This window comes from Canis lupus, chromosome 34 (genome assembly GCF_011100685.1).
Source record: "Canis lupus familiaris isolate Mischka breed German Shepherd chromosome 34, alternate assembly UU_Cfam_GSD_1.0, whole genome shotgun sequence".
NCBI lineage: Eukaryota > Metazoa > Chordata > Mammalia > Carnivora > Canidae > Canis > Canis lupus.
Window position 1 is genome coordinate 6,198,991 of NC_049255.1, and position 576,716 is coordinate 6,775,706.

Sequence of the window (576,716 nt, forward strand, 5' to 3'; positions counted from 1 at the left end):
ACACTCCTGGTCCAATTGCCCCTTGGGAAAAGAAGGACCAAAACGTGCCGCTTCACTCCAGAAATGTGAAGCTTCGCCTTCTATTGTGCAAAGAGCCTTCACTGCACTTGAAAGATTTGAGTGTAGACGTGCAAATAATGCAAACGTTGTCTCAGGGCGCCATCTGGGGGCGCTCCCCGAAGTGACACCCTGTTCCTGATCCAGCCTCCAGCGGCGCAGGCTCTGCGGGCAGCAGAGCACATCTCCCACCTTCCCACGCAGAATTGTCCCAGTTTGAGGTTGAGACGCATCCGGGCGCTGGGCAACTGTCCCAAACTGGGCAGGTCTTCGTTTCTTGCGTTTCCCTTGTTCTTTTAAAACCTATATAAGTAAGGTGATGTGCCATTTCATGGGCAAAGCAAAACTGAGAAGGCAGCTGGGGGGGAGGGCTTTCTCTTCCCCCCACCCTGTCACCTGTGCCACTGGCCTCTGCCAATAGCCCTAGGGTCCACCTGCCTTCCTTGCATGCCTGGCTACAGGGGTTGCTGCCCTGACCCTGGTGGCCTCCCCTGAGTCACACTTGTCTGGCGCTGATGTGACTCATCATTATGTTGGTGAGGGGTTGAGGGGTGGGGGCGGGAGCTAGGCTTGCAGCTGGTCCGCAGGCAGTGTGTGCCGCTGTCACCGAGGATGGAGATGCTCAACCTGCAGCAGTCACGTGGACGACAGCATCAAAACTAAGTTAGTTCTTCTTCCTTTTCTGCTTCCTCTTCCTGTCTTGTTCCTTTTCCCCCTTATGTCTGCCCTTCCCTCCCTGAACGATTCCATCAGCAGGTGCAGAAAACAGCAGGTGCTGTGCAGGTGCCGGAGACACAGGCTCCAGGTCTTTGCTGGGTCCCTCCTGAGCCTGGGGGGTGAGAGGCCCGTGGGGAGCGCCACGGCCTCACCTGGATCCGCAGCAGAGGTGGGGTACCCTCACTGTCCCCACACCCTGACGTCTCCCTCTAGGCCATGAACCTTTGCTGCTCACAGATGCTGCACTCCCGGGACCCCTGAGAGCTCGAACTGCCTCCCCAGGGGAGCGAAGCATGCAGAGGCTGGGTTCTCTGTAAGCTGCAACCCACTCACTCCCACCCCATTCCTAACACAGGAGTTCAATGTCTGCAGCACTAGGCCCTGGATAATCCAGGTGGATGTTACTAGAATATTCCACAAGTATCACCTGCTCCCCCACATCCACCTGGTTTTCACTTCTTGGTTCTTTGGTCAAGCAGTTCATGAATCTCCAGCCTGTTCCGATTTTGTCTGAAGCTCTAAGAGCTGGACGGCCCCCCACCTGGGCTGGTTGGACAAAGCATCCGGGTGGCATCCCACCAGCAGCCACCGGAAGTGTCTACTGTAACACTGAAGCTGTGCTCCAGGTAAGCAAGAGCAGATTTCACACGTGTTGTCATTGTTTTATACTTTAGCCACTTTGAGTCCCAGGGTCAATACCATCTACCGATAAAAGGACTTCCTGCTGCACTGATAACATTTGATTATAATGTATGAAAGATATATGATGCTCTCCATGTGCAGATACTTTGTCATTAGTCCAATGAATCACGCCTGCAGGTGCCCGGGGAAGGCCGGGGCCAGCTGACATCTTTATGAGGATTATATAGTCTAGCAACTAAAATAGCTAAGTTGAACATTTTCAGGACGGCCTACACCTTTCTGCATAAGGAGAAAATAGTGCCTATTAAATCTCTTTTGGATTTGCTTAGTGTGGCTCTTCCCTTGAAGTATGTTTTTTTGCTATTACTGGTCAGTAAGCTGACCTGGAAACCTCCCCATCCCCATAGGTTTAGGGAACTGATTTTCTGTGAAAGTCTGATTTATTTCTCAATGAAAAGAGAAAGCAGTCTGTATTGTCTTCCTACGACAATTCTAAACAATTGCTGTTGAATAATTGCTTAGTTTTACCTACCTGTCCTAAGATGAGATCCATCTGACCTCTCACCCGCCTCTGTTAATGTGCTAACATCAGCAGCCTGAAGAGTTCTCATATCATTTTTGAGGATTGTACAGTTCCTGTGACTTCAGTGAACATCGCCACAAGGCATACTTCTGGGCTGTGCAGTTTGTGACACACAGAAGAGGCATTTTAGGACAGGTGTGGGCTCTGCACCGTGTTGTCCTGGTGCTCGGGGCTTTGGGGGAGACCCGTATCCTAATGCAGCGAGAGCCAGCAGGGGGATATCTGCTGCCCAAGTAAGCCCCTTCCGCACAGCAGGTGTGGGACACAGACAAGCACTTTACTGGCCTACAGATGGCCCAGTCTGAAAAGTCCAAAGTTACAGTGGGTTTGAACCTGAGAATGTTTTTGTCATCCAGGGCAATGGAAAGTTGACAGGCTCCCCTCAGATAATAGGCAAACTTCATGCCCTGTTATAATTTTCACATCCAAGGGCTAGAGACTTTTGTGATTGTCATGAAGCTACAGTGCAGGTGTCCTTAAATGCTTCAATCCCATCTCACCCCTGGGCACCATCTAGATGCCAAGTACTTAAACTGGCATATGTATAATTAACATATCAGGGTATTTGGGGTCCATTGGAGTGTCTTCATTCTGTCAATCATGGCCACCAAAAGAAGATATAAAAGGTTGGCGGGGAGAATGGTCAGAAAATATTGGAAGGTAAGTTCACAGTGGAGAGAAAAACTTACCTCTAAGCCTCTTTTCTACTTATGGACCTTGTCAACGACCCTTCTGGAAGAACAATATCATGGAAGGCTGATGACATTAATGCTTCCTTTAATGCTTCTCTTTGAGAATACCTGTATTGAGGGATGATTAAGTGGCTCAGTCGGTAAAGTGTCTGACTCTTGATTTTGGCTCAGGTCATAATCTCAGGTCATGAGATCGATCAAGCCCCGTGTCGGGCTCCATGCTGGTGTGTAGACTGCTTAAAATTCTCTCTCTCCCTCACCTTCTACCCCTCCCACTCACTCTCCCTCTCTCTTAAAAAAAATAGATAGATGTTAGGTATATAAATAGATAAAAGAATACTTATTTTTTTTTACAGGACTTGAAGTTCTGGAAGCTTGTTTTATAGTAAAAACTACAATTTGTAGATGACAATTCTTTTCTTGTGTTTTATGTTTGTTTATATGGCTAATCTTGGTCAGGATGCTTGAGGAAAGGAGGGGAGGATACAGTCCTTTGCTGCCTTTGGGCTGAAACCATGGCATCAGACCCAGCCGGATCCCCATTCTGGATTTATGGTAGAGCGCTCACTGCCCGCTGTGAATCCTGGGCAGTGCTCTCTGCCCCTGCTCTTTTGTTGCATCAAAGCCCATGTTGCCCCATTGCCTACAGAGGGTAACCAACCAGATCTCAGGATGTCCCTGAAAGATCAGCAGGGGCACCACTATTCACTAGACAAATGCAAATTACAAGCACAATGAGAAAATGAAACTAGACACAGACCTCAAACCCTTCGCAAAATCAGCTCAGAATGGAACAGACCTAAATGGAAAATGAAAGACTGAAACGCCCAGAAGATCACATAGGAGAAAACCTAGATGACCTGGAGCAAGCAGTGGCTTTTTAGATACAACACCAGAGACGCAATCCATGAAAGAAGTCAGTGATAAGCTGGACTGTATGAAAATTAAATGCTTCTGCTCCACAGAAGACTGTATCAGGAGAATTAAAAGACAAAACACAGGCTAGAAAAAAATATTTGCAAAAGGAACGTCTGATAAAGGACCATTAACCCAAATATACAAAGAACTCCTAACACTCGACAGTAAGAGAATGAACAACCTGATTAAAATATGGGCCAAAGACTTTAATAGACACCTCACCAAAGATATACAGACAGCAAATTGGCACAGGAAAAGATGTTCCACGTGGCATCATCAAAGAAATACAAATTAAAACAACAAGGCCAGACCACTACAGACTTTTTCAAATCCCCCAAATCCAGAACACTGACAACACCAAACACTGGCAGGGATGTGGAGCATGGGAACTCTCACTCATCACTGGGAAACGCAAAATGGTACAGTTACTTTGGAAGACTGTCTTATGGTTTCTTGCAAAACGAAACAGACTCTTAGCATGCAGTCTGGCAATCACACTCCTTAGTATTGACCCAAAGAAGTTGAAAACATATCCACACAAGAACCTGCACATGCATGTCTTATAGCAGCTTTATTCATAATCACCCAAGCTTGGAAGAGGCAAAAATGTCTTTTAGTAGGTGAATGATAAGTAAACTATGGTCCATCCAGACAATAGAATATTATTCAGCACTAAAAAAAAAAAATGAGCTATCAAGCTATGAAAAGACATGGAGGAAACTCAAGCGCCTATTCCTAAGTGAAGGAAGCCAATCCAAAAAGGGTACATACTGTATGATACCAAATAATGGCATTCTGGAAAAGGCAAAACTATGGAGACAGCACAAATACCAGTGTTTGTGGGGGAAGGGCAGGAGCAGGGAGAAAAATAGGAGAGACAGGATTTTTAGGGCAGTGAAAATATTCTGTATCCTATTATAATAATGGACGTATGCCATTATTCATTTTTCCAAACCCAAGAGTGAATCTTAATGTGAACCATGGACTTGAGTGATAACAGTGTGCCAGTGAAGGTTGACCCCAGGCTGAGGCAAAGGAACTGTTCTGGTGCAGGAAGTTGATAACGAGGGATGCTCTGTGGGTGGGGTGTGGGGGTGATGGGAAATCTCTGCACCTCCCTTTCAGTTCTGTTGTAAACCTTAGAACTGCTATAAAAACAAAGTCTTTAAAGAAAACTGGGAATGGTGGGGGAAGCGCAATGAGATATCACAACCCAAACACAGGCATAGCTAAAAATTAAAAAGATTGACTATACCAACTGCCAAAGGAGGTATCTCATGCTGCCCAAAGAATGTGAAATAGTACAACTTCCTCAGAAAGCAGTTTGGCAGATTCTGGTTAAATGCACAGCCCCATATGCCTCAGGTGTTTCATACCTAAGCATTTGCTGAAGAGTAGAAAAACGTACATCTGTACAACTCTTGTACGCCAACGTCATAGCAGCTGTATTCCAAATAGCCAAAACCTAGAAAGACGCCAATGGTTACCAATAGGTGAACACTGTGGTCTACCCATACGGGGAATAATACTCAGCAAGAAAAAGGAATAGACTATTGATTGCATACAACACTGTGAATAAATTTCAAAATGATTAGGATCAGCAAAAGAAGCTAGAGAAAAAGAGAGTAGATAACATATGATGGCATTTATAGAAAGCTCTAGAAAATGCATTTATAGAAAGCTCTAGAAAATGCAAAGTAATGTATCATGACATCAAGCAGCTCAGTGGTTGAGATAGGGCTGTTGGTGTAAAGAGAGGCTTGTATTTCAAAGGGATACAAGAAAATTTTTGGAATTTGTTATCTTGATTTTTTTTGATAGTTTCACAAGCACACACTTATGGCAATGGTCATCAAATTGTGCACATGGCAAACATGCATTTTATTTGATGTCTGTCATCCTTCAATAAAACTGTAAAAAAAAAGGGGGGGGAGCACCTGGCTGGGTGGCTCAGTTGATTAAGTATCCAACTCTTAATTTGGGCTCAGAACATGGTCGTGAGATTGAGCGCCACATCGGGCTCCGTGCTGGGGTTCTCTCTCCCTCCCTCTATGCCCTCCCCCATTCACGCTCTAAAAACAAAAACAAACAAAACAAAACAAAAACCTGTAAAAAAGAAAAAAAAAACTAGTGTTTTTTTTTTCCCGAAGTAAAAGGTCTATGATTCGATAACCATCATGGGCTAGGTTATGTCTCCCCGAAATTTCTGTGTTGAAGCTCTAATCCCCAGGACCCCGGAATGTGACCATTTGAAGTCCCTGCTCTGTGGTGCTGTGTTACAGCAGGCCTAGGAGACTAACGTCATAATTTGCATGCATAAAAATGCAGAATTCGACATCTTCTCTTTCTAATCCCTACTAGGCTTTTGATTGTCTTATAATATATGTAAGAAAATAAGGAGGAATCAAATATTTGACAAGAGTTACATCAGTAGGAAGAATACGAGGTTTGCTAGAATTTTCTAATTTTCAAAAGCAATCCCACAGATCTCTTCTATCTCAATAGAAGATTTACTGGTAGCTTTTTCCCCTCTCCATCTATAAGGTTAGTTCAAGCTTGACTAACCCACATGCTAAGGAGCAGGAAAACCATAGCATTTATTACAGGAGAGAAATCTCAGGTGTCCCAGAGCTTGGCTGCCTGAATGAACAGAGAGGGCCCAGGGTCTCAGAGGGATTTCGTGACTTATCGAGAGGGTGGAGAGTCCACCCTGGACCAGCCCTGTAGTTTGGGGTTCCTTGGCATCTATATCACATGATGCCCCTAGAGATAAAAGCCCAAGTGTTTGCATTCACAGTCTTCCTACAATCAAGCAACACCGAACGATCTTACACCAGGCAGCTAATGCGTACGATCGCCCTTGTGGTGTTTCAAACAGTATTTATCCCAATCCGTTTCTCAACCAAGTACCAAAACCAATCAGTTAGTGATCTAACCTACTAGATCCCCTCCCCGGTCTCGAGGCCTCATAATCCATTCCCCATGCAAAGCAGCTTCCCAGGGCCATGCGGAGCACACAGCTGTTTGAAATGTGAGCCCAGTGAGGGAGCCCTAGACATTATGTGACATTTGTAACATAATCCGGTTCCTAAATCATTCCCACATGTGAGGTTCAAAGTAAACACGACACTACCCTGCTTTCATTTTCAATTGCATTGCCCTTGGGGTTAAATCCAAAAAGCTAAGGAAGTCGCTGTTTCCAGTATTCGGATAAATTGGAGAGCTTCGAATGCCTCATCAGTGTTATGCTCATTCCCCTTGCAAAGCAGCTCGGCTTTGCGCTCCTTCACACTTGTTTCTCTGTCCATCTCTTAGCAATTATTGCCAATTGTCCGGACGCTGGCCTTGCAGCCCATGGAGTTTCCACCATCAGTGGGAAGAGCCTCCATCTTCCTGGACGGGACGTTGTGTGCAGACACAGTCCCGAGGGCTGCCTGCTGTAGTGCAGTGCTCTAGCCATCTCTGTGCTCCTCCCGTCACAGCTCTGGGCACAGCCCTGGCACCTGATTTGATTCCACCTGTTGTTCCCATAACAGAGGCTCTTTCATGGATGCCCCGTGGCCACCAAGTGCTGTCGGTGGCTGGGCATGTTGCCTTGGACTCCACCTGGTGAGGGTTCCAGACACTTCTGTGACTGTCCCGCTCACTGCAGTGCCCCCAGGTCCCAGCATGGGCCTGGTGCGCACAAAACAGCGATCAGTGACCGTTTGCTGAATGATGAGAAAACAAGCACTTGGTTACTTGATCTTCCTTCCTTCCTTCCACTTTGTCAGCAAACATTCTTGGGTAGCTCACCATACGCGGGCACAGTGATGTGGTCCAGGTCAGAGAGGAACCCAGAGTCCATGAGGAGGCATCCTGTGAAGAGTGTCCACCCAGTATGGTCACTGGCTATTGGGTTGGTGACAAGATGTAGTGACTGCATCAGCCAAGGACCCATGGAGCTGGAGTCCTGGCAGCTACCCTCATCAGGTGGCCACTGAGCTGGGTGGTGAAGGACAGATAGGAGTTGGCCCACTAGAGGAACAGGGATGAGGAATGGGGGAGGGGTCATTCCCAACACCAGGTCCAGTGTTTTTAAAGGTACAGAAGCCTGGGGGCATAGCACTTTTTAAAGTTGGTACAAGCAATTTTACAATGCTGGAGAACAAAATGAGATCTGAGTAGTGATTGTGAAAGTGAGAGGATAGGCAGGGGCATATACTTTCTTTTTCTTTTTCTTTTTCTTTTTAGTGGCATATATTTTCAATACTTCCAGTACCTAGTAGTATACTGAATATATGTAGCATTTACCAATTTATTATTACATTACTTGTCAATTCACATAATTGTTTCCCACTCAAGATTGTGCGTTCCTTGAGGATCACCTTGCAAGGAGCAGGTTTGTAGCAGTTGCTCAATGAGCATTGTTGGATGGATGGGTGGATGAGAGGACGGATGGATGGATGGATGAATAGGTGGATGGATAATAGCTGAGTGGATGAATGGACAGATGAGTGGGTGGATTTGTGGATGATAGGTGAATGACGAAGCATAGATGTTGGATGGACGGGGATGTGTGGATAGACAGGCAAACGGATGGATGAATAAATATCTACATTAAACTGAAAATACATAGTTCCCAACTTTGTATCTGAGGAGCCCAATAATTTCCCTGCTTCTATGGCTGCTCTGTTCCTCCTGGGCTTTCTCTGCCAGATTTCTCCAGCTTCAGGAGATTTTTCCCACCAACCACCCTGCTTTCTTGGCCAAGTGATGCCAAAGGGCAGGGAAAGGTCACAGAGCCAGTTTTTTCCCACATCCCCAGCACAAAGAGTGGAAGGATTCTTCCCCCAAGGCTGGGAAGGAACCCTTCGTGGGACATCATGAGAGTAGGGTCCATGCTACAAACTGGAGCAGGGAGGGCAACAGGGAATGTCAGGACCCCTCAATCCAACCTCGCTGCCACAGGCTCCAGACATGTGTCTTCATTGCTGTCAGCAGAGCATGCAGACTCCGCCAAACGCTTGGATGCTGCTCTGGTCCTTGAGTGCAAAGGTCAGTGCTCATCTCTGAGACACCCAGTAATACGATCCTCTGGCTGTTTTTATATTCATAAGCCTTAATATCTCAACCCCACAACTGTTGCATCCCACCACCTTCTTGCTGGACACAAATTGCCCAAAGGCTGATCGGTTCAGAAAAATTTCCTCCTTCTTTTGAGAACATCTTTGACCACCTATTCCAGAAACTACCTAACCTTAGCCTGACCTACTTGTTAGGGCTCTGGACAAACTCAACTCTTCTTCCCTAAGGCAGAACATCCCTGAGAGTGGTGTCAAGCTCTGGAATTCCAATGAAAGTTTTATACTTACCCATTCTCTGTGCTCTGGTTCACCTTCCCCTGAAGGATACGTCTCCCAGATGATGCCAGTTATTTGTCAGGAAGGAAAACTGAGAGACAGGGAGTTCTAATATGGGCTGAGCAGACCTGGGGCTTCAGCTCAGGTCACCTTTGGCACATCAGAAGGAGGAATCGAGCCCCACTCAGGCACTCTTTGAGTTTCCTCCAGGAAGGCAGCACATTTACTACTAGGAGGAGGACTATTTTGAGTTTTGGCTACTAAGATTTTGTTTGGCCAGCAAGCAGACCTGCAGATATTTTGATATTCTAGAAAGAAAGTAGGCCAGAAGTATCTCCCTTCGTTTTCCCCTTGATCTTTCAGTTAATGATCAATGACTTTGTACATACAATTGTACATACAACCGTAACAAGTGCTGGACACTGGGTCCGAAATTATCCAAGCACATGCATCACTAAGAGGCCCAGATGGCTGCTTGCACAGCATTGTGTCCCCAGATTATTGGATATGGGGGATTATCGGATTATATTACCATAGGTTACATCATGTTCCTCCTCTGGATTCTTTCAGTCCAGCTTCAAGCTGACCCTCACCAGCCCATCCCTTTTGACCATCATTCAGGCAAAAAATGCAGGTGAGCAATAACCTGCCACAACTCTAGCTTATTTATCTGTAGTTGTTATTATACAAGGGAGCACTTGAGAAAGAGCTCTGTCCATGTGGCAAAGTCCTGTAGCTGTTGTAGGTCTTGTGATAGAGAGTTCACATACTTTACTTCGCAACTTCTTACAAAGAAGATACAACTTTCTCACTTCCCCTTGAAAATATGGAAGAAAAAAAATCGTAACAACCTACAGATTTGTACTGAAATAAAAGCAAAATTTAACTGCTCTTATACACAACGGAGTCACGCTCTTTTGTTAAAGTCATCCATTCGGAAAAATAGAAACATGATTTAGACCTTTTCTGAACCTGTTCCTTTACCTGTTAACCTTTGGAAAGTGAATTAAAGCTGCTGGAAGGTGCTGAGTTAACTGCTATTGAATCAAGGACCATGGAGACGGATGTCTGCTCTGGAGCCGTGTGGTGGGCTGGGCACTTGCCAGGGGAACTAAAAACACATCAGAATGACCTTGCCATACATCAAAGGCTCCTCTGAAATTCAGAGAACACCCATCCACAGAATGTTTCTCCAGGAGCAACTGTAGCAGTGACAGTAATCATAGTAAGAGTAGCAACAGTGGCAGTAACACATCCTAACCCTATTTTATTTTAATGTTTTAAAGATGGATTTATTTTTGAGAGAGAGATTGTGGGTGTGAATAGGGGGGAGGGGTGGAGGGAGAGAAGAGCCCAGCTCAGGGCCTAATCTCAGGACCCTGAGATCACGACCTGAGCCAAAACCAGGAGCCAGATGCGCAACTGGCTGAGCCCCCAGGCACCCCCATACTAACACCATTTGAAATGCATACTTTACTCTGACATTTCACATGTGCTAACTCAGGTGATAGGGCCACCATCAAAACTCCTAATTCACTGAGGTTAAAACTTCTCCCCAGTGGCCAATATTAGTACGGATGTTTAAATGTTCTCAAAGCTAGACAACGTGACAGAGTTTCGTCCCCAGGCTGCCAGTCAGAGTTCCTGGTCATGAGAATGGAGACCAAGAGAGGTGGGTGTACCATTCGGCTTCCACTGCCTGTTTCCCTAGAGCCTCCAGCTCAAAATGCTGTCAAGATCCTGTTCAGAGAAAAAGAACTAGAAGTGTCACTCTATCTCCACCATTCACTTTATACACATCAGTAACCACTAAAGAGATTCTGGGCAGTTGGGTCTTGTCTTGCACGGTCAGAGGGAAGGAGTGCCCTGGGGTTCTTTTGGTGTGTAGTTGGTTGGTTGGTTGTTTGTTTCAGAAAACCCATACCAAAGGCGTGGATGGTGTGGTGAGTTGAACTCGAAGACATAAAGACACCCAAAGTAGCCGGACCTTTTAAAGCCATGTTTGTCATCCGCTGTTGGAAAAGGAGGATTGCGTTTGTGGCTTGGCTTCTAGTCTAATATCTACGACAAAGATCAGCTTTGGTTACATGTTTCTGAAAATTGAAGAAGGGTTCAGACATCAGAGTGTAATTTAATATACACAGAAGTAACATTGTGCATTTTCTCTACAATTTGATGTGACTTAAAAACAAAAAGATTCTGGGCTAACTGCTTTGCTCTAATTGGATAGAGGTCGGGAGTAGTGATCACCCTTGTCACCACGGACCTTCGTATGTTGAGTCCCCCAAGCAGGCGCCAGCTCTCCCTGGCCACGCGTGGCAGGGGCTCAGGAAAAGGCAGATGTGACCGTGACCGTGAGCAGTCCTATCTTCCCCCTCGGTTTTCGTGGCTGGCAGATGGCTCCATCAGAGCTGGGGCGACCCACGTGGCCACGCAGCAAGTCAAAGGGAATGAAGCCATCCTGACCAAATTCCCCTTCATTTTCTCACCCACATACAACAACAGACTTAAAATGCCACCTCAGCAACCTCACACCCAGGCATGTGTCAGATGCTAAACAATGAAAAAAGTGCACTTTTTGTCAATGACAGAAACGAAAGAAAGAACAGTCATGTGTTAGATGCTCTTTCTGTATGTTCCAAGGTCTGTATTTTAACACAGTAATGAAAACAAAGCATGTGCAGAAAATGGTAACATTTTTACGTTTTATTTTTCTTTCATTTTTTTTAAAGAAATTCTCCCTCCCACATGATAGAAAGCTCTTTCCTCAGGAAGCTGTGTTATATATTATTATGACCCACACCGCTTGCTCTTCCTGAAGCCATAGTTGGGACCAGCAGTGACCTACTGAGTACATTTCACACCCCAAGTAGATCACCGTTTAGCATCACCTCCTGTATCATTTCCAGCAGTAATTCTGTTAATGAAATACATAATGATAATAATGGCAGGAAAGAAACACAGTGAAAATTCCCTTTTATTGAACTTGATCTATGTGTATATAATTGTGCCAGTTAAGCCACTAATACATTTTCTTGAAAAACAAGGGGAACTTATAGCTACATATTGGTCTAATACCTGAATGAATTACATTGCAGTGTCTAATGTTGACTCTTAATTTTGGCATATTTGTCAAAATTTACGTCTTAGCACATTCATGTTCAATGTGACATAGAACAAGATTTGCCCGATTTCTTCACCCATAGCTAATCAAAAAATACTTCCTAATTTTAATTACGAATTTTTTTTTCACACGAGCGAACAGATTTAAGAATTGTTAGGAAAAGTCTTACATACAAGCATGAACTTGTCAGAGATTTCTGAAAATCACATTTCACAATAAATTCCAGAAGTTGAAATAGAGTTGGTATCTTTGTTTTTCAGGATTGAGTCTAAAGGCTTCAAATGTCTCTGCAGTTGAAGTATTTTCCTGAAGATATCTGCCCCAGAAACTTCACGATCAACTTCTGTGAAGGGAAAGATATCCAAAGGAATCTGAGAACATGACTGAATGTTAACAAACATTGAGAATATTTAAGCCATGGCTTTTGGAGAAGTGTCCAGTTCTTGGTGAAATTAATAAAAACCATTCAAACAAGCCCTGCTGTTCCTTCTGGCAACACGAAGACAGTATCTTTTGTCCTTTCCCCTGACATTCTGCCTTGAAATTTGATTCTTTTTTTTTTTCTGTGTAAATTTCCATTTGCTTGTATTTTATGGTTACAGAGTTAATGGCTTTCTCCATTGCGTCTGTGCACTGATCTTCAAGAAGTGATTTTAAAGCTTGAGTTTACTATATGATTTTTAGTGTTGGTTCAGGATGTTTGTAAATATTTTTTACTGATTTACTTGATTTAAAATTTCACATCAGAAAAAAAAGATGGCTCAGAGAAAACATTGCGTACAGCAGAGAACAAAAATCTAAGAAGCACCTCTGGTGGCCGCGCTGATGTTCAGATTGCAATGCACTTCAAAGGTTTAGGTAGACTTTTCAACATTTGCCTTTGCTCCATGCAGAGCTTCATAATGAGCATATCATTTCAGCAGGGAGAGCCTTTTCATGGTTAGACTTCTATTTTAGAGCATTTTTCACCTATAAAAAGAGATGGAAAGGAATAAATTATTGTTTTCCAAATGTTAAAAAAGCCACCAGGAAAGAAAACTTCAAGGGGTCACACAATAACAGAACTTAAGGAACTCAAGTTCTGTTTCTTTGTGTTCATAGTATCTATTGCTACCACGTTAAGTTTTGTATTTCCTGCTTAAATGCAGCAATATATAATTCTGAGGCTGGAGGCATGGAGTGAACCCAAAGCAAGCTCTAACAATGCTGAACTACAAATTTGCTCTCAAAATAAATGCAGGAACTTTCACTCATCACTGGTGGGAATGCAAAATGAGACAGCCACTTGGGAAGACAGTTTGGCAGTTTCCTAGAAGTTACTTTTTTTGAAAAAGAAAAAAGGAAAATAAATACTTAGTATTTGACCCTGAAATCCCACTCCTACGTGTTTATTCAAGTGAATTGAAATCTTATGTCTACACAGAAGACTCCCTTCGATAGGTGAATGAGTAAGCAGCCATATATTCATACAACAGAATACTGCTTGGTGATAAAAGGAAACCTGATACCAATTCATACAACCACATGGAGGAATCTTAAAGACATTTTGATAAATCAAAGTAGACTTACCCAAAAAGCCACCTGTTGTATCGTTCTAATCATATCTCAGTCTGGAAAAGACAAACTTACAGGTATTGAAAAGATCAGTGGTTTGTCAGGGGTTTTCTAAGAAAAGGAATCAAGGCTGAAGTCTTTAGGAGAATTGCCATAGTGCATCAGGGTTAAGAAATGAAAATCTAAATTTAAAAAAAAAAAATGAAGAAAAAACGAAAATCTAAGGGCAACCAATCACAATCACAAATAGTCAACTAGGCTATCCCAAATAATTCCACCACTTACACCATAGCCAACCAAAGAATTTCCTCACTTTGCTTCCCTCTCTTTTCTAGAAAAGTCCTTCTCCTAGTTCCTGCCAGGGGAGTGGTCCTAACAGCTTCTGTTTTGATGCTGTTCCATTTGAATTGATTTTTGTTCAAATAAAATCTTAAAATTTTTCACTATGCCTCAGTTTATCTTTACCAATGTATACAATGGAATACTATTCAGCCATGAGAAAGAAGGAAATTCTGCCATTTGCAATGACATGAATGAACATAGAGGACCTTTTGCTAAGTAAAATAAGCCAGAGAGAGAAAGACAAATAATGTATGATCTCTCTTATACAAGGAGCCTTAAAAAAAAAAAAACAAACTCAAAGGGTCAGAGCCATAGAAATAGAGAGTAGAATGGTGGTTGCCAGGGAGGGGCTGGAGGGTGATGAAATGGGAGACACTGGTCAAAGGTTAAAAGTCTCCAGTTACCGGGTACCTGGGTGTCTCAGTCCGTGAAGCATTTGCTTTTGGCTCAGGTCACGATCCCAGGGTCCGTGACCGAGCCCCACAATGGGCTCTGTGCTCAATAGGGAGCCGGTTTCTCCCTCACCCTGCCTCTCCACCTGCTTGTGTTCTCTCTCTCTCTCACTCTGTCAAAGCAATCAATCAATCAATCAATCAATCAACCAACCAATCTCTAAAAAATAAAGTCTCCAGTTACAAGATGAATAAGGTCTGGAGAATCTCACGTGCTGTATAGCGACGACAGATGATAACATTGGTAGTATGTATCTGAAAGTTGCTAAGAGGAAATCAAGTATTCTCATTGCCACACACAAATGGTAACCATGTGAGGTGATAAATGTGTTAACCTGATTGTGATAATCACTTCACAGAATATATGTATATCAAATCATCACACTGTACATTTTAAATACATACAATTTTATTTGTTAATTATACCTCAGTAAAGCTGGGAACATTTTGAACAATTCCTGTGGCTTTCTGATTTCTTCCACTGCACATTTTAAAAAGAATTATTCCATTCTTCTCTCACCTTCAATATATCCTTCCATACTCTTGGTGTTTCATTGACTGGCTATATTCTAACTTCCCAACATATGAGCTTAAATCATTGACTTTTAAGCTTTTTTAAAAAAGAATTTAGATCCATGCATGGAGACCCAGAGAGCAGTGACGAAGCCGCATACATCAAATTTTGGTATGTCCCTTTTTTTCTTCTTCAAAATATTTTCTAATTTCCTTTGTGATTTTTCTATGATTCATGGGCTATTTTGTGTGTTGCTTATTTTTTAAATATTGGGGGGGGGAGCTTCTAGTTTCATTTAGGTACTGACTTTGGATTCTTAGAAAACCTGTCACATGGTCTCCACCTTTTTGAAAGTTGATCTACTCTGGCAGACACTTAGTGTAAACTAGAACTGTTTACAGAACCCTGTACTGAAGGGGCTGGTGTCAGGATGCTCTGTATGTCTATCAATCCCATTGGTTTTGTTGCTAAAAATCTTCTAAATGTTTACTGTTTTGTCTGCTTGTTCCTTCTGCTAAGAATGTTGTATTACATTTTCCAATCGGAATTTTAGATTTGGCTTTTCCTTTTAGCTTTTCTGACAAATGTATGTATTTTGGAGCTATGTTAGTGCATACATAGGATTTTCAGGTCTTCCTTATTAGCTCTAGTCACCATGAAAATATTTCTACTAGTATTTCTTTAAGTTTCCTGTTTATGTTAAGTGCATCTGCTTTCTTGTGTGCATGGCATGTCCTTTCTCAAACTTTCGAACTTAAAGTATGTCTTGGATCTTCTCAACAGCATATGGATGGGTTTGCTTAACATTCTTTCTTTGACTTGGGATTGTTTCATACCCTTAATACAACTACTGAATACTTTGGACAGGGGGTACTTGGTTTGTTCAGCACACGCTCTGTAAATAAACCCAGGATAGGAAGATTTATGAAATTCAGCTTTCCAGGAAATGTTCCAGTAATTATGATTTTTGTCATGTAAAATGAAGCCATTCCCTGATCTAACTAGCTCCTCTTGTATAAGTGATGCCCCCCTATGTAACATAGGCATATGTTAAATCTCAGCCAGGGCTTAAGTACTGGGGGAAGAATGAGGAGTGGTGGAGGCAGTCCTGGGTTTCTCCAGGCATTATCTGTGTCTTAAATTACCTGCACACATGACTTAAGTAAACGTAGATACTGGTTAAGATTTCTGACTCTTGTGAGACTGATCTGATGATCTGACCCTTTGTACATTGTCAGCTCTCTAAGAGGTTTTGTGGCTCTGATTTCTGGCTCACCCACAACAGAGTAAGCCCTCAGGAGTGTAAAGCTAGATCTTGCGGGTCCTCCAAAAAAATGGCTCTCCAGGCACTTGGTAAACGCTATAAGCTATGACGGTCTCCATATGTGCACCATCAGACCTCCTTCCACCGTTCCCCCCTCCGCCCCCCATTGACCAAACACTGTTCTACCCTCAGAGCCTTTGTCCTGTTCCCCTGAACCTGACGAAATCCAAGGTGGCTGGCTCTGATGTAGGAAAGACATTAGGGTTCAAAGTCTATGGCCAAGAAAGAATTCTTGAGATGTCTTTGGTGCAAAAAGGTTTTATTAAAGCACCGGGACAGGACCTGTGGGCAGAAAGAGCTGCACTGGGGTCATGAGGAGTGGCCCATTATAGACTTGGGAGGCAGTAAGGGATAGAGTAGATTTCTACAGGATTTTAGAAGCAAGGTTTCCCCTTGAGGGGGCTAGCTGCTGTTAGGAAGAAGTCATGTATTACCATCTAATAAAACCTGAGTCACGAGACCCTTCAGATGTGTGTCAGTGGGTCATATGCTTGGATGATTGCCAACATATACCTTGGAGGGTAGAGAGAGAAGTTTCCAAAGGAATGTTTATATGTTAAAGTGGACTCACAGGATCCTGAGGGTTGGGCTAAGATTGCCTTTGCCCTCAGCAAAGTATTAACATCAAGGCAGCTGAGTCCCTAGGGAAGGAAGGTCGCTCTGCCTGTTTTCAAGGACACATCATCAATGGGCTGTAGGTGGTAAGGAAATTTTCCTTTTGCCTTTCCCACATCAGCTCCCTTGTCCCTTTCAGGTTTTCCCTTTCCCAGTGAAACTGTCCCTGACCACCCCAAGACTGCCTCAGCCCTGGAATACTGTAGAGCAGACCTCCTTCAGACCACAGCCTATTCCCCTTTCTCACACATACACACTGGTACATCAATTTATTCACTGATACATCTCTCAACATACAGACGCATAAGCTCCTGAGAACAGAGGGGCTTCATGGTTTGTCCACTGCCATCCCCACCGTACTGAGCAGTACCTGACAAAGCAGGCTCTTCAGCACCTGTGAAATGGTTTGGGCTCTACCCCACATCTACATTTAGCCTAAAAGAAATCAGCCCCAAATATTCTGTAATCCACTTTTATTTCCTTCTATGCCATGGATCATTTGCATGTTTTTTTTATTACGGGCTTTGTGAATTGCTCTGTATAGTTCATTTTTAACTCCGTTAGGGTCAGAGAACAATGCCTTATTTTATGCAACTGTTTTCTGTATGGCCTAGTTCATAATCAACTGCAATCAAGTACACTGGAAAGCAAGGAGGGTGGCCAGTTTGTTGGATGTGGCATATACATCTAGTTTTCTAATTGCCAAGTTCAAATTCTCATATTTTATCTGATTCAGTGTAGAATACTTCGGCACAGATAGTTGTGTTATGCCAAGTAAAGAACCCTCTGGGTGCAGTTAACATTCTAGTGAAAGGCCCCATTGCAGACAGCGAGCTCTTCGTTACCCTTAAGGCTGATGAACATTGTTCCTGAAAACAACGGGTCCAACAGTGGCTTAAGAGTGACTGAGGTTAGAAAGGTCTCTCATTCATAAAACTAGTGTTGTTCAAGGTATGATGGAGTTCAGATAGAGTATTCAGGGGTGCTCCCACCCCCATGTACAGGTCAGGTTACCTGGTGACGCCCCTGGGGTGTGCCTGAGGCTCATCCCTACAGCAGCACTGTGTCTGGCCCCTGACAAGAGGGACACAATACTGTCCCTGGAACTCTCCCTTCAGAGGTCCCGGAACGTACAGAGACCTAGAAGTCCACCACGCTTCCCTAACAGGCTGCAGGAGCTGTCTCTCGCTGTTTTCACTGCCATCCACTGTGAGGCTGACAGGGTTGACAGTTGGCGCTAACTCCGCCTGAGAGAAAAAACCTGCATGCTGTAGAGACGAGACGGCTCAGGGCAGGTGCCAGCGCCCACTGTATGGCGCGTCCGTTTCTCTTCACAGGTCAGCTTGGGGTCACATTAATAGACGTTTTTCGTAGGTGAACACCAATTCTTGTTCCATCCTGTTAGTTACCAGTAAAGCACATTGTTTTTTAACGTTCTCATCTTGTCTGTTTCTGCTGATACAGCACATGCATATATAATTAAGTCTATAACTAGATGTGCTTGGTATGTTCTGCTTTTTAGATTTGTTTCCATTACAAAGTACATGAAATAAGACTAGAGATTAAACAGCCATAAAGCTTTATCAAGTCTTAACATGGTTTATTTTTCAAGATGACCAGAAACCTTGGACAGGAAGATGTTTTTCAAATGCCAATCTCTTGAATAAAAAACCAATATACACCAGAGCCTAGAAAAATTAATCATTGTTCTGTTCTGACAAATTTTCAGAGGATTTGTCACCGGGAATTGTCGTCATCCATTTGGGCGGCTCATGAACAAGGATTTATCTGTCTCAGTTCAGGATGCTGGAAGTCCAAGCACAGGGTTCAGAGGTGGTCAGGTTCTGGCGAGAGCCCTCTTGTGGCTGCAGCCTGCAAATGCTGTGTCTTCACCAGGCAGAAGGAGCCAGGGAGCTCCGGTGGGGCCTCTCTTCAGGGCACTGACCCCATTCCCAAGGGCTCCACCCTCCTGACCTAAGCACCTCCCGAGGCCCCCCCTCTTACTGTTATCATAACGGAGGTCAGCATTGGAACACATAAGTTTGGAGAGACATAAATATTCAGAATGCAGTAGGAATTTTAAAAATACAAGAATGTTAATTTAAGCAGGCATTTTAAGCCTAGGATACGATTTGAATGATATCATGGGGTTAAGACAATGTAGAAAAACTAAAAATATGCTAAAAGGAGCACAAGGAAGAGGAGGGGTGTTTTACTAAACTATGTACTTGCTCGCACCTATAAACTGAATGCAGATTTCCCTAAATTCTAGAACTGTTATATTAAGAAGTAATCGTGATAAAAGTCCTATATAATAGAATTTTAAAATATAATACACATCTCTAAAATCATTTTAAAAATATCTAAGTATTACTTTGATTTTTTTTATCAGAAATATAGTTTCGGTAATAAATAAACATTTGATGAAGTTATACAGATCTTCCTGAACTTATAGTGAAATAATGGATAAATCCATTGTAAGTTGAAAACAGGTCAAAAAGCATTTAATACCCCGGACTTCACAGCTTGGCCTCAAACGTGCTCAGAGCAGTTATATGAGTGGACAGTCACATAATAGTATCTCATGTAATTTACTCAATACCACACCGAAAGTGACAAGACGGTTGTGTGGGTACAGAAGGTTGTTGACACTGGGACCCTGCCCTTGCCCAGCACCAGGACAGAGTATGTTATCATCTGCCACAAGCCTGGGAAAACACTCAAAATCTGAACTACAGTTCTTACTGAATGTGTTTGGCTTTCATACACATTCAGCGTAAATCCTAAGTCAGGGACTGCCTGTATAAACAAGGTATCAGATACACTTTGCATAGTTAATTTTAATACAATAGGAATAATCTTTACAGTAGAGTTCATGTCAGAATAAATTATTTTTACCTTATTTTTAAAAACTGGCAACAGTAAGTTCAGAAGCTTTAACCATCTGCGTGGTTGGCTAATGTCCATGTCTGTGCTGGGAAGCCTCATCACAGACATGCAGACGTACTTCCTGTGATTCTCCAGGATGCAGTGGCCATGGTGGGTGGGGATGGGGGTGCTGGTGCAGAAGGGCTGCCCCTCAGTGTGGAGAGCACAGAGGCACTGATGGAAAACCCATGGGAAGTCTGCTATAATGGTAAGTGGTCCACTCCCACTGTACTTCTTCCAAAGTTAAATTGTTTTTAATTTTAAAAATTAAAAGTCTCCATTTCAGTAAAACTGTCTTTTAGTACTTTAAGCCAAAAAAGCATCATTCTCTTCCTTCATTTTCTGATTTTATGACCAAATATCCTGAAGGTATCGTTTTTCCTCTTTTAAAGTAGCCAATCTTTTCATTGCTTCTAGTTTTTCAACTCCAGCCTGTTTGCTTATTATTTCCACAAGGGTATCATTGACATCTTTGGCCATATTCTTAGCATCTCTAGAAAAAATAATAGCACTGATGTTTAGGAAACAAGAATTTTTATCAAAGCCTTCATAATTCACAAATCTAATTCCCACTGACTCCACCACCCCCACACCCTGGCACTCTACTTCTCTGGGAAGCGTCCCAACAGGTGTCCCAGCCCGCCACCCATCAGGCCTCCACCCAGTGACGTATCCAATTTGCAAAGCTGACCACATCATTCATAGCTGAAAACCCCTCAGAGGCATCCATGCTTCAGGAACAGCCGAGTCTCCAGTAAGCATCTAAGGACCTTATAAACCTGGCTCCTCCTCATCTCTCTCATCCCCTCCCTTCAGTCTACTGGCACACAGCGAAACTTGCATTCCCAAGGGCAACAATGTTTTACACGTATAAGCCTTCAAATACACACACAAACACACACGCACACACACGTGTGTGTACACGTGCACACAAGACACAATTACTGAAAACTCAACTATGGGCCTGACTAGTTTGAAGTGCTTTGACATGCTTTAGCTTATTCATTTACAAGACAGGGTTAGGAGCCCTCTGGTGTGCCCCTGCAGGCCGCGATGTGCACCTGCTATAAGTGACCACCCGCTATATGTGAGCACCTGCTAATGTGGCTTCCCCACCAGGGAGAGTAAGCTGTCTACGGGCAGCGAATGTGTCTCACTTCACCTCACATCTCTCAACATCTGAACTGTGCCAAAGCACTCAGGAAGCACCAAATGCTGTTGAATGAGTGAAAGCGTAGGACAGGACACTAATGTCAACAGAACTTGTTCTACCCCTATAGTAATATTTCTTGAAAAAGGTATCTCTGGTGGCCACCCTGACTTCCACGTCATGCTCTCCCCTCAGCCACTGCAACAGAGCTTCCATCCCCACAGCCCTTTCCCCACAGCACAGTGCTGCTAACTGCCAAACCTACTGGTCTCCTCTGGACAGCAGAAGGCTCCCCAGCTTGGGACAGTGTCCCCTGGGCTTAGAGACAAGTTCACTCCTGCTGAGGGACTGGTCCTGGTGAGGGCACCATGAGGTCTTTCTTGTTCTGAGCCCCCATCACTGACCATTGTCATGAACACTACCAACTCCACTGTGCAGACAGACGGAAGAAGTGAAGCATCAGTGATTGAAAAGAGAAATTTCTGGGTTAACATGTTAAGAATTTGGACACTTAAGATATCCTCCAAGTTCTCATTTACCAGGTATTCACATATTTGTACAAGTGATTTTGCCTCTATTAGTTGGAGGTGCATTTTCAACGTTGAGAGCTCTACCCTCTACAAAGTGAAGGTCAAATACTTCTTTAAAAGGTAAATGAAAACATAAACCAGCACAATGTCCAGAATCTATGCCCTTTATCAACATAAAGCAGGGTTTCTCAAGTAAGAGTAAAAAAATCCATTAATAGGTCGTAAAATCAACTTAGGAGGCAAAATCAGCTTTTTAAAACAAACAAAAAACAGTAAGAAGTTATCACAAAATGTCATGAGAAATAAATAGAAAAAGTTCTGTTTTGGGGCATCTGGGTGGCTCAGTGGTTGAGTGTCTGCCTTTGGCTCAGGTCCTGATCCTGGGGTCCTGGGATCGGGCTCTCTGCAGGGAACCTGCCTCTCTCTGTGTGTCTCTCATGAATAAATAAAATCTTAAAAAAAAAAAAAAAAAGTTCTGTTTTATAAAACTTATTTCTATTATACCTATTCTATGTCACTGTAACAGTATTCCCTCTTTGGTATCACAGTTAAAAACAAAAAACAAGAAAAAGCCATCTGATTTGGTGATGTACAAAGTATTTTAAATGCCTGAGATGCATCAGAATTAAAAAGAGCTATTTCTTACTCGAAAGTCCTTTTTAGTTAGCATAATTTTTTTGAATTCCATTAAAACAAGTTGGTAAGTTTCTATAATTTTTCTTTTTATGGCAATTTTGGCTTTCTATAACAAATTTTGCCTCAGAAAGTATATAAAAGAACATAAAAATGATTCCTGGTTTATGACAACTTTGACATTACAAATTATGTCTTAAAAAAAAAAAAAAAGGATCTTTAGATCCACATTCTCAGAGTAAAAATAATGGTTTTCCTGAGCCAGGTTAACTGCACAAATCATGTATATTTGGATACAAGAAAATCAATCCTGAGAGTTCAAGTTAAATGATTAGCATCCTAACACCAAATATAAAACAAATAAAACTTTCAGAGGCTCTTCGATATGGCACAATGCATTCTGAAATGCAAAGAACTGATTTCATTTGTATTTCCCTGATAATGACAACTAAATGTATGTTAGAAGCATTTTAGAACTTGTATTTCTATTCCTGTACTTAACCTGCTTAACAGATTATTAACAGTCCCTAGTTCATTTAACAAATATTATCAACAGCCTTCTCCTACCTGGCATTTGAGTGATGGTCACTTACCCACACACGTAAATATAGCCGCTTTCATTAAGAAGGACCCTTGCCACCTGTTCACTGTGAAGCTGGATGTTATCTTGCACATACTTCACTGGGGCTGCTTCTTCCCCAACAGGAGCATCTCTTGAGAAGGAAACCTTCAAGTGAGTTAGGATTCCACGCTTGTGGAAATGTCTGAGTTCTTCTCTGAAATTTAATGTATAATGGGTTAGTGTACTGAAAGGTTTATCATTTAAAGTTAAAAGCTCTGAAATTAGACTGTATACCCACTGTAGAGTCTCACAATACTAGAAGTGTACACTACCTGAATAAATAATCCCTATCTTTATGTCGACAGCCAAAAAACAACCACGTTGCTCCAAAGTGTCCCTCTGGATGCTGTTCTTGGAGTTTCTCTCTATGTGGAAAAGAAAGTTGAGATGTTTGATACAAAGAATACATAAAACCAATCTATTTGATCAGAAATACCACCAACAAACTCGCCATCACTGCAAGTCCTGCCCACAGGGCTCCTCAGTCCCTCCAGCAGACACTCTGACAACCACCCACATCTGTGAGCTACAGACACCTGCAAGCTCTGCATAGCATCTATGAGGGTAATTCAAATATCAAATATCACAGTGTGAAAACTACTCTAATTTCTACATTAAATATTAATTTTATTCACAAAGTTGCTATTAACTCTCAATTAATGTTATAGAAACGTGGCCCAGGGCTTCAAATGGTAGAATGATCTGCTGTGAAGTGTTTCAGAAACAACACGCCAAGGAGACATGCCAAGTATGTCTGCCATTACTCTATGCTTCTTTAAAGAAAAAAAACTAAAAACAAAATAAAAACAACAAAAAGATTCTGTCCAAAGGATATTACACCACTATCTGGGGACCAGCACACAAAGAATTGTTCATTATTTCACAAGCAGGGAGAGAAGTACAATTTATATCAAATAGTTCTATAGGATATGAAGATGCATCTGGTAATACCAATCTACTGAAAATTACTGATGTTTGGGTTTAACTCTGGAACTTTTGCTATAATTGGATGTTAGTAGCAATGTTATCTCGTTAAGGGAGAGATGGAACAGTATGTACATCATCACAGCATAAAGGTATGCCTGAAATTTGTCCCCAACTACGTATGTTATAAACTATACTGCAGCTGGGGGAAAAAAAGAAAAATAAAGTGCTACAGTAAAAAGGGAAATTCTGACACAAAACAAAACCTCTGGAAGATATCACATTTACTTTTCCCATGGTGACAAATTATGCTATGCTATCACACATTTGATAATAATTTTTTAAAATAAAAATTTTACAACCAAAGTCCAATATCCAAAAAAATCACTGAAGAAACAAAAAAAGCTATTATATTTCCACCCAGGATCATAAGGGATACATTTTCTCACTAGTCAAAGGAAGCACACACCTGTGTTGCAGAAAACCAATGAAGGGCGCTATGCCAGTTCCCGGACCCACCATTATGATGGGGGCTGAGGGGTCACTTGGTAAATGGAAGAAATTGGTTGTTCGAGGACAGATGGATATCTGGAATGTTAAACCAATATTCATAAGTCTGAAAGAAAACCTAGACAAAGGCATACAACCAAGATGATTTTTGCTGAAGAAATTAAATAGCATTAAATCTTACTGAAACCATGAATGCACCTGTCACTACTGAGAAAAAAAAACAAGTTTGTCTTGCAAATTTTTCTTTCCCAACGAAATCAAAGGTCGTTAAAAAATGACAGGCATATTTCTAAGGTAGAACACTGAATAGATACAATCAAATTCTTTCCCTAGGCCTATGAATAAGGTCTGCTTTCTAGTAGGCAACCCATTATCTGTATTATGGAGAAATGCAAGAAAACTAAAGCTAAGATTCTCTGTTGGAAAAAAAAAAAAAAAGATTCTCTGTTTGCATGTAAGGGGCAATGAAGATCAGCATCAAGATGGAGTGAGAGTTTCAGGGGCAAATTGACACCTGAAGGAAAAATGAGGGGAGTCACTCCCAGGATGCTGAGGAGCTGTGCTGTGTTTGCTAATCTGGGTTCAATGTTATGTGTTTGTGCAAAACTAGAAGAATAAATAGTATACACAGATAAGCACAATCTTTTTGCTAAAATTTCAAAAGATTTCCCTTCTAAATCATGTGCCAGGGATACGTACATACAAGGAATCCATTTCTAAATGTATTTCAGTTCCAGTGTCACTTCACCAAGTGCATGAGTTCTACTGAGTGGCAGGAATCTATTCTCTGTGTAACTGTATACATTTTAATCTTCAATGTAAGGAAAACCTGTTCATTAACAGGATGAACACCAGACCTTGTAAAGGAAGAATTGGCAGAGTGGTATCAGATGAGGGTTTGCATTCTGGAACAAGACTGTAATTCATCTCACACTCGTCTCATTTGACCCACTCACTCACCAGTCTTATTGACGGTACTCAACACAACCACTACAGATAGAGAAATGAACAAAATCGCTGTCCTCATGGACTTATGCTCTAGTGGAGGAAGAGACAATAATCAAACATTTATCTGTAAAATGACTGGTAATGATAAGACTCGTGAAGTAAAGTCAGATAGTTTACACTGGGTGTGACAGGGGTGTGCTAGTGAGAACACATGGCCTGTGTACTAGGGACTGCAAGGAGAGCAGGATTAGTCCACTCTTGCTGCAGTAAATCTCAGACGGTTTATATTACCAAACACTTCTCCCTGGTTCTCCTTAAATGCTACAGGTGGGCTACAGTTCTGCACCAAAGACCTCCTCTGCTTGCATCCACGCCCAAGGAGCATCCCTGACCTGCAACATCCCATCCTTAGTCAAAGAGGAGAAAGAGGCAAGCCACATCAGTGAGTTCAATGCTCCTGCCTAGATGGAGCATATATCCTGTCTGCTCACATCTCTCCAGCAGAATACGGTCACACAGTCAGACTACACATTGATGGGCAGGGCGTCTATGCCTCCCAAGGACAGGGCATATCTGTCAGCAGTTGTCCCATCTGCCAGTTGGGGTTGGATTTGGGTGGGTTGTGTGAATATTAACATTCCCTACACGTCCTAATAAAATGCATATGGCACTAAACACCATTCAATTTAAATTGTATCCTTATTCCTATATTTCTAATCTTTGAATACTAGAAAGTCTATAATAAAGATCTGGTAAAATGGAGAAAGGAGAAAGAAAAAGGTAGAAGGGAGGAAATGTGTGAGTGGCATCCATGATGGGTGTTTGTGATGTTATATATATTTAACTTTCTGGAGATCATCCATTTTTATAGGATCATAAAATGACATAATACTCTTATGTCAGTACTGTAATATTCTTTCCTTTTCAGAAAAGGAACAGCGTCTCAGGTTCTTAATATTTTGTTGATGCATCGTGACCTAGGAATATGGTGGAGGGAGTGGTGGGGGTCTCTCTCTCTCTCTCTCTCAGGCACCTGTGTGAGGCTGCTGCCTGGGAAAATACCACGGTAAAGGGCAATTTCAAGCAGCAGCTTCCCATGAGCCCTCTCAAGTATATACTGAAGTCTTACCTTCCCCTTAGGGCATGAACTTTTCAACTCCAATAACTTACAGCAACCAAACTAGTCCTAAGATAATGCTATAAATGACATGTTCATTTTTTCAATACCACAGAGGACTTCATGATAAAGCCTGAATTTTTTTTTTTTAATTTCAACCATCTTTATTATGGGCAAGGAAGGACTTGAAATTGTTCCTTATGCTGTGGCCTTGAGTAAGATTTGCCAAGTGCAGTATCAAAACATGAAGGATGGCACTAAGTCCAGATACAAATTTGTCCATAGTCTGCTCACAGAATCAAGTCACATTTCATCCTCCCTGTTTTAAAAGTGCTTTCCCTCTCATCAGGCCTTCATACTATAGTACTAACTTGGATTTTATACTACGTCTAAGACAAAAGGGAAGAAATGGGGCAAAACCCTAATACCCAAACTAAAGGATATAAAATTAATCTTTGGTTGTCAACTGATCGCCAAGCAAGGACTCTAAGGAGGCAAACCGCATAATTTTAATAATGCCCAACTGCACACTCCCAGTACCTCAGGAGCCGGGGCTTTCCCGTCTTCTGCAGGGGACACTCGTGTGTTTGGATGAAGAATTGGCGCAACCACCATGGCCAGCCAGCCTGTGCACACGCCCTTCCGCAGAACCTCCACGGTGGTGTTAGACAGAAACTCCACAATGTTAAAAATGAAATGAAGCTTCCCTGGGTGAGACAGGTTTGAGCTGAAGAGACACAGGTCAGGTTTAAACTCTGTATCAGGACTAACGCATTCAAGCCAGACACAGTCTTTCTTCCTGAATTGATGGATATTTCCCATGGGCTCTAATCTACCTTCTAAATCTTCAGGGAAAAGAGCTCTGCTGCTACTGAAAAGCTCCTCCTCTCTTGCCCCCTGTTTTGTGATATTCAAAAAAAATTTCCAATCACATGTTGTAGTTTAGGACTCTTAAGATTTATACAACCTTCCATCTCTGCACTGCCCACCTCTGCTGTCCAGTGGAGATGGTCTGGCACAATAGTCAAGGCAGCAGGTAGAGGACCAGGGCACTCAGCAGCCCTATGTGGGGAAACGTGGTTGTGGACTAGGGCTGCCGCTGGAGATTCCACGCTCTCTGAACTTCTGCAGAACAGGAGTCCCAGGACCGGTCCCCTTCATTCCTTACCACACCTGCTACTGTCTTCCACTAATTAGGTACGTTTTTACCAGGTGAATTCAGAACTAATAAGGATTTGGAAGCCAAAGATTCACAACATTTTGGGAGAAAGATTCTATGTGCTAAAAAATATCAGTACCTTGCGCATGAATATGGTCTGGGCTGAAGCTTAGGAAGATGTTCTAGAAAAAAAAATAAAGATAAGCAATTAATTCACCACTACTGAAAATAAATTAGATGTAAGGTTTTGTAAAAATTCAAGTCTGAGTTGCATTTCGTTTTCTTGTTTAGAACACCCAAAATAACATTTTAATTTAAATGTTTTAGAGCAAGCTGTAAATTCACTGTAACTAAGTAAGTCATTACTATTTTTTTTCCCCAATTCCTCACATTAAAAACCAGACATACTGCATTTCTTTACCTGAAATCAGCGTCCTTCTCAAGGCTGGTCTTAAACAGAAGGATAATAAAAGCATCCATGAGTGGGCTTCAGAATCAAGAAACCCACTAAATTTTCTGTGTGTACACAGTTTTCTGAAGTGTCTGGAGTTTTCATGTTTGAAATAAGATCATGACCTCCAAAAGATCACTATTTTACGGATTATGGGAAATACCTAGGCTTGAAATCTTTTTCCTCCTTAATAAAAGAAAGGAAATATTTTTCCTTCTTATATTTCTATAACAACAGAAAATGGGAGGGTAGAGGTAAAGCCTTTAAGTTATCCAGAACCCAGTGGTTTCTAGATACACTGGAGCTCTTGTAAAAGGTCAAAGAATCAATCTGACAAAAATTTGGAAAGACCGGGATCCCTGGGTGGCGCAGCGGTTTGGCGCCTGCCTTTGGCCCAGGGCGCGATCCTGGAGACCCGGGATGGAGTCCCACATCGGACTCCCGGTGCATGGAGCCTGTTTCTCCCTCTGCCTGTGTCTCTGCCTCTCTCTCTCTCTGTGTGTGTGACTATCATAAATAAAAATTTAAAAAAATTTGGAAAGACCTTTCTAACAGAGGGCTCAACATAATACTAAGTGTTAGATACATTAAGTTTTCTTAAAAAAGTACACAATAAATTTTAAGTTTGAATGCCTTCATTAGTTTTTTATAGACTACACAATAAATGCTGTATAAAAGCTAAGAAAACAGCAAATCCATGAAAGGAACTAAAACATATTCTCACATGTTGGATAGCTATACAAGAGTTCTTACAACTTCCCTACAGATGTTCTGATTATTCTCCCAACCCTGTATTCACTCTAAAGACTCAACTGAGACAGAGAGGAGTATGTGTGTTTGAAGAGCCACCTTACTTAGTAACTTCACCTTTTTGAGAAGGAATTGTAAAAGTGAGAGAAAGCAGAATCTGTCTTAATAAAGGAGAGCACCCCTAACTGTACTGGACATTGGGAGACCCTGTGGCCTAAAAATAAAAAACATGATACACGTTTTCCTATCACCAAAGATAAATGCAAATCTTTTTTTTTTTCTTAAAATTTTATTTATTCATGAGAGACACACATACAGAGAGAGAGAGAGAGAGGAACAGACACAGGCAGAGGGAGAAGCAGGCTCCATGTAGGGAGCCCGATGTGGGACTCGAGCCCGGGTCTTCAGGATCAGACTGTGGGTTGAAGGCAGCACTAAACCACTAAGCCACCTGGGCTGCCCGATAAATGCAAATCTTAAAGATTTTATTACTTATCACTACAGGAAAAGAGAGAGGAAAGGAGAAAAGTACCAGCACAGGAAAGTTCTCAAGGTTTAATAATCCTGTCGAATTCTCAGTCATTGCCCTCTGTCAGTGTCTCCAATTCCTACAGAGGCTGCCATTGAAAGCCCTCCCCTGGCCAGCACTGCAGAGAGGATCTTCTCTCTTCTGTTGGAATGAAGACCCCACGAGACAATGAGGACAAAAACTAGAATCATCTTATATTGGACTATTTGATGACAAGTCTCCCGCAAGCTTCAAGCCTGGAGCCATCCTGAAAAGGCCACCTGCACTGGTACAACATGAAGGGTCCCCGTCGCCCTTGGAGAACACGGAGCTAGACTTGCCCAGAGGGCGACATTTTTGTATTCTGCATAGACAATATACTTCATTATCCTTTGTCAGTTACATTTAGGGTTCATCAGCTTTGAAAAAAAACAAAAACTTTTTTTTCCTTGGGACACTCACTTTTAGGTAATATTTGACTAAAAAAAATTCTTTCTGAAAATATCTAAGTTAATAGAAAAGATGCTAAATGCTGATCCAAAGAAAGATAATTAAGACTGGCTGTAGTAAGAGAGCAAATGCTAGTGACAATGGGAGAGGGAAGACATAAAGAGATAATGCTGGCAGAAGGATTCTTTCCAACTTCTTGGAGGCCCTGAGGACAAACCAATGTTTCCTCCCAGAGACACATTCTCACAAGCCAGACAGACTCCAGAGTGCTCTGTACAAAAAGGCTCCTTGGGTGCAGGGGCCGGGAGCATGGCCACTCACCAAGCAGGAGACTGAGCGGCGGCTGGCAGGACGGGAAAGCGAGGAGGAGGTCTAACACACTGGCATGGGCATCTCGCACAAAACGGCTATAATCGGCTGCACCCTGCCGACTGCACAGCTCCTGCAGCCTTCGCTTCTCTATCCCGTCGCTGGTGTAGTCCACGAGGGCTCTCAACAATGCCTGTGGCCATGGCAAAGCAAGCAGACAAAGTACCATGTGTGGTTAGGCTGCTACAATCTCTGGTTAGTGTTGACCTGGGGACATGCCAAATTATCCAAGAAAAAGTGACACCACTCTTCTGAGTGGATCAGGAAAAGAGAATTTAACTTACTATTTGCTTTAATGTCAATCTGTTAAGGAAAACCACCCTCCATGTTCTTCTACGTTAGGTTACCTTTCCTATTTCCTAAACCAATCTAATCAGTCCCAAACATGATCTCAAATTACATGTCTACTCTGAGTAGCAAGAATCAGAAATCTCAAACTCGTTTTAACTCAAGACAAATATTTGCTCGTCTTAGCTGATGATTACAAGCTAGACTTCTATATTCATTTGACAGCTGTTAAGTCCTCTTTATACAACAGGCAGTGGGCACAACACTTCTTTTGCTGGTTAGTGACAGTGTGCAATAGGCTAACGACCCAAACAGGAACACACGCAGAATGCCAGGGACTTCTGCACCCCAGATGCAAGCCTGAGATGAAGGCTGGCCACAGGAGAGGAACAAAAGTGAAGAGGAACTAAGCAGATGGCCCAGTTCCATGAAAGCATGGGCTCCTGGGGCTACGTGCAGTTCAATATGGGTACAGGGCAATGCGGACATGGAACAAAGGCTGAAAAGACAGGCAGGGCCAGAACATCAAGAAGCCTCCTGCACGTGGACTCTCTCTGTCACCTAAGACACACTGTAGAAAGAGAAGAATATAAACAAAGAAAGCAAAGCAATAATATCCTGAATCCCAAGCTCCAAAGACAGAGGCAAGTCCAAACTCCTGGACAAAAGACCAAATTTGTTAATAACGACTTTTGGTTTCAACATATTCCAAATAGGACATATAGAGCTCTTACCCCTCCAGGCTTCTTAAAGAACAAAGCAACGAAGTTATGTACACCAAATGCTAAGTGAAATGCTAACAGGTACTTTTTATTCCAAGGCTTAAGCATCTTCGTGTACTGGACTCCCTTCACAGGGTGGACGAGATCACTCCTCCTGTGAGGGTCACAGGTTTCCAGTGGCTCAGCTTGGAAGCCCTGTCTAAACTATCCTGAGACCAACAAATTGCACGCCTTCTTCAAAATGCTGGGCCTGGAACCAAACACGAGACAAGACTGGGAAACCATGTGAGATGAGCAAGCACTCCATGTCTTTGCGCAGACCCCTGGTAAGGTACAGTTTCCACGCGGGGGCATACAAACTCTCAACTTCTATTTAGGTAAAGATGGCATGTCACAGAACAGCACATATGCTAGAGGACCTCATTTTTTGTTTAGCAAAACACAATTCAAGTGTTAACCCTAAGGATTTGATTATAAAAGACTGTGGCTTCCCATGTTACTTATTTTGTGTCCACCAGAATTTTTATGATGATATAGAAAAACACGTTTACATATACATGCTTCATTAAATAGTAGAGCTGAACTAAAATTGTGAAACTTGCTGTATTTAATCAAGAAGTTCTCATGACAGTGAAGTCTAAATTTATTCAAATTATATCTAGGACTGAGTTTCTCTCCAAAGGAGTTTGCTTCCCAATGACTGCATGGAACAAACACATTAGTAAGACAGACCATAAAAAAGGCCTTGAGGAGGGCAGCTATTCAGCTATTCAGCTATTTATTCAGCACTATTTATGAGCTTCGGCAAAGCACAGTTGGGAAGTCACCCCCATTCATGCCCATTCGAGGGACCGGGTTAGAAGGAATCATTTACAACCATCTTTTAAAATACAGTTCCCAGCATCCTACTGACATCTAGTGGATCATTCTCCCTCCACATTCATCTAAACATCAATATAATCCATGAGAACTTTTCATTTTTCCTGAAGAGTCTGATTTAACATACTTTCATATGGAAGAGATCTCAATATTAAATGGGTGGCAAGTAGGGGAAAGCCTGCCCTCTCAAAAGCTTTCTGTCATCAATTAGAAAAAGGGTCAAGTGCAGCTGGATAACATAACATCATCTGAGGTCACTTTAATCACTAATTAATGCAGCACATCTAGTTAATATCTAGTAAAAATAGGATGAGCACTGGGTGTTATTCTGTATGTTGGCAAATTGAACACCAATAAAAAATAAATTTATTATAAAAAATATCTAGTAAAACTTTAAAAAAAATCTCATTTCAACAAAAAACAAAATTTCAATATAAACACAACATAAAAATATCTGTCTATGACAGCTGCAAAGATATCATATACCTTGGGGAACTACTTTGAAAACATGCTATAAAAGCCATACTTGGAAGCCTTCAAAGGGCAAACACCAGATTTAATAAATCCTACACAGAGCTAAGTATACTTTTAGTTACCCAAAGGAAAGTACCTTTTTAGGAACTGCTCGTATTTCAAGGCACCAGGTCAGAATGAACTGGAGAGAACGTCCCTCAGGTATGTGCTGGGGTAAGGCCGCTCCTTTTCAGGTAGACAGGAGAGAGTCCGTTACAAAGAAAGTAAAGGATTAAGATGTTTTTGCATTCTTAAAAACACAACTGTATACTTTACATTACTGTGCTACCAAGGTACACAATATGATTTGTGGCAATGTTTATGCAGTCAAAAAAATTTCCAAAATGAACATAAGGGGAAAAAAACCTTACAAAAAAAAATAGAAGAATTATAAATTCAATAGTATTATTAGCCACACCTTAATTTACCAAAGATAGATCTTTAGTATCTTTGGTAAGGATACCAAATCTAGGTATACCAAATTAAGAGGGAAATTATCCGAAGCCAAGGAACAAAAAGCCAAGAGATGCCACCTGTCCATTAACACTGTGTATTATTCTCAAAAAGAATTTTAGAACTGATGGAACTCCAATTCAAGGTTGTATGCAAATATATACATATATATATATATAAACTTATATATATATAAACTATATATATATAAAACTTCCTTTAATCACGAAAATAAAATTTTAAGTAAGCAATAAATATGCTATGAGAAATACACATGATAAGAAAACTTAAAATTCACATAATAAGTTTACTGTAGGACTACTCTTATGTAACTCAAAAACAAAATAAAGCTAACTGCAAAAAGTTAACAAACCAGCCCAACAACTTACCAGCTTCTTCGAGACTACAGCTACATGCATTTTTACTGTCTAACACTGTCCAAATAAGCATAAAATCTATTATCATCCTACTCACCATACCTCATGTGAAAGTTAAAAAACCCACAAGCCAGCGAGTGCCTGTGTTCTGCCCACTGACCCATGGCAAGTGCTCGGACCACCTGTGTAGCTGTCACCTAGGGTGCAGGGAGGGGGTCCCCTGCACTTGTGACCTCCAACCTGTAGCCCAATGACATCCTAAGAAGAGATCAGGGCTGTACCTTTCTTTTTTGTGTCTGCCTTAATTTTCAAGAGGACACAGTACTCTCTTCTGTCTGTGAGCTGCAGTCTTTCCAGTAGGTTTTGTACCTCAGAATCACTGTTGGGACAGATCACGTTGAAGGCATCTCCAGGTTGATAGGAAAAATCTGTTTTCTAAAGAAGAAACATGAAAAAAAAAAAAAAAAAGCCCATATTAAACAGTTTTCGTTGTGGGGAAACAAAAGAATGTTTTTTATTATATGATCCTTTTATGAATTAGAAACAAATGATTCTAACTGCAAAAAAACAAGCTCAACTGAACAAATTTACTTTCATTACGAGTTACTTTTTTCTCTTTTTAAGTAATCTGTATGCCCAACGTGGGACTCAAATTTACAACCCCAAGATCAAGAGTCACATGCCCATCTGATGCCCCAGGAGTTACTTTATTTTTTTATTTTTTTAAAGATTTTATTTATTTATATATTCATGAGAGACACAGAGAGAAAGAGAGGCAGAGACACAGGCAGAGGAGCAGGAGAAGCAGGCTCCATGCTGGGAGCACGACAAGCCTGACGTGGGACTCAATCCCAGGTCTCCAGGATCACGCCCTGGGCTAAAGGTGGCACTAAACCACTGAGCCACCGGAGCTGCCCCAGGAGTTACTTTAAAAAAAAAAAAAAAAATCAAAGTCATCCAATGTTTTGCTTTATATCACTTCAGTATTTTTTACATTAGTTAAAATCTTTCTCATTTAAGATGCCTAGGTGGGATCCCTGGGTGGCGCAGCAGTTTGGCGCCTGCCTTTGGCCCAGGGTGCGATCCTGGAGACCCGGGATCGAATCCCACGTCGGGCTCCCGGTGCATGGAGCCTGCTTCTCTCTCTGCCTGTGTCTCTGCCTCTCTCTCTCTCTGGGTGTGACTATCATAAATAAATAAAGAAAAAAATATTAAAAAAAAAAAAGATGCCTAGGTAATATTTTAACAATCAATGTAAAAATCCCTCTTATGAAAACATACGTTATGAAGGAGAGAAACTATTGAAGGCAGTCTGCATTTGTTCTGTTTCCTTTCTTTAGGGGAAGAGGAGGGGTGAGAGATGACACGTTATTTTTCCTTACGAAACATAAAAGTTACAGCACCTGGTTGGTACTGTGATGAAGATGGGCTGGAGGAGCCACCTTCCACCTCATGGCTATTTATAACATGATGCAGAACAAGGGCAGGATCCGGAGAGACCTCTGACCCCACATGCTCACAGCCCTGGCCTGTGAGGGGCAAAGACTAAACCACCTACTGGCCAACCTTCACCGTTTTATGACAAAAGTATAGAACAGAATAAAAAGCAAAATGCTTTGGTGTACAACGAATATTTAACAATATGGATTATTAAAATGTTCCAAAGGAATGCAAAACTACTCAATGATACACAAGCAAAACTACTCAATGATACACAAGCAAACCATGTAGTTTTGATGCCTGTCATTTTTTTCCCCTATTAGAAGTTCAATGACATCTACATGGACAGCCCTGACACAACCTTTTCTGAAAGCACAACCCACTTCTCAGGCCTTCCATTGAAATACAGCTGAGTAACTTTGAAGATGTACTTAAGCACTGAGGTTACAGGATTAGCAATTAGCTTCTTAACTGAGGCTAGTGGTTTGGGGCAGGGGTTGGGCTCATGGATGGAGTTGAGAGAGTCAGCATGTAAGGCCCTGTATATACAAAATGTTTATGCATAAGGCATGGGTGTGGGGAGCAGGGGTGGACCATGACTCTTTCCAGATTCTCAAAGCAATGAGGACCACCACTATGAGAAATGAAGCGTTCTAGGCCTGTCTGGTCTGAGCTCTATTTCTAACTGCTGGCTGACTTCAGGCGAGCAGGTGCCTTTCTCAGGCCTCTTCTCCCGTGGAAAATCCTGCTCTGATTCCAGAACTCTTTCGTGGCTTCCTGAGTAAGGGAGCAACACCATTTTTTCAAGCTGAGTCACCTCCAGGGTCACTCCTCATGTTAGCCCCTTCCTGAAGTGAAAAGAGAACAGGTGGGAGGTGGGGAGGACAGACAGATCAGATATCCTACCAGAGGCTCTCCTCCCTGAGTGTGCAGACTACAACAACACACAAGGCTCCACACTTCTTGACAACGTAACGGTACTGAGACATAAATTCTCTAACTTACTGAAATGTCCAATTCCACCAGAAGAGTGGTTTTTATGGCATCATTTGTAGTCAGTTGAACTGCTTTTGAAATTGGAACTTGAAAAATTGGATCCACTGAAGTCACAGATGCTTGGCTTTCCTCCTTGAGAAACAAATGTGATAAAGTATTACTAAATGCAGTTTCAATTTTACTTACCATTGCTTCACTTAGTGTCTAGGTAAGATCTACATGATCTTATAAAATATCCTAGATATTTAAGTATTCTTTTCTAAGGCAAATGACTGCAAACAATGGTCTTTCAATCTTTCAGAAAAGACACCTCATCCATACCTTAAACTCCTTGGCTATTAGACAAATTTCTGGGATATTTACTGGAAATATCAGATATTAGCATTTTCACATAAAGGTCTAATAATCTTCCAAATAAACCATGCAAAAGGAGACTATATGCATGTATGATTTTAGGAAGGAGATTCTAAAGGAAAGGACATGTTTGAAGTTGGGAGACCCCTGCACAGGTGTTCATAAGAACCCAGAGTGGCGGCCACTGCACTGATCAATACATTGCACTGATCAACACAGAGGCCACTAGCCACATGTGCCTGAGGAACTAAACTCTTTTATTTTTATTTATTTGGATTTAAATGATCATGTATGGCTAGTGGCTCCTGTATTAGATAGCACAGGCCTTGGGAAACTGCAAAGAAGCCAAATTCATTGTACTATTTCTGCTCCTTTTCTAACTTGATGTTCCTAAGTTCTGTTGCAGATAGAAACTTACAAAATGCTAATCAGTCAATATTGGATAAATGGCTATGTGGAAAAAATGGGAAAAGGGTTAGAGCCTGACAATCATCACATATGGGGCACTAGCAATGCCCCCCACCTAAGACAGCCTTCAGCAAGGCTGCTGGGAATGCTGTCAACAGAGGGCCCTCGGCCAGCTCATGGTCACCTCTGAGAGGGACTTCAGCATTTCCAGGTCACACCTCCTTTCAAAGGTAGCCCATATCCAATGATTAATCCATGACTATAAAGGCCCAGCCCCTTTGCCCCAAATCAAGACAATGTTGAAGGGCCATCCCAGCTCCAGAGAACCCCGTGAGGGTGGCTGGGGCCTTTGCTGGGACGTATCACAGCCCACTTCTCACTGTGTCCTCTCCGGTTTCTGTCCCCTCCATTCCCCAAGGTGAGGATCCCAAGGGGATAACCTAAAAAATAATCATAAAGTTTGATTCAAAGGAACCCAGTCTGTAACAGCCGGTGCTAGAGTGGTTTCAAGAAAAAAGGCTAAAATGGGAGTTTGGAGCTGGATTACCCACCTGGCTGACAGTGAGCACGCAACACCGGTGAGATCACAAGGTGACAGTGCAAGAGCAAAGCGGGATGGTGCACTGTAAAGGGAATGAATTAGCCAGTACACTACAGCTAGTGCGTGAGATCTATGGGGAAATGGCACTGATAAGACCAGCAGAACTGTGGGTTTTGCCAAACCTCATTGACACTTCTGGAAATTATGCAAAAAACTGAGAAAAATTAATCAACAATTAAACACTAAGTGTGAAGCCAGAGAACATCCTCTGTAGCACACAAAGAAGCTGCTCATCTCTTGTAGCCTGACAGAATGCTAAAGGCCTAACGGGCAAAGAATGGCTTCCTGGCAGCGGAGGGAGGACACGTGGGTTGATAATCTTGAATCCTTAGATTCCCTTGAACCTGCTCAGCCTGCAGAAATGACTTCCTCCTATGAAGAGCAAGACTTCCTTCTTGCATTAAGACCTCTACCTACAGGATGCGCCCATGCCCCACTCTTGCATCCCATCTCTTCCGACTGCCAGGCCAATGAGGGTTGAGTCACGACACAGCAGGCCACAGATGTGCTGGGCCAGCTAACACAGGCGAGGGGCTACGCTCTGAAGAAAGTGTTGGGCGCAGCCACACACACAGCAGCAGAAGCCAGCAAAGTATGCATGGGACAGAATGTTAAGGTCCTGGACCAAGGAGAGTAGAACATCAACTTGGACAGAAGGGATGTGCTAACTGGGAACACTATCCTAGGACACTGGCTTTAACACCCTGGCCGCAGCCTTCAGAGATGGCTACGAGGACAAGGAGAAAGCAAAAGTCCACACTAAATGAGGCAGAACTGCTGGGACTTCCATGGCCAACATTAGAAGACAGGATTAAAAGGCTCAGAAGTAGACACAGTAGAGTGGATGAAACTACGAAGAGCCAAAATCTATCAGATGATGATGTTCCCAGGTGCACCCAGAGCATATACCACTGCCAAGGCCAACAGGACAATGCTGGTGAGGGGCACCACAAAGCTGCTCAGGGCTGGCCACTCTGCTGGCCAGAGCTAACAGGCTGGGCCAACACTGGGAAAGCCCAAACCACCAAAGAAGAGAGGGAGGTAGGAGCATTTAGCCAGCAAGGCCCTGCGGGAGTTGGAGGGAGGCATAATTATCAGTGAGCAGGAAAGGTGGGAGACTTGGCAACACCCCAAAAATTGTACTCAATAAGGCTTCCCAGTCCTTCTCTCAGAGGGTAAAAGTACACTAGGCCAAGGGGAACACCAAGTAACCCAGGAAGCTCTAGAAGAGGGTCCAAGTTATGTGTTACTCAGGAACTCCCAGTGTCATCATGGGTCATGCACCGGAGTGGGGCCTACAGGGCCAGGCAGTAAACAGGAGCCCTGGACCAGGTCCGGTGCCCTGGGTCCACTCAGTTCTTGGCCTATGGTTAAGGGCTATATAGTGGGGAGGCCAAAAGGAAGTCTCTGAATATGACACTTCCTCTCCCCTCACCAAGGCAGAAAGTAAAAAATACAGCATCCTGAGGAATGGCAGGTATCAATAGCATCCCTAAAAATGTATAGAACAAGGTATGGTCTCCATCTAATTGACCAACCTGGTCCCTGCAACACCCAAGCGGATCCTGGGGGAGGACAATGAACCACAAGGAACACAAGCCAGCAGTAGCCCCAACTGCAGCCTCCGTGCAGGATGGTTTCCTGGGCTGGAGCAGATTAATATAGCCTCAGGCACATGGCAGCTGGAAAGACTGAGCCATTGTGCTCTTTCCCATCTCTATCCCTAAAAAGGACCACACACTTTCACTTGGAACAATTTCCACTTACAATTTTGCTACAAGACTGTGTTAATGCTCCTGCCAGCTGTTTTAACAGTCTGAATCAACACAGAACATCTGGACATTCAGCAAAACATCACACCAGCCCACTACATCAGAGACATTTTGCTAATCAGACTAAAGGTGCAAGCAGTGGCTTGTGTATGAGAGTTTCTGGTAAGGCCCATGCCCTGTGCAGACCGAGGGGCCAGTGCTCTAAATACAATGTCCAGGAGTCCAACATCCTGGGGTGTAACAGGACACCCATTCCAGTAACGGACTAGGCATCTTGTACCTCACTTCACCTGGAGAGTTTATCAGCTGGAAGGCCCTGTAGGATCTAGAGCAATGCCTTCCACTAACTGGGACGACTGCTCCGACCCAGACATCAGGTGACACAACAGACAGCCAGCTGTGAGAGGGGTGCAGAGCAGGAAAGGGCTGTGCGGCAAATCCAAGGGATGGTATGGTAAGAGGCCCTGCTGCTTATAACCACATGATCCAGAGACCCCACAGGAGACCCCACAGGCAAAGAGACACCAGGAATGGGGACCAGATGCTGTATGAAGCGGAACTGGCTGAGCCAACACTAAAGCCCAACTGCCCACTCTGTCCAGTGTTGCTCCCCCTTCCCCTTCTTGGTTCCCTAATGTGAGGATCCCAAGAGGATGCTCTCCCCAAAAAAGTATACATATATGTTTTTCCAACCCCTTTTCCAAGTGTATCCCTTGAGCAAACATACCCAAATAGGCCTTAACTAGCTGAGATTTTTAAAATCTTTCAACCACATTACCAGCAACTGAAGCCTGTTTAATGACACCTGCCATAACAGAAAAGTTCTCAGAGCCTCCTCCTGCTGAACTGCCCTGGCAGGTAAATCGCTTTCCACATCCCTCTGCCACACACATCCATACATGCTACATGGGGCTCTCCACCCTGCCTGTGCACTCCATGCCCACCATCGCCCCACACCCACCATCCAACCCTATGTTTACTAGGGCACTCAGGTCTAGTCCCAAACCTGTAATTACCTCACTTAACGTTTAAATTTGCACAACAATGAGGCATAAGTGGGAAACAATACCTGATAATTGTTTCTATAAACACGTTTATCTGAATCCTTTAGAAGACACTATAAAGAAATGTTAAAAAAAAAAAAAAAACACTATCCTAACAAGTGTTGGCAAACAGCTCTAATGTACTAGAAAGTTATATTTAAATTGCCTCTCAGATGTCTAAGCCTTGCTTCATTAAAAGTGAATCAAGAAACAAATAGGGATCCTGCACTGAGGGGGTGCGGTTTATGAGAGAAAGCCCACGTGAAACCCCACAATCAGCCACTCTAAAGAAAGAGGGCGTGGCTCTTCATGGAAAGATTGGCTGCAATGGAAATTTATTCTAGGCACGCTGGAAGGAGTTTCAGGATGCCAGATACTGACACAGTAGCCAGACATCAGCTGTTATTCAACCCGATGCTCAAAATTTGCAGACTACTTTAAAGGCACTTCTTTTTTATTTAAATTAAATTTGCCAACATATAGTACATACTTAGTTTCAGATGTAGTTCTTTATTGGTAGAAGAAATACACTTGACAAAAGAAAACTATTTCATACAGGCAAAAACTAGCCTATAAGGTATTACCAAGATAAAAAATAATCCACAAAGTGAAGCATCCCAGGATATCAAAAGTCCATGCTGGAAAAGAGATCTGACTGTAAATTAGTGCTTCAAGTTTAGCTAAAGTAATCTCCCGAGTGCCCACAGCAACTTGCCACCACCTGACTCACACCTAAAATGAGAAACAATTGTCCAAAATAACAGAGAAACTGAGTTCTTAAGTATCTGCTGCTTCAAAGACAGATGTAATACAAGCACTTCTGCAAGGCACAGGCAAACATTCTGTAAGGGGCCAGACAGCAACCATCTCAGGCTCTGACAGCCTCCTGGTAACCACTGAACTCCACCAGTTTAGTGGAGCAGCAGCCACAGACAACATGTGAATGGGCAGGCAGGCTTGTGTTCCTATAAATCTTTACTTCCAAGACACGGGGTGAACCACATCTGACCAGCAAGCCAGTTTGTTGACCTCTGTTGTAATGTAATAAACAACAACAAAGCAGCACCCTTGATAAGTTAATATTCTATAGCATGCGGCATAAAGTAAAACCACTTACCTGGCCGACAGACTCCTGCAGATGCACCTGCAAATATTCTGGTGGTAAGGCGGGAATACTCAGAGAGGCTTGTGAGAGTGGGGGTATCGAGTGGGTAAGTGAGGACTGAGATTCCGCTGTCGGAGCACTCGACTGATCTCTATTCACTGCATTCTGTTCCTGAACCTCAGAATCCTTTCTCCCCGGATCATCTAATCTCAGAAGTTCAACTTGTGATTCAATATATAATAATTCTGGTTTCACAGGTTCCATCCTTTGGGAGGCATTAGATGCCATCTTGAGAGCTTCATTCCTCTCTTTTTCTCTACTGGACATAAAGTGCTTCGTGAGAGCAGCCCAAAGTCCGTTAATCCATGGCTCAACCACAAGTTCTAAACTGATGGTTATAACAAAAAAGGAAAAAAAAAAACAACAAATGCCTAAGTTCTCCATTTAAATATATAATAGGAAAATGGCAGTCTATTTGGCAGAATGCTATGCAAATGTCAAAAACACCAAAAATAATGACTATCAGAAAACATAATATACTCATAATTAAGTTAAAAACATTATTCTGTGTTCATTAGCATTTTAGCTGTAAATAAAATGAGCATAACGGTCAGAAAAGAAATGAAATCATTTTAGTAATAGTAACAGGAATAGGATTGTTCTTAGCTTCTTAAAATGTAGTTGGTAATCTTTATTTCAAAAGTCGTAATTTTAAGTAAGCATGTAAAATTCTCATGAGGCTAAGACACTTAACCCAAATCCAAGTCTACTCTAATATCACATATTTACATATGTCAAATGTACCATTTATTTTGCTTAGCTCATTTACTAATTTTTTTTCCCCTATTGATTAAAGTATCACCAGGATATCACTCTGGATTAATACTAAGTATTTTGACTAAGTAAACAGTTCAAACCTTCAACTAGTCCTGAACATTTGGTAGTATTTCCAGGGAGTCTAAAGGAAGAAAAAAAAAACCACACTAATTTTCCTTTAGAAAAGCTGAAAGAATCATAGGTATGTTTTATAATATGGTAGCATATTTACTAATAAACAAAGTAGGATAAGCCAGCAACAACATTCCCTATATTCCCTGAACAGTGAAACTTTAAGTACAATCAAAAGAAACCATCCATCAGAATCTTGGAAAGACCAACCTTCTCATTTTTCATCACAATTCAAAGGACATATCAATTAAATTCTAATTCATAAAGTTAAATAACAGGAAAAGGCATATTTTAGACCTCGGTCTTGTTATGATTCTGGCTATAATCTCATTAGTACACATCCCTCCCTCAGAGCCTTTGGAAAAGCAAGTACATAAAATTCTGGGTTCCACAATGACAGCTACGTTTAAAATGCCATTCTTGCAGCTCAGACATATTAAGACGGTAACCCTCCCAGCAAGAGAGCTAACATCCACAAAATACTTAGTAGAGGGTAGACATTATTCTAAGAGGACAACGTGTATCAATTCATCTGTTCCTCCCCAAAACTTTCCAGAACACACACTATTTCCCCCTATTTCACAGAGTTGTAAAGGTGAAGCACACAAAAGGTAAGTAATATGACCAAGATTTCACAGTCAGTGAAGGGGAGGTGGGGGGTAATCAAGGATCTGCAAGCAGGTAACTAGACTCCACTCTGTGTTCTTAACCCCATCAATGTGCTGGCTGGTACAATAAGCCAGGATATCTCCTTAAAAATAATTTTAGAAGAGGGAAAATTCAAGTGAGGTGGTTAGGTTGAGGAAAACACAGTCCAGAATCTTAAAACTGGATCCAGTGAATAAACAGGAAAACTGAAAGCCTCTGTAGGAAGAAAAATATGGACTCAGTGATAGGCCCAACGGGTTCTGTAAGAAGTTAGCAAGTAAATGGCTCATATGAGACAAAAAACACTTAATGGCAACAGGATTCTGGCAAAAACCAAAAACACAAAAAAACATCAATATAGACAGACAAAACATGCAAGGCAATGTAGTAGAGCTTTGTCACAATTCAGAACACGTGTGCTGGGGATGTGGAAAAAATCCAGCTCATTCCTACCAATGATGGAGAAAGTGGATGTGGACAGTGGGCTGAGTGAAGAGAAGCATCCCCAGCACACCCACGCAAGGTGGTACTGTGCAGAAAAGCAAGCACTTGCTGAATTTGTCATCATTCATAAACAAAGGTCAAGTGAGTGAGAAGTTAATATATGCACCAAGAAGGAAAAAAAAAATCAAGTGGGTGTGCTGTTATTTGCTGAAATAGCAGAAGGCTAAATGATAAACTATGTTGGACAACATCTATTATAAGATCTTTTAATAAACACATAAAGAGGATTTGAAAGATGGCACACAGGGTATAATACTGAACTATAAAAACAAGAGTAAACTAATGGAAACGGGGACTGTATTTCTACCTAGCACCGTGGCAAGTGCTCATTAAGATGTTAAGGGAGAGAGCCAAAGCACGTAGCATCCCTAAAGGCCCCTGGTCTGTGTCCTCTGTCAGTGAAGCACGGCCTGCTGGGCACCTTCCCTGTGAAGACCCACAGTCACTCTGTGCACATGGCAGAGAAACAAACATAAAGGCTATTAACGTTCCTAAAGAAAATGTGGACCCCTACAAATGCCTACACATTTCAAGATAGAGAACTGTCCTGTGGCATCCTTTCAAAATTCTTCCATTAGCAGGTATGGAGATGGGTGAGGCGCTTAAAAAAGTCAACGGAATACAAATGTAAATCAAGCTCAGGTTGATCTGTGGTCCTAGGGCTAAAAAAGCTAACAAAATGAAAATATCACTTTCAAAATAAAATCTTCAGTGCCAAGTCAAAAATCACATTTCATAAACTCACAAACTTTCATCTAGTACAAATAAAGGCTGACTGGAAGTGGCAGAGGAGAAGCACGTTGTTCTTACCCTACACAGTCATCTGCGTGTCCGGTGTCATAGAAATGCTGGGCACCAAGCTCCTGAAGTCGCTTATCAATGATCTTCCCACCGTTACAGAAGTATGTATATTCTGAATCACCCAGCCCTAAAGAGCCCAGATAGACTATTAGTGCACACATAGTAACATATAAATTTAAAGATTACAGAGGAGATAAATACTTGAAACAATATCATCCCATGCTCTGATTAATAATACACACCTTCACTTTTTCTGAAGTAATACTAAGTATGCAAGTAACTGTCTTCTTTTTTTTTTTTTTTTTTTTTTTTAAGTAACTGTCTTCTATTTCACAATGTTGAAGTATCAAATGCATCCAAACAAAAAAAAACACTTTTTGGCCATTGTTAAGAGAAGTATTTTCACATTTTTGTAACCTTGAATCTAAGAATATGGAAACCTTTGGCAGCCCGTGTGGCTCAGCGGTTTAGCACTGTCTTCAACCCAGGGCCTGATCCTGGAGACCAGGGATTGAGTCCCACGTCAGGCTCCCTGCATGGAGCCTACTTCCTCTGCCTGTGTCTCTGCCTCTCTCTTTCTCTGTCTCTCATGAATAAATAAATAAAATCTTTAAAAAAGAATGGAAACCTTAAAACAAGAATTAGGTGAGTTTAAAAAAATGTAACATCTGTATTTGCAGATTTTTCTGATCTGGTGCAAAGGTCTGCAAACTACAGCTAGTGGGTCAAATACCACTATAAATAGTTTCTCTTCTATAAATAAAGTATAGTATCTCTTCTGTAAATAAAGATGTGTTGGAACACAGCCAAGTCCATTTGTTCACATACAGTTTATGGCAGCTGCAACAGCAAAGTGGTTGTTGTAAAGAACACATGGTCTGCAAAACTTAAAATGTTTACCACCTGGCCTCTACTGAATTACTGACCCCTAATCAAGAGCATAGAGAGGTGCATCTGCAACATAATCATTTCCTGTATTTCTGTGTTAGGTGAATGAGGAACTACTTCTGTTTCCTGGTCAGAAAATGGACTAATGCTTTCATGCTTCCTCAAAAATGTTGAAGTGTCAATATCTTCCTTAAAAATTAAAAGTGTCAATATCTCAGTTGTTTAATCATCTCCATGTACTTTCCCAACAAGAACAGAGTGAGCAATGTGAGGCCATAAATGGCATAACAGTGACTAGAATGGTTGGATACTTTTTTTCAAGATTTTTATTTAAGACAGAGAGAGAGAGCATGCATGCACACATGAACAGGGGGTGGGGCAGAAGCTGGCTCCTCACTGAGCAGGGAGCCTGAAATAAGGCTCAATCCCACGACCCGGGGATCATGACCTGAGCTGAACACAGACAGTTAACCAAATGAGCCACTCAGGTACCTCCAGTTGGATTCTTTTTTTGAGGAATTTTTTTAAAGCAATACATACATGTTCATTCTAGAAAATAAAGAAATTTAAAAACTTGAATAAAAAATATACTCTAAAATACTTTTTTAAAAGCTTTTTTATTTATTCGTTTCAGAAAGACAGAAAGAACACAAGCAGGAGGAGCAGCAAAGGGAGAAACAGACTCCCAAATGAGCTGGGAGCCCAACTTGGGACTCGATCCTAGGACCTAGAGATCATGACCTGAGCCAAAAGCTCAACCATGCTTTTGATGGATGATGGCTGATGGATGCTCAACCATCTGAGCCACCCAGATGCCCCTCTAAAATACCCTCTTGAGTAAGTTATACAAAGACAGATCTTAGCCAGGGTCATAACCTCAATTTTCTAATCAGTTACTTATCACAGCATAATTCATCTTTACCAGATACTTTCCCCCCAAATAATTCTCAAAGAAGATTCAAAGAACATAGATCACGAGCTAGTAATATAGGCTCTGAATTCTCTCTCTAGTGTCCTATCTTGCTGAGCTAGTCCTTCTGATCTTTATCATAGTTTTCTAACCTATACTTTACAGAGCTCCAAGCCAGTGTTTCCTAACCTGGGATACACACTAAAATTACTAAAATGACCAGGGAGCTTCTAAAACCACTGATGCCAGGGCCCCACCTCCAAACAATTATGTAAGGATCACTGGAGGTGCCCCCCACCACTGATCTTGACATGTGGCTAGGATTAGAAATCATCCTAGGGCACTGGTTCTTAGGGAGATCAGATCTACATGGGAGTTTTGTTTTGTTTTGTTTTTAAACAAAACAAGAAAACAATAAAACAGCATTCACAGTTGTTCCTTCAGGGCTTTTTTTAGGGTGGAGGGTGGTAGGGAAACAGCAGCTGATATTCTGAAAACTTTCCTGGTTGAATCTGATGGTTAAGAATGCTACTCTAGGGGCTTCACAGAGGTGCTGCTGTGGGATGGAGATAGGGGAGGCATTCACAGAACACAGCACATTATAGAAATGCATACAACGTGTAGGTGTAAATAAAAAACTAAGAACAAAACCTATACAACTATATACATTCAGATACCAGAATTAAAACCAGTAATAGCTGAACATAGGCAGAGGGCAAACACAGTCCATACCCAGTAATCCATACCGCAGGTGAGCAAAGAAATCTATGGGCAGAGCCTTGTCCTGTATTTCTTTCACGAACTTGCGTGCAGTGTCGGGTGGGTCTCCGGTACCCGTGGTGGAAACCACCACTACAAGAGGTGCTGTTTCGGTTTTCAGATCATACTACAAAACAAGGATGGCATGTCAGGGATCTATGGCTGCACATAGTTTTGACTTAACACATCAGCAAGGCAACCAGCTCAGTCTTCTATACCCAGAGCCAGTCATCTGTGCTGCACGTGGCTTCACAGCACAGAGGGCACAGAGCGTTTCCAAGTTGGGAAAGGGCAAATGTTACCCTCATTCCCTCAGGGTCCAGGGAGCTCGGAATACCGAGGGGATAAACAGAGATCAAGCTTCTTTATTCTAATCCTCACTTAAATTTAAATATTCCAAAAAGAGTACTTCACTATCTCTATCTCTAATGATCCCACGAGCTCCACTGCTCATAACTCTGAGGAATTCACTTATCTTTCACGCAGATACAAGGATCTGAGCTACCATATTACCATGTGATTCAATGCTTACAGGCTACAGCACAAGCTGTATACCAAAATGACACAGTTTGTTAAAGTACCTTCATCTGGAAAGGACTACCATGACCTAGGAAGTAGAGAGCCATCTGTTTAGACCTGGGTCAGGAACTGGAGAAATCAATCAGCTGGGGAGAGCAAACATGTACTACTCACTAATTTTCAAATAGCTGCTGGCCTAGGTGGTGATGTGACCCCACAGGGCCAAATCAGGGCTAGTTAAATGATGCTGACAACTTTGTTTGTAGTAACAGATTCAGATTATATTCTAGCATGTGGTACCTGCAATGCCAACACTGAAGTTACTGCAGAATGACAGGACCTGCTGAGGGTGGTGTTGGGTGAGTGGCTACATCTGAGGTCATCTTGACCCTGACACATAAAGGTTTTCCTATGAACTGAGTTTATAATTCACTTGTGCTGCTGACATCTAGTCTTTTGGACTAGAGACCAGAGGAGGTTATGAACTTGAGTGAGTGTACCAGCAGGGTAACTGTTTAAGTACTGAGCTAAATTTGACGTATATGTGGCTGGCACATTACCTGTGCTTATATAGAAGCTCCTGCCGACGGCTATGGACTGAATTGTAGAAAGCAGTAGAATCTAGAGAACTCAATCAGACAACTGAGAGAAGAATACAGATCTGTTATGACCTTATGTAACCTAAGGCAGGAATTTCTGCAGAGACTGAGCATAAAAATAAGCAGTCCCTGACCTAAAGAAGCTGACTCTTCTCTAGATCCTTACGCTTTTACTTTAAGTTCTACTCCACAAAAGCACTGCATGGTCCTTCACTTGGAGGCATTCTGACATGAAGGGCAAGGTTTCTATGTTGGGGAAATACAAACAGGGCACTGGGATTCGTGAGTAGGAAGGCACATACGTGCGCGCGCACACACACACCACCTCATTAGGTCTCACAGCCACCCTGTGAGATAAGGCAAGCACTACTACTTCCCCATGATTGAGGAGTAGTTACTGGTCTGTTTTTGACACCGTTCTAACTCAAACCTACACTTCTATGTGTTAAAAAAAAAAAAAGACAAAAATCTTACAACACAGTTAACAAAATTTCTGTCTTAAAAAAAAGGGGGGGGAGCATGGAGGTTTTCAGTAGCCTACTTTGCTGTTTAACATCGCCTCTCAACCAAAATACTTCGCGTATAAAATACAGTAAAAATGAGTAACCGCTTACCTTATCCGACTCGCTAATACAGTGAAGATCTGCAGAAAATCCATGTGCAAATGCTTTTTCACATATTTCTTCTGCTATGGCCTTTGCCTGTCCTTTCTGTGTAGCATAGAGTAACAAAAACCTCCTCATCACCTCACAGCATAGGCTATAAATTAACAATTACCTGAAAAACAGGAGAGAAAAAGGGATTTTCTTTTTCACTAAGGAGTACACCTCAGGTATTAATCCTGCCTCACAATCTTTTTTAAAAGGTTCCAACAATATCCACATATAATATGAAATAGACTTCTCGGTGTTACAGTAACTGTCAGTGAGTCTAAGAAAGACAGAATTCATCAAACCAGGGAAAATACCGCAGTGAAGCTCTAAGCCCATGGCTCAGAAATCCAACGCTGGGGTCAGACTACCTGCACTTGAATCCAGCATCCGTCACGTGCAACTGCAGAACCTCAGGCAAGCTTTTCAAATAATCTGTGCTGCAGCTCCCCTACCCTTAAAATGGGGAAAGCAGTACCCACCAGACAAGGACGTGCCAGCTGCAAAGACCTGAAGCAGAGCTGAGACACAGTGGCGCTCAATACACCTCAGACATTTTTATTTTAAAAAACATAAGAGGAGTCTGCACAGTTTAGTCAATTAAGCGTCTGCCTGCGGCTCCGGTCATGAGCCAGGAGTCCTGCGATGCGGCGGACTTCGGGCTCCCTGCTCAGCAAGGAGGAAGTCTGCTTCTCCCTCTCCCTCTCCCCACCTTCCCTTGGCTCTTGGGCATGCTCTCTCTCAAATAAATAAAACCTTAACAAAGAAAAAGTAAAAATTCCATTGAAAGTGTAGGATTCTGTTCCTACATGGTCGTAATACCACATAAAGGAATCACAGCGTTGAAGTCAATCAAACTACGTACCCTATTGTTTAATTCCCTATCAAATACACAAGTGAGTGCACGGGTGTATATAAGCACAGTCAAGCTCAGAATATGTTTTTTTCCTGAAGGGAAAAGCAGCCATGGGACACAGACTTGTTTCCACACTCATCCAGTCTCTAAAGCTGGGGGACTGGTGGGTGCCCGACTGGCTCAGTCCCAGAGGGTGAGACTCTTCATCTGGGGTGGGGAGCTCGAGCCCCGACGTTGGTGGAGGGATCACTTAAATAAATAAAATCTTAGAAAGAATAAAATAAAACTTGGAGACTGTCGTCAACTCGCAGGGGCAGATTTCGACAAACCAGGATCAAATCCTAGCTTTTCTGGAACCGGCCCTCAGTAATTTTATGCTCCCCTGACCTGACCACGCGAAGGGACAAACGAAGCCATAAAGAAATTAAACGAATCGTGCCCGATAACATGTTTAAGACCATGGAACGCGCTTAGGGAAGAGAACAGCGCCTGGCACGGAGCACGTGCTCAAGAAATCCGCGGATTGAACCAACGACCCGGTAAACGGAGGCTACGAAGACGGCACACGAGGAGCGCGGAGGCAGCGAGGCAAAGGTCGCCGCCCCGGGTCACTACAGCTACGGACCTCGAGCTCTTCCCGGGCTCCGGGCACGGCCCCCAGTGCCCCCCGCCCCCCGGCCCCCCGCAGCCCACCACCTCCAGGCCCCCCCCCCCCGCAGCCAGCAGGTGTGCGGCCTCCCGGCCCCCGCAGGGCCCGCGCACGGGAGAGGCCGGGAGCAGCTCCCCCTCCCGGCGGCCCGGCGGCCCCTCGCCCCGCCCCCCCCCCCCCAGTCTAGGGAAGTGTCCGGGACGGAGACGCCCACGGGGGCCCACAGCGACTCGCGGGGTCGGCGCCCCGGGGCCCAGGCTCCCGGCACACCCGCGAGCGCCCCGCCAGGCCGCCGGAGGTGGGACGCGGGGGGCACGGAGGCCGGTGCCCTGGTCCGGGCCCCGAGGGCTCGAGGGAGGCGGGCCGCCGCCCCGGGAACGGCAGCCACCGGGTCCCACCTGAGGGGCCACCGCAGGGGACGCTCCCGGAGAGCGCGGGACACAGCCTGCCCGGCTCCGGCGCCTGCGCACTCCGTCGCGGCGCGCGCCCCGCCCTCGCCCGGGACCGCGGAGGCGCCGGGGAAGGACCGGGCCAATCACAGCGCTCCGGGCGTGGGCGTGGGCGTGGCCTCCTCCCTACGCCTGCGCCGGGCTGCGGGGGGCGGGGCTGCGGGGGGCGGGGCTGCGGGGCGCGCGTACGGAGGCCCGCGAGGCCCTGCTCGGCGCGGCGGCCGTCGGCGCGGGAGGCCCCCGGCGCGGTAGGTGTCCCCGCGCGGCGCCCGTGGGTCCTCGGCGTGGCGGCGCCCGTGGTTGAGCGCAGGTCCCGCGTGGGGTCCTTCCAGCGCGGGGAGGACGCGGTTCCCAGGGCGCCCGGTGTCCGCGGGCCGCCCCCTCCCGCTCCGTGCCTCGCGCCGCCTCCCTTCTCTGGGGCCTGCGCCCCTCGGCCGAGCTGGCCCCGTGTCTCGCTCAGCCCCGGCCGGGCCTCGACCCGCTGGCGCGCGTGTCTGCTGACCCTGGTGTGCGGGGACCCGTCGCTGTGCGGCGTCTGTTGCTGGCGGCGGGCCGCGCGCTCCGGCAGCCCCGGAGGGAGCGTGGGTCCCGGCGCCGCCCCTCGGCTGACCCGGGGCGCCCGTGCCCTCGTCCTGCCTCCTGGGTGCCGCGGGGCGGGGGAGCGGGGCCAGCCGCTCTCCCGAGCTGGGCCCTTGCGCTCCGGCGCGAGGCCTTCATGGATCCCGCCCTAGGAGGACGCAGCGTGTGTTGGACACCGTGTTTTCTATTTCCTTTAGTCACAGATCAAGAAAAGCGGGGAGTCCGATGGCATGGCTCTAATCACCTTGCGGAGGAACCTTTGCCATTTATCCGACTTTCGCATACACGGAGCTCTGGCTGCCCTGAGAAACCATCCTGTAAGCCGTGTTCACAAGATCGCCGAGGAGCGCCGGCCTCCGTGGTTCTGTCCGCTACCGTCGGAGCCTGTCAGGGTCAGGTTCCATCACGCCTGCGGCCAGAAGTTCCATTCAGAGAATGGGAACGACCTCCTCCATCCAGCTGGTGAGCTGGTGTTCCCTCCAGCCCACGACTGGGATACGCCCGAACAAAACCCTAGCCGGGTGGATGAGCAGACGTTTTACGAGAGACTAAACCACCTCACCTCATCAGAAGAAGTGTTAAGCTTTGTAAGTACGCTGCAGGCTTTGCCTGATACTCTGGCAGCAGGGGCCTTACAGCGGATTTGTGACATGGAAAGAAAAGATGGTGATCAAAAGCTGCCCAAAGAGATACTGAAGAATAGTGTCTTTCAAGCCTTATGCGTTCAGCTTGAACGGGAATCCTCGAGTCTGCCAGACCCTGTTTTGGTGACGGCTTTGCAAGCTCTGACTCTGTTGCACGCGGATCCCCAGAGTAGCTTGTTACTGAACCTGGTGGCGGAATGCCAGCGTCGTCTCCAAAGGGGTGGCCTGGAAGTTCACAGTCTTTGTATTCTTGGGGAAAGTCTGATTAAACTTCAAGGTCCAGGCTGTGCGACGCTAGAACTGATTATATGTCAACTGCAAGGTGAAAAATTGGAAGAATTTACCCCTGAGGATATTGTGACCCTTTATAGAATACTGCAGGCTTGTACTGTAAAAGTAAACCAACACCAGGCATTTCTAAATAGGATCAACACCTTTTCTCTGTCAGTAGTTTACAGTTTGAGTCCTGCATTGATGAGCCAGATGCTCGGTGCCCTCGTGGTTCTTGATCAAACTCAAGCACTTCCTCTGTTTATAAAATTGGGAAAATCTGTTGTGAAGCATATCCCTCATTTTACTAATGAGGAGCTCAGAAAAGTCTTAGAGGCTTTCATATACTTTGGGCACAACGACAGGTTTTTTACAAAAGCCCTGGAGCAGCACGTAGCTTCTGCGTGTCTCACTTTGGGTCCTGACGTTGTCAGCAAAGTCATGGAGTACTGTAGTAGGAAACGGATCCTTTCAAAACCCATCCTCGATGCAGTGGCGGAAACTTTCATTTGCCAGTCAGAAAAATTTTCACCTCACCAGATTTCTGAGCTAATAGAACCATTTGGAAAACTCAATTACTTGCCCCCAAATGCCTCTACTTTATTTAGAAAGCTGGAAAATATGTTGCTCACCCATTTCCATTATTTCCCACCCAAGACACTATTGAAAATTCTCCATTCGTGTTCGCTAATTGAGTGCCATCCAGTCAATTTCATGGCAAAAATATTCAGCCCTCATTTTCTTCAAAAGCTGCAAGGTGAGTTGGTTATAACTTCTGAGGGTGGGAAAAGTAGCCCTGGAACGTGTGAGGTTTTCAAGTCGTGTATCTACTTGTGTACTGAGCAATACGCTGCCTTTGTTTTCACTTCCGTAATAACCGAAGGAGGAGGTCTGAAGTGTCAGGTGCTAGTGTGAGCACAGAGTTCCAGAATGATGGAACACCACACAGAGAAAACAGTTTCAGGTAAACAGACTGCCAGCCAGGAGTTGTGTAGGGATGTGACCTGGCACTGGGAGAACAACATGTCAGAAGCCACAAGAGCAACTGTAGACTTCTTGGTTTTGGAAAGGATAGTGTTGGTCATCTTCACTGATGGCCACCCAGATGTGTTAGGTGTCCCTATCTCCATAGTTAAAGGAAATTCTCAAAAAAAAAATAAATAAATAAAAAATAAAAAAAAATAAAAAAAATAAATAAATAAAGGAAATTCTCATGGATTTTAACATACCTCTAACTTTTCATTATGTTCTGCAGTTTAGAGCCTGAGTTCTTTGGAAGTTAAAATGAGATCTCACTGATGGCAAGCAAGAAGGCATGATTAATTCTGACAAGTTCTTCATCCAGGGTCCTGTACAAGTACATGGCTGCCGAAGTCATTAGTGTTCATTGTGCATTCCTGGATGTTCCTTTGTTGGGTCACACATACCAAAATCCAAAACTAACTACAACTGGAATGCTTTTTATTTCAGGTGAAGAATTGTATTTGGACCGACTGAGCCTCGCACAGCTGACCCAACTATTCTTAACCTCAGTCCTAGAATGCCCTTTCTATAAGGTAAGAGCGTGAGTGTGTTGCCTTATTTCCCTGTGGGGACAGCTTTCTTTTGTCCTCCACCCCCCAATTTTTTAAGTTTTCTCCTCTTTGGATCTGTCTCAGTAACCTCACCAGAGGGCAGAACTTGCATCCACTTGGAGTTACTTGCCACCAGGTAGCCTTTTCTTAGATTAACTGGCCCCAATCCTGTTGGCTTGTCCTTGAAGGACCCATTTCCTGCTGTCCTGGAATATTTTGTCAAGTGCCGCAGTCAGAGTGCCCTGGATGCATGCTGAGGGCCATGCAGGGCTTTAGCACTTCCATAGCTGTTAGATACAAAAGTATGAATCCCTGGACTGAGCAAATCCTAAATTATTTTGAGAACATTTTTAAGCCAAGCCAGAAGTTTCATTCATCTCTGATAGGGTTTAGGTTAGGTACAATTTGTCTTTCCCCATCTAGTGCTCTACAGATTCGTTCTCCTGCCTTAACTCAGGCACCTTGTATAGGATAACAGACAGCACCTCCAGACTTGCTCACTCCTGCCTGGTCCCTGGGCTAGACTGAATCACCTTTAAGCATAGCTCATTTCAGAGTAGTGTGTAAGAATGGAAAGATACCCCTGTTTGCTATAAAGCCCCTTAAATAGTGCTAAGGTACATAGAAGCCAGTGCTACTTACCCCCAGCCTTCCATCCCTGAAGGAGCAGCGTTGGCAGCAGTTTTTTGTGCACACAGGCACGAACACTATCCTGTTTCTCTCATGCCTAGGCTTGGGGCTATTGCAAGGACAGTGTGCTTTTATACACCTGGCACATCATGTACACTCCCAGGGGCAATACATAAAGTATTCTTCTTAAGAAGGGCATGCTATTTCCAGGTATTTATTCCATTCCATCATTGTTGGACTTCCAGGTTTCTCCCAGCATTTCTCTCTGTCAACGGGCTGTAGTAAACATTGTTACATGTCCTTCCCTACTGGAGCCTTTTTGTTTTTCAATCTAGAGACTAGATTCCTGAAAGTGAGATAACTGCGTTACCTACACACTTTTGCCCCTAATGGTTGTACATGTCCCTTGTCCTGCAGGAAATGAAGATGGCTGTGGCTTTGCCTCTTCTCTTGCTGCGTGTTATCGGTCCTTTAATTGTTGTCATTTGACTCCGTGGAAAAGACAACCATGTCACTTGTTTAATGAAAAATAATGAGTCAAACATACTTTCATCACAGTGCTTATTGGTTCATGCATGTTTGCTACAAATCCTCTTGTGACCTCCTGACTCCGGTTCTATTGGGTAGTTTGTCTTTTTTTTTTTTTTTTTTTTTTTTGAGGGAGAGCACATGTGCACATATATGCAGAGGGAGAGGGGAGCAGAGTGTGAGTGAGAAACTTAAGCAGATCCCATGCTGAACACGGAGCCCAACAAGGGGCGCTTGATCTCAGGACCCCAAGGTCATGACCTGAGCTGAAACCGAGAGTCAAATGTTTAACTGACTGAGCTACCCAGGTGCCCCTGTAGTTCTTATTTTTTCATTTGTTTTAATTTAATACTGTTTATATCTTTTTGCTATACAAAAACCTTTTAGTTTTCTGTAGTGAAATCTTTCTATCTTTTATGACTTCTGGATTTGCTCTCTCCAGAATATCTTACCACTCCTAAAATAATATGAATATTTTACTAAATTTTTAAAAGTATCATTTCCCTTCCTGTATTTAGCTCTTTAACTCACTTGGAATTTGTGGTAATCCATGGTGTATGCTAGAACTTTCACATGGTTCTCCAGTTGGATTACCAGTTGCACCATTTACTACATAGCTATCCTTTTCTCCCTAAGGTGAAACATCACCTGTATCATTTTGTCCTTTACTAAAAACGTGAGTGTCCTCAAGGCCCTTAACACAATTCTAAGAGTTCCAGGGACGTTTCTTGAGCTGTAATAGCATCGTTGTTCCCTTCCTTCGTTTCTTTCTATGACCACTGACTACTTTTAAAACACTTTAAAAGATAACATTGATGTATTGGATTTGAACTACCATAAGAATATTTTTTGTTGTCACTTCAAGGAAGATATTTGTTCCTAACCCTGGAAAAGTATCCTGCCTATAAGTAGTTCTGATCAGACTTATGCTCAGGTGGTAACCTGTTTTATTTTCTGTTTTTTTATCTTATCTTTCTTTCTCATCCAATTTTTAAACATCCAATTTTTAGGGCCAGAAACTTCTTTCTAAATATCAAGTGAGGTCATTTCTTACTCCGTGCTGTTCTCTGGAAACACCTGTGGATTTTCAGCTTTTCAGATCTGTGAAGACTGGACTAATTGACCTTTTGGGAGCAAGAGTGTATTTTGCCTCAAAAGTGTTAACACCCTATTGTTACACAATAGGTAAGTAGGAGGGAGTTTTGTCCTTGCTTACCAGCCTTGGCATGCCGTCCTCTTTGGGAACATGTGGGTTTCTGTGGGTCTCAGTAGCCACTGGACGATCTGGAAATGTGAAGTGGAGGTGGCCCTCTCCTGAAGGCTGTTGGAACAGTGGGTGAACAATAAGGCTGTAGAGTCCAGACTGTTGGGAGTAGTGGGATGTCTTAGGGCAGAGTAACCTTTTCCTGCTTGCTTTTTTTCCTATAAAATTAGAGTAAGAAGTATAGTGACCCAGACTTGTGTCAGGACCAAGTGAGTGTTGCAGAGCGATACCTGGAGTGTAGTAAGCACTGGATCATTGTTAGCTGCTGTGGTACTCTAGCTCCGTGCTGTCCAACACACGGAGCTAGTACCTCAAGCTGCTAAAGTTTACATTAGCTAAAATGTAAAATCCATCTAGAGTTCAGTTCCTGGGTTGCACTAGTCTTGTGTCCAACACTCAGAATCACAGGGGGCTGGTGGCTGTCGCACTGGACAGCAGGGGTGAAAACACGTGCTTCCCAGCAGAAAGTGCTGTTGGACAGGGCTGACTGGAGACTTTGAGGCCCTCTGCCCCTTCACTGGTTTTTAAAATTAACAAGTAAAAGAAAATCAGCTTAAAGGAGACAGCGTCATATAGGCTTCAGGTGGTCCTAGCTCACCTCCTCCTTTAGGAACTCTTTTTACAAAAGGAATGGCAGGAGGACACGGAGGGAAGGGGTGGGGGCCTACTGTGCCCAGAGACTACGTGTTGGGGTCAGGAGGCACTGCCAACGCTGGTGGCTCTGGGAGCCCCAGTGATGAAACTTTTGACTTGTGGAGGTTATACCCTTGTTTCAGTTAAAGGATTTTCTTCACCCTGGGTGAAGAAAATTTTCTTCATCTTTCAGTTTCCCACCACTTACTACAAGGAGAAGGAGAAAGCAGGTGAGGTTCTCATCATGCCCACTACCTTGAGGACCCACTTCTGATTTACATGTGGTTGAGCCTCCTTAATTTAAGGCTGACTTAGTTGATCATAGAGCTGGTTACAGCGAAATCCTCACCATGGTCTGCTGTGGCCATTACTTTGCAGCCTCCAGTGCAGCTGGTACACTGCATTGTGGAAGAATTCAAAACAGAAGGAGGAGGAGGACAGGCGCGTAGTGTTTGTGAGGGTATCACATGTAGAATGTGTCCTTCCTTCTCTCACCAGATGTTGAAATTAAATTAGATGAAGAAGGATTAGTACTACCATCTGCAGTCCATGAAGATGTGCATAAAAGGTAAAGAAAATTTTATAAGACTCAGCGGGCTTGATAATCAATGCTATTTCCTCAAGGGGGGAAAGTGGACATGGTTCTGGAAGTAAAGACACTAGAGTGCAGCACCCCATTTTTGGAAATTCCATGTAACATAAACAATATTTAAAAACTTGAGTGCTCTTTCAGCACAGGAAAAGGTAGCACACCCATGAGTTCCATGAAAATAATGCTGACACACAGGAATAGCCAAATCCCAAGTAAAGCCTTGCCACTAAAAATGTATAAATATTTTGGATTGTCTTAAAAATTAAGTTTCTCCCTCTTACCAGATAAAGGGCTAGTATCCAAAATCTATAAAGAACTTCTCAAACTTAATATCCAAAAAAACAAATAATCCAGTCAAGGAATAAACAGAAGACATGAACAGACGTATCTCCAAAGAAGACATACACATGGCCAACAGGCACATGAAAAACTGCTCCACATCATCGGCCTCGGGGAAATACATGTCAAAACCACGATGAGATACCACTCACCTGTCAGAATGAGTAAAAATAACAAGTCAGGAAACAACAAATGAGGATGTGGAGGATGTGGAGAAAGGCTAACCCTTTTATACTATTGGTGGGAATGTAAGCTGTTGCAGCTACTCTGGAAAACAGTATGGAGGTTCCTCAAAAAGTTGTAAATAGAGCTACCGTACAACCCAACAATTGCACTATTGGGTATTTGTCTGAAGGATACAAACAGTGATTTGAAGGGGCACCTGCACCGCAATGTTTATAGCAGCAATGTCCACAAAAGCCAATATATGGTAAGAGCCCAGAGGTCCATCAGTAGATGAATGGATAAAGACGTGGTGTATACAGTGGAATATTGACTCAGCCATCAAAAAGGATGAAATCTTGCCGTTTGCAATGACATGGATGAAACTAGAGTGTATAATGCTAAGCGAAATAAGTCAGACAAAAACAAATACCATATGATTTCACTTATATGTGGAACTTAAGAAACAAAACAGGATCATAGGGGAAAGGAAGGAAAAAATAAGAAAAACAGAGAGGGAGGCAAACTGTAAGAGACTCTTAACTCTGGGAAACAAACAGGGTTGCTGGAGGGGAGGTTGGGGGAGATGGGGTAACTGCGTGATGGGCATTGAGGAGGCCACGTGGTGATATGAGCACCGGGTGTTGTATGCAACTGATGAACCACTAAATTATCTCTGAAACCAGTAATACACTATATGTTAACTAAATTGAAGTTAAGTAAAGAATTGGAAAAAAAATGAAAAATGAAAATTTTGAGTTTCCCTCTCTGATTTTTCAGGGTAGCACTGTGCATTGATGATCCAAAACGATTTTCTCTGAATAGCAAACACTTATTGGGAAAGGAAGCTATTAAACAGAGACACCTGCGCTTGCTTGGTTATCAGGTTGTTCAGGTACGAGTTCTGTTTCCTTTGCTTCAAAAGCAATTTCTACTTTAGACTTGCTTCTCCTAGGGTACTAGGTAGGATGTCAGCCCAGTGGACCAAGAATCTTACATCAAGTTTAAATCCTAACTTCATTCATTAGGCTTGGTCTCTAAATTCATATACAGAATATTCAAATCTTCCTTTTTCCAAAAGTGAAGCATCTCTGCATTCTCTATAAACTACGTTATTAATCTCTACCTCTAGAATTACTAAATTATTAGAATATCTGTTTTGCTTTTATTTCCTTCAATTTAATGAATAGAAATAGAAAAGATGACCCATTAAAACCAGGATCCTCACCGACACTTTAAATGCTTCAGCCCTGATTTCTGTTTGCATTATCCATCACTTACCAAAGCTCCTGTGGGGAGTCCGCGGTGATGCTACATGGAGCCCCCCGGCTGTCTAGCTGTCTGCCAGTGTGCTCTCTGCTGTCCTGTCTGGTTACTTTTTCCATGGCATATTTTACCTACATCTCCAGACTAATTTTCCTAAAATTAACGCACCAGTGCATGTTCAGAAACCTTTATTTTTCCTTCTCTGCTTACAGGATAAAGCAAAAACCCCTCTACATCTCTGCACACAACACCCTCCCCCAGGTCTGAGCTCAGCTGTCTCTTTCCTGCCCCCCGTCCCTCTCCACACTCTCTTGCCTTTCTCCCTTTGCCCATGCTGCTGCCACCGTCTGACTGGTCTCCACCACTCTGAATCCAAATTCCAGCTCAGCACCTGCTCCTGGCTCAGGCTCCCCTTCCACCCTAATCTGAAATGTGAGCCTCCCTCTGTGCTAGAGCGCCAGTTTGCTCTGCATGTTCTGTGGCTTATTTACTGAGCCCTACTTTGTGCCAAGCACTGTTGGAGGTACTGGGGGCACATGATGACTAGCTGTGAGCTTTGCCCTCCAGGAGCTCCCATTCTGTCAAGGGGGGAGGGTCTGAGAAACAGAACACCAGGTGATTTCAGAACATGGCAGATGATGATGTGTGGTATTTCCCTCCCTTTACAGATCCCCTATTATGAGATCGAGGTGCTAAAATCAAGAGGTGAACTCGTGGAATATTTGCAAAGAAAACTCTTTCCTCAAAGCACGGGCGTTTGTTGGTAACAAGAAGGAATACCACCTTTGGGACGCAAATAGTGAAGAATTTGCGTTTTGTGGGACTCAGGACAAAAAAAAGAATGTACATTTGCTCATGGCCTGGGGTGAGCTGGAAAGGGTCTAGTTTTCCTTATACCATGTATACACTTGCCAGGGGTCAGTTTATTTTTATTTTTTTTTCAGGGGTCAGTTTAAAATAAATTTTTATTTTTATTTAATAAGTGCTATTACAGGGACTTTTATACAGGAAGCAATTGACCAAGGACAATAAAGGAACATAATGAGTGTCGTCATTTTTAAGTGTCTATCACTATCACATTTTTAAGTGATAGTCATTTGCTGCTGAGAATATTTTCTTTCAAGACCTGTGTTTCCTCTTGTAACAAATATAAAAAGAAACCTGTAAAGTGTAAAGACGTGGAGGTTAACTTATTTGGGTGGGGTTTTGGGAGGGGCATTTGATGGAGAGAGAAGCTTCTGAATTTTGAAACCAGAATGAATCAAATTGTCTTCCATTGAGTACAGATGCATCCTCGTCCCATGGGGGTCAGGTCAAAGTTCCGGGGAGAAGAGGACGAGGAGGCTGGCTGGTAGAGGGTCGAGAGTGCTTTGGACTTGGGCACTCGGGCTCTTCCACCAGGGACTTCTGTGACCTGGGACAGGGAGACAGGTTGCTCTTAGCCCTGCCCAGCCCCCACTGAGCTGTGCAGCCTGACACTCCTGCGAGACCGGCCTCATTTGGGTTTTGTTACCACTCTTCAGGGTCATGTGAGCTCGAGTGTCCTACCCATCTCATTCATCACGAAAGATGAATGAGGATTTGAATCTAGTCTTGAGGAGTAGAGCATGGTGGCTAAAACTAGCCTGGGTTTGAGTTCCAGCCATTCCCCTTCTAACTGATGACCTTGGGCCTACATTGCCACAGGGATAATCATAAGTAATAACAGGGCTGCAGATAGTTTTCTGGGACTGCTACCACAGAGTACCACAAACTGGGCGGCCTAAAACAATAGAAATGTATTTTCTCACGGTTCTGGGGGCAGGAAGTCTGAAATCAAAGTGTCAGCAGGGCCATACTCCCTCCACAGGCTCTGGGGGAAGATCTCTTGCTTCTTCCAGCTTCTGGTGGCCCCAGCTCTTCCTTGGTGTGTGGTTGTATCACTCCAGTGCCAGTCTCCCGCTCACACGGCTGTTGTCCCAGGATGGGGGGTATGTCCATTTGGGCAGCATTTCTGTGCCCAAATTCCCATGTTTTTAAACGACTCAAGCCATATTGGATTGGGGCCCACCCCAATGACCTCATCTTAACTTGATTGATCTGCGAAAACCTTACGTCCAAATAAGGTCATAGTCACAGGTATTGGGGATTAGCTTTTTGGTGGGGGGGACACCATTCAACCCATAACAGGTTGAAATGAGAATTAGTTAAAATACATAAAACACTTGGGAAAGCACCCAGAGCAGAGTAAGCTGACAGCCTGTTAGCTAGTGAAGGGCATGGCTCTGATTGCAGAGGATAGATGACAGGCAAACTGGGGTGGGGTAGGGAGAGGTGCCCAGAGGCTGTGGGCCCTGTGCCCCTGTGACCTTGCCGCTCCCTCCCTTGCCTCCAGGGATGTGACTCGCTCATCCCTGGGCAGGTGGGGGAACAGCCTGAGGCGTGAGAAAAGCAAGGAAAGACCTGACAAACAGCCACACACACAGGCGATGACTGCTCCAAATGCTACAAGAAGAAAGTACGGCCCAGAGTGCTCTCCCTCCACCTTTCCTGTTTCTGTGAATTCTCCCCCTGTCGGGACCTTTTCTCCCTCATCCTCTCATGGGAATCAGACCCCCGCCCCCGTATTCAGACCATCATCTGGTGGGCCTCTGTCTCCTTGGCTCTCCCCTACCCGTCGTCGGCTTGGCAGACTTTAAAACACTCTGATGACACCAATGCCTGGGCGGGGGCCTGAATGCTGCAACTGCAGAGGGCAGCAGGAAAGGGCCCAGCCTGGAGGGGCTAGGATCAAATGAGGCAGATCCAGGAGCAGATGATGACAGTGACAACCCAGCCGGCTCCCGGAGGGTGTGCAAGACTCAGAATGCAGGACCCTCCAGGCCTGCCGGAGAGGGAGAGCAGCGTTCCTGGAAAGCCTTGTGAGCCCAAGGTTAGACGAAGGCCGGTGAGTGTGCGGTGAGAGCATTTCAGGCACGGCCTGACCAAAGAGCATGCAGCACAAAACAGGGCAGCCTCACCATAGGATGCCAGTCTGACTGCCACTTCTGTTTTAAGCAAATTTTAATCCTGAAAATGAGCAAGTATGCCATAAGGATCATTTGGCCTAATACATACAAGGTCTCTGGCTTCACCAATTGGAGTGAATTTGATGAACGCTGTAAAATGATAAAGCTCAGTCCTCATCAACTCAGCCCTCGGGCCTCTGACTTGAAATGTTGACCCATACAAGCCAAAGTGATGCTATTCTTGGAAGGACATATCCAGTCTCCTAGCTCTTGTTAACCATACATCGATGATCTCTTTAAATACCTTGCTGTAGCTTTCCAAAAGTAAAAGCAAAGAAAATTTTAAAAGAAAGGAAAAAGGAAAGGAAGGAGACAGAAAGAAAAAATGGGGAAAATGAGTTGGACTTGCAGACAGGACGCCAGCCGCACACGATGACATTCCTCAGGCCGGCCTCCAGGGGGCAGCAGAGCTCCGGACGCGCCCAGGGTTGCCGCCTGCAGAGGGAAGAGTTCCGGAGGCCAGAGGATGGGCCGGGCGCCCGGGGGGGGGGGGGCGGGGGGCAGGAGCTGCGGGAGCACCGCTGACTGTTCTGCCAGAAGCAAACGGGCGCCTTCCCTTCGTCCAAAGAAGGAAGGCATTTTGCCTGAACAAGGCCCGCCCAGGCATGAAGGGTAAACAGGCCGCTGGGGCAGGAGGCGCCTGCCGGGGGGGGTACTTCTGGGAGACCAGGGCCCGACCTGCCCGTGCCGTGCGGCCAGGTGTGTCTGGACAGCTGGTGAACGTCCCGCTGGGTGGAAGCAGCAGAACTCAGCGTGTCTGACAGGATTCTGGGAAGGCAGGGAGCCCCTCCGTTCCTCTCTGGGCGTTGCACCCACCTGAAGACTGTGTCCAAGGGCAGCGAGGGCCTCCGGGCTCCGTGCCGGCGAGCCCGGTGAATTAGCCCCCCAACGCTGAGATGTCCCCAAACTGGGAGCATGCACGCGCCCTTGGGAGTCTAACTGCTTCGCGCAGGATAATGAAATGGGCACCTTGGATACTGTTTGGCCAGGATGCTTGGAAAGTAGTAAATGCTCGGAGAGACCCGTGGGCTCTGGGTGGTGGTGCCCGTGTCACCTGGCGGCAAGGGCGCACTTGGGGAAGCCTCCTGGGCCTTCACCTGGTGAACCTGTGGCAGCTGCTTTTGTTAATTAGCACCAAGGACATGGTGCTGAGAATCCTCCCTGTAAAATCTTTGCTATTTGAAACCGAATCAATAGGAATGGAACATTCCTCTATCGCCTGCAGGATCTGAGCCGCAGAGGTGATTCTGACACAGAAGTCGCCTCCATTTCCACCCCGACGCAGAGCTTCAGCAGGGAGGGGGTTGGACACAACACCCCACATTTACCTTACCTTCGAGGACACCAGGTCCGCTTCTCAGGCCAGGCCTGATGTTTAGCCCTTCTACACGCAACCCAGCTTCATTCAGCTATACCCCAGCCCTCTGATCACCCTGGCCACCCTTCCTGTTTGGTTCTCCTGGGGTGCTGTCTCCCTCACCTCAACTTCGCATCATCCCAGGGTCCCCAGCATCTGGTGCATACTCTGTGATATTTTGGGTTCTGATTGCAAGAAACAGTATCTCTTAATGACTCTACTGTTTTTTGTGGGACCCAGGAAATTTAACAAAAATCCCCTACCCCTGGACAAGCAGAGCAGGACTAACTCCATTTTGTGCTACACCCGCCACCTCCTGTATCACCCCCACGTGACCTGCTTATTGCTTAAGGCGCTGCCGCACCCTAGTCGAGCCGCTGGACACACCCTAATCGGAAATCGGCTCATAACAATGTAACCCCGCCTTGTGCCCGCCACAACTGCGCGCCGATTCTGACCAAAGTAATAGGCCAGCTCAAGGGGATCCTATAGGGTAAGGTGTAATTCAATCGGCCACCTGCCTGTGGACCAACATGACTGTGCAACTCTCTGCGTATCCCATGGGCCACTGGCCCCTATAAAGCTGCTACGCCTCTTAGTCTCGGGGTCCAAGTCCCTGCTCTGCTGTGTCGGGTGCACTTGGACCCAAGCCCGAGCTTGTAAATAAACCCTCGTGTGTTTGCATCGGTGTCGGCTCCTTGGTGGTTTCTTGGATTCGCAATCTTGGGCACAACATTTTTAACTTTTTTTTTATGGAAAACTTTGAACACACACAAAAAACGTCTCGAGACAGAACTGCGTAATGAATCCATGTGAGTCCTTTCATTCAGCATGAAAAATTAGCAGAATTTTCCAATTATGTTTCATCTGTTCATTCCCTTTCTTTTCCTTTTTTTATTGGAAAGTTTGTAGAGAAATCTAAGCTATCATCTACTTTTATCCTAAATACTTCAGTATTTTGTGTTCAGTTTTGCTTTTTAAAGATTTTATTTATTTATTCATGAGAGAGGCAGAGACACAGGCAGAGGGAGAAGCAGGCTCTCTGCGGGGAGCCTGATGCGGGACTTGATCCCATGACCCCAGGATCACGCCCTGAGCCGAAGGCAGACGCTCAGCCACTGAGCCACCCAGGCACCCCAACAAACATTTTTTTTTTTAATCTAACTATTCTACCATTATTACAGCAAAACTAATAATTATTCTCTACAACCACTAAATACCTGGTCTATATTCTAAATTTCCTCTGCGGTCTCAAAGAGCATTTTTAACTGTTGGCTTGTTTGAATCAGGCTCCAAAGGTCACATATTACATTTGGATGTTCTAGCACTAAGCTTTAAGTCTCACATCTATAACTGCCCCCTCGCTCATCTAGTCACATCATTATTTTATTAGAGAAGTTAGAGGACTTGCCCTGTGAAACGTCCCATACTCTCGATTTGGCGTTAGCTACCTTATTCCTCCAATTGCTGTATTTCCTATTAAATTAAAAGTTCGATCCACAGGTTTGGTTAGATTCTGCTTAAGATTTGTCGTCAAGGACGCCTGCTTCAGAAGTGGTGCATTTGCTCTGTGTCATACCATCATGTCCCGCTGTCCCCTTAGCAATAGTTACTAAAACTGATCAGGCGCTTCCTGAATTACCAGCCTGACCGAACACTACTTACATAGTTCACCATCAGCCTTTCACTCCCTGGTTTTACCCCCTCTGGGTGATGGCTGCCTAGATCCATTATCCCAGTAGGTGTTTGGGGGAAAAAAAATGATTTCCTAATTCTGTCATCACTTTTACCTTTATTAGCTTGTATTCATCTGTAAAGAAGAAATTTCTCTCATCAACTATTTACATGCCCTAAACTAAGGTTTATACAGAAAAAAAAAAAATATGAGAAGCAAAATGTTACTTCCTTGTATCAATTTTTTGAATAAAATGTTAGTGGTCTGGACAGGTGTTTTCTGTCTTAGAAAGTTACCCGCTCGTGAAATATATATATATATAGATAGATAGATAGATAGATAGATAGATAGATAAAGTTTCAGTGTATTGCAGTCACCTTTTTGATACTTAAATTGTTTCCTCGTAGACCAATGAGATACCCTTTAGGTTGGCCCCTGTGTCTTTTTGACTTGACATATTAGTTTTTGGAAATTTCTTGGCCCAACACAATGCCCCAGGCTCCTGTTACCATTTCCGGTCTCAGACCTGGGGGCAACCCTCTCTTTAGAACCTGGTTCCTGGAGGGTGGTGCTACTCATTGCTAGAGCTGTATCAGAAAATGTTCATTTTAGGCATCATATAAAATCACATCATTTTTATTTCAAAATCAACAAAGTGAAAATAAACTATTGGGACTTCATCAAGATGAAAAGCTTCTGCATGGGGAAGGAGACAATCAACAAAACAGTACACTAAAACTAAATATCTTCAGAATGGAAGAGGGTATTTTTAAATGACATATCTGATAAAGTATCCAAAATTTATAAAGAACTTATCAAACTCAACAACCCCAAAATAAATCATCTGGTTAAGAAATGGGCATAAGTCATGGACATTTCTCCAAAGAAGACATCCAGATGGCCAACAGATACATGAAAAGATGCTCAACATCATATATCATCAGAGAAAGACAAATCAAAACATGATGACATGGGACCTCACACCAATCAGAATGGTTAAAATTAACAGGACAGGAAACAACAGATGTTGATGAGGATACTGAGAAAAGGGAATTCTCTTGCATTTTTGGTGGAAAGGCAAACTGGTGCAGCCACTCTGGAGAACAATATGGAGGTTCCTCAAAATTAAAAATCAAACTACCCTATAATCCAGCAATTGCATTACTAGGTATTTACCCAAAGGATACAAAAATACTAAATCAAAGGGATACAGGCATCCCGATGTAAATACCAACATTATCTACAAGAGCCAAATTATGGGGGATCCCTGGGTGGCGCAGCGGTTTGGCGCCTGCCTTTGGCCCAGGGCGCGATCCTGGAGACCCGGGATCGAATCCCACGTCGGGCTCCCGGTGCATGGAGCCTGCTTCTCCCTCTGCCTGTGTGCACCTCTGCCTCTCTCTCTCTCTGTGTGACTATCATAAATAAATAAATAAATAAAAAAAAAAAAGAGCCAAATTATGTATGGAAGGAGTCCAAACGTCCATGGATAAAGAAGATGTACACGCATGTACACACACACACAAACACACAATGAGATATTACTTGGCCATAAAAAAGAATGAAATCTTGCTATTTGCAATGATGTCAATGAGTAGAGTGTTTTATGCTAAGCGAAATATGTTAGTCTGAGAAAGACAAATACCATATGATTTCACTTATATGTAGAATTTCAGAAACAAAACAGATGAACCTGGGGGGGAAAAGAGGCAAACCATAAATCAGACTCTTAGCTATAGAGGACAAACTGAGAATTAAGGGATGTAGGTGTGCGGGGGATGGGCTAGATGGGTGATGGGCCTTAAGCAGGGTACTTGAGATGAGCATTGGCTGTTATATGGAAGTGACGAATCACTAAATTCTACTCCTGAAGCCAATATCACACTATATATTAACTAACTGGAATTTAAATAAAAACTTTAAAGAAAAACAAGGTGAACAAACCAAAATGAAATTTACATTTATATGTTGATTCATAAGTTTGATGTTGAAAGTGACCACAGGGACCCCCTTCAATTTAATGAGCCAGCCTACAGGAAAATCTTTATGACAGACATGCTCTCTAAATCCACTGACATTGATCATGTCATTTTACCAGGGAAGAGGTGTCCAGGAAGGTAAAGGCTTGTCCAGTCCCACCATGGCCCACCAGCATGCTCATGATCTGGTTACGATGGTTTGGAAGACAGCAGTGCCCCATTCCACGCCCAGAGCCACACTGCTGCTGTCACCATCAGACAGCACTGGTACGGGTTTTGGAAACCTGTGCAGGCAGCTATCTGGGCTTGTGAGAGCATCCTTTCATAGCCCTGGACGTCAAAATGCCCCCTGAAGTCTGATGCACTCTCCTCCTAGCTGGTGTCGAATGTGGTGTTTTTATGTCCCTTGTACTCTCAGCCTGCCAAATGTGGAGGAGCACTCAATCCAAGTCAGTTTTCTGATGTTTTAAAGCCTGTGAATTAAAGCCCAATTATGTAGAGCCACTTAAGTGAGTTTACATTGACATTTAAAGACAAAATAATTGTAAAAGTTTTCATATTCAAAATGGAGATATTAACCCTGTTTTATTTTATTTATATTTATTATTATTTTTTTTTACCCTTGTTTTGAAACCTCCACATGCAGTATGAGGCTTTGTGCTTAGTAGGGCCCTGGCTGCATCTCTGGATGGTCTCGAAGCCCTACAAAGAAAACCCTCCCATCAGACAGGCCCCGTCTCTCCCAAGAGCTTCCACACCCTCCTGCAGGCGCCCCCACTGGCTGTGTCCCCTGCACTGCACAGAACCCTGCCACATCGCCACTCTCTCATCAGCACAAAGACCTAGAGGCTCCTTTCTGGCCTGAAACCTTGAAGGGTTTGGTTTCTGAGAGGTCCTGATAAACATTACATACCACTGAAGCCACTGCTGCATATTATGTGACATGCTAACTGGGACACGGCGGCTTCTTCTGTGATTTCTCCTTCCCTGCCTGACGTCAATAAAGAGCACTTCCTGCTGGGCCTCCCCATGCTCACGTCTGTCCAGATGTCAGGAGAAATGGCACAGGGTTCCAGCTGCAATGTGAACTCAGGACCTCCCACACTCCCGAGAGCAGCCGTGTTTATGCAGTAGAGGCCGCCCCGCAAGTACTTGGCTCCCGTTCCTGCAGAGGTAGCAGAGGTTCTGCCGGGTGAGCACCGCAGGCTGCGTGGACCGTCACGAGACAGTGGCAGTCAGCCTGGGCCGGAGTGGGGCAACATGATCCCCCCAAAGTCAGCAACAACCCCATGCTGCTGCACTGGCCCCGCGAGACGGACTGAGGCTGAGGTTGTCACTTGCACCCTGGACGGTTAACTCACAGGCGGTGTGTGCGTGCTTGCGCGATCAATTCACTTCCTTTGAGAGTTAACTGTTCATTCTTTTCCCTTTCCTTCCTGCATAGAACTTTCTAAGTACAAGTTACAGACATGAAGGACTACACAAATTAGACTCTGACTTCGGGTTTCACTCATACCTGGAATACATAATAGGATCATACAGGAGGAAAAAAGTTTTTAAAGGAATCTGGTCCTCTAGATAACGGAAACGGGCAAAGCATGTCTTACCTATTATCTTCTCCTCCTTTAGGTCCCTGTCCTTGCAGCCTCGGGGATGGCAGCCTTCCTCGAGGCTACCACTCACCTCCTAAAACAGCAGCACCACTCAGTAGATGCCCTATGCCCTCTGCTGTGAAACCCAGAGTTTCTCTGGTCCTGAGATGTCTGCAGGGGAGCCCGTATAGCCCCGGGCAGGGGTCATACATGGTCAGGAGTAAAAGATCCAAGAGCAGGTGTCAACCCAGGAGGACTGCAGACCAGGGATAAAAAAGGCACCTCCAGGTCTGTCTGGCAGGCAATTCTGAGAGTCCACTTCATGCTGCCCAGAAAGTTCTGGGCATGGCAGCGCTCCAGCTGTCCTCTGCCATGACCTTGATAACTCATCCTTATACCTCCTCTCCTGCTCCTTTCGCTCCTCTGGTCCTTCATTCATGCTCCCTGGGATTATCTCCCAAATAAGACCAGAGCACTCAAGCCCTTGTCCTAGTTGTACCTTTAGAGGGAACCAAGCTGTGGTGACTGCATCCGTTTATTTAGTCACCAAATATTTGCTGAGGACCTACTTGAGCCATCAAAGAAGGAACAGATGTATGCGTGTCGCCTTGCCCTCCAGAGCTCCCAGTGTAGCCCATAATTAAATGTCACCTTAGCCCATAATTAAATGTCACCTACGGAGACAAGTAACAGATTCACATCCCTAGAATGTGGGACAGGATTTCATGATCAAATTATTTCAGTGTCAGTTTTAGCTGCCTTCTCAAGCTAATTGGTGTCAGCTACTTCCACTTTCCACACCGCGATACCGAAGTACCTAAGGAAGATTTTCAAAGCCTGAGGGCCGGGATCCCTGGGTGGCGCAGCGGGTTAGCGCCTGCCATTGGCCCAGGGCGCGATCCTGGAGACCCGGGATCGAATCCCACGTCGGTCTCCCGGTGCATGGAGCCTGCTTCTCCCTCTGCCTGTGTCTCTGCCCCTCTCTCTCTGTGACTATCATAAAAAGATGGAAAAAGAAAAAAAAATCAAAGCCTCAGGGCCAACTCATCACCTGTTACGCCTTTACAGGAGGTTGGAGGTTGGAGAGGCACCTCCGCTCCATGAACTTTCCGGTCAGGGGAGCAGGCCTGCTGAGCCGCTCTCCGACCTAGAGAGGATGACCCGAGGGGCGCCGGGGCCCCAGGTGGAGCCGCGGACACCCTGAGAGTTCCTGGGCGCTTTACACCTCCGCGGCCCGACCTGCCAGCCACATGCCGCCACCTGCCCTTGCACTGTGGCTACTAACATGATAAAATGATAATGTTCCGGACAGACTGAGTAGAATGAATACCATTACCATGGGACTTCACCTGTGTCTTTTTACATTTTCGGTGTGGTTACCGGAAAGTCAAGCTCCGTGTGTGGCTCCGCTGCGTTCCCCCCGCGCGGCTGCTCCGGGCCCGCCAGGCGCCGCTCCCCTTCCCCGCGGACCGCGAGCCCCACGGACGAGCCCGGGCTGCAGGACGCACCTCCGCGCCGCGCAGGTAGGAGCGCGGTCCCGAGCGGCCGCCGCGGGGGGGTCGGCAGGGTGGGAGGTGCTCGTCCCGCCGCATCTCCGCCCGCGGGAACCTTCCGCAGCGGGGGCTCCGGGGGCCGGGAGGGAGGGAGGGAGGGGGGAGGGGGGAGGTGGGGGAGGAGGGGCCGCGGGAGGGGGTCCGCCCCAGCCCCGCCCCCCGGCCCCGCCCCGGCCCCGCCCCCCGCGGCCCAGGCGTCGCGCCCCCAGGTCTCCAGGCGACGCGGAACGCGGGCGGCGGGCGGGTGCACCGGGAGGCATGGAGGACGACGACGAGGAGATCACCGCCGGCACGCTGCGGGGCCGGCCCCGGCCGCTGCCCCTCTCGGCGCTGTCCGCCTTCAGCTACGTGCCGCCGCGGCGCCTGGACCCCACGGAGCACAGCTACTACCACCGCCGGGGCCGGGTGAGCCGTGCTGGGGCGGGGCTGCGCGGGGGGGCGGGGCGCAGGGGCGGGCAGGAGGCGGGGGGCCGGGGCTGCAGGACCGGGAGGGGGTGAGTGGGCGGGGGTGGGGAGGGGGGATGGGAGCGGGGGTGCGGAGCTAAGACGGAGGCTGAGGAGAGGAGGGATAGGGTCGAGGCAGCCCTGCGCGGTTGTGGGTCTGGGTTGGAGTTCTGCTGGGGATCCATTGGAGGCCTCGCTCCCGAGGACCAAGTCTAGGGAGAAGGGCAGGGGAGGTTGGGTGAGGGGAGCTGCAGCCCAGGGCTACACTTTTGGGCATCCCAGGGACTGGTAAGCAACTCTGGGGTCGGACTCTGGAGATGGGGCTTCAAAGGGGTGGGGTGGGGACACCTGGGTGGCTCAGCAGTTAAGCATCTGCCTCCAGCTTGATCCTGGAGTCCCAGAATCGAGTCCCACATCGGGATCCCTGCATGGAGCCTGCTTCTCCTCTGCCTGAGTCTCTGCCTCTCTCTGTCTCTCATGAATGAATAAATAAAATCTTAAAAACAACAACAACAACAACAACAAACCCGAAAGGGTGGGAGTGGAGGGTGGGGACAAAAGCAGGGCTGCACAGCCTGTGAAGGCACTGGAGTAGGACCCCAGGAGACAGACTAAGGGGGCATCAGGGTCACAGGAGGAAGCAAAGTGGGTGAGCAGCCTTTCTCTGGGATGCCTGGACCCCAAAGAGTACAGTTACCAGGACCATAAGAGTAAGGTGGACCTCCCGTCTCGCTAGAGGATGGGCAGGGGCTGAGCCGTGTGTGTGTGTGTGTGTGTGTGTGTGTGTGTGTGTGTGTGTGTTGGGGTGGGGGGTATGCTCACCTGGGATGGGGCCCTGGGGTTAGGGCCTACAAGGTAGGGTGGGGTGAGACAATGCTCACCCCGTGTTGCGAGCTATTTGGGGGGGGGGGGCTAGGGTCATGTGCTCTTAGGGGAAGGTATTGGGAGCCACTGGGCTTCAAGTACCACCACCAGGAGCAGCAAGGTGACCCCTCTGCCCTGGATCTGAAGGAGGGTCTCAGGAGCACCACACTGGCTAGTCCCTCACCGCAGCGACTGTGCCCAGAAAGTCCAGGGTACAGAAACCCTTGGAGAGCCCTCCTGCAAAATGAAGATAACCATGGGAAGATCTGGACAGCCGCCTGCAGGGAGAGCAGGGCAGGGAGCCTGCATTAGACAGTAACTTCTTGCAAGATACATCCACGAAGGCAAAAGAACAAAAGCAAAAATGAACTATTGGGACTTCATCAAGATAAGAAGCTTTTGCACAGCAAAAGATACAGTCAACAAAACTAAAAGACAACCTACAGAATGGGAGAAGATATTTGCAAATGACCTATCAGATAAAGGGCTAGTTTCCAAGATCTATAAAGAACTTATTAAACTCAACACCAAAGAAACAAAAAATCCAATCATGAAATGGGCAAAAGACATGAAGAGAAATCTCACAGAGGAAGACATAGACATGGCCAACACGCACATGAGAAAATGCTCCGCATCACTTGCCATCAGGGAAATACAAATCAAAACCACAATGAGATACCACCTCACACCAGTGAGAATGGGGAAAATTAACAAGGCAGGAAACCACAAATGTTGGAGAGGATGCGGAGAAAAGGGAACCCTCTTACACTGTTGGTGGGAATGTGAACTGGTGCAGCCACTCTGGAAAACTGTGTGGAGGTTCCTCAAAGAGTTAAAAATAGACCTGCCCTATGACCCAGCAATTGCACTGCTGGGGATTTACCCCAAAGATACAGATACAGTGAAACGCCGGGACACCTGCACCCCAATGTTTCTAGCAGCAATGTCCACAATAGCCAAACTGGGAAGGAGCCTCAGTGTCCATCGAAAGATGAATAGATAAAGAAGATGTGGTCTATGTATACAATGGGATATTCCTCAGCCATTAGAAACGACAAATACCCACTATTTGCTTCGACATGGATGGAACTGGAGGGTATTCTGCTGTGTGAAATAAGTCAATCGGAGAAGGACAAACATTATATGGTCTCATTCATTTGGGGAATATAAATAATAGTGAAAGGGAATAGAAGGGAAGGGAGAAGAAATGGGTAGGAAATATCAGAAAGGGAGACAGAACATAAAGACTCCTGACTCTGGGAAACGAACTAGGGGTGGTAGAAGGGGAGGAGGGCAGGGGTGGGGGGAATGGGTGACGGGCACTGAAGGGGTCACTTGACGGGATGAGCACTGGGTGTTATTCTGTATGTTGGCAAATTGAACACCAATAAAAAATAAATTTATTATTAAAAAAAAAAGATTCTGGCCTGGCCCCAGCAGGCACACAGGCCTCCTGGGGACAACCTGCTGGTCTGTGAAGGGCACCGTGCAGTGGAAGCAGGAAGAGAAGCCAAAGGAAAAGAAGCAAATTCAGAACTTGTCAGGAGTCTTCTACTCCTGTGGTCAAGCCATTTCCACTAAATGTCTCCAATGTACCTTGTGCTGTGTCTTGCTGCAGTGTGTCTTGGGGTTCAGGGTGCGGGGCATCATTATTAAAAGGATGCTCAGCCTGCAGTGAGTGGCTCAGCGAGGGTATAGGTGAGCCAAGTGCCTGGGAGGAAGGAGGGCTTTCCCTCATGATGTGTGAGGGACTCCCACAGAATGCATCCTTCTTTTCCTCTTCTCCTCCCAACCCACCACCCCCAGAGCCCAGATGGATCCCATCCAGATCAGGTCAGCACACACGGGAGGACTTGCCCCCCGTGAAATGTAGGAGAACGTCCCGGAGCTTAGCCTTACCAACAAAAGCAGTGGTTTCTAGGTTAAGCAACTGTTACAGGTTGAATTATGTCCCCTTGAAATAATCATGTTCGAATCCTCATCCTCAGCACCTCAGAATGTGAGCATACTCGGAGACAGTCTACAGAGGCAATCAAATCAAAGTTGGGTCATTGGGTGGGGGGCCCTCATCCAGTATGACCAGTGTCCTTATGGACCCAGAGTCAGACATGCGTAGATTGAAGACGGCAGGAACACACAGGGAGAAGATGGCCTTCCCTGAGCCAAGGAGGGAGGCTGGAACGAACCTTGATCTCAGACTTCCGGCCACCAGAACTGCGAGACAGTACATTTCTGTCGTTTAAACCCCCCAGTCTGGGTGCTCTGTTTTGGCAGCCTGAGCAAGCTAACACATGAACCTTGACCAGGAGGACTTCATATCTGTTAGCACCTCTCTGTTTGGCTTTGAGCAATACAGAAGGACAGGTGGACAGAAGGAAGAAAGAACATTCGTAGCTCTCCTGTCTTTGCTGCCTGGGTGCTGTGCTCCTAAGCATGAATATCCACTCAGTATTAATACTGGAGAGATTTAGAGCAGTGGTGCCCAACCTCACTGCCACCACAGACCCCAGAGTGTTTCCTCCCATGAGCAATATGTTTCGGAAGGACTTTTCTGGAAATAATCTCATTTATTAAATGAATTTTTACAATTTAAGTAAGCAAGACCTGTATCGTTGCCAATTTGTGATTCATGCTGAACATTATTGCACAGCATGAGAGAAGCAGCCAAAAGGCCGGGAATCCCGATGTTTTAAGTTGGTCCATGCTGTTTTATTGAGAGAACATAAATTTCGTATGGCTTCCTGACAAAATGAAAAAAGAATTTCACAAATACATCATTTTATGTGTATCTTTGAGGAGTCCTGTTAAGTACACTTTGAAACTATTGTGAAATAAGATAAAAGATTAAAGCAGATGGAGGTCAGGATACATATTTATCAGAGATAAAAGCCAGGTTGCAGGTTACTGCTAAGGACTCTGGGCAAAAATGGGTTGCAGACCTACCTAGCCACTGCACCTGTGGGCCCCAGAAAAAGCAGAGCCGAACCCCTACCCCCTGTGGGCCAGATACTGCCAACAGAGAAAGAACAGTTGAACCTGGCAGGTCCGGTTTATTCTTCCTAAAGTCACCAATCTGATATATGGCTCTACTTATCTGGGACCGTGCAGAGAGACGCCTGAGGTACGAGGTGCCCACGGCTCTGTATTTGGAAGGAAATCAGGAGTGGGCAAGAAGTATGCCCCTCTAATTCAGTGATGCACATGCAAAGGCCCTTGGGCCAAATCTGGCCCATTGCCTGTTTTTATTTTTTTTAAGATTTTATTTATTTATTCATGAGATACAGAGAGACAGAGAGAGAGAGGAGAGAGAGAGAGAGAGGCAGAGACACAGGTGGAGGGAGAAGTTGGCTCCATGCAGGGAGCCCGACGTGGGACTCGACCCCGGTTCTCCAGCATCACACCCTGGGCTAAAGGCTGTGCTAAACCACTGAGCCACCCGGGCTGCCCCCCATCGCCTGTTTTAATAAAGCTTTATTACAACATGGTCCTATACTCATTCATTTAGTATTATCTATGGCTACCACGCAGAGTTATGTAGTTGAGCAGCAAACCGTGAGATGTGAAGGCCTTAAACAGTGACTATCGTTCTCTTTACAGAAAACGTTTGCCACCCCCTGCTGTGATATATTACTGTCCCTGGGAGGTAGGAATGGGCCTTAGAACAAATTAATGCAAAACAGACTTTCTGAAAAAAAAAATACAGTATAGTGTTAATAGTTGGGGTCACAGGCAAATTCAAATCCTGGGGCCTTTAGTGTCACTCAGGAGAAATTGATGTAGCAGAAATAGTAACACCTAAATAAGAAAGCTGTAAAAGCAGCAAGAAAAACAAAAGGCATTTCAAAGTACATTTGCAGCATAGCCACCAATGGTAATAAGGTGCTCCTGGGGATCCTATGAACTACTTTAACCAGCTGGGGGACTGCAGAAGCATTCTCTACCGTGCCATCATTTGGACTGAAGAGGATGAACTTTGTACGGCAAATATGCCGGAGGACTCAGCTGCCCCCGAGTTAACTGTACATCCAGGCCCTACTCAAAACTGAGAAGAAGCATGGCTGGATTAGCTCTCAGGTCACTTACGGCCTGACACATTTAGTGATCGCTTAGTAACACAGGCCAGGGAGGCTTGGGTAAAAATACTGGCTCCCTATTGCTAGCTGTGCAGATTGCCCAAGTCACACACACTCCAGGTCACTTTGCCCAACTTTGGAACAGCACCAGCTTCATGGAGAAATTATGAGAATTAATCTAAGTAATGGATATAAAGCATCACATGCCGCAAGCCCCATGTAAGTAGAGCTGTTATGATCACTATTTGCTTTTGTTAGTGATTATCAGAGTTTTCTCTCACCGAGGGTTAGTTTCCGGCGGGTGACTTATATCCTGCACCCTTGTTGACTGCCCGAGATTTACAGGTGAGGCAGGTAATCTGAGTGTCATTCTGGTGCCTTCTAATCTAAGACGTCTCCTCCACCCCCAGGAGAGCCCAAAGTTAAGGCTCTCAATGCAGCACGCTTATTTAAAGCCCCAGTAATGCCTCGGATCCTGAGACAAATTTGTCATGGAAAGCTGCCAGCTAAAATGTGATCAACTCCAGCACTGCTCCCTAGGGGGCTCTAGCAGCGTGGGCTTTCCCTATAAAATTTTGTTCGAGTGTCAGTAAGGCAGATTGAGTCCAATGATGTTTTTAAATTACTTTTTTCCTTCTTCTGCCTTGTGCAACGTTTCTGCTGCTGAAATGGAAAGGCTACGTCAAAGGACAATGCCCTTTTATGAAGGATTTTATTAACTTTCTCAAAGTCTAAGAGCAATCTTAAAAAAAAATTGCTAGGTGGTTTTAGAATATGCTTCCTCTCACGGGGAGCTGGAGTGTGGGGTAGCTCTGTCTTGAGTGGAGCTCAGCTCCGAACTCCCCACCTCGCTTTAGTGAGATGAACCCGCTTCCCTTCTGGGTGTGTGGTGGAGACACAGCAGCCAGGGGCTGTTTCTTCCCACCCCCCTACCCCCCCAGCTGACCAGTGAATTGCCCTTCACCGCAGGCAGCCAAGCACTTTGGAAATAACAGGTGCATGTTGACTGCCCAGAGGTGCCGAGGGGGATCTCCGAGGGGCCTGCGCCAACTCCCGGTGTACAGGAGGTGTTCGGTAGGAGCACCCCCCCAGCCCCTCCCAGATGGAGCCTCGTAAGCCGTAGGCACTGAGCACGTCTGCCACTCACACCCAGGCCCTGCTCAGGGTGCTGGAAGAGAGGTCGGCTCCGCTTCTGGTGCTCCTTTCACTCTTTTTTTTTTTTTTTTAAGATTTTATTTATTTATTTTATTTATTTATTCATCAGAGACAGAGAGGCAGGCTCCTGGTGGGGATCCTGATGTGGGCCTCGTTCCTGGGACCCCGGGATCATGACCTGAGCCAAAGGCAGATCCTCAACCGCTGGACCACCCAGGTGCCCCTCCTTTCCGTCTTAAAATCGAGGCTGACTCCGGCACCCACATGCCTTCCAAGAGAAATGAGCGCCAGCTGAATGACACTGTGACCACCCCCGCGGACGTTTCCTTCCCTCCCACCCCACCCATTTTTCTGTCCGTGCATGTTTTGGTGTCAACCCGCTTGATGTTTTACTTACGGGTCTTGGTGTTTGTTTCTCCCACTAAAGTATGAGCTCATGAGGACAGGGATTATTGTCATCAACAGTGCCCATCTCATCGTGGGCGCTTCACAAATCCCGGCTGCGGTGGATGACAGAGGAAGGCAGAAATGGGATGCAAAGTTTATTCAAACCAGGATAAGTCACTGACCTGCAGGATTAGCCTCTTGGGCTACACGGAGGTTCCCTTTGGCATTATCTGCTGCCCGGGCTCTCCTTGGCCTTGCTCTGCCCCTCGGGGACTGACAGTGCGAGGGGACGGTGCTGCTCCCGAATCCGGGCTGCTGCATCTTCCCTGTCCGGTGACCTGCCCCTTGGAAAACTGAAGGGCCGTGGGCGTAAGAGATGGGGGCATGCCTTCCTCCAGGGCAAGTAGAGCTCAGCAAGGGGCAGGTCACCCCGAGGGAGGGAGGAAGGGGTGAGGGGAGAGGCCATGCACCCCTCCTTCTGGCAGAAGGCCCCCATGTGGATGGCAGCAGCCGGAGTGAACATGTGGTACGCGTCCGTCCCCTGTGCGCATGTGACTGCAGTGGCATGTGTCTAACTTTGTTTACAAGAACATGTTTGTTTACACGCAGATCACACAACTACACAAATGTGTTTGCAGCTTTTTTTTCATATGACACTGTGTCCTAGACAGTTTTTTCAAAATCATGCCCTTTCCAGGGACACAGTGACACAAAGGAAGAGCGTCATCCCTGGTCTATCTGACCGAGTTTCAGCTCTGTGGCTCCCCCTTTCTCCCATGATGTGAATAACATGGGGTGGCAAGCGGTGTGTGTGGGGCTGGTGTCAGTGGAAGTGGGACTGAGTGGCTCTGAGTCTCCACTTGGTGACACGGGCTCAGAACACCCCTCCAGGATGAAGCACACGTGAGATGAAAGGCAGGTGTGTGTTCACTTCAGCTCAAGGGTAGAGGCGGCAGGTTCCAGGGCTCCGGCTTCGGGCAGCCTCTGCCAACAGCAGATCCCTTAAAAGTAGTGCAAATAATGCCTTAACAAGGCTGCTTGTGATATGATTCTTATTAAACTGATAAAATGTTCTGAGCATTGGAAAAGTTATAACAATTTCCAAAGCTTGCGATCTTAATGCACCAGGAGAAGAAATAGAAGCTTTGCCATGGAAGAACCAAAGAGAAGAGCTGAGTAATGTCCTATTAAAAGAGCTAACGTGGGATCCCTGGTGGCGCAGCGGTTTGGCGCCTGCCTTTGGCCCAGGGTGCGATCCTGGAGACCCGGGATCGAATCCCACATCGGGCTCCTGGTGCATGGAGCCTGCTTCTTGCTCTGCCTGTGTCTCTGCCTCTCTCTCTCTCTCTCTCTCTCTCTCTCTCTCTGTGACTATCATAAATAAATAAAAATTAAAAAAATAAAAGAGGTAACGTTATGTCCTTTTTTTTTTTTTTTTTTTTTTTTTAACGTTATGTCCTTGACAAACTACAGTCCTTCCAAGAATGGAATGATGTTAAAATTAATGAAGATGTCCTCATTAAGCTTCGCATATCGCTGGACCCCCCCGGGGGAGAAAGAAGCACTAGACTTATGGGAAGTAAAACGAAGCCCCTATGAATCAAAGGAAACACTTTTTGGATCACCTTAAGAATTTTCATTTTTAAAAGTAGATCACACACTGGGAAGGCAAACAGTGCCTGGAAGCCTCCAGATGAGAGGTAACAGTACTGTGCCCAGGGAGAGAGGAAGTGAACGCAGCCCATGACGGGGCTTGATTATCGTTTCCGTCAAGGGGCCTGGGATGTGCTCTGGGAACAAACAGACGCTGAGCCCTGAGAGAGTCTTCACTAGTGGTGTGTCAGAGCCTGCTCATACTAACAACAAAGAGCCAAATTACAGCATTTTGTCTGAACTCTGCATTCAGTTGGAAGCCTGAAATCAGCCACGGTGAGAGTATTTCTACTGTGGAAATGAGCAAATGCTACAAATCAGGTCTCGTTTGTCCAGAGGGCAGCTTGTGGCCAGAACCACACCCTGGCCTTATTGACATACTGGAAGTGTGTTTCTCCTGCCTGGCTTTCTTAACACAGTAACTCGGAAAATCAGGCTCCTCCTTTTTAGGGGCCCCACTATTGCCAGGACCTGTGGATCTTTGGGACCTTGCAGTCCTCTACTGGATCCTTTAAACTTGTTGGCCGAAGAGCAAGGGGAGAGAACATGCAGGACATTGAGAGCTTTTATGGACCAGGCCTAGAAGGTGATGCCTGTTGGTTTCACCCACAGTTCTTTGCCAGAGCTAGTCACTGGGCCCCCACCTAATTGTCATGGCACCTGGTGATTGCAGTCTTTTGTTCATTCTGGAAGAGAAGATGTGTTCGGTAATTATATAATATTACTCATGCCCCAGTACCATGAGAAAAACATTATTTTCCTTCTAGTTTGAACTGACAATGGACAGCACATTTATATTTGAATGATCTGAAAGAGAGGAGGAAACAAAGACCTCAGATCCCAGTTTGCTCGAGATCTTACCCCCTTGTGAGAGTGTGTATAACCCCTGGGAGGGGGCTGTGGGCACAGTAGAAGCCCACAACCCGGAGACGCACCCTTGTAGGCTGGAGGCGGTAGGCCAGGGCTTCATCATGTATCTGCTTGAGTTAGGCATGAAAAATGAGGTTACGCTACAGTGACCAGCAACCTCCAAAGTCTCAATGCCCCAAATAAGGCTTATTTCTCATGTTAAATGTCTAACGGGGATCAGAGCGATGGCTCTGGCCATGAGAGTCACTCAGCAACCACCATGGCAGCTGCCAACACCTCATAGGAAGCTTCAGGAGTCCATAGGCTTCTGCCTGGAGTCCCGTGCCACCCCCTCTCATAGTTCATTGCTTAGAAATGGTCACTTGGCTTCACTCGCCCGAAGGGGCAGAGGAGATTAATCCTCCGTGGAGTCAGGAGTAGAGCAGAATTGAATATTGGTGATGTCTACCCCGGTTGTCCAGGTTGAATGGTCTACTGACTCAGTTTACCTGAAGCAGAGTGCTTTAGGTCCATTCTTACTTTCCATTGTTTAAAAGACAGAGATGGCTCCCTACCAAGTGTGTGTGTGTTAGGGCCACCATAACGAGGTACCACAGAGCAGGGGCTAAACACCAAATGTCTGTTGTCCCCTGGTTCTGGAGGCCAGAAGTCAAGGTGTCAGCAGGGTTGGTTCCCTTGGAGGCTATGAGGAGGGGCCTGCTCCAGGCTGCTGTCCTTCGGCTGTGGATGGCCATCTTCTCCCTGTGTCTCTTCACATCTCTCTCTGCATATCTGTGTCTGTTTCTGAACTTTTAAAATAAAGACACCAGTGCTATTGGATTAGGAACCCACGCTACCCTGCTCTAACCTCCTCTGAATTACATCTTCAGCATCCTTATTTCTAAATCACCTCCTGATATCCCAGGGGTTAGGACTTCAACGTATGAATTTTTTGGAGGATGCAATTCAACCTGTAGCACCCAGGGAGGTGACTTCCCTGTGCCCTCTGGCCATACTGGTGCAGTGCAGCCCCTCTTTAGCCACATGGACTTCCTGCTGGAGCCCGGATAGATGCCGATCCTTCTTCTTCCATGCCAGTGTACTTTGTGCGTACCTCTGTTGCTCCATGGGTATTACCTTGAGTGGTTAGTGAGTTTATTTCCACTCTCATGCTGTGATGTCCAAGATGGGGACTCCCTTTTCTGTCCCGGAGCCTAGCTGGGTGCTTGCCTTGTATGATAGTTAGAGCCATATGCTTTGGAGGTTGAAAAAAGTGAAGGTCTCCACTCAACTCATGGGGTCGGCCCAGGCCACCAGATGAGCTATTTTGCAGTGTTAGGAGTAACAGCTCCACCATAGGGGAGCTGAAGGCAAGGGATCCGACACTATGGCCAGAATGACCATAGTACATTTGAACGCTCAAAATGCAAGGGACAAAGGGAGATCACTGGACAGAAAATAAATGGGCTTGTTTTGCTTTGTTTATTATTTTTCATTTATTTTTACTTATTATTTTAGATATATTCATGAGAGACAGAGAGGCAGAGACATAGGCAGAGGGAGAAACAGGCTTCATGCGGGGAGCTCAATGCAGGACTCGATCCCAGGACGCCAGGATCACACCCTGAGCCAGATTTCAACCACCGAGCCACCCAAGTGCCCCTTGCTTTGTTGTTTAAAAAGCAGCATCACGTGTGAGACAGGAGATCTCTTGAGAGATTTCAATAGCAAAATACTAGTAAACCCAGAAGCTCTGTTTTGTGATAGCATCTAAATCCAGATTGGTTTTTATTAATGCAGTTTTGCTTCAAACCATGAAGGAATGAAAGACAAAAAAGAAAGAAGAAAGATTAATAATTAATATTCAGGAAAAGACAGATTTCCAGTCTGATTATGTGTTGGAAATGGATAGTCACATTGCTAAGTGAGGCTGCCAGCCTGGTGAGGGATTTTTTTTTCCCACTTATTTTTCAGTGACAGGAAAATTCGTTTTTACTCTGGGAAGTAGTAAGTATCCACCCCGCCAAGCAGAGAGATAGAGACTGTTCACACCCTGCAGGTGCAGTGAGAGCCCTCCTAAACACTGCTCTGACATACGGCAACATAGGTAACTAACCCTGGGGCAGGGGCACCACTGCTTCTCATAGCACTGCTGCTGCTGCTGCTTCTTTTTTTAAAGATTTTATTTATTTATTTAGAGACAGAGGGAGACAGCATGAGTAGGGGGAGGAGCAGAGGGAGAGAGAATCTCCCCTGAGCTCGGGGCTCAAGCTGGGCTCGATCCCATGGCCCCGAGATCATGACCTGAGCTGAAATCGAGTCAAACGTTTCATCGGTCGAGCCCCCCAGGCGCCCCCTACTGCTGCTTTGAAGGAGTATTTAGGGGACCTGAAGAGAACCAGGCCGGGAGGAGAGGAGAGCAGTAGCCTGTAAAGCTGCGCACCGGGGTGGGCTTCTCCAGCGCAGGGACAAGAGGAGGAACCTTGCCTCCCTCATTGCTTGCTCGTTCTGTTTGGGGGCACATTCTTCCCTCCTCATATCTGTCTCCAGAACAAGCCCAGGACCCCCAGGGGCTGACTCAACTCGGGAAGTTCAGGCCGGAACGGGCACAGAGGGACGGGCACGCAGGGGGACGGCACTGTCCAGCACCCGCCACCACATGGCCTTCCTGCTGGAGCTGCTCTCCCCAAAACACACCCACTTCACCGGGTCAGCCAGGCCAGGAGGGATTCTAGAGGTGCCAACGGGACATCTAGAGGAGGACCCTGTGTATAGGGGGCTGGCGTGGGGGTGACGGGGTAGTTAGTCAGCTGCTGGCCTCAGCTGGGCCTGGCCAGCAGCTCCACTCTGCACCCCAAAAAGAAGGGTCTGCCTGGCGGGCCTCCCCTTGCAGAGGCCAGCATCCCCTCCTTTGGAGAATTTCCGTCCCACCGTCCTGGCAGAGTGGGTGGTGCACTGAGCCTCTCTGTGTCACTGCAGGACCCTCTGGCTTGGTGTCTTCCCACAAAAGGCTTACTGCAAGGTGTGCTTAACATTCCCAGACTAGAAGCACCCAGCCAAGGCCCTCAGCCTCTGCGGACATCCTACACACTGTATGTTAAAGATGCTGCGATATCACAATCCTTCCTACAGGGTTTTTTTTTTTTTTTTTGTAGTCTTAATTTTCTTTGATTATCAAATGTCTGATTTTTTTATATAACCAAAGTGATTGATATTTTCTTTGTGACATTTTCCCTGATGCTTTTATGCGTAGGAGGTCCCTTATGGATTTTCTTTTCACTTGTGTTTCTAATCTACCCAGAATTTACTTTTGACGATAATGCGACGTGAAGGCCCAGGTTTATTGGTTTTCCCAAATAACTGGTTGATTTTTACAGTACCAAAACTGAATAAGGTATTCCCACCCCACTGATTTGGGCCTTTTTGTTTTTTTAACCCTGGGTGTATGAGCTGTATTCCAGGTGGCTTTCAGGACAAGTGGAGGCCAAGGCCAGGCAAAACCATGCACGAGCAGATGCAGAAGCCCAGCAGGTGACAGAGGACAATGCCAACAGGGAACTTCTGCATGGTGACCTCATTAAATGGCCACTGGGGCACAGACCCTAAAGCCATAGTTCCTGCCTCTAAGTCATTTGGACTGACTCTGAATTTAGGAAAAACAGGTGAACAAGTGCTGCAGGTGTGTTGCCATTGGAATTCTCAGGAACCTAAAATAATCCTAAAAGCTCGTCTTGTTTTCCTTACTAGAGGGCTAATTGCACAAGGAGAGTGGCCAGGTGTCTGAGCTATCTTCATGGCTTCCCCAGCAGGAGTGGCGTGTCTTGCATAGGACACACGACCCATGAGGGATTTGTCAGGGTGAAGCCACAGCACCCTCTGGCTTTTCCATTGCTACAAGCCACCCTGAGCCCTGCGGTCGGTGAGAACGGGCAGTCCATGTTTTCCAACAGACTAAGCCCATGCCGTGCATCCTTTTCACTGTTTACCTTCTTCCTCTGGGTCCTGCAGTTGGAGGAAATTGTTCTAGCATTATTACCCTGGAAAACAAGCAAGCAAGCAAGCACAGGCTAGACACCCTGTGCCCCCAAATGCCAGCAAGATGTCGTGTCTGCATTTGCTGCTGGAGGACTCAAGGCAGCTGGCTCTTGGCCAGAGGAACACAGAGGACAGGCCTGACCTACAGATGAAGATTAACGATGAACTAACACATGGATTTCTTTTCCTTTTATTAGGTACCAGATAAGGCAGATAAATTTTGTATCAAGAGAAATTTGGGATGAAAAAATGGAGATATTTCAGATAAAATCTGTTAATGGGATAATTTTCTAATACATCAAAGCTGTGCATGTGCACATATTTTTATGTCTGATAGACATGCATATATTATATATGTATGTATGTTATGGGTCATATATATCCATGCACTTATGAATTACATTCGTTAGGGTTACCACATCCGATTAAAGGAAGTATTTCTGTCTCCCCAGAGAGGGATTTGTACCAGGTGCCCATCTATTGGCTAGCTTCTGTTTGGTTATATTGTTTCAGTGCTCAATTATGGCTAATTTTTTTAAAGCAGTACAAGCTTATTGCAGAAAATCTGAGAACTATGAGAAAGGTGGAAATGCAGGAGGAAAACACATACACTGAGTGGATTACTAATATTGTAAGGTTGTGTGCTAGTGGTGGAGTCAGAGCATAGGAGGAGCCACCTGGGTCAAGGAGGGATCTGTGACAGGTGCAGGAAAGGAGCCATGGAGGTGCCCCCGCCTCGCTGGGCCTCCCGGACACCTGCTCTGGTCGCCGAGGGTCTGCTCAGGGGTGGTCATCCCGAGCACACACTCAGTGTGGACGGATACTCACCTCTCCACTGTCCATTGGGGAGCAGCCTGGCTTCCAAGCTCCGCAAGGGCTTCTGTGGCTCAGCCGTCCAGTGAACCCGCACCTTTTTCTTTTTATTCCCAGACGGGAATCATTTCCCTGTACGACTGCATTTTTAAGAGGAACCCAGGCTACAATCAGAAATTGCACCGAGATGACAGAGAGCATGCAAAAAGCCTGGGACTTCACGTGAACGAGGAGGTAATGTTAAGAGAGGCTGTTGACAAAGCGCTAACAGATTAGAGCTGTGTGTGTGCATCTACCCGACTGCGTGCTCGTGCTCTGTGCTAACTCCGGCGTGTGGCCCTCCTCTCCCTCGCTGCACCCGGGGCTGAGACCGAGAGTGTGCACATGAGCAGGATGAGGGAGAAGCAGGCTCCCCACCCCCACCCCCCGAGCAGGGAGCCCGACGCGGGGCTCCATCCCAGGACCCTGAGACCATGACCTGAGCCAAAGGCAGACGCTTCACTGACTGGGCCACCCAGGCGCCCTTTTGCTTAACTTTGGAGTCCTGGCTCTCTCAGTTCTCCCAGGGTCCCCGGCAGCAGGGATGGAATCGCACTCACAAGTCTAGCCTCCCCGGACCTCCACCTACAGGGCAGCTCCTCCTTTATGTTTGCACGATTTTCTGAAAGGGAGGCCTCTGCCTGAGGTTCGCTGCATGGGTGTGTGAGGAGCCAAACTCCCAGTTCCCAGGGAGAGGAGGGCAGCATGACAGCAGGTGGCAGGTGCGAGGAAGCTGTGCATCTTCTTAGCGCTGAGACCCTCCTTGTGCCTTTGTGCACTCGGGACACTGTCTCCACAGAGTCTGATCCGAGGACAGTATGTTTAAGAGCCAGCTGATGGGTAAATATCATCTTTTCTACAAAGCACAGAAATCGGAACATAGGAGCCTCTGGTGGATTTCTTTCTTGGTCAGTGGACTCCTGCTCCTGGCTGCTACTGTTAAGAATACCACCCTGTCACTTCCAGGGAAACTTTATTTCGATGGGAAATTAGGTGGTGAACTATGAGGTGTTACTATTTAAGTCACAGACACCACGTTTTTTCTATCGTGTTAGTTTATGTGAGTCCATTCCCGGTGGGCAGTGACGCTAGTGCCTCCCTGTCATAAGAACACGCCTGCACCCTTGTATCAGCCACAGAGTTTGAGCGCCTCCTGTGTGCGCTGAGCATAGAGGGGGTGACCACAAAGCCCCTGTCCTCTTGGAGCTGACATTCCTATGAGGAAATAGCCGACTTAATGTCATATACATAGGGAACGGACTCCAGGTGGTGAGGAGTGGAATGCAGAGGAATAAAGCCTCTTAAGGGGACAGGGAAAGTGAAAGGAGATGGGGGGGGGGGCGGTGCTGGGGAGGGAAGGGGGCCGGGGAGATGAGGGGGCTTGGGGGGACGGGGTGGTCAGGGGAGGTGGGGGTGCTAGGGATATGGGGTGCAGGGAGAGGACAAGGTGGGCGGTGGAAAGGTGTGCTTTTGGGAAAAGAGAGAAGGCAGGAGGCGTACAAGGAGAGGGAAGGGAGGGACCGAGAACACAGCCTGAAGTCAGAGGGCACCTGGCACCCAGGGTCTTCGCCTTTCCTTGGAATGACGTGAAGGACCTGGGGACGCTGAGCGGCCCTGAGGACACGGGGCAGGTGTGACACAGGTTACGAGGTCCCCCTGGCGTCAGAAGCCCGAGTGGAGCAGGTTGCAGGTGTGCAGCTGAGCCAGGTCGAGGCAGCTTCCCGGACACCAGGTAGGTGGTGTGACCACGTGGGCGTTAGCTGAGCCGGGGTCCCTGTAACCCCCACACAGGAGCGCCAGCGGCCCGTGGGAGTGCTCATGTCCTCGGTCTACGGGAGGCGCATACACCAGCCCGTGGAGCCCCTGAACCGGGACCACGGCCGTGCCAGCCACGTGAAGGCTGACTTCTACAGGAAGAATGACATCCCCAGCATCAAGGCGCCCAGCTTTGGGCACATTTCTCCAGCCTGACGCCCCCGCGGTGGCCTGGACCGTGGGGGTAGCACAGATGGGCTGCGCCTGGGCCTTCCGTCCCCCCCTCACAGCTCCCAGGGAGCAGCCCTGAAGCTGCTTGCACCTGACAGTGGGTGGGGGGATGGGCCCGGTAGCTCCTTTCCCCTCCTGGGGCTTGTGGGGAAGACCCTGGCCCAAGACCCTGTGATGAACATCTCATGTGATGCTTTCCACGTGTGATCGTGTCAGCTGAAATGATGCTAGAGACTGATCCACTGTGAGCACTTGAATAAAAAGAAAACTGTTCCCACTTGATAGCGGTCTGGTGACTTTGTTCACTGTTTCTTCAGACTCCAGGGGATGCTCCCGGGAGGGGTGTCCTCACCAGCCATTGAAACCACCACTGCCTGCTGGCAAAGCGCTGCCTGAGTCTTCCTTCCTCCAAGAGGAGATATCATGAAATCGCCTTTTAGAATAACTCCATTCTAGATACTACAACATCCCCCTCCCCACCCGAGAATAAAGAATAAAGAATAGGTCCATAGTTGAGGACCCCTAGTAGGGATGGGTGGCCTTCGTGGCCAGCAATGCCACTGTCACTCCTCGCCAGAGGTCATGGGAAGAGGCTGGGCTTTGGTGTTTAACAGACTCGGGTAAAATTCTGGCTCCTGCGTTCCCAGCAGCATGGTACAGAGCCGTTCATGTCGCTGATTTAAGCCCACATTTCTTCAGAGTGGGAATTCCGAACCGTGAGGAGTGTGTGTGGGGGGGATCAGGGATCAGTGGTCCTAAGACAGCCACCATCGGGGCTGGGACTTTAGTCTGGATAGTTTTCATTTTGGAATCACCTGTTTCTAACCCAACGTGGAAATGTTTATTTTGGAGATAATTTGAAACTGACTCAAATATTAAGACATTGGCTATATTTTTACTGAATGGATCGCTTGGAAGAAATCATTCCTCACCTACTGCAATGAAAGTTTCCACAGCTTCGTGGTTAATGAGCAGGTGATCTAATTCATTTTTTTTTCTGCTGATCCCCCCATGGCTGGTTTTGTTTGGATTCTCTAAGGACATATGACATTGACTTGTTGACAACTTCAGGGCTGAGTGACCCCTTAGTATTTCTTTATTCTTTTGAAACTTTTTTTTTTCCACTGTAGGTGCCTTTTATTATTTTTCCTCCCAAACACAGCAGTAGTTTATTTGGAATGCCTTTGAGTGCCTTAAGCTATATTTATAATAATAATAGAAAATAGGGTGGCCCAGGTGGCTCAGCGGTTTAGTGCTGCCTTCAGCCCAGGGCATGATCCTGGAGACCCAGGATCGAGTCCCACGTCAGGCTCCCTGCATGGAGATGGAGCCTGCTTCTCCCTCTGCCTGTGTCTCTGCCTCTCTCTCTCTCTGCCGCTCATGAATAAATAAATAAAGTTTAAAAAAAATAATAGAAAATATGCCAAGTTTGGATTGTGGAAACTTTTACAAATTACTCTTTCTTCAGTTTTGACTACCAAGAAAGACAAGGCGTCTCTAAGAAGTGCCTTCATCTGAAAGTGAAGATAAATCTATGTTAAACTAAGTTATTTTTAGTTACTTTAAGTCAGATCCCACTCCCTTAACCTTCTCCTTTTAAAAGGCAGGGCCTGAATTGGACAAGGTTTCAAAAGACCTCCTGTTTTTTAGGCATCAGGGGAAAATTAAATGTATGTCTGTTGGCATCTGAACTTTTACAGCATAAAGCTCACGAGTGCCCTTATAAAAGAGAACATATTCAAAATCTTTGAATTCAAAGATTTTGAATATGTTCAATTTGTCCAATGTCCATGGTTAGTCAATCTTTCTTGGAAAGTGGAGTGCTTGCAGTCCTTAGGAAAGCACACACTGAGCCCGGGGAAGAGCAACGTGGAGGATTCACGACGATGCAGACATTTCTAAACAGATGTATGAAACGCTGCAGTTTTAAGGGGGACTACACAAGGCATTTTTATGAGAGAGGGGTTTCTGCAAGACTTGAAGGTTAAGGAGAGCTTCAAGGAGAGATGCTTGCTTGCTGCCACCGTCACTGGGCTGCTAGCCCTCCTGTCTGCATGGTTTGCTCACCGGAATGTTTGTAGCTCCGGAACTTATGAAGCCTTGACTGGGAGACACACTTTTAGGAAGGAGGCAGTTTTGCATTCTAGGCTCATCTTGGTCACTGATCACTGGGAACTCTCTGCACCTGTTTTCTCTTTTGCACAGAGGGGGCGCAACTGGGGACTGGAGTCACCTGGACAACTTGTCATCTAAACACAGCACATGCCCTGGTCTCTACAGCCAGGACTTCTGCCCTGGTGGGTCCAGGTTGGGGCCTGAAAATGCGCAAGTCCCCAGGTGGCACTGCTGCCTCTGTTGGGGATCATATTTTGGAAGAACCGTGTGTGCACAGACCTTTGCAAAGTGGAGTCTGATAGCTTTAAAAAAATGTATTGTTGGTAAGCCTGGCAATACAGTTCTGGGAAAAAAAACAAGCCTCCTTTTGAGTTCTTTTCACCAAATCCACCAAATTCTTTTCACCAAATTCACATCCCTGGTTGGGGCAAAGAGCCGTGCTTAAGAGCACTTGGTGAATCCCCCAGCTATGGGTGTCCCCTAAGGGGAGGTGACATAAAGCACCCTGGGATGGGTACTGCAGACTCTAAGGGAGGAAGAACCTGTGGGACATGGCTGCTGACCATGGTTACAAATGATACAGAAGGCCAGTCCAAAGTCACTCAAACCCCAGGGCTTCCCAGGCCAGATTTCATTTAGAGCGAAGACAGATGCCCTGACACTAACTAGTTCTCTTCCTTCGGTCACCTTTATAAGAATTAGGCAATTATTAAGGCCAAGGCTGAGAGGTAATGATAGGATCAAAAAAATTCCCGACTAGGGCAGATAATGCCACAAGTCATGCTGTATTCCCACTTGCGTGACGAAGGCCAGTTACTCGTTTTGACAAGTGCTTTTACCTGAGTCTGAGTCCAAGCCCTGGCAGCGCAGCTCTGGCAAGACAAAGTGCTGAGTACATGCCAGGCTCTCTCATGGTCATTAGCTCTTTCAGTCATAACTGATCCCATAAGCTATCAACGAGGAAACACCCATAAAAGAAATTAAAAGATACATTCAAAGTCACACAGTCAATAAACAATCAGTCGGGAATCAAACGAGGGCTGGTGCTCGGGGCCTGAGTTCCCAGAACAAGCTGTTCCTGGTAGATTGGGGTCCTTGGCCTCTTGCAGATGCCTGCCCTGAGCTGTGAAAACAGCCGGGTGTGCCCAACCAGGCTGGCACCTGCAGCTTTGCTTTTAAACATCAGATTAAACATTCTATTTTTCACCCTTTGGCAAAGTACAATTTTCTTATGTGAAGATAGAGCCCCCAAACTCTAGAGTTGGATGTACGTGAACAAAATTTCCCAAGTTTTCTCTCTTCAAAAATGCGTAACATTGGCTCTGTGCCCTCTTAAGCCTCCTCAGACATAACAGGCATCTTACGGGGCCTGGCAGCTTCTCCCGACGAGTTCAAACTATTGTGGCTGCTGATGTACACAGTCGGTGCCAAATTATTCTCCTGCAGCCCTCGGCTGATGGCAGGCCACAGTACATGGACAGGGAGGGTAGGGTGCTGGGAGAGAATCCTTTTACCATTAAACTATTTCTTCCCGGAGCACCTCATGACACATGGAGCACTTCCAGGGAGGGGCAAAATCAAGTATCTGCACCACGGACTTTGTCCTGATCTCAATTACTCACGGAGATCTCAACCTTTGCTTCTGGGGAGCTCTTTCTGAAACAACCGTCCAAGAGGAGAATGGAAAACAACCCCAATGCTGGCGCAAAAACACAGGAGAAGGAAGAGCGCGGGGCGGGTAAGGATACAGACTCTAATCCAAAGTACGTAAAACTTTTAATGAATCAACCTTACAAAAGACAATGGCATCAAAACATCGGACGTGTTTGGTACAAAACTGGTTCTAGGTTGTGAGAACTAATTCTGGTGACGGATGGCAACGTGCTGCTAGCACGAGACACAAGAGAGCGAAGCAACAGAGCCACGGATCCCGCTGGGGCCCGCGGACAGCCACTGGCGATGACACACGCGGGGAACACAGTCAAATTCCAGGTGGGGTGACAGAGTCAACTTATTCACAAATACTGTGTGTTTTAATATCAGACTAGCGGATGCGGTTGGCGAGCTACCATATTTTCCAGAAAAGAACATGCACCGGAAGATAATATACACCCCCTAGTTTTATTGCCTTAAGAATTTTTGTTTATTTCACATCTGTCATCTTTGTGAGTTCTTCAGATGCATTTCTCCTATAACACACACTCCTTTTCCTTCTGCTCAGGAGTAAGCACAGTGCAAGTGGCAGAGCGATCTTGGCACACGTCAGACACCAAACGGTATGCCACCAGGTCATAGGAACGAGTCTGAAAAGGCTCCATAGGACAGAACAGAGCACGCACATCAAAAACGAGAGACAGAACTTGCAGTCAGAAAGTGCATGGTACCTTCCTGAAAATACAGTCTTCTGGCCTGTACTGAAAACGAAGGCGACTCTTCAGGATGCCAAGTTGCTCTGGGAAAGGGACCTTGACATTTCCGTGTTTACAAAGTACGTCTTCAGCTCCCCCTTGCCTTTCACGTTGATTATCCCTCGACACGTGCATGCGTACCCCAGGGTCTGAAGGATGACACTGGTCTCCTCGGTGACCTAGAAGCGCATGGACAGAGAAGAAGTGGTCAGTGTCTAGGCCACACAGCCTCTGGATGGTCATCTGGCCACAGAGATCAGGAGCCAAAAGACACCTTGTGTCAGGCATGTTCTTTGACCCACTCATTCCACTCCTGAGAAATGAGGAGACAGAATAATGCAGAAGAAGAGCTTTTGAAGGACAGTGTGTAGTTTCGTGCTGCGACAGTGACAAGACTATAAACCACCTAAAAGTCAAGTGATCTCCAGGGTGAAGTAAAACATGAGGCTGTCATGCTCTGTGATGAGACCATGAAATAAAGTGGGATCAGTTCACCCCAAAGGAAGCATGAAGCCTGGACCCACACTGTGATTTTGCCATAGGAAGATCATGTATTCTCATACAAGAGACCTGGAAAACAAAGTAAATCAAGGTATGCTGGAGTGGTGGGATTCGGGATGGTCTTTACAACTGTCATGGGTGTCATTTCATGGAATCATAAATATGAGTAACAGATCTTAATACAGATGGGAGAAGATATCCCAAGAAGACCACTGGCTCCTGCAAATGGCCACACACTCTAGCTTGAATGCTCGAGAATAAAACTCCAAGGACACTAGGGGTCTGCCCTAGCCTTAGCATGACCACAGAGTCAGGTCTTGGAAGTTTCCTCCCCTCACTTAATTGACACGGAGTGCTAACAGGGCTGGGCCCCTCCCTTGTGGCCTGACGATGTGATGGCACTGGTGACTCCTGCCCTTGGACCGTGGGGCAAGGATGCTAAGTGTAGAATCACATTCAGATCCTGCTGAGTCAGGTGGCAGTAGAACTTCCCGGGTAGGATGCACCCCCTGTCTTAGGGGAGATGGATTGTACTGAGCCTGGCACCATCTCAGCCTGAGTGTGTGCTGTGCTCTCCTTGGGAGCCATGTCTGGGGATGGGGGGATGGCAGCCCAGACCTGCCTGGGGCCTATCTGGTTGCATGCTGGTGAAGCCTCCCGCTAAAGAACGCTCAGAGCCTCTGCTTTGAGAACGGGTGAGGTGAGAACAGATGTGACTAAGAATAGGCCTTAGCTTTGGAGGTGAGAGAAGACCCTTATGTCAGGAACATGGCCCCCAGTCAGGCCTCCCAGGAGGTATCTGGGTCTTGAGCAGAGAGGGTGGGAGCTATTTTTCCAGAAAAATAATGGTAATGCTGCTCTGGAAACATGTGAGAAAGCAGAGGAGAAGGAGGAGGAGGAGGAGGAGGGATTTCTTCCCACTTCATCAAAGGGACATGGACATGGGGCCTGTGCGGTCCGGCCACCTCAGGTGTGTGGGTGACACATGCTGGGCAGGCTTGTGGAAAGCACAGCAATGTTATCACATGATTTTGCTTCTGGAGCAGCCACTATCAGGGGACCGTGTGGTGCTGGGTCAGTGGCAGCAGCGGTGAGCCGGCCTTCTTGAGCTTGGTGGCTGAAAGAGGGTCCAGGGGCCCACAAAAATAAGAGTAAAGTATGTTGTAAAAAGCTCTCAAGGGCAGGCTATTGAAAGAAGCTAGAAAAATCACTCTCTTCCTGTAATTTGACCCAGTGGCCAGCCCCCAGCACAGGGGCCAGTGTGTGGGTCCTTGGGACCCTAATTACCAGTGCAAGAGAAGGGGGGCATGGGTGCCAGATGGTCATGTCCTCTCCTCCCCTAGGGTTGGGTCCAAGTCCTGGGGGAGGACAGGTGTAGCTAGGTGATGAAGCCAGCAGCCTGGGAAGGATTTTGGGTCCTGGGTAAGAATGGAAAGAATATGGACAAAGTCAAGAAACTCAGGTATTACAGATATATTCTCACAATCAGAGTTCTCAGCAGTAATCAGAATTAGAGAATCCTATAGGCATTTGACTTCTGACCTTCCACAGAGAACAAGCCTGTCTTTTGGAGCCTTGGGGGTTCATTCTGTGGTTGAGGTATTTAGTGGCATGGAGTATCACCACCGGCATTTGGGAGCTATCTGGTGGAATTTGTAGCGCCAACCTCACAATCACTGTGACGGGAGAAGGAGGGAGCTGTCTCCCAAACGAGCACCAGCCAGTATTCCTGCAAGTCCGGGGGAAACCTGGCTGGGTGACACGTGGGCTTTCTCTGCTGCTCTTTGGGCTTCCAGGCGAGAACACGCAGTGGGAGTGAAATGCTCTTTAATCAAAAGAACCTGTTCCTCAGGCCCAGGAGAAACTTTTAATGATCTCAGCACCACTTACTTTTCCTGGCATCTCACTACTTTTCTTGCACACCAGCAGAAACGCAAAGCTACTGCAGGAGGGTGAGCCACACCCACAGGAGAAGGAATCTGCTGGACACAGACCTCGCAGCTGCTGGGCTGTGTGAGCACGCACGCCTGCAGATGAGCTGTTCTCCTGACAGCCAAAACCCCTTCTCATTTCCTCCAGGCTCTGAGCAGCAGAGACCATCCAGGGGGCTGCCCAGCACTAAATCACCTGGAGTTTTATGACACCCAATATCTTCTTGGAGACACACAAGGGCTCAAGCTTATTTGAAACATTGATCTGTAGGGGATTTACGACCTCCAGGAGGGAGCGCTCTCCCTGACCAGCCTCTCTTAAATTGTTTTTGGTACTTATCCCAAGTACTTGAAAACCCCTTGGAGAGTCGTGAAGCATGCTAAGGTCACTCATCCATCTTCTGAATGTTCCAGGCATGTGGAGGGGGCCTAGCATGGCCTACAGTTGGGACGATGTGTCCTTGATAGAAGCACCCTCTCCCCACACCAAACAGAAGAGCCTGTGTGGTCCAGGATTGCCGGAGCATCCCTGGACACTGGGAGCTGCCAGTGACACACATGCAGGAAGCCTGGAGGCTGTGGTGCCAACAGGGCCTGGTTCAACGAGGCTGCCAAGGTGGGAGGCAAGTGGGACATCTCCACAGACAGTGACCACCACTCCAGCCCCATTTGTATTTCGAGCTTCGTCTGGATGGATCTCCTGGGCACAGCCAACTGGCTCTTTTCTCTGGCAACGGTGGTTTGGGTGGGAAGCCCTGGACGTTCCACTCATCCCCACATCACTTGCCATCTCTCCCTTCTCTTTGGTGCTCGGTTGCTCACTTTCAGCAACTGTTCACTAATCATCAGGCTGCAAGAAGATGAACACTTAGAAGTAATGTGGGTCCCATGCCATATAAAGATTAAGGCTATGCTATGGAAAGTTCACAGAAATGGAATCCTCTTGAATGAATGAGGTGGGGAGTGTGAAAGCCAAGTAAGCAGTTTAATGACATTGGAGCTGAGGTCTCCTACAGAAGTAAGAACTCTAAACCTCTACCATATTGTTAGGGGGCACGGTTACCTGAGGACACTGGCCAAACCAAGGCACACAGAACGGGGACTTATGGAATTCTCCACAAGCAATCAAAAAAAAAAAAAAAAAAAAAAAGAAAAAAGAAAAGAAAAAAGAAAGAAAAAGAAAAAGAAAAAAAGAGCCTATTATTTGTGTCCATGTCCAGTGGTTTTTATACAGATTTGCCACTTGGCAGGAATGTATTTTCCAGAATATAACAAAGCTGGAGGAAAATGCAGAACCACGGCTTTCTGAGGGTGAGGCAGATAGAAGGTTCTGCATAGCCACACACGTGCACACATTCTTCTCATTAGAAGACAGTCTCTCCTTTTAGGTGTCTGGCACCATGCCCAAGCATCCTCCCTTGGGTGGATTCCAACACTTTCCCATCATTCTAGATGTCCAAACCCCACGCTGGTTCGATTTGGCGTTGCCACTACATACACATCACCCAGAATCCTACCCCTTGTCTTTCCCCACTAGGCTTTTTCCTGCCTCTTCCCAATTCAGCCTCCGGGACAGGAAGTGTGGGGGTTATGTCTGGTTTGGGTTATACCATTCCCCTCCTTGGCAAAGCACCTGGGGCCAGGAGATGGAAGAGGAGACAACGGTCCAGCCTTGACTTCACGCCCAAGTGTCGATTGCCGCGTTGGTGATTGCAGTCATTGGCTTTCACAAATGCAATAATCTTTATAGTATTACATTTCTAAACTATTGTTAACAGCAAGTGCAAAAATGAGTGAACGTTGCGCCGCAATAGAAAAAGGCTTTATGTCAATTTCAAGGTGTTTCAAGGTTTTCTCATGATTTAACTAACTTTCAAGGTTCTTTGTTTTAAATGTATTAATGTCATCATTATTATACTTATTCATAGTTCCCAAGAGGAGAGAACTGGCCGATGCTGACAGAGCAGACTGCATTACCTGTATTTTGTCCAGCACGCCGGTGCTGTCCATCCTGCTGGCCACGTTCACCGTGTTACCCCAGATATCATACTGTGGCTTCTGGGCTCCAATCACACCAGCTATTACAGGCCCATGGTTAATACCTGCAACACATAAGAACTGGGTGAACAAGATTCAAGTTACAGCAAAAGTTTTACAAGGCTGTTTTTGAATCACGGTTACTAAACAAACATTAGCCCAACTCATGGAATTCTAGAGCAAAGAAAAATAATTGTTTTCCCTTGTTAATCTTGATTTGTGCTCATGTGCCCATCTACCATGATTATTCCATAATAGCATATCATTGGCTATGCTTTTAAAAAAACTTAAACGGGACAGTCTTCTATGCTGCTACGTAATCTTAGACAAGGGACGATTATTGTGTTTTCCAATAGTTTGGTAGTCAATGTTAATTTTGCAAATATACATCTTTCTATTTTATTTTTTTAAATTTTTAAAAAAGATTTTATTTATTTTTTCATGAGCGAGGCAAGGACATAGGCAGAGGGAGAAGCAGGCTCCCCACAGGGAGCCCGATGTGGGACTTGATCCCCAGACCTGAGATCATGCCCTGAGCTGAACGCAGATGCTCAACCACTGAGCCACCCAGGTGCCCCATCTTTCTGTTTTAAATAGCTGAGTGGATGGACTGCCCTAGCAGCAGCTGTGCCATGCTGGACTTTTGGGTTCATGCCAACATCTTGCTGAATGCACCACTGCCACCATACCACTGTTGTGTTTCCTACTTGCTGTGCACTGTTCCACATGCTTCACATGTATAAACTCCTGTGGTTCTCAGAAGAGCCCGATGGGGTGGGTACTGTCACCAACACTTCCAGTTTCAGGCATGGAAGCAGGGGATGGTGCCATCAGACAGGTGGTAGGTGGCAGTTCGCTCCAAGGCCCCTGCTTGTAAGGATGCTGCCCTCCTCTTTCTTCCACAAGTGTCCCCTGCATAAGGTTTCTTCCCACCTTTAGGGTCATTGCCTTGGTAATATCTCAATGGCAAGTTTACTGAATTCCAGAGGAACATGTTTGTGCTTCATTTCCATTGCTAAACCACCTTCCAAAGGACTCCCTTAACATGCACTGTACTAGTGAGGAAGTCTACCCATGTTGGCATTAAAACAACAGTAAATCTTCTTATGGGCCACACAGATTCAGATTTCAGGAAATTCTACGACACAAGAAGGCACAACTGATAGGACTGTGGCAGATCCTGGGGTAGACAGGCTGGCCCCAGTAGGTGGGTGTGACCCACAGAGGGTCTCCAGGCAAGCGGTGGGAGGTCTCTCAGGCTTTGTCGCTTGGGTTCTTGGCCCACTTGAAGCTACCCTCTTTACAGCTCTGCATCCATATCAGACTGACAACAACCCCACCTCTGGTGTAAGCCCCCTCACCAACTGTGATTCCCCAGGGAGAGCCATCAAAAGGGTGCTGGAGAAACTCAGGAGTCGCCTCTCTTCAGCCCAGCTGGCCTTGACCTCGCTGGCCGGACGGATTTCTTGCTCTCCGGCCTGCCATGTGACTTCCCAGCTAATCAGGCACCCCAGCTCACTAACGGCAATTATAAACTCATGGTTATTACATGTGGACACCTGGGCTCTGGGTGTGCTTTCGCGCTGCCTGAGACCTGGGCATGCCATCTGCCTCCTGGAGCTGAAGCCTGAGAAGTCTGATCAACTTCTCTAAGCAGAGAGGCCTGGGCTCTTCCTCCACCTACCGTGCACCAGGTAGGAGGAGTCCCCTAGTCCCAGCATCTCACTTCAAACAGGCAGACCCTGTTATTCTGGGAGTAGTGCGGAGGAAGGCCACAGAAACAGAAATAGAAATATTGACATTGGCTAATGACGCCCTTTACGTTTCCTGGTGGATCTAGGACCCTGCCTTACTACAGGAGTCAGCTTGTATAGACTGATAAGGGTGATGTTTCTGAGTGATCCCATTTCCCAGTCCCGAACTGCTTAGTGTGCTACGGTTTGTTACAGACTTAAGGCACAGCTTCCTCTCTGCAATGGAAGGGTAGGCAGGAAACACAATACGAACACGATTTTACAAAATCTTTGAAGGTGTGCAAGAGGTGGGAAAGAAATTCTGCTTTGCTTTTGCCGAGTAGTCAAAAGCTCACACTCTGCTGCAGACACCCCAAATAATCGATTCCAGATGCTGGCTGCTGGCTGGTGCTCTCAAGCCCCTGTGGCATCAACTTTTCTGCTGGCTGCTGAGTCCTGCTTGGTCAGCGCCTGGGGACGGCGGGTGGGGGGGCTACAGGGAGAGCCTGGGCTGATGATTCCTGGCACAGGTCAATCTCTACTTAGTGCAGGAATGTGCTTGAATTTTGACCTCTGTTAACTGACTGATTCTGCAGCTTGACACGCAGAAAAGGACATTAGGGGCGAATTCAGCTCTTATATTTATCTTTTTTTTTTTTTAAACTATTACTCTTCCACGTTCCTACCATGAACTGCCACTGGATGGCACCGTGCACTCAGGTGCAGCAGGGAAGCCGCCCAAAGCGAGGCCCATGAGTGGGGAAAGGAAGGCAGCCCCAGAGGCTGGTGAAACATTGAGCTTAGGCTTCTTTAGAAATCTGGAAGAACTGGCGTGTGGGGTGAGTGTATAGATAGATACTATTAGTCATTCAATAATCAGTGTAAAGTAAGCACACAATAAATTCCTTTTGAAGAGGATCTATTCAATTACTCACATTAATTTGGAAAACACAGTAATGGTCTAGACCAATATGGTCCAGCCTTTTTTGGATGTAACACAGGTGACCAGCAAATGACTATCCTCATCTTACAATGAACGACAGTGTTGTTCTGGTTTGTTTGTATATGCTTGACAATGGAGCAGGTCATGCTGCTGGGTAATAGATTTTTTTTTTTTTTTTTTTAGATGAGAGTAGTTTGATAGTTTGAGGTGCTCATTTTCTAAGCTGTCAAAACAATAAAGAGGCCCTAGGGCCAAGGGGACACCTCTGCACTTGATGTGGTCAGCAGGCTGTGGGAAGCCCCCAGCCTGCCTGGCTCTTTTCATCTCTGTAGTAGAAGGTAGTGCCGTGAAGGAGGCCCACGGAGGTGAGGACAAAGAAAAATGTGTCCAGATGCTAACAATTAACAGCAAATGGAAGCAGCAAAGAGGTCACCTTTTGCTTAAGAGATGTAAAAAATTTCTGGGTTTTATTTTTGTAAAGATTTTATTTATTCATGAGAGGCATAGAGAGAGAGAGAGGCAGAGACAGAGGCTGAGGGAGAAGCAGGCCCCATGCAGGGAGCCTGAGGTGGGACTCATTCCTGGGTCTCCAGGATCACGCCCTGGGCTGAAGGTGGCACTAAACCTCTGAGCCACCCGGGCTGCCCTATTTCTGGGTTTTAAAATTCAGAAGAGAAAAGGAAGAAAATCACTCTAAATATTGTTTTTTTTTTTTAAGTTGAAATCTGTATGCAATAGAGGTGAAAAGCCTTTCCGATGGAATTTGTTAAAAGAACTACTCTTGTGTGGACTTGTTTTCAGAAGAAGCAAAATGTGTTGCCAAGAGGGACATAATATGGTCAAAGCAGCTCTTACCAGTTGTGAACGGCCATAAGTGCAAACATAGCAAGGCAGCTGTGTGCTAAGCTGAGAGCTGAAAGCACACTTTGTATTTTTATAGACATTTGTAAAAGGCCAACTAAGCATGAAGCACGCTCATGAGTCAACTTGAAGAGAAGAACTTAGTAGAAAATTTTAAATTTTAAAGAAAGTTGGCCTTTTCTCTTGGATTTGAACTTTCAATCAGAAAAGCTATGGCTATCTCAGAACCTGGGACATAGGTTTGGGGTTCTTGGAGGTTGTGACCTCAGGGGTGTGTGATGATTTCAACAAAGATGCCTTTAAGATTTTGTTTGTTTGTTTACATCTTTGGATCTCCAAAGTCTGTATGCATCTCACGACCGCTGGCAGGTGCTCATTTCACCAGCAGGAGTCCCTAAAATAATGGAGTGGTTTACAGTTGGTGGCGTAAGTGAGCTCCTCAGGATGGCTTAAGGCCATGCACATGACTGGCAGAGGGACCCCGGCTGGGTGGATGAGGCAGCGGAGCTGAAATCCAGCTCACGGTCCACTTGCTAAACACAGTGCTCTTAGCCAGGGTCCAACCAAAGGGTATTTTGTTTTCTAATTTGTGCAAAAGTGCCTCAGAGGCTCCTAACTTCCCTGAGCCTGCCCCCTCCCAGCAAATTCAGTCTTTTTGCCCTCAGGACACAAGCTGGTCCCTCACGCCACACCTTCCCCGCACCTACAGGCCACATCTCTCTACACAACATACCCACTCGCAACTTGAAGTCATTGAAGGAGTGCTTGTTGATAGCATCCAGTTTCGCCACCAGGGCAAAGGCAAACTCCACCATGGTGCCAATGTGCATGTACTGCCTCTCGGGCTCCTGGACAGAGAGAGACACACAAGCAAGGTTAGAGCTCCATGAGCAGGGAAACGGTCCCTTGAGTCACAGAACTGGGCTCCAGGCAGAAAGGATGCTCGCGGCTACTGCACTTTAGCCCTACAGCCCTGGCAGACGTTTTGTGAGGAGCCCCCCTCATCACAAGGAGGCCTGGTGCCCCAATTCATTTCTGTGGCCGTGGGGTAATCTGAGACACCAGAAGACATGGGATACCCAGGCAGAAACTGCCAAGAGAAGACCCCACGAGGAGGGCCTGGCTCCTGGTTCTCGGCTTGCCCCTCATCCCCGACTCCCCACTTTGCTGCTGACCTCTGGCTTTCTGTTGGGTTGACCGATGGTAGGGGCCAGGGAAGGTCAGGGGGCGCAGGGGAGAAGGCTGGGGTCCATTCCTCCTCTTCCCCACTCCACACCTGCCACAGCTCACCTCGGTTCTGGAAACACCACATCTTCCATTTGCCCCAATGGGGGGTGTTCTGCATCCCCCTTCCCCCGAATTCATCACCTCCAATACCTCAGAATTTGTATTTGGAGATTCTTCTCTCCATCATTAAAGACGGGATCAAGATTAAATTGGGTGATTAGTATGACTTATCCAGTATGACTAGTGTCCTTATACAAAGAGGAGAGTAAGACACAGACCCATGAAGATGACCACACGAAGACACGAGGAAGACGATGTCTACACAGCAAGGACAGAGGCCTCAGAAGAAACGAACCCCGTCAGCACCTCGACCTCTGACTTGGTCTCCAGACCTGGGAGTCAACAGATTTCTGTTGTTTAAGGCCCCAGTCTGTGGCGCTCTGTTACGGCAGCCCTAGCCAGCTGATACAGGAGACCACGAGTCCTGGCTCTCCTGTCCCTGGGCATCCACATCATCCCTCCAGGAACAGTCACCACACATACAGAGCAGAAGGAAGGACAAGTTCAAGGTTTCCAATGAAGGTAAGTGGGGATTTCTATTCCTATTTACTATTAATTTATACTTATATTTCTGTTACTAATTTTTATTTACTATGAATTTATAACACCTACTACATTTGTAATTCCTTCTGAAGATCATCTTTCTAGAATTTCTTTTTTTGGTTATATTTTAAACACAGATTCTTTATTAGTATATGCAGATAATCCATCAGATGTATTTACATGTCCTGTAGGTTCCCTCTGCCCTGTTCATCAATGACTCGGTGCACGCGGATGTGGGGTGACATGCCCATGAGTCTGGGGCTTTGGCTCCCGGTGTCCATCTCAGCCCGAGAATCAGTGCCGTCTTTTATGTCCCTCACTGGTCTGTGAGCTCCCCAAGGGCAGAGAATGTCTTCCATTAATCTGTGTCTCCACAAGATCAAAGTGGCCGGGGAGAAGCGCCTGATACATGGTTGTTGAGAGGCTGCTCCTAGACTGCCTGTCGGGTAGCCAAGAGGAAATGTCTAGGAGGAGCAGAGAGCATCGCCAAGCTTGGCGGAGGGGTCAAAGCCAACCGATGGCTCATTTGGGGGTACATCCGCCTGGAGAGGTGGGCATTCAAGCACCTGCTAAAGTGGGACAGGGCTCCAAGGGAAGATGGTTCCTTGTCCTGGGGGTTGTCCTGGGCCCTGCAGGATGCTGAGAAGTGACCTCGGCCTCTGCCCACACAGGCCAGTGGCAGCTGCCTTCCACGAGTGACAACCCAAAACGTCCCTAGACATTGCCCAATATCCCCGAGACCACCGCACTCAGTAATATAATCATGAGCAGAGAAGAAACAGTAAATTTCCTGTTCAGAAAGTTCTTCCTCTGCTCAGATAAATTCTATCATTCTAGAGAAAGACTAATGAAATGTTACCATTGCCATAAATCCTCAACTTAAAATTGTGCGAGAAAAATCCAAACCATTTAAACAAGTGGAACTATGACAACCATCGGCTAATGTCAGTGCAAATGAAGTCATTTCTTAACAACAGTGCTGTTCTTCCAGCAGAGCTCCCTGGGGTCTCTTGTCTCATGCCCCCGGGAAGGCGTGATTTGGAGGTTCATGCAGTCCTCTGGAAACAGGAGGCGCGAACTGTTGGATCGACAGGCAGGATCCTGTGTCGCTCACATCACAACCGTCCCAGCAAGAACAGATTTGCCACGGGGGCTTTCTACTGAACCTCAGAAGAGCAAACGAGCTTCTCTCCCTGATGAATTATCCCCTGATCTGGTTTCATGCAAGTGGAAAACTCCACTTGCACTCACTGCAAGTGGGGTTTAACTCCAACATCGATAACTCACTTGGGCTTAGTAAATCCTGGAAAAAATTATGTTCAGTCTTTAGAAGAGCTCAGTTCATTGCAAAATGTCCTTCTAACTGAGCTTTTAATAAATATTTGATGACAATATAAAGCAGCTCTTTCTCCCACGATCCAAATGATTTCTGTTAGGTGTCCTCCAAATATTTAACGGACTTCCAGTGACACGGTGAGCAGACACATTTGGTGTCCCTGAACACATTCTGGAAGCTGTTTGCTTTGGAAACTCCACCAGCAAGGAACGCCACTTAAAGCAAAAGTATCTTTATCAAGGTCATTTTATAACCCAAGGGACTGGTAAAAACCGAGCTAAATTTTTAGGCTGAAACATATGCTTCTTCTCTTGACCTCTCCTCTTTCCTCCTTGCCCTTCTTCCACCCATCAAATATCCACGGAGCACCTGCTGTGCTGGCAGCTGTCTGGTGTTGAAGGTTTAGGACTACTGCCTAGGCACTGTTCTCCCCCCGGACACCCCTGGGAGATCTGAAGCCCCCCCTCCCCCGCAGTGCTTCCCAAAGGGATGGTCTGCTCTGTCCCAAGTGAGCTGATCATCACAGGCCAAAGATCACGTGGTGGCTCCCAACACCTGAGTGTCAGGCACCTGTTGGAGGGCACGAATGCGACTCACAACTTCCCAGTGTTAACACAACTCCAACGCACGAAAAAATACTTATGGGAAACAGTCTGACCGCTAGGCCATCCATCGACCCATCTAGATTCACTGAACCTGGATTTAGGTGGTTCTCACGGTCTTCAGCCCATCTCATTTTATAGAGAACGCATCTTATTAAAATGCACATTAGGGATCCCTGGGTGGCGCAGCGGTTTGGCGCCTGCCTTTGGCCCAGGGCGTGATCCTGGAGACCCAGGATCTAATCCCACATCAGGCTCCCGGTGCATGGAGCCTGCTTCTCCCTCTGCCTATGTCTCTGCCTCTCTCTCTCTCTCTGTGACTATCATAAATAAATAAAAATTAAAAAAAAAAATAAAATGCACATTAAAGGATGTTCCAGCAAGCATCCCCTCAACCCCTGCCCTCGTATTTTAAACCAATTTCCAGAAGGAAGTTAGCCACCAAGCACATGGCTCATTGCAGACCCACTGTCGTGGATATGAGGGCCTGTACCCTATGTGGCCTGGTTTTCCCATATATTAATGAATGAGTGATAGGGTCGTCCCCATGAACACGGGGGCACTGTAGTTGCTGGCTGCTGGAAATCTCCAATGAACAGCAATAGCACGCGCATGTATGTATTTAATGCTCACGGCGAGTCCCATGAAGGACTTCCTGTCTTCGTGCCCATCATGCTGATGGGGAAAGGGACACCTCGGAGGGCTAATAACTTGTGTAAGTGGCACAGCCAGGCTTTGCAGCCAGGAGTCTGACCCTGGGTCCCGTCTTAGCAGCACTGCCATCTTCCCCCCAAATGTGCATCTAGAACATGGTTGGAACTTGGCGGTGTGCATTTTATGTATCATCTTCATCTTTGCATCGCATCTTTGACTTTCCTTCCACTTTATTAGTTTTAAAACATTTGCATCGTATTCATTTTTGTGAGCTTCCTCAGCGACAGATTTACGTAAGATATGCACAGACATGTAGACAGGTAAGCAGCTTTCCTTGATCGTCTTGCTGGTAAATGGTGGCAGGTGGGTTCGACGACGATGAGTCTAAGAGATACTCAGTTGATGGGGAGCTATCACCAGGAGTCGTTCATTAATGACTCTGGAACTAGCCGCCACCTGTGTGGAAGGCTGAAATGATACTTGGATATCTTAGAGCACAAACTGTGTATCTAAAACTAATATTGTTTCACCTCCCAAAAGACAGCTCTTATTCTTGACTCTTCTGCTTTGCTAATGGCGCCATTAATTACAAATCCGTGAATCAGAAGCCTGAGGTGCTGGCAGCCTGGCCTTCTGTGCCTCGTCTCCTCTCCCGACCCCTCAGCTCCTAAGTCTGCCTCCCATGAGCACACTTCCTTCACTCACCTCTTCATTTTCCTAGGCCCATGCTTTAGACTCCGACCACTACTTGTCTGAAGGTACGAAGTTCCCCAAATAACTGCTGGTACCTTTGAGTTGGGCAGCATTGGGTTCAGCCCCAGGTCCTATAACCATCAGCTGTGTGGCCTTGGCTGAGTCACATAACTTCTCTAGGCATCAGTATCCTCATCCAAGATGGGACAGTAACCACCTACCTCACAGGGGTGTGGGCAAGGTGAAATGAAGTGGTTACATGAATTCAGCCTGTATCCCTAGGGCTCAGGATTTATTTAGGATTTTATGATGGTTTAGAGAAGCATGTTACTCTGCTTGACACGGAAAGCATCTAGGAGGAAATGCCAGTCAGAAGCTGTCTTAGGACCCAGTTTAGAACATTCTCCCTTTGCACACACTGAGCAACCTACAGGGATGTACAGCTCTGACAATGACCAAAGTGTCTGACGCTCCCTGTGTCTTTGAGATTCTCTGTATATTTAGTGCAGAGCCATAGCTTCATTTCTCTCAGTTTTCAGGTTCCTGTCAGTAGCATGAAAGCAGGAGGAGATTTCTCTCTGCTTACAACACATCATGGGAGCGCTGGAGTTTGTACAAAAGTACAATGCACCAGGGCACTGCTTTTTCATTTCAGCAGAGACCCAAACTATTTTCTCCTTTTCCAGGAAAGGAAACTATGGTTATTAGTTTCAAAATGTGCTTTAGCTACCATGAAACGGCGGCAGGTCTCAGCGTGACTCCTCACTTCCTCCCTAGTCAGTCTGGCAGGGTCCCTCCACCTTGGGCTGAATGTGCCCCTTCAAAATTCATATGGTGAAGCCTGATCCCCACTGTGTTGGATGGATTAGGAGGTGGGGGCTTTAGGGAGTGGTTAGGTCATGTGAGGGGAGCCCTCCTGAATGGTGCCTTACAAGAAGGGGCCGGGGAGAGCTTGCTTCCACCCATGACCCACGGCAAGAACACTATCGACAAACGGACAAGAGGGTGCTCGTCAGACACCTGATCTGAGGGTGCCCTGGTCTTGGACACACCAGCCTCCAGAGCTGTGGGAAATAAAGGGTTGTTGTTGTCTGTCACCCAGTCTCTGGCAGTTTGTTAGGGCAGCCTGTGCTAAGATGTCTCCAATATTCTCAGATACTCTCCACATCACCTGAAATGTGTGCACTTTCAATGCACCTGTGTGCATTGAAAGTGTCTGCACACATGATTTTCCTGGACTGCAAACTCGGGGCTGTGTGTGTGTGGGGGGTGCTGCTACCGAGGGCCAGTCACTGGCAAGTACCTGGCACTTACCACAGTGGGGAGAGGACACCTCTGCTGGATGTCCTACTAGCTAAGTAAAATCTAGAACAGCCAAGCCAGACACAGAACCATTAACCTGAGTCAGTGAATGCAGATGGGAAATGTTTACTGTCCACTGCTTGGTTGGCAGCTCCATTTTGCTAATACACTGGGTGAGCGAGTATAGGAATCCATCTCATGGGTGGATCACATGGGGCCTGGGATTTGATTTGGGGGAGGGAGGGAGCTGAATAAAGGAGAAACATTTATGCTAGCAGCAGCGGTGTCTCTCCAGGTCAAACTCAGCAAGAACCAGATGGGACAAAAAGTTTAGTAACTACTCTCAACCTACAGCCCTGGGTCTGCTGTTGGATTTGTTTTTTAGTAAAATTTAAAAAATAATTATTATTTTATAATGAGTAAAATAAAATACTAAACTTATTTTTAAATGTTTTTAAAATCAGGTAATTTTTACATAAAACAAATCAATAATTACATTGAGTAATTCAAAAGAGTAAGAAGACACCCGCTTTATAAAAATTTTGAAAAGCACTAGTCCTCATACCATGGTGATGAGTAAAATATTCCTGCCACCACCTGCCTCTGTCCCCCGCCCCCCTGTTTTTTTTTTTTTTTTTTTTTCTGGTACAACAAATTATTTCTTCTCAAAGTGTTTCTGGCCATGGATATCAATGTACTTGAGTCTGTGAATAAGAGCCAGAGGAAGGGCTCATTACACCAATAATATAATCAAGGCATGAATCTGAATGAACGTTTTCCTTCTTGTGTTCTGGGTTCAACTTACTAAAGTTCTTAATAATATTTGTTTGAAAAAGATCAGAACCCTGTACACAACTGCCAAGACCAGAGAAACCGTGATCCTTGACTAGGGCACGAAGGATGGACTTCCTCTATGATAGGGCCCCTAGAGCCTCTCAGGGCTTGAGTGCTGAGCTTCCAGTGTGCGGTGAGGCTAGCGAGGCCAGACGGAGTGGTGAGGAGGTGCACTGCGGACAAGCCAGGTCTAAAAAAGAACCAGCTGCTTCTGTGTTCCAGCTGATGATGATTATCATCAGGGATGAAGTTCAGGTAGATAATCTACCAATTTTCAGGAGAAGCTTCTCCCTCTGCCTGTGTCTCTGCCTCTCTCTCTGGGTCTCTCATGAATAAATGAATAAAATATTAAAAAAAAAAAACTATCATTTCCAGCTTCTCTTGAAAATTGGTAGATTATCTACCTGAACTTCATCCCTGATGATAATCATGCAGGGAGCCTGACGTGGGACTCGATCCCAGGACCCCAGGATCATGACCTGAGCTGATGGCAGATGCTCAACCACTAAGCCACCCAGGTGCCCTGGAAATGATAGTTTTTTTGGTGAAATGTCCTTTGTCTAAAACTAATACTCTGTAAGTCAAGAAAAAATACTTTTAACCACAATTTGCTCTCACGGCTTCAAGTGTGAAGGCCAAGGCAAGGAACAAGCAGGAGTTGCAGCTCCGGCCTGGAAGCAGGTGGGGTCCTGGCAGTGGAGGGGAGGGCTGCTGACCAGCGGCTTCCAGCACAGCACATCTGCTTATCCTGCACGTTCATGGAAGTGTGAGTGGGGTTAGAACGCCAGCCCTTTCTCAGTCTAACATTTCACTTTTTGACAAGCGCCTGCTTCTTTGAAAAACAACAGTCAGTTGTTATGCATAATGCAACCAACCATTTAGTCATGTTGTCTGCAAGCTTAAAATTAGAACGCACTGTTTCATTTAAGAAATACAAACGAAGCAAAACAAAGGCAGACATAAAAGCCCCGCTCTGGCTAGGTGTTGACAGGCTGCTATGCGTCTGTGTTCCCGTGGGTAAGTATGCTGCTCCCACTGGGAGAAAATGGGGAGGACCTTATGAATAAGAGCTACATTTGCAAAGGCTTTTTATCCAGATACCTTTGCCTCTTCTTGGGTTTAAGAAAAACACATTAATCCTTGATAAACTCAATATATTTTGCAAATATTGAATGTCTTTTGTTGCCAAACTAAATATTTGGCAGAACAATAAACAGAAAGGTTTCTTGGCTTATAACTAGAAAAATAAGTAGGTAGGATACAGCTAGCTAGGTTACAAAAGGCAGAAGAGACACTCATCTCTTATAAAAATAAAATGTCCACATTGATATGCATCAAGGGCGTTACCATCCCCCACCCCAATCAAACATAAGGTATGTTGCTTGCAGAAGACTTGTACTGCACTTCAAAATATTTCTAGGGTGACCTTAGTAAGATCTAATTAAATGCCCTACACCAAAATGGCTCATATTGAGTAAACTCTCCACCTGGACATGACGACGTATCATATTACATTTATATCCCAAACCCTTATAGCTGTTCTACTGGAGGTAGCAATGGTATCAATATGCAAAACAGTGTACAAGTCACAACTGATTATTAGGGCTATTAGCATTTTTATTACCTGCTCAGGCCACGGAGTATTTTGCATATTAATGCAGTCTTCCCAATAGCCTTAGGAAATGGGCAGGCTCACCACTTTATGTAAGGATCTGGGGTGTAGGAAGCTTAGCTGTTACAGTAAATCATGAGTGGTCTCACTCGAAAGTCACTCCAGCATCAGGTAAATAATCACTTATGAACCGTGGTGCCTGGTAAGGAGTCAGGAAGCAGCTCAAGGGTAGCTAAGAAGGCCAGTCTGATGGCTGCAGCTGAGGAGGGCAGGAGGGATGGGGCATGCTGGACAGCAAAGGTGTGCTAAGGTCAGGCAGGAAGCAGCAGTGACTTAATTGTGCAGATCCTAACTGGGTGCAGATGTGAGCACGTGCGGGAGGGGTTGGTGATGAAGGGGCTGATGGAGCAGCACCAGAGCTCCTGGCCTCGGGGCAGCCCTGCCCTGTCGCTGCTTGTCCTCTCTGTGACCTTGGGCAAGTTACTGCACTGCTGTGCCTCAGTTTCTCCTTTTCCAGCTGTGACATGGGAATCTCTTAGGTTTGTTAAAAGCAGGCTAAGGAGGCATTTTGTCAGTGCTCACAATATCAGGGGAAAAAGAAGAGGGTTTATACCCCAAGTAGCAGGTTTGTACAACAGAAGGAAGGAAGTGAAATGCTGTTCTGGGCAGGTAAGGTGGGCATGTGCTCCACTGAACAAACCCAGGTCACTTCAGTGCACACTGCCCCCTGCCGGGGATTTTGGGGAACACATCAGACATGGCACCTCCTATCATCTGGATAGTAGATGAGAAACAAGGCAAGGTTCCTCAGGTCAGGGTGTCTTCCTTGCACATCAGAACCACCCGGGAAAGCTAGTGGCAATGGGGATTTCCAGCCCCATCTTCAGAGACACGGGGATGACTGGGGCCCTGTTTTGGGGAGGAGGGAGGAAAGGAAGAAGATGAGGCTGGCCACGGAGAGCTGGACATGTAGGCTTGGCCCATGGGCAGGATGGCAGACAATGGTACTGGCCGGGGCTGACGATACAGACGGGATGGATCATGGATGGAGTCTTAGGTGAGGCCCCTGACCGAGAGGAAGTGTCAGGGGAAGAACACGAACGTGTTCCGCAGAGAGGCACCGCAGGTAGCAGGCAGCCAAGTGAAGGACCAAAGAAGGAGGAGGGACTTCTGGGTGAAGGTGACCACCAGCTGGACCAGAGGCCGAGGGCAGGACTCCGAGAATGAGCGTTCGGAGCACACAACTGGACCTGGATTCTGGAATCTGGGAGTGCTTCTTGATCTTCAAGAGTGGGGTTTCTGGTGTGGGTGTTGGTGAGGAGGCGGAGGTGCAGAGCGAAGGCGGTGGACGAGGCCTCTCAGGCCACAGGGCGTGCCCGTGGGAAGGGACAGACCCTGAGGAATGGGTCTGGAGGAGACAGAGTCTGACAGGAAGGACACACAGACACACGAGGCCTTCGGGGACAATGGGGGACAGCACAACCCATGCACTGATGCTGAATGGGTCTTCAGGCAGCGGCGCCTCTGAAAATCTCCGCTCTGGGGCTCCACCAAGGAATCTGTAGGTGGCTATGGGTGACCTGAGGTCTGGAGTGGGCGTGATCAGGTCAAGTGCCCTAAATGGCCTAGTAGGGGAGACTGGCTGGAGAGGCCTCAGAAGCAGAGCTGGGATTAGGCAAGGTGAGTAAGGGACTCCCCTTAGGCACAGAATTTCAGGAGGCAGCAAAAAAGCATGACAACCATGATACATGACATGCTAATGCAATATTTTGAAAATATAAATTAAAGCAGAAAAATCCAGAATGAACTAAAATATCAACATTTTAAATATAAGTATGTGGAATCAATCGTTCCTCCACCAAAACTCCTATCTTGAAGCCTTAAAACCCTCCCCCCACCTAGATCTTTTCTCTCTCTCCACCATGCGAGGACACAGTAAGAAGGGGGCCATGGACCAGCGAGAAGAGAGTTCACCAGCACCTGTAGTCTGCAGGAACCCCATCCGGGACTTCCAGCCTCCAGAACCATGAGACAACCAATGAGCCCTCTTTGAGCCCCTCAGCCCACAGTGTTCTGTTGTGGTGGCCCTGGCTGACTGAGACAGCAAGTGCTCAACACCTCACAGCCTGAGGCCAAAGGAGAAATGTCCCTTCCCATATGTAAGATTTTATGTTACTTCTTTAGTGACTAACTTGTCCCATAACTTTAAAGGTGCTCAAAAAGTATAGATGTGCTTTCATTAAAGCCTGGAAAATAAAATTCTCATCATTCTGTTTTTGGTATCATTATGGCACTTAAAAGGGACTTAAAATAATGTTATATACATTTTCCTACTGCTATTTTACAATTTTCCAATAGCTTTTCAAATTCTAGGATGTTCTGTTAATAAAAATCCAATCCAACCATTAAAAATACACAATACCATGTCTACAGGGCTACACGTTCTTCCTTCTACCTCTGGCAACAAGAGGACTCCTCAGGGCACGGCTCACAATCCAAGATAAGGTTCTTCTACGGTTTCTTTTATTTCTCACTTATTTTACTTTTCCTTATTACTAAAGTAATGCCTACCCATTAAAAAGTAATAATTTGGAAGCAAACACCTAAGGAGAAGAGCAAATGGAATACATATTGCCCCATTCACTTGGAAAACTGCTAGCATTAACTTTGAGTCAGATGGTTGACGTTTCAGTCTCTGCCCATGAATATTGAGGAAAAAGAGCAGAGGGAGCTCTGTTTAGCACGCTGTTTCTCTGTCCCTCTCTCACTCCATCCAGTCTGTGGGAGGTGGGTGTGGGAGAGGGAGCAGAGCATATGGGTTCAGCCCTTCTTTTCTTGGGAGGAATCGGCCTGCCTACAGCAAGCTGTGCTCTGGTAAGTTCTGTTCCTCTGAGTTGCACCCACCACCTCTGCCTTGTAGCAAACCTGTACTGGTGCCATCAGGGAGCCCACTGCCCTAAAAGGAAGTGTGTGTGTGTGTGGGGCGGGGGAGCTTTTTCATTGAATCACAAGCTACACAAGCATATCTATACACCCATGCACACACACAAAAGCAAAACACAACAGAAAACCCCTTCAAAACTATAGTTAATTGAATGAAGACATTCAGTTTTGCCCAAACCACTTTTCAATCTAATTTCTAGGTGGTCAGCTTGGTTTTTGACCACACTGTTTTTAATCAAAAGGCCAGGAGCCATCTTTTAATGCGTCATCCTAAAATAAACAGCCCTAATCTTCTACTTTCTTGTATATTTATCTAGTATCAAGCAGCTACCAGATTGGTTGTTTTTTCCTACCCCTGTTGACTCGAGAAAGGAGTTCTGTGGATAGACCCTCAGAAGCCTCTGGAATTCTCCTCTTTTTTTCATAAGGTTGTGATCACTGAGGTTTTAGGTTGTACACATGGTATGAGTATATGAGGCAGTGCGTGGCCGTTTTGACTCCAGGGATGATCTATGGGTGGAGCTGAGGCTCAGAGTGCTATTGTGTGGCCGATACATCTGTACCTGGGCATGCTCCTGGCTCGGCACGGCGCTCAGACCGGTCGCTGCCATGTATGTGCTGCCAATGGTCTTGATCTTTTCAACTCCACTGAATTTTGGCTTGGACAGCAGCTGTAAAGCAATGACAACCATTCTATTACTCAACTGCGTGCACTTTCTAAAGACACTCTCAAATTCTTGTTCACAGTAATGGGAATATGACTTATTTCAACCACTGTTTATTCACATTTTGACCTTGGGCTTTGTTGAGAAAGAACACTTTATACATTCCACAAAGAGTGTGTCCTTGGAAGGCAGTGCAGTATAATGATATATTTCCAATTAACATGAATTACCTTTTAAAATCTGCTAGTGAAGGAACTAGGATAGATTATGATGCAAGTGACAATCGCCTCAAATAAATTTCCCAATTCTGTGTTTGAAAGGCCTAAACAGAAAAGTATGATTCAGTGAGGGAGGTCTTCCTTGCATGGTGAAGGTGATTTATGACCAATTACAGTGCTAAGAACTGGCTTTTGCCTCTGAGCTCTAGATGTAAAAGGAATCATGATCTAGAATGGCTCCCCCCATCAGCTCTGACCTGAATATTTCTTGTCCCAATTACCAGTTACCAGCTTCCTACAGGCCTCTTCCCCATCAAATACATTAGGACTTGAAGTGGGATGAAGAACAGGTAAAAATAAGAGCAGACGCTGTAGGAAAGAGAAGGGGTAGAGAGAGGAGAAGAAAACTCTGGAAGGTCCTATCAGCTCAGGAGGACATTGGTACCAAGTGAAGACTGGGAACATCTTATTCCTGCTTTCTGAGGAGCTTCTTTCAAGATTCCATGCCAGAGTGTCTAAGGTAGATTAGCAAATCCCTGCACCACATATCCATGAGCCAATCCAACCCAAAAGAGCACTGCCACTCACCTGTCAGTACTGGGGAACATTTATTTGAGTGAGGAGCAGCTGTAACACTGCTCCTGTCTGCAGTTCTCACTAGGAATTTGGCAAATGGGTAGGGATCTCTAGTTGCCATTACTTCACCATAAGTTTTGAGTCAACCTCATGATGACAATGGTGGTAACAGAGAAATGCACAAGTCATACAAGACATTTAGAAGGCTGGCCTGTAACCATCATACCACATGAATAATTTCATCTCTGTATTTCAAAGTTCCATGAATCATGATAACCCATGTTCACATATGTCAATTTTGCTATATTTTGCTTCATATTTATAAGAATGATATAGCAGCAACATTCTTAAAACCATAGGTGTGTTTGTTCTCACCAGAAAACAAAACACATTATTCTCTATGTAGGCAGCATTTTGGAAATTGAAAAATGACACCCATTTCAAATTCTGAAACATATACTTTGTCCCTTCTAAAATATATTATTCTTCAGACATACTGCTTTTTAAATAATAAAACATATCATCCCCGCACAGTTCAAGCTGATATCTAACCTTGGAATACGCCAAGGTAGACATGCCAATAATCTACTATGATAAATACATTATCTCTTTTTATATCAAGAGATAAGCACATGTTTTCCTTGGAGATCAAGCTTTTTGAGAAAATTCATGAGCACACTGGAAAGCCATTTTACTGATACTGATTTTGGTACTTGTTTCTAGGGCTCATACTATCTCACAAATAAAATCTATCGTTCCAAAATTAGTCAAGTACTGTAACAGAGCAAAAGGCTTTAATTTTTAGTTGGCCACCACAAATTACACCAAAAGACTAAGACATGCCACCAGATGGGACTCACTTTAAATGCAATGGCCATAAGAACGCTGAAGCGTTGGATGGGGGCTACAAGTACCTACATCATCAAAGTCGGCGATGATCTCATTCAGGAGCCGAAGGCATTCCAAACCCTCCTTGTTCACATCTGATTCTGTGTAGAATTCTTTGAAATCCGGAATGGAGGCAAACATGACGCAGACACAGTCATAGGATTGGTGGTATAAGTCCTGCCCAGGAGGAAAAGAAGAGCTGAGCACCAGGAAACCTTTTCAGTAAATACACACTTAGGGCAAGTGTTTCTTTATGCTAGAGTCAGTGAGGAAATCCCCCAGCACCCCAATCCACCTGCTCCTAGCCAGCCCAAAGCCCATTCTAGACCCTGGCCATTGATGGCGAGTGAAGGCTTCTGAGAAGCAGGATGCAGGCTCTGAGACCTCAGCACAGTGCTTCCATGGCCACTACCAGCTAACAGAAGTGTCCTTCTGGTGAAACATCTCTGTGATCTCTACCTTAGACCATCACAAGGGATCACAGACTTCTGGCTGAGGAAAGAAGCATTCTTTAAGCAATGGAAGGCAAATAAAATGATCTCCCAAACTACTATATTGGCCTAAAATTACTTCTATGGCTACATCCTTTGCATTTATGCCATTTATTCTTTAGTGTCTCCTGAAAGGAGGAGATGAAACCCATCAAGGTACTTCATAATTACACCAGAAAGAACCAGTGCAACTCCCCAGGTAACTTATTCATACAGAATCAAACACCAACACTATCTATTCAAGATAGCCTTTTGTTTTTTAAATAGAAAGACGCTCGCAGTTCTTCATCCACAGACACGAGTAAAATTATGATGTCTTTTAAATGCAACTTTAAGGTGTTTCCATAATGTTTTCAACATACAACCTCCAAGTTTGATGATGGTTTCAGAAAGAAAGGGGCTGGTCATGGGTGTGAGGAGCTGTCCTCCCACTGGTGCTGGCTCGTCAGGGCCTTCAGGTGGCACGACATGGGCAGGATGGCCAGGTGCCATGGTGGGTGCAGTACGGTGTGGGAAACACCCCCCCACCAGGGAATGTGAGGAACATTCTGTTAGACAAGATGGCCGACCTCCAAGTGGAGGAAGAATGCGGGTGCTGGGGCTTCCTGTGTGCCTGGTAGGGTGAGGGAATCCACTCTGCATGGATGTTATAGTGAGCTCCGCTCTCCTGGGCACCCAGATGAATCCCTCGGCAGGGAGAGAGCACTTCAACAGCACTGTAGCTCCAAGGTTTGTGGCCTCTCAGAAGAACCATTCTCCCCCTGAGGTCTCATAACAAACACATCAGGGCAATGGTGACCCAAGGAAGGTCACATCCACTTCCTGGAAAAGCTAGACTCATGTCGGCTTCCTGTTTTCAGGGCCAATCACCCTGTAATGCCTTCTGCTACTGCGTCACAATCTTTACAAAATACATGAACAATGGTATCAAGGTTCTTCTTTTCTACTTGGCTCTCAATACAGTTGAGCTGGCTCATTGCACAGACCTGTACTTTGTCTCTCTGAGAAGTTGTTTTTGTGAAGAACTGGGAAGACAACGTGTGGCACATGTGACCACCAAGCATATGTTCTAGTAATGCTGACTAAGCTGGAGTGTCCAGGGGAGAGAACCCCCTAGAAGCCTGTTCTAGTTAAAAATGCCAGTTTTAAAAAAGAAATATAAATTTCCCTGACTTCCCCACTCCTCAGGAAAAGAAGCACATCTGACAAGAGAAGGAAAGGTTTTCTGTACCTACGTCTCCCCACTGTCTGCTGACAGTGGCCAGGGTGACTGTCTGGGGACCAATGATGATGACAAGAGTAAGGCTGGTAATGGTCAGCACTGACTCGGCGCCTGCTGCCTGGCAGGAGGGCACCTCTGAACACTCCACAGGCATTAACTTGACCCTGACTACCAGCCTCTGACTGGTGCTATTACTCTCAATGTACAGAAGAGGAGACTAAGGCAGAGGGCAGTTACCAAGTCTGATGCAGAGTTCACTCTTATGAACACTGCACTTGACACTTCAACTTGCATCTCCAGATGACCGCAGGCCATGCCACCTGGATTCAGGGTTGGTATGGGCTTCCAATCAGGTCATGTCACATTACGTTTCTCTCCCCCCACCCCTGAGGTCTTTAAGGGTGTGAGGGAATGGGAGACAATGAAACGCAAGACTGAACCAACTGATAGTTTAGATGAGGGTCCTTTTTAACTACACTGGTTTGGAATCTAATAGAACAAAGTCTATTTATTGAAAGGAGTCTGACACATTATCTCATTCTGCTGTCCTCAAATAGGAATGCATGGGACTCTCCCCAGTGGGTCTCCTCCTGACCAAATGTCATCTGGGGTTGGCTCCAAGCATGTGCATCTTTTGGAAAAGGTCCACAGGTTATTCTGCTGTGCAGCCTTGGTTAAGAACCATAGGCTAAATGAGGAAATGGAAAGTCAGAGGATCTGGGTGACACACCAAGGTTCCCGGCTGGCCTAGGGGCCATAGGACTGTCATAGGACTGAAATCTGGAGCCCTGGTCAGGCACTCTGTAGGTGGTGAGTGCTGCTGGGGGCTGGGCTGCAAACTGCTCACTCACCCACTCGCTAGAGATCAGCCAACTGGAACCTTTGGAGAAAAAACAAGGATAAGCATGGATCTCTGGTCCCCTAGTCCCTGATTCAGGGCTCAAGGACTATTCTTGAGGAACAGGGAAACTTCACCAATGGCAAGCTTCGTAAATTCTCTGGAGCCAGTGAAAAGTGCAGGGCTTAGAGTCATACCCTAAACTCATGAAAGGTTCCCTCAGGTCTTTGGGTTGGGCTTGGGGTCAGAGAGGACCACAAGCTGATTGATTGGCTGATGACCTGAGCTTGTCTCATATTTCCACAGGATCTGGCAATGGGGGTAGGGCAAGTGGGCAGCCTTTGAGGAGATTCTGGAATTCAAAGTCTAGAATGGGTGACTCTTGTTGGGCACACTGCTGCCAGAAGGGATCATCAAGCTTTGCAGTTAGAAATGAGCTTAGAAATGAACTTTCAACACCCACTCACATGTAACCACTCTGCCAAACAAGCTCAAGTAATTAAAAAATAATCACAACACAACAGGATCTCTGTGCTCACTGTCCCTTTTAGTTTGCTGAGACCAGTGCTTCTCCTCCCCAACCCAACCTTGAACAAAGACTTGGGGCAACTCCATGACTTCCTGTCACTCTTGGATGACTTCACTGTCACTTCAAGTCCTCTTGTCAATAAAGTGTCCAGCCCAACAAGTTGTTGAAACTCGGAACCTGGCTGAATGTGTGGCTCTTCTCCCTCCACAGCACAGGCCTGCTGCAGTGGGGGAGGTCTGCAGGGTGAGGGAGGGGGCATGACTGGCTTCTATACTTGCTCTACTCATACTTCTACTTTGACCCTCCCCAACTTGCTCAGTCAGGCTTTCCAAACACCCAGGGGTGCAGGACAGGGAGAGAAAGGAGTGTCTGATAAAGCAGGAAAGTGCTCCGCTGACTGCATCATGCTCTCCTGGCACTCACACCTGGTGGATGTTGCCATAGGTTATTTGAAGACTCCCTGCTGCTGCCACCATCCGTGAACATCCCACCTGAGGTTCCCCTGCTGTGGACAGTACACTCTGCCCTGCTCATGACCACTCTCTGCCCCAGGCTCTCTGGCTATTCTCTGCTGGGGCCTGTTCACCCCGCCAGGTGGTTCTGTAAAGCAGAATCTCAGAGAACCCTATGCCAACTGTCTTTCTCTTGCTCTGTCCCTGAGCAATGTTTAGCATCCTTTGCCCTCACATGGCCCAACAGTCCCATTACATCCCCACCTGCAGCCCTAACTCTCTCAGCCCAGACATTTCATTTTTTTAAACTTTCATTTTATTTTATTTTTTTTAAGATTTTATTTATTTATTCATAGAATCAGAGAGAGAGGCAGAGACACAGGCAGAGGGAGAAGCAGGCATCATACAGAGAGCCCGATGTGGGACTCGATCCAGGGTCTCCAGGATCACGCCCTGGGCTGTAGGCGGCGCTAAACCGCTGCGCTACCGGGGCTGCCCTAAACTTTTTTGTTTTTAATTTATTTATTTACTCATGAGAAACAGAGAGACAGAGGCAGAGACACAGGCAGAGGGAGAAGCAGGCTCCATGCAGGGAGCCTGATGTGGGACTCAATCCCAGGTCTCCAGGATCATGCCCTGGGCTGAAGGCGGTGCTAAACCCCTGAGTCCCCCGGGCTGCCCCAGCCCAGACATTTCAATCCGCCCCTACCCTCTGCAGTTTCCACTGGTCAGGGACCTGCCTATCACCTGTGTGTCCCCCAGAGGTAGGGGTTTTCCCAGGACACCACTCAGTGCCCCAAGCGTAGACATGCTAGGTTCTGGCCCGTGGAGAAGGCCAGAGGTGAAGGGAAGATCCCCAGGGGGCTGACTTCTCACTATGCTCTGTCCAGCACCCCTCTTCTGGCCTCCAGTCTCCTCCCATTCCTATGCTTCCTAGAAGGGGAGTGCCTAGGATCATGCAACCAGTTTTCAAGCAGGACATTTGTAAATGAGCAAACGGTTTTGCATCCCTTCTGGACCATGGGAGCTCCTGTGTGTGTGTCACAGGCTGAAATTCACTTTAGCATCTGGTGTGCATACACGCAGGCACACACACACACACCCCTCCCTCCTGGGGGACTGCTAGGCTTCAGGACACATGTTAAGGACCCTCAGATGACCAACACAAGCGTGCTCTAAGGAGCTCAGAGTCTAGTTGGAGAGACAGCAAGTAAACAGAACGTGAGAACAGAGTGTGATTGGTGCTGCTCAGGCCCAGGTGTGGACATGTCTGCCTGGTATCCTAGAAAAAGTTTGGAACTGCCACGAGCACTTAGTTTCCAAACTCCCACATCAGTGCTCTCTCCTACTGATTCATTCTATAGCAGGAGGGCCTCCCATCCCCACAGCGCCCCCCCAGTTGACCTATGTGCTAACCATTTAGCACCTGTGTCCCCAACTGTCATCTAATGCCTAATTTATTCAGGGGAGTATTAGAAAGCAGCTCTGGAAAGCCGGGTGGTATTCTAGCCTGAGTCTACAAGGAACCTGGCTCAGGGGTCTGTCTGGAGGCGGCGGGGGCGGGGGCTCGCACCTGGTGAGTCCCTGCATACCCACAGTGACATCTGTGTCCTGTTTTGATCAAGTCTCAGCTCTCCCGCACCAAGGCTACCTGGCTCAGAATCACACGCCATCCTGACCACCTGGCGACTCGGCAAAGGGTCAAAACGTCGGCTTTTCAAGTGATGAAAGCTAGCTGTGATGTGTGCTCAAGAGGCCTCTTGAAACGCTCCTGCTACCACACGGCAGTTTCCAGGGCTCCGGTCCAGGCACACAGGGCCCGCTCCCTAAGCCTGAATGGCCGGATGCCCAGATCTGGTCAACACCCTAGGCAGCTGGCGATGGAGAAGCTTGCAGAAGTGCGCAGCGACACTCAGGCCCCGAGGGAAGGAAGAGGTGCCTGCAGACCCAAGCAGGGGCTCTGCCCACATGCCGGGAACACAGGCAGAGCAAACAGGTTTTCATCAAAACCAAAGCTTTCAGGGACTGTTACTGTGATTAAATCATTTTCGACTTCTGAAGGGAAGTTCAATTCCTCCAAACATCCTCCTGGTGGGCTGGAAGGCTCTTTGTTAACGTGAGTCCTGGTCATGTTTCCAAGGACTGTTCCAGAAAATCATGCCTCGGTAATGCTTGTGGTGGATCTGAAAGGCATGCTCCTGTCCCCGCCAAATTCCAAACGTAACCCTGGGTCTCTGCATTCCGAAGGCATGGGTGCTCGGCCCACCCCCCAGAAATGAGCTGGGAAGGAGGTGCTGCTGGATAGGAGGGCAAAGTGATTACATTGGGTTTGTTCTCCATCCCATTGGGGCCATGCAAAGGTGGGGGGGGCGGGAAAAAGGCTTCCTTGAAGCTATTAATAAATTCCAGTGGGCAGTGATTCTTCAGTTTTGCATAAATCTGAGATATTTGCTTAAACGATAACTAAAATTGAGTATTGTCTGCATGCCAGGCACTGCTCCCAGAGCTTTGCAGGAATCACTGCTTTTAAAATCAGTTGTAGCCTCTGAGAGGATGGAGGCCTGGGCCCACAGCTCAGAAGTGCCAAGGCTGGGACCGGACCTGTGCTCTGAGCCACCAAGCAGGGCCCAGCAGGTATGGGAGGCTGGCCTGGGGCCCAGAAAAGCCATGCGTGGCAGGTGGGGCAAGCATCTCTCCCCTCCTAGCAGCCTTGCTCTTGGGTGCAGGGCTCTCTTGTCCCCAGTGCCGGCCACACTCTGTCATGCCTGGTCGGGGATCCAGCAGGAAAGATCCCTCTCCAGGGACCGCACGTCTCACAAGAGCTGGAACTGCTCCTCAGGAGGCCTTAGGGAGAGAGCGAGCTCACGCAGGGGGCATCCACTTGGCTCTGACACTCGAGATCCCGGACAGTATCTGTGCTGTCACACAGCACACGTGCCCTCACTGCTGAGCTGCAGAAGCCACACGGCAGTGGCCCAGCTGGCCTGGGATGCTGAGGCCGGGATCATCCCTCGCCCAGCTGGGGAAGGGCTGCTTCTGTCTGGGGACGGTCAGGCAAGGACAGGTCTGACTGGGACAGGAAAGGTGGGCAGCCAAGGTCAGGATGTCAGAAGGACCAGGCAGGGCTTTGCTATGGCTTGTGTACTCAAACAGGTCTCCTTCTAGTAACCTTGGTAGGAGTTTTGGGGAGGGAAACCCCCCCCAAAACATAATAGTTCCTTTACTGAGACTCACGATGGGGGTGCTCAGAACTGTTAGACGGTGGGTTAGGGATTCTCTTTCTTGTTCAGCCCTGCGCGCGAGCTCTGTTTGGCATGCAGGATTGTCCCCAGGAGGATCATAACCAGCAGACTCTCCTACACCCACCGTTTGATCTTCGGAAACTGCAGAGCAAAACCTGCCCTGCTCAGCATGCTGCCTTTGAGCAGACAGGGCCGGCTGCTCTGATGGCATGGTGTCCTATGTGGGGAAGGGGGGGGGGTTCCCTGAAAGTTTTTAATCCTCAAGACTTACAGTGGCTGCTTGTGTAGTTCCCCCATATTTAACCTAACTGACAAACCTTGGCAGTAAAGCACGGAAAGTTACAGCCAAGGGCAGATGTGCGTTGGCTGCCTAAATGAGAGCACCTTGCAGCCCACAGCTGTGCAGAATGAAGCGACGGTGTCATGGGCTGTCTCACTGGTCCCATGCCCCCAGTTTAAGATTCAGTGTGCATCGCTCCACCCTCCTGAGCAAAATCAGCAGCTAGAGAAAAATCAGCTAATGATGTGTGGGGATCACGGGACCCTGAGTGAAAACCAAAGACTCCCCAACGTGGGTCTGTGGCTCTTGAGCCTGGAGAGGTCTGTGGCAGGGAGTTTGAAAGGCTCCGAAATGGAGCACATGCTAATTTTCCTACAGGGCTGCCGGAGGCCTGGGTCCGGGCTCTGTCTCCTGCAGGAAGAAACGAGCTGTCCTTTAGAGCTGGGGATTACTCCAAGGGCACACAGGGATGAAGCCGCCTTGGATGAGGCCCCCCAAGGAATTCACTTTCTTTGTCTGACAAAGGAGGAAATAAAGCACAGAGCACACTTATCGAAATGATTCCTACTTTGTTCCTAAAGAGTTCTCCAAATGCCCACGCAGAGAGGGAGCACCAGAGTCAGGACCTAAGCCCACTGGGCCACCCTGCCCCCACTACAGTCCTTTCCCAGGGACCCACCTGGGTGGTGAAGCCTACAGGAGACCCTGCATGTGTTCAATTCTTAAAATGGCAGCACCAATGAGACTTGAAGAGAAAGGCCCCCCTCTCTCGGGAGCACATGGGAGTTGTAATGACCTGGCATGCAGTAGGGCCACTCAGGAAATAGATGAGTGGACGTCAGCTGCCAGCACTGCCGCTTTAGCGCTGCCTTCCCTGCCAGCTACGTCCCACCCGAGTGCACATGGGACTCTGTGTCTTGCCCTGACAAATGCCCTCCTCATCTGGAGGGACGCTCAGGGTGATGCGATGTGCCGTGTCCCACATCCCACCCAATGCAACTGCAAAGTCAGGCACAATTCTCCTTTTATGAGTGGGGGGTGTGGGCTCAGCCTGCAGATGCAGCGGGTCAAGCTCATGTGACAGAGTCCAGGTGTGGTCTAGGTTCAAGTCCACGCTACCTACCTCCGGGTATCTTCCCAGGCCCACCCTGCCGTTTCTCATACTCTCCAAAGAGGCAACTATGTTCAGACATTTGCTTAGAATAAATCCGCCCGAGAAGGAGAAACAGAGAATCCACTGATTTCCCAGGTCCGGCCCAGGGGGATGTCAGGAGACATGAGGAGGGGTCTCCGAGGTGTAGGGCTGATCCCTGGGGGCCCTTTGCAGGGCTTGAACCAGGCATGCTTCTGGCCAGAAGCAGCCTCTTGCAGCCAGAATATTCTCACTCTTTTCCTCCCCGGCCTCCGTCCCCCAGCCAGTTTCTAGTACTTTCTTTTCAGTTTCAGAAGCCACTTCCCCACAGTGGTGGCCCTCTGGGCTTCCACATTTATGCTGCTAGAGTGCCTGGAGACAGGAGGATGCCACCCCCTCCAGGCAGCAAGGCCACCTCGGTCTCTTTCACCTCTCTTCCAGGCCCAGCACCAGCCTGGCCAGAGGCCAGGGGGAACCTTAGGTACATGCTGACCTTATGAGCTGAACTGATAGCTGGGCATACCGACATAAAGATGCTTTATGTTGCTACTGCAAGCAGATGGCTCCTTCTTAATAGATGCAGTGATTTCATTATCTGTGACCAGCAGGTAGATAGGCTGCCAAATACCCTACCTCCTGCAGAGAGCAGCAGGAGAAGATACAGAGGAGCGAGCGGTCCACAGTCAGTCAGACCTGCTCTGAGACCCTGACCGGCTCACCACGTGCAGCATGCTTCCAGAAGGAAGCCAGCGATAAAGTCCAGCTTCTCACTCACTGCCTGGCGCTTTCTACCTAATGTCAAATTGAAATATGCTACAGGAAGATACTGCTCCAAGCCTCCTCACTTGAGATGGCTTCGTACTCTAGCCTCAGGGGGGTTGGGCTTATCAAGTAGCAAGTTCATGCATCTGTAAGTTCCCAGGATCCCAGCTGAAGACCTCCCCCAAACGGGGAATGCAGCTCATCTCTGAAAACCCACGGTGCCAACCACAGGCCTGTGCACACAGTGGGTGCTCAGACATGAGTTTCCCACTGTAAATCCATCTGCCAACTCTTGTAAGTCAGGAACGTGAAAGAAACGTCATGACATCTGATTTCATAAGCCATTTCGACTTTAAAACGACACCCTCATCCTTCTAGTTCTAGTTAAGTATCTGTTCCCTCAGAGACTCCAAGAAATCCCCATTTCTATCCATTCAAGCGAGCAGACCCAAGTCTTTGACCCGTTCTTGTGTGGATAACTTCTAAATTCTGTCTATGCCCTTTCTTTGAAATTCTAAGGCCTTTAAAGGCTCTCAGGGAAGCTGGGAGCAATGATGCTCACTGCTGTGATTATGCCTCTTGATTTGGCCTCTATTGCATGCTGGTCAGGGACATGGCCCTCACACCAGGGAGAGGCCCCTTTTGTGACTTATTGGGAACCCCAGGGCCACACGTTGCACATTGAAAACTTCATGGGATGGGTGGAAGAAAAGCCAGGAACTGTGAACAAACGCCATGCTAACAGGTGCAGGGTTGATGCTAACCCACTGTCCTCAGCTGATGCCTCTGTGATCAATCAGTATCTTCTCAAAAATGGACCAACACAGGCTGATAGTGGACATGTGGAGCACTCCGTGTTTGCAGGGCCACAGGCCTCCAGGTCATGGCCAGACCTCCCGGCCCTCCCCAGCCCACCGCCCCGTGGCGCCCCACCTCGTTCTTCAGGCTCCGGGCCAGGAAATGCTCGGCCACATGTGCGGGCAGCACGTTCTCCAGCAGCACACGGTTCAGGTTCTCCATGGTCTCTATCTCCTCCCGTTCTTTTTTGAATTTGTTCTTCCATAAGAAGTCTAACCTACAGTAATATTCATTCTGTTACAAGAGGACACAGAGGTAAAGAAACAATAGGCATCTTGTCCTGCCAGAGAGTGGAGGTTTTAAAGAGAAAACAAAAAGAATGAAACAACACTGAAAAAAAAGAACCCCCATACAGAACGGTCACCCTCCCTACAAAGCCCGCTGCTCCCCCCAAATGTCTCCCATCCAAACCCTCACCTGCATTTGCAAAAAAAGCAAGTTGGGGAAAGAACCAGCCTCAGGAACAGGACAGAGGAGGGGATTGTGATGGAAATGACATGGAAGCTTCTTGCAAAGTAGGTTAATAAAAGATGGCTTTTGAGAAGAGGCATAACAGAATATAAACAATGAATAAATGAAAAATGGGAAATAGATTAGTGGAGAGAGTGCCCTGTTGGATAATTTGCATTTAAAAATAATGGTGCTCCTTTGTGACAGTTTGCCTTACGACTGGAAAATCAGTTTTCCCCTGCCACCAAATTCTGTGATTCAGCATTCACTGAAAATTGTGTGTGTGTGTGTGTGTGTGTGTGTGTGTTTCATTTGGGATTGCACTGTACTGAGAGTATGATATTGTATTTACACTAAAGTTCATTCTGGTATCATTTAATTAAGATGGTGCCTGCTAGTAAAAACATACGTGTTCATGCTTTATAATGTAAACTTAATGTTTTTAAAAACTGTTATTAATGTTGTAGAGATAGGGGGGCCTATTTCCTGGCAGAGGGTCTCTTTGATTATGGCATCATGCTCGATCTGCTACGATATAAATAATTAAATATGGTGAAACAGCCCTCAAAGAATCTTCCTGTAACACAAGGCCTAATGGAGAGCATTTCAGCACAGATAGTGACTTCCTGAGGCAGAGGGCGGGAGGGGGGTGGAGGGTGGGGGGGACAGCAAAGAAGAAATAAATTCTGAAGGTTTGTTTTATTGGTTTGATTAATCATATCAATGCACCTACAAACACACACACACACACTTTGCCTCTCATGCACAGATGGCAATTAAAAAAATTTCACATTTTGAAACCCGAAAGAACAATGATCATTCATCATTTAGGTTTGATTCAAACCAATGCACGATATGCTAAAAAATTATTCCTCCTCCTCTGGTGTGGAATGTATTTTTACTTCATATTGAGACTTAAAAAAAAAAGATTGCAAAAGAGGTGTCTTTAATGTTTGTTTATATTAAATTTTTACATTAATGCCAAATCTTCCACATTCTGCACTTACAGAAATCAGGCTCTGCACTGACTGGGGAAAGCCTCTCTTGGAGAATAAATTATTTGTTTGGGTTTTGGGGGGATAAACCAGTGGTGAGGCTGGTTCTAAACCAGGACAGCTTGGCAGTCTGTGATGGTGGCTTCGAGAAGACACAGATGCACACTCGAGATTAGACAAAGGAAATTGGAGAAACCCAGCAGAGGGCAGGGCAGCAGAGGGCCACGTGGGGTTTCCAAGAGCCATACTAAGGGGTGACTGCTACTGCATCACCCTAAATCCAGCACGATCTCATCCTGAGATTCTTACTTTTTTTTTTTTTTTTGATTCTTATGTTTAATGACACCTACAGAGTCCATTTCCAGAGAAGGTCACAGTCATGGACACTGAAGATGAGGACTTAGAACTGTTTTCTGGGGGATACTGTTGAATCCATTCAACTGGTTTGGGGGAGAAACCTGTCTTCCTTTGGGGGCTTTTCCATGAGTTTCTAATGAGTTTGTCCTTCAAGGAGAGGATCCTACAGTGTCAACCTTCAGCCCAGGTCATGATCCTGCGGTCCTGGGATCGAGCCCCAAATCCGGCTCCCTGCTCCTCAGGGAGTCTGGTTCTCCCCCTCCCTCTGCCTGCCTTGCCCCCTGCTGGTGCTCTCTCTCTTTCAAGTAAATACATAAAATCTTTAAAAAATTAAAATAAAAAAATAGAACAGCAGTCCTGCCTTGTGAACCTTAATTCCCACATCTCCCTCCAACTCTCAGAGTCTATCTGGGGGCTACTTGACAGTTCTCAGGGCCCAGATTCCACTCAGAGATGTGGAATTTTCTCTTCCTTTGCTCTGGCAATGACAAGAGAGAACAGAAAGAGCCTGGAGGAGGCACCAGGCCCTCTCTGGGAGCATCACTGCTGTCTTCACACCGGACACAGCCTCGAGGGCAGTTCTTGCCTTGTCTAGTTCTGAAAACAAGCTGAGGGACTGGGGGGATTTACATCTCTCCTTTGTGGACAGAAGAGGCGGTCCTGGGCAGGGGTGCAGGCAGTGTGTGACTGCATGCATTCTTGGGTTCTGCAGCCTTGCACACAGTGACCTCGGCCTAACCGAGGCCACCAGACAGCCACCTGCCCGGATCCCTATCTTGAAGGAGCTCACCTAGAATGCAGACCCTCAATGACAGCATGTGGCCATTTAAACTCAGGAGAAACACAGAGAATCTTTCTTTTTCAAAAAAGGCCCTTGAATTCAGGCTGGCATTTCTATCACAGACATCTTGTCCGGGAGATGTGTTATAATTTCATTAAGGGGTCTCAGATACCCAGAGCAATACTTAGCACAGCTAATTTGCTCAGAAAGCAAATACATCACCACCGTTTCAAAAAAGATAGTCATGGGGCAGAGGAGTCATTAGGACAAGTGACAACAAAAGTAAGTTGCAAAATGTCCGTACTGTTGGACGGAAATAAGTGACCCTGAGGCCATGCGTATTTATGAAACTTAAAAGCCTTATTTAAGGGGTGCCTGGGTGGCTCAGTGGTTGATCATCTGCCTTCGGTTCAGGTTGTGATCCCAGGGTCCTGGGATCGAGTCTCACATAGGGCTCCCTGCAGGGAGCCTGCTTCTCCCTCTGCCTGTGTCTCTGCCTCTCTATCTCTCATGAATAAATAAATAACATCTTTAAAAAACCCTTATTTAAAATACTGGACATTTATTTGTGATGTACTTGTGTTTTCAGGAGAGTATGCAAAAGTACTACCTCACACGTTTGGATGTTCTTGTGAGCCCAGAAGACGTGGGGCCTTTGTAAAGCCCGGGCTGAATGATCCTGGCTCACCCCAGCATATCCCGGGTGCCATCTGCTGAAGAATGGTCCTTCACACCATCTCCCCCGCAGAGAGCAGTGACTCTGCAGGTCCCTAGGTGTGTATACTGCCTACTGCTAACATTAGTGACAAAAAAAAGAAAGGGGTCCCTGTAGGACGGGGATCAGAACTACTGTGTTAAATTATGCCCAACCATAATAATGAACACATTTGATTGTTTATCTGATGTCAGTCAGGGAGTCACAGGTCGGGGCAGCCCCTGGATGCAGCAGCATGTACCTAGTGGTCCTTCAGGCTTATCGTTTCAGGGATCAGTAAAAGTTGGGAGACCTTACTTTTTGATTCCAGGTCTTTTAATTTATTATATTATTATTTCTTATTGCTGTGAAGCACTCACAGTGGGAGTGATCACTCCAGTGGGAGAAAGTGCAGGACCTGGTATGAAATGGGGCAGCAGCTGACCCTGCAGAGGGGGCGGCCACATTCCCTTGTTTCTGGAAACAATCATGTAAGTGATATTCTGTGTGGGAGCCCATTTCTTTCCCATCTTTCACCTCTAATAGGGCTTCCTGAGAGTGGACATGACTTTTCTCTGTGAGCTAGAGCAGAAAGCAGGTCAGTAGTGGAGAAAGCCAGGTCTCAGGGGAAACAAATGAAACCAGGAAAAAAAGAACAGGGCATGGTTTAATGGATTAAGACAAATGCATGGAGAATGTAGAGCCAAGCACGTGCCAGGGACGGGGAGGAGACAGGGGTGTTCTAGAACTCTGCAGCAGGACAACAGCTGAGCTCCAGGGAGACTGCTGAGGCTTGCACAGTAGCTCCCCGGGAGGCGGACAGTGTTTCCAGGCTGCTGGACTGGCAGCCACAGATCTGGCCTCTGCTCTCACTGTGCAATTATTAACCACTCCCTGCTGCTTAACCATTCGGGGACATACATATAATCTAATGGGCTTTGTAACTTAGTTGGTTATTTCTATATAAATTGCTTCTTCGTGTCACATCATCCATCATCCAGGAATTCCAAGCAAACTTTGGTGAAGGCAGAGTGTGTGGTGGGGAATAAGTGTTTGTTCTCTGGGTAAATCGTCCTTGTGTGGAGCTAGAGGAAAAATACTGTCCTTGAAAATCCTGCACCCACGGCCTCTCCTTGGAGACAAGAAGTAGGGAGGAGTCCACGGAGGAACACATCCATTCAAATCACAAAAGACAATTTTCTTGCACAGAGGACTGTCTTTCTAGGAATGACTGCACGTGATGGCAAAGGTATTCATACCCTCTTCCAAGAAAAAGAAACGGGCCATGTATTCTGAAATGCATATAAACCCCCAGCGAAGGGGATATTTTTCCAAATGGTGTCAGCTACTGAGAGAACACTTTTGTTGGCTTACAAAACCCATGACATTATTTTGAGTTTTAACAGGAAATGGAATCGCATCTCTACCATCCACAAAGTTTGCCTTTTGTGGAAAAAATGAGACCTTTCCCCTTTTGTCCGTATCTACGCACACGTTTCTCTTATGCGATAAAAGCATTCTGATGTGTTTGCACAAAAGCAGCTACAATGCACATCAGCAAAGTAGTATCGTTATTATCACTGGACTCTTTTTTTTAAAAAATTGAAATAGAGTTGATGTACAAGTATTATTAACATGGCACTTGAGAGGAAGTTATGTGAAAAAGGGGTTGTCTTACCTGTCTACCCAGAACAAGCAGTGTGATGAAGAATATAAAGAGAGACACTGAGCCCATGGTCTTCAGGTCTTTCCAAATGCCTGGTCTATTAGAGAACAGACAGACAGACAGACAAAAACAATACAAAACAACATACATACAGGACTTAGAATTCATATATCAACCAATTTGAGAAACTTCCAGTGCACGTCACTCTGGCCAAACAACCTTTCAAATACATCTTCAAGCCCAGATTGCATCCAAACAAAATAATACCTAGTGGGAGGACTCAGTAATACAAGATTCTTCCAAATTGACATGATTTCTTATTTTATCTCAAGCTCTAACAAACAAAAAAGGAAATAACAGAGGAATGTGAATAGTATTTTCTTTATATTTCTGCGATCCATATGGATAATTTGACATCCCTTCAACTTTTAAAAGGTTCACCCTCAGAAAGGGACAGGAGTCTAGAAATTAACAATCATGTGAGGTATAAAAATGAAGCAGGGAACTTAATTTCTATCAGTTACTTTGACCTACCCATTATATAGTTTCTCATTACTTCCTTGGCAGACAAGTGTTCTTATGCCCTCTTTCATATGATTTTGTAACACAAAGGCAAGACGCAGATGGGAAGTCTTGGTCCACTGCCCCATTCCCCCTCGGGTTCAGCTAGACCTCAGTCACTGATCCCTGCCCGTGTCCTCACCACAACATTCTAGGCAATGGTCACCCCCATACACGGAGTCGGCATGCATGGTCGGCATGGAATGCCCAGCCATTCCTTTAAATGTCACTCTGGGTGTTCCTGTGAGAGTGTTTTCTGGAGGAGATTAACACTAGAATCAGTAAACTGAGTAAAGTAGATTGCCATCCACAATGTGGGTCAGCCTCATCCCATCAGTTGTAGGCTTTGGTAGAAGAAAAGGCCGACTTCCCCCTGAGTCAGAGAGAATTCTCTCCTGCCCAACTGCCTCTAGCTCAAACACTGGCTCTTTCTGGCTCTACAGCAGCTTCTGGCCTTCAGTCTCCAACTGGGACACTCACTGTTCAGATTTTGGGTTTGCCAACCTCCATAATCCTATGAGCCAATTCCTATGAGCCTTATCCTATGATAAACCTCCTTACTGATATATATTTATATAGGACATTTATATCCCTTTGGTTCTATTTCTCTAGAGAATGCTGATTAATACAGCATGGAAAGAGACATCTGCCATCCCTGGGGAGTCCTGTGTAGCTGACAAATGGTGATGCCCCACATATACGTGTAAATAAGACTTGAAAAAGAAAAGTTGATTATGTATGGACACATGTCACATAAGCAGCATAGATCGTATTAAATTAAATTAATACCAGGTAATTACTTTCTGCTTGTGAGATGAAGTTGCTGAGAGCTTTTCCCGTTTCTCTACAGAGGGTTCAAAGGCTGATGACGTGAGAGGAATCCATGTGGTAGTGAAAGAGGTCAGGTGGGCTTTGGTGTAAGAAAATCTGTGGAGGAACTGAGGGTCTGCTGCTCTATGGATCTGTGGGACCTGGGTTAACCCCTCCAAACCTCACTCTTGTGATCAGCCAATGGGGTTCACAGTACCCATTTTTACAGGCTGTTCTGGTCACTATGTCAAGTAGTAATACTGACACGTGGGAGACACATGGCCCTCATGAGTTTCTAGAGACTGAGGGCACCTGGGTGGCTCAGTCAGTGAAGCGTCTGCCTTCGGCTCAGGTCACGATTCCAGAGTCCTGGGATCAAGCCCCACGTTGGGCTCCCTGCTCAGCGGGAAGTCTGCTTCTCCCTCTCCCTCTGCCCCACCACCCACTTGTGCATTCTGTGTATCAAATAAATAAATAAAAACAAAACCTACAGAGTGAGAAGGGAGGGATGGAGCCAGAGAGGTAGAGAAAAAAGTATGAAAATATAGGATGGTGAATGATCGTTAACAGAGTGGAAGACCCAAGTATATAGGGAACAGAGGCAGAATGGCCAGTCTCGGTGGTTGAAGGGCTGAGGACCTCAGAGAACTCTCCTAGAAAGGCTAAGTTTGCATCAGGGGCTCTTTCCTCCCTAGTAAACCAGCTGGGCTGCAAGCATTTGAGCTCCCCAGCCACAAGGAGGTCACTGGTTCCTGAGATCGAAGTAGGCTGAGAGGTGCCACTGTCCTGTTTACTCAGAATTGATTTTAAGAAATGAAGTAGTTGGGCAGCCCCAGTGGCTCAGTGGTTTAGTGCTGCCTTCAGCCTAGGACATGATCCTGGGGTCCCGGGATCGAGTCCCATGTCCAGCTCCCTGCACGGAGCCTGCTTCTCCCCCTGCCTGTGTCTCTGCCTCCCTCCCTCTTTCTCTCTCTCTCTCCGCCCCCTCTGTCTCCCATGAATAAATAAATAAAATCTTTTTTAAAAAAAAAGAAATGAAGTTGTTCCTTTTTGAGCTATGTCTAATAGCACAGCTGAAGGGATAGGGGGAAGCTGATGTTTATAAACCACCATGGCTCCAGTGAATTCTAAACTCATCGTCATCTATATTGACTATACTGATGCCAGCATTGCCCAGTCAGTGAAAGTGGTACAACACAGCCAACGTTCTCAGATGTGCAGGTGGAGTGTGACATTTCCATGTTACTTCATGCACCTTCTATTCCTTTGTGATTCCAGGGATCTGAGAAAGCAGGTATGACATCCCTCTTCTACTCCGACCTATGTCACCCCCAAACTAATAGTAAAATGTTAACTCCCAGGTCAGGATCTTGTAGCAGCTTCATCAGTATAACCGATCAGAACTCAGGTCCTCCTTGCATTCCCAGGTAAGGGACTAGATGTCCCAAACAGGCAGAGCCAGCTCAGGCCCCCATCACTGATGGAGAGGGGGATGGAGGATCCCTCTTTATGCGACTCAGGGCCTGGCCTGAGTTTTCAGTTAATCACACAGAAAATACAGGCAAGCAATCCTTTTCCAGGACTCCTCAACTAATGCGTCTGAACATTGGTTTAGGGGGCAGAAAGCTATGCTCCACCTGTCTCCCAGATCTGGAGCCTTAGTGAGGAAGAGTAGTGGGAGGATGTGGGGACCTGGAGGCAGAAGGACAAGCAGTTCCTGGACTGGACCTAAATGGCTCTCAGGAATAATGAGAGACATCCAACCTGTAGAACAGACTTGTGGGCAGACACATGAACGCTTTTTTCCCTCCTGACCTGCTCTGTCAACTAAGAAGGACTGCACTATGCTTTCATGGATTTCATTTAGGTTTCTCAAAAACTTCTTTTATGCATATAGCCAAAAGGAATCGCTGATTCCCGCTGGAGCCCACCTCTCCTGTGTAGGCCATGCATGGGCAAGTGCCATCTGGCTCCTGCAGTCTGAACGAGAACTGTCCATCCACAGATGCATTCCTGGGTGACCTTGCTCTTTGTGTGCCTGTGGGAGAGGCTGGGAGGAAGAGGAGGGGGGAGTGCAGAGGAAGCATCCAGAACAGCTAGAATAAAATCCCAAGATCTAGTCTAGTCAATCGTGTTGATCATCACATTGGGTTTCTAGACCTTCTAAGACAAAGTACTACAACCTGGGTGGCTCAAAACAATCGAGATTTATCATCTCAAGGTTCTGGAAGCCAGATGTCTGACATCGAGGTGTTCCCTCTGAAACCTGTAGAGACATGCTTCCTTGCCTCGTTATGGCTCCTGGCGGTTGGCCACCAATCCTTGGTGCTCCTTGGCTTGCCATGCCAGCATTTCAATCTCTGCCTCCGTTATCAAATGTCTCTGTCTTCACATGGCCGTCTTCTAAGGGTACTAGCCACGCTGGGTTAGGGCTTATCCTTCACCATGTCTTCTTTTGGGAGGGACAGTCCAACCTTTAACAATCCTGTTGGTCATTTATATAAAAATGGCAGCTACTTGGGCATGAGGCCTCCTTCTCTCTCCCCTTTAGTTTTAAGGTTGAAATCCACTCTGGACTTTGCCTTGTCTGGTGGTGCCATCCCCGAGTGATGAAGGGATGAACACAGCACTAATATAACTGAGAAAGTTTCTAACTCACTGACAGTAGTGAGTGTCACTACTCACATTTTGGCTAGGCAAAATGTGACCGAATTTGCTTTCTTTCGTACCTGAAATTGGGCTCTGGAGACTCAGATGCCCAAACGAGCCTGTAGCCACACACTAATTTACAGTTGGCCCTCACCCTGAGGCTGTTAATGGAGCAAGCATTCTGGCCCTCAGGTTTGGAGAGTACAAAAGATCAAAGAAACCTAAAAAATTAGATGAGCAATATGGAGAAATTGCCTGGTGGACCAGGTCTCTAACCTAAAGGCAAATGATTCAGTTGAGGTAAAAAGTGACATTTTTAATTCTCAGGAGAGAAAGCAGTCCAGGCATGGAGACAAGAACATGATTTTACATTTAAGATCTTTATGTTTTCCTAGGTGAAATAGGCCTCTGTTATTTTGAGGAGAAAAGTATCTAAATAAACTCAGGGTTATACAGTAATTTCTATTATTTTTGTTTCAAGTTTTTATTTAAATCCCAGTTAACATATAGTGCAATATTGGTTTCAGGAGTAGAATTTAGTGATTCATCACCTACATACAACACCCAGTGCTCAACACAACAGGTGCTCTCGTTAATCCCCATCACCCATCTAGCCCATCCCCACCCACTCCCATCATTAGTTTGTTCTCTGTAGTTAAGAGTCTCTTATGGTTTGCCTCCCTCTCTTTTCCCCCCTATGTTCATCTGTTTTTTTTTTCTTAAGTTCCACATATGAGTGAAATCATATGGTATTTGTCTTTCTATGACTTATGTCACTTAGCATAATATTCTCTATTTTCATCCACATCCTTACAAATGGCAAGATTTCATTCTTTTTTGATGGCTGAGTAATATTTCATTGTATGCATATATATGTACACACACACCACTGCTTCTTTATCTATTCATCAGTTGATAGATGTTTGGGTTCCATCCATTATTAATTTCGTTATTGTTGACGATGCTGCTATAAATGTTGGATTGCATGTGTCCCTTTGAATCTGTATTTTGTATCCTTTGGGTAAACACTCAGTAGTGCAATTGCTGGGTCATACGGTAGCTTTATTTTTAACTTTTTGAGGATCCTCCATGCTGTTCTCCAGAGTGGCTGCACCAGCTTGCCCTCCCACCAACAGTGTAAGAGGGTTTCCGTTTCTCCAGATCCTCACCAACACCTGTTGTTTCCTGTGTTGTTAATTTAGCCACACTGACAGGTGTGAGGTGGTATCTCTTTGTGGTTTTGATTTGCATTTCCCTGATGATGAGTCATGTTAAGCATCTTTTCATGGGTCTGTTAGCCATCTGGATGTCTTCTTTGGAAAATGTCTATTCATGTCTTCTGTCCATTTCTCGACTGGATTATTTGTTTTTTGGGTGGTAAGTTCTTTAAAGAGTTTGGATACTACACTTTATCTGAGTCCTCATAAAGGACTTCATTTGCAAATATCTCCTCCCATTCTCTAGGCTGCCATTTGGTTTTATTGGTTGTTTCCTTTGCTGGTGCAGAAGCTTTTTATCTTGATGAAGTCTCCCAATAGTTCATTTTTGCTTTTGCTTCCCTTGCCTCTGGAGACGTGTCTAGCAAGAAGCTGCTGCAGCTGAGGTCAAAGAGATTGCTGTCTATGTTCTCCTCTAGGATACTGATGGTCTCCTGTCCCACGCTTAGGTCTTTCTTCCATTGATAATCCTATCTTTAATTTCTTTGAGACCCCTCCGGACCAGCTAGCATTCCCACCAGCATGTAAGAGGTCCCATTTCTCCACATCCTTGCCAATGTCCAGCCAGTCTTGCCTTTTGGGTGAAAAATTCAGGCCATTGAGAGTACCATGGACTGGCCAGGACTTACTCATGCTCTCTTATTGATGGTTCTCTGGCTGTTCTTTTAGTTCTTCTGTTCCTTTCTTCCTTGGGTTTTTGTGGTCCTTGAAGTGTTTCACTGCTTTCTTCAATGTGAAAGAGCAGTCGCCTCCTCAAGGGTTCACTGACTGTGTCTTGGACTGAAATACCTGGAGGCCCTCCAAGTCGGCTGCAGTCCACCTGCTCTGCGCCCCTTGTACCCTCCTGTGGTGGAGTTCTTTGGGGGCATGTGCGCCTCCTCTCCACGCCGCTGGCCCTGCACCAGGCAGGGTACCCACAGCCTCCTTTTGTTCTCACAAACAAAACTTGCTCAGGTAAGTGCTCTGTCTCTCCCTGGTCCTCAGATTCGAGCTGGTTCTCCGTGTGTGCTCACGAGCCACCTGCCTGAGCCCACTGTCTTGTCCACTACTGGCAGCGGGGGTGGGGGGCCGCCCCAGGGTCAGAGTGCAGGAGGTGCAGGGGGGACCCGGGGCAGGTGAGGTCCCGATGTCTCCTGGGCGGGCTGCTCGATGGAGGCCACCATGTGGCTAGTAGGATCCGTGTCCTTGGGAGGTCCTTCCAGAGTTCCCGTGTCCCTGCAGCGGGACATGCAGCTCTGCCTCTGCAGCCTGGGTGGAGTGGCAGGGGTGGGTGGGGTTGGGGGGAAGGGGGGCTGGGGGGTAGCCCCTGCAGGCTGCAGAAGTGGATGCTCACTGCGTGGGAGAGCTCCCTGGGGCCTCGGCTGTGCCCTCCCGAGGGGAGGCGGTGGGTAGAGTGGAGCCTTTCCTCTTAACCCGCCACAGCGTGCACAGACTTGAATTTCTTCTCCCGAAGTGGGTGGAGCTTCTGCTCTGGAAACCTGGACCTGCACCCACGCTCCAGCTGTCAAGTGTTTCCCAGGGGCTCCTGGACCCTGGCTCAGAGGGGCCACTGCGGGGTGCACGGCCAGGACTGGAGGCCTATCACCTGATCCCCGAGGATGTGAGATGCCTCCCGGACCCTGTGAGTGTGTTGCTGGGTACCTCAGCTCCCGCAAGGGCGCTTCTGTCCCAAGGCAAGTGTCAGATCACTGTGACTGAGGTTGGGGCGGGGGTGGGGAGGGCAAAGGCAAGAGAGGTCTTACTCTACCTTGATGCCAAAGCCACTTGTCCCCTGCACTTTGGAATCGCCACAGTTCTTCAGGGTCTTCCCAGCATCCCTCATCTCTGGAGCCTCCTCACACATGTGGCCCCGCATCCTCATCCTTTCCAAGGGGTTCATGATGAGCTTAACCTCTACAACCCCACAGGTCTCCTGCCCACCTTCTGCTGAAACCTGACTTTCTTATAGAGGCTTCTTGTGATAATCTTTTTTTTTTTTTTTAAAGATTATTTCTTTGAGAGAGAGCAAGAGGGGGCAGAGGGAGAAAGAGAAAGAATCTTAAGCAGACTCCACACCCAGCATAGAGCCCGACATGGGGTTCAATCTCACGACCCTGAGATCATGACCTGAGCTGAATGAAATCAAGGGTCAGACGCTTAACCCACTGAGCCACCCACGAGCCCGTGATCTTCTTGATGGCGCAGACTTTACTTTCTTCATCACTGTGTGCTCAGGCTCCAGCCATCAGGCCTGGCATACAAAGGGGGTTCAATAAAAGTGTTATAAAAACAAATGAGTAAGTGGACAATCCTGTTGGTTTGAAACCTCAGGGGTTTCCTTTCTAGACACTCTTTCCTCTTGTGGCTGGACACAGATTTGCTGGAATCCTATGCAGTCTTCCAGAGAGCATGGCCCGATGTCACCCAAGGACAGATGGCCCAGAGCCTCATGCTTTCGCAGAGTGTCCTTTATAAATGCCAAGCAAGACATTCTGGGGCTGGAGCAGACCACACCGAGGGAGAAGCTCACGCTGAGAACGAGCTCCACGAGCTCCACAGGCAGCCGTGGGTCAGGAGAGATGACAAATGTGGGGCTGGAGACAGGTGCCGGCCTCGGCCGCAGATGTAATAATGCACCCCATGAATGTCGTTATGGTTTTGTTCTGCGAAGCTGATTTTAAGTGGGAAGCAACGAGTGTATGGGTGAGACTGAGGAAGTGCTGAGAACTATGTATCCTGTACGGTCTGTGGGCACAGGCTCTGCGAATTTCCCTTCTCCCCCCATTTTAGGATCCAACAAAACAACCTAAAAATCAAGTGTCCTCCTGCAGATGGATCCACATCACTGCAGATATTTTAGTCTGAATAATAAAGTAGCTCACGAATGGTTGATTTTTATAGAAAAAAAGAAAGCTCAGTAGAATTTGAGGAGCCCTAGGAAGACTTGCTCTTTTGTTGAATGGGCAGCTTGGATGACCCACCTCCTTTTCTGACCTCCCAGTGGGCTGCTAGTGGGTGTCAGTGTGTTCCTTACTTTCTGGAGATGGCACGAGGATGGGAAATCAGGAAAGGCAAGAGAAACTGAGATATTAAGCTTGAAAGTAATTTCAAAATTTTTCAACATTCACCTGGATATATGATGGGTGAGAAAGCCAATTTGGAATACGTTTTCAATCTAAAAGAGGAGGCTTCAGAGGAACTTTGGAGGCTTTGGAACACCCCCCGCTCCCAGACCCTCCACCCCAGGGTGGATGGGTGATGCTCTCCTGCTTCTCTGCTGATTGTGATTAATGCTGCAGTCCTTCCTCAAGACTCTCAGTGAACTCATCATCGGCTTATCCCAAGTTGGGACACTGTCAAAATGTGGTGCAAAATCTTGAATTCTGTGTCTTGAACAAGAAACAGAGAAAGCAGGACAATTCCACATCGAATGTGTGTAACTCAGAACTCTCACTGATCTATGTTCAAGTGTCTCCATCACTATCCTTGATACGGAGCTTTAGGATGTTAGAATTATGCAGTCGTTTCCACCAGCAACGATCCAGAGCTCCTGGATGAGGCTGGGCCCCAGGTATCACTGCTTACTCACCAGCCTCCGTTGTATGCTGTCCCCAGAGGACTTGTCTTACTCGGCTAAGTGCCCAAACAGAGCTGGTAGCCCGCGGGGCTCTTGGTTCAAGTTCTCCCACCCCTACACCTCTGTAGAATGAAAGACACATTTCCCACAATCAGGTGAATTAGCATAATTCTGGGTCTATATGAAATGGTAACACTCATCCCTTGAGACTTTTCAGTTTTGTAAGGCAAAAACTCACAGGAAAAATCTGATGGTGCCTTACAGACTCCGTGGCAAGCCTTTGGCAAGGGAAGGGAAAGTGTCTTTGAAACGAAAACATCTTCCAGCAATATCAACGCTCATCTCCATCACTGTGAGAAGCATCTGGCGTCCCCGACCGCGCTGGCTGAGGGCTTTGGGAGACAGTGTCACAGGTAGGAACTAGAATTGCTATTGATTGGTTCAGTAAAACATCCTGTACTCACGGAAAGATGGAGGGTGTTATAAATGCCAAAGAAGTAGGAGTTGTCTCACACTGGACCTTCTAAATGCCAGAAATGTCTCAGCTTCTTGCACCATAAGGACTTCCCAGGATTACATAAACGCAGGTAATGATAGGTACTGGGGCATCCCTGGCCTCCATTTCATGAATTGTTCAAAGTAGTTTTCTTATCTCCTTTAGGCTTTCCACATTCATGCATCTGTAAGAGTTTCTTTGATGTCATTTTCTGAATTATTCATTGATCTAGAGCTTTTCTAGTGCATTCTTCTCCTGTTTTCTTTGCTAACCCTGTTGACAAAAACTGCCCTGTTGGCTTGTACCACCTGTTGGCTGCTCCGTGTTCAATATCATGTGTGGTTCTGAAAAGGCCCCTGAAACATGGGTCACAGCGAACTCACAGATAGGACAACAGTACCTTCCAACTGTGTATTCAGAAGATGGCCTGGCACTGCCTTATGAACAGAGATGCCCTCTCCAAACTCCCCCTTGAAGTGTAAGAGTCCAAATAAAACTGAGGCTGTCCCTGGGAAGACACATCTTCAGTGAGCCTCTTCTTCAGGGAAGCAGGTGAGGAGAGACTTTTCGTTCCAGCCAGTATTGGGGCCCCTCCGATTATCCGGGAGTGCACCTGCTGGTATTCATTTTATCCAACAGATGTTTATTGAGAACCTACTTACAGGATGGCAGGCACGGTTATAGGCACTGTGGATATCAGAGTGGCACTTGGTTCAGACCTGCCCTTTTCTCAATTCAAGGGTATCTCTTATCTGCATCACAGAAAAGGAGAGAACAGACAACAGAGCCCCAGCCGATTCATTCAGGGAGATCCATTCCACGTGTGCAGGGGGAGAGGGCTGCTCGGTCTTCAGCAGGAGCTTGGGGTAGGTCTGCCAGCAGTGCAGGCTGCCGACACGGGGGCCAGTCCAGAGGCCAAGGTGGGCACTGAGGATACTCACTGCCAGAGCCAAGCGCACATTCCAGAAAGAAGACCAGGACAAGAGCCAGGAAACTGGGAGTGAAAGGGGAGGGCAAGGATGCAAAGACCAGAAATAAATCAGTAAACGAAGGGACAGGACCACACTTGTCTCCAGTGACACGGATGAGCTCAATCAGGAATGGACGTGCTGCTTGGCACTCCCATGAGCCAGCTCCCTCCTTGCAGGGCGCCTCTGGCTTTGGAATTTAGGGATGTTCCCTCTTGAGGCACTGCCCTAAGGATCCTAGCATCCTATCAGAAAGACTTGTGTCAGCATCGACACCAGGCAAGGGAGGAGGAAACCTTCCTCCAGTGCTTCATGGGAAAATCTCTTGAATCTCACAGAATAAAGAACGAACTGGCATTGATGGCTTTGGGCTCTGGCATGAGTTACAGGTTACATCAAACCTACAGAGGCTGGAGAAATCAGGAGGGAAGTGGAAACACCTGCTCTTAACAGTCTCTCATTCGGGGTTAGTTTTTTTTTTTTTTTTTCTTTAGTTTTTTTAATTTTTTTTTATTGGAGTTCAATTAGCCAACATATAGCATAACACCCAGTGCTCATCCCGCCAAATGCCCCTCTCAGTGCCCATCACCCAGTCACCCCAACCCCCCCGCCCACCTCCCCTTCCACTACTCGGGGTTAGTTTTAAACTGACTTTGGGAACGTTTGTTCATATCAAGGTATTTTCAGGGGCACCTGGTGGCTCAGCGGTCGAGCGTCTGCCTTTGGCTCAGGGCGTGATCCCGGGGTCCTGGGATCGAGTCCCCTGTTGGGCTCCCTGCAGGGAGCCTGCTTCTCCCTCCTCCTGCGTCTCTGCCTCTCTCTCTGTGTCTCTCATGAATAAATAAATAAAATCCAAAGAATTTTTTTTTTCAAGGTATTCTGCTGTTCTGCCAGCAATGGTCATCTTTTGGAGGAGGAATGCTTCTGGGGCTACTTTGGCAGCTCTGAGGAAGCGGGTGTGGAAGTGCCAGGACCTCCTGGTGAGGAGGAGGACCGGGAGGCAGGTGCGCCCCTCCCCCTGGCAGGACGCTGCTTCTGTCAGAGGGAAAGCAGGTCCCTGAGGCTTCTAGGTCCAGCCCTAAGCTGTAAGGTTCTTACAAAGACAAAGCTAGGAGAATACCCATAAAGGATCTTGAATGAAATGAAAGGACTCTGAAAGTAAAAACTTCTTTTCTTCAACCAAGTAACTACTCTCCTGTTGCTCAGTTCTAAGCCGAGATCCTGTGTGTCTCAGGTCCCCAGAAGTAATTCTCTCTCCACCAGAAACTCGCTAATCTAATTTCCTCCTTTTCTTTGGATGTTTAGCATATTCAGGAGCTTCAAATTTAATAAAGGGAAATTCAGCAGTATCATCAGCTGTGCATAAAATCAGTAACACCACTTTTATGTGGGGATTTGATACAGGCTCTCTGGATATAGGAGAGAAATATTAAAGCATGTCTACTTGGTGACTCTGAGAGTTTATTGGGAAATTAACTCCTGATTTCATTCTCGTCCTTGCTAAGGAATCATAAACTTTCCTTAATACCATTATGCATTTTTGCAACTCCACTACTCTCAATTTGATTACAGATTATTTGAGCTTCATGGTGTGGAGGCTGATGGAAATTAAATTATGTGAAGAGAATGCACTGCAGTTGTATTTCTGAAAGCGTTCTTATTGGTAAGAAACGTGCACACAGTGAGGTGCCCACCGTTCTTGTCACTGAGCCTCCAATGGAGAAGTAAGTGGCAGTGTGCTAGGAACACAAACCATCTTTCTGGAGCCACACATCTATGAAAATAGTTAAGGCATTTATTTTATGCTAAAAAAATATAGATATTTTATGGAGGATTATGCAACATGCGTATAGAAAAACCTCAAAGTCTGGTGGGTCCAGAAATAAAACTAATGCTTGATATCAAAAGTTTTGCAATTAAGATGTGAGATGGAGAATAGCATAATGATTACATTTTTCTCCAAGCAGAGGATAAATATTCATTATAAGCTTATGGAAGTAATTTGATGGTAAGAAACCTTTCATAAACCTGAGGAGGGGTTTGAGGAGCATTCTTCCGACCTTCCCAAGCTAAGGACTGGATGCTATCACAGTTGTGTCTTTTCTTGGGAGTTAATATCTTCATAGAACACAGAGTTGCCAATTTCCAGTACTCCCTCCACATAAGAGTGTAGTTTAGGAAATCTCCCCTAATAACTTTAACACTATCACTTGTGACTATATCCACTTATTATTCTGGTATTTTCGTGTATGTTGATTCATTTGTTTTGAACTGGGGGAGGGCACTCTGCCCTGTAGGACACATTTGGCAATGTCTGGAGACATTTTTTGTTGTCATGACTTGGGGTGGGTGGTTGTGCCTGGCGTTTAGTGGGTAGGGGCCAGGGAATACAACAGAAACTTATTTAGTCCAAAGTATTAACAATGCTGAGGAAGAGAAACTCTAAGTTATTCTTATCAATACAGTGCAGATGGGAACACAATTCACTGAACCACTTCCTACCTCCTAAGTGTGTATGAGGATACACATTCTACATAATCTCTAATGAAGACACATACCAGCTTTCTGAGCCATCATCTTAAAGAAACCCACACGCGATGTTACCAATGACAAAGGTATTGCTAATCAGTGTTTACTCGACACACACTCACGTGATCAACATCCCATGAAAGAACCAAGGAGAAGGAAGAGGATGCAGGTTACCTCTCAAATAAGACCTGGCTGTAGTCGTCCAGGACGTGGGCATGAGTGTGCAGGAGGATGGTGTTGTAGGCCACCAATGCCACCATCATGATCAACATTTTCAACTCGTAATTCACCCGCAGGAACACCGAGCAGGAAATCAAACCCAGAATGCAGCTGTAGATAAAGTACTGGAAGAGGGAAAAAGATCGGATAAACGCTCAGGATCTCTTCTGGGAAATGCCGGAGTGAGAATTAATGGTGGGGATCACGGCCGAGTTTGCTAGTAGCTTCTAAACTGGCAGTGAAAGCAGAGGCCCTTTTCTGTTTTCTGACCTAGAGTGGTAAATACACAAACACCTTTGCTTTAAAAAAAGAATTATTCATTGCATGGCTGGCTGACCCACTGGGGCAGGTTCATTGAGGATAACTGTGCAGGGTGCCGAACAGAAATAATTTTTTTAAAATATTTTATTTATTCCTGAGAGACACAGAGAGAGGCAGAAACACAGGCGGAGGGAGAAGCAGGCTCCCTGCAAGGAGCCCGAATGGGACTCGATCCTGGATCCCAGGGTCACGCCCTGAGCCGAAGGCAGATGATCAACCCCTGAGCCACCCAGGCATCCCCAGAAATAATTCTTAACAATGTATACAGAAGGCACGTCATTACAAGCAAATGGCATTTGCTTCTTGCAAATGAAAGCAATATGACTTTGTAGACATTTATAGACCTAAAAAGTTATATTTATGACTTTAAAAAGTTATAGTACACAGACTCTTTTTTGGCCTTTCAAGTTTTCATTTATTAAGAGGATATAAATTGGGGCACCTGGGTGGCTCAGTGGTTGAGCATCTGCCTTCTGCTGAGGTTGTGATAGCTGGATCTAGGGATCAAGTCCTACACTGGGCTCCCTGCAGGGAGCCTGCTTCTCCCTCTGCCTGTGTCTCTGCCTCTCCTCTGGGTCTCTCATGATAAATAAATAAAATCTTAAAAAAAAAAAATCTCTTAAAAGAATAGGCAAAGTGGGAGCCCGGAGCCATGCCAGCCCGGAGAGACTTGCTAAATGAAAGGTTGCCAGTCGCACAAAGCCTTTATCTGCTGCACCACCGTGTTTTTATGAACCAGGGCTAGCTGCCATCAGCACTCCTAGAACGGAAGCAGCATTCAATAAAGTTTAATAATTCTAATAAAGCATAGCTCCGACTGACGTTTGATAAACCCTGTCTTTAAAAAATAGCCTAGTTTGTAAGCCACTCAATTTTAGTGTCATTATATGGAATAAGCCATGTAAGGACTACTTATTTTTGTTACTTTAGTTCTTTTATTTCCCTGGCTAAGGCCGTCCACAGTAAGCTATCTGGAAGGCTAGAGATATTAGCTCATCCATCCTGTCCTTGGGGAAGAAAGGAAGGCGAGGAGTGAGCCAGTCATACCAAGCACCTCCTTCTCTGCGGGAGCCAGGCTCGGTGAGCGGAGGCACCCCCGCAGGAGTCAGCATAGACCCCGTACTCGTGAGGACTTGGACCTGGCATTTCAGCTTCATAAGGAAGACCAGTAATTGTCCTTGATCACACAGCAACTGGGTCACTCTTTGGGGCAGGGAAGCTTTCCCCAGCAAGGCAGCATTACAGGTGGCAGCATTTTATGGGACACTGCATGTTCTAAGCATAATTTCTTTTGGTCCAAATTATCAACTCGATGTAGGTCCTCCACTACGTGACACCACCTGTCCTATAGCAGAGGGCAGGAGGAGGAAAAGCGGAGAAGAATGTGTCCAGATGGGGCTGCATGGGCTGGCAGAGTGGAAAGGCACAATTGAGACATCCGTGGAGTGGCCAGGAGCAGTGGCTCTGTCTCTGCCCCCGAGCAGGAGGTAGGGAAGGTGGCGTGTGCTCTGAAGCCAGTTCTTATTCACACGAATCCTGTCACTGTTACCTTCTCGAAGTGACTAATTAGCCACCAGAGAGGGCAGGCATGAGGGCTCACGGACAGGATGGGCACTGGGCCTGGGGACAGCCAGTGGATGTGGCCCAGGCGATGCTGCCGAGTGCCTGGGGAGGGCCGCCCAGGGAATGTGCGCAGCAGTTGGACATGGAGGCTCGTTCCTGCTGAATCCGATGAGATGTAGGCTTCTACTTCTCACATCTTTCTTTAGGTTCATTTTTCTGCTAACTCACTGTTACATTTTTCAAAAGTATCAATCCACGACAGATTGAAAATTAAAAAAAAAAAAAAGAAGCCGAACTAGTCCGTGTGGGTGCCTCAGTGGTTGAGTATCTGCCTTTGGCCCAGGATGTGATCCCGGGGTCCTGGGATCCAGTCCCATATTGGGCTCCCTGCAGGAAGCCTGCTTCTCCCTCTGCCTGTGTCTCTGCCTCTCTCTCTCTCATGAATAGATAAATAAAATCTTAAAAAAAAAAATGAAGCAAAATGAAAATGGGGCCTTCTCCACGAGGAGTCTGAGAGGCCCTGGTTTACGACCTAGCAGTCTCTCTCACTCAGTAATCAAGAGTACTATAGAACTGCTCCTTAAAAGCCATGAAATTGCCTTGGGAGCTGGAAGGAGGGAGGCACTCAGGTCCAGACAGGATGCTGCTGCTAAAATCATGCTGAAAACCACAGAATGAACATGATCAACATGGTCAGCCTAATGGAAGGAGCAGAATTAGGAGCCACGATGTGTATTAATGTGTGCATGTGGGGTGGGAGTGGGGAGATACAATTGTAAAGGTTTTCTTCATACGAAACATGTGCCAATAACTATACAAATATGCCTATGTTTTACTTTTTAAACTTCATTCTTAGGCTTTTAAAAAGTTTTCATATTATAGGAATATTTACTAGAATATATACGTTAATGGGAAGTAGCATTTAGTCCATTCTTTATTAAACAGCCTCTCTAGAACACTTGGAGGCCACACACAAGGTGGTCTTGGAATTGATTAAAGGTAGGCTGGCAGCCTGCTGACAGCGGTAGAGGGATGTATGAACGGGGGGGGGGACAGCCTGAGGAGGCCAGCCCATGGGTTCTGAAAATCAGCTGTTTCCATTAATAAGGCACCTGCCAAGGAGAATGTGGATGGGCAAGAGCTCTGGTGGCAGGATCTTGATCTGACTTCTATTAGGATGTAATGACTAGGGGTCCCTGGGTGGCTCAGTTGGTAAAGTGTCTGCCTTTGGCTCAGGTCATGATCTCAGGGTCCTGGGATCCAGCCCTGTATCAGGTTCCCTGCTCAGTGAGGAGGCTGATCCCTGCTCATGCTCTCTCTCTGTTCTCTCTCAAATAAAATCTTAAAAAAAAATGGATGTAAAGACTCATGACCTATTTCTATATAATTCTGATATAGTTGATATATTAGTTAAGGTTGCATTATTAATTAATATGTAAAATTAATTATTAATATTTTAATTACTAAATATCATTTGTTAATGTTAATCTTAAGTTAACGAAGCTAAAACTAGTTAATATGGTTATTAACAGTATTGATATAGCTAACTGATGAAATCAACTTGCATTTTAACGCCAAAGGAACAACCAACCACTATTATCCACTAACCCCTTAAGTCTCTTCTGGGCTCAGTGCCCTCACCTGGAAAAATGGGAATTCCAGGAACAGTGGACTTATAGGGCAGGTTTTTTGGATGAAATGATATAAATGTCTGACATGGTATAGATTGCCGACGTGGCAAAAATCCTTTGTGGTTGATATTGTTGGGCATTTTATTTATTTATTTATTTATTTATTTATTTATTTATTTATTTATTTATTTATTTTTTGGGCATTTTAAAATGACTTTTTCTTCCTACTACAGGAATTATACATCTGATGTTAAAAATTAGGGAATATATAGGGGCTTTTGGGTGGTTCCATCGGTGAAGCGTCTGCCTTCAGCTTAGGTCACGATCTTGGGGTCCTGGGATCAAGTCCTGCATGGGGCTCCCTGCTCAGGGGGCATCTGCTTCTCCCTCTCCCTCTGCTGCTCCCCACCACTCCTTCACTCTCTCCCTTTCATAAAATCTTTTTTTTTTAAAGATTTTATTTATTTATTCATGAGAGACACACAGAGAAAGAGAGAGAGAGGGGGCAGAGACACAGGCAGAATGAGTAGCAGGCTCCATGCAGGGAGCCCAACGTGGGATTTGATCCCGAGTCTCCAGGATCACGCCCTGGGCTGAAGGCAGCGCTAAACCGCTGAGCCACCCGGGCTGCCCTCTTTCATAAAATCTTTAAAAATCTTAGGGAATATATAAAGGACGCAGGGTTTAGTGGCAGGATATAACAAAATAGCATAATATATTTAAACAATTAGATTTAATCTAACTTTTAAGTTGTTGTTGGCTTTTTTTTTACTTTCTTGTGTGATCTTGAGGTTACATAAACACTTTGATGAATACCTTTGTCTCTAAGTGTTTGCACCTGTAAGATTAATTTCTAGAATTAGTACTGCAGGGTAAAAAATATGCTTATTTTTATGTTTTTTGATGCTACTGCAGATTACCATTAGGAAGACAGAGTCATATCGCTTTATACCACCCGTGGCAGGGAATGTGGACTCTCTTCCCACCACCTCGTCAACCTCAGATACCATGCATGAGGGGGATAGAGAATAATGTATAAGTTATGCACACCCACAAATGGCTTTCTGGATGTTCCCTTCTATCTATTAAGGGAGAAGCCAGGATGTTTCCAGGTTCCTGTGGGACTCTTTGCACAGATATAGCATTATTAGTGTGCTGGTTGACAGTGCTTGAGCACGTGGGGTTCCCTGGCAAAGCTCATCACAATCCTCTTTCTGAGGATTTATCTTTGGAATAAAAGTGGCTTGTGGACGAAGTTGGACCTAGATTTTAAAGAATGTATTGCGGAGTTTTGCAGAATCTTTTAAGACTGAATAAATGCTACTTTTCCCCATCTTGGGTTTCTAATGATTTGCTTCTTTTGAAAATAAGTCCTATGGACTTATCTAAATGAGACTCAGAATGATGAACCCACTCCATTGCTTTTCATGATGCCAAGCATAGTGAGTTGTTGCATTTGAAAACACTGGATGGAGAGATTTAAAAAAAATGCTTAGCCAGCTCTCTGTTCCTTTCTTATGAAAATGCATATTCACTGTAAGCCGTTGAACGTGCACCGTGAGGGCCGCATGGGATGCTCCCTCCGCGGGCTTGTGGACACCCTGCGAGCCAGTGTTGTCCATTCACAGAGGAAGCACCTTTGAATTTTTATTATTATTTTCGATCCTTCTCTACAGAAGGCAGCTCCAAACTGTCCTCGGTGAGATCACAGCCACTAAACCCTTACCGTGCATCCTGTCTCTCACTATTCACTTCACTGAAATAGAAGACATGCTGTCTGATGCTCATGGGGGTTTATGATAATGTCTAAATGAGGGCCCAGACCCCTTGGACGAGGGATGGAGCTTAAGCCAGTCTGTCTTCCCGGGCTTGTGGGGCCATCATTAGGGACCTTGGTTCGGCTTGCCTCAGAAGCCACCTCAAAAGCACATCAGACACCCTACACTGTACACAGACCTAGGAGCTTCCCAGGAAACTGCAGACAGATGGGGGAAAGGATCAAAGCCAAACAGCAAGAGAACAAACCCATGAAAGAAGAATGAGGAAGGGAATCTCCTTTATCACCACAGCTAATGGAGTTTAAAAGATTCGTAAAGAATTTTTATTTTTATTATTTGTTTTTTTAAAGATTTTATTTATTTATTCATGAGAGACAGAGAGAGAGAGGCAGAGACAGAGGGAGAGAGAGAGGGAGAGGGAGAGGGAGAGGGGAGAGGGAGAGGGAGAGGGAGAGGGAGAGGGAGAGGGAGAGGGAGAGGGAGAGGCAGGCTCCCTGCAGGGAGCCCAATGTGGGACTTGATCACAGGATGCCGGGATCATGACCTGAGCTGAAGGCAGATGCTCGACCACTGAGCCACCCATGTGCCCGGTAAAGAATTTTTAAAGTATACATACTAAATTACCAATTTCAATCCCCCAAATGGTTCCCTTAGCACTCTTGAAATGGACTATATGGGCCAGAAACTCAATGGGAATAATCTAAGCTATTTAAATGATTACACAGGAAAGGAGAGAATCAAAGCTTTTTTTGGCACAGTGATTTATGACATGAAGTTACTAACTAGTAAATAATACTAGTAAATGAGTAAAAGGGATTTAACCTTTTTTGTTTAAAAGACTGACATGTTAGCAAGTACTGAAATCTCAATCTTGGCCCTTCTGGATATTGGTTAAAATGAGTCCGTCGGCAAGGATTACTTGAGGCTATCCTCAGTGGGCAGTGTTGGCAGCCAAAGGAGAGGCAGAAATACGAGACGTGGTCCTGTCATCAGTCAGGAAGCCAACACGAATCCACTGGGACAATTAGCAAAAGCCTCTAAGCCACGAATACAGAACTTCAATGACTCCAATAGCAGATGCTGAGTTCCATGGTATAAAATGTAGCGGTAAGAGAATAAAAGCAAGAGACATCTGTGAGAGCACAAAAATGACACCATAGGTTTGCATGTGTCTAGCTGGTGTCCATTAGCCAGGGCTGCTCTGAACCAAGGCTGGCAGTTTTTAGCTTTTCAGGGCCTACTCAGTTATCCACAGCAAAGAGGAAACCTCTTTGAAGGTGAAATCTAGAGCAGATCAGAAAGTGGAGGCCATCACATCGAATGGGTGAATAACTCACGGGAAAACAACAAAAGCAATAATAATGAGTGAAATGTTCTTACCGGGAGGAAAAACAGATTTTGTGCACGCAGAATCGCTGCCTGATTACTTAAGGCAGACAGACTCATGTTTGATGTATTGGCAGTTGGAGGAATTGTTTCCTCTGGATCACTCAGGAAAAACTGCAAAGAAAATGTTTTTTCAATGAATTAGTACACAGGAGCTGAAAGAGTTAGCAGGTTGGTGCTAAATTATTAATGGCTATGTTCCTTCTGCACAGTAAGCAGGATTATGTGGGCAATCTGGTGTCTGTATTTCCATTGCTAATAGCTTTATCTTGTCCTGTTTGAAGCTTTGAGAATTTCTATTAAATAAGCAAATAACTACTTATAGTTGTGCTCCACCATTCTAGTGAATTCCAGAACCACACGATTGATAGTAAAGCAAACAGAAAAACACCTCTGTTAAATATTAAATTATAAATGTATAAAGTACAGGGCAGAGGGCTTGGTTAGAATTACCTAAGGTTGACATCGCCTCGCACCCAGACATTCAACCCTACTAAGAAATCAGAGCCTTCGGATTTAAAAAAAAAATGTTTGCAGTGTCTTCCCATCTCGTTTCAAACATTAAGTGGGCCCAGGGACTTTTTGATTATAAGAAATTAATTGTGTGGCCAAAATGAAGTAACGAGTGTCAGCACTTGTGTGTATTATTTGTGAGTGCTGGGTGGTTCAGGATCCTGAGGGATCAAATGTTGAGAGGATGAATGCTCTGAGTAAGGACTGTAGGATAGGGGTCCTGATTTAAAAAAAAAAAAAAGTAATCCTGATAAAATGAAGTTGGTTAGCTCTCATGTCATGGTCACCTACGTCAGCACCCAGAAGGAAAGTGTCAACCAGTTACCAGGTAGAAGAAATTCAGTCTCTCTCTGTTTCTGTCCCTCTTTCTTGGAGAAGCTGAAGCACAAACTGTTGGGATGACCACAGATCAGCCACTTTTCCATACCAGGGCTGAGGGTCAGGAAAAGGTAAACCAGAGAATTACTCCGGCCAGGTTCCCTTGGCTGAAAGAAATGCATCTTATCCAAAAAGTAGGTTGTGTTTCCCGTGTAGGGCTAACCATAGGTACCCAAGATCTAAAAGCAAAGCTTTCCTGTATAGCTTCTGTAATTGCTTCAGTTTCTATTGACTTATTTCCTTTGATGGCAGATGTCAAATACCTAAACTAACTGACCGTGGTAGATAAGGCATTTATGTAGTTTACTCTTGGGAACATTCCTCTGGGATTCCAAGAATGATACCGGACACACTGTTTCTACTCAGTGTATCATTGGATAACATGCAGCAAAATACTAATTTAAAGTTCAAGGAAATGCAGATTTCTTTATATACTGCTAAAAAAGTTATCAAAGAATGCCATAAGCCCTGGTCAAATTACAAATGTGCTAATACTTTGGGAAAAAAAAATTACATTGGGGGAAACAATGGAGTAATTGCTTGGCAAACACTGGGATCCAAATTTTCACAAACATAGATTTGATAAACCCAAGACATAACTGATTTAAATATTACTGAATCAAGAAGTGACAAAATAAGACTGTTTAACTGGCTAGGCTACTAGTCTTAAGCACCTGGATCTTAGTATTGATAAAAACTTCTGGATTATATCAGCATAGAGAAGAAAATAAATGTCTGCTGTACAAAATAGTAGAATATATCCTGTGAAAACTTCAATCTTGCAAGGGGGCTATTCAATAAATAAGATTTGATTTGAATTTGAAAAACAATAGAGGGCCTCAGTCACCATCCCCAACACTGCTTCCTTAACCCTTTCTGCTCCCTTTTTCTAAGTATTTACTGAAGACTCCCACAGTCAAGAAACTCTCCATTGTCTGTGGCATCACCGTGTGATTTGGCTCAATTTCCCTACTCAGTCTTCTCAAAAGTCACTTAAAAAAAACAAACAGGGATCCCTGGGTGGCGTAGCGGTTTGGCGCCTGCCTTTGGCCCAGGGCACGATCCTGGAGACCCGGGATCGAGTCCCACGTCGGGCTCCCGGTGCATGGAGCCTGCTTCTTCTCCCTCTGCCTGTGTCTCTGCCTCTCTCTCTCTCTCTCTGTATGACTATCATAAATCAATAAAAACAAACAAACAAACAAACAAACAAACGACAACTCAGGTCATCTCCTAATTACAGCCAGTCAAATACCCTGGAGTCACTAGCCTCTTGTCCTTCTGTCTTCCAGGCTAAGCTGCCTCAGCCTCGTCTACAGCACGCATTTCTGGCATCCTAGTTACCTGGGGGAAGTCCTCTCTGGACCCACTTTCTCATTGTACCACATTGGAAGGAACTGGGAAAATGACCTCTAATACAGCGTATTGCGTATTTTTAGCTCTATCTTTGAATTTTACATTTCCAGGGCAGTTCAAAAGATTTCAGAATTGTGTTTTTCAAATGATATTAAATTGTGAACATTATATTTACTGTTCTGCTTAATGCCTGATGACATCATCGTTTGTCATTTGGTTGGAATTAGAAGTCTGGATGACAACGTCCTAGCTCAGCATGCTCACTCCCTGTCCATACGTCTCATAAAAGTCTCACTATTTATAATATTCTCTGGGAAGTATCTCAGAAGACAGTGTAAAATGACAGGGAAGTCACGAGATGACATGGGCAAAATGTCAGAAAAAAAAAATGGCAGCTTCTCATTGGAGCTTTTCATGCATGACTCTGAAGAGTCAGCTGGGATCTAAAGAGAACCAAACACACGGCTCATCTGCACGTTGGTCCCTCAAACCCTATATCTGGAAAAAAACCTGGATACCTGATTGCTTTTCCCCACTTCTTACTGAGTTGTTTGGCGTCCCATGGGGTGAACACCAGGTGTTTAAAAACATTCTGGTAAAATTGCCATGGTTCATTTCAAATAAAACTGACCTGAACATTTTGTCATGTGTTCATGTGCAGGGAGATTTAAAGGAGGCAGTCCTCTGAACATACTGTTCATGGGGACTGCCTCTAGGCTGTGAAATTTCAGGGTTTGAAGCAGTACGAGCAACCAGCAAAGCACTGGAGACCCAGGGTGGAAGGGCCATGTGCCAGCCAGTGGCAGAGGGTGACGCTGGGCAGCCCCAGCCCTCACATCACTGCCCACACATCTCTCCTTTCTGAGGCCAAGACAGGGAGGGCCACTGATACTAGGGAAACATCCAGGAGGGCTGCTTGCCTGAGGCTGGAAACCTTTGGGGAGAACCAAGAGGCTCCCCAGCTGGGGAGGGACTGCGCATCAAGGAAGACAAGAATGTGGAAAACATGCTCCGTGAAATAAGTCAGACCCGAGGACACAAATATTGGGCCATCCCATGTGCACAGAGTCTAGACCAGGCACATTCACAGCAGATAGAGTGGAGGTTATGGGGGCTGGGGAGCAGGTGTGAGCAGTTAGTGTTTCACAGGCACATAGTTTCTGTTCGGGATGATGACAAAGTTCAGAGAAGAGTTGTGGTGGGTGCCCAGCAGTGGGAATGTCCTCAATGCCACTCAGCTGCACCTTGAAAGATGGTTAAAATGGTCAATCTTATGTGATGTGTATTTTACTCCAAGGAAAACTAACACACATTAAAAACCGAAAAAGAAAGGAAAGGAGGAGAAGGAAAGCATTGTTGCTTTATCTCAAAGAGAAGACTTAAAAATCACAAGAGCTTTGCAAGAGGACCTGAGTGAGGGCTACAGCTTTCAAAGGAAACATCTTTAGACAGAAAATTAAATTTTCTTCCCAGGGACTTGAGCAAAGCAGGCAGCTCTCGACCCCCAGCCCACACACAAAAAGAGCTGCTTGTCCTATTAAAGTGTGAGTCAAAGGCCTGGATCAGGCTTGCTGGGCTAATGAGTACTAAGACATAGCAAAACCACAGGTTGGGACCGGGGCTCAGCTAGTCTGGAAGTTGTGTTCCCAAAGGAAGCACTGAACAAATTTTAAAAGCTGGGCTGAATTAAACAGAAACCTCTCCAGGAGGGGGATCTGAAGCAGGGTTAGGAGAAAAGGCACAAGAAATCACGCCGAGAGCACTTAATGGGGTGGTACAGGTAAAGACTGGAGGACACCTGTATCCCAGCGGAAGGGTCCTCTGGCCCGAAGGGGAGTGGGTGACCCTGAAGGCCCACCTCCCCTGCACGGCACCCACAGGTGCTCAGCCTCTGCATGCTGCATCAGCACCACCTGGTGATGTGCATGACCCAGGTGTGGTCACTGCAGCCTGTGGTGATGACTTGGGACACCCTGTGTCTGTCCATGCAATCCCAACATGGGGGGTGGGGATCCGAGTAGCGGAAGGGCATTCCACTGCAAATCTTCGGATGCCGGCAAAAACCGCACCTTGGTAATCAAGTGCTTTCCCTTCTGTGATTAATAAGAAATCATAAGAAACCTTTACAATCAGGGGAAATGATTTCCTTTCTCTACCTAGTGTTGCCTTTCATACTGTTTCATGAGGTTTCTCTGAAATAAATACCAAAGGAGTATCTGCATGGAAAAGACCTGCTAATTTCACGGCGCCAGGTATCAATAAAAATGATGGACAGAAAAAAAAAAGTCACCTGGCTTCCTCCTTGCCCACAGCCTCTGCTGCAGCAGGAGGTGGCTCGGTGCGTGAAGCAAAGCCTTGTTTCATTTCTCTCCCGAGGGCCATCCATCATACTTCTAATGTGTGTCCCCCAGACTTCTCTACCTCGGTTGGCAATAAATTCCTTTCTTTGTGAGAAAGGAACACAACACTGGGAGATGTATTTCTGGTCCTGAGGATATATTTCTTCTCCAATGGAAACAGTTAATATAAAAAAAAGTAAATCTGCACCTAAATACCTAAATGCTCAGCATCTCAAACATTTACAGACAGTGATGGGCTAAGTATTAGTTACACTAAATATTCTCTATGAAATGCCATCAGATCTGTTTCCCACATAGGTTCCATCTTATAGAAAATTAGGTGATGACTCCTGGTTTTACGAGGACAAGGGCACCCTCCTTCCAGGACTCCTCAAGATGGGCTTCTTGGCAGAGTGAAGCAAATGAGGAAGCCATCCAGCTCTGGCTTCCTGTTGGCATCAGTTTCACCTGAATCTCCACATATTTCAGAAGGATCGGCACGCTCTACAGCCTAAGAGCAGGACAGATGCCAAGAAACATGTGAGGTCCGCTTCAGCTAGCCTCTTCACTACTTCTTAAAACAAAAATCTGCCCTCAATTGAGTTCCAGATGTCTCATGTCTCCCCTTCCCCACCTCGCCCCCGACTCTCGCAAACTCTTACCCATCTTCTGGAATTCAGCACAGCCAGCCCTGCCCTCCCGCCTTGCCACCACTCCATACATCTCTGGCACTGGCTCCGAGAACTCACCATGAACTCTCAGAGGCAGGTAACAGGCTTTTGGGTACCGAGCATCTAGCAATGTACCAGGCACACATTTATGCTCAATGGATCTTTTTATGCCAAATGAAAGCTATTTGGCAAAAACTAAGTCTCTATTATTTATTATATATGGTCTACCTCCTTGACTTGATCTTCTGCTTCTGGAAGGCAAGGACTGTACATGATACTCAGTAGTTCCAACAACCAGCAAAACATCCAAAATACGAAGTATCTTCATGGCTTATGGTTGATGGAGATTAATGTTAGAATAATAAGGACGCATCGCAACGTGATATGTGTCTTTAAAATAGACCGGAGCATGGATTAGCTACGTGTCTATTTTAAAGGATATACACGTAATGGTAATTGGATACAGTAAGAGAGGCCCCAGGTTAAATATTTACAGACCGCCTGGTTCTGTACTAATCAGGATAGTGATGGGAGTGAAAGAAACAAAGACCAGACATTGCTGGGGCGCGTAGTCTCCAGGCAGGATTCCTGGGGCACACAGGCTCTAACACTCCTACAGCTTCCTCAAGGCTTCCTTCCATGTCTTTCCACTGTAATTTTGCCCTTAGTGTAACTTCCCTCCATAACTGTAAACACTCCCCCCCCCAGGATCTATGTTAGCAATTACTGTCCAAGCATATGGCCACCGATCTACATCTGAAGAGTCTCAAGACTAAGGTTCTACTGGACAGTAGTAAATAACTTTATCTCAGCAGCAGCTAGCCCTGCAAGGTCGTGGCAGTCTTGCTTCCAAATTCCTGAGAGACTAACGCTCTCCCCCTAAGCCCCAGCAACTAAAAGGTCTAGAACCAGCTATTCCTTATAATCTCAGGGAAGATCTTTCTGCCCATGGCTCCTGTCCCCATCCTATAATAATAAAGAGATCTTTCTGCACAAAAAATGTTTCAAAATGCTTTCTGGACCATTTGCTCCTGGCCCCACATCAGTGTATTCGAATAGCAGCTCATTTTCCAGAAGTGGAAATGGAGCCTGTGGAAATTTAATAAAATCGCACAGCTGGAAAAGTGGGAGCTAAGGGTTGAGATGGGGCCTTTTAAACTCCAGAGCAGGCCACCTCTCCCACTGCCCTCTCTGTATCTAGATGGTTCTGTTATCTTTGGTGAGTGCCCCTGCTGACATTCAGTGTCACCTCTATAAGCCAGCAGGTGGGAGGCTGCTGGAAGCCACTGCCCTCTCTCTTTGCACAAGGCATCCTTTGCCTTCGAGAAGCTGCTGGTGTAGCAGCTGGATGTGGAATTTAATAGGTAGTAACCAGTGTCACCGTGGAGCTATGGCCGAGGTTTGAAAATCCCACTGAGTCAGGCATCGGCAGCTACGAAGGCTGTGCTTGGTGGGAGCCCTGACTCACCATGTTGAACACGGCCATGGTCAGAATGATGGCCGTGGTGAGGACGGTGAGGGAGACCCGCGGCCAGGGCCGGTCGGCGATGATGCCCGACGACTTCAACAGCCACAGGAGAGAGGCGGATGCCTTCTTGCTGCATTGCTGGGAGGAGACAGAAAAGGAAATGCATTGCTGGTTTATGTACTCCCCTGGGTTTCTCTGTGATGTTTAAAACCACCAGAAGCATCAGTATTCTTTGCAGAGCAAATAATAGGCTTTGCTCTCCCGTGGGGGACCCATACCAGGTCACAAACCTTATTAAAATTAGGTTGGCATCACTGTTACAAATAAAGAACAAATTAATTACACTTCTGTGATAAATGTAGAACAGTTTGCATGTCCTTTTAGATAGACCTGAAATTATGTTTTAAGAAAAAATTCTCTGGTAAAGGAAAAATATGTCAGTTAATTAAACCACTCTGGGGGATGTGTTGGGTCTCAGATCCCAGTGATGATAAAGCAAAAATTCAGCTGATCCAGGCAGAAAACACATCAACAGGTAGCTCGTCCTAAGAATACAAATGGACCACAGAGCAGATTGATGCCCCAAAGACAACACTTCATTGTTCTGAGGCGTGTGTCCTGGGGGTGGCTTTACCTCATCTCACCCACGAGGGGCTTCTTGCCACTCGGGGAGGCTCTTTTTTCCAAATTTTTAATTGTGTTTAACATAATTTTTAAAAACACATGACACATTTTCTCTCCTTTCCCCTATAACCCCTTTCACTATAGGGGAAAGGAGAGAAAATGAGTGGGAAATATCAGAGAGGGGGACAGAACATGAGAGACACCTAACTCTGGGAAACAAACAAGGGGTAGTGGAAAGGGAGGTGGGCAGGGGGTCGGGGTGACTGGATAACAGGCACTGAGGGGGGCACTTGACGGATGAGCACTGGGGGTTATATTATACGTGCCAATCGAACTCCAATAAAAAAAATATACAAAAAACCCCCACATCACAGAACATTCTCCCTCTTCATTGTTAAGTACGCGGTTCAGTTGTTACCTTCAGTTGTGTTACCTCTATTCACAGGGTTGTGTAGTGTATCTCTGTGACTTCTGGTCTCGCACCATGGGAAAGTCTATACCCATTGAAGAACTCCCCTCCTCCCTTCCCCTTGCCTCTGACAACCACCAACTCGTTCTCTGTCTCTTACTCTGGGTACCTCGTGAATGTGGAGTCACGCAGTATTTGTCTTATTGTGACCGGCTCATCTCACTCAGCATCATCTCCAGATTCATCCATGTTGTCACATGTGACCAGATTTTCTTTTTATAAGGTTGAATAATACTGCATTATGTATAGACCACATTTGATTTAGCCATTCAACCATGGATGGACACTGTGCTGCTTCTGACTTTGGGCCATGGCGAATAACGTGCCAATGCGCGTGGGTGCTAGAGAAGCTCTTTGGATCCAAGAAGGGACTGAGGCTTTTGCAGAATGGTGGGCAATGTCCCCTCAGCATTTTCAGTGGGCCAGACTCTGCTCTGTGGGATTTCAGTGGATGAGCTCACCTCATCCTGGGGGTCACCTTTCTGGGGAGGAGCCCCTTTGATATGGACTTGTGTCAAGGTGGTGGGGGAACAGAGACGGGGAGAGTTCTAAGGGGTGGATGACAAACTGCCTGTGCCAGGAGTTACTGTACATATTTACAGATGCTCCTAAGAGGACAAGGGTTACATAAAAGTTCTCTAGGGATTTATATTTTAACCTTCATGTCAAAGGGGTGGCCCGATGGCTACATGTTCTGAAAACACCCCCCAAAAGGTTACGATTTCAAAAGTTTTAAAAGAAGGCCAACATACTGTACCTTTCTGACTCATACTACTTAGTTAATAAAATGGTAAATCTGGTGTGACATCCATAAATCTCAAATAGCAAAGCCTCAACAGCATGAATAAACAGTTTTATTTCTGTAACTCTTTCACATTGTCTCTCTGCTTTAATGGAAGCATTGCGGTATGCTAAACACTGATACAGCAATTAAACTAGTTTTTTTTTAAGATTTTATTTATTTACTTAGAGAGAGTGTGAGCGGGGTTGGGGGGTGGTGCACAGAGGCAAAAGGAGAGAGCAAATCCCGAGGAGACCCCATATTGAGCACAAGCCGGATGTGGGGCTTGATCCCAGCACCCTGAGATCATGACCTGAGGTGAAATCAAGAGATCCTACAACACAGAATGAGAGGTGGTCAGAACAGTAAGAACCAGCCTGTGGCCCAAGATCAAACCCCTACAGCTGAGAGGCTTTCTGCAGGTTAGCTATCCTCCCTGACTTCTGCTTCCTCATCTCTAAGATGGGGTAGTTATACCTGGCTCCTTGGTCTTCTAAGAGGTTAAAAGCTACATCAGGCACCAGGGGCAGACCTTACAATCCTTAGCTCTTTCTTGTTACATTTATGAAGAAAACATCATACTTCTCAGAGACATTTTAGGGACCAAAAGTCTCTCTCTCTCTCTTTTTTTACATTTTATTTACTTATTCATGAGGGACACAGAGAGAGAGGCAGAGACACAGGCAGAGGGAGAAGCAGGCTCCCTGTGGGGAGCCTGATATGGGACTTGATCCCAGGACCTCAGGATCATGCCCTGAGCCAAAGGCAGACGCTCAACCACTGAGCCACCCAGCGCCCCTAAGGACCAAAATCTCTTTGCTCCATATCAATATGAACAAAAAACCCCTCATTTCCCCTCCTTTTCACTACAGGCGAGGCCAGGTGAAGAGAACTGTCATGAAACATGAAAATTGGTAAGCACTGCTGGTGACAAGGACAAGGAAACAGTGGGTGACACAGATGAGCCCCCTGAGCCACGATGCAGGGGTCGGGGGAGACATTCACAGGAGCAGCAGATGCCAACGATGGGGAGCAGAGAAGAAAAGGAGGATCTGATTAAGGAAAAGGAGACCCCTGATTCTACTGCGGCTCTGAATAAAAAGTACCGCCTGGATCCTGATGTGATAATTTGGTTCAGTGTATTCTATTTTGGGTGAAGTATTCAAGTAAAGTCTCTGAGGGAAAAATAAGTTTGTCAAAATTCGCACCATCCTCATGAAAGGTTATAAATAATCCCGTCTCATAGAATATTTTGGCATTTATTGAGCCAAAATCAAGAGTTGGATGCTTAAGTGACTGAGCCACCCAGGCGCCCCAGTGTCCTTTTCAAAAATAAAATCTAGAGAAGTAGAGAGAAGTAGGTGTTTCTATTAAGTGAAGTTTAATAACATGAAACACATTTAGAAAAGCTATAAATCTAACGAGAAGTAGCAAATTTTTAGTATTAGAAAAACAAAACTCATCTTAAAATCTTGTCTGAAAAAACATTTAAGTTTATCACATAAACACGCATTTTTGTGTATTTGCCTGAAGGAACATCTAGTTTGGCATTTTAATTCCCCAAGGACTGTCTTTTTGAATGGCAGCAACAAGCTGCAGGAATAATTACTTGTAACATTTAGTGCTACAGAGACTGCCATGTGTACTTTGATTCTTTAATTGTACTTGAATTTCTGGCAGAAAGGCTTCTTTATTTCCATCAATCATATTTTACAAAATCAACATGTTTCTTCCATAAGCCCTGAGTGAACTACATTCCTCAGCCATCCATCCACTGTGTGGCACTCACAGCCTGTCCACATTGTGTTATATCTGGCCACAAGGAGAGTTGGTTGAGGATGGTGACCCTATCATACCCATCTTTGTATTCCCAAAGCAGCACAGTGTTGAACAAAGAGCAGGGACTCAACAAATACTTGCTCAACATGTTCTTTATCTTAACCATGGAATCAAAGGGAAATTTCCAGCAGCCAGAAACACAGGTGCTCACTGCTAAAGGGACTGAAGATGTGAGGTTGGCCTAGGAGTGTTCTGGAACTGGATGCAAGCTATAACACCTGGAGGGTGGGCTTTTGATGCCCATAGGAGGAAAGAAAATGTTGCCTTGGTCTTGCAAAGGATGGGCAGCTGAGACCAAGATCCCTGAATAAAACCAGAAGCCTCAGGGTGCATATCTCTTTTCAAGTAATTATTTTCATTTACTCTGGGTAAAGTTTCAGTATTGGAATGACTGGATCATATGAGCACTGACTAGGGTAGAGAATTGTTGAATCATTATATAGTACACCCAAAATTAATACAACACTGTATGTTAATTATACTTCAACAACAACAACAAAAAAACACAAACAAACAAAACCCCAGAAGCCTCAGGAGACTGTTCCCGCCATGTAGAGTCTAGAAAAACTCCATGCACTAGTTCAGGGAAGTATCAATAAACTTCCAATGATAAATTCTAATTCTAAATACGAGTGATGGGTTTGAAATGTTATATGCTCCATAATGTGAACCTCAAATTGAGGGGTTATTGAGTCAAAGACCAGAGAAAGTCCTTGGAGTTCCTGCTAGCTGATGGAGGACAAATCCCACTGAACATGACCTCAAAATAAAAAAGAAATTATGAACTACATAGGACAACAGGCCATAAGAGGAAGAAACAACAGACACAACAGAAGGTAGAATTAGCACCACAGGATCTTCACATATCATATCAATTTGAAACAGCCTGCAAAATAAGATTAAAATAATCAAAGGTGGATTAGAGTAATAATGAATGAGCATTTAAGAGAAAATAACAGATGTATTTTAAAAACTATCCACAAAGACTCTCAAGGGATGAAAACGAAAATATAGATATTGAAAAACGCAGTAGTTATGCTGAAGAGGGTAGGATGGCTCTGAGGAAATACCTCATAAAACAGCACAGAAAGACAGGGATGAAAAACCACTAAAGGAATCTCGAGTCACAGAAAGGATAATAAAAAGAACCAATACACTTGTAACGAAAGTTTGAGGAAAAAGAAAACAGAAAGACCAGGAAAGAAGCAAAATACATGGAGCCATGGAGAAACAGCTTTGTGGACCTGGAGCAAAAAACGAGCTCTGTGGCTAATGAGACATCCTGACTCTCAAACGGGAAATGAAAGTAAAGCTGTACCTCAACACCAGAAATCACTGGCCCACGACTAACAAAGAGCAAATCTATAAAACAACCAGAGAGAAGATATATTACCTACCAAGAAACAGCAATTAGACTATAGATTTCTCCTTGATATGTTAATATGGAAAATATGGACTAATGTTTTCACAGTATTAGAAAAATTATCACAAACTCTTTCTCAATAAGGAAAGAACAGGCCAGTTTTTAAATACAAACGCTGAGTACATGATGCACAGGCTCTCACTGAAAGGATTAAAAAAGAAGGAAACAGTCAACAAAACTAAAAGGCAACCTATGGAATGAGAGAAGATATTTGAAAATGACATATCAGATACAGGGCTAGTATCCAAGATCTGTAAAGAACTTATCAAAATCAATACCCAAAAAACAATCTAGTCAAGAAGTGGGCAGAAGACATGAACAGACATTTTTCCAAAGAAAACCTATACATGGCCAACAGACACATGAAAAAATGCTCAACATCCCTTGTCATCAGGGAAGTATAAATCAAAACCACAATGAGATACCACTTTACACCAGTCAGAATGGCTAAAATTAATAAGACAGGAAACAACAGATGTTGGAGAGGATGTGGAGAAAGCGGAACCCTCTTGCACTGCTGGTGGGAATGTGAACTGGTGGAGCCACTCTTGCTCCAGAGGTTTGGAGGTTTGGAGGTTCCTCGAAGAGTTAAAAATAGAGCTACCCTACGACCCAGCAACTGCACTGCTGGGGATTTACTCCAAAGATAAGGATGTAGTGAAATGCCAGGACACCTGCACCCCAATGTTCACAGCAGCAATATCCACAATAGCCAAATTGTGGAAGGAGCTATGATGTCCTTTGACAGATCAATGGATAGAGAAGATGTGGTCTAGATATACGATGGAATATTACTCAGCCATCAGAAAGGATGCATACCTACCATTTACATTGACATGGATGGAACTAAAGGGTATTATGCCGAGTGAAATAGTCAATCAGAGAAAGACAATTATCATATGGTTTCACTCATACATGGAATATAGGAAATAGTGCAAGGGACCATAAGGGAAATAGGGAAAACTGAATGGGAAGAAATCAGAGAGGGAGACAAACCATGAGAGACTCTTAACTCTGGGAAACAAACTGAGGGTAACTGGAGGGGAAGTGGGGGCAGGGAATGGGGTAACTGAGTGATGGGCATTAAGGAGGGCACATGATGTGATGAGCACTGGATGTTATATTTTATGTTGGCAAATTGAATTTAAATAAAGAAAAAAATTTATTTTTATTTATTTATTTATTTATTTATTTATTTATTTTTTTTTTTAAGAAAAAAATTTAAAACAAAGGGTTAGAAAAGGAACAATCCTTTGGGAATGTGGAGATGGAATCCTGGAGGAAGGAATGATATATTCAGGAAGAAAAGTGAGAAATTGAAAACAAAAATGATGACAACAATGAAAACAATGAATAACAAGAGCAGTTTAAATTTAGAAAAATTTAACCCAAACTCTTTATCTTTCTGTGCTGTTTTATAGGCTATTTACCCAGCTCTCATCTTACCTTCTTCAGCATAATGACAGATCAAGAATCTGATCATCTTATTTCATCTTTCATACTCAGGAATGGAATGGAAGATGGAACAAGAACATCAGATTTGGAGTACAGTATTCTTCAACAATAAGATGGAGCCATTGATGAGCTCTGTTAGTCTTGTGTACATTACACATTTTAAGTTAATTAGTCAAAAGAAAATACTAGGATGCATAACTTCCAAGTCACTATAGGGAATAAAAGAGAATAAATAAATTCCATGGATCCAAGGGGACACAGAAGAGGAGGAAAAATATATAGAAGCAATGAAGATACATGCTGGAATAAAAAAGCAAAAGCAAAATAAGACTGTCATAGTAATTATAATGCACGTAAGTGTGTTATACTTGACAAGTATACTTGACAGAGACTGTTAGATCAGAGGAAATAACTTGCAACTGGATTTTTTTTTAACCAGAGACACACCTAAAACCCACATACTGACAAGGAAAAGTCAAATACAAAGAAGGAAAAAAAGAAGTCTGGGAAAGTACGAAACACAAAACGCTGCAGAATTATACTGATATTGGAGAAAATAGACTTCAAGGGAAGAAACTCCTGTAGGGTAGAGAGCTTTTCTATCAGCCAGTGTGTGACCTACACACTATGTCCTTCTACAGGACAGACTTCATCCCTGCTGGGAACAGGGTCACTGGGCTGGCATCACATAATCTCTGCTACACACAACAGGGGGCAAACACACTGAGAAGTCTCTTCTGATGCGTGCTAGCATTTTCATTTGCTGTATCTGGCATCCCTGTTCTAAGAGACACTTTTGGGGGTAGTTTTCTTTGTGGTATTTTGGTTAGAGTCACTCTTGTATTTGTTCCAGAGATGTACATCCACTCAGGTAGTCTAGTATTCAATCTGGCCATAATTCTGTACTTATTATTACTCATATTATAATGACAAGCATTATTAATTTATTGCCCCCTGTAATGAAAACGTAAACTTATTCTCCATTTTAGTTTCTACTTGTATGAACTGGAGTGTTTTGGTCATCAAGTAAAATAATATATTTTCTTATTTGAAGGATTCTCATATATGTGAAAACATTTTGCAAAGTATTATTATGAAAGGTGCTTTCTTACTAGAATATTTTAGAGTCTAAATCCACTTGTAAATTAACTTTCCCCTCCCCATCTTACCAAATGTCCTTTGTTTTTTTTAAGATTTTATTTATTTATTCATGAGAGACATACAGAGAGAGGCAGAGACACAGGCAGAGGGAAAAGCAGGCTCCCTGCAGGGAGCCCGATGTGGGACTCGATCCCAGGATCCCGGGATCACACCCTGAGCCAAAGGCAGATGCTCAACTGCTTAGCCACCCAGGCATCCCTTATCAAATTTCCTTTAAAATGGAGCTGTACTTTCCCCAGAATCCAGTTTTAAATAAATTGGGCCAAAAGTTGAATAATGTTTATCAAAACTAGACCAGAGGGAAATACAAATGTGGCTCTCTGTGAGGTGGTCTTGACTTACCTCTGTGATTTTGACCAGTGGATACTTAGCCGTCACTGCAAGGCAACATCCATGCCAGGTATGCCCACGACCATGAACGTGGTCACCTGCTGGTGACTCTCCACACACAGGCTGGCACCTTCCAATTAGTCATAAGGGTCCTAGGGATTGATTCCAACCTCCTTGCTATACTACAGGGCCGGATGTGTACCATCTGTGAGCACCCGTTTCACTAACTGCAGAAAGGGCATTTCCTCCAAGGGATCTCATGAGATGAGCCACAATACATAAAATGCCTAGCAGAGCAAATCATTTTTGATATAATACGGTTATCTGTAAACTGAGATGAGATTAGACGCAGAGCTATTTGTGGGGATCCTGCCTGTCACAGGCCCTTTGCACGGATTCTGAAGGTTCTTACCCAAGAAAGGGAAACCTTTGCTGGTCTTACAGCACTCAAACTGGTGGTCCTGCTCCAAAGTCTTCACTTCCACCATCAAGAAATCAGATTACAAGTCCTTCTTTATCATGGAGGATCTTTATCATGATCATTCTTTATCGTGGAGGAAAACTTTTCCTCTAAGTGACTGGAGTGGAAATTTGCTGAAGCACGTGGTACCTCCAGAGTTTGGCATCTCTCATCCACAAAATGTGGGGCTGGACAAGGTTATCTCTGGGTTCCCTGTCTGCTCTCAAGTTTTACAAATCTGAAATGCTAACCGGCATCTGCTGTAGATGCAAGTGCCTCATGAAGGCAGCTGACACGGCAGTGCCTGTGGAGACCTGACAAGTAGGGACCCAGGAGAGGCCAGGGTGCCAGTGGCCAGGAGCCCAGCAGTGCTGGCAGCAGGGGTTGGTGGCTGGGGCTGAATTCAGAGCCACACATTCAGAAAAAGTCAACCCGGGTGAGAATGAGGGCAAGACATTTTCTGCACAGCAGTGCCAGGAGGCTGCCTTTGGGTGCAACCCAACGTTCCTTCAAGCTTAAGGAGATTAAATATTTATCTTGTATTTCAAGTGCTGGAAGTACTACAATGAACACAACAGGGCTGAAGCGAACTCGCTGGTGATCTTTCCATCTAAAGGATCACAAAAAATAATATAAGATGAGAAGCCCGACCAGCAGGTATGAGGGAAGTTGGTGACAAAGGTGGGCTCTGCCAAATTGGTTTGGGAAGGCCGGGAGGTTATTTCAAACTGAGGAGACAACTCAAAGCACATCAGAATCAAAGAATCGAAGCATGGGTGAGAAGGCATTTCACTGTGGCAAGAAGATGGTCACCCACTCACCAGTGCTTCACACATCTATCTACCTGCAGAACCTGTGCCCACGCCAGGCCACCTGGAGAAGGGAAGATCCCTGTGGCACTCGGGGACGCCTAACTGGCCGGGTGGTGGTGCTGGGGAGGCCGCGGAGGGGCTGCGTGGAGCTGGATGAGTGCACACAGTGGAGGGGAGCCTCACCGAGATGCCTTTAGTCCAGTAGTGCTTCCTTCATGCATGCTTATTTTTTTTTATCTTATTTATTTATTCATTCATGATAGACAGAGAGAGAGAGAGAGAGAGAGAGAGAGAGAGAGAGAGAGGCAGAGACACAGGTAAAGGGAGAAGCAGACTCCATGCCAGGATCCTGATGCGGGACTCGATCCTGGGACTCCAGGACCATGCCCTGGGCCAAAGGCAGGCTCCGAACCGCTGAGCCACCCGGGAATCCCCTGATTTGTTTGTTTGTTTGTTTTTTTAAAGATTTTATTTACTTATTCATGAGAGACACAGAGAGAGGCAGAGACACAGGCAGAGGGAGAAGCAGGCTCCCTGCAGGGAGCCCAATGCAGGACTCAATCCCAGGACCCTGGGATCCTGACCTGAGCTAAAAACAGACGCTCAACCACTGAGCCACCCAGGTGCCCCCACGCATGCTATTACATGCATTCCTGTGGGCAGCATTCTGCTGGATTCACTGGGAGACAAAAGTCAGTGTGGGAAACAATTCTTATCTCAGAAAAAAACTACTCTATGTAGGGGAAACAACAGTCACACTCACCAGAAAAATTAAAAAAAAAAAAGAGGGGGAGTCAACTAAGTTGTTACATAATCAAGTGCTAAATTATATGGCACAGATCCTAAGTCCCACAGCACTCAACAGAAGCGCCCACTGCAGGGGCTGGTGGGCTTCTGAAAAAGGTTCTAGAAGGCAAGCAGTTGCAGGACCCACCCACAGAGTGAAGTAGGCAACAGGCAACAGGCGGCAGAGGTAGTGCTGGGGAGCCACTAGTGCAGTGAGGGCGGGAGCGAGGGGCAGAGAGGGGTGCGCTCTGGGCTTCTCATAATAGGAACAGTGGCAACAAGTAAGTTCCCAGACTTTTTTATCAGACTGAACAAGTATCTGATTTTTCTACCAAAAGGAAAACAGAACAAAACAAAAAAACAACCCTGCATTTCATGATCACTCTTATTTTTTGCCCATCTTAACGTGTCTCTACTTTTTTATCAAATCCCGCTGTACCAAATGACCAGGTAGTAGCAGATCCTTTTTGTGCAACACAATGGGACAAAAGTCAAGCTCTTGGAAAGAAAATGTTAGAGTTATCTTTTCTCTCTCTCTCTCTTTTTAAAGATTTTATTTATTTATTCATGAGAGGTACAGAGAGAGGCAGAGACACAGGCAGAGGGAGAAGCAGGCTCCTTGCGGGGAGCCGGAGAAGTGGTACTCGATCCTGGGACTTCAGGATCATGCCCTGGACAAAGGCAGACGCTCAACCACTGAGCCACCCAGGCATCCCAGGGTTACGTTTTCTCAACCTCTTTTATCAAAGAATGTTACTTGAATTCTTCCTGCAGGGAGTTTAGTACCAGCAATATTACCACAGTGTTGCTTCTGGCATTTACGTTAACATATGGTAATGGAAGGATATGAAGGATATCAATATTTCAGGGATATTAAGTACTCTTTCATAAACTCAGTATTTAATCCAAAGAGAAATGCAAAACATGGTAACACTTCATATAATTGGTAGGGTTTCAAGAGGTCAGGGAATGAGCAGTTAGGATGTCAGGATTCTTCTCCATGACCGCTAGGATTATCTGTGACACATGTTCACTTTTGACTGAATTTGGAGGACAGAATAGAAAGCACATTGAAAGCCTTTTTAGACTGGTTGTGCCTTCATTTGTTGGATATTGATGGTTAGAAAAAAGTCCTTACAGAATTGTTTACACAGTACAAAGAACCTCTTATAGGAATGAGAAGAGTTTCTTTTTGAATTTTACCAGTTACCTCTTGACCAAGGATTACAGCTGGCCACTGGTGGGGATGGAGGGAGCCTCATTCACTGATCCTACCAATTCAAGTTCAGAAAGAAAGCTGTCCTTAAGGACACCTGGGTGGCTCAATGGTTGAGCATCTGCCTGTGGCTCAGGGTGTGATCCCGGGATCCCCGGGATTGAGTCCGGCATGGGGTTCCCCGCAGGGAGCCTGCTTCTCCCTCTGCCTGTGTCTCTGCCTCTCTCTCTGTGTCTCTCATGAATAAATAAATAAAATCTTTAAAAAAAGAAAGAAAGACGTCCTCAAGCCTAGTCTTCCTGACCACTTTGGCAAAATCCAGGCTTCTTTTGAGGGGGAGGCAGGCACCAATTCATTCCCAGAACTGAAATTTGCGCTTTGAGACAACGCAGAGTTACAGACTCCCTTGCATCTGGTGTGTGGGTGTCAGGGTCTTAGGAAGCCCCTGGGAAGGGGAGGAAGCAGGCATCGTGGGTGTGGGATCCTGACGGCCCGGAAGCACCAGAGAATGGGCCTGGGAGAGACGAGGAGTCCTGGCAGGTTGGTGGGATTCTATCCAGGCTGAGAGGAGAGATATTACATAAGACAAAAGCATTCTCTCAAAGGCAGCAAAGTTGCTCTGGAGATTCTCTTTCCAGCTCCCACTTCTCTGTTTCTTTTCGATAGCAACTTAGTGGAAAGAAAAAGTCAGCTTGAAACCTTAAAAATATACTGTTTCCCCCACCCTGAAGACTGGATTCCTTGGAACAGAAAATGAGAAACGGGGCCCGTTAGACACAATGGTAGAAGCTGCCGTCAGCCGAACAGGACTTGGGTTTCCAGTGGGACCCCACAAAGGATAGCTCCTTTTCTGAAAACCTGAGAAGGGGGCTGCAGAAGTTTTCTGAGGGCCAGGAAAACAGAGTGGAGCCCATGTGTTTTTCCACCTAAGGAACATGTGAACATGGAAAACCAGACTTCTTTGTATATTAAGTATTTTAGAAACTTGACACCAATTCCCATGGGGCAATATTTATACCCTATAGTTTTTCAGGGGATTTTTAAGAAACCTGAGATGCCGTGTGTGCATTCCAGGAAATCTGAAACCACAGTGCCAGTTTTGGAAGAGTTTCCAGTCCAATTTGAAACGTCTAAATTATGATATAGCAAACAAACCCCACATTAATTTGCAAAGGTACACAGCAGAGATGGTATAGAGCATCCGTTGTTGAGAGGCAGAGACATACACTGAAATCTTAATGCTTTTTGGCAAAAAGATTTCAACCCATCAGACTAGACTGTACCTGATGCTTGAGAGCTGGCTCAGGGTGACCTCTCTTGTTTCCACACATCTCCAATGAACAAGATAAAGCACTGACTATCTTTTTGGACTTCCATCTCATTGTTGGCTTCCTTATGATGTTCTCATGGAGTTACTTGCTTTGACTCAAGAATACACTTAGATTTGATTCTTACATCCTGAACTAGCACTTGAACCATAACAGCTTGCAGTGATTGGTTTAAATTAAAACACTCACCAAATGTATTTTTACATTTGCTATTTTCATATGTTCCAAAATTTTATGTCTTGAAAGTGGATATAAAAGACATATTGGTTTAAATTTCAATTCCCTTGTATGTGAAAAGCCTCCTATTATACTAGTGCTTACTGCTATAAATACTCTGAAAAGTCAGAGAGGATACAACGTGATGACAGAAATAAATAAACATGAATATAGGTTTATGGTGTGACATACAACACTTGAAATAATCTTCAAACTAGTGTCTTAGCTGTGCACAATCCGCCTCAGTTGATATTCTGGGCTGCTGACATGAAGGGTGCATGTTGCTTTACCGGGACCTGTAGCTCTTAAAAGGGTAAATCAACAAGCTCCCCTGCATCCAGCAAAAAAACAGTTTTCACTCAAAGAGCACAGTTTTCAAGTAAGTTCCGAATTTGAAGTACCTACCAAAAGCTGTCCAGCAAAGCAGATGAAAAGGATAAAGGCGAGCAGGAGAAATGCAGCTCCAAAGGAGATCCCCAGAATCGATGTTCTATCCGGAAACAAAAAGGAACAGGTTAGTGTGGGGGTAGTTTCCATTATCCTGGAAAGCCATCAGTAATACTTTGGGCTTAATTAGGACTTAATTTAATGAGGACTTCTTTCCTCATTCAGTTTTTGAGAAATGAAAATGGAGCTAAAACCAACAATACGTCCATAGAACAATGTGTCCACGACTGTGTCTGGTCAACTTGCTGGTTCCCCAAAATTGCCCTACAAGTACCAGGTCATTGTGAAAGCAAAATAATCTTTTTCTGGCTCTCCTATGCAACTAGCACTTCAATGCCTGCACGTGGCCCCTTCCCTGCCACTGATGTCCTGGCAGCTGCTGCCCTTGAAGACCTCCTGGCCCTTCCTTACATCTGCTCACTTAGGGAGACACTAAGTCCTTACCCTCCCCAGTACAATCCAGCCAGATTCACCTTCTCTCAGCAATCATGCAGCTAAATGTTTACTGAGGTTCCCTAAAGATTTCAGGGACCATTCTTACCCCAAGCTGATGAACATGCAAACTTCTTCCTATGATCATGTGAAAAATTAAGTTACAATTCTGCTACTGACAGGTTGAAGGTAGATAAGAGCATTTATAAGAATTGTATGCCTCTTTGAGACATCCTTTTTTATTTTTATTTTTTAAATATTTATTTATTTATTTGAGAGAGAGAGCGAGAGAGAGCGAGAATATGAATATGAATCCCAAGCAGATTCCCCACTGAGCACAGAGCCCAATGCAGGGCTCGATCTCACGTCCCTGATACCATGACCCGAGCCGAAATCGAGAAGTGGATGCCTAACCAACGGAACCACTCGGGTGTCTAGAGACATCCTTTAAATCATTAAAAAGTTCAAAGCCTCTTTAAAACCTCATTTAATCCAAGAAGAGAAGTGTTCAGGGGTATTAAAAGAGCCGAACCACAATGAATAATCAAAGCTGAAATTCAAATGAGACATCTAAGGAGACATCAGGTGGTATCTCAGACTGCAAGAGACCCTCCAGTCAATGAGTTTGGCCAGAGATACTGAGGAGACAGAAGGACTGGTACAGAGAACAGAGCATCAACACTCTGAATATCAATGCACAGAAGGCTCAGAAGCAACTCAGAAATGCGTGTGCACAGCTGTGAGCCCACAGGGAAGGAAACAAAGCAGATAACCAGTGAACAGAGCAACCCCCCCACCCCCATTGCCATCATGATGGGAAGGCTCCACTCAGCTCACACTATCAAATACCTCCTCTATTAGGAACAGTCAACAAAAGTTTGACTTCAAAACAAAACCTGAGCCTGACTTGATGACGCCCTGGGCACTGAGCTGTCTCCTAAGGTGATGCACAGTGATTTCAAATACCTGGCCAGATAATGACATCTGTTCACATTTTTTTTAGTAACAGTTAAGTCTGTAATAGAAGGATGTATATACACCAAATATATCTAGTCCCATACAAGGCTGTAATGACAGAGATAAGTAAGATGTACTTGTTTTGAGCTGCTTACAGCGCAGGAGGGGTAAGCACCCTATGTCCTTACATGCCCCCCTCCACCCCTCCAAGAATATCTTGCTTTCAGACAGCACTCCAGTCCTCAGCCCATCCTTGGTCAGAAGCCACCAGTCTCGCATCTCCCCAACACATTATCTGGGAGCCTCCTGCTTAGCCAGGCAGTGTGGTGGGAGGGGAGTGTGAAACAGCACCTCAGAAGAATGGAGGCCCCTTGGCACTCCTGTGACTGAAGAGGGACACAGTAACTCATCTGCTGAATTTGGGTTTGCCATCTTTCACATCCATCTTTACAGGAGAGGCTCAAATGGGCTTTCTTTGATTCTGTGCTGACCTGGTTCCTTTCTGATTTCAAGGTAATGTCAGCTTCATAAGGCTGAGTTCAGAAACATTACATCTTTTTCTTTGGTCGGAAACTGTTTAAATAACACATAAACGATCTCTTCTAGAAGGTTTGGTAAACGTCAGCTGTAAAACTGTCTGATGATAGTGATGGTGATAATGTTGATGATGATGGTGGTGGTTGACGATGAAGGTGATGATGGTGACGGGTGATGGTGATGACATTAATGGTGTGACCATGATGGTGATCATGATGATGATCCTGGTGATGGCATGATGATACAAGATGGTGATGATAAGAAGATAGATTACTTTCTGCCAAGTACTGTTCTAAAGGCTTCATATGTATAAACCACTAAATCATCATAAAAGTCATGGATAGTAGTTACTATCATTACCTCGTTTTACCAAGGAGAAACAGTGGCCCAGAGAAGCTGATATAATTGTCTAAGTCATATCTCTATGAGGTGGTGTGGTCAGGACTTACGCCCTTTCAGTTGTATTCCTGATCCAGATTCTGTTTTTCGGAGTAGACAAATCACATTTCTACCTTGTTTACTGTCTCTATTCCTTCAGTCAATCTTGATAATTTTCCTGGAAAACTGTTTCATTTAGATTTTCAGATGTAAAATATTCTACATAATATTCTTTTTTAATTTCAAAAGTCTCCATTTTTGAAGCATAATTTTCTTGATTTTAATGTTCTTTTTCCTTTTCTCTCTACATCAGACTTTTGAAGCTGTTCATGGTTGTTGATCTTCACAGTGAATGAGCTTTTGGTTTATTATTAAGGTCTATGCTTTCTGATAGTTTTCTATATAATTAGTTTCTGATTTAAATTTTAACAATTGCTTCCTCCTTCTTTACACAAACTTATATTACTTTTTCCTTGACAGCTATTTATTGCCAATCTTTTGCATTTTCTAATAAATGCATTTAAGGGCATAAATATTCCTATAACTACTGCTTTAGCCAAATCCTATAGCTTTTGATTTGTAGTTACTTACTGTCATTCTTCTCCAAAAAGCCTCTAATTTCAATTTCCATTTCCTTTTAATTGAAAAGTTATTCAGAAGTCTAATTTATAAATTCCACAAGGAGATTATTTTTGGTCTGTCCCTGCTATTTCTAATTTCATTAGATTTTATCAGAGAGTGCGGTTTCTATTATTTCTACTTTGACAATTTACTTTTCTTCTAGGGTGTGATGAGCACAATCTACTTCTATTATAGCTTATAGATTTCTTAAAATGTTATGTATTTCCTTTCACTGGTAACAAAGCATATTCCCTAAATATGTCTATTGTGAGAGCCGGATGAGTTAGTCAAGTTCCCAGTGGGCTGACTTAATGGTTCAATTTGGTCTGTCAATTTTAGAATGCATTACTATTTCCGGTGAGGCTTGTGGGTTTGCCAATATATCTGAACAATCTAATAGTTTTTCTTTATTTATTTCAAAGAGATGCTGGAGTAACCGAAGATTTATGACTATTAAGTTTTCTTGGTGACTGTACCATTATTACAAGGCTTTCTTTTTCTTGTGCTGAATATCTTCCACTTGATTCCATGTCGTCAGAAAATTTTATTCCCACAGCTTTCTTTTTTCCTGTAAGCTGTTTCCCAGAATAGCTGTTTTCCATCCTTTATTTTCAACCTTTCTTGTCTTTTAATTTTGGAAATCTCCTGTACCTAATACAGAGGTGGCCTTTGGTTTTAGCCTCAATCTTTGAGCCTCTTTTCATGGATAGGACATTTTAATCCACTCACAATTATGCAATTTGACAATATTTGACCAAATCCTTCCTTTTTATTTTCTTAAAATGCTCCATAGAATTCACAAAGAAATCACCACAAATATAGGAGGTTTTCTTTGTAAGAAGGTTTAAAAAAACAAATTTAATAAATTTAATAAACACCCATTAAAATTTTCTATCTCATTACATGTCCACTTGGGTAGGGTTGTTTTCAAGGAATTTACCCATTTTATGTAAATTATAAATCTTTTTGGTCTGGAGTAATTTGTAATATTCCATATTTATCCCAGCAATGTCTACAGTGAATCCTCTTTTATTCCTCATGTCATTAGTCTGGGTGCTCTGTGATTATCTCTTTCTTGATCAGTCTTGCTAGTAGTGGTTTAGGAATTTTAAAACTTTTTCTTTTTTTCTTTTCTTTTTTTTTTTTGGAATTTTTAAACTTTTTCAAAGAACCTGCTTGTGTTTTATTAATTTTCTGTATTGGTTGTTTTCTATTTTATAGATGTATTCCATCTTTAGTATTTATTCCCATATACTTGATTTGCTCATCTTTTTCTGGCTTCCTAGGTCAAAACTTAGACAAGTTTTAACCCTTTCTTCTTTTCTAATATAAGCATCCTAAAGCTACAAATTTCTCTCTAAATTAGTGCTTTAAGCTACATTCTACACCTTTGGGTAGGTTATATTTTGATGTCTAAGATATTTTCTAATTTCTCTCATGATTTTTTGGCTCAGAGTTATTCAAAGGTATATAGTCTAATACTGAAATATCTGGGGATACTTCAGATATTCTATTCTTCCTCATTTCTATTTTGATTGTGGTATGGTTCAGTATCACAGTGTAAGATTTTTTTTTTATCTTTTCAAATTTATTTCAATCTTTTCAAATTTGTCAAGATGCTTTTATGGCCTGGCATATATTTTGGCCATGTTCCACGTGCAGTTTAAAATCACATGTATTTTACAGCTGGGTTCATATTCTGGGAATGTCAGTTTCAAGAAGTAAATAATCTTTCTCATATTTGCTATATCCTTATTTACATGGTAAGGTTTGTAAAAGGGATATTAAAAGTCTAATTGTGACTACAGATTTATCAAACTCTTTGATTTAAACATTTTTTTTCCTTTTATGTATGTCATAGCTGTTTTAGGCATTCTGCACATTTCATAATTCTATGCTTTCTGATGATTTGCCCTCATTATTCAATGTCTATGTCTCTATTAATACTTCTTTCCCTCATGTCTACTTTGCTATTACTACATGTGCAGTAGCCTTCTCATGTTGTTTAGATGATACATATTTTCTATCCTTCAAGTTCCATCCCAAATGCCTTTTGTATTTAAAATGCATCCCTTGGGGGTGTCTGGGTGGCTCAGTCAGTTAAACATCTGCCTTCAGCTCAGGTCACGATCCCAGGGTCCTGGTGGGCGGGGGGCGCGTTTGGTCCCTGCTCAGTGGGGAGCCTGCTTCTCCTTCTCCCTCTTCCTTGGACTTGTGCTCTCTCTCTCGGAAATAAATAAAATCTTAAAAAAAATAAAATAAAATGCATCCCTTGTGCTGTTGATAATGCAGCTATAAAAATCACAGTGCATGTGTCCCTTTGAATCAATATTTTTGTGTCCTTTGGGTAAATAGTAGTGCAATTGCTGGGTCATAGGGTTATTCTATTTTTAACTTTTTGAGGAACTTCCATACTGTGTTGCAGAGTGGCTACACCCATTTGCATTCCCACCAACAGTGTAAGATAGTTATGAAAAGAGCCCAAATGTCCATCAACTGATGGATGAACAAAGAAAATATGGTATATATATATATACCATATATATATACCATATATTTCATATATACCATAGAAAATATGGTGTATATATATATATATGGTATATATATATATATATTCACACACACACAGTGGAATATTACTCAGCCATCAGAAAAATGAAATCTTGCCATTTGCAACAACTTGGATGGAACTAGAGAGTATTATGCTAAGTGAAATAAATCAGTCAGAGAAAGAAAAATACCATATGATTTCACTCATATGTGGAGTTTAAGAAACAAAAGAGATGAACATAGGGGAAGGAAGGGAAAATAAAACAAGATACAAACAGAAAGGGAGGCAAAGCATAAGAGCCTCTTATCTATAGCAAACAAACTGAGGGTTGCTGGAGGGGTGGTGAGTGGGGAGATGGGGTACCTGGGTAATGAGCATTAAGGAGGGCATATGATGTGCTTGATGAACACTGGGTGTTATATGCACTGATGAATCACTAAATTCTACCCCTGAAACTAATACTACACTATATCTTAACTAAATTGAATTTAAATACTAAAAAAAGTAAGCAATGACAAACTATCAGACATGACTCAGGAAGAAACAGAAAATCTGAATAGACCTATAAAAGAGATTGAATCGGAAATTGAAATAAAACCCAAACCAAAAATTACTTGCAAAGAGAAGCTCACACACAAATGGCTTCACTGGTGAATTCTACAAAACAGGTAAAGAAGAATTTCTACTACTTTTTTACAAACTCTTCCAGAAAATGAAAAGGATAGAATAGTTCCTAACTGATTATATAAGGCCAGTATCACCCTCAAACCAACACCAGACAAAGATATCACAAGAAAATAAAACTGAGACGAACATCTCCTATAAATACAGATACAAGAACCTTGACAAAGTATTAGGAAACCAAATCTAGTCACATATAAAAAAGATTATATAACATGACAAAGTGGGATTTATCTGAGAAATGCAAGGTTGGTTTAATATCTGAAAATCAACTAATGTATAATACACTACATTAATAAAAAGAAACCCACTTGATCATCTCAATAGCTGTAGAATCTGACACCCTTTTATTATAAAGGCACTCAACAAACTAAGATTAAAAGGGGATTTCCTTGATCCTAATAAAGGCCCATATGAAAAAAATCCACAGGTCACATTATATTTCATGATAAAATATTGAGTGTTTTCCTCCTGAGATCATGAACAAGAATGTACATGCGTTGTGGCTACTTCTATTGAAATTATGCTGCAGTTATTAGTCAGGGAAATTAGGCAAGAAGTTGCAATAAAAGGCATCACATTGGAAAGGAAGTCAAAATTATCTGTATTGGTAGCTGATATGATTGTGTATATAGAACATTATGTCACAACCTGAGATTCAGACCATGAGTGGCTCAAACCTGTGGCTGTCCAGTGCTCAAGTACATAGTACACTGGCATTCAAATGGATGTACCTCTTATCCCAGGGAACAAGAAATATCATGAGGTAAAGTAATGGTTGGCCAAAAGCTCTTAATTATAACCATTTATCCTTCCTGCTCTATCAAAACTATGCTCTGGCTCATTAAGCATACCAAGATGTTTGTGTAACACAATCAATTTTAATTAACATTCTAGTTGCAAAGCTGTTTCTTTTTAATGCACAAGCATAATTGATTTATATGCTCACTGAAGAGCAAACTTGACTCTTCCCTGTCACGAGGCAAGAAGAATTACACTTTTTAGTGATAATTTTTGACATTGGCACTTTAATCAAGTGTACAGTTAAACAGTGTATGGAAAAGGCTGATTTTAGACAAGGTCTTTTCTCCTTTCTGTGTTTTTCCCCTGGTCAATGTACTTACAAGTGGTCCTGACATGGATGAGGAAGCACTTCTGCAGACAGGAAAAATCCAGCACAACCATACACTATCCCCCAAATGTCTGAAAGTTGTATTAATTATAAACCATTTCTGGGGGTTAATAATGGTATCTTTTTTTTTTTCAAAAAGAGTTTATTTATTCATGTGAGACAGAGAGAGGCAGAGACACAGGCAGAGGGAGAAGCAGGTTACCTGTGGGGAGCCTGATGCAGGACTTGATCCTGGGACCCCAGGATCATGACCTGACCAGAAGGCAGATGCTCAATCACTGAGCCCCTGAGGTGTCCCTAATAATGGTATCTCTGGAATTCTTTTTAATGTGATAACTTCCATGTCCCTCCTCCCTCTCTGTCCTTACCTCCTTCTCCCATCAATGCTCTGTTCACACCTATTACGTGGTATTCAGCAAGGATGGTAAGAACTCAGAGAAGAGTGCTTTTCTTTTAACTATTACGTTAGCATGCAGGAATTAAAATCCCCTTGTCTCTCTCAAGTGACAGTGGCAGACCCTCAAAATGAAAGGGAATTTGGTAAAAAAATAAAAACCAAAAGCTGAAAAGGACAAAAGGCATTTAAATGCCCATTGCCATTACAGATCCCAGTAGCCTTTCTCTGCTAACAGGACTTGGGAGCTTTGGGGTGTTCTGGCCCCTTTGGACATCCTGGGAAAAGGGAGAAGGAATTATATTTGGCAGAGTAAAAAGCTTCTACTCCACAGCAACAGTAAGGGCTGAGGTTTTGAAGTTTTAGATATATCCCCTCAGAAGGTTCACAGTCTTTTCTTTTTACACTCATTTCTTAGGTGAGCTCATCCCATCCAGTGGGTTTAAATACTGCCCATGTGCTGGCTGTTCCAGATCATGACTCCACGCCCAGCTCCTCCACGAAGCCTGGACTTCCGCACACCCTCCCTCTGTGAAGCTCCACTGCTTGGATGTGTAAGATACCGACACAAGTCTTTGATGCCCAGGACTGAGCCCTGGATTCATGTCTTGCCCTGCCCCGCTCCTTCCCCAGGATTCTCCCTCCCTGTAAATAGCAACTCCATTTTCCCAATTGCTCAGGCCCTCTTTCAGACAAACTCTTCCCCTTACTGTTCCTTTCAGGGTCATGAAGTCCTCTATTAGTTATTCATGCACCCATTCATTCATTCATTCATTCATTCACTTCTTAGTCATTTTTCTCCCTTTTCCAAAAAACAGGAGGCAGTTTTCCCAAAGGAAAACAAACAAGACTGGAGATCAACTCATTAAAAAAGAAATGAGAAGTGAAAAGCGTTATTATCCCAATGAAAAAATAAGAGCTGCTTAACTTTGCAGATACTGACTTAACTGCCCCTCTCCCATGTCATAGAACCTTCTGTTTAGCAATCCACCCCCTGTCATTATCCTTTAGTATAAGTGGGTTCCAGGAGAGAAGTACACCCGGTGAGGGTCCCAGCAGAGACGCACAGGTACTTACTTTGGTAATACCAGAATCTGTACAATAAAGATGCAGAAGAATATGAGACAGGCGCAGGTGACGTAGTACTTAAACGCTGGCAGTGCAGTGGCTCGGTACTAAAGGGACAAGAAGGGAACCATGAGTGCCGTTCCCTAAGACAGGGGCTGAAACCATCAGCCAGTGGCCAACCTGTACATGCATCACATTCATAAGTGGCCAAAAAAACCAAAAACTAAAAAACAAAAAAAACCCCAAGCTAAGGACAATGGCTATTCATCACTGGCAATGAGTACTTCCTCCCTCCAAATAGGCCATGAAAGAGTTTCTTCCCCAAACCAGGATTTTTGAGTCTAACTGTTCAGAAACCCATTTCACAGCAACTGGATCACGCCAGCAAGGAGAGAGTGGCTGACCAGAGGGACGAGTGAGTAAAGTGACAGCAGGACTGTGAGCCTCGCAGGGTCCTGGTCCCCTTGTGGATCTCACGGCCACAGCTGTGTGGGGAAAGCAAATGACTATCCATATATTTTACGTTTGAAGAGTATTTTGGAGATGCAATTTCCTCACCTTATTTATTTAATTTAGTCCTGTTTGTTATTATTCATCTCAATGCTACTTTGAGGTATCAAGGAAGTTTGTAAGACAGAGCAGGCCAGTGGGCTTAGTTCTAGGTCTACGATCATTCCATGTGCTCGCCTGGACCTGGCCGATGGACTCTTTCCCTGCAACGAGCAGGTTCACGCAGCTTTTCATAACATCCAGGGCAATACACAGACCAGGGTAGCTGTCACCAGGGGCTGTCCATGCTTGAATCACACAGAAACAAAAGCAGCCAGCCAGCACTGCCCTCACAATGATGGCAATGACCTCTGTCCCTTATGTGACAGGCACTCTAAATGCTTTACATGAACGAACTCATTTAACCCGTACCACAACTGCCTGAGGAATAGTTCAAACTATTATCATCCCTACTTTTGGATGAAGGAACTTCATACCAGAATGATGGATTCACATTCTTAGGAAAACATGGCACATAGGAAAACCTGGGATTTCACCTAGGAGGACTGGCTCCCAAACCCAGACTCCCAAACCAGAAGCTATACTGCCTCCCCAGAGGAGGTTTTATCATAAAACTAAAGGAAGTAACAATTTTTGTGCCCACGCTCTTGAAACCTCCTGACAATACTGACAGGTGGTATTAGCCCTATCTGTGTAGATGGCTGCCCAAATTGTAGGAAGTTATAGTACACATTTCTTGGGTTGAGCCTGCAGGGTTTTAGTGTAAGATGACTGACCTTTGGGGGGGGTTACTGATGTTTCTCTTGTGCTATGTCTTGCTGCCTTCTACCCCTCCTGCTGGCCTGAAGAGCAGGCTGGGATAGGTAGACAGAAAGTGAGCTTAAATCCCAAAGCTATCTAAAATTTGCCTCAAAATTGGCCTCCACAAATATGTACACCAGGGGAATATCAGCAAAAGCTGCATTTTCCAAGAACGATGGCCTTCTGTTTACCTGAGTATTTTTTGTGTGTGTGAATTTTGTGACTTGATAGCCAGGATAATTTACATGCTGGTGAAGAAGCTATATTCACATATTTGCAGAAATGTGATTACATTCTATTCATTCAACTGCATTCTTATCTTTTACTTTCTTTTGGGCTTTCTGTTGAGATATGAATTGGAATTTCTTCACGGTATTAATAAAGGAATTGGACTTCTATCAAGCAGGAACATTTAACATTAAAACAGTAAGTAACTATCAGTATTTATAATTTTAAAGTTATTCAAGGATAAAATAGCCAATAATGATGATGAATTATAGGAAACATCATTTTGGTAAATGGTCTGTAGTCAAAATGTTGAGTTATAAACAGGGAATTGATCTCATTGAACACTAATACAAAATGAAGTTTGGGTGCAACTATTAAATCCAGCCCTGATGGATTTTGGATATTCTCTTCAATATTCATAAAACAATGCACTGAATTTCCTCAACAGAATTTTAATACCAGTGCTGTGACTTTTGCCATTAATAAAAATAGCTTTTGTTTAAATAAGTCTGTAATGATATAGTTGGATGATAAAAATTATCTCTAACTTGTTCCTTTCTCTAGATCAACACAAAAGGCAAATACAATAAAACTGACCTCTAAGAGTCGTCAGTTTTTTTGGGCAATAATTACTTAATTCATTTTAGCAAATCAACGGTAAGCTGGACATGTAAAGCCCAAATATTGCTTATTTATTTGAGCCTATCATAGCTCTTACTTTAGGGGGGGTCACAATGAGAAAGTATTTAGATAACAAATATTTGAATGTTTGGAAGTTCTTTTTTTCCTAAAGATTTTATTTATTTATTCATGAGAGACACACAGAGAGAGGCAGAGACACAGGCAGAGGGAGAAGCAGGCTCCCCTGTGGGAAGCCTGATGTGGGACTCAATCCCATGACCCCAGGATCACAACCTGAGCCAAAGGCAGACACTCAACCACTGAGCCACCCAGGCATCCCAAAAGTTTGGGGTTTCTAATTCTCCCAAACAGATGTTGAATGTATATCTCATATTTTTGTTAAAAAAAATAAAATGAAAAAAAATAAAATGATTTGTGTAAGGAAACTGCAACTTTATCAGGAAGGATTTTGTTTTCTTTTAAAGACTTTTCTAAGAAAATATGCCATTGGGAAAGCCAGTTACGAGCTCCTGTACCCTCCCTGTGGCCCCGGATCTCAAACCTGTTGCAGTTTCTTTCCCTACCAGGAGGGCTGAGCAGGATGACTGGCCAGAGAGAAACTCGGTCATGAGACACACAGTACAAGAATAAGTGCATGGAAGCATCACAGGACAAGCTGCAAATAGGTCTGATACAGTCAGAGGCAGTGTCAGTGCTGCTTGCTCAAAACAAGAGCACAACTTCATGAAGGGTTGTTTTTTTTTTTTAAATTCACATTTCAGAAAAAAAGATCAGGGAAAAAATGTAGCTTACTTCTTTTTCTAGTATTTTATTGTAGAACAGGAGTGAGATTCTCTGAATGTCTTCAGACTTGAGCCACTGCCTGGAAATAAAAAGAAAGACAGATATCATAAAACCACACTTCCAACCAATGATCTGAAACTTAAAAAAAATAACATGCATTCTTCTTTCTTTCTTGTAAATCATCCAAAATTGAAGATTTAAAAAATAATACCAAAAAATGGGATATGGAACCGAGGACTAATGGGATGTGCAAATATAATACTCCTATACACGCATGGCCCTCCTTGGAAAATTACTATTACAAACCAGTTGTCATACCAAATTGAAACTCACATTACCCAAATTAAATAAATAGGGAGATAAATCATCAAAAGGATTCATATTCACCAATAAATTTATTCCCTGATGTTTTACTGAAATCACATGGTAGTTTCATCCTCTGAAAAATCTGGTTCATAGAGAAGCACTGCTTTTCTTAGCCTATAGCAAGCAATACATCAGAGCATCAAAACCATTTAGAGAAAAAAAAAAAAACCATTTAGAGTATCCTTCAAATTCTGTGAGAGAAGATCCTGCTTATTTCACTTACAGAAAATATTTTTATTGTCATGTTTTGCATTTCTATAAAGTAAAATATTTTGCTTGAATGCAGTTTTCAAAAAATGGGTAAAAATGCTAATACAATAAACAATTGGTTCAGACCACTAATGTAGTACATCGAATGCAAACATCAATGCACACAGGTGATATACACAGATTCCCTTAGATGTTGAAAAATAGATAAAAAACTATATGAAGTATGCATTCTCACACACTGACTTTCCGAAATCAGTTTTGAGAAGGCAGTGGAAATAAAGAGCTTAAGGACAAAACTCTTCTCTAGAATGTTGTATACACTGGCAAGTGGAAGAGAGACACCTCGTGAAAGACCCAGCCAACCAGGCACGTGATACCTGGTATGGTCACACACCTGGTAATAAAATAAATGCACATTTGATGACAGAAAGCTGAGTGAAATAGAAAGATACACACTCTCACATTTACAAGCACAGCAATACAAGGAAACACGGAAGTCTGTGTATAGAGAAAAAAAAAATCTAGAAATAAATACCAGCAAAATATATTACTGACTGGTTTGGGTCATTATGCTTAAGAATCTACATACTTTTATAATAAAAAATAACCTGATTTATAAATGTCTATACATTATATATGTCTCTATATAATGTGTATATATGCATATATCTGTAAGTGTATACAACCATATAGTGACATCTATTACTATACCTGCATATTAATATACAGGGAGAGAGAGTACATACATATATTAGGGCATTAGATGTAAAATCATGTTTTATGTATATTTCTAAAAAACTGTTATAGCTGTTCAGTTATCAATTCACATGAATCTTTTCTTTCTTTTTCTTTCTTCTTTCTTTCTTTCTTTCTTTCTTTTTCTTTCTTTCTTTCTTTCTTTCTTTCTTCTTTCTTTCTTTTTCTTTCTCTTCCTTCCTTCCTTCCTTCCTTCCTTCCTTCCTTCCTTCCTTCCTTCCTTCCTACTGGGATGTCAGTTCCTTTATCAGATCATAAGGTTTTTCTTTTTTATCAATTATCTTTTTAAATATTTTATTTAAATTCAATTTGCCAACATATAGTATAACATCCAGTGCTTATCCCCTCACATGCCCTCCTTAATGCCCATCACCCCATTACCCCATTCCCCCACCACCTCCCCTTCTAGTTAGAAGTCTCTCATGGTTTGTCTTCCTCTCTAATTTTCTCCACTCAGTTCCCCTCCTTTCTCTTATAATCCCTTTCACTATTTCTTATATTCCCCTTATGAGTGAAACCATATGATGACTGTTCTTCTCTGATTGACTTATTTCATTCAGCATAATACCCTCCAGTTCCATCCATGTTGAAGCAAATGGTGGGTATGCATCCTTTCTGATGGCTGAGTATTATTCCATTGTATATATAGACCACATCTTCTTTATTCATCTATCAAAGGATATCGTGGCTCCTTCCAAAGTTTGGCTATTTTTAAAAATTATTTATTTATTTCACATGAATTTATTAATGGGGTACTTTTCCAAACCACCGGTCAGATGTCTATGGATTCCGACTCCCTGAGGTTTATTTGGGAGATAGAGATTTGGGGATCAGGGAAAGAAGGTCAAGTCAACTGTTACACTTTACCTTGTAACTGGCAAGTGTAGTCACCAACTGATATTGGATCAGAGTCTCTAAATGCACACTGATGCTTCTCATCAGGGCTAATGACAAGTTCACCCAGGAGACCACCACACTGGGGGAGGGACATCTCCAGGTCCACCTGGAGAGCTCTGTACCCAGGACTTTACACCCCATGTGCGCCATGATGAGCTGGACCATCCCCCCAAATCTGCACCACAGATGGTGCACTTTCAACTGAGGTACGGAAGTCACTAATGTATTCTAGAATGAATGCCATTTAAAGTAAGAACTATATGTTGGCTAATTGAATATAAATTAAAAAAAAAATAAAGAAAATTCAACCCCTGGGGAAAAAAAAGTAAGAACTATAAAAATACTTTTTGGTTTAAGTATTTGGTTTAAGGTTATAAGCTTTAGGTATCAGGGACATAAACTTTTGTTAGTATTTATTACAGTATGAAGTGCAGAAATATGGTATTGTCCTATTTGATGAGACTGGCAAGTGGAAAATAAAATCTGAGATACATTTAACCATATTCACTTCAGAACTGTGTACTTATTATGAATATCAAACTATGAATAATGTATGCAGGTAACTTATTCAAAACATTTTTTTTTTCATTATTGAGAAAGAAAATTCTAATTTCAAAATGCCCCTGGGTCATCTAAGCTTGGAAGTAAACTAAGAGTGAAATTTATCAGGTAGGAAGTAAAAGCATTTCCACCTCAATCAGCAGGGCCCTTGTGGGCCTCAATCACCTGCCTGTGTCCTGCAGGTGGACAGGAAGACAGGAAGTTCTTGAGACCAGGTCTCACTTCTCATGTCCCTAGTACTTAATATTGTGCTTCCTCAGCCACGAGCATGGGGTTTTTCCGACCTTTCCCTCACAAGGAAGAAGGGTATATTCTTCCCACAGGCTTTGTCGTCTGTAGGTTCTCAGAGATGGAGCAGTTCCCTTCACTGATTTGCAGGAAACGCCAATGTTTATAAACGTGATTTGGGTATTTGGAATAGGAAAGATTAGTGCGGGCTGATAAGGTCAAATATTATTTTTGGGAATTGGAATAGAGAGGCAAAGGAGGGAACAGAATGGAAAGGAGAGGGAAGGAAGGGAGGGAGAACGTGTGTGTTACATACAGTGTCCTGACATCCTTCCTGACCCAGGTGGCAGTGGGATGAAGAAAATGAACCTCACCCCTGTGCTATACAGTGAGTGACTCTCCAGTAATTTACACCAAGTTTTTTGTGTGCTAGGCCCAGTCAAACAAAGAAAATGCTAAATAAGATCCTGACTTGAGTGAGGGGAATGAGTACACTCATATCCTTACCCAGAATTATTCTGGAATGGAAGGATGTAGGTTCTTACAGCCAAGAGGGCACTAAAATAGAAGGAAGACCACTTTCCTACTGTTACAGCCTGAGGATCTGTGTCCCCACCATTCGTAGGTTGAAGGTCCAGCCCCCAATGTGGCTCTATGTGGAGATGGGGCCTCTATGGAGATGATTAGAGTTAAATGAGGTCGTAATGGTGGGAAGGAATGAATGACAGCTCACTCAGTTGCTGTCTCACTCTGCCCAGCCTCAAGCAGAGGCCCTGTGAACACAACAGGAAGGCAACCTTCCACCAGTCAAGGAAAGAACTCTCACCAGAACCCAACCAAGACCAGGGTCCTTGGACCTACAGTCTCCAGAACTGTGCCAAGTAAAGGTCTGTGGTTGTAGCCCCTGGTCGTGGTCTTTGGGTATGGTGGCCCTGCTGACCTATCTCACCTGTGTGGGCATATTGAACCTGTAGCTTTGGTGGCTTTGATGATGCACTAAGACCCCGGGGCATTTGGGAAAGAGGGTCAAGGAAAGCAAGGCCTAAGGAAATGCTGCTGGACAGAGGCTCTCACCATGTGGAAGACCAGCCCTTCCTGAGCTCTGTGGTCTGAGACCCTCTGGTCCTGCTGTCCTGTATTTGTGCATTTGCACTGCCCAGCATACACACTGAAACTTGGGGCACACCATCTTCATTAACTCACCAGGTCTTTTTTTCAGTGTGAAGGCCAATATTTTTCCCTCTTAGAACTGTCACATTACCTCTTTCTAGTTGCTTTTTCTTAAAAACAAACAAAAAACCAAAAGGCAAATGTAGGAGAACTTGACATGGCAGTCTGATTTGAAGATAATCACCTAGCACATCTCTTTTACTGAAATTAGTCTTGGGACCTCTCAGTGGCTCAGGGGTTGAGTGTCTGCCTTCAGCTCAGGGTATAGTCCTGGAGTCCTGGGATCAAGTCCCACCTTAGACTCCCCTCGGGGAACCTGCTTATCCCTCTGACTACATCTCTGCTTCTCTCTTTGTGTCTCTCATGAATAAATAAATAAAATCTTAAAAAAAAAAAAAAGAAAGAAATTAGTCTTACAGGAAAGCCTTACTCCTCTGGAGAAAAAAAATGCCCCTGGGGAGGGGATGGTCTGGGCACCTTAGACTATGAGGCCTCCCTGTTCCCAAAGTGAGGCTCCTGAGAGAAGTTTCTGGAAGGTCACCTCAGTGCAGAAGGTATCAATCATGCTTTTTTCCTCTCACCTTGCCTATCAGGACTCAGTCAGAATCTCGGGCACCTGCTCTGAGCACCTGTGTGCTGGTTTCTCTCCTCTCCTTCAGGGCTTTGAGAGGTGACACCATGCCTTGTGTCTTGGATGTCTGATGCCAAGCACGGGCTGCCTCTGCTGAGCCTTCACTAAATGCTTGCTAAGGGACTAAATGAACTTGCGGACACGAAAATCTGCATATAAATCACTGTTTCCTGTCCATTGCAGGAAAAAAAAGGAATAATGCATCAAGCCAGGAAGTCCCCATTGACTCCTCCAGGGGGAAATGCAAAGATCAGAAGGACATCAAAGGGAGGAACAAGAGGAGGTAAAGAGTTGAGCCTAACAGAAGGGGAGGGAAGCTAGTTAAGAAATAAATGCAAAGTGGCTTCCATTTCAACATTTTCCCTTTGGGCTTCTGAGTTCAGTATGACATCTTTCCCTATTTCATTTCTAAAATGTGTTGGGAAAATTATAACATAAGTGGTTACACCAACATTAAACATTACCTTATGTGGAGGCCGAGAAAATTAAGGCCATTCCACCTTAAGTTCAGCGTTAGCACAACTACAGCCACCTCAGCCCCTGTGAATAAGAGCTGAACTTGACCTTACTTCAGTTAAGCCCCATATTAGAATGAGAACAAAGCTCAGAATGCCCTCGGCAGGAAATCCCATATCAGAAAGACAACAGAACTCAGAGAATCCCATATCAGATCTTAAGAAACTCCCCCACCCATTCCCCCATATTGAAATGGGAAAAAAAAAATTCCTCCACCCCTTCTGAAAATCCCCTAGATCAGCCCATAAAAAACCCAGCTGTAACCCATTTCGGGGTTCAAGCTCCTGCTCTGCTGTGTGGAGTATACTTGGACCCACGCTCGAGCTTGTAAATAAACCCTCGTGTACTTGTATCGGTGTCGGCTCCTTGGTGGTTTCTCGGATTTGCAATCTTGGGCACAACACTTAGAATAAAACTCCATTAAAACATGAAGGTGTTCCCTCAAAACGCATTTGAATATGAAATGATACAGCACAGACACTCCAAAAGCCACCTGAACAAAAATAAGGCCAGACCAGTGATTATGCTTTCTAACGATTCCTTCAGTTGGAATATTCTAAAAGGTGGACACAAAGGTCATTTTAGAAGGTAGAGCTCCTGGGGAACCTGGGTGGCTCAGTGGTTGATCCTCTTCCTTTGGCTCAGGGGGTGATCCTGGGGTCCTGGGATCCAGTCCCACATCGGGCTCCTCACAGGGAGGCTGCTTCTCCCTCCCTCTGCCTCTCTCTCTCTCTGTCTCTCATGAATAAATAAATAAAATCTTAAAAAAAAAAAAAAAAAAAGAAGGTAGAGGTCCTGCAAGAAGGCATGCTGAGGTTGATTTTATAAACGGGTTTTCTATTATTACCATTACTACTGAAATTGTTAAACTTTGTCAGGGACGAGGTGTTCCCTTTCTTCTGATGCTGTGTTATTTTGGTGGGTCACAGAGTAGTAGGTGCGATTTCCTGTGGCTGAATGAATGTATCTGTCCACCTGTATTACATGCAATCAGACCCTTCCCTAGATTTGGGCTGCCAATAGATTCTAGGTAATGTAGTTTCTCGATTTGTGATGTGCTGAGGTTTCAGCAGAGTTGAGGTTGACTTTTATACTGCTTTTAGTACTAGGCAAAGCAGAACATTTGTCCTGGCACTGCTGGGGTGTCCTGAGGGCCCCATGGCAGGTGGAAGGCATGCAAAGGCATCTCTAGACAAGTATTAATTCAACATGCCAGATATGTGAATTGCAATTCTAGCCCAGCTAAATTACTTCATCGTGTGTATATGTGATCACACTCACACACACACACACATACATACACACACACACCCCATATACGCACATACATATGCACTCATATGATTCTTTCTTAAGTCATGTAAATATTCTAAAACTAATCCTTATATGGAACAATCTAGAGAAGGCACACATTTTTCAAAGCTGTGCAACATAGTTTTGAAAGCAGAAAGTTCAGGTGAAAATCATTCATACTTTTTTCAAGAGTCAACTTCATGATAAAAATCAAATAGGTTTGCAAGGATGGAAACTTTTTCATTAAGGCTTTTCATTTGGACCTACTGATGTGTTTGGTACAATTTAAACGAATAAACATTCATGAGTGTCTAATGGGCAGAGGCACCATACTGCCATCAATCTTCTGCCCTCCAGAATTCAGCCATGACACATGCACCTAAGGAAAATTCCAAAGACAACGAATGTAGTCATTATGTCCAGGCCATGTGAGCTACCACTTTAAAAAATTTTTCCCATTGCATCTCCTGGACCATTTAAAAATCAACAGCAATTCATAGACTGAACAGACATTCACAGACTTCAGATTTCATCGACTGAATGATATTTTGTCCTCCAAAGAATTTTTCTTCGTCCTACTGCTGCCATGAATTCAGATTCTAATTCTCAAAGCCTCTCTTCGACAAATTAGAACATGGGTAGGTCCACGTTCCCTGGTTGTGCAAGGGAATAAATGCATTTTGAATAGAGAGTGTCACAAAACACAACTCAAAATTTCCCATATAGCATTCCTATTGATCTTTAAAAAATATTACTTATTGAACACGTTTTGCTTGCTATGATTTTTCTATGTTTATGTCATGCTATTTTCCAGTAATCTACTTGGAGAGTATTTTTTTAGGCAGGAATGAAACATTTTCTAATTACCGAAGGAGATTACTAAGGACAATTGAGATGAAACGAACGAATGGCCTCTAAAAGCATGGCTTTGTCATGGCAAGTGTTATATAGTTTACGGTGAAAATTCTTGGAAAATATGACACAATTTTCAAATCATAGGATTTGAAATAAAAAATGCATGGTAATTTAAGATTACAAAGTACTCACTTTGTGCATTAATTCCATCAATTGCTTGAATCATCCTTTCATTTAATTCTTCTTCAAATCTTTTCTTTTGGGACTTGGTTCTGTATGAAAAGGAAATATTATGACAGAGAATAGACTAAGCCAAATATGAAGTTCATTTTTCTATGATACTAAAATTTCTGTTTAATCCTGCCGTTGGATAAAAAAAATAAAAATAAAAATAAAAATAAAGAAGGAAGGAAACCAGAGTGTCTGAACAGTCTTTTTCTCTATTAACATCTAGCCACTCTGTGGATTGAGCAAACTGACTAGAGTTTTTGGTGCAGTAAAATATTGCCTTAGAGTTTAGTCACTGAGTTAAATGATACCAGCATTAAAAAAGCGACACTGGAGATAAGTACCTGGTGTTTGCGATAAAAGAACTTTCTGTCCTAAGAGATGCATTAGCCCTTGACTTGTTGCGTTCATAAATTTTATTTTATGATGGAGCACATTGCCTTTGGAAATTCCCCTGCAAAAATTTGGTTTGGTGGAAAAAAAAGATCAAAACAGTTATTCCTTGTTCATGCTTCCCTTGGTCAGTTTTCAAGAATTTGCAGGACTACAGTCTTCTTTGAGGCATATCAAAGCTTAATTGTATGCATTTAAAGCTTCCTCAGCTTTAATTGAAAGCCCTATTCACAGGAAACCCCACATATATTTGCAGACACTCACTTGATCTTAGAAGAAAATAATCTTCAACCATAATAAAAGACGCCTTGTAAATAAATTAGGCCAAAAGAACGAGTTCCCCAAGGTTACTGTGACCATTCGCGTGAGCATGATATAAAGGAGAAAACCAAAATAGTCCCTATTTTTAAAAATTATACATCTGCTACAGAGAGTAAAAGCCCAGGCGAGCCTCACCAGATTGGCCCCACCCAGCCTGCACCTGCCTCTCAGTAGAGCCTCTGCAAGTCACCTGGTCCAATGTGGAGAGAGCACATGGCTTCTCTGTGCTCCAGTGAATTCAACTACTAATTGGACAGGCCTTCTACTCTGGGATAACAGTAACTTTTCTGATTTCAGACCCGCCTGTAGCTGTTGAAGAAGGCAAATTCATTTTTATCCTTCTTTTTTTAAAAAAGCAAGTTAATTTAGCAGTCATCTAGGATGGTTCATTCTCATTTATAGGCGAGGCGCTACCTTCATTTTTTGGTATCAGCCCTCTGCCTACACTTGAGTTTGCGGACTTTCTTTTTCACGAAGTCTCATCACATCTAAGAACAGTGTAGGTCCCTGGTGGCTCACAGGGAACATAATCCTTCATTGTTATGCCCGGCGGCTAACAATAGCCTTGCCTCCCTGAATCTGTTTTAGGATTAGTTTACATAATGCCTGTACAGCACTCAACGCTGTAAAGGTGCACACGACATAGTCAATATGTGCGTATTATTAACAGCCTCTGTGTTTACCGATTACCTGGATAACAATTCCTTTTTTTTTTTTTTAAGATTTTATTCATTTATACATGAGAGACACAGACAGAGGCAGAGACACAGGCAGAGGGAGAAGCAGGCTCCCTACAGAGAGTCTGATGTGGGACTTGGATCCCAGGACCCTAGTATCATGACCTGAGTCGAAGGCAGATGCTCAACCACTGAGCCACCCAAGTGTCCCTAGATAACAATTCTTAAAACACAGTTTTCTTGTGTCTGTAATTTTGTGATTTCTGCTCTGGTAAATGATAGGATCCCCTGGGGCAGATAATCTACCACCAGGGGTTCTTAATTTGCCAGCTAGGGCTTTGTTCCGTGGACTTCAGGCGTTTCTGGAAGTCCAGCCTGTGTTCCTGCTGCTGGGCCCCCTGCTAATTTCCTCTCAAGTTTCTCCTGACCTCTTTCCCCGACCTGTCCCACTTCCATGCCTGGTCTACGGTATCTAAAGACGAGGGGAGGAGGTCATGCGTTATCTCAGGTAATGTTCAATACCAGGTAATGCTGGCTCAATGGCTAGGCAGCAGGCTCAGGGAGGTTTTATAACACAGGCATTCAGGAAGCCAGGACATGTGAGGACAGCCCTGGTGAGACTGATTTGAAAGTGGTGCTCTCCCTATGAGGCCTTGGGACCACCAACGATCCAAACATCGCAGAAAGCAGAATCGATATGGAAGAGACTCCCAGCAAAGCCGGTAGGACAGGAGAGTAGTTAGGAGCTGAGAGTTTGAGGTCACAAGGCCAGGGCACAAATCTGGGCCTCACGCTGGCCAGCCATGTGGCTCTGGCCATTCCCCTAACCTCTTGTGCCTCTGTGTCCTCCCATCTAAAAAGGCAATGGCATTGTGTCTATGTTGGAGTAGGGATGAAGTTAGATTTTCCGTATGCCTAGTTCAGATCCAAATGATGCCTATTGTCAGTGTCTTGCACCCGGCACTTGTCCCGAAGCTGCTGCCCACATCATATGGGCACATCCACAAGGTGATCCTGCTCTACTTTCAATGAATAGACCCTTGAAGCAGAATCTCAGGGAGGATGAGAGAGGTATCAGAAGAAATACTGAATATAAAGTGAAAAGATGTCTATGAAATTTCCGTGGATAGTCACTTGCAGATGTGCTGCATCTTATTGGCTTGATGAGTCACACCTTCTCAAGGCATCTTACAGGAACCATAATGTTCTTAAATTGATACTAAGTTCTCTTTAATACAGCATGCGCCACTTAGATAATGTTTCAAAAGCCTAAGAAACCAATATCCTTACAACACCGGACTCTGAGTATTACATCTCAATATTAAAATTTCAAATGTCACCTAAAATACAAATTCGAGCTCGTTACAACAAATGGAGTCACACAGAAGATTCTGGAATGAGGTGTGCTACTTGCAAGGATGTGGCAGGTGACAATCTAATTGTGTTTAATTATACTTGGATACAACGCGTTTTCTACAGAATAAACTCACTTCCCTGTGGGAAAAGAAAGGCTGACTTAAGTTCTGGGCTTATTAATTTTCCTAACGACTTCAATAAGAAATACTTAACTGCCTAACCAATACTAAAGTCAACTTTGAGCCTCAAAGCTAGAGGAGCATGAAAAAGGTTTACTGCCTGTCATTCTGTGGTCAATGGTGACAGGGGACTGTGGACAGCGTCTGAAGCTTTTATCTTATTTTGAGCAGTTGGCAGGCCTTCTTTTCACTATAGAAAGGCCAGACTTATCTGGCTTTTATCTCTAGGATTCAACACATAGACAGTATGTAATTTTAAGCAACGTACCCGTTATAAGAAAATTCAAATTTTTTTTACTACATATTAATGTTAAGAAGAGTCATTTTTAGGAAAAACAATTTAAAGTTCAAATGTGTTTGCCAGGTGCTGTTTTCCTTTTCTCTCTTTTAAACCTGATAACATGACACTAATAATTATATTTTTAGAAGCTGAAAACAATCTAATTGGGCTTTTCACAAGCAGCTGCTCTTTTTAGAAGAAATGGCCTTCCAAAGTTGTTACTCTAATTGATGATAATCACTTTCAGAAATAAATTCTAAAGAAACCCAAGCCTTTAAAAATCAGAAAGTGCAACAAATACCATACCTCAAGGTACGATTTTGGAAATTATGCTGACCCATTGGCACATCCTATTAAAAAAAAACAAAAACAAAAAAGGTTATTAGTTTCTAACCACAAACTTTAAAGGACAATGTTGCAATGATAATCATGCATAACATTATTTCTTTCTTTTATCATGGAAAGCATCATTTAGGTAACAATTACCCCATGGAGAAGAGGAGCTTAATTATAAATGTGAAAAAGGTGAAAATCTCAGTTTATACTTAGAATGTTGGTGTCACCTATAAAGTCTGGATGTTGGAAATATCAGGATTGTTGTCTGGAGCTTTAAAATTGACATCCTGATATTTGCAGATATGACTTCACATAAGGGCCTTGCAGGTAACTGTTAGGTACTGTAGACAGTTTACAATCCTATGAAAACGTAGTCTGGCTTCACATACTAAAAAATGCTTTTAATTTTTTTTAATTTTTATGATAGTCACAGAGAGAGAGAGAGAGAGGCAGAGACACAGGCAGAGGGAGAAGCAGGCTCCATGCACCGGGAGCCCGACGTGGGATTAGATCCCGGGTCTCCAGGATCGCGCCCTGGGCCAAAGGCAGGCGCCAAACCGCTGCGCCACCCAGGGATCCCTAAAAAATGCTTTTAAACACAAATATCAGGACACCTGGGTGGCTCAGTGGTTGAGCATCTGCCTTCAGCCCAGGGCATGATCCTGGAGTCCCAGGATCGAGTCCTGCATCGGGCTCCCTGTGTGGAACCTGCTTCTCCCTCTGCCTGTGTCTTTGCCTCTCTCTGTGTCTCTCATGAATAAATAAATAAAATATATATTTTTTTAAATTTAAAAAATAAAAATAAACACAAATATCCCCACTGAATCTGTAGCCAGGCATTATCCCTGAACTGGGCTGTTAAGAAACTGGCACCCTCAATTAAGTATGTAAAATCACAACTCATTGATCAAAAAGAGGAAACCAACATATGAGTGCTGGTAGTTTCTGTAAAGGAACTTAGAGAGAGACACTGGTCAGGGTTCATCAGTGGGGGACACGCTGCCAAATGTTCAACAGACTTTAAAAAACCCAGAAGATGCACTTTTATACATCTGTGGCAGAAATTAAAGTTGAAACAAAGCTTCTCTAAGTGGCTCCAAAGAAACTTTGCAGCTTTATCTCCAGCATTAGATTAGGAAATGTATTTAGCTTAGGGAAAAGGAAGGCTATTTTTTAAAAAATAACTAGACTCCAAGTCTTATTTCATAAAGTATATGTGCTGCTGAAGCAGGCACGTATTACATAAAGTAAAATAATGCATTATTCACCAGCTCTATCAATGCTGAATCAAGAGTCAGTGGAGTTCTGCATAGGGGATTAAGGAAAAGAAATCACTTTTGGTAATGACACCGTTCGACCTTGGAATGTATTAATAAGAATGATGCCGGGGTGTTTCTCAGAGTGAGTAAGGGACACAGCCAACAGTTGTATGAGCTTCCTGTACTAAACAAAGCCTGGGATTTTCTTAAGACATTCTAGACTGTTGCTAAGGCAATCCCTCGGCTCTGCACCTGAAACTGTGAGACCAGCTGATTAAGGAAGTTGAGTTTGTTCAAGAGATCTTCCAATTTTTATACACAGCTCCCTGAAGCCAGAAGCACTAGACAGTTCTGATTCTCTCCTGAGGGAGGCATCGTCACTAACACATGCCCACAGATTAAAGTCAGAATGAAATCTCTCCCGGGGCCCCATGCTCAGGCAACAGGGGAGGCAGTCCTTCTTAAGTTTTGGGACAATAAAGACTGATAAGACTCAATATTTTTTAAGTAGGCTCCACACCCAGCATGGAGCCCAACGTGGAGCTTGAACTCAAGATTGACCCTGAGATCAACAAAGGCTTAACTGACTGAACCAACCAAGTGCCCCAAAGACTGATAGGAAACAACAACCACAATGACATCAATAATGCACCTGGAAACAGTATCTGAAACCACGAAAGAAACAACATATAAGATCACATTCTCATATTTATAGACTATTTTACTTTCTTGAAAGCCAACCAACCAAACACTGGTACATAATAAATCTCAGCTAGACATAGAATTATCAGCCATGGGCTCTAGTAACATGCAGTATTGAAGCAAAATCATCCAAATTATTATCATTTTTTGTACAAGTGATAGAAACATTGACTTTCACTGACAATGGAGACTCCCATCCTAGGATGCTTCCCTCAAACGGCCCCAAATGCTGGGAGGCCCCAGAAGCCTCAGGTCTGCCTCCTTGGATCTCCTCTTGATGATTTCATCTGGTTCCATGGCTTTGAATATCACCTAAAACTGGAAAACTCTTCTTCCAATCTCAGCTCAGAGTTCTCCGGAGTTCCAGGCTTACACATCCAACTGGGGGCGGAACCGCATGGAGGTGTCTAAACGGCATAGTGTCTGGAAGATGCCCATCAGCAAAGTGTTCACTTTTCCATCTTGCATCACCTGTTTCCACCCAAGAATCTGTCATTTCAGCTATTCATCATTGTTCCAGCTGTGCAGCCAAAGAAGTGTGGTATGGATGATCTTTGATCCTCCTTTTTGAGCCTAGTTGTCTATTGCCAAGTCTTATTTGCCCTAAGTTCACATGAGCCCCTGGGTTTGCTCCTCACTCATTTTTCTACTATAATCTGAGCATAACAGGGCATCAATCTCCTCTGGAGCCGTGCACTATTGCTCCATCATTCCAAAGCATTAATTATGCCATGGCCTTTCCTCAATTCCGATCCTCTGATGACTTCTTGTTATACGTAGAGTGGATTGCACTATTAGCTCAGCGCATCTCATCCCTTGATAAACTCTGAGTCCTTACTGCTGATGACACTGCAGCCACACCAGCCTCCTCTCTGTCACCCCCACTGAAGACATTGACTCATTTCCATGTTGGGGCCAGTGAGTGTATTTGCTGCTACCTCCTCCCCACTGTCCTGCTCTCCTCCCTGAGACCCCCAGCTGGCCCACCCAAAGCAGCCACTCCCTCCCCAGGGACACCTCCATGTTGTCTTTGTCATCAACCTCAGCAGCCCTGGAAATGAGCCTGTTTGTTTACTCATTTGCTACTTATGGTCTCTCTCTTCCCAAGATGCAGCACACTGCTCTCGGACCTCTGCTGGCAGGCTGACTCCTTGGTGGAACAATGGATACGGTCCCCTGACAGCTCACATTTACTTTTTCATTGGGAAAAAAACCACCAGGGAAGTTGAGAGGAGAGACATAATGAAGCCCAAACAAGAATGTGGATCAGGGAGGCGGGGGGCTTGGGTGTTGTCACTGTGGGCTGTGGGGAGGCCGGAGGCACAGCAAGATTGAAGAGTTGGCTTTCACCCGACAAGCTGATGGGCCTCTTCTCATCAGCCAATGGGGGCTACGTAACATTCCACTGTCTTTTTCACCTCAACCGCATCCCTGGTACAATTAACACCATTATACATGAAATTTTACTCAGAGATGGTTTTAAAACTCTAACAATGCTACTGGGATTATTCTAAGTGCTTCGCTGTAGTTACTTTCCTAGTCCCCTGTGGGTCTTTGCTATTTTCTATCTGCATTTCAGCCATCTTAGTGAAAGTGTCCCTGTCGTAAGGAGCTTTGGCACTTGATGAGCTGTTGGGAGCTGGAGGGATGTCAGCAGGGAGCTCCAACAATAGCAGAACGTTCACTGCCCTGGACACGGCTTGAACACTCCCAAGATGAGAAGACAGTCTAGATGCTGCGATTTAACCTGCAAGGGCATCATGCCTTCATCTGTTCTTTGGTTAAGATGCCCAGTCTTTCTGCTTTATGAGAGCAAACAAACAAAATGCCACGACAAAAAAAAAAAAAAAAAAAGTTCAACTGCTGCTAATAACTAAATGAAGTAAGCAGGTAAATAAAATGGTCTCGGGTTATAAAGTTTTACTGCAGAATTGCCTTGGTTCAAACCCTTAGCAAAGTGAGCCCAGCCCTCACTCACACCCTGGGAGCTGTTGGTAAGGGGCCTCCTGGAGGAGAAGGGGTAAGCCTGCTTCATCACAGACCAAAGTTACTTTGGCAGAAGCAGCCCAAGCCCTCTGTGTTAGGCGCTGGCGTTCTGAGCACGGGGAGAGCGTACCGTCGTGCTGATCTTGCCATTCTCTGTGGTCATGCTGTCTCGATGATGCAGGTGTGCAAAGGGCTTGGCCGCTCCCCAGGACTCCAGGTACCGGGTCATGCGAACAGAAGCCCTCATCTTGGCTCCATCGAGGGTGTGGCGAGGTCTGAAGAGGTGAGGACTCCTTCGTTCTCCCTGGGGGTGAGAAGCAGAGCATGACACCTGGCCTAGCCAAGGGGTCAACCTCCTCCTTTCCGCTCCCTCGCCCCCACTGTAAGATTCCTCCCATGTCACCCCCTCACTCTCCACGGCTTCTGACCTCCCTCCTTCAGAGCAACTGGTTTCCAGTGTTACAAGCTCTTTGAGCTGGGTGATTTCTGTCCAGACAGCAAAAGATACTAGTAATTTACACTTAGGAAAAAATAATCGTGATTTTAGCAGGCATTTTTACAAAGTAAATTCTTAAACAAGATAGGCTGCTCTGATTCAACTTTTTCTTGGTGATTGTGGTTTCCTAAAGTGACAGTTGTTAGAGATTGGGATGGTTTTCTGATGCTAAATGATTTTATGAATCTGTGTCCAGGTGTTCTCTGACTAAACAAAATGTTCTTAAAGATTATTTATTTAATTCATGAGAGACACAGAGAGAGGCAGAGACACAGGCAGAGGGAGAAGCAGGAGCAGGCTCCCTCTGGGGAGCCCCATGTGGGACTCGATCCCAGGACTCCGGGATCACGACCTGAGCCAATGGCAGATCCTCAACCACTGAGCCACCAGGTGCCCCGTGAGCATGTCTTTATGCAATTTTCCAACTGCCAGGGTGGGCACATGGGGAGACTTCCAGAAGCATCATGGTCTAACACTTACAACTCCTCATACTGGCAGTGACCTTATCACAGAAGCAAGCAATTCATTTCAACTGTTTCTTTATAAGTATTTGAATTTATTATTACAAAACGTGGTCCATAATCAAACTGCCATGTGCACTTAAAATAATTTGAGGCAAAGACTAGCAAAGCATTAAATTGATTCTTGACTAAAAATGCTTATCTGTATCACTAACTTGCCCCTTTCCATCTCAATCACAGAAGTCGCAGGTTAATTATAGGCTCCTTACAGTACTGACCTTGGGGTTGATTACAAAGTAGGTCTTCACCAGGTGCTGCTTTAAATACGGGTCTCTGATGTCACCGTCTCCTTCCTCCACTTTATAAGCGCCGTTCAAGTGTTCCAGGGTGACAGAAGAAATGTGAACACGTCTGAAATTCCATTTTAAAACCACAATCAAGACAGGTAAGGAAAAACATGAAGATTTTTCTATTTATTTATGATTTCAGAAATAATTTCCTCTCCCCCAAATGAAGGAAAGGCTCTATGTTCTTGGTAAAATGGACTGTAACACAGATTTATATTTTATTACACAGGACTTTAGAAAGATGCTCACAGAGGTCACAAGATACGGACATTTAGAGCTTCTCTGCAGGGTGGGCATGGTGAATTACAGCAAATAAAACTGGATCATATGGAAGTTTTGTGTATCAGCATATTTTTTGAAACACATGCCAACGGCATTTTATGGGATCTGCCGATCTGTATGAAAGTATGGATTTTCTCTCTCAGCGTTTGCTTCCACACTTCTGCAAATTATAACACTTGCATCAAAATTGTCTCGTCTGAAATACGCTCCTCTAAGTGGAGGCAAATGTTACAGTTCACTCATTTCAATAGTACTGGCTCCAGAGGTCACCAGGAACAGAGAAATGCCACATCTGCCCAGCGTTATAAAACATCTTTCACTTAGGTCACTATGCATACATTTGCAAATAAATAAAAAGTAATTCAGGTTCTGATATCCACCATCTTTGACCTCAGGGTGGGGTGGTGGAATTGAGCCTTGAAGAGTTTGTGTTTATCTAATTAATGTAAGAGGCCAGTGGGCAGGAATCACATGACACCAAGAGGCAAGAGAAACCACCAGACACTCTGCAGTCAGTGACTAATCTGCTCCCCTGTCCTCTCTAACCATGTCCACAGCTTGAAGACAGAAATCCAGACTGTCCTTACCCAGGGACCCCTCCAGCCTCCATGTGATTGGCCAGGGTCACGTCATGTGACCACACGTCGTACTGCCACTTCTGCAGGCCGATGACCCCGCAAAGGACGTTCCCGGAATGCACTCCCACGCGCATGTTAATATCCACGCCAGTTGCATCCCTCACCTTCCTGCAGAGAAGGAAAGTACCATCACCATCGAGAACACTCTCTTATTCCTTTGACTCTTGGCCAGTTTTCAGGGCACTGTTCTATTCAGAATTGCTCAGGCTGTGGGAAACATAGCCATGACTTCCTCCTGTGGCACAAGATTGCTGCTCTGGGCCAAGGGAAAGGCCTTTACTTTTTGGTTGTCCCCAGGCTCCACTCCCCTGGCTATGACAGCCACATGAGAGGCCAGGCTACCGGTGCTGATGCAGCCTTTCAGCTGTAGCTTTGACTCTTTCAACAAATACAAGTATCAGGCACCTGTCACATGCTGACACCTCTCCAAATTTTCACACTAGAATCATGTGACATTGCCCTGTACTGTCAGAAATGGTCTGAGATGCCACCTATGATACTACCACTTACACAATGGATGTCCCCAGCGAATATTTTCTGCTGATAAGAGACAATACAGCTTATTTGTGAGCCTAATAATGACTTCAGCCTGAATAGGAATTTTGTAAAAAACCTAACCATGAGTTTAAAGCATTTCAGTTGTGCACAATCTTTAACAAAAACAACAAAACTCTTCCAAGACTTTTAAAAACGTGTAAGGTATCATTAAAAAGAAACTAATTAAAAATATCATTTAAAAATTCTTGAGGATCCTATCAGTAAGTCATTTAGAGACAAATGAAGAACTTCCTTTAATGGAAAATGGAAAAGCTTATTAATTTATGCCAACTAAATATATTTACCTGTTAAATATTACTACCAAAGAAGTATACAGGGTGGTGTCCCGAGGTACATGGAGAGAATTATCCCAGAGCAAATGTGGAGGGAAGTGATGACAATGATTGTGACCCAGCAGAGGACGCTACCAGGTGTGGGCTGCAGTAAATAAGAATCTCAAAATGCCATCGGCATGGATGTCATGCTTCAATGATACAATGACATCGTTTGAGCATGTGAAAAGTGATGAGAAGTCATAAGAAGAAATGGATCCACAAAAAATAATGACTTCCTGAGAAAAGAATCTAAAATGCTGTTTCCTCCTTCTCTCCACCTTTCTTCCTTCCTCCTTCCCTATCTTCCTGTTCTGTTTTTTCACAAAAAACATCACAACCTATCTGGTCCCATGCAAGTCATCTAAACGCTTCACTCCTGTCCACAGAATGGGTCAGCGTCTCAACGTGACACTGGAGAGCTGCCCCCTGTCACTCCATCCTCCATCAGCAATGGGTCCTTATGGCTGCCTGGGCACCATATGGTCCTTAACTCTGGGCCTTTGGTCAAAATGGTTTCTCTCTCTCTTCCTCACTTCCCTGAGCCTCCCTTCCCTGACAGGGCACAGGCATCACGTGGCTAGCTGGCACTGTTTTTTCCATCAGCAGCTTAGGCATGACCTCGTCTGGGGAGGCTTTCTAGTCTCTCCTTCTAGACTGATGTGGGCACCACCCACCCCTCTATGCTCCAGTCTCTCTGAGTGCAGTCAGCACTCCCTGCTTGTGTTCACATCTGCTCTGTCAACCCTGTGAAGACACACCTGGTCCAAATGGTTTGTAGATCCATCAGGGGGTTCAGGGTCTGATACAACACAGACAAATTGGCATAAGTTTACTAACTGATACAGGTCATTTCTGAAGGATTTTACTGTGTGTCTGTCATTGGGAGACAATGATCCTGAAAAATTTGCCATAGAACCTGTCGTTGTTCTTCAGATTTCCTGTTATTGAGAGAGAACAGTTCCAGCCAATGACATTTCTGTTGACCAGATATGGCCAACAGCAAGTCAAGAGCGAATAAAAGGGTGGATGACATACTCTACAGTTGGTCATTTGTGACAGAACTGACTGGTCAATGATTTGGCTTTTTAAAAAATTGTTTTATTTAAATTCAACTTAATTAACATATACTATATTATTAGTTTCAGAGGTAGAATTTAGTGACTCAACCAGGTGTATATAACACCCAGTGCTCATCACATCACGTACTCTCCTTCATGCCTGTCACCCAGTTGCCCAATCCCATCACATCCCCTCCTCCAGCAACCCTCAGTTTGTTTCCTAGATTTAAGATTCTCTAATGGTTTGTCTCCCTCTCTGTTTTCAACTTATTTTATTTTCCCTTTCCTTCCCCTATGTTCATTTATTTTGTATCCTAAATTTCACATGAGTGAAATCATATGGTATTTGTCTTTCTGATTGACTTTTTTCTCTTAGCAAAATGCCCTCTTTAAAACCATCTCCATGTCCTTTGTATCTTTTTTAGAAAAATGAGGTGATCAAAGGTTCAAATGAGTTGACGGACCAAAAGTTTTAATGCATTTGGATGCAACCTGTGTGATCTACAGAAAAATATCAAAATAGTTGCTTAAAGCTTGTGACAATAGAAGACATTCATTTCAGTTTAAGAGGATCCTTAATCACTTACAAAGCCAGGGATCTGCACATTAGTTCCTGGATTAAGAACAGTTTACATTTTCATGACAGGGAAAAAAATCTCTCTAAGCACTAAGGATATTCCAAACCGCAGCTGACGTGCTTCGGTGGTGCTTTAGCTAATAGAGAATGAGGTGCTGAACACATGTGGAGGTCCAAACCCAGAGGAAAAATACAGGCAAATGTTCCCAGACCTACGTTGCTGGTTTCTACGAAAAACCTGAGACAGTCAGGTGAAATTCCAAGTCCAAGTGGACTCTTTCTCTCCACCACCTTAAAAATTAAAATTCTTGTATTCATCTTCATCTTATGGTTCAATAAATGGAAATGGAAGTGCTTGCCCTTGTATGTTAGAAGAACAAAGAATTCTTGACATTTGCTGAGATGCCCTCTCTTTGCCCTCTCTTTACCTGCCTTTTACTAGAAATGCAACAAAACCACCTATTACTAATCACTTTGTCAAATGCCTATGATCTGAACAGTTTGATATATAACAGAGAGACTGTGGAAGTCTCTTGGTCACTGAGTGGCAGAGCAGAGAGACACACAACCATTGCCTGATTTGAAGCTTAAGCTTAGTTATAAGCAAGAGTTCTAGAAAGTTTCCTCAAATCTTCTACTGTTAACTGAGATTCTGGATGCATGAGCTATTACTTATGTATCCATCATGGACGGATAAATAAAATGTGGTATATACATACAATGGAACATCACTCCCCCATTAAAAGGAATGAAGCACTGATGCATTCTACAAGGTGGATGAACCTTGAAAACATTATACTATGTGAAATAAGCCAAACACTAGCCAATGAATATTGTGTGATGCCAACGCATATGAAGTATCTAGAAAAGGCAAATTCTCAGAGACAGAAGGTTAAAAAAGGGCTGGCAGGGGCTGGGAAGAGAGTGGAATGGGGAGTTATTGCTTATGGGTATAAAGTTTCTGTCTGGAATGATGACAAGATCCTAGTAGTAGACAGTGGTGGAGGTTGCCCACATTTTAAATCTACTCGATGTCACTGAATTGCACATGTAAAAATGTTAAGGAACACTATTTATGCATATTTTGTCACGATAAAAAAAATTACTGAAAAATACTACTGATGAGCTGGTGACATGCCAGTGGGCAGAATGTACACAAATTTCTTCTAAAAGCTCTTCAACATGGTGTGAGTAACACAAGCTGATGGAACTGGGAAATGGTTGATGCAAAATCAGAAACCAAATTTTAGTAATCCAACATATTATTGAAGCATGTAATAAATACATTAAAAAAAAATCCCTTCTCCTACTAGAATATTTCACCCCGTGTTGGAAACCCACTCCGAGACTGCCTCCAGGGGCAGGTGATAAATTTGAGAAAACCTATTAGTTTTACTGATTAGATTCACTTCCCCTTTCTAGATCCAGAAACGGAAACAGTTAATTACTTTAAAAAAAAAGTAAAACTAATTTTCTTTTTTTTTTTCTTTTTTTTTTTTAAAACTAATTTTCATGTCAGAGAAGACAAATGAGAGTTACTCTGAGGAAGAAGCAGGAGGGATCAGATTATTCCCACACGATATATATTGTGAGATGCAGAGGCCATACTGCAAATCCTCCCATCTCTATTCTTTTTTTTTTTTTTTTTTTTTTTTTTAATTTTTATTTATTTATGATAGTCACACACAGAGAGAGAGAGAGAGAGGCAGAGACACAGGCAGAGGGAGAAGCAGGCTCCATGCATCGGGAGCCCGACGTGGGATTCGATCCTGGGTCTCCAGGATCGCGCCCTGGGCCAAAGGCAGGCGCCAAACCGCTGCGCCACCCAGGGATTCCCTCCCATCTCTATTCTTTCTTCAATTCCACCTAATTCATTTGCCTCCCAATGCTGACTTGTCCATAGTGGTCTGTGGACACTAGAGGATGTGGACCACAGGGATCTCCCATACTTAGTGGAGGCAATGTGGGCTTCACCACGTTCATCCCCGGATAGCACTGGGAAAGCCACCCATTAGCTTGTTCAGTTCACTTCATCATGTAACTAACATACATGGTGGCTAAACAATGTGACAGCCTGACTTGTTGCTTTCCCACTGAAAGCCCCATTTACTATAAACCTTAGACAAGGAAATAGAGCATCAGCCACATAATTCCCCCTCCTGCTTAGACCAAAAATGTAGATAGTGTAAGATCATGTGACTAAAACAGGCCATCAAAAAACCCAATAAACTCAAATCTTTCAATCACATAACCAACAAACAAGAGCTTTTACCATTTATAAGAATATTCTGGCTTCTATCAAGGGCATCACTAAAGAAGTATGTTATGGCACCAGTAACAAAAAATAATTTTGCACCTTACACTTTTATCTGGCACTTGTCAACTGTAACATTATTCTACATAAGTAAATCTTCTCCAGAATTATGATGAAAGAAACCATAGATACAACACAGAAAACATACTCTATGTATATAAACTGAATCTAAACTTATAGAGCTGAGTATTTTTGACTAGATGCAGTAATTTTGGAGTCTGGTGGTAAAAACTACCTTCTTTCTGACAACTTGAGTGTAGCCATGTTGTTTGTCTAAGATGGTCTGTATGGAGTGTTGAATCACTAAATTGTACAGCTGAAACTAATATACTGTACGTTAACTAATTGGAATTTAAGTAAGAACTTTTAAAAAGGAAATTGTTTGTCAGATGATAAGAGCACAGACATTTTTCTTAAGATCGAAGAAGATATTTAAATGAAAAAAGTCATGTTGGAAACAACCCAAACTCTACTTGCCCGTAGATTTCTACCTTGGTCTTGTTGTGATCTAAGGCTAACAACAATACAAAACACTTACGGAAGTGTTACTTTGGACTGAGTTACTCACACGCCAATAGTTGGGTCTCTGCACACTTATATTCAAAGGCACAATAATGCTTTTAATCCCAGTAGACAGAAAAACAGGAATAGTTGTGAGTGACAATTATAACTCAAGATTCTTAAAAGAGTTGAAAAGGATCCTACTAAGCATCACACTTACTTTATGGCTTCACACATGTCCAGCCCCATTTTCACACAGTTCTTGGCATGGTTTGGGAGAGATATAGGGAGTCCGGATACACAATAGTAGCAGTCTCCCAAAATTTTTATTCTCATGCATTCATTCTCCTGGAAGAAGAAATCACAGCATTCAGTTGCGCTCAGTACTTACACAAAGGTTTAGATTTTCCGAATATCGTCAAAGGCATGTTCTACTGATACCATCACAATGACCAGGGCTTGTGGGGACAGAAATGAGCACTGGTTGTGTTTCCCTTCATGATCCAACAAGGATGGGCCACCCTCACCTACATGCTCCTTTGCCGGAGCAGGAATAATAAGGAAAAGGGGAAGGAAAGGAAAGCAGAGAGAATGTTCTGGAATGATTTACTCTTAACAGTAGCAGAGGGGTACAATGACAGGGTCATTCTCTCCAGCCCAAACATCCCAAACACTGGTGGCAAAATGAAATAGTCCACGCAGAGCAGAATCTTCCAGGACAGTGAATGATGACTAGAACTCAAATGGAATTAGAACTGTATGCCAATCCCTACTATGCTCATGTTTTTTTTTTTTTTTTTTCATTTATTTTAAAGCTGAAGGAGATTCTTACCTGCAGAATGTAACTTCTGATAAACATCTCTATAATACAATAAGCTACCATTCAACATTGCCAAGTAATTTAAAACTTAATTCTGACCTTAGGTTAAACTATTTTAATATGAAATGAGATTCATTATTTTTCTTGGCTGGGTTGTTTTTATATTATGATATTGAGATTAGCTTCATTTATATGTAGTAATCCTACATGCATTTCTAACTTTTCTAGTTACTTTATAGACTCGTCAGTAAGGAAAAAAAGAAAGGGAAAAAGACAGGCAAAAGAAAAAGAAGCAAAAAACCCCAAAGATGTGCCAAACACAGATCTTTTCCTTCTTAACACTAACACAGGCTTATGTATATACTGAACAAATCTGAAATAATAAAATGAACATAAGATTTTCTTGTTCTTAAGTATGCGTTAAGTTTGTTGAAGATTTTGCATACTTCTTTTCCTGCCTGATATGGAGTGCACAAGCTAGGGCATATTTTCATACTTATCTATGATGCTGTAGACAATGTGCTTAGTAACTCCTGATTAAAAATATCGTAAGTAATAAAAAGGCAAACAAGTATGTATTAATAGGTCTTCCATCCCATATTGTTAAATAGATATTTTGAATCTAGAAAACACTGAGATTAACAAAAGTGAATTCTTGGCAAACTTATCAAAGATCAGTTGACCCTATACATGTGTGCATGGGTTTATTTCTGGACTCTCAGTTCTGTTCCATTGGTCTATAGGTCTGTTTTTAATGCCAGTATCATACTGTTTTGATTCTGTAGCTTCATAATTCATTTTGAAATCAGGAAGTGTGATGCTTCCAGCTTTGTTCTTCTTGCTTACAATTGCTTTGGCTATTTGGGATCTCCTGTGGTTCTTTATGAATTTTAGATTGTTTTTTCTGTTTCTGTAAGAGATACCACTGGGATTTTGATAGGAATTGCACTGACTCTGTAGATGCTTTGGATATTATGGACATTTTAGCAATATTAGTTCTTCCAACCCACGAACATGGGATGTCTATTTATTTGTGTCTTTTTAGATTTCTGTCATCCATGTTTTGTGGTTTTCAGTGTACAAGCCAATTCACCTACTTGGTTAGGTTTATTCCTAAGTATTTTATTCTTTCTGATGCTAATGTAACTTTTCTTGATTTCCTTCCAGATACTTAGTATTAGCATAAAGAAACACAACTGTTTTTTGTACACTGATTTTGTATCCTACAACTTTACTAAATTCATCTATTAGTTATTAAAAAATATTTATTTGAGAGACAGAGAGAGTGTGTGAGCAGGGGGAAGGACAGTGGGAGAGGGAGAAGGAGAGAAGGAGATCCCCAGCTGAGTGCAGAACCAGACATGGGGCTCAATCACATGACCATGACATCATGGCCTGAGCCAAAATCAAGAGTTGATGTCCAACTGACTGAGCCACCCAGGCACCCTCTATTAGTTCTAACAGATTTTGTGGACATTTTAGGGTTTTCTATACACAAGATCATGTAATTTGCAAACAGGGATAGTTCTACTTCTTTTATGATTTGGATGCCTTTTATTTCTTTATCTTGCCTAATTGCTCTGGCTACTTCAAGGACTAAGTTGAACAGAAGTGGTGAGAGTAGACATCCTAGTCATGTTCCCAAAGGGTATTTAATTTTGTCAAATTTTGTCAAATGCTTTCTCTGCATCTTCTGAAATGATCATGTAATTTCTATCCTTCATTCTATTAATGTGGTCTATTATGTTGATTAACTTGTGTTGAACCAACCTTGTATTCCAGAAATAAATCCTACTTTATCATTGTGTACAGTCCTTTAAATGTGCTATTTGAATTCAGCTTGCTAAGTGAAATATGCCTGACTTTATTCAGGATATCTCATGATCCTGAATAAGAGAGTGCATGATCTCACTTATATGAGGAATCTGGAATAGCCAAAGTCACAGATCAGAGAGTAGACTGGTAGTTGCCAGGCATGAGGGAAGGGAAAAATGGAGGTTATGGGTCAGAGGGCATACAGCTTCAGTTATGTAAGATGAGTAAGTCTTGGAGATCCACTGTATAGCATTGTGTCTATCGTTGACAATACTGTACTGTATACTTCAAAACATGCAAAGAAGGTAAAGCTTATGTTAAGTGTTTTAATTACATCATCATCAATAATAAAGAGGGAAAGAGGACATTTCTGTATGTGGTGGATATGTTTATGGTATATTGTGGTGATGGTTTCACAGGTGTATGCTTATCCTCAAGCTCATTACCTTTTATATATCAAATATGCAGTTTTTTTGTATGTCAATTATACCTCAATAAAGAGGCTTAAAAGATTTTTAAAATAAGTGAATGATCTGATTTTGAGTTCCTTAGCTTAGTTATGTGCCTTATGTAGAATTCATTCAATTGGCTGAGCTGTTTGCTTATGATGCATGTTATTTAACCAGGAGGCATGAAGTGATTCCCAAAACATGCTCCCTCTGTGACCAACAATGGATGCACCAAGCCATCCTAGGCTATATGCTGATATCGCCTGGACATTCCTTTGTTATAACCACCAGAGAGGAAGAGACGGCCACACCAAGTACTTCTGTTATGAGCACTGAATTTTGTCTTCCCCAAATTCATATGTTGAAGTCCTAACACCTGGTGCATGTGAACTTGATCTCACTGCAGACTTAGTTAAGATGGGGTCGTACAGGGGTTGGTTGGGTCACTAATCCAATATTCGGTGCCTTTATAAAAATGGGATATTCAGACAGTGAGATATGCCCAAAGGGAGAATGCCATTTTAACATTGGAGATATGTTGTCACCCACCAAGACTGGGATCTTTCTTTCTAATGTGACAAAAGTGACTTTTTAGTAATTCAAACTTTTAAGGCATTATTTAAGTTTTAAATCTTTTTCTAAAAATGAGCAGCCAAAAAGCTCAACCTCTTCCTTTGGTTTGGTAAAAGGAAGAAAGCTGTGCTAGCCTCTTACTGCTTTTTTAAAATCCCCAATGATATCCATCATGGTCAGGCAGGCAGCAGAGGGCACCTCCTGGGGAGCCTGACCCAGGAGTGACCCTGTGAACATCAGAAAGCCACATTTATTCTTAAGAGGCTTGCCTGGAATGTTCTGTATGGTTTAAAAGTGAGATGAATCTTGCAGTGAACTAAATTTGGGACCAACTCTCTCTTCCATATATAAATAATTCACTTTAATAAGCATAATTTAGTTTTTTTTTCTGGAAATAATTCAAAGAAAGAATGAAGCTGACTGGTAATGCGTTATGAGGTGGAAGTAAAGGGCTGGCAAGGAGGGAACTATTTTTTATCACTATTCCCACCAGGAACCCTCATGGTTCCAGTAAATATGCAAGTTCTAGTTTTGGATTGCCTGTCACCATTTCCTCTCCATGAAATTTCCCATCCATGAGCACATGAATGGGAAATAAGGAACTGACATTTCTGTTCAAGTGGCACAAAGGTCAATAGATATAAATGAGACAATAGTAAACAAAGGGCTTAGGTGGAAAATGTGCATCCTATTTAGGGGTTCTTTCAGGCTGCTGAATACATGAACAGCTATGAGTGGATGAGAGGCAATCATGTTTCCAACTCCTGACATCAAAATGCCTAAAAAAGAGGAACTTAGAACAGCATCATACAGAGGCATATACAACTTATACTCACCATCTTGAATGTATTTACTATATGTGTGTTGAGTTCTCTATATGCAGACATTTTAAAAATAGATGCAAACATGTGCTAATTGTATGCTACAACATTTCTCATCCCGGAGAAATGAGACTCATCAGAGCCCAATGGCAAATAAACCATATGAAACTATAAACACCATTCCTAAATAGTGCTCTATGAAAAAGCATATAATTGATAAGGGACAAGAGAAAAAAAAAGTTAGTCAACACTTTATAAATCCTCAAAAGAGAAGGGACTCACTAACACTCGTACCTTTGCAATTTGATCAAACTTTCCAAACAGCTCGTTCAGCATGTGGACCAGCTCTCCTGGGGAGCAGTCACTGGCCAGCCGGGTGAAGCCAACAATGTCAGCATACAGGATACTGTAAGAACAAGGGTAGAAGTGTTTGCAATTTCAGATTTGTTAAGAAGTAATGGTATTTTTTTTCCCTTGAAAGAGTATATAGTTCTTTACATTTATATCTATATTTTACAAGAAAAATGTCACCTCCCTGGATAGGAAATAACATAAACATTGTGCCAATTTTTCCCATTAAAAATTTTTTTTGATGCCAAGTTTTTATAATTAAAGAAAAAGTCACATGATGCACTTCATCCATTCTAGTCCATTCTTACTGATCACCTTTATTCTCTCATGGCCAGTCCCTTTCTCCCTGCTTGGTTTATGTGGTATTCATCCTGAGAGTTCATTACATGGGCACAATTCAGATATCTATTTGAACTGCTACATGCATTTAAATTATAAGAATTCCTAAAGTAGAAGAAGCAAAATCAGAATAGCAAATTCTGCTTTCACTTATTCAAAGAAAGAATAACAATCTTCTTAAAAGAAAGAGTACTTAACAAAAGGTTTTGTGGGCAGCCCAGGTGGCTCAGTGGTTTAGCACAGCCTTTGGCCCAGGGTATGATCCTGGAGACCCAGGATCGAGTCCTGCATCGGGCTCCCTGTGTGGAGCCTGCTTCTCCCTCTGCCTGTGTCTCTGCCTCTCTCTCTCTCTCCGTATCTCTCATGAATAAATAAATAAAATCTTAAAAAAAAAAAGGTTTTGAATTACTTATTCCTTGCCAGGATGAAGCTGACATGGTGCATCTTCCTTGAGCCCAGAGTGTTGTTGGGGTGATGCATTAAACAAATAAGGAAGGACACCAGCAAAGTCCAATCACAGTGATAATAAGTGTGTGTGTTGTGTGTCATGGGAAGGGGGGTTAGCTGGTGATGAGTCCAGGAGAGCTTTCTTTCAAGGGACGTACATGCTAGTGAGACGTATCAGATTCCTCAGAGTCGTGTCTGTGTTTAGTTAACCCTCAAAGGTCAGGATAGGAAAACATAGCCTCAGGATGTGCATTACCACTTTTCCACACAATGACATGCATATGATTTGTATAAAGATCTCACAAAGAGGCCTAAAATTCCTGCTGGCAGTTGGAGATTCAGATAATATGGTTTAAGTTGTACCCTGAAACAAAATTACCACCTCACACCCATCAGGATGGCCAGTATCCAAAAAATAGGAAGTAAGAAGTATGGTCAAGGCTGTGGGGAAATTGGAACCCTTCCCCACTGCTGGTGGGAATATAAGACGGTGCAGCTACTCCAGCAAAAAGTATGGTGGTTCTTCAACAGATGAAACAGGATGACCACGTGACCCACCAAGTCCCCTCCTGGGAATATATCCCAAAGAACTGGAAGCAGGGACTCGAACTGATATTTGTATACCATGTTCACAGCAGCATTATTCACAATAGTCAGAAGGTAGGAATAAATCAAATACACTAACAGATGAATAAAGAAAAATGATATACCCAGAATACATGAAATGTTATTGTCTTTAAAAGAATGGAATTCTGACACATGATACAATATGATGAACCTTGGACACATGATACTAAGTGAAGTAAGCCAGACACAAAAGGACAAAGACTGTATGATTCCACTTACATGAGAAACCTAGAATAGTCAGACCATAGAGACAGGAATTAGAGGGATGGGTGCTAGAGACTGGGTGGCAGAGGGAAGCTGCTGCTGAATGGGTACAGAGCCCCAGTTCAGGATGAAGAAAAAGTTCTGGAGATGGTGGTGATGGTTGCAGAACAATGTGAAGGTGTTTAACGTCACTACACTGTACAATTAAAAACTGTTAAAACTGTGTTATGGTACGTATGTTTTACCATAATAAAAAAAGTAACATGGCATTGGCCAGTCTGATCTCAGGTTGGATCTCTGCTGTTGGCTGCACTCCATTCACTGTGCCAAACACAAGGCTTGTGGCTTCACCTTGGAGGGAAGACTTAGTACTCTGCTGATGACAAAAGCTGGAGGAGAACTCTCTGGTCCAAGAAAATCATGGCTGCAGGGGCTTCTGCATTGTCCATTCTGCTCAGATGGTGCCATCAAACTTTCCCTACTCCCCCCATAGCACCCTGTAGAAGCAAGGATCACAGACACTGAGCCTGGTCCAAGAGGAAAAATTAACTCTGCTTGTGCAGAGAAAGAGCATCTGATCCAAGGAAGTATTGAGAAGGAGAATGTGCGGATGGGCAGTTGAATCTCCTTCCTTCTTCCTGTGGTCAAACATTGTAGTGGGTGAAGGCGCCCCAAGACAGGCTGGCCATAAATGTCTTACAATGGCCCAAAAGTTACCTGGAAGCCAGGAGATTCAAAATGTAAACAGGTAATTGTGATGCAAAGAGTTATAGGAGAGGAAGCATGGTACTCTTTGGGATCGCACAGGTACCCGACCTAGACTCTAATTAGACAGCCACTTCAGAGAGATCACTCCAGCCACAGCAATCTGGAAGCACACAGGTCAGTTAGAACCATAGCCCTTTCCTCCAAGAGGGCCATGGGGAGGGTCTATTGTCAGGAGAAACGGACAGAACTGGACAGATACGGGAGAAACATAGGAAGAAGAATGAACCAGGTATGGTTAGCAATCAGTTATGGTGGATGGTGTGACTAGGAGAGGGAGGCCTCAAGGATGAAGACCCAGTTTCTGGTTGAGAAAGGGGCTCAAACCCAGCTCTGAACAAATCAAAACAAGCTTGTAGAGGAAGATGACCCATTCAACTCTGGTTGGGTTGAGTTTGATGGTGGTGTCAGTGGAGCATCCAAAAGGAAGATATTCACTAGGTAAGTAAGTATGGAAAGCTATGGTTGAGTTCTGCATCTTTTTTTCTCAAGATTTATTAATTTGGAGAGTGCATGAGCCAAGGCAGGGGCAGAGAGAGAAAGAGAGAGAGAATCCTCAAGCAGCCTCCCCCCAGAGCATAGAGCCTGATGCAGGGCTCCACCCATGACCCATGATATTGTAACTTGAGCTGAAATCAAGAGTCGGACACTCAATCGAAAGAGCTCCCCAGGTGACCCAACTGAGTTCTGCACCTTAGTATCCCACAGTTGGTAATTAAAGTCCTGGATGAGAAATGGACAGAACAGAGAGGAGCTGGGAGACAGCCCTAAAAACACTCATTTACAGAGAGGCTAGATTTAGGGAAGAGAAAATGGAAAAGGAGATGGTAGGAAGAGAAATGGAATATGATGTCATGGAGTACACAGCATGGGAAAATTCTTTGTGTGGGAAGGCAGGGTCAAGTGGCCAACCATATCGAGCTGTCAGAGATAAGGACACAGAGGCTAAGTCATACTGAGATATGGGAACAACATAGCTGGTGGGAAACTGAGCAAGAATGAGTTCTGTGATGTGGTGGAGGCAGATGGCAGAGTGTGAGGATTCGAGGAGGGCGAGAACACAGGGAAAACCAGAGCGTAAGGAACAACTTTTCTTTTCTAGAATCTTGGCTATAAAAGGGAGAAATGGTCAGTTTCTGAATGGGGTGGTGGTGCTAGATTATGGGATGTGTGCTTATTTGCAAAGATGGGAAGGATTTGTGAATGCTTCAGCCCTAGTGGCAGGATTCAGAGGAAGATGCTGAAGATTAGGGAAGCAGCTAATAGCAGCTACCCTGCCATCTAGAAATGCCTCTCCTCCTCATTATTCTTCACATTATTATCACCCTCAGATAGAAAAGAGCTAATATATGTTATTAACAAATAATAAACATCTTTTTGAATAAATTGACAAAGCAGAACTAAAAGTTAATGAAACTTCACTGTCTACAAACCTAATAATTCTCATAAAAAGAAAAAAGACCTTCAAAAACCCTCAGGTATTGACTGGACTCTCTGCAATATCCATTTACCATGTCGGCTTCTTTGCTATTGCCTACCTTGCCCAGGATGAAAAGTCATGTTTTCATACTTATTATTACAAAAATAATTGGTACACCATGTGATTTGTGTATGCTTTTACTTTTTAAGTTTTGGTATTTAAGTTACTTTAATGTTCCAACTATGTGAATTTAAATTTAATTCGACACAGCTAATAGATTCTAGACAATCTCTGAAGGTACTTGAAGCTGTGTCTGTAATCCTTTGCCTCAACAGTGTGGTGGCCAGCTTCCAAGATGGCCCCAGAGAGGTCCTCACCTTCTGGTACCTACTCTCTTGTAGTGTCCACCCTCCACTGGATAGGGTTGACCTGTGTCATCAAGAGGTTGCTGCAGGAACTACAGCAATAACTTTCCAAGCCTAGATCATAAAAGATCTTCCACCGGGCTGTCTTGGAGTCCTTGCCCTGGGAAGCAAGCTTCCATGTTGTCAGGACACTCAAGAAACCTATGAGCAGACTCAGTGATGATGAGCTAAGGCCTCCAGCAAGCCACATGAGGAATGGCCTCAGAGGCAGGTGCCCCAGCAGCCCACCGGATACCAGGCCTGAATCCACATCAAAGACCATAAACCAGAACCACCAGGTGAAACTGTTCTCAACTTGGGACAAACAGAAGCTGTGAGATAATGTTTACTGTTGTCTGAAGCCACTAGGTTTTGGGGTACTTTGTCACGTAGAAATTGGAAGTTAATGCAGATAGCATGGGGAGCCTTCATCAGCTGTCTGAGGCTGGAGGTCTCATCGGTCATTTTTATAGGGCTCTTTTCCCCGGGGATTATCTCACAGATACTCAAAAGATATTCGGGGATCTTGTTTAGATACAGCTGCATTTGTCTTTACATGTGTTAAACATCCCATGTGTACTTAAAACTATTTCCTCAGACAGGAGGGGTATTGCCAATTTTCAGACAGCTAAGGCTGGAAGGGGCAATTTCTAGCATAACACCTTGTTGGATACTGGGAGAATGTTTCTACTTTCCTTCTTTGGGGAAAACGCTTAAAAATCTGAAGGCAGGCCAGTGTTTTAAATAATTTTACTCCTTAACAGGTGCAAATGCTCTTGAAATACATTTCCTTTTTTTAACCCCCCAAATGGTAGGGACTTAAAAAAATTATTTTTTTTACCCGCGATTCTTCATTTATCCTCTGCTTCTTTAGTTCCCACTGATTTATAGCTTTTTTTTCTATTATTTCTTTCCCAATTTGCATTTCTCATTATATATTTAGCTCTGTGCGTGCTTGGACCGTATGCATCACTAGCTCACATACCTTTCCTCAAATCTGGGGTCAAAATGATACTGTCTTAGCAATGTAAATTACAGTAGAAAATGTAGTCAAATTTATTTCTTTCTAATAAACTTCGAAAACCCTGGACTTGCAAACCAGCCTGGATGCCAGCATCATGCACTGTTAAGGATCCCAGCTTGAGAGTAAAAGGCCAAGTAGCCAAGTAGTCAATGTTCCACAAACTGTAGCTGTGTTTGTGATTGTTGCTGCTGAACTACTGAACAGAGTAGGTAATAACATCAAGGAGGAACAAATGAGGCCAGATGCACAAGTTACTTATCGAGGGAACCTGGCAAGAATAAAAAGCACTTTTGTGATGTAGTTGAAAGGATGTAAGGAAACTCCTCCAAAGAAGTGGTATGAAGACTGGGTGGGCTTGGAGAACAGTGAGGCACCAGGCATACAGTCTGCAGGGGCCGAGTTCTGCTATAGCTGGGAGACAGGCAGCCTAGGAGGAAATGCTCTTCTGCATGTGAAGTGAGGGCCTGCACAGCTCCTCTCTGGAGCTTAGGGAGAAGGAGGCCCCATGTGGTTCTCCTTCTGGACCTCAATCCCATGCTGATAACATGGTAGTCTGCCAAGTAGTGAGATTATAGGAATGGCTCCCTGGGAAGCAGATGGGACTATGGCAGACTTGGAAAACAAGAACTTTTACTATTAATTAATTAAGATGTACACCAGTCCCCTGTGATATTGGTTGCTGATTGGCCATAACCCCAGAAACCCATGATTCCTGATGGACAGGAAGTGTTAGCTTCATGAGGCCCTGGCCCTGCTAAGTCCCCTGGAGGAATCAGTTCTTGCATCAAGAGCCCACAGGCCCTACCTTCAATCTTACTACAAAGCCAAGGGGCCTGTACTCCAGGGATGCCATGATATCTGCCTATGGTGCTCCCAGAATAAGTACCCCACTAACTGCCTCTCTTTCCTTTGGGACTGAAGGTCCACCATAGAAAGTGGGGCCATGATGGATACCACCATCCAGGAAAGTGAAGAAGATTCTGCTTTCTTATCCTCAGGCCCTGAGAGGCAGCAGAAAGGAGGTGGAGTGGGGACTATATTAACAGTCTCAGAGGAGCTATGATTTTGTGGGATGGGAGCTCCCAGTTAAAAATGTCCCCAGGCTGGCAAATGGCTCCCCGGACTCACTAACAGAGAACAGAGCAGCATACCTCACGTTGGTGTGTCGCTTGACATACAGGTTGTGAAAGTTGTTTGTGTTTTCCATTTGGCCGGCTTTGGGGCCCTGAAGCCTCTGGATGATCTCAGCTTTCATTTCCATGGCTATGTGAGCAGGCAGCAGAGAGAGCAAAAGCCGTTCCTGAAACAGAGCGTGGGAGGGAGACCAAGACGTTTCAAATCATTACGGTAACATCCACGTAATCTCTGAAAGCATCACAGAACCGCGGCAGGGCCGATTCAAGGACTCTTTCCCACAAGCTAAAACACGGAGTGTAGAAAGACATATTGAAAAAAAAAAATCAAAATTTCTAAGGTCAAAGTGTGTTATATTATTATTTATTTATTGAGTTCTAAGTATATGTTCTTCAGAGTAGAGGATAAAGGGCTGCAAAGTTATTTCCCCTAAGGATCCTGTTTATCTACTTTGATTTTAAAATAGTAGAGTAAAATGATATAAAAATGCCAGAAACCTATGGCCTGCCTAAGATAGAAAACACTCATTTTTGCTTGCCCATTCATTTGGGAGGTAAAGTACAAGCTTTATTGCATTTCAGAAAATCAACAAATATTCCACATTTCCTAAATAAGATAGTCAAATATTTTCAAATATTTCATTTCCTCTGTGGTAACCACCCAATTCCCTTTAATGACTCTAAATTTTCATAAAGCTGGAGTCAGAAATAGCATCTATAAAATGTCATATATAAGAGACTACATGTGGAACACACAAAAATGATAAATTATGAGCTTTTCTTATATTTTTAGTCTTAAATACAGTAAGCAACATCTAACGTTACACTTATTTTAATTTCTACTTATTTTAGTTAGAGTGACATTTGTAATATTTTTTTTCTAGAAAAAGTATTAAATAAGGGCAATCTATGGAAGTTTATACTCATCCTTAGTTATCCTAAACATTAATTTATTGTAGAGGCACCTGGGTGGTTCAGTTAAGCGTCCAACTCTTGGTTTTGCCTCATGATCTCAGGGTTGTGAGATTAAGCCTCATGGTGAGCTCTGTGCTCAGCGCAGTCTGCTTGAGATTCTCTCTCCCTTTCCCCCTGCCCCTCCCACTCATGCTCTAAAATAAATAAATAAATCTTTAAAAACATTTATTATAGAAAATACCATATTCTTTAGGTATTGTGCATTTAACAACTGATAAATGTTGATTAAAAAACATCTGTTGAATGAAATATTTTTTGTCTTCCACATTTTCTGTTTCTTTCTGCTTTCCTTCTTTTCATTCATTCATTCATTCATTCACTCACTGATCCATCCATTTATTTATGGGGACAAAGTGATAAGAAAATATAGGGGAGGGGAAGCTGGTCTTTGCTCTCAGGTTTACAGGGCTGGTGTCCCTCTGGGCCAACCCCCAAGGTACATCATTTTGGTGGCTCCTGAAAACATCCACTGAGGGAGCAGAGGGAAGGCCAGGAGTGCATCCTGATGAAGATGAGAAGACCCTCACGACAGCACTCCCCAGTCTGCTTTGGGGAAAAAACAGGTGCAAAGCCAAAAGCAGACCAAGTGGGTACCTATGGGGGAATCCCAATGCATCGCAGAGCATTTCACCAGGAACTGGCATAACTGAGTGTCGGCCATTTGTTCTCTCATTCATTAATTTATTTACACATTCAGAAAATATACATCATTGTCTATTAAATGCCAGGCTTCACGATGAGCACTAGTGATGGATGCAAACAAGAGTGAGTCAACATTCCTGGATACCATGTTGTTCAAAATCCAGCAGAGAGCCCACCGCAGCCCATCAGATGAAGCTGGAGGAATAGATTGGTGTTTGAAGGAAGCCACATGCCTGAGATATAGGAAATAGAAGGGAAACTCATAGTCCAGGAGGACCTGCTACTCATGTGAAACAGGTGAATCAAAGCACACCCTACTTGATTAGTACTATTACCAACCTCTTTGCAAAAAGAGGCAGTAAGGTAGAGGGCCAGGTGTTAACAGTTGTCATAACTCAAGTGGTGGTACTGACAAGAAAGGGAATTTTATCAGTACTTAAGAGATTAAAAAGACACTTTCAATTTAATAATTCTGATCTTTTTTGTTGTTAAATTTCCTTGATGTTTCCATTTAAGTTAAGAAATAAAATAGAGAAATCAGGGGATCCCTGGATGGCTCAGTGGTTTAGTGCCTTCCTTTGGCCCAGGGTGTCGCCCTGGAGTCTCGGAATCAAGTCTCATGTCAGGCTCCCTGCATGGAGCCTGCTTCTGTCTCTGCCTGTGTCTCTGCCTCTCTCTCTCTCTCTCTCTCTCTCTCTGTGTGTGTGTGTGTCTCTCATGAATAAATAAAATCTTTAAAAAAATAAATAAAATGGAGAAAACAAAAGTTTTTAATAAGTTAAATGTCCATATATATCTGGGTAAATTAAAATTAATCTTAATTGTACAAAATAATGAGGATAATGTCCTGGGTGATCTAAAATTTAACAGAAGTGAAATCTACAATGGCTTTAACGCAAAAAGTGAAGTGAGAATAAATGGAGGTAAAATGTACAATCCTATGGGATTGTATGGGAAGTGGCAAAAGTAGTAATTTATAGTAGAATGCAGTAAGTCAAGAATGAATATAATTCACACAGTAGCAACAAAGAATGAAAGACCGTATGGCTAACAGACTAGCAATAAAAACGAGATAGAAATTCTTATTAATCCAAAATAAGTTGTAATGAAGAGTCAGAGAATTTTTTTTGGGGGGGGCAGTCTTTTTTTAATATTTTATTTATTTATTCATGAGAAACACTGAGAGGAGAGAGAGAGGCAGAGACACAGGCAGAGGGAGAAGCAGGCTCCATGTGGGAAGCCCGACCTGGGACTAGATCCTGAGTCTCTGGATCACGCCCTGGGCTGAAAGTGACGCTAAACCACTGAGCCACCTGGCCTGTCCTCAAAGAGAATTTAAAACAGGTGCAACAAACAGAGAATAAATTGCCAATAAGGCCTATTATATTAGAAATTACATTAAATGTAAGTGAACTAAATACTCCAATTACTTGACTAATAATGGTCAGATTGGATTTTTAAAATGACAATCTCTATTCACAATAAGCACATCCTAAATATAAGAATACAGAAATACAGAAAATAAGAAAAGATACCAAAAAAAGAGACAAATTATGAAAACCTTAATGAAAAGAAAGTTGGTGTAGTTAAATTAATATAAAATATAGGCTTTGTAGATATTTCAGTCTTTGAGGAAAGGATGGACATGTCTACATACTTAGAATTTTTTTTTTGAGAGGAGGGAAATAACAGTTTTTGCTTTGAACATTGGAGATACATCTTCAAATGTGGTTCCTCCCACTCACAGACTGATGATATAAAAGGAAATAAAGGGACCTTGTGCATTGCTTTATTGCTCAACTTCTGGAGGAGTTCCTGGAAAAGACTATTTTCTCTATAGTTATTTGTTAAGTGAACGAGTGACCTACTGTAAATTTTATCTGGGACACATCAAAGAAAATCTAATTTCAAAGCTTCTGTTCACCATCAGTGGTGACTGTGCTGTGGTGGGAACCTGGAGACCTAGGTAGATAATACTCATGTTTTAAAAATCATATTAATTATCTTCTTGATCACAAATACCAGGTCATGCAAAATCTGCACTAGTGATGTTCACACAAAGGAAAATTTGACTATTCTGCACAATAAGGGTAGTGATTGCTTTGGATTCTCCTCTCTGGAAGACTATCACATGGTGGCAACGGGCTCAGGGAATGGAGGGAAGGAGTGTGAGACTCCTTCAGAGGGAGGAGAGACCCCAGTTTCATATCAACAGGCTCTACCTAAGGAGAAAGAGCACATTCCAAGTTCCATCATGTTGGAAGATGGCTGGTGAACATTGGTAATCACTTGAAATTAAATTCTGATTTTATTCCAATCTTAAGCTCAAATTCCCTCCGGTTATTCCCCAACTTTCTCTAACTTTCTAACAATAAATAGTTCATCATTTTGTTAGTTTAAAGTGAGGAGATGAGTTCAAATTTTGGACTTAAGTAAAATGCTGAAAGAGCAGAAACCATGCGTGACTGTGTGGGATATCTCAGCAGGCAGCCAGGGGCCAGGATAAATCTCCTGGTAGATGGAAAATACTAAATTCAGTAATGGAATTAAAAAAAAAAAAACAAGGCATATTTTGGTTTAGTAAAGAAACAGGGAGCCCCAGAAAAAAATGGACCCATTTGGAATTCAGAATACAAAGAAAATACTAATGACATAAAAACAGATGTTCAAATTTTAAAACTTGAAAAAAAATCTGTGTTCTTGTTAAACACAAACTGAGAGTTTGGTTTCTTTGGTTGATGGGGTGTGGTGTCAATACGAGTGGATTCTCTCTCTGATCTAAGAACCCATGTGAAAAGATAATGGGATATATGTTTTTAAATTAATGAAAAACCCTTTTGAAATTTTGATATAAAGAGTTACTCCATCACCTACTTGTCTTTTGCTACTCATCCCTCAAATTCATAAATTTCCCACTTATCCTGCATTATTCCATGTGCTAGCCTCTGTGACCAACAGGATGTGCTTAGACATTTGAGAAATCTAAAAGTCATGGGACATAGGATATATCCAAGGAAGTGTTTAAGACTTTGTACCTTAAAATGTGGGACTGAGTTCCCATAAACTCATTTCCACAGGGATTGAGCACTGTGTATAGTATTGAGCAACACTGTGTGGGATGGTCACTTTCTATTTACTGATTGATGTCTTGGATGGTTGGGTATAAGACCAAAATATTATAAAGGAGTCATTATGTTAAAAATCTATTTTAACAAATAGGGGAAAGCTAGTGAGGAACATGTGAAATTGCCATCAACAATAATCAGGAAGCCTATCTGCTCATAACCTCAAATGTGAACAGAGCAATCCTGGATAGGAGCAAAGAGAGGCATGTTGCTCTGAGATGCCATCAAATCTCTGTTATAATCAAAGCAAGTAGGCACTGACTATAAATCTGTTGATTTCTGGACAGTAATAAGGAATTTTAGCATGCACAATGTAACAGATTATAAATCTGGATCTAGGCCACCTTTTTAGAAATCCCGGTGGAATCTGTGTGTCTACAGAGATGTCTGGTCATTGGCTTAGGCAGATTAAAACAAACTTGTGTTCTTTCTGATGGGTGATCGATGAGTCAAGGGCTATGAAAAAATAAAATTCACCAGGCCATTATGCCAAATTTATGAATTTCTGTTCTATTATCTTATGATGATTACTTGTGTATGTGCGTGGATTCTGTGCAGTCTTCTGCAGAATTTAAAACAATCAGTAGCCTTCCCACTGTTTACACTCACTTCCAGTCAAGCTTCTTGTAGTGGGTGCTGTTCTGTCCATGTTCTAACAGTTGTCTGCCTTTCTTAGAGGCCATCTGCAGCCTGTTCCTTACAGTTTCATGTGTCTCAATCAATGAGGGAGTAACTGATGGATAAATATCCCAGTTTCTGCATCCACATCCCCCAGTGGGAAGATCTGAGCATGCTTCCCTCTGCAGGTCTCCAGTAGGACTGAGCCCCAGATGCCACCAGTGGCTCCTTCCAACAGCTGACCTCTCTCCCTGGTCCACTTCCTCACTCTTCTACCTGCAACCACCTCCCAACCAAACGACGCTACCCAGATCCTTACCTTAGGGTCTGCTTGAGATCTTTTCAAGCATCTTCTCTCCTCCTCATATACTCTGTAATAAGAATATGCTAAATCCCAAAGTTCACAGAGGTAGCCTTTCCTGAAGGACAGAGTCCATGAACGAAAAAGAACCCAATATAGTAATTCTCTTTCAAGCCCATAGCTTCATTTAATGACCAAATGTAAATTATGATCTTTATTTTAGACTCAAATGTAGACAGATGACTGGCTTTTTATAGGTAGTTTCAAAAATACAAGATGTGTGTGTGTCTGTGTGTATGTGTGTATGTTGTAAAAACCCAAATTTTCTTTTTTTCTCTTTTTTTGGTGTTCAAGAAGAATCTGTGTGAATTTAGACTGGAATTGAGATTTTAGTAACAGGCAACCAGACAAATGAAAGAACCCGCGGCTTCCCCACTACCATGCAGTCCTGGTACCACCACTGGAAGGCAGAGCCTCTGATTAGAGCTCATGAATGGGGTCCATGCTTTGGGGTCTGCACATGCCCTCTTGGTGATGACAGCATTGGGCAAGAGGGTGAACATCAACTAACATCTGTACTGAAATGTGTAAATCAATACACTTTTATTTTTTTATTTTTTTTTTATTTTTTTTAATTTTTATTTATTTATGATAGTCACAGAGAGAGAGAGGCAGAGACACAGGCAGAGGGAGAAGCAGGCTCCATGCACCGGGAGCCCGATGTGGGATTCGATCCCGGGTCTCCAGGATCATGCCCTGGGTCAAAGGCAGGCGCCAAACCACTGCGCCACCCAGGGATCCCTCAATACACTTTTAAATTTATCTTTTTCCCTTACCAAATGCTATACACTGAAGAAAAAAAAAAGCCCAATATTATGGCACATATGATGAATTTCAACTCAATTCATAATCTGACAAGGTTAATATTTCCATTAATATTTCAGCTTTTTGCTAATGTGGCTGTATGCCCTGCCAAATTATCGGAAAGCAACCCACAAATGTTAAGTGCTTAATACACGGGATATAACCTAGCTACTCTCTCCAAGTACACTGGAGAAACTCCTTAAGGGGATTTTTGGAAAATCAAGTTGTCATTAGATTGACTGATGCATACCATTACTACTTCTTTCTCCTCCTAGAAGAGACTAATGACAGAAAATCTGACTAATTCTGGCATATTCAAAGATTATTTGATAAATAACTTGGTCTTGTTTTGAGGGGTCTATTTCAACACATCCTTTTATTAAACCTCTAATTATTATTCGTTAGCAATTTTTTTCTTTTAAATTGTGCCTCATAGAAGAGCTACAGAGTTAGTAAATTTCAATGCACTATTGATCAAAGTTCAGGACACTCTGAGCTCCAAAGTGTTTCTAATATAATGAAACAAAGCAGATATTACAACTTTCTATTTTTATGCTCTTCTGGATATTATTTTGGTTGATAGGCAAATCCAATTTAAGCAAAGAAGACTCATACTTAAATTCTGAGCAAAGATATGATAATGCATGTGATGCCTTGTGCCTTCAATAAGCCATGCATGTAATAAGAATTTAAATCTGCTAAATTTTTCAAAGGGGAGGAAGACAGTGACATGCTCCTTTGCAAGATGGAAAATTTTTTTTCTTTCAAAATTCTTGCTTCAATCTCTTTCTTAATTTAAATGCAATTCAATTACATCAAGATGCCAAACCAATGTAATGAACAGAAGGGGTATTGTTATGAATGTTTCTCCCCCCAACAAAAAGTAGCTATCAGAATGGAAGACACCAGGTCCCTAAGTAGTCATTGGGTTACATGCAATACTAAGGAGACAAATGATATCATTCAATACTGTCCTGCAGTATGAAAGAACAATGTGTCCATTCAGGAACAAAACTGAGAACCCTGTACTCGGAAAACACCTGCCCAGGACATAAAGATAAGTCAACACCTTCCCTAGCTCGTATCTTCTCTTGCAAGGAGCTTCATGTCTGTTGGTCTCAGAAAATAAGCATCCTCCACTGGCACCCACCTTGATCACCTGCACATCCACCACATTAAGTTCTAGTAGTAACAACTGCTATTGTTGCTTTTCCTGCTGTTAAATTTAGCTTCTTTTAGATCCCTCCTTAAAAATTCTGTTTCACACCAATTAATCAGAACACGCTGAATACTCTTATTTTAAAGGTCTTGCTTCATCTCTCTTTGACTTTTACACAAAATTCAGTCATTAAATGGATGTAGGGTAGAGAGTAGCAACTTTGTATTAGAAATAAAACCAAAGTGTAATAAGATGTGGTTCCTGACCTTTTCTGCCACTATCTAGAATACCTCAACCAAATTACTCAACCCTTTGAATCCCAGCTTGGTTGTCTAAAAAATTTATCTATTGAGCTACATGAGCTGAAGATCTCCATGTCTATGTGAATTCCTAGCATTTGATGGAACCAAAGGAGGCCCTTTCTAGAAGTCACTTCTCAGTATTTTGGAGTTGAACAATTGCTGACACATAGAAGAAAGAGCCCAAGTGCTCAAATCCCAACATGGTTGCAAATACAGTCGGAAGGACAATGAGAAAGGAGTGATTTCAACAAGGGGGAGGAGGTGAAGAAGGGCCAGAGTTCTGGTGTGCCACATTAATGGCCAGTGTTGATGCACAGAAGGAAAGCCTCCCCATTTACTCCATGGTCTAGGAAAACTGGAATGTTTTGTGCAAATTAAAATCAATACGCACTTAAAAAATTGTTGTTTCCTTTTACAAAATAGCAAGTCCCTTCATTACATGCTTATATTGTTGCCTCATTTTACAAACCCTGATCACATTCAATCTCATTTGAATGCAAACGCTTTTTTTTGTATTTTTTTTTTATTGGAGTTCGATTTGCCAACATATAGTATAACACCCAGTGCTCCTCCGGTCAAGTGCCCCCCTCAGTGCCTGTCATCCAGTCACTCCATTCCCCCACCCACCTCCCCTTCCACTACCTCTTGTTCATTTCCCAGAGTTAGGAGACTCTCATGGTTTGTCTCCCTCTCTGATATTTCCCATTCATTTTCTCTCCTTTACCCTTTAATCCCTTTCAGTATTTTTTATATTTCCCAAATGAATGAGACCATACAATGTTTGTCCTTCTCTGACTGACTTACTTCACTCAGCATAACACCCTCCAGTTCCATCCACATTGAAGCAAATCATGGGTGTCCGTCCTTTCTGATGGCTGAGTAATATTCCATTGTATATATAGACCACATCTTCTTTATCCATTCATCTTTCGATGGACACCGAGGCTCCTTCCATAGTTTACCCCAAAGATACAGATGCAGTGAAAGATCGAGACACCTGCACCTCAATGTTTATAGCAACAATGTCCACAATAGCCAAACTGTGGAATGCAAGCACTTTTGACCAAAAAACGGGCAATATAGATATAGAGGTGGTTCAGAGGGGTAACAGTGAGGTGGTTGGCGTTCACGAGGGAGTCAAGACCTAATGGAACTGTGTCTCCCAACATCACAGCCACTGACCACTCTTTCCACTCGCTCTGATTGAACTAGATGACTCTTTAGTTCAGAGTAGTTAGAGAACAAGGAGCCAATCAAGTCAAAGTATAAACTATTTATAGCCATGGGTGACAGTAAATGGATATTTCTAGACTTGAACTGTTTACCATCCACTGTCAACTCAATTCTCAAAAACAGAGCTTCTGGCGGGAAAAATAATCAGTGATAAGGTAGAAATATTCAGTCCTTGGGTGGGAGAATATGGAAGCCCTAAGACCAGAGGTACAGCTCCGTTCCCCCGACCAGCCCGCAGCACAGGCCACTGCACACAGCACCCAGAGCAAGATAGCAGGAGGGGTCCATGAGGATCACATGCACCTCTCAGGCTGCTGCAACTCACAGGGTTTGAGCACAACACACAACTCAACACCACTGGTGCTAAATCACCCAAAGGAGATCTCATCATGCAAACAGACCTTCACACTCATACAACATAAAGTAAAAAAGTAAAATGTTCCAGAGTGGTGTTAATTCTGGTCTGACTGGCCTTTCAAAGATCATCCCACAAGTAAGGGGCATCATCCAGCTTGAAACTAGTGAAGTTGTTTGAAAAAAACATGGTGTAAAAAATGTATAAAGATGGATCACACTCCTGGATTTGGGGGAGGGGAGGGTGGACAAAAAAACCCCATGACATACAGGTGGCTCGAAGATTTCTCCTGAGAAGGAGGAATGATGGAGATGCCAATAATATGCCAATAATACTACTGACAGAAGGAGAGAATAAGAAACAAAAAGAGGTTTTGTTGGAATCAATTTAAAGGATGATTACAAGGAATAAAATGGAGTAAGTTAACGTTTATTTGCAATCCCTCAATGGAACCACATGGTAAAGACGACTAGGTACGCAAGGCAGTTATACGCACAAAACACTTGGAGTACGTTGAATTATTCTTTTGAAATATGTGTTGATCCTTTCTTTCCTTGCTCCACTCAGTCACTGTAGGCTTGGCCATGGGACTCATTCTGACCAATGGAATGTGAGCAGCATGACGTGTGCTCCTTCTAAGCAGAACTTTAAGAACCAGTATGGGGCTCCCCATGTTTTGTTTTTGTTTTTGTTTGTTTGTTTCCCTCTGCTTTGGGGACCAGCAGTGTCTCAGGTCATGGCTACTGTAAGCTCAATCCCATGCATGGGGCAAAGTGGCAACCCACCTGTACTGGACAAACACAAGTGAGAAGGCATTATTGTTGCCAGCCTTTTGATTTGGAGGCAATTTTCGCCACCGCATACTCAAGCTATTTAGATAGATGTAACACGGCAAGGGCAAGCCCATCAACCCCCATGCTCTGTCCTTGTGCACAGGATTTTCAAAGCTGCTCTGACTTGGTGAAATGCACTTACTCACATAAGCATCCTCATCCTGTGAGCTGAGGCTGCAGTGTGAGAGGTCTGGAAAGAGGCAGGGACTCTTTCTCCAGCAAAGCAGAGTAGAGGAGCAGACTCAGGAAGGGCCTGTGGCAGTGAGGAGCACCCTGCCAGGGCCCTGGTGACTTCAGAGCCTACGTTACTAGTACCAACCTACACTGCTAGCCTGGGAAGAAGGGGCCAGGATATGGCCTTTGGGATGCCTTACGAGATATAGGAGTCGCAGTGTGGGGTCCCCACACAGTATGAAGCACTTCAGTATTAATTTGCATTCCTTTTTCCATGAGAAAAAAAAAAACAAAACAAAACAGGGATGACACATCTAAAAGAACTTTTTTCTAACTAAAGGCTGAAGTCACGAGAATCTGTTTTTGGCGGCAGGTGTCATCCTACCCACAAAGTGTGGTTGTCTATATTCTCCTATCAAGGTATTCATTCTTTGTTTTTGTTTTTAAAGATTTTATGTATTTATTCATGAGAGACACACAGAGAGAGGCAGAGGGAGAGGCAGGCTCCCTGAGGGGAGCCCCATGTGGAACTCGATCCTAGGACCCCGGGATCACAACCTGAGCCAAAGGCAGATGCTCAACCACTGAGCCACCCGGGCTCCCCTTGAAGTTTTCATTCCTACTGAATACAAAAGCTCTGAGCTGTCCTCAGCCAACCAAGTGTTTCCATGCTCAAGGAGGTTGGCAGCACAGTGTAACACAAGGATGTTCGTGGCATCGACCAGGACAAGTCCTGAAGAAAGAGCACAGGTGTCTGCCGGGGGTGCTGAGAGTTTCTCCCCTGACAGAGGTGAGACTGGAGGTTCACTTTGTTTAATCCCTCCACAACACAGCATTCTGGTGTGGAGTGGGCTGCTCTGTCTGAGCCCGGATGCTTAGATTTATGAGATCCTAAGAGCCTGTAAGAGATAATGAAGGGACAAGGTGGGCCGCTGGGAGGGTACAAAGCTTTGGAGGGAAGACCAGTGCCTTCGATGTCACTACTGAGTTTGGACTCTAAAGAGGTCTCTAAAGTCACCTTTGGCTCATTCAGAATTGTTGATTGAAGAACAACAGATGGGAAAACATGGAAATGAACTTCCTCCTCATCTTCTCAGGAAATTATAGAACTGCTTACCCCCAGTACAAATGCTGTGCTCTTAATTCAAGATTCTTTTCCCATGCAACTAATACTTATGGGCTACTTTCCACACCCTGGTTCCAGTTCTGAGTGATCTGTAACCATTATCTCACTTATTTCTCCCCAAAACCCAATAAAGTAGGTCTTATTACTTTCCCCATTTCTACAAGAAAGAAACTAAAGGCCAAACAGGTGGTAGAGTCAGGATTTGAACCCAAGGAGGTGTAGTCAACGGTTACAGCTCTTAGTTTGCTAAACTGTACCCAGAGAAAAGGATAATCCATAAACAGAAGGAAGAGTAAGTAATGGCTTTGGCTAGTGACAGGGAGGGGACTGTTCCACATGGCAGTGTCTCGAGTTGTGACCAATTCCCCTTTGTCTTCGGTAGGGTGAAGGGATTTTTTTCCTAACTGTGTTGAACTTGGAGACTTGAACTTCAAAGCAAAATCACTCTTGGGATGAGCCCCATGGCTCTCCTACACCATCAACAATCCTCAGCCTCTTCCCACCCACCCAGTCCTACCCCTGCCTGAAGTGCCTCCACCACGACACTGGGCACAGAGTAAATCACAGCTGATATCAAAGGTTGTCTTTGAAAAGGGAGGCAGCTGAGAATTCTGGAAGCAACTACTGACATTTCTCTTGTGAACACATGACTGAAGCCCGAAAGAGGCATTTACTTTTCCTGCTGTGGATACAAAGATGAGTAGATGGTGTGGAGAGGTGATCCAAGGACTCCACAGTGCTGAAGTCAACATTCACATTTCTGCTTATTTGTTTTGAAAAACATTCACATTTCTGCTTATTTGTTTTGAAAAATAGGGGTACCTGGGTGGCTCAGTTAAGTGTCTACCTTCAGTTCAGGTCATGATCCCAGGGTTCTGGGATCAAACCCACATCAGGCTCCCTGCTCAGCGAAGAACCTGCTTCTCCCTCTCCCTCTGCCTTCCTCCCTGCTCATGCTCGCTCTCTTGCTCTCAAATAAATAAATATTTTAAAAAAAGAAAAAAATAAGTGCCCGACATCAGCCTCCAGAGAAAAGCCTCCCAAGACACAACCCTGCAGATAATACCCTTTAAACAGTATGCCTGCCCTCAAACACTGCTCATCATCTTGGGCACTGCTGCAGTTGATACCATGGGACTTATCTACCATTCCGCACCACATCAACTTCTCTGGAAAAGAATAATGATGAGGGAAGATAGAGACTAGAACTGCACTAATTCTCATTCTGCACATCAAGCAATGCCCGAAGCTTTCTCAGATTTACTTAAAGATGGAAGCAGCAAATTGTCCAGCAAAATCCTCACAGCAAAAAGCTGCAGGGCTGTCATATCCTAGAATTTTATTTAAAAGAAACTCAAATGAAATAACTGGGGTTCAAACTCAAGAATAGAGCTAATCTTCTGGCCGCAGCTTGCTGGATGGGTGGCTTGGTACATACCCAATCTGTGCACTCATATCAGTGGCACACATTCATTTTTAAGCTCTTTGTCTTTAGAAAATGCATTCTTAGTAACAGACTGCAGATTTTCGTTCAGGGATTCTCTCACCTAAGTGCACTAATAGATCTGTCTTTGGAGACGATCACACAGAGACTATTAGCTAAAAGCAGTGACTCTTGTTTAAGACCTTAGATTTACTGTTACCTGACAAAAACAAGTAATGGCTTGTGGGTTCTATAATTTAAGAAAAAACTCTTTGCAATGAGTCTTACTGCAAGTGCCATGTGACAATAACTCAAGTTTAAATCATACAGGTAATGTAGCAGGGAACCTTGACTTAGTGTGTTTTCTGACTCAGTTATTGTGAGCATATATGTTCTTAAGAACTGGTCAAAATTTCAGGTTCATAGGAAACAAACTGGCAGCCTGTGGGCTGAGCCTGGTCAGGCAGACAAGCTCTGATTGGATTGTAGAGGGCACACACGGTGTCTGTGTGTCAAGGTGAAGGAATTCCAACACCTTCAGATATGTCCCATGGTTTCATTGTACACATTTACCTTATTGGCATTTGGGCTGGACAGTTATTTGCTGTCCTGTGAACTATGGGATGTGTTAGCAGCATCTACCCGGTAGACTGAGACTGGATTTAAGTACCTAACCAGGGAGATGCCAGTAGAGCTCCCATCCCTGTCAGAGGCAACCCAAACTGCCTCCAGGCACTGTCAAATGCTTCCTCGAGAGGAGCAGGGAGGAGGCTGCAAGTTTCCCCTGGGTGAGAACCATTGCTCTGAATTGCGAGATTTCCCCTTTGACTTCTAACCTGACTACTTTTGCCCTGATGCCCCTGGGTTTCCCTTCCTTCCCACCCTGGATTCTGTGGTCCATCACTTCAATCTCTTTCTTGCCCCCATTCTTCCAGAATGCAAGAGCACACCTCCCTAGGGCATCCCTCGGAAGAACACCATGACTTCTGCTCATGTGTCATCGGCCAGAGGTTGTTGTAAGGCTGTCCATCCCTCTCAGGGATGCTGGGACATGTCTTTACTCAGGGTGCCATGTATCCTGCTAAAAAGATCCTCTTACTATAGAAGGAGAGAATGCATATTGGGAGAAAAAAACAGTGGTCTCTGTCCCAGGCAGGGACTGCAAATGCAGCATTTCCACAACAGAAACCATCACCTTGCCCTCCTCTGTAACCCTTAGTCCAGTTATAAGGTAATTACGCAGAAACCTACTCTCAGCCTCGGTTACTCTTTCCCTCTTACCACCCTATGTCCATAAACCAGTGATTCCTGCCCTGCATACTATGTATAGAACCTGTTTCCTTTTCCCTACTCACCACCCCCATCCCATTCCCAGCCACCGCTCCCACCTATCTGAGGAGTGGATCCTCACTGGGCTTCTGGCCTCCTGTCCTCCCTCACACATTCTCTTCTATAGCAGAGACCCTTCTAAAGTGAGAGGCAACCAAATTAGGTGAGCCGCAGCTCTGATAATTTCTTCCAACAAAATCCAAACTCAAAGTCCAAAGTCCAGTTTGTTACATGATATGCTACGCTTCCATGCACCCAGCGCCATAATTTCTCCCTCCTCTGTCTCCAGAGCCTGCAAACCACCTGCAGCCCCAGCCTTGCTCTACGCTCACCTCCTCCCTGGAGAGCATGCTTCCCCCGGAACCAGTACTACTGGCTCCATCACTTGGTTCCCCTCCACACCCACTTCCTTCACTGGGGCTACCCCTGCTAACTGTTCAGTCAAGCTTCTAATCACACACCTCCTCCCTCACCTCCTCCCTGAGAGCTGCCCTATGTTCACTCACCACTCCCAGGTGTTGAACACCATTCTGGCATGCAGCGTTCAGCCTTGAACTCTGCTGGAGCCATCTGTTTACTTTCCTGCCCAACGCTGCAGGTGTGCTTTCTTTGATATCATATCCCCATATGGAACACTCAGCTGACACATAGTAGACACTCAATAAACATTCATCAGATACTGGGAGGAAAACACCTCTTTACACTTTAAATCAGATCTCCTCTGAGTAGCTCATTAAATCATCTGGTGTTGCAACGATGGAAGTCAGGAGAACATCCTAGCCTCGGCTCTGTCACTTACTGAGTGGCCAGTGGGTAACTTCTCTGGCTCTCTACTCCTTGTAGCCTGACAGGTGGTTGAATAGATTTCTGCTGTCTTCTAGATTTCTTCCACTCTGGGAGGTGTCAGAAAGAAATGGAAAGACATCCTTGACTGCGGCAGCCGAAAGGAAATACAATTTGAATTTGTTTGGTTTTGTTTTGGTAACTTTTAAAAGCCTGTGCTTTTCTGTGCTAAAAGCAATGATGGGAGAATGTATAAAACAAGTATGTGTATGTATATTATGCGCGAGTGTAACATACGTGTATATACATATATATCTACACCTACAGATGTCCATATACCTATAGATACGGATACAGAGGTATCTTCTGATTGTGTCACAGGGCACAGATTTCCAGGGCAGCAGTGGAGAACCAAAGGCAGCTCTATTCTTTCAGCTATTTTGCCTGAAGGGTTGCTGAAATCTGATCTTTCTAAAGCAAAGGAAGTGAGTGGCACTCCTTCTTATTCTGCAGGTGGATGCAGGCTCCCCCGCCCCCACTCCTGTGCTGGGTCTGATGGATGGTGTGCAGCCCAGCACAGGAGTGGGGTGAGGGGATGAATAACTTAAGAATCACAGCCCTAGTAATATGAAAAGAGGGAGGGTTTCCTGCAGGGAAACAAAAACTGAGATCACCGCCGTGGGAATGAAAGTCACAGCTAATGAGAAGAGAGACTATGTTACCTTAAGAAATAGTCATTAATTTGAATAACATCAGCATATACAGGCTGAGGAATTCTCAGCCTGGCCATGTCAATAAGAATATTTGTCAGGCAGTAAGCAGGTTTTCAAGAGTACTGAGGTGACATGTGATAAAACTGATACCTGATAAAATACTGTATCCTGTGCAGTGATTTCTAAGGAAAATCACACGTAGCCCTCCTCAGCTTCTGGGCCTATACGTTCCTGAGCTCAAGCCTGGATCAGATCAGGAATATACTTCGGTTATCTACTGCTGCCAAATGAATCACCCCAGAACTAGTGGTTTAGAACAGCGATGCATTATTTTTTTCGTCATGATCCTGTGGATAGGCGTGGCGGTTTTGCTGTGGGCCAGTCACAGGACTGTGCTCACTGGGAGGGCTGTCCGAGTGGAAGGCCCGCCATGCCCCCAGCTACACGGCTGTCTGGCAGCTGCTACTGACAGGCTGCTAGGCCTTGGTTCTCTTCCACATGGTCACTCACCCTCCAATACTCTGGACTGGCTTCCTAATGGGGATCTCAGGGAAGCAGTCCCAGAAATGAGAGACTTCCAGGGCCTCATAAGGCCTTGCTCCAGACATCCCAGAGCATGGCTTCTCCACAATCTTCTAGAAAGAGTGAGAAACAAGCCTGTCCAGATTCAAGGGATGGTGAGGGTGGGGGATGGGGTAGGAATGGCAGTGGTTTTCATCGGACACAGACGGATGGCAGGGGCTTCCAGCATTTGTAGATCCAAAGATTAAATAATTTCTACAGGCTCCGTAGGCTCAGGCCATCCCCAAGAACAATCGCAGAGTCCAGGTTCAAGTAACGATCCGGGAGATCCTGAATTCCAATTTGACTTTCTGTGAATTCACCGCGTGTCTGACTATACGCACCACTTCTCTTCTTCATATTCAGGTCCAAACACTGGCTCCCAGCTGGACTTCCACTCCTTAGGGGAAGACCGGGGAGGACCAGCTCTCGGTGAGGATATGAGGCGAATGCTACTTCACTATCACTATGTTCCCGTTTTGGTTTCTACCCTAAATCAACACTCAGCAAATAATTCTTAGAAATGCCTTCAAACAAATAAGACCCACAATGGAGATAAGCAGCTGTCCACAAATGCAGTGAGTCACTTGCAACTTATTTTAAGATTGTTTTAGACATCAATCCATATAAATTAGCTCAGACAATGTGGGGGTTTTAAAAACTAACGTTGACTCCTTGTCAAGAAAATAAAAATAAAAATTGGGTAGGATTGAGGAGATTTCTTTTAATAAACAATTTTGCAAGGAAAGGAGAAAACTAATGAAATGGCATTCAGATATGTGTCATGATTCTTCTGAAGTGGTCCATTGAAATATCTGGGAATGTTCTGTTCTCTATTTAGTGATTTACTAAAATGCTTTTCTGGTAGCTGGTAAAAACATACACTACCACACAACCCAAAGCAAGATATTCTTTACATAGAATATATTATAATTATGATTGAGCAGAGTACCTTTAAAAGAAGCAGCCAAACCTTCACTTCTGTTGATGGGCCTTAAGCTTCTTGCTCAACTTGGATTCACAATTGAGAAACTCACATAAAATAAGATGTTGGATCCTCAGTTATCCTTTCCTTAATATTGCAAGACTGTACTGCATTTAAAAAGTGACAGAGGGGGGATCCCTGGGTGGCTCAGTGGTTTAATGCCTGCCTTCAGCCCAGAGCATGATCCTGGAGTCCTGGGATCGAGTTCCGCATCAGGCTCCCTGCATGGAGCCTGCTTCTCCCTCTGCCTGTGTCTCTGCCTCTCTCTCGCTCTCTCTCTCTCTGTGTCTTTCATGAACAAATAATGAAATAAAATCTTAAAAAAAATGACATAGAATTACGCATTAACTTTCAAAATAATGATTCCCAGAAGATCATAATCAGATACCTGCATTTACAAATGTTCCACTGCCCCTGAATGGTTTTATCTATAAGACTTCACACCTGCTGGTTATAACTTTCTGACGGCATCCACACCACAGCAAAAACAGTATTAATGACATGAAATTACCTAGTGAGCCCATCTCTCCCTCCTTCAAGCCTTAATGTGTCCAGAATGTTCATGATCCCATCAGTCCCCCTACAGGACTTGCTATCATTTCTTTCATAAAATTCCAGAGAGATGGGTGTGCCCAATTCTCCCTACGTGCTCTCTCCTGTTAAATTCCGTTTTCCTTCATTCTTACATTTCCTTGAAGATCTACCCATGCCCCTCATCTTAAAGGGGACAGAGAAGCCTCTCCTGAATTGTTGCTGTGGGATTAAAGGAACAGAAGTTTACAAAGGGCTTAGAACAGTGCCTCACAAGCCGGAAGCCCATACATGTTAGCCTCGGGGACAGCAGAGTCTCCTTTGACTGGTACAAACCTACGTGCATTGTACTTTTCTCCGAATTAGGACCGGTTCCATAGTCAGTAATGCCCACTGTCATTTATTATTCTCTTGCTCCTTCACTGATGCTGGTTTGCCCAGTTATAGCCTAAATGACTTCAGGGAAAGAGACTGAATGCATTTTATTTGCATATCCTTTGCAATTCTAGATGTTTATTACACTTATTAAATGATCAGTAATTATGGTTGTGTTTGTTGATGACTGTAGATGGGTAAGATAGAGGGCCAAATGTAGGTGTCACCTTAAAACTAGCATAGTGCAGAACTTACCTCCCACAAGACCTAATAAAATAGGCCAACATTTATAAAGAGCAACAAAGAAAATTCACCGACCACAGCAATGACACAAAAAAGGGCACGACCCAACCCAGTATCATAAAAACCAATAGCCAAGAAGAGACAAAGAAGATTCCAGAGCTGAGCATGAATCAGGTGGAGTAGGCTTGGGTCTTCCCTGCCCACCCGTCCACACAGTCTCACAGAGGAGACAAAACCCAGAGAATTCTAACAAGTGCCCACAAACCCGAGGACAGGTGAACGAATAGGTATGGAGATCATGGCACGGTGGAAATGGTATGATGTGCTCCTTCTAGTTCCCAGCTAAACTAGGGAAAATGTCCACCACCTCCATAACTGGTAGCAGCAGAGAGGAGGGAAGAGTGGTGGGGTCAATCCCATACACAGTTGGGGGCTGGAATCAGATGGATGGACTTGTAGATTGTCACTGAACTTAGGGTCCCCGCAGGTGGGGGACAGAAACTGGGTGTGGTCCTTCCTCCCATCTGATCCTGCAAGTATTGGATGAGGTGTAAAGAACCGAAAGTGTTCAAGGACTAGAGGCTGTTAAGTTATCAGAGTGGGCAGGGAGCCCAGGACAAGTCCCAGCGTCCTCCTGGACATATCTTAGGGAATAATGGTGCATCCATCAGGATATGGCCACTGCCCTGGTGTCTGCCCTCTGTGGTTTCATCTGTGAGTCTCTCAGGCTACTATGGACTCTCAGGTCCCAGCTTCTTCTGACTCCCCAGCTCCTGCTTATTGCCTGTGGCCTTTGCTGTGGGACCTAACTCTTCAGGGGTTGTAACCAAGGACAACACTGTACCCTCACGAAGGGGTATGTGGCAATGCCTGAAGACACTGCTGGCTGTCACACTTGGGGGCTGTCACTGGCTTGCAGTGGGCAGATGGCTGGGACGCTGCCCAACACCTTTCAGTGTACAGGGCAGCCCCACAACCAGGAAGCATCCAGCTCCAGGTGTCAGAGCTGAGCTGGAGAACACCCATGCTAGGCATCCTATTTGGTAGACTGTCAGCTACACTATGTGTGTTTATTTTTTTATTTTTTAAAAAAATATTTATTTATTTATGATAGAGAGAGAGAGAGAGAGAGGCAGAGACACAGGAGGAGGGAGAAGCAGGCTCCATGTCAGGAGCCCAATGTGGGACTCAATCCCGGAACTCCAGGATCGCAACCTGAGCCAAAGGCAGGCGCCAAACTGCTGAGCCACCCAAGGATCCCTACTATGTGTGTTTAAAGTTTCGTTTTTGCTTAAAAATGTGATAGAATAAGTAGGCCGATTAAATCACATTACACTTGTGGTCACCTGGGAAGCACCGGAGCTCACAAGCCTTGGAGAAGCACCCTGTGTGATTGATGGAAGCACAGCCAGGCATTTTGGGCTGAATGAAAAATGAGCCTTGTTGACCTGAGTCCTGTGTGTGCCCGCTCAGATCCTCAGGGTTGATAGTAAGGATGGAGAAGCAGAGCTGCAGAGGTGGGCTGGCCAGCGTGGCCATATGACACCGTCTTCCTGTGCTAGGGCTGACGTCACAAAGCAACAGAAACACATTTCCTCACACTTCCAGAAGCTGGAAGTCCAAGATCAAGGTGTCCCAGGACTGGTTTCTCCTGAGGCCTCTCTGCTTGGTTTGCAGATGCTGTGCCTTCACCTGGTCTCCCCTCTGTGTGAGAGGGAGCTAATCTCTTCTAAGGACACCAGTCAGATAGATTAGGGTCACTTTGCCCCTCAACTTCACTTGATCTAAGTACCGGAGTACTGGAGCTTATAGTTTCAACATATGAATTTGAGGGGCATGATTCAGTTCCTACCTGAAAGATGTCCTTTGTCAGCAGATTGGAGAAGAAGGAGGGGGTGATACACAAGCCCCGATGTGGCTGCCCTGGACCGATGTGCAGACAGATGTTCCCTTGTTATGTCTCGCTCAGATTTCTGCACACTGTCTCTTCACATCTCCTTAAATATCCCCCTGTGTCTTCTGTAACTGTCATGCCCCCTACACTGCCGCCCTCTGGGTCTCCCACATGCACCTAATTATGTGGCAGGAGTGGCTGCCAGGCAGCTTCTGAGGCTGGCCACTTGGCAAGGAGCCATCCCCTCTGCGGAGGCGTGGGATACGAGCTTCCTGTGGCCTCACACTGAGGCAGGGGAATTGCAACATTGGGCAGAACCAGCGCATGACATGGAGCCTCTGTCCACAGAGCATGGAGCAGGGATTGGCCAACTCTTTCTGCAAAGGGCTGGGCAATAAGTAGCTCAGGCCTTGTGCTCCACACCACCTCTGTCAAAACCACTCAATGCTGCCATCGCAGTGGCGAAGCAGCTACAGACAATGCACAAATGAACAAGGGCGCCTGTGTGCCAATACTTTATTAGTGGGAACTGAAATTTTAATTTCACATAGTTTTCGTGGGTCATGAAATACTATTTTTCTTTTGATTAAAGAGAATCATTTAATGATGTAAAAAAGCATTCTTGGCTCAGGAGACTGTAGGGAAGGAGATAGTGGGGGGATGAGATGTGGCCCTTGGGCTGTATTTGAGGACCCTGGTATGGAGGAACTTCTCTTGGGAATCACACTCAAAGGCACGGTTGACATATTGAACTTGTCCCTGATAATTGAAGTATGAACAACGAAGAGCTATATCCTTCCACCAAAGGGCACTGTCCTATGAATTCTGTGATGTGTCTCTCACATGTTGCTCAATATGCTGGACTTTACAATAAAAGACTTAAGCTGGATCTTCTTGCAAATACTGATTTCCCAATTATTATTGAGTTCTGAGCTGAGGAGGATGGCACAGTGGCTCAGAGCACAGGCTTGGGTGTCCACGAGTCTGGAAGCAAACCCTAGCTCCCCCGCTTGCTTGGTTCTTAATGGTACTGGCTTCTGAGGGGATGTGGCCCCATCCTGGATTTAAGTAGCTGGTTGCCACGGAGGGGAGTGTCTCGCCACATGATTCGAGATGATGCTAGGGCACTGCACACCAATCACATGACGGAAATTCATGTATGAGCTGGCCACTCCTTTGAATGGGACTCCTGACCTCTCGGAGCCTCACTTTCCCGACCCTGAAGTGGACGGGCTGGCCTAATCCCTGTCTCCTTCTTGCTATGAAGCTGGGGAAGCAACCATTCCAGAACACTTATTTTTAGATAAAGAAAAAAAAAGTCAACTTCAGTTTAGCTGCAAACAAAAGTATCTCATTTCCCCACTCAATAGCTAATTCTCTAGCAGTCAGAATTCAGAACACATGTTGCTTGATTTACGGTGGCAACCAGTAATTTGTGTGAGAAAGACTTAATTTAGAAGAACGCACATGTCATTTTTTTTTCATAACCAAGTAAGAGTTACAATTAGTTTGATTCATATGCTGTCACGATGTCTCTACCACACGCACAGCGAACAATACGAAGTTTTTAAGGCAGCTCTTTGACAGAGAGGGCTATTTCTCAGTTGTGTAATTAATACTAAACATAAACCCTCCTCCATTTTCCTCTTGAATGTTCCATGCCCACTCAAGCATCATCTCCTGTGAGGGGATCAGCCAGTAGCAAAACCACTGAAGAGACTCACTTTTTACTGAGTTTTGCGCTGCAATGCTCTACCTTTGGGAAAACAGCAGAATTTGTAAAAGTGAAATGTCCAAAATAACCAACAACATTTTATAACAATGGCTCCACTTTTTCCTTCCATTTTTGCTCACGTCTTGACAGATAGCAAATTTTAAAATAACATCACTTCATCAAAAGCCAAATGACCCAAAATGTTTTCCAATGTGTGACTTAGAAATTAAAGGGATGCAAGAATGGATTTAAAATGAGAATGGGTATGCTGTTCATGACTGAAGAATTGAGTGTTCATGAGGACTTGGTTCCAGTTGGAAAGTTCATCCCACACTTACCCTCTATCAGCCATACTTGGAAGTTAAGTAATTCAAATCACACAAGGACTAATCAAGAAGAAAATTTTAAAAATCCACAGATCAAATCTTAATAGAAGTTATTATATGGGACACGGCAGAGTGGATAGGGGTAAGTGGAGTTTATTTTAGAACCTGTGTGTGTGCATGTTTCATATACCACTGAGAAATACACTCTTGGTACATAAAGCAGGTCTGTGCTTTCTACTGTGAAGTTAAATCACAGTATAATAGTATAGGTTTTCAGTAAAGCCATTCAGTCCAACAATATTTTGCCATAAAAATGGATATATTGATTATTCTTTTAAAAAATATTATCAAATGTCTTGTCCATAATATGCACTCGATAAATACTGAAAGGATGAACATTCTTTTGAGAGTCCAGCAGAGTCCCATCTACCTGGGTGGCAGCAGCCTCTTAAGTTGGATAAACAGGGAGCAATCAGTCTTAAAGCAGCAGAGTGAGCTGGAAAGGGGGTTTGGGGGGTGGCCATCTTTCACAAGCAACAGGCCCCCGTGGTTCAGACAGCACAGTGCTGAGATGGAAGCCCACAGCTCCTCTGGTATGACATGTCCTTCTCCTGTCAGATCTCCTAGTCTACATGGCCTACATCTAGGTTAATTGTGCAGTGTTTTTTCATATACTAGGCACCGTATTAAAATGAATACATTAGAAACCAGAACATTCGGTAAATGAAAAATAACACTAGTGACAACTCCTGTGTCCTGAGTGGTTACTATGTGTCAGGCACTGGGAGCTGCTTATCATCCCAGATGGCCATCGTGCTAGGGCATCATCATGGAAAATGACCCAAGCTCTCATCGTCTGCTGGTGGCCCTACTCTTGTGCTACTCACGCTTGATTCATCTACAACCTTCGTTCTTTTGGCTCTTCCTGTCTTTGTTCCTTTTAATTCTTTTTCACTGTCTCCTTTTAAGGAGTACCACTAGTTCAGGGGATTCTCACAGAAACTGTGAGACATAGTGTTTCCTACTTCCAGGCCCGTGATGTCCTCTTATCCTGCCTCCTAGTCCCGCGTTAAATTCATATATGTTCCAGCATGTGTTTTAGGAAACCAACGGAGCTGTGATGGGTTCTCATTCCAAAGTCAGCGAAGACTGAACAGGCCTCTGAACTGACAAATATCGAATCTCTCATCACCGTGCACACCACCACTGATTTCAAAGCACCTGGCTTTTTCCAGGGCCACGTGGGTCTCAGGTGACAGTGAAACAGAAGAAAGGCTCTGACTGAGGGAATTCACCACTGCACCTCAATGTCATTTTTTTTTCTTTCTCTGATTAAAAAAACACCTTTGTTTGCTGGACCATTATTTCCAAATGTGTGCTTATGGTTCTTAATTTTTCTTGATTTCCAGGAATTTCCCAAACTCTCTTTGCCCCCTTCCATATTACTCAAGGTTCTCCAGAGGAACAGATTCAGCAGGGTGTATGTTACCTACGTCTGTACCTGTCAAAACCTTACAGATTTCTGTGCCTACATCTATCTATATCTACTAATAATCAATCCATTATTACCATCATCATCATCTGTCTTTAGCTTCATTTTATGGAAGTGGGTTACCTGATAGTGGGGACGGGCAAGTTCAAATACCACAGGGCAGGATGGCAGGCTGGAGACCCATGGAAGAGCCGGTGTTGCATCTTGACCCCGAAGGTAATCTGCTGGCGGAATTCTCTCCTCCTCAGGGAGATCTCACTCTCTTTTCTGAAGGCCTTCAACTGATTGTAAGAAGCCCACCCACATTATGGGGTGGGGGGTGATCCGCTTTACTCAAAGTCTACTGATTCAAATGGGAATCTCTTAAAAATACCTTCACGCTAATCTGTAGACTGATGTTTGACCAAACAGCCAGGTACAACAGTGGGCTGGCTGGTCGGATGGACACATAAAATTAATCATTGCACCACGGTTTTAGACAGCTTAAGTAATAGAGCAGGCATATGATAGAAAAGTACTGAATCTCATCTTCATAAAACTTTTCACTAGAGCTGTTTGTGGAGAAATCTAGGGCATTATACACTTAATTTTACTTTCCTTTTCTCCAGAGACATAGCATCTGAGAGTGAAAGAAGGAAGCCATAAGGAAAGAAGGAGGCATCAATCTACAGAACTCAAACCAATTTCAGGGCATCATCCTGCATCTCTGGTATCATCTATAGTGGACCTGCCCAACATCTACCTGGTCAACCCTCAAACATCTGATTTCTGACAGAGGGAGGGAGGATGAGTAAGCAACAGTTTCATTTTTAATCTCCCTTACACCTATGGAATACTTCAGTTTTAATTAGTTTGGTGAGTTAAAGGTAACACACATTTAGTTAATTCTAGTGAGTCAAGGTAATTGTACAAAATTACTCTACATCTAAGACTATTCCTTAATTGTTCTACCCTCATCAGTACAGGCTTCTGGAATCAAGGAAATGCTTATCTTCTCTTAAACAAGACTTCAGCGTCCTGTTTTATGATTTGAGAAGAGAAAGTCATCATGTCATAAGTATTGAGAGGCTGATGAATCACATAGCAAATACTGAACTATAATCACTCAAAAAAGAAGAGTCTTTTGGAATTTGGAAGCAGAGGAACAGTCATCAAGAATACAGGTCCCGCCATTCTCAGATCTCACTAATATTTCTGGATGGTCTGACAGTGGATCACGCAGTCGTTGCCCAAACATCTTGTACATGTTGGAACCTGAGGGTGGAACAGGCATGGAGAAGGCTGATGCTTCTCTTTCCCAGACACATAAATCATCCTTGCCAAAATACCACATTTTCTTTGTTGGAGTTTATACTCTTCCCCACAAGGGAAATGCAAGCCAAGGAGTGAGAGAAGTAAACGTCTCTCCTTTGGACAGCTTGTGAGATAGTTTATCAGCCCCTGGGCATCAAACAGTTCTTTCATCTATGCTGGCAGTAGGCTTTTCTCCCTCCCTCCACACAGCTCTTGATCATCATGTGATGACCCCACCAAATGCCAGGACTGCATCTACGAAGCCAACCCTACCGGCAGGAGTTCTGAGTGGGAGCAGAAGTGCTCAGGCATGACACAGATCCTAGCAGCTGACATCAGTGTCAGCAGCAGACTTCAGTGTTGCATGAGTTACACTCCATGGTACAGATGAGACACAGGTGGGAAGATCAGTCCAGGGAATGGAATCAGTGAACAGGACCCACAGTGGGACAGAATGGAGCAGGAAGGAGGAGGGCAAGTGGACCCCTAGCCCCAGGGCTCTGTGGGGTGGGCAAAAGGGCAGGGCAAGTAGATCCAGACAACAGGGGCTACAATCTTGATCCCTATCCGCTGCTCTGTGATCTTGGGGACTTCACATATCAGAATCTTACTTCTGTCCTCGACAATATAAGTTCTGCCGACCCAGCATGTTTTCGTTGAAGTTGCTAATAAAAACATGGAATGTTTCTGGCATGATGTGGGCACTAAATAAATGCAGTTGCCATCCTCCCAGGCAGCCCAAGAGAATGGCATCTTTAATGTGTAGGCAGAACATAGGCACAAGGGGAGGTGGTTCCTCTCCTTCCTGCAACCTGGAAAAAGGGATGCAAGATTTTTCTCTAGGAATTCTACCAAAAAACAAACACAAATAGACCCAGAACAGACATCGTCAAGAGTAACATGCTGCAGAAGGGCTTGGCTTGTCACAACCCAGTGGAGAGCAAGAGTGACAGGCTGGGCAGCAATGCAAGCACAGGGAAAGGAAACAGGAGAGGAAGCTGGTGATGGTCTCTCTGGGCTGCCCAGAGAGACACCAGGCAGGCTCAGGACCACCAGTGTCCATAATGTGGCCATGTGGACCCCCACCAAGGAGATGAGGGCAGCAAGTGGGCACTGGCAACCCCTCCTTAGAGCAATCCCTCCAGCTCCGCTCATTCCAATTCTTGTTCTGCGGCATAATTAATATACAAAGATCACGAACCTCCAATAGTTCATGGAGCATGAACTGCCCTGCAAATGTGAGCATCATGTTCAGGCAATAGCGGGATTTCTCAGTGCAGGTCCATAAATGCTCTGCCTTCTGCTTTTGATGCTTGGGGCATGTGAGTCTGCTCCCAAGAGTGGGTCACACGCTCTGGTTGCTGACAGACCAGGTCACCGGACATCCAAATGGAAAGGTCAGCCCTGGCTGGGGAGAAAGGCTTGGCCACCACGTGGGAAGCTAGCATGGTGGTCACCCAGGTAGACACCCAGGACATCCAGGGGACACCTGTGACCACTCAGTGCAGCGGAAGAAGGGGGCAAGGACAGATGGTAGGGCAGGAGAGAGAGCACCGAGTGTCTCACTTTGATTGCTGATAAAGACAGCCTTTTCTTATCGTCCCTCTTTGAAAGCAAAAGTCTTATTGGAGAACAGAAATAGTTCTTTACAATTGAAGCAGAATTTTAAAAATGAGTTTTCAATTCAACAGTGAGAAAAAGAAACAACTCGCCTGTTTTCAGATTGCACAATTTGCGGCTCTGTTCCTTAGGTTATTTTGGCCCATGTTTTGCCATTAAATGTTTTTATTGGAAGTTTTATGAAGAGATTCTTTTGAAAGGTTCCTATAACCTCAATTTTGATGGTTTCCATAAAGAGACATTGCTAGTGTTACCTTGAAAACCCATTTCTACTTTATAGCACATTGGCATACTGAACCTGTGAGCTTCCAGCTAGCTTGTGCTAAAAAAAATGGACTGGCTATTTTAGGCATCAGAGATCCACATGGGGTGTCTCCAAAGAGTCATCTTTTGAAAACCACCTTCTAGCCCAGCCTGCTGAGTTTCTTCAGATGCTCTTGCACCCCTGCAATTCCCATTGCATAGATTCCCAGGTAGCACAGAGCAAAATCTCCTTCTGAGAGAGTCCTAGGATATGCAAAACTCCATGTAAGGTGAGCCTGCGAGTGAGTCCCACTCACAGAATCTTGACTCAATGCATTTGGGCCTGCCCCAAATATGTTCCCTCCACCAGTCTCACACAGGGCTCTGTCCTATGGGGGGCTTGTACTGGTCTTCCAGAAGAACCGGTGTTCAAGGATCAGGATCATGAAAGTGGCCACATATAGATGAGCTCCATTCCAGGCCCTTCCTAAGGGCTCTGAAGGAACATGCTACATTTGTTCTTGCACATGGGATCCCATCAGCCCACTAATGCAGTAGACATGGTGTCTTCAGAGTCTCTCAATTAAAAGTCACAGTCCTGAAGTCTCCTGGTGGGCACTGTGGTCTTGGGCATTAGGCTAAAGGCCTCAAAAGTGAGGTATTGCAAATACAAGGAGCATACGCAAAGACATGAGCCAACTGTCACTTTGGAGTGAATGGTGACGGTGCCAGGGGTCTCTAGGAAACGTGCAACTAAGCTTTTCCCAAGGGAAGGTCTGGGTGTTGGGTTGGTGCTGCTGTATAGGATTTATTTCCTCCTCCTCCTCCTGTTTTTTTCCGCCCTAATTCTGTATCAATCTAGAAAATATGTACATAACTCTGTCCACTGTAATCACTTAATAGATACTAATTAGTAGTTTTAGTGATTCTAGTGATATAAATATCAAGAGGTTACCATATTGACATATTCATAGAGTCTAACTCTTCTGGATTATTCGACTGGGCCTCCAACATCTACTTACCCCAGTTTAATATATTAATTTACTAAAGACTGTTTGGTTGTCTTTGGTAATTCAAACTGGGTATATATGAATGTGCTGAGTCACTGTGCTGGACTTCTCTGCAGACCTAAGAAGCATGGCCCATGTTCCATGGAGAGGCAGACCGAAGACCACTCTGCAAATAGTTGGAAGTTTGGGTCAACTCTGACCAATCTCCTGATTTTCCTGCTCTTCCTAAGTTTCTGACCATGTTTCTGAGTATGGCAAGGGTACTCAGCATTTCTCTATGCTCTCCTTGCCTTCTAAGAAGCCCTTAAATAAAAATCTTGTTTTCTGGGGACATTCTTTCCCCAGACCTAACGACCAGGAAATGCCATCTGTCAGGGAGATCTGTGAAGAGCCTTACCTGGATGTCATCCAGGTAAGTGGGGGCTCAGGGCAGACAATTCCAACCCAAGCAGTCTGGAGATAAAGATAATAGCACTGTGGGTGAAGCTCTTCTAGACCTAACATAAAATGTGTTCCAAATCATGTGAAACACTAGTAAAACAACCATGGTCCCAGCACTATAAATTAAAAATAGAACAGAAAGCACTACAGCTGCAGTGCAGGGCTGCCAGCCGGAGGCACGAGGGCGTCTGTCTGCTGGGAGGGTTGGGGAGGGAGAGAGCCGGCTTCTTCCAGGCTGGTGGCAGCTACGCCATAGGGAGGGGCAGCAGCTGTTGTATGTATTTGCAACAGCTGGATGAAGAAGTCTCAGCTGAGTTTCTGCCTGTGTCCTTGGAATGGGAGAGATATATTTGCCAATGGCCTCTTGCTTCCAGAATACTGATTGCTGCTACATTTTGAACATTTGCTTGATTAGAAAATGATTATATCCTAATCTAAGGAGTTCTATTTTCCCTTTGACCCCATTATCATTTCCCTAAAATCTACAATCTTCTTCTGTTTCTGGTATATGAGTTGTGCTGGACCAACATCTTTCATAATTATAACTTGACTCATGGTTGTTCACAAAGGTGATGAGGCCATGCTAGTAGACTGAAGACAGACACCTAGAAACATCCATATGCTAATTCTAGAACCTGTGAATAGCAAAAGGGACTTTGCAGATATGATTGAAATAAGGATTTGGAGATGATAAGATTATCCAGATTATCCTGATTATCTAGTTGGGCCCAGTATAACCACAAGGACTCTTAGGGAGAAAAGAAGGTCAAAGACAGAGAAAGGCAATGTGACCATGGGCTCAGAGAGAGAGAGAGATATGGGAAGATGTCTTTGAAGCTGGAGGGGCCCCCAAGCCAAGGTTTGTGAGCAGCCTCTGGAAACTAGATTTGAAAACAATTTTTAGGCTCAAGATGGTGCTGTTCCTGCCTGGGCTGCCATGATAGCAAACAGAAATTTAGGTAACTCTTATGTCCCTGTGAATGTTCCACTTGTCCCAAGATGCAGTATATCCACCCAGCCAGTCCCCAAACACCAAGCCACCTCTGAGCTCTGTACTTACTTCCTTGTTCTTTCTTACCCAAACGAGTTGACTATGTGGCCCCAGCCAATCAGATATCATCTACTTTCCTCCTTCTTGTTCTTTATTCATTATCTTATAAAAGCTGCTTGCCTTCTGCCCCATTTTGCGGTTCTCCAAATAGAGACTGTATGCTTCATGAAGTGTTAAATAAAATTTGTTTGTATTACCTAACTTGTCTTCTATCATTTTTTAACACTGGAAAAGAAAAAAAAAAAAAAAGCCCCCTCCTAGAGCCTTCAGAAGGAACAGCCCCTACTGACCCATTTTAGCCTTCTGACCTCCAGAAACTGAAAGAGTCACAAAGTTTGCAGTGTTCATTACAGCAGCAATAGGAAACTCATACACTATGTTAGAAATGTGGCTCCAGGACCAGTGGACCTGGGCCTTCTTGGGAAGGAACCTGATGGGTGTGGAATGAACTCTGTACTGTTGGAGGTATGGGCTTCGGAGCAGGGCTGGTGAACCCATGCAGCTGTATGATGTGGCTGTGAGCACCTGAGCAGGTTTCCTCTGTCTCCAGTGTGACAATTTAACCCTTGTGACAAACCATAGACTTCGGGCCCAGGATAAATCTCCCAGTCTCTCTTTAGCTGGATGTCTTCTAGTCGTTTTGCTTCTACAAACACTTATTTAATATGACCAATTAATAACATTTGCCAAAATAGATAACCTCATAATGAGGGTTCCCTGATTTCTGGATTGGAGATAAGGTTTTCTGTAGAACAGGGATTCACAGGGGGTATGAAGAAAACACGAGAAGTTCTCTTTACTTATCTTTTAAAATTAAAAGTAAGAAAGGTATCCTGCTATTTAGTATCTTGATTGACAACAACACCCTCTCGAGGTGACTGCCAGACAGGACTATCACCCACAACAGAGGGAACACCTGCCAGAAGAGAGGGCTTCCTGAGCAGAGCGCTGGAGCTGGCCCCCCCATCTGGTGGGTTACATGATAGCACGTCAGAGCAGGTCCTGACATGTGGCAATGCCCTGCTCTGTAATGTTTTCTGTGTGGTTCATTCTACAGAGTGAAATCTGTACAAAACTTCTTAACATGATGGACTTTCACAACACACGGTAGTGTTCTAGTTAAAAGTCATTAAACTTAAAGAGGAATTATTTATTTACTTATTTTTGGTCAAAACTGTAGGAGTCCAAATTTGTTGATCTTTCCGTCATGCCAAAAAACTTGTAATATTGTATTAACTAAGGGATGTTTTTGTGTGCACACACAAATACATACACACACAGACACAATTAATTTGTCCTTTCAATGTAAAACTGTTATTTTAGCCATGAAGGAGAAATGATTTTTTTGTAAGAACACGTTATGAAGGAACCATTTGAAAAGCAGACATTTAAAAATTTCTCATGTGATTTTCTTGCCAGAAACAATATACAAACTCTCATATTTGTACATTTGTATTCCTTAGAAAGGAATTTTAAAATTCAGCTAAAATCTCCCAAATGAAGATTCAGTACATCTTGAACCCATTTGCTAAAAAATAAAAATGCAATACCTTCTGGTTGATTTACAAGAACTGATTGACATCAGGAAAAGATGAAGAGTTTACAGCTGAATTTCATTAAAAAATCTCTGTGTAAGTGTGGACAGGATTGAAAAATGAGTTTAACGATTGAACGACCCAGTCACAGATTCTTCCATTTCGATCGTTTGGCTATTAAATCAAGTGTCAGAATATACCAAACTTCTGTGCAGAACTTGCAAGTGTTCTGTTGCAAAGTGTTAACCAAAACTTTCCCAAACAACAAAGCATCTTCCACACAAATGCTCTTATGAATAATACTGAATAAGAGTCTTATGTATTTGTGAAGCATTTAAAAAGTAAATGAAAATATTTTCATTGTTTTCTCTCCTTATTTCTATATGTATATATAGAAAAATATATCTTATTTGTGTTTATGAAGTCCATGAAAAGTGAACATACATATTTTATGAATAAACAAATGCACATGCCAAGGTGTGTGGTTAAAATGTTTACCCTTAAGTACACACAGTTAAAACCAGTTTACTGCCCTCTGCCTTAGAGCTATGCCTCCCTGCCCAAATCACCCTTTGCTGGCTTCTAAAGAAATAAAAGAATCCACCGCCTTTGGGAAAGTCACACATGTGGTGAATATTTATAGGAGACTGATGGTGCTTGGTGTTGGGGAGAATGAATTCTGCCTCTAAAAGCATGTGGAAGGATGCCCCCCACCCCCAGATCCCTACTGCTGCCTCTTCTGGCTTCTGTGCTATGATGGTTAACTTCATCTGTCAACTTGGCAAGACTAAAGTGGCCGGTTGTTTGGCCAAACACTATCTGAATGTTGCTCTAAAGGGTTCTTTTTAAAGACGTTATTAACATTCACAATCAGTTGATTTGAAGTAAAGCAAATAACCCTCCATAATGTGTGGGGGCCTCATGCAATCAGCTTAAATCCTTAGGAACAAGACAGATATTTTCCAAAGAAGAAGGAATTTTGCCTCCAAACTGCAACACTGAAGTACTGTCCAAGCTTCCAGCCATGAGATTCAAGACTGAAATATCAATTCTTACCTGCACGTCCAGCCTACCGACCTGGCCTCTGGATTTTGGACTTGCCAGTAGCCCCCAAATTGCACAAAACAACTCCTTAAAATAAAGTTCTCTCTCTCTCTACACACACACACACACACACACACACACACACACACACATCTCCTATTGGTTCTATTTCTCTGGAGAACCCTGACTAACCCACTTGCTCAAGACGCAAAGATAGAGACCACAACCTTTTCTCATACATGCCCTTCTCATGCACCTTTGGAGAAGGATCTGAGCATTCTGAGTCCAATACAGTCCCTCCCCTCCCCATTTCTTTTCTGGAAGCATGCTCATTTCTTATCTACTCCTCATTGCCTTAAATTTTCTTGGGGGAGCATCTCCAGTTTTGGGGGGGGGGGTCCTGCAACTGTTTATCTCCACCAGGGAACCAGGGACCAGGGTTAACTGACTTACCACCAGTTTCAAGCCAGATCCAAGCCAAGTTTTCCAAGAGAACTGCATCAACAGTGGAAGTGATATTCTGATCTCCATCTCTCTGACTTCTGTTTATATCTCAGTTCAAGTCTGACCTCAGGCAGAGCGACAAGGGGGCTGTTAATTGGGCCCTTCATACCCAATTTGGGCCACTGGAGATAGCCAGCAAGGAGAAGGTTGATCCAGAGTGTTGCATGTCAGCGTGGGGCTTCATAGGCAACACCGTCAGCACATACTGCCACTTATGGACGTTATTCTTGGGTGGCTTCCTGGGGGCGATGCCTCAGTGTCAGCCAACTTGAGGGGAGGTGGGGGAGGGGGAGGGGGAAGGAGAAAGAGGAATGAGGCAAGGGGGAGCTCTGCGTGTCCAGGGGGCTGCAGGTCGGTGGGCTCTGTAGTGATGTCCCAACGGTTGAGGTTTACCTACTGAAGAGGGCCTTACCCCACCCCCATTCTCCCTGGAAAACTCCTGCGTTGCCATAGCTACCTCACTCTGAGCTGAAAAACCTAGATTTGGGAGCAGAGAAGCAAAGAATTACGGTGAAAAGCAGAGTCGTGGAAGTAAAGTGTTCACTCTCACACATGTCCTTCCATATCCGGTTATCACGCTTCCTTAGTCTGCCCGATCTGCATGTCATAGCCGGTTAATTCCCACACCAGAGCCTGGAAAGCTGGTCCTAGGTAAATGAAGGTGCTCTGTGAGCACCTGGACAGAAAAGTTCTGCTTTTGTGCAAACTGATGAGCATCATGAAAGGGTTCCCTCTAAGTTACATCAATCTGGTGGAACTGGCTCGTAGCAGAGGCATTATTTACTCTTAGTAACTCAATGTGCTAGTCCCACAAGTGTCCTGTTACAAGCTGTGGATATTTGAGGAGTCACTGGCACACATCACTCCTAGAAACCACAGAGCTCTGGGTTTCAACACAAACTGCTAGACTTTTCAGCAGGTTTAAAGAGAAACAACGATGATTTTCGTATCAGTTTCCCAGTTTCCTTTCATTCCAAAGCAGTGGCAAGTGATGGCACCCCTGCACAGGACAGGGTTCGGCTGTTATGAAGCTCCTGACTAGAACACACATGCACACACACACTCTCACACACGAAGAAGATGCTTTGGTTTATGCCAAATCTCATCTTAAATTACACTGTGTTGGAGAGAGCTAAATAATTACACATTATTTAACTGTAACTAAACTGAATAGAGCAAACAGTTGCTGAATAAGGAGAACCGTATCCACGCCGACAGTGAACCCTTGCAGAGCTCCAGGTGATGGCGTGACTTGGTCTTTTGTCTCCGTATCTGAGTGATCAGCTAGTTTTCCAGAGATCCTTCACATGAAATCCATCTTATGGTTTTAAACCAAAGCACCAAGAAAACCTGGCACAATGGTTAATCTGACGTGCCCAGTTGTGCCTAGCTGCATGGTCAAATGTTATTCTGGATATTTCAGTCAGGGTGTTTTGGGATGAGATTTATGTTGAAATCAGTGGCCTTGGAGTAGAGCAGATTACTTTCATAATGGGTCTGGGCCTCATCTGATCAAGTGAAAGCCTGAGTAGAGCCAAAGGCTGTCCTCCTCCCCAGACAATAAGGAATTCTGCAGCAGATGGCCATTGGATCTGATCTGCCCTGGCTCCCCCATGGCCTTCAGCTTGCCAGCCCACCCTGCAGATTTGGGACTCACTGGCCTTTGTAACTGTGGGAGCCAATTCCTTGCAACACCTCTCCTTCTCTGTGTGCACATATACCCTATTTGTTCTGTTTCTCTGGAGACCCCTAATGGATTCATGATTAATAACTCGGCTTCCCATTTCCTTAGCTTTGGGTTCTCAACCGAAGTGCTTCAATGAACACAACTTTCTTCACTGCTGAAGAGGGAAAACAGACTTGTCAGAGAAAGCATGAAGTGAACATAGCAATGAACAGCACAGCCCAAGAGCAGAAAAATCCCCAGAAGAGGGGTTACAGGGATCTGTCTGTTCATGAGAAAACTCTGAGGAAGAGAGGGAGGGTTCAGGAAAGGCTTTGGAGGTGCCAAGCGGTCATCTGGCTTGCATTTGCTGGCTTGGACCACCAATCAGAATGCTGAGAGAAGTCAAGGAAGGCAGGGCAACCTGCGACAGGGGGCTGGGGCCCTGAATGCCATGAACACTTATTTTCAACATGGTTTCTTCTAGCAGCCTTGATGGCTGGCAGGACACCATAGTCACAGCTGATGCCTTTGCAGGGCCTTATGGCTTTGCAGGAAAAGTATGTGCAGGGAATGATGGCATCTGATTTTCAGCAGAGAGAGGAAACCAAAGGTCTGGATTGTGCACATCTGAAGGCATACTGTAACCCTTGCCTAGATATTTTGGTCTGAGGAGTCATTTCAGAGATACACAGTAGGCATTTGTTCTGATCCTTGATTCAACAACCTAGGGCATTAATCCTCCATGTGAATTAAACCCCTAGGAGGGAAGAATAAAAGAGAAGGGTGCTACTGAGCACTTTGCTTATGGGGTGAGAATCAAGAAGGCTTCTGTGTGTGTACATGGGGGTGTGTGTGGGGATGGGGTGAGAGCAGAGCACAGACACAGGGACGCACAGGAGGCATAGATGCATAGGGATGGGGAACTGTGGTTAACCATCCTGGGACACGTCGAGTCCTGCTCAACCCTCCCTGTTACTTAGTATTCAAGGCAGAGCTCGTAGCATACAGCCCCTGCCATTTTTTCCAGAAGATTTCACCCTGGTCTGTGCATCTCTACCAAGTGTCCATGGTAAGGGAGGCAGACAATCAGCCTCACTGACTGCCAACTGTCCACTGCCCACCCTGTCCCCCTGCTCTGGCCACTGGTACCCTCCATCTGGCAGTGCACGTTAGTACAATTCCGGATGTGACAGATCCAGAGATAGCAGGCTATGCAACCAGGTGCTCTTCTCACTCCTCCTTATACGCGAACCCAGCGCATACCATTATTCTTCCTTCTGAGGGATTTCTATCCCATATCCACCTAAACACGGTGAAGTGAACTTTATTGCCTCTCTTGCCATCTTGCTTTAGGCATGAAGTGACCAAATGCTGCCATCTGGAGGCTCTGGGGGCTGAGGTGGGAAAGGCTGTTTGCCTGGCTACCCAGACAATGGGGACCCCAGGTTCACTTCTTTGTGATAGGTTCAAAACACTGGTCACCACAGATCCTTCTTTGGTCCTTTTGTTCAATACCAGTATTTAGTAAATGAACTTCTCTTCCCCAATCAATTCTCTCAGCAAGCCTATGACTGAATCAATGGACTTCCCTTGTTTTAAACATGCCTGAAAATTTTAAAAGTACAGCATCAGTAGATAATCATTGAAAAACATTTAAGAAAATGTTTCATAAACAGCAGCTCACATTTGTAGAGAGCTTTTTATGGGTCAGAAGCCTCCCAATAGCAACATCACAAATCTTGTTCTTTTATGAGACACAGCTCACAACAGGCTTTCGGGAAGCATCTGGACCCCAAGTGTCCAGCTCTGGAGGCTGTCTCCCAAATGAAGATTGGACACGGGTGGGCGGGGGCTTTGCATTGTGTTTTCACAGTACCTAATCTACGGCAAACACGGTCATAACAAGTAAGGTTACTTCTGAGAACAAAACTCATGCTTTCCTATACTTCTGTTACTTGGTCTTAAAAACATTCAGAAAAAGCAATAAAAGCAACAAAGAAACACAACCTGATAGGATGCCATAAACATAGGACCCCTCTGTGACACAATCAATTTGCAGTTACTGATAGACCATGTGGTTCCAGCCCTGGGACACCTAGAAATACCTGCTGTTGGCTCCTGTTCTCACAAGAGCCAAGGGACATTCATGGGAGGCATCAACCCCCAAACCCAGACATATGTCTCTAGATATCTCCATGTCTAAAATCTAACAGGGATTTAGAAGCACATACTTCGGAAGCTTGATGGAAACATCCATGCTCTGGCCATTAGTATCTCCCGAGCACTTGTTTCAGAAATGCACAACTGCCAGTAAGCAGTGCTCATCTGCCCTGTTTTTCCTAAATGAACTCTTCCACACCTCAAGGTTGGGCTTTACTTTCTAGTGTTTGAAGACCTCATGGGTTACTTATTCATGCTGTTGATGCTCGAATCTGGGCAGTGACATTTCTCCTGCCATTCACATTTACAGTGATAGCAGCGTTTACAGACTACCCGTGTCTTGCCATCTCTCCAGGTGAGTGGTAGGTGAGCCAGGTGGAGCGTTTAGAAACATGAAAAGGAGCAAATCGAAGAGCACAAGGAAATGATAAATTCATAAACAGAGAAGCCAGGAACAGACATAACTCTAATGAAAGGTGGGCAGGATAACCACCTCCCAGCATCTGTCTGTGTACTGCCAGTAACACCTGGAAGTACAGAATGACTGGTCCTGCTCCCAGGGAAGTTCCACTTGTCCGTGTGCACTAGAGCTCCCTGCTTCTCTCCTACTCCAGGATATGGCTCCAGGCAGCTGCCTGCCTCTTGCAACATCCATTTTCCTTCTCTGCATTCAGCAGAGACCATTCAGCGGTGTACACTTGTGCTGCTCTTTCTCCCATGTTTAACATAATCCTCTCTTGACCACTTCTCCATCTCGGCTTCCCTACGTAGCCAGCTCCCCCAGAGAGCATACTTCCAGTCTTCCTCCAATGCCTCCCTCCCGTCCTTGCTGAACCCCATGCTAGGCAGGCTCTCTCCCTCACCATCCTGTCAGAGCAGCTCCCATTCAGGACACAGCTGACGGCTCCCTCCCTCCTGACACCCTCTACAGACACACCTCAGAGATACCGCGGTTTGGTTCTGGGTTCTGGAATACCGCAATAGAGTGAGCATCATGATAAAGGGAGTCAATGAATTTTTTTGGTGTCCCCGTGCCTCTAAAGCTTATGTTTTCACTCAACTGTAGTTTCTTGAGTGTGTGGTAGCATTATGTCCAAAAAATGATGTACATACCTTAATTAAAGAGTAGTTTATTGCTAAAAAATGCTAACCATCACTTGCGCTCTCTGCAAGTTGCAACCACGGATCACAGATCACTGCAACACATACAATGATAAGGACAAAGCTTGGAATATGGAGAGAAGGACCAAAATGTGACACAGGCACAAAATGAGGAAAAGCAGTTGGAAAAACGGTGCTTATAGACTTGCTGGTCACAGGGCTGCTACCAACCTTCAATTCATAAAAATAAAATGCAAGAAAGCAAAGCACAAATGAAATAGAGTGAGCATCATGATAAACAAATGAAAGGAGGCATGCTTGCAGAAGCATGCAGTGCAAAAGCCAGCACTGGCCTGGCTCCCCTCTGCTGCAGCGACCATCCCTTCTCAGGGCCCTCTGCTGCCACGTCCTTTTCTCCTGGCCTCTGAATACTGGGGCCTCTTGGTGGCTGTGCCCAAACTCTGAGCCTTGAATGCTCTCCAGCTGCCGGCTGTTTTCAAATGTACCTCCAGCCCACAGCCCTGGATTCCAGACTCACAGCCCCCAGTGTCTTCTCCACAATTCTCCTTGGATTTTTAACAAACCTCTCACATTTCAATCCAACACTGAACTTCTAATCTGCTCCACAAACTGGCTCCTCTCCCAGGAGCCAAGATTTATTCTTCCTGAGTGGTGGTAAGAGTTTACAATATTTGAGACCTCGTGTTTCCTGTGTTAGGGGAAAATCTGCATGTTAGTTTATGCCCATTAAACATGTGAAAACAATGCAGCTCAGTTGCAGGAGATGACAGTCATGTTTGCTCAAATCAATTGGCAGCTATTTCTCATGGCATCTCCAGTGTTCTAAATAATAAGGCACATATAGAATATCCAGTGAAATAAGTCAATCAGAGAAAGACAGTCATATGGTTTTACTCATATGTGGAATATAAGAAACAGAGCAGAAGAACATAGGGGAAGGGAGGGAAAACGAACAGGAAATCATCAGAGAGGGAAAAAAACCATGAGAGACTCTTAACTCTAGGCAACACACTGAGGGTCAGTGGAGAGGAGGAGGGCGGGGGACAGGGTCACGGGGTGATGAGCATGAAGGAGGACACGTGGTGGGATGAGCACTGGTTGTTATATGCAACTGATGAATTACTGAACAATACTTTGGAAACTAAATATGTAGTATATGTTCACTAATTGAATTTAAATTAAAAAAGAGATTATCTATAGAATAATAAACTACCCAGTAGTTATTGAGCTCTTTGTGGTAGGAAAAGAATAAACTCTTTACACCTCTTACTTAATCCTCACTAGATACCGCAACATGGCATGAATGATTATCATCCTGTTTTCTTGTATCTTGGAAGTTTGGCCAAAGAGAGTAACTTGCCTGACAGCTCACAAGTGAACCAAACCCAAACCCTGGCTGGCTGGCTCCTGAATCCACCACATTCCAGGCCCCTGTTATGGGAGTCATCATAGAGAAAAAAAAGAACAGAGAAGGACATACTTTGAGATCCAAATTTCTGAGTAATTATACTTAGTGCAAAAAAATAAACCCCATCAACAGAGCTGCCAGTACTTTGCACATGAATGCAAGCCCTCCTGTCTACACCCACAGCACTAGAGGGCTCAAGGAAATTACATCAGCTCCAACAAAAAGGAACGTGCAAAGGACCCACCCGGTCATCAAAGTTACTCTTTCTGTCCATTCTCAAATCTCCTTCTCTCTTTTTTTCCTTTAGTTTTCCTATTCTTTTATTTTCCCTCTGGGTGACATTTTATTGCTTTTCCAGCAATGTTCACTGTAAAACTTCGGTAGCACTGAAAGTCAGTGTGTCATGGTCGGGGCAAGTCACAAAGGGAGACAGGATCTTTTCTTAGAAATGAAGGAAAGCAGTAATTCCAAGATACTCATAAAGAGCCCAATCCAAGCATCACCCTGTCGATTTAATATGCACATGTTCAACAAAATATAATCTGCATCAAAAGGTTACCTTCATGTCACTGTCAAGGAGACCCAGACACAGAACTTCTCTGAGCTCCTCCTGTGTGGTCAATCTGATAAAACGGAATTCCAAAGGACAGATGAGCTTTTCAGAGCATCATGCAAAGATTTCCCTTCATCATTAACATGGATTATAATTATATCGAAGGAGGTCAGGTTTTGAGTAGCATACTCCAAACTTATCCTACCTTCAAGGATAGAGAAAGGAAATATTTTTCTGTTGTTGTTATAATGTTTATTATATCTGCACACATTAAAAAACATCAAGGACAAAAGCAACTTTTAAAAAGATTTACTTATTCATTTTAGAGAGAGAGAGTATGTGTGAGCAGGGGGAAGGGCAAAGGGAGATGGAGAGAGAATCTTTAGCAGATTCCACGCCCAGCACAGAGCCCAACACAGGGCTCAGTCTCACAACTCTGAGATCATGACCTGAGCCGAAATCAAGATTCAGACACCAATCCGACTGAGCCACCCAGGTGTCCCAAGGGCAAATTTTTTTTATGGTTAATACTTGAAAGCTGGATCTTGATCCCATAAAAGAAACAGCAATTTTAATCCGTCTTCGCAGTCCACCCTCCTCCTGTTTCTCTCCCTGTCTCTCAGAAATGTAAATGGCTCACTCTTTTCATACATGTCACTACTTCATAGAAAAGGTAATAGAAGTGCCCACAGCAATAATTGGATAATGATTTAAAACTTTTACCTTTTGTGGTTCTATCAATCAGTTTTCATGTCTGTGATAAACATCTGTGTATCTCCTCCTCAGGCTGGAAACCTCAGCCAGTTGAACAGATACGGTTATTAACACACATGCAGCATATCTACTAGTAGAAGGCCATCGTTAAACTAATTGCAGTTTTTACATCCTTCCCTCTATATTCTTTTTTTTTGTTCCCCCTCTATATTCTTGCTCAACGACTGACTTCACAGAAGGACCCTCCGGTGCTGTGTTTTAAATAACGATCCGCGGGGCCCGGGCTGGATCCCCACTGCCTCTGGTCACCTGGACAGTTCCAAGATCCAGAATGAAGAGGAAGCAGTTCCAAAGCTGCTGGACAGATCTTCACCCTCGGCCGCCCTCATCTTTGCCCAGTTGCCAAGGAATGGTATTGTCATTATCAGCGATTCATCCCATCAGTTTCTCTTTATGCAAACAATACTCCCTGGGCAACCTTCCTACAAACACAGAACACTCATTTCTGTTCCCAGGGAGGAGTTTCTGGAACCGTACTGTCTCATGCGATTCTGTTTTATTAGGATGTGGGAAAATGACTCTTCATTTGACTTTCTTTTCTTTTTATATTTGACCCTTATTCCATAAGGCTCTGGAGAACTGAATTTCTTTAGAGACAGAATTTTTTTCACCCTCTCCAATCATGATTTCTTTTTTTTTTTTAAGATCTTATTTATTTATGAGAGATACGAGAGAGAGAGAGAGAGAGAGAGAGAGAGAGAGAGGCAGAGGCAGAGGCAGAGGGAGAAGCAGGCTCCATACAGGGAGCCAGATGTGGGATTCGATCCCAGGACCCTGGGATCATGCCCTGAGCCAAAGGCAGAGCTCAACTACTGAGCCACCCAGGCGTCCTTCCAATCACCATTTTAGTTTGGGCAACAGGCAGCGCTGGAATGTGTGGGGCACAGAGGCCTAGAACGGAAGGTTGGCAGATGCTCACTGAGCTCACAACTGAGGCAAATCTTTGGGTTTCATGCTTCTGGAGGTGCACTTGTTCTACTCAAATCTATTTTCCACTGTTCCATGGTTCCGTGTTGCAAAACATGCTTTCCAGGGCATGTTTTGATCCTTGATTCTGAAGTAATCAATCTAAATTGATTCCTTCTCACTTGGTGTAAATGTCAAAGATCATAATGAAAACATATGAGACCAACAGCTGTCATTTTCGGCGGTCTTGTTTTAAGATTTAAAATGAGGGTTTTAAAAAATCAGATGTGGTAAGACACAGAGACACAGAACATCGTGAAGGAACAGGTTTTTACCCTTTATGTGAGAAATAAGAGCCATCGGATGCCTTGTAAGGCCATATAGGAAACACCAGGGTCAAGGGGAAGCAGAGGGCATGAGGGACAAAACATGCACAAGAGGCTTTCTTGTGATTTCAATGGGAAAGGCAAGGCAAGGCAGGCTTAGGACAGGCCAGTCTGAATAATGACAGCAAGCCCCAGGGCTGCCCATAGCCATCTGGTACCCAGCCCCCGGGTGACTGGGGCCAGTGGAAAATCATCTGGGGTATGAGCCACTAAAGGGACAGGGTGTGGGCCTGGGACAGACTGATTTATATGGAAGGTGTACCAACAGGCAAGTGCTTTACAGTCTCTATGAACTGGTTAGCCTACAGGGGGCAGGGTCGCCAGGAACAACAAGACCCCAGACATAACATCTGCCAAATATAGAAAATAAAAGGGCACGATGACGAGGGGAACTGAGTAGGAAAAATTAGAGAGGGCGACACACCATGAGAGACTCAACTCTGGGAAACAAACAAAGGGCTGTGGAAGGGAAGGTGGGCGTGGGGATGGGGTGATGGGTACTGAGGAGAGTGCTTGATGGGATGAGCACTGGGTGTTATACTATATGTTGGCAAATTGAATTTAAACAATGTGAAAGTAAAAGAAAAGAAAAAAGAAAAGTGCATGATGAATACAGTGCCTCATTCGTGGTGGTCTCTGTTCTAGAGACTGTATATTAACTCTCACTGAGCCTGCATAACCAGGGACAGAAAAGGGATGGGTAGGTGAGGAACATATGTACACGCGTGTGCGTGTCTGTGGACACACACACGCGCGGGGTGGGGGGAGTTCCTTCCTATCCTGGAGGCAGTAAAAGAGCTGCTTGCAAGCCACTCCAGTGGAATAGCAGAGACCCAGCCACATAAACACTGCTCTCAAAAAGCAGAAACTGCCTTTAAGTAAAGACAAAAAGAAGAAAAAGGCAACTGCATGGCCTTCAACTACCCCAGGGAGCTGGGCAACAGAACAGTGGTTTCTGAGGGAGGTGTTCTGATGATGGTGATGATGATGAGTATTAGCATGTATTGACAGCTGTCAGTAAACAACAAAGCATAAACGTAGATAAAGACTAGCTAATGCATGGGGTCAGGCAAGGTTTCACTTCTCTGACACCATGTAGCATGTCACTGCCAATGAGATGAAATAAGCAGAGAGCAGATTCCTAGGAGAATGAGTTTAGAAATTTGGGTGGTTACCACTTTTTAGCTATTATGAATAATGCATAGTGCTGCCATGGACATTTATGGACAATTTTTTTGTGTGGACATATGTTTTCCCTTTTTTGGGGTAGCTACCTAAAAATAGAATTGCTGGTTCATATGGTAACTCTATGTTTAATCTTTTGAGGAATTGCCAGATTGTTTTTCAGAGCAGTGTCCTCATTTTACGATCCCATCACCAGTGTATGAGGATTTCAATTTATCCACATTTTCAACAACATGTATATTCTGTCTTTATGATCATAGTCATCCTATGACTGTAAAGTGATACCTCATTGTGGTGATTTGCATTTCCCAGACTGCTAATGACGAGCATCTTTCTTATGTGTATATTGGCCATCTGTATATCTTATATCTTCTCTGGAGAAATGTATATGAAGATCCTTTGGCTCTTTTTAACCAGACTGTTTTGTTCTTTATCACTGAGTTATAAGAGTTCTTTATATATTCTAGATACCAGTCCTTACTCAGAAATATGGTTTGAAAATATTTTCTCCCATTCGGTGAGCCATCATTCCCACTTTCTCGATGCTGTCTCTTGAAGCACAAGAGATTTCAGTTTTGGTGAAAAGTCTGGCTTACCTATTTTTTCTATTGTTCTTCTTTCAATATCATACCTAAAAGCCCAGCTTAATCCTACATCATGAGAATTTGTGGCTACATTTTCTTATAAGACTTCTATAGTTCCAGCGCTTACATTTAAATCGCTGAACCATTCTGAGTTAATTTTCTGTATGGTGTGAGGTAGACATCCAGCTAAATTTTTTTGCACGTGGATTTTCAATTATCACAGAACAATTTACTGAAGACAGTATTCCTTACTCATTGAATTGGCACCTGCATCAAAAGTCAATTGGTTATAAATGCGATGGTTTATTTGTGGGCTTTCAATTCTATTCAACTATCTATATTTCTATCCTTAGACCAGCAACACATTTACTTGATTACTATATTTTTGTAGGAAGTTTTGAAATCAAGAGGAATGAGGAATCTGTTTTTCTTTTTTAGGATTATTTTGGCTGTTCTGTGTCACTTGCATTTCCATATAAAATTTAGGGTAGCATTCTTAATTTTTACTTATTATTCCTCCTTTGTGTGCCATTACTGTTGTGTACAATAATTATTGTACATAATTACTGCTATCACAGTGTGCTATACATATTCAATCTATATATGTCACATCCTCAATAATACCTTGGCGTAATTACTAATGTATACAATTCGATGTCTTTTAAAGCAACTTTGAAAAGAACATATATATGTTTATAGAGTTTGTTACTTTTCTCTTAACATGGGTTTCTTAGTTGAAAGTTGTTTTTTTCTCTCAGTACTCTGAATATGCAATCCCATTGCTTTTTGGCCTCCATTATTTTGTATGAGAAGCCAGCTGTTAACCTTATTATGATTCCTCTCTAAGTGATGACACATTTTTCTCTTTCTGCTTCCAAGATTTTCTCTTTGTGATTGGCTTCCAGCATTTTTACTGCAGTGTCTGGGTGTGGATCTTTTAGCATTTATCCTACTTGGATTCTTTTATATTCTTGGATTCACTGAATTTGGGAAAATGCTCTTCATTGTTTCTTTGAACTTTTTCCTGGTCTTTCTCTCCACCCTGTCTTCTGGACTCCCAATTCGCTTATGTTGGTGCACTTACTGGCATCCTATATTTCCCTGAAGCTGAGTTCATCTTTCTCTATCTTTTTTCTATTTGGCAGCTTGCAGGTTATCCACTGGTCAAGTTTACGGACTTCTTTCTTCTGACAACTCAAATGTACTGTTCATCCACTTTAGTGACTAGTTCATTTCAGTTATAGCATTTTTAATTCCAGAATTTCCACTAGCATTTTTTGTAATTTACATCACTCTAATGATATTATTCTCTTTTTGATGAGACATGGCCATGGCATCTTCCTTTACTTGTTTTAGCATGGTTTCCTTTAATTTTTTGAGCATTCTTTATTGTAGCTGTCTTCAATCTTTGTCTTCTAAGTGCCACAGACATAGTGATAAGCCACATTTTCAAATTCCCTTCTATTCTCATGCTTATTTTCTACTGAGTGATAATGACCAGGGGTCTTCAATCTATGGCTCCTGATCTACACCCTATCTCCCACGCATTTTGAGATGACCCATGAGTTGAGAATGGCCTTTAGATTTTTAAATATAAAGTGTATGCGACTGTGTGCATGTAACCATATGCCTTCTGATAAGAATAGTGACTTGATTTTGCCTCTTGGCCCACAGAGCCTATAATATTTACTATTTAGTCCTTTACAGAAGAAGTTTGATGATTTCTGTTATGACAAAAAGCGAAAGAGAAAAAAAAAAGAACGGGGAAAAGGAGAAACGATGCAGTGTATTGGTAAGTGCTGTGAAAGAGTCATGCAGAGTCAGGGACAGAAGAACCATGGCCATGTTGTGTCAGATATCACGGCCCCAGGGTTATCACTAGTGGCTGGTGCTGGACTACAGATGTCACGGAAGGAAGGCCAGGAGCAAAGGAACAGTGAGTGTCAATGCCATTTTACAAAATGTACCCAAACTGTTTGAGGAGAAGTATAAAGGCCCTAAGTTGGGGGAAAGTGGTAGGATATAAAGCTGGAAACTTGGTCAGGGTCAGGTCATTTGGGGCCATGTAGACCAGGGTGACAGCTTTAGATTCTATTCCCTGGGGTTAAGATGGGGAGTAACACCATCTGACAGACTTTTATTTATTTTTTTAATTTTTTTTTTCTTAATGTGGTTGTTCTGTAGTGAACAGACTGTGGGCAGACAGGGCACGAGCAAGGACAACTCAGGTAATGCTGACATCCAGGGAGAAGGTAGGTGGTGTGGGCGAGGGTGGTAAGGGAGGGTAGGGTGTCCTTTAAGGTACAGCCAGTAACACTTGCTGACGGTGCTGATGGACATGAGTAGTAAAGAAAAAGCAGGGCCCAGCACAACTCCTCCTCTGATTCTGGCTTGAGCAACTGGGGGAAATGGTATGTCATTTACTGTAAGAGAAACAGGACAAAAGTAGGTTTGGGGGACGATCAGAGGTCCTGTTTCAGTCATGTTTGAGATGCTCATTACACATTCCAATGAAAGCATGGATTTGGTAGTTGACTTTGAGTCTGGATTTCAGGGGAGAGACCAGAGCTGTAGTGTCTTCAGTGTGGAGTTTTAAAGCCATGAGGAGGGGTACGAATCCTGGGGACTGAGTGACACAGAACAGCCTGGAGATGAAAGCCTGAGTACACACAAGTGTTTGGAGGTGTGGACAGGCAAGGCTTCCTGCAGAGTCCTCCTCACATTGACACACCACACGTCACACTTCAGCTCTTGTTCCTCCCCAGAAATAAAGTGAGTAACAGGAAAAAAATGTATAGCTCCATTCCTCCCTCTGTCTATAAATGTATAACAGTATGTAGCTTAGTAAAGGCTACATTTAGATCCTTCAGACTCTCAGAATGTGCTACATTTTCCAAGCTTGATGAAGCACACCGAGACTGCAGCTGCACCTGCTCTGCACGGACCAGGCATCCAGAAAGAAATACAGCATCCAGAGAATTCAAAATCCCAAGCTTAATTCTATGTGACATCAGAAGGTGAACAAAGGAACTAATTTTCATATCAAATGTTTCATTCCATATCAAGGCAGTATTTGTAGCTCAAGAACATTTTACTCACTTGGTATCCAAATGAGGAGCAAAACAGGAAAATAATGTCACTTCTGCTGTTCATAGTTCACAATTATCATCATGTCTGATCAGAGGCCAAAGAAATTCCTTCAGTGAGAGGGCATCTCTAAATATTAAGTGGATCCCCCATCCATGACACCAAGGACATAAGGACAAAAGCATTTTCTTAGCCAATTTATAACAGTTCCCTCAAATTTATGACTAGTTTTATGCTCAGTAAGTTCTAGTAGCATATCTCCTGAGCCATCATATTTTGCTTAAACCATAGCCATGAGTGATAGGCCTTTATCCAATTCCATTGTTTTCCAGAACCCGACAGGAAATCCTTTTGCTTACAGTGGCAGCAATGGTTAGCTTCGCAAATGTAAAATAATACCTTCTTTGCACATCAGAGTTCTAGTAAATGACACAGAGTTTTAATTCATTTATCTATAGTTAAATTTTTCTGAGTTTTATGATGTGAGACTAGTTTATTTTATATATTGCTATTTCAGGTCTCACAGTGAGTCTGCTTTTCTTGTCCATCAGCATTTTACTTGACAAATATTTTCTTAAATTATGAGGAGACACTGCCTTCTTCTATAGCTAGGAGATATGCCTTCATAGGTGTTCCTTACCTGAAACCACTAGAATGAGGAATACTGATGCCCTTGGGCTACCAACCAACAATATTCATGGTAAGATGTATTTCTAGGCTAAATATTGAGTACTCTTGCTTGTACATGCAAAACCAACTCTTCATGGAAGAAAGTGTTGTATCTTAAGGCTGTGCTCTGAAGAGTTTCTTGTAATGAGTATGCATGAATATTTACAATTCATGAAAATAATTAGGCAGGATAGGATGGTGTGCATTGAGAAATAAACACAGGATAGAAACGAATGCCAAAAGATAAGGAGTGAAAGCTTCATGGAAACACCTCGAAATCATGGCCAGAATTTAAGCTGCAGAAATAGAAAAAGAAAAAAAAAAAAAAGTAAAGAAAGCCAGTCATAGGAGTTTTTCTTTGAAGGTTTCTGAGAGGCTGAAAACAGTATTAGAAAAACGTAAAGTCACGGACCATTAGGCTGGCAGGAAATCCACAAGGACCAGAACCTTCATTTGATTCATGATAGAGATACATCCCAGGACACTGAAATCACTCTCAGCATCGTGTCTTCCTCCAGGCTCCTCAGGGGAAGGAGAAGGAAGCAAAGGGTCTGAGTATTTGTCCCTTTGCTTTGAATTTCAAGTCTGAAATATTTTGATACAGAGAGAAAAAGAGAACATCAGGAAACATCAAAAGTCAAGGACAGTCTGACCTGCAGCAATTAGGAGAGACGACTCTTTATAGATCTTTAAATATTTCCAAAATTTTGCAAATAGTGGTAGAGAGAGAATAGAAGGGAAAGAGGCCAGCAACACGGGCTGGCTTACAGCCTTCACTGTCCATCCCTCCTTACTTCCCTAGTTTTATTTTCTTCAGTATTAAGGAGTGTCTTCAGTAGCACTGCAAACTTGCAAAAGTTTACATTGGGCTCCTTTTTATAATATTTAAGGCATTTCTGAGTGTTCACACAATAGATGAATCTCTGTGCAAACCAACCAATACACAACTCACAGACCGGAGCCTGTGAGGTTCAGGGTCCACATAATTTTTGCCGAGTGACTAAGGACACATATACACGGCATGCTTGCTTGTGTGGAAGTTGCTCCAAATCTCTGACCGAGGCATTCCAACCCCACAACAACCCTCTTTAGCAGAACCTACCACCACTCACATCTTATAGACCAGGAAGCCAACAAACTGAGAAATTTAAAAACCAATCAATCCACCCACCAGGCAATCTAATTAAAACAAAACAATGCTCATCCAGGGTTGGTCACAGAATCAGGCATAACTGTGTACGTTGGAAGTTGAAAGGCATGTTCCTACACTGCAAAGGACAGAAAGGTCTGCTCAGGAAGGGAATTCAGGCTGGAATGAAGGTGCCGCCCTGTCCTGAGTATACCAAACTTTCCCACAGCCACATTTTACAGGGGGAAAGCTGAAGGCTGAATGCATCAAGAGAAGGGCTCTGAGATGCCGGACCTAAAGGCAGAAGCTCCCAAGAGCAAGTGACTCCCAAAGAAAACCTATTCCTGAATCTTGCCTTCAGGAAGCTGCATGAAATTGCACATCTGCATAAGCTTTGGCTGAAACCTCAAAAACTGCCTGCCCTATGTATTTCTGACAACAGCACCACAGTATGAAATCATTCTATGGAGCGTGATATTTATGACATTTATAAAGAACTCGGTTCTCTTCAGATGAAAGATGTCGCGAAAGTCGCAAATATCAATAATGCTGAAATGTACAATGTGCTATAGGGAGTTCCGACTTTCACAGCTTCAATGTAATATGCACTATTTATCAGATCCTCCTTTTTTGTTTAAAGATTATTTATTTATTTATCTATCTATCTATCTATTTATTTTTTAAAAAGATTTTGGTTATTTATTCATGAGAGACACACACACACACAGAAGCAGAGACACAGGCAGAGGGAGAAGCAGGCTCCATGCAGGGAGCCTGATGTGGGACTTGATCCTGGGACTCCAGGGTTATGCCCTGAGCCAAAGGCAGACGCTCAACTGCTGGGTCACCCCAGCATCCCTATTTATTTATTTATGAGAGACAGAGCATGACAGAGGAAGAGGGAGAAGCAGACTCTCCCGTTGACTGCAGAGCCCTACGTGGGGCTTGAACCTAGGACCTGTGATTATGACCTGAGCTGAAGTCAGATAGATGCTCCACGGGCTGAGCCACCCAGGCACCCTCACCTGGTCCTTACACTGAGATTTTATTGTATGTGGGTGGAAGGAAAATATGAAGGGTTCAGCGTATTGAACTGCAGGATTCAAGAGGGTTTGTCCTTATAGAAGTGTGATGCCTTGTTCACTTTAGACTGAATTTTGAATTACCATTAAAAAAGGATTTTTCAACTTAACACATGATGCATTTTGATGAAAAGAATAATCTGATTCTCTCCTTTAATGTTATTTGAAGTTAAAAGTATTCACTGTGATTGAAAGCAAGGGATAAACTGTGTCTTTCCTTCCTTCTTTCCTTCTTTTTTTTCTATTGCTGTCTAGAAGTAATTCATTCTAGACATAAGGTATCCATTAACCAAAACATTCTCAAGCTGAAATCATCTGATTTTTAAAATATTAGAGTTTTGTTCTTCTTGCTGTTTTAATTAATAGTTCTATTCTTGCATTAGGCAACTACAATTATTTAGTCTTATCTTTCAAGCTTTACCAGTTTCTTGGCTCATGAAGTTTCTCTTACTTCCCACCTTCTTTTCTCTTTTGTTTGAATTCATTTTTTATGTTTTACTGGAGGGAATCCTAAAATCACTGTACCACCACACACCTGTGGGTTGCATTTTCTGAGTGCACCTATGCTCACGAGTCTTTACTTTAACCTCATCGATGAATGGTCATTTGACTTGGTATACAAAGTGCAAAAAACTTTTGTTAAGTATTTTTAAGATTCTGCTCGTGTGTGTGTGTGTGTGTGTGTGTGTGTGTGTGTGTTTTAACATCTGGTGTTGTTTACAAGAAATGAAAATCCAACTCTTATCTCATCACACTTAACCTATGAGGTTTCCTCCCCCTCCCCCTTCATTTTAGAAGCTTTTAGGGCTTCTCTCCTTATCCTTAGTACTAAAATGTCAGCAGCACAGAAATGAGTCCGTCCATGTGGATATTTGGCGTGCCTGTTGAAGAAACAAAAATTCAGGTTCATAACTCAAATGTCTTATCTATCAGTTCCTCATATAAAGAAATGTCTCTGAATCATGACTTAAGAGTAGATGGGGATAAAAATATTACTGGAAAGGGAGGTAATTAGGAATCTGTTCATTGGTAACCAGATAACCCAAGAGAGCCATCTTCCTTCCCAAAGCTCTTATAGAAACTGGACCCTCGCTGGGACGGTCTTTGATGCTTTCTGTTTTCAACATTTCCTGTCTATTGGCTGAAAAAGTACCTCCTGGCCTTTATGGCTTGGAGGCTCTTTCTTTTAAGGACTTTGAAGATGCAGATGCTGGCTCTGCTTTTATTTTCACTCTTAAAAATTTCCCAGTGAAGCCCATACCACATCAAATGAGTTCAGCTAACCTTGTGCTCTGATATCAAGTGTCAGCTACTTTCTGGTCACTCTCTTTAGGGCATTTGGAATTCAGAATGCTGAACCCCCACCCAAGCACCCGCCTTCCAGAAGCCTGAGCAATACTCTGGGAGAGGGGGTGTGCAGGGAGCATCAGACCTAGGTCCTGCTCTGCAGGGTGTAAGTGACTCTGGAAACATGCATGGTAACAACGATTTTTCAATTCCTCATTCCTCTACTCAAGGGTACTCAAAGGCTGGACAGGAAGCAAACACAGAACTTCCTTTGAAGCATCAGAAAAGCAAGTTTCCCAAATCCATTCTCAGCTGGAGCATTGTATTAGCCATTATTTTTCACGAGACTAGAGAAAACAATCCAGCCCATCATTCTCTATTTCACCATTGAAGAAAGAGAGTAAGAGATGAAATGATTAAAGTCATCATTCTCTAGAGAAAATACTCATAAAATACCATAGTTTCGGTCTCTCTCTCTTTTTTCTGCATAATATTCTTGATTTGGCCTTTTCTAGGCTTCATGCTCATATTGCTCTTTTCCCCGTGAAATACAATTGTGATGTCATTACAGGCACAAGACAGTAGCTATAAATACTGATTTACATGGGAAATGATGGGAACATTTTTCATAAAAGCATATAAAAAGCAAACTTATTTAAGGGCAAGTTTTAACTCCCCCCACCACCCCATTATGCATCAGCAACTTTGAGAGAGGTGTCAGTTCTCTCTCCTGTGGAATTTATCACATTTCATGCTCATTTATATCAGCTGATGAAGTGCACTGCTCTTTAATGAAAGGATTTCCCTTGGTTTTTCAATAGAGCACTCAGAATCCCACTCATAACTTTTTAGAAAGCTCACTCATTTGGCAGTGTCACATCTTCATGGCCCGAGTTTTGAGTGCTTCTCGATCCATCCGCCCTTTTTAAAGCACAAAATCTGTGGTTGACATTTGGATCGGTGTACTGACCCACCCTGTGGACCACTCCTAAATATTCCCCCAAAACTGTTTTCTCCCCAACTTGGTAATAACATTCACCATCAAAGGTTTGAAATAGTAATTATGTTAAGTGCTGTACTCATCCATGTCAAAATCTAACACTATTTCAAAGATCCATTATCCTGTAAACTGTCACCACGATGTATCCATGAGCCAAGTGTTTCATCAAAGGCTATTTTAAATGCATGTTCTTCAGCAGATATTTTATCTTTGGTATAAAAATTACATTGTTCATAACACATACAAATATCCCATCTGTACACTCCCCCCTAGAAGGCTGTATTGATTACTTCCATGACAATGAGGCTAACGTACCCTAAGTTCATAAAAATATTTTAGCCAAAAACACACTAGAAGCTTTTGGGGAGAGGAATATGGGCCTGGGAGGACAGCAAATGGCATATTTTTGCTGTTTATCTTCGTTATTTTTTTTAAGATTAAACATGAATGACGATATAAGTGAGCCTCAAAATGGGAAGATGCACCAGATAGTGGCAGGGTTTGCTCAAAGCCATCATGAGGCATGCAGTGCTCAAAGATAACACTTAACCTGCAAAGATTCAGAAGACACAGAGGTAGGAGAATCACGAAGGGTGAACCAAGATAGTATAAGAACAGTCCAGAATCCAGAGTTGCTATAAATCATAAGGAGTCCAAAGCGTTAGAGGATATGGCTTTGGGACCATTGATAGTAACACTGTTAAACTAATTAATTTGAAATACATATATAATTACAATTGCATTATGTAGGCTGAATGGAGAGTGAGAACCCTCTATTGATGTGTTTTTTCTAGCTGTGTTTGAGATTGCATGTTCCTGCCCACTCCATGCAGAACTGTACTAGGTTCTAAGAATATAAAGAAAAATAATATAATCATAGACAGCCCTTGCCCCCAAAGAATGCACAGTCTAGTTTCATGATGGCAAAGATGGACCCCAAGTCAGCCTCCTAGAGGGATGATGTCCCTGGGAAATAAGCCCCAGAGTCACTTGGTCTGGCATTAAACTCTCAGGCAGCTTCCCAGACAGCTGCCATATATTGACCTTCAGGGACCAAGCACAGACAGGGCCACTGGGAGAAGCTCAGGGCTCAGATCCCTGCAAGATATACTCACATGTGCACCTGGCCTCATGCTGACTCTGCCCTGTGTTTGGTCCTACAATCACTGGATCCTGTCCTGGAGTGAGAGGGCCCATATATGTAACTAAGCCTCGTCCAAGGGGTGGTCATGGCCTTCAGGGTTGAGATGCCCAGCGTGGCCTGCCAGCCCTTAGATTCCATCAGATGGGTCTGAGCTCATCTAACAGTCAACGATCAAATACTCATATTTTGATTCTATAGTCTTTTTTAGAAAAGCAAAGTCTTAATATCTTAGAGAGTCTGGCAGGCACTCATGTAGCCAGAAAGGTGCCTAAAGCTGGACAGGGTCGGTGGGGGGTGGGGGTGGGGGTTGCAAAAAGAGAACAACAAGAAAATTCCATTTTGAGGTCAAAACATAATTCCCTGAACTCTTGTTTTCCTGACCCGTCAGGATGGGCAGGAGCCAGCGAGCAGTAGGAAGAAACCCTCAGCACCTTGGGCAGCCTGGACAGTTTCCACCTAAGGCAATGATCCCAAGCTGCCTCCCACTGTGCCATTTCTGCTTTTCAATTCTGAACTACTGCACCAAGTTGCTGATCGACTTTGATCTTCAGGGGAAATGCCTAGCCTTGCTTTTTATCAGTCTTTTATTTTTTTTAAATATTTTATTTATTTATTTAAAAATGAGAAACAGAGAGGGAGACAAAGAGACACAGGCAGAGGGAGAAGCAAGCTTCCTGCGGGGAGCCCGATGTGGGACTCGATACCAGGACTCGATTATGCCCTGAGCTGAAGGCGGACACTCAACCACTGAGCCAGTTGGGTGTTCCATGCTTTTTCCATTCTTATAATGAGGATGACACTTTTAGGAAAACTATCCAACATGGAAAAGTTCAAGCCCCAGGCAGTTCAACCCCAGGCAGTGACCCTCCCAGGAATATGGTGACGATGGCACATTCATTGATATGTGAAAAAAAAATTATTTTTTTTCGCTAAGAGGATGAATTCTTTTTCTTCTAACATTTAATCTTCTGGTTTCACTTGAATGTGTTTCTAAAACATAAGTTAACCCACATTGGGACTTGATTTTTTTGTCCTCCCTCATTCTATGTATTTTATCTACAGTCTTCCCAGCCTTTTTGGTCCCTTTCACGGTTTCCATGTTGTTATTATTTATCTATTAAATAACTTCTTCATTAACTTCTATTTCAGTTACAACGATTGTAGCTATTACCAGATATGAGTTCGCATATGCAATGGACTAGCACTGTGATTAGATAGTGACTGTAATCCAGGAACACTGTTAGTCACCTTTTGGGAAAAATCAATCCATCCTTCTGCCTTCCCCTTCCTGGGAATCAGTGATTCCGAATAAAAGAAAGAAACGTTGGGAAATCTATGCCATATAGTAGAGTAGAAACAATTAACAGTGTAAAATGTATTGGCAGAGATGCCATAGCAAGATATATAATACAGCATTACTTTCCATCTTGAGTGAAGAAAACCTTGACCTAATAAACTGCTCAGCGTTTCCTGGCTCCTCTTTACAGCTGCATATGTCAAAAGAGCTGTTGATAGTCATGAGAGTCACTGTATGACCTTCCTCGCCTCCTATTTTCTCCTTACCTGAGCTCTGTCTTTTCAACCTCTCTGCCCAGGCCACTGGTGACTGCCATGTTGCCAATACTGGTGTTCACCTCTCTGAAGCTCCCTGTACTGTGATTCTTTCAGCACCTAAGGTGACCGCTGTCCCCCTAAACTTTCCCTCTCGGTCTCTCTGGCTTTTCTCCTACATGAGTGATCTTTCTCAGTGACTTTGGCTGACTCCGCTCCTTCTGTCATTTCTCTAAAGTTGGCTGGTGTATTGGCCCTGGGCCATTTTCATATTTTCTCATTATATTCTCTCCCTGGGTGGGTGGGTGGGGAATCTCATTTAGTCCTTTAAATACCAACTATATGTTGATGACTTCCAAATTTACATTTTCAGATCCAGATCTACAACTATAGCTTGGCATCTCCCTTTGGATATATCATAGGTATGTCAAAATTAAGTGATCAAAAACTCAACTCTTGATTTTTACTCCACCCCTACCTCCAATGAATACTGTTCCCAAAGACCTTGACATCTTATAAGTGACATACTAGCCCTTACCCACTTCTCAAGTTCAAAGCTTATGAATCTTTCTTGATGATTTTATCTTTCTGTCATCCAACATCAAACTTAACAGTAATTCCTTCCTATTTAATTTTAAAATATGCCCTGTATCTGTCCAGTCTAACCCAAGCTACTCTTATTTCTTATCTGGACTACTTCAAAGCTTATCCCTCTGCTAATCCTCCTCTACTCCATTCTCCACTAGCGGTCAGAGAGATCTTTTAAGAATGTTACCAGTTCATTTCCCTACCTCACTTAAACCCTTCAGTGCCTTCCCATTCTGCATATAATAAAATTTCAAGTCCTTAGCACATCTTGAAAGGCCCAGTGTGTGCTCTGGCTCCTGTCTCCCTCTCCAATTCTCTTCTTTTACCCAACTGTCCCACTGACCTTTATGTTCCTCAAATGGGACAATCTGGTTCCTAATTCAAGACCTCTGCAGGGCTGCCCCCTCTGTTAGGGCACTTTCAAGTTATCAGAAGGCTACATCCCTCTGTAATATTCATTTCAGTTCAAATGTTGCCTCCCCAGAAAAATCTTCCAGATGGCCTCTCCAATGTGCCACTCGACCTTCTCCATTGTGCTTTGTCACATTAACCTTCATCTTCTGATCAAATTTATGCATTTACTAAGTTATAGTTTGTCTCCTGTCATTGGAATTTAAGCGCAAAGAGAACAGGTACCTTAAGTCTTATGTCTTATTCTATTCCCTGGGGTTAATCCCTTGGGATATAACATATAATCCAAGATAAAATTGAGAAGGAAGAGTTTTGATAGATATGAGAACTAGTGCCTTCCATCCTCCATAATTCTGTATTTAATTAAAGTATATATGTAAAAGCCATATTTTACCTTAACAGTTTATGCAAAGCTTTATGTGCATATCATTACCTCAAATGTTCCTCCTGTTTCATTCCTGAGCATATCATATAGTCATATATATCATTTGTCACCTATATGGAAAACACAGGTCTCTGGGAAGAATTTTCACATCCAGCAGCTTACATATATTAAATGGTCCCTATATATAAAAACAGATTAAAGGATTCTTTCAGAAAAGCCCTAGAACAAAATTTCCTAAACCTTTTAGGACGCTCAGACAACATAAAAAAAAAAAAAATCCAAAGAATAACACCTTTTGAAAACACATATGCAATTAACTAAATTCTGAAATTCATAAGTCCTAATTTTTAATTTAGTGTAAACATCAATGGGTGCCTCAATTCAGTAAGCACAACACTAATGCCATGTTTTTGTCCATGACTATGCTCGTGATAATAAATTATTAAACATGTCCAATAACTTTAGCACTTTAAGTCAGTCCCCTGTTGGTAAACACAAAGTGCTCTTTTTCCTATTAACAGTTAAGTGGTCCATCTGTAGTTTCATCTGCAAGGGGAAAAACATCATAGAAGACTTGACACTTTGCCTTTGATTTTGGAGTAAACATACATTTTCTCCTATATGTGATAAATATCAGAAGAATGGATAACGCAACCAGAAGGACTGATTTTAGAATTCCTTTCTATTGGGTTTATTTTACTCATATCAAATGATGTGGACGGAACTTTCTTGAGTCTTTCCACTAGATTATCCTTTGCCTATTATATAATCTTGCCAGCATCAAAATATTGCATCACAGGGTATAAAAAGTAGGCGGTCTCCATGAGACACTAAAAATTCCCAGAGGCCAAAAATATCAAAACCAGATGCTCTCCTTAGGGTGCAACTTCTGTTTTCTGTTCTTCCTTTATATTATCAGCAAAGATTAGCTTGTGATAATCTGGAGCAATAGAATTGTTTCCCAGGTGTTTCTCCAACAAGACAGGTGAGTTGCTTTCCATAAATATTATATGGGATTTTTGCTCTCAAGTTTCTCACATAGAGGAAACTTCTGCAGAGTTTTATTTTACCATTTAGCTTTTCTACTGTCATGATATAAATAGACACTTGCATATATTTGATTCATTAAGAGAATCTCTGCTTGATTAATTGTTGTAACCCTATTTTTTTCCTTCAGAGCTGAAAGTCTAAATTGTTAAAGAATGAACAGTCGTTAATGCTATTTTTGTAAGCTCCTATTACTAATCTCCCACAGTGGTGTTCTTCATTAGGTATGGGAATTTGACAGTGATTCCTATGAATCCCTCCTCTTTCATTTGGTCTTGAATCTATAATTATTGATTTCTCTTTAATGGATGAAGCCAAAGTACACATTCAAAATATGGCCTTCATTGTAATCTTAGAAAATATGTACCAATTTCAAGCATTTTAACTAAAGGACCTATCAGAAAATACTTCAGGCTTATTAATATTTTTTTCTGGAACTGGCTTTCATTTCTCATTTAAGAAAACTGGTAAAAGGCTCATGGTGAAATGCAGCATCCTAAAATCCCTTACCCTGGAATTTCTCAATGAAGCATAACATCTGAGCTTCCTGAGATTTTAAGTAATCAGTATGAGACAAAATAGCTCAAACTATTAAAGAAATTCTTGAACTTCAAGCTGATAGATTCAAATGGCAAACATTTTGAGGAGAGCCCTTTCACTAAACCATGACTCTTAATTTTTCCAACTTTCAAGCAAAGGGTTAAGTGTGTGATTCATTCCTTTAGTAATGAGTGCTGAGAATAAGGTGGTGAGAAACATTTAAGTAGGCTATGACCTCTCTCTCAAGAGAGAAAATGATATACTCTATCATTTAATAAAATGGAAGAAAGTGGTGACCAAGGACAATATAAGTTATGACTTCCTCAAGGAAGGGATACCAAATAAAAACTGTACAAGTGACTATTTAATAAAATAGAAAAAGGTGGATGCATACACACACACAAAAAAAACCCTATTCTTCTGGCTGGGACAAAAGTGTTGTTAATAATCTTTAATGATGCAAGAGCTTGAGTAGGGCCGGCATATCTGAACCAAACTGCACAAAGGGTGTGATGTGAGTTTCTTATGTTCTGCTACCTCTACTGGATGCATCACCCTACCCAAAGGCCTTGGGTAACATTTATAATAATATTTGCCGCTTTAATTCTTCAGGAATGGCAGTGAGAAAGACTCACTGGCTAGAACTCTCGTTGGGCTCTTTATACCCAATTTATTTTTTTTTTAAGAAGCACATGCTTTTGAGATGCCTCAGCTTGGACTCCGCATCTCAGCTCCTATTGAGATGGAGGGAATGGGAGAAACAATGAGTTCTGGAATATGAGCAGCCAGGATTGCCTCACTCTGCCCATTCTGTGGGTGAAAAGTAAACTTCTGAACTTGGTGAGATGACGCTGGTAAAAAGAGGGCAATTATCCACCAACTATCCCAGCAGACAAAGCAAAACATTTCTCTGTTCAATCTGTTTGCCTCACGGAAGAATGAAGCCTGCTGAGGAGGGAACTCTGGGGATGGCAGGGATGCATCAAACCCTCTCTCCTGCCACCTCGAGCTCAATGGCCTGGCCAGGATGGTAGCTGATTTCCATTGCTTAATGCGAGTGCACCAAAGTTATCAGAGTTCAAGACTGGCTACTGAGTACCTTCTCAACAGGACACCATTTTGGAGGTCAGGAAAACTTTCTTAAATTGAGTAAGGGATCAAGTATAACCTCCATCAGAGGAACTTAGAAGTTAAGAAATTTGACCAACGTCACACTAAAAGAGAACACAACTTTATGTCAATTCAGGGGATCTTCCTCTAGACTGCACCCTCTTCTCAGCCTCTCCCACCACAGGATAGAAATAAAGCCACAGACAGATTTCACATTGTGGTCCCTTGTGGGAGTGACTTTCCATAGAACTTCCTGACCCCCTCATGGATGACACATGGCTTATCATGGCAGTACATTACCTAATGATCAAGTCAGACACACATTTGGTATTGTCTTATGCTTTCTTATTTGGCCAGTAATGACAAACAACATAGTTATTAAAAAAAAAAAGTCCTTCATGCCTGGGGATATCTCTAGCGAACCTGTGCTCAGAGATCACTGCACCTCTGTGCAACAAACCTGCATAGAACCAACACAAAAGAGAAAAGGCCACACTTACTTACTAGCCGAGTGATATGGTAATGTAATTTGGACAACTCCTTTAGCTGGTTGAAATAGGAAAAAGGACTTAGGTCATTGAGTTGATCAAGAAATATAAGAAGATAATGGCCCTAAAAAGAGGTTCCCATCCTAATCCTTGGAACCCATGATTATGTCACCTTACTTATTAGCAAACCCAGAACTTTGTAGACATGATTAAATCATGGACCCTGAGATGGGGAGATTATCCTAGATTATCCTTATGGAGGGAAGTAGAAGGGCCAGTGGCAGATGGAGGGAAGAAAGTACAACAGAGAATCAGAGGTTAGAGAGTCAGAGAGGAGAAGGGAGAGGGAGAAGGAGGTGGGAAGACTAGAAGATTCTATGCTGCTGAATTTGAAACAGAGGGAGGAGCAAGGAGTCATGGAATTCAGGCAAGCTCTAGAAACTTGAAAAGGCAGGGAAACTCATTCTCCCTCAAAGCCTCTCAAAGGAGCCCGTCCTGCCAATACTTTGACTTTAGCTCATGAGACTGATTTTGGACTTCTAACTTTCAGAACTGCAGATAACAAATCTCTTCTATTTTAAGTCACTCCATGTGTGGTAGAGTGTTACAGCCGCAAAAGGAAATGGACACGATATGTGTAAAGTATTAAAGAAACTACCTGGTACATTATAAGGTCTTAAAAAAAATAGTTCCTTCTTTTTTCCTCTCCTTCATGAAAACAGTCCAAAACTAGCATCCCAAATCTAAAACCACTTCAACAAGATTTCCTGGCATCCTAAATGACTTATGGAATGCGATCAGCAATGCCCTAACATGACCTGTTATCATACTAGGATAAATATGGCTGCGCTCATTATCTACCCAACCATGAACACAGAAGGACCAGTTACTTCTTCCACTCAAGTTTGCAGAGAGGACAAATAACTAGTCCCCAAGGAGAGCCAGGAAGCTTACTGGCTCACTAGCCCCCCACCCTGGGTACAGATCCAGGTTTACAGGTTGTGGGGAGGCTGTCTGAGCCTTGCTTGACTGGTGCTTTCTACTGGAATCCACATTTTGTCATATCCAAGCTATAGCTTGGTTCCAGCTGGGGAGACCATGTAAAAACGCTTTGAATTACATTACTTTAAAAACAAAGACAACATATAAATGGAAGAAGGTTTATTTTCTTTCCATTAAAAAAAAAGCAAATCCAGTTTTTACTACTAAGAGGCAAAATTTATTTCCACTGCCTATGCGGTTAGGAGAGAAAGTTCTTGTTTTGCTCTGAATCCAGCTCCCATCAATTCCTGAGAGTTTATTACGTACTCTGGGGAAAAACACTTGCTGTTTTCTCAGGTTTGATAAAGAACCTTATTTTGCACTGACACAGCACTCAAGACATGGCTGTTGGTTTGTTGTTTTGTTTTTTTTTTTTTCCTCTCAGGATTGAGACTTAAGACAAAAGTCAAAACTGGCCAAGAAAATACCTTCAAGCCCTAATAGTGGCCTTGATGCTAATGCAATGCACTACATCTCCCATCTAATGAAAAAAATCATAGTTTTTAGTGTTTATACACAAGAGCATTTTCAGGGCAAGAATATAACTTGGAGAAAACCTCTGCAGACATTTTTCATTCCCTCCTCTCCCCAAATTTCATAGCACAAATAGTCACTTTATTCAAACATGGCTTTCTGTTTCTAAAAATTCATCTCATTTGCATCCAGGAAAAATATCACAACACATGAAAGGAAGAAAGTAAAGAGCTGAGCAAGGTTGAAAAGGTTTCAGAATTCCTAGACACCTCCCAGCAGCCTCAGCTGTTACAGCCCCCATCAGGGTTGTAGACACGGGGCTTGCTGGGCTCACCTGGCCTTGGCCTTCCTCTCCAAGGATTAAGGTCAGCGCTGGGCGACACTGTGAAACAGGCCCAGGAACCACCCAAGATGGTGGCTGCTCAGCCTCTGGGAGCATCAGCATCCTCTGAGCAACTGCTGATATATAATATCACAATGGATGACACTTAATTCACCCTCACAGGTGCTGAAGCAAATGCTTTTGCTCAGCATACACCCCTGTCCTTGAATGAAGCACTCTGAAGGACATTGTTGATTGCAATGGATGAAGCAAAGATGGTTTGTGGTGAAGGCTGGGCAGGAAGTGATATGTTGGACTCTCGGACTTTAATTTGGTCCGTGGCTGTATCAGGACCCACGTCTCAGGACTGATCCTCTGTGTGAAGGACACACAGATAGCCATTGGCTAATTTTTATGTATTTCCTTATATCAGATCATGTCTTCCTGCTCTTATTAACTAAGAGAAGTTTTTGTTTCCACTTAAGTACATGCCAGTCTGAAGAAAGTACGAGCATTCATTCTAATTGTGGAAACAATTTCTGAAGCCCTAACAAGAAAAGTACTACATTCTGGGCACCAGACCCTGGGAACTGACTCCCAACTTTAATAGCAAAATACATTCATGGTATCAAATTTTATTTTATTAAACACCTTTACTACAAGGTTTTTCTTCTCTTCACTTATTTTTAAAAGGTTCTTTAAAAAAAAAAAAAAACATTAGTAAATGCCCTTATGATGCCTTACAAGCCTACTCACAATGGCCCCATGACTTCTCTAGCACACAGGGTGCCCTAGCTCTAATTCCTGAGCTACCTGGGGTCACATTGTGGCCATTGGACCACTTGGAAGCCACCTCGACAAGGACCTAGTTCTGGTTGCTCAAGGACTCTTCAGAGAAGCATGTAGTGCAGATGAGGTCAGTAGCTTGACACTGCTTTTGTCAAAGCTGGTACTATAAATATTAGGTTATATAATCTGTCTACTTGGGATGTCAGTTCCCTCAGCCTTGGTGTGATTTTGAAGTAGATTCTGGAAGTGCTGAAACAGAAAGTAAAATATGTCTGTCAGGACCAACGCGATAGAGTCACTACTGGTTGAAAAAGGGAACCATCTATCCTGAAACATCGGGACTCTATAGAGAAAATAATCACGAACATTAAGCACTGCTTCTTGAAACTGTGGAATTTTCTAGAACCTAGATTTAAATACTACAGTACACAGGCATATGAAAGTATGCTGGACAATAGCCCCAACTTAACAACGGTCTGCACCCCTTAATGTTGAATCCAGAGTTTATACACATAGAGATCAAGGAACTAAGCATTCATTCCTAGATACCTTTGCTATCCATGCTGTAACACAAAATGCTTCTTTTTTTTTTTTTTTTAAAGATTCATTTATTTTAGAGACAAAGGGGGAGCACACATGCATGGGGTGAGAGAGGGGCAGAGGGGCAGAAGGAGAGAGGGAGAGTCTCAAGCAGACTCTACACTGAGCATGGAGCCTGACATGGGGCTCGATCTCACCACCCTAAGACCATGACCTGAGCTGAAACCAAGAGTCGGATGCTCAACTGGCTGAGTGTCCCCAGGCACCCCAACAAAATGCTTTTTAAAAATTGGCTATGAGATTTAGCTAATAATACCAGTGGGAATGTGATATTCATGGCTATAGCGTCAGTGCCCGGACTCATGCCTGACAGGTGCTCTGTTGATCTTTGCTGAGCAAACAAACTGAACTGTTTTCAAAAAGGAGTTCAATCACTATTCTTCAGCCTATACACAAATAAAAGTCTAGCATCAAAATTTAAAGGATGCTTTCTCTGTTGCCACCACCATGATACATTCTGGTGAAATTTTATAGAACAGACTAACTCTATACAATTTAACAAATAATAAAGAAGCATCTTCTATGTGTCAAATACCGGCTGGTCCAGCCCAGGCCGTGTGATGAAAGCTCAGAGAGGTGGGCTGCGGTATTCACAGAGGGTCCTGCCCACCCTCACCTTTCCAGATGGGAGCCGGGTTCCTGGGGATGATACACTAACCCAAGAAAAACAAAGCCAGTGCCAGGTGGTCCCGCTATCATGTGTGGTTTAGTATGTTAAACACAGGGTCCCGTGTGTATTTATGGTTTCCCCTCCAAAGCTCTCCACTACCGTGGATGACACCATGGCTTTGTCTGCCACCCCTCCTACTTGTCTTCCTCTCACATCTGCTGGGTTTTCAGACACCCTCCCTGAGCATGGGCAACCAGAGGCTCCAGACAATTTCTGATGCCTATGATGAATGGGCTGCTCCAGACAATTTCTGATGCCTATGATGAATGGGCTGCTCCAGACAATTTCTGATGCCTATGATGAATGGGCTTACCTGCTGACGCTTTTCAAATTCCAGCTTGATCCGGGACTTGATGCAATTGCATGTGTCCTGATATGTCTGCTGCAGGGCAAGTTCCATGAGGTGCTTGTGGTATGCCCCTGCCAGGTTCCCACAGATGAAAATGATCACATTGGCCAGGATCTAAAGAGACAGAAAGAGCCACTCAGTGGAGCGAGTGTTGCCAACTCAGGAACAGACAATAACAAAATGCACATTAGCAACAGCAAGAGATGACTCTGCAGGAAGTCAATTTCATTTGTTTCCAAACTAACATTTTTAGTTGCTTAAACGACACAGCTATTGCCTTCAGGGATTCTATCGCCTTCTTGGATCTATGCCCTCTGGTGGATGACTTTGCAGTCCCTCCCTGGTCGTTGGGCTCAGCCATGGGATGTGCTATGGTTAATGCAATGGGCAGGGGTCACTGAGTGCCAGGTCCAGCCCGGGGGCAGAAGGCCTGGCATGTTCTGGGTGGCTCTCTGGGCCTTCATCAAAAAGAACATGCTCTGCCTACCCCACTGGCCCCCAAAAGATGAAAAACTCATGGAACAGAGCTAACCAGATAGCCCATAGTCTGTGATTGTGTGCCACTGAGATTTTACGGTGGTTACGCGGCATTAGCATTATTTCAATAACAGGTGACTGATCCAGGCGGCTCTCGCACCAAATTTTTGGTATTTGAATTTTCGCACCAAATTCTCGCACCAAAACCGTACTCACTGAGCCTTGGTAAGTGATACTCTCTATTATCTTCTGTTTCTGTAGGAATATGGTAGATTCTCAAACCATATCACTCACTACCCTTTTGACGATAAAAACTCACGTCCACAAAAATTTGAGGGGGAAAACAGAAAGATACAAAGAAAAACTAGAAAGAACCTGCCCAGGAAAACATCTTGCTGTCCCTATGGCCCTATCCCCACTCCACGTCCCTCTGCGTTCTCAAAACTGTTGCCAAGCTTTGTTTTGCCAAGACTTCCATCTTGTTCCAAAAGAACTGAATTCATTCTGAACGCAGTGTTTTACTTTGCTTTTTTTTAAACATTTGATCAGATTTTTTTCAGATCATAAACATTCTGTGCAAACAGGATTTGGACTGCTTAGATAACATTCGCTAGTATGACTGCACAATAATTTAGTTATATTCACACTATTTGACACTTACTTTGTAAATATATTTGCATTCGACAGTGGTCTCCCTTATGGCTAAAGCTTTGGCCTCATTCTTCATCTTTTCCTCAGGTCAATTACTAAAACACTGAGTCAAAAGCCATGCCTATTTTTAAGTTCCTGATACATATTGTGAAATGGCTCTGAGGAAACATTCCATTTATATTCTCACCCACAGCGGAGGACACGGTCTTTTCAGAGTGGAATCTTAACCAGCACACTTCACAGAGCAAGTGCTAGTGATGCATCAAACTGATTAGTACTGATTTCACTCTTAGGTGTTCAGGGCGAGACTTCCAGGTCTGGAAGAGGATGGGTGTCCACACCTGGATGGGGTGCCCCATTGCCCCCTCCTCCACATGACTGCATGTCTCACCAAGTAGAGGGTTCACTAGTGGCTTTATTTATTTATGTTTTAAAGATTTTATTTATTTATTCATGAAAGACACAGAGAGAGGGAGAGAGGCAGAGACACAGGCAGAGGGAAAAGCAGGCTCCATGCAGGAAGCCCGACGTGGGACTCAATCCCGGGTCTCCAGGATCACGCCCTGGGCTGAAGGCAGTTCTAAACCGCTGAGCCACCCTGGCTGCCCACTAGTGGCTTTAACAACAAAGGCAGGGCATCAGCTTCCAAAAGCCCTGCATTCCTCTCTGAGAACCTCCTACTAACATCAGCTTGTTGCATCTACTGCTTACCTGACTGGAAAGGCTGGGAGAAGGATGTGGACACCGTGAACTAAGCCTCCGCTCCTCTCAGTGGGCCTTTCCCTCATCCCCTCTGTGTCCGGCTAACGGAGCCCATGCACCCGCATGCCCCCTGTGCTGGGAGCAGGAGGAGGTGGGCTAATTCAGGGGAACAGGGTCAAGTCTGTGAGGCCCAGATCCAAGCCCCATCTCCGAACAGCTGTTAACGGTAGCAAGGGTGATATCCTGTCCTCCATCCACCTGATGTCTCTGTCTCACTCTCTGTAGGCCCTGAATACAGGTGGAAAACAGGGCTCCTCAAGCCCTGGGGACCCCGTGCTGGGGACAGAGGGCAAAGCAGGACAGGGTTAGAAGTGGGAAGAATGATATGATGGGCTTTTCTCTGTGAATAAACACACGCCCCGCAGAAGCGGGGGAAGGGCTGTTCAGACCAGAAGGGCCTTCCACTTGTCCATCCAGCCCCCAGCTCCTGAAGGCGGAGAGCTCCTACAGCTCACCCATGCTCTCACAGCAGCCCCCGCAAATGTCCTTGTAGGCAACCACATGTCATCTTCCTCCAGGAGATTGAATGAATAAAGTATTAACTTTGGGAATGGCTGTGTGTGTGTGTGTGATATATACACACATGTGATGTATACAGGGGTGGCACGTGTATGTGATGTATTTGTCATGTGTGTGGTATGTGTGTACCATGCATATGTCATGTATGTGGGGTGTGTGATCTGTGATACATGCGTGTGATGCACATGTACCTACGATACATCTCTGTGTGACTTGTGTGATACACCTGTGTCTTTGGTATGTGATGTGTGTGTGCATGCTATGAGTGCAATTCATACACGTCACGTGCAGCTTTGCATGGCGTGTGTGTATGTGCCACGTATATCTCTGTGTGATGAATGAGTGAACGTAGGACATGCCTGTGATCTGAGCGGGAGGCATGGGCGCTGCTGCTGTGTGTGTAAGTGTGAGCACCGGCCCAGAGAGTGGGAGCAGGGGACAGTCTTCACTGTCATCTCCAAACATTCCTAACTGCAGAGGGCTCACCTCCTCCCTTCGCCATACTTCCACACATCACGGCGTATGAATGTGAATCACATGAGCACAGGGCTGCACTAGGGAACCCCTGGCTCACCTGGCTCCCCAAGGGAGAAGGAGTCCTCCTCTGGCTGACAGGATCAATGTCAGGGCCCTGCCCACCGGCACACCAGTCATTCAGCCCGGTCACACTCTGCTTCTGCAAAATGACCATCTACTTTGCTAAAGATTCTCCCAACTTTGTCACTGCTGGATTTGCATTTGAAGGACGGTGCATGGAAGAATGCAGACAATGAGGCAAGCCAACACAAACCAGACTGTGCCGAATTAGAAAATGCAATCTTGTTCCTTATTAGGTGCAGCTGAAATAATAACTTAGTGATCATCTATGAGAGATTTTTCTTGTTCTCTTTAAAAAAAAATGGCTTCAAAGCAAAAATGTCAACATTATAGGAAGGCGATTCCTCCAAAACGAGAACCAAATGTAAGCGACAGAGCCAAATGACGCCATCAGCTGTCCCCGGGAGCCCCCTGGGCAGGGTGCACGAACGGGGCACTTCTCTAGCAGCACGGAAGCCTCCCACGGGGATGGCAAGTCCTGCATTCTCCTGTATTCTCCCGAGGATCCTAGTTATTTCCCCTGAATTGCCCAGGGCCCCAGAGCAGGGCAGGTGTGCTGTAGTCCAATGGGTGGGCTGCCCCACCCCACAGTCCCGCTGAGGGGGCACCTGTGGTCCTTGCCACCCCCCCCCCCAGGCTCAGGCTGTGCTGCCCTCAGGACGGATGTGCCCAGTCACCCCAAGCTCTCCCACCTGAGCCAACAATACAGTGGCTTCCATTCTCCACAACCAGCTGCATGGGAGCCACTTCTATCAGCAGCAGCACTGGTCCCAAGTGTCACAACTCTTTATTACTGGTCACTTCTTCCCAATCACAAGGACCTCGAGGGCAAAAGGCCGCCTCCACTCATCCGGGCACTGGTGCCTCCTCCACCGGGACGTCTGGTGCATGCCAGCACTGCCTCCCTGGGGGAGGCCTCCCTGCCAGCATTGCCTGGTCTCTGCCTGGCACGGTGTGTGGCCAAACCGGCCCCATCTCGGAACCTAAGGAAAAGCCTTCCTGTGGTCATTCTGGATGCTGCATTGCTTCAAACGACACGGGATTGGAGCACTTCCTGGCTACAGACAGTTGGAAAGAATGGATTTATCAATCTGAATTTGGATATGTGAAGGGAAATGCTCAAGAAACAACAACTAAGAGTTTTAACGCCAAGTCAAATATGGGATTTCTTCTGATGAAAAAATTAATTACATTCAATTTTCTGATACCTGGTTTCATCCTGAAACACCGTACTCTTACAATTACTAGGACTGGCCCTAGCATTTTAATAACTACAGAATTTACAAACATGACTGATGTCCTAAAGCATCTTCTTTCACCAGGGTGCATTCACAGCATGCCTTTGTATGAAAACTAGGGCACCAAGGAAGTGATTCAGTCAAAATCTTCTTTTCAAAAATAATATCACAGCATTTTATTTTCTAGAAAACAGGCAGAGCACATGATTTAAAAAAACCCTATTTTTCACAATGTTGGATTTGTTTTATAACATCAAACTGTGGTGATGCCTTCTTTTATCTCCTTGCTCCATTTAGCTACTTTTACATCTGTCAGAAAATAGGAAAGGGAACTTGGCTTCCCACGAGATGTCTTGGAAGAAAACAAATTGTTTAGGGTGAAAACAGCAGTGAAAAGTTTACCCCAAAGAGTCAAACCAGGCCTTGAAAGGGGAGCATGGCCCAGGATCTGGAACCTGTGCGAGCCTCGAGGTACCAGGATGGTCAGCCCTGCAACTCCACATGTTAGGTAAGTGGGGTCACTCGCAACGCTGCTCAGAGATTCTCAGAACTGATACATGCAAACATACCTTGCATCTTTTTCCCCTTGTGAAAGTCCAGAAAGTAAAACAACGAGGAGGATGGACATGTTTTATTATTTCATTTTACAGGCAAAGAAACAGTCTAAAAAATTAAGAGATTTGAGGGGAGGCCCCAAGAAGCAGGTGAGGCTTTCGGGACAATTTCTATGCCACCCCACATTGCCCCAGTTCATATGGGTCAGGTGAGTTCATCCAGCATGATCCCACCCTCTGCCAGGGCCTGGGGGAGGTATTCTAGGGAATTTCTGAATGTGACACTGTAAGAGGCTCATAGTTTTTTTTTCCTTTATAAAGCATCTGTATCTTCATGCTATAAAGCACTTCCATCATTTAGGTTATTTTAAGTGGCTGTGTTTTGGAGACCTCTTATCCATGGAGCTTTTAACTGGCAATGCTGGTGTGCCTGTGCATGTTCAAAGGAAAGTAACACTAGAGTCAAGCTGCTTCTAATGGATCATGTGATCAAGAGCAAAGGATCTGAAGGTTATCTCACTTGGGAGGAGAACATTTAAGTTTGTGAGTTCACTGCCTTTAAACATCTGAGATATTATCGTGCGGCTTAGATGACCACTCAGAAACTGCAACTCTGGGATATTATGCATTTCAAAGAGTTCAATCTTCCCACCCTTAATCTTAGGATAGGGGCGACAATCTACAACACACATGCGTGCTGAGAGCAGGCTCCTGGGAATGAGAGGAACAGCAGCACTTAATGAAATGATTTCTCCATGAATTAAGAGCACAGGGTCGAAGGAGAAAGGATATTATATGATTTGAAATAGGTCATCAGTTTAAGACAGAGCAGAGCATAAATATGCAAAAACACCAATTATAAGTCAAAGGAAAATAAAAGGAACACAAGAACGTGATGAGAAGAGCTGCATATGAATATTCAGCAAGCTCACTGCATCTCATAAGCATCAAATTTGGCTTAAATAAAACAATGCTCTTGTTCAGGAGAGAAAATGATTGGGTAGAGTTTCCCTTAATGGAGCTCTCAAACATGCTGCAGAAAATCCCAGCGCCAGCTCCTTAGCATTCCTTGTGACTCCCAAAGAATTAAATCTGCTGTATGTCCTGGCCTGAGGATTTCTGCTTTTTATGGTGTAGTGCAGACCAGAAATATTGTGCTTTGGATAATAATATCCAGTGATCCTTAGGTCATGTGTTAGGATTCTCTAACTCAAAATCCTTCTAAATGAATAATAGCAGAGTCAGAAATAGTCTGGTGGACTGAATGTGTTCCCCCCCCTCCCAATTCATATGTGGAAGCCCTAACCCTCAATGGAATGGTATTTGGAGGTGGGGCCTATGGGAGAGAGCGGGTTTAGATGAGGTCCTGAGGATGGGGCTCCCTTGATGGGAGAGGAGGTGACCAGGGCCCTCTATCTACCATGTGAGGATAGGGGGAGAAGGAGCCATCTGTAAGCAGGAGAACTCTCACCCAAACCTGAATCATCAGGCACCCTAATCTGGGATGCCCCAGCCTCCGACACTGAGAAAGAAATGTGTCATTTGTGCCATCCAGTTGGTGGTGTTATATCATGGCAGTCCAAGCACACTAAGACAGGAGGGTGTAATGAAAATCAACAGTCCTACCACCCCAACAATGGGCATTATAGGGCTCTGAGTTCAAGACTGGAATCGAAAATTAGGAGGCAAATGAAATTTGATTTCCTATAGAAATGGCCACTGAAAACAGACAGTACTACTGGTTGTCATTATTCTCTTTTATAAAGAGAATATTAATATTCTCTTAATATTAAGAGCACAGGGTCGAAGGGGAAAGGATATTATATGATTTGAAATAGGTCATTAGTTTAAGACAGAGCAGAGCATAATATGCAAAAACATATTGCAGGCATATGCATATGTTTGCAATATGTTGCATATCTTGGTTATTAATAAGTCTTTTTGAATAGCATGCATTGTGTTGTTTTTCCAGTCACATTTGGGTAGAAGGATAAAAAAGTCTCATACATACATGGGGCTCAAGTAGAGTGTTACAGGTAGATAAAACTAGGGGAACGTTTGAGACCCTTGCTCATCTCAGAAGTGAGCCACCAGCTCATCATAAGCCAAAAGGAAAAGGTGAGCCTGGAAGATACTCAAGACCTTGACAGAAAGTCTCTCTTACAATGCAAGTCACTGAGAACATGGCTTCCCAAGAAGGGAAAGCTGACTTAACCATGCAGGTACTTCTCAGCTTAGTGTCTACAGATCTGAAACGGATGGGGAGAAGTCTGGCTCAGTTTAGAAATAACAAAAGAGACAAAACACAGAGTTTCCAATTTTCTCAACTCTCTGGGAAAAGACAACACGAGCCTTCCTACAACGAGACTTACAGATCACTCTACTTTCTGCAGAGGAGAAGATGGTCACACTGTTTATTCTCTTGTTTATTTTACCTTTAACTTCAAGCACATGGAACCATCTCAGCTTTCAGGGCTTAGTTCCTCTCCATCATGGCAAGAGAGAGAAGACCAAACAGATAAAGTTATATGGGAAGGAGGGAACCCCTACTACTATAACTCACATTGTACTTCTCTGGCATCCAAAGCATGGCTGCACATTTTCTTTGTATTGGGACCAGTTCTGCAGGCCACTTCTCCAGAGAAATGCTATCAGACATTTTTCTTCCCTCTCCCTTCAGTGTCAAAACAGTGCCAAGTCCAATTCCAGGAGCACCTGAAGACAAAACTTGTCTCTGTTTGGTCCCAACACTGTCTCCTGCCACACAGCCTGCTGGCACAGTGATGTTTGGATGATTACACCTGACATTTTATAATCAACCAATCAAAGATTACTTGAACTTTATATCTCTGCTAATACCCCACAGGAATCATCATCATCTTGGTCTTTGGGAGTCCAAATAGTTGAAAGGTTAATTATTCCACAGAGATTCTGCTCTGCTTATTTCAGAAATTCAAGGTACCACATAGTCGTGGATGGTCCAACAGGCTGTTAATTACAGGTCTTTGAATCTTCCCAAATTCTCTCTCTCATATGTAATGACACACACAAAACAGAACACATTTTAAAGCATTTAAAGCATATATCAATGCTTTTCAAAACTTTAGCAACATGTAATTATATATTAATGAAACCCAGACTTTACTAGTATTTTATGTTTTTTATAGATATATTTTTATTGGAGTTTGATTTGCCAACATATAGTTATAACACCCAGTGCTCATCTCGTCAAGTGCCGCCCTCAGTGCCCATCACTCAGTCACCCCATCCCCCCACCCAACTCCCTTCCACTATCCCTTCCTCTTAAATCAGCTTTCCTAAGGATCTGCACCAAGAAATATACAACAATTTGCCTAATTCTGATGATTTCCATGAACTTAAAAGTGAAAAAAAAGGAGTTTTAACACGTGTTAGTTCAGAGTCCATTAATTTAGATCATCTAATTAATCTGAAACAATGAAATTTAGCTTCATTTAAACACCATACAAAACTGTCTTCATTCATCACCACTTTATAGGTGACCTGTTTGAACTGCATCCACTCATTAAAAAAATGGAAAAGTCAACAGATGTTCAGATTTAAATAACAAATATGACCAAAGTTATCAGGCATTTCCATCTATGCAACTAAGCTGAAGATGAAATGATAATTCTACTTCATGGTGCAGGCGGGAGATAAAGATCTCCTTTCAAATAACTCAGTGTACCAGAAGGGAGGTATGCCTTTTGTGGACAGTGGGGTATTTTTGCATTGATTGTGCAGCTTGCACTGTGACATGCTTCAACCCCATTATAACTTCCACAAGAGCAAGTTAATTTAGAATTAAACAAACCAAGCACAGTGAATCCTTCTGATTATGATTGAATAAGAGGATGCTTTATGACGGTAAACAGACCTAAATGTAGATATCAAACGTAACGTGACACCAGAGTGGCAACTGCCTAGAGAAGAGGCATAGCAACACAGGGGTGGCATGGCCAGTCTCAGGCATGAACCTGGACGTGACATTAGTGAGCGCATTCACAGAGAAGCAACAGATTGCAAAATCCTGCGAAAATAAGACGCCAGATACAGGAGAAACACAATGAGTGGTGTGATTCATAAGGTCTACTTTGAATTGGAATGCCCTTTTCAGTAAGGACAAAAAATGTTCCACAAAGTCATGCTGTAATTAAAAAAAGATAAATCACTGCCTGGATGCAAAAACTGAAACCTTTTGTGAATGGGAAAACAAAAAAATGTCCTTTGACAAACTAAACTTTGGATGTTTCCTTAATGATACTAATTAGGAAAAGGCTGATATGAACTTAAAGATAGTCTCTCCCCAGAGTGTTCTCTTGGATTGCTTCAATCACCTGTCCCCATCTCCTATGGTATAGGAAGTGATGTAATCAATGTCTCTTCTCCACTCATATGAAACCATCACCAGCTGTGTCTGGCATTTCTGCAAAAGAATGACTAGCCCCAAATTTCTAAGGAATGCACATTTTAACCTTTCAGTGGATTCTCTGGTAATCTCTAAATGATCTATCTTTAAAACTCAGTGTCATGTTGGTATGAGCAGAATTATAACCCCACCAAATTCAATTCCAGCCTGAACACTGTGTTCTGTAAGAATGTAGAGACAAGTTTTTAATGCCATCGACTCCAGATCTTGATTTCTGGTCAATTTCAACCAGAGATTATACATTAGTTTTACCCAAATCACCAAGAAGTATCTTTTGTTTTCCTAAACCACCATGAGTGCAGCAGTTTTCCCAGGTGGCAGCATTCAACAACCATGATCAAAAAGTGTGGACTTTGCTGAATGTGGATTAGTCAGTTCCAGGTGCCATGCCCAAACATCACAGATGGGGCAGCTGAAACAACAGACATCAATGTTCACATGGTTCTGGAGTCTGGAGGTCTGAGATCAGGGTGTTGGCTTATAAAGGGTCTTTGTATTTCATTCTAGCTGTGTCCCTGCATGATCTTTGCCCTGTGTGGGCTCCTCTCTGCACACCTCTGGTGTCTTCTAATTTCTTCTTATAGGTACCAGGCAGCTTGCACTTATGGCCCACCCAAATGGCCTCCTTTTAACTTACTTACCTTCACATGCCCTGTCTCCAAGTGCAGTCACATTCTGAGGTCCTGGAAGTTGGGGCTTCAACATACTAATTTTTTTGTGGGTAGGGAAGGCACAACTCAGTCCATAATAACATGATGTTAAGTCTTAAAAACACACTATTTACAAATTTCCAGAGAATCCACTTAAAAGTTACAATGTGCATTCCTTAGAAATTCAGGGCTGGTCATTCTTTTGCAGAAATGCCACACACAGCTAATGATGGTTTAACATGACTGAGATGAGACATTCATTACATCACTTCATTCAACCAACTTTATCGAGCATTCATTTATGATCAACTAAATTTTGTCCTTCCTATCCATGAAATCAACTTCACTGGAATAAATGCAATAAGACAAACCAACAATAAAAGTCAACAAAGCAAGCGAACAAACACAGGTGATACAAAGCAAGCTTGTCCTGAGCAGAACAGTGAATTGTAGCTTTAGCTGCTAGGCTCTGGGGGATCAGAGATTCCACCATCATGGATGCTCATAGTTAGCTGTCTTTATGAGAGAAGGGTGCTGTGGTTGAAGGAAGACTTCGGATAGAGCATACTTCTTCCAACACTATTACAAAATCTTCCTCGCAAAAAATTAAACCATTCAACCACTAATGCAAAAATTCTCAAATTTCCTAGTTTCACAATGCTATTAGTCTCTCATGAATTTTTCACAGCATTCCTAGGCCAAAGGAAATACCCCAAAGTATTCTTTATTAAGTAGTAATGTCCCAAAAAGTTAGGTATTATGACCTAACGACCTAGTGGTTGTTGGGGGGAAAAACAACATCTATATTGAAATAAAATATAATATTTTTGTTCATTCTTAAAAGACCTAGGGATTTACTATGGGCCCTCAACAGCCAATGTGTTTGTTGAGTATTGCATAACTTCACAAGCCTTGGATTCTAATTTAGCACCAGCACTCAGAATGCCTGTTCTGTCTTGGTTTCTTGCATTTTTGTTGCAACACCTGCCAAAATCCCAGCTTTAAAATGAAAGGGATGTATTGTCATCTAACACTGAAACCACGAAACTTCCAAGAATTGGTGGTTTGTGTGGTGTCTGTCAGGAACTGAAGGTTGCTGTGTCCCTTGAAAATCTCTAATATCACGAAGTGCCCCCACAAGGTGCCTTGGCACACAGTTTGGGAAACCATCTCACTAATGAAATAGTGTTTTAGCAAAATCAATAATTAGTAAACTACAGAGAATTGAAGGTGTTCTGAAAATCATGAATGGGCATGCTACATATTTTCTCCTTCATAAACTCTGAACCAAAAATATATGAGACTTGTTGGCAGCCTACACAAAGCTATTTGATCCTCCTAAATAAACCCAACCTGAAAATATTATTGTGCAGGTTTTTGGAAGATATAGCTTAGAGTAGCTAACCTTTATGGGTTTAACTTGATGGTTAAAGTCTTCTATGTGTCAGTTTTGCAACTGATTAGATGCTTGGGTAGAGCAGGAGGAGAATGCTACCCAGGATCCCATGTTCGTTGATGCAAGAACTATACAAAATGGAGGTAATTTGGGGTAAAAGTTGGCAAAAATGCCATGAGGAAAGGAGAAAAAGAAGAACAAAGTCTTCCTTTCCTTGTGTCATTGTCAGTGGCATGTCCTTCCTTCCCCAAGCCCACTGTCTTCTTCATTGACAAGGAGCAGCAATCTGCTCCACCCCACGAGTCAGGGTCTCAATCAGAAAAGAGAGGGAAAGTCTCCTGAAATGACAATTTACAACAGTTTCCAGACGGTGAGCTTCACACACACTTTTTTAGCTAAGAGAGAAAGCCCTGACCTTCATCTGGGACTGTCATGTCATGATCACATTTTAAAACGCCCGTGTTTCAAGTCTAAGTGCATTTCTGGGATGAATTAACATGCTTCCTGATGGTGTGAAGAAGCACTGCAAGCCAGGGAGGAAAGAGAAATCCATCCAAGGCTACTAGAACTCCATAGAACAAGTATAAAAAGTTAAGAATCTTCACTTCCATTTTCCAGTGGACACAATACGTAAATAAACTTGGCATTACATAAATAAAGAGTAAAATGATTCAATGTTTAGTCCACAGGTATTAATTTTTTAAGAACCAAAATAAAAAGTGGAAATCCTAGTTGATAGGTAATGATTTCTCCTTTATTTTCTATCACATATAAACCAGGCCTTAGCCAATTAGAGCAATATTTGCTATCTCACAATTTATCTTAACCATTTGAGAAACATGGTAATGCCTTTCTTTATGATTGGAAAAGACTACTTAGAGCATGAAATTAAGTAAAAGCAGCAAAAAAGTTTACTGAATGTTTAAGAAGCAGAGAAGAGTCTGAGAAATGGTCTTTATACTAGAAAGGAGAAGAGGCGGGAGGTGCAGGGCTTCCCGTGGTCAAGTGGTCCTGATGGCTGCTTTCCTCCTATCAGAGAAATTAAGCTGCGAGGCCTGCTACAGTGCAGGGTTTTCACAGCTCCAGGGCTTTTATAGGCAATCACTGCACTGAAAGATATTAATGAGGGGTGGGGGGGGGAAGAACACATGCCCAACATCAGAACTACAGGGCAGAAGAACTGAAATGGGTGAAACAATGTGATTTTAAGAATATGCATTTGGAAATTGCTTTGGATGAAATCTGACAACCAAATTCCACAAAATGCAAGAAAAAACAGTTTTTAGCCTCCATGCTCCAGAAAACCCCACAGACCCAGACCATCACCCTGGGTTATCCATTGTCTCCAGGCAATGGGGATTCCTGGCTCTAGTTCATTCCTGACTTTCTCCCAACAGCAAGGCAGGCTGCTCCTAAGCACATGGCACCCCCCACTCCCCACCTCACATAACCCTCCCTTCTTCTCCGTTTCTCAGTTTTCCTTGGTAACCAAAGGAAAGGCTTGTCTGCTTGAGCTCTTCCTACAACTTTGATCCCCGACTCTCCATAGTCCACGTCAAGCCCTGAAGCAAGCCCAGGATGCATGGAAGCTATCCCTGTCAAGGGCAGTGGCCCCCTTCCGTTCCTCTCCTCACTCCCTAACATGACTCCTGAGGGCCACCTAGATGGCCCCACCTCTCTTGGCCTCCTCCTGGGGTCCACGCTCTCTGGAGTCCACCAGTCCCACTGACTCCCCTGCTCTGACTCAATGTTACACTCTCCAGGGTTCTTCCCTGGCATGCTCTCTGAGCGCTTCCCTATTACTCACCAGCACTTCACCCAGTTATTCCTCCAAGATTACTTGCCTGGAAAATGTAGTCATTTGTATTTGTATTTACTCAACTACTTCTTGCCTGTCTCTTCTGCTCTGCTCTATGTTCCACGAGAGCAGAGATCCCATTTTATGTATATATTGGGTAATTCATAAAGGGTCTACCATGATGTGTATTTGGTAAATATTCTTTGAATCTACGAATATAATCCCTTATAGCCACATAATTCACTACATCAGAATTAGAGAGATACTAATTCATATGCTGAATAAAAATATGTTCATTCAACAGTTATTATTGAGGGCCTACTATGTGCCAGGAATTCTGCAAGGTGCAGGGACAATAGTCTTGAGAATAAAGACAAGAATCCTTGCCCTCATGAAGCTTACATTTAAATACGATTTTTGGCCTCAGATAGATCTACTCCTTTTTTCTGCCTTTCATATTTTTTTAAGAGTTTATTTGTTTATTCATGACACACACACACACACACACACACACACAGAGGCAGAGACACAGGCAGAGGGAGAAGGAGGCTCCATGCAGGGAACCCAACATGGGACTCGATCCTGGGACTCCAGGATCATGCCCTGGGCCGAAGGCAGGCATTCAACCGTTGAGCCACCCAGGCATCCCTCTACCTTTCATATTTGGAAATAAAGCTTCACAGCTGCTTTGTATGATGTTATCCTTAATATCAGGGTTATTCTTTAACATATACCTAATGTCCTTTTAGTAAATCCATGCAAATAATACCTGGAACAGACATGAAGAATTTGGACTCTAAATGGTCCTATTAGGGCTCTCCTGGGAAAACGGCAGATATGTGTTTTGTCACCTGGAAGAGAATGACATTCTCCTAGCTGGCCAGATTTGAGTCTGATCTGTTGGGTAAACTAAAACATCTAAAGAAAAGATATGTGTTAAAAAGAGGGGGGTGAGTAGGTGGTAAAGATTTTAATTCTGGAAACACAGAAAAGGCCAGTCTCTGATGAAAACAGTGCTGTCTTGAACAGATGGCATCTTGTCAGCTGATTCTAGTACCTGGTCCACCTGGCTGGTGCATCCCTCTCGGGGAGGGGCATACTTAAGGCTTTAAGAAGTTGATGTTTTAAACCACACATTCTCAATGGGGGCCATATCACCCCAAGCATTGCTTCTTGGGGAAAGCAAGAAAACTACTTTTTCCTTTTTTTTTTTTATTTTTAAGAGAGAAAGAGAGAGAGGGAGCACGGGAACACGAGGTGGGAAGGAGCAGAAGGAGGGAGAAACAGAACCTTAAGCAGGCTCCACGCCCGGTGTGGAGCCCGACTCAGGCCTCGATCTTGAGACCCTGAGAACACCACCAGAGCCGAAATCAAGAGTTGGATGCTTAAACCAACTGTGCCACCCAGACACTCCAAGAAAATTACTTTTTAAATGCATAACGCAAAAGAAAAAATGCATAATGCACAGATATGCATGTATCACTCAGACATGCAATATTCCTAAAATTTCATGGTGGGCTTAGGGGAAAAAAAAAATCTAAGATGGCCCTTTAGGAAAGCAATCATGGAGAAAAGTCAAGAAACATTGCCTTAAACATCACCTATGCTATCTCCATGCTCATGGGTAACCTCTGGATAAGGTGGCTTCTTGCAACAGAGAGAGATGGTGAGAGGTAGTTTCATACAACTATCTGGTCTACCGGCAGTCAAATTGCTCATGATAAATTAATAAATTAACTTCTTGGGTTTAAATATCATTGTTTTTCACTTTTGTTAGAGCAAGTCAGCCTCCCAAGTTTGGTGATGTTTGGTTTCCTCAGGATCACACTATGGGGCTCTCTAAATTGCAGGCCACTCCCCGCAGGAGTGAAAGCTCCCAGGTGGACAGATTCTACTTGTATCCAGCTTCCCCAGGTGACCCATCTTCTGATGGATGACATCATTCTCCAAATTAAGACCAATTTATCTCTGACAGATTTAAATACACCCTTCTTAACCTATGTGTATTTCCCATTTGTTACTGCACATAAATCCCGCCCAATTCTGCAGGTGACTTTTGCCATCTTTTATAGCTACCATGAATCTAATGAAAACACCATCATCACATCCAAATGCAAATTTCATGCACAAACTGTGCTCCATTTAGGGAACTGAACACTCACATTTTAAAGCGCACTGCAATTGTTAATTGCCACACAAATGCCTCTGACTTGTGTTTAGGAATGGAAAAGGCAACATAAGACTCCTCCAAGGTGCTTTTCACACAAGAACTCATGTGAGAAGGTCACAAAACAGGCTGTGCCTTCAAGTCCCCTGGCAATTTAAAAAGATATATACGTGCCCAGGACCCATGCCTAGAGAGCCGGCAGGCTATTATTTATTTATTTATTTTTTACATAAATCTCCCCAGATTTATACACTGGGAATGGAGAAACTAATGTCATATACGAAGTAGACCAGACCTGGATGTTGCCAGAACAAAGAAACAATTCAAGTGGGGATTGTCATATACAATATGTCATATACAATAAACAATTCAAGTGGGGATCAGGATTTCATAATGGATAGAATGAGTAACACTTCATGTTAATGAGGATGTGCTTCCTCCAAGGAGGTGGGCTTCGCTATTTAAGCTAAAAATGGGAGGTGCAGTGTGATTATTTAGACCAAAGGAAAGACATCTTTCTGATCATTTAGGAGGGCCCTGCCCTGATAGGAGGAGGGAGATGAAGGCTGTGGTCCAGGCTCCAGAACCTGGATTTGGATACAGCTAAGGCTGAGCCCTGGGGCAAGGCCCGGGGAGGGGTGAGGTTCCAGAGCTGAGCTGAGACCTACCTAAGAGACTCACATGGGAACAGACAAGTTTCAGAGGACCCACAGGAGCAGCTGAAGTAAGACCACGGGGAGGGGTGGGTGGTAATTTGTGGGTACTGTGACACAGAGAAATATTCTCAGGAGGACGGGCTTCCCTGTAACGTCCAAAGGAATGTTTTCAAAATGCACTCTCTGAGGATTACAGAGCCGTTATCCATAGTGCACCCATAAGTTTCATTCTGAAAGCAAGTGGCAACCGTTCAGTAGTTTGTAAGACAGACAGAAAACAGAAATCATCACGTTACAACCAATTAATAAACTAGCATTCTGAGCTTATATGTCATTCTCCACAAGTCAGGCGTTCCAGGTCTGATAGTGCTTGGATAGCAAATCTGATAAAGTTTGGGTTCATAAGGGATAACACTTCACTGCCTGCAAAAATAATTCACTTGCCCTTTGCAAGATATGGATGGACCAGGAGGGCATTATGAAAAATCAAATAAGTCAGACAGAGAAGGACAAATATCACATGGTCTCACTTATATGTAGAATCTAAAAACAAAATAAAGAAAACACAAGACACTTAAATACAGAGAACAAACTGACAGTAGCCAGACAGGAGAAAGGAAGGGAGGATGGGCAACATATAGAATATATGAGTAATGTACAGAAGTGCTGAACTGGTACCTTGTACATCTAAAACTGATATGACATTGTATGTCAACTATACTTCAATAATAAATTTTAAAGAAATGCTCCCAGGTGGAACCTTCACTAATAAAAAAAATGCTGTATTTAAATGATCACTGGGCACCTGGGTGGCCCAGTCAGTGAGGCGTCTGACTCTTGATTTTGACTCAGGTCATGATCTCAGGGTCCTGGGATTGGCAGAGTCGGGCTCTGAGTCTGCTTGAGATTCTCTCTCCCTCTGCCCTCCCCCTGTTCCCACAGGCATGCTCTCCCTCTCTCTAAATAAATAAAATCTTTAAAAAATTTTAAAAATTAAAAATATAAATGGTCACTGACCGAATTTAGATGTAAATGTAAAACTTTCTCTTTTATTATGAGTAACAGTGTTTTAAATTGCGTTAAATCATATAAATAAATATTGAATTGTACTGAATTTTGCACTGATGACTGATGAATGAACTCATGCACATAATTATTCTCTGCAGAATTCATCTTTTTCAGGTTTCTCCTTCACCCCCATCCCACCCCCCACTGCATCACCATTAGGTTCAGGACCACTGGGGAACAGCCCAAGAGGAGACAATTGTGAATGAACTGCCCCAGTCAGGTCACATCATGACAGCAGGGGCCATCCCAGAAGCTGTGATGTTCTCCACAAGCCATATTAATACCTGTAATCACACCTGTGGGCAGGCCCATAAACACGGCGCATGCTTTGTAGGAAGCACAGCCTTCCTCAGGTTTAACAGGAGCTTCAACATCAGTGCCCTGGGCCTTTCTGTCACTGGAGGTGGCCACAGCTACACATCCCAAGCAGTGTTCACTGGTATATTTAAGGAAGAAATCCTGCAGTCTGGTAATTTATGTACTTTGGAGTTAATTATTGCCCACCAATTAGTAGCTTTTCCTGTCAATCCTGGCCCCAAGCAGGATGGCCCCATCACGTGGTGGGGTGAAGACCTGTAAGAACCAAGCACTGGGAGGGAGCAGCTAGTCAAGACCTTTCCCACCCTCTCTCCCCAGGTACCTACAGAACCTGGAAACCCACACACTTGCTTCCCCAGGTTCCTACGTAGCTGGAAGTGGAAGTAGATGTGAGTCAAGTCAGCTTTGGAAAAGGAAGAGTCTCTGCATTGGCTTTTAATTTCCCACTAAAAAGGGGCAGACAACAATTTGCGGGATACGTCCACTTTCCTACTCCTACTTGCTTTGAATGCAGATGAAATGGCTGGATCTGCAGCAACCTCCATATGATGGTGAGAGAAAAGCCGATGGATTCAGGAAACATCAGTCCTGATTTCATTGGTCTGCTGGACCAAGGTCAGTGGCCCCTCCACCTTTGGGTTTCTTTTTACCGGAGGCAAGTAAATTTCCATTTGTTCAAGCCTCTGTCGTTTGATTTTCTGTTTCCTGCAGCCAAATGTGAGGCTGACTCATCTGATTGGGACAGCCCGATTGAGTTAGCAAACACAGCTTTCCCTGTGTTGTGGCATAAGCTTCTGTTACGAGTAGTTTTCTGAGTGTGTTTGGTGTAAAGCAAATGAATGAGTTGAGACCACACATGAAAGCTATGTATGGAATGTACCCTAAATAGGCTGGCAAGCCAATAAGAGAAGGAATTCAGACCGATCTAAGAAAAATTAACCTCTTTCTGGAGACCAAGATGTCAAGAAAGATTTGAGTCGGAGCGGCAGACTGGATAACGTAGGGGAGCCAGTCACGGAGACTTCCTGAAGTGAGTCTTGAGCTAATAACTCTTAAGAGGTCAGAGTATGGCTGCTCCACATATGGAGGTCCGAGTTTCCAGAAGGGCAAATCGGGCCGAGCAGGAAGTCATCCCAAGTAGACCAGCTGGAGGGATGAAGGGACAGCAGCAGAAACAGAAGACACATTCTTTCCCTCCAGGAACTGACTCTATCCTAACAAGGGTAGAATAAACTCATCAAGGCAAGTCGTCCAAGCAGATTTTGCTCAGGTACCACTTTCTGACCGTAGCAGGTTGAATGGTATACACCACGCTTATGTGACATCTTTGCAGTGTAATTAGATTATGCCCGAGACGAGATCATCCTGGAGCAGGGTGAGCCCTAAACCAGTGACAAAGGACCTTGGGAGAAGAAAAGCCACCCAGGAAGCCATGTAAAGACGAGGTGGGGATCGGAGCAACGCAGCCACAGCCGAGAAAGACGTGGGGTCACCAGGAGCTGGGAGAGAAGAGGGTTCTCCCCTGGAGCCTTTGGAGAGAACGTGGCTCCGCTGACCCCTTGACGCTAGACTTCTAGCTTCCCGATCGGTGAGGGAATAAATGGAGTTTATGTCTTAGCAACCTTTGGGAACTTATACGCTGATGCACACTCTGTCCTCTGCAGAGGGGACAGAGGGCAGAGAAGTGAGGCAGGAGGCCCTCGGAAGGAAGGGAGGAGGAGGGGAGCAGATACAGAGCACAGAGCACATGCCTGGAAGAAGCAGAGACTAGACATGAGGTTCCTCCATTGGGGAATCTCCCCGATGGTCTCACTTGTTAAATGAACACTTTTCCCGCAGCAGAAGGCTGTGCTGGTGAGAATGTGAAGCACAAAGCTGAGCCTGTCTTATGTGGCTTTGTTTTAAACATAAACAGGACTGAGGACAAGAGTCTGGAACTGAATCTGCACAAAAGCCCCCTTCCTACATGAAGTTTAGAGCCCGGACACTCCGACTGCACCTCTGACCAAAGGCTTTGGGGTGCCAGGGCCTGAAGCACAGGCGGGGAGGGCGGACACAGGAGGCCTTTTCTGAATCTCCTCCACAGCTTTTTTCCCATTTCTTTATTTTTATTTTTTGTTTTTTGGAGTCCAATTTGCCAACATATAGTATAACACCCAGTGCTCATCCCTCAAATGTGGTCCTCAGTGCCCATCACCCAGTTACCCCATCCCCCCGCCCACTTCCCCTTCCACTACCCCTTGTTCGTTTCCCAGAGTTAGGAGTCTCTCATGGTTTGTCTCCCTCCTTAATATTCCCACTTATTTTCTCTCCTTTCCCCTATAATCTTTCACTATTTTTTATATTCCCCATATGAATGAAACCATATAATGATTGTCCTTCTCCGACTGACTTCCCATTTCTTTCTTTTTCATTTTTATGTAGGTTCTATGCCCAGAGTGGAGCCCAACACAGGGCCTGAATTCGCGACTCTGAGATCAAGACCTGAGCTGAGATCAAGAGTAAGATGCTCAACAGATGGAGCCACCCAGCAACCCCTATTTTCCCATTTCTTAATTCACCATGGTATTAGTTTAAAACTGAACTATTAATGACCATATTAAATTGGCCTAAAAAAACACTTTCAGAAGAAAAATAAACTAAATCAGTTGCTGATGGAACAGCAAAGGGGCTTTTGGCCTTAGGTTCTGTGCAAAGGTTTTGACCACGTGGCTCCATTCTTCACCTTCGGAAAGGTGGGCTGGTGCCAGCTGTCTGCATTCCAATTCCTTCATCATTCACTGAAGCCTTTGGAGTCTGGCTTAGAGGCTTCCACAGTATCAACTTAATTCGTGACACTAGGAGAGGTCAATATTTACGGCCATGACCTAACCAACAATTCTTAGACAAATGAACTTGGGTGACCTTCACCCCCATCACTATGGTCATGACTGTGAACTTTCTCATCATGTCAACCAATCCGCCTCATAAATCTCAAACTCACTGCTTATCTGGCTTCCCTTCCAGCTTCCTACAACCTCACCCTGAAACATCACAGCTGCCTCACTCTCGGCGCCTGCTTTTTCTGCTCACCCATCAGCCTCGCTGCTGGCATTGTTTCTTTCTCTAGACAGCCAGAACTCGGCACACCTGTGCCGACTGGTGAAGTTCCTCCTCACCAGTCCCCTTGTAACCACGTCAGCTGTACCCTACAGTCATGAACGAAGGATTGATATCCTCTATCTCATCTACCCTAGGCCAGGCACACAATTCAAGAGGATTCCCCATGGATTTGAGACTGAACCACTTTAAACTCCTGGTCTCCAATCTTTGTACCAATCGAAAGGCATCTAAATACAGCTTAGCTCCCACTTCTATCCCCTCCCAGCCTACCTCCAACATCCGCCATTCTCTTGGTCTCCTTCCCACTTGGCCCTTATGTTCATGTTTTCAAAGACAGTCTTGTTTTCTACTTCAAAAAAACCGAGGTCTCCATCACTCCAACACATAACCCCTTAGCTCTATACCTATATCATGTCTACAAGGCTCTTCCAGTCAAAGACATCCCTCTAGTTCAAGGCCAATCTCTCTGCCTTGACCCAAAATCCTCCCCTGGGACTCCTTTCAGGACCTCACTGCAGCCACCACCCGTCCAGTGTCCTCCTGTTGATTCTGTCCTAAAGGGATGCTTGCCTCTCTCCACCTTCTATCCATCCCTTCCTTCTTTCTCTCCACCAAGTTTCTTGGAAGGTAAGTGTGTCTCATACTTGGATGTGCACTGAAGCGTCATGGAGAAGCTTTTAGGGATCACCTGAATCCATCCTACACAGACTAGTGAACCTGCACCGTGGGGACCTCGGTATAGGAACCACTTTTCACCAGCTATCCCAGTGCTCCTGGTGCTGCATGCTCATTGACAATATGCTCTTCACTCGTCTGTCTCCATCTGTTCCTGCTTCACTGCAAACCAAGGCTCCTTGATGCACACCATAATGGTGATGACCTTCCAATTGCCAAATCCCAGGAGCATTCTGAAACTTATATGACATGGTTTTTTTGAGGCTTTTGACACTTTTAATTTCTCCCTTCAATTTGGAAATACCTTTCCATACTCTCCTCCAATGCTTATCCTCTCTATCCCTGACATTTCCTCAAGACTCCTTGGCTTCTCTGAGCTCCTTACATCTTGGTACCCTCCAGGTCTTGTATTCACCCTCACAAGGTTCAAACTAAGTGGCTGTCACAGTGGGCACAATTCCCTAAGGGCAACATCTCCCCCCTGAGTCTGTTTCTAGTCCAGAACCTCCTTCCAGAATTCAGGCAATTAGAGCCTGCTGCCTGGCACACATCTCCACCTGGGGGACCCTCAGGCACATTCTAGGGCATGGCCAAAAGGAATTCCCTGTCTTCCTTTCCTAATTATCCTACCCCCATGTCTCCAAATACTTGGTGTCAATCTGATGTCACCTCCCACTATTCAATCATCCAAAGCACCAACAGGACACAATTCCTTGATGTGTACTTTGCTCTAAACATCTGATATTCACTACATTCTGACAATTTTATTCCTTAAATGTCTCCAGAATCTGCCCTCCCTTCCCCTTCACTCCTGCTTCTTCTGCTCTGTTTCTCAATCAACTCTGGACTCATCCATGGACTCCAACTGTCCCCGACCCCCCACTCCTGAGCAGTCCCTCTTCTTGTGTAGCCAGCAGAAGCTACTAAAGAGACACAAGGTAGACAATGCTGTGGCAGTGGGCAGATCCGGCAGAGCCAGATCACAGTGGCTCACACACCAACAAGCTCTAAGTCCCCCGTGGATCAGCAGAATGGTGGCATGACCCAGGATGACATGACATGGGCTTCATTCATTTTAATGTGGGCATCCACAACCATGGTGGCAGAAAGAGGACAATGGAACGGGGCTCCTCCAGGAGATGGCACACAGCTCTGCCACTTACTTGACAAGTCACCTGAATTCTAGGGTGAGGCAAGTGCCAGTCTATTGAGTGCCAATTAGCCCACAACTCAAATTGCCAGCACCCGAAGTAGGCAGCCCTCCATGTAAACCCTCTGCAGCCAGCTTGCCTCACCTACAGCTCTGCCTGTGGACTGCCCTATGCATATGGAAGACCAAGGACGCACACTCGAAATACAAAATTAGGGGACTTGCTTTCAGAAAACATCAACTTGGGACATGCCCCGGAATCTGCATTTTAACAGGTTTCCAGGGTGACTCTGTTACAGTAGTCCACACACCAGACTGTAGGAAACACTGGCTCACCAGGTCAAGAATTGTTTCTTACAATAGCATAGGACGTCCTTGAGGCCGGTCCCCTGGAAGCCCGTGGACACTCAGGCCCCACGCTGGAGCCACCCTGCTCCCCAATGTGAGGGCGTCCTGGTCTAGCCACTGGCCTTAGCTCTGCCTCCGCTCCACTCTTCTCCCTCTCGCTCTGTTCCCCTCTTCTCCTTCCTAGTGTTGGGCCTGGTCGATGCCCACGCGACGCCAGCACTCAGTCCAGGGAGCGACGAAGGACAAGGGCTCCCAGCCCCCGCCCCAGCCCTGGATGCCCGACGTGGCCCCCGCACTTGTCTCTGCTGCAAGCACACCTGGAGCTGCTCTGGGGCTTGTGCCAGGGCCTGCCCGCCTCCTTGTGTATCTCCCTCGTCAGACTCTACAGGACTGTTCCAGCACCAGCCACAAGCGCCGCTCCGTAAGCGCCCACGGGGTAGGTCAGGGGGAGTGAACCCACAAGCGACTGAAGGTCTCCTCCAGCTCGGGGCTTGGGCTTCGCTGCGGTCGCTGCTCCTGAAGGGAAGCAAGCTGGAGCCTGGGGGAGTTGCACGCAGGAGGCCCTGGGGACAGGAGTCAAAGCACTGAGGCCTGTGAGCTCCTCCCCTCAGCTCCGAAACCTCCTGATTGCAGGGGCCCCAGGGCTGCAGCCCAAGGGCACCGGCTTCTCAAAGAGCGCCCTGCGCCCCTTCCCCAGAAGCTGCCTGCACATCTGCTTCGAATCCTGCCCAAACCGCAGCCCCGGCCTCCCCCTGCCGCTTCCTCCCTTGCCTGTGGGCACCAGGCAGAAAGAGCAGCTGACTGAGGAAAGGAGGGAATCAGCAAAAGCCTCATATGGTTTCCTTACCCTTCAGATGGGTAAGAAAAAAAAAAGAAAAAACAAACAAGATCAATCGAGATTTCTGGATGTCACTTCTGGAGAGCTGCCACCTGAATAAAGGTCTTTTGGGTTCACTCGTACAGGAGCTTCACACTGGCTCCAGGAGCCGCTTTGTCCTTTCACTGGCATTTCCTCCTCCTCACTGTCCTTGCACTGGTGGCACTTGATTACTGTTTGTCCGTGGCCCACCTTAGCTCTCCAGTTTGGGGCAGAGTGAGACTGATTTTAGAAAAATAATGAAGACTCCAAGTCATGAGGTCAATGGAGGTACAACGTTAGGGATACATGGTCTGGGACACTCAATTCGGTGAAGACCAGTTAAAAACAACCACCAGGACCTGGACGCCCGGGGGGCTCAGTGGTTGAGCATCTGCCTTCGGCCCAGGGCGTGACCCCAGAGTCCTGGGATCGAGTCACGCGTCAGGCTCCCCGCCAGAAGCCTGCTTCTCCCTCCGCCTGGGTCTCTGCCTCTCTCTGTGTCTCTCAGGAATAAATAAATAAATAAAATCTTTAAAACAAAGACAAAAAAACAACCACCACAACCATAATAATAAGAGGGGCTGCCAGATGCGCTGGGGTGTACGCACTTAGCAGGGGCCGGGCCCTGTTTCGAGTGCAGCCTGTTCTGCAGAGCCCCCCATTTTATAGGCGAGCATGTGGGGAGGAGGGGGCACTCAGCTCGTCCCCCCAGAGGGCCCAGGAGGCCACAGCCACTGTGGATGCAAAGGTCACAGAATTACGATTAGGAAAACATTTTAGATTCTCCCGTAACTAGAACACAGCTCCTTTGGTCAGTTTCGGCAAGCCCCTCACCCAGGTGAAAGCATCCCTACTACACATGCCCCCTGTGTCGTCAGGGAGGCAGAAGTTATTTGCTGGCACGGGCTTCTGTGTGGACTGGGATTCAGATCCTCCCCCACAACGGGACTACACCACATGACCGCGCGTTCAGTCATTGTGGAAATGGATCCACTGGCAAGGCTGTTATTTTCTGCCTCTAAGTAATCCATCTGAGAAGTGGACATTTAAAGAAGTATTTTCTGGGGTGCCTGTGGCTCAGTGGTTAAGCCTTTGGCTCAGGGTGTGATCCTGGAGTCCTGGGATCAAGTTCCACATCAGGCTCCCCACCAGGAGCCTGCTTCTCCCTCTGCCTGTGTCTCTGCCTCTGTGTGTGTGTCTCATGAGTAAAAAAATTAAAAAATAAAGAAGAAATACTTTCTGTTTCCTGCAAAAGGAACTATGCTATGTAGCTTCCCGACCATGAAAGGATGACAAGGAGAGAAAATACGGAAATTCCTCAGTAAATAAAGCAACTGAAGGATGCACCTAGTGAGAATTTTCTGGTGTCTACACACAGGTTTTCCCATGAGGAAGACACCTGGACACTGAAGGGGGCGGGGTCAGGCCAGCCAGTGCCTGCAGAGGTGGGGTTTACCCCGACTCTCACCCCCCAGGAGAGGCTGGGGAAGGCCGGGTCCTCCAGCTGGAGAAGGCCTCCGGAGAGAGTGTGGTCAGCTAACTCTGAGAAAACTGTAAAAGTTTAGTTCAAAAACATCGCCATATAAAACTCTGGTATGTCTCCATTATTTGTTCGTATTGAAAATCCCCGTTGTCACTTAGAGACACTCAGAGCTCAGGAGGTGTCAAACGCGGCTACTTTTGTTTTTGAACAGCAGAATGTTTATCTTCCACAGGAAGATCCATGGGAGAAAAGAGAATAGCAGATTGCTCTTTCCTTGAGGTTTCATACCATTTCTTCCAAAGCCGGGGACTGACTGAACACACTTTGTGTCTCTTTGGAAAAAGCCAACTTGAATGTTCCTGAATATTTCTGAGGCTTAGGCAATTAGCATAAAGAGCTTAAATACAAAGGTATGGAGGGAAATGGCTCCTTAAAACATTACTATGTAAATACTAAAATAATCAATGCTTGAGAGTCAGCAATGAAAATGATCTATAAGGAATGTGCTGTTTAATAAAAGAGGTACAGTGAGTACCCAGTACCCTTTCCAGTCACTCCTGCTGTCTTTCCCAGAGCCTGCACTGGGTGTCTGGGTGCCGGCAGCAACATGCTCCTTATAAAGGGCAGGTTATAATTAGATAATGAGCAAAACCATGGTCCCTTGTAAACCACTCTGCCTTGAAGGACACAGATTAAAAGGGAGACGAAAAAAGGCAAACCAATTTAGAATTTTATACCAATGTCTCACATAACTGGCTTAGAGAAGCAGGCTCTGGATTCTGTCCATAGAAACTGGGCTTGAGGCGTCATTCTTCTTTAGACATAGTCCTTCCTCCTGCTTCTAAACGGGGTTCATGGTGTTGACATAAGAGCATAAAGGGTCCAGCTCTTTTTTTTTTTTTTCAAGATTTTATTTATTTATTCATGAGAGACACACAGAGAGAGGCAGAGACACAGGCAGATGGAGAAGCAGGCTCCCTACGGGGAGCCTAATGCGGGACTCGATTCCAGGGCCCTGGGATCACAACCTGAGCCGAAGGCAGATGCTCAACGTCTGAGCCACCCGGGCCCCCCAGGGTCCAGCTCTTTTTATCAAAGCTTAGGATTATTTTCTTTAATAATTTTAAGTAGTTTCTTTGGGGTGACATCTTCCCAAATATGGAAAGTTCTATCCTCCTGTTGAGGTTCTATTCATTGGGTCATTTATTCATCACTTTATTGAAAAGACAAGATAGATAAACGTCCCCATGCAAATTTATATTCTGGCTGGGGACAGGGGCAACAGATACAAAAACTTATTAAGTCAGAAATTAATTACAGACTTCAGAGCACAGAGAAGGGAGGTGCAGTGACAGACACATGCAAGAGCTCCTAGATCCTCACAGAGAAAGGCCAGGGTTTTGCAGCAAAATATTAATTACCATTATCAAAACTAGAAAGGCTCCAGGACTCCTTCCCCATGAGGCTCCTCCTCCAGGGGGGCTGCTCCCCCCAGAGCTTCTCTCCTAGGAGGTATCTCTCTCTTGCCATTTGGGTGTCTTCTCTTGCTATACTTCCAAAGGCTGGCCGGGCATCTGAACATCCCCAAACCTTAGAGCCCTACATGCTGCCTCTGGTTCTCTCATGCTCCACATGTGATGATGAAATATCTAGATTGGTCAACCTCCAGCACGTATCCCACAGCAGCCACCTCCACAACTTCCATGGCTGACACCCAGACCAAGCCACCACCCCTCTCGCCCCAGCTGCGGCCTCCAAACCAATCTTACAGCTCCGCTCCCCACTCTACTCATCCTCTCTCAGCACAGCTGCCACCATCTCTGACTGAATGAAGGTTGGACCGTGCCATTCATTTCTTCATGGTGCTCTGGGGGCTTCCTCAATCAACTCAGTAAGTCAATGTTCTTAACATTGCTGCCCCAGCCATGAGTGGCCAAAACTCTACCCTCAATGCCATGGCTGTGTGCTCAGCCTCTTTGCACCTAGACCTCTCTTAACCCAGGTGTCCATATACTTAGATCTCACTCACATGACATTATCAGTGATAAAAGGCCAGCATATTCTAACCAAATCCAAACAAGGATTCCCTCCCCCAGTACCGTAGAACTGTAGTGTTTTTTTCTACTGTATTTTTTTTTCACACAATCATCACACTCTGCCATATATATAAATGTTTGCTTTTCGTCTCTTCTTCTCCCAACTAGAATGCTAATGTCATCTGTGTTCACTGCTTTCCCCAGTTCCTATAAAAAGTGCCTGAGAGTAATTAATGAATCTATGTTGAATGGATATCTTGGAACGGACATATATCTGCATCAGTATTCCATAAGTAGAAAAATTCTACTCTCTTCTTTTTGAGTTTTAGCAGCTTGTCTTTTCCTTACACATCCCATCCCGTGTCTCTCCTCCACTCTATGCTCATTAGTAATACAAAGTCCAGTGGAGGAGAAGAGAAGCAAATACGTTCATTGGGGTTAACAGAGATGTAATCCATACTAACTCATGCCTTCCCCAATGCAGGACAACAACTGGTTTTATTAAGGCACCTGGCAATGCCCATCACCCAACTACCCCATCCCTTACCCACTTCCCCTCCCATAACCCTCAGTTTGTTTCCTCTAGGACATTAAGGAGGGCACATGATGCAATGAGCACTGGGTGTTATATGCTACTGATGAGCTTCTGAACTCAACCTCTGAAACTAAGGATGTATGACATGTTGGCTAATTGAATTGAAAAAAAATATAAAAGCCATGGCAAGATAAATTCACTTTCTTGAGTTGCAGTCCCCACTTATGAGCTAGTTTGTATTGAAATACTATTCATTGAGCTCACGGGATAAGAAACGTCTTTGGTCTGAACACTAAAGCATTCAATATTGGAAACTCTCACACATGAAAAGTAACTTTTGGTAACATTCCAAAAATCTTGGGAGAGACTGCTGACAGGAAGAGCATTATCTGTGGAATATCTGTCACAGTATTTTATTGCTAAAACCAAACCTTATACTGGTACTTTATATCAAAAAATTCAACCTGATACCTCTCAGTGAGTGTTCTGGATACTCCAGCCCATATTTCATGATGTACCTCAGAGTATTTAATGCAATTTTTGCATCATCTCCAGAGTAATGCAACTCAGAAACTTCTCCACAGATGGCAGGCAGTTCAGGTTTCTGGAAGCCAGGATGCTTTGTACCCTTCTACTCCAGAGCATCTCTCTGCCTTGAGGTTCTCAGGCCACTACTTCCTCTTGGACTTGGAACCCCTTCTGTGTATTTCAGGCCTGTGGTCCATGCATTTCAATCTCAACCCTACCCCCACCCAGGACCCTAGTCATACCTGGAGTGGTTAACACTGGCTGCACATGGTATGAAAGGAACAGTAAGTAATTGCTGATAAAGTTGACTCTTTTGTGTATGAATAAAAAGCCTTTGATTTTATAAGTAACTGGCAGGATCAAAATGAATGCTACCCAGGGATGTCATAGATGAGTGCAGAGATTCATTCAGAAGGGACACTGGGTAGCTGCTTGCACAGCTCTCTCTCATGCTCTGGGTGCTGCTCCTGGCTCCCAAACCTACCCTGTATCAACCAAACCAATATCATCTCCCAGAAAAATAAAGGTTGGGTTAAAAATATCTAACTAGGAAATGTGAGTATATAATACAACCCTCAAGCTCTACATTCTATCTTGCATAACATGATAAATCATAAATTATCAGGACAAACTCTCTATTTCATTAAGTTCATCTTTCTAAAGGAAAGAAGCTATGTTTTGCTCCTATTTTATAGAGGTGCCTCTGTGCGGCAATGTGTTTAGCATTTTACACAATTAAAGTAGGATTTTCTGGAAGCTGTCTGGTCCCCAATGAAGCCCAGAATTTTTGTTCACATTTACATTGTTCCAAGGCTCCCTGCTATAGGACGTTCCTCTGTTTTGCATTTATTGTGGGAATCTCTATTCAGTTTACAGATCTGCTGGTCTCTGCACAATCCCAACTACAGATGTCACTGAAACAGGTAAGCAGGTTCTTCTCGACTATTTTACTTATTTTATAATTTTTTTGGAAATTCTCAAGATTTTAAATTCTTAAAAAATGTTAGCATGATATATATATTTTTCCAGTTCCAGAAAGAATCGGACACTGGGTTGTAAGTACACATGATCTGCATGGTGAGTGGAGGCCAGTGGTCTCCACAGGACCCCCCAGTATGTCCACTGAGAGCCTGTCTCCTTCCTGTCTTCTGATTTTGTTTTCTTTCAGACAGACATTATGCTCTATTTTCACATAGGCTGTAAGACATCTCTTTGCCCCTATTCTTCCAGTAGTTTATCAATTACAAATAACAAATCGTTTTTTTTTTACTCTAGGATCTGATTTTTAGTTTATCCAAAAGACACCAACTTCCATTTGGCAGACACACCTAGGATCTTTTCTCATAATATTTAAAACTGATTTCCAGATGAATTATATTTGGATTAAAAACAAAAATCACATGGACAAAAATTAAGGAAAACTTTTATAAAATACTGAAAACAGTACAAAAGTGCAGCATGTTCATTTGTTTATATATGATTTCTGGTCACTTTTGTACTGTAACAGAGATGAATAGTTCGGCTCACAGAGCCAAAAATAAGTATTGTCTGGCCCAGGATCTGCCAACCGTGGTATTATTCCATTGATCTATTGATTCTAAACCCGTAACTGACAAAGCAGATTTTATTAGATATTATTTTTCCTAGTAAAATACGTAGTTATTTATTTTTAAAAATTTTAAAGATTTTATTTATTTATTCATAAGAGACACAGAGAGAAAGAGAGGCAGAGACACAGGCAGAGGGAGAAGCAGGCTCCATGCAGGATGCCTGATGTGGAACTCGACCCCAGGTCTCCAGGATCACACCCTGGGCTGAAGGCAGGCTAAGCCACTGAGCCACCCGGGCTGCCCATAGTTATTTAATCAAATTACTGTTATGGACTAAATACTTGTGAGCTCTCCCCTTAATTCATATGGTGATGCCCTAATCGCCAGGGTGATGGTATTTGGAGATGGAGCCTTTGGGGATAATTAGAATCAGCTGACACCAAGAAGGCTGAGTCCTGGTCTGATGGAACCAGTGCTCCTATACAAAGAGATGTCAGGGAGCTGGTCTCTCCCAGCGTGCAAGAGAAGGCCACATGATGATATGGAGAGAGGCACCAGACCCCGACTGTACTGCTACCCTGATCTCACACCTATAGCCTCCAGAACAGTGAGGAGAAAAATTTCTGTCGTTTTAGCAACCCCATTTGCAGTATTATGGTAGCCTAGCAGACTACACGATTACCAAAAAAGGTCCTTGGGGATGTTAATTGTGTGTTAACATTATAAATGTTTGGTAGGGAGTGACATTATTATAATACTGACTATTTCCACCCACATATGTCCCCACTCCCTACTTATTTGGACTTTTTATGTCTTTCAGGAAAGAATTTTCTATTTTTCCAAATGTCTCCAATTTTTATTAATTTATTCAGAAAAATCATACATTTAGAAATATTTCCAATTTTTAAAATTAATTTATTTTGCACTTTGTCTTTTTTTTGTATATTTTTTTTATTGGAGCTCAATTTGCCAACATCTAGTGTAACACCCAGTGCTCATCCCGTCCAGTGCCCCCTCAGTGCCCATCACCCAGTGACCCCCAACCCCCTGCCCACCTCCCCTTCCACCACCCCTTGTTCATTTCCCAGTTAGAAGTCTCTCATGTTTTGTCTCCCTCTCTGATTTTTTTTTAAGGATTTTATTTATTTAATGAGGAGAGAGAGAGAGGCAGAGATGCAGGGAGAGGGAGAAGCAGGCTCCATGCAGGAAGCCCGATGTGGGACTCAATCCTGGGTCTCCAGGATCACGCCCTGAGCCGAAGGCGGCGTCTAACTGCTGAGCCACCCAGATGTCCCCCTCTCTGATTTTTCCCACTCATTTTCTCTCTTTTCCTCTTTAATTTTCACTATTTTTTATATTCCCTGTATAAGTGAAACCATATGAGTGTCCTTCTCCAACTGACTTACTTGGAATCATATTTTTAAAGTGATTTTTGTCATTCTGAATATTGATTCCATTTCTGTTCTTAATTTTAGAGGACAGACTGCACTCCTGCAATCATCCAGGGAGGCTTCTATCAGCCAGGCCCCTGGCCCAAAGTGAGCCTCGAGGGATGCTAAGATGAAGGCCACCCAGTCCGTGTTAAGGTGCAGGCAGTGGAGGAGAAGGGGAGGAGGTGGGTGCAGACTTCTCATTTCCCTTTGCTTCAGCTTTTATCTTTTATCCTGTGTACATGTGTCACATTTATAGGAAACGCGAATGCTTCTGACATAAATGAAAGTGCGAAACAAAACTGCAACGAAAATGATTACATTAAAAAGAAAACAGTGCGTACCATGAAGCATGCCGCGCCTCGCAGGGAAGGAGCCACAGGGACACGTCAGACGAGACCCCGCCCCGGGCTGCCAGAGTCCAGGTACACCCAATTTCCTGGGCCATCCCCCGGCTGGGGGCGGGCGGGGGGGGGGGGGGGGGGGCGCGACACTGCGACACTGCCGGGGCAGGAAGCGCCGAGCTGAGACTTCCCGGAGCAGGGAGCCAGTCCCAGGGGACGAGGTGAACTTGGTCATGTGCCAAGGGTCATGCTGCAGCTGGAAGAGGGGGCTGTGCCTCCGCAGGCAAGGCTTTGGCTCCCAAGTCCGCCTGTCGCGGATTATGTGATTCCAGCTAGCTCCCTCACATCTGGACCTCACGCTCGCCACCCACAAACCTGGGGGCTGGTGGCCTGTGTCTGTATGTGCGCAGCTCTCCGTCCCTTCCTCCCCCCTCCTTCTTCCTTGCTTCCTTCCTTCCCTCCATCTGATGATCTATCCATCATCTCTCCCTCTGCAATGGATGGATGGATGCAGACCTGGACGTGGATTTGGACACGCGCCCACCCAGGTACGAGCTCACATCATGTGCACCTTCGTTCTCCCCCCTCCCCCCGACCCACGCTGGCATTACAAGATGACACTTCGTTCCCAGGCACGTTGTGATAACAGATCACCCACCGCAGCCTGCAGACCCACAGGGCTACCTCGCTGCAGGCCTTTCTCTGACAGTCTGACTGACACACACATTATCACCAGCAGGTCCGGGCACACTAGAGACAGCCAGGGAGACCCCTTAACACACACCCTGGAGGCACAGCACCCAAGGTCCCTGTCACAGGCTCATTTGATCAGTTTCCTCTGACGCCAAAAGGTGGCCCAAGTGTGATGACATTTACTTACTGTATATTTTCTTTCTGTCACATTTGTCAGAATTCACGAACAGACTCCGAACTGCCTGGGGCCTGGTAAGATCTGCGCTGAGGCGACCTCAGGGCGGGAAGACAGGATGGGTAAGTAAGTCCCAGGAGTGAAAGAAGGTCGCAAAAGCGCAGGTCTGCACACGCATCGAAGCCTCAACACTGGCTGCTTTTTAAAATTGTAAGTCTGGTGTGAATTTCCACATCACTAATTCAGTGGCATTCTTTTCTTCCGGACCACTACACTGCCTCTATCACCTTGTCATGGATCAGTCCGAATCTATAATGCAGTATTTTCACAAAAATAAAATAAAATTTAAAATAATAAATAAATAAAATTAGTGAATTGTTTTCCTTCCAAATATACTCGTAATCCTATCTATTGGTCTTGAGACAGGAAACACAAACTCGGGTGGCTGAATCTGGGGACAAGCTTATTCTTGTCTAACACAGAATCAAGTACAGTATTTTCATTTCAGAATGAGGTCTGCACCGGGGCACCTGGTGGCAGTCTGCTGAGTGGCCGACTCTTGATTTCGGCTTGGGTTCTAATCTCTGGGTCCTGGGGTTGAGCCCTGCATCTGGCTCTCTGCTCACTGGGAAGTCTGCTTGGGATTCTCTCTCTCTCTCTCTGCCCCTCCACTTACTCACGTTCTCTCTCTCTCTCTCTCAAATAAATAAATCTTTTTAAAAAATGAGGTCTGCGTTTCCTCACTTAATATGGAAAGCCTGCCTTTATTGCTCTGTCCTACAGCTACTAGAATAGGAAGTAAGTGTTTAGGCAACAAGAAACTGAATAATGTGTTTGCACTCCAGAACAAGAGCGAGAAGACACTGGGACAGTAAGCAGACGATAGGTAAGGACAAGGACAATAGTAAGACCAAGGACAATCTCACCAATAATTGGTGTTGTCATTCTATTATGGTAAGCTATTTTGGTCTGTGGGTATCATCTCTAGAATTATAATTTTAACTTGTTCATTAACAAATTAGAAGCCTGCTTATGGGGCATTTATATGTCATCCTTTGTGAAATGTCTGTTCAGATCTTTTGTCCCGTTTTTGATAGGGTTGTTTTTCTTCATATCATTGAATTGTAGGAGTTCTTTGTATATTACAGATGAAAATATTTTTGTCAGACCTATATTTGGCAAATACGCTTCCCTATCTGTGGCTTACCTACTCATGTTCTAAATAGTGTTTTTGATGAGAGAAATTTGTTCTCTTAAGGTTCTTCCTTTCTGTGTCCTGCATAAGAAATCCATTGCCTTCATTACCCCCCAAAGACACTCTTTTATGGTTTCACTTAGCAGTTTTATAGTGTTGGTTTTGATATTTAGCTGGGAATAGATGATTCATTTCAATCTAATTTCTTTATGATGAGAGGTAGAGACAGAGGTTATTTTTGCTTTTTTTTTTCCACATATATTTGGTTATTTCAAACAGCATTTTGAAGACTTTCATTTACCTGTGAGATTACTTTAACATCTCTGTCCCAAATCCAGTGACCACATTAGTGGGGTCTATCCTGACCTCTGTGCTGTTTCTGTTGCCCCACTGCTTGATCCTTATGCCAGCACCACCTTTCTTGATTACAGAAGCCAACCAAGTGAGTAGCTTAACTTTGTTCTACTTTTTACAGGGTAATCATGACTATCCTAAGTCCTTGGCATTTCAATATAAATTTTATAATTGGTTTATAAATTTCTACAAAAAGCGTGTTGGTTTTACAATTAGGACTATTTATACACAACAATCTTGAGAAAATTTTGAGGCTTCCAATCCATGAGCACAACACATTGCTCAATTTACTTTGTTGTTGTTGTTGTTTTGTTTTTTTGTTTTTTGTTTTTTAATGTCTTTCAGCAACTGAGTAATTTTAAATGTAGAGATCTCGTTTGTCTTTTCTTAAACGTATTACTAAATATTTTGTTTGTTTACACAGCTGTAAATGGAATTCTATTTTTACTTTCATTTTTCAATTTTTTCCTGCCAGTATATAAAAATACAACTGATTTTTGTTTATTAGCTTTGTGCCCCCTCCACCTTGCTATGTTTGCATATTAGTTTTCCTGGTTGTTTACTCAGTTCCTAAGGATGTTCTGTTTCAATAATTGGTCCTCTATGAAAAGAGACAGTTTTACTTGTTACTTTCTATGTTTTATGCCTTTTCTCTTTCTTGCCTCATTTCACTCATGTGACCTGCAGTGAAATATTGAAGTGTCTTGTTCCAGATCTGAGAGGAAAGTGTTTAATATGTGGTCAGTATGTAAGGTGTTAGCTGGGTGTTTTTCACATATGCCCTTTATTGGTCTGAAAGTGTTTCCTTCTCTTCTAAATTATGGAGTCTTTATCACAGAAGGGTGCTAAATTTTACCAAATGCTTTTCCATTTGTTGCAATATTGGCACAGTTGCTCTCCTTCATTCTGTAGATGTAGTGGACTAAATTAATTAATTTCCACTGCCAAACTGACCCTATGTTCTTAGGAAAAACCAATGTGGTCAAGATGGATTCTTTGTATGTACTGGTGGATTTGATTTGTTACAATTTTATTTTATTATTTTAAAAGATTTTTTTTTTATTCATGAGAGACACACAGAGAGAGGTAGAGACACAGGCAGAGGGAGAAGCGGGCTCTCTGTAGGGATCCCAAGACACGGGATCATGCCCTGAGCCGAAGGCAGAAGCTCAACCACTGAGCCACTCTGGCATCCCTTACTATGATTTTAGTAAGGGTTTTTCATAGAAGTTCATTAGGAAGATGGGTCAGTCCCTCTCTCTCAAATATCTTTGTTAAATTTTGGTATTCAGGTTATACTGATCTCATAGAATGAGGTGAGAGGTGTTCTTTCCATTCTTATTTCTTTTAATGGTTTGTGTAAGATTGGTGTTATTTTTTCCCCTAATTATCACCAAGTCCTTCAAAGATGATTTATCTCTTGCTCTTTTTCATTCTAGCAGCTCTATTTCAGTTACTTGAAGCATAGACATACCCAAGACTGTTCTGTCTTCCTAATGAAGGCACATCAGATGGTGACATGTCTAGTAACTTTAGGTGTTGAATGAGATCTTCACAGTCTACTGCAGCCTTACGGTGCTTCTTTGTCTGGCGTGCCCCTCACATTTCTTTTATCTTCAGCCTAACTGCCTCTCTAATTTATTTATTTTATTTTTTATTTTTATTTATTTTTTAAATAAATTTATTTTCTATTGGTGTTCAATTTGCCAACATATAGAACACCCAGTGCTCATCCCATCAAGTGCCCACCTCAGTGCCTGTCACCCAGTCACCCCCATCCCCCGCCCACCTCCCCTTCTTCCACCCCTAGTTCGTTTCCCAGAGTTAGGAGTCTTTCATGTTCTGTCTCCCTTTCTGATATTTCCCACTTATTTTTTCTCCTTTCCCCTTTATTCCCTTTCACTATTTTTTTATATTCCCCAAATGAATGAGACCATATAATGTTTGTCCTTCTCCAATTGACTTATTTCACTCACTCAGCATAATACCCTCCAGTTCCATCCACATCGAAGCAAATGGTGGGTATTTAAATTGCATTTCGGGGCACCTGGGTGGCTCATCCCAGGTAAGCATCTGCCTTCAGCTGAGGTCATGATCTCAGAGTCCTGGGATTAAGTCCGGCATCAAGCTCCCTGCTCAGCAGGGAGTCCTGCTTCTCCACTGCACCCTCCGCAGCCCTCCACTCGTGCTTGCTCTCTCTCGCTCTAATAAATAAACACAATCTTTTAAAAACATAAATAAAGTGCATCTCTTGCAAACAGCATATTACAATGTTTTGCTTTTTACCTCTCCCAATAATACCAGCCTGTTAGTGACTCTGGTCCACACATTTTTGTTTCCATCTACCTAAGGAGGCAAACGATTCTAATTTGAGCCACCCTCGGTAGAAAGGTTTTCTCCCCCCTCTAATCTTACTATTTTATTTTATATTTAAGGTTCCTCCGTGTCTTTTTATGTCTTGACAGCCCATCTCTTTGTATCACTGAATAATATGCCATTGTGCAGATGGACCACAGCTTATTTTTCCATTCAATTGTTGAAAGACCTCTGGTTGCTCCCCACTCTGACCACTATGCATAAAGCTGCTATGAACATGGCCTGCAAAGGTTTTTGTACGAATATAAGTCGTTTTTTTTTTATTATCTCATTTGGATAAATACCTAGGAGCACAATTACTGGAGTGGATAGTAAGACTGTGCTTTATAAGACACTGCCAAACTGTGTCCCAAACTGTCTATCCCATCATTTCTATTAATAATTAATTATCCCTTCATTAGTCTGTTCCACCTGTGACAAAGCTCCTCTGTAGGCTTTCCTAAAGTTCTATGGTTTGGTTCTTAAACTCACCCCCAACCTACTCTCCGCTAAGGGCAAACAGACCACGGGGATTGTCTCAGGCCAGTCAGAGTTCATCTCAAGCTGGAGAGGGAGCCACCTCTCCCGAGCACCTGGTGAGTGCTTAGGCACAGGAAGCAGGGTGCCGCAAAGAAGCCTGACTGGGGAGGAAGAGGCAGCTCACAGCATCAGCAGTATGCCTTTTCCTTTCTCTTCTTTCAACTGAGACATGATTGACATCCAGCACTGTATTAGGTGTAGGGGCACGACATAAGGATTTGATATTTGTGTATTGCACAAGGATTACCACACTAAGTTGTGACCATCGATCACCTCACAAGGTTACCCAAAAACTTTCCTCGTGATGAGAACTTTAAGATCTACTTTCTTGGGGTGCCTGGGAGGCTCAGTGGTTGAGCATCTGCCTTCAGCTCAGGGTGTGATCCTGGGGTCCTGGGACTGAGCCTGCTTCTCTCTCTGCCTGTGTCTCTGCCTCTCTGTGTCTCTCAAGAATAAATAAATATAATCTTCTAAAGAAAAGATCTGCCCTCTTGGCAACTTTCAAATACATAATATTGTATTGTACCTCGTCTGTTCATTTTAACAGTTATTAACAAGGCTGGATTAGATCTACTTCACTAGTTGTGTTGGGTCTGTTCCATCTGTTCTACCTTTTTCTTTTCCTCCTCACTCTTTCCTGCTTCAATTTATTTTGGATTTTGTCTTTTAAATTACATTTCAATTAACCTGGTGGCTTCTCCCCTGCTGTAGATTCCAAGGCATGTCCCTAACTCTTCCACCTAGTAGAGTGTGAGAACCAGGTGCCCCATGGTGGGCAGCAGCTGCCAGCTGGGCTCCGTCCTAGCATCCTGCCTATCATTGCTCCTTTCAGGAGTCTGCCTGAGGTTTGTGTGGGGTCCACATTCAGAACTGGGGGCTCTCCCTCTAAGGCTTCCTCCCCTGTTCCAGCGGCTGTTGTGTCACCAAACAGTCCTACTGGTGGCTGAGTCAGGAAAACCACAGACTTCTTCCAGAGTTTGCCCCTCCCTCCTGGGGCTGAGGCTTTCCCCAAGGCCCCAAATCCAGAAGAACAGAAAAATCCTCCAGGTGCTCTTCTTTCATCCAAGCACTGGCTCCCATCTGGTTCTGCTTCTTTCTGGCCACTCTCCAGTGCTTTGGGGTAGTCAGTCGTCTTTCATATTTTATCCAGAGTCTGCAATGTTATCTCAGGGAAGATGAGTCTGAGAGGAGCTCCTCTGCCATTAATGGAGGTGAAACTGCACAGCCCATTATACAGATGAGGCAAACTGAAGCCCAGAGGTTAACCGGCTTTCCGAAGGCTTACCATTCCAGGGGTTAGAGCAGAAGAGGCTGACTTTACTGGCTTGAGAGGAAGTGTGTCTGAGCAACTTATGAGGGGTCCTTACTTGCTGGGGTCTCTGTGCTCTCGCACACCAGCTGACCCCCCAGGGAAGATCAGACCTGGACCCAGAAAGGCTGGCTGTGTGCGACCTTCCACTGGGTGTTTCCCTGGGGTCAGGGAAGAGGTAAGGAGCCAGGAGGAGGGGAAGGCAGGCCCAGAGGTGCTCCCTGTTCAAATGTGAACCCGGACTGGAAGGGGAGTCCCGTGCACTGGGTGGTTAAGCATCTGACTTAGGCTGAGGTCATGATCTCAAGGTCATGGGATCGAGCTCCCGGCAGTTCTGTGCTCAGTAAGGGGTCTGCCTCTCCCCTGGCTCCTGCTTTCTCTTTCTCTCAAATAAATAAATAAATAAAATCTTTTTTTTTTTTTTTTTTTTTTTTTTTAAAGACAGCTCACAACATAGACTCAGGGAAAAGCAAGTTCTGAAAATAACAGAACCTACCCACAATCCCCAAATACTCAGTGACTTCAGAGAAATCACATAAACAAACGATACATTCATTGCAAAAATACCCAAACAACAACAAGGCAAAAAGAAAAAACAAACAAAAATCCTGCCGAAGACAAGAATTTCCCTTTTTAAAAATACCCAGGCAACAAGTTGAAGCATGTGAATGATATCCCGGCGTATGGGTGAGAAGAAAGAGCTGAGTGTTGATGCTGGGGGGACCTCAATGCCTTATTTATATAACTTTCTAAATAAAACAGCACTGGGGCTCATCCAGACTTCTCTTGCACTGTGACCACTGACACTACAGCAGCACTGAAGTGAACACTTCAGAAGGCTTCCTTTTGCAGAAAATTCTCTGCGTGCTCTTGGGTACATCAAGTGCCAAGAAATCCAAAGCCAAGTGATGCACATCAGAAACATTCTCATTTCCTACATCCTTGCTCACTGCATATTAGGTTGGTATCAACTGTCAAGGGTCACAGAACGTGCAGAGCAGGGCTGCTGGGTTTTTCCAGACAGCTGAAGGGAGCCTATTGAGTAGAATGGCTTTTCAAGAACATGGGAAGGTTCAACCGAGAGACACACACTGGTGGTGAGCTCCTGCTGGCCCCTCACCCCATCCAGCAGGAATAGCTACTTCTCTCCAATCCCCTCCTCTCCAGATGGGCTCCTGAGCTTGACTTTGTTCTTTTTTTTTTTTTTTTGGTTTTATTTATTTATTCCTGAGAGACACACAGAGAGAGGCAGAGACACAGGCAGAGGGAGAAGCAGGCTCCCTGTGGGGACCCTGATGCAGCACTCGATCCCAGGACTCCGGGATCACAACCTGAGCTCAGCCCCTGAGCTACCCAAGTGTCCCGACTTCCCTGTTACTCTTGTCAACAGTCAAAACTGAAGTGCTTTTAACCACTTTCCTCGTCTCTGGTCCACTGGAGCCAGGTAACAAATTCTCCAAGCTTCCTTTTTCCTTCTGTTCTAGAAGCAAGTTTTGTTCCATTAATTTTCCAAATTTTGTTATAATGAACTTACGAGTAGTTGATTATCTTACTACTGGCAGTTATCAGAGTAATCAAGGGGAAACAGCACTCCTGGAGGGTACTATAGCACCAAGGCAGCCTTCCCAAAAGTTCCTTCAGGTGTCCTTTGAGACACGACAGGAGCCGGAACTCCACACTCCCCACCGTGCCACCTTCATCACCACCTTACTTTATTCCTTGAGTGCAAATCACAGACACCCTTTCCTCTTAGAAAAAGGCCATGTGCCAGGCACACACACATTAAAATCACACCTATGTATGTTACTTGCAAATCCGATGGACAATAAAACTGTATTAAAATATTCCAAATACAAGATCAATCTACTTTAATGCCTTCTACAGAACACTGAGTAGCTTCACACACATGCTTTAAAGATTACCTTCATAAAAAAATAATAATAAATAAATAAATAAATAAATAAATAAATAAAGATTACCTTCATTCTGTGGTAATTTGTCTGATACTAAGTTATAAGCGAAATGCTCTGTGTATTTTAATGTAGCACCAGCATTCTCCCCCGGCTGGTCCATTCTAGAGTCTGACCTCTTCCGACTGCCTTTCCCTGGCCACCCTGTAACACGGCAACTTCCCGTTTCGCTGACTGGCTGAGATGGACAAATGTCAGGAATATTAGACTGTCTGAAAAACAGAATACAGCAGCCCTATCGTGAGCTTGGGGGCAAAAGAGGGATTTTCAGGACAAATTCATGAGAAAGGAATTAAGTATCGTCCTGAGATGTGGGAACCTCTTACTTAAGACGCACACACAGGGATGTTGTGATGCTAAAAATTTACATTTTCCATAAAGAAAAATCTATTCAGGTATTCCACACCTGCACATAGATTTTCCTATAAACAGTCTGCAAACTTCAGATAGGTTTGCAGCTCTACTTGTAAAGCAAAATCTGTTTAATATTTGGAGATGTACTTAGAATGGACCTCGTAGGTAAGAGAGTCCCTTCACAATGATGTGGATGGGCATGTGTGAAAAAAAAGAAAGGTTCAATTTCCATCATTTACAAACTGTGTGACCTTTAGCAAGTTATTTACACTATCGGAGTCTTGCTTTCATATTCTGGAAAATAGGAACACTGCTGTTCTGTGCATTTAAAATAAAGTAATATGTTGGATAATATTGCATTCTGCAGCGTCTGGCACACAGCAAGCGCTCAAAACTTGTAGGTGTTATTTTTATTTATCCCAGAACCTTTGAAATTCTTGGACTGTATTAAAAAGTCTTATGCAAGGTATTATGAGAAGCTTCCTTATTTTCTGTAACCCTGTTTCACCTAAGCCATCTAGCACATCACTGTCTTCATTCCACATGCAAACCTGGAAATGCAGATGCAGGAAGGAGGAACAGCTGGCAGTTGCCATCAGTAATTAACAGGCCTGCCTTTGCCCACTAAGCCGCAGGAGAGCCTCTGGAATATCATGAGCACAGTCCCCAGCCGCCATCCCCCCACCTAGAAGCATCCAGTGAAGCTGCAGACTTAGCACAGAGCCATCTGTGGCAGCCCCGTGACGGCTCTGTTACTGCCACCCGCCTCCTGGGAGGGCCTGTGTACAGTACAGTGAGCCAGAAAGAAAACATTTTTGGCTCTGCTTCACTGGGGGCTGGAGAAGGGGAGGGCAAGTATGCTCAGACCCACAGACTTCTGGATAAAGAAATCTAAGCCCAAAACACCATACCCGGAGGAGTCAACAGATTTTCATCAAAACAATACTTCCTTGTTGCTTAAGTGAGGAGCAAAAGAATAGTTCCACTTGCCAAAAATAGATGCACACACACATACACATTCTCCTACTCTCATAAACAGGCTGAGGATTTCTTAATTCTTGATAAACAACAATGTTGTTTTAGAGATAATTCATTTTAAAAATGTCAATTTTCTTTTCTAATAGATTTGATTACTTGTAATACATTAGAATGTGGAGGGTTTTTTTTTTTGCATTAGTTTTAAAAGAGAGTTATTTTGGTAAAAATGGTTCATGGACATAGTTGATTGTAAAAATACAGTTGAAATTTAATTTTCTTAGCTGGTCCATAATTGGATAGAAGTTAGTCCCATTCCAAAAAAGTAACCATAAAATGAATGACTTTATCACGGGTATGCATGGCAACAGAAGAGCTATTAGTTTAACTCTGAAAGACATACATTTTAGGAATATTTAAAATAAAACATAATATTCAGTGAAATCAACAAAATAAGAGCAAGACATTAATGAAAAATGAATGCAAAAGCACTTTGTGTTTCAAAAGTTCTACATCAACACCGTGAAATCAAAATAATCCTATCACTACTTCAGTAACATCTTTCTTCTTATTTAAATAAATTATTTTGCATTTTTAAAAACATTATATGTTTGTTTTAGAACATGGGAAAGATATTTCAGAAAAGAAAGCCATTAAAAATCACCTACAATCCAAATACCTAAAATCCAAAATAATCGGTTTCAGTATTTGGATGTGTATCATTCCATTGGTTTGTGCCCATGTGTAAACATCTCTCTTTACAAAAACAGAATTGTAATATTCCTATAATTTTGAGACTTTTTTACATAATAATATAAATATTTCCCATTTCATTAATCTCTTAAATCTTTATATGGTTTGATTTGAATAAAACAACATTTATTTAAGTTATTTGCTATTGTCAGATACTTCCCTCTTTCTACTTTTTGGCACTATAAAATAAATTGGGATAAATATTCTTAGAAGCTAAATTTCTGCACACATTCATTGGCATTTCCTTAAGATACATAATGACAAGTGTCACTGTTAGGTCAAAGGGCATTCTGCAAGAGAAAGTGATTGTCATATTTTAACAGCTTGCCGTGAGGAATATTCACATCTGGTGTGTGTGTGTGTGTGTGTGTGTGTGTGTGAACTGCTCCGTATTCATAGCCCGTGGTCCTTCTTCCCTGGCCTCTTACTAATTTTTGAATTCATTTGGAAACATTCCTTTACCCATTCAAAATATCAACTCAGTACACAGATGCTATGAATGTGTTCCCAGGTTTTTTTTAATATTATTTATATTACTGCTTAGGATAATTTTTAAGGAAAGAAACTAAAAAGTCATGTAGTCAAATCTCCAAGTCTTCTCTCTTGCCTGTCTCTTTTGAGAGCCAAGCATCTCCTTTGTCTGTCTCCTTTGAGAGCCAAAAATCCACTTCCCCTACAAAATGGAAAAGAGGTGATTACTTATCACTGCTGTGAGCACAAACCTCAGGATGCCCCAGCATGTGCCCTCCCCTGGAAGACACACCGGACATCTTCTTGTGTGTTATGTGAATATGGGTCAGCATGTTCATAATTTTCCTCTATTTAATGTCATGGTACTAATTTCATAAGGTAGATCTAAAAAAAAAAAACAAATTTTGCTCTTCAAATCATGACCAAAATAATATCAAATTTCAGTATCTTAATCTGCTTGGGCTGCCAAAATAACTACTACAGACGGGCTTATGTAACAGAAATCCAGCTGCTCATAGTTCTTGAGGCTGGAAGTCTGAGCTCCAGGTATCAGCAGGGCTGGTTTCTTTTCTTCAGCTTACAGACATCCTCCTACTTCTGTGCCTTTAGGTAGCTTTTCCTGTGTGTATCTGTTTCCTAATCTCTTCTTCATACACAAGAGTACCCATCATATTGGATGAAACCCCACCCATATGACCTCATTCAACCTTAATTATCTCTCTAAAGACCCTATCTCCAAACACAATCACATGTTGACACATGGGGTTTAAGATTTAACCATGTGAATTTGGGGGAGGAGGGGCATGTAATTCAGCTCACAACATTGATTACTGCAATCTTGAATACAGGAGAACAAGCTACATAAAACTTTAAAAACCTGCAGCCTGTAACTAACTGGGTCAGATACTTGCTAAAACAAGCAATCAACCTTCCCCTTAGGGTTGAAACTAGACCCAGAATCCCATGATTCCCAATACTCAAAATGTCTAAGAATCAATCTAAAATTTCTCAGCCTATTAAGGTACAGGAAAATCTCAACTCACAAGTAAAAGTAAAGCCTACAGATACTACTCATGATATGTCACAGATGTGATAATTATTAAAGGCTTTAAAAACAGGTATTACAATCAACCTCAAAGAAGTAAAGGTAAACACTTTTGAAATAAATGCAATGACAGGACGTCTTGGGAAAGAAACAGATGATGTAAGGCAGAATGAAATGGAGATATCTTTTTAAAGGTTTTATTTATTTATTTAAGAGAGAGAGTGTGTGCCCACAAGAGAGCATGAGCACGAGCAGGGGGTAGGTGCAGAGGGAGAGGGAGAAGCAGACTGTCTGCTGAGCAGGGAGCTCAACATGGGGCTCGATCCCAGGACCCCAGGATCATGACCTGAGCCAACGGCAGACACTTACCCGAATGAGCCACCCAGGCGCCCCTGACATGGAGATTTTATAATTAAATAAGCCATAATTTCTTAAAAAGTACAATTCTACACCCAATGTGGGCTCAAACTTATTCCCCAAGGTCAGGAGTAACATACTCTACCGGCTGAACCAGCCAGGCACCCCAAGACATAACTTTTTAATTTGAAGTTTAAACATACTGAACATAATAAAACATTATTATGTTTTGTTTCAGAATGACATTTATGATTTCAGGTTAATTTTATTTTTCTATGAGCTAATATACTTGCACATTTAAAAAAATTTTTGTCCAAAATACTTCAAGTCTCACTTTCTTTTTCATCTAAGTCACCTCAATTTGCTGGTTTTCTTGTTGAAGAGAGAGCCATCATAAATTTTCCTCTGAAAGGGTATCTCCTCTGAACTTTCTCCCAGGTCTCACCTCACCTCTGATGTTCTCTGTTCCTGACACTCGGGTCATGAGACTGGCTCTGGGCCTCCGTTTCCAGGAGAAGCTCCAGGACAGCCCTTGTGGGTAGACTTTTAAAGAGACACTGGCCATGACACACGCCTAAAACGGTTATTTATAATGCTCACCTTTACTAACTACAAGAAATCTATTTTCTTCACATGATGTGCTCTTGAGTGAGCTGGAAACCAACTTGACCATAAGTCAAATGGCCACTACACACAGTTTCCACAGCACACGTGTTTCCCGGAAAATTTAGAGATCACTAAAAAAAGGGCGGTGTGTGTGTGTGTGTGTGTGTGTGTGTGTGTGTGTGTGTTGTTCTCTTTGTTAAAAATAATAATAATAATAAAAGAATCATTTGTTTTAATTACAGAGAAGAAAATGCTGAGCAGTTACTTTCCAAAGCAATTACTAAACCCAAGCTTTAGATTTCATCAAAGAAATGATTCATAAAATATATATCTTCCAAAGTCCAAGTTATTGCTTCTGATTTTCACAATAAATTTCTAGTGACAGATCAGCTAAGAATATTTCCGGTAGAATCAACAATCAATGCATGGACAAGGCAAGTGTGGCTGGAACCCTTGTGAGACAGAGGGCTAAGGGCTGAATAATGAAAGGATATTTACAACAGTCTGGGACAGATGTCACAATTTTTAGACAAAAAATAAATAACTGAGTAGTATGTCCCTGAAACTGAGCTGAAATAATATTTGAATTATGTCCAATATATTGAAATTGAAAGGAAAGTTTCCAGGAAGCCATAATCTAGAAGAGCAGGTGATATTATAGTGTGGGGCTAAAAATATTTATATATCCCTTTGTGGCTTTATTTTCTACTTTAGGTCAGAAGAGGGTTTTTTTGTTTTGTTTTGTTTTGTTTTGTTTTCCTAATGCCTTGGCTTCTTCTTAACTTGCATAACATTTTGCTGGTTCTGTTCTCTCTTTTTTCTGCAATTCCCTTTTCATCCTCACCTTGGTTCACTTCCAACTGCTTCTACTTGTGTTTGAAACCTGACAAAGCTCTGATTCACCTGCCCATAACATAGTGAATTAGGAGGGAGCCTCCCCTCTTCTTTCTCGTCTTACAAAAGTCTAAATGGCTGTGGTGCCATCAAACACTAGAGCAAAGAAATGTTATGTGAAACTGTGTATTTATTACAACAAAATTACACAACATGAAAATATTTTAGCTGGTCTGCTTCAGTTTCTTAGGATGATGTTTAACCTGGAGTTCAGCTGCTCCTGGTAAGAAGTCAAGGAACAAGCCAGTTCTGATCCATGTTTCTCTGTTTTCATTATGTCCCTGAGAAATGTACAGCTGTCAGACATCGTGGTCACAGCCTCTCACTGAATCACAAATTCAATCTGGTTTGGATTGTGACCTTTAGGGAAAAGTTTAAGTGAAATGTTCCAGCAGAAACCAAATGGTTTGTTATCTACAAGGGATAAAAAGACAGTATGACCTTAACGGAGTCACTTAATTCATCTCTTTTTATAAAATCAATGAGACTAGTTTTGAAGATATCCATGGCTCCTTGCACTTCCAAGATTATTAGTGGGTCTATTAATCTTAGCCTATGGAACATTGTTCATGGAATAGAAGCCTAAATCTGCTAAATTAAATGGAGATTTAATTCTTAATATCTTTGCTTAAGTCATTAGTGTCAATCTTTCTTGCTTCTCCAAAGGCAGACAATCCATCTTTCTTCCTGGAGCCAAATCCAACCACCTGTAAGAGGGGCAGATTCCCCAAACATATCTGTACTCTTAGATCTCTTATTGATGTGTGCCACTCTGTTCTGTGATGCCCTCTTCTCCGGAGTCCTTCCCACCCATCCTCGGCATCAAGGAGCTCTCTCTTTGGTGCTACATGGCACTCATTCGTGGAACCAGGGTGGCTTGTTACCATTCTGCCCCTCCACCGTGCAGCCCCTGTGTGATGCACTCTAAGCCATGGCTGTTAAGTAGACCCAGCCTCTCAATGCAAAATAGCTTCTATTTTAGTAGCACATTACAGCCAAAGCCATCATCATCATCCCTAGTCTATCAGACAAACAGCCCGTGAATCGACATGGCAGGTTTTATTATCCCAATTTAACTTGAAATGATGGGAAGTCTACAGATGTTAACTTAGTCTCATCCCAGTCCATTAAATCATGCCCCCCAAAATAAGAAAAATACACTATTCACATAAACACACACACACACACACACACGGGAATCCTAAGAGCTAGAAAAATAACACATTTTCTAAAACAGTTGTTAGTCAAAGAGAATTAAGAAGTTGACCTAGATCATGAATTTTTCTGGGAAGAGGGTTGGTGAATGTTCTCTGATTTAATGAGAAGACTCTAAAGACCCCTATTTCATTTCCGAGAAGGAAAAAACATCCCAGCTCTGGCGGCAGGATCAAACACAGATATTTCTGGTAAGAAATTCCCTTGGCAGCAACAACCATGGTCATGCATGAACACCACCGACCTCAGCTCTATCTCCGTTTCCAAAAGCACAGTCCACCTGAAACCTACAGAGAGCCCCTGTGGAAGTGAGAGTGGGCACTCAGATGATGGCATCATTTCCATAACCTGAAAAAACTTACTTAAAGAAAGAAAAAGGAAGGGCTCTCAACATGCTAGTTTTTGCACGGGCCATCAGAATAATGCCACTTGTGGTCCTGTAACTTCTTTACTGCTGGGTTAACGAGCTATGCTGTGATCAAACCACATGGAGACTGGGAGACCGGCACATCACAGATCAGGGCCGGGTGACGGACAGGGTACAAAGTAAGGCTGCCCTGCCAGGACGGCATGGGGACGTGTCAGTGACAGAATGAGTGGCACTGGAGGAACGTGCTCTGAAATAGGAAAACACCGTGATCCAAGCTCCCGTCACATGCTATGGTAAGTGCCACATGGACAAGAAGTAGAAGTCTTAAAAACCAGATCCCCAAATCCTAAAAATCTAGAATGTTGTTCTCTCTTAAAGGAAGAGAATCAATTATAATGGGAAAGGTGGTACACACTCAGAGTTTCTGAGTTGGGTCTAAATCAGATTTTCCTTTTCTTTTCTTTAATTTTATTTATTTATTTGAGAGAGGGAGAGCATGAGAGAGAGAGAGAAAGAGAGAGAGAGAGAGATCACGAGCAGTGGGGAGGAGGGCAGAGCGAGCAGGAGAAGCAGAATTCCTGCTGAGCAGGGAGCCCGATGCAGGGCTCGATCCCAGGACCCTGAAATCACGACCTGAGCTGAAGACACACACTTCATCGACTGAGCCCCCCAGGTGCCCATGATCAGATTTTTCTTTGTGTTATCTGCTGTCTGACGACAGAGTAAACTATATTTGATAGGAACTCACCCAAGACAAACAGTATTGAATAAATATAGAAATGAAACAACTATGTAAATATCCAATGCTTCTTTCTGTACAATGAAATCCAACAAAACCAAGAGTAAAGAAGGAATTAGGAGACACCAGAGAAAATTATGACCGCTGGAGTCTGAATATCTACACTGCATAAAGAACTAAACTCATTAACAAGCCCACATCGTTCAAAGGCATGAAGTTCCAAGATTACACAATATGGTGTATAAAAGAACTAGACAATACTTGAAAAAAGCATCTTTTTCTTTGGCAATTAAAGTCACTTTAGGGAAAAAACGTAAGGAAACGCCAAAATCTATTGCAGACAAACTTGTCAGGCTTGAAACAACAGAATCCAGGGAAGAGTGGAGTGAGACAATCCTATGTGTTTCAAGGGAGTAATTCAGAGGAACATAAATAGCAACAACTCACTACCCAACAGGCAGTACAGCAGCAAAACTTTCAGAATCAAAGGTGCAGCAATAAAAATCACAAAAGCAAACCCGTTGCTGGTGCACCATCAGGACCCCTTGGGAAAGCAGGGAGCTGCTAGATGGACACGCGATGGAAAAGCACCTCACTAACTTAGATGCCAGCTAAGTCATAGAATTGTTCATCAATCTACATTATTTAAAGATAAATTTTATCAAAAAACCCCGACTGAGTCTGATCAACATGTTCTTGGAATACTAAGCTATACCTAAAAGTTATTGCAGATTTAGCCATCATAGTATTTTGATCTTTTCCAAGATCAAAAATATTATAATTCTTGGAAACTTCTAATGTATTAATAGTTTACAACTTCACTGGCAAAATTCTAGAATATTAGGTGAGGTCATGTATGTTGTCACTGAGGGGTCTATGGTCTCACCGTGTGACTCATTTAGCCTCCAACTAGGGAGATGGGTCCCTGCACCTGAGCCTTCCCGTCACACATGGAGGCTCTGGGGTGCTGCCGATGTCACATCTGCCAAGTGGGATTCATTTCTGCAAAATCTCTTAGTAAGAAGACCGTGGAGTCTGGGGTGTTCAGTGGCTTATTGAAGAGCATCCTTTCTTCTTATTGATGGTTTGCAGCTGCCTGCGGAAGGCGCTAACCCACCTCGGCCTCCTTCCTTGCTGATCCTTATCCTGAATTCTCCTTCACACTCCAGCAAATGCTTCCCATACTCCAGGAGACAAATCCTCCTTGCAGTGTGCTTTTTGCTTATTACGGGAAACATAAGAACTTTCTAGATTTATTTTTTTCTCTTATTTGGAGAAAGCACAGTTAGGTTTCTCAAAGCATGTTTCTGAGAATAGGGTGTTAGCAGATGTTACATAGAAAAAGTTTCCATAGTTAAATGCATTCAGGAAAAGCTGGGCTGCACAAGACTCATTGCTGCAGAGCCACGGGTGGTCAGTTGGTGGAGGGCTTTTGCAGGTGAGCAGACTTTATGTTTTCATCCCCCAAAGCATTTGCACACAAAACGGGTCTGTGGGGAGCATCCTGGAAGACTCAGGTGTGCAGAGACATTTGGGAAATGCTGGTCTGCGCTGTTCTATGCATATATCCAGATGTGCCCATATGCTGTGCTAATTAGGCAGATCAATGTCCTGAAATCACTTAAAAGAAAATTTTTTTGTAGTTGAAACAACTGTGTGCACATAACTTTTGTATTTTTTGTTGTCGTTGTTGTTTTGGAAGAGGAGTTTCTCTTTTCAAAACTTGAGAAGCAAACTTATGTTGGAAAGAATAAGCAGCTCAAAATAGCGTTTACACAGGCATCCTGCATTTCCCTGTTGATATTAAATAAAGTGGGTGCCACACGGAATTGATTGTACAAGAGAGCCCATAAGCTCTGTAGCTATTTCAGCATGTGAGAAAGAGAAGTCTGATGGAACTCCTCCGTTCTGCGTGTCTTTCCCTAGCTTTGTAAAGAAATTGGAAGCACTTTTGATAAACGTTTTAATGAGTCACCCAGAGTGTCATTTATGTGTGCTTCGAAAGGCTCTTGAATAATATCAAGTGGATTCACAGTTAACTTCCAAAAGTCAAAAGTCCAGCCATAAAGGAATGGGACAAGAGGAAAGGCGGGCCTTCCTCGTGGTCAAGGACTGAGGTAGGGAGTTAGCTCACCTGCAGGCATGTGGGTGAACAACATGCGTGGGGGTGCGTGCATGTTTATTCTGGTCTCTGAGCATCCAGCCTTATTGAGACCAAGTTCACTTCCACCTGCTTCAAGGTTTCTCTTTGACTCCCGGGGGAAGATAAATACAGTGGCAATCTGTACATGGGAATGACCACTAGGAAATTCATCCTAAAATGTAGCAAGACCTCTATTCAATATTGCACTTTCCTGGGGATCCCTGGGTGGCTCAGCAGTTTAGCGCCTGCCTTCAGCCCAGGGCGTGGTCCTGGAGTCCCGGGATCAAGTCCCACATAGGGCTCCCTGCATGGAGCCTGCTTCTCCCTCTGCTTGCGTCTCTACCTCTCTCTGTCTCTCTCTCGGTCTCTGTCTCTGTCTCTCTCTCTCTCTGTGCCTCTCATGAATAAATAAATAAAATCTTTAAAAAAATATTGCACTTTCCTAAATTCAACACCATTTGTGATGTTAGTTAATGCTCATTAGGTATCTCTTGGTAATGGTCCTGCCTACCCTTAGGCTTTGTTTTCATAAATCTTCAATAAGAGAATGAAATCTCTTATTTTCTTTGGGGTGCCCTCCACTATGGTTTTGAGTTTTGTTGGATGGCAGCAGTCTGTGGAATTCAACTGCATGACTTATCAGGTACCTTCCCTCAAAGCCCACCCCTCTTGGCAGGCATCGTGGCTCAGTGAGCATGCCAGGTATAGGAAGGCCACCCATTACGACACAGAAATAATGTCCAAGATCAGAGAGTGATTCACATCTGCAAAGGTAGCATGATGCCACTAGGAAGACCACGGGCTCAGGACAGGCCACAGAGGATGGACTCCCAACTCCACCACCTGCCAGCTGAGCGACCTTGGGCAAGTCAGGCACCTTCTCTGTGTCTCCCAGGGCTGTCATAAAGAGCACATGAGCTAAGGGGTGTAGAGGGAGTAAACCATGCCAGGTAAGCTGGAAAGCTTGTGAATATGCTTTGAGTATTGTTTCCACTTAAATTACAATGAATTCCAGGGCATTTGGGTGGCTCAGTGGTTGAGCTCAGGTTGTGATCCTGGGGTCCTGGGATCGAGTCCCACATTGGGCTCCCTTCATGGAGCCTGCTTCTCCCTCTGCCTCTCTCTGTCTCTCATGAATAAATAAAATCTTTTAAAAAATACAATGAATTCCTTGAATTTCTCCATAGGTATATTACTATTATAATACCTTCCCTGATTACAAGAAGTGAATATTTAGTCCAGTATCTCCTTTCCCTAGTCTGCAAATGTGTCCTTACACTGTGTTGTTAGCATGGGTCCTGGCTCAGGAAGAAATGGCACTGTATCAACAGATAACCCTATTAAGCTATTTTGGAAAAAAGTGTTAAATACTGGGGCACCTGGGTAGCTCAGCTCAGTCAGTTAAGCATCTGACTTGCTTTCGGCTCAGGTCATGGTCTCAGGGTCATGATTTTGAGCCCCACGTCAGACTCCATGCTCAGCTTGGAGTCTGTTGAGATTCTCTCCCTCTCCCTCCTCCTCTTTCCCCTTCCTTGTTTGCACGTGTGCGCTCTCTCTCTCTCTTAACTAAATAAATCTTTAAAAAACATTTCTAAAAAAGTGTGATGTACCAAAGTTACTATGTGAAGGAAGGAAAGAACATCTTAAATATGCTAACAAAGACTACCTTCTATAGAATTAATCTTTTAAAAAAATCATCTATTTAATTAAATTTATTTGCAAATCAAATAGGAACATGACCCTACACTTTGCATGTGATCACGTAGTCTGAATAAGCAATTTCAAACACAAACAAAGCCTGCTTCTCTATAGGCTGTGCTGAGGATGGTACTTATGATAAAAGCAAGAGGACTCTGCTTAATCTTTCCTAACAGCCCACCTATCTCATCATTCCCCCAGCCCATCAACACTTATGGACCATAAACAATAGAGAGGGCACTGTGGAGAGTCAAAGTTGAAAAAACAAGAGTCCTCAATCCCCCAAACCTTAAAACATGGCAAGAGTTATGTGCAATATATTTTAGGATATCATGTGGAAATGAAGGCCGGGCATTCCCAAAGGCAGCACTGAATTCTCTAAGATGCTGTAAAGCCCCATCTTCTCACTTATAATGGCCTGTGTCATGCTTTCCACGCTGACCCATGATGCATCCTTGCAAGGGACAGGTTGCCTTTTGTCTGGGTTAGATGAAGTTATATAAGAGCCATTCTATTTTATATTTATGGTTTCAAAAAGTCTCCATATATTCAGATGTTATGAATAGATAGTCGAGAGGATTGCAACATGAACAGTTTTCACATTTTGATTTTAAGAATCAAATAAGAGATTTCAAAAATATGTGTGACTTTGGAATGAAGCTAAGGAGCATGAAGGTAGGTTCTGGTTCTAGGGAAGCTCTCTTTTGTGGAGGTATGCTCATTGCCATATCTCACCTGCATACTGTATTTTTTTATTTACCTTCTATGAGGTTCTATGTCCCTGGAGCCTGGAGAACCATGGAACACAGCTGATTTCTGCCAGCCAACAAGGTGGAGGAATGGCATTCATCAATGTTTATCTACTTCATACTGGGTCCTATTTAAGTGGTATGATTTGCTAATTCCTTTTAACTTTGTTTTTTTAAAAAAAATAAATATCACAGATCCCATCTTTTATGAATAAATTTCAAATATGGCAAGATCAAAGGTTAAATCTGTCCCCCAAAATGTCAAGAAACAGAGTAAGATCAATACGATCCATTTAAAACAATCTGCAGGACAGGAAAATAAGCTGATTAAATCCACGAACTGGAATTGAAGCAGATAAGGTCAAAGTAAAAGGCAATATACTGAATGGGAATGGCTCAGCCTTCCTCTTAACTGGATAATCTGATGTTTTCCCACAAGGGCAGTTCTAGAAAATACAAACAGGAAACCTAACAACTTATGAATGGATTCTGCGGCAAGTAGGGAAGACAGTTCATAAATACACTGAGAAGGTAAGGAAAGGAAAACATTTTAGAAAAATTTAAAGCTTGGGGATCCCTGGGTGGCGCAGCGGTTTGGCGCCTGCCTTTGGCCCAGGGCGTGATCCTGGAGACCCGGGATCGAATCCCAGGTCGGGCTCCCGGTGCATGGAGCCTGCTTCTCCCTCTGCCTATGTCTCTGCCTCTCTCTCTCTCTGTGACGATCATAAATAATAAATAAAAATTAAAAAAAAAATTTAAAGCTTGGAGTTCTCAGGTTTTAACCTAACAGGTGTTGCTATTTTTAAACATGTTTTCATCAACATAATCAATTTATTTATCTGCTAGTTAAAGCCCTGTGTGTGTGTGTCTGTGTGTGTCCTGGATAAGAATGATCCCAAGGAATTACTTATCTAAACCCATTAAGTGAAATAGAAAACAACAAATTTTCTGTTCATCATCAAGCACAACAGCCCTAAACAAGGAATTATCACAGTAAATAAAACGCTACAAGGATCATGCTGAAGATAAGCAACAGGCCCATCTTTTAAAGTAAGAAGACACAAGAATGTCCACTCTCCCTATTAGGTAATGCGTTCCCAGGAGTTTAAACTTCATTGAAACACACACACACACACACACACACACACACACACAAATAAGACAAGAGATATAAATATTGATGCCTTTATAAATTACAAGTTGTCATTAATCACAGACATGATCATTCACATGGAAAAAATAGAACAAAAAATAGAATTATTAAGAGTGTTCAATTATAGGTGGCCTGTTAGAAGTTACAAATATCAAAATTGAGAGTTTTCACTGTATCCCAGGAATGATTAGTTGGGAAGTATAATTTTAAAAAATTAGAAACTGGGATCCCTGGGTGGCGCAGCGGTTTGGCGCCTGCCTTTGGCCCAGGGCGCGATCCCGGAGATCCGGGATCGAATCCCACGTCAGGCTCCCGGTGCATGGAGCCTGCTTCTCCCTCTGCCTGTGTCTCTGCCTCTCTCTCTCTCACTGTGTGCCTATCATGAATAAAAAAAAAAAAAAAAAAAAAAATTAGAAACTCGTTCATAGAATTTAAAAGTATAGATGATAGAAATTAACAAGAAATGTACAAGGCCCCTTTAAACAAGACAACAGGATTTCACTCATGTACATGGAAAATATCACACGAATATATTGTCCAATGTGCAATACAATATTCTTGGGTATGAGGCTTGGTGTTGCAGAGAACAGAAATTAACACAGACCTAATCAAAGGCAGCACTTTGGGGAAACGGAGTAACTTCATACAGCTGGAGGGGAGACAGTGAAGACATAAGGTGGCTGTGATGGGATCCGGTAACAGCATGTACAATTTCTTCCCAAAGGGGAAGGAGTGCCCAGTACGGTGTCCTGTGTCTTGCTGGAGCCAAACGCAGAACATGTGTCCCATCTGGAATGTGTGGTGAATCCTCATTATGTTACAATAACCATGTGGAAAGATAAGGAAGTCTAGGCCGTCTATTCTTTAGACATTCTAAGACTTCTGCAAAGAGAGATGCTTATTATGTGCCTTCACAGCTTACAAATTGACATTTTAACTTCAAATGTGCCTGTTACGGCTCATCCAGAAAGCAAAAGAAAATTACTACTATCTAACTCCAGAAGGAGGCCAAGTGTGTGTTTTAAGGCCATGTTTCGTCTCAATCTTGACCTTTGCTTATGCACTGTTAAAAATCGATGGGGACAAAAATCCATTACAGGAACAAAATGCTCATATGTTTTCAAAAACAAAGAATAAATAAATGTTAAAGTTCAATATTAGAAAAAACATTAGTGAATGCAAACTTTTTTCCCATTGTTGTTCCGCACAAAAAACATATCTGAATGCCTTCAATTCAAGTGCTTTCAGAAGACTCGAGGCCACACATTTCAAAAGGTAATGTTAAAATGACATGTGAACATCACACATCTGCCTGAAGGATGGACACCATGAAAAGGCAGTTATTTTGGGATGCATAGGAGATAAAGACTTTTTAAAATCGCATTTTCCCCTTATGCTAGAAATTTTTTCTTACTCATTTTTAACTGCCTTTGAAAAATGAAAATACTTAGAAGGCAGGAAAGTATAGAAAAAATAATATAACAAACACATGTGAGCTGCCATCCACAGCTATACAAAACACGTAAACAATTACTGAGAAACACACCCCCTTCCTCTCTTCACAGAGGCAACTGGCTTCCAGTCCTTTTCGTTACTTTTATCACATCTGAATAACACCATTTGCAAAATGCAGTGTTGTTCTGTATGTTTTAATCCTACAAAATCATATCTTACCATATACTCAATTTTCATAAATCTGATCCTATTCACTCAGTTGGATGCTTTGAATGCCCACTTCTGCTAGGACATATAGACCCAGCTCATTTGATTAATTTCTGATTAATATTCTTCTCTCTGAATATACCATAAACTAAATCTTCATTTTTCTATTGACAGATACTTATTAGTTGCTTTCAATTGCTTATGATTATAAACGATACTGAAATGAATATTCTGGAACCTGTCTCCTTGGGAACACTCACTAAAGTCTCTCCAGGTAGATCAAGCAAGTGACATTTCTGCTTCAAAGGTTTGCATGATTATAACTTCCTAAAGTAATTATTCTAATTTTTACTCCCCACGGCAGATTACCGGCCCTCATTCCTTCTTCTGTATTACCATTTCAGGGATGGCCCACTTTAAAGTCACCAGTCCTGTGATGGTACAACTGAAACCCCTCAGAACAATCTACATTCTTCTCATGACGAGGGAGCCTGGGCATCACTTCTTCTGTTTGTCATTTAGGTACACTCACTAAAATATACTTCATGTCCTTTCCATATATATGCCTGGGCTATGTATACCTCATGCTTTATAGGAGACAGAACTTCTATTAGCAATATTCATTGCAAACAGGCTTCTCCTGGTCCTGTTTCTTCATTTTTTTCAAAGTTGTCTTCATATAACTGAAATTTTATATTTTAATGTCCTAAATTATCAATCTTCCCTTTTTAGTTAGTGCCTTTTGGGCCTACAGTTCTCACAAAAGCAATAGCAACAAAGGAAAACATTTAAAATTGAAGCCCAGTTGGTGGAAATGTAAGTTGGTGCAGCCACTATGGAAAATAGAAGTTCCTCAAAAAACTAAAAATAGAACTGCCATAGGATCCAGCAATCTCACTTCTGGGAATAAGAAGGAAATGAATCCACTACATTGAAGAGATATCTAACCACTGTCCCCCAACTCCACCCCCGCCCCGCCACTGTCACTGCAGCATTATTTACAGCAGCCAAGTCACAGAATCAACCCAAGTACCCATCAATGGATGAATGGATTAAATGGATGAATGGATGAAAAAATGTTATACACACACAGAAATATTAGTCATCCATAAAAAAAGAAGAAAATCCTGCCACTTGTGATGACATGGATGGACCAAGAGGGTGTTATGCTAAGTGAAATATGTCAGAGAAAGACAAATATTATATGATCTCACTTATTAAAACAATAATTTTTTTTAAAAAAAGCCAAACTCAGAGAAAAAGAGATTAGACTTGGGGCTGTCAGAGGCAGGAGGTGGGGGCAGGGGAAACTAAAGAAAAGTGCAAGAGGTACAAGCTTCCAGTTTTAAGATAATTAAGTACCAGGGATGTTGTGCACAACATGGTGACCACAGCCAGTGCTGCTGGATGGTGCACAGAATAGTGGTTAGGATGGTAGATCCAGGAGGGCCTCGTTGGCTCAGTCAGTTATGCATCTGACTCAAGTTTCAGCTCAAGTCATGATTTCAGGGTTGGAAGATCGAGCCCTGCGTCAGACTCCGTGCTCAGAGGGGTGTCTGCTTGAGACTCTCGTTCCTTGTCCTCTGCCCACCCCCAATCACACTTGTGTGAGCTCTAAAATAAAAATAAATAAAATTTTTTTGTGGAGGCCGAGAAAAATTAAGGCCATCTCACCTAAAGTTTAGCATTAGCACAAGTACAGCCATCTTAGGCCCTTAAGCCCCATATCAGAATGTAAACAGAACTTGAGAAATTCCTCCACCCCTTTTGAATAAGAGCTGAATGTGAATAAGAGCTGAACTTTACAGGAAAAACTGCAGAATGTCCTCAATGTCCTAGGCAGGGAATCCCATATCAGAAAGACAACAGAGCTCAGAATTGTCCTCAGCAGAGAATCCCATATTGGAAAGACAACAGAGCCCACGCCCGTGGTAGAAAGTCCCATATTAGAATGAGAAGAGAGCTCAATGCCCTTAAGCCCCATATCAGGATGTAAACAGAACTTGAGAAATTCCTTCACCCCTTTTGAAAATCCCCTAGACCAGACTATAAAAAACCCAGCTGTAACCCACTTCGGGGTCCAAGTCCCTGCTCCACTGTGCCGGGTATACTTGGACCCAAGCTTGAGCTTGCTAATAAACCCTCGTGCGCTTGCATCGGTGTCAGCTCCTTGGTGGTCTCTCAGATTCGCAATCTTGGGTACAACACTTTAAAAAAAAAAAGAGTGAGAGTATATCCTAAGAGTCCTTGTCACAAGGGAAAAATATTTTTTTTCTTTTTCTTTCTCTTTTTTTGATCTATATGAGATGATGGAAGTTAACTAAACTTGCTGTGGCAATCACTTCACAATACATATAAACCAAATCCTTATGCTGTACAACTTACAATCACATGGTGCTGTATGTTAATTACATCTCAATAAAGCTGAGAAAAATCCTGAAATGCAGAATGCTGAAACCTATATGACAAAAGTCAACACGAGCTTAAATTGGGGCTTGACACACTGGGGCACATGTTTACAACCATACAGATAACATGTGTTCATTAAAAACTATTTTGCCGCAAATGTATTCTTATATTATTTACTCATTCATTTATTCAACCATTCATTCACTTTTATTTTGTTCACTGTTTATTTTCTAGCATGTAAGTTCCATGATGCTGAAGATTTTTAACTATCTTATCTAGTTTTGTCAGAACAGTTTTAGACAAATTGCTCGTCTCTAAGTAGTCACTGAATGCTGAGAAAATTACTGCACCTGAAAGAGATGGGATACCTCTGCACAAAAATTCATATATGAAGTTATTCATTATAGCATTATATATAATATTGAGATATTGCAAATTACCATAGACCTTTAGGAAGGTGGTTAAAGAAATTGTGTTCTTTTTCTGAGCCGTCCAGTATGTAGCCACTAGCTACAAATGACTGTTAAGCACATGAAACATGGCCCATGTAGCTAGGGAACTGAATTTTTATATTTAACTTATACTTTTTAAATTTTATTTATTTATTCATGAGAGACACAGAGAGAGAGAGAGAAAGGCAGAGACATAGGGAGAGGGAAAAGCAGGCTCCCTACGGGGAGCCCAATGTAGGACTCGGTCCCAGGACCCCAGGATCATTCCCTGAGCCAAAGGCAGACACTCAACTGAGCCACCCAGGTGCCCCTTAACCTATACTTAACTGTGAATAGCCACATGTGGCTTGTAGCGATTGTGTTAGTATAGTTCTGAACCATGAGACAAACATAATTCCAAGAATTGATTCCATTCATTTGGATTTTGTTGCTGATTTCATTACCCAAAAACTGTGTGTGTGTGTGTGTGTGTGTGTGTGTGTGTGTGTGTGTGTGTAAAAGTAGGGAGATCATGATTTTCCCAAATTGAGTTAAAATTTAAAACTAAGTCTCATATGAAAATTGTACAACCACATATTTTTACAAGATACAAATGCTGGCTGCAGTGACAGGAATGCGATATTACTGAAATAAATTATACATGCTTGGAAAGTAACCCTCCTATTTTAAGAACATCTTTTCAATGAACTTCCTATATATATAAATTTAAAATGTTTTGCTGTACATTTATACAATTACACTTAAATAAACAGCCATAACATACAAACAGGTATGTATACTGTATGTCTTCTCTCTGAATGTAAGCAAGTGAAACCACATAATAAACTAACTTTTACCAATTCAAAAGCAATAGATCTGAACAATTTCCCGGAAAGGCACTCCTACCCCAAACCACAAACAAGCGGAGTATCAAGTACTCCTTAAATTTTCCTAACTAGTAATAGAATAGGCACTTGAAGGCAATCATTCAAATATGTAGTAGGCATTCAACAACTATTTCTTGACTAAAAAAGGCTCAGCCTGGAAGATGCACTGCACAGCCAACTTTTAAGGGACCCCCACAGACCACAGGAGGATTCAAAAGAGCCATCACACAGCAATAAGCTGGACACGAACTTGGAAGACTTATTTTTTAAAACAATGCACATGCGGAAAGGGGAAAGGTGAATGCAGTGTCCACCTGTATCTCCAGAGAGGCCTGAGTTTCCACCTGAGGACGGATGCAGGACAAAGGCCACTTCCTTTTGTCACAGCAGCTTGGGAGTCATAACTAGTATGACACTTGGGAAGCAGAGAAGACCTGGTTGGAAAGCAGCTTTAGGATATGGTTCCAGGCTCTTTGCATTTGGGGAACTCTTGGAAGATCTAACGGAAACCATTGAAATGTTTGACTAAACATTTAAACTAAACTAAACTAAAATACCTCATAGAAGTTGAGAAGATTGCTGAGACCCCATGAAATCTGCCACGAACACACTCTGGGCTTGTGTGTCCAGCCAGAGTCGGACATTTGAGGGAAGCCTTCAGTGGCAAAACACGGGTGGGTTTTACCCAATGCCCTCTTTTCTGGGACTTTCAGGAACTCAATGATTAAAGCTGTTGTTCTGGTTCTCCAGCTGACGTATCTGAAGGGATCAAATGTGACGTCTCCATGGGTTTAGGAAAAGCTTTGCACATATATTTGTTCAAAAGAACCACAGTATGGAAATGCCCATGTGTCAACCAAACCCCACCCAGATCTTATTTACAGAAAGTAAACATTTGGTTATTATAATTATAATCAAACATGTACTTCCCATCCCCAAATAACCACTTCTTTATTAAGAATAGCATATTGCCTTCATTACAGTTAAAATGCAAAAATATGTTCACTCTTCACAATGCCATTAGAACACTTGTGTTCTCTCATGCAGAGCAAAAGTGCTCAAATGAATTAATGCTTTTGCTAAGAAAAAAAAATCAAGAAAAATCCCTTTATTTTTAATTTGAAAGAGAAAAATGTAAGTTTAAGCATATTTGAAATTTGACTGATTTTCTTTTCTATAGATATCCTTAGCATAATTAGTTTCAGTACTGAAATTGCTAATGAACAAATTCACCTTTTTTCTTTTCTTTTTTTCTTTCAGCCTAACCTGTTAAATCTGATACCTTTTTTTAACAGATACATGATGCACTATGGCTTGTTTTCACTTGCCAACTTCTAAGCCCTCCATGGTTCTGAAATAGTTTATGCCACAGAGGTATGTTTATAATAACACTAGTAAGAAGACATCATTTGTCACATCTTATCATATTTATTATTTCTCCACACTTTCTTTCCGTGTTGAGAAAGAAATGGAGGGTCACACTCCTGCTTCCATCTCTGTGCATTTCAAGTTTAAACTCTCAGTAACAGTGCTCTGAAACACTACAATGGGTCAGGGGGCCAGCTGTAAACTGGCTGGGGAAAGCGTACCCATTGGTTCTTCTTAAACAGAGGTGCCTGTGTGCAGCCTCACCAAGCCTTTGTCTACAGCATAGCCAACAACTGTTCTGCACTCTCTGGTTCTGCTTTCACATTCACCAGTTTCCCCTCAGCTATTTAAAGGAATGGCTGTTTGTCTCTGATGTCTCTTGAAATGACATGATGGGTCCAGGCTCAACTGAGTTAAGCTTTATTTATTTTTATTTAAAAAAATTTTTTAAAGATTTTATTTATTTATTCATGAGAGATACAGAGAGAGGGAGGCAGAGACACAGCCAGAGGGAGATGCAGGGAGCCCGATGTGGGACTCGATCCCGGGTCTCCAGGATCACGCCCTGGGCTGAAGGCGGCGCTAAACCGCTGAGCCACCTGGGCTGCCCCAAGTTTTATTTTTAGACCAGAGAGGGGTAAGAGGTCAGATGAGCTACTGGTTTGTAGCCTTTTTTTTCCTTTTCTTTTCTGGAAAGCCTGATAGTAAGACCTCACTAACACAAGTTGAGACTTCTCAACAGATGCTTATGCCCAAAAAACATGCCACTAAGAGAAGACAGTGAGATCCTATTGCACTTTGGTGTAATCGACCATCTTTGAAGTTCATTAAGGGTAAATGTTATACATCTTCACTATTTTGGTGTCTACACAAAACACATTGAAATGTGTACACTTGAAATGGTGTATCTTATTATATGTGAGCTTTACCTCAGTAAAGCTCATCTGAAGTTTTAGGGGAGCACAGGTTACTAAGAGCCCTTTGGGGTGTTCTGGCCTTCTGGATAGGTTCCAAGAAAGTGGAGTGATCGAGCAGCCAGTCAAAGGCCTAAGGCTTGACCAGCACCACATGTCCCTTTCTTCAGGAGCAGGATGAAGCTGGGCGATAGAATTTTGTAACATTAAAAAATAATAAGAAGAAATAATCTATTTTAATGAAAGTATGTAACTATACTGTATACTGGTTCTAAATCTTTCATATAAGTAGGCTACTAAAACGAAAGATGTGCAAATTCTTTTTAAAATGTCTTAACTTCTGGGGCACCTGAGTGGCTCAGTTGGTTGAGTGGCCAACTCTTGATTTTGGCTCAGGTCATGATCTTGGGATCCTGGGATGGGGTCCCACATGGGGCTCTGCACTCAGTGAGGAGTCTGCTTCAGGATTCTCTCTCCCTCTGCCCCTCTTGGTGTGCACTTCTCTATCTTCTCGCTCACTCTCTCTCTCCCTCTCAAATGAATAAATAAATCTTTAAAAATAAAACAAAATGTCTTAACCCCTGAGATCTCAAAAAGTTAATCAGAAGGCTAATCTATTCTGGTACATTTATAATTCAAAATAATAAATGAGAAAATATCATGAAAGAGAATCTATGTCGGAATGCATCTTTCCACCATCTGATTTGAATGACCAGATCAAGGAGGGATTTCTGGGTATTGGGAGGAGCTACAAGAGAATATTCACAAAATAAGTTCCAAATACAGACTATACACTGTAGTATCTTCCAAGGAGACACAGCAGGTCCAACTTCTGCTAACATTCTTAAAGGTGACATTTGGGTGATTTTACTCCCTTTGAAAGAAAAACAAGCAAAGGTTTGCAACAAATAAAGAGGCCTGCTTGTTAGTGCTGGCAAGTGCAAAGATGTTAGAAGAGAGTCTGTCAACCATCAAAATACTGCTTTTCACTGATGAAAGACTTGGTAGTCCAGACTCTCATTTCCAGAAGAATTTTTTAAAACAATGTAATTAAAATGTGGCTTAAGGAGAAAAGTTTGTTTTTCTCTGCCTTAACAAGTTAGTTTATTTGAAGAGGTTTGTATCAGCACCTCAGCTGGTTTCATGAGTAACAGCCTCCTTCGCAGTCTTACAGGATGCTCTACTTATGGGAGCAGTTACGACAAATGTATTGCTTCTTCTAACCAATAGGTCTATTAAATCTACCTCCACATATTACAGGATTCTCATTAAGCCATTGATAGTAACATTTTAATTAAATGGTACAACTCCATGCTGATTTCATTATGTCAGCTAACATATTGTGCAGGTAATAGAATTAAGTACAGAGAGCAACCATCAATAATACGTCTCTCACAGACTGAATCTAAAAAAGTAAGAAAGGATTAACAGGCATAATTTTAGACAAAGTGTGCTCAGGGAGTGGCTCTCCAAGGGATCTGGGATGTTTTGGGGCTCCTCAACTCTTTGTCAAGTAGTTATTCAATAATGCAATTATTGCATCCTGGACTCTCAGAAGTATCTATCTATGTGATAATATGTAGTGGAGCATGTCTATAGACTCCACCACCTCTTGCAAGAAGCTCTCTCAGGTGAGAAACTATGATGTTCCAGAGCTGATAAGAAGGCCAACAGTGGGGGTACCTGGGTGGCTCAGTTGGTTAAGTGTCTGACTCTTGATCTTAGCTCAGGTCTTGATCTCAAGGTCATGAGTTTAAGTCCCACACTGGGCTCCATGCCAAAAGAAGGAAGAAGAAAGAAGAAAGGAGGAGGAGGAGGAAGAAGAGGAGGAGGAGGAGGAGGAAGAGTACTTATGTTCAAATACCAGTGCTGGTGAGTCTTGGAGATCATAGAACCTTTGGGGGCTTAGTAGCATTTGCTACATGGTGGGCTTTCTTAAGTGCCTGAGTAGTAAAGAATACATGAATAAGAAAGAATGCTGGGATCCCTGGGTGGCGCAGTGGTTTAGCGCCTGCCTTTGGCCCAGGGCGCGATCCTGGAGACCCGGGATCCAATCCCACGTCAGGCTCCCGGTGCATGGAGCCTGCTTCTCCCTCTGCCTGTGTCTCTGCCCCTCTCTCTCTCTCTCTCTGTGACTATCATAAATAAATAAAAATTAAAAAAAAAAAAGAATGCTTATTCATGTATTCTTAAGGGAAAATCAGAAATTATTATCTCCAAATACTTGCTCTGTGCATCTTTATACGGAAGCCTGGACCCATTGAGAGAACACAATGCAGGGCAAGAACATGGGCTCTGACACTTCTTGTCAATGAAACTCAGTCAAGTCACTGAAACTCTCTGCACCTTTTTGCCAGTGTTTAAAATGGGATAACAATATGGACTTTGCGGGGAGGATTCAAAGAACTGTGAATGTCAGTTACACAATCCTGCACCATAACTGCCCTGAAGTCAGCAGTCTTTTTTCCTCGGCATCCCCCAGTAGCAAAGAACATTTTTCAAGCCACCGATAGAGTGAAACGTGATACAGTGAAGGCCGACCCTTGAGGACAAGCTTTGCAGTTCTGGGAATTGAGGATGCCTGCAGGCTAAGAAAAAAATAAACTCCAAATTCTACCTGTCAAGAAATAGTTCTCAAACTAGGTGACTCTAGAGCTGGGTTTTCAAAGACAAATAGGAATTCTGTGGTCAGAGAGAAAAGAAGCACAGAAGAAAGGACACCATGGACTACTAAACTTAACATTCTCTCCTCAGGAAGCAGAGAAGCTGGAGCATTTTTGAGCAGATTACGGTAGCAAAGGAGAGTCTTGCGAGTGGAACTGCAGGTGGCAATCGTGGGTCTGGGATGGCACGCTGTGGCATGTGCTGTCTCAGGAATGTGAGACGACCCAAGGTATGTTGCAGGGATACTGGATGCAAGGGTACCAGGTATGGCATGAGGGCACTCCTCCAGGATGGCCAACAGGATTAAAGGAATTCCAGCAAGAATCAATGCATGGCTAAGGCTGATGTAGACACATCCCGGGGTCTCATCAGTAGGCTTACTCATCAACTAGCTGACAGAGCTGTCTAAAGAAGGAATGTTTCTAATGTTTCCCAGCCACACTCAAGCCAGTGTCATATTTCCTACTGAATGATATGCCTGGGGTATCCAGCACACTGCTAATGGTTCACTTTCTCAATCGTAAGGATGTTTCATAAGAAAATTGGGATATATCATTTCTGGACTTAAAAAAAATCACTTCATGGTCAATTTCAGAAACAAAGAAGGTTTGGGTTATAGTTATAATGCCAAAAAGTGCTTAGTTGCCATTTAGGGGAAAGGGATCTGCTCAATTTGATAGAAAACATTCTGGAAAGCACCATCGTGGGTAGGCTTTAATCTGCATTCTCACTCTGGGAACTCTGCAATGTCAAGGCAGGACTTCTAGGGTTCTATCTGTAAGAAGTTCCTAGAGTCCCAGGAAAATGAAGTAGCAGCCAATGATCTGGCCATTGGATGAGGCCATTTCGAGACCCAAAGAGGGAAGCCATGAAAGAGGTGGTGGAGCTCCAGGTGGATATATGTGAAGCCGGAGTTGGCTGGAAGTTGGGTCTCTCCAGGACCCTACAGATACTAGCTGGAGAGGGACATGTCTATGCACATCACAGGGCTCCCATGCTCCCCAGTCTCCAGCCAAGTACTACACCTAGTGTTCCCACACAATGAGAAATACGAAGGCAAAGCAGCCAGGAAGCATTGTAGGGTCCTCAAAATGAGAAATGAGTACTCATTACTTAAAAATCAGACTATGCAAATTTGATCAAGAGTCATAACCACATGGAAAGAAGAACTCTTGAGATTTCGGAAGAGACAGAGCAAAGATCCAGTAGCAAATGAATGTTTGCTTAAGATTGGATTTGTTGGGCAGCCCTGGTGGCTTAGTGGTTTAGTGCCACCTTCAGCCCAAGGCGTGATCCTGGAGACCCAGGATCGAGTCCCACGTCAGGCTCCCTGCATGGGGCCTGCTTCTCCCTCTGCCTGTGTCTCTGACTCTCTCTCTCTCTCTCTCTCTCTCTCTGTCTCTCATGAATAAATAAATCTTTAAAAAAAAAAAAAGATTGGATTTGTCTTGGGGCACTTGTTTGGCTCAGTTGGTCAAGCATCTGCCTTCGGCTCAGGTCATGATCCCAGGGTCCTGGGATCGAGCCCTGTGTCAGGCTCCCTGCTCAGCGGGGAGTCTGCTTTTCCCTCTCCCTCTGCCCCTCTGCTTGCTTGTGTTCTCTCTCTCTCCCTCAAATAAATGAATAAACTCTTTAAAAAAAAAGAATGGATTTATGTTTGGAAAGCAAAGAGAACTGCAGAGACCTCTGGGTATGAGCCCCAGGTGTGGTAGATTGTACAGTTGTTTCTAGATATTCATTGCATCATCTTATGAGAAAACTCCTTTCCGTGTTGTTTCATTGTCTTCCAACTTGGTCTTGTGATTTGTGGTGCCCCTTTTATGAAGGGGATTACATGTCTCTTCTCAACTAACATAAAATTTGGCCAAATGCTTATCAGGGCAAGTGACATGAGCCACTTCTGAACAGAAACTTGAAGCGCCATTACAGGATCGGTCATCACTCACTGCCATTTGCGGTGAGCCCAAAAATGTTCTAGAGGTGAGCACTCCCATGGCCCAGGATCTCGAGGCAGAGGAAGTACAGAGCACCACAGCCAGTATCCAGGATGGAAATGCAATGTGAGCAAAGCAGCACAACTCCGCTGGAGTCACTGGGATTTCAGGATCATTTGTTATGGCAGCACAACCTCACCTCGCCTGATTAACATGCCAGGTCACAGCATTTATGGTCCTTTGTAGGAATTATAAAATAATCACAACAGAGCAGAGCCCACAGCTGTTATATAACACCACTGGTTTTATGAATTCCTTTCTAACTTTTTTTTCCTGTATCATTACCCTCGCCTACAAAACCACCACCTGTAATTATGTGCTGCTGCCTGCAGATACAGCACGAACCGCTCAAGCTCCCTAGGCTTCCACCGCACATGCGTGCAATCAGCCTGCTACCTCTCCTCCCCGGGCAGGCAACAAAGGCGGACAAGTAAATATTATGCTCCCATGTTTATTTTTAATTTCACAAAGCTCATTTATATGCAAATCACAGATGGCTTTGGGATTCTAGGCGAGTTGCCAGGAAGATTCTTTAGGGCCTGAAGTCTGGGCACAGTCTTGACTTGCCTGCACTTTCAACATATTTCACTGATTAAAGTGCCTGAGCCTGAAGAAAGATTTCAGATCTGCTGCTATTAAGAGAAGTATTAAAGTTAACTGGCAAAAGCTAAGACTTTAATAGCTTGCTCTTGAAGGGACAGGATAATTAGGGGCCGCTGGTTCGGGACTGAAACAGACACAGTTTATGCAAACAGACTTTCAGCTCAAGTGGCGTAGAGGCTCCTGGGGTCGACTTTCCGCCAGCTGTCCTAAACCGAATCCACAGCAACTCTTCACGTGTGTAACTATTTACACATGGATTTCATTATCCCACCCAAATTTTAACTGTTGGCTTTTATATTTTGAGATATATCTATATGTGTGTAAAATTTACAATATATTTTATACAATATATATTTTACAAAGTAGATTCATTACGATGACTGTGGGTAGATAACACTGATTTTTTTCTCTCTTTATCCCGAAGCAAAAAATTAACAGATGAAGAAATCATTCTTTTAGGCAACTTTAAGTTGCTCTTATTTGAACCTTCCAGGCAAAACTATCTTGCTAACTTAGGAATATCACCTTGCTGCATGCCAAAGGTGCTAGGTTTTCCAATCTGGCACCCAAACAGGAAAGCAAAAACAGCTCCATCTATGCTGCTTCCTCCTGCCAGGTACAGCTGGGAGATGGGCAGGTGTCCATCAAACCAGGGCTGGCTTCATTTCAGCTGCATGAGGATCTCATACGGAGGCTCCTTGATTTTATGAAACCTCCTTCTGTGGAATTTAGGAAGAAGGAGCAGCTCGGTGGTGACATTCCCATAACACAGGGCATGCATTCACCTTGTCCGTGAGCTTCACCAGTGACTTCAGTGAGGGTCAGAAAGGCCCTTCAATAACAACCACTGCTTGCAACCCTTCAGCAGGGGGTATGATGGGTCAGGGGGAGGATCAAGTATATTTTCACCAATAAAAGCAGCTAAAAGCAGACAGCAGGTCAGCACCTGGCTGACACCCTGGCTTGGTGCAAAATGCTAGGTGGTGGCTATGATGGGAGATGGCTTAAGATCCACCTGTTCAGGATGGAGGAAGCCAGGGGGACCCCTGATGACAAAAGAACAAGAAGGCGGGCAAGCTCAGAAGCTGTCTAGTTTTGCAGGCTTGTCAGAAAATCCTAGAGCAGGGCGCCTGGGTGGCTCAGGTGTTGAGTGTCTATCTTCGGCTCAGGTCATGATCTCCAGGTCCTGGGATCGAGTCCCACATCGGGCTCCCTGCAGGGAGCCTGCTTCTCCCTCTGCCTCTCTCTCTATGTCTCTCACAAATAAATAAATAAAATCTTTTAAAAAAAAGAAAAGAAAGAAAGTCCTAGAGAGTACCTTTCTGCTTAAGCTGCAGAACCAGAGACCCCTTGCAAGCTCTGGCTTTCCCCAGGCACATGCACCTGCCAGCATGTGCCCTCATGTAGGGGAGATATGGGATGCAAGCCCCAAGGCAGGGTCTGCTCCAGTAAACCCTCACAGCCTCCTCTCTGCACTGAGAGACCCCCACCTTTCACCCCCACTCCTATCACCCAGCACCCCACTTAGCTTCAGTCACATAGAAGTCACACTACCTCCATCACCCCAGTACCTGTCTTCTCCACTAGATCACAAGCTCATTGAGGACACAGAAGAGTTCCTAACCCAAGTGTCTGTGAAAGCAACATGTGATGAGAAAACGAATAAAATCAGGAAGCTGGGCGGCCTCTGTTCTGGGTCCTGTTTTTGCCCACCTCCGGGTATGCCATACTCAGCCCCTCCCACGGGAACACCTCCTACTGACAGGCAGCTTCTTGGAGGCAGAGCATCAAGTTTGCTGCTACTTGGGAGAATGCAGAAGTAGTATGTTCCAAAAGCACATGCCAATCTCAGGACCCCACAGAGCTCAAAGCCAAGCAGGTAGTGGGCAATGAGCAAATCAAAAAGGAAATGTATATAGAAACTGTGGCGACCACATGGGGCTTGGGGGCCGAATTACAGACTACTGGGCTTGCAGAGTCAGGTTCTCCAGAAGGTGACAATGGAAGCCAACAGGACAGAAGGGAATTGAGGAGAGGTGGGTGGGGTTGAAGTATTTATTCCCTAGAAACTTCTGCAAGCCTCCAGAATGGAGTGGGTTTGTCCCTGTGCTTCACAGGCACGCACATCCCCCCACAAACCATTCTCTTATTAACGGAGGTGAAACGTCCCCGGATGTTTGGGTAGCCAGCACCCCCCACCCCGCCTGTGCAGAACAGCTTTTCTGATAAGCTCCTTTCCTTTCCCACATAGAGATGAGAAAACAGAAAGGAATCACGGTAGCGGACACGGACCTTGGTAACTCGATCAGTGTGGCTCAGAGAAACACCTGGAAGCACACCCAGAGGTGGGGAGCATGTCTGTAGCAGCCAGCTGCTCAGGTGGCCCCCAAAGTTCCCCTCCTGCTGGTGCTCACACCCCTGGGGGGGTCCCCTCCCGTTGGGTGTGAGCTGGACCCAGTGGCAGGAAAAGAGTTAAAAGATCCCCAAGTATTGGGAAGTTAGACAATATATTTAGAGATAATCTTTCAGTCAAAGAAGAAATCTCAAAGGAAAATTTAAAATATCCTGAACAAAACAAAAATTAAAAACCCACCTATCAAAATTTGTGAGAATGCAGCCAAAGCAGTGCTTAAAGGAAAATTGGTCACATTAAATCTGCATGTTTTAGAAAAGAAGTAGATCTAATAGCAGTAACCTAAGCTTTCATCTTGGGAAAGTAGAGGGAAAAAGAGCAAATTAAACTGAAAGCAAGCAGAGGGAAGGAGATAAAACTAGAAGAGAAATTAATGAAATCAAAATGAGGAAAATGATAGAGAAAAATCAAGAAACATGAAATCTGCTTCTTTGAGAAGATGAATCGAATTGATAAACTTCTAATTGAGCTCACGAACAATCTTAGGATGACTGAGGGAATTATGCCGTATTTGTTTTGTGTGGCATCTGCATTTTAAAGAATTATGCTATTTCTGCTTCCCACTTTCATAACCAAAGCAGCTAAGGTCTAAAGGACTGAACTGTTAATGGCATGTGGTCATGAAGCCTAGAATTCTGGCCTCTGGATGAAGAGCTCAGGACAGGGGCACCGGGGTGGCTCCACGGTTTAGCACCTGCCTTCAGCCCAGGGTCTGATCCTGGAGTCCCAGGATCAAGTCCCACATCGGGCTCCCCACAGGGAGCCTGCTTCTCCCTCCCTCTGCCTCTCTCTTTTTGTCTCTCATGAATAAATAAATAAAATCTTTAAAAAAAAAAAAAAGAGCTCACGACAGCTCCACGGGGAGACCCAGGCAGCGGCCCCTGGGATGGGAGACTGGGGGCCCTCGGTTTGCTTCCTGCTCTGGGTTCTGGGCTTTATCCAGCCACACTCGCTTCACATAAAGGGCTCCTGACTTCCAGCAGTCACTCAGAATAAACTGTAGTTTTCTTGAGCTGTTTTATTCTTTTTCATTAAAAAGCCAAGACAGAAAACAAGAAGAAAGAGAAGTCCCAAGAGATCTTCACCTGCATCCAGAAAAACAAGGAGCATCCATGGCTTTCCAGCTGGGGGGAGCCATGGTCAATACTCCTGACTGCATCTGCTTGGCACCGCTCCGTCACGAGCACCCCACCTGCCATGCATGACCAGGCCACTGCTGGAACCCTCACTTCTCAGTGGACCATGATCCTTTTCCCTTTCAGTATTTTACAGAACAGTTTTTACACCGGTGCTCTGTGCTCTGTGTGCACAGTCAGGAAGGGCCAGAGGAGGGAAAGACCTTGGGATTGTTTTCTCCAAACCCCCCATTTAACAGATTAGGGCATTCATCTGGGGCGGACAGCAAAGGGCCTGGGGTCACATGGCTCCTGCCCCATGGTGGAGCTGCCCCAGAGCCCACGTCCCCGGCTTCCCAGGCCACTCTCTCCCCTTTGTTCTCGTTGTTACCATCCCGTGTTCTTACTGCCACCCCAGGAAAGGTGACAGTGTACACATATTCCTGCCTCACACACGTAATCAATCACCAGAAATGGGAATGGTTCCACCGTAGGCTTCAAAAAGGCCTGTTCCTTCTGTAAGACTTTCCCCGACTTTGCTTGAATTTGTAATTTAGACCCTGTGTCAAACATTTAATTGCTTCTCCATCTGCCATTAAAATCAAGAAAACCACCTGAGATTTTACTTTTATTGTGTGAGGCTGGGAAAGAAAGCTCTGTCTCCCACTGAATGGACTGCCACCATGAGAGGGAGGGGGAGTACCCAAGGCCTCTCACAGTGGTCAGGGTGCAGGCTCCGCAGTCAGGCTGCCGGGCTCTGAGTCCCACACCTGCCATTGCAAGCTGGGCAACCTGAAGCCACCTGCTGCCTCTCCCGGCCCTAGGTGCCTCTCCACAGCAGCAAGCGCAGGGGAATGGTTGGTCACTGGGATTGAGACAGGTAACGTGCTTGGGAAAGCAGATGTTAAGTCAGTATCAATTAATTAGTAAATGTTCATCCATTAGCTACTATCAACCTGTATTCTGGAAATGCATTTCTTTTCTTTTAAAGATTTTTTCCATTCATGAGAGACAGAGAGAGAGAGAGGCACAGGCAGAGGGAGAAGCAGACTCCATGCAGGGAGCCCGATGTGGGACTCGATCCCGAGACTCCAGGATCATGCCCTGGGCTGAATGTAGGCACTAAACCACTGAGCCACCCAGGGGGCCCATGGAAATGCATTTCTTAATAAAAAAACATAAAGATAAAGGTGTGGGGCAGCCAGGGTGGCTCAGCAGTGCAGCACCACCTTCAGCCCAGGGTGTGATCCTGGAGACCCAGGATCTAGTCCCGCGTCGGGCTCCCTGCATGGAGCCTAATTCTGTCTCTATCTTTGTGTCTCTCATGAATAAATAAATAAAATCTTATTTAAAAAAAAAAGATAAAGGTGTGGCTGTGAATGTCATTATTTCCCTTTGTTTTGCATGGACTTGCATCACATGGTCTTGCCTGGGAGACGGGATAATTCTGTTCTCGTGATGTAGTCACCATGCAACCTGCAGCGCACTAAAATCCTTAAAAGTCTTCTTTGAGAAACTCCATCACACCATGCCGCTCCTTTCAGTGTGTATGCGGCTCACTTTTTGACTTTCATTCATTTAAAACAAATCTAATCTTAAGCGACCTGTCACATGTTCTAATTGGACAAAATTGCATTTGGCTTTTGCACCAAGCAAGCCTCTGATTTAAAATATGGGGCAGATAGAGGCAAGGATGACCCTGCAAAGTGCATCTGAAGGCTTCTTTTTTACACGGACATGGGGTCACTGGGCCAAGTGGATCTGCCAGCTGGGTCGGGGATGGCCCCTCCAGGTGGCACCGTCTTCCTCGCCACAGGAAGGAAGTCCTCAGGCCAGACCGCCAGTGCCTTGCTCAGAGAGACACCCTCTGCCTCCAGTCTCTTCCAACCTAACAACCCACTGCATCTACCAAGAGCATGTGTTCCCACCAGACCTTTAATAAATGGGAAGGGTTTTGTATTTTCCTGAATATATTTTCATTTTACAACTTTGCATTTCACACCATCTGCTGATCTGGGCACTTCTCTTGCTGCCAGTCAGCTAAAATTTTATTTTTAGCTGCCAGCTTTGGGCAGACCATGAAAACCCTGTAGACTACGTTTTCAGAGATTCAAAACAAAATATCTCAATGGTCCTATAAGACCCCACAAGAGTGGACTGGGCCAGAAGCTGAAATTGCTGAGAATCACTTGGTAGTTATGTCAGGAAGAGAGAAACGAAAACGGCTGCAAATGGAGAGGGATCAAGTACCCGATGCTTATGTAAGTGTATGGTGCCCGCTGGTCAGGAGAGCTGACCCGAAACACACAACCGTATGCGAAGCACAGCATTAGGGGGGATTCTTAGCAAAGAGAGAGAAACCTGACAGCTGAATAAGCAGATTGCTGGGAAGACCCCAGCGGACAGGATGAGCATCCTTAAGTGCCTTTTCTCCTAAGAAGGCTCTGATCTTCCCTTAATCCCTCCCTCAATTTGGGCTACATCAGAAAGAGAAGCCTTGTTAGGAGCACAGCAGGAGCGTTAGGAATCACCCATCCTTCAGTAAAATGTTTGGTCTTATTTCACCAGCAGCTGTCTGCCTTTTTAAAACAGACCCAGCCAGGGCCCCCCTGGAATATCCGTGTCTGCTCTTCTGGGCGCTCTCTGGAGAAGTGCTTAGCAGTCCCCCGCGAGCTGAAGAGTGTATGGCACGTGCGCCTCAACTTCCCAGCCAGTTACACAGTGTTGAGAAATGTGACTGTGTTAACAGGAAATCCAGGGCATCTGCTTAAAATCCAGCAGAGAAGGTTGAGGCACACTCAGGGTGCGACAGAAATCAGAGATAGGAAAAGGAAGAAAATCCTGAGTCTTATGGCGATCAATGAAGTACAAATTAACCTCACATTCACCAGGGACGTGACAGAGGGATGTACCTTCTGAGGCTCACTGAGCAAGATGGAGAGAGATCTCCGTCTTAAAAGAAAGGGCTGCTTTGGAAGTTGCCTAAGTTTATGAGAAATAACACGTTATGTTTAATTAAAAGAATTTTAAAGGATTCTGTGGGGTGGTAAGTTTTTAGAGCAAAAACAAGATTTCTAGTTGCTATTCTAGAACAGGCCCGTGGGCCAAGTCTGGCCAATGCCTGATTCTTTCAATAAAGTTTTACTGGCACACAGCCAGCCACATCCATTCGCTTGTGTGTTGCCCCGAAGAGATTGTGCATTGCAGCAAGTGGAACTGAGCACTTGCCACTGAGACCAGATGGCCCGAAAATCTGAAAATATTTACTCTGTGGTTCTTCCCAGAAGAAGGCCATGAACCCCTATTCTAGATCACACCCAAATCTTTCTTCATGGCTTACGATCTCACTCATGAGTCCCACTGACGATCTCACAGCTGAGTGACCAGTATCCCTTTAAAGCACCCTCCACCTTCTCAGTGCAGAATCCGGTGGTATGGATGTCTGGACTCTGGAAGAATCTCTAGTGAAGAACTCTACATAGGAAACAATCATCTCCCAGTGTGACAGGTCTCCTAGTAGATGCTATAGTGCTTGAAGTCTTTTGTCATTATTGCTTTAAATGGAGTCCTTTTGGTAGCCCCTAGAAAGGACTGTAATGTAGCAGTTACTTAAAACAACTCTCTAGATAAATTAATGAACCTGTGATTGATATAGTTTGGTACGTTATCTAAATTTACAAGAACAGATTTATTAAAATTGTAACCTGATTTGTAGAAATAATATAATTTAATTAAAGCTAATTATTATTGATAAAAAAATTATTTTGAAGACTCCTTTTTGTAGGCACCTCCCATACTACATCATGATTCTGTTCTTTTTTTTAATAAATTTATTTTTTATTGGTGTTCAATTTGCCAACATATAGAATAACACTCAATGCTCATCCCATCAAGTGCCCCCCTCAGTGCCCATCACCCAGTCACCCCCACCCCCCGTCCACCTCCCTTTCTACCACCCCTAGTTCGTTTCCCTCTACTGTTCTAGATATTTAACTGTTGAGCTAATGGATGCAGTATCACACTGTTTCCTCTTTCAGTTTATAGGATCCGTCCACTACCTGTTCTAAGAAATCACCACGGCATATTTCTCTGGATGTAGAGTGTTCACTCTCATTTACGTGCCTCAGGAAGTTCTCTCTGAACTTTAAAAGTTGATTATGTGTGTGTTGCTGAAGAAAAAAAAAAAAAAAACAAAAAGCTACAGAAAGAAAAAACCCAGAAAGCCACAAGCTAATGAGTGGCTGCCATTTACTGGACACTTGATGTGGGCCATGCACTCAGCAAGGAATTACATACACCCGACCCCTAATCCTCAGTCCACTTCTGTCATTGGCCCTCTTTTACAGATAAGTAAACAGATGGTGAGAGAAGCTAAATCGCTCGCTAAAATTCCTCCAACCAATTCATGCACAACTGGGATTTGAGCTCAAGTCTTTTTGACTCGAAAACTAAAGCTCTTTCCATTACACACCATGCTGCCTTTGAAAAGGGAAAACATGTCTTGTAGTACTGGGGGATTATAGGCAAAAAAAAAAAAAATTCACAAAAGAATTTAACTTCTATTTTTGCTCCTACAGCACACAAGGAGGCTTTCCCAGTTCTATAGCATGAGGTTCAGCAGAGTAGACGGAGCAGCCTTTCCCACATTCAGGGAGCATCTGTGTGCCTGCTGTGGGCCAGAGAGAGCAGACAAAGTCCCTTCCAGAAGGAGCGCCCAGGTAGCGCAGAGGTCAGGAGAGAGCAGTGAACTCCAGGGGAGAGGAGTGTTAGGACTCTGCTCACAGAGCTCTAATGTGGGCTTTTGGGGCAGATTCACAGACCAGGGAGGCCTTTCCGTGGGTGACACCTAGGCTGGCTCTCAGGCACTGTCCAGGGGACCACGGTGGCATGCTCTACACAGAGGACAGAACAGAGGCAGCACTGAGGTAAGAGGAGGCAAAGCTTAGTCTGGTCCCTGCAAGTAGCTGAGGATCTGCAGAGCTCCAAGTCCCTAGAGGGGAGGGAAGCAGGGTGGCATACTCAAAGGATGGGAAGGTCGGGGGGTAGAGGGGGTGATGGTGGTGCCATTCATAGGGATGAGGCACAAGACGAGCGGGAGCATAATGAGCTGAGTTCGGGGGATGCTCTGTTCAAACTGCCCATGGCAGGCTGAAGTGTAGGTACCCAGTGAGCTAATATTTAAGACAATAATATTGTCCAATAATTATTGAGACCTAGAGCCAGAGGTAATCAAAATGCACGGGTCAAAAGGCCTATGACAAAATGGAAATAGTTTTTAGTCTGTGGCTATTATAAATAATAGATTTTAAAACACGCTAAGTAAGAAATGAGAATATTAATTGGCCTAAAAGATAAGCTCAAAATAGTCTGTCTGTAAAGTTTTCGGTAGGAATTTACTCTAACCGCAAGATAAAAACCTGGCCTTTTCATCGAAACCCACAAAATTCTTTAGATTCCACACAAGTCAGAGTTAAGGGAAAGAAATGAAGGACCTATGTAGTCTATATGTTTACTTTTCAATTTTGTTCAGAAATGACAGTTTTTACTCTAAAAACTTTAGATCAGTGTGAAACCTTATTTATAAGAAAAAACTGACCCAAACTCCTCAAAAGCCTCCACAATTGTTAGATGAGTCCATAAAGGCAAAGTCCAGTTGAGGGAAGAATCCAGAATAGGTCTGATACACGGTCACGTGACATAAAGAATTAAAAATGCTGGGGAATGGTCAGCAATGAGACATTGCAGTATTACAATCATGAGGTCCTGGTCCTTAGAGTCATCTGAGAAGGTTCTTTAAGGGAGGTCATTGAAATGATAATCAACCACACCAGTTATTACTAAACCAACTCTCCAGGGCTTGCAGGGGAATGGCAGGAATGGGTGGTGCACCCACCCACACAGAGGAGGCTTCTGCTGGGATTTGTCCACCTCTGTCTGAACCACCATCATCCCTAATTCCACAATGGCCAAATGTGCCCATTAGTGATGAAGCTGAGGGTAGAAATGTGTTTCTCCGTGGGAACCACCGTGTCTGGGGCTTGCACGTCCTGATGAGTAGAATTGCCTGAGTCTGGGTTATCTTCAGCAGGGAAAGCCAGGGAGGCCTTCCAAAGGAGAGCCTCGCTCTGCTGCAGAGGACCGGTTCTGCACTTAATCAAGAATGGCAGTCTTCAGCCTGTTAATAATCTTACAACAGGGGTTTAGACCAAAGTATAACTCATAGCTTGAAGCACTAAGTACCTCACGGACAAAACAACCTGAGCTATGTGTAAGGCAGTGCATCTCTGCGTCTTTAGGACTTTTTGGAAAGGTCTTCTTTTCTGCAAGAACAGGAAATCCAATTGGTGACTTCCTCTGTGTAAATACCTAAAATGAGGCAATGTCTAGATGCAGAGACAAAGCTCACAGGGGCTGCTGTGAGCAGTCATATTCATATCACTAGAGCCAGTTCAATTTTATCTCATTTTCCTACCAATCACAAGTAATTCCATCTTTGAACTTCTCTTTCTCTATCCTGTTTCCTAGTTCCTCATTTTTGTGTCTTTCCTCCAATTCCTCTAGAATACTATAAATCTAAGAGCCGAAGGAGGAATTACAAGCTCCCTGTGAAGACCTGACTGATCTTGAGAAGGAGAGAATACAAAGGTTTGAGGGTATCGGGACTGTGGTCACTTCTTCTGATTCTCTCTAAAGGACACCAATACTGCAGTGACTTTACATTCAGCATTGTGACTGCAGATGGTGCAATAAGAAGGAAGCGCCTGCCATTCTCCTCATTTGGTGGTGGCAAAGCCAAAACGTCTCCAGGTTTGGGTATGAGTTTGCATCCCCATTCATTCAGTCCCTCACGGGCTTATTCATGCATGCACCCAGTTAACACCATGTACCCTCGCTGCTAGGACAAATAAAAATATTAAAAAGCTTTAGTTCCTGCCACAGACATCAGAAGTTCATCTCAAAACCCAGGGAATGTGCAGCAGGAGGGTGTATAAATAAGCATACTGAAATGTGATGGGATCATTCCCATGGAAAACAACAAGAGCAAAGGTCAGGATGCCAGGGGGACACGGGGAATGGGGTGGGCCTCCCACCATCGCAGCCCCACCTCCAGACCAGTGACGCCTGTTGGTTACACTGCGGCCGAGGACAGTGACCGCTCTACCACCTGGACTCTGCTGCTGCTCTGCTTCTAGGTCTCCTGGCAGAGCAATTTAAAGAGAAATGGAGAACAGGTGCACTCAGGGGTTAGAGCATAAGACTTGCAGCATGAGTTTTTCATACCATGCTGAGACTCAAATCTGCAAAACTTAGTAAACCCAGGCATGGCAGCTGCTAGACTGAACTGTAGCTGCCCTAAATCCATACACTGAAGATCTAACCCCCAATGTGACTGTATTGGAGTAAGGAAGTAATTTAGGTGAAATGAAGTTATGGGTTGAGCCCTGATCTGCTTAGATTTTAGTGTCCTTATAAGAAGAGATACAAGATGGGGAAGCCTCAGTGGCTCAGTGGTTGAGTGCCTGCTTTCGGCTCAGATTGTGATCCTGGGGTCCTGGGATGAAGTCCTGCATCAGGCTCCCAGCAGAGAGCCTGCTTCTCCCTCTGCCTATGTCTGAGCATCTCTCTATGTGTATCTCTCATGAATAAATTTTAAAAATCCTCAAAAAAAAAAAAAAAAAAAGAGACAAAAGAGCATGGGCACTGGTTCTCATCCCCTCTCCTGCTCCTTCTCATTTTCCCTTTCTCTCTCCTGCTCCCTCCCTCCCACACAGCAAAAAGGTAGCTATCTGCAAGCCAGGAAGAGAGCTCTTGCCAGAACTCAAACATATTGGCTTCCTGATATCACACTTCCAACATCCAAAACTGTGAGAAAATAAGTATCTGTTGTTTAAACTACTCACGCTGTAGTGTTTTGTTATAGTGGCCTGACCTGACTAATACAACTCCTGGCTAGGAATCTTAGAAAAACATTCTATATGATAATAAAACTCTGGTTAGTGTCTTTATCTTTTCTTCTTCCCCTTCCCATCTTTGGTTATCATCTTGATCTAGAATTTGAGGTGAAATTTTAAGAAACCAAAGAAAAGAAGCAAAGAAGGTGAAATTTTAAGAAACCAAAGAAAAGGATGAAAATGTAGTATTTCCATTTTGTCCCACAAAGATAACATTTCCTCTTTTCCTAGAAATTATTTAGAACACCAAAGAGCATGGGAAATGCACATGTGATTTATATTTTCAAGAAAATTAGATCAATAGAACCTCCAAATTCCAAGTGGATGTGAGGATTATGTAAAGGAAGTAGGGCTCAGTAGTAGGAAGGTGAGCAAAGATATCTTAAGAAAGCCCTCAGAGAGAAGGCTGCAGATGTCACAAGGAAGTGGAGAAGTACCTATTCAGGGTGAGGGACCCCGCCAGACATATGAAGGCCAATTCCCTGCTTTACAATTGTAGGAATGTTGGTAGGAGCCGCCTGTATTCAGTATGTTCAAGAGGCTAGCCTCCAAAAGCAATGACCTTGCTGGGCACATGGTGGGAAGCACTCCTGTGTCAAGGTGTGGGGGTTCTGTCAATTGGCATCTCCACCAGCTACGTTAAGTACATTCACTCAAGTGTCACTTAATGCAGTGGTTCACCTCCACATGTGCTCAGTACATTGTAGTGCTAAGAGAACAATCAGCATTCATTTTTTTTTAAGATTTTACTTATTTATTCATGAGAGACAAACAGAGAGAAGCAGAGACATAGGCAGAGGGAGAAGCAGATTACCTGTGGGGAGCCCGATGCTGGACTTGATCCCAGAACCCTGGGATCATGACCTGAACCAAAGGTAGATGCTCAACCACTGAGCCACCCAGGAGTCCCAGCATTCTATTTTTTTTTTTTTTTTTTTTTTTAGATTTTATTTGTAAGTAATCTCTGCACCCAACATGGAGCTTCAATCTACAACCCAAAACTTGAGAGATTCATGCTCTACTGACTGAGCTGGCCAGGTGCCCCAAGAACAATCAGCATTCATAGTAACAGTGTTCATCTTAAAATAATTCTGAAAAATGGAAAGCTAAGCCAAAAGTATCAATAAAACTTCAAATCACAGTAAACTTGCTAGACTTCAAAAATAAAGGGGTCTGGTGGACATTCAGGCAGAAAGATCAACTCTGTTGTAAAGGAAAAGAAAACTTCAGGCTGGCCTTAGACTACCAAACAATGACTTCAATACACATTCCAGAGAATAGAAACACAGACAATTTTCTAATCTCAATGCAAAACAAAATGAAAATCAAAACAAAACCCTAAAATTTACTATTAGAAACAGAAAAGAAATATCCTCTGTCCCCAGGGGTTGTGGTGTAGGGGAGGGGGTACACTAAAGTTTCTCTATGTCAAAAAATAAACTCAAACTGAATCAGCAAAATATCTAGAAAATAATGATAATATGCACATATAAGGCATAAAGCTAAAGCAGGTTTTAGAGGAAAATTTATAGCTGGTCAATACTCATATATAAAAAAATAAGAGAGAAAAAAATAAATGGCTCAAGCATCCAACACAAGAATTTAGGAATGAAAAAAATAAAAACAAAACAAAACAAACCCAAGAAAAACTACTGGAAGAAATTAACAAATAAAAAAACTGAACTAAAAAGCTCTCCAAATTAATAAAAATAATAAACATATCCACAACTTACTCTTGGAGAAATAAAAACAATATAAAACATTAGAGATATGAATCAGGAATTAATAGAAAAAGGGAAAATCTCAAGAATAAGAAAGTAACCAGGGAGAAGTAGAAGCAAACACAGATACAGAGGTAATTGAAACCATGAGCAGAGATTACTCAACATTTTGAAAATCATTGAAACCTAGGATGAAAGAGACTATTAATAAGAAAATATCTTTGACAGAACGAACTCTAGAAAAGAAAGTAAATCTAAACAGAAGAATTTCCACAGGGAAGAAAGAGGATGGTATCTGATCTATTCTAGTTTAATCTATAGGAACATTTGAGATAAAAGGTACTCATACATGAGCAGAGCACTCAGAACCATCCCTGGACCAAGGTCAGTGCTACCTGTTTGCTTTTATTACAGTCAAAATAGATGCAAAATCCTTCACAAGTTATTGACCAAAGAAATTAAGCATCAAATTAGATAAGCAGTATGACCTACTGAGTGAATTCCAAAAATTCAAGAATGCTCAATATTCCACAATGGGAGAAATCATACAATCTTGCCCATGGGTGACAAAAACTGTCTTTTAATAGATCCATCCTTAAAGGGAAGAAAAAAAAAAAAAAAAGGAAAGAGAAAATAAGACCTCTCTAGTAGAAATAGATGGTTACTTCCTTCAAATTATAAAACTCACTTGACCCGAAAGCTTAAAGGACAAACATCAATCCTAATAAATTAAAAAACAAACAAACAAAAAAAAAAAACAGGTAAATGGGGATCCCTGGGTGGCTCAGCGGTTTGATGCCTGCCTTCAGCCCGGGGCATAGTCCTGGAGTCCTGAGATCGAGTCCCACATCAGGCTCCCTGCATGCTTCTCCCTCTGACTGTGTCTCTGCCCCCTCCCCCTCTTTCTCTTTCTGTCTCTCATGAATGAATAAATAAAATCTTAAAAAAAAAAAAACAGGTAACTGTATCTCCTACCACCACTTTAATGTTAATTTTTTCTGAAAGTACTAGGCAAAATAATTAGAAAGAAAATTAAAACTCCAAAAATGGTAATTCACTTGAAAATGATGGATTATAGGTCTGGAAAACCTAAGAAGATCAAATGAAAAGTTACTAAAAGCAGTGAAAGAATTCAAAAGTGGTTGGAAGAAATATTTTCACCAAAAACCTTTTGAAGCCCTTGTCTCAAACTTTTAAAAAATGTGACCATATCATCTATTTTTTTTAAATGGAGCAATGAGCCAATGGCCAATGTTTAGTTGCCCTACCTACCTGCAATCATTCCTCACGAATCCTTGGTGCTTGCCCTCTGGATGACAGTCTTGTTTAAACAAGGGTGGAATTCCCTTATGTTTCCTCACTCTAAATTCCCCTAGTTTTGCTTTACTTCTCTATGTGTTGCCATAAATATCTTCCAATGAGGGATCTTACTATGTTGTGCATCACAGAGCTTGGTGCTATCTGAACAAACAAGGGCAAGGGAACCCCACAGCCACTGGCTCAGAGACCACATGGAAGGTCTGTAGTATCCATGGCAGGAGAGGAGTAGAACTGCAGTCCAGGTGTGGATGTTGGCATCTCTAGTGGGCTGGATAGAAGCCCCAAAAGTTCCCACACTGGTAACCTCACAATATGACCTTTTTTTGAAATAAGGATGTTTGCAGATGTAATCATGTTAAGAATGTTGTATGAGATCATCCTGGATTCAGAGTAGGACTCTAAAGACAAATAACCAGTGTCTCTGTAAGAGACAGAAGGGAAGTAAATGCAGAGACAAAAAGGGAAGAAGGTCATCTGAAGATGGACACAGGAGTAGAATTCTCAAGCCCTGCACCAAAGAATGCCAAGAACTGCAAGCAACAACCAGAAGCCAGAGAAAGGCATAAAAGCATTGTCCCTTGGAGCCTTGGAGCCTCTGGAGGGAACTAACTCTGCCAACACCTTGGTTTTGACTTCTGTGAGAGAATAAATTTCAGAGTTTAGAAAGAGCTGTTGATTCGTATTTCCCTGATGGCAAGTGATGCGGAGCATTTTCTCATGTGCGTGTTGGCCATGTCTATGTCCTCCTCTGTGAAATTTCTGTTCATGTCTTTTGCCCATTTCATGATTGGATTGTTTCTTTGCTGTTGAGTTTAGTAAGTTCTTTATAGATCTTGGATATTAGCCCTTTATCTGATATGTCATTTGCAAATATCCTCTCCCATTCTGTAGGTTTTTATTTTTTTTTTTTTTTGTAGGTTGTCTTTTAGTTTTGTTGACTGTTTCTTTTGCTGTGCAGAAGCTTTTTATCTTGATGAAGTCCAAATAATTCATTTTGCTTTTGTTTCCCTTGCCTTCATAGATGTATCTTGCAAAAAGTTGCTGTGGCCAAGTTCAAAAATGGGGGGTTGCCTGTGTTCTCTAGGATTTTGAGGATTCTTATCTCACATTTAGATCTTTCATCCATTTTGAGTTTCTTTGTGTCCGGTGTAAGAGAATGGTCTAGTTTCATTCTTCTGCACGTGGCTGTCCAATTTTCCCGCACCATTTATTGAAGAGACTGTCCTTTTTCCATTGGATAGTCTTTCCTGCTTTGTCAAATATTAGCTGACCATAGAGTTGAGGGCCCATTTCTGGGTTCTTTATTCTGTTCCATTGATCTATGTGTCTGATTCTATGCCAGTACCATACTGTCTTGATGATCACAGCTTTGTAGTACAACCTGAAATCTGGCATTGTGATGCCCTCAGCTCTGATTTTCTTTTTCAATATTCCCCTGGCTATTCAGGATCTCTTCTGATTCCACACAAATCTTAAGATTATTTGTTCCAACTCTCTGAAGAAAGTCCATGGTATTTTGATAGGGATTGCATTAAATATCTAAATTGCCCTGGGTAGCATGGACATTTTCACAATATTAATTCTTCCAATCCATGAGCATGGAATATTTTTCCATCTCTTTGGGAATGTGAACTGGTACAGCCACTCTGGAAAACTGTGTGGAGGTTCCTCAAAGAGTTAAAAACAGAACTACCCCATAACCCAGCATTTGCACTGCTGGGGCTTTACCCCAAAGATACAGATGCAGTGAAATGGCAGGACACCTGCACCCCAATGTTTATAGCAGCAATGTCCACAATAGCCAAACTGTGGAAGGAGCCTCGGTGTCCATCGAAAGATGAATGGATAAAGAAGCTGTGGTCTATGTATACAATGGAATATTCCTCAGCCATTAGAAACAACAAATATCCACCATTTCCTTCAACGTGGATGGAACTGGAGAGTATTATGCTGCCTGAAGTAAGTCTATCGGTGAAGGACAAACATTATATGGTCTCATTCATTTGGGGAATATAAAAAATAGTGAAAAGGAATAAAGGGGAAAGGAGGGATAATGAGTGGGAAATATCAGTGAGGGAGACAGAACATGAGAGACTTCTAACTCTGGGAAATGAACAAGGGGTAGTGGAAGGGGAAGTGGGTGGGGGGATGAGGTGACTGGGTGACAGGCACTGAGGGGGGCACTTGATGGGATGAGCACTGGGTGTTATGCTATATGTTGGCAATTTGAACTCCAATAAAAAAAATAGAAAAAAATAAAATAAAATGAGAAGGAATAGCCCAACTGGAAGAGGGCAAAGATTTATTGGGGCTTTCTGGATCCTGATGTAGCAATCTACATTTTTTGGCATTTGAAAAAAGTTTATTTCCAAATGTAAAAATAATGTATGTTCATTCTGGAAAATGAAGAAAAGCATAAATAGGAAGAGGGCTCACCTGTATCCCACCATCCAGTGGTAACCACCACGAAAATAGGAGAGCATTTCCTTCTTGTTCCCTTTCTACATGTGTATGCTTTTCTCCAATAAACTGGGATTATATACCAAAAAGAAGGAAGGAAGGAAGGAAGGAAGGAAGGAAGGAAGGAAGGAAGGAAGGAAGGAAGGAAGGAAGGAAGGAAGGAAAGGAAGGAAGGAAGGAAGGAAAGGAAAGGAAAGGAAAGGAAAGGAAAGGAAAGGAAAGGAAAGGAAAGGAAAGGAAAGGAAAGGAAAGGAAAGGAAAGGAAAGGAAAGGAAAGGAAAGGAAAGGAAAGGAAAGGAAGAACTGTTGTTTTTAGCATCTATGTTTGTGGTAATTTGTTATAGCTGCCCTAGGAAACCAACAGAGTATCTCAGCTGGGGGTGGTACAAGTGACACGAAGAGGCAGAGCTGTACAGGTACATGTCCCTCTGACCACAAAACTGACACATGTTATGGCCAGATCCACCCCCATACCATGTGGCTGGTCTGAGTGGGGTAAAGTGCAACCCCCAAGGTTGGCTGGGGAACAAGAACAGGCTTCTCCAGAGAACAAGACACTTCAGAGAAAGGACAGCACAGAAGTCCAAGATATCCTGCTGGAAGTGATCCTGTAAATGCCTCTTCTTGGTAAAGGATGAGGTACAAACCCTCAAGGGTTTCCAAAACCAGGCATTCCATCAACCCACAGGAGCTCAGATCCTCAGGCATTAGCAAAAGTTCCAAATTTCACTCACTAGTGGAGGGTGGGCTTCTAGTACCTCACCAAGATGAAGCTCACCGCCTTGAGTCTGGGTGGGCACACTGCAGGATGGCCAATCAGGCCAGGCCTGTGCCCAGAGGGTTTGGCACATGTACGATCCAACTCTTGCCCTACACAACTCCATAGATCATTTGGGGCTTTGATAATTAACATAGTCCCCCCCAAATATTTTCATGTTCCCTTATTCTCAGGTTCTATAAAAGTCATATAAACTTAGCAAAATGCATTACGGCTGCTCTTCTTGTCCACTATTCATTAAGTGTTATGTACCAGCCCCACTTAATAACTGGTTCTTCAGACACACTAGTTGACTGAATCAGCACCAAGGCCAGCAACTATCGAGGGAAGTCAGTGTTACTGCTCCCATTTTACAGCTGAGAAAACTGAGTAACTAAGAATTAGTCAAGTTCATGCAATGTTGCATACTGGCCCTCCAGGAAGCACATTCTGAAACAGAGTTCAGTGTTTACTAGGAAATGCCCTTCAGGTCAATGCCTGCGGGGAGGGAAGGACGCTAGACTAAGCAGAGACAGAAATTGAGCTGTGATGCAGATCTGACAACTTTAGGAAAAAACCCACAGAAACTCCAGGGTTGATATGGGCCATCGGAGTTGCCCTGCAGGGGTCCAGATTGAATACAATCTACACACCCACCTCTATCAGTCATGGGTGTAGGCCACCCTTGAAAAGACATAACCTTGAGCTGGCTGCTCTATGCAGCAGAAACAGCTTTAAAGAGTCTAAGGGCTGAAAGTCAGCTGCCAACAACACTCCCAAAAGCTGGACTATAAGTCTTCCCTTGAGGGTTATCTGGTTGGTCCACCTCCATGTCCACCGCACACAGCTATAAAGTGGGAGTAAGAGATCCTAACTCAGAGTCCATCTGAGGCCAAAGTGCTAGCTCTGTCCAGCATCCCACACTCTCTGCCACGTCAAGACACTCTGGAGCTGCTTGAGAAGGATTCCAAAAATGATAAACCCAGCATCTGGTGAGCAAGATCTCACACCTCCTAGGCAAGGCAAAAAATGATGCCCATTATTCTCACAGAAGGCATGCTGTGATTATTGTTGTAAAAACAGACAGAAAGTATGTCTCCTCCCTCTGCTCCCAGCCTGACCAGTCTGGTGCTCTCCACAAACATCATGAAAGTATTGTAGGTACATTACCATGCCATCATTATTACTACTACCTAATGTTTCTAAGTACTAACCACGCACCTGGGCCAGGTAAGTCCTTTTCATTTGTTATCTCATTTAATCACATCTGCTGCCCTAGTAGGAAGCTATTATCACTGTTCCTGCACTACAGATAACTAGGAACATCTCTAGGCCTAGCTCTCCTTGCAGCATCTCTCAGTGACCATGCATACATCCACTCTATGCTACACCAAATCATTGGGTTTCTCCCTACTCTTCAAAGAGATCTCTTAGAATCATGGAGAAATTCTTGCTCAAGCCAAGCTGTCGATATATTTTTCTTTCAAGTTTGTACAACTCAGCAGATTTATCATTCGTCTTGCAAGTACAAGGAAGGAGTCCTGTGTGACTCACCATAGGGGTGCTGATTTTCTTATTGTCTTCTGAGGGTTTTAAAGAGCAATTAACAGATGGATACATAAGGGATTAAAATCAGTGTCTTTCACAAATTATCCTCTACAGTAAACACTTGGAATGGACAGAGCCTTGGATCTTGGCATAAAATGGAACATGGGTACCTGGGTGTTGGTGAACATGTGAGGAAAATCACCCGTCAAGATATCAGTCAGCGAGTTCACTACTCAGCCAACCTGCAATCAATCTGTAATGTATTGCATTTGATATGAATCCAGTGCTTTGAATGAACAGAGTGCACAAAGCTCTGACTATAGAATCCAGAAGAGGATAGAGGCCACTGAAGGGTGACCAACTAGCATTGTTCATTTTTCAATAAATCCTTTTTTCATGCTCCTTTGATCAAATCTCCAACTCATGGTCTAATAGGGCTTCCCTTTAGCTCTGTTCCTTCCACCCCTCCACAAAACAGCCTCACAAATGTTGAAAAGTAAACCTAGGTCTGAGTCCGTCATCATGGTAAAATGATTATCAACGGGAAAGTTCTCTGTCACGCATTCTTGCAGTTTCATTCTAGAAAGTGCCAGAGCATTTTTAAAGTGATGGGATGTCCTGAAGGAAAGCATGAATTGTGCTGTTGTTGTTCACTCACTCCACCAAACTCTCTCTGGTGAGATGATGGTGCAAAGCTCCTGCCATTTAAAGGAGAGGCAGAGACTTCTGTGGGGCTGGGGGAAGGACAAGGAAGGAAGGGAGTGCCTTCTGCAGGAATGTGGAGTGCCTTGAGATTTGCTTCAGAATTTAGTCACATCAGACACCTCCCTATTGTTACCTCTCTTCCATGCTTACCCTGACTCCTTCCAAATTATAATGTTAAACCTGTAAGTGATAGCTTGCTAAAATAAAATATGGATCATACTCGATTGATAGCTAGATGTTACATGAAATGAACAGTAGTACAGTCCCCTTTCTTCCCTTTTGTGGAAAATATCAACATCCTGCACTTCTCCAAAGACAACACAGTAGCAAGAGAGATTCAAATTCCCAACAATTAGTCTCTTCCAGAGCCAGAGACCAGGCAGCTGGTAACCTGCTGTTTTCCTTTTAAGCTTCTCAGATTAGATCCTAAATGCAACTTAATTCCAGACTCCAATATACAGTTCCTGAATTATGCTGAAGAGGAACTGGTTATATAACAAAGCTGCATTACTACTGGTTATACTCTTGCCATAGATGAGAGATTATGTTTTCTATTTTAGGTCCAAACTAAGGTTTTTTTTCAAGTTGTATCATAAATATACCCAAGTATCCACTGCATATAAGAATCCTATAACATTTATCAGAAGTATGAGTAATCCTGTTAGAAAATCAATAAGTACTCCTTAACTTATCTCTTTTAATAAATATGGATTCCTATATAACTGGCTTGTGTAAGTAAATCTATATTAAAATTCTTCCTTGTCTCATGGGAAAATAAAAGATACATGAAATGAAAATCCAGAATGTGGTATAAATATGAAGGAAATTAAAATATAAGAAAATTAAGTAAAAAAGAGTAAGAAAGAAAAGGTAATCATGATACCTAAACAGGACTATTTAGTAGTTCCTTGAGGGTGGTTCAGTACCCTGCCTGCAGGGACGAAGACCTGGCAAACACAGAACAGACAACAGGTGCATCTAAGATGTACAGGCTGCAGGCTGGACCATGGCTCCCGAGCAATGGACCTGCTTCCCCATCTGGGAGGCAAGGTTCCTGCCCAGCCTTCCAATCCTAAGGGCTGTGCACCTGCCACCCTTACCCCCGAGTTCAAGTGGGAGGCAGCACCACAGCACGAGTATGGAGGCTTCGGGCGGTCTTCCTAACCTGGGGCTCCCCTTTGCCTGATCCAGCCATAAACAAAAGACTCCCTGCTGCACTTGTGGTCAAAAGTATCCTACTCATACATGGGAACTTATTTTCTAGTTAACCATGAATTGCTAAGGACTTGTGGTGCTCACATGAAATCTATGATAGATAAATAATATACTTCTTGGGACATCTGGATAGCTCAGTTGGTTAAGCACCCGACTCTTGATTTTGGCTCAGGTCATGAGCTCAGGGTCGTGGGATCGAGCTCCGTGTTGGGCTCCACACTCGGTAGGGCATCTGCTTGAGATTCTCTCTCTCTCTCTTCCTCTGCCCTTCCCCCACCTCTCTAAAATATATAAATTAATTTAAAAATAATAATACATTCTTCTTACACAGACCATGTGAAACTTATCTTCTTTATGTTTCCTAATATTTAAGGATCATCCCAGATTCCAGAAACTGTCCTCTGAAACCCAGTTAGGAAAATAAAGATGAAGGACTTGCAAGAAAAGTTGAGAGGCTAGGACAAACGGGGATCACAGAGAGCATTGGAAAGAATCTCCTCCTCTTCCACAAGGAAACTGTTCAAAACGTGCTCCTTCTCTTCCATTTCCCTACACCATCATCTCCTCCTGCCCTTTTTGTTCTTTTCCTTCTCCCCTGAATGGAACGTTTTAAATTTATTTATTTATTTATTTTTATATTATATTATTTTTTAGAAGGGGAGAGAGAGAGAGAGAGAAGGCTTGTGTGAGTAGCAGAGTGAGAGGGAGAGAGAATCTCTAACAGACTCCCCATTGAGTTTAGAGCCCAATGCAGGGCTCAATCTCATGACCTGGAGATCACCACCTGAGCTGAAATTGAGGGTCAGACACTCAACTGACTGAGTCACCAAGGCACCCCTTCCTTCTCTCCTGAATAACTCGGTCCACAGCCATCAGGCAGAGCAAGGACCATCTGCACCTACAGGGAGCCAGGGAGGCTGGCTTCGCCCACAGTGATACAGCTGGGCTGGGACCCAAGAATGTCTACACAGAGGACAGAGCCCCAGCTGGGGGAGGGGACACCCCCACATGGATGGAGTGTCAGACCCTGGTCCAGGGAAGGAGGGCATGTGTAATGGGAAGGGAATTTGGGCCAAGTGAGAAGGCACCTTTGTGGTGGTAGGGGTGGGAACTGAAATAGGAGACTGGTTATATCCTGGGATGGATCAAGTAAGTAAATACATCAAGGATCATGGGAACTAAACTGTTTTCACTATTGGCCCTGAAGTCAAAATGGAAAGGCAGCGGGGAGGAACTGGCATGGAACCCATGGCGGGTTGGAAATACCAGCGTGAAATCATAAGGATATATAAAAGTAGATGTAGGTGTAGATGTGTGTGCGCCTTGCCTTGGAGTAATGACAACCCAGTGGGAATGAAAAGACCTACAGCCCAGACCCTGTTTCTAAGCGCCATTCTTCACTAAAAAGAACCAGGGCTCCTTAGAGAGATGATGGATTTTAGGGCCAGGGCAGGCAGACATGAAATGAGCCTGGAACATCTTGTTTTGGCAGAGAGCAAGCAAGTTCTCCAAGAGAGAGGGGGACACACCAAAAACGGTGTAGCAGCTAGCTTGAAGGGGTGCTCATTGGCCACATCTGAGCCTGTATTAGGTGTCAAAACAAACAATGATGGTCACAGCTTCTAATCCATTGTACAGAACAGGGAAATGCAAGATGGTGTGGACATCAACAAGGAAATAAAACAGGATATTTGCCTGGTGTCAAAGTACCTCTCCACCAAATGTCTTAATTACAAAGAGTAAATCCAAAGTGCAACAGCCTGGTCGCCCATGCCATCACACTAATGACCAGCATAAATCATGAGACCATGACCAAACGTGATGAGAACATGCCATCACTTCTGTGATGCTGGACAAGGATGCATAACCCCTAGGGGGAAAAAAAAAAAAAAAAAGCTCTGTACTAGGTTTGGAAACTTACTGATAGGTCTGTGATTGCTTCCAAATAAAAGTCAAAAAATGGGTTATGGATTATACTTTATGTTTAAATGCATTAAAAATTATCATTCATGATTTTCAGTTATTAACTAAATTTCCTCAGCTAGGTGATATAGCATACCTGAGACTGAACTCTACTTCGAGTTAAATGCTGGGAAAATAAATTTCCTGAGAACAATGAACTCTGTTAATCAACAGAGAAGGGAATAGGGTTTTCTATGACATCAACACCTTGGTTAATAGAGAAGCGTTATATGCTATCGACAGATTGCCAATGTTCAAAAAATAAAATGAAACAAAAATTCTTAATATGGATCCATGCTAAACAAAAATGTATGACTTGGAAGGCAGGGTGATATTGATCATCACCCACAGGCAACCCTCTTCATATGAAACCGACATCCTTTATTTTAAATAATTTTGCTTTAAACAATTAAACTGCAGGAATATAACCACCCAATCTGTAGCATTCTAATGTATGCACATGGTTCATATTCAGAACTCAATGGGGGTCCTGGATGGCTCAGTCAGTTTGGACTCTTGATTTTGGCTCAGGTCATGATCTCAGGGTTATGAGATTGAGATCAGATAAGATAAGGTAAGATAAGGTAAACAGAACTCAGTGCACATCACATCACAAACCAGAGCTATTTACAGGTTTGATGCCCTATAGCCTACAGTGGTCAAAGGTACCTAGAGCTCTTTTACCTCATTACCCTGACATTTACCAATGGACCTTCCATTTTAAATCTATCAGTATCTCCTGGTTCTTGGAATCATTGTGAACTTACTTCTGAAGAAAGGAAACCTACCATTCTGTGCTTCTGCTCCTTTCAATGTTATTCTCCTATGAAATCATTGGGAAGGAAAAGCTTTTCTTCTTTCTGCTATTACAGAAGTTTCCCATCTCTTGCTGCCCACTGATAAGAATTGTTTTTCTGGGCAGCCCGGGTGGCTCAGTGGTTTAGCGCTGCCTTCAGCCCAGCGCCTGATCCTGGAGACCTGGGATCAAGTACCACATGGTGCTCCTGCATGGAGCCTGCTTCTCCCTTTGCCTGTGTGTCTGCCTCTCTCTCTCTCTCTCTCTCTCTCTCGCTCGCTCTCACTCTCTCTCTCTCTGTTTCTTATGAATGAGTAGATAAAATCTTAAAAAAAAAAAAGAATTGTTTTTCTTTGTGTGTTTTGAAAATTGAGTAATTAAATAAGATTACATTCTTTCCCATTTTTTTTAACTAATGGAAGAAAATAAAAATGCTTCAAAAAAAAAAAAAAGACCAAAATCACTACAGTATGTAATGACCTAGAATACACCAGAGTCTTTACAAAGCACTTATTTTTTCCCCTTTTTCTTTTTTTTTAACCCTATTTAATCCTTACAGGCATGTATCTTAAACCTTATTTCCCAGATAGCTTTTTCTATTACACCTGTCCTGCAGGCACTGTATTCATGAAGGGGCAAAGGTACGACACGTTCAAGGGATGTGCTCTAGGGGAACCTAAAACCATGGTGTTGGGAGTCCTGAAAATGTGCTCAAGCGCCCTGATGCCTGGGTGATAAGGACTTTCCTGCAGTGATTTTCACACTGTCAGCTGGGGGGAGCAGATTATACATACTCCTTCCTCCTGCAAAAACACACGCACCACCCAGGCCCCATTATGGTAAGAGTGGAAAAGTGAATTTACGGGAGAAAGGAGAAATGTCCCATAAATATCTTCAAGGGAAGCTCTGCAATGCAGCAGAGGGAAGCCAAGCTGGGGCAGAGCTCCTATAAAAAGGAACATGTTCCCCACCTCTTCCCAGGCACAGCTGGATTGTTTCTTCTTTTCAGAAAACACCACCTTCCTGCTTTCGTTTGATTAGTTACTGACTGGTCTCCACCTGCGTCTTGGGGGCTGCAGGCTCCTGGGCTCAGCCACAAGGACTCACTTTCCTCCACATCGGAGCCAGCCCGTGTGACCCTGCAGCCCACTGTGCAGAATCGGGGCCAGTGCTCTTATGCTTGCTCGGTGCCAACAAAGGATGTCTCAGAAATGCAGGTCTTTCGGGCCACTCTGAGCGCTCCTCTGTTATGAGCTCTAGAAGAGGAGTCTTGAGAAAAGGGATCCACAGAAAGCTTTCCAATTCAGAGGGATTACTAGACACCCAAGGATAAGCCTCCAGTTCCCTTTCAAGTTCCCAAATAAAACATTCCATCAACTGAATGACAAACCACTTTCTCCGACCTCACAGGGCTCATGTGACCCACATCTAAAATCCCCTTTTCAATGGCAGTGTTGTTCCTAATCAATTCCGTCAGTGCCCCCTGCATTTTACACCATGGCTGCATTTCTTACATCTAATTCTAACAGAGCGAAATCAAACATACCTGTTCCAGGTAATAAAAAGAAACTTAGGAGTAACTCCAAGTCACTGACCCTCATGTTTATGGATGTACGTAGCAGGATATCAAATCACTTTTTAAATGCTTTTAGCTAATTAAGTACAATGGCTTCTTTGAAATGTCATTTATTAGTAAAGCTAAATTTTCTGTCGAAGCATTTCAGAAGACCTTTTTAATGCCATGGACCTGACAGGAGATTAAGAAATGGAGAAATCTTTTCTGCTCCATAAAGAAGGGGTTTTGGATATCAAGGTGGAGAGAGGCGGAGGAGAATTAGGAGTTTAATTGTGCAAGCTATTTTCACTCTAAAAATAAGAGTGCTAAATTCTAATGCACAGTAAGAACAGCTTGTAGGCCTCACAATCATACTACCATTCAGCAATCAGCAAAATGGAACCACCGTTTCTAATTTCTCCCAACGCTGATTGCTAAGCGTTGATTCCACGGATGGAGGCGGGCTGTGGCTGGCCACCCAGCAGAAACGCTCCAGTCCACACGGGCGAGCAGAACTCCGGCACCCGCCAGGTACCGACAGTCACGCCCTGAGCCAGCACACGGCACCTCCAGCAGCCCGGGCGGGAGGCGAGGTGCACCCACCTGCCAGACCAGGTGCTCCTTGGCCCCCGGCGTCGCGGACAGGCAGACGCTCAGCACGATGGTGTGGGAGGCGGAGGTGAGCACGCTGGCGATGATGGCATCTCGCATGTTGAAGGGCAGCATGGTGTACACCACGAAGATGATGAAGAGGAAGAACGACACCTATGGGAGAAGAACACGGAGAGTCACAGAGAGTCCCCATTCCCCAGGGCATCCCCTCTCCTTCCCAGGAAACGCTGCACAAAACACCTAAATGGCACCCACTTACTGGACTATGATAAAACAGGACGGCACGTTCAAACAAACCCAGTGGATTACAAGGAAGGACTAACTATTGGGAGGGAGAAAAACTGTCCTTGTTCAAAATTTGGGGATGGCCAGTTTTGATACCCAGACCATTGCAGACATTAGCGCTTTCTGGATCTGGAGGCAGAGCTGGTTCTAAACTCCCCGGGTTCAGTGTCCGTGCTTTAGCACACATGGATTCCTGAGTGACGTCTCACACTGTTTCCAGAGACTCGGAGACTTGTGGAAGATGGACAGGTGTTGCCGGAGGGTGTGGGGGGTGGGGTTGGGGGGGGTACAGCTGGGCAAAGTAGAAATAGTGTGGCCATGTAACGAACAAAAATCAAACAGCTTAGCTGATGGTTTGGCTGTTACAAAATTATATAGTTTGCCAGTTTCTCAAAAAGTGAAACTCACAACTACCATATGACCCAGCCGTATGGGTCAAAATATGTCCTCACATAGTGAAAACAGGTAACTTCAATACATGCATACACATGCTCCTAATAGCACTACTCTCCATTGGCAAAAGGTGGAAACTACACGAATGTCCGCCAGTGGAGGAATGGATAGACAGCCTGTGGCCACCCCGCTAGTGCACTACTGGCCAGCCAGAATAATGAAGTACTGATGCCTGCTTTAACACAGAGGAACCTCTAAAACATTATGCCAAGTGAATGCAGCTAGAGCAAAAGACCCCATATCATAGGGTGCCATCTCTGTGAGCTATCTAGAATAAGTAAATCTACAGAGAGAGAAAGCAAATTAGAGGTTGGCAGGGGCTGTATGGGGAAGTGGGAAGTAACTACTCAGTAGGGGCAGCGTTCTCCTTCAGGTGATGACAAACATTCTGGAACCGGATGCAGGTGTTCGTTGCACAACACTGCAAATGTACTAAATGACACCCAATTCTTCCTTCTAAAATGGCTAATGTATGTTATGTGAATGTCACCTCAATAAAAAAAAAACATGAAAGCTCAGAGAAAGATTTGGAATGGAATGGAAAGTGGTTTAGTAGGTAATAAAACAGACCGTTTTCATTACAAAAGAAGTAGAGACAGAAGAACATGAAGCAGGAAGATAGAGTGAGAAATCAAGTGGGAAAAAGAGCCGAGGTCAGGGAAACAGAAGAGCGGCATCTGGTGTACCCTGCCTCACAGCTCTTCACCCAAGAACAGAAGTGAAGCTAAGGGGAGAAGAGCTTGTCCCAAATTCAGAGTGATCTGTGCTATGAAAAGAACCCCAAATCCCAGCACGGCTGGAAGGATGTGGAGACACTGAGCCAGTTCTTCTGCAGTGAGTTGGGATATATGTTCATGAGGACATGGGCAAAAGGCTCTGCTCCCAGAAGATCTGAAGAGAACGAGGCCCAGGAGGGCACCAGACTCATTCTGGTTCCCCCACCTGTACAGACACGGAGGTCTGCATGGCATATCACCGATCCAGAGAAATGGGGAACTTGGCCAGTATTTCCCAAGTAGTCACTATCAAAGCCCAAATTAGATCCCACAGGTTTAACTCTTCCATGTGTTCTTGGTAAAGAGTTTGCAGTATTTCTCTCCCTTGACAGAAATTTCATGAAGCTAAGGTCTAACAGAAGACACAAGTGCCCACGAACCACGTCTACAAGTCTGACATGGAAAGACAGCAAGCTCTCTTCCTTCCTGCCAAGACAATCATGGAAAGCACTCAACATCTTGGCTCAGATATTGAGTTCTTTCAGTAGGTAGGACCAAGTTTTAATCATTACAAAATGTAATCATCATTACAAAATTGCTAATGTTTCAAAGATAGGCTCATCTTTCCTTCATTTCTACATATTTCACTTTCAGTTTATATTTATAGCGTGAGTTATGGTAAATAATAACATACAACAATGAATATTTAGCAAAATTATCAGAGAAAAGTTATACTAAATACAGACACACTATGAGCTAAAACAGATATTTCACTGAGAAGCAGGGTTTCTCAACCTCAACACTACTGACATTTGGGGCTAGATACTTCTTTGCGATGGGCACTGTCCTGTGCAGTGGAGGATGTGTAGAAACATTCTTGGCCTTCACCCAGTAGACACCATTGACATTCCCCTTTTCAAAGTTGTGACAACTGCTGAAAATGTCTACCAACTTTGTCAAATATTTCCCAGGGGGTAAGATCACCTTGGCTGGCAGCCACTAAACCAGAGAAAAAGTTTCTTTTAGGAATGTGAATGAGATAAACAATCATTGCACAGTCATGGCTTATTGAGAAAGTTAAATTGACTTTGGAATCTCTAATATCCACCAAATATTTTCAATTAAGACATTTATTTCTATGCACAGCATTAATGCAAAATCCTATATCTGACACGAAGTATTAAACAAATATTTTCAGGTATAAGAACCTACAATTACAAAAAAGAGCCTCTCTCTTACAACTACGTATTTTTCTTCTAATGCAAAAACCTGTAGCAGTTCTTTGAAATTATCATAACTTTTCAACAGCTTAATTTTGGACAGCTTTAAAACTCTCACATTACTTCAATTACTATACACTTCCACGACAATTTGAGCTTTGAAAAGGCAGCACGTGGAAGGCTTATCTGCAGTAACCAAATGGAGAATAGACATTCTGTTTTCCAAATACAGTTACTCCTGCTAAGTGTTCATTTTTAGACAACAAAATGAAATTTTTAAAGGTCAATTAAGCAAGTTGTATTAAATCAAGTTTTGAATTTTAGTGGCAACATTTCAGGAGCTCAGCTCAGGGAGCCTGGGGATCACTCCGCAGGCTGGAAAGGAAAGAAGAAAGTCAAGTGTGGTTTCAAGTCCCACAGGGGGAACAGTCTTTACTTCTTATTATTCCCAGAGGGCTCTCTTTATTTATTTATTTTTTGCCTTCTTTCCAAAGCAATTTCAAATAGGGCCATATGTAAAACCAAAATGGATTTGGCACATTCTAAAGAATGTGTGGGTTAAAATCTCCAAAAAGGCAAATGCAGGCATTTGGGTTTCCATGTTACCATGGGGACATTTCCATGACTGAGATTCCCCTTATATGTATCTCTGTCCAGAGGCTGAAGAAAGAGTAGCCACTGATCTGATGACTGAGACCCTGCCCAGAACCCTGGATTAGTACAATATCTGAAGTGGCACCCATCCCAATAAAACCATTTGAAGTGTTTCTCTGAACTTAGCCTGCCATTTGTCTTTTATAAGACATACACATCATCCCACTGGTCTACTTGAACCTCAAGCTCTATAACTTTTTTTTTTTAAAGATTTTATCTATTTTAGAGTGAGACAGTGAAAGAGAGCCCACGTGAGTGGGGGGTGGGGGGAGGGGTAGGAGGAGCAGACTCCCCGCTGAGTGCACAGCCTGAAGTGGGGCTGTATCTCACAATCCTGGACTCATGACCTGAGCTGAAATAAAGATTTGGACGCCCAACCAACAGAGCCACCCAGGCACATCTGCCCCATAACTTTCAAACAAAGTAAGAGCTTCTTTTTTTATGTTCTTAACCCTACTCTTCCCAGCAGGGTAAGGCAATTCTACCCATGATGTCTTCATCCCCAACAACCCAGGTGCAAACGTTTACACCTCACCTTTGACGATTCTTCACGTCCACACTCAAAAACAATGTCTTCTTACTTTAGGATTCGAGTGAACCGCATCTGTTTGTCTACTCCTCTCCCCTTTTACTTCCACTAGGCTGGCTCATTCCTCTTCCACATGTTAAGAAACATGCTTCCATGCTTTTCTCTCACTCCTTCTTCTCCCCATTCCCCCAATAAGGGGACCTCGTTTTTGCCCATTCCACCCCATTCTCCATGCTTCTGGTAATCACTAGGACTCATTACCAAATATTTCTAACTTTCTTCCTTCTGGGAACATAGTACCAATGCATTGAGTATTTTCTTCTAAGTCAGATGAGGCCATATGACTCACTTTGACAAATGCAGTGTGGGTAGGAGTCACAGGTGTCTTTTGGGTGGAAATTAGTGCACAACTTACCAAGCCCCCTCCCCTCTCTGGCAATCATGGAAACATGACATCTGGGCTTCTTCCAGTCTTGGTCTCAAGTGAGGGGTAGACTCCCTCAGAGGACCCACATGGACCTGTGTTCATTTGAATGAGCCCAAATCCTTTGTAGCGGTAAACCCCTGGGATCCCAAGCACAGCTTAGGTGGTCCTGACTGACACTGAGCTCATACATACACACATATGTACATTCGTGCCTGCATGCACACATGCACACTATAACATGGGTTTTATTGATGGATAAATTAGATGCTTTTATATGCATTACTCTGCAATTTGCTATTTATCACTGAATTACACATCATGGGCATCTTTCCAAGATATATGTGAATATATGATTTACTTTTCACCAATTACAGAATATTCCATAGCAATGGATGCACCAGATTACTCAGCATTTCCTTATACTAATGATCATTCATGGCAAGATAGGAGTACCTTATCCAACTGCTGTCATATTCTCACGGATATCCCTTTCTCCAACATTCTCCTTTCCCTAATCCAGCCAACATACAGCTGCTGGACTCGTTATTCTGAATGCACAGGTTGAATTAGCTGCATTCTTGAATGAACATTTCCTCTGGCCTACCCCTGTGCTCAGAAATCTTCTCTTGAAGGGTCCTCATGATCACAGAGTAAAGTGGAAATCGCACAGCCTGGAGGTCAAGACTCTCCTCAGACAGGCCTCTCCACTCACACCCATACGCTGTTCTGGAAGCACTTCTGCTCCAGCCAGCCCAGGGCATCCCTGTGAGCAGGGGGCGCCCCACCAGGTCTGCCACTGTCTACCCTTAGAATATACTCATTCCTCTTCTTGGCTTCTTGAAATCTCACCTCTTTCCAGACCCACCTCAAATACAAATCCTTATCATCTCTACACCAATGCTCTTCAGCTGGCCTCCCAGCTCATTCACAGTACACTCCCAGGTCCTGGCAGTGGCCTACCAGTAGCCTCCTGGGCCACCTCCCCTCCACTCCGCCCACTCGCTTCTTCCCCATGATCTGGCCTTCATGGCCATTTCTGGGGCCTGCCAGGTGGTCTGTCCTGGGTGCTCTGCCCGCAGACTCCTGCCTGGCTTCCCCCTCTGCACTCAGGTCTCTGCTCATTATTACACTTTTAAGCAACTCTGCTCTTCTGGAGGGCACAAATCAAATCACAGTATCAAGATTATGCTACAGGGGCGCCTCAGTGGGTCAGTCAGTTGGGTGTCTGCCTTTGGCTCGGGTCATGGTCTCAAGGTCCTGGAACTGAGACCCATGTCAGACTCCCTGCTTGGTGGGGAGTCTGCTTCTCCCTCTCCCTCTCCCTCTGCCCCTCTCCCCACTCCCCACTTGTGCTCTCTGCTCTTTCTCATGCTCTCTCTCTAAAAAGAATAGTTTTTTTTAAAAAAGATTATGCTGTAGGTCAGAATTTAGATCTCAAGTATTTTCCATCCACTTTACATCTCATGCTCCGTTCCCACCTGAGAGATAAAGAATAAGCGTCCACAACATCAAGCGATTTACAGTTTATGAATCACAAATATTTTATAAAAATCGTTTTTAAACTTTTTTAAACAGAAAATCTCCACAAATGTGGAGAAGAGATGAGGTATCACTCATGCAAGGGTAGGATAGACACAGAAATGGTCCTAACCTGACTCTCTACATAACTGTGGTCTTTCACAGCCCAGGTCTCTGTACAGTCTGTGGACTTTCAGAGTATAATTCACATGTGTTTCAGAGTTCAATGGCAAGCAAAATGTTCCCAGACATGGCAACAGTAGCTGAAAAGATGAAGCCCCTAGTTTTTCCTTCCCAGTGGTACCCCAGCTCTCAAGAAGCTCTGTTGTCTATTCCAATCTCCAGGGAGAATGCATAAGCAAGCACAATCAGCAAGATGATCAGGATTACTTATGTAAATCGCCACAATTCTGTTGAGAATACACCATCAGAGAAATATTTTCTATTTTTTTATGCTAATAATGTTAAGAGAAATAACATCTCAGTGAATGTAAGTATTTTATAATCAGAAGCTGAGCTCCTCAAATCATTTTTCTCTCCAACAAATCTCTGAGAAATAAAAAAATAGCACGGCGTTTAAAGTAGTAGTTTAATTTTCAAAGAGAGAGATTTTACTAAAAACCATAGGAATTATACGTTTTTGAAAAAGCATGAATTGTAGTTCTTTGAACATTGCATCTTGTTTTAGAATGTAACTAGAAATGCCAAAGTATAGTAAAAATTGCCAAACGAAAAGAGAGAATTCTTGAATATAGGGATCTAATTGAGCATTCTGAAAGTAAATTCTACATTTGAATAAAAAATTTCTTTTTGAATGTTAACTTCCATCTCAAAGGATTGCTGGCTTTGAGAACATCTATACCACTTACTAATTAGAAGCATTTACATTTTCTTCTAGAAACAACTAGAAAGATATTTAGCCAGAAATGTACTTTAACATTTTTTAAGTTATTATTTAAATTCCAGTATAGTTAATATACAGTGTAATATTAATTTCAGATGTAAAATATACTGATTCAACACTTCCCATACATCAACAGGTGCTTATCACGACAGGTGCACTCCTTCCTTCCCATCACTATTTCCCCCATCCTGTCACCTGCTCCTCTCTGGTAACCAGCAGTGTGTTGTCATTAATTCAGAATCTGTTCCTTGCTTTGTTTCTCTCTCTTTTCCTTTGCTGATTTGTGGATGTGCAAAATGATACTTACCCTTTTATTTAGATTAGCATTTTCTTACCATGTTCGTTGACTGTACTTTCTGTGAGGATTGCTTTGAGTCACTGTTACATTTCCTAGTACAAATTTCACTACTGTATAAACAGTCTCTTCTTTAATTGGGGACCCTCAAAGCACACTGATGTTTAGTGAAGCCATCAGAGCACGTCCAGTTTCTATGGATGTCTATGATTACCCTCTTTCTTAGGTTTATCTTCTTTCCCTTTTCCCTCTTTCTTTCCCAGGTCCCCCCAGTGGGGAGGGGTGTGTACCTGCACATCTGTACCTATATCTATCTATGTGTGTGCATACATACATATAGAGAAACAAACTAGTATACATACACACACATACATGTACGTAACTCCTGTGTGTGTGGTATATATGCATGCATGACTGGACTTTGGTGGATCCATATATGCCATCCCACCAAAATCCCATCACACTTAAGCTCAGGTGTCAGTAAAGAAGCTACATCTCCCCAGCTCAAAACAGGCTTTCCCACAAGAACAAACCAAGCGAAGGACTGCCTGGCTCTGCCCCATAGAAGGGGGTCTAGATCTCAGACTCAGGTATAATTCAGCACAGTTCATGTCATGGATGCTTCCAGATGCTTCTGGAACTTTCTCAGCTTCCATTCGCTTTTTGCTCTGGCTTCTCCAGGCCTCACAAGAGTTGATGTGGGGCTCTAGGCTGAGTCCACTGGCTCAGTTCTAGGATTTAATTCTGAATTTCATGCTTGTGCACCATAGTGGATTATGCAAACATGAGAGCCAAACTGTCATTAGTATTATTTACAGGAATGCATTACAGTGACTCTGGATTATCAAAACAGGCCTCAGGCATGTGGGTGCAATTCTCATCACACATATTTCATCTATTTCCCCAACCTCCAACCCTTGTCCTCATAGTCTTTCCCATCTCATCAAATGAACCTCTGGCCCCATACCCAGGAGCTATTCTTAATAGTTTTCTCTTCCTCATGCTCTTGATCTTTAGAAGACATGCTGAATCTACCTATCCCTTTTCATCTGTGGCTGCAACTCTAGCCCAAGTCACATGATCAATCGATCACCTTTGGATTCCTGTAACATCATCCTGAGTGCCCTCTCTGCTTGCACTACTGTTCCCTAGAATGAATTTTCCACACAGAGGTTAAAGTGATTCTTTTAAAAATTGAGATAAAAAATAAAAATAAAAAAATAAAAAAATAAAAAAATAAAAATTGAGATATAATTCATATATAATGTGTGAGCTTACAGTATACAACATGTTGATGAGATACTTTTACGTATTATAATACGGTTACCACTTCTGGGTATATATATCTCCACAGGAAATGAAAACCAGATACTGAAAACTCCCAAGTTCATAGCAGCACTATCCACAATACCAAGATCCAGAAACAACCTAAGTGTCCATCAATGGATGAATGGATAAAGATAAATGTACATACATACACACACACCTACACAATGGAATATTATTCACACACCATGAGAAAAACATAAATCCTGCCCTTTGCAATTAAGATAGATGGACCTTGAAAGCATTATGCTAAATGAAAGAAGTCTGAAAGAAAAAGACACTGATGATTGACTTATACATGACACCATTTAGAGGCAGAAGCTAAAAATCCCAAACTTGTACAAACAATAGAATAGTGGTTAGGATGGTGGGTACAAACTTGCAGCTGGAAGAAGTTCTGGGGATCAAAAGCACAACAGTGACTGAATAACAATACTGTACTATAGACCTCAAAGTTGCTACAAAATCAGATTTTAAATGTTTTCCCCACAAAACAGGAATGATAATCATGGGACATGATGCAGCTGTTAGCTAACATGTCATGGTAACCAAAGTGATCTTTTAGCACATTAAAAACGCATGTAACCCCCCATCTGTGTATATCCTGCCATTGGCTTTCTGTAACATTGGGCAAGTATGCAAAGTCTCCATCATGCCAATAAGTTCTCATCTGGCTGACACCTCCAATCTCATATCTCACCAACTCCTATCACCCACATCCACAGTCCCTCCATACTGGCCTTCTCCCTGGTCCCTGAACCTCAGGGCCTTTGCACTTTCTGTTCTTCTGCCCCAAGAGTCTTTTGTTGGCTGGCTTCTTCCTGCCATTTAGGGTTTAAAACTCAAACACCACCTCTCCAGAGAGAATCTACTGATCCCTCTATCTAAAATATCACCCCATTCATTCTCTAGCTAATCACCTTGCTTTAAATTGTTTGTATCATTCTTGGAATTGGAATGGTTATGTTTATATTTTTCTAATCGTTATCTTCTGTCTTCCCCCACATAAATATGGAGACAAGGGCCCTGCATGGACGATGGTTCCCTACAACTGAGAACAGTACCTGTCCCATAAACAACCTCAACGAATATTTGCAGAAGGAAGGAATAAAACATTCCAGGTGCAGTGACACATGAAAGCTGAGGGCAGGGGAGTCCAAGGCAGCCAACTGATGACAAGCGTGTGCTTCCTGGGGTGTAACTCAAAGGTGCTCTGCAGACACACATTAATCCTCACAGCCATGTGACGGCACACCAGAGGACACTCCTTTCCATTCCAGCTAACCTCAAGCCCTGATCAGTCACAAAGGTAACGCAGTAGCAGAGTATCACAGCTACATACTCTTCATTAAAAGACCCACAAATGCTGTCAGTAATTAAAACCATTTTATCTGGGATCCCTGGGTGGCGCAGCGGTTTGGCGCCTGCCTTTGGCCCAGGGCGCGATCCTGGAGACCCGGGATCGAATCCCACATCGGGCTCTCGGTGCATTTATCTTTTTATTTCAATTAGCCAACATTTAGTACATCATTGGTTTCAGATGTGGGGCTCAGTAATTCATCAGATGCATATAACACCCAGAGCTCAAAACATCACGGGCCCTCCTTCAAGCCCATCACCCAGTGACCCCATCTCCCTGCCCACCTCTCTTCCAATAACCCTCAGTTTGTTTCCCAGAGTTAAGAGTCTCTCATGATTTGTCTCCCTCTCTGATGACTTCTCATTCAGTTTTCCCTCCCTTCCCCTATGATCCTCTGCATAGTTTTTTATATTCCACATATGAGTAAAACAGTATGATAATTGTCCTTCTCCAATTGACTTGTTTCACTCAGCATAATACCCTCCAGCTACATCCATGTTGATGTAAATGGTAGGTTGTGCATCCTTTCTGATGGCTGAGTAATATTCCATTGTATATAGAGAGCACATCTTCTTTATCTATTCATCTGTCAAAGGACATCTCAGCTCCTTCCACAGTTTGGCTGTTGTGGACACTGCTCCTGTGAACATTGAGGTGCAGGTGCCCCTTTGTTTCACTGCATCTGTATCTTTGGGGTAAATCCCCATTAGTGCAATTGCTGGGTCACAGGGCAGCTCTACTGTTAACTTTTTGAGGAGCCTCCACACAGTTTTCCAGAGTGGCTGCACCAGTTCACATTCCCACCAACAGTGCAGGATGGCTCCCCTTTCTCCACATCCTCTCCAACATTTGTTGTTTCCTGCCTTGTTAATTTTCCCCATTCTCACTGGTGTGAGGTGGTATCTCATTGTGGTTTTGATTTGTATTTCCCTGATGGCAAGTGATGCGGAGCATTTTTTAGAGCCAGTAATGAAAATTAAACCCACTTACTACTGCCAACCATGTGCCCTGCGATCGCTAGCCTGCAGGTGTCTGATGACAGCTGCCTGGGTGTGTGCGTCATCTTTCCCCCTTCTCTCCAGTTCATTCTTTGTCCGGGCTGACTAGTCATGAGGGTGTCAGAGACGCAGGCCTCCTCTGCACTTCCTGGCATCTTCTGGACCAAAAGGGACCCTGAATCGTCCTTTGCTTTGTGGAGCTCACATGTCTGCTATGCCAAGTGTGGGCCTCACACCTGGACCCCACCTCACCTGGGAGTGTGTTAGAAATACACACTCTAGGGTCCTGCCCTGTGTTTATGGATTTGATGCTCTACTGTAATCCCGTTCCCAGGTGATATGTGTGGGGTCCACCTGGATCCAAAAGGCTATCAGTGGGTTCAATGGTCAGTCACTCCCAATAAGGTGGTGATCATGGTGGGGAATTTCCAATATTCTGATCAGATAGATCCATGGGATATTCCCTTCTGCCACAGGGTTCTCTTCAAAGTCTAGTGCTAAACAGACACTGAGTTCATCAACAAGGCAGTGAATGATGACGAGTAATTACTCATCTTTGACCCAGTTACTAGATTTCATCTGGGAGCTTACCTTCATTCCAAGCAATTTCAAGTGTCTTAAGAAGAGACCCATTTGATTTTAAAATAAATACCAGGTTTAAAAAAATCATTTATTTCCCACGTCATTTCTACTAAATGAGCAAAAAGGACCAGCTCAACCATCACGGACAGCGTGGAGCACATCACATGTCTTCCTCTATGCGGTCACCGCGCCATTCTGCTGTGACCACTGTGCTGATGGGGAGCCCTGGTGACCCAGCAGAAAAGCGAATTGTCCACGTGAGTCCTCAAACAGTATCTCTTGTTCAATATCTGAGAAGTTCAAGTAGAACCTCATCTTTCTTACAACGAAAAACATATTTAGAAGTTTTTGGAAATTGATGTTCCTATTCGAAAACATCCTTTATGACCATAATTCAGAATAAAACGCGAGGAAAACCTTGATGACTTGATAATAAAAGAGGTTACATTTCCTCTATAGCCACGTTCAGCCAAGATGATTTCCCCAGCATCAACTCCCTCGTATAGAACATGAAAACGTTTCTTTAAATGTTATGCTTTGAAGTGAAAGGCTACATATTATGCTCTTTGATGGAAAGCCTGGGCTGTGGAGAGTACTGATGAAATCATGAATCACCGCGTACCTCCCATTCTTCTTGGTAAATGTTATTCAGACTTAGGGAGACTGAGGAATCAGAGGTGAAACAATGACTCTCACTGTGCCTTTTTTCATTTAAAATAAGTAGGAGGTAGATCATAAATTTTAAAACGCTTGAAAAAAAAAATAGTAGGATGTAAAAACCTGAGGTCCTAAGGGAACAAAGACAACTTATTGTCTCCCCAGCCTTCTGTCTGTTCAGAGCCCTGAGCAGTACTTAGTGGCAGGTAGTGACTGATGTGGCTCCCTTTCCTCCCTTTTTTCTTCCTTCTGGCTCTTTGTTTGGTTTGGGGTATCCATCGACCTGTATGTGCCATCTCCTTTTCTTCACTCATCATTCATATGCACGTATCCCCCAGTATTTATTTTTGCTGTATAATATGCAAGGCATTTTATTACCTATTATGGAGAAAACACAAATCCTGTTCTTAAGACACTTGAATTGCTTGGAATGAAGATCAACTCTCAAGCTCGCCCATTTATTTTCCCTGTCTCCTTCCCCCCACCCCATAGTCACATGATGACAGCAGAGTCTGTTTGCAAGTCTGATATGTTTAGAGTTAAAAATCCAGAAACTTTCCACCAGTGATTAGCAAACTACTGCGTCTGAATGTGGGTTACCTTCTGCATTGTGAAAGCATTTAAGTTGTGTCCCTTTGGGCCTGAAGAAACAGTATGGTGTTACCCCCTACATTCCCGTTTCCCAGAGCATCAATTCATATTTTGTAGACTGGTTTGGATAGTGATTCCTTGGCCAAGATAAAAATGAGAACACGAAGCATTTTTTAACATTCCTCAGCACAGTTTTCTAATGCACCAGATGGAGTGGAATATATGGAATATGTCCATAATTCTTTCTTCTCTCCTAGCTCTTGCCATGGAAATCAGCAGGTGGAGTATACATCCTTGGCTGATTGACTTTGGACTTGGCCATGTGACTTCCTTTGAGCAATGGAATATGGGCTGACAGCATTCCAGTTCAGAACTGAGGCTTTAAAAGGCCTCAATTTACATTTCTGCCAGCCTCCTTGGAGTTTTGGTCTTCCATAATGAGAAGGCCATGGTCCAGAAAGACAACTCTTTCAAATAGGTCTGAGCTAAAGACACACACAGCAGACCTGTAGGGTTAAGAGACCAGACAAATTCAGCCAACCAGCAGACTGCTGAGTGTAGAATAGGAAATATTACTCCATGAGCCACTTGGACCTAGGGGTTGCTTGCTATTCAGCATTCAGAGGAGAAACCTGACTAATGCAATAATAATTAATATCAGAAGTGACCTGCTACTGAAATGACCTCCTTTGGGACTCCTGGGAGTTGTTATAGAGCTCCAGCAAAACGTTAACTCATGGCAAAATAATTGGTAAGCATTGTTTCTAAGACAGTCACTTACCAGAATGTCCAGGCCTCTCAAAGTCTCCAAATTGCATAATAAAGTCTTTAGAAACAACAGAAGAAAGGAGAAAAAGTGGGTGTGTTGCCAGAAATATCTCTGAGTATATAGAAAGAACATCATCTGACCTAAAATTTACATTTTATCAATTTCAATACCCATTACAAACAAGATTTATGGCAAGTCTTTTCTTATTTTACAATTGGGAAAATCAAGGTGCCGAAGGGTTGAATATTTTGTCCAAAGCCCTAAGGTAGCATAAAAACAAGCCATAATCTTCTGTTAAAGCTAAAAAACAAAAAACAAAAACGAAAATATTATTCTGGCATATCCTACAGGTTAATGAAGCAATGTGAGGTGAGTGCCCCTCAGTGCATCAGGGTATTCATGTTATTCAAAATAAAAAGAACCTTAGGCGCCCGGGTGGCTTGGTCAGTTGAGCATCTGCCTTCCGCTCAGGTCAGAATCCCAGGGTCCTGGGATGGAGCCCCACATGCAGCTCCCTGCTCAGCGGGGAGCCTGTTTCTTCTTCCCCCTCTGCTGCTCCCCCTGTCTGTACTCTCTGTATGTCAAATAAATAAATAAAATGTTTAAAAAACAAAACAAAATAAAAGGAACCTTGAAAATCTACCTGCCCTACCCAAAACAGCTTGTTCCAACACAGGAGTCCCGTTTCTTACAAAAAATTTTTTCTCATCAAAGGCAAAGAAAAAGGATAGCAAGTTCATTTGGAAGTAATCAGGCAAAATAATGTTTAATAGAATATGTCTACTTATTTTCTCTACTCACATGATCAGGAGAAATAATGTGCTCTTTGATGATTTTCTTAAGTCATGTTTTTCCAAAGGTGATAAACAGCCTTCTCCTTCCCAACCTTACAGTTTCACAAGTGACTCCCAAGAACATTTTCATCTCTCAATGGCTTCCCCTTGAAGTGGACCAGAAAGGCACAATCCCACCCTTCCTGCGAAGAACTTCCCGTCCCTCCACCCTGGCAAATGAATATGGAGCAGCCAGGAAGACTGCATCATAGATTTAACCTTTCCTGCTGCAATTACAGTCACTTCACTTTCATTACCACTCAGATTTAAATTATACAGCGCATTGCCATTAAATCAGCATTTAGTATGTGGTCATGTTTAAAGATAAACAGTTATGGTGTGGGGTAGCCAGTGCTTATAAAACAGACAGTGACACACCTCTCTCCGTAATCTCAGGGATCCCTTAACAGAAGATATCCTGACAACTCTGAAAGAGCCCATCAATCAAAGCGAACATATACACTGGCTCCTTCTAAACCAGTTGTTTGGGCAGACATAACCGCAGCCATAATTCATGTTTATCTTTTTCTTTCTGTTCTTCTACTCTTACCTCCATCTCTGAAGGAAGTGGGAAGAGCAGATCCTCACTGTTTGTGTTCCCAGCATATACTAACTAACACAAGTATTGCATGTATGTTCTTAACCTTTCAATCACTGGCACATAGGTAGAAACACCTAAAAGTAGCCTGCCATACTTCATGTGTCTGAAGAAGCTATGTTTTCCAGGGTACATAGTCTTATTTTATTTGGGGGCTTGGTTTTTTTTGTTTTTTGTTTTTTGTTTTTTGTTTTTCTGGCATTCCTCCAGTTGTTTAGACACTTTATCAAGGGCTTGACACCCTAGCAGGCTGAACCTACGGCTAATGGACTGTGCCATATGCAAGCACTACCTTATTTCTATTTATGTAAAGGGGAATATTGTTGTATGAAATTATCTGAAAACAAGTATTACCACAATAACTGGTAGGCTACATAGAAGAAACAGTGTCCTGGAAAATCACTTTGAATATCATCTCAAAAGAGCAAAAGAAAAAAAAAAAAATCCACCAAGTAAGGGCCTCATGAAAAAAAAATTTAAATGTCATATAAAAGTGCTTTTTATTTTATGTTCACTGTTTTGGTCTTTATGAATATTCATGCCTACATTCTTTTGAAACATTATATTTATTTAATTTGAAAGGCCAGTTCTTCAGACAAGAAAAACTCATGCAAGGAAAACGAGTGAATTATTCATCCAAAAACAAATACTGTTTGGGGACTCCGTTTTATACTTGTGTAGTCAACATCTACATAAATCAGCATCCGGGGGAGCACTGTTTGTACAATGGGCCCTTAGTACAAAAAGACCCACCGAGTTCGAAATGCCTTTGTTTGCTTTTCTCTCTCATTCTGAAAGAGGAAAATCTCAAAGGAAAGAATGGATATCCTTAAGCTGTAAAAATGAATTATTTTAGTGTTTGCATTGGCTCAGTGGGGCTTTCAATTCTTGGATTACACAACTTCCCGCCATGGTATTCAACGCCAGCCCACCAGCACGATGGTCACCCAGATTCCTTATGTTCTTTTTTTTTTTAAAGATTTTATTTATTTATTCATGAGACACACACACACAGAGGCAGAGACACAGGCAGAGGGAGAAGCAGGCTCTCTGCAGGGAGCCTGATATGGGACTTGATCCCAGGACCTCAGGATCATGCCCTGAGCCCAAGGCAGATAAATGCTCAACCACTGAGCCACCCAGGTGCTCCCGGATTCCCTATGTTCTTATGTTATATTGTACCAACAGCTCTCTGACATTTATATGGGACACTAGGGTTTGCACAGGAGGTGGTCTAAGTATTACTTCAAAGCTTCAGGATTATTAAATTTGGGGCCTGTCACACTTTTCTGACATGTACCATGCTATTTAAAGAAACATGATTCCATCATTGATATCATGAAAACCAGGAGCAAACTACACATCTTAGCAGGCTCTGTATTGCTCTGAAGTCACTTCAAAGATAAGCAAGTATTGTACTTCCTGATGATGAACAATAATTATTTCTGAAGTGATAACTCCACTGTGACTACCCAAACATTAATAAGGATATGGAAATTCCCGTCCACATAGGTGGTATATTCTAGAGAGCAGTGCTAAGTAAACAAAAATGGGGAAGTCCATACTCTGGATGTTTTCACGGTTCTATCACTTTGAAAATGCACATGTTAAAACAGTCAAAGTAAGTTTTATTTAAAGAACTATCTGCTTCTAGATTCTGTAAAATTTCATATTTTGAGCTTTGTGCTCGGGTCCACTTCAGTCATGTTTTTCTGTTGCTGGTTCATGATTGGCTTAAACTCTGTCACCTAGGAGTTGGATTCCTTGATCTCAGAGGCACCCATGGTCACACGTGCAACATGCCTGGAAAAGCATGAAGATGGAGCTGCGTGAAGGGCCCAGAGTCCATGCTGCCGAGGCCCACAATGCCTCCAGAAGCCTCCCGGGTGTTGCTCGCAACCCCAGAAGGGAACTGAGACAGATCTTCACGTAAAAGCACATCTATGTCAAGGGCATAGCCCAAACTTTGGCTAAACTTGTCTTCCACTGATTTTCTTATGGTTTATAAATGCCAGAGAAGGGCACACACAGGCAAAGTCAACCTGTGCTCAGGCCACTCTTCTAAAAACACCCATATTTTTCTTCATGGTGTTCTCGCTCACTCCTTGAGATAGTATCACTGCCTTTTATAAATAGGTCAAATTATAACTGTTCTTCAAGGTTTGTCTTTATTCCATTGCTTGGTGGGGCGCACTGTCTCGGTGCCCACATGCATACTTGTTCTTATACAGATGTGCTCTTTCCACCCCGGCTTCTGGGGGCTGGGACCACACTCTCCTTCATGTTCATAATCATCAAACAGCCAACATAACGGTGACAGCCCTATGAGACAGTTATTTAAGGGATAAAGAATGTGAGCCACGGAAACTTGAAGTGTGTCTGGTTTTGTCCTCTGCCTGGGAGGCAGCGGAGAGCAGATGCTACTCAGGGAGTGCCACAGACGCCCAGAAAGGGGACAGCTTTATCCTGGGTAAGAATCCTCTAAGCAGAGAGGAAAATCCATACAAAATGATTCTGGTTTGTTGATTTCCAAGTACCAGGGATCGTTTCAATGGTGTCAAGCATGAAATATATTAGCATGTATTGGTAAAAGCCAGTTGAGAAGCACGGTCATTTACTCTTTTCCTGAAAAGCTTCTAAGAAGCTGCTAGGAAAATGAATGGGCAAATCATGGCAGAAGAGGTGCCGTAAGACTGCGAATCCATAAAACATGAGCCCTCCACTGAACAGTCTCTAATGAGGTGATAAGCGAATGACCTCCAAACTCAGTTTCCTGGATGTTTAGCCTCTCCAATAGCTTTCTGTGAACTGTATGGGCCACAGAGGCCGAAGGACCAAGCAGGAGTCAGAAGGAGAGAAAGTGATGCCTGGGGGAGGCTGCCCAAAGCCCAGCCCCTGGCCTGGCAACTGTAGGAACAGGAGGTCACCCAAGGTGGGAAAGGTGGCCTGAGACAATAGGCCCTTTCTTCCCTCTCTGTCCTGAGGGGAGGGTTTGATGAGAACGCCCAGGGTAGGGGCTGCTGCCTGGCCCACCCCTGGGGCTCTGGGGGGAAACAGACTCTGACACTGCCCTGCCTTAATGTGGGGGTTACCACAAAGTAAACAGCATAGTGTGGTTCAGCAGAAGGAGGGCAGATCAACTCCAGCATGCTGTGAGTGGTCTTGGGCAAAGGATGACAGGGTTGTTGTGTTTTTTTTTTTTTTTTCTAATTATTATTGCTGGCTATCAAGAAATGTGAATTTAACCTCTGTTCTATAATCATATATACACATCAGAACCAGGGAGGGGCTTTTCATTCACCCACCAGCCTGGTCCTGTGTCTGGGTACAGTTACAAATGGCTATTATGCTTGGCTTCCTCCCCCGGGTATACCCATCATGTTGAAGCAGGCAGTGTCCCATCCATTGAGGGGGATCCCCCAATATAGGAAGGGACTCTGTGCCTCACTGAGGCTATCATTTGGTGTGAAGTCCAAGTGTTACAATGCTAAGCCTGATGTCCCACGCCTCTCCCCTTCTCTGGGAATCTTCTAGCCAGAGGACTAATCCTCAGAGCTGGGGGGCAATCCAAGACTATTAGAGAGATTGGACCCACTCTGCTTTGAGCCCACTTTCAAACTTGCTTGGCCTTAAAGTCTAAAGCTGGCAAGGAACAGTCTCTTGGATTGCACCATTTTGTTTTTCTTTTGGAAGAGAATATCAAGTTGTTTTATTCCTGGGTGAAAGGAAAATACAACTCAATCCTCTCTGGGTGAGGGGGGGGGTAATAAATCTCTGCTCTGATGTCACCATCCTCCCTCAAAGTCTCTCAGCAGCTACTGCATTTCCTAATCATTATTCTTAGATTTTTATTCCACTTCAAAACTCTCAATTTCTTCTCAAACCAGATCATATTATTTAAAAACATACAATTTCAGTTGACGTGCAAAAAGATCCATTCTTCTGAGCGAAAAGCACTGATATCTTAATGAAGTCATTTCTTTTGTTGAATAATAACACCATTTTATGGCGCAGAGTTCTTCATTTTTTGAAATTGTTCTGCATGCATCAGTGTTTCCCCTGAACTTGTACTGTGCATGTATGGATGGTCAGGACCCCCAGGGAATCCCTCAACCTTGATATCAACTCATACATTCATTTCTTCACATGGAAGCAGATACAAGAGTTAAAGGAAACATCATGTCAAGATCCTCAGCAGGAAGTCCCATAAGGGAAGAAAGTGAAGAAGCTCGCTTCTTTTTAAAAAAAGATTTTATTTCAAATGTAGCTATTACTTGTGAATCAAAAATAAAGATATTCAAAGTTTTCTACAAAAACATGCATAAAGGTAAAGTTTCTTTAAAGTAAACTTCTTAAATTTATCATTTCAACCATTACGTCAGTCTCTCAACTAAATTAGACTATATACTTCATAAAAAAATATTCATTTACTAAGCACATTTTGGTGATTTTCAAACAATACACTTCCACCTCAGCCCTCACATCAAGAATTTCTCCACGGATCCTGGGCTCTCTAAGGCAAACAGTCCTTAGGAACCAGGAACTGGGTACCAGGTGTGACCATTAACCCACTTTTTTCTGGTTCACTTTCTGTAAACACAGCTAAGAAATGCATCTATAAATAGTGACTCCTCCAATCTGAACCCATTACTGCATTCTTTTTCCTCACTTTGTTCAATACATTTATGTCTATCTCCCTTCTCTAGCAGTAACTCTGGTTCCTAACATATCAATATATTTATTCCCTCCCTCAGTACACACTCTTTAAAAAAAAAAGTATTTAATTATTTGAGAGAAAGAATGGGTGAGTGGGAAGGAGAGAAAGAATCTGAAGCTGACTCTGTGCTGAGGACACAGCCCAATGTGGGGCTCGATCCCACAACTGCATGATCATGACCTGAGGCAAGAGTTAGATGCTTCACCAACTGAGCCACGGAGGCATCACTTTAAATCACACTTTTAATGGTATTTTCAGAATTACTGTATCAATACAATTGCCAAAAATAAGCCACGGGTACTCCAGAATGTGTTTCTGATCTTTCTGCTCTTAGAATTTTCTGTAAAGACTTGTACCACCATAGAACTGCTTAAAAGTTACTTGTATTAATCTGCCATTCTGCATAGTTATCAACATGACATGTATTTGGGTTAAATTTGAGGGTTTGATTTTTTTCTGCCTTTCCAATTTAAGTTTGCTTTTGAATAAGTACTTTCAGGAACAATATTGGAAACAAAAGATAAAGGAATACCCAGGAATTTTCATTGATGACCGACTTCAGATGAAGATAAGTTCTCTATTACAGGGTGTCACATTTAATTTAGAACTCTAAGATCTACTTCACTGATTATCTGGTTTTTATGTCTGTTTGGCTATGTCTTCTTGCATCTCCTCTTCATGAATGAAGAGCTTTGCTTCAAAAGGTGACTTTCTTGTTATCCTAGCTGGTCTCCTATCCTGATAATATCCCCCTCCTTTTTTCACTATCTGCCTTTAACTGGTTTTACCTTTGCCTCCTCCCCTTTGTAAAAAAATTTTTAAGATGTTATTTATTGATTCATGAGAGACACAAAGAGAAAGAGAGGCAAAGACACAAACAGAGGGAGAGGCAGGCTCCATGCAGGGAGCCCGAATGCGGGACTCGATCCTGGGACTCCAGGATCACTCCCTGAGCCGAAGGCTGACGCTCAACCGCTGAACCACCCAGGTGGCCCCCCTTTGTAAAATTTTTCATCAACTATGTTTTTAGGATAGTTTTATATTTATGGAAAAATAGCAGAAATAATAGACAGTTACCACATAGCTCACACCCAGGTTCTTCTACTATTAGGTTCCTATGATAGATTGGTACATATTACACTTATGAGACTGATATTTTATAATATTGTTAATTACAACCTAGAGTTCCCTCAAATTGTCTTAGTCTTCATATAAGCCTCCTTTCTTTTCCAGGATCCCTTCCAGGATGCCACATTACATTCTCATGTCTCCTTACAGTGACAGTTACTCAGACTTTTTCCTATTTTCTAATGACCTTGATGGATTTGAAGACTACTGATAAGGCACTTTATAGACTGTACCTTGGCTGACATTTGTCTGGTGTTTTCTCATGATTTTCCTGGGATTATGTGTGTTGGGAGGAAGACCACAGAGGAGATGGGTCATACCCATCCCACCATATATATCATGGGTAGGTGCCATCCACATGGCTTATCTGTTGATGTTGACCTTGATCACTTGGTCAAGGTCATGTCTGTAGGCTTTCTGCACTGAAAAACTACTCTCTTCCCTAACCTCTCCATACTATTCTCTGGCAGGAAGTTACTTTGTACAGACCACACCTGAGGGGTGAGGAGGATGCTCTTCTTCCCTGAAGGCAGAATATTTACATAAATGACGTAGAATTCATCTGCATGGGAGATGTGACTACTTTTCCCCATTTATTTATATGAGTGAGTGTGGATTTATGAATATTTATTTAATACTGTGGATCATAATCTAATACTACTTTATTTATTTTGGTGTTCAAATGTTTCCAGCCTGGAGGAAAATGCCTGATTCTAGCACTGGAGCAGGAAATATACACAATAAGCTTTGAACCTCTTATAGTGCAAGTAAGTGCATAACAATGTATCCCACAGTGATCAAGAGAGCACAGGGACACCGCAGGAGACAGTGGAAGAGTTCCCACCCTCAGCCTTCTGAACTGTTGGAAGTGCAGCTCTTGTAACAAGCATGGAGCTGGGCTGATTTTGTGAGCCAATGTGTTTTTCAAAAATGTAAGTGGGTTAAGCCCATTTGTATTCATTGATATAAGTGCAAGGTTATAACTTGGTCAAACAGTTTATGTTCGTCTTACTGTGTATATTATATTATATTTACTGTGGTTCTCTATTTACATGGACATTTTTCTTTGTTTTTTTTTTTCATTATACTTCTTTGTTATTTATAAAGGGTTGTATTCTTGTTGAAGTGCTCACTGCTACCCATCACACATCACACACACAGAGAGCGCCCTAGTCCTTCTTTCCATTACTGGGTTAGGTGCTATTTACTCTGTCAGCTTTAAATTATATGCCTGACTCTCATTGATTAACCTAAGCAACAATCAAGGATTCATTTTATTTTTCCTCTTTTCTTGTTCTTCCCAACTGTGAGCCTGTCATTACAGAGTGACAGCCACACAAAAGTACAAAATTCCTAACTGCACCATCTCATGGATTTCAGGAAGCAAACAATGTTATACAGTGAGAAACCAGAACAAGAAACAGAATATTTCACACAACCTGGAAATCTGTCCTTGTGTCTCTCCTCCCCCACCCAGCAACTACATCCACAAAAGCAACCACTACCCTGATTCCATATGCCATAAATCAATTTTGATTCTTTTTAGTCTTTATTTGAATGGACTCCTACCACATATATCCTTTTATGTTTGGCTCTCATTTTTAAGATTTTATTTATTTATTCATGGGAGGCAAGGGGAAAGAGACAGAGACACAGGAAGAGGGAGAATCAGGCTCCCCGCAGGGAGCCTGATGCAGGACTCGATCCCAGGACCCCAGGATCATGCCCTGAGCCAAAGGCAGACACTCAACCTCTGAGCCACCCAGGTGCCACTATGTTTGCCTCTTTCTGATCAATACTGCATACATAGGACTTCCTCTGTACTTTTGAGTGTAATCACTATGGTTCCAGAATTCTCCGTGTCATCAAGCAACCCAGTGTGTAAATACCCCACAGTCGGTTTAACCATCTTCTTGCAAGTAGACATGTGGGTTGGTTCCAGATCTAGGATATTACTACCAAGGGCTGCCACAATCATTCTTCTACATATCTTTTGATGAATATGTTCGTAGACTTTTGAATTAAACTGAGTGGAACTGCTGAGTGGAAGGCTACACAGTGTGGATCTTAGCAGACTCTCACTTGAACTTTTCCAAGCAGTAGGACCAAGTTACACCACCAAAGGAGTGTGTGAGAGTCTCACCTGCTTGGTGTCTTTGTCAATATCCAATCCATTTTTAAGTTGTACTACTTGTATCTTTTCAGAAAATAGGACCCTTACATATCCTACTGTCCCCTGTTTATCTTGACTTTCTGGTTACTCTTAGATCTACAGAGTATTCATAAACTTTGGAAACAGATGATGTTGTCTCTGTTATTGAGATTGTTTCATAGAATGCAGATGTCCTAGAAAACCTGCGTACGTACATTGACCCGTGCTTCCAGGGGTCATGGCTACCCTGCAAACTTCCAACATACTCAATACATATCCCAGTCCGGTCACCTACATGTCCTAGTCATCTTTTCCTGGGTAATTCTTGGCCTTTAACAAGAGACAGTGGAAGAGCTCCCACCCTCAGCCTTCTGAACTGTTGGAAGTGCAGCTCTTGTAACAAGCATGGAGCTGGGCTGATGAAAAGTATGCTCTATGAACTGGCAACTAGTGCAATGTAAAATAAGAAACTTGTGCCAGAATTAAATGAATTATTTCATAAGGACATTGTTCAGTTCAGCCAATATTTTTTGTTGTTTTGCAAGCATGTTTTGTTCGCAAAAGCACATGGTCCATCAGGTTACTTTCCGGAACAAGCTCCTTATCTCATCATGAAATAACACACTGAGGAGTACTGTTCTAGAAGATTCCTCAGGAAGGATTCATGAGTACAGTGTGACTTGGATTTCTTATTCCTGAGAGATACTTTGGTTGGATATAAAACTACAAGCTCATATAAAATACAACCTTGAATTTCATAAATTCTTGTTTCATTGGAGTCTTGCTCGGTATGCCTACATAGAGAATTCTAATGTCAAACCAATTTTCTTTTTTATAAGTGACAGATCTTTTTGTATGGACACCCTAAGGATGTGTTCTGATCTTTAAAATCCAGTAGATTTCTCAGAAACACAGAACTGACCAATTTAGATCAATTTTCTCAGGTACATAGTGGACCCTCTAATGTTTAGATTCAGGGCTTCATTAATTTCCTCCAAGGTCTTGTATTTTAGTTTTTAAATACTGGGTCTATTACATTGCTTTCGTCTTCAGGGACTGCAGTTATATGCATGTTAAAACTTCTCTGCCTCTCTTTTACGCCTCGCCTTTCTCTCTAATCCTTTTTACTTCTTCCTTTCATCTTGGTTTTCTTTGGTAATGCCCATCCACAATATCTTTATTATATGTTCATTAAACTTATTCTGCCCTATAAACCTTTGTCCTTCTCTGTAAATTCTTTTTTCTGGGATTAGTCAATTCTCATTTTGTAACTCCCTGTTTTTTAATCCATTTTTGTCCCTAGTGTTTGAATTTCTAATTTGAAGTTTTAAAAATTATCTGAAAATGCTTTAAGAATATGAATTAGCTTGAAGTAATATGTTATATTTTTCCATTTTGATTTTGTGGTTTGTTTGGGGGGGCGGTAATTCTCCATTCTCATTTTGACTTCTTAGAGAAGCTTTGTATGGACGTTGCCTGCCATGTTCTGCTCATTAGAAATATTTTTTTCTTTTAATTTTGCTAAGCAAACAATACTACTTATGCATGTAGGCAGAAATGAAGGGTACCTTTTTATTTTGATGTAATAAAATACACTTTCCTTAATCAATGGCTCCTTGGGAAGGAAGAGAGTGGGTTCTGATTTTTTTTTAATTCATGAAGTATTTTTTTCAAGTTCTATTGAGATATAATTGTTATGTAACACTGTGCAAGTTTAAGATGTACAATATACTAATTTGACATACTTATATGTTGCAAAATGATTACCACCACAGTGTCAGCTAACACCTCCAACCCTTGGGCACTGTTAGTGGGAATGTAAATTGGTGCAGACACTATGGAAAACAGAATGAAGGTTCATCAAAAAAATTAAAAATATAAGTACTATGTGATACATCGAGACCACTTCTGGGTAGATATCCAAAAGAAATGAAAACAGGATTTTGAAGAGATAGCTGTACTCCTATGTTCATTGCAGCATTATTCCAAAAGCCACGATATGGAAACAACCTAAGTTTTCATCAACAGACAAATAAAGATGAAATATATTTAATGAATATTATTCAGTCATGAGAAACAAGTAAATCCATTTGCAACGTGAGGGCATTACGCTAAAGAAGTAAGTCATACTGTAAGACATATATAAGACAAATACTGTGTGATCTCACTTTAATAGAGAAGCTAAAGAGAGCCAAACTCATAGAAACAGAGACCAAAATGGTGGTGACCAGAGGCAGGGGATGGGGGTAGAAGGGAGACAGAGAGATGGTAATCAAAGGGTTCAGACTTCCAATTAAAAGACTAATAAGACCTGGAGATCTATTGTACAGCATGGTGACATCGTTTATTGTATATTGTACATTGTATAGCATTATAGTTAATAATACTGCATTGTATTATATTCTCAGAAGTTTCTAAGAGAATAAATCTTAAGTGTTCTCACTACCAGAATAAAGGGGTTCTGATTTCTCATTCCCTGGTTTCTGTAAGACTTTAATTCTTTCATATTTCACTTCCACCACTTTGCATCCAAGGAATACCCACTCTCTCCCTCTCCCCAAAAAAGCCACCCTTGTTCCTATGAACTTCATCTCTTCAAAGTCTCCATAAGTCAGTGTTCTGATCCATCAAGGTTCAGACCAGATATGAGAGGGTGTTTCTCTCTCTGAGGATGATTATATGTATTTCCCTCACTCCCCCCACCCCTACCTCTGGCTGCCACCATCCTCTCCTGTTTTTTTCCTAGCTCTCATATCTGGCTCTGCTGGTAGTTGATATATGAAAGTCCCATCAAACATATTACAAAGGCATTTGCAAATTTTTGTTTGTAAGAGATACTCATGCCTTTGGGATAGGTTATGGATGGTTTCATTTGCTCTTCTTATTGATGTGAATATTTTGGGAGGGACTTGTGGAGAAATTTAGATTATGTGGCTATCTAAATGAGAACACTGACAACAGAAATTGTAATTTCCTGTTTTTATCTCCAAATGATTAGCTAACACTTTTTCTGAAGACTCAATTCATTCCCCACTGATGTGAAATGACACATATATACTTGACTATTTCTGTTCTACCCATCTGTCTATTTTTATTCCAGTAGCCTAATCTTTTAATTATTTTAACTTTCACACATTCCACTATCAGAGAAATTCAAGTAACAATCTCTGGATCTTCTTTATATAACTTTCTCTGTTTATTTCTATGTGTGTATGGAAGATCATATTAAAGTTAGTGACACACCATTGATTTCTCTGTGTTTATTTGTCCATTTTGGGTGAGATTAAAGATTAGGGACACTTGACATTTTTTTTTCTTTTAGAATACTGAATCTTCATATGTGAGAATATGCTACCTCCTGATGAATTAGTATCTTCTCTTATGATACTGCCTAAAGTTTTTATACTTTTCTTTCAAGAGATTTCTCCTTATGTGTATTGCTAGGCGTATTAATGTGAATGTGTTAATATGATAACATATTCCTGGATATACTAGTGTTATTGTCTCATTATACTTAATAACTATTTTTACTTGTATATTGGAAAGTACTCAAGCTTTACATTTGAACTTACGACACACTGACTAATGGAGTCTCTCCGTTAATGCTAATGGGTTTCAACTTGTCTCTGGTTTCTCAGGAGGTAATAGTAAAAATGAGTAGCATTTACTGAGTGCTCACTCTTTGCTAACTACTGCAGAAGGGGCACCTTCCACACACTGTCCAATTTGATTCCATAACAAATTTGTGAAGTATGAGATACTAATAGCCTCAACAGAGAGATTAAACATTAAAGCTAGAGAATGTGAACAATCCATCTGCAATCACACACCTATTATATATCGAGGTCAATGTATAAGAGCCACAATTAATGATCATGATTCCTTCTCCTTTCCTATATGTATACTTCAATTTTCCCCCCATTCAACTGAAGTTTGGTGAAGTACAACATTATCCAACACAACTGACAGCATCGATCTTTTTCTGGTGTTTGTCTTAATGGGAATTCTTCTAATGTTACACCTGGAAGAATTTGAAGGCTGAGTTTCAATTATCTTTATAAAATGTTATGGAAATTTCCTTTTGATTTTTATTTTATTTAGAGCTCCTTCTCCAAGAACTGGAATTGAATTGGTTTTTAAACAATATCAAAAATTTTCTTTTCAATGAATTAAAATATTAAATAATATTATTAGATTTTCTAATGCTAATTCCCTACATGAAAAGAAAAGAAAAAAAAGAAAAGAAAAGAAAAGAAAAGAAAAGAAAAAGAAAAAGAAAAAGAAAAAGAAAAAGAAAAGAAAAAGAAAAAGAAAAAGAAAAAGAAAAGGTACCTCACTGTTGTGCATGGTATGTGTGACCTTGGAAAATGCCTTCATCTCCAAGGGCCTATTTTACCCTTTTATGTAAAACAGGAATATTAATAGTATTGATCTCATATTGTCATTATAAGAATTATTAATTGATTTATTCAACAAATTTAATGAGTTTCTGTTTTGTGCCAGGCACAGTTACAAGTTCTGTTATTACATCAATTAGCACAATAGATAAAAGACATTATATATTAATAAGATAATATAAGAACTTAATAAAATACCTGGAACCATCTCTGCATTAGCCACTATAAATATTATAGTAATATTATGTTATATTAATATTATAGTTTTAATATACTACTAGAATAATTTGTCCATATTTTCTTTTTTTTTAGGATTTTATTTATTTATTCATGAGAGATAGATACAGAGAGAGAGAAGCAGTCTGCATGTAGGGAGCCTGATGTGGGACTTGATCCCAGGTCTCCAGGATCACATCACACCCTGGGCCAAAAGCAAGCACCAAACTGCTGAGCCACCCAGGCATCCCATGCCCGTATTTTCTCAAGATTCTGCATCTACAGCCATGAGATTTGTCAATAATACTGTTTCTGTGTTATGTTTAATGTTAGAATGCTAGAATGATGTCAGAATCATAAAAATGAATTGGAAAGCTTTTCTTTTCCTATTCTGCAGTATATTAAACATTATTTAAACTATCTTGGGGTGCCTGGGTGACTCAGTCAGTTAAGCACTGGACTCATGATTTCAGCTCAGGTCATGATCTTATGGTCATGGGATTGAGCCCTGCATCAGGCTCCATGCTGAGGATGGAGCCTGCTTAAGATTCTCCCCACCTTTGCCTGTCCTCCACCACTGCTCATGTGTGCAGATTCTCTCTCTCTCTCTAAATAAAAAAAGACAGAAAGAAACCATCCAACTCTAGATAGTAGAGCTTTGACACTAGAACCTTCTTAAAAATGTTGTTTTTCTAACTTTCTCAATTAGATGATTATTCCTTAATTCTACTGAGGCAATATATATTTTATTAAAAATCCATCTATTTCATTTAGATTTTAACACTTGATCAACATAGATCAGTACATGGGACTTGTTTGAACTTTCTAATATTTGCATATTGCTAAGCAGTGAAAGGTAGTATTCGAAAGGGTACAGGGGATCCCTGGGTGGCGCAGCGGTTTGGCGCCTGCCTTTGGCCTAGGGCGCGATCCTGGAGACCCGGGATCGAGTCCCACGTCGGGCTCCCGGTGCATGGAGCCTGCTTCTCCCTCTGCCTGTGTCTCTGCCTCTCTCTCTCTCTCTCTGACTATCATAAATAAATAAATAAATAAATAAATAAATAAATAAATAAATAAAAAGGGTACAAAGAGGGCAAGTAGAGAAAGTAAAATGTTTTTCTATCTCCTCCCTCATCACCTCTGATGGGAGTTTTGAGACTGAGGAAATTAAATGAATCATTAGCAAGAGTAATCATATATTACTCACCATTTTAAACAGACTATCTCAAAAGTTCAAGTCAAATTATACTGTTGTAAACACAAATATGGAAAGAAAACCAATGGAGCAAAAAGAGTGTGATTATATGGTATCCATGGCCACTCCTCAATCCTCTATGTGCCTTGATGTTTTGGGGTGGGAATTATAGTTGTGTGCTGCCTACAGGGTTATAGTAGCAACCCACTATACTATCTCTCATCTAGCTACTTACATATCTATATATCGTCTACTTACCCACCTACATGATCTGTCTACCTCATTTATCTATCGATAGATTGATTTTTCAGTGTCAATGTATGAATGCACTGAAAAAGTAACTTTTAAATCATCTATATCTTAGTGATTTTACCTCTTCTTTTTTTAAAGCATGTTCTTTTTGCATTTTTTTGCACTCAAAATCATGCATCTAATGAAAAAATCATAAAAGTCTAGTGAGACAACCTTGATAGCTCTAATCTTTCATTTTAAAGTTTCAAACATCCCATGTATATTTTAACCTTGGATTCTGTCTGTGGGCAGCAAGGACAACAGCCCTTTACTGTTTCCACAGTGAGCCTGGCCTTTCCCATGAGTTATCCCACAGAGAATGAACACTTACTCTGATAGTTGGGAGAGAAAACCTGTTTTGATAAATTCAGTTGTCTTTCACATGATTTTTTTTTTCTGAAATGAATGAAAATTTTTCACTAACTAAAATTCATTGAAACAGCCTCCAAATCTATTCCTAGGATGAAGAAATAATAATTACTTCATGAACTATTTTTAAATAAGAATGTCAAAATCTTCAGATTCCAGAAATATTTAAAAGGTACAGTATGACTTTTCCAGGCTTACTCAAAAGGGGACTAACTGTACTCAAAACAAAATACTACTTAAGAACCTTTTTATTACCAACAGACATTATCCTACTTAGGAATTTTTTTAAAAATCATAATACACACATTCAGTTTAGGTCATTTCACTTAAAAGTAACTATCTACGTTTGTCAACATGTTCAGTTAAATTCCTAGGAACAAAATAGAATTTCAGGTATTAAGGGCTGTTGTAGTATTAATTTCCAAAAATAATTAACTTATCCAAAAAAAATAACTAACTTATCCTACCTTAAGAGTTCATGGAAACACACTAGATTTTTTCAAACAAATAAATGTGAGGTTCTTGTCACAGAGACATATGAGCTTCCTGGCATATAAAGAATAAGAGGTGGAAGCTCCCACAAAGTTGACATAACATCTTTTATTAAAGCATATTCATTTAATATTATACAGGTGGAATGCCAGGGCAACTGGGACTATGAATGTATGTGCCTAAATACAGTTCACAGACTAGACCAAACTAAAAATGCCTAACAAAAAATAAAACATCAGTTTGCCTGAGTTTTGTTTGCGGGTAGGAAGGTTCCAGTGAGAAACAATAAAAAGGAAACGACAGCAGAGAAATAACTGGACATCTCCCCAAAGGGAGTGGGGGAGCCCCGCTGGGACAGCTGCCATAGGGGTGCCTGATGGCAGACTGGGTTTTGATGCAGGCTAAATCATGCACATAATACAGCCTTGTGCCCAGCATTCTCCCAGAAAAGCATGGTTTAGAAGGACAGAGTCAACATTTCCATCCATTGTCTTCCCTCACTGTCTAAAATTTGGTCAAAGCTACCAATACAACTAATCAAAATGAAGCCTGTTTCTTTCTTTTTCTTGTTCTTAATACTACTAAGTTCTGTTACTGGACACCTGGGTTGCTTTCCAGGTAATTCACACTTCCCTGGAAACCCCTAAAAGTGGTTCCCACATGCCTAATTGTGACTTTAAAATGGAGCTTCAAAGCATCTCTGTGCTCAGGCGATTCCTAAAATGAAATCAAGATCGTCTGCCCTACTTTTGCCTTCTGAGCCTACACCATCTGCCAGGATGTGTGGAGGTGTTGTTGGGCATAGGATCCAGGCTTTGCTCACCAGGATGGGTTAGTGACATGACACCTGAGCTTATGTGAGAGGCACCTATCTCAGTTTTGAACAGAAGGAAAAACATTGCCAGACAAGCCACATCAAAGAGAGGTGTGTAGAGGAGAGGAAGGCATGGGGTTGGGGCAGACAGATAAGGAGAAGCAAAGTATTTATGCATTCATCAGCTTTCGCCAGAAGACTAGACTGGAGAAGGGGCTCCCAGTAGGAGGGGAATATGATTGCACATGGGCTTTAGAAAGAGCACTTTGCCCCAGTGAGCTGGGCTGCAGGAGCCAAGGGGAAGACAGCTGGAAGCTTGGGTAGTATTTCAGTTGGAGAAATAAAGAGGACCTGACTAAGGGAGTCACAGAAAAGGAAGAGACAAGGGTACAGACTTGAGGACAATGGGCCTCCATCTTGAGCAAGTTGGCAGGACTGCAGAAAAAATTGTGACCTGCCAGTACAGGGATGAATCCCAACTATGGTGGCTGCTGTGCTAAGAAACTAAATTCCCTTTGGGACTGAGGATTCTTTACCTCTCCTGAAGCTACACTCCCTGAGCAGAACTGTCTGCCCAGGGCTGCCCAGGTGCAGCTAATCAGCTCCATGGCTGGCTGATACTGGTATCGGGCCAGTCTTCTCACCCAGCTTGGGATGGTGACTCCAACATGTCACTCCAGCCTCCAGGATCCCTGCAGGGTGACCTGGGTCTTCCTAAGTCCTCAATACAGTCTGCCCCCTGCAGCCCGGCCCACTTCCTTCCCTTCACTGACAGGTGTCAGTCTCAGGAGCCACCCCACTAACCCTCCTGCACCCTTGACCCATAGACCTTGGCTCCTGGAGCCCCACCTGCAGCAGCATCAGTAAAAAGAAGGATGCTGGTTGTACTAAGACACCTCTGAGCACCAGAGAAGCACGGGGCCAAAGGCACAGCTTTGCAACAGGTACACACATCGGAACAGTTCTCCACAGATGCACTAAGTGGATAGGTGAAGAAAACAAAATAACTTGTTCAATAATTTTGTGCTTCTAAAAAGCATGCTCTAAATTATCTCAAATTAATGATCATTCAAGGAAAGGTAAAAGCGATTAATAAAGAAAGTTAATTAAAAGTTGGGTGCCGACAACACCATTAGAGGCCATGGCTTCTTTGTTACATAGAGCAGTGATTTTAATATGTCTTTTAGTCCTAGATATCAATGGCCTATTTTTAAAACTGTATACCAAAGTTATTGAAACATTTTTCTGCATATTATGCACAAAAAGAAAAAGAACCAACTCAATAGAAGGTAAAAATAATATTGAGCTAATTTCCTCCCTTATGAGATTTACCAAAAATCAGTTTTATGTAATTATTATTTTTATTAGTTTCTGGATCTTCTTACAAAAACAAGAATAAATGGAAGAGAGCAGGTAACATGATACAAAATATCTTTTCAAATTGGATTATCTTCATAGCCAACACAGATATGTAAGACTACATCTTGAACATTATAGGATTCTAATTATTAAAGAGATATAATTTGTTGATAAAATGAGGAAAACCCTCAGCTGCCCTCTGTTAATTTATATTATGGCATTTCCCTTAATTCAATTTTGTACTTCTTGGGCTCCAACTTAACATAATTAATCTCATTTGGTGATAACTTTACCAGCCTTCCAATTACAAAAAAAAAAAAAAAAAAAAATACAATAGCATCACCCTTTCCCTCAAGTCCATGTCCTCAATTGTATATATTGCATTTGAAAAGTTTTCATCTCTTACTTGTATCCTATTTAATGGTCTTATTATTTAACACATGTCTGACTTCAGAAGACTGTGATGTGTTAACATTATTAATGTGCCTTCTCTTAAACTCCTGCAGAGGTGACATATCTGTTCAGGTCAACCTTTAGAATGGTTACTTCGTGTCCCTTAAATCACACAGGTTTAAGATGCTTAGCCCTTTGTCATGCAATCCCATCCCCAAATGGATGCTTTATGTATATATGCACATACACACACATACACACACACACACGTATAATATATACACACACATACCGCCAGCTAGAGCCTCTCAATGGTACTCGACAATCCCCTCTATTAGTTATATTTCTCTTCTCTCCATTTATTTTTTCTTTCAGATTGAGACAACCAAGTCAGCAGAGGAGAACTGTATTGGACATGTGTCTATGCCTCATCGTTCCTGCTGTCTAATCCTAAACTCCCCTTATAATGGTAACTTTACTTCTGAGCAACAAATAGAGCCCCATACAAGCAGTGTCCTAGCCATCCAACTGGTGTGGTGTGGATGGGGACAGACCAAAGTCAGCTTGAAGTCAACTGTGAACAGTTAAACATTCCCATTTAAAATAATCCCACTTAATGACAAAGAAAAGAACTTCTGAAAGACATAGACAATGGCATCAACAGAATAAAAGGACAGCTCTCACAGAAGCTATTCATATCATATGACTCCCACCAGTTGTAAGGGAGGGAAGCTCATATCAATTACGTGCATTTTAGTCAAGGAAAACGCCCACTTACTCTCCAAGTAATAATGAGCCTCCAATCACGTATCAGGTTTCCTTCTCTTGGAAGTAATATCCTTTCCCACTAAGAAGGATGAATTTTGCCACTTCAGTCCTCCAAATATTTGCCCCTGATTAAATGAAAGGCTGAACCTGTCTCCGAAATTCAATCAAAAAGCACAGAAATCAAGAAAAACAGAAGGGTACTCTAACCCTCCAGCTTCACATGTGGCAGCTGTCACTCTTAAGTCACCAGGCAACAGTTCAGTTTTGTTAACCTCGGTCCCAAAGAGTGGACATTATTCCCCTAGATGCCCTTGGGTAAAAAGAGCAAAGGTAATTCAAGAAGACTCCACATTTAGGACAGCCTACATCTTCCCTCCTGGGAGAATCCTGAGTATTTACAACCTAAATGTCCCTCTCCAGGCTGGCATGGGGACCCATGGGATCATGCGGAGGTCTGCATATTCATGTGTGTGTGTGTGTGTGTGTGTATACACACACATATAAACAGGCTATTACATTATTTCTTCACAATCGTTAGAATTTATAAAAGCACCATTATGAACGGACACAGTATGGGGGTGCACCCTCTGAACATCCAACTGCTCCTTGAGGCAACGTGTTCCTAGTAACTCAGATTTCTCTCAGGCTTAGGTGTTTTTATGAAAAAAATCACAAATATTTTCACTTTATGTTAATTTTTTTAATTTAAAATTCAACTTAATGAACATGTATTATATGTTTCAGAGGCAGAATTTAGTGATTCATCAGTTACATACAATACCCAGTGCTCATTATCAACTTAGATTTATTTTTTTTAAGATTTATTTATTCATGAAAGACACAGAAAGAGAGGCAGAGACACAGGCAGAGGAAGAAGTAGGCTCCCCATGGGGAGCCCTGTGGAACTCGATCCCAGGACCCCGGGATCACGACCTGAGCCGAAGGCAGACACTCAACCACTGAGCCACCCAGGTGTCCCATCACCTTAGATTTAAACTTAGAACTTTTAATTATGTAATTCCCTTCATAAATAAAAATGCCGTATTTTAAATTATTTATTATTTTTTAATTCACAGCAATTGAAGAAAACACAGGCAATTCTTTTTTTTTTTTTAATTTGGACTTTATTTTTTTTAAGATTTTATTTATTCATGAGAGAGAGAAAGAGAGAGAGGCAGAGACACAAGCAGAGGGAGAAGCAGGCTCCATGCAGGGAGCCCGATGTGGGATTTGATCCTGGGGCTCCAGGATCACGCCCTGAGCCTAACACAGATGCTTAACCACTGAGCCACCCAGGGATCCCAACACAGGCAATTCAAATGGGATAAATCATTGTATATATCTCTAAAACCTCTAGACATTGCTTTCATTTGTCTGGGTATTTATCCTTCTATCTTTTTTTCCCAAGATAAATTAAAGAACAGAATTGAGATTATACTGTAATTCTGTGATGACATATCACAATTAGGATATTAAATAAACCTTCATTTCATAATTTTACTTAGGGTCCAATAGATATTTCTGAACTTAGCATTTCTCTATGCTTCTATGAAGATTCAGTTACATCATTTACCTATTTGCAGACAGTTTACCAGATGTGAAACCAGTAAGTTGAAGGAGATGCACATTTTAATAGACAAAAATCCCTTCCATGGATGAGTAACAACCTACACTCCACTGGCAGCACATAAACATACCTGTTTTGTTTCTGCATTACTATTCTTTCTGTTTTGCAAATGTCATATCCCTGACATGTGAGCTTGAATTTATTTGTTATTGGTGAGACTGAGCTTAATTTTTTCATTTATATTTGTGCTGTGAATCTTACATTCCTGTCTTTGTTCTTCTTTGGGGGTTTTGATCTCTTTTTATTGATGTGAAAAAGCTCTCAATATTTCAAAAACATTAATCTTTTGCTGAGGTATGTTTCCAGTATTTCCCTAGCCAAACAGTTTGTTTTTGGAACTGTTTATCATTTGTCTGTGTTTACTTTTTAGACCTATAAAGTTCTGAACATATTTGTAGCCACATCTACCATGTTTCAGAGAAATAAAGGGCTACAGTATGTGGAACAGGTAAAAGGTAGGTATAACGAATTACTGGATTTAGCAACATGGAAATTACACTGACCTTGACAAGGTGACCTTACCAAGAGAAGTTTCCTTCAAAAGGGCTGGCACCTCTGTTCTCCTCTGGCCACTTTTACTTGTTCCTGGTCTCCGGAGGAGTGTGGTGTCCAGGGAAAATTGTGATCATAGAGCACAGATAATGCTTTCAAGGACAACTGTCATAAATGGAAAGAGAGGAATAGGGTGCTAGTCCATGGGAAATAGGGCCAAGAGTGTGGCTTTGAAAAATGTAAGAAAAAGCATGTCAGCATGCTGAAGAAGATCCAGTAGAGAGAGAGATTTTTAGGATGCAGGAGAGAAAGCACAAAGTCATACCCTTGGATAGCCGAGAAGATCTAAAAGCTGACCAGAGGAAGAGTCGGCCCAAGATAAGAGACTGACCACCCGTTTTAAGGACATGATGGGCAGGAGGGTGCAGGACGGGGCACAGAGAGGTGGAGACAGTGAAGGAGCTCTCCAGCCGCTCAGACCTTTCCAGTGAAATAGGAGACATTTCTCAGTTGAGAGTGACCTCCAGGAGGGAGGAGGGGAAGGCTTGGAATAATTCTCTGAAGCAGTTACCTTCAGGGAAGTGTAAGGGAGGGTGTAGGCCCGAGTCCCTCTGCAGCAGGATGCTACAACCCTTCCTTACTCAAAGTACTTCCTGCACATGACTTCTTTAGGTCCATCGTACAGAGACATAATCACATGATTTCCTTTGTAAGTTGTGCACAACAAATGTTGTTACAGAGTCTCTTCCTTTAAAAACTTGGTAATTTTGTAGACTTGCAAACTGGATTATTTCTTCCTAGCACATCTTCTAATTGGGGGTGTTACTGGCTCATAAATAAACCTTGAAAGCAGTATATTTATATTTTAACTGTTCACTTGGAAGACGTCCCCAAGCGTGATTAACTGGCATGTTTTCAATTCAGTGGCATCTATGTGGACTACAAGTTCAGGCGATCATAATTGATTTAAAGTCAGGTTTTGTCAAGTGGAAGAATGTTTCATACATGAACAGATGGATGAAAAGTGGATACTGATGCCTTATAGGAACATTGTTCAGCTTCAAAGAACCTGGGTTTCCTCACGAACAACACAATCTGCCCTGGGTTTCCTGTACGAACAACACAATCTGCCCTACCAATGCTTTAACTATCAATGAGTTCTCCGTAAAACTACCTGTAAATTGTCCAGATACATACTAATGGCAATTAGTTATTATTAGCTAAGAGTGAGGACGCTTCTGATCAGTACGGCTTAACAGAGTAAAAGACAACTGAATGGCACCTTGCATATTGATCAGGATTCTAAGTGGAAAAGATGAAGCAGGAGGGCCCTCACAGGAGGGAGAGAAGGGGTAGGAAGCGTGTTCTTGGTGTTGGCTCAGGAGGTGGCAGGCAGAGCCAGCAGAAAGAGCAGCATCTGAAGAACCTGCTAGCTGCCGCCTTCTGGTACCTTCCACCTGGCAACTCCATCCTGGACCGCCTCCCTGGGCTCCATGAACAGCAGTCTAGAACATCCCTACTATCAAGGAGCTTTCAAACCGCATTACCTTAAGTGGAAGATCCTATTACATTTTTGCATGACATTCATGAAATGAAATGTTTTCAGTATTCTAAATAATAACTTAAAACAAAAGGCAATTGGTCTTTCTAAGATGGAAGGCTATCTTTCTTGAAATGTATTACAGCTCTCAATCACGGAAACGCTGGAGTGTTCTCTGAGGAACGGCCTAGGTTATATATTCTTCAATCACAGCCTTCCAGCATGTCAGTACTTTTAAAAATTTCACGTCTTATGCCATTTCTAAATTAGAGGAAGAAATATACGTATTGACAGGCTAAGAGCCATACTAATTCAAGTTAAGTCATGACTCTGAACTTCATTTAAAATTAGCTTCCATTAAAAAAAAAAAAGCTTCTTACAGTAATTGTACCATTTTAGAAATAAACAAGTTGAATCTTACTGATGGAATAGAGTCACTGAACTGTGAGATTGTAGCTAAAATCGTGAACCATGAAGTATGAGCCAATCCAGTATACCTGAGACATCAGGTTTTATCAATCTTGTCACTCTCTCAAATGTACCCCTTTATAAAAGTTGTACTTTTGTCCTGAATGTCCTCATGCTGAAGTTGGACCTCTGAAAGTATCAACACGTGGCCCATCTTCATCAACTAAGTGTATAATGTAATAACCTCCTTGAGATGGCAAGGATGTTACCAAGAACCCATCCTAAATCTTGTCGTGGTTTCTGCTACATTTTAATCATCCAAACCCTGACAATGATAGAATGTTTTTTTTAGACATGAATCTACAAAATAAAAGATAAATATTTAATTCCATGAGCTCACATAATTATGAAATTAAGCAGCATCTTTCATATTACATAAACAACCCCCTAAGATAGCAAATTAAAATGAAAAGCAACTGTCCCCTTGAAGGAGAGGGCAGACTGCTACTGAGTCCTGTGTGTAGCTGTGGTCCTACAGAGAGCTTAGTGTGTCCCAAAAACACCCAAACCATCATATAGGACCAGCTATCCCTACGGTTTATTCTAACATGTCATCAGGAAAAAATAAACGTACTTTTGGAAAGACATGTACCAGGGATTCTCCCTTTAAAATAACATTATCAGGGCAGCCCTGGTGGCTCAGCAGTTTAGCGCTGCCTTCAGCCCAGGGTCTGATCCTAGAGTCCCGAGATCGAGTCCCACGTCGGGCTCCCTGCATGGAGCCTGCTTCTCCCCCCTCTGCCTGTCTCTGCCTCTCTCTCTCTCTCTGTCATAAATCAATAAAATTTAAAAAATAAAATAAAATAAAATAAATAAATAAAATAAAATAAAAAATAAAATAAAATAAAATAAATAAAATAAAATAAAATAAAATAAAATAAAATAAAATAAAATAAAATAACATTATCAGGGCAGCCCAGGTGGCTCAGCGGTTTAGCACACCCTGGAGTCCCAGGATTGGGTCCCGCATCAGGCTCCCTGCATGGAGCCTGCTTCTTCCTCTGCCTGTGTCTCTGCCTCTCTCTCTCTCTCTCTCAAATAAATAAAATATTTTTTAAAAATAAAAAATAAAATAAAATAAATAACATAATCAGAGTAGATTATGTTTAATAATGTTGTACAAACAGAGGGGCCTCTGTTTTGTGAAGATCAGATCAGCCTTACCATAAAATATCAGGTAACGAAACAAGAGTGCCATACCAAACATTTCCACTTCTTTAAAACAGTCCAATAAATATTTAAACAACAAAGACGTACCATTCATTCAACAAATATTTGAGTGCCTGGCATGTTCAAGTGCACTCTGCAATTATTAAGATTATATATACACACTCATATAGGTATAAACATATATACAGAAAGGTGCACATGACAAAAACTAAAGGGCAAAGGGAAGAATAGCAGTTTATTTACATGGATTCCTATTTCCTTGATGCCACTCAAACTGTACACACTGTCTAGGAGCCGCGCTACTATTAATCATATGTTTGAAGGTTTCTACTCAGGGGGACACAGGATCTTTGTTAATCATTCTGTATTATCAGTCAAGTAGGCTTGCAGGGGTCCAACTGTTCAGAGGTGAGCACACCCACAAGACAGCCCCCCTCATGGGCAGGTGAGAGACAAGAACTGCTCACAGGCTGCCAATTCTCCGTGGGTCACTCCTGCCCAGGCGGAGAGGGGCAGGTCCTGGGCTTGCTACACGCATCAAGCCAATGCCTAAAGTCACCGAAATACCACACCGCCACATCACACCATGACACCAGCCAGCGTTTCAGTTTCATTCACTTGGTTGATCACTCACGAAAATTCCTTCCGGTTCTTTTTAATCTCCCAGGCGCCTTGTAGGGTACAAAGCTGACTAAAGCAAACTGAATGCCCTGAAATTAACATCAGGGTCCATTCACAAAAAGCAACCACTGCTTTCCAGCGTATATGCATAGAGGGACTATGGGACTAGGACAGATGGGACTAAACGTTTTGGTGCTTTATCGACATCACTGGATGTTGAGAGAAGACCAAAAACACAGTAATCATGACAGGTTCTGTCCATGTGTGGGTCAGTTAGCTCCACAAAGAAACTGGATTCAGTTCTGCAGACCGCATCCATAGTTCTGATTAGGTCTCAAACAACTGTAGGCAAAGGCATTTTATCTAAAAACACAAAAACTGTAAACTGAAGATAAGATTGGCTATTTATTTATTTATTTATTTTACATTTCCTAAGCAATGTTTTAGTACTTTACCCAAACCAGAACCCCAAACCCGAACTCCTAAACCCGAACCTGAAACCAATCCTTCCCATTTCAGGCTCAGGTGGTAACAGCTGCTGGCTGTGGCTGCCCCCGGTACTTCACCATGCTGGTTGGTTTCTCTTACACTTGCCTAGATGGGCAAACACCGCCTTCACTGACAGCTTTCTCAGTCACCCCAGGTGGGTGTGCCATCTGTTTCCTACAGAGCCTGCGGTTGGCACAGTCAACATTTACAACCCACCAGCCACTTCCCAATGCACTGAGAGGACAGTCAGCTTCTACCCGTGGGGACCTGCAGGATCTGCCCTGCCTGTACCTCCCACCTCACTCGGAAGGCCTCCCTATCCAGAGTCAGAGCCCTTTGACAGGACACCACCATAGTCCGAATGCCCAGGTTCTTTGGTATCTTCTCTGCCTGGAATGATTTCTTCCAAAGTTCTACCCCAACCAAACTCTTAATGAATCTGGCTCCTTTTCATCCTTTGGGTTTCAGCTTCCATTTTGTCTCTTCAAGGAGGTCACCACCCAGGACCCTTCCATGTCCCTATCATAGCACTGTGGTAACATTGTTCACATCAAGTATGGTCAATGTTTTCCTCTTCCCTTTATTTATTTATTTTCTTCTAAGTATCATCTGTCTTCTTACAGGGTTGTGAGGACCATGGAGATAACGAAGTCTGACCTTTTCCCCTATAATATGAAAGCCTCAAGCCACTGAAGTAAGGTAGCATTTCCTGTCACCCCCCAGAACATAAGTGAAGAGTAAGTAGATTTCTTTAAAGAGTCCACGATTCTTTGGCAGGGGTGGGGAGGCAGGATCCAGACCACAAGAACTGTTGATGCTAGGAAAGTGTAGGACCATGGACACAGAGCCTGCCTACTACTGAGGCAGGCCCAGTACAGCAGAGGACTCCTCTCCTCTGACCCTGTTATCAGGCTTGCAAGCACTGAGTAATAAGTAATCATGTGGTGTGGAAGTGGGGGGTAAGAATGAAAAGTGAAACCCTCCTGGGATACCAAACACACAGGAAAAGCCTAAAGCTGAGGGTAGAGCAAGACTAGTGGAAAAAGTCCTCCACGAAATCAGAACACAGCTGAAACACAAGGTAAAGAATTAAAACCCATGGTGCAGTGAAGTCACAAGACAAAACCCAAGCCCAGCACAACTCCTGACAAGAATGAGCTGACCCTCCACACTAATGGCCTGGACAAAGGAGTGGCCTGCCCATTTCTAGACAGAAGTTCTAACCATCTCCATCTCTACTATCCTGCTTAGAAAGTCTGACATTAACAAATATTATGAGACACACAAAAATCCAAGGGAAAATGCATAAACAAGAGACAAAGAAAGCCAAAAATACAATTACATACATGATCCAGAAAAGGAATGTAAAATAGCTACAATTCATATATTAAATACTGGACAAGACAGGCAATGCATGTGAACATACAGAAGATCTCAGCCCTGTGAGAGGTGTCATAAGAAAAAGTAAAATAGAATCCTGGAAATAAAAATAAGAAGACAGAGATGAAGGAAACCTTAGATAGATGGAGTCATCAATAGATTCACCACAGCTTAGGTAGGTGTTCGTGAAACTGAAGACAGGTTGTCAGAAATTAACCAAACGTGGATACAAGGAGAAAGATGGGGACAAAATAGAATTGTGCATCTCAGGACTGTGAAACAACAGCAGACATTCACTAACACGTATGTGGCAAGAATCCCAAAGAAGAGAGAATGCGAAATAAGAAACAATGGTTGAAAATCTCTCCACAACTAATTCAAGATATCAAGCCACAGATCCAAGGACCTCAGCACAAATACAAAAGAAAAAAAAAAATCTTGACATATTATTTTCAAACTGCTGAAATCCAAAAACAAAGAGAAAATCCTGAAAGCCTCCAGGCAAAGTGAAAATACATTACAAAGGAAGGAACAAAGAGAGGAATTACAGCCAACTCCTCCTTAGAAACTATGTAAGACAGAAAACAATGGATTGATATTTTAAAATGTAGAAAGAAAAAAACTGTCACACCAGTATCTATATTCAGAGAAGAGGTCTCTAAAAGTAAAAAAGAGATAAAGACTTTTAATCAAACAATTAAAATTTAGAAGTTTCATTACCTACAGATCTACACTACAGAGACTTGGGTTCACATGAAGAAAGGAAAATCTCCATAAACTATTAAAATAAAGGTAAATTAGAGAGGGTGACAAACCATGAGAGACTCCTAACTCTGGGAAACAAATAAAGGCTTGCAGAAGGGGAGGTGGGTAGGGAGATGGGGTAACTGAGTGATGGGCACTAGGGAGGGCACTTGATGGGAGGAGCACTGGGTGTTATACTATATGTTGGCAAATTGCATTTAAATTAAAAAATAATAAAATAAAAGTCAATGTAACTTAAAAATTCTAAAATATAATATCAAGGAAAAATAGCAACAAACTGAATTTGTAGCTAAAAATAAGATAAATAAGAATAATAGCACATAAAATGGGAGAGAGGTTGGCAATATACTGTCATAGACACCTTAATGTTTGTGAAGTGGTATAATATTTAAAGGTAAACTGTAATTAAGGACATCCACTAAAAATTATAAGAGATAAATAAAGCCAATGTAGGATAAAAAAAACAGAATAAAAAATACCCAAGCATAAAAGTAGGCAGATAAAGATTTTTAACTGCAAAAGAACAGATGGAACAAATAGTAAATGACTTGCAAGACTATAGTCCTTAATCTAACCTTATCAATAATTATGTAAAAGGTAAAGAGTTAAACATACCAATTAAATGATACACAGTCATACTGGATAAAAAAAAGTAATAACCAATATCCTCTGTCTATAAAAAACCCAATTTAAAAGACACAGGCACGGGATCCCTGGGTGGCGCAGTGGTTTGGCGCCTGCCTTTGGCCCGGGGCGCGATCCTGGAGACCTGGGATCGAATCCCACATCGGGCTCCCGGTGCATGGAGCCTGCTTCTCCCTCTGCCTGTGTCTCTGCCTCTCTCTCTCTCTGTGACTATCATAAATAAATAAAAATTTAAAAAAAATTTTTTAAATAAAAATAAAAAAAATAAAAGACACAGGCAGACAAAGTGAGAAAAAGGGAAAAAGAGATACTATATGAACCTTAAGTAGAAAAATCTAGAGTGGCTGCATATTGTCAAACATGTCTAATTCACAATAAGGAATTACCAAGAATGGAGAAGGACATTACATAATAATAATGGATTAATTCATGAAGAAGGCATAAGAAACTATAATATGTACTTAGCTTCACAGCTTCAAAATACATGAAGCAAAAATGATTTACCTTAATCAAAGTAGATGAACCCAAAACCCAAAATGTAGTTGAAAACTTTAACATTTTCCTCTTAATAATTCATGTAAGTAGAGAGAATATCAGTAATAAGGAAAAGACCTAAAAACTAATCAACGCATGCTAATATTTTAAGGATGTTCCATTTAGCAAAGGTGGAATATACATTCTTTTCAATAACTCAGGGAGTATCATCAAAATAGAACATGTTCTGATCTATAAAACATACCTCAAAAACGTGAATGAATCTAAATCATATAAAGTATGTAAATTATGTTCTCTGGCCATAAAAGCACTAAATGTAAAGTCAATAACAAAGATGTAGAAGAAATGGAAATATGGAAAATAATTATGTAACTTATAAAAATTATTCAGAAGATAATGAGAGAAATGTGACACTGACAAATGGAAAACCTGCTGAAAAAAATGCCATATTCCCTCTCTCTCTCTCTCTCTCTCTCTCTCACACACACACACACATACACACACACGTTTTTTTCTTATAAAAATTTAAGTAAACTCTACCCTCAATGTGGGGCTCAAACTCACAACCCCAAGATCAAGAATCACATCCTCTACCAATTGAGCCAGCCAGGTGTCCCCATACCATGTTTATTATTATGAGCATAACTGGCAAATATCTGAGGACTAAATCACATTTACTGCCTCAAATTATTTTTGGTTCTTGGTAATGCAACATGTCAACGTGCTTAATTGATTCCAAACAAAATGTTGATGATATAATTGTCTAAGAGAATAACTTTAATTAGTAACTGACTCAATGGTGTATTTAGGCCATGTGTATTTTAAAGGTAGTTGCTTTGAAATGTGAAATGAAGTTGCTCTATATTATGGAAGCCAAAATATAACTAACCACAGCTGACCTCCTTGCAGAAAATCACTTCCTCCTTGATACTATATAATAAGGCTGAGATGGCCAATTACTTTTAAAAAAATAAAATAAAAAGGAAAGAAAGAAAGAGAAAAAAAGTGCTGTATTGCCATGTAAACATGTTAGATCACATCTGCTTTGTGCTTTCAGGACAAGTCATGAAAATATGCAGTCTATAAAGATGGATAAAAATGTTGAAAAGCAGCAAAACAAAAATTAAAAAGTAAGACACTGAGAGGCATGCAGAAACCCAAAGTGAGCCATCAGAGAGAAAATAACACACCAAAGGATCTCTACACTAAACTGCAGTCAGCAGCCACATCCTTGTCACATTCAATGAAATTCTAGAGGTGCATAGATTAACGTCAGCACAAGACACTAACACCACAAACTATTGTGTTATTTATATGATTCTCCAAGGTCCAGCCAAAGCTACGAGATGAAAAGATTAAGAGACACAACTATGAAAAAGTAGAGGAAGATTATCTTTGTTTATAGAAGACCAACAAATTAACTGAACAAGTATTAAAACCAGTAGCATTATATTGACCAATCATTTATAGATAGATAGATAGATGATAGATAGATGATATAAATCACAATACAGAAAATTTGAGTAAAACTTCCTCATGTAAATTTCAGTAAGATGTATTTGGAAGGACACAAAATATAAATATTCAGGAAGTATAGACAGAAGTCTGTGGAGCCTTACCTAGGGTGAGAATAAAACTGAACGAATTAGGGATCCCTGGGTGGCGCAGCGGTTTAGCGCCTGCCTTTGGCCCGGGGCGCGATCCTGGAGACCTGGGATCGAATCCCACATCGGGCTCCCGGTGCATGGAGCCTGCTTCTCCCTCTGCCTATGTCTCTGCCTCTCTCTCTCTCTCTCTGTGTGTGTGTGACTATCATAAATAAATAAAAAAATAAAAAAATAAAATTATAAAAAATAAAAAAAAAACTGAACGAATTAAATAAAAGCTACATTGTGGGGGTGCCTGGGTGGCTCAGTTGTGAGTTCAAGTCCTGCATTCAGCTCCACACTAGGCATAGAGCCTACTTAAGAAAAAAACAAAAAAATCCACATTGTGTTCTGATGTAAGAAAAGCTATTATTGTGAATCTGTTATTATTCCCAAATTAATAGGCAGATGTTATGTGGTGTCATTAAAACTTACAAAGGAATTTAGGAAAAAATATTCCTCAAGTGATTCAGGGAGAATAAACTGTAATGAACAGGAAAAGAAATACATATGAATATGGATTAAGCATTTGAATTGTCAAACGTCAAATAGGAAAAATGAAACTAACATCAAAGCTTAAAATATGTACACATTCTTTCTCCTAGAAATAGTACTTAGAGGATTTTATCGTATGAGACGATGTGTCAGGGTTACGACAGCAAAACAACCGGCCCATCCAGATGATCCACAGCAAGGGAAAGCAGAAGCCATGACACACGGGATGAGACAGTATGCAGCCACTGCTGTTAAAAGAATATCCTTGAGATTATCATCTATTATAAACAGAATTTAAGACTAGAAGAATTCTATGATCACGTTTTTGTATACGTGTAAAAAGTGAGCGTGCGCACAAATTAAGTATGAAGCAGAAGCTCAGGATCGCGGTCTCAAAAGTTAGTAACAGTTATGAATGGGTGGTTGGCTAATTGGTCCTTTTAGTTTTTTTAATCTCTCCCTTTTGGTTGGGTTCTAATTTCTCCCCATATCACAGGGCACCTGGGTGACTGGCTCAATTAAGCATCCAGCTCTTGGTTTCAGCTCAGGTCATGATCTTCAGGATTGTCGGATGGAGCCCTGCGTTGGGCTCCATGCTGAGACAATTCTCCCTCTCCCTCTGTCTCTCCCCGCCCCGCCTCGCTCACACACACACACACACACACACACACAAGCACTCTCTCTCTCTCAAATAAATAATTTTTTCAGTATACATTACTCTTGTAATCAAGAAATAAATTAATGCCACTTGTTAAAATTCCCAGGAAATGCAGATTAAGCCATGAGAACAACCATTCGCTTGGGGCTGTCCTACTTGCATAGGGGAAACCAAGAAGATGGTGCATTTGCACCCCGTACTGCCTTTACCTGGTGGGGACAACATGGCATATTCAACACTTTTCTGCCTTTACGTGGTGGGGACAAGATGGCATATTTAAATGCTGTAGGCCGACTCAGCTCTGGCACTTAATTACAAGGCCGTTTAAAATTTATGTAACCTTTCCTGGACATGAAATATCCAGGCATTCTTTTGAAGGTGTTATTTATTTAAGCAGTCAGTTTAGCATTTGGTTTCAAATGAATTTGTTTGAGAGATGAGGAGTTTAAATGTCTGGCCTCAAGTCACAAAGTAATAAGAGTTTCTGCAACAGAGTCTGAATTCATGGCTCCTGGGTCTTTGATTTTTATGCTAACGTCTAGATTTGGCAGATAAATTGGAGGTTTTTAGTTCAGTAAGAAGATATAAATTCAGGCAAATAGCTTTCCACCTACTGTCCTGTTAACCTCTTCTTTTTTCAATTAACAGTCTTTTGTTATCGCTGTTTCCCAGAAGAGGCAAATTTTATAACAGCAAAAACAGAAAAATAATACTGCATAAAATTTGAAAAGCAATTGCAAAATCGTGCTTGCAGGGGCCATATGAATGAATATATTTGATCTATCATTTGGTAGTCAAATTGGTATGAAATCTGGTAAAATTACTTAAGAATGCTTTCCTTCTCCTATGGAGCATCTTTCCTCTAGATATGCCCTGACCTAGCAAGGGTCCACTGTCTCCCTGTCCTCAGAGCCTCGAAAAGAGTTGCTCATTTAGATCTTCATACACCATTTCCTCTAAATCTCTCATGTCCTTTCTAATTTCTAATCTCTCATGTCCCTTCTTCTAATTGGGGTGTCATCCTACCCCCTCAAAAGTTGATCCCACCCCAGTACACTTTTCAAAAGGCTGTTGATGGATTTGTTTGTATTTAAGTTCAGGCCTATTTCTGATCAAACCGAGATGCTATTTCAATCATAATCCTCACAATCCCAACCACCACACCCAGACCGCTCATGGATATTTTCATAATATTTCTAGAAAATGAGAAGTTCATCCACCTGTTCATTTTATGGAATTATGGTTTACAAGCAGTAGTGTGGGTTTTTTTTTAATATTCTCATACAGAAGCAATATTCTCCTAATCCATGTTCATTCTTACCTGGATTCTCTATTGGCAATTAGCATTGTCATTTCACCACTGTAATATCAAGACAAAGTCTTAGAAATACCACTTCCCATATGCTGAAGAAAACATCACTGAAGAGATACCCACAGGGTAATGATTTATTTAATCATTAGCTCTCTGAGTGGTTAAAGAGAAATGAATAAGACAGTTGTCTCCATGAGTTTTTAATCTAATAGGATGTTAACGATGAACTGTTCTTTTAGAAAGTCAACATATTTTTATTAGAAAGAGCCTATAAGTGATTTCTTTCTTCTGCAGTGGAGACAAAGCTCATTTTATCAGGAAACACTGCTGAATCGCAGAATTCTTTAGTAAGGGCAGAAATCTAAGGATCCAAGGCTCAATCAACTCACACCCAGTCCTTTGAAAAAGAGTTAGTCGGAAATTCATTTACACGCAAAATGGTTCACCCAACTGTGGCAACATGAGGACCTCTCTCCATGGCAATCGATGGCATGACAAACCAAACTTTTCTGGACACTTGGTGACGCTGGGAAATGGTGATTACCAGGAAGTGTAGGTGAGAGCCTGGGCAAAAATAAAATCCAGCTGACAGACACTTCAGAACAGATCCACAGTTTTTCCTGGAAAGTGTTTTTGTTTTGTTTTGTTTTGTTGTTTTGTTTTATGAGGCAATGTAGCTCAGTAGTTGAGAGCACAAGCTCAAAGTCAACATCTAGGTTAGCAGCTGGTGCTACCACCAAATAGCTGGTCTTTGAGCAACTTAACTTCTGCTCCCTCTGCCTGAGTATCCTCATCTCCAAACCAGTCCCTGTCTGGTGGCTGTGGAAAGTCATGGAGTGAAGATGCTCCCCTGGAACAGGTGGGCAAAGACCCAGCACTCTGCAGGTGTCACCCATCTTTATTAGTATTCCTTAAACATGGTTGGCCCTGATTCAACTCCATATGATGTGGACTCTATTATGTATGTCTTTACCAGGGAAACAGGATTAAGAGAAACTCTGATTGTTCAAGTTAAATTCATCAGCCTCCTTAAATGATGGGTTCCAGCGGTTAAACAGCAACTTTCCCCACCACTGGTGTTTACCCTGTGCAAAGAGAGGTAGTAGTACAGTGGTGGGGGCCACAGGCTCCAGCACCTGGATAGATGGGCTGCCATTCAGGCTCTGCTACACTCTGGCCATGACCTCAGCGAGTGGTAATAACTCCATGCCCCAGTTTCACCTCTAAAAAGGTACCATAACCTTTCTCACTAGAGCTAAAGATGACAACATAACCTTTCTCATTAGAGCTGCTGAACTGAGTAAATAAGTCAGTGGGTGTGAGGGATTTAGGATGCACTGGGCTTGTAGAAAATGCTCTGTAAAGATTAGTTGCTATATACAAACAAGTCTAAGATTATATTAAGAAAAATAAAAATAATCTCATACAGGATACCACATGAAGCTACATCTGGGGAAAAAAAAAACTGAAAGGCATAGCTTGACAACTTTACTCAGAAAAAAGTAAAATCAGGCTAAAATGAATATTAAAAGCAGTCACAACCATACATTTTCTAATACCACTAACAATAGAAAATTTCATTTTAAAATGTTCTATTACAATTCATTATACATAACAAGGGTTCTTAGTTCACAGGGGTGGAAATGTTATTTTTATTTATTTTTATTTTTTTTATTTTTTTATTTTTGGAAATGTTATTTTTAAAGGGCAGAAACATCTTTTGGGGGCAGTTTGCAAAGGTAAAGTATAGATGGTTCATTGTGAGATTTTCTGCAGAGGTATTGGTGAAGACTGCCCAGGAGCCCACAGCCTCCTCAGCCAGTATCGGGCCGCCCCTCGGATAAACATGAGAGAGAAGCCATGCCGATGTGATGCTCCCTCTCCCCAAAGAGACTCCATGGGAAGGGCCAGAAGGCAGCCAGGCCCATCACACCCACTCCGAGCTAAGGGGAAGAGAATTGCTTCTACACTAATCTGGGATTGATACACATCTGTGGATCAATATCTATACACGCACATGCATAAAAGCTCATGAAGCTGTTAAACTGTCATCCTGGTGTTCATGTGCTTGGCAGCACGTAAGTTACACCTCAATTAAAAAAAAGTGCTAATAGAAAAGGGATCAATGTAGCTTCCAGGAGAAAGGAAGCTGATGGCCTGGAGAAAGTGACTTCCTCTGCACAATGAAACAGCTGGCTTCTAAGACTCTTTACTGTGGAGCTGACTGGCTGGAAGCAGCATCTCTGCGGGAGTGTGAGAGAAGAAGACCCGGCAGGTAGCACTCCAAGGTGCCCGACTGGAGCAGCTGGTGCCAGCGGATGGCATGTCAAGTGAAGCCTACACTGGGAAAGTGGCTCTTGGGGGAAAGATTGGAAATTCAACCCGGGGATATTTCTTAGACGTCTGAAGCGAGATGCAGGACTCTAGATGTAATTAGTACTGTCAACTCGATATCCCATCGAGTTCTTACACCCAACACCTCCTGTTCACGCCATCTCATCTGGTCATTTGGATATGGCCACTCGGACCCACGTAGGTCCAGTGCAGTCAGCAGCTTCTCTGATTGCTTATCAATCACGACAGAGCAGCTCGGTGGCCCTGGGATCAGTGCCCCCGCCCAAGTGAGTCGGCCTCCTAGAGGAAGGCATGCCTTAGTGACTCAAGCTGGCCCTCCCAACAGCTTGCCTTATGCAGGGAAAGACAGACAGGAGCAACAAAATACGGGGGCATGGTCAGGAAGTAATTAGGACCGTGCAGAAAAACAAAACGAAATTAAGAGAGACTTCATAGAACCTCCTAAAAAAAAACTGTCCAAACATGTCATTTCTCTCATTACAATCTCCAATGGCTTCCCTATGGCTACCAAATAAAATACGAGTTCATTTTCGTGTCATCTAAGATACAGCAAAGTAGAGCAGCCAAAAGGCAGCACCCAGGAACCTCCTCCGCAACCCCATTCTGTGTTCATCTGTGGCTTTGCTCCTGCTGTTATTCCCTGCATTAGTCCCTTCTTCTCATAACCCCGTCTTGCCTTTGGAAGCACTGTGTCCACAGAACAGCTTGAGTCCTCTAACCTAATCCAGCCCCTTCCTCCTTCAAATCCCCATAAACTGGGGATTGGGGTGTAAAGAACTTTCCTTCATCTACCATGCTAAAATAGAGATATTTATATGCTTAGCTCATTTCCTTTCCACGCTGTGCTGCTTCGTGCTGCATGGTGCTCCCAGCACCCGGCCACCGGTGTGATGGATGGAGTGCAAGAGCGCAGCTTCACGTTGAAATGCCAGAGCTCTGGACCCAGACTCCGATGCAGCTCTTGGTCTATATTTGGGACCCGTCAATAAAGAGCTGTGCTTACTGGAAATGTTACACGACCTTTTTTGGGCTTCAGTCTCCTCCACTGTAAAATGGGCGGGGTGGGGGGGGTGTAGTAACAAATACTTCCCAGGATGAAGGCACGCACAAGGGTGCTCACCTCACTATACGCACCACGGAGTGATCACGTTCTCCTGGCCGTCCTCACTACAGTGCAGAGCACACTGAACAAATCCACACAGAAGGGGAGCATGGTACCAGCAGGGATGTGATCACACAGAGGGACAGTATTAGGAGGCATGTGATCACAGCATCCGGATTTAAAAGCATTTTGGCAGTCTATATCATAGGGGAAAACCAAAAAGTGGCATGTAGTAGACATGAATATAAAAACTGGGTTTCAAAAGCTAAATTATAGAAGCATGTTTATTCAATTTTGTTTTTTATTAAAACACACTGCTTTTATAAACTCTAAGGTAAATACCAGTCAGCCCAAAAGAAAATTGGGTTTTAATCGCAAATTCACAGACATCCCAACCCTGTCTGGCTATCACGAAGCCTGGAGCTGCAAATTTCCCCTCTGACAGCTTCTACAACCCCCTCTCCTCCCAGATCGACTGCCTACTGCTGGTCAGGTCCCCATCAGCCCCTGTCCCCCCATCACCTGGACAGTCCCTCAGCTCGTTCCACGCACCTGGTGAGCAGGGCCACAGGTACAGAAACATCTATTTAAAATTCTTTTCCAATCCACCCCACACATGGGATTCAAACAGAGAATGCTGAAATGAATAGACAATTGCCATCTACACCACAATTGCCCGCCTGATGTTAAAAACTCCAATAAGAGGAAAGCAAATGTTAAAAACACACTGAATTATATTCACCAACTTCACGATTCAAAAGGCATTTCATAACTTTTTAGGTATTCTTGGTAAAAACTGCCGTCCCCGTTACTATCATAGTCATACGCTGTCATTAAGACAGAATGTCAAATAATTTGATTACTTTTTGTAGCTATGTTTGACGATCTGCACTTTTTTTAATATTGAGGGAAAATATTTCCTACGAAAGATAGGAAGTGCCAAATACATTAGTTATTAACTTCAGCAAATGTGACTCAAACTGGAGTACAGGGCATGCCACTTAATCGAGAAATTAAAACTTGGCGACTGAGTTGGTGTTATCAATCAGTAGCTAAAAATCACAATTTGGGGGTGACATGTTTGTTACTTTTATCTGCCAGTACTTTTTAAACATTTCCATTAATTAGCCTGAGAGATTCATGATTTTCTTCCAAGTGTTACTCAACTGCTACTTGAAAATAATAACGTTAGATGCGCTAAGATGCACTGTTTGGTTCTTAGGCTGCTGGTAATTAAAACACATTAGCCCTAATCGAATATGCAGGCGGCATCTTGTAGACAGTCCCACGCTGCTCCATGTATGAGTCAATGTGCTCTATTTACAAGAGAAGCCGTGAATAGCAACAAACCACCATCAGATGCGCAGAAGCCGTAACCGGCCAAGAGTGAAAGCATCTTTATCCAACTCTCCATCCTTACTTCCCATTCACAGTCCAAATCTTATATAAGCCAGTGACCTCGCCCTTCACTGCCTTTCCTTCTCCAGGAGATTCTGACAATGCTCCAAATAGCGATGTTGATTTAGGTGCTTCCATATCATAGATGCTAAAATATGAGCCCTTCATAGAAATCGTTTTTCATTAGCAACCCAATAATGTTTCCAATGTGAATTTAGACACAATACTGAAAACATTTTTTTTTGAGTTGCCTCTGGACAGCATAAAGAGCATCCATTACTTATAAATTCACAACACAGATAACCTCAGAAATTTACTAACAAATTCCTACCCCAAAACTGGGAGGAAATTTCTTAAAAGCCCAAGTTTAACTTTCTCATACAGAGCTACACACAAAGGGATCACTGAAACTAAATTTCTAGCTCTTCTTAAAAACAAGATTTGATTAGCTTGGAAGCCACATCGTATCCTAAGACGTGCCAAAGGCACATATGTGGAAACATAATCATGGCTTCAAGGCATCTTATAAGATAAATAAAAGCTATGGGAAGGCAAAATACTACAGGGAGTTACTATGCTACAACGAATATAACTAAAAGGTTGCTATTTGATGTATCAAACTGTATGACCATAACAACATTCTCAGAAAGGCCTCTGGGGACAAAGTGGGAGATGTGCACTGAGAAGGGGCTTGCCAGTTGCCCCCAGTAGGGGAAATGAATGCCCAATTCTTTGCTAACCCAGGCAAAGCACTACATTATCCACTTCCCTTTCAGATAGATGGGGTCATTCAGCTGCAATGTGGTCATTCAGCCCCAGGTGGGGGTGAGAGGTTTCTTCCAGTAAGCACTTTTGTTGTATAACTGATACATTAAATTTAAGATATTGAAAGTGTACACTGTGGTGACTTGATATACATATACATTATTCAAGGGATCCCTGCACCTAGTTAATTAACATATCCCAACACATCACATATTTATCTTTTTTTTTTTTTGGATGAAAAAATGTAAATTCTCTTCTCTTAGTAAATCCCAAGTATACAATAGAGTGTTTTCAACTACAGTCACCATGTCCTACCTGAGATCCTCAGACCTTACGCATCTTAGAGCTGAAACATTTGCACTCTTTAACCAACCTCACCTATGTCCCCGCTACCTCCCAGACCCTGGCAGTCACTTTTCTACTCTGTTTCTATGAATCTGATTTTTTTTTTTTTAGATTGTTCAGATTTAGATTTAAGTGATACCATGCAGTACTTGTGCTTTCCTGGCTGACTTATCTGACTCAGAATAATGCCCTCGAGGTCTGTCCATGTTGCAAATGGCCAGATTTCCTTCTTTCCTATGGCTGATAATACTCCACTGATGTGTATATATACAAATACACACACATTTTGTGTACTTATAACCACCTATTCTTTATCCATTTATCCACAGGTGGACACTTTGGTTGCTTCCAAACCTTGACTATTGTGAATAATGCTGTAATGAACATGAGAGTACAGATATTTTCTTTGAGATACTGATTTTATTTTCATTTCCTTTGTGTGTGTGTGTGTGTGTGTGTGTGTATGTATATATATATATCCAGAGGTGAAATTACTCGATCATACAGATCTCTTTTTAATTTTTTGAGGGGCCTCCGTACTGTTTGCCACAGTGGTTTCACCAGCCTGCATTCCCACCAGCAGCACGTGATGGTTCTCTTCCCGCCACATCCTTGCCAATGCTTGTTATCTCTTGACTTTTTGATGATGGCCATTCTAACAGGTTTGAGGGGATATCTCCTTGAGATTTTGACTTGATCTCCTTGATCATCAGTGATGTTGAGCAGCTTGGGTTACCAAGTGGTAGTTTGGATACTAACCCCTTATCTCCAGTAATACTCTGCAAAGGAGGAAGAACATGGTCCTCCTAGCTGGGAGCATGGCCTGGGGTGGAGCTGCCGCCTGAGAATGTGAGGGAGCCCCATCTCTGTGGGCATCACGATACACCCTTTCCAACCCTGGACCCCTAACTCAAGACTTCTCTGAAGTGTGACTGAGACACACTCCCCTCCTGTATAAACAAGTGCTGTTTGGTATAGTTTCCCCTCCTAAATGCAGTGGAACCTAACTTTCACGAATATAGGTGATACTGAAGACAACACTTTAAATGCCTATCCCAATTAAAAAAAAAAAAAAAAAGCCTATTGCCTTTCCAGACCCATCACCACATCCATTCCCTTTTTTGACTGGAACATTATAATAATTACTACATAATCCCATAAGAAATACATGCTTGTGTATAGGATGCCATGTAGACAACAACAAAAGTAAAATTTAATCTGAGTAAGAGTTATACATTTAATGTACAAAAGAAAAACATCAACCCCAAGTGAACCGCTATTTAAATTGTTGTCTTTCTTGATACCGTCATTTTGAAGACGCTTTTAAGGAACACGTCAATCGTTATTTTATTACTTAATTAAGATCATGCTTCTGGGACACTAGTAAGTATCAACTTCTAAATTGTAACTCCAGAGTCTTAATATTGATAATACTAAGTATTTATATTTTTAAGCTAAAACAACAAAATTGTTGTAGCTTTCTAGTTAATATAGCTCCTACTTTATAGTAAAAGAGCCAAATAAATGCTTCCAGCTTTCTTAGCACTGTATACAAAGGGTCCCTGCTTATCAACTGTGCTAATTATAATTTTAGCTCTGCAGATGGAATGGAACTATACCATCATTTTTGTAAAGACACAATTACCTCTTAAATTGCTAAGGACAATGCATTCAAGTTATTTAAGTTGTTAGTGTTACATGCCATGTTTCAAATTTATTTTTAATTCACATTCCCAAATAAACACAACAATAACTCTAGCCCTTCTGTTCTGAGGTCAAAGCCAGAACATCCGCTAATCTCAACTAGGAAGTTGCCATTATTATTCTTAGAAAAAATATAGCCACTTCAAAATTGCTGCTACTTAAAAAGACCACCTGCCTGGAGTCTAATTATGCTAGAAAAATAAATAAATAAATCTCACTGTCTCTCCAAAACATGAGCTAAGGGCTTGAGATAAACAATTAGAATGAGAAATGGCAATAAATTTTGCATTAGCATGTGTACATTTATGAGAATGAACATCAGCTTCATGAAACCCCTGATTCTTCCTGTCCTACTCGGAACAGCGTGGCAGGGGTTCAGCAAATGGTGACTCTGCTCCCTCTCCCCTGTGGGCAGAGGGCACTTGCAGCCCCAGTGGCGCTAGGGTTGGCCACATGACTTATTTGGTCAATGGACAGTTAGTGGACATGATGGTAGCAGTGGCCTTAAGAGTGCTTGAAAATTTAGCTTGGTCCCTGTGCTCTGATGATCTGCCATGAGAAAATGCTGAGTAGCTCCTGATCCATGAAGACTGTACATGTGTGTGGAGCAGGTTTGAACCCACCTGCAGCCTGGAGTCAGGGCCAGCTGACGTGAGCCAAAACCCAGCCAACCACAGGCCTGAGTGAGAAACAGAAGCTTCATGCTTTAAGCCATTGAGCTTGGGATAATGTGTGCTTTGCCATCATTGTGGCAATGGATGAATGATGCCCTACTCAAAAGAGACTGTTGTGGCCAGCCCTGGCAGTCCTCATTCAGTCACACCGGAATCATCAGGGCCCCTCAAACCACCACTCTGGCATTAAGTCTAATTCCTTCAAACTGAACCCCTCTCTTCAAGCTACCTCAAAAATCAATCCCACCTAACTCTTTCCCAAATGACCTATATTTTCTCTGCTTTGTGTACGAGCAAGAGTTAGGTGACCAGTCTCTGCCATAATACCTAGCCTTCTGTAACTGTTCTACAGTTACTGGATAATGGGATTATCCATGTTGTATCCTACCAAGCTCCCTGAGGGCACGGATTTTTTCTTACACTAATTTTAGAGGGCAACATTTCAGGCGGAAAAGTCATTTAACGTGTGCTAGCTGGAATCAACGAGAACTTGTGAGCCAAAGAGCTGAAGACCTAAGTGAGGTGATAGTACCACAGAATATGTGCCTCATTTTCCCTAAACATATATGGAAAGAAAACGATATGATGTCTCTAAAAACATAAATTATGTCCTACATGCTTCTGATCGTAGTTTGTTCATCACTGCTTTAATTCCATATCAGCAAATTATCTGAAAATGCAAGCAAATATTTCTTCCTCATTATATAATACAAACATACAGAACAGTTTATCACTGCCATTAATAATGTAAAGTATAATATGAACTATTCAAAACTAGTCCACTCATTGTAAATAAGATAAAGAACCATATTATATTTTGGTCCAAAGGCCATTAATCACTGCATACTTCTTTTTCTTGTTTTTCCTACTCTGTTTCTACTCTTTTACTTACCACAAACACTCCTGAAACATAGACAGCAGCAGAACAATACTAGAGTACTCTACATTATTCAAGTCTACCCATGACTACTGCTTCCAGCATCCCGAGGACGTTATCAGCCGTGTGTGAAGCCAGTGAGACCTTGAGAGTGTACAGGTCATCATTAAGCAAAGTCCATTCTAGAAATCACAGAGGATATCCAAGAAATTTACTTCTTTCTACTTAGCTTTTTTTAAATGTTTTCTTTTTTCATCAAATTTTGAGGTTTGACTTTTGCAAGCACGGTATTCTCAGTGATCCCAGGGATGACTAGGCGTCTATGGACTCATCTGTTCTCTATAACCCACTGTGTCTTACTTCTCAGCTTCAGAAATCAGAAGGCTTTGATGTGAATGGACTGGAGGAAAAAGGGACAGAATTACTTAGCCAGCAAGTCTGTCTGGATCCTGATCTCTGGGGCTACACAGGGCAGGATGGAGTGTTTGCATAGTGTTATTCCTTCCCTGCATCCTCTCCTACTGGGTGTGACTTTGCATCTCTTCCCAAGAAGAGCCTTTGAAGCAGAACTGACCTTGGAGTCTGGGTGGTCAAGAGCAAATGGCAGAAGGGGTACTGGGCTGACTCTGAGGTCAGGCTCCTGCCCTTTCTCTAGAACCTCTGTGAATGAGCCCGGAGCAGCCTGCTGGAGGAAGGAAGAGAGGACAGACAAGGCACCACAACTGAGGCCATCCCAAACCATCCAGCCCCTAGCCAACCAGAAGCTGACCACAGACAACATAAGGGAGCCCAGCCAAGACCAGAAGAACTGTCCCATTGAGACCACAGGGCTGTCTGAAGTCACTCAACTCTGGGGTGGTTTGTCACATTACCAAAGTTAATTGATATGCCAGGTCTTCATCCAAAACCTTGAGTACAATTTCTTTCCTAGCATTAGGAACCCTCACTGAAGAAGCAAAGTTAACTTCAAGCAGGAAATGTTGCGTGAAAAAAATCCGCCATCCAGGGTTCTGCAGCTGTGGTGTGCATCAGAACCACCTAGAGAGCTCGTGAAAGCAGCACAGGGAACTGGGGCCACCCCTAGAGCTCCTGACTCAGGTTGTTCGAGGACAGGGCCTGAGAATCTGCATCTTCAACAAGTCCCTGAGTTTTGCTAATTAATGCTTCCAGTGTGGATACTGCATACCGAGACCATCGTTCCACAAGACTGAGGATATTGTAAATAAAAGGTTCCCACACAGAACACTCATATTACTAAATTAAAAGAATAAACTCATCTCTTGTAGAAATCCAATTAGACTATGGGGTCCCCTCAGATTTCAGCATAAAGAGAAAAGAAATTATATTTATTATTCAAACGTGCTGGGCAAAATGAAGATTAGAATAGAAGACAGCACATTAGTCCACACAGAACCATAGACATTTCATCAATTATGCACAATGCGACAACTTATGGTTGTACTGAAAACTAAGGCTTTTTCTCCTGCAGTATAAAGAATACGAGTCACAGGGCGCCTGGGTGGCTCAGTCAGTTAAGTATCCGACTCTTGGTCTCAGTTCAGGTCATGATCTTGGGGTTGTGGGGACCAAGCCCCATGTCAGGCTCTACCCTGGCTATGGAGTCTACCTGAGATTCTCTCGCCCTCTCTCCCTCTACCTCCAGCCTCCACTCTGCTTTCTCTATTAAAAAAAAAAGTCACATCTAAAATTATAGCAGGCATAAACAGTGTTTCCATATACTATTAATATTTAAATTTTGAAAATCACAGCAAGCAGACTATTTCTTTGAGCCTGATTACAATAATATTTCATATATTATTCATGTTGCCAATGCCATCCGTGGTTTATGGAGTGTATACACTTTCATTTTGAACGTCTTACTTCAGTAAGTTAAATATATTTGCATTCTCTGAAGTTCTGAGTTTAATGAGCAAAAACTCCTGACTTTTTCCAGGCACATTAAATCATTTCTATCCAGTCTCCTCCAATTTATGCATATAAGAGATCAATGGTGTACACTGAATCCCTAGAGACAGACAACTCTTTAAGGCAAATTCGTTTCGTTCAAATCAATATCAGAATTGATAATTTAGAAAACTGACTTAAGAAATAAACATCTCTGAGTTCTGTTCTCATTTTAAACTAACAATGCTCCAATTAAGACAGTCTGCATTTCTTTATTTTATACACTATATAATTAGTAAGTTCAAAGCAAATGCTATGTTCGTACAAGGGGATTCCTCTCCTTCCCATGGAAACCAAAGTATTTTATCTCAAACCCTCATCTGTTCAGGATTCAAGTAGCAGATACAATTGTTATCTATCTTAAATTTCAATTCTAATAAAATTTCTTAATCACTTCTATAACTTAAATATTAAATATAATATAGATTATAAAGTAGACTTATGTAACAGTATATAATTATTACTGTAAACATATATACTATGTATAATTATATGTATTCATTAGTTACATATAACATACACATTATATAATACACAAGACAGATTTTAAGTTATTATATATTATCTTAATTTATAAAATGTTTTACATATTTATATGAAACATGAGTTTTATAAGTTATTACATATGATATATAATTTGCAAAACATATGTGATACTACATAGAACATTATATATAACATTATGACTTTTTTAGCATTCAAATTCTCTTCCTTAAAAATCTTTTCTTTTACTTTTGCAAAAACAAATATGGTCAGTTATACAGATCAGGAAAAGTGATGGCATTTTATAAGACTCAACAAATTCCAATACTTTACAAATTCAAACTTAACACTTAGTGTTTTTCTTTTTCTCATAAGCTCAGAAAACAAACTCAAGTCCAGTTCAAGGACAATCCAACAGATCACAGCCTCAGACTGGCCGAGGGAGGGGAACCTTGATAAAGCAGCTATGCTCACTCCAACGTCAAATCTGCCAAATTCTTCAGGAATACTGTCCGATATACTTTATTCTGGGTATTTACAATGAAAAGAAAATTACATGGGCCTTTTGTTATCTCAACCCAGGGTATATGAATCTGTTGCTCAAGGTAGCAGCTGCTCTTAAAAAAGTTTTTTGGGGAGACACTGTGAAATGGTTAACAAACACTAGAGAAAAGCTTTAAAAAGTAAATCAGTGTTTTCCTAGTTGCCTGTAATATTGCCTTGTGTATCACACATGTAGGAACAAAAAGTGCAAATTATAGAGTGTGTGAAGGACCATGCCAATGGAATCGTATAAAAATAAATAGAAATAAATATATATAGGGGTGCCTGGGTGGCTCAGTGGTTAAGCAGCTGGCTCTTGATTTCAGCTCAGGTCATGATCTCAGGGTCATAGGATGGAGCGCTACGTCAGGCTCTGCACTCAACGGGGAATCTGCTTGAGATTCTCTCCCTCTCCCCTCCCCCTTTCCCAGATCCCTCTCACTCTTTGTAAAATAAATAAATCTTTTTAAAAAGAAATACATATCTATATATAATAAATATATTATAATGAAAAATATATATTTTAATAAATATTATACACACACAGAAATATCTTTGATGATTTTTAAATTGAAGGTTCAATTGAATGCAGACAGCCTCTCCTCCCTCCCTCCCAGGGACTCTCACCAGCTTTCTAGCTTGGAGAAGGTCATTCTATTAGCAAAGGAAGCACTGCATTACTTGGGAATGTGGCTATTTTAACAGCCATCCTGATTTCCATAACATAATGGCTCAGAAAATGTATACATACATAGATTTGTGATTATGTTTTTTAATTGAATAGGTATTTATATTATTTTAATCCCATGTAGTGAATATATCATCACATCTCTCACCTTGAGAGAGGTAGCATGTGCTACCTCAAATGTGCTACAAGAGAGACTGCTCTCTCAAATACGCAGTTTAAGGATCATTTCATCAGCTGAGTTATCAGTACTAGTGGAACAGCTCGTAATCGTGGCCGTCTCATCTCAGGTGGACTTTTGGATCTCAGTCTTTCGTACACATGGCAGGACAGCTGGGCCTCCCTTCACCAACAGAACAACAGAACATCAGCAGAGACAACAGCGTAAACCATGGCTGAAATCACGAATTTTATTCATCTGTCTTAGCCTCAGATGAATACTCATTACATTATATATCACACAAACAGAGCCTAGGAAAGATGGCAGGTATGGTTAAAGTCCTTATGGTTAAAAAAAGAATGACCCCTATCTCACAGGTGGGAAATAGCATATTAATCTTCCTTGCAAAGCTGTTTGCAAGTATACTCTAGAACCTTATAAATACTCTTTTGAACAATTTCACTTTTTGTAATCTATACCAAGAAATGACTATAAAAAGCACAGAAACTGCTCTATACATAAGGGGAGGGGCATCACAGCATGGTCATAGTAATGAGAAAATTTTGAGTAACCTAAATATCTAACAAGAAGAGGTAAATTGTGCAGAAAGTTAAATTAATGCCAATGAACAATTTTAAATACATGTGGAAAAGGCAAGCTACCAAACTAAGGATAGAATATGAGCTCAAGAACATGTCAGTGCACAAAAAAAAAAAAAAAAAAAGAACATGTCAGTGCAGAGGCAAACATCCAAGAGTAACTTCCAAACCAAGGGTAGGGTCAGTCCTGCAAGGTGGATTTATCCATGAATTTCATATTCTGGCATTGCATGGGAATGCACTTCTGTTTCAACTTTTGTAACAAAACAGTATTTTACAGCAGAGCATGACTGAATAGCTCTCCTACAGACGTCTTCTTGCCAGATTATGTGAGAACAGGAATGCTGAGCCACGTTTGGAAGTGATGAATGGAGACCTACAGGGACAAGGCAGCAAAGCAGGAATCAATGGGAAACTCATACCGCAAATTTTGAAATACGTGATAACTGTTTTCTTTAAGAGGAATTGGAAACTAAATACAGCCAGTTGGCTGTTTTCAAACTGGAAAGTCAATTATCTTTTCCTCCGTTTCTGTAGTCAGCTATTACGTATCTCACCAGGGGAATAACGATTTTCCATTTTATTTTTATTTATTTTGTTGTTGCTCTTTGTGTCCAGTAGCGCAGCCTGAGTGGAGCTGGCATCTGTTTGTAGTTCTTGTTTTATTTAGCTGTTAACACCACACTGACAGAGCCCTGTTCCTGAGAAGCTAAGCCGAAGGATCACACTGAAGACGTATTTGAAGTACTTGTTCAAAGAAGAAAGATGACTTTGTTTCCCAGCCTATTTTGCGGGGCCACATTTTCAAATGAAAGAAGAGTTGCAATGTTTGTGGATAGAAAGTGTGCATTAGTGGATTTGTTCGGTGAGTTTCTGAACTGGGAAAGATAACAATCGATAATGAATGAATCTGCTCAACACTGAACCTGACTGGTCCAGACCTTGGATAAAATTAAACTAGACCCAGGGAAGTGAGAGAAAGCCCAGCCCGAGAGCCAGAGGGAGGAGGGGCTCCGTGGACCAGTTACCCTGAACAGGGAAAGAGAACAGACGCCATCGCCGGATTTGGGCCTGTGTGTGGCATGCTTCTGCATCTTTAATTTATTCTCCTGATAACGCCCTTCAGCATTTTTCTTTAAGATTTTATTTATTTATTCATGAGAGACACAGAGAGAGGCAGACACACAGGCAGAGGGAGAAGCAGGCTCCCTGCGGGGAGCCCGATGTGGGACTCGATCCCAGGACCCCAGGATCACACCCAAGCTGAAGGTAGATGCTCAGCCACGGAGCCACCCAGGTGACCCAGAATTTTTAAATCCCTGTAGAAACTGAAATCCGCAGCTGTGGGCAACAGTGACTGGAAGGACCCAGAGGCCTCAGTGTAAACCAAAGCTCTAGATATTCCCAGGCTGGACACAGGATATGTGGGTGAGCAGGGCAGCTTCAGTAGGGTACCTGGATCCCCAGCAGGGCTGACAGGCCTCCTAGGGGATCACTCTGATCTTCACGTCTGTGGGAGCTCAGTAAAGCCCCCTGTCCTCCCACTTCCCATCTCTGAGTCCCCAGGCCCTCCAGAAAAGCTTCTGAAGCCCCAGGCATCCTGCTCCTGACTGGTCCCCACCCCCCAGGCTCTCCAGCTCTGCTCTGGCCCTCCGGGGCACTCATCCCTTTAAGCCAACTGTCAGTGCAGGACATTTTGCTCAAGGTCTGGTTCCATGATAGTACCTTACACCTTGGCCACTGGGCACCCCTTTCCTGCAGATTCTGTACCCCCTGCATCCCCTCTGGCAGGCACCCTGGCTGCCTCCACCATACAGGATGGTGAGAGCTCCCTCCCACTTCACCCAGCCACAGGCCTGCTGGAGTTGACATTTCCACCAGGCAACCAAAAGAAGCCAAAAAACAAAAAACAAAACAAAAAACAAACAAACAAACAAACAAAAAACCAGAATCTAGAAGCAGGTATGGAGATGAGACCTGGAAATTGCCCTGAAGCAGCATAGAACTCCTGACAGCTTGGAAGTGCGTTCCCCCCCTTGTCCTGGCAGTGGCCCCTAGAAGTGAGGGTTCCCTCCAGGGACTGTGTCTCCTACTGTTAGGAATTAGGTTACAAGCCACTTCCTCTCTGGGGGCAGACATGGCCATGGGGGGGGGTCAGGCTTTGAAAGGCACAGAAAGTTCGAAAAGGGACAATCCAGGCCTGAGACACCAAAGGCCTGAATCCAGGCAGACTTAACAACAGCAGTGATGGACAGGATGGGAGAGAACCGCCAGCCGCTAAGAAACCCTGGGCTTTTGGAGGAATCACCCAGGAGCAAGCCTGGGGGACTGGGGGGCTTCCGACCAGAGGCCAGCGGTGGGCACCAAGCACATTTAACGTCGGCACCGGGACAAAGGCAGTGAATGGAAGCAGGTACCTGTGGTGTGCTCGAAAGGTGCAGACACACATCCATCACCTGAAGACAAGAAAACAAGGAGCAGAAACAGTATCCTGAAGAATCCCATGAGAAGGGGGTGCCTGGGGGCTCCGCTGGTGAAGCACCTGCCTTCAGCTCAGATCGTGATCCCTGGGACCTGGGATTGAGTCCCACTTCGGGCTCCCTGAGTGCTCATCAGGGATCTGCTTTTCTCTCTCTCTCTCTCTCTCTCTCTCTCTCTCTCTCTCCCCCTCTCTCCAAAATAAATAAATAAATATATTTTTTAAATACCCTCGAGATCCCTGGGTGGCTCAGCGGTTTAGCACCTGCCTTTGGCCCAGGGTGTGATCCTGGAGTCCCAGGATCCTTCATGCAGGGAGCCTGCTTCTCCCTTTGCCTGTGTCTCTGTCTCTCTCTCTCTCTCGCTCTCTCTCTCATGAATAAATAAAATCTTTAAAAAATAAAATAAAATAAATAAAATACGAAACTTCCAAAACATTAAAAAATAAATTAAAATTCAAAAAATACCCTCACTGGGGAGACTTACAGTGAAGGCTACAGCCTGTGGTTGCTGGTGAACTTCAGTCATGCTTATCAGGGTGGGAAACCCAGAGAGGAATGAAAGAGGGAATGAAGGTCCTATAGAAGAGCACTCATGTAAGGTAACATGATGAAACAGAATCAGTTCTGAGTGCCCAGAGAAACCATCTCCCTTCCAAAAAAGAGAGAGGAAAGAAAACACAAACAGATCACATGGGAAAGAATATGTGCTCACAATGCACACATGTATGTACCCAGAGTCACACACGTGCATCTGGGGGCAGAACTGAGACCAATATTGAACATAATAATGCAAATGGCTCCTGTGTCGGGCTCTGCACTCAGTGCAGAGTCTGCTGGAGACCCTCCCTCCCTACCCCTCTGTCCCTCCTGCTTGCTTGCTCTCTCAAATAAATAAATCTTTTAAAAAATAACACAAATGGATGTAACCTATTAAAGAGTATTTCATGCTTAAAAATAATAATTCCACTCTATGTAAAAGAAACTCATAAAATATCCCAGAGAGATTAAAAATAAAAGGACATGAAAGGGTATGCCTGGCAAAAGCAGTAACATTTAGTATGGGGTTACAACTTCGGTACCAGACATGGTGGAATTCGGGGCAAAAGTTATTTAGAAGCAGACAAATGCAGCACCGTACAATGCTAGAGACTACAGTGAGCGATCAAAATCCTTCAGTATAATTATTTTAAAAGATCTATATAACCCATTTCTCAAGAAGTCAAAGAGGCATTTAACATAATTCAATGATGATTTTTTTAATAAAGTCACCAGGTAAAAGAGGAATTGATGTATCTACTTACTTAACATTAAATGAAATTATGTAAATAAAAGTCTTGGTCAAAATGCCAGGATCTCACTCAGTGAGGAAACCCTGGAGACAGCCCTCTTCTGGCGAGAAACATGGCACAAGTGCCAACCGTTACCGGAATTATGAAGTAGTCATGAATGCGTAGACAAGGCAACAAGAGAAACCACTTTGAGGCATTAGAACTGAAGGGGGAGAGGGAGGTAAATAAAACAATCCTTATATGCAGATAAAATTTATATTAATACTGATATTTTTAAAATACTGTATTTAATATATATATGTATGTATATATAGATATGTGTGTGTGTACAAGTAAATAATTATTTGAGGGCGTTTAGAAAGTTCAGCCATTAGAAAGCAGGTAGCAACCATGCCCAGTGACTGAATTCCACTTCATTGTCTCCTGTGCACCAGTCCACGAAGTGACTCTTGGTGACCAGCTGGAAGCCTCACCTCCAAACCCCAGAAGCTTTTGCAAGTCAAGATGTGTGTGTGCCTGATTTTGTCAAGGACACTGAACACTGCTCTCCTCAGAGAACTGCGCCTCCAGAAACGTCCGACCCTCCACAGCCTGGCGCAGACTCTGGCTGGGCTCACACCCTCCAAGAGTGGACAGCCATGCCCAAGCCCAGAGGCCACATCCCAGCTGGGCAGCTGAGCAGGACCCCTGTGATCCAGCCCCTCATCTGTCACCTGGCAGCAGCAGCAGCACCGGCACCTCACAGAGTTGTCATAACTCCAGAGGGTTCTTGTACACCTGGCCTCTCCAGCCCTAAGTGGTCCTGCCTCTTCTTCCCAGGCTCCTGGGGCAAAACTATTCGTTTTCTGGTTCATCGGACAGATTTCAATTATGTATTAATTATTTTAATCCAAAATTCTGTTTTGTTTTGCTTTGACATTTGGAACTACATCTCTAACTTCCCAGATTCCTATCTCTGTGTAAGATATTTCTCACAGTGCAGGGCTGCTGGAATCTGTGATCCTCACTGATGGAGCTGGGACTGCATCTCCCTTTTAACCCAACAGCGCGGTGTTTGGGGCAGCTCTGGAGGGCACGTGGAGTGGGACACGAGGACACAGAGGATGTGATTTGCATGCTGAGTGGTGTGGAAGGACAAAGCCAAGATGTTCAAGTTAAAAGAGGCTCAGATAATAACTCCTCTTTTAAAACTCATGCTTCCATTCTGAAAGACTAAATGAAAAGATTTAAAAAGTAGCTTAGGAAAAAAAAATACTTAAAAAGCTCCCGTAATTAAACATTTTGGAGCATAATCATAAAAGCTGCGCCCACAAAGTATACTTCTTCAATGAATCATCTATCTTCCTGTGAAAGAAAATCAAGAACATCTTTTACTAAATGATTTTAATGCAATCTCTACTTGGGGGCCTGTTTTTAAGTAAATAAAAAAGTGACACACAATGGAAACCTCATCGACTAGATAGATATTCTCTCCATTTCATTTCAAATTTTGCACAGCTTAGACTAACTAGCCTTTGTTCAGTGTTCGTACTCTTTTCTCTCTTAAAAACAAAAGAAAATGGCACTATTTATACAAAAATGGACATATTTAATGTGTACAATTGGATGTGTTTGGAGATATGCATCCACCTGTGAAACCATCACCACAATCAAGATAATAAACACATGTCACCTCCAAGTTTCGTCTTGCACTCCTTTTTGTGGTACAAACACTCAACATGATATTTACTCTCTTTTTTTTAAGATTTTATTTATTTGAGGTGGGGAGAGGCAGAGGGAGAGAGCGCTGGAGAGAGGGAGATGTGGACTCCCTGTGGAATACAGAGCCTGATGCAGGGCTCAATCTCAGAACCCTGAGATCATGATCTGGGCCAAAATCAGATGCTTCACTGACTGAGCCACCCAGGCGCCCGACATAATATTTACCCTTAACCATAGTTTCTGAGTCTGCATTCAGTATTGGTACCTGTAGGTGCTACGTTGCACAGCAGATCTCTAGAATGGACTTACTGTGCGTAGCTGGCAGATTGTCCATGGGTGGAAAGCCTCAGACCCTCCACTTCCTGACATGTCTATCACCCCCTGCAGTTTTAAAGTTACTCCATATGTGGCCTAGAGGTCACCATGCACTCGCAGCAGTCTGACACTTTCCTTCCTTGGAGGCAGATGCAGTCTACGCCACTCTTGCTGGTCTGCCCATCCTAGTCGTCAGCTCCGGGTTCCACCAGAACAATGCTCCCATCCCTACCTTGACACCAGCCTTTCTCTTGCGCTCCAAACCTTTGTCTGACTCCCAGACACCCTCACCCAGACACCTGGATGGCACGGCACGCTTTTTTGCCCACCTGAGCTCTTATTGCTTCTCGCCTGCCCCAGATACAAAACCTGCAGCCTGTCTTTGCTCCTCTGCCTCTCCCCCACCCATGTGCCTTCGTCCTCTGCAGTGTCCCTCACAATCAGAATGACTTCCATGCCCATCAGAATGATACCTTCTCATTAACAGCAGACATAATTATTTTGCTTAATTCTCTGGGAGCCTAATGAATTAATAGTCTTTTAAGGAAGAATACTGGACATTAATGAGGTTCTAATACATATACGTATATTCAAATGTGTATGGGAGCATTTTAAGGCAGTATCTGTAGTTCTTTATAAATGCTTGACAAAAAACACTGTATACAAGTAACTCTATCAAAAGATGATGGTCTTTTCACAATTCTGCTTTCCCCGTGTAGTCAGGCCAACAACAGAGAAATATGCTCACACTATCCAGGCATTAGTATCCGTTGTAGCATCGAGAAGGGTGAAGAGGGGGAATGAAGACATTACTGCCTTCCACGGCTCCTGGGTGAGCTGGGGGAGGACCCCGCTAGGCTGCGGGTCCCACAGCAGCTGCCCACCGGGCGCTCCCCGTGGTGCTGAACAGCAGGGCGCCAGCCCCGTGGCACCAGCAGCAGCACATCCTCCACACTCCCCACTGCCGCTCCTTGAACCTCGGATTGTTTTTCACTCAATGACAGCTGCAGCATGAGAGGCTTTATCACTCATCAACTCTGGAAACTGTTCTGTGAAGTGTCGTGGTACCCACTTTACACAAGAAGAAATTGAGGCTCAAAGAAACTAAGCCACGCACAGCCAGCAAGTGGCAAAGCTAGACCTGGAGCCCGAGTGTTCCTGGCTCACATTGCTCCAGCACGTGTGCCTGTTTGCCGTCCCCAAACCACCAGGCTGACCCCTCAGGGCCTTTGCTTTGGCAGCTCTCTGTGGAACAGTCCCTCATCATCCCACTGATCATTGCAAACTCACCAGCACTTACCCCTCCCTCGTCTCATTTCACTGCCTTCTCGGCAAGACCCACCTTGCCCAACAAAATCTATAACTTAGTGATGTGCTGCATATTATGTTTACTCTTTGCTCCACAAGGCCAGAAGTGTTTGTCTCTCCTGTTCCCTATGCCCTAATTCCACAGCCTAGAAGCAGGCAGCTACGACAACAAATATAAGTCACAACAAATAACTACTTGTTGAATTGAAGTGAGAAACAGCAGGAAGCATAGAGATTTCCAAGAGCTCCTACAATTTCAACAGTAACCTTTATCTATAGAAATCCATCATTACTAAGTCACTTTATTACTTGTTGGGGAAAAATTAGCCTGCCAACCTGAGGATATGGTTCATATTTAACAGGGAGAGATACCCAAGCTCTCTGCTTAATTATGCTGGGTGTAAGCCCCTCAGGGTTACGAGTGATGCTGCAGCCATGTTTGCTACCAGGTTCTGGAAGACACAGTCCCCAGTGCTGACCATACATTCGCAATTTCCTGTTCTGAAAATGAGAAAGAATCCTCAGCTGTTCCTTTAGCAGTTGACACATTCTTCAACTACTCCTAGCCCCACTCCCACCTTTATTTTCAACTGGAATCAGAAATCTTTTTGGACTCTTAAGGAAAAGTTATTCGTTTAATTAAGTAACAGCTTATCTACAATGGGAGTGTTTCCAGCGCTTAGAAATGAGCGTCCTTATGCTCTCAGCCATCCCCGCTGGCCAGACTCCAGATCCTGTGAGTGATTCCAATTACATCATATGACAAAAGGACAGGTTCTCACACTGGGACATGTAAAATAATGAGTGAAGGGGCAGCTGAAGCAAGACTAGATTTTCCTCCAATGGAGGGGAAAATGCTCTCATTGCAAAAACATTCATCCTCTTCACTGTGCCACATTTTATGGAGGAGGTCTTAAGTTGGCTTACTTGAGTACCAGCCAGATGTTGTCACTGATTCCCCAAGATCTCCAGGCAGCAGAGCTCAAGACTTTGCCCAATATAATCTGCCAAAAGCAGTGACCTCACTATGCAACAGATACATTCCTCAGACTGTGTTGCAGCCTGAATCAAATACCCAAGGAGAGCCATAACCCACCTGGTTCTGGTCTGATCTTCAACACACACAAGTGAATAGAGTTCCCAAGTAACCCAACATCCTCAAGGAGGCATTTGGTTAGCAGACAGAAGCATTCTGAGTAGCAAGATCATAAATTGGCATTTTTAGTGAAAGTGAATTCCCTACAATCAGATCATCCCATAAAGCAAGAAAAGAAGATTCTGAACCCATTCAGACCTCCCACAAGAAATCCTGGCTGAAACAACTGACTATTTATAATCATGACACTGAAGTACATACACCTTTGTAGGATCCTACTTCTATCCCATGAGGTCCAGGAACTCTGCGCTCTCCTCTCACTGTGCAACTCACAAATAATCAGAGGCCACACCAGAGACCAGCAGACAGATGCCCCCCCACATTATGAAGGCATGTCTCCACTTTTAGTTGCTAAGACAACCCTGAGAGTCTGTGCTCATCCTTAAAGCATGCAGCATCCCTCTGTCTCCTGCTTATTAGTCTTGGTGACTTTGCATTTCCAACAAGGAAAGAAGTTAAATATCGATTATCCTATCTAGACTCTGGGTTTTATCATCCTCAAAGATGTATGCAGCATGAAGCTGACATGGAATCCAAAGCAGTAGATATTGGCCAAGTCCCCACGTGCACCACACTGTGTTCTTGAAGTTAGATTATAGCATGTACTTTGAGACATGCAAAGACAACTGAAGGAAGAGAGTGGCAGGATTTTAATCAATCTATAATTATTTCATTTAATTTTCCCATGCTAATGATAGAATTGTTATCACATAGGTCAGTAGTAAAAACTGCCAAAAGATATAACCATGTCACACTCAGTGGCATGCATATACAAAATCTCAAGGCCCAAATGCCTTCATTTTAATCATTCTCATTGCATTTTTTCAGGAGTTTGGTTTGTGTGGTTTTGGGCTTGGGGTTGTTGTTTATGTTTTTCGAATAGCTGGGTACCAACAAAAACAATATTTAATTATAGTAACAACAGCTTTATAGGATTTAAGGATTATGGCCATTAATCCCCCAAGTATTTATTCCAAGTAAATTTAATGATGTCACCTTCTCATTATTTATGATAAATGATCATCGTTTTTGCGCATTTGCCTGGATTTTCATTCATTGTTAAATGCAGAGCTCAGGTAACCAAATCTCATGATAATTCAAGTATTACATTCCTTGGAATTTGTAGAGTGCTATATAACGTTTTTAAGGTTTCAAATATAAAATACTTCTTATTAAAACTAGTAACAATAGAGTCAGGGGAAGGAAGGTTGACTTTTCATGATGGTCAACAACACGACAGAGGCTCTGGGGTAAGGGAGCCGTGGGGGTGGGGAGAGGTAGCCCAGCTGAGAGGCAGATAATGGGGCTGGATTCTCAAAAGCCAGCCAGCAAATGCAGGTCAAAGGGAGAGTTCTATTCAGTATGTCTGATTTCCTTTTTTGTTAAAATTTGACTATAAAGGGTAAAAAATAAAAAAAACTAAAACTAGTAAATCCGGAATTTTTAAAAGTACAACAAATCATAGGACAGCCACTCATAAATGCATCTTGTACACTGGCCATGATGCCCAACTAGCCTTGGATGCTATGCTTTCACATGTATTATGTATGTTTAGGATGTTACAGCTAAAATCCCTCATTCAGATTCTCTTTCCTCCCTCCCCAGAAAAAGCGAGGAGCCGAAGATCAGTAGGCTACACTTTCTCACCTGTGTTTTCATCTATCTGATGGTTGTGCTCCTAAGTATTCAAAATGTAGACACATATATTATCAGTATATACTTTTGAAACGTCCTGTTTCATTCAACACTATGTTTTTAAGATTTATTGGTGTTGATATATGTAGATCTATTTTGTGCATTCGATTCTTAGTTAGCATTTCATTGGGGGAAACACTGTAATTGATTTATCCAGTTCCCTACTAATTTGTCCACATGTCTCCTTGGGCATGCTTGGAAGACCGTCTCTTGTGTATCTACGGAGCAATAACAACAATCTGAATGGGTCTTTCCTTTTAGATTTCTTCATTACTTTCCTTCATAATGTGCTCTGGATTTTTGTGTGTTTGCTTTCCGCTGGCCATGGCTTACTTCATGGGTTCTCTATACAGTGTTATGAAGAGCTTTTCCTCTACATTTTTATGAAAACCTTAATGATTTGCTTTCCTCATTTAGATTTTAATCCACCCAGAATTCAGATTTTTATCTGGAATGAAGCAGGCATCTGATTTTTTTCTGTAAGCTAATTGATTTCTTTCTTTTGTTCATCTATTTCATGTATTCATTTTTACACCTGCCCAACGGTCCACCCTATCTGACCCTGTATTAACTCCCCAGTGCCATGTAAGATGGTCTCTGTGAGCTCTCCCTCTGACACCTTGGTCTGCTGACCCATACCTGTACTAAAAGGACAAACTCAGATTTGATTTTTTAAAATTTTATAACACACTCCCATTTATTTTCCTTCTATAAGACAGTAAGTTTGTCTATAAGAAGCAAACGTTACTTCACAAGTTTTAGACTAATGCATCTGTGTTTTTTATGCTTCTCAGAATATTTGGTTCTTTAGCTATATCCCCCATCAGGAGGTAAAAAGAGTAATAAGAATGATTTTTGCATATTGAGAGCATTACAGAAAATATAGATTATGATCTAGGCATTTTGTATGTGTGTATCACATTCAATGGAAAATATTCCTTTAAAAAAACAGGCTGAACAGAAATTGAATTTCAAACGACTCAGCAATTGATCAGCCCATCTTTTAAAAAGTTTAAGAGGTAATAAATCTTTGCTCAAGGAATCATCTCCTCCCCACACTTGAAAAAAATAAAATATTGCCATTCCTTTAGAATGACTTTATTCTCCTGACAGATCCCTACTCTCTCTTAATCATTATAAAGGCAAGGAGGAGACATGGCCAAGAGCTCGTCAGCCAACACATCTGAATGCAAGAAAGGAGGGAAGGAACAGTGGGTTCCACCCCTAAACCTGCTACATGTTTCTGACAAGTCATAAAATCTCTGTATCAATAATGTGAAATAGAGTATGTGAAAATTCTTTGCATGCTACAAAAACTTCATCCACCATTTTCACACCTTTATCGAGGTAAAATTAGCAGGAGCGCCTGGCTGGCTCAGTTGGTGGAGTGTGAGACTCTTGACCTCAGGGTCATGAGTTCAAGCTCCACACTGGGTATGAGATTACTTTTAAAAATTAAAATAAAATCTTAAAAAAATAGGTAAAATTGAGTTGTAAGAATCTATTATGCACCCAAAGTACAAGTCCTTTGTCGAGCATCATGTATGTTTTGTACCTGTTTTTGCCAGTCTGCGGCTCACAATGTCACTTTCTTCAGTGTCTTTGAATAATACAAGTTTTTAATTTTGATCAAATCCTATTGATGTTTTTTTTCCCCTGTACAGGACACAATTTTTGATGTTCTATTTAAGAAACATTTTTCTAGCCCAAGGGTACCAAATCTTCTCTCATATTTTCTTCTACAAGTGTCATAGTTTTAAGTCTACGATCCACTCTCAGTTAATTTTGCACTGCATGAGCTCGGGATGGAAGTTTATTTTTGCAAACAGATATCCAACGTTTTCAGCAGCTATTGTTGAAAAGCTTATACTTTCCTCATTGAACTGGCCTGGAATACTGTCAAAAATAAACTGACCGTGTAGGACTATTGCTGACTGTTGAATCCCACTGGCCTTAGTGTTTATTGTTACATGAATATTTCTTATGCCGATTACTGTAGTTTTATAAGAAGTCCTGAATCCCGGAGGGTAACATCTCCATGCTCTACTTTCTCAAATTTATTTTGGCTATCCTAGGGGTTTTGCAAGTCCGTCTACATGTTAGTCTTCTCATTACTCTCTACAAAAAAGCTTGCTGGAATTTTCACTGAGATCACACTGAACCTATAGAGGATGAATCTGGGCAGAATTGGCAACTGAACATCATGTCTTTGACCCATGAGCAGAGTCTGCCTCCCTCTAGTTATTCATTTCTTTAATTTCTATCAACAACGTTTTACGGTTTCTGTGTAGAAGAGTTATACCCATTTACCCAAAATTATTCCTATTTTATATTTTTGAAACTATACTGAATGGCATTTTTTTTTTTTTTTTAGTTTCTGATTGGAAGATTCTAATATACAGGAATACAATGTATTTCTGTATCTCAGCCTTGTAAACTGCAACCTCACTAAAGCCACTTCCTAGCTCTGGTAGTATTTTCAGGTTCCATAGGATTTTCAATATAGACCATAATATTCCATGCAAACATAATGTAGGTCACATGTATAATATTAAATTTTTTGCAGTCACATTAAAAGTACGTAAATTTGGGGCACCTGGGTGGCTCAGTGGTTGAGCACCTGCCTTTGGCTCAGGTCGTGATCCCAGGACCCCAGGGTTGAGTCCCACATCGGGCTCCCTGCAAGGAGCCTGCTTCTCCTTCTGCCTATGTCTCTACCTCTCTCTGTGTGTCTCTCATGAATAAATTTTTTTTAAAGTAGGTAAATTTGATTTTAATAGCACCTCATATTTAGCCTATTTTTCCCAAAATACAATAATTTTACCACATAATGAATTTTTTAAAGTATTTTAAAAAATAGTTTACATTCTTTTTTTCATACTTGGCCTTTAAAAGTAAGTGTTCAAACTTGGAAGCATCGCTCAATTCAAAATATGGAAATGCTCTGTAGCAACATGTGGCTTGTGTTGACCATAATGGACACTGCATGCACATACACGCACACGTGCGCACACACACACACACACACACACACGCTCACACACACAAAGTCACTCGACATCCTGTTTTCTGGTCTACGTGTCTTTTATTACTTCTTCTTGCCATCTGCACTAGCTGGGGTGTCTGTACATTGTTGAAGAGACATGGCAGGAGTGGTCACCCCGACAAGACTCTGGACTGCAGGAAGAGAGCATTCAATCTCTCACTATCAAGAACCATGCTACGCTTTTGCACAATTGCCTTGAATCAGTTTGAGGTGATTCCTTTCTATTCCTAGACTGCTGAGAGATATTCCATGAATAGGTGTCGAATTGTGTCAAATGCCTCCTCTGTATCTCCTGGAATGAGAGTAGTGCATTTATTGAAACAATCCATTAACGTGATGAATCACATCAACTGACTTTTCTCTCTTTTTTTTTTTTTAAGATTTTATTTATTTATTCACGACAGACACACACACACACAGAGAGAGAGAGAGAGAGAGAGAGAGAGAGGCAGAGACACAGGCAGAGGGAGAAGCAGGCCTCCCTATGGGGAGCCCGACATGGGACTCAATCCCGGGTCCCCAGGATCACACCCCAATCCCGGGTCCCCAGGATCACACCCCAAGCCGAAGGCGGCGTTAAACCACTGACCACCAGGGCTGCCCCATCAACTGACTTTTTTAATGTTAAACCAACTTTGATTCTTGAGATAAACTCTATTTGGTGATGCTGTATTTTATATTTAAAATAGATAGATATACATATATATATGGATATATATACACATATATATAAAATATATTATATTTTATTTTTCATGATAGTTTTGGTCTTAGTTTTCTTTCCTTGTAAGGCCTTTTGTTTTGGTATCAGAATAATGGTGGCCTCATGACATGAGTTGGAAAATGTTCCCTCTTCTATTTTGTAGAGGAATTTGTGTAGTACTGGGATTATTTTATCCTAAAATTTTGGTAAGAACTTAATAGGAGAGACATCTGAACCTGAGTTTTCTTTGTGGAAAGATACTTAACTACATATTCAAATTATTTTTGCATATAGGGCTACTCAGGCTATCTATTCCTTCTTAAATGAGCTCTGTTAGTTTGCTTTTCAAGGAATTTTTCCATTTCATTTAGACTGTGGGATTTATCAGCATAAAGCTGTTCATAATATTTCTTTACCTTTTAACGACTGTGGGACCCATATAGACTGTCCCTCTCACATTCCTAAAATTGGAAGTTTCACCTTATTTCATTATTTCTAGTTAGAGTTTTATCAATTTTATTGACCATCTCAAAGAACTAGTTTGGTCTCATTGATTTTTCTCTATTGTCTTTCTGTTTATAATTTCATTGTTTTCTGCTCCTTTAATTTTCTTTCTTCTAATTTGTACTACCTTTTCTAGTTTCTAAAAGTGGAAGCCTAAGTGACCTTAGTTTGAGCCCTTGATCTTCTCTAGTATAATCAATACAGTAAGTTCCCTCTAAGCCCCAATGAGGGTGTAATGTCTCAAGTTATGAGGCATCATGTTTTCATTTCATTTAGTCAACATATTTTCTGATCCACCTTGTAATTTCTTCTTGGACTCCTGGGCTATTTTGAAATGTATTGTTTAGTTTCTAATTACTGGTTGACTCTCCAAGTCTCCTTGTTATTGATCTCTATTGAAGTCCATTATGGTCAAAGGACATTCTTTGTATGAAGGTAATCCTTTCACACTCAAGGGGACTTTTACAGTCAAGAATATGGTTTATCTCGAAAAAACGTCACATGCATTTGAAAGAACATAGGCTCTGCATTGTTGGGTGGGGGTATTCTATAAACACCAATCAGATCAACCGGTTTGGTAGTACTTTCAAAATCTCCTATATCCTTGTTGACTCTCTTATTGTCCCATCAGTTTTGAAGAGCAGTGCAATCTTTGAGAATCTCTTATCAGGGGCACAGTCACTAGAGGCTATCAGGTCTTCATGAATAGATTCCTTTCACGTTAGGAAATGCATGTTACTCTTCCAGGCCCCATACCAGAAATTATTCCAACTGCTCTTTACTAGAGGTTCTTTCTTGGACACTGGAGCTTCCTTCCATTGCAGGTGCTAACTAGTGCTCAGATGGAGACTTCACCAGATCATCTACAAGTCTCCAGAACTTGCTTCCTCGTTTCTTCCCTGTCTTTCTCTCTCATCCCTCCTCCTTGGTTTCCTGCCCTGAGAACTCCAGTGTCTTTACCTCCCCAAACTCTGAACTTTGTCTTTTCAACTTCACGAACCTGCTGAGCTCTGCTTGGGTTCTGCCTTCTGTGCTGCAGCCTGGAGGGTTCCCTCAATGCAGGAAGTTGGGGCAACCATAGGATCTCCCCTTTTGTTTCCCTTCCTATAAGGGTCATGTTCCTGCAGTGGCCCTTAGTCATTGTCTCAAAGCCAGCATTCCATGTATTTTGTCCCATTCTTCAGTTGTTTGAGGTGGGAGGATAAACTGAGTCTCTATGATTTCATTGTGTTTAGAACTGGACATTCAAAATGCCACCATCCTCCTCTGAGCAGAATCATCACACGGATGATTTTAAAAGTATGCTTATTAACCTCAGCTTTGAATTTATTAGACAGCAAAATTGCTAAAACCAGCTTATTACAAAATAAATGTAACACAATTTGTACTCATAGAGAGTGGGATATATTAACAGAACCTCCAGAACTAAAGCTGCTCTTTAAAATAAAAGCTGAATTTAAACAAGCAAATGAAAGCAGTCATCAATCACGTCTGGCAGAGCTGAAACATTCATTTGGCAAAAAGATTCCACCCTCGGTCTAGGACAGTTTTCCATTCTGGGTACCCCTCCCCCCACCCCCAGCAGTGACAAGCAACCCTTTCAAAATCTCTCCTAATTTCTCCCATCTTCTTTTCTCACTGATTTCTTCTGAGATATGGACCACTCCCCACACGGGATGGATGCTTGTGTTCCGCTAGCACGCATCATTTCCCTGAAGCAAAGCCGTGGGGCAGGAAGAGCAAGCAGCCTCACACCTCCCTCCACCTGCTGCCAGCAGTCGCAACTCCAAGCCTTAAAACAGAGACCATCTTCCGACCCTCCCAGCCCTGGGAACTAGAGCAGACATGTTGCACTATGTATGGTGTGCACCTGCACAGCCACACGGGACCCGTGCTTAGAAGGGAGCATTTGGTCTAATGCCCTGCTGAGACTGTTTTTAAATCTTAACAAATTCTGAACCACGGGTCCCGCATTTGCATTTTGCACAGGTCCATGTAACGTAGCAGAAGTGAGTGCAGACGAGGTAATGTGTGATTTATGTCCACCAGGCCTTTGAACATGCCCAGACACATGAGAAAGAAAGAAGACCCAAAAGTTCTATTATCTGGGTTCCCTCACACCTTGTATGGTTAAAGCATGTGCTCATGTGAAAGAAAAAAGGAAAGAAAATAAGAAAGGGAGAAAGGAAGAAAGGAAGAAAGAAAGGTTGAAGTCCTAACCCCAGTATCTCAGAATGTGGATTTATTTGGAAACAGAGTCACTACATGTGTAATTAGCTAAGACAAGGTCATCTGAGAGCAGGCTGGCCCCCTGTAGGACTGATATCTCTACAAGAAAACAGTCATGTGAAGACAGACAGACAAAAGGAGAACACCATGTGACAACAGAGGCAGAGGCTGCTGTGTAAGTGCAATCCGAGGGATGCCCATGATTGCTGGCACACCATGAGAAGCTGGCGAGATGCAAGGCAAGGATTCTCCTACGCTGTCAGCGTGCGTGGCCCTGCCACACCTAGATTTTGGACCTGTGGCCTAGAACCTTAGGGCATTACATTTGTATTGTCCCAAGCCACTCAATTCATGGTACTTGGTTCTGGCTGCCCTTAGACACTATAAGCATTGAACAGCAAATATCACCAAGCTGCATGTTCACCCTTATTGGTGAGCATCTTCTCTCCAGTACTCCTCTGGTGAGTTCCCAGCACCATCTCTGCACTTGGGTCACAAGCGTTACAGCAGTCACGAGGAGCCATGACTCCCAAGTGCATTTTAGAGGGTGACAGCTGGTCCTGACAGCTACGGGTCTCACCAGGGGGGTCTGGGCATGCCCCAAGAGCAGAGAGAAATGCCCTTTGTGTGTGTGTGTGGTGGTGAAGCTGAGATGCAGAAATGATTAAAAACTCAATTCTTAGACCATAAAGTCTACAAAATAAATGATGTGAATCTCTGGGAAATGTTTTATTCTTGCTATTATCCCTGACAGGGAATGCAAACCTCTGGACAAAAGTACATAGATGGAAGTCTTCATTTGGCCAGAACAGGGCTTAAAAGCATTAAAAAGACCATCTATAGGCAGAACTGGACCCCTCTACCCCATGGCTCCTCACCCAGCACCGTATCAACCCTTCCCAATGTGAATGGTAGCCTGCCTGTCCCTCTATGTCCACCACACTGGGTGCTGGGCTGGGAGTTAGAAACAGAAAGATCCCTCCAACCCAAGGGAGCCAGCAGCACCGGGGATAGGACATTCACAAGTCCATCAAAACCTGGAGTATGTGAAAATACTTAAATCCATTCTACAAACAAGAAAATTACATTCAGAAGATATATGATATATCATTTTTTCATAAAATATTGCAAATATAGAATAAAAGGAAACATCTCATGGTGATGATGTAAAATACACCATTCACCTGTTCTCCCCAATTATTTACTTACCCTGAATCTAAAAGTTTATTGGAAAGTCTCCTTCGTGCAAACCTCTTATTTTATTTGGGGTCTATATCTCATTCCTGTCCTTGAGTTGGGTGAGGATGGCATTAGTGGCTGCTGAGAAAAGGAAATGTGAAATACTGAATGCTGGGGAAGCTAAGTGAGGTGTTGCTTAGCAACTCTTAATAGGAAATAATTTAAACTTTGGATCTTTTTTTTTTCATGGGTACTTGCTGCTCCAGCCTGGAGTCTAGAATTCACTCCCCTTCATGCTGGCATCTCCCCTACATGCACGCATGGGCGCGCACACACGGTCCCCACCTGACAGTGACAGGTTGTATTATTCACCGGTTCCCACGTCTCTCTGGATGTAACAACCGCTTCCCACTCCATTACAAGCACAAAGTAGCTGGAATTCCATTACAAACACAACCTTTCATAAAGTCATTCACAAACACTGAATGCAGTAAGCTCTAACACAGCCAACATCAAAAGTGGCTCCATTTAAACTGAGTCAATAACAGATGTTTTGGAAGTCAAAACAAGAGGGAGAGGGAGAACATTTTTCCTCCCTTGTAAAATTCCAGCTCTTTCACGAAAACACTACGAATTCCAGATTGCAGTCCCGACTTTCCACTTCACGTTGACTTCTCCAGGTGGTGCTCCCAGATGCCCTGAGAGCAGCACACACAGCACCAGCATCCTCGTGATGGTGGCCACCCCCCAGAGCTCGAGAGCCATCCTACACAGACTCTAAGCAAAGTCATAAATAGTTCCCAGAGCCAGCACTGCTCAGAGAGAGGCTGTGCCAGGCTGGACTGAACTCTGAGCCCTGGGCTGGCATCCTGGCAAACGCCCTCCCTTGGAGTCTGATGGGTTTTTCCTACAGGGAAGAAAGGGCCTCTCTGCAGGTAGATGGGAGCTAAGACAGGACCAGAAGAGAAAATCAGCAGAAAGAAGCGAGACCATAAGGAATCTATTTATAAGGAAGCGATGTTAACCTCAGCATAAAAGCAATCATTAATTCCTAAACAACAATATTGACTGATATATGTCCATAGACATTTAATTCTTCTCTCAAGTATGTCCCCTTTCTCTTGTTGATTCATCCAAGGAACGAAACATGTATTCCCTTCAACTGGGAATATCTGCTGACAACTGGAAACAATGATGTGATCAATTTTGTGTCATCTAAGTAACAGCTGCCCTCCATGAAGTTTTTCCAAATAACATCTAACCCAAAAGTGGCTCAGAAAGAACAACTCAGAATTCCCAAATATGTCCCCTCCTCACCACAGTAATCTATCATTTGCCGAGGCACGACAGGAAACACCCCACATTCTCCATGGCAGGGAGGAGCACATGGAGATGATGCATGGTGATCATGGCGCCAGAATGCTCAGTTCATTCTGTCTTCCTAGCTGTGTGACTGTGGCAAGGTTGCTTAACCTCTCTGGGTTTCCATTTCCTCACCTGTAAATTGCAAATAATATTGGTACTTACTTCAGAGGGTAACAGAAATCAAATAAGTTCTGTAAGTGAAGTCACTGAATACTGCCTGGCCCAGGAGAAGTGTTTTCCATCACCACGATGGTGCCAAGGGGGCAAGCAGACAGGCAGGTTGTGTGTATGCATATTCAGTATCTCCACAAGTACCCGAAGCGTGATGCCTATGTGTGTGACACTTGCTGCCACCGGGAATGGAGCACCAAACAGACATGTCTCCAAGATCACTCAGTCTAAGATGTACACCGATGTGGCCGTGGGGTGGGGGAGATATTCCAGAAGTGCAGAAGTGAGAATGGCAATGCCTGTTTCATCACCAGACAAGAGTCTGATTCAGATGCCCATCTTCAGGACCAGGCCCTGTGCTCCTCTAAAGCGCAGGAGGAGAAAGAGAGCAGGAAGCAGAGAGATTGTTCTGGAAACACGGGCAGAACCATCTCTTCGGGCAAGGTCGGGGCTCTGGCTGAGAAAGCCCAGGACGGGTCGTGGTAAGCTCCCAGCACTCTGCACAGCCGGTATGACCATCCCCTCACTCTGGCTGGCAACTAACGGGAGGGAGAACACAGAAATGCCACCTCCGCGGGAAACTGCCAGAAATATGCAGGATCTCAAAATAACGACACTTCAGGCTGGGTCCAGCTGCAATGCACTTCCTTAAGATTCACATTTTGTCAGTATATCCTCAACACAACGCTTAAGCCCTCATCTTTGGGGCTCAAGGAGATAATCATTTGTATTACTTTTTAATTCTTCTCCAGTGTATCCTTTTCCAAAGTAAGGGCAAAATGCCCCCGGAGAAGCCCCGCTGCTGCACAAAAGCTTAGAGATGAGCACCTTGGATAGGGAGCGCGATCCCTCTGAGCTGGATTTCTCTCTCCATTCACAGGCTGCTCGGCTCTCCCGACGGTAAAGACCTTCCTTAGCAGTGTTCCAAGTGACTGCGCAAACTGATTCCATTCCAGCTCACAGCCTATGAGAAGCCTTTCTTTCATTTTTCCTGCTTCCAATAATAAAAAATAAATAGATGTTTGCACACTGATGTCCTACTTTTGTAAGAAGACACACAGAGGCACACGTGGAGGGTCTGGTATCCTTTCCGGCAATGTGACCAAGGAAGCGTCTTCTTCCTAGAGCAAACTGCTAGCCTTTCAAGCTGGCAGTAATTTCACAAATCTATACAGTAACTTCAGTGTGTTCTCCCTGCCAAAGCTGAAATGGGGTTGTCAGGAATGGAAGTGCTCATTTAACTCTATTCAATGAGCTGTTCCTAGGAGGGAAGCAGAATACTGGAGACAAATGCAAATACGACTCAGCTTTCTTGTCCTTACTTAACCAAGCCAGCGTCTATCTGCTGAGGTGCCAGCCTAGTGGGGACTGCCCTCCTGCCACCTGCCGATCGGTATTCTCATCCCAGAGGGAAGGTCCTATGTCAGTGGCTATCAGCGAGGATGAAATGCATTCATTCATTTTTTAAAACATTTTATCTATTTATTTGACAGAGAGAGAGAGAGAGAGAGAGAGAGCGTGCGCATGCAGGGGGAGCAGCAGGCAGAGGGAGAGGGAGAAGCAGACCCCCCTGTTGAGCAGGGAGCCCAATGTGGGGCTCGATCCCAGGATCCTGAGATCATAACCTAAACTGAAGGCAGATGCTTAACCAACTCAGCCATCAGGCACCCAAAATGCATTCATTCTTGCTAAAAATTTATTAAAAAACATCATCTAAAAGTTTGGTTTTCACCAAGTAAACCAAAGCATTATGAAAATTCATCAAGCAAAACTTCCTTGATGCCACTAATGTAGGAGCCCAAAAGAAGCACTTCCTTTATTCAGACGGGTGGAGGGACACCAAGGCAGCCTCATGCACAAACATTCGTTCGTGACACTTTTGTTCACATGCCAATGCAATCATCAGGTTATCTTCTCTTTGTATTTGTGAGTGTGAATTTATTTCAACAGGATATTCAAACACCAGAATGTATCTAATTCCTGATAGACACTGGTTTCAAAGATTTTATTTATTTATTCATGAGAGGTAGAGACACAGGCAGAGGGAGAAGCGGGCTCCCTGCAGGGGAGCCTGATGCGGGACTCGATCCCAGGACCCCAGGGATCACGACCTGAGCCAAAGGCAAGACGCTCAACCACTGAGCCACCCAGGCTTCCCAGGTTTCAAAAAACATCAAAACCTCCAGGGCGTACATTTAACTCCAAAGTGGATTTGTGGTTTAAGTGTAGGTCGACAACAAGAGCAGTTATGGAAATCTTCAGAAGGGGGAGCAGACATTCGAGCACTACGCCACGCAAGATGGAAGTGGCTTCCTGCAATCCACTTAGGGAACAGTGTGTCTTCCCATGAAATCAGAGCTGTCATGAGTTGAGCTGTGTCCATCAGAAAGGGTATTTTTCGAGTCCTACCTCCCAATACATGTGAATGTGGTCTTATTTGGAAACAGGGTCTTTACAGTTGTCATCAGCTTAGGATGAGACCATCAGGAGAAGCCCTAAATCCGGTACAATGAGTGTCCTCACAAGAAGAGAAGGGATACACAGACAAGAATGGTGTGGGACTGGAGGGGTATGTCCATAGGCCAGTGGATTGCCAGAAACCACAGGTAGCTGGAAGAGGCAGGGAGGATCCTCCTTTGGCACCTTCAGAGGGAGAATGGCTTTGCTCATACCCTGATCGCAGACCTCTGGCCCCAGAGGTGGGGACACTGTGAACCTCCCAGGAAGGCCCCACGTTCCAGCAGCTATGGCGTAGGGACCACTGCTACGCCGCGAAACTGCACTGGCAGTGTGATGCGCCCCATACATGTGGCCACTGGTTTCTTAACCAAAATAAAAATTTTTATCATATCATTTTTATGATCCCACTGACTGGACCTAACAAAACAGAGAAAACAAACAGTTTATGTAAGCCTCTACTACCATCTACTTCAAAACCGTTCGAGTACTTTTAAGTACTTTAAGCCGTTCAGGAAAATAAGATGGAAGGAGCAAGAGCATCACCTTCTTTGCTACCACTTTGTCCACGGAAAGTCAGGGCCGGCGAAGGGCGTGTCAGCAAATCAGCCCAAGCGGGAGGTGCCCGCAGGACTCCCCGCAAAACCACAGGTGCTGCCACTACGCAGCGAGGGCCCAAAACACCACCATTTACCACCGACTTCATTCGGACTTGTTGGAACCATCGAGAAAATGTCATTTTTAACACCTTTTCAGTCAGGAGCAGCTGTGCGGAACAGACGCGAGCGGGCGGGGGCTGGCAGCACGGGGTGCAGACAGAGCCCAGGGCAGGGGGGCTCGACGCGCAGCCCTGCCCATCCTCCCCGACTCCCCGTCACCCCTTCCAAACCGCGCCGTGGGCCCTCGGGGAACCTGCCACCCTTCTGCCCGCGCCCGTGCTTCCTCAGGCCACATGCTGCCAGACCACTCCTTTGAACCCGATCAAGACAGACAAGGGGTGGCATGACGCCCCTTCCTTGGGTTCCCTAAAAGGCACCACTGAGGCAGCATTATGCACCACACAAGGGTTTCTCAGACCTGGCGCCCCTCACGTTTGGGACTGGATAACGTTTTCTGGGTGCTGCGCCGCACAGTGTAGGATGTTGAGAAGCATCTCTGGCTTCTACCCACTGGATGACAGTACGATGCCCCCATCAGAGTGAGGCACGTGTGGACTAGTGTCCCTTGGGGGTGACATCGCTCCAGTGGAGAAGCACTATATCACGGAAGGGAGGCAGCCTCTAGCGTCAGGGCCCCTTGCACATGCTCCTCCATTCACCAGCCATTTGGCTGTGAGCAGGGTCCTTCTCATCCTGTGTCTCTGTTTCTTGTAAAGCAGGAGTGTGACAGCGTTCACCTCGGGGAGACACGTAGGGATATGAGGTCATGCAGGAAGGCATGCAGAGCAGGGGCTGGCCCTGTCATCACGACGCGCATGTTGGCCGCTGATGCTCTGTGCCCGGCAACAGAGACGCTGACAATGAGGATCTATACCAGCCGTGCGGAGAAGCCTCCCCCTCACCCAAACAGAGGCCCGCCCTCTGCCCTGGGCTCTAGTCATCTCTACACTCCTGGAAGGTCTCTGTTGCCTGGGGGCCTTGGCCAGCAGAGTCTACTTGTGACTTATGAAGGGGCCTCCCCGAGGCCAGACTGGACCAGTGACCTTCTGGAAGTGCTGGAGACTGCAGCTCTCAGACCAAGCTCAGTCAGCTGGAGGCTAAAGGTCAGCCCTGTCGGCGGTAGGTGATCAAGACCCAGCAAAATCTCTGCACACGGAGGCTCGGCCAAGCTCCCCCAGCAGGTGATACTGGGTGCCCCGTGCCACGTGAGCACAGAGAACGTTCTCCACAGAGAACGACATGGAAGCCCCAGAGTTGGTCAGTTTTCCTGGTGACACAACAGCCACACTTCCCTTGGCAAATGTTAGTCTGTAGTTTTTCCTGGTAGTATACAATCAGGACAAACAAACCTCAGGGGGGTGGGTGTCAGTGGTGTGTGGTCCCGTGTGGACTTTGCCCATGCAGGCTCCCTCCTGGGCCTCATGACAGCAGAACAGTGGATTTATCACCTGCCAAGGGACCCATTCCTTGAGCACCTGTCCTGAGGCACCGTGAGCCTCTCACAATAGTTCTTACAGGTTGGTGCTCCATGAGGGGGCGACATCTGTGATGCTGCTATTGAGAGATGCCAGGCTTTGGGGAACATGACATAATAATTTCATTTTAAATCATTGCATTGAATATTTTCAGTGGGATATCAAACCCCAGAGCAGGAACAGGTCCAAGTGTCCCTCTTCAGGCAAGATGGGTGAGGAGGCCCCCAGAGGGAGGAGACAACTGACCAAGCCCCCAGCTTAGGGAAAGTGGACCCCCAAAAAAGCCACAAGCCCCAGACCTGGCTGTGGCCTTTCCTGAGCATCCAGCCACATCGAGGACACAGCTGTACTCCAAGAAACATGCCCAGGCCAGGGGCTGGTCCAGCCAGTCCACCTGCGAGGCCAGCAGGGCTGAGGCTCCACCCACCTGCTAGCTCCACGCAGGCCCTGGTGGTGTGAGGAAGGCAACCGTAACCTAGGGAGGGTGGAGGGGAGACAGGGGGGGTTACATGTTGAGGAGGACATGAGAAACATCCCAAATCAACATGAGCTTGGAAACAAGAATATCAAAGAGACACAAAAATCACCAACATCGAGACACCTAGCCAACAAACTCCACACCTGAGAGAGATCAACCTGAGGAAATGGAAGTAGGAGGACTCTGAAATGTGTATGTTTAAGACTTTTCCAAGCAGGTGGACAGCAGCAGTAAAACCAAAGTGAATGTCATAAAACCAAAAGATAGGTAAAAACAGAACAAGTGGATACAAAAAATAAAATAAAAATTCCAACAACAAATCTGGAGACAAAGAACTATAGCCACATATTAATGAAAACATGGAGCAAGCCTGCCCTGGCAGGTGCAAAGACAAGATAAACCCAAGATGGGCACGTGCCCCCAGGACTTTATGACCTCAAAGGGAGGACGACAGCCAGTCATCGTAGGTGCTGTGGGAAAACTGCAGAGTAGGGGTGTCACCAGATGGGGTGGTACCCAGAGATGGGGGAAAGCCGCTCTGATGAGGTTGACAAGGTTAATGATGGTGACGTAAGAGCCATGCAACATATAGGAGAAGACCATTCCAGACAGGTGGGGGGGGTCCTTATTATGATTAATTGGTTCTATTAAAATAGTGATAATAAAAACAAAGCAAACATTACTGGTTTGCTACAGATGTCCAGTTATGCTGCAAATAGGTTTGAGGCCACTTTTGTACTATGACTCCTCATTTCAAGTCTTGGCTGATAAAATTAAAACACATAATACATGCAAAGAGAGTGAATTAAGGATTTAAAAGGGAGAAAAACATTTTTCTTAAATTATCTTAAGATAATTTGATAAACTGAGGCCCTCAAGTAGACTAACAAAACCAGTAAGAGTTCACTGAGATCGCAGAATACAGGTCAACATAAAAAAACAACAGTATTCTTATGCATCAAATTAACCAAATAGGAAAGGTAAATGTTTTAAAAATCCCTTTTATAAAATAACAACAACAACAAAAAATTCTAAGTACCTAAGAACAAGTCTAAGTAAAATGACTACTGATTTTATGAAGGAAAAAAAGTCCTTGAACATAAAAGAAAACCATAATTACTGGACAGACATATCACGTCGTTCCACGGAAAGGCTCAGTACAATAAGCTAGCAGATCTCTGGATGTTTTGTTATAGTACCCTTTTATTATTTCCTAGACATTTCAAAGCAAAAACTAACAAATTCCATATAATTTAAATCCAGATCTCAATTGGAGTTTTCATGGAACATGATGAGCTGATCCTTTAATTCATATGGAAAAGCAAACTCAGTGAATTCTGAACAAAAGGAAAACAGAAAAACACAGAAAGGACACTTGCCCTTCCAGACAGTTAGGCTTCTTATAAATCAAACTATTAAACGAGGTGGCGTTGGTGCAAGCACAGGCCACTGGGTGGGTGCCACAGGCCTGCAAGCAATGCTGCTAGTCTGTGCCTGTCTGTGTTCCACAGGCGCTGGCTGAAGGTGGGAGGGAGGTGTGTGTCCTGGCAGGCAGCTGGGAGAGGCCAGAGGGGGACTGTGATGGGGAGACTGGTGGGGGGAGCCCCCCAACCAGGGGAGCCTCATCAGGGAGCTGCAGAAGAGGACACTGGTACCACCTCTTCTGTCCATAGCAACACAGCCAGAGAGACCAAGCGGAGCTCGCTTAGTCCAGGCCTCTCCCTTTGCAAGAGAAACTGAGGACAAAACAGGATGATGTTTTGGTTGAGGCCACGAGATAATTTCCTAACAGAACCTGCTGGAAGCCTCCCCCTGGGCTCACCCAGGGCTCTCTCCAGCTACGACACACCAGCAATGCTCTCCCCCGGCTCTGGCACCTGAGCCCTTCTGTCTGTTGCCATCTTGAATCTCTCTTCTCCTCTGGCCTCACCGGTCCTGGTTTCCTAATGCCTTCTCGTCTATCCCCTTCTGGCCCCTGGTCCTCTCCTACCCACTGCCCCTCTGGAGTCCCCACCTCTGTGGCAGCCCACTCAGTGCCCAGTGCACTCTCTTCCTGAATGGCTACAGAACTCACGAGCTTGAAGCTAGCAACTTGTCCATCATATCTGCGGCCCAGCCCTGCACCAGAGACAACTCAGCGCTTACTCCTGCAGCTGAGGGCATACACCCACAAGGAAGAACACAAGGTGCAAGTCCTAAAGAACTAACATCCTCCAGGTGTAGCCATTTCCTAAGCCAAGAGCTTCCCAGGGTCAACATGAATCACCATAGGTTCCCGGCAGGTGCATGTAGCAATCCTATGGATACCGCAGAATCAGGGTGATACAAAATCATTGCCACAGAAGTCTGTTGCAAGGAGGAAGATCTAGTAGTTGACAAAGAGTCCAAGGCCACAACTGGTGTTTGAGAGTTACAGGTAAGGCTCTGATCCCAGAGAGATCCTGGAATAACAGATAACTCAGGGACCAGGAGAACATGCAGCTACATGCAGGATGAAGACTATATCCAGACCCAGCCGTCTGAAACAGGTGACAGGGTGAGACACAGGCCTGCACCCAGGCAGCTGGCAAGTCTGATAAGTCCAAATGGGCATTGAGCGACTTCACCCACAGAGCACCATCAAGATGGCTATTTCAAAAGACTTTCTTCTCAGCTACGGGTCTTGTGTTTACAGTTTAGGGCCAGGTTTGCAGAACTAAGCATGTCATCAATTGAAGTACAGAAAGAAAACACAAAAAAAACCCACATTTTAATACCTTACCTGGTCCCAGGGAGAGACGGTGCCTCCAAAGCACATGAACAGGTACCCCATGGCCACGAGACATATCCATATCACCAAGGAGAAAAGGCGGAGCAGCTTTTTGAACACAGACTCGATGCAGACAAGGATGAATATTGCAAAGAAAATCGCCAGGGCCGTCGGGACCGTTATTAAAAACGCCACGTGGTCTTCAACTTCCTACAAGGAAGAAAAATATTGCAAAGGTACAATTTAGCAACACGGGGATACCAATGGTTCATGTCCTCAAATGTTATCGACATTAATCAATGTCAAATAGATCGAGTTTTAAAAATTATTCCAGAAGTAGAAGAGTTTGAACTTCTGCAAATTTAAATTTCCCATTAGTTTTTCTCTATAGAAATAAACCAGTATTGAATATTTAAAATTATGCAAAACAGTTACCTCATCAAATTTAGATTTTCCCTGATAAATGGAGAAATGGATTTTATTCAAAAGTGAATGTATGACTATCTACTATCAGGAGAAAAATAGGACAAGCAACTTCACTCCCTGAATCAGAGGATCAGAAATGTCCTCGCCTTAGAAAATTAAGGCTTCTAAATGAATTTAAAATGTTTCATTTAAAAATCTAAAAAACTGAGTCTCTCAAGTGATGAGCTTTTATTTTAATGCATGGCAATTAATGTTTTAAAGGGATCACAGGTTAATAGAAAAGGGTCAGAAAGTACTAACTACAGCGGTGACAGAGCAGGAAATACTCGCAAGCACGTGCCATTTTGGGGGCTTACTTCCCTACTTCTCTTGCGCTCCAGTGGCAAAAAGAACAGGAGCATCCCATATTAGCCTCCCTAATGCATTTTTTGAGGTCCACTTTTGCACACTAATGCTCATTCTCCATCAATTCACTTGCTAAGTACACATGCACAAAAGGACCCCTATTTCCATTCTATATATGATACCAGCTCCACATGATAGATATCGTGCTTCCTCTGGTTATGGCAGCATGGGTTTCAGGCTTTCACTTTGGCAAGGCCCTGCCAGACCATCGCCATGAGCAGCAGCCTCTGAGAGCTAGAACCCAGATAGGTCTACATCTCTCATCCAATCATGTATAGCCACTGAAGCACCCAAAGAACTTTTGATGAAAGAAACCATGTGGCCAGGATCCTAAAAACTTACACTGAGGCTTTAGAATAGCAAAGGTCATAGTAAAATCTGGGACTTGTGAGCCAGTTCTTTCAAACAACAGAGCCTAGAGAGCCCTTCACCTTTTCTGGTTGGTACGGGGTTCACTCCATCCCATTAGCAGCTCCAGCCGCACACCAGAGATGGTGGAGAGATGGCCCTACCTGGATACCAACCACTAACCACCGGGACACAGGGAAGCAGCAGATCAGCCAAATGGGCACAGACTCCAGATTAACATCAAGGCAAAAAAGGGCCCTAAGTTCTCCTTCAGTTTGTTTTGTTTTGTTTTTCTGAAGATTTTATTTATTTATTCATGAGAGACACAGAGAGAGGCAGAGACACAGGCAGAGGGAGAAGCAGGCTCTGTGCAGGGAGCCTGATGCGGGACTTGATCCCAGGACCCCGGGATCATGCCCTGGGCCAAAGGCAGATGCTCAACCACTGAGCCACCAGGCGCCCCCGTCCTCCTTCAGTTCTCAACTGACTTCATGTCCCTTTCTCCCCCACCATTACACATGTGACCTGATATGTGGGGAAAAGACAACCACAATAATCACAACAAATACCAACAGATATATATTCCTGCGCTGGGCACCTGTACATACGCTAACCACGTTAATATTTACAACAACCCCATTTGGGGTGTGGTGTCAGCGCTATGCCAGGGGTGGGGAAAACGTGGCCCCACGAATGAAAACGAGTTGCGGAGGATCATGGAGCCCGGGAGGGAGGGAGCCAGGGCTCCGGCGGGGTCCGCGCGGGCAGCCTCTGCAATGCTCTGGCCTCTGCTCACACAGCAGACGGCGGGCAAGACCAAGGGCCAAAGAATATCCCTTCCAGAACTGGCAGAAAACAGGAGGATCAAGTGTGATGTTCTTATTCCGGCCCCGCTCCCACGGCCGCTTGCCCATGACCGGCGCCGGGGCTGAGCTCAGGCCCTCAGACACTTTACCAGGACTGCAAAGGGTAACGCTCCCCACACCCTGATGTCACAAACAAAGGTGCCCGTGGGTGTGACAGCACCTCCTTGGGGGCATCCAACCTGAGATCACGACCTCTCGCTGCACACATGGAGCCCGAAATGAACTTAACTGAACTGTGGGCAGAAAGCTAGCCGCGAAGGCACCAGGACAAGCGGTTTCCCTCCTGCGACCCTTTGCTTCTTTCATTAACCCAGTAGGGGAGAAAGGATCGCTGACCTTACTGGCTCCCGTTTCTCCGGAAAGACTGAACAGGATGAGAAACTGTGCATGACGGTAAAGTGAAATCAGAAAGTGAAGAAGGTGCAGGAAGGGTCCAGGAGGGGAAAGCTGCATCCCCAGCCCTTTCCCTGCTCTACTCTTAGCAAGGATGTGACTGCAAACAAGATGAAGACACAACCTCTCGCCCTGCTGGGCACAGTCCACACAGTCAGACCTGATAATCCTTTAAAGTCTGAAATACCACACTCTCTATCTCACATGCTTTCTTTAATTTCAGGGTCTCTATCACTGAGAAGTGCCTTGTCTGGGCTGCAGGGTGACTCCTCCGTGAAGCACAGAGGACACAGCACCTGGGTCCCATGATACTTTTAACACAAACGTGTTTTAACTTCTTTAAAAAAAGAAATTAACCAAAAACCCCCAAGCTCTTAGGGTCAAAGGGTACATACATGTACATACGTACAGTTGTAAACTATAATTCTGGATACATTTTGAGGGAGGAAGGGGGTTTTTCCGAGGCTATGTCACATGCCAGGATCCGAGGGGGCGGGTGTTGTGCCCCAGCACCCCCCAGCCTCGGGGGCAAGCCGGCTTCCCAGCTGGCCAGTGGCTTCCAAAGGCGGCCCAGGTGCTGTTCAGGAGGCCGATGGCCCTCACCGCTGTCCAACCTGAGCCCACAGAAGAATCCAGAGCTCTTCCCGTAAGAGGACAGCTAGCAATTTATTCTGCATTTGCCTTTTGAACTCAAACTCCAAACAAGTTTTAATATGGACTCCTCCACAAAATAGGATCTTTTATAGGGTGTCAAGGCAAAAACAGTAGCACATTCATTAAAGAATGTATAAGCTCATGAACCACATTCCTTCCTAGTCCTGCTGCTGGCATCATGGGCGTCTCTGCCCCCAGGGGAAGTAAATGAAATGCAGGAATGCCCTCAGTCCTTGGACCACAGGCCCTCCTCCTCCCTCCCCTGGTCCATTCCCAGTGGAGGGGATGATGAACAAAGCCACAGAGACACACCCCGTGGCTGTTTTCATGGGAGCTACTTCAGTTTTTGAAATGCAGAGCATAAAACAAACAACATAGCTTAAAATAAAGTGAACTAAAACATTAAAAACATTGTCAGTCTCAATGAAATATGTTTATGCAGCCCAACCCCATTTCCCCTCATGGAAACAAAAATTCACCATACAACACAAACTAAGTGAAACGTACAAAAATGCCTCTATTAGTACTCAAACACCTTTAAAACATGCCTTGAATAGGTTAAAAACAAAATTCTCCATACTACATGAACTAAGTGAAATGTACAAAATTGCCCTTCTCACTACTAAAACATACTCAAATGTCTTTAGAAATGTTTTTAAAAGTACCTTACAATGCAAACCAAATGAAATGTACAAAAATGCCTTTTCAAAGGGAGACCGTGAGCATGGTATCATCTATGTAATGATAATGGGCTCCTCTTGCTCGTTCTCTTTGAACATTTTATCCTTTCGTTTTCAATGCATTTTCACCGGAATGCATTTGGGACGGCTTCTAATTGCTAGGCCTATTAAATACCCACTGCTTTCATGTATTATGTGACAGCTCTTTTGTTTCTCAGAGGTTTTTCCACAGGGCAACAGATTATATTTTCATTCTTTTTCACGTGCATTTTTCTTTTTTGTTGTTAAACAGTACTATTTTTCATTTACATGGTAAAGGACAGTCTCATGCAAAACACTGCTTTCCTATAAAAACAATACTTTAAAGTCCAACAGACAGGGCAGCCCGGGTGGCTCAGTGGTTGAGCGTCTGCCTTTGGCTCAAGTCCTGATCCCAGGATCCGGGATCAAGACCCATATTGGGCTCCGTGCACGGAGCCTGCTTCTCCCTCTGCCTGTGTCTCTGCCTCTCTCTCTCTTTCTCTCTCTCTCTCTCTCTCTGTGTCTCTCGTGAATAAATAAATAAAAACTTTAAAAAATAAAAAATAATAAAGTCCAACAGACAGAAGGTAGGGTCCCATCCCACTTACTTCTCTGTGACTCAGGGTGAACACCAAGCTCCCCTAAGCAGGTTTCTTCATGTAAGAAGCAACACAGGGCAAGGCTGGTGGGCGCTGAGTACATACAGATGTACCATAAACCACAGAGATTATTATCACAATGGCCATCATGACCTTTTTCCTTCAAATCTCAATACTTTCTCACCAAGGCTGGTCTGTTAATTATTGGAATGATGCCCGTTTTACACTCTGAATAATAATTTATCACCACAAATTATTTTGAAGGGTTGTCACTGGGCAAAAATATCAGCTTTTAGCTATGACAATATATTTGACTACAAATACATATTTTCATTCATTCATATGTAATATGTGTATTGTGTGATATAATAGACAATGTATTTTTCATTCCTTTCCACATACAGAGTCGGACTCCATTTTATCATGAAGTAGGAAAGGAATTAACAAAAATTCTGATTAAATAATTCTACAAAACTGTGGTGAAATAAATCAAAGAAGAGCTCAATAAATGGAGAGATATTTCATGCTCATGGATAGAAGGAATATTGTCAAAATGTAAATTATTTCCAAATTAATCTATAGAGTCAATGCAATCCCAATTAAAATCCCAGTAAGTTATTTTGTAGTTATCAACACATGGATTCTAAAGCTTACATGAGGAGACAAAGCACCCAGGATAGAGAACACATTATTGAAGGACAAGAAAAAATTTGAAGGATTGACATAATCAGACTTCCAGTCTTGCTATAAAGCTACAGTAATCAAGACAGGAACGATAATGGCAGAAGAATAAGACAAATAGATCAATGGAATGGAACAGATCCACATAAATGTAGTCAAATAATAACTGACAAAAGGAACAAAGACAATTCAATGGAGAAACAATAGACTTTTCAGCAGAACATCTTAGAACAACTAGACATCCATATAAAAAAATCTAGACACATACTTTATACCTTTCATAGACATTTTTTTAAAAGATTTTATTTATTTATTCATGAGAGACACAGAGAGAGGCAGAGACACAGGCAGAGGGAGAAGCAGGCTCCATGCAGGGAGCCCAGATGCAGGATCAGGCCCTGGGCTGAAGGCGGCGCTAAACCGCTGAGCCACCCGGGGCCGCCCACCTTTCATAGACATTAACTCAAAATGGATCACAGCACAGATCTAAATGTAAAATGCAAAAGTAATCCTGAAAACTTCTGAAAGCTTTCTTATACCCAAACCTAGGGCAATCTGTCTTACTGAATAAATAATCAGTAACATACAAATATTTTTAAAATAAACACAAAAATTATAAATATGTGTACCTGCTTAAAAGAGGTATCATCCACTACTTGCAACTAAGTGAATTACATGCACACAAAAATACAGCCTAAGGTCTTGATCATATTTACTGATTCTCAGCTCCTATTACACAGGCCAGCATTCTTACTCATATTTTAAGACTATGGATAAAAACATGAAATAAGTGTGTTTTACGTGGAAAACTGTTCACATGAGGCAAACTTTAAAAAACTCTCCTTCCTCCAACTAGACTCCAAATACAAAGTATTCCTGAAGGATTACTAATTTCTACAAGCAGTAGACAAGGTCTCCAACTCACTTCCCCTACCCACCCCCATAAAAAACAAAAACAAAATAAAAAACACAGAAACAGAAAATATGAGTGCTGACCCCTCAGCAGGGGAGGGGGGGAGGTATGTAGATAGAAAGTCTAGACCACAAGAGCCAGGTCAACTGGAAGGAGTATGAACCAGCCTTGCCCTGTATACAGCAGCTGCCAAGGCTGAGAACCTCAGCAGTATGTAGATCCACAGGACAGCAAGTGGGGACAAAGGGAGCCAGAGTAATCCTCAACTGGGGTACATTCCAGCTTGGAAAGAGAAGTTAATTATTCTTAGGCAAAAGCTTTCCACTTAGAACTGCAGTATTCAGCCAACATATTAAAACAAAAATCGCCAAAAATGAGCAATCGCTAAGAACAAGGATCTACAGAAATAACAATTGGTTTAGATTCTCAAGGACTGCAGACATTGAAAATAACAGCTAGAGAACACAGAATAGCTGTATATGACATGTTTAAAGGAATAAAGGATGAACGTTTGAAGATGATCATACAACAGATCAATCAGGTACAAACACAGAAAATGGAACTTGTAAAACTGACCAATATAATCACATAAATAAAAGCTCAAGCATTGAAACAGAAAAAATAAATATAGAAACAAAGACAGAAAAAGGCAATAGTTAGAAAATCAGTGAACTAAAAGATAAACCAAAGCATTTATGTACAATGCAACAAAAGAAATAAATATTCCCTAATAATATATAAAAGATAAAAATTATTAGAAAGCCTAAGATACAGAAAATAGAATAAGATGAATAAGAAGGTATTAACATGTCTGATTGGAGTTCCCAAGTTACAAACTGAAGAGGCTTTAGGACATAATATATCTAAAGACAGATCAGTTGGAGATTTCTGGTACTAATGAATAACCATAAATCTACAACTCTAGCCAGTTAGGCAAAAAGAAATACAAGCATATACACATGATGGTAAAAATGCAAAATATGAGAGATAAAGAGGAACTTCGAAAAGTGGTCAAAGAGAAAGGAAGGACCACCCACAAAGAACAACAGTTTGCATAAAAGCAGACTGCAGCCCAGGTGGCTCAGAGGTTTGGCTCCGCCTTCAGCCCAGGCGTGATCCTGAAGACCCGGGATTGAGTCCCATGTGGAGCTCCCTGCAAGGAGCCTTCTTCTCCCTCTCCCTGTGTCTCTGCCTCTCTCTCTGTGTGTCTCTCATAAATAAATAAATAAATAAATAAATAAATAAATAAATAAATAAATAAATAAATCTTTAATTAATAAATAAATAAAATCTTTAAAAAAAAGAGCAGAAATTTCAACAGTAAGACAGTGAAGACAGATTATTGAGCAAAAAATAAAAGTCAACCTTCTATTGTCAAGAAAATAGGTGTGTTTTTTTGTAATAAGAGCAAAAACGTTAACATTTACAAATAGATTATTTTTAAACAGGAATTTACCATTGATAAATCTGCTCTAAAAGAATTTCTAAGAAATTATATAATCCTAAAAAGACTGTAAGATACAGAAGAAGGAAGTGAACAAATATAATGGTAAACATATTGGTACAACCAAACTCACACTGTCTATCTGAAACAATAATAATGGATGCCTAACTTCTAGGCTTAAAAAGACAGAAGTGAAATATGCATTAAGTAAAACATAAAAACTTTAAGGGTGAAGGTAAATGATAAAACACTCAATTCCAAGGCAATTAAAACAATTTTAAACATCTATGAACTCAATAAAATAGCTTCAAAATATATAAAGCAAAAATATAGAGGCCTAAGGGGAGAAGTAAAGTAATCTCCCAAGAGTAGATTTCATCATCTTGAACCACCTATTGATTGATAGGTCAAGGAAACAAAAGTAAAAACAATACAAAACGAAAAAGATGCAAAATATCGAATATCATAATTAACAAGCTTGACTTAATTGACAAATAAAGAATTCCACATCCAACCTTAGAGAGAGAACAATAATCTTCTCATGTGCACATGGAATATTTATAAAAACCATATACTAGGCAACCTGTAAAAAGTGTCAAAGAAGATGTATCATAGAGACCCATATTCTGTGGTTGCAATTTTAAATTAGAAGTTTAAACTAAAACATAAATTTAAAATAACCACATATTTATAACACCAAAAGCACAACTCTAAACTTTTGGATTGAAAAAGAAATCATAATATCTATTTTAAAAGAATGATGAAAACAGTGCAAATCAACACTTGTGTGCAGTAAAAGAAGTAGTCATTTCAAAGCTTGAACTGAATTGTTCTACTGTCAATTCAGTTTTGTGGGAGTTACATTTCTCGGAACCCCCTTTCATCTAGGGCTATTGGTTAGAGTTAAACAGAAGAGGAGGAATCTGTGCCAGATTTGGGAGGTGGAAATGGAGCAAGTCCTCACCTAAAGTCTTCAAAGTCAGACAGAATTATGGGCAGTCACAGAAGTTCAGGCAAGGCTTCAGCTTGCCCTAGCTGCCCCGGCCTCGTACCCTGCTTCTCTGCCTGACTTCTGGCCACTGCTGAATAGTGGTCCAGCACCGAGGTAGTAGCTACCAGAAGTAACAGATTCCCTGAAACTTCTCCATTGAGTTCTTCCATCTTGGTCGCCTACGAAGTGACTAGCTAAGTTTGGCTTCACAGATATCCGGGAAAGCGCCCACTTCTCCACCCAAACCAGTGCTTTATGAAGAATTCTTAGGGATTCTGTAGATAATTATTCTCCTTTTGAGAAACAGTTGCTGGGTTATTACCAATCCCAAAAGGGCCTGAACAGTGATCATGGACCATAACCAAGTCTCCACACAATCTAATCTGCTCATATTTATGGGACTGTTGTATGACCCACCAGACATGAAGCTGTATGTACACGGTGGCATCCCATCGGCAACTGGAGTAGACTCTGAAGACACAGGTAAGTTGCATGAGCAAATGTCACAGGTACTCACAGGTGTTGGTCCTGCCACACCACCTACCCTACCTCTCTCAATCTGCACCTATGTCGTCATACAGAGCTCCCTATGACCTGCTGCCTAAGGAAATAAAAATCTAGGTCTGGATTATATCTGGTTCTGCAGAAGATATTAGGGCCACCTAAAAGGAGACAATCGAAGCTGTGGAACTCTGAGCCCCTTACACGTGTCATCCTCTGGAGGACCAGCCATCCATCTATGGCAGGTTGATCACAACTGATGAAAGGCACAGAGATTTGTTTTCACTTGAATTGAACCTACTTTGGATACGGGTTTGCTTTTCTGCTTCCGCCCAAAACACCATATATGGGCTTTCTCAATGCACTATCCACTCACAAGGTATTGGCTTCTGACAGAAGCATTCATTTTACAGCAAATGATGCATGACGATGAGCTTATGCTCTTGGAATTCACTGATCTAACCCTGTTCCTCATCACCCTAAAGCAGCTTCCTTCACTGAAGGAGAGAATGAGCTTCTAAAGACTCGGTGAGGGTGCTGGCCTATGCGCAACACTTGTAGGCTGGGAGATATCCCCTAGGACAAAACAGATGCTTGGTAACAGCCACTAAAGCAAGGCACTGACTCTGCCACCACCAGGATCCACAGGTCTGAGAATCAAGGGATAGAAACAGGAATGGCTGCCATTCCCATTCCTATAAATATAGGCTGTTCCAGCTTAGAGGGGTTAGTTGTCAAAGGAGGACAGCCTCCACCACTCCACCAGGGAACTCAATAATGCCTCCATTAAACTGCAGACAGAGGTTGCTATCTGGCCACTCTAGGCTACTAACATCACTAAATCAGTGGCTAAAGAAGAGCTTTTAGTACAGTTGGGGTGACTGATGGACACTTCCAAGAAAAATCGGGTTGCTCATAGAGGATGCAGGCAGGGAAGAGTTTGACAGAATGCAGATGGTGGGGTGTCTCCTTTGCTCCCCTATCCTGTGATCAAAGTTCATGGAAACATCTAACAACAAATACTGTCTATTTGCAAAGTACCAGGTGAAGCAATGTTTATGTCACTGCACCTGCCAAGGAAATACGACCACACAGGATGGTTGCACAGGGCAAAGGGAATGTGGAATGGGCAGGAGAAGGATGTTAGAACCCCAGCTGCATCCCTGTGATCACCTGTAGAACTGAGGATGGCAGGAGCTATACACATTTCTTCCTTGGTTGGTATGAATGTATTTGCACGTGTGGGTATGTGCGTGAGAAGTAATTATTTTGTTTCTTTTCCCTACAATATAACATGAGATATATTAATAGTGTATGAATAGCTTTTATATTCAAGTATCCAAGATAAAGGATTTTTAAAGGACACTGTTCCTTAGACCGATGAGAAATGAACTTCATTGAAGTGGATAAAATGACCCTTCATATCCTCTTTTAGGGAGATGGTTGGTGTGTTTTCAGCTGAATAAAGAGGAGCTGCATCATAATATGTAGAAGCACGACTCTGCTATCTTCTTTATCTAGAAGTAAAACACAGTTAACAGTGGTATACATGATACCTCGTAAACAAGCAGTACATGATGCTGGATTGTTCTGTCATCAAATTGATTAAAGCTACTTCCCAGAATCCCCTTCCCTGAATGCTCCCAGGGACAAGCTGGCCTATGGGGGTACTTGCCTGAGGTTTGGGAGGTGGTAGCAAAGCAGTCCCCCCAGGAAGGGTAGCCTGCTGGTCATATATGGTTGGAGATCATGTGGAAGGTCCTGGTGGGCCCCAGTCTGCTCTGGCTCTCCAAAGCTCTGCACGGGGCCCAGACCCGGCCCCTCACCCAGTATCTGGCTGTACTCACAGAGGTGGTGCCACACAAAGGTAACTGCTCTCAGGAACTCCCCTGAAAGGCTCTCTCTGGCAGATGCGGGCTGCTCAGGACCTCAGCTTTCCCCGTACCACTAACTGGTTAGCAACTTCTCTGCTCATCCCCTAATGCTCCCTTCTGGCCCCAAGCTTCCCATTAAAACAAGCAGGTTGAAAACGGATGAACTTTGTTTCCCCCTTCAGAAATTACAAAGATAGGATGCCTTGGTGGTTGAGGGTCTGCCTTTAGCTCAGGGTGTGATCCTGGGGTCCTGGGATCGAGTCCCACATCCAGCTTCCCATAGGGAACCTGCTTCTCCCTCTGCCTGTGTCTCTGCCTGTGTCTCATGAATAAATAATATATTTTTAAAAATTATAAAGACCAAACAAACATGCAAACAACAATAACAAAAGAAACCCAGAGAAAGTAGAAGGAAGGTGTAATGTTCAGAGACCTTCAGAAACATTCCCTATTTCTTCCTTCAGAGTTCCTCCTGGAAGTGCTTTCTGACCTCCTTTGAAGTTAGAAGTAACCATGCTAAAAAAAAAAGAAGAAGAAGAAGAAGAAGTAACCATGCTTTGGCTAATGGAACATGAGCAGAATCCCAGGTCAGTCTCATCGCCAGAGCCATGTACGTGCCCATGTGAGGCCACAGAGCACTTCTCTTTCCATGGCACAATGATCACAAGAGCACTTGTCATGAGGAAGACATCCATGACCCCAGCTCTCGTTGTAAATCAGATGAGCAAAAGCTCCCTCCCGGCCAGGATGTGTACACAAGAAATAAACCTCTGGGGTTTATAGGGCCAAATTTGGGGTTTGTTAACCCCTCACAACCTATACCATCTTCACTGATAACAAAAATTGGTATATGAAATAGGGTGCTACCCTAACAAAACCTAACATGGACAGCACTGACCGTGGCCAGGTGGCAGAGAAGGAAGCACACTGTGATCAAAGGTGAAAAATGGCATTCATTAGCAAAGGTCCACTGTTTGTTTTTCATTTATCTTGGAAGGCAAAGGACACCCTAAGAGAATTCTAAGTCTAGGTTCAGTGAACCGTTTTCATAAAGAGCTAGATCATAGGTATTTGAGGCTTTATTTTAGCCACATGGTCCTATGAGGTCACACCATTTAACTCTGCTGCTGTGCCTTAAACACAGCCATAGATCATGTGGAAATGATGGTCAGGCTATACTAAATAGAACTTTATTTAAAAACAAAAATCAGGCATTGAATCAGAGCTGGTCCCTGACCCGAATCTGAAGACCTCTACTCCAGAAGAGGTCACTCAACAAAACATTACAAGCATGGGTTCGTTGCTGTTGGCTGCATGTGTTAACACAGTACAAGACAAACACAAGACCAGAAAATAACTAGTTGGTCATAAGGAGGAATAAGTGGAAGCAACACAGTCCAGAATGGTATGGATTTGTCAGATGGCAAGAGGGAAGTGATTCAACTTGTGTTCTAGAGTGAGAGGTGATTAAAACAGCCATGTGGGGAAAACCAAGCTCACTGCTGAAAAGTGGATGTATGAAGATATCTCAGTGAAGTCCCATCTGGAGTATGGTGCCAGGAAATTCTTTCAAGTGGACAAAAGGCCGCATGGAAAAGAGGAACAGAAAGTGTGTTACTCAAACAGGCTAAAGGGAGGCACAAGCTAAGAGAAACAGAGATAGGGGGAAGGGAGAGGAAGCGAGTGGGAGAGAAATGGGGTGAGAAGCCTGAGGAACACAGCAAATCTAACAAGTATGTCTTAAAAAGATCTATGATGACCACTGACACCTGGAGATGCCTGAAATTAAGCAGGAGGAAGCTGATTAAGTTTTGAGAGATTTGTGTTTCCAAAAACAATACCAGCCTGCAGCATGGCTGTTCTAGACATCAAGGAAATGCTGCATTCTCTGTCCATGACAGCCAATGGGCTGAGACAACTGCTCAGTCCTCAGGTGGGAAAGACTCCCCAACAGTTAGCCCAGATGTGTTCAAGAAGGTGATCAACAAGGAAGAGCACCCCCCAGGGGAGGTTCAGCGGGCCGAGAAAACAGCAGACAAAGGGTTCATTTTCAGGACAAGGGTCTGGGTCTAATGAAGAATCAATGGGTTCTCAGACCCAGGACCAGGGACCATGGAACTGCCTGCCTGGAGATTTAGCATTGCTTGTGTCGTCCTTCCCCTGAAGATCAACAAGGATAAAGGACAGTTCTTTGAAAAATTAAAGCAAAGCAGACATGTGATGAAATTAAGAAAGGTAAAAAAGAAAGTAATCATGTTATAAATAAAAAGACAGAGTATATGCAAATGAGAACAGTATTATCAATGCATACGATTAAATTTGACAATTTGGATGAAAAGTAAAAATTCCTAGAACTATCTTATTGAAACTGACTCAAGAAATAAAATTAGAAATATGAAACAATTCTTTTCATATCAAAGACACTGAAATGGAAGTTCTTAAATCTCCCTACAAGGAAAAAGCAACAGCCCCAGTGGTTCTCCAGGCAAATTCTATCAACCAACATACAGAAAACTCTTAAACTCTTATAGAAAACTGAAAAAGAAGACATGCTTACTGATTTATTTTATAAGACTAGCAAAACTTTAAAAGAAAACAACAGTTTGATAAAGGAATATTCCAAACTCACTTCACCAAAAGTATATTTGCAAAACCCTTAATCAAAATGTTAGCACATCACATCCAACATTTTGTAAGAGATACCATGAAAATGGAATTTGCCTCAGGAATATAAAAATTGTTAAATGTTAGAAAATCTGTAATTATTACTCATTACATCGACAGATTAAAAAACAACTTAAAGAGCATATATGATCACTTCAATTTGGTAAAATTCAAAACCCAATCACATTTAAACTTTTTGTGTAAAGTGTAACAAAAGGAAATCGCAAAGGGTAACTACAAAATCAGCATTATCCTAAATAAACAAAAAAGAACTCTCTTTAGAATTAGGAAAAAAGCAAGGGTACCCACAATCACCAATTCTGCCAATATAATATTAGAGTTCTTAGCACAATGATATAGGAAATAGAAATGTAAGGCCTTCATACTAGGAAAGAGAAAATAAAACTCTCATTATTTCAAGTGATATGTTACCTAGGTAGAAAACCTGAAAGAATCTACATTTGTAAGTTATAAAAAGGGCAAGAATGCAAGTTATAGAATAACACATATAAACTGTAAAACTTCACTAAAGCACACAGATGAATGGGAAGATGCTCCATTGCTCATGGACAGAAAAACGTAGTATCATATCAATTCTTTTTTTTTTTTTCAAGATTTTATTTATTTATTCATGAGAGACACAGAGAGAGACAGAGAGTCAGAGACACAGACAGAGGGAGAAGCAGGTTCTATGCAGGGAGCCTGATGCGGGACTCGATCCAGGGATCCAGGGATCACACCCTGAGCCAAAGGCGGGTGTCCCCATAATATATCAATTCTAATCAGTGAATCAATAGTGTCAATATGACACTAACAAAATCCCAGTTGAGTTTTCCATATGGAGGTTGACATAATGTGACTACATAGTTTATAGAGAAGAAAAAAAGGTCAAGAGTAACCAAGAAATCTTTAAAGGAGTTGAAAGTTACTTGCCCTGCTTAATCTAAATACTTAGAAAGCTTTAGTAATTATAGTGTGTATGTGTGTGTACCTGCAGTACTACAGGATAAAAATTAAAAAAAAAACATAACAGAATAGAGAACTCATAACAAAACACTCACATATGGAATTTTGACATTTGACAGATATGGGGAAAGAAACAGCTAAAAGTGATTATCAAAAGTTCATTCACCTCAAGGAAAAAAATGTAAATGATCCTCATCACTACCTCATACCATATACATACGATTATATATGTGTATATATATATATACACACACACACACACATATATGTATATGATAAAATGAACACAAACAAAAGCAACAAAATAATGACAAAAAGCGTAATATGAAGCTTACTTCAGAGGGCAGGCAGGGGAATGGGATGGGAGCAGCATATAGACTAAAATATGTTATAGGATATACCCTAGTTTGCACTGGGTTCATGAGTGTTTATTTTATTTAATTTTTAAAAGATTTTTTATGTATTTATTCATTGGAGACACAGAGAAAGAGGCAGAGACACAGGCAGAGGGAGAAGCAGGCTCCCTGGCTGGTCGTAGCTGTAATGTCCCAACACCATCAAGTCTGAGGGGCAGTAAAGGACATTAATGGCATGGGCAGAAGGTCCAATTCAAGACTTTGCAGTCAAGGCCCCATTCCAAAAGTTTGAATCCACCATCTTCTCCACCAGGAACCTCCTGTAAGTGGTGACCATAGAGATCTGGTCTATTCACAGGATTCTCTCAGGCAATAACCATCTTGAGAAACCTTCTCAGGAATTTCAGTGCTCTAAAAAGAAGCTACTGTACTTTCCTGCCTGTAGGTTTGAAATACAACAAATTATTCATCCAATATATTTTAATTGTGTTGATAATTGGAAATCCCCATTTCTAGCAACAAGTTTTTTAAAAGTGATTTGATTTGACTCTAAGATACAATTCGCCTTAGGTAACCCTAATAGCCTCACCCAGGTCTATATTCTTATTCTGTCTTGGCACCATCATTCTAGAAACCTGGGCAAAGTCAGAAAACTAGTTGGCAAAGTTACTCCCAGTGGTTTCTCAGGTGATGGTTCTCATTACCGCTTAAGTCACTCTCACCTGAGTATGGCATCTGGGGTCAGAAGTGTAAGCCCCGGTAAAAAAGAAGGAACAAAAAAAATTATTTACATTCCCAGTGATGGCTGGACTCATTAAGTTTTCTTCAGAACTTCTTTTTCCCTTTCTTGTGATTTTTTTTTTATCATATCCTTATACAAACAGGGCACAGACGCAACATTAGTCATGCCTCAATTTGGTCAAATGGACAAAATATATGAACTGCCCCAACAATCCTTTTTTCTCCTCCAAATGCACCTGTGGTCAAAAGCCAGCATTTCCAGGAGTGTGTCATTTTCCTGGTTTGAAACCAAGAAATCACAACCTAAGTATCTAATTCCTCTTGGTAATTTTATATACCATTATATATACCATTACCCAAAGCTAACAAAATTGTGAAAAAGGGGGGTCAGTCAATATGTCATTTGGCATGAACTGTCATGCTAGAAAATAAAAAAGTATGTCGAAACGTGACTTTTAATTAAACAATCTATACCTCTCCACCAATGTTTAATAAACCAAAGTTTATACACAACGTTTATCACATGAATAGAAACACATCCCCGGCTCTTTCATGCCCAGATTAAAAAATCCTAGCACTCATGTAGTTTTCAGCCAGAAAATACATCTACAGGAGATCCTCGGCAAGGAGAACCCTCTGCGGTACAAATACACTAGAAACAGTGACCTACACTTCTTCGGGGTGCAATGTGTGCCCGGCACTGTGCTACACATTCAGATGATCTAACCTTTTAACGCCCAATGAGCTCCCGGAGCCTGGCTGTGCTCGTGTTATTTCACAGATGACGCATCTGAGGCTACGGCAGATAAATTCATTTGTCAGGGACACACACTAAGTGCTAACACAGACCCCAGTCCAGGCCTATCAGCAAAGTTTTGTGCCGTTAACCAGTGGGCTAGGTGATGGAAGTGCCAGCTGCGAAGGACACCGGACCTACACCCATAAATCATACATTCGTTCATGTGGCTCCCGCTGTACGGCTTAGGGCCATGTTAAGTAAGGGGAGCTCTGGGTTTCTCCCCTGAAAGAACTAATGATTAGGTGAGGAGACAACAGAAGCTCACAAAACCATTCTGGACGTCAGATGACAGTGATGCTGTGGTGAAATGATTTCGAATGGTTTAGCTGCTGCGCAGGCCTCAGAGGCAGAAACCAGCAGGGACAGAGTGTGCCGCAGAGGCCAGACCGCTGAAGCTCAAGGAGCAGAAGCTGAATGAGCAGCTCAGAGGGGAAGAGGCTTGCAGGGGAGGGCAGCCACTCAGGAACAGGAGCTGGAGACACAGGTGCTCTCGGCCCCTAGGGTCCAGGCTCACAGGTTAACCTAGGGGGGGAAACAGGAGTTTAAGGATGACATCAGGGCAGCAGAGATGAGCTGCTTCAGGGTGGAGCACCACCCAGGGGGGTGCCAATCCCAGCGCTGGCCCCAGGAGACCCTCAGGAAATAGCAGTGAAGGAGAATGGGTGAAGTCCAATGAATGGTGCTGCTGCCATTCATATCAGGTCATGGAAAGGACTAGCTAGCGGACGAGCAGATTATTCAGACACCCAGGGCAGACTTTACCACTCGCCATTAGTGATCAAACATATCAACGTGATTAATACCCCCATAAAACATCCTTAACACAGTAATATATCAGCTCCAACAGTAGTATTACCTCTTAAATAGAATGATTTAAAAATATCAGTAAGAACCAGGAAATTTCACATATAGTTCAATCAGAATAATTTCACATGCCACGGTGTTTATGGCAGTGACTTCTGAGACAACAGCCACAAATGGATCCTCTGCTTAATGGGGAAGACACCGGGAATACTGAGCGTAATGAAAATAAATGACGTCCACCTCCCCTGAGCTCATCGTCAGGAAGCAGCTCTACCAAGATTTGTTTTAACATTAAAAGAGAAAAGAACTGATGTGTAACTCCATTACACAGAATAAAAGTTGAGGACGTTGACATCAGTGTGAAATTTCAACAGGAAAACGGCTACTGTGCCAGAACCGGAGCTGGGAATTCTAGATCTGCAGGGATCTCCAGGAAAGTTTCCCAGGAAAAGCCAAATGGCCTGCATCTGGCCCCAGCTCTGCACCTAGGTGACCTTGAAGAAATGAGCTCACCTCTTTGAATCTCAGTGTCCTCATCTGGAATGAATGCCCTTCCAGTTCTTATGTATGTGGCATATTCCTTCACAGCAACAATAAAAATGCAACCACAGAAGACCCGCTAGTGACAATAGCTCCTGGGGGCATATTCTGTGACAGGCATTACTCTAATTACCTCACATGTACTAACTGGGAACATCGTTGCCTTAGAAGGCAGGTACCATTCTATTTTACGAACAAGGAAACTGAGGCATAGAAAGGTTAAACAATTTGCCGAAGATCACAGAGATGGAAAGGGACGAGGCCAAAGGGTTAATGGAGGCAGACGCTCTTGACTATTACCCCCTCTGCCTTTTTAAAGGGAGAAGACTAGGTAGGTACTCTGCATATATTCAACTATGCACTTTAATATACCAAGGATGCTTCTAAAGCTTCTTATTAGCCCTTGAAATCGCAACCACCTTTCCTGCAGAAAATTACAGTTTTTTCCTTATCTTTTGTTTATACCACAGTTAAATTATCACTAAAATGACTTGTGAATTACTGGTTGCAGTTACAAACACCTGCCAAGTAAGATTTTCTTGCATGCATAGAAATTCATAGGGAAGTGTATCTATAGTCACCTCTACTCCAATTCCTAAGAACACGCACTATTCCCATGCACCCCCAGAATTATGAGACTAGAGGAAGCATGAACACAATTTCCTGCTCCTCAGAGGAGATGCCAGACATATTTAGCCGCCTTCTCCAACCTTCCACCCACCAAGAAGAGTGAAGGATTGAGTTTCTCCTCATTGACATCCTTCCACCCACTGGGGGCGCTGAAATGTTGTCTGGAATAATAAAGCCAATTTCCCTGTACAGTGATGGAGCTTGTTTTGGAAGAATTAAAATTCTTTCTCCAGGTATAGCTAAAAGAAATATTGATATACCTACCCTATAAAAAAAATGCCCAATGCTGGAAAACTGTTTTGGAATGACAAGTACTTATGGTGATTGTTTGGAAAGACCTAGCTCACCAAATCATGTAAAAGCAAGAAAGTAGAAGATCATATCCTCAGTCAAAATCCTGCTCATTATATATTTAATAAAAGTATGTACGCTTATATGGATTTCAATATCATACTCAAACAGAAATCAATTTTGTTGCAATATCTGACTATTTAAAATTTATGGGAATAAAAGTTTTCCATTCCAGTTGAAATATTAACTATTTCTAATCATAACTTTTAGCTAAAACAAATCTGGTTGCAGCCAGCTGGTATTTTGACAAACTGAAAAATGTATGTCAACTTTCCTAACAATGGCAGGCCAATTTTGAGAAAAGCATGCTGATTTTGGACATAATAAATTAGAGGATTTAATTCTGATAGACGGTTTCTGTGCATTTAATAATGGGAACCAGTCCTGAAAAATGAAGTGACATCATAAGACTTAGAATTTAAAGTCTTGTCTCATCAGTTCCAAGTTTTCTGATCCCAGGTGTCAAGTCTATCTTGCTCATCATGCCCTATACTATATATTTTATATATAATTAAAATGTCCGTGAAAAGCAACAGAAAATAGTTTTCATATTATTAAAATGTTAAAATTCAAGATATCCTATCACATGTCCTATTTATTTCACGTCTAGATAATTCCTCACAATTATGGGGTTAAAGCTATTTAATAGCTTTTATTTAAAAAAATAAAATAAAAAATAAAAACAACAACCCTATTTAACAGCTTATTATGTAGAAAATAATTAAGCAAGATGGTGAAGTTTCAATTCAGAATTTATTTTCACAGTATAATAAATAGACCTCAAGAACTACTTTAACTTCAAGATCAACTGATGCAGATTCATGGACTGATCCTAGGCAGAAATTAAGTGAAATCAGTGTGTGAGTAAGGTCAATTAGGGAAATACCAAGTCAAGACAAAACTGTTTTATTTTTAACAATTCTATCAAATCACTTCAAACAAAGGCAATTACATAAAGCAAAACATCACTGCGTGCTTGGATGATGCCAAGATCATTTTGTAATCCAAGCGTCCTAGGAGAGGATGGATGTGCTTTAAGAAGATTGCCAGACTTTCTCTACTACGAGAACTGATGGAAGTCTAATAGAAACCAAAATCAGGCATATTCATGGGAAAGAAGAAATCTGTCCAAGATTTCAGGCAGCAAAAATAGATCTGCAGAGCTCCTGAATTACATCAGAGCCCAGCTATTCTTGTAAAGCGCTCGAAGGTGGAACCCTGGCCTGGCCCCAAGCGACTATTTCCATCTTCCAGAGGTAGACCTCCTGGAAGCCAAGCTCTGGTCAGTCTGAGAAATGAACTCACCCCACTCGATGTGAACACCATCCCCATTTTTCAATGCTCCATCTTTGACTGTATGAAGAGAGAGTATTTTTTGGAAAGTGGAACTGCTGCGTATGGTATTACTAAAAGCAAAATAGAAATGCGCTGTCCAGAGCTCAGAACCGTCCCAGTCCTTCATAATGCCCATGATCTGAGGATGTTGCCCAGTGCTTCCAGATGTTTCCCAATGGTCCTGCAGCCCCAGTCCCCAGCTGAAGGGAGCCTATCCACCTGCCTGAGTCACACTCCCTGATTCTGGAACATTGAACACCTCAAAAGATTTACACGGTAGTCAGTCCATGAACCAGGTACAGCAAAGCATAGTCGGTGCATTCTGTTGCCTCTGGACATCATCCTGGGCTACAGCCATGCCATGGGAGGTGCTTACTCTGTGCTTAAAACAATTTAGCTGAATGCCAGGAAAGTGTGGAAATGGTTGATTTCTCAGGGAAAAGTAAAGATGCCTGGATAAATTTTTTAAAGGATACCACTCAGCACTTGCACTATGTGAAGGGGAAGGTAAAGGAACTGCGTAAAGACAAATCCAGAGCTTAAAACAATCCAGAGAAGGGTGCCTTCGGCTGGACTACACAGAATCTGAGACAGATCTATTCAAGAACATTGATTTCCCTAAGGTTTAAGAAGTTAAGAGATCTGTATCACAGAAAAGGTGGTGTGTGTAGGGGCGACATGAACTTCACCCTTGTCTTTAAATATATTAATGGTGCTATAAATAGGCCATCACCTGCTCCTCCTTTTCCATTTGGAAGAGAACAAGCCAGAGGGTTTGAATTACACATTCAACGGAATCACAAGCAGCGATGTCCTAGCAAGAACAGATTTCCAGAGGAAAACTGACATGTTTTCTTCTCTGCTAGTACAGGAATGAGGAGGAGCTGCTCTCAGAGACCCTGCCACCAGTCAGAAGAGTGGTGGAGAGAGATAAAGATGCCATTCCTGAGGGCATTCAAGGCTGATTACAAGGGTGTGAGGACTCCCCTGAGCTCACACCCAGAAGAGGTGCTCTCTGCTTTAGATTTTAGGGTAAAAGAACCAGTTTGTGAACCGTGGCATCATCATCTCCTACATTCTTTTTTTTTTTTTTTTATTCTCACCGAATTCCATCAGAAGACAGCACTTCTTGAGTAGTGTGGAGAAAAAGAAAACTTTACTTTTTTAAGAACTCTATGATGATAACAAGTTTTCCCATGCATATTAATTGCGCACCATCTGGCTCAGGATATCAGAAACAAACTGCCAAACACGAAGGACAGCTATTTTGCACAGTGGTGAAATACAAGCAATCATCCACATCTCTGCTCGGTGGACACGAATACGGGTGCATAGTTATAGTCTAAGCTACACATATATGTGTATATATATATGCATACACACCATTCAGTAGCGACATCCCCAGATCAACCACTGACCAAAAATATCTCACTGGATAATCGATGCCTGGCACAATCTGCACATGCATAATCATAGGCAGTGCAAAAGTTTGAACCACACAACCAGAATGATCGGTAACAGGAAGTTTACCGCCATCTACAGATTTTCTCTCCCCGCTCAGGGAGCGAGCCAAGGATTCCTGCTTGAAAAATAAAAATTGGCAAAACGGGCATCAGCTGTCGAGTTGCATTCTGCTCCCCGTGCTGGGAGCCACTTTAATGACCTGCACAAAACAGTAAACGCGATCAAGCCCCTCTCTGGAAACCGCAGACTCACAGCAGGCCGACCCCCCACGTCTCCGTCTACGGCACTAAACACACAGGTCGCACGGCAGAGACACCCGATGACCCCTTTCCCGCTCCCACTTCCCCCGCGCTACCCACTTTCCGGGGAGGCCGACTCCAGCGCCGGCCCGGGGCGAGCAGCGGCCTCGGGAAGCCGCCCGGGCGGGGGTCGCGCCGGGGCAGGGGCAGGGGCCGCGGGCGGCGGGGGAGGGGGCGGGGGAGGAGGAGGGGGCGGGGGCGGGCGCTGCCGCCGGGTGCGCGGAGCCGGGGCGAGCACGCGTCGCGTCCGGCCACCCCGGGAGCACCTCGGCAACTTTGTCCCGGGCAGAACCTGCCGGGAAACTTTTCTGTCGCCCGCAGCCCGGGCGAGCCGGGGGGGCCGCGAGCTGCGGGCCGGCCCCGCGGGAGGCCACTCACCAGCCGGAGCGCGAAGAAGACGGCGAGCAGGGCGAGGCAGGCGCCCATGACGATGAGCAGCAGGAAGACGATGAGCGGGTGCTGCTGGCTCATGCAGTAGTAGGACTCGTACAGCCAGTCCCGGACCGCTGGCAGCCCGCCGCCGCCGCCGCCGCCGTCCGCCGCCCCTCCGCGCCTCTCGCCGCCTTCGGCGCGGTCCCGCAGGTAGCGGCGGGCCGCATCGCCTCCCCGCCACATCGGGCCGGCTCGCGGGGCCGCCCGCCGAGCGCGCCACTCCGGGGCTTCGCCGCCCTCGTCCCACCCCCGCGCCGCCTCGGCCCGCGCGGCTGCCGCTGCTCCGAGCTGCCGCTCTGGGGCCTCCGGCCGGGCGTATCTCGGCTCGCCGTTTGCTGTGCGTCGGCCTCAGGGGCATCTCCCGGGCGCCGCCTCTGCCGCTCCTGCCGCTTCGCGGGTGGGCGTGTGCGCACCTGTCCCTCGCCCGCCTCCCCCCCCCCCCTCCGCTCCTCGCCTCCCCCCACACGCCGCCGCCCCCCGACTGCGCGCGGCCACGCGCAGGGGGAGGCTGGCGGCCGGGGGGGGCCGCGAGGGAGGGGCGCGAGGGAGAGGCGCGCCCGGGCGGGGACCAGCCCTCCTCCGCCCCCCCGCGGTCCGCGGCGGCGGGGCCCCGGCCGGGGTGCCCGCTGCCAGCCCCCTCCCCCGCACACGTCCCGCCTCGCTCCGGGGCTGCGGGGGCGCTACCCGCTCCCCACGGCTCCGAGCGCGAAGGGAGGGGCCCGCGGCGGAGGGTGCTCCGCACCCTGGTGCACTAGCTCGGCGCGCGGCGGGGCAGACCGACCCCGGTCCTGGAGGGGCCCCGCCCGGGGGACAGCAGGAACTTCCTCCGGTTCCCGCTCTGCGAGCGCCGGGGAGGGGGCTCTCCTCCCCTCCCCCTCGGCGGGTAGGGGTGTCCCCCCTCCTGCGCTCGGCGCGGCCAGGCTGGGCGCCCGCGGTCCCCCCGCTCCCGCCGAGGGCAGGGGACTTCCCGGGGCGAAGAGGCGCTGGGGCGCCAGGCGTCCCCATAGTGGAGAACTGCCCCAAATGCGCAAATGGAGGAGCGAGGCGGGTGTGATGGAGAGCCGCACCCCGCCACGTCCTTGGGCAGGTCAGCTTGTCACACTTGGGGGTGCCCGATGGGCCCAGGTGCTCCTCGTCGGAGGACCAGGGGGCGCCCTGCGGCCCGCGGGGTCCCGGCCGAGCCCCTCCGCCCGGCGGGTGGCAGCGAGGGCGCGCCCGGATGGCTGCGCGCCGGCGCGGGCGGGGTCGGCGGGGGTCGCCCCCTCCTTGGGGAGGCGCGGGAGACCGCGCTGGAGCCACGCGGGGGCGGACGCGGCGGGGACACCGTCCCCTCCCCACGCGCCCGGGCCTCGCGACCTCGGGCCCTCGCTCTGAGCGATGGAGGAGCTCTTCGGCGCTCCCCAAAGGAGCCACCCTTCTGGAGGTTTCCTCCTCTTCCAGCGTTGTCCTGCGCCAAGACCCTCAAATCCCACCTCCCACCCCACCCCCCACCCCCACCCGCACCCCCCAAAGCCTAGGGAAACCGAGGCCCAGCGACCTCCCGCAAACAGCCCGGGGGCTGGTTCCTCAGCACTCGTGGCCGGTTCCCGCGGACCACACCTGGCACCGCCCGACCTGGGAAACCTTCCCGAACGGTCTCCCGGTCCTCACAAGGCTGTCCTGTCCCCTTCGCCAGCAGGGGCGTGCGAGCTGGGAGCAGAGACACGCCGGGAAGAGGGGGCCGGGGCCTTCCAGGGAAGGCGGCTGGAGTCAGCTCGGCCCCGGGGGGGTCCTGGGCGGGCCGGAGAAGAGAGCCTGGGCTGCGGCACGTGTCCCGAAGCTCCTGGGCCTGGGGCTGGGGTCCTGCCCCACCGGCCTTCAGCTGCTCCCAGACCTTCCCACCTGCCTGAGATCTGGAGAGCAGGACACGCGGAAGGGACCGTAGATGGAGAAGGTCCCCCTGGAGTGTCTCCTGGTCCTCACGAGGCTGATACGTTCGGGCCCCGTTGGGGGGGGGGGGGGGGGAGGGGAACGAAACTCTATTAGTTGTCCACAGCCTGCACCTTGCCGTGTCTACCTTCCCCTCTAAAACCGCCCCCGGGTAATGCCAATTTCAGCCTTTGGGGCAAGTCCGAACCCACTCAGTGTGCTGGTTCCTTCTTTTGGACAGGGAATTTTAGGTTTGTGGTGGTCCTGAGGGCAAGCTGCAATGACTGCATTGATGAAGTGGACTTCGAAATGGCCAGACCCTGATCTCTCCTAAGGACAGGGGGGCAGGTTAGACACTTTCTGTTGTGGGATCCTCTTTTCCTCCCCCTGTGCCCAAGGTCTTTCTGAGTTGGGCACTGTTGTGCATTTCCAGTCTTTTCCTGTTGCAGCAACATACCAATTATTCATCTCCTCTCCAATTCTTGCTGCTTCTTCACCCCTTGTATTGATAAACATCTTCCTTCACCCACTCAAAAAAGAAGAAAAAGTAAATAATCTGTCATTTGGATTTATGGGTAAAAAGAACTGAGAGACTGAGAGAGAAAAGTAAATGTTTAATTATTTTCTTTTTCTTTCTAGTGTGGGAGTTGGGTATTTTTAACTACCAGAGTGTCTATTCCATGTATATATTCTCCATATGGTAAAGGGGGTTGGTATAAGACTTTGAGGGGATTTTGATAAATCCAATGGTAAAATGTAATCAGACTGCAATGGAGGGAATTTTGCACTTTGACCCTTCTGACATTTTTTTCATCGTATATTTTTTCATTAGTTTATTCAAGAAATATTTATTTTTGTACCTACCATGCGCCAGATGTCAAGAGAATTAAATTAAAAAAAAAAAAAAGAGGGGGCCTTCCTGGGACCATTCTAGGAATTTCCAATGTACTTTGAACAGTAGGGCTACAAAATAAAAAACATGAGTAAAAATCAACATTCATCCCCAACTCCTCCATTGGATTTAAATTTTATCACCATAAACAAAGGTCATGGAAGGAAATGAATATGAAAATCAAGGCTATGTCTGGCTTCCCTGAGGTTTGCTTTGTTTTGTTTTAGTTTCAGTGCTTATTTTTACAGGGACCTCAGTCATTGCTTTATGTTGAAGACAAAATAAAATGTGAACCAGTAGAATTAGTATAGCTCTTCTCTAGGTGTTTTAGAATCTCCTGCACCAAGTACATCTTTTTAAAAGTTGGCGACAGTTCGTATTTCGAAGGAAAACAAGAAAACAAAGTAATAATAATCCAGGGGTGACATCGGATGAAAACCTTTAGCACAAAGCACAACCTTTAGCACAAGGCCAGGAGCGCGCAGTATAGACTTTGGCCCTAAAGGGACCCCGGGGCTGCGGCGGGGTCGTTTCCCATCTTTGGACAGCAGGGCAGCTAGTAGCCAGGGGTAGGGTTATGGGGGGGTGGGGGGGAACGGGTCCTCCCATAATTTTAATCTATGGCAATTTATTTGTGACAAAATGCCCAAGGAAACTACCCGTGGAAGCTCCAACTGGGCCGGAGGAAGTGAGAAAAAGGAAACCTTTAGGAAGGAGAATTCGCTTGTTGGGGAACGCTAGAGGGCAGCGCTCCATCCTCGGAGCCCAGCAGGCAGGGCAGGCGTCGGGGCGTGTGACTCCTGCAGTCGCAGGGGGGCCCCCGCACTTGGTTTAAGGTTCCGCTGTCACCATCTTGAAATTCTTGATGATTTTTGAAGGTGGGGTCACGCCTTTCCATTTTGCCCGGGGCTCCTGCAAATCCGAGAGGCGAGGAGCGCTCTGCGGCTGGCGGCACCGAGCAGTGCCCCATCCCTGCCTGCGTGCAGGGCCGGTGTGTGCGGGCTCCGCCGCCTGGGGACTGCCGGCCACCCGTCCCCACCTCGGCTGATCGCCTTTCACATACACACTGACACACCTGACTCATTAGAAATGTAGCAAATCATCAGGCTGCGTGACAGGCTTATTGAATCAATGGCTTTTGCTTTAAAAATAACCCGTCTTCTAGTCCCTATTCCAAATCCAGTTAGATTAGCTCAGTCAATAAGGACACTGTCGTCCTCCTCCCAATGTCACAGGGCTCTGATTGATTCAATAAAGGCAGGCAAGCAAACTGTGCCAAGGACAGAAACAGACATGTGCCAACCCCGAGCATATTGTAGAGCTGAGTACAGAGTATTTCCCTGTGTATTCGTTCCTCTCTGGCAAATACATCACCAAAATTTATATAATAAAGTATGAACAGTATGTCAACAGATTCATTATCACCGTGAAATATGTTTTGTGTACCCAGATAATACTTACATTTTTATTGAACCAGAGTCTGTGAATACAGAAACCGCACAACCAAAGCCAGCTTATGGCTTCTGGAAGTCTCATGAACTACTCCAGCTCACTAAGGAACTTTTCTGTGGTTCAGTTTTTAGAGCATCAGGAAAGCTGCTGAATGTGACATTAATATATTCATTTTCATTTCCCATCTAGTGAGCCATGATTTCTGCATGTCTTTGAAAGATCCTGCTTCCTTGGCTTATTCGATGCATTATTTCTCAAACGACAAAATTGTGATAAATATTTCATAAAATATTTCATAAAATCGTCTTTAGTGATTTATTGGGATTTATGGTCCTGAATATATGAGAAGATGCTATAAGGGCTTTGGGACAGACCCTTCACAAATTCCTGCTGCCATTCCAAAGTTTGCTACTAGGACTTTCTCTTCAAAATCCACTGAGACACCGGGACTCCCTTCATGAGCACGGCGGGGGTGAAAACAGGTTAATGACTAATCAGTTTCCAGCACGTCTACAGTCTTGTAAGAGATATCGATTTCTCTGCTCTTGCTCAGAGAATGTGATCTAAAAAGCAATGATTCACTGCACAGAGATGTGTGCTCAGGATTTGTTGCCTAGGGAGGTACAAGAAGAGGGGGCTTAGTTAGCAAGCATATGTGGATCACTTAGATACCTTGACTTTTATTTTTATATCCTCTTAGGTGTCCCTTAAAGTAATCAATGAAAGAATAATTTAATCACACTCTAACATTGATAAATATCTACTTGGAGGCACCAGAAACAGTCTCTGAAAATGCTATACCATCGTTCATTTTTGCCCAATTCTGAATTCACTCAATTTAGATAACTTAGCTTAAGATTTTAAGCCACTCCCACTGTTTGATTCTTGATTTTATACTTAATTTTGAAAATAAATCAAACTCATTGCTTGCATTATCCCTACCCAGTTACAATAATTGTCAATACCCTTATAGCATACGTTCAAAGAAGTCATAAACATCTCTGAGTTTCAGTCTACGTATCTGTAAAGAAACAAGAGTGTGCCGGTTATCCTAAGGATCTCTCTAATATGTTTATACTACCCTGGGCTGGGTTATGGGATGGATTTTAATCAACTGTTTTTAGATTAGGGGGAAAGGAGATCACTTATATTCAATACAAACAAGTGACCTATACCCAAAGAAGTTTGTTAAGTTGTATGTAAGCATTTGATAACAAGTACTATTTCCATAGGTTTAAAGGCAGAATGAGAGTGTTTCTGTGCTGTTCTATGGCAATTCAGTGGACACACACAAATCTTTTTGTATTGATATGATCTGTCTTCCCTTGCGAAAAGGTAAATCCATTAAGGGCAGGGGTCTTTGTTTCTTTTGTTCACTGTTATATATACCTCTCTTACCTGAAATTTGCAAACCACGTAGTAAGTACTTAATAAATATGTGCTAGATAAATGAATGATTGAATGGATGAGGGCATAAGGTAAATTCATTCTTTTAGAAAAAGTACAATTGACAAATAATGCTAGTAGATCATTTTAATTGGAACTTCATTTGATCGAAATGCTGCCCTCCTGAAAAGGTTATTTGTATATAAATGTTTGCTATTGGCACTATGAAAAAACATTTTAAACCTCACAATGTTTTCAAATCCAACAATGTTTAAGATTTTAATGCAATATTGAGCACCTGTTGCTACCAATTCCACTCACCCAGGAGAGCAAAGGGTAAGAGTACGTATAGATGAGATACTGAAGAAATAACTGGTGAATAAATATGTCCAAGAGAAGCGAGTGTCTGGAGAAAGCACCGTTTGGGGTTGGTTTTCTCAGGAGAAGATGGCATCCAATATTATAGTTCCTAGTTACACATCAGAGGCAAAACAATATCAGACAATGAAGACTCTCAGGATTTATGAAGTCTTAAAGTATTGAAGCTTAAAATCTCATCCTTTCTACACCTGAACCATGGTTGAAAACTTGAGAAGAGCAAGAAAACAGTGTAGGATACAGTGCAATGGGTCAACTCTGTGTGGTTACTCTAACGGCCCAGCATGGATACCAAAATTAGAGGAAGAAAGATGAAGTTCAGCAGCTCAGAGGAGGGTTGTTTTGGTGGTTGGATTTTGTTCATTATTCCCAGTATTTTTTGTAAATTTCATTCCAAATATGAGGACCCCCATGTCTATAAACTAATTATAGATTCTCTCTTACAAATGAAGGGAGTTTTGCTCTTAAATGGAAGATTTCCAAAAGAGGACAGAGTAAATGTTTTTAAGTAGCACTTCGAGTGTTGCAACATGTAATACATATAAATAGCTTCACCTCTAAGTTATTAGGCTTCCCTCCCCCAAATGCTCCTATAGTTCCAGGCGACAAGTCTAAAACTGAACTCAAAATCTTGCCCACCAAACCTCCTCCCTCTATGGCCATCTCACCTAGCTGGAGACACAGGCTTGTCTGCCACTCCCTACTCTGTCACCTGCCCACATCCAAGTAACCATCATTCCTGCAACTTTATTTCTGTTTTTCTCAAGCTTCTCCCTTCTCCACAGCCCCATTCTCTTGCTTTAGGGCTTTAGAATCTCTAGCCTGCCTTACTGCCTGCTCAGATCCATCCCCCAAGTGATCCACCTGGAGCAGAAATCTGGCTTTGCTTGGCCCCACCATCTACACAAGAAAACCACCTCCTGCTGTGGATTGCCCAGTTTGCTTGCCCAGCCCAATTTACACCCCTAGTCCCCTTATAGCTCTAGATTTAGGCTCCAGATAAAGTAAGCTGCAAAGCTGCCCAGAGGTCCCACCTACTTCTGCCTCTGTCTCAGATGGCACCCCTCCTCTATGCACTATTTGAATGAGGAGGCCCTAAGACTGGGGGTGTGCTCGAGCCTTGGTAGCTGACCTAAGCAGACCAAAATCAACACCAGAGTCACTGCTTGAATCTGAGAAAGTGAAACTTTTGAACAGCCAATAGCAGTCAACCATGCTTTCCCAAATAAGGCCACCACTGAGGTGCTAGTAATCAAACCATTGCTTTGGATTGCTTCTGCATCTTCTCTACAAAGATGATGCCTCTAGCACCTGTGGGTAGAGCCTCCTGACCACTTTCTGCTTGGTGTTGCCTGATTAGGGTCTATATTTTCTCAAATATTTTTAAGAGAATTAATGTGCTTTTTCAACACATACACAGTCAACCCATTCACCACCTGTCACTTCCCTTACTTGGAAAATTGACATCATCTCATCTGAGAATCTTCTTGAAGTCCCTCCTCCATCCACAGCTATTTCAACCCCAATTACTTTCATAAAATAGAAAGGCACTCTCAGGGACGCCTGGGTGGCTCAGTGGTTAAACGTCTGCCTTCAGCTCAGGACATGATCCTGGGGTCCTGGGATTGAGTCCCACATCAGGTCTTCCCTCTGCCTATGTCTCTGCCTCTCATGTCTCTCATGAATAAATAAATAAAATCATTAAAAAAAAATCAGACAACACTTCAGGTATTGAAAGGCTAAGTCCAAGAGACTTTGAAGGGATTTCTTTTGAGTAATGTATTAGAATGAATGACCAGCATCCAGGTTTATTTTGTAGTTCATTATTTTAAAGCATGATAATTTATATTAATAAGGATGAGGATTTCTAAACACCGATTGCTTTTCTTCTAAATAGAATGTATACGTGCGTAGATAAATGAGTACATTTTAATATAAAAACTACTTAGACAAAGAAAATACTACCACGGCAATAAATGATATTTCAAATGAAGAATCGATGAAACCTCACTGAAGGGACCCAGAACCTGCTTTCTCTGGTACCAGAGCCACCTGAATTGCACTTCCTCACTCCCACTCCAGTGCCAGGTGGCGCCTGGGTCAATGCGAAGGGGGGAGGCTGCTGGGTTCACGGGGCCAATTGCCTCAGATTAAATAACCTCCAAATGGCCAGCTACGGTTTATGTGCCAACCCTATCTAGACAGGCTGTATTTACATTGTTACTGGGAAGCACAGAAGACATTTTCATGCTCAGCAGGCTACAGGAATAAAAAGGCAATCTTAAACCTAGACTCTCATTATTGCATTACAGTCTAATAACTAATACATGAAAAAAAAATCTGTCTTCCCTGCTGTGGTAGAGCTGCTCCTCACTTCTAAATATATTTTCCTCAAGAGACAGCAAATGGAAAGCTCATCTCTTTAAAAAAAATACTTTGAAATTTTAAAAGTATTAATATTAAAATATCTGAACTAAATATATAAAAAATACCTATCAGGCTTGGAGGCTGCTCAATGCTGGCTCAAATTGCTTCATATTGTTTCATTAGAGTGCAAAGTATCTATTCTTAAGACACTGAGTTTGCAATAAGGCATCCAGTTCCAGTACTCTATCTGCTTTTCTTACATGGAGGCAAAATATGTAATGATATTTAGTCTTTTAAAATTTGCTGAATTATGTCCATTCTAGACAAAAATTTACAGTTCTAAGTATAAATCCCTTTTGCTAATTCTATGCTGATGGTATAGAAAAATATCCATTAGCCTTCCTTACCCTCTTTTAATGGTGTTTTGTAGGGAAATTCAAGAGATAAAGGAGTTACAAAGTGTGACATTAGGAATCAGAAGTGTGAGCACATAACATAATCAGATTATTCCAATGATTCACACATTGCCCATCAGATATCTTTCATTTGGATTCTTCCAGAATGTTTTTCCTTGCCATGAGTGAAGTATTCTTTACCCAAACTATATTCAGCTCTTTGCTTCTTTGGAGGTCCATTTAGCATGTGGACAGAAACACAAAATGGAATTTATAGAATGAACTTTGTATTTAGGCCAGTACTTAAACTCTTTTCAGAGTCCAGAATGGGCTGTGGGTACTAAAAAGTCAACAACCACCGGGATTTGCATGAAGAAGTGCAACCACCATGAGGTTGCCTTCTCGTCAAATACACAAGCAAAAGCAGTTGTGAGAACTGGTTCCACTCAATCTTTTAGCCTAGTGATTGTTGGATAATAAACTGTAGGGATGTTTACCATTTTTAATTAAACATTTATAGGATGATTACTTGTGCTAGTTTATCTTCTTTTTGATCATTGGCCCAAGATTCATAAACAAATTCTCATACAAGCACACTTTATAATGTAAGACCTTTAGGGAAGAGACCACATCTGCTTACACCTTTCAGCAGCTGGATGATCCACAGTCATGATCTTGTTTATTAATAATTTCTTTTACTGTAATAATATGTAATCCTATTATTCTTTGAGTTCCCTGTTCCTCTTAACCAGCTGGAAGCTTCTCTGTTTAATTGATTGATGATTGAGTGAAAACCTCCCATTTCCCCAGAGGGGTTATTGGATTAGTGGCAGTCTTTGCATTGTTCTATTTCCTTCTTTCTTTCTTTCTTTCTTTCTTTCTTTCTTTCTTTCTTTCTTTCTTTCTTTCTTTCTTTCTTTCCATTGTTCTATTTCAAATAGTGCTTAATTAAAAAATGAATTCCAACTCTTTTAGAAATAGGTGGGATATAATTTCAATTAAGTAATGGTGGAGATAGAAACTAAAAATAATTAAAATATAGCTAGTTTTAAATGATTGATGAGCATACAGAAAATCCAGACTTGGTTATTGGGAGTGGATATTGGTTTTGAAACCAAATTTTAGAAATGGCATTAAGAAAGTAGGATCAGAGCAAAGATGGTACCTACTGCAGAGCCTGAGAGTCAGAATCACAATGCTACACCCCTTTGTTGTGGGGAGCCTGCCTAGAAAGAGAGGCCTCACTGGGCCCAGTGGTTCCCTCTGCACTCAGCTGTGCAGAGAGTCTCACTTCTCTGTTTTCCTGTAAGTGCTCTGAGCTTCTTCACAGGCTCCATCCTTGCTGGGCAGAAAGGAGAGGAAGCCCACTGAGTGCAATGCAGTCACTGATTTAATTCCTTCTCTGAAGGGCCGCTTTATATAATCTTTGCTCCAGGTCCCAATTGTTAGGTAATAGCCCCCTTTAAGGATCTGCCCTGCCCTTCCCAAAATTGGAAGTGGCACAAGGTGAGTTAAACTATGCAGGAGGCAGGAGGGACTGCAGATCCATGTAAACACTCCTGTGATTCTGCTTGTGCAAGTGACTTCCAAGGTATGGCCTACCCTAGGCACTCCTTTAGCATTTGCTGATGGAGGGTATAACCTTCAGTCAGCCTGGTCAGGGTCTGGTGGTATTCCAGATAGACCAGGCCTTCCATTGTCTCTCACTGATTTGTTTCCATGTCCCCTGGCTGGGTGACTTTCCCTAGTAGTTCCATGCAAGATAGCTAACCCTCACCTTAGCTGCCTATGGAACTCCAGACATTCAGAGGTATGCAGGGAATACTGAGTCCTGCCTCTGCCACATAACTTGGGGGCTGGAAGGTTGTTCAAAACTTGAATCTAGTCTCCAGTTGCTTACCTGCCCAGCACTGTTGATTTGAGCTTTATACTTCCTATATATCATATGGTCTTTTTCTTTGTCCTTGAAATTAAATGAAAGTCTTGAGTCTGGACAGTCCCCCCACCCCAATCCTACTGTTAGGTATATCAAAAGTATGATGGTAGTTAGAATTCCTTTAGCCTGTAAGGAAGAGGATTCCTAATCATCCATGACACAATAATCAAGATCATTAGTAACCTTACCCTAAAAGATGTCTGGAGTCAGGAGGTGGCTCCATGATGTTCTCAGGACCACATACCATACTTTTCAGTACCATCTTTGGCAACCTTCCCTAAGTTTGTCACCTCTACAGTACATGTTACCCACTGCAACTATGATGTCATATCCTCCTCACAGGACAGAACATTGAATGGGAAGGACACGGGGACAGTAGGATTTCCTCCTGGAACATCTTCTCTTTTATTAAGATGCAAATCCATTCCTTGTGCACACAGCAGAATTCTCCCTATATACATCAGCAGGAACAGGGCCATATCTTCAGACCAATTGCAGGAAGAGAAATGAGGTCATTGTAATGGTAAAATTCATTGTGATTCACTCCTGAAGTCCACCTTCTCAGAATGTGTGCTGCCCAGATGGCCAAATAAAATCAATGCTTGTTGAGTTAGCAAGGAAGAAGAGCTAAGTATTGGAGAAATTGGCAAGCTACAATGTCCATCCCAAGAGACATAGGGAAATCCACAATACTCTTTCCTTTTTTGGCAAAGCCTATCTTTTGCAAGTATTGCCTTGCTAAAGAAGTCAGGAAGATCAACTTTAGAGTAAAAAAAGCAATCAATGCTCTCCCAGTTCTTGGTCCTCACCCCCTGGGGCTAACAATGGCACATTGTTTAGAGAGGGAAATAAAACATCTTGGCTTATTATTTGTAAAATTAAAGAGCTATTTAAAAATATTTTCAGGCTTGTGATGCTATCATTTATTCAAATAATGAGTATCTATTAGGAACTGATCTTGAGCTCTGGACTAATATGTGAAAGCAGCTTGTTTGAAAAGCTTTGATGGGATAAAATTAAAAACAAAAAACTAGAATTGATGGAAGATAAATTTTGGTTCAGTATAAGGCAGAACTTTTCTTATCTGCAAGTCATTTTAAATGTAACAGATTTTGAAGTACAAAATATATGATGGATTTTTATGAGTCGAATAAAATGACTTCTGGTTACTTTATTTTAATACTTCAATATGCTTGAAACACATCCTAATAAGCATGAACACCACAAATAGGCAAACAATAAAAGAATCACACTATTTTATGAAAGTGTTATTTGTATTAAAATTCTAAGTATGATATCATAAAATTAATGTACTGTTATCCTTTGGAGTCCAGAATAGTCAACTGGCAAAGATCTGATTTTATCACACATATTTTTAGAAAATTCACGTATAATAAACATCTAAACCTTACCTTGTATTTTAGCCTACCAACAAAGATTGATATATTTTCGTGGTATCTTTCCCTTATAGAGATATAATGGATTTAACATTGTCAAACTGTTTCAAAAGTAAGCACTCTCCAACCCTCAAAAAGAATATTTTTAAAGAAATGTGAAGCCTCTTTTTTAACCTCATATGAGAGTTTATAGAATCAAGACACAAATTATATTAAAAAATAGATGCTGGAAATCATACATATTTCATACTATCATAAAATCTGCATCTTCTTTCACACACAAAAAACCCTGAGGTAAAATATTTGATTCAATTATGTGCAAATCACATGACATTATGAGATGCTTACCAATAGTTTGTTTTTATTTATGAATTAGATTTTCTCTGTTAGCACCCTTCCCAATCAACATAAGGATTGTTTTTAGAATTCTTTTAGTTTATTTTCCAAAGATAAAAATAATTTAGGTCAGCATCATTATGGACAAGAAATATTACCTGGATACCAATTTTAATGTAAGATTAATTAAAATATTTTTTTAATTGTTGCCATTGTGATTCAATCTATTTAATGATTTTAAGTTTTTATTTAAGTATCAGTTAGTTAAAATACAGTGTAATGTTAGTTATAGGGATTCAATACAGTGATTCAACAATTCCATAAAACACCTGGTGCTCATTCATCATGACAAGTGCCCTCCTTTATCTGCATCACTTATTTCACCCATCCCCCCACCTCTGTCCCCTATAATGACCATCAGTTTGTTCTCTGTAGTTAAGAGTCTGTTTTGCCTGTTTAAGAGTCTGGTTTGCCTCTTTCTCTCTCTTTTTTCCCTTTGCTCATTTGTTTTGTTTCTTAAATTTCACCAGTAAGTAAAATCATGTGCTATTTCTCTTTCTCTGACTGACTTATTTCACTTAACATAGTACCTTCTAGCTCCAGATACATGAAAGATGCTCAACATCACTAATCATCAGGGACATCTTTAATGATTTAAAAATATATTTATTTTACTTTAAAATTACATTTAAATCAGCTTTTACTATCTGCTTGGAATATATTGTACATGAATCTAGGAAATAATAAAAATTAATTGACATTACCTTTAAATTATGTCTTTAAATAGTATAAAAAGTTCTAATTTCCACAAGGAAGAATCGGTATGTTGGAACAAGCCTCTGCAGATAATAATGTGGGAAATACGCACGCACACACACACACACACACACACACACACAAATATATAAACATGGTGGAAAGTGACCAAATTCAGCAAGCTTGAACTAGGGGGCAGACCTAGCTCCTTAAAGAAGGAAATGCACTGGGTAAGGCCCCCTTCATCCCAATTTTTCCCCTGAAGGTACTCCACAGCATGTGCTCTGGCCAATAGAACTGCAAAGGGGAGCCATAGTCTTACTGACTTGAGGTGTCAGAGAATGAACTTGGGGCTGCTAGAACAGCTGACAGGTGGAGGAAATGCCAGAAATGGGAGAATTGCAAAAGGAGAAGTCCCAAATCTGAGTAAATATCGTCCAATGCTTGATTAAACCCTCGACTGCCCATGTATGGAGACCGCATAAAGCAACATCTGAAAAACTGAAAGAGCAGAACAGAAAATTTGGCTGCTGCTGATCTCAGGAAAAATAAGATATAGAGTTTGAGTTCCATCATACTAGAGGGAATTTCCCAAAAGGGCCCCTCCTTAAGGGTAAAACTGTGTCCCAGTTCTAAAGAAATCTCCTTATGACTAAGGTAGAAACTGAAACTCATACAAGCTAACACATAAAGCCTGCCAAATGTGAAAGGGATTGGCCAGTAACTTGACTGCCTTCTGAAATGAAAATCAACTCTTCTTAGAGGAAGATACACAGTCCACAATATTTACAATGTGTCATTTACAAATTTCAACATAAAATTTTAAAATTGGGGGCAGCCCTGGGCGCAGCGGTTTGGCGCTGCCTTTGGCTCAGGGCGTGATCCTGGAGACCTGGGATCGAGTCCCGCGTCGGGCTCCCTGCATGGAGCCTGCTTCTCCCTCTGCCTGTGTCTCTGCCTCTCTTTCTCCCTCTGAATAAATAAATAAATCTTAAAAAAAAAATTTAAAACTGGTAGACATTCAAAGAAACAAGGAAACGTGACCCATAACCAAGAGAAAAAGCAGTGAATAGAAGTTGATATTAACCAGATTTATATTTAGCAGACTATAGCTCTGAAATAGGTGTCATAAATATTGTCAAATATATAAAGAAAGATGTCGCCATAACAACTAAACAGAGTTTGAACAAAAAATTAAAACTATGAAAAAAATAAACTGAAAATTCCAGAACTGAGAAGTAAGGTATTTGTATAAAAATTAACGGAATGGACTTAACAGTATATTGCAGATGGAAGGAAAAGGATTACTGCATTTAAGATAGGACAATAGAAATACAAACTCCAAAAGGAAAACGATTTAAAGAATGAATAGAATATAACTAACTTGTGAAACAATAGCATGAATTGTGATTGACTTCTCATAAGAAGCAATTAGAGATCAGAAGATAATAGGATAATGTCACTAAAGTAGAACAGCACACACACACAAACATTAACTAAGAACTCTAAATAAAGGAAAATGCAAATCTGAACTACTTTTAGGTTAAATAAGATCTGAAAAAATTAATTGCCAGCAGATCTTATAATGGAAGCTTTTCAGGCTGAAGAAAAATTATATCAGATGGAAATTCAGATATTAATTAACAAAATCCCCTAAATATTTAAAGCAAAGGCAATTGTATTATAACATGGAATTTATAGTATAAGCATTTCTCATTTAACTGTACTTTGCTTTATTGTGCTTCACAGATACTGCAATTTTTACAAATGGAAGATTTGTGGCAACCCTGTATCAAGCAAGTCTATCAGCACCATTTTTCCAACAGCATTCACTCATTTTGTGTCTCTGTCACATTTTCATACTTTTTGCAGTATTTCAAACTTTTTCATTATTAATATATTTGTTATGGCAACCTGTGATGGAAGATTACAACCTGCGGAAAGCTCAGGTGATAGCATTTTTTAGCAATAAAGTAAAAACTTTTTAAATTAAGGCATGTACATTATCTTTTTTAGAGATATTGCTATTTCACACTTCATAGACTACAGTATAATGTTAATATAACTTTCATATATGAAAAATGTATATAACCAAAATATTCATTTGATTCACTTTATTATAATATTTACTTTATTGCAGTGGTCTAGAACTGAACCCACAATATAACAAGGGTATACTTGTATATATTTTATAAAATTTATAAAAATAGCAAAAAATAAGTGAGGAAAATAAATTATAACAGCAGTAAAAAATAAGTGGCTAAAGTTATACCTTATAAGCTTTTATATTTTATGTGAAGAAATAATTCACATAGGTTTAGGGAATGCTAGATAAAATATGCATATTTTGGTTCTTAGAATACTTACTAAAAAAATATAAGGCATAACTAAAAAGCCAGTAGACATATTGGGTTGTAATTCTAACAGCAAAGAAAGACAAGAAGAGAGGAACACTGAAATAAAAACCAGATGAAACAAATTGAAGATAAATTGAAAAGTGGTAGAACTACGCGCAGTCATATCAACAATGGCCTTAAACATAAATAGATTAAACACTCCACTTAAAAGGCAGAGATTGGAAGATCAGATAAAAAAGTAAGATCCAGAAATATACTGAACAAAAAAATCACTTTAAAGTCTCAGTTGAAAGGTATAAAGATGGAAAAATATGTGCCATGCCAAAGTAAGAATAAGGAAACTGGTGTAATTATATTAAAATCACAAAGATGTAGAATTCAACATTAGGAGCATTCCTAGAGCTCGTGAAGGGCACTTTTTACTACTAAGAGTCATTTCACCAGGAACACACAACAAATCATACACCAAAATTAGCACCATAGAGCTGATAGTAGTAAAGACTAGATTATATTTTCAGGACTTTGGTGAAAGCAACCATTTTTAGGCCACAAAAGTACTCGGCATAAAAAAATTCAACAAATTGGATATTATTTTAAAACAATTCTGTTAATCAAAAGTCACTACTAAAAAAAGGAGAAAATATATACAATATGCATATTTGAGAAAGGTCTTGGATCCAGAATGTATAAAGAATTCTTGTAGATTCATAAAAAGGAGAAAACAACCCATAGAAAACTAGGCAAAAGATTTAAACAGCTGTTTCACAAAGAAGATATAAAAATGACCACTAAGCACATGAAAAAACGTTCAGTGAGATAAATTAAAATTATATCCACAATGAGATAGCATTTCACACCACTCCAATGGGTAAAATCAGAGGCTAGCACCAAGTTGAAGTGCTGTGGAGCAATTGAAACATACATACATGTAAATGTTGCTTTGGAAAACAGTTTGGCAGTTTCTAATAAATGTAAATGTACACCAACCCTATGATCCAATAATCCCACTCTTAGGTATTTAACAAAGAGAAAGGAAATGCTCAAAAAAGTCTTCAACAAGAATGTTTATAATAACTTTTCCTATAACCAGCAAAAACTGGAAAAGACCCATCTGTCCATCAACTGGAGAATTAATAAAAGGTCATGGTATATTTATACAATGGGATATTATTCACCAATTAACAAAAACAAAGAGGAATTATTGATACAAGGAACAGCATGAATGAATCTCAAGAATCATGAGCAAAAGAAGCTGGACACAGAAACAGTACACTCTGCATGATTCCATTTATTGAAGCTCCAGAATGAGTAGTCTTGATGACACAAATCAAAACAGTGGTTGTCCAAGAGGGATGGGAATCAACTGGATGGGAATCAAACTAGTTATAACAGAATGTTTTAGTGGGTGATGGAAATGTTCTGTCTTGATAGGTATATACATTGATCAAACCTCATTGCATTCCATGCTTAAGATCTGCATGTGAAAAAAAAAGGATTTTTTAGGTTGGAATGCTTATATAGAAATAAATTCCAATAAAATTATGCCAAAACAAAAAAATAAGTGTCATTGATAGATTTCTTGAAGGGCTGCTACATTTTATAGTGATATATAATATCTAATGTAAAAAATTACAGTGTAGAGGATGTATTCATTTTGAAATTCCTTAGTACATTTTTCCTATGTTTTTAACTTATTTGGACCTTGAAAATGGTATGACAATTTAACTTCAGGTTAAAAACTCTGGTCTGAAATCAATATGGATAGGGAAATAATATTAAGACCATTATTAAGAATAGGAACATCAGGGCACCTAGGTGGCTCAATTGGTTAAGCATCCAAATGCTGATTTTGGCTCAGGTCATGATCTAAGGACGGTGAGATCGAGCTCTGTGGGGCTCCATGCTGGACATGGACCCTGTGTAAGATTCTCTCTCTTTCTGCCTCTGCCCTGCCCTCACTAAAAAACAAAAAATAGGAACATCTAAAATGTTCCATTTAACATACAACATGTGAAAATAAAAATAAAATTTTTTTCTTATATTCATAGATACCAAAATAAATGAAAAATGTAATATATATGTGAGCTGAAACATCACTAGTGATCACAAATGAAATTATAACAATTTTCAGTAATAAAGTTGCTACGATATTAAATAGTCATTCAACACATTTCGTGTGGAAGCAAATATTTAATTTAGTTGAGCTAGGTAAATGGCCTGAAGTATAAGTATATTAAAATAATGAAGTCATTGGTCTCCGTAGCAAGTGCATAATTCAAGCAATTAAACTCAGAGAACTATAGGTTATTTTTCTCCCTTTCTAACCTATTCTTTTCTTGCCATGTCTGTTCCCCACCTCTGAAATTAGTAAAGTGGCCTCCCAAAATCTTAGAGTCCTGAAAATAGGAACTTTCTTCTTTCCAAAGGATCCTTTCTTGAAAGCCTCAGAACCTACTCCGGCTAGAGATGTGAGTGGAAGAATGTCTTTCACATACACCTCAGGCAGCAGCTAATTCTGAAAAGCATCCCATCCTGTCCTGAGTATGCCCTCCTGCCCCATGATGCCCACTGATTATCAAGTGGAATATAAACATAGGGTAAACTCAAATAATTACCAGTGCCTATCCATTCATGCTACTTCCCTGCAAGAGTAACCATGTGCAGAAGCGATCTGCCCTACTCATTCCTGAGAGGAGGTTCAGGGCTGCCATGGTTCTATTAGATAGCTCCTTGATGAAAGACCTTCAAGGTCTTTTCATTAGAGACCTCTCCAGAATGGTGAGCATGGAGGTTTAATTATTCTATGGGTTTATGTACTCCCCCTACGTCTTGCACCATGATTCTTGTTGTGCGTGTATGCACAAACTTTTAATTATGTCAACCTAAATCATATATGATATATATTCGTGATCTTTGTTTTCAAAGAATATGATCTGTTATTTGATAGAAGTTTAGAATTTGAAGGACCAACCAATTGATCATATAATATAACAGCTACAAGTTTTTCAACAGCATTTTCTTTTTTTTTAAAGATTTTATTTATGTATTTATTCATTAGAGACATAGAGAGAGAGAGAGGCAGAGACACAGGCAGAGGGAGAAGCAGGCTCCATGCAGGGAGCCTGACATGGGACTCGATCCCGGGTCTCCGGGATCCCACCCTGGGCTGAAGGCAACACTAAACTGCTGAGCCACCGGGGCTGCCCTTAACAGCATTTTCTAAGTCATCTGAGTATACATGTATAGCACATTATAATCACTCAATTCACTTGGAGCGATTTAGAGAACTCCAAAGGTTAGCATATACTCCACAAACACTAAAATGATCATAATTAATCTTCCTTACACCCTAACTTAGGAAAAACATGAAGAACAAAACTAAAGGTGAGGATGTTACAGAGATGAGAAGAGATGGTCCAACCAGAAGAGCAGCAAGTGAACAGTTCAAGTGAAGGAGAATCTTGTGGACTCTCCTGGGGTGGGGCGGGGGGTGGGGGGAGTGCAGTATGGAAGCTGTGGCCAGGACAGTGGGAGCTTGCAGAAGCTGGGTATGGCTTCTTTGGAGAAGAGAATAATAGTAGAAGATTGTGAGCTCTGGAGTCAAGCAAACATAGACTCATACTGACTGTGTGACTATTTGTGCAGCCTTGGGCAATGTCTTAACCTTTCTGAACCTTAGCTACAAATGGATGTGCTTGATGGCACCACCTCCTAGGGATGTGATAATTAAATAGTTAATGGGTATGCAAAACATCTAGCAGCAGCTCACGGTCTGGCAACAGTAAATTGTTTGTTTATCTGACCTCACCTCCTGCCCCTTTTTATCAGAGGAATATAAAGAATGAATTAGGCATGCATACAACTTTAAAGCTACCATTCTGAGGTACTCAGCCACAGACTCTGCAGAATGGGAAAGACCCAAGACAATCCTTCCTGGTCTTGCAAGGTCATTGCCATGAATATTTAAAACTAACTGTCACCTGGGGCCTGGTCTCCAAACTTGTTGGAACCTGCATCCCAAGACCAGCATTTGGAAAGGCATCATCCTGGAGCCTATGATAAGAACCAGAGTCTTTTGGACTAACATCCAAAGATGATTTTTATCATGTCTCATTTACAGAATTTGTTTATTTCTCTCTAATTTTACATTTTAGCCATATAAGGTAGCCCAAATTCTTTCAACACATGAAAGTTATTTAAGAATTATCCTACCATTTCCTGCTGGCAAATGATGGGAAAATAAAATAAACGGTTATAAAATGAGAAGAAAAATATTCGAGCTATGCCATGAGGCAGGGAATGTATACATGTTGTGTATTTTCTGATACAGCCACAGAACTGGATGTGCCTGCCCACATCCATAAGCCACATAAATTAATGCAACCTCAATCACAAAAAGGACTCACTTTAGATTGAAACCAACAAAGACCTGAATTTAGAAAAATCTCATAAAGCAGCTGTGGAAAATCCTCCATTAATTCATCCTTTCTATTTCACTCACGGCTTGATGGGGTTTCATGGGATTGATGTTTAGAGCTCCAGCGGCTACTGGGAACAGGTGCGCTGCGCTGGAGACAGGTAGCCTGGGAAACAGAGGAGGGGCAAAGACGGTTTGTTTCCCCTTGATGAAGATACCACTAGCCTTGATTTACATAATATATATATACCATAACATATCTACTGAAGATTAGCACAGATTTTTGGTAATCTTTGGTAAAAGTAGCATTTTGATCTTTCTCTCATTATTTTATTCTTCAGAATCATACTAGCTTTATAAAACAAGAAATTGTAAAATCCTTAAATATTTGACCATCTCACCAGCTATATTTTTAGTGTCTTTTGTCCACATATATGAGACTGTTAATGTTTTCTGCTCCTTCTTTGGTCAATATTTTTCATTTATGTTTTCCATGAAGAGAGAATAGCATGCTCAGTTGTTGTGTATCCTTGGAACAAGAGACTTCTTCAGTATAGTTTCAAAAAGAAACTATTTTCCCTCCAAAGTGAAGGGGATCTAACATATTTCAATCTGCTAGCGAGTCTATGGCTAGCTGTCCCAAGGGTTGGTGCTACACAAAGAGCTTCCCATTAATCTCCATCTCTTACTGGTTGGACATTCAGCTATAATATGATGTGTGGACACATCAGCCCTGGTGAGGTTGTCAGACACTTTGTCTCCTTCAATTAGTGCACTCTGTGTCTGTGAAGTGGCTGAGATCTGGGAACTATTATGTGGATCAACCTCCAATGTTGAATGCCTTAGCCCTGATTTTCTCCAAGGAGCCTGATGCTGCAGACATGCAAGCCCAAGCAGGGAGGGTGAGGAGAATGAGAAGGGGGTGAGGAAGGCAGAGCAGCAATGCAGCTCAGTGCATTACCTGCTGCCACTGCTTCACAGTGAGCTGCCCAGACTCTGTGCGGGTAGGACCCCTGAATGGATGATAAGGAAGATTTGGATCCCAGGCATATCCACAGAAGGAAGCACATCACATGGTGGTGAGGGAAACTCAGAGACGTTTCCTGTTTTTCTACCACTCAAGATTCACTCTGTCGGGAGGTACCTGCCAAACACTCCCAGGCTGGGTTTTCTAGTCCATCAGGGATCACGAAGCAAGCCAGATCCAGGGCTTGGGATGTGGCATTTCAGTGACTTAGCAGGGATTCAGGGAGCCTCAGGGAGTGCAGCAAAGTTGGTGATGAAGCCCCTTCAAAAGGAAAGAAATGGTCAGGTGAATATGAAGAGGTTCAGGGTTTGGGCTCAATATTCCTAATCTAGGCAAGAAGGTAAAACCCAAATCCATAATGGAAATGACTGATACATTCGACCATGTAGAACTTGTCACTTCCATGAAGGGAAAAAAAGACATGATACATCAAGTAGAAAGAAAAGAGATAGAATGTTAATGATAATAGATATAAAATTCTTAGCAAAAGATTCCTTTCAAGTTAACAACAAAAAGACACAGTACCCAATAAAAAACAGACAAAGAATAAAGAAAGATAAGACATTACAAAAGGCTATAACATTTAATAACCACTTAATATTCTGGTTATTACACAACATAAGTACAAAGTAATGCAATACTATGGTACTATTTTTCATCAATTACTTATGTAAATATTTTAAACTGATAAAATACAGTATTAAAGAGAACGAGAAAAAAATAAATAAAGAGAATGAGAAGGAACAGGCTCTCTCAGGAACTTTTGGCAAAAGATCATGAATTGGGATGAACTTTTGGGAAGGATAATTCAATAACACCTATCAAAATTTAAAATTTACATATAGTACTTATAAAACTATTTCCTATAGATGTATAAGCACATAAATATATATGTAGAAAGATGTTTGTAATAGCAGTTTTGTAATATTAAAAAATTTGAGAAACTCTAAGTGTCTTCCAACAGGAAACTAATGATTAACTAATGAAACATAACTACATTTAATGGAATTGTATACAGCCTTTAAAAAGAATAACATGGGGATGCCTGGGTGGCTCAGCCATTGAGCATCTGCCTTCAGCTCAGGGCATGATCCCGGGGTCCTAGGATAGAGTCCCGTATTGGGCTGTCTGCAAGGAGGCTGCTTCTCCCTCTGCCTATGTCTCTGCCTCTCTCCCTGTGTCTCTAATAAATAAATAAATAAATAAATAAATAAATAAATAAATAAATAAAATCTTAAAAAATAAAAATAAAAAGAATAACATGGATCTATTTATATAGGAAAATACTAAAAATATAAAGTACAAAAACAAGTTGCAGAGAAATACATATGTGTCATATTGCACGTTGGAATAAGAGAAGTATTGTATGACCCCATGCATATAAATAACTAGATATTAAAATACTTCATTTTTGACTGCAGTCTCAAAGATCAGAATAATACTAATAAATATAAGAAAATAAGAGGATGGGATAGTTTGGAAATCCTTGTTAATCCTTGTTAATTCATGGACAAAAAGAACTAGGATAAATTTGCCTTATTCTATTATACAGCATTTTCAATTAAGCTTATTGAGTTACATTGGAAACAATAGAAAGAAAAATAATGAGGTTAAGAAAAGTTTGTACATTAAAAGAGAATCTTCAGAGGGTAGGAACTGTTGAGTACAGTTATCTTTGCAGAATGGATGTGGGAAGCTTGGGGCAGGGATGTGCAGGGGGAAGCAGGACTTTAACTCTCTCCTGTATCATCTTTCTATAGTGTTTGAAATTTTTACCACTAGCTGGTATTACTTTCCTTAAATAAAATTTTAAAATATTAACAAAATCAAAGTACACATGGACATTCTATCTTTCATGTGGTTTCCAAGTATAAAACCAAATGAAGGAAGTCACAAAAGAAAATGTTAACAAACTCTAAATTTAAATGTAGGTCTCATTTGGGACACCTGGGTGGTCCAGCGGTTGAGCATCTGCCTTGGGCTCAGGGTGTGATCCTTGGTCCGGGGATCAAGTCCCACATCGGGCTCTCTGCAAGGAGTCTGCTTCTCCCTCTGCCTATGTCTCTGCCTCTTTCTGTGTGTCTCTCATGAATAAATAAATAAAATCTTTTAAAAAATAAATAAATGTAGGTATCATTAAAAACATAGAACACCTTAAAATGCAAATGACAAACTCGAGGACATACATTCAAAACTTTGATAATTGCTATAGACTATGCCACTAAATCCCATTGCTCCCTCTGTCCCATTCATATGGTGAAACCTAATGTGATGGCATCTGGAGGTGGGGCCTTTAGGAAGAGACTAGGCCATAAAGGTGGGGCCCTTGTGAATGGAATTAGTGCCCTTATAAAAGACACCCAGAGAGCCCTCGCACCTCTTCTTCTATGTGAGGACACAGCAAGAAGACAGCCAGCTACAAATCAGAAATCAGGCTCTCCTTAGACACTGACACTGGGGTGCCTTGATCTTGAATGTCTCAAGTCCCATGACTGAGAGGTAGAGCTCTGCTATTTATAAACCCTCAATCTATGGTAGTTTGTTATTGTATTTTTTATTGTATTTTGTTATAGTATTTTATTTATGAGCCCAAAGATAATAGGTCAATCGTTAATAGACTTTAGATAGATACATGGATGGATGGATGAGAAGAAAGGAGGGAGGAAGGAAAGAGGGAGGGAGGAAGGAAGGAAAAAGGGAAAAAATGCACATTTAGAGGTTCTTCAATATTTATAAGGATAGCATGAGATGGAGTAGTCAAAAGATATGCCACCCCTAATGATCATGTTTTCAATATAATATTGAGAAATTATTCTATAATTTTATTTTATTATTACTTTTATTGGAATTCAATTTGCCAATATATAGCATAACACCCAGTGCTCATCCCACCAAGGGCCCCCATCAATGCCCATCACCCAGTCACCCCAACCCCCTGCCCACCTCCCTTTCCACTACCCCTCGTTCGTTTCCCAGAGTTAGGTATCTCTCATGTTTTGTGACCCTCACTGATATTTTCACTCATTTTCTCTCCTTTCCCCTTTATTCCCCTTCACTAATTTTTATATTCCCCAAATAAATGAGACGATGTAATGTCTGTCCTTCTCCGATTGACTTATTTCACTCAGCATAATACCCTCCAGATCCCTCCACGTCGAAGCAAATGGTGGGTGTTTGTTGTTTCTTTTCTTTTCTTTTTTAATTTTTATTTATTTATGATAGTCACAGAGAGAGAGAGAGGCAGAGACACAGGCAGAGGGAGAAGCAGGCTCCATGCACCGGGAGCCCGACATGGGATTCGATCCCGGGTCTCCAGGATCGAGCCCTGGGCCAAAGGCAGGCGCCAAACCGCTGCGCCACCCAGGGATCCCTGTTGTTGTTTCTAATGGCTGAGGAATATTCCATTGTATACATAGACCACATCTTCTTTATCCATTCATCTTTCGATGGACACCGAGGCTCCTTCCACAGTTTGGCTATTGTGGACATTGCTGCTAGAAACATCGGGGTGCAGGTGTCCTGCCTTTTCACTGCATCTGTATCTTTGGGGTAAATCCCCAGCAGTGCAATTGCTGGGTCGTAGGGCAGGTCTATTTTTAACCCTTTGAGGAACCTCCACACAGTTTTCCAGAGTGGCTGCACCAGGTCACATTCCCACCAACAGTGCAAGAGGGTTCCCTTTTCTCCGCATCCTCTCCAACATTTGTTGTTTCCTGCCTTGTTAATTTTCCCCATTCTCACTGGTGTGGTGTGGTATCTCACTGTGATTTTGATTTGTATTTCCCTGATGGCAAGTGATGTGGAGCATTTTCTCATGTGCTTGTTGGCCATGTCTATGTCTTCCTCTGTGAAGTTTCTGTTCATGTCTTTTGCCCATTTCATGATTGGATTGTTTGTTTCTTTGGTGTTGAGTTTAATAAGTTCTTTATAGATCTTAGATACTAGTCCTTTATCTGATATATCATTTGAAAATATCTTTTCTCATTCTGTAGGTTGACTTTTAGTTTTGTTGACTGTTTCTTTTGCTGTGCAGAAGCTTTTATCTTGATGAAGGCCCAATAATTCATTTTTGCTTCTGTTTCCCTTTATTCTATAATTTTAAATGAATTATTCCAAAATTTTAAAGAAATACACAAGCAAATACATTATCACCAAAATACTGTGCCTGGCAGAATGTGGAATAATAGAGGTCTTTTTGTTCCCTTGGTATTATATTTCTTTACTTTCCATATTTTCTAACAGGAGTATGGACTCTTTTTACATGTTCCTTAAATCTTAAAAATAACTAATAACTGAAATTAAGTCAAGGACTAGAAATCATAACAAAGATATTATTATTTTTGCAAGTAATAGCCATTCCATTTAAACACACCAGGGTATTGCTTCAACTGTTCATTGTGAATTAATGAGAAATAAGTCATTTTTTGGCATAGCTCACAAAACACCTGATAACCATTTTCAAGGAATCAAAGTTCTAGTTTAGTAATTAACTATGAATATATATTGCCTTGTAAGCATAGCTTCGCGATTCTGTTGGGGAAACCTCTAGGTCTGAAAGATCAGGGATTGAACTGTGTAACGCACTTGAACCTGAAAGCAACCCATCCTCAGCTGTTGACAGAAATTAAACTTGTTCTCTGTCAGCAAGGACAGAATGAACAAGTCAGGAATAATGTTCTTTTAGTTTTCAAAAACATTTTTTAAATAAAAATTCAGAAAAGCATTCTGTGATCTAAAACGTATCAAGATGAAATGTTGGACTCTCCCCTGGGGCAGACTCCTCCATTTAATACAGGATAGAAAGACCCAGCAAGAACTAAAATTCAAATAAGTTCACTCTGAGCCCCCCTGGAAGCAGGGGCTGAACCTGTGAAAATTTATTTTATAGTACAAGGTCTTGCCACTTTGACGGTTTTCTCCCCTTCTCTGTTCTCTTTAAGTATGCAAGAAGAAATATTTTACTTGTAAATACCTGTGATCACTGAATATTTCTCTCCAGTCAATTTAGCTTTGACTGTGGTAAGAATGCATTAAATCTATTGGCATCATCTTAGCAACCTGATTCGTGATACGTAGAATATTCATTCTAGGATTAGGGTAACTAATAAAATTCCTTGACTTCATTCATCCCTTGCTGACCCAAGAATTAAATATGTTGATTATTCAGTATACTGAGTTAGTTTATAGAAGGAGTCATAGGATTATTCTTTATTAATCTCTTACCCCAAGAGAATATATAGACATTTAAGTGATATATTTTTGATCAAGTCAGCTCCATGCGTTTTGCAGTTTGGATACAGGAAGCAATGTTGATGTCCATAGAAATATTTCTACATGAGCAGACATATTAAATCAATTTAATATTTGATTACCGTTTACCCTTGAACAACACAGGTTTGAACTGTGCAGGTCTTCTTATACACAGATTTTTTTATATATATATAAATACATTACAGTACTGCAAATGTATTTTCCTTATGATTTTCTCAATAATATTTTCCTTTTCCTAGCTTACTTTATGTTGTGAGAATACAGTATATAATATATACAACATACAAAATATGTGTTAATTGACCATACATGTTGGTAAGGCTTCCAGTCAACAGTAGGCTATGAGTTGGGGAAGTCAAAAGTTATATGCAGATTTCCAGTTGTGCTGAGAGTCAGCAACCCTGTGCCCTGCATTGTTGAAGGGTCAACTGTATATATTTTATACTACCTTTATTAATGAAATGTTACGATTATTTTGATTCTTATCATCACTCTTACTCAAGAATTGGCTTAAAAATGGCAGCTCATTCCTTGGATGGTTAAAGCCAAGCAGATCTCTAAAGCCCCAGCAGGTGAGGAAGTGCATGCTCGGGGTCCATGTCAGGGACCAAGAACCACAGTATTTTTCCCTTCCTGGGGTCACTGTGACTTCACATCTCTGCTTCTCTGTATCTGTGTGGCTATCTCCTTCTCTGCCCGGCATGTGGCCTTCTCTGATCCACTTGTACCTGCTTCAGACCTAGTCATCCAGCCCTGACATGGTATCCTGTCATAGTTCAGGCTCTAAGTCCCTTTGTAGGAGGTCTGGGGAGACAATCACTGTGCTTCAGGTTGGATGGAGACCGATCAGCTAGGCAGCAGTGCTGAGAAAGGGCCTGAGCCATGGAGAAGTGCCAGTTCCAGGCTGTAGGAGAGGAGTTTGTACAGAAGGCCCATGGGAACACAGAGGAGTATTTCTGGTATCTCTAGAATGGTCCTAGAAATTTTCTAGGTCTGTAACAATTCAAAGGTCAGTACTGGCCACAATGTGAAGTTCAGGTAAAGAAATTGCATACTAATTGAATTCCAAATGGTATCTGTCCATAACATTAGGTCATTTTCCTGTCTGGCCTTACCAATCGTGTCTGTTAATTATGCATGTTTTCAGCCAGGTTTCCTAGAAGTGAAGTCTGAGATGGAGGTTCCTGGAAGACTGACTTAATGAATGAGCTCTCTCAGGTGAGGGATTGAGGGAAAGCAGGATAAGACAAGGAAAGGAAACTAGGTAAGGAAGTGATTCAGATTCTGAGGAAGTGTAACTGGGTCCATCAGTTATACCACAGAATTATCCTTTATTAGGCCATGAGGTCAAGCTTTCATATGCCATGGCAGTTGGCATCTGGCTGCTGATGGCCTCTGCCTGCCAGGGGGAGAATGACATGTGACCTCAGAGCAAGGCAGTTCCCATCCCACAGAGAGCAATACTCCAGAGATGAGGGCAGCTGTGAGCCATCGTCAGCCAGAGAGGGGTACCCATGGCAGCCAACACCAAATTTGAGGCCTATAAGACTTCCCACCTGGGGCCAATGCTGCACAAGATGAAATGCAAGGTCGAGTGAGATTATTTCTATGCCTCATCCTCACCCTTCGGCACACCCTGCCCTGGTGATTTTTTTTGCATTTATTTATTCATGAGAGACGCACAGAGAGAGAGAGAGAGAGAGAGAGGCAGAGACACAGGTAGAGGGAGAAGCAGGCTCTATGCTGGAAGCCTGATGCAGGACTCGATCCCAGGTCTCCAGGATCACTCCCTGGGCTGAAGGCGGAGCTAAACCACTGAGCTACCTGGGCTGCCCCCTGCCCTGGTGATTTGTTGGCTTCTCCCTTGGTCCTCCCACCGATGCAGTTCCATCCTCACTGATGCCTATACATTTATTGGTATCCCCCATCACCCTCATCCTCATCACAGCCTCAAAGCCTCCCATGTCTGGCCAATGCTGGCTTCTCCTGCCTCACACCACACTGGCCATCTCCTGCCTCCTCACTGTGCCAAGCTCCTTCCTGCCCCAGAACCTGTGCATAGGCTGTCCTCACTAGAAAGCTCTTCCAGGTCTCTCTACCTCTGGCCTTGTGGTCCTCAGCATGCAGAGATCTCTCTTATGCCCACTCCCGCCCTCATTCTTGGAGCTTTCACACCCTACCGGAAACCTTATCCTTACCCCAAGGTGGTGCCTTTAATATCCTCTCATACTCTGCCACAAACCTAGTGATTTTCAACTGTAAGCATAGGATGTATTAGAGAGGGACTCATGAATCAGTTTAGTGAAGGGAGACAGATACTTTTAATAAAATTAGAATGCATTGGAAGAGAATAGAAAGTATAAGAATGCATTACACTTAGTAAAAGTTAAGTACTGCTGGAAAACTATCCCTCATTCTGTGTGCGTCTGCTGAGTCACGGTGGATGTAGAAAGTATTTCTGATTTTGTGTTGGAGATAAATAAAGAAACTTGAAAGCCATTCTATTAAATTTTAGAATCCAGTTCTTTATTGGATGTGGAGCTTTGGGCACATTCCTTGACTCTGTCTGCCACAGTTTCCTTCTTATGGAGTAATAGCAAGGATCAAATGAATTAATATTTTTAAGTGCTTAGAGGAATGCCTGGCACCCTTGGAAGCCTGTACAAGTGTTGGGAGGCTTTGTATTTATTTGAACTTCCTAATTGTTGTCCACTGATCTATCCTCTGTGAGTATTATAGCGTGCAGCACACCCTGGCTCTCAACCATTATTGGCTGGCTGAGCAGCAGGGACCCAGTGACATAATCCACCTTATATGTTCTTTGAGGCAGAGGAAGGAAGCTGAAGGGAATTCAACACGGTGTCATTAGTAAGAAATGCCAGGAGCTTTCAGGGTGTTTTCCTGCCCATAAATCTCACTCTTACTGCCTCACTGCACTGGGTCTTACTAAAGGCACTATATATAAGTGTCTGGCAATTTCTAAACATTATATAAGTAAGTAAGGGGGGATCTAAGGCATTGAGAAGGAACATCTTCCCTCATAAATGAAATCCAGCAGCACCGAGGCATTTCTTCCATCCTTTTTCAGAAGAATGAGGCCAAACTACTGGCAGCTGCAAGAATTACCCAGTGTGACTGATTAGGCATGATGAAATTGTTGGTTTTATTCCAAAATCTCCCTCAACCAAATCAAATGGGGACCAAAGTGAGGGTGGCGTGAACTGAGTTTTATTGAGAAGCAGGCACTCTAATTCAGAAGGATACATTAAATGTCTGCTCTTCCAAAAACAAGAGTACTATCCTGAGTCCATTATCATTGAAAATAGGTTAATGGATGTTTTTTGTTTTGACCAGGGCTGACCCAGGAATAATCACTCATATACCACATCCAGCTTTGCTCCCAGGTCAACTTATAGGGCAGTGAACACCGGAACATGCTATTTGCTTGGCTTCCTGTTCATGTAAGGGAATGGCAGTGGAGGTTGCCCTAAGGCAGATTTAGAGTTAGTTGCAGGAAGTTGAGTTTGTCGGTGAACATTGTAACCTATGGAGCAGGCTGCCTCGGAGAGTAGTGAATGTCCATCACCGAGGGTGTCGCCTGAGGACCGGATGACCATTTCCATCTGTAAGAGCTGTGTCAGGGGTTCCCCAGAGCCTGGGATCCTGAAGCACCTCTACTCACTGCTCTTACTCCTGATCATTCCATCATCCTCATCCTGGTACAGGCCACCACATGCAGGTGTAGGATTACAAGGAAAGCCTTCGTGAGGTTGTCTCTTCCTTCTTGATGCTGCATTTTTCAGCAGATACATCAGATGTGTCATTGCATTTTATCTATGTCCTGAGTCCAAAGTTAGAGGCTTTCTTTACTCATGATTACACAAGAATGTGCCTGCCTGTCCTAGTCCTAGTGAAGAAAATGGCTATATACTTGGAAAAGTGTCAGCCTTCCAAGGCACATGGAAACATGAGCTTATAATATACTTATATGCATATGCCAGAGTGGCTACTACCATTTCTGTGTGGGAATAGTTATTATAGCTTAGATTTTTCCTTTTTAGAATAAAGTTGAAATTGGATTGTACGAAATGTTAAGAGCATTTTTAAAGCTTTTTTGATGCATAAAGAACATAACTTTGAACATCTGAGTCTGGAAAAAAAGATATAATTTTGTGCAGGATGGTGGTTCCAAATGAAAAGGTAGAGTTGTCATTTTATGTAGGAGTGGAATTTACTTCACAGAAACCCATCTGCATGCTAGCTGGTTTACTTTCTTCAAGTTTTCTATGCATTAAAAAATAAGTTTCCTTAAAAAGAATTTTACATTTATTTCATGATAATGATAATGATAATAATAATAATATATCATAACAGGGATTCCTGTGTGGCTCGGCAGTTTAGCACCTGCCTTCAGCCCAGAGCGTGATCCTGGAGCCCTGGGATCGAGTCCCATGTCAGGCTCCCTACATGGAGCCTACTTCTCCTTCTGCCTGTGTCTCTGCTTCTCTCTCTCTCTTTGTGTCTCTCATTAATAAATGAATAAAATATTTTAAAAAATAATATATCGTAACAGAATAGCGAAGGAGATGAGGATATCTGTTGAATTCTCATCTGCTTCTATATTCAATCTGTTGTGACATGTCATTTTGGTTGAAATATATAAAGAAAATCTCGCTTATTCTAGATATACAGCTGGAAAAGGGAGGGAAATTTGAATAGAATTCTCTGATAATTATGCATTGTCTTTTTTGTTACCACATCCGAACTCAAAAAGCTCCTTGAAGGTTAAAAGTAATCTGAACCCAGAAAAATGAACTTTCTGTGCTCTGCGCACTCATGAGAGGAAATGAGAATGAGTAGGCAGTTTTGGATTTCCCACCCCCAGTTTTGTGGAGACATAACTGACATGTAACCTTAGGTGAGTTTAAGGTATACAGTGTGATATTGTGGTCAATGTATATATTGTGAGATGATTGCCACAATAAGGTTAGTTATATCCATCACCTCCCACAATTACAATTTTTTTGTGATGAGAACATCTCAGCAACATTTAAAGACACAATACAGGGCAGCCCGGGTGGCTCAGAGGTTTAGCACCGCCTTCAGCCCAGGGTGTGATCCTGGAGTCCTGGGATCAAGTCCCACATCGGGCTCCCTGCATGGAGTCTGCTTCTCCCTCTGCCTGTGTCTCTGCCTCTCTCTCTCTCTCTCTCTGTGTGTGTGTATGTGTCTCTCATGAATGAATGAATGAATGAATGAATGAATGAATAAATAAATAAATCTTTAATAAAAAATAAAGATGCAATACAATATTGTTAACTATAGTTACCATGATGTACACTTGATCCCTAGAACTTACTTACCTTCTAACGAACTCTGCACCTTTTGACCACTTTCATCCATTCCCCTACACCCTGCCTGCCACCCCTGCCCCTGAAGATCATCAATCCACTGTCTGTTTCTATGAGTTTTGTTTTTTTTAGATTCCAGATACAAGTGATATCTTAAAGTATTGTCTTTCTAGAGAAGCCATAGGCCTGTAGAACCCTCTGGGTACCTCAGCAAAGGGCCGTGTAGTCAGAGTGCACCTTCATATTGGTTCCTCTTTGTCTATGTGGTCCAAGCAGTGCTCCAGCCTCACCCTCAGGTTCCAGAATTTTCTCAATGGTGCCTTGTTTCTGGATAGAGATGCTAACTGGTCTCCTGGTGAGGGGCCCATCTTGATAATGTTACCTTCTGATTTTGGATTATTAAGAAAAGTTTTGACCTTGCATTCCTTCCACAAATATTTTGGGGAACCTCAGTTCCCCTACCATACTTAGAAAATTGGGTTCACCCATCATTCCAGTATAGTTGCTTGGAAGGTACATATAGGAAAGAGGAACTTCTACATAGTTTAACAATCCCAGCAGGCTTTTCTTTTTCTTTTGAGATAATAATAAAAAACAAAATTGACATGGGAAAATAAGGAGCTCAGAATACCCAGGGCAACTTGGAGAGACACAAATACTTTTGGAGGACATACATTCCTCATTTTAAGACTTTCTATAAAGCTACCCTATCATCAAGACAGTGTGATTCAGGCATAAGGATGGATAGATCTATGAAACTGAATCGAGTCCATAAATGGATCTGCATATATGCAGCAAAATTAATTTTGACAAGTGTGCCAATGTAATTCAATGCAGAAAGGAAAGTCTTTCTAACAAATGATACTGGAACAATGACATATCTGCTTACAAAAAATTGAACCTTGATCCATAGCTACCACAAAAACAGACAGACATACGGGTGCCAGGGTGGCTCAGTTAGTTAAGCATCTGCCTTTGACTCATGTCATGATCTCAGGGTCCTGGGATCAAGCCTGGCATTGAGCTCCCTGCTCACTCAGCGAGGAGTCTGCTTGTCCCTCTCCCTTTACCCTTCCCCCCTACTTGTGCGCTCTCTCTCAAAAATAAATAAAATCTTAAAAAAAAAAAAAGAAATGGACAGACATTGATTGATTCTGGACAAGCTTAAATTATAAAGCTTCTCGGGATCCCTGGGTGGCGCAGCGGTTTGGCGCCTGCCTTTGGCCCAGGGCGCGATCCTGGAGACCCGGGATCGAATCCCACGTCGGGCTCCCGGTGCATGGAGCCTGCTTCTCCCTCTGCCTGTGTCTCTGTGCCTCTCTCTCTCTCTCTGTGACTATCATAAATAAATAAAAATTAAAAAAAAAAATTATAAAGCTTCTATTAAAAAAAGAGGGTGATATCTTTATGGTCTGTGTAGTCAAATATTTCTTAGAGAGATTGCAAAAGTACTAACCCTAACAGAAAAATAAAATAGTAAATTAGACCATCAAAGCAAAAATTTTCTACTCTTCAAAAGACTTTGTTGGGGGCACCTGAGTGGCTCAGTGGTTCGGCACCTGCCTTTGGCTCAGCTCATGATCCCAGGGTCCTGAGATGGAGTCCTCCATCAGGCTCCCCACAGGGAGTCTGCTCTTCCCTCTGCCTATGTCTCTGCCCCTCCCTGTGTCTCTCATGAATAAATAAATGAAATATTTTTAAAAGACTTTGTTAAAAATTAAAAAGACAGTGGGGCACCTGGGTGGCTTAGTCTGTTGAGTGTCAGACTCTTGATTTCAGCTCTGGTCTTAATGTCAGGGTCATGAGTTTAGGCCCTGCATTGGGCTCCATGCTGGGCATGGAGCCTATTTTAAAAAAAAATTAAAGAACAAATCAGTATCTAGGAGAAATATTTGCAATCTATACATAACAAAGACTTGAGTCCAAATTATATAAAGTACTTATACATATCAAAACCAACGATAAGCAACTCAATTAAAAATTGTCAAAAGACTTAGGTAGATACTTCACAAATAAGGGTAGGAGCATTGCTAAAAGGAGACAAAAAAAGGTATCTTTTAACACTGTTAGTTATCAGGGAAATGCAGCTTAATACCAGAGTGAGATACCACTATACAGAAACAAGAGTATTTTAAGTTTACCTGATTTCCAACACCAAATACAGGAGAGAATGGAGGGTGACCAGATATCTCATGCTTGCTGGTAGGAAAGTATAAGTTGGTGCACCCAGTGTGGAAAATTGATTGTTTCTTATAATATTAAATGTCCACCTACATTACAGTCCAGCAGTGCCACTCTAAGGTAATTTTCCAGCAGAAATGAAAACACACATCCACACAAACATCTAATAGTGTTTTCCACAGCTTTATTTATGATAGCAAGAAATTTAAACAACTCAAGTGTCTATCAATAGAGGAATGAATAAACAAATAATAGTATATTCATACAATGGAATAGTATTCAGCAATGAAAAAAATCAACTCTGATGCACACACATGGATGAATATCAAAGCTAATATATTGAGAGAAGGAAGCCAGACATGGGTTCTTTCTCTATATTCTCATTGTCATGAAGCTCAAGGACTAATTTGTGGGACTTGAACCCAGCATGGTAGTTGTTCTGGGTATGGGAGGGAAATATATTATTAAGAGACATGAAGGGACTTTCTAGGGTAAAGGCAATGTTCTGGCTTGATTAGATGTTGGTTCCAGGAATACGTACATTTTTTAAATACTCATCAGAGAGTACACTTAAGAGCCACACATTTTGTTATACGTAATTATACCTCAATAAAAATATGAAAACTGCATACCCTCATTAGACCACAACTGTTATGAATATTTTCTTGGTTTATTAAATGAGGCGTTCATTCAAATATGCATTTTGATTACATTATGAATATGAAACAGGCTGATTACCAATTCATATTCCTTTGGAAACCCAGAGACAGAACAAAAACCACCTTGTGTGATGGGAAGATGGACTTGCCCATCCTTCAGCATTTTCAGTTTTCAATCTATTGCCACAGTAATTGCCTTTAATGACTGTTCTCAATGTAATCAGACAGGAAACTTTAGATGGAAGATGCATAAATTATTCTAACTCCTGCCAGGAAGAGAATCCAAGACTTTAATCAACTTCCACACCTTTTATTCTTCTTGTTAGGAAGTTGTCTTTACACGCATGCTTAACCGACAGGCCCTGTGCCTAGAAGGTGCAGTATCCCCCTCAATAGGATCATGTCCACAGTGCAGAGGACAGATGGCATTCCTGCCCAAAGAGGATCAACTATGCCAAAGATGGTTGCGCAAATTCATTTCACTCTGTCTGCTGTTTTGATACATTGTCTCTCAAAAATATCAACACCACTGCTTTAGAGAATTCTTTTCAGTTTATGAAATACTATGCACTCAAAGCAAACATCTGGGGGGAAAACAATAGGAGAGGCATCATCATCCCCATTCTACAGAAAAAATAATTGAAGTTCATGACATTTAAGTTCATTCATTGTTACCTTAATGAATTTGGGTCATGCTTTATGTCTGTTGCAGAGACAAATAAAATTTGTCTCCTTTCCTGAAGTCTTTCTAAATTGAGCTTCCCTCACTTCTTGCAAAACCCGCACAGTCCACATTCTCAGTATTTGGGTCAGCAAGAAGTCTCTACATCTTAATCCTCCATCAACAAGGAATCTTGGGCAGGAAGCCAGGGGGACAGTTAGGCAGAACCCACTCAAGAGCCATGGTGGGGATAATACCAGGCATAGTTTGATGGATCCTGCTTGCAGTCTGGTCTGCATACTCTGCCCCTATGAAGTAGGTATGAAGCAATCTGAACGCACTTCCTTCCCATTTTGAAACAAGCCACGTCTCCTATTGACTTACAATTCAGCCCTTATTGAATTAAGGAAACACTGAGCAGAAGACATTTATTTGATTCCGAACTGCATCATTCTAAATATTGATTACAAAGAAATTTCCTACTCACTGTGACTTTAGGGCCCAAATATTTCCAGAGAAGCCTAGTGCACACCTATATGACCAAAAAACAAAAAAAAAAACAGTAATCACTCAGATCGAATGAGGTGTGGTATAAAGAACTTCCCGTTTCGAATCCAAGTTTGGAAAGGGTTTGGGGTCAGGAATGTGGGTCCAGGTACAAAGGATTAAGTACCACCAGACCCAGGTCAATAACCTAGACATGCAACAGATCCAAACATCTACTTCCTCAACTGTAAAATGAAGATAAGGATACCCTGTCCTCTCTAAAACCCAGAGAACTTTCCAGTGAATTGGAAAATAAACAGAAACCACTTTTTGGATCTGTAGAAGTTACTTGAAGTTACAAAAGAGTTGAGCTACACCTACAGTTGTCACTGCCAAGGCTCTCTGCCATGGTGTCTCTGCCTTTCTCGGAGGTTGGTGGTAGATCTGGATTTCTTTTAAACTCATCATTTGGCTTACTTTCATTCTCTTAATACCAGGGCCTTCTTGTTATAAGTTTGTTTAGAGAGTTGCTGCTGATATTTACCCTTTTAGGCACTTTTATTTTATCTCATCATCTTGAATGCCCCCTTCGTAGGCATGGCTGCCCATTCTGCAGCTCTGTGTGAGTTTGTGTGTGCATAACTTGAGACAGGAAAACCCGTATTGTTTCCTTCCTAGGGAGGACTCTTGGTTGAGTGTAAAACATGAATAGGAGATGTCTTAGCCTACTAAGCTGAAGTCTAAGGGTTTGTCAAGATGAGACTCAAGGCTCACATGACATCACCCTCTTCCCTTTCTGCTTTGCTTTCTTTGGCATTGGCTTCATTTCCAGAAAGGCTCAGATTCTTCCTGAATCATGTCAGGATGGATGCCTCCAGCTCCAGGACAATGGGCTTCCTGTCCTAGTCCATTTGTGCTGCTATAACAAAGTGCCACAGAATGGGTGGCTTATAAACCATAGAAATTTACTTCCCATGGTTCTGGAGGCCAAAAGTCCAAATCGAGGTGCCAGCATGGTCAGGTGAGGGCCCCTTTCCAGGATACAGACTTCCCCTTGTGTCCTCACATAGCAGAGGTGCTGACTGGCTCTCTGGGGCCACTTTTATAAGGGCCAAATCCCATTCCTGAAGGCTCTGCTCTTGTGACATAATCACCTCCCAATGGCCCCACCTCCTAATACCACTACACTGGGATTAGGATTTCAAGGTGTCAGTTCTGAAGAGACACAAATATTCAGTCCATTGCCCTGTCTTCTTAGCAATCCATCAACAGAGAAAGTGGCACAAATAAAAAGTGTTGCAATTAAGTATCATGGCTTGACTGTTCTGCTGGCTTGGGTCCCCTATCACATCTACACCGAGCATGGTGACCAGAGTCAGTGCAGGACACTGGTTGTCTCAGGTCCAGGTCACATAGACAGGAAGATGAGCCCATGTAGGTCTTAAGAAAACCAGACGCTATCAACAGAACTCCCAGCACCTAAAATCACGAAGGTCTGCCATCCCGAGGCTGAGGTTCACTATCTTGTTCATGCATAACTGCCTGGGTATGTTGACATCCACTTGGCCCTATGAGTGCCCCCTCAGCAGGAACGTGGCGGCTGCCTGCCCTCAAGCCAGACTACCCAATCAAGTTCAGAGGAAGAGTTTAGTTTAATTATAAGTTGCTAGGAAGAAATAATAATATAGAAATGGAAGATGTAGGAGAGTCACTACACCGATGGATGCGGTACTTGTTAATATCATCATTTTTGGTAGAATTCTTTTGTTGCCAAAAAAAGCATGGTCATGGTTTTGCATGATGTATTAGACACACTGACTCCATCCTTGACTTTGAAATGATAGGCCAAAGTTTTTGCATGTTTATTTCATTTCCCAGTAGCTAAAGTGTCACATCTATCAAATGATGCTTTTTCATGCTTTTCATTTCTTTTGCTCTTAGAAGCTTTTCTGCGAATCCATATCAGGGAATTCTATTGGATATGATGCTTAGCCTTGACATCTTACTTAGTACAATGTCTTGTCAATATTTACAGATACAATAAGGACAGGTTTGCCTTATTAAAACAAAGACACAAACCACACACACCTATAGAGAGAAAACATTACATATTACCATTTTCTCTTTATTTTATGTGGAAGAGCTTCAGGTGTCTTAGGAAATGCCAGTGCTGAAACTTCTATAGATGCCAGGGTCAGAAGAGCTTAGGAAGGGAAGGGAAAGATGGAGTGCCCACCATATGCCTACATGATAAACTAGGTCCTCTGCATGCACTGCTCATTGCTAGGAAAGCAGAAAGACTACTGCTTACCCTTTGAGTTGTATGGCAGTTTCCATGAAGTGGAAGAGAATTGGCCTAGCAATAACTTAATTAATTGATGATTTATTTGACCCTCCATCAAATGAGAAAATATCTTACTATAGTAAAAACCTAGCAAGACCTCCTACGGTATTGTCCTTCTACCTGTCACCCTTACAGGGATTTTATCTTATTTAAAGTATTTTTAAAAATAAAATACTTTCATTAACTGAAGCATCTAGCATCTTTGCCACCAATATGGGAAATATTAAAAGAGAAATAAATACATCTAATCTTTACCACATCTTTTATTATAAATCCCCCCCATACCACCAAACTGCTTAGTTAAAAGGATCTACAAGCACAAAAGCAGTGTGTTAAAAATTGTCTCAGCTAAAAGCAGGTATAAGGCAATAGCAAGGATTATGTAGCATTCCACAGACAAATTGTGTGATTTGAGGAGGAATTTGAGGAGGAAGTGTGAAATTTGCTCTTTTTTTTTTTTTTTTTTTTTTTTAGAGAAAATACCCAACAGATGCTTAGAGATATTAAAAACCCTTTTCAGTTGCACATGGAACAGAGCTTCTGCAGAAAGGTTGATTATATACAGCAGTATTCTAATACGGGCAACTTTGTGGCCAGTGCTGCAGGGCGCCAAGGTTTGAACAAGAGACAAAATTCTGTCGCTAACGGCATAGACATTCTAGGATGTGATAAAATGCAGGCGCGTGCTGATTCTGATGAAAAGGGTTTAAGAAGCATCAATTCACCTGGGGTGGCTCGACATTTTTTTTTTTAACACAACAGTCTAATGGGGTTGACAGTTGAAACAGGGGTTCTTAATTCTTCACATATGAGGTGACTGCCCACCCCTCTGCCCACAGGCCTCCTCTCTCACGTTGGTGGCGGTGTGGTGCCTGGGCCCCTGCTCTGTCATTCAGTAGCTTCAGGAATTCTTCCCCCCAGGTGCCCCAGCACAACGTTTCAAAGAATTGACCTGGGCAGAATCTGGGTCTAGGAAACTCTGTTGGCATGGAGAACTTCTTATTCTTGAGGATCATTTGTACATTTACAAAGTAATATAGTTACATCTATGGCCAAAAGTTCCCCATGGGTATTGGGACATTTGTTCAGGTTTTGGAGGATGGGCTATAGGCTGACCTTTCAGTAGACTGCTAAGAACCCAGACTAAATCCCTTACCATTTATGTCTAAGTCTAAGAACATTTCTACTTCATATGACACAGGAATGTGACATATTTTTCATGTTAACTCATTTCCTATTTTCTATAAGGTGAACAAATTCCTATATTGATAAAATTTAACCAGTAAAAAAACCCAGCATAATGAAAAATTTCATACATGAAATTTATGATACCAACATACATAACAAAATACCAGAGACAGTTGCAATATCCATCCCAGAGTAATGCAAGGGCTTTTTCTCTATCATTTCGTGTTAAGCAAAAAACAGATGACATAGTGCAGGCACTGGACAGTGTCTTATCTGAGCAGTGCAATTCTGGGTGGTTTCCAATAAGACTGTGCTCATATTCTTTGGCAGACCACTCAGGTTCCCTACAGGGGGTGAGATCTCCATTCAGCATATCTAGCAGTGTCTGTTCACCTCCAAACTATTCTCTTTCCTTTCCTACACCCTCCTCCCTACCTTTTTTTTTTTATTAATGTCAACTATACATACCTTTAACTCTAATTTATACAATATGGCAACGATAATTAAAGAATTGACTGCTTTTGCCAGAGAACAAATTTGTGTCCCAAGAGTTCTGATGATCATTCTCAAAACCTGCCCCAGAGTGACTTAAATTTAGAAATGCATCTGTAACAGTGACTCGTAACTCATGCTCAAGAGCTTTAGGTTTAAATCTACAGTAACCACTATCTACATCTGAAGATTTGAATGAGAAGCACAGAGTGTATATTACTTGCTGCCTTTATTAGGCTGCTCGCCTGCCAAAAGGGTTTCCTATTAGGTTTTTTGGCTCAAAGATATAAACCTCCACTCCAGACATGCGGGTATTCATTAAACACATCTGACAACTATCCAATTTATCTTTTATGACTTCCCTTGATCCACTTTTAGTTCTAATCAAACTGGTTCTCTTATTCCGCGAGACATCCTTCAAATCTCCAAACTCTAGTCTCGGCTCATCTCCCACTTCCAAAAGCCATTTTGGACCACTGTCAGCTATTCTTTTTCTGCCAACTCAAATCCTGCAGGTGCTTTGAAAGCCAGGCTGAACATTCTGACTGTGTAAGCAGAGTCCTGACGTTAACCCTGCTTCAGAATCACCTGTACCATATGCTGAACTCCTTCAACGTTGGTGTATAGGCTTCATACCATGCTTGAGCTTCTTTATTGTTGTGTGGGACTCATAATTTGTATCTGGCTTCTTTTAGAAGTGTATTTGTTTCACAGAGGAGGATAGGCTCACTTACTTCTTTTTAATTTCTCACTATACTTGTATGAATCTTTGGCAAACTGGGAGTTTGTGGCATTCTCATTGAATTGGTTTTCATTATATAATGAGTAACATTTTATTAACCTTTTACAACTCTCCCAAACATAACTCTTTACTGATTTTTTTAGGGCTAATCTGAAAATGAATGAAATAATAAAGATGATTCATAAAAAGTACAGTTTCCAGGAAACCATTTGGTATTAGATACTAGATATGTTCTTGTCTCTTATACTGCTTGTACTCCGAGGAGAGAACTGACTTCCAGAATGGTACATCTAACTTAGATTTTGTTACTCTAAGAATAATGTAGGAAAACTTTTTCTAACTATGGCAAATCATAAACCTTTAAATAATAAGTTATGATGTGATGAATTTTTACTTTTAGTAACTTATCCTAAGGAGTTTTTTTTTTATAATACACATATATATATACACAATGTATGTCTATCTATTTGTATATATCACATACCTGAGTATATGTGTTTACATGTATGTCTGTATGTAAAGAGACATGTATATGTGTCTTTATTTTCTAAACTCATATAGCAATTAGTATTTATGAGAAACTAAAAATGCAGAGTATCCTTATCCAAAGGTCCAAAACAGACAACAAAACTGAGTTCATTTTTTAAGTCCTAAGACAACTTTTAAAATTCCCTTTTCATAGATCAATGGAACAGAATACAGAGCCCATAAAGAGACACATGTAGACATGTTCAACTGACTTTTGAAAATGCATAAACAATTTGATGGAGTGGAAATGAGAGAAATCCTTTTCAACAAATGTTGCTGGAGAAGTTGAACACCTGAGGGTGAAAAAGAAATTTCAACTAAGTCTTACACTTTATACAAAAATTAACTCAGAATGAATCATGGACTTAAATGTAAACCCTAAAGCTATAAAACTTAGACAAAAACTGTAGGAGGAAAATTTTGGGATCCAGGCAAAGAGTTCATAGACTTGCTGCCAAAACACAATCCATAAGAAGAAAAAGTGCTAAAGTAGACTTTATCAAATTTAAAAACTTATACTCTGAGAAAGACGATATGAGGAGAATGAAAAGATAAGTCATAGACTCATACAAAATACTTGCAAGCCACATATCCCACAAAGGACTAGTACCTAGAATATATAAAGAACTCTCAAACTCAATAGTGAAAAATCAAACAATCCAAAAAGAAAATGGGTAAGATAGTCATAGACTTCTGTCAAAGGAGACATAAAGATGGCAAATGAGCACTTGCAAAGATGTACAACATCATTAGCCATTGGAGAAATCCAAATGGAAACCACAGCGAACTATCACTACACACCTATTAGAATGGCTAAAATAAAATATAGAGACAATACCAAATGTTGGCAAGAATGGGGAGAAGCTGGATCACTCACACATTGCTGGAGGGGATAGAAAATACTACAGCCATTCTGGAAGGCAGTTTAGCAGCTTCTTATAAAACCAAGCATGTAAATATAATAGAGTCCAGTGATTGTACTTGTGGGCATTTATTTCAAAGAAATGAAAACTTACATTCACATCAAAAATTTTATACAATGTCCACCATAACTTTATTCATAATAGCCAAAAAACTGGAAACAACTTCAGAGGCTCTTAAGTAGATGAATGTTAAATAGATTTTGGTACATCCATACCATGGACTGGCACTCAGCAATAGGAGGGAACAAACCATAGATATACCAACAGGTTGGATAAATTTCCAAGGAATTATATTGAGTGAAAAAACAAACAAAAGTTTACATACTGTATGATTCCATTTACATAACATTTTGAAATAATAAAAATTTAGCAATTCAGAGCATATTAGTGGTTGCCAAGTCTTCGGGATTGGGAAGAGGGAAGGCTGAGGTGGAGTGGCAAAAAGGTGAATGTGGTTTTCAAAGAGAAAGAAGAGGAATACAGAACAGTTCTGTATCTAGATTGTGGTGGTAAATATACAGCAGGATGCTCTGAATGCACAATTATCTCAATAAATATTTCAACTAAAAAAATCTTTTTTTCATAGATTTCCTTGAGATGTGCCATTTTGGGTTGCCTCTCCATTAGGTAGAAGGAAAGGGTTGCTCTTGGTCAATGCTGGCCCTAATTCTTTGGTAAGTTGTACATGGGCTGTGTGTCACATATGAACTGTGACTGATCCATTTAGCAAAGCCCAGCCTTCATGACATCATCGTCTCAAAGCTAACCAACCACATCAAGTAAACAGATATTTTTACAGCTTTTTTTCTTTTAGATTCTTCAAATAGATCCCATGAAGGGCTCTTCTGTCTCACAGAGGCTGTGCCCATAGCTCTGAATGTCTCACCAGCTCATGGTTTTGGTTGGACTGTCTGGTGGTGCATTCTCAGCATTAACACCAGGTTTCTTTAAAGAAGTCTCTGACAGTTTGAATGTGTTTTCAAGGGCCCACAATGAGCATCCAAGCCCATTAACGTCATCCAGAATCAGAGTGTACTTTAGTCCTCTCATCACCGTGACAAGTTCAAGGGCATTCTCCACACTTTGTGATAATAATAATTAATAATAATAATCTTTGTCTATGATCCAATAAATATAAGCTCCAAAACATGTAGAAAAGCATGTCACCCAGTAATAAACATAATTGCAGAGTAAGCCTGTCCTGAATAACATGATTACCATATTCAGTTACAAGTTGTTTCTTCCATCCCACGATCCCCAAAACTCCCCTTTTTTTCTCTTAACTCATAAACAAAAGAGAAGAGGAAAAAATAGTATTTCCCTGAGTAATGTTCTTTCTTCCCATTTAGAAGCAGCCACATGGTTGCCCACAGAGGTTCCTCCAGGCCTTCAGGGGTATCAATTAATTCAGCAACCAGGCAAAGTTTTCCTTGAGAATTGTTACGTAATAGTGAATGAACAGTGACTGTCCTCACAAGGGCAGCCTGGAGTTTCAGTCAAAGCAGATGCTGACAGCTCCGGACTTATCAGAGACTCAAGTGCAATCAAAATTCAGAAAATCAGAATCAAGACAATCCCACAATTCACGTTCAGCCCTTCCTTGGCTCTGAAGACTGCCTGGAATCTTCCATTCACCCTCAGCTTGGCCCCACCCCGGCCCTTTCTTTTCCTGAAGTTCATTCAGATCCCTTGGCTCCGATCTTCAAACGTGGAGGAGAAAAAAAAAAAGAACTTGTAAGTATCTTCAGTGCCTTGCAATTACTTTGGGAAGTTCTGCTCTGGCCCCAATGGTTCACTAATGAACCTCCCAGCTGCTTTCACTGGGGCTGGCCTCTGCAAAGGCCAGTGTGAGCCCTCAAAGACATTGTTATTCTAACATACCCCAGTAAGCCAGGAAACTGGAACAAAATTGCTGCATAACCGCTGCCTCCTGACTCTGCTGGCCCTGAAATCTTGTCTCTACAATTTCTGTGATGATGGTGGTGGACCTGCAAGGTCTGGTTCGTAAAACCAAATGTGTGCAAGTGAGGCTAGCAGGAAGATTTTTAAGAAATGAAGGTTGATATTTGCTCTTCCAAATAGTTAATAATTAATTAGATATGCTGTTTCGATCTTAGGCCTTCTTATGCCAAAAAGGAATAATAAAGCTTCAAACTTGATAGAGCATCTGCACACACAGCAAACAGGCCTGCCCACCCTCCAAGCTTTGAAAGACCGCCCAGGGAGCCGTGAAGTCTGACTCCTCCGTAGGGGAGGAGGTAGGTCTCAAGAACCGCAGGATCCAAAAAACAGAAAGCAGGTGGTGTTAGCTGCTTGTTGTCTAAAATTTAAAACTGCAAAGTAGGATTAACATTAGGGATAAATCAGAATAGCGGAGTAAATCGCCTTACTGCTTTAGAAGAAAACCCAGTGAAACTCACATTTGGTTCACCCACTTGTTTCCCAGCTCCAGAGGCCACACTGAGAAGACTACACAGGCTTATAAGGTGTGCAGAGAATTTTGATTGCACAGTAGGAGAAAGATATTGAAACTCTGCTGCAGGGATTCTGGAGCTGCCCCAAACACAGCAAAGCTGCTGGAAAGAAGGATCTATTTGGAATTCCAGAGGCCCTGGAGAGACTCAAAGGCTGTTAATCTGATGCAATTTGAAGGACATGCAAACAGATTAGGCAAAAAACTCCCTCCCTGGAGGAACTGAGGACCGGCTCCAGTGTGCAGTGGGAGGAGCCAGGTGGGGCTGGGCTTCCCAGAGGCGGGAGAGCCCCAGAGGGACTATTAGGGCCAGAAACCCAAATTCCTGCTTTGCTGTGTTATATGGGCCAAATTATTTGACTGCTCTGAGCATCTATGCCCTTGCCTTAAAATGGGTAAGAAACCTACCATACTAGGTTGATGTAGAATTAAAATAGGAATGACTATCTCAGATGCCCAGCACTTGGTAGTGGTCAATAAATATTAACCTCTTCCTGAGATCTGCTTCCTTAGCATATGCCTCTATTGCCCAAACGAATGCTTTATTAAATCATACAACAAAGACACTAGAAATGCTTGATGTTTGAGAAAGAACTTCGTGTACATTTTATATTCTCTTTGGTAAATTGAATGAGCATATTGGTATGTAAGGATATGTAAACCTAGGTTTCTCTAAAGATTCGGAATTACATAGTTAATTGAAGGGAATGCACCAGCCAGCCACTCCTCCTGGTTTTTTTTTTGTCTTCGGGTGCCCAGTTCTGGGCTTTTGTCCTAAGAGCCCTCAATTTAATTACTCAGCACGGAGCTCAGAGAAGCCATGTGGCTCCAGCTCCGGGGAAAGCCGGCTTCCTGAGACATGGAGATGGCAATGCCTCTCCTATTCTTTCACTTGTCCAGGCACAGGGGCTGGGGGCATGAACAGGTAAGTATGGGTGAACTGGGGATGCAACAGGGCTCCCTGGTAGAGACTAACCTGTTCAATCACAGTTCACAGTTCAATCCTCTTTCTTAAGGATAATACAGAAAGGAATGTGGTTATTAGAATAGGCATTTGAAAAAATAATAATAATCTGAATGATAATTAACACTTATTGACTGCTGAGTACCTGCCAGGCCCTGTTTTAAGCACTTTAAATATATTAATTGACACCATCTGCCCAACCCAATGGAGGTACCAGTTATCATCCTCATTTTAGAGACTAGGAAATCAGGCCCAAGGGAGGGTCAGTGAATCGTTCAAGATCCCAGAGAAACAGCAAGTATCTGGATTCAAGGCCATCCAGCTCCTGAGTCTGCAGTCTTGACTGTGTATTTGTTTCATTGATTGCTATCCTACGGATCGTTTGCACAATTATCTTGCTCAGAGGAAAGCCCATTCTTAATCCCCAGCTTAAACTCTTAGATTTATTTGTTCAGTGTTGGTGCAGGGTATTAAATAACTAGAGTAGTCTCAGCAAAAGCAATTATGACTTCATTTGAAATTCAAGTATATTAAGCATTGTTGATTTTATTTTCAAGTGAAATAACCTTTCGGTTAGGTTTATGAGTCTTTATGTTTTTGGCAATTTGTTCCATGGCAAAGAAATCCCACTGAAGTTATTCACGGTGTGCTACCAAGGAAAAACTATTATTTTCATTAATTGTCTCAGGTCATAAAGTGTAACCACCACTCATTCTCTGGATACCTCCAGAGAGTCAGAAACAGAGGGTAGGCTTCTGGTTAAAGCAAAGCCTTTTGGATGCCTACTTAACTGTGATTTTAGGAGCACAGGGAAGCTGTAGAAGAGAACTATAATAGAAATGAAACAGCACAGATAATATCAACAGCCAGTCATTCATTAAGCGGCTCTCACTATATCTGAGCCTGCTGCTTGCACTCACCTGTGGTGACTCAAGCTGCCCTAAGGAAGGTTTGATTCATACCCCAGTCCTATGATTATCTTATAATCTTACAGAATTCTAAAAGTCACCCCCATTTTACTTAAAGGGAAACACATGGATGGTCCCCAGACATGTGACAGCTTGACTTAACATTTTTCGACTTCACAACTGTGTAGAAGCAATAGGCATCCAGTAGAAACTGTTCTTTGAATTTGAGATTTGGATCTGTTCCCAAGCCAGTGATACACAGTCTGATCCTCTCTAATGATGCCGGGCAGCGGCGACAGATCTCATGTATCGCGATGGTGAGGGTCATCAACCTGTACACTTGACAACCAATCTCAACCCATACAATCAAGCTACTTGTCACTTTTGGTACAGTATTTAATGAATTGCATGAGATAGTCAACACTTTGTTATAAAATAGGCTTTGTGTTAGATGACTCTGCCCAACTACAGACCCATGTAAGTGTTCTCAGAACATTTAAGGTAGCCTGGGCTAAGCCGTGATGTTCTATGGGTCAGGTATATTGAATGCATTTAAAAAAGAATATTTCCAGTACAATTAACATACAGTGTTATATTAGTGTCAGGTGTACAATATAGTGATTCAGCAGCTCTATACATTAGCATTCCTCATGGTAAGGAAACTCTTAGTCCTCTTCTTCTGTTTCCCCCCATTCCCGCCCCTCCCCCTTCCCAGCTGGTAACCATGACTTTTTTCCTCCATAGTTAAGTTTTTTTTTTTTTGGTTGGTCTCTTTCTTCTTTGTTCATTTGTTTTGTTTCTTAAATTCCACATATGAGTGAGATCATATGGTATATGTCTTTTGCTGACTTATTTCATTCAGCATTATACCTTCTAGATGCATTCATGTTGTTGCAAATGGCAAGATTTTGTCCTCTTTTATTATGGCTGAGTAATATTCTGATCATTCACATATTATATACGCTCATTCATATATGTGCATATGTATGTGCATATGCCACTTCTTTTTTATCCATTCATCTGTATGTGGACACATGGACTGGTTCCAAAATTTAACTGCTATAAATAATGCTGTGATGAACATAGGGGTACATCTATTTTTTGATCAGTGTTTCCATATTCTTTCAGTAAATATCCAGGAGTGGAATTACTGGATCCTATGGTAATTTTATTTTTAATTTTTGGAGGGCCCTCCATACTGTTTTCCACAGTGGCTGTACCAGTTTGCATTCCCACCAGCAGTGCATGAGAATTACGTTTTCTCCACATCCCCTAGTTGTTTCCTGGATTTTTTATTTTAGCCATTCTGACAGGTGTGAGGTGATGTCTCATTGTGGTTCTGATTTGCATCTCTCTGGTGATGAGTGGTGTTGAACATCTTTTCATATATCTGTAGACCATCTGTATGCCTTCTGTGGAGAAAGGTCTATTCATGTCTTCTACTCATTAATAATTAGATTACTTGTTTTTTTGTGTGTGTTTAGTTGTATAAGTTGTTTATATATTTTGGGTACTAACCCTTTTCCAGAGATATCATTTGCAAATATCTTCTCCCATTCAGTAGGTTATCTTTTAGTTTTGTTGTTTCCTTTGCTGTGCAGAAGCTTTTTAATTTGATGAAGTCCCAATAGTTTATTTTTGCTTTTGTTTCCCTTGCCGCAGGAGACATAGCTAGAAAAATTTTGCTCGCTGATGTCAAAGAAATTACTGCCTGTGCTCCCTTCTAGAAATTTTATGGTTTCAGGTGTCACATTTAGGTCTAATTCATTCTGAGTTTATTTTTGTGTGTGGTGTAAGAAAGTAGTCCAGTTTCTTTCTCTTTTTTTTAAAAGATTTTATTTATTCATGAGAAACACACAGAGAGAGGCAGAGACACAGGCAGAGGGAGAAGCAGGCTCCTTGGAGGGAAGTTGATGTGGCACTTGATCCCAGACCCAGGATCACACCCTGAGCTGAAGGCAGATGCTCAACCGCTGAGCCACCCAGGTGTCCCGAAAGTGGTCCAGTTTTATACTTTGACATGTATCTGTCAGTTTTCCCAACATCATTTGTTGGAGAGTCTTTTTCCCTTTGGATATTCTTTCCTGCTTTGTTGAAGCGTAATCAACTATATAATCTTGGATTTATTTTCAAGCTTTCTATTGTGTTCTATTGATCTAGGTGTCTAATTTTGTGCTGATACCATACAGTTTTAATACAGCTTTTTAAAAAAATATTTTATTTTTAAGTAATCTCTACACCCAGTGGGGGCTCCAGCTTACAATTCTGAAATCAAAAGTCACATGCTCTACTGACTGAGTCAACCAGATGCCCCTAATTATGACAGCTTTGTAATATAACTTGAAGTCTGGAATTGTGATGCCTCCAGCTTTAGTTTTTTTTTTTTTTTTCAAAATTGATTTGGCTGTTCAGGGTCTTTTCTGATTCCATACAAATTTTAGGATTGATTGTTCTAGTTCTATGAAAATGCTAGTGGTTATTTTGATAGGGATTACATTAAATGTATAGATTGCTTTGGGGAATATAGACATTTTAATAATACTTATTCTTCCAATCCCTGAGCATGCAATGTCTTTCCATTTTATGTGTCATCCTCAAGTACTTTCATCAGTGTTTTATAGTTTTCAGAGTTCAAATCTTTCACCTCTTTGGTTAAGTTTATTCCTAGGTATTTTATTATTTTTGGTGCAATTGTAGATAGGAGTTTTTTCTTAATTTCTCTTTTTGCTGCTTCAATATTAGTATTTAGAAATACAATGGATTTCTATTCATTGATTTTTGTATCCTGTGATTTTCCTGAATTCATGTATTAGTTCTAGCAGTTTTTTGGTAGAGTCTTTAGGATTTTCTATCTACAGTATTTTGTAGTCTGCAAATAATAAAAGTTTTACTTCTTCTTTACCAATTTATATGTCTTATTTCTTTTTGTTGTCTGATCCCTGTGGCTAGGACTTCCACTATGTTTAATAAAAGTGGTAAGAATGGACATCCTTGTCTTGTTCCTGACCTTGATGTATGTATTGAGTATGATGTTAGCTGTAGGTTTTTCATATACAGCCTTTATTACATTGAGATATGTTCCCTCTAAGCCTACTTTGTTGAGAATTTTTATAATGAATGGATATTATACTTCATCAAATTTTTTTCTGCATCTATTAAAATAATCATAGATTTTTTATCCTTTCTTTTATTGATGTGCTGTATCATGTTGATTGATTTGCAAATATTGAACCACCTTGCATCCCTGGAATAAATCCCACTTGGTCATGGTGAATGTTTTTTTAATGTATTGTTGGATTGGGTTTGCTAGTATTTTGTTGAGGATTTTGTGGTTGTTTTTTGAGGATTTTTGCATTTATGTTCATCAGAAATATTGACCTACAGTTCTATTTTTTTGTAGTGTCTTTACCTGGTTTTGCCTTGTAAAATAATCTTGGAAGTTTTTCTTGCTCTTCCATTTTTTGGAATAATTTGAGAAGAATAGGTATTAACTCTTCTTTAACTATTTGGTAGAATTCCCCTGTGAAGTCGTGTGGTCGTGGACTTTTGTTGGGAGTTTTTTTTTTTATTACTGATTCAATTTCATTGCTGGTCATCAGTCTTCAAATTTGTTATTTCTTCCTGCTTCAAATTTGGTAGGTTATATGTTTCTAGGAATTCATCCATTTCTTGTAGGTTGTCGACTTTGTTGGCATATAATTTTTCATAATATTCTCTTATAATCCTTGTATTTCTGCAGGATTGCTTTTATTTCTCTGTTTCATTTCCAGTTTTGTTTATTTGTGTGCTCCCTTTCTTTCTCTCTCTTTGATGAGTCTGGCTAAAGGTTTATCAATTTTGTTGAACTTTTCAAAGGACTAGCTTCTGGTTTCATTCATCTGTTCTATTGTTTCTTTTTAAATTTTCTCTATCATTTATTTCTGTTCTAATTTTTATTTCTTTCCTTCTACCAGTTTTGGGATTTGTTTGTTTTTCTTTTTCTAGCTTCTTTAAGTAGGGTTAGGTTGTTTGTTTGAGATTCTTCATGCTTCTTGGAGTAGGCCTGTATTGCTATAAACTTCCCTCTTAGAACAACTTTTGCAGCATCCCAAAGATTTTGGACCACTGGGTTTTCATTTTCATTTTTTAAATTTATTTTCTTCTTTGATTTCTTGGTTGACTCATTTCTTGTTTGAAAGCATGTTATTTAACCTCTATGTATTTGTATTATATCCAGATTTTTTCCTGTGGTTGGTTCCAGTTTCATACATTGTAGTATAAAGAGATGCATGGGTATGATTTCTATCTTTCTAAGTTTGTTGAGACTGGTTTTATGGACTAATATGTGGTCTATTCTGGAAAACATTCCATGTGCACTTGAAAAGAATGTGTGTTATGCTGTTGAGATAGAATGTTCTGAATATATCTGTCAAATGCTTCTGGTGCAGTGTGTCATTCAGTCAGTTTCTTTGTTGATTTTCTGTTTGGGTGATCTATCCATTGCTGTAAATGGGATGTTATCATCTCCCACTATTATGGTATTGCTATCAATTACTTCTTTTATATTTGTTATTAGCTACTTTATGTATTTGGGTGCTCCCATGTTAGATGCATAAATATTTACAATTATTATTTCTTCTTTTCGGATTGTTCCCTTTAAGATTACATAGTGTCCTTCTTTGTGTCTCATTACAGTCTTTATTTTAAAGTCTATTTTGTCTGGTATAAGTATTAATACTCTAGCTTTCTTTTCACATCCATTTTCATGGTAAGTACTTTCCCATCCCTTCATTTTCAATCTGCATGCCTTTTTAGGTCTGAAATGAGTTCCTCAAAAGTGGCACAGAAATGAGTCTTGCCTTTTTACCATTCTGTCACCCTTTATCTTTTAATTGGAGCATTTAGTCCATGTACATTCAAAGTAATTGTTAATAGATAGGTACTTATTAACATTTTCTTACCTATTTTATGGTGCTTTTTCTAGTTCTTCTCTGTCTTTTTATTCCCTTGCTTTCTTTTCTCAGTGTACTGGCTTTCTTTAATGATATGATTGGATTCCTTTCTCTATTACGTTTTTTTTTTATTTGAGGTTATCATTAGGTTTGTATATGACATCTTCTGCATATAACAGTCTATAGTAAGTCGATGGTTTCTTATGTTTGAACCCATTCTTTATTCCCCTCTCCTCACCCCATGGTTTGGGTATACAGTCCCTGTGTTTTTAGTGAGCCAGTCAGGGGCTGTCTAGGGCTTGAGCTGAATCAGACCGGATGTTTGCCAGAGATGCAGTAGCACCAAACTTCAGGGCACTTTCCTTGTCTTGTTCCACGTGGAGCTTTCATTAGTGGGCAGGGCCTGTTGTTGAACCAGATGTCTGCCTCCAGCCTATGGAACCATAGCCAAACTGGTGTGTGTGTGATTTTTTTTCCCCTCTCCTCAGGGCAGGAGTCAACTTTAGAGGTACTGGCTCCTGCCAGGGCTGCTTGCACACTGCCAGGTTTGTGGTTTTGGTTTGGATGGGTTCTAGCCAAGGGCATCTTGGAGGGGGCAGGTCTACAGAAGAATACATGGGCAGGGTATACAATGCCGACAAGGTCTACACTGATCCATTGTGGAATGGGACCTGCAGTTGTGCTGGAAAAATTCCTGCTGATGCCCATGGGGTTGGAGGGATGAGTCAATAGAAGTACATGAAGGCAGGGTGTGCTGTTAGCAAGCTAGGTGGAGAGAGTTGAGACTACGCTGGTTCCTACAGATGTCTGTGTTCCAGGTTGGGTGTGGAGGGAGGGAAATGGCATCTACTAGCTCTTTTGTTCTTGGAGAGGTCTCCCAAAGATCCCTGCTCCTCCACCACATGTTCTGAGATTAGTAAACAAATATCCCTTCCATATGCCCCAGGCATTTTTCAAACTGCTGTCTCTATATTGTATCTCAGCTCAGCAGGGCTGTTTACTATGGTGTCTCTTTAAGACTAGGGACTCAGTTTCCTATTGCCTTCCTAGATTTCCCAGAACTGAGCCTATTGATTTTTAAAGTTCCATGTGTTAATACCCAATGGTTTTTAGAACTCATGAAGTTAGGCCCCTCTTGTTTTCAAAGCTAAATCATATCAGGATTTGTCTTTCCCATGTAGGTCCCCCATGCCTGGGATGACTGGTGTGGGGACCTGTTCCTTTCCCATCCCATGCCTGCTGTGTCCCTCCCTTCCAAGGACAGTCTCTAGGGTCTGCTTAGCTCCTAATGGAGTCTCTACCCTTCCTCTTTTCTTTAATATGGCTTCTTCTCTACATTTAGCTGTGGAGTCTGTTCTGACAGTCTCTGGGTCATTTTCTACACTGATGTGAGTGTTACCTAGTTGTATCCATGGAACAGGGTGAGGCTGGGATCCTTCTTCTCTGCCATCATCCCTGGAAGTCCATATTGAGTGCATTTTGGTTTACCAGAACATAATCCCATCAGATGGAGCAAGATCTGTATGGTCATATAGCTTTGGTAAAGGACTGGATGTCATCATTTACTTGTAGGATTACCACAGGCAAGCCAGATGATGTCTTAGCCTCCACCTACTGCCCCCCACAGATGGCCACATTGAAAGTCCCTATGATTGCACATGCAATGTGTGAAAGATTTCGAATTGAAGTAAACATTGCTAAGAGTCATTCAAAATCAGGATACGGAGGAAGCAGGTCCCATGCACTTCTGTTTCAATTTTCAGAACACCATGAACTTTTGAATTTTGTCAATTGTAACTTGTCAGCTGCAACTCTGTCACCTCCTGGAACACATCCTTCTAGTTTGGACTAAAATAGAGATAATGTAACACCTGTCAGCTAAATAGCCAATCATGTATTAATGAATATAACTCTGTTAGCACTCATCACAATTTTTCCAACAGAATTTACTGACCTTGTGGTTTTTGCTGTTATAAGCCTGAACCCCCCACTGAGCTCCCAATTCACAATTCAGAGCATACTTTAGATTTTGGTAGATTCTGTGTCTCCCAATTGCAATCCCAAAGACCCCAAATAAATACTTTTGGCAGCTTTGCAGCCTGTCTTCCCGATAGTTACATGAAACAATGCAGTTCCTGCCACAAGGTGGTCAATAAACATGAGGCCTTTTTGATGTCTGGAATGCACTAAAAAATGATTAGGCCAAGTGTTACTTAGATTTTATCTAAACCCAGGTGTCCCTTTCCTAGTAGTTCTGTGGAATAAAAACACCAATTTTGGGAGTACCTGGGTGGCTCAGTGGTTGAGCTTCTGCCTTCAGCTCAGGGAGTGATCCTGGGGCCCTGGGATTGAGTCCCACATCATGTCCTCCCTCTGCCTATGTCTCTGCCTCTCTCTCTCTCTCTCTCTCACATGAATGAATAAATAAAATCTTTAAAACAAAACAAAACAGAAATTTTTAGTGACTCTTGCTAGTTTATTTTTTTTCTGATTCAAATGTATTCATATCAGGAGCCACAGAATTACAATCTAATTTTCTGAAATCTCAAGACTATATTAGGTAATTAAATTAAAAAAAAGAAATTGGAAAAATGAGGGAAAAAAATTTAAAACAAGATAAGAAAACAGCATTTAGTTATTAACATTAAAGAACCTTCCAGATTGGAAAAACCATCATGTAATATAGTCACAACAGAAGATGATAAGCTGAATCTACCCCAAACGACTTCATATTTTGATGTGTTCTTATTTGTTTTTTGCCTGCTTTCTAGGTAACCCTTAACTGTGGCATTTAGAACACCTGGATGCAATTATCACCGGTGTCAATCTACATATGCAGAGGAAAGAAACAATTTTCATCCTTCCTGGAATTTGTATAATTAGTCCACAGTAATTATTTAAAAAAAAAATTCGATGCTGAAAGTCTTTTCTCCCCTACATTTTTATGTTGACACTATTGTAAGAGCATCATTACTGGTATTTAGGATGCGAATAATTGAACAAAGTTCTGTATACTTAAGAGATGGTCAGCATAACCTCTTGGTATCTTCTAAGGCCATTCTGTTTTGAGTGGGTATCCATCTACTCCAGCTCTTGGCTGCAAAACCACAGGAAAGAGTGAGAGAGGCCACCGTGCTCACGGCTGTCAGCAGGACGGGATTCTGTCCTCTGGAAGTACAAAGCGATCACCTAAGATACTCCGTTTATTGGCTGGAAAACTGAAGCCCAATCAGACAGCTGGTGTGAAGACAGGTCTGAAACCTGGTTTTTCCCATTGCCCTCCCTAACCTCCCCTTTCTCGCCTCCCTAGGCAACCAGTCATTTGTCTTCTGTCTATACAGTTTTGACCATTAAGAACATGTCATACACGTGAAAAGGATAGTTATTCAGACACGTGAATGGTTATTATTTGAGGCCCTCTGTCCACTAGGGTTGCTCTCACATTTCATGTTGTAATCTAACCTCCCAACTAATGTTTTCCACATGGCAGTTGCTAATATAAAAACTTGAGGTTTATCTGTTTACTATTTTCATCTTTCATCTGATGAATTCTGTTTCATTTGGGAAGTATTATCTGAGTTTCTCACTGAGCCAGGCTCTCCACTGGTCCCAGAGACACGTGGATCATGGAGCTGGGTGCCCCTGCCAGAAGCTTACATTCTAGAAAGGATGCCATGCACACAATGAAGCGTTCACCATGGCTCAGTGCTTCACAATCCTTATGTCTGTTAGGTCATCCTGCATGTGCCAAAATCCTGATAAAAGGAACTTCAGGAAAAACATTTGAGTGAAGATAAATTTCATCATCATTCATTCTAATTATTTTGGACTTTTTAGTTAAATGCATATTTTACTTTTAAAGAGGGGACACAGGACAAAAATGACAAAATAGAACATACTTTTATTATAGTGATTGTTAGCTTTTGATGGGTAGGAATAAAGGATAAGTGAATTAAGTTTTTCTAGAAGGTATTATCACTGATTCATTATGCAAATATTTATTAAATGCTTACTAGGTGATGTGTGCAGGCCACAGGGCCCTGTGCTTACTTAGCAGGGGTCCTCATGCTTGATTTAATGCTCTGCCATCACTGTCTTAAAACTATTAATTCTCAACAAGGGTCTCTGCATTTTCATTTTGCTCTGGGCCTTGTGTATTATGAAGCAGAATCTTACAAGGTATCAGGCACCCTGCTGGACTTGGAGGGCCTTTCACGGTTAAACATAGTTCCATCTTTGAAAGATAGCATCTCTCCTGTTTGCTTATTTGTGCTTTCTGACCTCTGATGAATCCAAATTGCTTTCATAAAAACAATTGTTTTGAACCTAAAATACTTATTCTTTGTAGATAAAATACACTTTGACTTTAAAATAGTCAACAATGTAATTTTAGTAAAATAAGAATGCAAGATACATGCTAATAATCCCTTTTCTCTTGTTGCATAATGCATATTACACATTTATTATATATTGTAGTTTTTAGAGGCAAGACTTAAGTCCTAAGATAATTCTGGTGGGTTTTTTTTCCCCTGGAAAATTCCTTGTAGATGTTTTCTTCTTCTTTATAATTCAAAAGAATAACACAGAATCTGTCAAAGACGTTTTCTTTTCGTCATTTTTTTCTCAGGAACGCTGTGATCCCCTTTAACTATGCATACATAGATCTGTTTCAGTTCAGAACTCTTTCTCACCCTCTCCACACACACATTTAATGAGAAGAGTTACAATTCACATGCCACACAACTCACCTATTTGTAATGGACAATTTAATATATTTTTTAGCATAGTTGCTGAGTTGTGCAACCATGAGCACAATCTAATTTTAGCATGTTTTTAGCACTCCAAAGAAATCTTGTTCCCATTCCTTCCCTCAATCGTCCCCCCAACCTCAGCCCTAAACAACCACTAACTTACTCTCTATACTTGCCTATTCTGGACATTTTATATGAATGGAATCATTTGATGTATATGGTCTTCCTGACTTTTGTGACTGGGTCTTACCATGTTTTCAAGGTCCATCCACGTTCTAGCATTTATTAGCACTTCATTCCTTTATGATGCCAAATAATATTATGGATATACCATGTTTTTTTATTCATTTATCAGTTGAGGATCATTGGATGGTTTCTACTTTTTAGGTACTATGAATAATATTGCCATGAACATTTATATAAAAGTTTTCATGTAGACGTATGTTTTCATTTCTCTTGAACGTAGGGGGTAGGAGTAAAATGCTGGGTCCTGGAGTGACACTGTGTTTAACATTTTAAGGAACTGCCAAGCTGGTTTCCACAGTGGCTGCCCATTTTTTGCATTCCTACCGGCAGGTCCTAAGGGTTCCCACTTCTCCACTTCCTCGCCAACTCTTGTTATTATCGGCCTTGTAGAGGGAGGCCATCCTAATGGGTACAGCAGTAGCTCATTTTGGTTTTGACTTGCATTTCCCCAGTGATTAATTATGTTGAGAATCTTTTCATGTGCTTATTGGTCATTTGTATATGAAATATTTATTTGAGTTCATTACCCCTTTAAAAATTGAAGTTATTTATCTTTTTTTGCGCATCATATTAGATCTTTAAAATTTTTGTTTATATTTCATTTCTGCTGTTGTCTTTGGGATCACCAGCTATCTGGACCTTGACCTTCTCCTTAGGTTGCTGATACTATTTGAGAGGTTCTTCTGGACACTGCTGTGCACCATTCCCATTTTCAGAGGGAAGTTTCTTCATGTGGCACTTTTCCATGGGCCTCATTTATTTCTGCAGGCAAGAGTTAGTATTTACTAACAGACAGGGGATACTTGGCCTGGCTTTCTGTCTAAATGAGAGACACCACAGTTCACAACTCAGAGCTATCCTTGTGCACCCAAGTCCCGCTCCATGAGGCTGTGTCTCATCATCTCACCAAAGTTGCTCCTGTCATCACTCCTGCCCATTCTCCTTGTCTCTGGGCTTCTCCTCTTCACCTTTTGCCAGGTCATCCACTCTGGTCACCTGCAAATACCTGTGACCTAGGGCCTGTGATGTCTCCCACTGAGTGCCGGTGACAGACATGGGAAATGACTCCACAGCAAGGAAGGTCTACAAGACATTCTCTGTGACATGGAATGAACCTCAGCCTGCCTTAAAGTTAATGTGACATCCCAAAGATTTGGCCATTAGACTATCTGTCTGCATTAATGTCTTATTATTAGTTTTCTGGTGTCTGTAAAGGTATTTGGGGGAAATGTTTAGAGAGAGGTGCTAGGTAGGAATGTATTAAACTCTCAATTCAAAATGTAAAGCACATCTTGGTGGTAAGATACGATACAGGCCGCTAGGAGTTTTAAAAAATTTATAGCCTATTTTGTTTCCTATGGCTATGCCAAAGCAAAGGGCCTTCATCATTGGCTGTCCCCTCTACCGTGGGACAGTCATACATGTTGGGGCAGTTTTTTAATGAGGTCCCTCTGGTCCTTTGAGAGTTAATCATCTTCAGTGGAGTAAGAGAAAGACCTGCTCTAGCTTTTTGGGGAATACTGTTGTAATGAATTGCTAATCAGAAGTCATGTTTGCTAAGTACTGGGTGAAGGTTTTACATCTTTGAAGCCAATCCTTTGGTGCACTAGTCATGCTGACAAGCCCAGAATTAGAAACCACACCTCTTTAAATGTGGTGGCTTCAGAACCATTTTCCAGCTCCTAAACAAATGTGCTGTCAGTTCCAAGAGGCCACTCTTTCCTGATGGATAATTCTTGGGTCATTTGCTGCCACTGGTAACTGAACTGTGGCAGCCTATCTCATTCCTCCACCGGCAGGCAAATTGAGTGGTTATGGGAGAGATGAGCGTTCCTCTTCTGAGAGCACGTGCTGTCTATTCAGCATTAGTTTAAGCTGTATAGCCAGAGTCCAAGTAACACATCTTCATCGGCAGAGAAGGGAGCTGGGAGATGTACTTCCCATCTTCTGGAGCAGATTGATTTGCAGATTTGTTCTCCAGCCCAGGCTTTCTGTCACCAGCATCTCTTTCCCACTCCATGTAGGAGATGAAGAGTCTATCTCATAAATGTGTGTATTATGCTCCACCAGGGGCCACTAGATGAAAGCAGAAAGGGTTCAGATATTGGGGCGGAATCCCAACCTCATGATTCATGCAACAAACATGGGTAGGTTGCTCTTCTTGGTCATGGACTCTGAGATGGAAATTTGTGCCTAGGACGTTTATTGTGGACTGTTTTGGGGATTGACACCTATGAGACAGACAGGGAGGAGGCAGGATTGTACAGAGGGAGAAGCTCAGCTGCAATGCAGTCCTCAGAAGGTCCTTGACAGACCCTGTAGGAAGCTGTAAAGAGAGGATGATTCTTCAAGTTGTCCTGAGTTGGGGAGAGGAAGCCATGACTTTATTCTCTCTTACTGATCATTCACGAGATGTGACTGCCCTTGGAAGGAGGCATTTTCTTGGCCCAAACAATCTCCAAAGAGGATTAACAATGGAGAGCTGTCTGCTTGGCAGTATGCCCAGAAGCTGGGGAAAGTCATCACCAAGGAGGAGTCTGGATGGCACTAGGCAGCAACCACTCTGCCACGTGACCTTGGGAAGTTCTGTGTCTCCTCACAGCCTCAGTGTCTTTATTGATAATGGGATGATTATAATGTCTATCTCATAGAATGGTGGACAGACATTATAAATGACTGAATGACTTAGCTCAGTAAGTACAGAATCCTTCCCCAACATTGACACTGGAAAATGAAAAATCAGATATCCTGGTGTAGATCCTGCCAATTCTCTCCTTGTAAGGATAGATTCTTAACTGTAAATTACTTCTCTGGCCACCAAAACCTTGTCATGCATTGAAGTTCATTCTCTAGTAATACTTTCTGGCTCTTTCTCCTGGGGTGGAGTGTGTGTGGGGGGGGGTGGGGGGGGGGTGGGGCGGGGATGCTGCCTTTTATGTGAACTCCCTGTATTAGTTTCTTATGGCTGCTCTAACATATTACCACAAGCTTGGGGGCTTAAAATAATACACATTTATTCCATTGAAGTTCTGGAGGTCAGAAGACCATAAGGAGTTTTATGGGGCTAAAGTCAAGGTGTCAATTGGGCCAATTCCTTCCAGAGACTCCAGGGGAGAATCCATTCCTGGCATTTTCTGTCTTACAGAGGACATTCTTATTCCCTGGCTCATGTCTCCTTTCATTTGCCTTCCAGTGTCACCACGTTGCTTTCTTCTCCTCTTGTTGTTAAATATTTATCTGCCTTCCTTTTACAAAGACACTTATTATTTCCTGTCAGCCCAGCCCACCTAGATAACCCAGAATAACTTTTCTATCTCAAGATCCTTGATCACACCTACAAAGTCTACTTTGCCATGGAGGGTGACATTCATGGGACCCAGGATCAGGACCTGGCTATCTTTGGGGCCACAATCCAGCCTGCCACCCTCCCCTAGCTCTTTCTCTATTTTTTAAAACAGATGGTAATTTGCCCAAATTGGTCTGTGGGCTTTAGGAGGATAAAAAAGCTCATCTGGGCTATGCCTTCAGGACAAGCAAATGTCACACACATAAGATGCTCCAAAAACACAACGTTAAATCCCAAACTTATTATCCCTTCTTCAAAGCAGCAACTCCTCATGAAAACTATCAAGCTAACAAGGGCTCCTGTGTCTGAGAGGCTAAGATAAAAGGTGTTTTTTTGTTTTGTTTTGTTTTGTCTTGCGATTATTGTTTTTGTTTCTGTTTTGCCACCCTAGGAGAGTTGTTCGGGCTGTTGGCAGTTTTTCTGTGCAGGGCCCTGAATTTGAGGTCAGAAACAATGCCACCATCAGTGAGTAGGGAGCTCATTTGCATGTCGTCGAATCATTGAACCAGTGTGGATTTGCAGCAAATCTTTGCTGACACCACTCCTATTTCCACATACTATTTTACATACCTGGATCCTAGTTTCTCTCTTTGCTTAGCTTAGTATAGAGTAGAATTGTTAAAAAACAATTTAAAGAAAAATCAGGTCATTTCATTAGCCCTTCCTTAATTTAAAGTCTGAAGGACTGAAGCAGTGGCTTTCTCTCCTCTGATTTGTAGCCAGAATCCCTGACTTAGTGGTATTTACCTGGTGGACACTTATTAAACAGAGAAAAATGTAAATCAAGGAAAGAATAAATTATCAAAAACATTATTTCGAAGAGGAAAAAAAATTCTTTCAAAAAAGAAAGGCAGGATTATTTTGACAAAATAATTTAGATCCTTCTGAAAACACAAGAGGTTCTGAATATTGGTCTTGGGCCCTGAGAGGCTCAAGGCAAACACTCAGTTGCTCAATTGACTGGTACAGTATAGGTACCGGGAGCCAGTAGCTCTGGGACTCCGGGTTTTGTTTGTTTGTTTGTTTTAACTTAGTCCTGGGGATTTAGGGCTCTTGCACTTCTGTGTGCTTTAGGAGCATGTGTTCCACTGCGATGAAGCAAGTTGTCAAATAAGAGGTCATTTGGTAGCTTTCCACATTTAAAGCACAGTTTGCTTTTCTACAGATGTCTTGGCAAAGACATATTTTGACTTGGGCCTTGGGTCCAGATAAGATTTGGATCTGAGGGCATCATATCTGAGTAGAGGGTACAAATGAGCAAAAGCCCAGGGGTGGAGGGCTGAAGGGAGCATGGGGGCCTAAGGAGGAAGGTTGAACCTCAAGAGAGGCCATTCTGATTGGAACACACAGCTCAGGTTAGGAGCTCTGAGGAAAGGGGACTTCAGACCACAGAGAGCATGGAATTCCAGAATGAGGAATGTGGTTGTTACTGAGGTGTGTTTGGCCTCAGCTCTGCCTGTTTGGAAGAGCACCTCATCCCCCAGCCCGGGATCCAATTGAAGGATAATTTGTCCTGCTCTGATGCTGGGGCTGCAGGAAGGCCCAGGACCCAGGATCTCGTCTTATCAACCCATCACCTTGGCAAGGTGAGCATCCAGAGGGGCAAAGGACCCCAGTAGCACCACTTAAGAGTTCTTGAATGGGTAGCTTTATTGATACTGGAGGTGGAAAGTAATTTTTCTACCGGGGTTGCTAAGTCAGGAGCTGGAATCTGGATGTGTAGCCAATGCAGCTGAGGATCAGGTGATTTTTCTATAAAATCCCGAATGCTCCGCAGGCCAGATAGACCGGATCGTCTTCCATGTGACAATGAAGGCCAGCTAACTGCTGATCCCGGTCCCTAAGGTCTGCCACACACAACTCCTCTCATCTCCCAGCACTGCAAGTATTCACCCCACCAACGCATATTAAGTACCTAGTGTCTACTAAGCACCGGGTCCTGCTCCCTGCTAATGGTCTTAGTAAGAAAAGAAACAGGCCACTTCTGCAGATGTTGGCAGGCTGGGGAGGAAAGATAGGACAAACCTCTAGCCAAGAGCCAAAAGAAACAAGTGGCAACACACAAACTCAGCTTTGCCAGGAGAGGTTTTGGATGGTAAATGCGTCAGCTAGAATGGCTCATCTAGCTGAATGCATTTTATCAAACCGAATGCAACGGATTATGGTTTAATTGGAATATTTTTGTGCCAGAGCATCCTTCTTTCTTTTTCCCAGGGATGCAGGAGGTAATTTCAGCCTCTGAAGCTAAAAATCAAACGTAAAAGTGAAACCCGTGAATTGCAAAGTAAAATGTAGTTAAGAGAAAGAGGGCGCTGGAGGCAGAGAGGAAGAAAGCAGCAGACTGGAGATTACGCGAGGGATATTTAATATTTAATATTCTGTCCTCTAGGTTTAGCCTGAGTGTGAAGGCACAGGAGAGGTTTGCCTCAGTGGAGGGCAATCGCGCCGAGGCCTCTAAAGTCCATGGCAACAGGAATTCTGCCACTCCGGCTCCTGGTTTCTCAGGCCTGTCCCTGCTGGGAGAGGCCTCCTCGGTCTTCCACCTGCGTGGGCCTATCTGGTTAACCACCCAAGGCACAGCCCGTCTTCTGAAACAAAGAGCGCCAGCCAGCTGCCTCTGCTCTCCCTCGGCCTTGGAGGAAGCGCTGTGACAAAGCCCGCAGGACGCCAAGCAGGCTAACTTTGAAGATGAGCCTCCACTGGCTGCATTATGAGGCCAGCGACACTTATCAGACTGATAATCTAAAGATGCTTTTGCCCCTGGAGCAGTATCTCATTCCAGGGCAGCTGCACAGAGACCTCGGCACAGGCGTTTTGAGCCCTGCAGCCCAGCTAAGAGATGCACCAGCTAAGAGACACACCCCGGGCTGTGGCTTCTCCTGCAGACTGGAAGAGAATGGCCTCCAACAGGGAACAGACGCATTGTGTTTCTCCCACTAGAGAAGAAGCAATACTGAGCCTGCATACTGGCCTTGGAGGGGACACAATTAAACATCAGCAGATCTCAGATTCGAACTAAAACACAAAACTTTCAGAAGTCTGGAAAATCTTTTCTATGCCAAAATAACCAATACTTTTGTCTCGAAGGACTTAGAATCACAACCGGGGGCTGTTGAAAAAAAGAATAAAGAAAGCAATTATGGCAAGCAGAAGTAGAAAACATTTTCCGCTCTGCAAATTGGAAGAGACGGAAGCCACATGTTACAGCTTTCACTTTTACCGGCTGCATGTGTGTAAAATACGGTGCTTCCTGCCGTGAAAATAGGGTAAACTCAACAAATTAGAAACTTTCTTGTGTGAATTCATTTAAAGTAGTTCTAAATTTCACCAATGTAATGTGTTAGTGGAAATGTCCCTTTATTTGAATATGTTCTAAATTTGCACAAACAGGAGTACTTTATGAGAGACAAGTGCATGGTGGTCACGTTTATGCCTCTAATCCCTCGGAAACAGGACCTCTTGTCCTTAGAGAAGAAGAGACCTCCAGTGGGGCTGGGAGTGTTTCCAATCGTGTGGCTCATAGTTGGAGTGGACGCTGGCGACCTGCTCTCAGCAGCTCCCAGAGCAAGGTTGGAAAAGAAACTCAGAACCCCACCTCCTTGGCAATTGTGTTCTCCAGTTCTGCCAAATTGATGCCCTGGTGGGAGACTCTGAATTGGACCTGACTTACGTGGAGGAGGCAAGGTGCTGCTTCCCTGCTTGTATGAGTTAGATGGTGGCTGGCGCCGCATAGATCTGGAGTCTGGGCGTCCTGGGGCAGGTGCCCGAGTCTGCAGGGGGCTGATTTGGTGGAAATGTGGTTCTACAAGGAGCGGCAGTGCAAACAATCCCTCGATTTACTATAGAAGAGGACAGTCTGGTGACCTGAGAGGTGCCTCTGGGAGCCCCACGAGGTGCCCCTGGGAGCCCCACTAGAGCCTGTTTCTCCCGTCTCCCTAATGACTTTGCAAATGTGCACGTCCTGGTATTCAGTCCCTTTGACTTAACCCTATCGGAGTGGGTGGTGTCGCCAGCAGCCAGACGCTGGGTGGAGCACTGGTGAAGAGCTGGTCAACAGTGTGGGTCCATGAAAGAAGTGTCATTCCTGGTGTACACACAGATTTCTTGGTACAGAGAAGGCCCCTTGTAAGAAGCACAGACCTTGTGTAAAGGTCCCCAGGCACATTGATTGGTGTGTCCGCAGTGAAACAGAAGCAGCTGACTGAGGATGGAGAGCTCCAGGCCTCTGCCGGAATAGCTTGGTTGGGGAGAAACACACCAGCCCTTCTTGGGAAGGCTTGCGGCAGGCCCAGCAGGTCCCCACAAGGAGAAATCCTCCTGCTGATGTGCTGTCAATGTGGGTTGGGATCTTCATGGATTGCAAGAGGCTGGTTTACAGAGGCTGCTGTAACCTCTGTAAGCTAGACCTCGTATATGGAGATGCAAGCAGGAAGTTCTTCCTAAAGAAACTCGTGGCTGATTTAATGCTTTCTGCCACGAGAGCTGCCCAAAGTCAGGAATGCCCTCTTGGTAAAACACACTTTATAGCTTTCAGGAAGTCAGAGTACTTTTGGTAAGGGTCACTTTTCCACCCCCGAGACTCGTTAATGATGGTGATTGCAACTAGCTGAAGCAATATCCTAGAAATTACTATTAAATGTAGTTTTTTTTCTTTGCATGGGGAACAATTTCAAAGCATATGGTATGCGCTGGAGATCTAATTGGGGCAAGCACCCCCTGAATGCCTGTGTTAATCGCTATCTTGAGAATGTAGAGATCCGTCCTCCCTCTATGTTCCAATCAAGCAGAATGCTCAGAAGGACACGTTGTTCAGTGTTCAAGGTCAGGAGCTCCTGGGGTGGCCAACTCGGAGTGTCTCCCTTGTGACAAAGGTGCCCAAGGGGCAGGCCTTGATGTCCTCAACACGCTGGCCATGCAAGGAGGAGAAGACCGCCGACAGTTTCTAGGCTAGCTTGCTGGGCTTTACAACCTCCCTGTGCTTCAAGCCCAGCGGCGGATATTTTATCCAGTCGGCCACTCCGGAGGCCTGTGCTTCAGTTCCCCAGTAAACCTGTGTATTTGTCGCTGTCTCCAGGGCTTTTATTTGGCCTCACCAGACCATCACCGACCCTTGGCTAAGTCTGCTAGGGCGGAGCTGCACATAAAGTACTTAAGTATCTACGGCTGTAGCCACCACCTCATGTATTGTGAATCAGGGGAAGTTGTAATGAGGCAAGGCTGCCAGGCTCTAGTTGTGGTCCTGAACCTATAGATGTGTGGTCTTGGGATGGTCATTCACTGGTGTAAGTCTCAGCGCTTTTATTTGTAAACTGCCTGATGTACTAAAGTAACTAGAAAAAATAAAAAATAAAGTAACAAGAGCCCTTTCACCTGTAAAGCTGTACAATTTGTTACATGTGTACATGTGAAAACCCTTTGCCTTCTAAATATGCTTCTAAAAGTTTTAACCGGGATCCCTGGGTGCTGCAGCGGTTTAGCGCCTGCCTTTAGCTCAGGGCGCGATCCTGGAGACCTGGGATCGAATCCCACGTCGGGCTCCTGGTGCATGGAGCCTGCTTCTCCCTCTGCCTATGTCTCTGCCTCTCTCTCTGTGATTATCATAAATAAATAAAAGTTTTAACCCCTTGGATGGAAAAAAAACATAACTTCATCAATATGGAAAAAATTGATCTTGTAGTGGAAAGCAGCAGTGCCTCTGGATTAAGACCTGAATTCAAGAACTATCTCTTCAGTGAACTGGCCAGGTGACCTGGGGCGGGTTACCTAAATTCTTCAAACCTTTAAAAAAAAAAACAAACAAGCGTGACATCTTTCTGTGCTGAGTAAATATAACATGGATGGGCAGTGTTGAAATTAATAAAGTTTATTAATGAGAAAATATCTCAAAAGAAGGGGAATATAAGTTACACATGGGTGGAGAGAATTTGTGAGGTACGACGGACAAAGCTTAGTGCCCAAAATATATTAGGAAGCAAATACAAAAGAAAAGAAAGAATGAATGAAGGAGGGAAAGAAAGAATAAGGTAGGAAAACTCAAAACAAACAAAAATCCGGGATCCCTGGGTGGCGCAGCGGTTTGGCGCCTGCCTTTGGCCCAGGGCGCGATCCTGGAGACCCGGGATCGAATCCCACGTCGGGCTCCCGGTGCATGGAGCCTGCTTCTCCCTCTGCCTGTGTCTCTGCCTCTCTCTCTCTGTGACTATCATGAATAAATAAATAAAATCTTAAAAAAAAAAAAAATTCAATTTAAAATACTAAATTTATCTATGAAGAAAATTATAATTGATAAACCTCCCAATACCTATATATAATTGTCTTATAATTAGCTTGGCACTTCTTAAAAAAATCAAAAGGAATTTTTGGTTTTCTTCTCAAAATGAAAACAATCTAGAAGATAAAAAAATGCAACTGACCCCATTACCCACTATAGAATGAAGACACTAGATGGATTACATATTTTTTAATAGGTCAATAATTTAGCATTTTCTGGTTAGAAAGAAATGGCCCATGCTTGTGCTTTTAATTAAGCTAATTAATATCACACAAAAAAGAGTTCATTCTGAAGCTGTTTCTTGTAAATAAAGATATTAAAAAGTGGGGAAATAAAGAAAAGAAAGAAGGAATGTAGGAAGAAGGGAAGGAGGGGAGGGAGAGAGAGCAAGGAAGAAAATCAATTGATAGAGGAAGAAACAGATGAAGACAAGTTACGTGTCCTGAATGGCCCAGGAAAATGCCAATCAAGGCCACCATGGGATGTCATTTTGCATCCACCTGGCTGGCAATAATTTTAAAATCTGAAAATACTAAGAGCTGAAGGGAATGTGGATCTACAAGATCTCTTACCCACTGAGACTGCAAGGTAGACACTGGTGCGCATGTTCTGGAAAATAGCCTGGCATCATCTCTGAAGCAGGACATTCACATACCTGGTATCCCAGCACACGCAATCCCATTGCCCAAGGGAACACCAGGCACATGTACAGGAGAAGACATGTGTGAAAATGTCAACCAAAGAATGGACGGAGAAACTATCCACAGCAGAACATATTACAGACAGCAAAATGAATGAGCTACAGTTGCACACAACATCAAAGAATGTTAGCTACATGATACGAAATTTTAAAAAGTAAGTAACAAAAGTTTACATAAAGCTTACCATCTTGGGGTAGCCCCGGTGGCCCAGCGGTTTAGAGCCGCCTGCAGCCTGGGGTGTGATCCTGGAGACCCAGGATCGAGTCCCACATCAGGCTCCCTGCATGGAGCCTGCTTCTCCCTCTGCCTGTGTCTCTGCCTCTCTCTCACTCTCCCTGAATGAATAAATAAATAAATCTTTAAAAAAAAAGCTTACCTTCTTATGAGAGGAAAAGAGCTAAAATTAAATATAAAATATAAATTATATTAATATAAAAATATATTTATATATTTATATTTATATAAAATACAAATTATGTAAATTAAAAATATATATAGTATATATATATAAGCTATATATATATATATATATATATATATATATATATATATATAAACTTTAGGAATACATGACATTGCAATAAAGCTACTAACAGGTAAGCAAGGGAAGAAAGACTAAACACAGAGTTCCGGCATGGTTATCCTGCATGGGGGGAAACTGAATGCCTGTGGATGTTACATAAAGATTGTAGTTAAAAATCTTAGCTTCTTGGGTGGTGGGGGGCAGGGAGTGTGGAATCATGGATGTTTATTACATTGTTGAACTAACTAAATATATGTTAACTAAATATATAGCAGAAGAAAAGCAAACCACGCGTGGCTAATGATGAGAGTGTGTCAAGAGGCAAAAATTATGATTCATCCAGTTCTTGCACCTGGAGTCCGAAAGCAGGAAATGCAAGTGTGGCCATGTACTGCCCCCGCCCCCTGCTGTGTGCACATCAGGTGTCCAATATCATTATTATTGCCACCGACCATGAAACCATGGCTGCTTTGGACACGTGCACAACTCTGCCAAACAGGTGATGTTAATTTTTTGATGACTTCCTGTCTTTTGTTGAAGTATGTTTTTTCTCCAAACTTAGGACTTCAGTTCACTAAGAGTAGTTTTCAAGAACCGCCGCCTACGTATACATGTTCTGAGGCTCTTCTAAGGGGTCTACATGCTGCAAGTTTTATTTTTTTTCTTTCTTTTTTTTTTTATTTATTTTTTATTGGTGTTCAATTTACTAACATACAGAATAACCCCCAGTGCCCGTCACCCATTCACTCCCACCCCCCGCCCTCCTCCCCTTCTACCACCCCTAGTTCGTTTCCCAGAGTTAGCAGTCTTTACGTTCTGTCTCCCTTTCTGATATTTCCCACACATTTCTTCTCCCTTCCCTTATATTCCCTTTCACTATTATTTATATTCCCCAAATGAATGAGAACATATAATGTTTGTCCTTCTCCGACTGACTTACTTCACTCAGCATAATACCCTCCAGTTCCATCCACGTTGAAGCAAATGGTGGGTATTTGTCATTTCTAATAGCTGAGTAATATTCCATTGTATACATAAACCACATCTTCTTTATCCATTCATCTTTTGTTGCAAGTTTTAGAGACAAGTACAGACCAGACACAGGCCATTACAGCTCATGTTGGCTGAGGAAGAACCTGCCCTTAAAATCTGACTCAAGAGGGGATGAGGAGCAGAGCAGCGCTAACTCCTTCCAGAGACTTGGATCACTACTTCCTTTCTGAAAAGAAATTTAAGACTTTATTTTTTTTTCATTTTCTTTTTTTAAGTAGGCTCCACACCCAACATGGAGCTTGAATTCACAACCCTGAGAACAAGAGTCACATGCTCTTTCAACTGAGCCAGCCAGATGCCCCAAGACTTTATTTTTCAGAGCAATTCTAGATTTACAACAAACCTGAGAGAGAGGTGCAGAGATTTCCCATCACCCCTGGCCTGCTCCCCACACACAGAGCCTTCCCCAGTATCAACATCCCTCACCAGGCTGATGTGTATTTTACTAAGGATCGACTACACTGGCAATCATCATCCCTCAGAGTTTATAGCTTACTGCAGGGCCTTATCTCCTGTCAAATAACCCTTAGAATCAAAAGCACCTCTTCCAAATCAATAGCTAGCCTGTTTGGGGGATGTCCCCATTCACAGTAAGAAGTGCTCCTAACTTGCACCCGGAGTCCGCTTACCACTATCTGATCCTTAGAACAATAGATCTTGTGGGATCTTTGACTTTAACACTTCTTTGAATGTAGACTTTGTGCGTGCAGCTAGGCATGGCACTGTGGGACCTGCGAGATGAATGCTCTCCTCCCTAATGTGGCCGAGAGTGGAGTGAGGGAGATGACCATGGAGGGCACACGTGGTCCTAAGTGGTGTTGAAACTCTCACCAGCCCTATGTTTCCAACAGGAGGATTGCCGTACTTGGATGACCCACTCTTAGGGCCCATCCCACAGAGGCAGATGCGGGGTGCTGGCAGCTCCAAAGCAGGAACACCAGGCAGGGAGGTGGCGGCTCAGGAGTGCTGTGGGGAATACGTGGGGCAGGCTCAGACCAGAGCCCTGGGCTGCTAGCCTCAGGCCATCTCTGCCTGGCCTTCTCTGCAGGGCATTCCGATGGGTTTTGGGTCTTGTTTACTTGTCTGTTTGTGGGTTTTTTTTTTGGTTTGGGTGAGGTTCATTGAGTTATAATTTGCATAATTAGACCCAATGCAGAGTGCATCTAGTAAAATTCACCCCTTGAAGTGTACAATTTTACAAATTTTTAGAAAAGCTTACAATCATCTAACTACCACCATAATGAAGATACAGAACAGTTCTATCCCCCCACAAGGGTCCCCTGTATAGTCTGTAACTGATCCGTTTTCTCCCTGTGTAGTTCTCTGTCTTTCCAGCATGTCGTGGAAGTGGAATCATACAGTATGTAGCTCTTTTGAGTGTGGCTTTCTTCACTTAATGTAATGCAATGGAGATGTAGCCATGGGGTTGCATGATTAGTAAATTCATTCCTTTTTTGTTACTGGGGCACCGTCCGCCATGTGGGAGGACCACAGTCTGTTTATCCATTCACCACCTGATGGGCATTTGGGTTTTTTCACATTGAAATTTTTGGCAGCTGGAAGTTAACTGCCATCATTCCTTCAACTAAGGGCTTGCATATAATGTCAGGTAATAAACTGTCACTTCTTGTCACTATCCAGGCCCTCATCTAATGCACAGGTAAGAGTTAGGGGCCAGTGGATTAGACATATTTACTGTTAACCAGACTCTAAGTGATGCTCTTATGTTATCTCCTTGAATCCTTACTACATCTTTATGATGCAGCTACTTTTTTTAAAAAAAGATTTTATTTATTTATTCATGAGAGACAAAGAGAGAGAGGCAGAAACACAGGCAAAGGGAGAAGCAGGCTCCCTGCAGGGTGCCCGATGTAGGGCTCGATCCTGGGGCACTGAGCCAAAGGCATAGATGCTCAACCACTGAGCCACCCAGGTGCCCCATGATGCAGCTACTTTTATCCCCATTTCATAGATGAAAAACATAAAACTGGAAAGTTAACTGATCGCCCACATTCACTAAATTCTGAGTAGGTTTTGAAGGCCATCCTCTACGTCTGACTCCCTTGCACATATGTAGAATATGCAACTAATATGTTAATGCAAATGAACCCATGTAGGTATGCTAGCTTCCCAAACAGGGCAGGAATTTTCAGCCATCATTTTATCTGAGCTTCTAGAAATCCTAGATGTCATCTGATCTCTCTTGAAAGTTGAGTGCGGTCTCATATTCCCAAGCTTCTGAGGCTTCTGGACACCAGACACAGAAGTAGCTATATGGGGTCATTTCTTCTAGAGTCAGTCTCACATGATGCAGAACCCACAGCTACATCTGGTAATGTCTCAACTTTGGTTGCAATATGCTATTTGAGGAATATTCAAGTTTGGGGGGGGGGGGTGTTTAAAATTTTTTCTTTAAGATAAAGACCATGAAACTATTAATGTGAAATTGTCAGGGCCCATCCCTGGTCCCTGAATGAGGCCTTTGTGAGGGCCATGAAACCAAAGCTTCACAAGCTTCATGATGAATTCATATCTTGTGCTGTTTTACTTACTGTTTTTGAGCAACACCAATAAATATTTTGAAAATGTTTTAATAGAGATGAATTCAATCAACATATTTTATTAAGATAACTATTGTCAACTTATTTTATTGCATCTTTGGTATTTTTAGCCTAATCCTCTGAACAGGAAAATGTTAACCATTCATCGTATGGAGGGGTCTGTTGCGCCAACAGATTGAAGCCAGCTGGAAGGGATGAGCTGATCTGCAAATTGTCTCGGCCCAGCACGCGGGGAAGTGACAAAAGTTCTTTTTAATTAGGTCAAAATACAGAGCACACCTGGTAGGTAAAATTTTAACCTGGTCACTTTTCTATACTTAGTTTGTTAGAACTGAATTAATTTTTATCTTGAGCCTTCTCTTCCAGCAATGATCATAATTTGCCTCCCAAACCCTCCACAGGATCCTCTTTAAATCCCAGCTTGGTGGTTGGATAGAAGGCCAGCTTCGGGTGGACATGCTGATACTTGGGCATGGGTCTCTCAGCACTGGCTTCCCTGGTTGCACTTCGAGAACTGTCTTCCCTCCACACCAGCATCCCTGGAAGGGTCTGCTTTCTTGTCTGTTCCCTGGTTGCCAGACTTTGGTCTAGTGGCAAGGCGCTGCCAGGTGCAATGTCTTTCTAGATCAAGCTCTGCTCCTCTCTTGGCTGCATATTTTATTGGTCCCTGCAGTGAGTTTGAGAATTTCAGGGCTGAGCAAGGAAAAGAAAATACAAGACCACAAGATGACAATATTGCATGACAAGCTTTATTGAGTATTTGGACAGGACTGCAAGAGAAGAAAAGTCTCTCCCAGTAGGAGAATTTTCAGAGACAGCCACACAGGGCCCCTGGCCGGAAAAGAAAGAAGGTGAAGGAAGTTCCAGGGGGCAGAGGGGACATGGAGAGTGGGCGTTTACATGTCCAGATGATGCTGACTGCAGCTTGGTGAGGGGTCTCTGGGTCAGGGAGCTCTGAAGACAAGCAGTGGTTTGGGTCTTTTATTGCTACAGGATTTGTCTTATCTATAGTTGGCAGATGTTGGGTGCAGTTTCATGGGGCTTGCAAAGCGACCAGGCTCTAAATGGCTAAAATTCTGCCTATTTGGGATCTATTGAAAACAATGGTATGTGTAAAATTTGTTTGGTGCCAGTGGCTTTGAGCTAATGGTTGTAGCCCACTGTGGAGAAGTAAACAATGTTGTGGCCAATACAGAGGGGTCCTCTTTGGCATATTTATACAGTAATCCCTACACAGCACTGGGTCACTCAAGAAGTTTTGAGGCTTCCTCAGGACTAGCCCCTGTGGTTTTTCCTTGGGTGCTGTATTGAATAGTAAGGGGACTCCATGAATCTCATCTTCTTGGCGTCAGATTCTGAGACATGGCTCTTCCTCAATCTCAGTTCCCAAGTGGTCTAATACAAAAAGTATTTTAGATTGAACCACAGAGTTGGCAAGAAAATAAGGATTCCACAGAGAATAAAACTGAGGAAAATCAGAAAACCTTGGTTCTCTGCAGCAACCCCTTAGCCAATCTCTTCTCAGTGGCACGGATAATCTGATGATTTGTGCTTGGACATGCAGCACCTCGTGTTCACACCTCAGATCCAACTCAGTTGCTCCAATCCCAGAACTGAACATCAGGCTCATTTATGTGTGCACGATCTATCCTCATGTAAACATGCACTAACCCTAATTATGTTTTAGTAGCTGGGTTATCTGCAACAAGTGTGATAATCTTGAAATTAAATCTGGTTCTGAAAATGAAATGCCTGGAATTGTCATCACTATCAATATTGACATGGAAGAGTAATTGACTTGCTCAATAAAAAGTTTACTAAATGCCTGTAACATTTTATACTTGATCTGTGAAAAGATGATGAATTTTTTCTAATGCATCTTAAAATATTTCCCGGCCAGTGCAATTATTTTAACAGTCTTCCTTTTGTATAGGAAATTATTTGTTGCCAGTGGGGGGAGGTTCTTGCCCACTCCACATGGCCATGCTATTGTCTGTAATGGAAAGATCTCTACTATTTTCTCAAGCTTTGTTATTCAGTTATTTCCCCTAGTATTCTGATGGAGCTTCAAAGAGGAACATAATGGCGGGGATAACATGCTTAATGTTTTGTCCATTATTCAGGGTAGCTAGAGCAGTATGTATTTTATGACACACAACATAGTCATGTACAAGGCTATTGGCTTCTATGTAAGTCTTTAAAATAAAATAAATGCCTCTAAGAAAAAGAAAGCCAATAATAGCCCATGTAAAATACCTGAGGGCAGAATTTAGATCTAAGAGCCCCTTGTTCTTTGCTAAGTCCATTCTATTTCTGGAGAAAATCTAGAGCACTGATGTGAAGATGGTTTAGATTTGATTTCAGATTTCTCAAGATATTTTTTGTTATAGAAAACATGCCACTATTATTCAGCAAACTAATGTGACCACTGGGTCCCTAAACAGCAAGCATATGACTACCAGCGTCAGAAATGAAAGTGTGACAAACCCAGCTAAACTGAAGGCAGATGATCTGGACTAGACTGTTCGTGTGAAGCTCACACCTTAGAAATCTAATCACAAATATTGGAGGTGTAGGTGTGATGTCCCAGGTACAAGTCTGTAAAGTCAGAGGGCATCGTCTTGTATAACACACGATACGTAAACACATGTGGGTTTTTTTCCCCCATTCACTTGGCTTTTTTTGGTTCCTTTTTCTATGAAATGACCTTTAGAAATAAGGCAGGAAATTAAAGGGGACAGAATAAAACAGAGCTTTCTTTACCGAGTTAGTGGTGGTGTCAGGTGGTTATAAGTGTACTGTCTGTACAAGAGCAAAAATAGAATAATAATTCTTTTAATTAAAAATAAATTTTAGCTTTTTCTCTTTTCGTAGATTTATTTATCTCTCTGTAACTAGATAGCTAACATTGTTTATTTTGTATTTAGTATGTTCAGATATCATATACCATAGAATCTTTATTAAATTCTAATGTTTTCTAACTTTTCACATGAAATAATATTGATATGTGAGATAATATATAGACTTTAATGTCTTTGCATATGTATATGCAGTATTACTTATAATATTAAAAAGGATGTGTACTTTATTTTTGTAAAAGCGTCATCTTATAAAAGTCATGTTGTAAAAGAAGGAGGAGTGGATCTGCATGTGGGCTTGTAGTGTTGCTGATGCCATCACCACATTACATTCAGCAAAGAGACACAGCGTCTTTCAGCTAAGTTCCATCACTGGGTCACATCTCATCATGGCCTCCACCTACCTCACGGCTAACATCAGTCCACACAGAGAAATGGAAGCAAGGAGCCACCAAATTTCAGTGGGCTGCATGTGGGGTAGCGTCTGTTTCAAAGGGGGAGGATGTTGAAGAAGGAGTGACAATGACATTATACATCAGATCCTTTTTGGAATAGAATAAAATACTTTAATACAATAAAATGACAATACAATACCTGTGTAACATAAGCACTATGTGTAATCTTAAATTTTCTAACAGACCATTAAAAAAAGGGAAAAGAACCAGGTAAAACTAATTTTTACAGTACTGTACACCCAGTATATCCAACATATTATTTCAACACATAGTCAATATAAAAATAACTGGGGTATTTTACATTCCATGTTTTGTACTAGGGCTTCGAAATCTGGTCTGTACTTGACACTCACAGCACATTTCAGGTTCAATGAGGCCCATTTCTGATATTCAGTAGCCACCTGAGGCTAGTGGCTACCATAATGCATCAGATTTTTAAATTCATAATAATAATAGCTGATAGACACTGAACTTTTCCTGTACTTGAGCACTAAGTTTTCATGTTATGTCGAATTTAAACTTCATTTTCAACCTAATTGCACCAGCTAGGTGCGTCAGTGCTAAGACTTAAACTCAGATCTTTGGTTTGCCACCTCAAGGCTGAGTGCTCAACTGTGCTACCATTTGCTTTCCACTTAATCTCCACAGCTCTCTACAAAGTCCTTATTTGGGATGTCACAGATTATTGTGTGACATTGCCGCTGTTTCAAGCATAGGAAAAATTCAGTATTATTGGAGGAAATCAGACCTCAGATAGAAGTACTGTTTTCAGTTGTTTCTGCAGATCTGAGATGCCTATCTTGATGTTCCTACTATAGTCACTTATTTTTCTAAAATAATCTGTTCTTCACATGTAACTTGCTGAGATCTCTGAAAACCTCTTCCTAAGGGAGTAGACTCTACACTGTGGATTTCATGTGGTGCTCACCCCAACAACCTCGTTCATTTGGCATTTGTGAGGATGTGTCTCACAGTTGTAAGACTTGTGAGAAAGTCTCTGTCTTCATTATACAGAATCCTTGATCCTTGAGGGCAATCCATCATTTAGGAAAGGATGATGGGAGCCCCTTGCCTAAAATAAATGGACTTCATCTGTAGGCTCTCTATAAATATCCATTCTCAATTTACTTATTTAGAGTCTCCTACACACTGGGAGACTGAGTGTTATTTATATCAGTCAGTGTAGAGTTTTGTGATCCACAGTGTTCCAAATTCAATGTTAAACAATTACTTTTCCAAAATATCAGCCTACATGTTCCTGATAACAAAGAAAATTAACAACTTGAATATACCAAAATATTACCCACTGTTTTACACAATAAAACAAATGTCATTTATGTTAATAGAAAGTTGCTTTTATGTAACTAAAGAATTTTCATTTTCATTTGACAAAAACTGTCAATAGGAAGAGAAGAAATGGAAAAATTGTAGAAAATACATATTAATCTCCTATGGTTTCAATGTACTATCATAAGCTTCAATTTTATAAACACAATCATTTTCTGAATAGATATATTTCAGTGGTTATATACTAAGATTGTTCAACATCTATTGACATTTTTTGCAGGATAATTCTTTGGCGTGAGGGGCTCTCCTGTACATTGCAGAGTGTTTAGAAGCATCCCTGCCTTCTACCCACCAGATTCTAGTAACAAGCTCCAACAGTGTCTCCAGAGATTGCCCTTGCTAAATATCCCTTGGGGGACAAAACATCTCCCCCAGTTGATAACCACTAAGATATATTTCTCATACATGCTTTTTTTTTTACTTTGGTATTTTTCAGGGATAAAAGATTATAACCAGAAAAAGAAGTGTTATTTTATTTAAGATTAAAAGAAAGTAGCACTCCTAAATAAAATGACTACATACATATACCCCAAAAGTGCATTAATAAAGAACAGACATCCCTTGATTTAAGAGTGACACTGAATTAGTTGTCTGTTGCTATTTAACAAATTACTCTAAAACTGAGCAACTTAAACAACAAACTTTTATGACCTCAGTTTCTGTGACTCAGGAATTCAAGGGGCAGCATAGAGGTGGGTAGTTCAGGTTCTTAGGTCTCCCACCAGTTGGGAGTCAAGATGTTGGTTGGGGCTCCAGCCATCTCAACTTGACTAGCGCCGAAGGATCCTCTACTAAGACACTCACATGGGAGTGAGCAAATTTCCGCTTCTCCCAGGCTATTGGACTGAGCCCTCAGTATTTCATCACTCATGTTAGCTTCTTCACAGGCTGCTCTCTCAACATGGCGGCAGCTTCATCCAGCATGGGGGAATCTGAGAAGGAGACAAAGCACACCAGAGATGCAAGCCACATGCTTTGCATGATTTGATTTTGGAAATGACATCCCATCACTCCTGCCATATGAAGTGAACCAGTATGACCTGCCCACCCTCAGTGGGTGGGCATTACACCAGAGCATCAGTATTAGGAGGCATGGACCACTGGGAGCACTCAGAGACTGCCTACCATAGTCTCAGTCACATAAACAATTAGCTTCCTATGAAATGAGATTGACAGCCCGCCCTTGCTTTGCTGATAACCACTTCCATAGCTTGCGACCCTTTTTCTCAGCTGAATCATGTGCAACTTTGTCAGTGAATCCCCTGAATCAGTTTTGAGTCAAAAGCCCCCCTCTGCTCCCACCAATGTTGTCAGGACTCCACCCTGTCACAACACCCAATAACTCACTAAAATGATTATCAGTGACCTAGCAGTGAAGGAACCTCCTCCTTCCTATTACTGAGGCAGCAGCCAAGCAGATGGTCCTTTCTCTCTATGGAGAGCTGAAAGCTTAGGTGGCCGGGAAACATCCTGCTATTGGTTTCCAATGCAAGCTCTACCTCTTACTGTGCCCTTGAGATTATTTTTCTGACTTGCAAATTTTTTTTTTTTTTTGATAGCATGGGACCAATACTACCTACCTCTCAAGATTATTGTAGAAATGAAATGAAGAAACACATAGAAAGTTCCTAGGGCATAGTAGGATATGTTAAATAAAAGTTTTCTTATATTCATTGATTTCTATTAAGAAGCAGTTGTTAAATGGTGTTGCACAAGCAGCGCTCTGTATTTGTATTAAATTATAGTTAAATACCATTTCTCAGTCCAGCCTGGGTTGTATACAGCAGTGAAATCTGCCTTACTTTGGGAAAATGCTTTGAGTTCCAAGATGTCTGATTTGGAATGAGTTTTGGAATGATGGCTTGTTTAAATTTGAGGACAGAGTGTGATAGATTTGTTTCCTTGTACTTATTAGTGATTTTAACCAGAATTCCTGACAGAACCATTCTTTTAGTCAGATTCCTGGAATAGGAAACAAGAATTCTGGAATCAGGCCTGGTACCAATTGTTGGGCAAAGGGTACCACTTTGGGCAGGTGGCTTGATTTCAACTGGCCTAATTTCCCTGAGTTTACAATGAATGAGGCATATGGATGAGGTAATTTCCAAGGCTACATCTGATAAAATTCTGTGGTATTCATCTTGTTGGAAATAGTAATGTCATGGGGAAAATCATCCAGTAAAGCAGAAAAGATTTTCTAAAATGTGCCCATAACTTTTTCATGTCATTTAGAAAGGACTGCTATTCTCTACACTGAGGTAGGTGTATAAATATGTATTGAGCTAAATGATTTTGCCATTCCTTACAAAGCTTGGTGGAAGCTTGCAGGGGTTCTTTCCTTAGTAGGAACTGGTAATTACTGGGATGCTAGTGACCAACTTATTTTGAAAACAGGTGAGTAAAGGAGAAGAAACAAATGAAACAAACATTTACTCTTTTTTTTCCCGGGTAAATGGTACCATTGGCTATCCAAATAGTGGATGAAGAGAAGTTTTTTTTACAAAGCATTCCAGCTAATAATATAAATAAGGTATGATAGAAATTAAAATATGCCCATTTTGTAGTCCCCACTATTAGTGAATCCAGTCAGTGAGCATCAACACCAGCTAAAATCATATAAAAAGAGAAAACCAGACCCCATGAACCTCCTCACAGAGATCCGCAATACCACTGACAAAGCACTCTTGCCATAAAAATGGAGCCAAATCTGATCAAGTTCATCTAGATTCAATTATCTATATAAAGGACATACAGAACACAACATCACATGTAAATAACATCATGTGGATGCAAGCAGCAACAATCAGTCTCTGGCAAGCTCTACAGGACCAATTGATCTAATTTTTTTGCATATATAAGGGAGGAAAGGATTTGTAGAGAAAACTGCTGATTAAGAGATTTATTAATCAATTATAATGTGTGATTGCATCCAAATTCACACAAACTGTAAAAAATGTTAAGAACATTTGTGATATTTGTGAGACAGAGTTTTGAGTACCGACTAGAGAGCCTCGATGTTATTAAGAAATTACAATATTTAAATGTGATAATGGTATTGTAGTTATGTTAAAGAAGTCCATATCTCCTAGATCTGTTCTGACATATTTATACATGAACTGATAAATTTTCTACAAAATAATGTGGGGATGGGGGATAATGTAAGGGGAACATAGACGCAAAATGGTATAATGTGGAGGTAGGGGAGTCATATATGGGGAGTGCACAGATGGTAGTAAAATGGCCAGGAGTTGAAATAGTTAAGATAGGTGACAGAAACAGGGATGTTCATTACACAATTTTAGGTATATGTTTGGAATCTTTCACGGCAAATAGTTAAAAAGTAAATAAATACCAGCAATTGAAAAGAAAAATAAAACCCTTTACCCTCGAATCCGTTCCATGTTTACAAAAGCCACTGAAGACGGATGTGTTGGCATCCAAATGTACTCAAAACTGGACTTTGTTTTTTTTTTTTTTTTAATTTTTTTTTATTTTATTTATGATAGTCACAGTGAGAGAGAGAGAGATAGATACAGGCAGAGACACAGGCAGAGGGAGAAGCAGGCTCCATGCACCGGGAGCCCGACGTGGGATTGATCCCGGGTCTCTAGGATCGCGCCCTGGGCCAAAGGCAGGCGCTAAACTGCTGCGCCACCCAGGGATCCCAAAACTGGACTTTGTAAAAACTCAACTTTATAGCCAATAGCAAAATACTAACTTTTCCCCTAGCTTTTAAGAGTTAGAAATGGGCTATAAACAGTGATATGTCAGCTCATATGAACTCATGAGAATTTATTAAAATTTTCACTTGTTAAACACACCCATCATTAAAATTAAATTACATAGTCATGATTCAATCATATACCTATACATAATATAATCAACTATGTACATATATTAAAATATAATAAGTATTCAAAAATCATTACTTCTTAATTATTTTACAATATTTTTCCATTTCCATGCTCTTAAGGCTATTTGCATCTACTGTATGTATATATAGTAGCAAAGCTACATATGGTATAGTGCATCTCTTTGCAACTTCATGTTCAGCGATATCACAATGGTTGCTTGCAATTGGCCATGGTGGAGGATTTACAGCATAAAAATTGGCCAGTACTACAAACCAAGGCTTTTATGTTTCCCCTAAGGGCCAGTTGTTAATCATTTACCAGCACACCCTTGACATAAGGAAATCATCCATTTGGTTCTGAATAAAATATGCTTCTAAGACTTAACATTTATTTATTTAAATACTCAAGAAGTAACTATTTCTATCACCACATTGTCCCATTCTCTTATACCTGTGTTATGTGTCTGTTTCCTCTACTCTCTGTGAGCTCCTGAGGGTAGAGAATGCATTCACTCATCAGTCTGTTCCAAGTGCTAGAAGAGTGGCTGATGCATTTGCTGGTTGAATAATGAGATGATGGCTATCTATTTAGCATCTTCAGCGTTATCATCATGCCAAATACTGTGGAGAGGCAGGAGAGGTATAAGCATTTCCTTTCCCCTCAAAGGGTTTTAGGTCTAACTGGGATACCCCACTGGTAGCGTAAACAATGGTGTCAGGGATACAGAGTCATTTACCAATTTATTAAACAGAAACTACAAATTCTAAAAGAGAGCAATGAACAAGCAGTCAGGAAGGGCAATGGTATTCAGTGAAATTATCCTAGATGGACGCTCACCAAGTTCTTGGTTAGGAAAACACCACAGGCCATACCAGATACTATGCTAAATAATTTGTATATATTTCACTTAATAATCTTAATGATACTATGAGATAGAAATATTACTCCCATATCACAGATAAAAAAACTGAGCCTGAGAAAGAGTAAATAATTTTTAGTGAAAGGTAAGGCTTAGATTTTATCTGACTGTCCGTTTTCAAGAATCAGGCTCTTAGGCATTTTGCATAGTGACTTAAAGAGGAAGAGTAGAGGGATCCCTGGGTGGTGCAGCGGTTTGGCGCGGGCCTTTGGCCCAGGGCGCGATCCTGGAGACTCGGGATCGAATCCCACGTCGGGCTCCCGGTGCATGGAGCCTGCTTCTCCCTCTGCCTATGTCTCTGCCTCTCTCTCTCTCTGTGACTATCATAAATAAATAAAAATTAAAAAAAAAAAAAAGAGGAAGAGTAGAATTAGTTCTGGAAAAATTGGTGTGATTTGAAAAGCAGAGAGAAAGAAAGCATGGTTTACATAATAGGTAAAGAGGCCTCATCAAGGCAAGACATAAGGAAGAGCGGGCTATTTATGAGCTAGCTCGCGAGGAGTATGTCTTGGCCGAGCAGCTGATTCATCTTTGGGAAGAGTAGAAATATAAGACTGGCTGGAAGGACCTATTTTCTTGAGTGCTTTGGAAGCCAGGCAAAGAAATTTGGCTCTGAAATAGGGAGTCATCAATGTTTTTAAGCTGGAGAGTATTCTAAATGTTACAGAATTCAAAGATCATTAGCAAATCTACCAGATGGATTGAAAGGGTGAGAAGGGAAGCAGATGTTGTAGTAATAAAGATATGGAGCAACATCAAACCAAAATCGAATAAAAGATGTTTTCTTTGGAGGTTGGGAATTTTTACTAAATTATTGCCCATGACCAAAGATGATAAACCACAAGAAATTCTCCTAATCAAACAACTAATGACCTTTCCCCCCTAGAAATCATAGTACAAATCCAATATCCTACCTTAAAGCAGATTGATTACTACTGTAGCTGTCTCTGGCACTCAAGCAGAATGGAGGTCATCTCTGTGCATTTTGATTGAGGTGGTTTGTTGTGTGGGGCATTCAGCATCTGATGCTCCAGGGCACCCACAGCCAGAAAGAAACCCACCCACCCACTCACAGCATTTGCCAGTGCTGTCCTGGCACATTTCCAAACATCCTGTGGGGCAGGGGACACCCCAATCCCATTGAGTCTGAGTCTGAGTCTGAAAGACTCAGATGAGCAGATCAGCTTTCAAATTTAACTTTTTCTTTTCTTTTCTTTTCTTTCTTTTCTTTTTTTTTTCTTTTTTTAAGGAGTATCTCATCCATTAAGAAGGTTTCATATCAAACCATCTGTCTTTTATTTCCAGGGAAGACTTACACAGGTTTAATTATTCATCACATTGACCTTCCAAGTCTCTGACCAGATGAATTGTTTGAACTCATTTGAAAAGTGTCTTAATGGCAAAAGGAGAATTACATACCAGTTTCATGCATACAATCTAAGCAGAAGAGGTAAAAACTCTGAAAAATCATTCATAGAATGAAATCACAGTTTATTTAGGTTGTGAGAGACTTGAGGTGGAGATCACGTTAGCATACATTCAATAAAGCAGAAGAATAATGGCAAGAAGTACCTCTGGAGGAAAAGACAGATGAATGCAGGATTGAAAAAGACTCGTAGGGTTTCCATAGCCTATTACATCATTCCTCAAGAACCTATGTCATGCCGTTAGTTCGTGAGACTGATTAGATTTCTAAATTCACATTCAGAAGTTTTGTTTTGCAGAAACGAGTGAGTGGAGATGTGTGAATTTCATTGACCTCCTCTAACCCAGCTGCTGGCAGCTCTAGACCTCAGGGAATATCCCCACAGCCCCAACCTATCCCTTTACAGTGGCTGAGTTCCATCGTTAGGACAGTCAAAACATGAGAGGAAAGTCTGTCTTCCTCTCACCAAATTCTTTTCATGAACTGAGTGGGATTACAAGCAATAGATTGGGGATCCCTGGGTGGCGCAGCGGTTTAGCACCTGCCTTTGGCCCAGGGCGCGATCCTAGAGACCCGGAATCGAATCCCACGTTGGGCTCCCGGTGCACGGAGCCTGCTTCTCCCTCTGCCTATGTCTCTGCCTCTCTCTCTCTCTCTCTCTCTCTCTCTGTGACTATCATAAAACAGAACAACAACAACAAAACAAAAAACAAACAAACAAACAAAACCAAGCAATAGATTGGCAGGAGGACAGGAATCAAAGACAGGGAGAAAGAAAATCACATTGAACCAAGGGATTTGAAGAAGCTGGAAGCTCCCCTTAGAGGAAAACGAGACGCTGAAAGCTGTGGCAGGTGAAATGAGCTATGGAAACCCACCTTTTGTGGGACTAAAGGACCAATTCCAGGGAAGTCAGAGAAGATTCTGTGCAGGCTGTGGATGCTGGTAGGATGGACACCATTCTGATATCCCCAGGTCACTCTAATTAGTGCAATATTTAAGTTTTGTTTAGTATTTGAACACATAGATTCAGAACACCAAATGAGAATGCTTAATAATGGTAAGTTTTTCAGTGACCTGGAAATTTCTGGTTGAAATCATCTCCCAACTAGTCTTCCTGCACCACTGCACCCCATTCTGTCTTCAACCCAGCACTTTGTGATGCTTATGAAAGACACGTCAGACATCACTCCTCCCTCACATTCCCCCAGTAGCTTCACGTGCCATGTAGACCAACAGCTAAAGCCCTAGGAGTGAGTGGTCGCTGCTTGGTGGACAGCCCTGCAGCTACCAGGTTTCACCCCTTCCATCCTGCTTCACTCCACACCAACCTTACTGACCTCCTTGCTGATCTTCTCACAAGTCAAGTACACAGTGTTTCAGACCTTGACACAGACCGTTCTCTCGTCCGGTCTCTCTCCCCAGACATCCACCTGGCTCCCTCTCATGCTTCCTTCATATCTTTGCTCAGATGTCACCTTCTTAAACCACTCTTCCTCTCACCCCTTCTTTAAAAGGGCAGCAGAGGGATCCCTGGGTGGCTCAGTGGTTTAGCGCCTGCCTTTGGCCCAGGGCATGATCCTGGAGTCCTGGGATCGAGTCCTGCGTCGAGCTCCCTGCATGGAGCCTGCTTCTCCCTCTGCCTATGTTTCTGCCTCTCGCTCTCTTTCTTTGTCTCTCATGAATAAATAAATAAAAATCTTTTTTAAAAAGGTAATAAAAATAAAAGGGCAGCAGAGCCTTCCTGTGCACTTCTACTCCTCCTGCTCTAAGTTTTCTATTTTCTCCTCAGATCATCCCTACACGATACTAATCTGTTCATTACATTCATTACTTACTGTTAGTCTCTACCTACAAGGAGGAAGGAATTTTTTCTGAAGTGCACGATGGCAGCTGCAAATGTAATGCTTGTTTGTCAAACTAATCAATCTAATCCATCTATCGTTTTCTTTGTATCCAGTGGATGTACTGGTGATGACGTCAAAGGTTATGATGTAGAGACACACAATGGAGTCTAAAGTCTGGGCAGGCTACCTTTAATAACAATGGCATTTTCTAAGAGACAACCTGCTTTTTTGAAGCTGTCAACATCATCAGAAACCACTGCTTCCAGATTCTGCTTGCCCTTCCCTGTTAATAGCTGCTTTCCCTCCCAGCAGCATCTCGACCATGCACTCTCTGTTCTCACGTGATGAGTAGTGCTGACGAAACCCATCCTAACCGGAGTCACATCTGCGGTGCCAAAGTTTTTGTCCCCACCTGAGCACCTGAGTATGCACAGATTTCCGTCTTCTCGTATGCAACCTCTGCTAACACAGAGATTCAAGACTGAGGAGGAGGGAAGAAGCACCCTCCGGGGGAAAGCTTCTGTGACCTAGAACACGTGCCCTGGGGCCTGATTTTGTGGGTAACGGTGTCCATCATTTGGTTAGGGGCTGACTGCTACCTGCTTCCCCACCTTGCCAGGCCTCAGCATCACAATCTTGGCTGCAGCTAATTAGGCTCATTCCTCCAGAAACTTTTCCTTAACTTCTTCAGAGGTTCTGCAGTGTGTATAATAATGACAATATAAAAGAATTATATTGGAGCAACTGAATGTACAAAATACAAAGAACTACTGCTAATTGGATGACATATCCTTAAGCACAAATATAAATATCCAGCCCGAACAACAGAGTGATTCTGGCACTTGCGAGATTGTTCTGTCAAGATGAAAGTCTGCTGAGGGATTGGGTTGATCTTAATCATCGCTGGTGTCTGGATGGCAGGCAGCAGGGGCTGAGTGACTGTGGCTGAATAAATAACTCATTCCTTCCTCGAGGGAAAGCCAGTGGTCTTACCAGCTGAGTCTGAATCTTTGCGGGTTCTTGTACTTGGCTGTGTGTAAATGCAGGTGAGTTATTTGTGCTTCCTATGCCTCAGTTTCCCCACCTGTGAACTATGAATAATACTATTTCCTGTTTCACAAATGTGTGGTGAGGATGAGGTGTGTGAGACCGTGTGAGACCACTCAGGACCAAGTTACTCTCTCTTACCCAGTACTATCTTTAGGTCCCCAGAAACCTCTTCAGTGTACCTTTTGGAAGACAACCAACATTCCGAGGCCATAAAGCAGCCTTTACTTGGTGAAAGATTGCTAATTGGAGGAACATTGATGAATGGTCAGCATGGGAATCCTTGTGAGGGTTTCCTTTTCTGCGAAGCTGGCCCTGGCCCTACTCTTGGCAGCTGGCGTTTCTCTATCTGATCACTAGTTGTGACTCATAAATGGCACCCATGAGTGATGGTGCCATCTACACCTTGGATTGTGATGACCTTGGACTGGGCTGGCTGCTTTCCATCTCATGACCTTGTTCAGGACTTCATTTTGCCTTGACTGTCCTCCCAAACCTCTGTCATCGTGCTCTGCCAACACCGTGCTTCTGTGTTACTTGCCACAGGGTAAACTTCCCCACATCCCAGTCCTCCTGTTTCCTGTTTCCTGGTTCTGCTATCTCTCCACCCAAACTTCTCACCAACGAGTGTTTCATACCATGTTGTGCCAGGGTGGCCTTTCCCATATGATAGGGCAGGTACAGTAACTAGAGTGTGTTCTTAGCTGTCCAGTCTCAAATTACACTCTTCAGGCTTAAAGTAAGCGTTCACTCGGTGGGTATTTAGTGCAAGCTCGTTCTGTTTCTCATTGCCACTTTGGAATTAGCAGTGCCAATTCTGACCTCGTAGAGAAAAAAGTTCTGAGATGGAGTCTTTTTAATGAGAATGTCCCTCACCATTCTGAAGCCATTTACAAGAAACACTGCGCTATCTGATTCTCCTAGGCTGCATACATGGGAGCTGGGCTTATGGAACCTTGGAGAATTCACTTTCAGCAGTTACAGAAGGATAGACCTTACCTTTATCTTACTGTGGCTGGAGAAATGCCCTTAATTTTATCAACTTGCTATAACGATGCACTCATAATCTGTACATTGTCATACGATGTGACTTCAAAGACATCTTGCAATATGATAATAATATTGGTAGACATTTCCTCCACCAGTAAAACTGAACTTGTTAGTGCACAAATGACATGTAAATTGAGGTGCCAAATGTCTTCAGAAGCAACCAAATTATATTAATGACTCAGAATGGTTGGTTTTAATTAGTGAAAAATATTGGGGGACATTATGTCCGGTACTCTATGAACATTATAAATTGAGTATTTATAAAAAATATTTTATTCCTAAGAGAAAAAAATCTTTCAGATAGTTCATTCAGAGACTAGCTGGTGGATAAAGATATATTAAGCACTCGTTCTTGCTTACGTGATATTAAATATATCCAACTATAAAGCAAAGGTGATTGAATAACCAAGAGTAAATTAGCAATTACGTCTCCTCCAATGAATAGCTCTAAAACTACCTCCAACAAAATTGAAAAATTGTCAAATAAAATGTCACAAATGTACAATATTTATTTCAAAATCAATTTGGTTATTAAATATTAATTTTATCTGCTTTTAGGTGTCTATAAGTTTAAGCCAAATATTTTATGAATAATATATGTTCTGTTACCGAAAGCTAATCATTTGCAGTTTGGAATCAGGGCCTCTATTTCCACAACACAGAATGTCCTAAAATCTAATACAGCAACAACAACAAAACCTGATAAATGTACAGTTGGTTGAAGAGTTGTGCAAGAAATTATTGGAATTGTAGGAAGTTTTAACTTGGTTGTTCCCTGAAGATAGATTACAAATAATACAGTTAATTTATCTATTTTGTGAGTTTCCTTGTGTGTAGAGGGAGATTGATTGAGATTGGTGGTCAAAGAGTAAGTCACTGAAGGATAAAATAAGAATGAAAACCACGTATCGAAATGCGGAAAGATTACTATATACAAGCACAATGATGACTGATAGAATTTACACACCCACTCATCATGTGCTGTCACTCTCTGGAGTGCTTTATAGGCGCTGACTCATTTAAGCACAGAAAGAAATGATTTTGCATGAAAAAGGCAGAAGAATGCCTGGGGAAAAGGAAGTGCTTTTAAAAAGAGAGATCAGGATCAGCCTAGCCACAAATAGGGTCTTTGAGAGTGGAAACCACGATGAGCTGTCCTCATGACAATACAGAATATATTCCAAATGCTATTCTTGCACTACTTTTGTTGAGTCACCTGATCATACCTATGTACTCAGATTTTGAGACATGAAAGCAAATCAGGATTTCACAGCTTAAGCAAGACAAGAAGAACTTGAATGATTTTGATCAAGAGATCTAAAAACTATTCATGCATTGAGGGAGAAGAAAGATTCCTGAAGGAGGAAATTTAGCTTTAAGAAGAAAAGACTGTGGGGATAGTAATGTAGACTTAGTACATCCTCTCTCTCTCTCTTTCTCTATCATCTCTCTATCTATATCTATCTATCCCTATATCTATCATCTGATATATATTACATATTTTATATGCACAACATATATATTCATTTTATTCATATTACATACGTATCTATACACTTGTATACTGAGGTTGCGGTGGATAGGATCGATTTTCAGGATGATGGGATACTATGTTAATACATTGAAACAGGAAATGATAGAATCTTTTCCTTTCCATCAACGTCTTTAAAAATAGGATGAACTCCCACCCATTTGGTATAAATGTGGATATGTCCTGAGATAACAGAATGGCTGGGATGACCCTTTAACACCCCTTCTCTTTCTCAGAACCTATACTTCTCTGGTTATACATTCCTTTTATTAGAACAAGTCCATAAAATTGTCTATAAACAAAAGCAAGCTTTCCTCCCTGAGTACTTTAGCTCAACTGGGAAATATAACTGCATACACAACATGCCTCTTGGTTCTTTTTTTGAAATTAAAAAAAAAATCAATATCAAGAATGCTTTTTTGACTAGTGCAAAATACCTCAACCGATCACAGGAGGAAAACAACTTCTCCGATGTAAGTTGTTTGGGAACATCATGAAGTCCTGATGGTTTGGCTTGTGACAGTAAGATTTCATTTTCTCTGTTATTCCTAGTGTGGAGGCAACACAGATATCATTTCTCCAAGGTCAGAGGGGAAGGAAAATGAAACTCTCATTAGTAGAGTCAATTCCCTGACTCTGTTAACATCTGCAGGTCCATTTCCTGTGGCAGCGCAAGTAGTGTTCTCATCAGAACGTGAGAAATTAAGGCAAACAGAGTGAATGGGGGTATAGAGATGCACTTGTTTCTGCCTCCAAAATTTATACTCCTACCACGGCCATGCTATTTAATTATACATGAGTTCTATGAAATATGTTTCCTTGATAACTGATCCGTGATTACATGTGCTCTGAGGAAAGTTCTGGTGCATTACGACATCTATTTTGCCATTTTGCGCTATCAGCCAGGACACCTTAGTCTACAATACCTTATTGTAGTCTTATTCCCCCAGCAAATTATTGCCTGCTAACTGTTTATCTTCTGCAGGTAAACCTAACTTCCTGTCTCTTCCAGAAAATTATCTGATCTTACTCTTTTAGCGACCTTCCTACAATTATAATGAGCTGAACATTCATATGTATATTGGTGGAAGGAACAATTTTATGGGATGTAAAATTACTAATAATGTGTAGATTTCAAGCTTCAATTTTCACCTGTTTGAGAATGAAGTCTATTTCAGTACTAAACAAACCCTTCACAAGAACAATCATAAGGACAAAAAACAGATAGCTAATCAAGAACAAAACATCTAGGGATGCCTGGGTAGCTCAGCAGTTGAGCATCTGCCTTCAGCTCAGGGTGTGATCTTGGGGTCCCGGGATCAAGTCCTGCTTTGGGCTCCCACAGGGAGCCTGCTTCTCCCTCTGCCTGTGTCTCTGCCTCTCTCATGAATAAATAAATAACATCTTTAAAAAAAGAGAACAAAACATCTACACTTCAGCAATTGAGATACAAGTGAAAACATCACAAGGGGAAAAAAAATCTCTAAAATCAGGTAGCAATAAATTATAGATATAGCAGAGATATAATTACAGGAATATAATATGAGGAATATAAACAATTCATTATTTTTCTAAGAATTTTTGAATCATTTTATTTTGGTTTCACTAGTTTTATCTCACATAGTGAATCTTTTGTTGTTGTTTTTGTTGTGTTAGTTATTCACAAAATCAAGGCAATTAGATACTCTTGTTCAATTTAAAAAATGGTCCAGAGGATAGGATTTATTCTAAAATCATTAATATGAGAGAAAGCTATATGAAGATCATTTTTGTTTTCTATTCATTAAAGGATGGAATTCTAATCTTTCTCTTCTAATCTTTCTCTTGACACATTTTCTAAATCCTGTCTATTGTTTTGAAAATTTGGGAATTAAGAAAAGCCGACTTTTCCCTGGAGCTGGTGGGAATCCTCCTTAGAGTTTGTGATGTGCAGAAATCTACAATTTGTCTTTCAGCTGGGGCTCCAGGGAGTGAATGTGAGAGAGAAAATAAAATGCGTCTTATTACATCTGGTACTCAACAGTTGCTTCTCAGCCTTTTGGCTAAGATCAAATGCATCTGGTACTCAACAGAGAAAGTGATATTGTTAACGTACATCCCACTTGGTGGGAAGCCAGCTTTAGGATTAAGTAACATGTGTGGGTATACAGAATAACTTGGCTGCAGAGACAAGAAAAATGGACACAAATAACGGATGCATTGAAAACATCTCACCCATCTTAGGAGAGAAATTTGAAGGCTCCTCTTACTACTTCCTCAGTCTTGGGGAGACAATATACACAAAGGAGTAATCAACTTTTCCAAACAATTCATGTCTGTCTTTATATCTTTCAAGGATTTCTCATACTTTTTAGATACAATGGATCATAGTTTTGGATTTTTTTTTTAAATCCAATAATTTTTTAAAAGATTTTTACTCATTCAGGAGAGGCATAGAGAGGCAGAGACACCAGGTAGAGGGAAAAGCAGGTTCCCTGCAAGGATCCCTTTGCAGGACTCGATCCCAGGACCCCAGGATCACGCCCTGAGCTGAAGGCAGACGCTTGACTGCTGAGCCACCCAGGCATCCTTCAATCATTTTTTTTTTTTTAATGTGGAGTAAGAGAAGCTCCATCTTTGTGTGGAAAACCCCCCTCTTTGTGTCATCTAAGGGAATTTTAACAAGTGAAAAAAGAAAAGGATAAAGAGAAAGATTAGGGAGTGCATGCATTGACCTTAATTATATTTAGATAATTTGACTTTGGGGACATATCTCTTCTCCACATGAAAAGAAAGGGTTAAAACTGGCCAAAGAAGATTTAAAGTTTTGTATCTCAAATGATTAGCAAACTTATCACTAGATACAAATAGATTGAAAGTAAAAGGATGGAAAAAGATATACCACAAATTCAGTGGTTTAGAATTTTTTTTTTTTTTTAGAATTTTTTAAATTTATTTTATTTTAATTTTTTAAAATATTTATTTATTTATTTGAGGGAGGAGGGGCAGAGGAAGAGGTAGAGAGAAAATCTCAAGCATATTCCCCATTAAATGCAGAGCCCAATGCAACGGTGGATCGCGGAAGCTGGAGATCATGACCTGGGCAGAAACTAAGAGCTGGATGCTCAACCAACTGAGCCCCCCAGGTACCCCAACTTTTTAAAACATTCTTAAAAGAGAAAATTACCCCCTCACACTTCTGAAGGCATGAAATGTAAAATCAAGGTATTGTGAAGGGAAGCATTCCCTCTGAAACCTCCAGGGAATGACCATTCCTTAACTTTTCCACCTGCTGGTACCCAGGCATTCTTTGGCTTGTGACTGCATCCCCCAATCTCTACCGGCATTGTCACAATGCTGTCTTCCCTGTGTGTATGGGTGTGGTCTTCACATGGTGTTCTCCTGCACGTGTGTGTGTCCAAATTTCCTCCTTCTTCTAAGGCCAATCATATTGGTTAGGGTTCCACTGAATGGAGGCATCTTAACTTGATGATATCTACAAAGACCCTATTCCCAAATGTAGTCATATTCCTAAGTACCGGATGATTAGGAAATCAGCATATCTTTTAGGAGGGTGCAGTTCAATCCATAGCAGAATTCTGATAACAGAAATTCTGCTTTTACCATGCAGAAGCATTAGAATTGTATCTCAAACCTTTTTACCTTGCATAGGTACCAGCTGGTCACCTGGAATCCCTTAGCTGAATATAAAATCAGGCTGCCTCAGAGGGCCCAGTGGAACTGCTGTCTTAGCTTTGACTCCCACTTTGCCATCAGATTGGCCTATATTCTTTTAAAGAGACTCCTCAGTAACGTATTACTTTACATTATCAATAATTGTGATTTTAGGAGATGAATGTATAAAGCATATCTCTTTTCCTCTATGACCTTTCTTCCCTGCCTTCATTACTCTTATCTAATTGCATCAGTAGGAGATAGACGAGGTTTCCAGTTTTAAACTCAGCTGGGATGGCCAGTCCTGTTCGCAGCTACCCAACAAAAGCAGCCTCTGCCTTTAAATCTGCCAAGTCAGACAACAACCACAGTGACCCATCTACTCACATCTGGGTTCAGAATTTATGGAGGCGGAGGTGCCACAGGGATGCAGAGCAGTGACCAAAGGAGGAGCTACCATGGCTCAATGTTTTTTCTGTAGAATGTTTTGTTTTCCCAGTGGACATCAGATGTGTCTTCCCATAATGTCTAACCTTTCAGGGAAGAGCCCCCTCCGACCTGAGATATTTTCTTCAAGCTGTGTGATTGAAAAAGAAGCAGCCACATTATCTTTACAGACCCAGCCAAGCAGGCCCAAGCAATTGGCTGGAATGGATTATGGAGGAAACCTGGCGAGTCTAGCCACCCAGGTGTCCCTCTTCCCTCTTCCCTCTTCCCTCTTCCCTCTTCCCTCTCCTCCTCCTCTTCCTCCTCCTCCTCCTCCTCCTCCTCCTCCTCCTTCTTCTTCTTCTTCTTCTTCTTTTTAAAGATTTATTTATTTAAAAGCAAAATGGGGGGTGGGGGGCAGGGGAAAAGGAAAAAGAATGTCTTGCAGACTCCTGCTAAATGAGGAGTCCTACTCCGGGCTTGATCCCAGGACCGAGATCATGACCAGAGCTGAAATCGAGTCAGTCACTTAACCAACTGAACCATGCAGGTATCCCAAGATCTTTCTCCTTTTTAAAAAATACTATGATTTCCAGCTATAGATTTCTCTCTAAGCCCTGTGTTTGCAGGTCTCCATACATTTGATGTGTTGTGTCTTCATTTCATTCCTATGACAGTGTTTTCTAATTTATCCTGTGATTTTTTTTTTTCCCTTTGATCCACTGGTTATTTAACTGTGTGTTGTTTAAATTTCCCCAGTATTTTTCTTTTGTTGATTGCTAATATCATTCAATTGTGGTTGGAGGTTTTGCTTTGCATGACTTCAATCACATAAATGTATTTAGTTTGTCTTACGGTTTAAAAATGGTCCATCCTGGAGAATTTTTCATATGCCTTTGAGAAAATGTATATTTTGCTGTGTTTAGGTAGACATGTTGGTAAATCCAATTGATTTACTGTGATGTTCTTCTTCCCATTTTTTTCCTGCCCATCATTGAAAGTGAGGTATTAAAGTTCCAACCACTATTGTTGAATTGTCTATTTCTCCCTTCAATTTTGTCATATTTTGCTTCATATATTCTGGTAATTTGTAGTTATGGGAACATGTTTATCATCATTATATCTCATTGATGGATTCCATTATTTTCTCATTATAAAATTTTCTACTTTATCTTTAGCAACATTTTTTTGTTTTAATGTTTAGTTTTGTCTGATATCCAGATTTTTTATGGTTGCTGTTTGCATAGGATATTTTTATTCATCATTTTGTTTTAAGCTTATTTGTATCTTTGAACTAAAGTGTGTCTCCTGTAGACAGTTAGTTGGGCCTTATTTTATTTTTATCCACTATGATACAAAAGTCTCTGCTTTTTGATTGGATTGTTTCATGGATTCACATTTAATGTTATTATTGGTATTGTTGGTTTATGTTTGCCATTTTCTTTTTGTTTTCTATACATCCAAGTCTTTGTTGTTTTTGTTCCTCTGTTCCTCCTTTACTGTCTCCTTTTGAATTAAGTGAATATTTTTAGGGCAATAATTTATATACTTCAATGATTTTTTTACTATATTTTTATTTTTGTAGTGATTGCTCTATGGCTTCCTTATCAAAACCTACTTTAGATTTATAGTAATTTAATTCCAGAAAGATATATAGATATATACAGACACACATATCTTCTTCCCTTTTTTCTATGTGCTATTAGTATTAAATATATTACATCTGTAGGTATTATAAACCTGATCGTACATTATTATAATTACTACTGTATGATTCTGTGTTTTATTTATTTTATTTTATTTTTTTTAATTTTTATTTATTCATGATAGGCACACAGTGAGAGAGAGAGAGGCAGAGACACAGGCAGAGGGAGAAGCAGGCTCCATGCACCGGGAGCCTGACGTGGGATTCGATCCCGGATCTCCGGGATCGCACCCTGGGCCAAAGGCAGGCGCCAAGCCGCTGCGCCACCCAGGGATCCCTGATTCTGTGTTTTAAAGAAGTAGGGGGGGTATCCCTGGGTGGCTCAGTGGTTTGATGCCTGCCTTCGGCCCAGGGCATGATCCTGGAGTCCCAGGGATTGAGTCCCACATCGGGCTCCCTGCATGGAGCCTGCTTCTCCCTCTGCCTGTGTCTCTGCCCTTCTCTCTCTGTGTTTCTCATGAATAAATAAACAAAATCTTTAAAAATAAAATAAAATAAAGAAGTAGAGGGAAGAAAAAAAGCACAGGCATATTTATAGTTTTGGAGGTTTTTTTTTTTTTTTTAATAAATGAGATAAGATGGCTTCTATATATTGGTCCTACATTGTTCTTCATGGTAGACTGGGACAGTGTGCAAAAGCCCTTAGGTGCCAAACTCAAAAATAATTAAGATAATATTAAAGTATATCTTGCTAAATGTTTTTACTAAGGTGATATTTTAATGAATCCATAGATATTATTTTCTGATTCTTTAAATCAATATAGGAAAAACAACCTAGAGGTATTGATATCTAACAGTTCTCTGTGATACTCCCTAATTGCTTAGTGTTTTATATATATATATATATATATATATATATATATATAAAACCACTTTTAAAGATGGTATATCTTTTTTTTTTTTTGCTTAGTTATACTTTTGTGAAGAGTATAATTTTTTTTAAAGCTACAAAATGTCAGTTCAAAATTCACCATTCTAGCATACTTGGAATGCAGATAAATTCTTGGTAGACACCTCTGTATTTGCAGCATGGAGAGATTATTTTATCTAGAACTAGTGAGAGATATTAGCTTTATAAACTATATAAACACTGCTCATCATCTTGATAAGTATATAAATACAAATATGAAGAGTGGGGGACAGTGGAACAGCATGTCAGGGATGGCTTCTCTGAGCGATGAAATGCAGGAGTGAAGCGAGTAGCAAGCCAAGTATATCAGGACTAATAATGTGTACGAATGTATGAATGTCCGGTGGCAGGAAAAGGGACACTTCCTTTTTCTTTCTATTTTTTTTTTAATTTATTTTTTATTGGTGTTCAATTTACTAACATACAGAATAACACCCAGTGCCCGTCACCCATTCACTCCCACCCCCTGCCCTCCTCCCCTTTTTCTTTCTAAAGATTTTATTTATTTATTCATGAGAGACACAGAGAGAGGCAGAGACATAGGCAGAGGGAAAAGCAAGCTCCCTGTGGGGAGCCCAAAGCAGGACTCAATTCCAGAACCCTGGGATCATAACCTGAGCTGAAGGCAGACGCTCAACCACTGAGCCACCAGGTGCCCTGTGACACTTCCTTTTGAGGAGCTGAAGGAGGACCATGCAGCAGAAGTCTTCAGGGAAAGCCTTGGGACCCAATGCTGAGGTGTGCAGAAAGCAGGCCACCAGGGGCTTGAGGCCACACACAGATTCCTGCTTGATATTTCACAGGAGCAGTAAGTGGAATATTTGTGTGTTTTAAGCTGAGAGATAACATCTTCTCATTTGCATTTGAAAATTATTATTCTGGTTTTGTGTGGAGAGTTAAATTGGAAAGGAAGTAATAATAGTAAGTTATTAGCTGCTCTAAAAGACAAGAGGAGAGTACATAAACTGGGTTTGTGTGATTACAGGGGGCAAAATCTATGCAGCTGAGAAAATGTTTTGGACATTGAGAATAAAATGAAAAATGCGGAATTAGAAAGCGTGGGTAGGGGGGTGGGGGTGGGGATCAGTAACATTTGCATTAAATTTAAATCTTTAAAAGTCAAAAAAAAAAAAAAAATCTTTAAAAGTCTTGGTTCTAATACCTCCCCTTTAGGAAACCAGGCTATTTTAAGCAAATACAGTGCAACATGATGCAGACTGTAAATACACATTAAGTTCAAAAGCCAAAGTAATGAAATCTTGCTGAGCCTAGATCAGAACAATTGAAAGAATTTAAACTGTGGTTTTCTATCTCATTTTCCTTCTGGGTATTGTGCTGGAGAAGGACATGGTTCCCACAGTATCTACTCAGGGAAGTGATTCTCTTGGTTCCAATTTGATAAGCTGCTTCTATGGGCATATCTGCATTTTCAGAAATCCAGCCCTTTCACCACTGCTATGAACTACCCTCTGCTCCCACTGGTGTGGATCCTGGTAGCCAAGACTGACGGGGGATTTTCAGCAGCTGTGAGTTCTCGCGCATGGCTATGACATAAGTTCCTGCCGCTGAGAGGATGTAACCAGTCTCTGTAGATGTGGGTTAGTCTCTCAGCCTATTGATATTCTGGGTGAAGTCATTCTTGGTTGCGGGGGTCTGTCCCATGCATTTGTGGGCATTTAGAAGCATCCCTGGCTTCTACCCCTAGATGCAATAGTGTCCCTCTTCTTGTGACAATCAAAAATGTTTTCAATCATTGCCAAATGCCCCCTGGAAATCGAAATTGTCTCTGATGAGAACTACTGGTTTAAGTTTTAAAGTTGGTTTTTTTTTTTTTTAAGGTATTTACAGACTTTGTAATGATTGTTGTAGAGAATTTTGAAAAATGAGACTATTATATATATACATTTTTTGAGAGACTGTATTATATTTAGTTATTAAAAATATACTATTAACGTTCTCTAATGAACAATTTTAGTTTTGGGACTTAAATAGAGAATAAATGCTAAATGTTTGATACCACCATAGCAAAACTTTGATGTTCCAAAATAAGAACATGGTTAAACAAATTTGGTATGTGCATATGATAAATTTAGAAATAGTCATTACAAATATCACAAGGAAAGGACTTGTTGACATGGGAAAATACCGATAAATTGCAAAATGAGGACACAGCAGCTGCAAAGTGATGTGTAGAGTATGACATAAAAAATATGTGTGTATCTATGCTTTGATGAGAAAAAAAAAACTCTCTAAAGACCTGATACACAAGGGACACCATTTTAGATTTTTTTCTAGTTGGCGTGATTGTACATAAACTTTGTTTAAAACCAAAGCCTGATTTACAGCTCACCACGCATGCATTGTACATCAGCTTTGTGAATGAGTAGCCTAAAGGAAAACCATCCTATCCTTGAGATACCCATCAGTGTTGCTACTCCCTGTATTCCTTGACGTTAAAACTCATGATTCCTGCCCATATGTTAATTTATAATCTTTTGAGCTTTTGTAAGATGTAAAATGTATACAACCCTGTAATTTTCTGTTCATTTTCTGGAGCTCTCCCTTCCCTGTAAAGTGCATGTTTCCTGGGCAGTTGCCTTAACAGTCTTTCCTTATTTGAGAGATTCAAAAAGATTTATTCATTTGTGTCCAGAGCTTGTATATTCTCCATAGATATATGCGACAATATTAAAAGAGGTTATCTTTGAATGGTGGCATTACATAGGATTTTTGTCATTTTTATTTCCTTTGTGCCTCTGTATTCTCCAACTTTCTTGCATTAGACATGTATTACATTGGCAGTGAGAAAAAAAAGCAGACCATAAATGTTGTTCTTTAAAGTTATCACATTTGTAGAACTTCCTGCACCTGGTATTCAATCCCTACTTCTGAAATCATATGACTGAAATCACCATTATGTTCTTACAAACCATATTTGACCTGCACACAGTTGAAAGGATTTTCACTGTGGTAAAGACATACATTAATCCAATCACCCCAATAACTCAAAAGTAATGATTTAAAGTTAAGAGAACTTTTGAACTCTTAGCTTTATATCATGGGACTACTATGTTTTTATATGATTAAGGGGAAAGATACACAGCTACTGCATTGACAAGGAAAAAAAACTGGCTGTGAAAGCAACAGATAATTACATGGAAAAACACATGAAAGTACAGAAAGAAATTGATATGTTTTAACAATATTATTTCCCAAAAATGGGATTTTGTGATATATATTATTTTTCTGCTTTGATAGTATTGCTTGAATGTTCTATTTACAAAAGAAGTTTTGTCTAAGGACATTCAATAACAATGACAAAATGGGCTATTTTCTACAAAGAAAATAGAGACGCAATGGTATCTCCAAAAATAATATAAGCAGAGCTTATTTGAGATATTTGCAGGCAGTTCTCATTTTACAGCAATCAAATAGCATGAGAAATATATGCTATTGTTTGATACCTCTACGCTATTGCAATATATTACCGTCACACCAATTGCGTGACCATGAAACTTATAATTAACATTATTTTGTTTTTTTCTTAGAATTTTGAAATGATTTGAATAGTGCAAAAATTCTAAATATGTCCAGAGAAATTTACTTCTTGTTCCTTCCAATACATTCCAGAAATAGGAAGGTATCATTCTGCTGACAGAAATAGATATTTGCTCCATGTACCTTTTAAAAACCCTAAAGGTTGGCATTTGAAAGGAATTAGCTAATCTGCTCTGCTCAACTAGGGTTTTAGAGAAGTAAAGAAGATAAGAGCCCACTTCAGTTTTCTATGAGGGGATTTCCATTTTTGGCTAGGGAGTAAAACGTTGTGCTTGACCGTTCCTCCCAACATGACTGAAAGAAAACACATACATTCCAATGCCATATAACTACATCGTAAGGACGTTTATATGATTGGACTTCTAGGAAAAAAGAATAGGAAGGGTGGGGCATAAGTGATATTTGAAGAGACAAAGATGGGAATTATACAAAACTTTTGAAAGACTACAATGCTTGTCCTCAATGATCTCAGAAAAACCTGGGAAAAATGAATACAAAGGAAATCTCAACAAGGCACATTATAGACAAACAGATAAAAAACAAAAGGAAAAACCGTAAAAGGAGCCAGAGGAAAAGCTATATCCCTCTCAAGGATTGGAGAATCAGAATGATAGATACATTTTCTACACAAACTTGGAAATGAGAAAGCATTTTTAAAGCTTAAGAAGAGGGCATCTCCACTTCTAGACCTTGAGCAAGGTCTCCAGACATGAAGGCAAAGTAAAGACACTATCAGATACATTAAAGTTGAGAGACATTGTCACAAGTGGGCTGACACTGAAAAACAGTAAGGGAGATCCTGCAGGTTGACACAACACACCATAGAGAAGCCCGAAATCTCAGAAAGGAATGAGAAGCACTGGTACGTCTACATATGTGTCTCCATAAAAGAAAAAAAATTATTGGGGCACCTGGGTGGCTCAGTCTGTTAAATATCTGCCTCCAGTTCAGGTCATGATCTCAGGGTCCTAGGGGTCAGGATTCCTACTTATTGGGGAGTCTGCTTCTCCCTCTCCCTCTGACCTTTCCCCTCACTCCACTCATGTTCTTTCTCTCTCTCAAATAAATAAATAAATAAATAAATAAATAAATAAAATCTTAAAAAAAAAGTATTAAAGCTATACTAATAACAATATGAATTTGAGATTTAAAACATATATAAAAATAAAGGAGACGTGACTTGAATCACTGTAAGGTCTTTACATAATCATTAAGAGGTAAAATAGTAACCCAATAAATATATGAATGACATGGA

The 576,716-nt window shown here is 42.8% G+C and overlaps 4 protein-coding genes and 4 long non-coding RNA genes across 19 annotated transcripts; 4 read left to right on the plus strand and 4 right to left on the minus strand.

Moving 5' to 3' along the window:
• Nucleotides 1-18,438: 18,438 nt before the first annotated feature.
• MTRR (5-methyltetrahydrofolate-homocysteine methyltransferase reductase) lies at nucleotides 18,439-50,119 on the minus strand. 2 transcript variants are annotated; one of them, XR_005383675.1, is made up of 16 exons: nucleotides 50,006-50,119; nucleotides 48,067-48,229; nucleotides 46,308-46,461; nucleotides 43,787-43,904; nucleotides 40,889-41,264; nucleotides 35,603-35,725; nucleotides 33,439-33,592; nucleotides 32,425-32,513; nucleotides 29,878-30,058; nucleotides 27,537-27,579; nucleotides 26,779-26,965; nucleotides 24,133-24,251; nucleotides 23,012-23,104; nucleotides 22,711-22,893; nucleotides 21,220-21,384; nucleotides 20,159-20,297 (listed from the first exon to the last, which is right to left on the minus strand). XR_005383675.1 is itself a non-coding variant. In XM_038583334.1 (15 exons), exons 2-15 carry the CDS (start codon nucleotides 48,193-48,195, stop codon nucleotides 20,153-20,155), a joined length of 2,094 nt encoding a protein of 697 aa, XP_038439262.1. In that variant the 5' UTR covers nucleotides 48,196-48,229; nucleotides 50,006-50,119; the 3' UTR covers nucleotides 18,439-20,152. The 2 variants fall into 2 exon arrangements, 1 of the variants encoding a protein (XP_038439262.1); XM_038583334.1 differs by lacking the exon at nucleotides 21,220-21,384 and having other exon boundaries at nucleotides 18,439-20,297.
• Nucleotides 50,120-50,229: 110 nt separating this feature from the next.
• On the plus strand, nucleotides 50,230-59,712 carry FASTKD3 (FAST kinase domains 3). Of its 2 annotated transcripts, XM_038583335.1 has the most exons (7): nucleotides 50,230-50,304; nucleotides 50,833-52,306; nucleotides 53,020-53,105; nucleotides 55,292-55,466; nucleotides 56,677-56,746; nucleotides 58,052-58,166; nucleotides 59,206-59,712. In XM_038583335.1, exons 2-7 carry the CDS (start codon nucleotides 50,866-50,868, stop codon nucleotides 59,302-59,304), a joined length of 1,986 nt encoding a protein of 661 aa, XP_038439263.1. In that variant the 5' UTR covers nucleotides 50,230-50,304; nucleotides 50,833-50,865; the 3' UTR covers nucleotides 59,305-59,712. The 2 variants fall into 2 exon arrangements, with proteins under 2 accessions (XP_038439263.1, XP_038439264.1); XM_038583336.1 differs by lacking the exons at nucleotides 58,052-58,166; nucleotides 59,206-59,712 and having other exon boundaries at nucleotides 56,557-56,693.
• A 6,567-nt stretch (nucleotides 59,713-66,279) lies between these two features.
• On the minus strand, nucleotides 66,280-69,112 carry LOC119867423. Of its 3 annotated transcripts, none has more exons than XR_005383498.1 (4): nucleotides 68,203-69,112; nucleotides 67,509-68,111; nucleotides 67,216-67,297; nucleotides 66,280-67,068 (listed from the first exon to the last, which is right to left on the minus strand). It is a non-coding gene; the product is annotated as an uncharacterized LOC119867423 (long non-coding RNA). The 3 variants fall into 3 exon arrangements; XR_005383499.1 differs by having other exon boundaries at nucleotides 66,281-67,068; nucleotides 67,509-67,760; nucleotides 67,957-69,112; XR_005383497.1 differs by having other exon boundaries at nucleotides 66,281-67,068; nucleotides 67,509-69,112.
• Nucleotides 69,113-69,971: 859 nt separating this feature from the next.
• On the plus strand, nucleotides 69,972-86,320 carry C34H5orf49 (chromosome 34 C5orf49 homolog). The gene is made up of 3 exons (XM_038583337.1): nucleotides 69,972-70,145; nucleotides 84,131-84,247; nucleotides 85,844-86,320. The coding sequence occupies exons 1-3, from the start codon at nucleotides 69,999-70,001 to the stop codon at nucleotides 86,021-86,023; spliced, it is 444 nt and encodes a 147-aa protein (XP_038439265.1). The 5' UTR covers nucleotides 69,972-69,998; the 3' UTR covers nucleotides 86,024-86,320.
• Nucleotides 86,321-89,910: 3,590 nt separating this feature from the next.
• ADCY2 (adenylate cyclase 2) lies at nucleotides 89,911-478,499 on the minus strand. Its single transcript, XM_038583952.1, has 25 exons — nucleotides 478,263-478,499; nucleotides 456,152-456,349; nucleotides 368,708-368,869; nucleotides 276,167-276,316; nucleotides 212,897-213,045; nucleotides 206,459-206,570; nucleotides 201,907-202,034; nucleotides 196,314-196,472; nucleotides 195,376-195,508; nucleotides 194,271-194,444; nucleotides 190,164-190,207; nucleotides 186,612-186,695; nucleotides 178,950-179,019; nucleotides 175,986-176,083; nucleotides 167,181-167,265; nucleotides 153,876-154,013; nucleotides 147,148-147,267; nucleotides 140,430-140,599; nucleotides 127,482-127,566; nucleotides 122,602-122,760; nucleotides 112,751-112,897; nucleotides 110,937-111,044; nucleotides 99,301-99,415; nucleotides 94,971-95,095; nucleotides 89,911-90,740 (listed from the first exon to the last, which is right to left on the minus strand). The coding sequence occupies exons 1-25, from the start codon at nucleotides 478,497-478,499 to the stop codon at nucleotides 90,588-90,590; spliced, it is 3,303 nt and encodes a 1,100-aa protein (XP_038439880.1). The 3' UTR covers nucleotides 89,911-90,587.
• On the plus strand, nucleotides 132,806-134,746 carry LOC119867471. Of its 6 annotated transcripts, none has more exons than XR_005383681.1 (3): nucleotides 132,806-133,660; nucleotides 134,129-134,327; nucleotides 134,692-134,746. It is a non-coding gene; the product is annotated as an uncharacterized LOC119867471 (long non-coding RNA). The 6 variants fall into 6 exon arrangements; XR_005383677.1 differs by lacking the exon at nucleotides 134,692-134,746 and having other exon boundaries at nucleotides 132,813-132,866; nucleotides 133,419-133,660; nucleotides 134,160-134,652; XR_005383678.1 differs by lacking the exon at nucleotides 134,692-134,746 and having other exon boundaries at nucleotides 132,813-132,866; nucleotides 133,452-133,660; nucleotides 134,160-134,652.
• Nucleotides 478,500-523,422: 44,923 nt separating the features above from the next.
• On the plus strand, nucleotides 523,423-543,290 carry LOC119867424. 2 transcript variants are annotated; one of them, XR_005383500.1, is made up of 3 exons: nucleotides 523,423-523,544; nucleotides 539,216-539,351; nucleotides 540,155-543,290. It is a non-coding gene; the product is annotated as an uncharacterized LOC119867424 (long non-coding RNA). The 2 variants fall into 2 exon arrangements; XR_005383501.1 differs by lacking the exon at nucleotides 523,423-523,544 and adding an exon at nucleotides 532,206-532,674.
• A 10,865-nt stretch (nucleotides 543,291-554,155) lies between these two features.
• On the minus strand, nucleotides 554,156-562,951 carry LOC111093963. Of its 2 annotated transcripts, none has more exons than XR_005383502.1 (3): nucleotides 562,810-562,951; nucleotides 557,839-558,008; nucleotides 554,156-554,466 (listed from the first exon to the last, which is right to left on the minus strand). It is a non-coding gene; the product is annotated as an uncharacterized LOC111093963 (long non-coding RNA). The 2 variants fall into 2 exon arrangements; XR_005383503.1 differs by having other exon boundaries at nucleotides 562,769-562,951.
• Nucleotides 562,952-576,716: the final 13,765 nt, after the last annotated feature.

Coding starts and splice junctions, on each gene's coding strand:
- ADCY2 (XM_038583952.1), bottom strand. CDS start 478,499: ATGTGGCGGGGAGGCGATGCGGCCCGCCGCTACCTGCGGGACCGCGCC. Junction 195,509..196,313: donor GAGGCTGGAGGGGTCCCTGG/GTAAGGACAGTC, acceptor ATGGAATTTCAG/ACGTGTTCACATTTCTTCTG. Junction 176,084..178,949: donor ATAAAATACTAGAAAAAGAA/GTAAGCTACATT, acceptor TTGTCCCTTTAG/TACCGAGCCACTGCACTGCC.
- MTRR (XM_038583334.1), bottom strand. CDS start 48,195: ATGAGGAGGTTTTTGTTACTCTATGCTACACAGAAAGGACAGGCAAAG. Junction 41,265..43,786: donor CACGCAGATGACTGTGTAGG/GTAAGAACAACG, acceptor TATAACCATCAG/TTTAGAACTTGTGGTTGAGC. Junction 35,726..40,888: donor TGCAGGAGTCTGTCGGCCAG/GTAAGTGGTTTT, acceptor TTGTTTCTCAAG/GAGGAAAGCCAAGCATCTGT.
- C34H5orf49 (XM_038583337.1), top strand. CDS start 69,999: ATGGAGGACGACGACGAGGAGATCACCGCCGGCACGCTGCGGGGCCGG. Junction 70,146..84,130: donor ACTACCACCGCCGGGGCCGG/GTGAGCCGTGCT, acceptor TTTTATTCCCAG/ACGGGAATCATTTCCCTGTA. Junction 84,248..85,843: donor GACTTCACGTGAACGAGGAG/GTAATGTTAAGA, acceptor ACCCCCACACAG/GAGCGCCAGCGGCCCGTGGG.
- FASTKD3 (XM_038583335.1), top strand. CDS start 50,866: ATGGCTCTAATCACCTTGCGGAGGAACCTTTGCCATTTATCCGACTTT. Junction 53,106..55,291: donor TAGAATGCCCTTTCTATAAG/GTAAGAGCGTGA, acceptor TCCAATTTTTAG/GGCCAGAAACTTCTTTCTAA. Junction 58,167..59,205: donor TTGGTTATCAGGTTGTTCAG/GTACGAGTTCTG, acceptor CTCCCTTTACAG/ATCCCCTATTATGAGATCGA.